At 39.8% G+C, this 576,716-nt stretch overlaps 31 protein-coding genes and 2 long non-coding RNA genes across 58 annotated transcripts in view; 21 read left to right on the plus strand and 12 right to left on the minus strand.

The window, feature by feature from the left end:
• The window catches only part of nipal4 (NIPA like domain containing 4), a 14,349-nt gene extending 3,664 nt beyond the window's left edge, over positions 1-10,685 (plus strand). For both annotated transcript variants that reach the window (XM_086160364.1, XM_086160365.1), the window contains exons 6-10: positions 3,567-3,727; positions 5,658-5,825; positions 5,916-6,007; positions 7,967-8,179; positions 8,998-10,685. In XM_086160364.1, the coding sequence (XP_086016490.1) occupies positions 3,567-3,727; positions 5,658-5,825; positions 5,916-6,007; positions 7,967-8,179; positions 8,998-9,183 (820 nt within the window). In that variant the 3' untranslated portion in view covers positions 9,184-10,685. The remainder of the gene's footprint in view (positions 1-3,566; positions 3,728-5,657; positions 5,826-5,915; positions 6,008-7,966; positions 8,180-8,997) is intronic.
• Positions 10,686-16,133: 5,448 nt separating this feature from the next.
• On the plus strand, positions 16,134-20,712 carry ttc1 (tetratricopeptide repeat domain 1). 3 transcript variants are annotated; one of them, XM_086160559.1, is made up of 8 exons: positions 16,134-16,291; positions 16,889-17,225; positions 17,299-17,359; positions 17,435-17,547; positions 18,748-18,784; positions 18,864-19,012; positions 19,156-19,210; positions 19,916-20,712. In XM_086160559.1, exons 2-8 carry the CDS (start codon positions 16,890-16,892, stop codon positions 20,047-20,049), a joined length of 885 nt encoding a protein of 294 aa, XP_086016685.1. In that variant the 5' UTR covers positions 16,134-16,291; position 16,889; the 3' UTR covers positions 20,050-20,712. The 3 variants fall into 3 exon arrangements, with proteins under 3 accessions (XP_086016685.1, XP_086016686.1, XP_086016684.1); XM_086160560.1 differs by lacking the exon at positions 16,134-16,291 and adding an exon at positions 16,495-16,515; XM_086160558.1 differs by lacking the exon at positions 16,134-16,291 and adding an exon at positions 16,552-16,661.
• On the minus strand, positions 20,131-24,769 carry pfdn1 (prefoldin subunit 1). The gene is made up of 4 exons (XM_086160561.1): positions 24,650-24,769; positions 20,775-20,941; positions 20,535-20,619; positions 20,131-20,277 (listed from the first exon to the last, which is right to left on the minus strand). Exons 1-4 carry the CDS (start codon positions 24,680-24,682, stop codon positions 20,194-20,196), a joined length of 369 nt encoding a protein of 122 aa, XP_086016687.1. The 5' UTR covers positions 24,683-24,769; the 3' UTR covers positions 20,131-20,193.
• An 8,718-nt stretch (positions 24,770-33,487) lies between these two features.
• On the plus strand, positions 33,488-43,520 carry oatx (organic anion transporter X). The gene is made up of 16 exons (XM_086160888.1): positions 33,488-33,805; positions 33,946-34,065; positions 34,658-34,822; positions 35,182-35,255; positions 35,333-35,462; positions 35,559-35,662; positions 35,738-35,892; positions 36,381-36,549; positions 36,635-36,758; positions 36,937-37,052; positions 37,140-37,194; positions 40,750-40,909; positions 40,983-41,091; positions 41,182-41,260; positions 43,073-43,200; positions 43,284-43,520. The coding sequence occupies exons 2-16, from the start codon at positions 34,039-34,041 to the stop codon at positions 43,381-43,383; spliced, it is 1,695 nt and encodes a 564-aa protein (XP_086017014.1). The 5' UTR covers positions 33,488-33,805; positions 33,946-34,038; the 3' UTR covers positions 43,384-43,520.
• A 2,382-nt stretch (positions 43,521-45,902) lies between these two features.
• pwwp2a (PWWP domain containing 2A) lies at positions 45,903-52,998 on the plus strand. Of its 3 annotated transcripts, none has more exons than XM_086160413.1 (3): positions 45,903-46,878; positions 48,756-50,363; positions 52,398-52,998. In XM_086160413.1, the coding sequence occupies exons 1-2, from the start codon at positions 46,052-46,054 to the stop codon at positions 50,359-50,361; spliced, it is 2,433 nt and encodes an 810-aa protein (XP_086016539.1). In that variant the 5' UTR covers positions 45,903-46,051; the 3' UTR covers positions 50,362-50,363; positions 52,398-52,998. The 3 variants fall into 3 exon arrangements, with proteins under 3 accessions (XP_086016539.1, XP_086016540.1, XP_086016538.1); XM_086160414.1 differs by having other exon boundaries at positions 48,756-49,969; XM_086160412.1 differs by lacking the exon at positions 52,398-52,998 and having other exon boundaries at positions 48,756-51,610.
• A 1,451-nt stretch (positions 52,999-54,449) lies between these two features.
• Positions 54,450-62,208, plus strand: slc23a1 (solute carrier family 23 member 1). Its single transcript, XM_086160771.1, has 13 exons — positions 54,450-54,566; positions 54,644-54,801; positions 54,885-54,973; positions 55,049-55,116; positions 55,922-56,103; positions 56,181-56,301; positions 58,557-58,713; positions 58,947-59,094; positions 59,176-59,281; positions 59,425-59,554; positions 60,403-60,546; positions 60,627-60,722; positions 61,513-62,208. The coding sequence occupies exons 1-13, from the start codon at positions 54,450-54,452 to the stop codon at positions 61,734-61,736; spliced, it is 1,740 nt and encodes a 579-aa protein (XP_086016897.1). The 3' UTR covers positions 61,737-62,208.
• Positions 62,209-65,250: 3,042 nt separating this feature from the next.
• On the plus strand, positions 65,251-71,782 carry mat2b (methionine adenosyltransferase 2 non-catalytic beta subunit methionine). Of its 2 annotated transcripts, none has more exons than XM_086160773.1 (7): positions 65,251-65,585; positions 68,755-68,974; positions 69,099-69,213; positions 69,336-69,488; positions 70,593-70,789; positions 71,268-71,381; positions 71,453-71,782. In XM_086160773.1, exons 2-7 carry the CDS (start codon positions 68,789-68,791, stop codon positions 71,627-71,629), a joined length of 942 nt encoding a protein of 313 aa, XP_086016899.1. In that variant the 5' UTR covers positions 65,251-65,585; positions 68,755-68,788; the 3' UTR covers positions 71,630-71,782. The 2 variants fall into 2 exon arrangements, with proteins under 2 accessions (XP_086016899.1, XP_086016898.1); XM_086160772.1 differs by having other exon boundaries at positions 68,780-68,974.
• Positions 71,783-73,555: 1,773 nt separating this feature from the next.
• Positions 73,556-99,281, plus strand: nup98 (nucleoporin 98 and 96 precursor). 3 transcript variants are annotated; one of them, XM_086160930.1, is made up of 36 exons: positions 73,556-73,690; positions 74,567-74,675; positions 75,382-75,477; positions 75,705-75,890; positions 75,985-76,124; positions 76,374-76,481; positions 76,798-76,978; positions 77,150-77,316; positions 79,387-79,524; positions 80,067-80,196; positions 81,603-81,695; positions 82,180-82,317; positions 82,667-82,800; positions 83,148-83,335; positions 84,678-84,794; positions 85,171-85,375; positions 85,983-86,082; positions 86,474-86,587; positions 86,751-86,889; positions 87,876-88,053; positions 88,218-88,349; positions 89,640-89,870; positions 89,968-90,100; positions 90,353-90,600; positions 91,085-91,269; positions 91,836-92,095; positions 92,176-92,448; positions 93,191-93,348; positions 93,841-93,981; positions 94,361-94,497; positions 94,655-94,876; positions 95,758-95,999; positions 96,332-96,486; positions 96,697-96,808; positions 97,438-97,683; positions 97,783-97,916. In XM_086160930.1, the coding sequence occupies exons 2-35, from the start codon at positions 74,597-74,599 to the stop codon at positions 97,635-97,637; spliced, it is 5,460 nt and encodes a 1,819-aa protein (XP_086017056.1). In that variant the 5' UTR covers positions 73,556-73,690; positions 74,567-74,596; the 3' UTR covers positions 97,638-97,683; positions 97,783-97,916. The 3 variants fall into 3 exon arrangements, with proteins under 3 accessions (XP_086017056.1, XP_086017055.1, XP_086017057.1); XM_086160929.1 differs by having other exon boundaries at positions 97,438-99,281; XM_086160931.1 differs by having other exon boundaries at positions 77,153-77,316; positions 97,438-99,281.
• Positions 99,282-102,495: 3,214 nt separating this feature from the next.
• rnasekb (ribonuclease, RNase K b) lies at positions 102,496-107,262 on the minus strand. The gene is made up of 3 exons (XM_086160934.1): positions 107,002-107,262; positions 103,752-103,834; positions 102,496-103,021 (listed from the first exon to the last, which is right to left on the minus strand). Exons 1-3 carry the CDS (start codon positions 107,077-107,079, stop codon positions 102,877-102,879), a joined length of 306 nt encoding a protein of 101 aa, XP_086017060.1. The 5' UTR covers positions 107,080-107,262; the 3' UTR covers positions 102,496-102,876.
• bacc1 (BPTF associated chromatin complex component 1) lies at positions 107,190-116,877 on the plus strand. Of its 2 annotated transcripts, none has more exons than XM_086160933.1 (6): positions 107,190-107,311; positions 108,500-108,594; positions 108,796-108,897; positions 110,705-110,934; positions 113,215-113,316; positions 113,603-116,877. In XM_086160933.1, the coding sequence occupies exons 2-6, from the start codon at positions 108,557-108,559 to the stop codon at positions 113,665-113,667; spliced, it is 537 nt and encodes a 178-aa protein (XP_086017059.1). In that variant the 5' UTR covers positions 107,190-107,311; positions 108,500-108,556; the 3' UTR covers positions 113,668-116,877. The 2 variants fall into 2 exon arrangements, with proteins under 2 accessions (XP_086017059.1, XP_086017058.1); XM_086160932.1 differs by lacking the exon at positions 107,190-107,311 and adding an exon at positions 107,453-107,614.
• Positions 116,878-119,224: 2,347 nt separating this feature from the next.
• Positions 119,225-129,984, minus strand: LOC147226598 (PABIR family member 2). Of its 7 annotated transcripts, XM_086160939.1 has the most exons (11): positions 129,215-129,311; positions 128,392-128,575; positions 128,217-128,301; positions 127,673-127,744; positions 125,196-125,242; positions 125,055-125,112; positions 124,638-124,702; positions 124,506-124,561; positions 124,323-124,413; positions 123,994-124,145; positions 119,225-122,707 (listed from the first exon to the last, which is right to left on the minus strand). In XM_086160939.1, exons 4-11 carry the CDS (start codon positions 127,677-127,679, stop codon positions 122,632-122,634), a joined length of 552 nt encoding a protein of 183 aa, XP_086017065.1. In that variant the 5' UTR covers positions 127,680-127,744; positions 128,217-128,301; positions 128,392-128,575; positions 129,215-129,311; the 3' UTR covers positions 119,225-122,631. The 7 variants fall into 7 exon arrangements, with proteins under 7 accessions (XP_086017065.1, XP_086017064.1, XP_086017067.1 ...); XM_086160938.1 differs by lacking the exon at positions 129,215-129,311 and having other exon boundaries at positions 128,392-129,199; XM_086160941.1 differs by lacking the exons at positions 119,225-122,707; positions 127,673-127,744; positions 129,215-129,311 and having other exon boundaries at positions 122,757-124,244; positions 128,392-128,427; positions 128,518-129,199.
• On the plus strand, positions 129,364-141,581 carry LOC147226599 (schwannomin-interacting protein 1). Its single transcript, XM_086160935.1, has 8 exons — positions 129,364-129,497; positions 131,946-132,203; positions 132,773-132,951; positions 133,218-133,318; positions 134,477-134,558; positions 135,434-135,547; positions 135,908-136,025; positions 138,139-141,581. The coding sequence occupies exons 3-8, from the start codon at positions 132,775-132,777 to the stop codon at positions 138,231-138,233; spliced, it is 687 nt and encodes a 228-aa protein (XP_086017061.1). The 5' UTR covers positions 129,364-129,497; positions 131,946-132,203; positions 132,773-132,774; the 3' UTR covers positions 138,234-141,581.
• A 1,553-nt stretch (positions 141,582-143,134) lies between these two features.
• On the plus strand, positions 143,135-147,299 carry LOC147226600 (P2Y purinoceptor 3-like). Its single transcript, XM_086160395.1, has 4 exons — positions 143,135-143,176; positions 143,960-144,519; positions 146,441-147,046; positions 147,091-147,299. The coding sequence occupies exons 2-4, from the start codon at positions 144,092-144,094 to the stop codon at positions 147,167-147,169; spliced, it is 1,113 nt and encodes a 370-aa protein (XP_086016521.1). The 5' UTR covers positions 143,135-143,176; positions 143,960-144,091; the 3' UTR covers positions 147,170-147,299.
• Positions 147,300-150,657: 3,358 nt separating this feature from the next.
• med31 (mediator complex subunit 31) lies at positions 150,658-155,064 on the minus strand. The gene is made up of 4 exons (XM_086161028.1): positions 154,902-155,064; positions 153,829-153,903; positions 152,181-152,277; positions 150,658-151,196 (listed from the first exon to the last, which is right to left on the minus strand). Exons 1-4 carry the CDS (start codon positions 154,909-154,911, stop codon positions 150,983-150,985), a joined length of 396 nt encoding a protein of 131 aa, XP_086017154.1. The 5' UTR covers positions 154,912-155,064; the 3' UTR covers positions 150,658-150,982.
• A 7,226-nt stretch (positions 155,065-162,290) lies between these two features.
• Positions 162,291-169,263, plus strand: serpinf2a (serpin peptidase inhibitor, clade F (alpha-2 antiplasmin, pigment epithelium derived factor), member 2a). 2 transcript variants are annotated; one of them, XM_086160278.1, is made up of 10 exons: positions 162,291-162,420; positions 164,557-164,604; positions 164,767-164,829; positions 164,919-165,168; positions 165,936-166,079; positions 166,169-166,211; positions 166,571-166,716; positions 166,989-167,131; positions 167,675-167,879; positions 168,744-169,263. In XM_086160278.1, exons 3-10 carry the CDS (start codon positions 164,782-164,784, stop codon positions 169,223-169,225), a joined length of 1,461 nt encoding a protein of 486 aa, XP_086016404.1. In that variant the 5' UTR covers positions 162,291-162,420; positions 164,557-164,604; positions 164,767-164,781; the 3' UTR covers positions 169,226-169,263. The 2 variants fall into 2 exon arrangements, with proteins under 2 accessions (XP_086016404.1, XP_086016405.1); XM_086160279.1 differs by having other exon boundaries at positions 164,922-165,168.
• Positions 169,264-172,449: 3,186 nt separating this feature from the next.
• On the plus strand, positions 172,450-186,002 carry serpinf1 (serpin peptidase inhibitor, clade F (alpha-2 antiplasmin, pigment epithelium derived factor), member 1). Its single transcript, XM_086160885.1, has 8 exons — positions 172,450-172,518; positions 174,802-174,862; positions 177,790-177,985; positions 179,313-179,468; positions 179,546-179,749; positions 181,030-181,169; positions 184,420-184,630; positions 185,415-186,002. The coding sequence occupies exons 2-8, from the start codon at positions 174,803-174,805 to the stop codon at positions 185,663-185,665; spliced, it is 1,218 nt and encodes a 405-aa protein (XP_086017011.1). The 5' UTR covers positions 172,450-172,518; position 174,802; the 3' UTR covers positions 185,666-186,002.
• A 3,176-nt stretch (positions 186,003-189,178) lies between these two features.
• Positions 189,179-203,484, minus strand: slco2b1 (solute carrier organic anion transporter family, member 2B1). 4 transcript variants are annotated; one of them, XM_086160893.1, is made up of 15 exons: positions 203,380-203,484; positions 201,641-201,721; positions 200,910-201,047; positions 200,582-200,744; positions 200,057-200,278; positions 199,505-199,603; positions 198,224-198,354; positions 196,679-196,766; positions 196,304-196,468; positions 196,012-196,201; positions 195,650-195,794; positions 194,893-195,053; positions 193,652-193,716; positions 192,727-192,847; positions 189,179-191,441 (listed from the first exon to the last, which is right to left on the minus strand). In XM_086160893.1, the coding sequence occupies exons 2-15, from the start codon at positions 201,704-201,706 to the stop codon at positions 191,246-191,248; spliced, it is 1,950 nt and encodes a 649-aa protein (XP_086017019.1). In that variant the 5' UTR covers positions 201,707-201,721; positions 203,380-203,484; the 3' UTR covers positions 189,179-191,245. The 4 variants fall into 4 exon arrangements, 3 of the variants coding, with proteins under 3 accessions (XP_086017019.1, XP_086017020.1, XP_086017021.1); XR_015107217.1 differs by having other exon boundaries at positions 191,304-191,441; positions 193,652-193,702; XM_086160894.1 differs by lacking the exon at positions 203,380-203,484 and having other exon boundaries at positions 201,641-203,327.
• A 2,587-nt stretch (positions 203,485-206,071) lies between these two features.
• Positions 206,072-216,525, minus strand: LOC147226605 (neuronal acetylcholine receptor subunit alpha-10-like). Its single transcript, XM_086160945.1, has 6 exons — positions 216,406-216,525; positions 211,866-212,011; positions 210,739-210,893; positions 208,948-209,194; positions 208,593-208,878; positions 206,072-207,301 (listed from the first exon to the last, which is right to left on the minus strand). Exons 1-6 carry the CDS (start codon positions 216,455-216,457, stop codon positions 206,589-206,591), a joined length of 1,599 nt encoding a protein of 532 aa, XP_086017071.1. The 5' UTR covers positions 216,458-216,525; the 3' UTR covers positions 206,072-206,588.
• An 8,762-nt stretch (positions 216,526-225,287) lies between these two features.
• siah2l (seven in absentia homolog 2 (Drosophila)-like) lies at positions 225,288-242,661 on the plus strand. The gene is made up of 3 exons (XM_086160949.1): positions 225,288-225,790; positions 239,797-239,976; positions 240,554-242,661. Exons 1-3 carry the CDS (start codon positions 225,386-225,388, stop codon positions 240,923-240,925), a joined length of 957 nt encoding a protein of 318 aa, XP_086017075.1. The 5' UTR covers positions 225,288-225,385; the 3' UTR covers positions 240,926-242,661.
• A 634-nt stretch (positions 242,662-243,295) lies between these two features.
• rbmx2 (RNA binding motif protein X-linked 2) lies at positions 243,296-251,021 on the minus strand. Its single transcript, XM_086160948.1, has 6 exons — positions 250,885-251,021; positions 248,599-248,714; positions 248,437-248,488; positions 248,229-248,358; positions 246,695-246,878; positions 243,296-246,622 (listed from the first exon to the last, which is right to left on the minus strand). The coding sequence occupies exons 1-6, from the start codon at positions 250,887-250,889 to the stop codon at positions 246,078-246,080; spliced, it is 1,032 nt and encodes a 343-aa protein (XP_086017074.1). The 5' UTR covers positions 250,890-251,021; the 3' UTR covers positions 243,296-246,077.
• A 190-nt stretch (positions 251,022-251,211) lies between these two features.
• Positions 251,212-263,778, plus strand: ap4m1 (adaptor related protein complex 4 subunit mu 1). 2 transcript variants are annotated; one of them, XM_086160946.1, is made up of 16 exons: positions 251,212-251,497; positions 251,907-251,965; positions 252,450-252,535; positions 252,956-253,062; positions 253,698-253,794; positions 254,394-254,504; positions 255,727-255,804; positions 256,898-256,960; positions 257,030-257,096; positions 257,460-257,513; positions 259,067-259,173; positions 259,756-259,847; positions 260,240-260,284; positions 261,015-261,065; positions 262,303-262,420; positions 263,139-263,778. In XM_086160946.1, exons 2-16 carry the CDS (start codon positions 251,908-251,910, stop codon positions 263,328-263,330), a joined length of 1,326 nt encoding a protein of 441 aa, XP_086017072.1. In that variant the 5' UTR covers positions 251,212-251,497; position 251,907; the 3' UTR covers positions 263,331-263,778. The 2 variants fall into 2 exon arrangements, with proteins under 2 accessions (XP_086017072.1, XP_086017073.1); XM_086160947.1 differs by having other exon boundaries at positions 251,214-251,497; positions 251,904-251,965.
• Position 263,779: 1 nt separating this feature from the next.
• LOC147226609 (gap junction beta-4 protein-like) lies at positions 263,780-271,216 on the minus strand. The gene is made up of 4 exons (XM_086160950.1): positions 271,081-271,216; positions 267,603-267,815; positions 265,286-265,587; positions 263,780-265,196 (listed from the first exon to the last, which is right to left on the minus strand). The coding sequence occupies exons 2-4, from the start codon at positions 267,771-267,773 to the stop codon at positions 264,851-264,853; spliced, it is 819 nt and encodes a 272-aa protein (XP_086017076.1). The 5' UTR covers positions 267,774-267,815; positions 271,081-271,216; the 3' UTR covers positions 263,780-264,850.
• Positions 271,217-276,627: 5,411 nt separating this feature from the next.
• Positions 276,628-305,321, plus strand: hlcs (holocarboxylase synthetase (biotin-(proprionyl-CoA-carboxylase (ATP-hydrolysing)) ligase)). Of its 2 annotated transcripts, XM_086160551.1 has the most exons (11): positions 276,628-276,964; positions 279,543-279,683; positions 280,189-280,351; positions 281,361-282,376; positions 283,990-284,169; positions 289,130-289,410; positions 300,247-300,314; positions 301,188-301,348; positions 301,600-301,714; positions 302,946-303,159; positions 304,837-305,321. In XM_086160551.1, the coding sequence occupies exons 1-11, from the start codon at positions 276,692-276,694 to the stop codon at positions 305,006-305,008; spliced, it is 2,784 nt and encodes a 927-aa protein (XP_086016677.1). In that variant the 5' UTR covers positions 276,628-276,691; the 3' UTR covers positions 305,009-305,321. The 2 variants fall into 2 exon arrangements, with proteins under 2 accessions (XP_086016677.1, XP_086016678.1); XM_086160552.1 differs by lacking the exon at positions 279,543-279,683 and having other exon boundaries at positions 276,634-276,964.
• Positions 305,322-307,465: 2,144 nt separating this feature from the next.
• Positions 307,466-321,369, minus strand: sim2 (SIM bHLH transcription factor 2). The gene is made up of 11 exons (XM_086160397.1): positions 321,195-321,369; positions 316,338-316,420; positions 314,797-314,886; positions 314,455-314,563; positions 313,865-313,950; positions 312,543-312,742; positions 312,341-312,447; positions 310,711-310,858; positions 310,470-310,623; positions 309,976-310,285; positions 307,466-308,160 (listed from the first exon to the last, which is right to left on the minus strand). The coding sequence occupies exons 1-11, from the start codon at positions 321,367-321,369 to the stop codon at positions 307,466-307,468; spliced, it is 2,157 nt and encodes a 718-aa protein (XP_086016523.1).
• Positions 321,370-326,031: 4,662 nt separating this feature from the next.
• On the plus strand, positions 326,032-332,259 carry riox2 (ribosomal oxygenase 2). Its single transcript, XM_086160238.1, has 10 exons — positions 326,032-326,172; positions 327,981-328,430; positions 328,685-328,804; positions 329,346-329,474; positions 329,702-329,805; positions 330,378-330,480; positions 330,593-330,758; positions 330,847-330,935; positions 331,013-331,123; positions 332,008-332,259. The coding sequence occupies exons 2-10, from the start codon at positions 327,987-327,989 to the stop codon at positions 332,158-332,160; spliced, it is 1,419 nt and encodes a 472-aa protein (XP_086016364.1). The 5' UTR covers positions 326,032-326,172; positions 327,981-327,986; the 3' UTR covers positions 332,161-332,259.
• Positions 332,260-334,537: 2,278 nt separating this feature from the next.
• Positions 334,538-340,827, plus strand: tiprl (TIP41, TOR signaling pathway regulator-like (S. cerevisiae)). Of its 3 annotated transcripts, none has more exons than XM_086160627.1 (8): positions 334,538-334,635; positions 336,114-336,241; positions 336,556-336,735; positions 337,428-337,527; positions 337,646-337,777; positions 338,214-338,313; positions 339,451-339,509; positions 339,771-340,827. In XM_086160627.1, the coding sequence occupies exons 2-8, from the start codon at positions 336,138-336,140 to the stop codon at positions 339,897-339,899; spliced, it is 804 nt and encodes a 267-aa protein (XP_086016753.1). In that variant the 5' UTR covers positions 334,538-334,635; positions 336,114-336,137; the 3' UTR covers positions 339,900-340,827. The 3 variants fall into 3 exon arrangements, with proteins under 3 accessions (XP_086016753.1, XP_086016755.1, XP_086016754.1); XM_086160629.1 differs by having other exon boundaries at positions 334,593-334,611; XM_086160628.1 differs by lacking the exon at positions 334,538-334,635 and adding an exon at positions 334,765-334,904.
• Positions 340,828-341,359: 532 nt separating this feature from the next.
• Positions 341,360-349,102, plus strand: ska2 (spindle and kinetochore associated complex subunit 2). Its single transcript, XM_086160839.1, has 7 exons — positions 341,360-341,468; positions 343,785-343,877; positions 344,319-344,495; positions 344,683-344,757; positions 345,000-345,042; positions 345,672-345,798; positions 346,402-349,102. Exons 1-7 carry the CDS (start codon positions 341,436-341,438, stop codon positions 346,526-346,528), a joined length of 675 nt encoding a protein of 224 aa, XP_086016965.1. The 5' UTR covers positions 341,360-341,435; the 3' UTR covers positions 346,529-349,102.
• Positions 349,103-365,953: 16,851 nt separating this feature from the next.
• Positions 365,954-412,179, plus strand: amot (angiomotin). 2 transcript variants are annotated; one of them, XM_086160496.1, is made up of 14 exons: positions 365,954-366,304; positions 385,999-386,258; positions 387,882-387,942; positions 391,094-392,132; positions 395,839-396,391; positions 397,934-398,078; positions 399,101-399,193; positions 399,393-399,538; positions 403,128-403,277; positions 403,784-403,980; positions 404,498-404,626; positions 406,022-406,260; positions 406,341-406,595; positions 407,350-412,179. In XM_086160496.1, exons 3-14 carry the CDS (start codon positions 387,882-387,884, stop codon positions 407,499-407,501), a joined length of 3,159 nt encoding a protein of 1,052 aa, XP_086016622.1. In that variant the 5' UTR covers positions 365,954-366,304; positions 385,999-386,258; the 3' UTR covers positions 407,502-412,179. The 2 variants fall into 2 exon arrangements, with proteins under 2 accessions (XP_086016622.1, XP_086016623.1); XM_086160497.1 differs by lacking the exon at positions 387,882-387,942.
• A 2,032-nt stretch (positions 412,180-414,211) lies between these two features.
• Positions 414,212-419,957, minus strand: LOC147226616 (mitochondrial fission factor homolog A-like). 2 transcript variants are annotated; one of them, XM_086160425.1, is made up of 9 exons: positions 419,746-419,957; positions 418,995-419,201; positions 418,071-418,195; positions 417,415-417,509; positions 416,607-416,801; positions 415,670-415,756; positions 415,300-415,369; positions 415,048-415,226; positions 414,212-414,944 (listed from the first exon to the last, which is right to left on the minus strand). In XM_086160425.1, exons 2-8 carry the CDS (start codon positions 419,188-419,190, stop codon positions 415,095-415,097), a joined length of 900 nt encoding a protein of 299 aa, XP_086016551.1. In that variant the 5' UTR covers positions 419,191-419,201; positions 419,746-419,957; the 3' UTR covers positions 414,212-414,944; positions 415,048-415,094. The 2 variants fall into 2 exon arrangements, with proteins under 2 accessions (XP_086016551.1, XP_086016552.1); XM_086160426.1 differs by lacking the exon at positions 416,607-416,801.
• A 6,951-nt stretch (positions 419,958-426,908) lies between these two features.
• On the minus strand, positions 426,909-436,314 carry prrg3 (proline rich and Gla domain 3). Its single transcript, XM_086160610.1, has 4 exons — positions 436,256-436,314; positions 431,982-432,036; positions 429,541-429,701; positions 426,909-427,463 (listed from the first exon to the last, which is right to left on the minus strand). The coding sequence occupies exons 2-4, from the start codon at positions 431,989-431,991 to the stop codon at positions 426,912-426,914; spliced, it is 723 nt and encodes a 240-aa protein (XP_086016736.1). The 5' UTR covers positions 431,992-432,036; positions 436,256-436,314; the 3' UTR covers positions 426,909-426,911.
• Positions 436,315-440,290: 3,976 nt separating this feature from the next.
• On the minus strand, positions 440,291-444,458 carry ripply3 (ripply transcriptional repressor 3). The gene is made up of 4 exons (XM_086160313.1): positions 444,256-444,458; positions 443,431-443,500; positions 441,587-441,660; positions 440,291-441,181 (listed from the first exon to the last, which is right to left on the minus strand). Exons 1-4 carry the CDS (start codon positions 444,351-444,353, stop codon positions 440,983-440,985), a joined length of 441 nt encoding a protein of 146 aa, XP_086016439.1. The 5' UTR covers positions 444,354-444,458; the 3' UTR covers positions 440,291-440,982.
• LOC147226619 (uncharacterized) lies at positions 441,609-447,567 on the plus strand. The gene is made up of 3 exons (XR_015107183.1): positions 441,609-441,683; positions 446,671-446,732; positions 447,444-447,567. It is a non-coding gene; the product is annotated as an uncharacterized LOC147226619 (long non-coding RNA).
• A 60-nt stretch (positions 447,568-447,627) lies between these two features.
• On the plus strand, positions 447,628-449,475 carry LOC147226620 (uncharacterized). Its single transcript, XR_015107220.1, has 3 exons — positions 447,628-447,821; positions 448,389-448,537; positions 449,374-449,475. It is a non-coding gene; the product is annotated as an uncharacterized LOC147226620 (long non-coding RNA).
• The last annotated feature ends 127,241 nt before the right edge of the window (positions 449,476-576,716 follow it).

Here is a 576,716-nt window from a genome sequence, read left to right on the forward strand (position 1 = left end):
CTATTTATTTATTTATTTTTACTGTTTATACAATTTCCTACTATTATTTAATATTATGTTTTACTCGAATCTCTGGCACAACAATTTCCTTCGGGATAAATAAAGTTGTTCTTGTTCTTATTCTTAAAGAGTGATGAAATGAGATGAAGACATTCTGAGTGAGATCGATGGCAGAAGACGGGCGGGTTCGGTATCCAGGATAGCAACACAGAGGGCCAGATGGTGGTAAACGTTGCAAAAAAGATGTAATTCTGCTGTTGTGAAAAGTGCCAGAAGATACAGGGACATCTGGTGGGAGCAAACACGTGGACTAAATCATGTTTTGATTGAATAATCTGATGGAGATCAGTTGCTGTAAATGAAACTGTAGAGAACTAAAGCTGTTTAGCTTTGCAGTGAAGTTACGGGGCAGGGCAGCGGAAGCTCGGCCGGGCGTAGTGGCGCGCATTTGTGAGCAGCAATATAGTTTTTTTTTGTTTAGTAGATGGAGTATTTGCTTTGAGGGTGTTGAGAGGGAAGATCGCGTCGGGTGAATATCAGCTAGAACAGGGGTCGGCAACCTTTAACACCCAAAGAGCCATTTGGACCCGGTTTCGGCGGAAAAGAAAACACTGGGAGCCGCAATTACTTCTTGACGTCTAAAATAAAGGTACCGCGGTATATATTGGTTTTTATTACCTTTACACTTTGTATAAACAACTATAGTGTGTTGCTTATGAAATCCACAGTGCCACAGAGAAAATTTAATTTAATTTATGTATTGAATACATTTTGAATTCTTGAAAAAATAATAACAGGTAGCACATCCTTAAGGGTTGTCAAAGCACCAAGCTGTAGATGAATGGAAAGAAAGTTTTTTTTTTTTTTAATCTTTTTTTAATAAATGTTTAAAAAAAAAAAAAAAAAAAAAGCAACACCCTGAGTTTAATGTCTCTTTCAAATGAATTAAAAAGCTGAACTTAAATTACCATGTAGCAAACAAAAGCAAAAAAAAAAAAAAAAAGCCCTGATATCGCCTTTGGGCTTTCAGAGCATGTAGCGGAGCCTTAACCTTTTGAATTTTGAAAAATAAATTGGGAAATTTTCTCTCTTCTCCCTCTGGATATTTTTCAGCCAAGGCTCTATGTATATTTTAGAAATGTATTTTGACATTTGACTTTATTGTTAGCCAGTTTTCTCCATACTGCTAGGCCACTCTCGTCAGGGGTAAATGCAGATAAATCTGCCCAGGCATCATTAAATGTTCTATTTTCTTCAGATATTATTCTTGTCTTACATTTCTCCATATTTTGCCTACCTGGGGCTGAAAGTCTCGACAAATTGATGCCGTTTCGGCGAGTATACCGGCGTCCGCGTGTGCGACGTTTATTTTGAGCGTCGAGAAATAATAAATATAATTTTATTATAATATTTCAGGATCACAATAATCTTCCAATTAAGAACTAAAATTAAAAAAAGGAACAAATTCAAAACAAATAAAGTATACTTCAATTACATACTATTAAATACAATTAAAATGTTTTAATAATCATATTACATTTAGAACCTATCATCCAATATGCAGCATTAAAAAAAATCATGTGTTACAGTGTAACATATTGTGGTACTCGGAGGGTCGCACAAGGAAAATAGAGGCATCACTTTTTACCACGTTATTACGATCTTTTATGAATGTGCTCCACCACTAAACGACAGAGCGAGCATGCCGAATGTGGCGTACCTGATAGTTCAACCAGGGATTTTTGGTTGGGTAACCTCCTGACCTGTAGGGTGGATCTAACACACCTGCTCACACATTCTGTGTTTTTCTGTACGCTGCCCCCCACTGAAGCTGAAGTCTTAAATATACTGCTCAAAAAAATAAAAGGAACATTTGAACAACACAATGTAACTCCAAGTCAATCACACTTGTGTGAAATCATAGTGTCCACTCAGGAAGCAACACAGATTCATTTTGACTTGTTTTAAGGACATTACATCAAAGTTGGATCAGCCTGGAGTTTGTTTTTACACTTTAATTTTGAGTGTGATTCTTAATCAGACCTCCATGGGTTGATACATTTGATTTCCATTGATCATTTTTGTGTGATTTTGTTGTCAGCACATTCAACTGTGTAAAGAGCAAAGTATTTCATAAGAATATTTCATTCATTTAGATCTAGGATGTGGTTTTTAAGTGTTCCCTTTATTTTTTTGAGCAGTGTACATCCCATTCTGTCGGCGCAAATAATCCTGCAGCGTGCTCGCATGTTCTTTGGTCCATCATTTGATTTGTTTGTTGGTTTGTTTAAGTCTTTGTCTGAAGACGGTGCTAGAAACAAAGAGATCAGTGTTCCCCATGGTTGTGTAGCCTACTGACCATGACTGAGAGACCGCAGAAAGGCTCAGGAAACCTTTCTGGGTATTTTGCAGCTTATTTGGGTCTGACAATGACTTTCCAATATATCACTTTTTGACAATATTCAGATTTTTCTGGGACATTGAATTTTGAATTGTCATTATCTCTAAGCCATAATCATCAATATCTCAAGACATAAAGGCCTGAAATATTTCACTCTGTGTAATAAAGCGATATAATATATGGGTTTCACTTTCTGAATCGAAAGACATGAAATACTGAACTTTTTCCATGATCGCTTTTTTTGAGATTTACCTGTAAGTCCTCTCCCTTCATTTTATGTTTACTGGTACTCTGTGGTCAAAAACTCTTCTAACTGTCACTAATCCCTTAAATAACAATTAGGAGCTTAGCATTTTGCTGTCTTTTGCTGTCACTTTCATCCAGTTCTAGTGATAAACTGATTTTTTTCAAATGTTCCTTAGAAACAACAGACCTACACTCTTCATCATGAAGAGTGATTCTTTAAAAAACTCACTTTCTGAGAAAAGCTCGCTAGCCTTTAGTTATTTAAATGCCAGAAGAAATCTTGCTTCGGTATTTGACTCTTCAGTTGCAGCTTGGTGGGGTTTTTTTGTAATTTTTAAATTTTTTTTTGCTGAATCCGTAAATTAGCTGTCAACCTCTGAGCAGTAGTTGACATTCCTGCATTGACCGCTTGCTAGCATTATAAGCATGCTTTGTGGTAAGGTGATGGCTTATTTTGTATTCTTTTAAAACCACAACAATGTCTTGGCATATCAGACATACAGTCATTGATCTGACATCGGTGAAAACATATTTTGTTGTCATTAATCACTATCTCCCTTCCTTTTCCTTGGTCAGCTCATTTTTGCAGAAGGTCTCATAGGGCAAAGGGATGTAGATTCATATATCACAACCCTGGAAAGCGCAATCTATTGGGGAAATGCATGCATTGTAAGGAAAAGGCAAAATGAGCGAGGTGTAAAAATCGAATTCAATATAATTCAGACAAGTTTGACAGGCTGGATTAAAGTCTAACAAGCGATACATGACCCACGGGCTATAGATCATTTGAAATACTTTCAAGGTTTGGATTTTATCATATGTGTGTGTGTGTGTGACTAACACCACATCAACAAGTCTGATGTCGTACAGTCATATAAGGAAAAAAAATCTTGTTTATCATGATTCTTGTGCGTTTCAGTGCAGTTATGTCCTCCTACCTGCTTGGGGAGCTGCTAAACCCCATACAGAAGATTGGCTGCTTGCTCTGTGTGCTAGGTAGCATCCTGTTGGTCATCCACGCCCCACAGGAACAGGAAGTGACATCACTGCAGGAAATGACTAGCATGCTGCTAGAGCCAGGTGGGTCTTTTGTTTCAAAATTATCAATAACACCGACACATCCAAAGAATTATTGAGGTCACGCTGTAAGATTGAAGACGATATTTGTACATTTTTTGAAGACAACATTTAAACCACAGACCATATATTTTTCTCATGCGAAAAAGTACAAGGCTTTTGGGCTAAAACTCAAAAATGGATTAAAGATAAATTAACATCGTCACCAATTTCTTTTCTTTTGGTTTACTTTTAAGCAACAAAAGAGAGGAACTCTGTGTCAATGTTATTTAAGTTCTTCATACACAAAAACAGAATGCAAAAAATGTTCCCCCAATTTTACATTCTTGATAAATGTATTGAATTATATAAAAAAATCCTTAAAACTTATGTAAAAATCCAAAAACCAAAAAAATACACAATTTGATGTCTGAGATTCCTTGTGAACCACCAAGTTAAATACATATTATATTCCCCTTGCAATTTATTTATGTTTTTCTTTTAATTTTATCTATTTATTTATTTGTGTTTCTTTATTTTCTTTTTCTCCTAGCATTAAACATTTCTCACAAACCTTTAATTCTGTTAACGTGTACAGTAAAGTGATTACATACAGAACGAATGTCTTTATGTCCTTTTCTTCCTCATCCCCGTTTGAGTGATTGACATTGGATTCTACCTTGCCATGTTTGTACATATGTATATCTGTTTATACTATTTATGTTCAATAAAAAAAAAAAGGTAGGCCCCTTTTTTAAAAAATTTATGAATGACATCGAGCCATCTAAAGAATCATTGACGTTCCGCTTAAAGATTGAAGACAATATATGTACATTTTGTGAAGACAATATTGAAACCACAGGCCATATATTTTTCTCCAGCCAAAAAGTGCAGGCTTTTCGGCTAAAACTAAAAAATGGATTAAAGATAAATTTCCATTGTCACCAATTTCTTTCTTAACAGATGATATAACATTTGGTTTACTTTTAAGCAACAAAAGAGAGGAACTCTGTGTCAATGTTATTTAAATTCTTCATACACAAAAACAGAATGCAAAAAAATGTTCCCCCAATTTTATGTTCTTTATAAACAATTTTGAATTATATCTAAAAGAAAATCCTTAAAACTTAAGGAAAAATCCCCAAACGAAAAATATACAGTGTTATGACTGAGATTCCTTTTGAACCACCAAGTTAAATACATATTATATTCCCTTTGCCATTTATTTATTTAATTTATTTGTTTGTATTCATTATTTTTCTTCAAGAATTAATCGTTTCTCACAAAGCTTTAATCCTGCTTAACTCGCACGGTTAGGTGATTGCATACAAAACGAATTTCCTTATGTCTTTATGCTTCCTCATCCCCGTTTGTATCAACTTACATTCGAATTTACTTTGCCATGTTTGTTTGTTCATCTGTTTATACTATTTGTGCTCAATAATAATAAAAAAAAAAAAAACACCACAGCGTTCACAGGTGAAAGTTTAAAACAGATTAAACATTTTTTTAAAAAGATGAGATAAGACGAGAACAACTTTATTTATCCCGAAGGAAATTGTTGTGCCAGAGTTTCAAGTAAAAACATAACAATAATAGATAATAGTAGAAAGGAGGAAGAATAAGAAATACAATGAAATATAAATTGTCTTAACTGTTAACTGTAACTACAAAGATAAAAAAAAAGGTGGGTCTCTTGTTGATCCGGCACAAGGTTTTGGTAAAAGGCAGTTTTCCTTGCCATCTTGCGCCCGCTCACGGGGAAATTAGGAGTTTCTGCAATGCATTTAAGTTGGTCCAGACTTGGTCTACATGTAAACATGAAACAACTGTGCGCTGATTTAGCGATATGAATAAATCTGACATGACCGGACATTTTTCACCAAGTTTTTAAAATGTTGTCTGACAAAGTTACCGAGTGGAGGCCTCTATTTTCCCCTGGTTTGGGTTTCAGGGTTCCTGGTTTTCTCCTCCAGTGTGCTGCTGCTCTGCTTCCTGCTCATCCTCTATTTCTCACCGCGAGTCGGACAGAAAAACATCCTGGTCTACATCGGCATCTGTTCGCTGCTGGGAGCTTTTACCGTAACGTCGGTCAAGGGCCTCGCCATCGTCATTCATCAGGGTCGGGAACATGAGAATTACTTTTAATAAAAGTACTTTGTGAGATAAGGAGCTTGGCGACAGCAGGCTGAACACTAAAATCATGTCTCAGGTTTCTCCACAGTGTTTCACGATGTTTCCGTTCTCACTCATCCTCTGACCTGGATCCTCCTTTTTACTCTCATCATCTCCACGATAACGCAGGTGAGCCGCAATTATATTTATCCAAAAACCATGTTTATGCGCTGCTTCCTGCTGTCGGCGTACTGTATTTCATCCATCGGCCATCAGTGACCGATACAATATGTTAGACCAGAGGCGGGCAAACTTTTTGGCTCAGGGGGCCACATTGACTTTTAAAATTTGACAGACAGGCCGGGTCAACACAAGATACATATAATACAGGATACATATAAAAAACAAGGCATTTGTTAACAGTACACATCATTACACATCAGTACACATTGTCTGACATTTGCTTTTTACATTACATTACGACTTACAAAAAGTGCAATTCAGTGACAGAAGATCCAAAGTACCAGTAGTCGGAAGTGACCACTCTACCAAATAGCCATCTCAGAACCATATACATATGTGGCACCTAGGACTATTTTGATAATTGGATTGGTATTGTCGGATGTGGAGACACCCCCTGACATTTTTGTCTTGTGTGTATATTGTTGTTTTGATTTCAGATGGCACTCACCCACACTATGCTGGAAATGTTTGAATTGATGCTGTTGTAGTTCTTACTTTGACTGGGGGTGGCGGTAGTGTTGTCTGGCTTCCAGCAGTCACTTGCCACTTTGACTAAAACGTATTGACTTGTGTATTCCAGGTGGGTTGAGTGTCCAGGTAGTTGTATATGTAGCATCAGTGTGGGAGTTTATGGGTTTAAGGAGACGTTTTGGGTGTTGGAACCAATTTTGTTTTGTGTTTTACGTTATTAGAGTAATTGCTAACCGGGACTAGCAAAAGCTACCGTTAGCTCTAGTCGACGTTGACTGCTCAAGCCTCGCGCACAACCAGCGGTTGTCGGCGACTGGCTTCCAGCAGTCACTCGCCACTGACTAAAACGTATTGACTTGTGTATTCCAGGAATAAATCACCTGTGACACACTAGTTTCTGCCTCCTGCGTGTAACACATGCATTCATTCATTTCATCGCTTTTTTGTTTGTTTGTTTTTTTCCGTGGGGGTTTGGGGGGCTAAGTGCGATGGGGTAGTGCTTGGTGAAGAGATATGTTTTCAGCTCAAGGCAAAAGATGGGCAGCTACCCCGCTGTTCTGACCTTTTTTGGGAGTTTGTTCCGCCACCAAGGCCGAGAAGAGCCGAGACCGGTTCGATCGGCGGCCGGGGGCTCTGAGTGATGGGGTGGACGGTCGCCCAGAGGTGGCAGATCGGAGGGGACGGGTAGGGACATGTGGCTTGACCATATCCTGGAGATAAGACGGGGCTGTACCATTCACTATCCGGTAGGCGAGCACCAGGGACTTGAACTTGATGCGGGCGGCTACCGGGAGTCAGTGAAGGGACATAAGAAGGGGAGTTATGTGGGAGAATTTGGGACAGTTGAACACCAAGCGAGTTGCCGCTTTCTGAATAAGTTCCAGAGGCCTGATGGTCACCGCTGGGGCACCGGCAAGGAGGGAGTTGCAGTCGTCCAGACGACAGATGACTAGAACCTGAAAATAAAACCAGCTTGGTTTTGAAGGCTCTGGCATTTGCTTGCATTTCATGCACAAACCGTTTTTTTTCCCCTCGTAGCCTTTCGTCCAGCTCCTTCATGTGTCAGTACGTCCTCAGTAAAAGCTGTATCACAGAGCCAATCTGTGTCATTTAGCTCGGGAAAATTTTCAAATAGCTCCAAAAATGAAATAATCTACTATTTGAGCTCCCATATTCATTGATCTGATCATTCAATTATTCATATTAAATATGAAATGTGTACCAATCTTTGGCGGACCCCGGATTAAAAAGACCAACGGGCCGAATGTGGCCCGCGGGCCGTAGTTTGCCCATCCATGTGTTAGAACCGTGACAATAACGGCTCAATAATGGCTGTAGGTCTGATCTGCCGAGTGACTCGGGACAAATATTTACATCAAATTAATAATTTTTATCACGTAACGGGTGTTTATTTGTCCCCCTTCCTCCCTCCAGGTCAACTACCTGAACAAGTCCCTGGACTCATTCAACACGGTGGTCGTCTACCCCATCTACTATGTCCTCTTCACATCCGTGGTTCTCGCCACCTCGGTCATCCTCTTCCAGGAGTGGAGCAGCATCCCATCCGTGAATGTGGTGGCCCTGCTCGGCGCCTTCCTGGTCATCGTGGTGGGCGTGGCCTTGTTGCATTTATTCAAGGAGCTGCAGGTCAGTGGGTCTTCGATTTCCCCCATTTTTTCCCCAATTAACCTGCATACAAACTCCAAACAGAAAAAGAAGCGAACCAGGGTCTTTTGTGCCGTGAGGCTGAAGCGCTAACCACTCTGCCACCATGTCTCCTGTGTCATAAGATCCATAATTATAGCAAAAATCTCCCCCCGGGAATATAGAGAAAGTATTAATGTAGAACAGGGGCCTCAGACTCGTGGCCCTGGGGACAATATTTTGTGGCCCCCTGCCTGAAATCAAATCTTTGTGTTAGTGCAGCCTGGTTTTATACAGTGGGTTTAAAAAAAAAACTGCAAGGAAAAAAATGAAAAAGTAACTTTGCAAATTTTTTTTTGCTTCAAAATTGGAAAACAAAATGTTTTTTTGATGAATAAACGTCCGGTGACATTAAAACGATCTTTGCTTTTTCTATAAATACCACAAAAATGATAGCAGAAATAACAAGCAAAATTAAAAGGATAGTAAAACATTATACCTCCTCTTATACATGCTACCAATCAATTTTCGAATAAATTATTGTGAAAAATTTCCCCACAGTGACAACATTTTCTCTTTTAACGCAACAATATTTTCAGGGTGTAATTTCACCAATTCTTTTTTTAATATGAATTTTTAACATTAATTCATCATGTATTTTTTAGAGGAACAATTCATGACATATAAATGATTTTTATAATTTACCCGTTTACCTCCTTTACACTAAAACAAAGGAAAAATTTGGACTTATTTTTTAGGCCTTATTTGGGCCCCGGACCAAAATGAGTTTGACACCCCTAATCCAGAGCAATTTATTGCAGGTAACAATGGAACAGCTCAGCGATCAGCTGTGTCAACCAACAGAGGAGGCGCCAGCAAATGAGAGGAGAGAGGAAGGAAAACGGACGCAGAGGAAAGAAGACAAACAGGGTCTGATGAACAACATGGTGAGTGAGAATTTCCTTCATGTCAGGGAAGAAGGACCCAGAGTCTTCATCATCAGCTGAGTGGCTGCTGATCCCATCGTCTGGACTTTTCACCTGAACTTGGAAAACGTCAACCGCTTCCCTGATGTGTGTTTTTGCGGAAAAACGTCATCATGAGTGAGTGACATCATCACGACCCCTTTTCATTCATTTCATTTCATTTATTTATTAAAGGCCTACAGCGTTGGTGGAATTTGTTTTCGGTACAGCACATAATGCTCACATCTCTAGTTCCATCATCAACAATACATACAGAGAATCATAATTAGCAGACACGATACATCAAGACATTGATTGATTCAGAGTCCGTATAGCTATTGGGAAAAAGCTGTTTTTTCCTTGGCAAGTTCAGTGACGTCATTAAACCCCTTCTTCTTCTGCGATTTCAATGACATCGCCTGAATCAGCTGTCAGGAAAAAACTCAGCGAGATGGGGAAAAAGAAAAAAAAAAAAATCAGTTTGGGACTGATTTGAAAATACTTGTGATATTTCATCATAATACTGTGTCATTTTAAAGTAAACAGAAATTAATTCTGAAGATACATTTCACGGGTCACCCGTCGGTCGGGTCGGGAACCGATGGCTTGCGAGCAGGTCATTGTAAAGGTGAAGAAATCAATTTTATCAGATAGTTCATCCGTTTCAACCCTTGTCACGGAAAAGATGGCGAAAAGAAAAAAAGACGATGATTACCGTGCATTCCGGGCAGAGGAATTTGCATTTGGATCTGCGGTATGTCTAATAGGCAATGATAAAACTGCATCGATGAAACAGTCCAGATCCATGCAGCACCAGAGGTTGCATTAAAAGTAAGACATATTTAGTTTATTATACGTTAAAAATACCATATGGCTCTCAATGAAATAGAAATATTTGGCTTTAATGGCACTCCCAGTTGAAAAGGTTCCTGACCCCTGACCTAGATGATGAACTAGAACTGTTTTGCATTGGTATTACATTATAAGAAACAACAAAACAAATGAGCAAGATATTAGCAAGTGCCAGAATATCACTTTTTAAGTTTTATGTCGATCGTATTTCATTTCAAATATACTGGTAATTGCAGACCTGAAGCTGTTCGAAAGACTCTTTGAATACCTTGTAGGCTCTTCCATGTCATTTTATTGTCAACTCTGTTTTGCATTTTATTTGCAAGTCCCACAATGAGTTTGGTTATGTAACCTACGGCTGACTGTTTTGATGAAATTGTAATTTATTCTTGGTTTTTATGTTGATATTCATCCATCGTATGACGAAAATTGTTATGAACATTTTAGAAAGACGTTTGTGTAGTTAGTCACTTAGAAATGATATTCAAAATAAAGGGCTCTGAAATGGCTCAAAAATGTCTTCTCACAAATATACTTCCCCTAATATTATCTCATCAAGGGTAGTTTTCTTTATTTAGATTTTTTAGGTGTTTGTTATGGTATATTTTAGGAAATTTCCTCAATATTAATACTATTCACGCATAATATTGACCCTGGTATATTGTTTAACACCCAGCATTAGCCTTCTCATTAGTGAATGTATGTCCTTTTTTTTTTCTATTTAAACTAAAATTTACTGGATTTTTTTTTTTTGGGGCGGGGGGGTTGAAAAAGCTGGAGCTTTTGTGTTCCTGGTTGCAGGGTCAATTGCTTTCACCATTTGCTCTTTCATCGCGATCTTTACGCAGACTTGCATGTTGGATCATCGCGCTGAGTTTGCACGAGGTTGCATCCTTGCATCCTTGCATCCTTTCCTTTCTTGTTGGTGAATGCCGGCTCCTCTTCCCTGCCTCGCCGCCTCAGTTCATCCGCCGTTGCCCCTCCAAGTAAACTTGTTTCTGAACTTACAGGTGCGGAGTCTTGTGTTGGCATGTGGTTCTGACCGCAGAACCGTGACACAATGTCCCACAAGGGAAAGATTAAGCGTTAGAAGTCACCTTTTACATGTTTTTGGAATGTGTGGAACTTTAAAATGAATCCTTGAATCCTAGCGCCCTATGCATGACTCTTCATAGGGCGCTAGGATCAACCGGTCCGTTGTGAACCCCTCCTCTGGTTAAATGTCAGCTGGGATTGGCTGCAACCCCGATGTTTAATATATTTGTTTGTACATTTCTACCAGTGACGTGCAGCCAGCAGAGGCAGGTGAGGCCGGGCCTCACCTTGCATCATGGAAAGAAAAAAAAGTAAAATGAAAAAATAATTTGAATGGTTCTATTTATTCAGTGATTTGTAATATAAAGTTATTTTCAACCTAACGTCACATTTTTTAGTGGTTTTTTTTTTTTCAAAATCGCTGAAAAAATATCACATTTAGCGTTTAAATATGAAGAAGAGCTGTGCGGTGACGCGGCAGCCAGCGCAACCTACTATAGATTGACAAAGGAATTTCCGATAAATTTTATCTTACCATTTTACTTGCCAACATTGTTCATATTTATAATAATGTTTATACTACCTATTTATTGTCAATCCAAATGCGCTGTGCACAGCAAAGTAAGAATTTCATTGTACAGGAAAACATGTTTAAAACATGACAATAAACACTCTGAATCTTGAAGCTGATCCTTGTGGCAATTTCCCAAGCTAAGCTAAGCTAAGCTACTGAAAGAGCTCACAGGCGCTGCTAGTTTTAAACAGTCACAAAAGCCAAACGCCGTGCATCCAGTTTTCTTAAGCAAGCCTACAAAAGGTTCTTAGGAAACAAGAGAAGCCTGCTCGAAGGAACTCCGCAGACAGGAGACGTTGGATGACTCCTGCAAGGATTTCAACAACCCGCCACTGCAGAAGTAGCATCTGATGACAAAAGACGGGGAACCGGCACGCTCACGGAGTTTACGACGAGTCACCCAGTCAGTCAAAAAAGCAGTCCGTGAGTTTAGACTCACCTTGTTGGTGAGTCTGGTAGATCTGGTTCAGAGGCTACCTTGAAGGTACTCTGAAGGCAGCTGGCGTCTTCGAGGATGCTTTACGGGTGAGGCGGGTGGTGTGTGTGTCTTTCAGGGAGGGGAGTGGGACACTGATGATCTTCCCAGATGTGTTCACTTCCAGGGCTTTCCTATTGTGGTCCGTGCAGCTCCTGCCCTACATTTTTATGCAGCTGGTCATCGTGGCTGTTTATTTCCGCACTTGCACTATCCTTCCCCAAAAGGGCACAAAAAAACAGGTACAGACAAAGCATTGAGTAGCATGCCAATAACAACAACCCATGCCACATGTGGAGAAGGACCGGGGCCATCACTGACTACAAAAGCAGTGCCCGGAAGTCCAGCCACGACCCCAACCTGCCGGATTTCTTTAGTCGCTTTGACTCGTCAAGCGGCAGAGAGGCTCCGCATCTCAGCTCGAAGGCCAAGCTGCTCTGAGTGAGTTCTACCCTGAGGAGGATCTGCAGGACCAGACGGGGTGTCAGGCCGGACCCTGAAATCAATCCGTCCCTGCAACTGATAAGTTTAGAGACAGACACAAAGTCAGTTACATCCCATAACTCTACAGAGCTATTTCTCAAATGGGTTCGGTCCCAGAGCTAAAAGGGAAGTCACGGCTGACTTGACTCAGGCCCTCCATGAACAGAGACAACAAGACGGAGTGAGAACCCCATCGAATAACCAACTTGTGCTGCCAGACGACGACTCAAAACATGGTATAGGCAGCGCAACTCACAAGGCAAATAACGCTATACCTTCCCCAGACACCTCGCCACAAGCACCCACCATTATGCAGGAGAAAGAAGAAGAGCTCGAGGAGCCCCTCCCATTCTTTGAGCCCAGGTCAAAAACTCTGTGAGATGCCATCAGTGGAGAAGGTAGGGGGCAGATGTGTGATCAACCGTTCTCTTTTATAGATATGGGATGCAACCTGGATAAAATGCCCACCCCTGTAGAAGAGGGAGGGCCATGGATGTCTACATTTTGCTTGTTAATCTTTGGACAGACACTGGCAAGAGGTGACTGGAAAGCATTAAGCAGACACCAATATGCTGATTGGGAGATTCAACAAATTGAAAATGGTTGCTAAAACTCCAATGCTGGTAGACAGCGCTCCATTTAGCCCCTCATTCACTGCTATAGGGAAATCCATGCGAGCCGCCTAATCCTGCCACCTCAGCAGGCCTCCAGCAAGCTCCAAACATGGCCGCCGCTCCTTCTCAAGGTTGGTTTCCGCTAATGGACCAGGGTGGGTTCAACACCCCTGAACACTGGTATTGACGGGACCGGAGGAATGCAGATCACGTGGGACTGGCAGACCGCTACGTGAGAATGAGGGTAATGCAACATGAACCGCCGTTCTCGGTTGACTCTGAGCCCCGATATTCTACTTTGAATGGTATCGTGCCTTCATCTTGCCTCTCTGACGATACAATCGAACTAATAGGTTTCTCGGGAGCACCAGAATCTCTGCTGTTTACCACACCTTTGAGCACCACTGTAGCAGGACATACATCGGACTATTGCTATTTGGCCTCCTCTCACTGTCCTGTGAATCTGATGGGAAGAGATATTTTGGTGAAAAGTGGTGCCTCCATTCTACGCAGCCCTGATGGACTCATTGTGACTTTTCCTAACGGATGGTCCTTTAATTGCTCCATGAGCTGACTTTGCTCAGGATCGCATATCTTACTGGCTACGGACAATTCTTCTGCTGCACTGGGCTTATGGGGTGACATCCTTTTGGGACTAATGTCACCGGAGTCTCCCCATATCTATCCCTATATCAATCCTGGAAAACATGGATCCACATGCTCCATCCCTACGCTCCTGTGTCTGACCCCTTCCATGCCACACTTCATTATGATTGTAATGACAACAAGGTGTCCAATGAGGCTTTTCAAGCAAGCATTGTTGGTGCTGAGTGGTCTGTTACCTTGCCCTGCTTGCTGATGGGTATGGAGGGGGTGCCGGCGGCAACTCTTACACCGGTGCAAGAGCTATGGTACAAAATGGCTAATGAAGCTGTCCCTGTTTGGATCCAGGTTTATGAGTCTGTGTGCGGTTCCTGTCACCTCTCAGTTCTTGCAGTTCTCCACCAGAGGGCTTCATAGAGCAGCAGTCCTGCAGGAGGGTGGACTTCAGCAGGTGTGCAGTGCAAACCTGCAGATCATCAGACAGACGTTAAGAGGAGCCTTTGCCGGCTCTTCAGCGCCCTTACCTCTGCCAGCTCCCTGGACCTAATCTTGCTCCCTTCCGGCTTCTTGTGATCAACCGCAAACTCTCTGTGAGGATTCGGCTGTCTCTAACCATGACTAAGACTTCCTTACCCTCAGTCACAGCATAATCTGTCCGCTCTCCAACAAAGTCCATGCTCCAACTCTCCTCGAAGCCAGGATCCAGCTGTCTCTTTTCACTCGACCCTCCTCTGAGCTACCTTCACACTGACTCATTCTCCCCGATTCTGTTCATCCCTTCCGGGCGGATCTTCATCATCTCCACATTCCTGAGACTCCCGGGACTCCAGAAACAACCCAAACCCAGCGCAATCATCCATTCATTTATTTGTAAATAAAGTCTCTAACCCTGACTCATAACATGCTGAATAGCCAGCCTACCTGCCTCATTGTGGTCTTGGAGTTCTATGGATCTAGGTTTCTGCACTGCTGCAGCTCTGGGGGCATCTGGGGGCCTGGAACACCCCTATCTTACCGGTGAAAAAACAGAACTCTGCCAAATATTGCATGGCTTCTTGACAAAGCCGAACAGCACCATACACAACATTTTCACATTAAGGAATAATCATGGCCGACAACTTTGGGGAGGGTCAATTGTGGCCCTCAGAACAATATTTTGTGGCCCCATGCCTGAAATCAAATCTTTGTGTTAGTGCGGCCTGGTTTTATACAGTGGGTTTCAAAAAAAAAAGGGGCAAGGAAAAAATGAAAAAGTAACTTTGCAATGTATTTTTTGCTTCAAAATTTGATAACAAAATGATTTTTTTGATGAAAAAACGTCTAGGGACATTGTCAAAACGAGCTTTTCTTTTCTTATCTCTATAAAAACCACAAAAATGATAGGAAAAAAAAACCAATAACAATAACCAGAATAGCCTTGTAAACATTATACCTCCTCTTAAACATGCTACCATTCAATTTTCTAATAAATTCTAGTGGAAAAATTTCCCACAGTGACAAGATTTTTCTCTTTTAACTCGACAATATTTGAGGGTGCAATTTCATCAATTCATTTTTTAATATTCAATTTTAATATTAATTCGTCATGCATTTTTAGAGGAAGAATTCATTACATGTAAGATTTTTATAATTTACCTGTTTACCTCCTTTACAACAAAACAAAGGAAAAATTTGGACTTAGTGTTACTTCTAGGTATTGATTTTACTGGTCCGGCCTCCTTGACATCAAATTAGGCCGTATGTGGCCCCCAGACCAAAATGAGTTTGACATCCCTGCTTTAGAGGAAGTGATACATGCAAATAAAGGGCAGTCTCATGTCCTTGATTGTGGACTATCTCACTGGCAGACTACAGCAATCACGCTTACAACATTATTTATTTAATTATTTCCTTTTAATTTCTTTTTTTGTCTAGCATTATAAATTTCTCACAAACCGTTAACACTCTTAACTTATGATTACATGCAGAACGAATGTCCCTATGTCCTTTGCTTCCTCATCCCTTGTTGTTTCATTGACATTCAGTTCTACCTTGCCATGTGTATTTGTACATTTGTATAATTGTGTGTACTATTTATGTTAAAAAAAAAAAATCTCTGATTGTAGTGAGCAGAAACATCTGCTGTTTAACGTTCCTAGGACAGAGGAACTGGTAGTGAATTTTAGACAGTCCAAGCTATCCCACCACGTAGAAGTGCAACATGTAAATAAATACAAAAGAACTTCCGGTTAATCGACGAAAGGAAGTGACGTACCTTTTCTGACGCTCACTAATGAGCCCAAATAAAATAGTATACTGAGCCATATGTTGGAATTTGGGACTCTTACAGAAAATTACTATTTTTAAATGGGGTTGTTTCTCATAAAAATTCAACAGGAAACATTTGTTTGCACGTTAACTTGGAGTCAGTCTAAAAATACGCACATGCGTCACACTTGAAAAAGAAAAAAAAAAAGACGTCCGAACCGGAAGTTATGTACAAGTGAGCTAAGGCAGGCTAAAAACTGTCAGCAGGTAAACGAGCATTCTACTGTTTTTGACGCGTTGTTCAAATTATCGTTAACATAAACAGTCGAACTTGTAACATCACGCCATTATGGGGCGTAAGGTTGACTGCATTTTTATCTATCCGTCCGTATCTTAATAGCGAAATCTGTGTATATAAACATATATGCACATGCGTTGCTAACTGTTAGCTGCTTTTTGGTTTGATGCTCAAACCTCGGCTAATGTACATAGTAAGTCTCAAGTTGGTCCTTATACTGTCTTTTCAGAACCTCCAATTATAAATGAAAACTGATATCGATTTGACACGCTCATTAGACCGTAATTTCACTCATCGGAGGACATTTTTTCATATTAAATCAAATCGCATCATTAAAAAGTAAGCCATAGCGCTTGACGAATCAGCTCGCACTAATAATAACACTGTTTGATATTGAATACACAAGCTCAATTGGTGTCAAACTGTTCAGTTTCGATTTAAGTTTCTGTATAGAACACCATAATACAATGTCAATGTATCCATTTGAAGCAGTAATACATGATATTCAGTGTGACTGAAAATGGTAACTAATTGTGATGTTGTTTTCTTGTGTTTGTAATCATCAGTATGAGCGCTGGAGAGCATCCGAACAGAGATGAGGACGACGACTTCTTTGAATGCCAGGAGACTCTGGAATGTTTAGACCCAGGGGACAAGGTCCAGGAGACCTTACAGGTTGTGGAAGGGCCAGACCAACTTAAAGATGGGAGACTTCAAACAGAGTCCGATATCGGGCTCCTACCGGAGGAAGCACAAGCCAACACGTTGGAGGGAGATGAGATGTTTGATGACAGGATGCATGACTGTTGTGCCGAAATGCAGAAGGACGCTGAACAGACGGTGGAATTTGATGACGACTATCTGAGGGAAGTGGAGAAAGACCTGACGGACGAGGAGAAGGAGGTAAGTTATTGATCGTAACTGATCACCCAGCCACTTCTTCACCTAGAAGTTTCTTACATTATTCTCCTTTTAGAGTCGACGGCAGCAAAGTTTGGCTCTGAAAGAAGAAGGAAATTGTCATTTTAAAGGTGGAGGTGAGTTTGGGCAAGAGAAAAATCCAGTCATGCCTATGTTTGAATCAGCTTGACCAGCGTATTATGTGTCCTCAGACTGGTCTGAAGCAGAACAAAGCTACACAAAGGCACTGGGTTTGTGTCCAGTGTGTTTCAACAAAGAGAGAGCTGTGATGTTCTCCAACCGAGCTGCTGCCAGACTACACCTGGTAATGTGAACGTTTTAGCCAGAGCTGAAATGACTTCTCGAGTACATCACATTTCCTAAATCTTGAGGCTTTCTTTGTTTTGTTTGTTTAAACTGCCATCTAAATAATTGAGGGAAGTTTTTTGCATTACTGAATTGTTGTAGAATAGAGGGAGATACATAAAGACCAAAAGCAAACAGGCCAGAGTAATGTCAAAACATTTCCAATGTGTTGAGTTCTTGAAAACATTGTTCACTTTCATGATTTTTGAGATGGAATTTATCATTACAATAGCGATCTGAGCCATTTGGGAATGCTTTAGCATAATAAGGACCCATTTGGTAAACAGAGTGAACTAGATGTGACAAACTTAAATTAATGTTACTGATTTACAAAAGTTAATATAATTGCAAATTGAGATTGTCTAATTTTAGCTGTTATCATTACTTTGTAATGTAAATCAATTGGTTTGTAATGTGAGTCACTTGTTGTATTGCTACATTGCGGCCCTGAACCTGAAATGACAAGTTTGCAGATTGCAAATAAAACAGTAACAATTACATGTAATAATATTTAGAATAATTGTCAGATTTCTAATTTAATTGATCAATAGCTGGAAGCCAATTCTTTTCTATGAACTATGTAATCAGTACATATATACATGCCCAGTTGCCATTAGGACAACCTTGTTTATTATACTAATACTAAATTAGTTAAGAATTGGTTTACATCTCTCCTGCTGCTTCCACATCCTCTCCACTTCTGCTCATCTCATCTCTGTGTGAATGGGGCAGGGCAGGGAAGATTGTCAGCCATTGGTGACCAAAAAATTGAAAAAATTTGGGCCTTCGCTGCTTCTCTGCATCAATTATGTCCAGAAATAAATCTTGTCTTGATCAATTATCAATCTTGAGTCTGCAATGTCTGAGACCAGGACAACTCCCAGTCAATATGATTTTTGAGATGAGACCAAGAACCTCCAAAAGTGGTCGTGAGATCAAGACAATTGTCGATTACTACAACACTACATAGTGGTATCACGCTAAAATTTAAATGTAACTCACCGTACCACTACTCACCAAGTAGATTATTATCCACTAACAGGCAGTAGTTACATCCCCAACTGTTGATCAGCAAAATGGTGACCAAAATTTAGGCTTGTGCAAATGGCTATCACTGTTCTAAAAGTGTCTGTCGATTATAGTAGCCTCTCTTTTATAGGACATGAGGGATAAGGCAATCTCAGACTGCTCCAGAGGTGAGTGATGACATCACCCCTGATGACCTTTTTATTTATGGATTGTTTAACTGATTGTGTGATTGCCTGTTCGCTATAGCAATAGAGCTGAATCCAAAATACGTTCGAGCGCTACTGAGAAGGGCAGAGCTATACGAGCAGGTGGACAAGTTAGATGAGGCTCTGGAGGACTACAAGGCAATTTTAGACCAGGACCCAAGCCAGACCAGTGCCCAGCAAGCCTGTATGGTGAGTTCACTGAGAGAAAATAATATGAACCAGTGTAGAACCAAACTTAAGCTTCATCATTGGCTAGAAAGATGCAGAATAGTTTGCAGTATGTATATTCAAACACTGTCTTTGAACTGTGATGTCAATTCCTGGTGTTTCAGAGATTACCTCAGCAGATCCATGAACGAAACCAGAAACTAAAGGAGGAGATGATGGGTATGTATGAATTATCTTATGAGGACATATTTTAATCCCAATTATGTATCCAAATGTGGTGATGTGAACAACACCTCCTTTCCTCTGGCTAGTTAAAGTAACTGGGATGACTATTGTTGTCTTTGGACGGATATTGAGAGTACGAGGCTTGGAGTGCCGACCAACATTCCCCAGTCTGTTAAATTTTAAACCCATTTTATTCCATTTTTCAAATTCCATTTTTTATAGCCATTTTATGTGCTTTGTCTTTGTTTCAGTGTAGTGTTCCTGCAAAAAATATCCTAAATTATGATATTGTTTAGTGGACAATAAACCTTATAATTTACCTTCACTCTAACCTCAGTTCCAACATGCAGGCTTCAAAGTTTACTTGTTTGCAATATACAAGTAAACTTTACTAAATGAGTTTAGACTTGCAATAAAGTTGTAACAGGATGTTTATCATTTTGTCACCAAAGAACTGGATTTAGTACTTGAAAATGTCATTAGTTCAGTGATTTACTAACATCTAAGAACAGCTGGATTCCTGTTATCAGTAGTTTCAATGCGAATGAAAAAAGAATGTATAAGCTGTCAGGGCTCCTGTCTGAAAACTTTGAGCGATGTTGCCAAATTACTGTGGTATTTTCACCAATTTTCCTTCTGCAATTAACATTAACAAATAGGACATTGTGATAACTGTTTCTTACATTTGAACCTTGACAGATAAACTGAAGGACCTGGGCAACATGATCCTGCGACCTTTTGGCCTGTCGACCAACAATTTCCAGGTTAACCAGGATGCTGCCACAGGCTCGTACTCTGTCAACTTTATCCAAAGTCCTGGCAACAATAGATGACATCCCCCATTATAACATCATCACCCCTCCCCCGTATGTTTGGGCAAAATGAAAACTGAGTAAGTGAAGGTCCACATGAAGAACTGACACAAAGAAGTTTAATAGCTTAATGTGAACAACAAAATAAAGAGTAATAACAACAGCTCAGTGGGCTCTCCGTGACAGTAACATCTCTCGGATGTTGTCTTCGGCTTCTTTCACGCTGCGTTCCAAGTACAACTTTTTCTGCTGGAGACAAAAAACACAAGTGGGATTCAATGATAATAACACAACAGTGAGTGATGCCTTTTACTTTTTGTCTCTGAAGTAACTCAACGTCAAGAGCTTCAGTTATTGTTGGAAACTCTTCTCATTGAAATTATGCAACAGCTTTGATTAGACTGCTAGTCAAACCAAATTTGTGTCCTGCGTTTAACTATTCATCCCCATAGGAGAAATTCCTTTGTCATAGCAGCATAACAGTCATAATGTCAAAAATGTTTTACCTCTAACTCTTTGATCTTCTCATCAGCTATTTTTTGCTTGTCCAGCTGCTGATTATTAATGTCCTCCTTCGACTGCAAGATGAACCTGAAAGACAGACTTAGTAATGTTACTTCAACAAAAATGTCCAACATGACATTGCATACAGCATATTCCAATAAAGGATTTAAAGCCAACTGATACAAATCTCTTGAATTATAATACCCACTAACTGCCCACTTTTTGTTGACGTAGAAACTCACATGCGTCCAACACCTTCATATAGCCGTGTGTTGTTAGGGAGGGCTGTAATCTCAGCGTGCGTCAACTTTGCATGTTTCTGGACACGAGTCAGCTGATCGATCTGCAGGTCGGCAAGTTTCACCTTCTGCTGCGTGTCGATCATCCTCACCTGCAGCTCTGAGAAGGCCTGCAGGGACAGTTGCACCCCACTTTCATTAACTTAATAGTTATGAAGACCAGGAGATCCAGTTAATGTTTGGTTCCAAATTCTAGACCACATTGACATCTGTTCTCTTGAAAAACAAAAGCAAACCGATCAAATGGATTTTTTTTTCTTGTTATATTCTTAAGCTTCATGGATTGGATTTGTAGGCCAATGGGGAGAAGTCTATCCCTAATAGGAACCTCAGGATTGCTTTCTGTTGACAATTTAGGACAGTTGGCAACATTAACAAAATGCCTTCAGTAATCACTGGAGTGCATTGCAGCCAAATGGAAAGAATTCAGGATGACGGACAGCCCTGTCAAGCCACCCTGGACATGTGGATTAGCATAGTTGTACATCCATTGTATTCTGCTTATCTAGGGTTGGGTGGCAGTTGCTGCTGCCCCTGCCACTTGCAGAGGCCCAGCCTTCCCTATCCTACTTGGTCCAGCTTGTCCGGGGGAATCTCAACGTATTCCCAGGCAAGCTGAGATACATAGTCCCTCCAGTGTGTCCTGGGTCTTCCTCAGGGCCTCCTTCCGGCTGGATATACCCAGCACCTCACCAGGGAGCGTCTTGGAGGCTTCCTGACCAGAAGCCCGAGCCATCTTGGAGAGTAAAATGTGCTGGTATGGCTTATTAGGCTTTTTAATTCAAGCTGTAGAATTTTTCCAAATTGTGATAGTCAATCTCACTCTTTTTGCCTTGACGTTGCAATGCCCTCATTTTCCCTAAAGATCAAATTGATGGTGCACTCCAGACACATTGAGGACAGCACAGAAGATTCTGGCATTGTTTGGCTCAACTTGCATGTGTGAGCAGATGTTCAGAATCATGAATATCAACAAAGCCCATCACAGATCCAAGTTAACTGAACAACACATAGATCTATCCTGAGAATTGGGACAATAAAACTAACCAAAAAGGGAGACCAACAAGTCTGTTCCAACTGAAAATCAAGCGCAGTTGCTTTACTCGGTTACAAAAAAATGCATTGGAATGAATCATTTGTACAATAATAATGCATTTTTTTTCCGGGTGAGCCTATGGAAGCCAGTAGTTCTTTGGAGAGAGACATTTTCCCATTGTTATATATTATAAACATTGAATTTAATACTATTCAAGCCCTTAATTTTTGCAAGACAAAAGGTGTCAGCTGAGGCGGATGTCTCCTGAGCGCCTCCCTATCGAAATGTTACAGGCATGCCCACCTTGAGGGAGCCCGTGGTGGACTCAAATCACTCTTGAGGAGTTGTTCAGTTGCAAGAAAAAAGTATGCAGAGCCCTGGGGATGACCTGGACTACTATAAAAATTACCAATAGAATGTGTTCTGATCTTCGTTCAAGTCACCACAATGGACACACAAACATATTTTTCATGTTTTTACTGAACACAACATGTGAACAGTGAAAGTGGCGGGTGGGAAAAAAGTATGTGAGACCTTGAATTGAACTGGTTGACCCTCCGCTGGCAGAAATAACCTCGATCAAACTCGATCAAACATTTCCTATTTTACAGATCAAACCTGCAGAATGGTCAAGAAGAATTTTGGACTAATTCCTCTTTACAAAACTATTCCATTTCAGCAATGTTGTTGTGATGTCGCCCCCCCCCCCCCCCCCATACTTCAGTTAGGATAAGGTTTTGAATGTTGTGCTTTTTTTTCTTCCCTCCAGTGTTTTTTTTTTTATCCAAACATGCAGCAATGTTTTTTTGGACAGGAGTGGCGTCCTCCGTGGTGTTATCCCATCGAGAAAAGCAACAATGATAAATTTTCTTCATTTAGAGACAATCTGTCTGATGAACATCAGGGTTTTAGAGATACTTCTCTCACTTTTTCCAGCTTTATGCAACTCAATATTTAAATGCCTTCTGAGAGCTCCTTTGGGCAAGACATGGTTCACACCAGGCATTGCTGAATAGTAAATTCATAACTGCTGTCTGTTTTTTTTTAATAGGGCAGGGCAGCTTTAACCAACATCTCAAATCTCATCTCATTGATTGGACTCCAGGCTGCCTAACGCCTTACTCAGATTAGCTCTTGAAGAAATAATTACCCTGGGTTTCACACACTTTTTCCACCCCTCACTGTGAATGTTTTACAAGGTGCGTTAAAAAAAAAAACATGAGAACACAATTGAGTGGTATTAGTTCAAGCGGAAACAAATCCAGAACACGACCGGAGTTTAACTATTGGGTTGGCAACGTCAGACAAAATGTATTCACTCGGACATTTAAGAGAGTTGCATTTAGAAACATCTTAAAAAGTGCAGTCATGAAGAGACAAGCAAAAAGGTACTAAGTCTGCAAGAAAGCAATTAAAAGCCAACAAGAAATATGTAGGAAAACATGAATGTAGTCATTAAGCTAAAAGGTGCTGTAGCTTTTGAGTGAAAAAGGAGGTGACAGTGAAAAATATCATGGAAAAAAAAAAAAAATCAAAACCAGAAATACTTGCTAGTGTATAGTTTAATCTGGAATCTGATCTGGAAAACAGTTGCGTTTAAAATACATCACATCACTGGTTATATTGTTAACAGCATACAGATCTAGGTAGTGATATTACTGATATCGTGCAGAAATACAAAAAGTTATAATAATATAATATAATATATAATATAATAATATAACATCTATTTATATTGAGGAGCTTTGAAAGTAAAACATTCAAATTAAAAAACTGTTGAGCCATTTGGAAGAAGTGTCACTGATCAGGTAGACTAAAACAGTGCTATTTACATTAGTCTGTCTTAACTATTACAAGCATGGAAATTGTAAATCGGACTACTGCTCATCAACCCTTCCCCATTCATTACTCTTTACTCTGCTGTCTCTCTTATCCTTGTTTGTCCCAGCCCACACACATCCTGCCAATATTTGTTTATTTGTTTTATTCATTGCTATTTATTTTTGTCACTATTTATATTGTTGTTCGGTTCCAGTTGTGTACTTTTCACCCTCACTGGTCATTGATGTTAACCACTGTCATCCCTGATGTTGTTGTCTGCTGTCTATTTGTTCATGTTTTTTTTTTGTCTTGCTATCTTTCTAATTATAGTCATCTTTATTTCCTTTTTTGACAGTATAACTGTTAAGCTGCTTTGTCACAGGAATTTCCCTTATGAGGATAAATGAAGTTTATCTAACTCAAACGTTCATGTGCAGAGGGTCATTTTATTCGGTGCTACTATATTATAACAATATTGTAAACTTAAATGCAAACTAAATTAATATTGAAAAACAGACAACTAAACTAGATTTTTCTAACGAAAAACATCTCAATGAAAAGTGCATAAATGTAACGCCATGCTGATTGACCACATTTAGATCGAACAGAAAAAGCACAGTTGACAGCAATGAAGCAATGCAGTGGACTAACCTCCATCTGAAATGTTGATTCAAATTATAGCAAATCACCTATTTGTTTGTATATTTAACCACGATAGTCAGATATCGATAATTTGATCCGCTCAAGATTTTTCATTTAATCACAACCGGTAAGCATTCTTGGTTTGGAATTAGCTCATCATGCTATAAGCCTAGCCACTCGAGAATCGTAAACGTGACTGTGCAACGTAACAGAAAGACGAAACTCGCGGTAGAAATGTGGAAATATCTGGCAGGCACATGAACCTCATACAGAACACGATGTGGGCTGCTGAATTCGGCTAAAAGGAGAAAAAGTATACCTTTTTCAACTCCAAGTCCACAAGCATCGCCATCTCGTTTGTTGAGTTATCTGAGTGCGCATGCGCAAGATCTTCTTCCGCTTCCGCTTCCGCTTCTTCTACATCTTCTTCCGCTTCTTCTTCTACTCTTCATCTTCTTAATATGCGCGTCCAAACATGTACAAAAATGTACATTTTAACACTTTTTTTTCATGGAACATTCCAGAAGAGCATGCTTTTGGGAGAAATGACAAAAAAAACAACATTTTTCAATTACACTTCTGTCAAAAATCAGAGTTCTCATTTGTCCACAATGACGCTTAAAATTAGTATGCAAAATGGATACAACAAAAATAAAAAAATAGAAAATGCTTTATTATGTGTTCCAAAAAACAACTACACACTTTTTCATTTTTAAGGGTTGTCAAATATCAATCAGAGGCTTGCATCAGGAAGGGCATCAGCCATTGGTACCAATGATCTACAGGGTACCAGTGGAAATTGGGCAACTGTCGGTGGAAGAAGGAAAGGAGGAAGAAGGGTTTGGAAGCAGAGAGAGAAGAGGAAAGGCAAGAGTCTGGGACCGAGAAGAGGGACTTGAATATTGTGACAGTGACAGGAAAAGGTAGAAAGTTGGTTGGCCTGATGCAGAGAAGGGAGTTACCTTTGCCCTCTACTCCAAGGAGAAGTTATCAATGTTCACACTTATAGTAAGGAAAATATATTAAATTGCGAATAAACAGTGTCCACACCTGGAAACATATAGTGAATTCCAGCATCTACTGGAAAGATTGTGTTTTTCATGCGCCTTTTTTTTTTTAATTAAACGCCCGGTTAACCCCCATTCCTCTCCTTTCAAGGGTAAACCTCGACGTCATCTGCAAACATCATGCACTGTGGTCCAGATTCCTGTCTGACACTCATCTGTCAGCCTGTCCATCTCCACTCCAAACAAGAAGCTGATCCCAGATGTAGACCCACCTTCACCTCAAACTTCTGTCACATCTACAGCATATCTCACCAGTGTCTTACAGCTTGCATGCATTCTAACATACTTCCTCATACAGTGCCATAGTGCTTCTCTCAGCAGAGTCATATACTTTACCAGCCACATATATATATAAATAACATTTGATGAGACTAGCTAATGTCCAGTGCTCCTCTCTTGGCTTTGGAGCTCTTCTCTTCAGCTGTCCTCGGAGGACTATTGATTACACTTGGTAACATCTTTCTTCATTTGCCCTTTGACAAACATAAAATTATATGAGTTACAGGAATACATTGGAGAATTGTTGGAAGTTAATGTTACAGGTTGAGAACCCATTTGCAGACAAGACACTGAAAAACAGTAGAAAGAAACGACGCTTCAGAGAACAGAAACAGGAAAAAAAAGACCATTAAAACCCCAAAATGCCATGCTGCCAAATTAGAAGTCAGGCTTGACAAAACTCTATTCACATAATTGCTTGAATGCCCCTCTCCCACAAAAATCATGATAACATACTTGAACATAAATGCTGTGTGCATCACGTTCATGTGCTGTTGTTGACAACAGCAGTAACAGGAATGCAAAACTACTAATGATATGTTTGCATGTTGGTTGTGTTAATTTTAATTGATTTTCATGTTTGCCCACTCCTTTGTAAGATGGACATTAATGATCTAAATAGTTCTTTTTACATCAGTTAAAATTCATCCACTAGCTTTCACCTCAATTGGCTCTGGTAGATATGCATCACTTTTTTTCCCTTATACTGCCACGCAGACAGTCAGGAGGGCTCAACAGCGGCTGTACTTCATGAGGAGGCTGAGGAGGTTTGGCAATGTTGCCTAGGATCCTCAGCAACATCTACAGCTGCATTGTTGAGAGCATCCTGACCAGCTGCATCACTGTGTGGTACGGCAGCACCGCCGCTCTGGACCGCAGACGCCTGCAGCGAGTGGTAAAGGCTGCAGAGAGAATCACCAGAACCCCACTGCCTTCTCTGCAGAACATCTACCACTGCAGAGTTCACAGGAGAGCCGCCTCCATTGCCAAGGATCACGCCCACCCTCAGCACAGAGTGTCCAGACTCCTAAACAGCTGACGCTTCTTCTTTTTTGCACTTTACATGCATCACACCCAGTGTTGTGCTCATTTGCACATGTACTGTTTCATTTGTCTCTCACTTGTAAAGCGTCTTTGAGTATCATGAAAAGCGCTATAGAAAACCTATGTATTATTATTATTATTATTAATAACTGCCCATTCAAACAGCACTCAACCTTGCACCTGCACTTTTTGAGTTCATTCATTCATTCAAACCTTTATTTATACTTGTAAGACCACTGAGGTCTCCCTCATTTTCAGGGTCGACAAGTTTACAAGCAAGCAGAGCACAGCACAACAATATAGTGAGATCAAATTTAAAAAAAAAAAACAGTAGATAAACTAAAAACAGGTGAAAATGAGATTAAATTAAAGACAGTACGGAAGCAGTAGATAAAAACTCGAAACAAGTAAAAAATGAGATCAAATTAAAAAGTACAAGGGGGTGGATAAAACTAAAAACAAGTACAATTGGCAGTACAAATTAAAAAAAAAAAAAGTAGATAAACTAAAAACAAGTGCAAATGTGATTAAATTAAAGACAGTACGGAAGCAGTAGATAAAACTCGAAACAAGTAAAAATGAGATCAGTTTTTACTCAAAAGTACAAGGGCAGTGGATAAAACTAAAAACAAGTGCAACTCTCATTTGAGAGTTGCACACTCAAATGACTTATTGCATTGTTAATATTTATAATAATGCTTACTATAATCATTTCTCATCATATCCAAATGCACTAATGACTACAAAGTAGGAATTTCACTGTACAGGGAAACAAGTTTCTACATTGTACATGTGACAATAAACGCTTTGAACAATCATACTCAGCATTCGCACTCAATATCTACACCTGCTTCAATAAAGTGGTCTCTGATCAGGTGATGTCATGACAGTGCTGATTTGGGGGGGGGGTTAAAGTGCCCGGAGCAGGAAGGGGTCAGAGTTCAGGAGCTGGACTGCTATGAGGACTAAGTTGGTTTTCCTTATCCGTGTCCTTCAGGCTGGAAAGCACAGCCTGCGCCCAGATGGCGGCCGCTCAACCCTGCGATTGATTGGCGACCGGTCCGGGGTGTAACCCCGCCTCTCGCCCCATGACAGCTGGGATAGACTCCTGCATCCCCCGTGTCCTTGAGTGCAGGATAAACAGCAGATGAAGGATGGATGGATGAATACATTCCCTTCATTAGGATTCATGTGTGGACCCTTCTGGAGGTTTGGTATTGGGAGGGTTGAATTGATTGGACCAGTAGAAACCCCTGTGGTTTACTGGGGGCATCTGTGCAGTCAAACATATGGTGGGATAATGTGTTACCAAAATATGATTGGAATTGTTTTATTATGTTATCGTAACCTTATGTGTAAGGTTGTTTGGAAAGTGGTAGAGTGTATTGTATGTATATTTTATGTGCATTAATGTTAGATCTATTGTTGTTATGTTGTGTCTGTCAAACCAGTTCAATGCTGGTTTGACAGATTGGGTGATTCGGGTGATTCGGGTGATTTTCACCCGAATTTAGTGATAGAGAGTAACATATTTTACAGGTGGAATTTACCCAACGTTAGTGTTTGTGTGTTTAAATCAGGCGTTCTTTGCACTTTTCAAGGGAAACAACATTCAGGCCGGCCACATTCTCTTCCCCATTTCATCCACAGCTGTCATTCTGTCACAGGCTTGGTTACTCTGGCATGCTAACAAGTGTAGCTGATGTTAATTTATACCTTCAATCGTTAGCTCCGCAGATTTCTTTTCTCTACTCGAGCTAAGCTTTTCGCTAGCTGGCTACAAGTGAAGTTGTACCCCTTAGAGATAGAGAAAATCAGTAAATCCCTTACTGAGAAGGAAATACTAGAGCTTCTCTACAGGGAAAGCGGTGATGAAGATGATCATAGGAAGCAGAAGGGGTGTTTGACAGTGACAGTGATAAAGACTACATACCAGAACCTACTGATAATGATGAGGATGATGGCATTGAGCCCAGCACTTCAAGTCATAAGAGAACAAAAATACGACGATGTGAATTGTGGTAGTCTTACCACCAGACAAATTGTCACCCCAGGACAAATGACAAATGACATCATGATATTCAAATGACATCATCTATACAAGATGCAGTCTACCTGCATGCTTCTATCTGCGCTCTTATAAGTTACCCTATGTTCCTCCCCCTTCTTGAAAAAAGTAGTCACTACAGCTATTTCCATCCTTTTTATAAAGTCTACCACCATCTGCTCCCCGGTGTTCCTATCCTGGATGCCAAACCAGCCCATCACGTCTTAACCTCTTCGATTTCATGTACCAACATGTCCATTGCAGGATCACTCCTTCACCTCTGGGAATATTCTGCATCACTTCATCAAACTAACACCAGAATTTTTCCCTCTCCTCTCATTCACATCCAGTTAACATTCCTATCAAACTTCTACTTCAAGATAACTCCCACTCCACTTTTTCTTCCTATCAGTACCACGCTAGTACAACTTAAAACCTGCTCCTGAGCTTCTCGCCTTGCCGGCTTTCCACCCGATCTCCTGGACACGCAGTATATCCACCTTCTTTCTCTGCATCGTGTCGACCAACCCTCTCGCTTTTCCTGTCATTGTCCCAGTATCCGAGGCTCCTACTCTCAGTGCAAGACTCTTTCATTTTCTCTTCTCTCTTTGCTTTTGAACAGGCAATCCGCCTCTCCTTCTTTGATCCACTGTGGCCGAATTTCCAAATTCAAGATTAACTGTCATTATGGAAGCGTAATGAAATTTAGTTGCGAGCTCCTGGCTTGGAGTATGTACACAAAAGAGGTATGAGGGGATTAAAAATAAGCACAGTATGTACATAGGAGTGGACAGCGGTATATACAGTAAACCTGGTATGTACGATGTACATATTAAATACAAATAGACGGGGTTGGAGGTCTGAGAGGTTGTCAGCAGGGGGGCTTTGTGTTTGTGTGTGACTGAGCAGGGAGGGGTACATGTCTGAATGCTCTGCCAGCGGATGCTTGCAAGGGGGGAGGGGAGAGATTGCTTTTATGGCTCTAGGGTGGAAGCCGTCTCTCAGACGTGACATGCTGGTTTTGATATTCCTGTAATGCTTTCCTGACGGAGGAGGCACAAACAGACACTTGCATGGGTGGGTGGGATTCATTGCACTGAGTCTGACCTTCCTTTGACCTCCCAGGTGCTATAGATTGAGCCCAGATCTGGAAGGACGCAGCCCACGATGCCTTGAGCTGTGCTCGCCACTCTGGCCAGCTTGCTTCAGCTTCCTGAGGAAGAAGACACGTTGGGTGTACCGTGGATACCCAGAAACCGGAGGCTATCGATCCTCTTGGTTTTGCCAGTGTGCAGGATGAGATTGTGGTTTGAATACCGCTGTGTCAGGTGCTGGCGACTTCTCTGTAGAGGGTCTCACCATGATGGTGTTTGTGGGGTGAATGGCAGAACAGTCATGTGTGAAAGGGGCCAGTGTCCAGGATCAGTGGTGGAAGACGTGGAGTCCCCCATTCTCACCACTGGAGGCCAGTTGCTCCGAGTCTATCCGGCAACGTTGTGATGCAGACAATCCCAAGTTGTGGAGCTTTATGGCCAGCTTGTCCTCCAAGAAAAGCCATGCAATTTGCTGACAGTCATGAAAGCCAAGCTGAAATCCACGAATAACATCCCAGCATATGTGTTAGGGCACAGAAGGCGAGACTCAAATGTGAAGTGCTAGCGAGACGGCATTCTTCGTAGAACGGTTCTTGGGTAGAACGGCAAACTGTAGGATGCCCAGCGTCCTTCGTGTGTTTAAGCAACCGGGCAGTTGTCATCGAGGCAAGTGACGGCTGATATTTTCGGCACGATGATGGAGGATTTGAGGCAGACGTGGCCCATGGACAATTGCAGGGATGGATTGAAAATGTACAGAAAGACTTCTGCTAGTTGGTTAGCACATGATCTCAGGGTCCAACCCGACACCCTGTCTGTTGGTGTTGACCTTTCCCAGGGTTGAACCCACTTGGTACAGCTTCAGGACAAGAGGCTGAAGCTCCACCTCTGGTTGAGGAAGATGTACAGCCTCTCTGGTGCTCGATGTGTCAAAGCACGCAAAGAAGCTGTTCGGCACATCAGGCAGGTCGGGATCATGGCTAATCTGCTGGGTACTGCCCCTGTAGTCACCGATGAGCTTGATGCCTTTCCCCATGTCGCATTGGTTATTGTTGTTGAAGAGCTCCTCAATGCGTTGTTTGTACCTTTTTTCGCCAGCTGTATACCCTTTCTCAGATCTTTCCAGGCCCCGTTACAGGCCAACCAGTCGCCCGCTCTGTGAGCTGCATCCCGGGCTATAAGCAGGGTCCTCAATGTGCTGTCCATCACTGGATTTGATTGGGAAAGATGGTGATTGTCTTCCTGGGTGGGACAGCATCAGTGCAGAAATGAACATAGGACATTACAGGCTACATGTACTTCTCAAGATTAGTGCCCTCTTTGAATATCCTCCAGTCCGTGTTCAAAACAGTCCTGTAGGGCTGAAGAACCCTTCTCAGTTCCTAGTGGATTTGGACCTGCAGATTAGAGGTTTGTAGGCAGGGATCAGCTCCACTTGGACGAGGTCTGACATACTGAGTTGGGGAGCTGCTGCAGTCCTGAATGCACCTGAAGGGTTCCAGTCGACCTGGTCCAATATATGGATTTGTAGAGTTTCGGGAGCACATCCTTTAGTTCCACATGGTTAAAGTCCCAAAGTCCCTGATCAGGCAGTAGAGTCCTAGCGTAGCATTAAGTCACGGTGGTTAATAGACCACTACGGGAATGGCGGAACTGAGTTCTCAAAGCATTTTAACCAGTCTGCATTTCACCCAAAGGTTTTCCAAATCGGGGGAGCAGAATGTTCCTATAAATCTCCTCGCTGTTCACCACGAGTTGTGAATGTACAGTGCCAAACCTCTGCCATTGGTCTTGTCTGAAGCTGCAGTCCTGTCAGCCCAGAACAGAGAGAGCCCTGCTACTTCCACCGTTTGGGGAATTTGTCGTCCAGCCTGGTCTTGGTGAAGATCACGACACAGCTGTCAAACCTACGTGAGACGATCGTCGGTCGAATGTCATCCAGTTTGCTCATAAGCGACCTGGCGTTCGTGAGGAGACCCGGCAGAGCTGATCTGTGTGGCTCAGCATGTAGCTTTGCGTGCAGCCTGCTCCGCTTACCCTGCTTTTGTTTATGATATCTCCCCTGCGGGAGCCTCGGCTGTGTGCTGTAGTTCTGGTGGGATAGAATCCGGTTTTGGCGTTGAATAGAGCCCGGAGTTTTCCTCCGACTGCAGCAGTTCGGAGCAGTTTTTTTCAGAAACCGCAAAAACAAACACGAAAATAAACATAAGAAGCCAAGAGCCGAGACCCGCCGCCTCTGTCTGCGCCGCCATCTCGGAAAAAAACACTGGCTCCCTGTAGGTTATCGACACCGATGGCGGTCATTGTTCTCATTGACCAAACCGGTGTGGAAGTCATAGGTTTGATTCACATCATTGTTTTTTGCCATAAGTTTTACACCAGTCCTGGTACGACCCTCTGCATTTATCCAAGCTTGGGATCAGCTCACAAAGACCCTGGCTTGTGCCCTCCTGAGGCTACGTTAACAATTAAAATAGAATAAGAATGATACTTTTACGTTTGACATTGTTGTCTGATATGAGAATGATTTACAGACTGTCTTTCCTCACCTGATACAAACTTTCTGCAGTATAAAACTTCTCGGGCTTCTGGGCTGAAAAAGCAGGGTAACCTCATCATTCTTGGTTTTTTTCCGAAGGAAAATAGATTAGGAATTATTGAGATGAGTGAGCTGGTTTACTTTGACCTCTATGGTGTCTGCCGGTGAACAAGTAACAGGCAGCGTCTCAATCATTGGTTAAAAAATGTCTGGTGACAATGACCAGGTACCAGAACATTAACTTAAAACAACTTTAACAAGAAAAGTTTTGTTAAATGAAAGTCTTTCCTCTGATACATTTTTACAATGAAAAGTTTCTTTTCTATATAATCAAGAATCAGTATTAACCCTCATATTATGTTAAGGGTTAATTTGACCCATTTCACCCATTGACCCAATGGGTCAAATTGACCCTTAACATAATATGAGGGTTAAGTAACAACATCATGAGTTTGATGTTTGTCGAATCTTGCCGTTGCAACCGGACCTCAATTTTTTTTTCTTTAAATGCTGTTCGCTTATCATCTGAGAGGCTTCTTTAGTTCGAACCAAACACAGGTGTTCTTCAGTTCGAACTGAAGAAGCCTCTCAGATGAGAGGAGAAACGTCCTCAAGAGAAAAGATATCAAGTCTAGTTGCAATTAACCATGACTGGGATGACTGAGAAAGACACATTGAATTGTATTATTCACATTTTCTGTATGACACATGCTGCGCTGTTTGTTGGTTCTAACTCAGTTAGACGAATACCCCAGAGACAGGCACAGCAAGCAGTGAGAACACGCCAACAAACAGCTGGGTCAGCAGACATGGAGGCCTGGAAACATCTAACACAGACTTTTATTGAGAAAGTATTTCAAAGTAAAATAAAAAAAAAAAAACAGAATAACCAAGAGCAAACATTTACCTCATTGTTTTTTGTTTTTTTTTAATTTCTTGCTATTTGCTAGTCCAATTTAATTTGATAGATATTCAGGGTGAGGAAAGAAAGCGTTTCCTTGCACTCGCAAGGAAATGTAAGTAAAAACCATTGTGTTTTAATAGACCCTCGAGAATGTCAAGAAATTCTGTCCGATGAACGTGTTTAATGTGACAGTTAGCTCAGCTATTAACAGGTGAAGAGATAGCGAGAAAGAGAGCGAGAGAAAGAGAAAGAGAGAGAGAGAGAGCGAGAGAGAGAGAGACAAATTTTCTGCTCTGTTGTTCACCGCCGACAAACTGTAAGTAACTAATCCTTTAAGAGCTTTCACCAGATTCAGTTTAGGTGTTTCACAATATTGGGGGAAAACATAAGACAGAGGCCTGGAATTATTAGGATACATTGGTAGAAAATACCTCAGATTGGAAAGAAATTGTAGAAGACTAGTTTGACCTATTACACTTAACGTTTCCTGGGGGATTTGAGGTATGTTGATACTGCTAAAAAATGTATTTTTAGCATGTTTTGTTAGTATTCTATGGATCATTCAGATTAAGGAAAATTTCATCATATGGAAGTACCTTTCTTCTGCTGCTACTTCTTTTTTTTTTCTGCTCCTTTTCAAGTGAAAGAGCGCTGGAACGAAATATGAATGTTGAGTTTTAGAAAATAAACTTTTGAGTCATTAAAACATTAAGGAGAAATAACTGAAGACAGAGATGGGCTTTGGCGACCTGCTGGACCTGGTGAGTAGAAGTAAACTGTTTACCTTACAGTCACTCTAAGAATCTAATAATTGCAAGAGTGATCTGATAATTATATATTTAAGATGATTGCTGCGCTGTTATATGAGAATTATATGATTTGATTGCAATATAAACCAAATGCTGCACATGTTATTCGAAGGTTTTCACTTTTCCAAGTCATGGTTTTTTCATCGGGAAATCTTTTTTTTGTTACAACTTCATTTGTTTTTGAAGACATTTAGTCTCCTATCTGAGAGACCTCTTCAGTTCAAACGTTATGGAGAGAAGAGATTGGGCCGCCATCCATTCGTACTGAAGTTATTTTGTTTTTATCGACGAATTAGACATTAAACTTCACAGTTTTTAGCTGTGGACATCTAGTTTTTGTGGTTGTCGGCACGGCTTAGAACTGAAGAAGCGGGTGGGTTCAAAAATGGAACCACTTGCTACGATAATAAGATGTTTCTATAAAATCACTGTGCTATTTTAATCGAATCCCGCAATGTATGTATTGTCGACGTCCGCTTTACAGGAAGTGATAACAGATAATTATGTGAAATATGTTGTTCTTCTCACTTGTTTCCTTGGCAAGGTGGGTGGGTTTGGCAGGTACCAGTGGATCCATGTGACCTTGATCAGTTTCCCTGGTTTATTTATGGCAAGTCAAAACCTCCTGAACAACTTCATCTCCGCCATCCCCTCCCATCACTGCAGCCTGCCGAAAAATTTCAGTATCCACAATTTTTCGGACAACACGGTAATCATTTACCCCCGAGTTGATGTTATTGGTTGATTTAGTAACACAGGCTGTTTGGTCACTGGATGAACTACATGACACAGCAATCTAATCATAAAACATACTGCAAGGATTTTAATCTTTTTTTTTTTTTGATGACTTTATTAATCCTTGTTGGGAAATTATTCTGTATGTAACCCATCTTTGAACTTTGGGTGTCAAGATAATCGCCCTACCACCCGAGCCATCTATATGCCATGGAATATTATAAGATTACCTTGCAATGTACTCTAAATGCCGTCTGTATTATTTCTGTATGAGGTTACTTGTTGTGCAAGGTCACCAAATAACCGTGTGATGCGTTGTGGATACTGTTCAAGGTAAATGATCAGCGACTGCTCAGAGCGTTCATTCCTCTGGATTCTTCAGGAACAAGACTGGACCGCTGCAGGAGGTACCCATGATCATTTCCCGCGTTCACCTAAGTCTCTTTTTGTCGATGGGTGAATTCTGACACTCGTCCCGTCTCAGGTATGTGACGCCGCAGTTGCACCTGCTAGCCGCCAACAGCTCCTCTAACTTTAGCAATTTGCCAACCGAAGCATGTCTAGACGGATGGACGTTTGACCAAACCGAGTTCTTCTCCACCACCGTTTCCGAGGTAATCTAGAAAAGCCGTCGACGTAAACGCGCGTGTCACTCGCTTTCGTTCATCGCCATCGTTCACTGTCTGTCTTTTACCCCGTCCGTTCATCAGTGGCAGCTGGTTTGTTCGCTGCGCCCCTTAAAACAAATGATTCAGACCATCTATATGGGGGGAGTTTTGGCGGGTGCAATCATCTTCGGTGGTCTGGCTGACAGGTGAGACTCACCTGGTCCAGATAAGTGTGTCAAAGTGTGTGGACAATGTAACCAATGACAACTTGTCTCTATTAGGTTTGGGAGGAGGTCTGTTCTTATTTGGTCATACTTCCTGTTGGCCATCCTGGGCTGTAGCTCTGCCCTCTCCCCTTCTTACACAACCTACTGCATACTCAGGTGTATGAGTGGGATGGCAGTTTCCGGAGTGATCCTGAACGGCGTGTCACTGAGTACTTGTTTAACTGACTCTCTGTTAAATTGTCTGCTTGCATGTACGCCTGCCTGCTAGCCTACCGCTGAATTCTTGAATATCTACCTTTACCTAATAACACCATTGCACCTTAGCTCAAGTACATCCTCCCAACTGTAAATCTGCTCCACTACACTTTTGTGTTTCTACCACAGTTTTCCTGTATTTTTTTGTATTTAAATTTTTCTTATTGCATTTTTGTATTTACGTTTTTCTTTAATGTAACCGGCTGCTGTGACAATTTAATATCCCCCCCCTGGGAATTAATAATCTATCTAGCTATCCAGTTATCTAGCTATTTAGAGCTCCTGCGTCTGACTTATCATTTCAGTGTCAATCTGACTGTTTCTGTCTGACTTCTTCAGCCACTTTTGTCTGACTGCATTTCTGTCTGTTAAATTAATTGTCTGATACAACTATTTCGTACTGTCTTACTATCTGTCCATCTCTCATCTAAATGTCACTCAGAGGTCGAGTGGATCCCAACTAAAGAGAGGACCTTAGTCGGCACCCTCACCTCCTTCTTCTTCACATTTGGACAGATGATCCTGGCGGGGATGTCATATTGGCTAAAAGACTGGAGGAAGCTGCAGGTGGCTGTTTGCGCCCCCCACTTTCTGTTCTTTGCCTACAGCTGGTCAGTGTTTGCTTCCAATATATCGAGAGTAACAAGTCCCTCTACCGTATGTGAGATGGTCTATGTCTGTTTTCTATTTGGTCAGGTGGTACTCTGAGTCAGCACGCTGGTTGGTTCTGAAGCGACGATCCGAAGACGCATTAAAAAGTCTTAACCGGGTTGCACGGATAAATGGGAAACCGGAAGTGATCAACAAGTTAACACTAGAGGTGAACTGTCAGGGATCTGAGGGGCTCTCAGAGGTTCCGGTTTCCCAAAATTGGTACTTTAGGACTCAGGGTACATTGGGGACCCAGTGACCGTTCCGCGACAGATGTTTGAGAATTTTTTGTACATCAAGATCTTTATGTCCAGTACCTGCTTAGCTTCATATCATGTGACCTGCAGGTTCTGCACTCACACATGAACAAAGAGATGGAGTCGTGTCGCTCGACGTTCACGGCTTATGATCTTCTAAGGACGAGAGGCATGAGACGTATCTCTGTTTGTCTCATTGCTGTCTGGTAAGACCGCCTTGCGAAATGTAATCAATGACAGGTCTCCAGAAAAGAGCATCTTTTCTTTTCTCGTTCCTCTGTCTCATTCTGCAGGTTCTCCACCAGCTTCGCTTACTACGGTTTGGCAATGGACCTGCAGAAGTTTGGGGTGAAATATCGTGCTGTATTCAAAGAATCACAGACTTGAGATGCTTTAGAAAAAAAAAGATTTTTCACAATGATGATAACATTTGCTCCTCATAGTGTTAGCTATGTGTTTAATATGTGGCTAATATGTAGCAAGTGACAAACATGTCACATTTAACTCAGATTCTTTGTTATGCGCCCTTCTACTGATTCATTCACTATTCCTCATCTGCACATATTTAAAGCATCTTAGTCCGTCTCCTCTGACCTTTTCCCCAAAACAGACATTAAACTTGACAGTTTCTCCATCCATTCCAAGCTTTCTACACATGTTTCTTCCCCTCTTTTTCCACACTCTCTGTTCCCCTGGATTGTTGACCCTATGTGATTAAAATCCTCTCCTGTCACCTCCCCAGGGCATATCCCCACGTCTTTAGATTTCCCTCCACCGGTTCCAAGCTTTCACAACAGATAACAAACATATCTGCAAACATCATAGTCTATGGTAGTTTGTGTCTAATCTCATCTGTCTGCCTATCAATCATCAGAGTTAACAAGAAGGGTCTCAGAGCTGATCCTTTGCAATCTCGCCTTCAACTTGAACTCCCCTGTCACTCCTATGGCACACCTCAACACTGTACAGCGCTCATACATGTCTTGCACCACTCCAACATATTTCTGTTCTCATACAATACCCAAGTTCTTCTCTCAGCACCATCTCCTATGCTTTTTCTAGTTCTACAAAGGTGCAATGCAGCTTCCTCTGACCTTCTTAGTACTATTTACCAACATTTTCAAAGCAAATACTGCATCCGTAGCAGTCTTTCTGCCGCTGCAGACAAATGCCCCAAGATCCTCACCACTCTAGTTTCCACTACTCTGTACCGTAACTTCACTGGAAAGCTCATCAACTTTATTTCTATGTAGCTGCCACAACGTTGTACATCCCCAGGACACTTCTTCGATCCTCTCACGCTCTAAGGTCTTGTTGAACGGCCCTATCAAGAACTTTGTAGGTGGTTCTCCTTGAATCTTCCACATTTCCACAGGTATATCTTACGGACCAACTGCCTTTTCAGTCCTCTTCAGTGTCCTCCTCACTTCACTGTGTCTACTCTTTGCTGCTCTGTGGTCCAAAATATTAAGTTCTTCCACTCTTCAGTCTCTCTAATGCGCCATATTCACAGTTCTGCAAAGTACTCTTTCCTTCTTCCTATCACACTTCTGGCACTTATCAATACATTTCTCTCTCTGGTCTTAATCACTCGTTTCACCATACGGCACTCATTCATTGAGTCTTGCCTTTCTGCTTCTCTCTGCTTATGAACACGTTTTCCTCCTCTCTTTTGCTGACCCACGGTAGCCTTGCTGATCCAGAATGAGAGTTGTAGATTTGATTTGTTTATTTATTTTGGCATTATTTCTACACTATCTTGTGACCCCTTAGGGCTGCACTACCTTGTACCTCTGCTAGTACAGAACTTTTAAAGTTGCAGTCTACATCTGGACTGTAGCTTACAGTACAGAGCAGTTATGATAGACTTAATTCCTGTCGTCCTGTGCTGACAATGTGAGGTGAGAAGCACTAGATGGGTTGAATTGGAGTGAATATAATGTAATATTTCAAAGGATTCATGGAACCCCCTGAATAGGTGTGTTACTCCAGATTGTAGCACTACAAAGCATTGTGTCGTCCAAAGGGTCAGTGGACTGCGGCACTTCCTATCCTGTATATTTCTTTCAGTACCCTGCCTGTTCCCTGCTGTGCACACTGCGTTTTTCATTCCAAGACTAATGGGTGGTTTGCACACTGGGCAATATTGCAGATTTGGAGGTATTGAAACGGTGCATAGCAAAGACTGCTTTGGCAATTTATTCTATCGTCTCCCAGCTTTTTTGTTAGAATTTCAAGCAAGCGCTCTACATTACTGTATTACTGTTAGCAAATTTTCTTTCTTGTGGCGCTGCACTCTAGCTACCCTCTCCACGTGGATCTAGAACTCCTTGGAGGATGACTGTGGGGGAAAAATACAAAATGATTGGAGGTACTTGAAGGCAACACTATTGGAATTAATTTGGAATTAGTCCAACCAAGTGATGACCATGAAATGGATGCCGTCCAGCACTTGCAGAGGGAGTCTTCATGGGAGCTTGAACATACACTGGAGCATCTGGCAAGGTTGTAGTGCTCTGCCAGCCCCAGCTGGTCAACAAAGAAGGCTTGATTCATCTTCCAGTTCTTGAGGACAGACCAGCTTTAGACATGGAGAAACAGAAATGCATGCAATAAGAGACTGAGATCCCAGGGGTTTATTCTCATAGCAAGGCTCTGTAGTTCCTCCTTACGCTTCAGCTTTTATCTTAGAGGCTTGGAGGAGCATTGTCTACTTGCTAAGTACAGCGTAGCTTTCCGCAGCCGGCTCTATATTGTGTGTGACAACGGTAGTTGTGCTCATACATACCAAACAACATCAGCAAAATTCGACATCTCGATTTAACCCGTCGTGAATGAACCGCGAGCGGCAGGCAGCTGCTTAGCAGCACCAGAGGGGTTGTTAGAGGGTCCACGTCTTCTTCAACAACACTTCGAAGGCTAGGAGGAGATTGGGAATCGAACCAAGAATATTTGGTTCCAACAGGAGCACTCCAACCACCTGCACAATGCCGCCCCGGTAATTAGATATTCAATTCAAGTAGAGTACATTGTCTGCAGTGCCTACTCAGCAGAAGATGTACTCTGGAGGTAATTTGAGGCCCTCAATGTTTGAGATAAAGTTTCGTCTATTAGCATGGAGTATAGCAATTTGGGAGCCACGCCCGAACTGTGTTTCTTCTTTGTTTCCTGGCTGTTGTGGCATGTTTGTCAACCATCTGAAGGTAGCTGTACATTTATTTACAAGGATTTGATATTAAGTTTTTCTTGAGCATCTTCATTGAGGAGATTCTCCAAGGAGACTTTATATCTTACATGGGAATATTTGGAATCATGGGATATTCAAAGCTCTTCTAGTTGACTTATTGCAAGTGTTAGTATGGTTTCATAATATCCAGAATAGCAGCAAGTATGTATATATGTATGTTTCTAGTGGTTTTGTCATTACGTGCTACGCCAATGGATGCACAAAATGATGTCACTGGATGCACAGTACGAGTGAATGGAGATAACTATTACCAATGATGCAGTGTACCCCTTTCTCCTTTTCTGTCCACTACTATTGCCTTCCAAATCAGGCAAGTGGTCTGCTCACACACATTTTCCCAGCGGCGTATGATCTCTGTTGCCTTGATTATAACCAGTATCCTAATTTTCCTGGCATATTCCCTCTTCACGTGAATTCCCATTTCAAACATAAAGTACACATGTCCTTCATTGGGATTCCTGTATCTAACTTTGCCAAGCAGTTACAAATTGAATATATATCCCTAGGGTTAGATTCCCCCCCCCCCCCCCCCCCAAAAAAAAAACAACAACCTGCAAATCTCTCAATATATATTGAGATTAGGCTGCAGGAAATGATGAGGCTCACTTTCAAATGTAATTCCTTTTGGAAAATCTGTGCTCTGATTTTTGATCCAGGTGAGTATTTACCTAATCCAGATCATCTTCGGAGCAGTAGATATCCCTGCCAAATTAATGGCTCTGGGCATGCTTAGCGTCCTGGGGAGAAGGGTGTCTCAAGCAACATGTCTCTTTCTGTCAGCCCTTGTTATCTTCACCAACATCTTCATCCCTAAAGGTAAGACATAGGTTCACACTAAGCAAGACATATTTAAACACATTCTTAAGCCAGTCTCACTTTCACATTTCAGACATGCAGACTACCCGTACCGCGCTAGCATGTCTTGGTAAAGCTTTTACCTCAGCCTCGTTCACCACAGTCTACCTTTATACCGGAGAGCTTTACCCCACAGTTATCAGGTGAGACCTTATAACATCATCAGGTAAATAAATTAATGCATCTCTTTATCTATCTATCTACTGGTTTATAACATTAATCTGTTTTTCCAGGCAAACCGGTATGGGCCTAGTTTCGACAATGGCCAGAATTGGCAGCATGGCTGCACCAGCTGTCCTCATCCTTGATGAGGTGAAACATTAATGCGCATATTAACATATATGGACTTTTACAAAAGGGCGGTACAGTGACGCAGTGGTTAGCGCTCCCACTACGAAGCTCAAACAACCCTGGTCCATTTCTGGGGGGGGGTGTCTTTGTGGAATTTGCACATTTTCCCCATGTCTGCATGGGTTTCCTCTGGTTTCCTTCCACGGTCCAAAACCATGCAGAACGTTAATTGGGGAAAAAAAGAGAAATTGGCCTTGTGTGAATGAGAAGGTGGATGGTTATTTGTCTCCATGTGTGGCAAGTGACCGGAAACTGGTCCTAGGTTTGCTCGGCCTCTCACCCAATGGCAGCTGGAATAGGCACCAGCATCCCCCATGACCCCAAATGTAGGCTAAGCGGTGGATAATCAATGAATGAACTTTGACAAGACACTTTGCAATAGTTTGGCTAGCAGATGCCAGGGGTGTACATGCTCATCACATGTACACCCTTGGCAACTGGATTTTCTTCACTTGAAGACGTTTCAACCCCCTCATCTGACAGGCTTCTCCAGTTCTATTGGCCTGCAGGGAGTTTCTGAACACATATACAACACACTCAGGCACGCTAGCACAAACACACAGGGTTTGAGTAAAATTGGTTTATAGCTTTTCATTTTTTTTTTTCAAAATTTAATTCATTTTCCGCATTTGGGTTGCATGTAAAAATTAACTTAGACTGTGATATATGCCTCTGAAATATTTTCCATTATTATGACTTGCAGATTTCTGGATTAAAAGGGTAAATACCTTAATTAATATACCCATGCTCTTCAAGGCTTGGATTTAAGATAATATTCAATGGGGAAAGACCAGAACATGTTTTCCTCATGTGCTGCTGGTTTCTGGGCTTCGAAGGCAGCAGCTGACCAGATGACAACATGTTTCCAAAAAATATAGAGAAGATGCTGAACACTTATATTATTCTGACCTCCCTTTTAGTCTAAAGGGCATGAAGAGGATTATCAGGCATCAGAATAGGGCAGAATGTATATTGGAAAGATAACTCACAAGTCTCTTAGTGTTTATCCAAGAGTGAATCTGAATAACTGTTACCTTCGATGGTCCTAATGGGTAAAGGAGCTGAATTAATTCCAAAGATCTCAGGATTAAATGGGATTTTTCCATGTGTCTGCTTGGTGCTGCATACATCTGTTAAATGGAGGTCTCCATTATAAACATGTTTCAGAAGCTGCATTACAAATAACTAGTCGATAGCCTTATTATTAGTTTTCTCAGGTCTAGTAACACACTGTAGTTCTGTATCAAGCTCTTGTAAAATATTGTAAGTGTGGTCCGTAGTTAGAATTATTGACCAGACAAACAAAAGAAAATGCACAACCTGCAATTGCATGTTCAATTTTTCTATTAATGGCAAAATAATCTTTGCGAATCTTATATTGCAAGTCAAATTTCAGAATTGGATTGTATTTGTTCTATGATAAACAGCAAAGTGATTTTCAACTCTACACTTAAAAAAATAATTCATTAAAATGTTGTATGTGATCAGTCGGTGGGGCGAGTGAACCTGCAATCCTACGGTTGGCAGCTGGATTCCCAGCCCCTAAAATTTGCATGCCAAAACTTGCAAGACGAGCAACTCAAGTTGCTCGCGATAGCATGGTTAGCACCTTGCATAGCAGCTCTACTGCCATCAGTGTGTGAATGAGCAAAAAATGAGCAAAAAAAAAAGAGATGGTTAAACATAGTACAGTAAATGAGTAGTCACTGATCACATTATGCTCTGCTGAAGATTGTCTTTTGCGCTGAGCTAATAAAATATACTGTGTCCCAGGTTCTCCCTGTTTTGCCTAGCCTGGTATATGGGGGTGCAGCAGTGGTAGCGGGGGCCTTTGCATGCTTCCTGCCAGAGACGCTCAACGTTCCACTCCCAGAAACCATTGACGATGTGGAGGAAAAGTGGTGTGCTTTTTTTGTTCAGTTGCAATAGCGTCACGACTGGCACCGGGATGATGAATTTTACAGGTCTATATCTCTGCCCCCAGGTCCGGGAAAAGCTTCACACCCCAGCAAAAAGAAGGCATGGTTTCAAATGAGAAAGACGTGGCTTTGGAGGAGCTGAAGGAAGAGGAGGGGTTAACCTAAATGCCCTCTAACCGATCAATGAGGCCACATCAACACAGTCCAAATCAATACTTTGATCATTGATTGACGACAAATGATTGAAAAATTTAAAGATCCATAATTAATAAAACAGACTAAAGTAAAAAAAAAGAAAAAAACAGTTTGTCTGGATTCAACTCAGCTGCTGATAGAATCAAGGTAAAGAGACTCCAAACAAGCAGATGGAGATTTCACCTCATTTGGACTCTGATATTTTGAAAATCCAGTGTACAAATTCTATAATAAAATGTCATATGTAATATATATTTCTTTAATCAAAATGGATTATCCATAGGTGATAAAGGAGCCACAAGAGTCTGAATGCAGACCCTTGACCTAGATAAATGCAGGGGGTTGTGTCAGGAAGGAGCGTAAAACCAATAGAGAAAATAATTAAAAAAAAAAAAAATATATATATATATATATATATATGTATGTATATATATATATGATTAACTTATTCATTTGTTTATTTTGTGTAAATATATATATACACACAAATAATTTAAATAGCAATTTCCATCAAAGTTCTGTACAAAAATGAGAGTAGGACACAAGTTAAATCACACACTCATTCATTTATTAATTCTGTAATGAGGGACACAATGGTATATGTTTTCTGACTGTGGGAAGAAATTGAAGTACCTGGAGGAAACCCAGAAAGACAAGCAAACTCCACACGATAAGCCCCACTGTAAGGCTCAAACCAAGGATCTTCTTACTATGAGGTGGAAGGGCTAACCACTGCGCTGACTCAAATATAAACAAAAAACAGAGAAAAAAAACAGAACACAACACCTCAACACCACAACTCAGGACTCATGAGAAGCAGCAAACAAATGAGTCTTCAGTTTCACCGTAAAACAGGGGGCAATTCCGGCCCTTGGAACAGTATTTTTTGGCCCCCTGCCTGAAATTTAAATCTTTGTGTTAGTGCGGCCCTGTTTTATACAGTGTGTTTAAAAAAAAAAAAAAAACAGGCAAAGAAAACAATGAAAAAGTAACATTGCAATGTATTTTTTGCTTCAAAATTTGAAAAGAAAAGGATTTTTTGATGAAAAACATCTAGTGACATTGTTAAAATAAGCTTTTCTTTACTTATTTCTATAAAAACCACAAAAAGGATAACAAAAAAAAGGCAAAATTAAAAAGATTGATTTAATAACCAGAATAGCAACCATTAGCCATGTAAACATTATACCTCCTCTTATACATGCTACCAATCAATTTTCTGATAAGTTATAGTGGCAAATTTTCCAACTGTGACAAGATTTTCTCTTTAGACGCAACAATATTTTTAAGGTGTAATCTCATCAATTCATTTTTTTATATTCATTTTTAATATTTATTTGTCATATATTTTTTCAGAGGAACAATTCATTACAGATAAAGATTTTTATGATTTACCTGTTTACCTCCTTTACACTAAAACAAAGGAAAAATTTAGACGTAGTGTTACTTCTAGGCAATAATTTTACTGGTCTGGCCCCTTGACATCAAATTAGGCTGTATGTGGCCGCTGGAAAAAAAACAGCAAAATTAAAAAGATTGACTAAATAACCAGAATAGCCACCATTAGCCTTGAAAACATTATACCTCCTCTTATACATGCTATCAATCAATTTTCCAACGGTGACTACATTTTCTCTTTTAACGCAACAATATTTTTAGGGTGTAACCTCATCAATAATTTTTTCAGTATTAATTTTTAATGTTAATTTATCATGTTTTTTTTTTTGTTTTTTTTGAGGAACAGTTCATTACATAACCCGGACCAAAATTATTTTGACACCCCTGCCGTAAAGAAATCAATGCTAAATGCCAAGAAGTGAACCTTTCTACAATTATAACGTAAAAAAGACAAGGCCCTCTTGCCAACAGTCTGTCCAGACATTGGGGACACACATAGAAGGCTCAAACCCGGGGAGAGCAATGCATGCATGTTGATATTATTTTGTAGATTATTTTCTGGTCCTAGAAAAAAAAAATACAAATCAACTGATGTTATTTCACGCATCACTTTATTCCCACCTGGTAGTAATCAGAAGAGAAGTCATGTCTCTCTTGAGACATGTTTACAGAATTAAAGAAAAAACAAAACAGGCAGTGTTATAAAATACAACTTTGAAAAAAAAGACAAAAGGCTGAAACATTACATTTTGAACAAAGGAAGTCAAGTTTAACATTTTTATATCCATAGAATAAGGAAAGGAATAAAAATTACCGATATATGTTGTGACACCATCAGTTATTTACCAGTGATTCTTTTGTGTCTGCTCACAATGATAATGATCAAGTAATGTCACCTAATAAGTTGAGAAAATGACAAAATATAGTTCCTTCGTTTTTTTAAAGTGAATAAAAAAAAAATCCAATCAATGACAGACACAGTAAAAAGTCAAAACGGCGACTAATTCATGTAAACGTTTCAAAAGATCTCAGTTATAATGGGATAAAATAAAATAAAATGATAATTGATTCTGACGAGGTGGTGAAAGGAATCCGTTCGGGCAAGACGAGCCAATCAAACGGGAGTATACGGTCAACAGATTGATGGACAGGTTCCGTAGCCACTCACAGCGCGTCTCGGCAGTCGGCTTTAGTGTGAGGGGGTGGGAAAACGTACCGCTCGAAAGCACAGCGGAAGAAAATGGCGGCGGTGGTTGCAGACCCAGGGGGTACGGTTCCGACGACAGCAACCGCGGACGAAGGCGTGGCAGGACCGGGTCCGGGCAACCCGAGGATGCCCGAGGCCTCGCAGGACACCGACGGGTCACTGGAACGGCGCCTCGTTGACGTCGGTGCGGGACATCGGCTGGGTGATGGTGGAGACCGAGAGGAGCTCCGCCATGTCAGGTCGGAGCTTGAGCCCTTAGCAGTCAAAGCCCTTCCCGAGGCGGACGAGCTTGTAACGACCTTCCCGCTGGACCGGATCGGAACGGATCCCTTCTCCCTCGGTGTACCGGGAGACCCGGACGGAATCGGGAACATTTTGGGCCCCGCGACGTGCCGCAGTGTCCTACTGGATCCGCAACTTCCCGCCGTCTTCCTGCACTCCTTCCCTGCCCCCCCGCCCGTCACAGAGGCCGGGCTTTCCCTGGCGGAACCGGCGGAACCGACCACCAATATAACGACCGACCGCGATCGTGGCTACACGGCTCGGTCCGAAACGCAAGACGTCGCCGAGGGCCGTCCGATCGTACCGGGAGATCGACGCCTCGAGGCCGGGTACGGCAACAACTCACCGGGCTCCGAGGACTGCCGGTCGCCGAGTAGACGCCCGGTGACGGAGTCCGGCGCCGGGGAGAACCTCGCCGAACCGGAGCTTCGTCCCGAGGCGAGCGTCTGCATGCAGGATCTGAGCCTCGGTTCCGAAGTCCGCGTCTGCTTGGATCATGTCATCGATGACGCCCTGGTGGTTTCCTTCCGCCTCGGCGAGAAACTCTTCTCAGGTGTGCTCATGGACGTGTCCAAAAGGTAAGAGCACAAATGTCATTTTTGGAGGGTGTTTTCCAAATATAACCTAGCATCCTGCAAGGGTTTGATCGTCACCGATTCACATTAAAATAGGAATCGTGCTCAAGAAGTTGCAGCGATGCATCAAATATCGGTGCTGCTTAATAAGAATAAACCCATTATTAATTGAAATGGGTGTGGAATTATTTCTTGACTCTAGGTTTGTTTTGAAAGCAGTCCATTTTTGACTGATTTTTGCTCAAAGCCAGGTGGAGTTTGTTTACTTTTGATGATTATCATTGGAGGTGAATGGAGGTTTTCTCCGTGTGGAATTTAGAATAGGTGCAAGGAAGGTATTATTGTCCCAGTTTCTGTGAGTAAGAAAAAAGTGAAATAATTAAAGTCCCAAAAGGCATCAATGGTCTTATTCACTGCTCACAGAGCTGTGGCGTAAGGCTAAATTTATTGCACTAGAGACAGACTTTACCTTAATGTCCCTCAGCAATGATAGTCTCTCATAATCAATATATCACAGCTGATAGCTGTTCTTACTTGGTTTATGTACTTTGAAAAACAGGATTTTGTCAAAACCTCCACTTGACACCATAATTATCAATGTTTTTCTATTTGAAATTCCATTTTATCCCATCACTTCTGTCTGCAGGATGAAGTATGTAAACTATCTGATATCCGCCTTCAATTTTTAAATGCCGCTTTATGTTTTGTTTATTTATTTCAGTGACTAACCTTAACCAGAATTTACCGTGGGGAATTTGACCTTTGGTAAAGTACAACCACTGGCTTATTACTAGTATTATATTGATTATTTTTGAAAGGAGATATGTTTTATATGGACAGTTGTTTAAACGCCTTACAGGTTGTTTTTGTTTTTGTTTTTTTTTTTTGCTGCTGCCATTAAGTCTAATTCTAATCATAATGTTGTAGGTGCAAGAACCACAGAGCAAGTACTGACGAAGTACTTGAAGGTTATGGTATTCAATGTCTGCTGCTGTAAGTCCTGTAAGGTCATACGTGATGATTCATTTTTGAAAGGTCACATCAGTTAATGTAATTCGGAGGGGACCGGACTGTGGATTCTATATTGTTTTAAAAAAATCATTACTCATTCTTAAATAATTTTAATAATGAACGTTTTTATACTGATGCATTGTGAATATTATACCCGTTGTATGTATCATTTCTATGATACACTGATAATGTTTTCTTTGTAAATTAATATAATCCTCTGGAAATTGCAGTTGAAAGTATATAGCTTGGACGACTAATTCAATGTACTGTATATAGTATCTCTAAATGCACAGCGCTGTATATTACATCTGTAAATGCATAATTGCACAGTACTCTACAATTTGCTCTCCCTCCCTCAATCTATATTTTTATTCTTAAGGTATCCATATTTGTATTCATATCTCACAATACTGTACACGAGTTCTGTTTGTCCTCCAGTCATGTCAGGTTTATATTAACGTTTATATTATATTCTACACATCTGAGCCATTCCATCTCCCAAAGTTAGACTTAGTGCATGGTAGACTTCGATAATATTGAGTCTATTGTATATTATCGTATATTGTATATTGTTTTGTTTTGTATTTTTTCATACTGACCATATTTCAGAGCTTGAAACCAAATCTGGATACGCTGCAATGACAATTAAAGGTTATTCTATTCTATTCACAGTAGTAGATTGTGAATAAGGAGCAGATACAAAAGGAAATAAATGAAAAAAAAAAAGAAAAAAAAAAAAGGGGTACAGTAGCATTGATTGTAATATAATAATAGTAGGGGAAGGGTATTTATTAAAAATGTAATCCGTTTTATTATTATTATAATTTTTTTTTCCTCAGTCTCTAAGACCCGTATGCCATCTCTTCTAGGTTTGGACCATATGGAATTCCGATAACAGTGTTTTCTCGGCGAGGGCGATCAGTAATTACTCCACAGACAGATCAACAATTAAAGGATGTCCCATCTCCAAAACAGGAAGAGGTCACCATCAGCCCCACCCCGTCACATGTCTTCAGCGCCAAACTGCCACCGCTCTTCCAGGAAGGGGCACCATACCCACCTCCGCTTTTCATCAGAGACACCTACAATCAAGCATTACCTCAGCCGCCACCGCGTAAAATCAAAAGGCCTAAACGACGTTACCGCTCGGAGGAGCCGACCTCCATCATGAACGCCATCAAGCTCCGCCCCCGCCAGGTGCTCTGCGACAAGTGCAAAGGCATGGTGACGACCCGTGGCCACAGGGAGGCGCGGCGGGCCCCGGTGGATCTCAGGGGCGAGGAAGTACCGCGGCAGCAGAGGCCGGCCGACAGACCCGTTTCCTTAGAGCTCAAGCGTCTCCGAAACAATGACAGAAGACGCTGCCTCGCGGATAGAAGAACATCGGGCATACGTGTCACTTCGCCTTCATCCCCGTCATCTAGTTCCCCTCGCCGCATCCTCAGGGGTGTGGCGTCCTCCTCCAAATCCTCGTCAAATCACATGCGACTGAAGCTGAACTCTACGAAGGCTCTGTCCAAAAATTCCGATAGCGTTGCAACATGCCAGGTTCTTCAGAAGTTGGTGAGGACGTCTCAGCCGCCGAATTGCAGATCTTCCGATCAAACCCACAACCAGGACCAGAACTGCGCCAGGATTGTTACTCGCGCGTCGGCACTTCAGAACCAGAAAGTCCACTTTACCCGACGCTTGCAGCACACCTGCCCCGTCCCCACGGGGTCTCAACTTCCGCCCAGAATGCGGCTCAAGCCCCAAAGGTACCGTACAGAAGAAAGTCAAGTGCACAGCTCCTCCTCCAACCCTCCCCTTTCCTCCACCTCACTGCCCCTCTCTCCGTCTACTGCTGTGGATTTGGTGCCCGGTGACCAGGAGGGGGCAGAGCTCGTGGCTGTGGCCCCCCCTCCCTCCTCTGACTCCTTGCAGTCAGACGGTAGCTCCACAGAGACATTTGATCTCCCACCTCCTAGGGACCTGCCCTCCACACCCCCCCTCCCCTCCTCCTCCCCTCTTCCCAAAAGCGACGGCACAGACATGTCCGCCGTCCGCGCCGAGGAGGACAACGGCAGTGACCTAAAGAGGCGCCGTAAGTCGTCGTCCTCCTCAGCGGCGCCCATCTTCTCTAAGTCAGTGTCCAAGTGTCCGCTGCCGGACGGCCGCTCCGTCTGCATCGGCGATATAGTGTGGGCAAAGATCTACGGCTTTCCCTGGTGGCCCGCACGGGTGCTGGGCATCACGGTGGTGCGACACAGCGACACTGGGTTGGCGGTGCAGCAGGAAGCGCGTGTCTCCTGGTTTGGCTCACCGACCACGTCCTTCCTGGCACTGTCACAGCTCTCCCCCTTTCTAGAGAGCTTCCAGTTGCGTTTTGACAGGAAGAGGAAGGGGCCGTACCGCCGCGCCATCGCAGAGGCTGCAAGTGCCGCTAAGCAGCTGACACCCGAAGTGCGGGCACTGCTCACGCAGTTCGAAACATAGTGGTAACTTCCTCCCCCCTATCTGGCCTCCCTCATCTACAGTTTGTCTAGTCCATCGGTCCGAAACGGGCAACAACAGCTTGACGATATCGTGGCTCCTACTCAGGCAGGAGGGCGAAGATTCCTACCTTGTGGGCCGAACGGCACCGAGGGGGAAAAGCAGGCAGGGCTTCTCTCCGTTCCAGCAGGAACCCCTCAGTGACAGATTGTTCTCGTTTCCATTCTTTGAGGTCCAACACGCCTCGACGGAATTGAGTCATAAAACATCAGTCTGTCGGTTCCGGTTGAATATTGCTCTCTGGTGGCATAAAACCCGCCCGTTGACGTATCTCATCCCGTTGTTGTCCTTTTTCGAAGATAATAAACACTGTGGTGTCCAAACTGTGGCTTGTGGTCCCGCGCGGAGCTTGTTTGGTCCGGACCGGAACTTAATCCAAGTCATTTTGAGGCCGCGGACCTGGACTGGAAGACGTCTGATTTGACCCCGAGTAAATGAGAGGTCAAGTCTTGTCCGTCTGATCGGCAAATTCCTTATTAGCTCTCGAGGTTAAGTCCAGGTTCGGTTGTCTGTAGTTTGGAATAGGTCTTTGTAACTGAGAATCCGGTGTCTAGAGGATAGTACCTCCTGTAGCCCTTGAATTCAGATCTCTGTTTTCCGATGTTTCTCCTCAGCTCTGTGTAGTCAAGGATCATCAGACTTTTGTTGTTTGGAGGAGACCTTCTTTTGGCCACGTCGGTCGTCTGGACCAGGTCTCTGCGTTCTGTGTTTGGCCCAGAACGAGATCACCGCGGTCTGGATCAGGTTAAGAATCGGTTTTATTTGTAATACCCAATCGGTCAGCGATCAGACGTACCGATCAGATGGTATTCGAAATGTTTTCTTATCATCTTAACATCCGATGCAGACACTTATTGGTTCGTAACTATTACAGGTGACTTCATTTTGACTGGCATGTACACTGGTGACCTGTCAATCTGCTGCTTTATCCAGACTGTCTGGCCTCGGGATGCTGTGGAAAAGAGTTCTTGTCAAGCGTGGGGGCTGATAATGTTAATGTTGATTTAAGGCATGATAACAATGGTGACCATGGCGATGAACATCTTTTCCCTCTCTGCCGTCAGACTCTTTTCATGTCTGTTTGCAGTTAAGATATTCTGGACAAAATAACAGAAGAACCTGACTGTACATGTGTTATGTTTTGGTTTTTTTTTTCTGATGTTTCAAATCCACAAATAAATTGTCAACCTGCTTTTTGATTGGTTGTTGTCATTTTTCTCTGGTGGTGTTCCCGGAGGACTCCACCTGCAAACAGATGTTTAGGTCTCCAGATGTTTTTAATCCAATATATCAGCAATATTTCAATGTTTGACCTTTTTCGGTCACAGATTTCCAACCGTTCTCAGATGAGAACCGAATATTTTTGTCCCCACAAATATAATGCAAACCTCAAGTTGCTGATTTTTAGATAAAAACATCCCTGATAGACAGAGTGGGAAAACACATCAGGGTACTGGCATAGCATTGGAAAAATCGATCATTACCAGAGTACTTTTTAAAATAGCTAAATGCTTTGAAAATGCTACTAGATGCTGATAAATTATTGGATATGTTCAACATTTAAATGTTATATTCCATAGATTTCTAATATAATTGAAAATTTATCTGACTGTATATTTCCAAGGAACATGATATGAAATGGCAATGTGGCATTTTTGAGTCAAATATTGAGCAGGAACCGATTCTTGTTTAAAATCCAAATATATATCGATTACATGTTGCCAAGATGAATCTGTTCTCAGTTGCGACAAAATGTGAATAACATTTTTTCAGAACAGATGCAAATCGATAAAAAGTTGCCTTTAAGGATTTTACATAACCCGAGGGGTAAAACACATTCAAGCTGACCAGTCAACAGATAATATATGTGAAATACATGACAAATATTTTACAAACTTTTTTTTTTTTTTTTTTTCAACCATGAAAAAATATTCTCTTTTGGATGACATTGTTAGTGACACCTGTCTCTCTCTCCACAGCCCTGCCTCTATGAAGAGTTGCTGATGCTACAACAGGCTGATGGGTTGACGATCTGTGGAATCAATTTAATTATTTAAGTAAAATGTTATGGAGTTTTTTTTTTCTGTAATGGGTTTAATCAGCACTAGTGTTGTAATTTCATGAATACCAACGCGGATTACTCGTATTTAGCGTTCGGCAATAAACTCAATGATCGATCAATCGAGGTCCTCGTCACACGAAACTGTTTTTATGGCTTATTTTCTGTTATTTTGAATCCAGTGGTAGACAGAACCATGATATGTCACAGAAACTGAATTTCATTTTTGAACATACATCTTTAAAAGCTGCTGGTCACAACAGCAGGACCTGATGCCCAATAGTTATTTGAAACAGATTAGGGGCCTAATCAATAATCTATCAGCGTAATTTATGGCCCTGGTTTTTAAACTGTTCCATCAACAAAAAATTAAATTACTGTTAGTTGGAACTTAACCTGATCTGATAATGATGATCATAATAATGACCATGGCAGTGAAAATTATGAGTGTGAAAATTATAAGAAAAAGTTACTTGTATAAAATTCAGATGATTAATAAAGAAATGCATGTTGAAACTTAACATCATTAACTATCTCTGATTTTGTTCCCCATAAGTGTTGCGAGGACATGATGTCACCAGAGGTCATTCAGGGTCATGAGACTCATGAGAAATAGTCGTCACAGGATAATTCTTCATTATCCTGTTTCTTTCAAAGAGGTGATTTGTTCATTTTGAAGCTAAAAAACTGGAACTTCGAAAAAATTATCAGTTTCATCATGCAAGAAAAAAATATTTACGGACATACTATACATGTAGTTTGGGGTGTTTGTTTTGTTTTTGTTTTTTTTAGATGGAGGAATGATATTTTTATATATTGCTCCAGTTAGAGCAGCTTTCTAAAAGAGCTAAACGCTAAGAAACTGCTCTTCATTCCGACCATCTTTTTGGGATCGCAAATCATTAACATGAAAACAATTTTTTATTCCATAAAGAAGGGATTTCAAATTGTGTCAGTAGGAAAACAGCCAAACAATCCTCCTTCTCATAAATCCTGACATTTCACTCATATCCAATATTAGCCATCAAGTGTTAGAGCAGTATCAGCTGACACAGCGACTTAGGGGTTAAAGTCCACATAAAGACACTACCTGCAGTCTCAATCCAGTTTACAAGACACTGGAGAACTGGGAAGAAGAGCAGATGGTAATGTGATACTTTGATTCATTACTATATTGATCAGAATGCGGGGAAAAGTCTTAAGTTCTTCAAGACCCTACTCAGTAACCGATTGAAGCATGAGGTTAATCAGTTCTGAAAATGTGTTCTCTGACCTTGTCCCTGCTTTCTGGTGCTTTTAGATTTTTAACACTGTTTTAGCTAAAAGAAGACAAAATCAGGTCTCAACTCAAAATAACAGCCGGTCCAGATGAGGTTCTAAAAATGAGACGGGGCTTAAGGGGATCTTTGTTTTTACTAACTGAATGGTACATGTCTGAATATCCTGAAATGCACAACTTTTTCTCAAGTTATTGCTTAACGCTAAATCACAGAGACTATCCATATAGGGCTTTTGGGGAGGGCAAAAAAAATACCTGAATCGTGTTACTTGTGAGTCGGACCGCATGGATACTCGTCTCTATTCAGACACAAAATTAAATACATAGACCTTCATTATATTTTTGATAAACAAAACACTTTTTTGGGGAAATTTCCAGTTTAAAAGAAGCAACGGAAAATGGCTGAGAATGAAGATTATTCAATTTATGACTTCAAATATTTGCAGTGTGAAACTCTCTGACCTTTAACCCGAGTAACAGAGCTAAGCTGCCAGATTTCATAATGTTACATGCCTGACCCACTTGCCATCATTTATTGTCTTATGATTTTGACATTTAAGTAGGATACTTTCCTACGATTGTGTCAAAGCCATTAACACCAGGCTTAAAACCAGGATCGCCTTCTCGTTCAATTAGAGTCAAAATAAAATGCCAGACGGATGGAGCCACAAGATAGACAGAGAGAAACAGCCGATGGAAGAAGACAAACAGAATAAACAATCCACTGTAATGCAGCAGGAGGGGTCGGATATGATATATAAGATAGAAGATGTTCCACCGTGGTACCTGTGTATTCTACTGGGACTGCAGGTAAGACTTCGACCAAACTGGGATCACGTTGAGATCATCGGCCGTCGAAGCTTGATGTTGATATTATATCTCTGCAGCACTACCTGACGTGTTTTAGCGGCACGGTGGCCGTTCCCTTCCTACTAGCAGAGGCCATGTGTGTTGGCAAAGACCAGAACACCATCAGTCAGTTGATTGGAACCATTTTTACCACCGTCGGGATCACAACCCTGCTCCAAACCACAGTTGGTGTTCGGTGAGAAAGGAGTTGAGGCCGCAGGGGGAAGATTTATACACGCGACTGTATGTTTACGCTTTATTGTCGTCGCTGTTGTGCAGACTGCCATTGTTCCAGGCCAGTGCATTTGCATTCTTGATTCCTGCACAAGCAATCCTTGGTCTTGATCGATGGGCGTGTCCGAGCGATGGTGAGATGCTTGTCTGTTTCACACCATCTGATTTTCCTCAGACTCCTAAGATCTTGCACGCTATTTGTTTCACAGAGGAGATTTACGGAAATGGGTCCCTCCCAATTGACACATCTCATATCTGGCAACCACGAATCAGAGAAGTAACTTCTTTTATTTACTGCTTCCCCCCACAGCAGAAATCGAATCTAACATCATTAGTATGTCTAACGAAACTGGACTCAAAACTAATTTTATTGTCACATACGGGACTGTCTCAGAAAATTAGAATATTGTGATGAAGTTCTTTATCTTCTGTGATGCAATTAAAAAAACAAACATTACTTTTTCATGATATTCTAATATTTTGAGATAGGATTTTTGAATTTCTTAAGATGTAAGCCATAATCAGCAATATCAAAATAATAAAAGGCTTGCAATATTTCATTTGATTTGTAATGAATCCAGAATGTATGACATTTTTGTTTTTGTAATTGCATTACAGAAGATAAAGAACTTCATCACAATATTATAATTTTCTGAGACAGCCCTGTATATCATAAAAACATATGTCCACGTAGTTCTAGATGTATTCTTTTAAAATTAGAGGTCGGCGAATAGAATCGTAATTGTTTTTAGCTTATGGCTCCTTTGACTTAAATAATCCTGAAAATGGCCTTTTTCATCCTGACAGAACAGAAACACATTGGAAGCGAACTGGTCACTAAAATCATATTTAAATATCTCATGTCATTTCATGTCATGTCATGGGTAATGAAGAAAATATATGTATTTGAAAAAGTGCCTTACCATGTTATCTTTGATAAACAGAACTCTCCTCTGTGAGGAACCCAACAGGAAATTCATTTGACTGCTGTTCTTCAACGCATAAAAGTACATTATTACTCAAATCTATCATGTCGGTGTGTGTGTGTGTGTGTGTGTGTGTGTGTGTGTGTGTGGGATTAGATCCAGGGTGCAATCATCATATCCAGCATTCTGGAGCTTGTGGTTGGATTAATAGGACTGCCTGGAATACTCCTACAGTACATTGGACCCTTGACTGTCACACCAACAGTCACGCTAATTGGATTGTCCGTCTTTAACTTGGCCGGAGAGCGAGCTGGTTCACACTGGGGTCTATCGGCACTGTACGCATGGCAACACAATGTTTAGCATCCGGCTATCTTCCTTTCTGCCGTCTGACTCTCTTTGTTTATCTCTGCAGGTGTATTCTTTTGATCATACTGTTTGCTCAGTACCTGAGGGCGACGTCGATTCCGGTTCCCGTGTATAGCAAGAAGAATGGCCTGATCAGCAGGAGAGTCCAAATCTTCAAGATGTTTCCTGTAACAAAGCACACGCAAACACACGTGCACAAACACACATCCATCCGTGTGGTCCTTCGTGCATTCATTTCAATGTGTACGCATACCAGACGCAGTTTATGTTGACAGACAAAACTACATGACATGTATGGCGTGCACATTGCACAAATGCAAACACACACACACACTCTGCAAACACACACTACAGGAATATCCATCCCCAAACACAACAGACATCTCTCAAAAAGATGCTGTTTGGATACAGAGGTCCACTTGCTTGATAGAAGGATTATCCCTGAATCAGCTCTGAGACTGTGAGAAAAACATATATTTCACAGAGAAAAAACGTTATTTATTCATTTAGCACAGTTCTTCAGTTGAATTGGTTACTTTACTGATTAGGATATTTGATTAATTTGATTGCAAAAAAGGTCGTGTCTAGGTACTAGATAAAGACATTTTCCTGACAAAACTGTTTTTTTGCATAATTTCCATTGTAATTTAGGATGATTGGTATGTGGATACAGAATTATCTTACTTGCTAGCTATGGGAAGTCCTTCCTACTAAAGTGTCACAATTTTTGCTCTAACTAATTCCTCCAATAGGGTATTGTAAAGAGTCTACATAAAATCTACTGACCAAAAACTAATCAATCTGATTTCCTTAGCAGAGTTATAACATAGATTTTACGATATGTCAGTCTACTCTGCAACAAAACCCGTGACCGAAGATTGGCGTAGCCTGTAGGACCCTAGACTGTAAGATATACGGGATGGTCCTTTCCCTAATTGGAAGACATAAAAAAATTCATCAATATTTAAGCACCCCATACATATCTGGGCCTGCACTATACTGACAGTTTTTATTTACAGTACATTACATTTATTCTTTGTCAGACAGGCAACATTTAATGTGTCGTATATCCGTGTTGGTCAATTTGTTACACAGTATATTTAAGCCAAGTGAAACCAGGCTTAAGCGAGGTATTGGGACTACAGTACAAATTTTTAGGTGATTGAGTGGTTAAACTGCATTTTAACCACTTAGGGCAAGATTACTAGATTTTGCACAAAATTAAGCTTTGCGTTAAAATGCCAGTTAGTGACCAGTATGTCCTAAATAATGTTCCTCTATATATGAGAGTCAAATACAGGACTTCACTATGCTTTGTGTTAAGATGCATTACCTTTACCGAAGTATGGTCTGTTTGCTTTCTGACCACATTTTGTTCACCACTCAAATTTATTGCTAAGTTTCATGGTAATAACAGTGATCTTGCAAAATATAAAATTCCATCTCTATTAAGTACTAACTGCAGGACATTGCATATTTATAAATGATGCAGTTTTTAATTGATTAAAATTCAATAATCTAGTTATTGTCATCTGTTTTTTTCGATTATTTTAGAGATAGATTAGGCAGCACGGTAGCGCAGAGGTTAGCGCTTCTGCAAAGGACCCCGATTCAATTCCTTTGTGGAATTTGGAAATTGCACAGTTAAGTAGCAATTTTAATAGCTGACAAATAAAATTGTGCTTAACTTGCATCATATTCAGCGCTGGCCAGAGAAGATTGCAATACCAGGCTTTTAAATTTGTAACGTTCAATCTGTGACCTAAAAGGCAATTATGTTGATAATTGTTCCTCCTATAGGTGAATGTGTCTCTTTTTCTGTATCTGTCCTGAAATTTACTTTTATATAATTTTAATGACTAAGGCTGCAGTACAGAAAGTACTTGAAGTACGGATGGAAGAAAAAGCTAAGTCGTTGAAATTAAAGGAAGGTAGTGCAAACTTTAGCCACATCAAAATCTGATAAAAAAAAACTTCAGATATACCCCAACATGCTGCTAGATTGTTGTTGGTACATGTTTTATCAATATGTTTGGTAGACATTAAATATAGCCTATAATATAACAGCCCAGAAACAGTTGGGTGCCACATCAAAAACAAAATCTCAGTGAGGAACAGGCAACAGCTTTACAAAAATTCCTGTCCTTAGCAGCTATTGACCCTCTGAGTATAAATATTATAAAGTCCAAAATTTACATATTTAACTCAGGAAAAAAAATAGGTCAATTGGATTTGTAACCCCTCTCAGGCTGTGGTTGCTGATTACCACACACACAGACATGTCCAGACAATCACTCTCACACACACACACACACACACACACACACAGACACAGACACACACACACACACACACACACACACACTCACACAAATATTAAAACATAATGTCATGAGGCCCATCCTCTGAACTCTCTGCTTAGATCATCCTGGCTATTATGGTGGTCTGGCTTGTCTGCTATGTCTTCACACTGACTGACCTTCTACCCAGTGATCCTGAGGAATATGGACACAAAGCTCGGACTGACGCCCGCGGTGACATCATGGCAGATGCACCCTGGTTCAGAATGCCCTACCCATGTGAGACATATCACATCATCTGTGACATCTTATCCCACAGACAAACAACATGTAGTGTCATCATGCAAAATCATCCAATCACATGTCTCTGAGGTTTCTCCATCATCCATGTCACGGGACTTGTAAACAGACTTGAAAACACACAATCACATCAATCTAATTAGTGACAACGTTGAGGTCATAAGTGATAATTGAGTGAGGATCGAGTGTATTCTAACGCTATTCTATAACAGGTCAGTGGGGATTACCTGTGGTAACTATTCCTGGGGTACTGGGGATGCTGAGTGCCACACTAGCAGGTATTGTGGAGTCGATTGGGGATTATTATGCATGTGCCCGTTTGTCGGGAGCTGCGCCACCACCGATCCACGCCATCAATAGGTAAGAGGAAACAAGATGTGACAAATGTAAAATGGGACATTTAACTTCACCTGCTGCAGCTGCTGGAAACTTGTTTCTCAGGGGTATTTTCATGGAGGGCCTCAGCTGCATCATTGCTGGACTACTTGGAACTGGGAATGGATCCACATCCTCCAGCCCGAATATTGGCGTTCTTGGCATCACCAAGGTAATCTCAATGTTGTCATTCCACCTCACTCCCTATTAGGGAATATCTGGGCGCTCACAGTGTAGCATGCATATTGAGATGTTGCTGAGGTGTTGAAGTTGGTTTGGCTAAGGCAGTCGGTGTTTTCCCTGCGAACTGTGCAGGTGGGAAGCAGACGGGTGGTCCAGTATGGAGCAGCTATCATGTTCCTGCTGGGATCTATGGGAAAATTCACAGCTCTCTTTGCCTCACTGCCAGACCCAATCCTAGGGGGGATGTTCTGCACGCTATTTGGTAAGCCTGTCATCAGAACAGTACGCTCTATTCTGAAAATTATGTGAAAAACCACAACAGAAAGGTAAAATTGCGAAATCAAATAATAATCAAACAAACAACATTAACAGAAGTAAAAATAAATTGAGCAAAATGCAAAATTTGCAAATCAATTATAAGTTAACCAAAATTTTAATTTGTCAAATAAAGAGCAGTAACCAAGTACAACCAAAAAAATGCATTTTATATTATATTATATTTTATATATATAAATTATATCCAATCATAGCACTATCAAGGGAAAATACATATATGAAGCATTTCAATGTGTAAATAACAACTGTTTTGGGACTCGGAACAAAGTTACAGGACTGACAACCAGCGTAGCAGCTGCAAGGTGTGGGTGCTTGTTTTTCACTCTTTTCGGAAATGAAGAAATCTAACGATAGAGTTTCCGGACATTTTTGATGCCATCAAATAAGTCTTAGGGTACAAAAGATTTCCAACAGATTATGTATTGGGGAGATGTTCCCTACTGACCTTCCATGCGGGTTGGATAAGGGTTTTGTATTGTCCCTGAAATATGACATGACTCATTTGAAAACATGTTGCTTCAATCTCCATGTATTTTAATGGCTATTGCGTCATGGGAGTTTGTCTTATTGCATTTTCACAATTTTAATACGGTAACATTCTTTTGTGTGTGCGGTGAATCATTAAGTTATGTAATTTTGGTGCACTTTTGTGATTTTATATGTATGTTACTACTTTAAAATGAAACATCATGACCAAATCAAAATACAGGCAACTTCAATGCCCCTTGTGATGTCACCAGGTGTGATGCCAATAGGTTTGTCTATGTGTCTCAGGTATGATCACGGCGGTTGGTCTGTCCAACTTGCAGCTGGTTGATATGAACTCGTCCAGAAATCTGTTTGTCCTTGGATTCTCCTTGTTCTTTGGTTTGACACTCCCAACGTACATGGACAAACACCCCCATATTATCCGCACAGGTTCGTGTTTTTGAATTGTCTGCATGTACCTCTGTAGGTGTTTATGTTGTTTTAAAGCTGGGTGTGTTTCTGTGTATCAGGTGTCACCGAAGTGGATCAGATCCTGGTTGTCCTTTTGTCAACAGAGACATTTGTCGGTGGTTTTGTGGCATTTTGCCTCGACAACACCATCCCAGGTGATACATGTAGGCACGAACAAAGATAGCATTTTACATTGTGATTGGGGAAACACTGGGCTTTCGTGGCTGTTTGTTATTAATGTTTATGGTCAGAGAAGCAGATACATGATCATACTCAGAATAGACTTCTCTCCCCTTGAAGGCCCTTTCAACATTACTTATCTTTATAGTCCACCATAGGAGAGGAGAAGAGAGGCAGAATTATCTTGACTGGGTGTGAATAGACCATTTATTGTTATATCATGTTGGCCAACAATTACAATCTTCTTCAGTTTCACCATGTAAATATGCTTCAGCATGACATAACTGCACCATATGACACACAGCATACATTAGAAACAAGGTCATTTCAGTCCTGGCACTGGGTATACATCAAAAACTGCTTTACATGCCCGTCTTCAGTTGCATGGCCTATGTTTACCTCTTAGCTCTGAACAACAATAGTGGATTTAAAACAGCGATGCACTATAGAATCAGTCTGCCTGTCATTCTTGATACATCAGACTACAATTCAAACAACATGACACTACTGATGGTGATGATGCCGATTCACATTTCAAGGTGAACCTGATAAAGAGCAAACAAATAGATCAGGATTTGTTTCAGCAGTCACCATTTTTGGTGACTGGCAGTCTGATAAATAGGACCTCAGAATGGTGAAGTTCAGAACTTAAAGCACCAGCTTCAGTCAGAACAGAATTACGGGACCGTGCCCCGTTTTTGACTTTACCTTTTTCTCATATTTAATGATCTTTAATTCCACCCCTTCGTGTTGTTCGTATCTCAGGCTCCAAGCAGGAACGGGGCCTGTTATCATGGAGTTCTTCATCCTCCGTGTCCTCCCCATCCTATGACTTCCCTCTGGGGATGGATATGGTGCGGCAGACTTGCTGGCTTCAAAAACTTCCCATCAGCCCCACATTCAAGGGCTGGAGTGGGTCAGATGACATTCCAGCTGAGGAAGAGGAGAAGCAAGGGGGCAGTGACACTGATGAGTCCACCAAGGTGTGACTGTGATAAAAATTAATTCTCCGAGCGTATAAATTATCTACACGGTAGCAATGATGCAACTCCATGTACACAGATAGCAATAGAAACTGAATATTCTAAATTATGACACTTCTGTTAGCATAGAGACGGATAGAAGTGGGCATCAAAATTGCTTCAGTTGTGACTGGAATTTTGAGAGAATACATTGGTCAGAACATAGTGAGTAGGATTATATGATCTCTTATCTAGATCTTGATGTATTCCAGAGGCTCGAGTTCCCCCGTCTCTTACCACAGACAAAGAAATGATGATGAAGTTTTAATGAGAGGATAGCATTGTGTTTAAAGTTGGAAGTTTATCTGACTTTCATGGTTCAGTATCCTCTTAATTACAATTTTATTATATTACACTGTAACTACGTTTATTACATTGTGATGCTTTCTAGAGTTTCCAAAAAAAAAATACAGAAAAGGATATATGTCATTATGTTGAATGTAACGAATAATCAATAAAACTTTTGGCTTCCTCAAGTTGTATTTCACTGTATTTGTCACTGATTTAAAAACAAAGTACGACTGGTCTCACCACTATATTGTATAGCTTTCCTTTTATTCTGGCTGATAGTCTTCTATCTCATAGCACCCCTGACACTTTTCTCTTACCTTTCCAACCTGCTTGAACCTGTTTCCTTACCTCTTTTCCACACTCTCCGTTGCTCTGGATTGTTGACCCAAAGTACTTGAAATCCTCTAACTTCTTGATCTCCACTCCCTGTAGCCTCACTGTTCCACCCGGGTTCCTTTCATTCACACACATATACCTGTTCCCTGCTCTCACTACAGATCACAATATCATCTGCAAACATCACTTTTTCAACCCTTCCCTCTCTTTCATTTTCCTCATTCATCTGCTCTTCAAATCAGCACTCTTTCCATCGCTCTTCTAGCATCTGTCAATACATTACCCTCTCTATTCTTAATCACCTGGACCTGTTGTATATCCTCTCCATCTTTATCTCTCTGTTTCGCCAACCTGTATAGATCATGCTCTCCCTCCATACTGTCCAACCAAGCATACAAGTCAACGTACGCCTTGTTTTGCCTTTGCTACCTCTATCTTTACCTAACACTGTATCTCCCTGTACGCCTCTCCTCAGTCCCATCACCACCCCATTTCTTTGCTAACCACTTTCTCTATAAATTCTCCTGCACTTCTCATTCCACCACCAAATTTCCTTATCTACTTTCCTTCCAGACAACACACCAAGTACTCTCGTAAAATAAAGGTCAATAATTAGATAAAAGATAATTCAATAAAACTAGATAAAGATAAGGTGAAGTCACTCCAACATCAATAATGTCAGAGTGACCTTAAACTAAATGTATTATTATTATTATTATTATATTATTATTATTGTTATTGTTATTGTTATTGTTATTTTATTTATTTTTTTTATCCTTCTTCATTCGGTTGGAAAGTTGACATGATACAAGCCAGGCACAACATGCTCAAAACTGCTCGGTATATCCTTTGCTGTTCCTGTTCATCCATACAGCAAAAAGATACAGTTTCTGCCACCAATACCGCTGATATTGTCGTAAGCCCTAAGATTGGGAAAAGACTGAGCTTTGACTGCTCTAGATGACGGTTGCGCGCTGAGACTCCGCCAAGACTACCCTCTGACTCTTGAGATTTACTTACAACTGCCAGTTTTAAGTCTGCAACTGCAAAATCGTAAGTTGTAAGCCTGGCCATGGACTTTGAAAGGATTTCGAAAAGACTCTTGCAAAGCTATCATCTCACACCAGCTCACATCTAAAGACTAGTTTTTTAGAGTTTTAATTCTCAGCATAGTCTGAGACTAAAGACTGTGGGTCTTACATCTAAAGTCACATCTTTTGAAAAGACTTGTGGAAAACTACAACTAGATTCTTTTCCCATCATGCAATGTTTTCCCATCATTCCTGTGTCAGGTTTTCCTGTTGGAAAACTCCTGTTGGAGCTCATCTATTGTTTGTTGATTCAGTCTTTACATGGATGTAATACAGAGACTCAAGATAATATAAAACACATTTGAAATTGTCATCAGAACTTTTGTTTGGAAGAACAATAACTCTCAGCTGTTCTGGGAACACCTTGGGAATCCTCCAGAAGAATTTGACAGAGTGGCTGGGAAGAGGAAAGTCTGAGCCTCTCTGCTTTGGCTGCAGCGCCCAAAACTTGATCCCGGACAAGCTGCAGGTGGATACATGCATAGTAAAGACTAGTAATGCAGCCTAGTTTATTGTAAGCCGAACAACAACAAACTATAGATTCATTATAAGACAGAAATGCTTAAAGGTTACTTTAGGACTGTACTGTTTACGGAAACGCGTAGCAACTCCCCCAATTTCGTATGGGGTGGGGAGGTCAACAACAATGAATCAAGTGATTAGCTTGAACTAGTTATTTAAGTGAGTGAGTATTCAGAGTCCATAAAATGATATTTTACCACCACCAGAAACCAAACACTGTTGCCAGATTGGGCCAGTTTCCACCCAGCTGGGCTTCTTTTGGTGAAGTTGGGCAAGGGGGGTAGCATTGGGAGAAGGGAGATGAAATTTGGCTGCTTTGAATACACATATTTTTATATCCTATTTGACTGACGTGAGTCTCATCCTATGCTGTCAGTGATAAGAGGGCTTGAAATGGCTGGTTCCAATATGACTTAATTTCTTTTGAGGGCCTGTCTCTGAAACTGATGCCATTGTTCCTTATAGTGTCACTGAACCATTATCAGTCACAGAAATGGTTATAAAGCTTGTTGCAAGAAAATCCAAACACAATACAATGATTTGAAAGAGCATGGCGCCATAAGGAAGCAAGTCATGGTGTGTCACCGGTGGGGTCTGATGCAGGTCAAAACATGATAAAGGTAAAACAAAACACCATAAAATAAGAATAAGAATAAGAATAAGAATAAGAATAACTTTATTTATCCAGAAGGAAATTGTTGTGCCAGAGTTGCAAGAAAAACACAACAATAATAAATAATAGTAGACAGAAAAGAATAGTACTAGTAGTAGAATAGTAGTAATAATAGTAGCTCAGTAAATTAGTAAATTAGTAAATTAAGGTTGCAACTACATTCTATGCCTTTTATTGATCCATTTACACAAAATTGGTGTGTAAGCTTCAAGCTCGACAACCTGTCAAAATTAGGAATTTGAATAAAGGGCTAATGTATGAACTTATTAACAAATGAATGCCACCTATGTTTGCACATTCGATCTATTACCATCTGCATTCATTTTCAACATCTTTGAGCATCTATTGAATTCGAATTTATTTATTGCATCATTTCAAGTTCTATTCAGTGTTTAGTTGTGGCATTTTGGATGATACATAATCCCATTGATTATGAATATTCTTGATTGGCGTATTTATAGAGGCTGTTGTTTGGATTTTTGTAGTTGCCTGACTAAACTATTTGGTACTGATGCAGTTAAAAAGCTTCGTGGGCTGTTGACGTATTTCCTGCTACGTATGTTATTGTTTCACCCAGTTTCCGCTCAGGGTTTAGACTTTATCTGTGTTTTATTGACTTTGAGCTGGAAACTGTCGAATTTATCTGAAACTAATTCAGATTCTGCAGCGTCCTTCATCACCGATGTAGTAAAATGATGACGTCATTCACATACATGTTCGATGTTGGCGCGGAAGCGAGCTTCAACTCGACAGATTAAGAGCCAGATTTTAGGGAAGCTACGAACATTTAAAAGAAATAACTAAGTCATAACGGTCTATATTACGAACCCCTACCCTGGAATGAGTCGAACGGGTGAAGAACTGAAGCTGAACTTCAGCCCTGGTTGGGTGCAGCTTGTTAAGGTAAAACATTCACCTGCTAGCAGTTTGTAGTAGCACCTGCTAGCAGTTTACAGGAATGTCTGACGCCTGGACAGAAACATTCGGTTTTCTCGTTAAAATGATGTTCAAAATGCGACTTCTAATGTGATACAAATGGAGATAATAATGCTCTGTGTATCAGTAGTAACACTGCATTGTGACGATGATGCGGCGAGTAGCTCATCAAGCAGTCTCCTTGAGTTAACTTTAGAAATGTATTACGAGTGAGCACCTATCATCGTAAAATCATGGACATTGCTCGTAAAAATAAATTTTAGTCAAATTTGCGTTGTCCATCTCTGTCGTAGTGACAATTTAAGCAGTGCACAAACTTGAAACCCTTCTGGGTAACATCTGACGGCCCCCAGATGACCAAACTAATAATATCACAACAATATCACAACAAATTCACTTTCAACTTGGGTTTTACTTATTGTATTGCCTGTTTATATATTGTATGTTTTTTTTTGCCTATTTGTATATTTTATATATATTTTATTGCCTATTTGTATATTTTATATATATTATCTATTTGTACAGTTTTATATTTGTATTGTCTTCCCAGGACTACAGATGGAAATTAGCTATGAGCTACAATCTGGTACAAACATCTCTGCCTCTGTGCTTAATGTAATTGTACACTGTCCTAATAAACTTTTTAAACTAAACTAAACTAAACTAAACTAAACTGATACGTCTCAACACCATAATGTACCTCATCAAAAATTGACAACAATGGTAACATTTGTCTCTGCTAAAGCACAACTTTAGTTAGGTTCAGTATGTATTGATGTTATTGTTGTAAACTCATATGAAATATTTGTGAAATTTAGTTTAGAAAGTCTAACATGGTACAGTTTTTCCAGCTTAATCCAAAAATGTATGACTTATTATTATTATTGTGGTTATGATTAATGATTTTGTTTATTTTCCTTGTTTTTGTTTATTTTACTTTTTGTTTATTTTTTTCCTCCCCAATTTGATGTTCTTCTCATTTAAATTATTTTGTGGACTAAAGTAATATACTGGTAGATTATTTTCCTGTATATTATTACCCAGTGATGAGAGGTAAATAATCATCTGTCGAAGATGTCTCTTGAGCCATAAATACATAAAAATATCATAATCAACTCATAATAGATAATATACCTTTTACATCGATCTGTTGGCTGATTGATGTTTGCTAAATTTTACATAAATGTCATTGAAACCTGTCTCTTGCAGAGGAAACATGTTACATCTTTATCTTTGGTAGATAGGGTTATCTTCTTTTGATATATGCCCGTAGACTCCTACAATTAAGTGCAAATAAGATAATCTTCAACTAAAAGTTGCCATTAAACAAAGAAGTATAAATCCAACAGAAGAATTAATGTTAGTTTTTAAAGTAGGCATTCTTGTTCTGCCCTTGTGTAACTTAAACAAATACAAGAGAAAATGTTACACACACCCTTCCTTGTAAAGTATGTATTTTTAGGGATAATATAATAATATTACAACCAAGGCAAAAAGCAGTATGCAATTTTGTGCCACTGCCAGCTGAAAAGGGGACAGCTGTGGCTGAGTTGGAAAAACGAGCGGTGTGCATGTGTGTGAATGAGGCGCTTAGAAACCACAAGGTGTGAAAGTCCTGTACAAATTGAAAAAAACGATCATTTCCCCCCAGCATGATCATCATATTGATGACCTTGGGTGTGTGTGTGTGTGTTAGAAGGAGTGTGTGTGCGTGTGAGTGAGTGTGTGTGTGAGAGTATCCGGACATGTCCGTGTGTATTGTAATTAGCAACCACAGCCTGAGAGGGGTTACAAATTCAATTTAACTTTTTTTACTTAGTTAAATATGCAAATTTTGGATTTTATAATATTTCTATCTAGAGAGTCAGTAGCTGCTGAGGACATGAATCTTTGTGAAGCTGTTGGGTGCTCCTCGCTGAGATTTTGTTCCAGACTTGGCAGCTGCTTCTGGGCTGTTATATTATTGGCCATATTTAATGTCTATTAAACATATAACAACAACAATGATGGTAGTAGCATATTGGGGTATATCTGAAGTGCTTTATCAGATTTAGATGTGGCTCAAGCTTGAACTGTCTTCTTTTAATTTCAACTTTAAGCTTAGAGGCCATTTAAGGCTGCTTGCAGGTCTACCATTTTTGTTATTTCCATCAGCACTTCAAGTACTTTTTGTATTGCAGCATTAGTCATTAAAGTTAGGTAAAAGAAAATAGGAAGACAGATAAAAAAAGAGACACATTCACATACAGGAGGAACAATTATCAACATAATTGCCTCTGTGCATGCATGTTTTTAGTTGTGTGTGTGCGTGCGTGCGTGCATGCGTGCGTGCGTGTGTGTGAATGCATGAATGTAATCCATTGTCACAATGAAACCCTAAGGTAGAGGAAATTCCTCTAAAAGTGGAGATCACTTATCATTTTTCCTTGTAAAATTTGTTCTTTAATACACGTTGACTTTTTTTACAACTGTATATTTTTACTTTTCATGTTCTTAATGCTTTTTCATATGTTGCAGAGGTAGTCCTCCAGTTTTCTGTTTAACTTGAGGTTAATTGCAAAAAAAGATTAAATCGCTGTTAATTAACCAGCAGTTTGGCCAAGCTATGGTCAACTAAGCTTCACTGGCCACCAATGTATAAAAAAACAACTGAAGTTAAATATCATTAATTTGAGTCAAAATTTGTTCATTACATACATAAAATTTAATTTTCTCTGTAGCACTTTGCGGATTTCATAAGCAACACACTACACACTTGTTTATACAAAGTGTAAAGTTAATAAAAAGCAACATATACAGTGGTACCTTTATTTTAGACGTCAAAAAATAATTCCAGCTCCCAGTGTTTTCTTTTCCGTGGAATCCAGGTCCAAATTGCTCTTTGGGTGTTCAAGGTTGCCGACACCTGGTCTGTACCCAAGTCTTTTTATAGCTTCAAGATCATTTTGGATAATGTTGATAAAATTTGATTTTTAAATGTCACAATGGTAAGCATTGCACTTTCAGATTTGAAAAATTATGGACATCTCATGGGTGATTGATTTACCAACTCACAATGTTTAAAGTCATTTAACTTTCATTTGTTGTATCTGTATTTTTAATTGACTTGTCATTGAGACTATGTGTGTGAACTCAGTCTCATCTGAGTCTCTGGCTCCCAGGAGGAGCTTATGGTACCAACTGTAAAGGTCCTAGTCACTGGGGCAACTGGTCTCCTTGGTCGAGCTGTCTGCAGAGAGTTTCAAGACCAAGGCTGGTTCGTCATTGGGACTGGATACAGGAGGGCCAGACCCCGCTTTCTTTGCTGTGACCTAACAGATGAAGATGCCATCAAAGCATTGCTGAATGAGCATAAGGTCGGAATTCAGAACAAAATACCAGGACCACATACTGAGTCTAAGCACCATATCAGATCCAGACCTAAACGCAGTGATTTTCTTCAGGTAATGGACTTCTATATCATGTCTAATGTCTTTCCAGCCTGATGTAATAATTCACTGTGCAGCAGAGAGACGTCCTGATGTGGTTGAGAGGCACAGAGAAATTGCTGTCAATCTAAATGTGCATGCTACAAGTACACTTGCAAGGGAGGCAGGTCAGTAACTTTTGAACCACACTGATAACTTAATTGTTCTGTATTCTGTGCCTTTTCTCTTCCTATGACCAGATCACAAATATTTATGACAAGTCTTTGTCTGTCCTCTTTTTGCCTCCCAGCAACATCAGGTGCTTTCTTCTTATACATCAGCACCGACTATGTGTTCGACGGTAGGAATCCTCCATATGGAGAAGACGACAGTCCCAACCCACTGAATCTTTATGGACGCAGCAAACTAGAGGGAGAACGAGAGACACTGAGGCACTGTCCAGGTATTTGTCTGTTTTTCCTCGTCTCTCAGAAAATACTTTTTGGTCTTCTTTTCATTAGGCCTCACCTCTTTTTTCAACCCGCTAAATTTGCCACTGGTGATTACACTGGTGCAGTGTTAAAGCGCTCTTGCTTCCGCAACAAGGTTCTCACTTTAATTCCAGTGAACCACTGAACTCTATTTCTGTGTGACGTCGGCATGTTCTCCCCAAGCCAGCAAGGGATTTCTCTCAACGTCCAAAATAAATGTGAATGTGAATGATCTTTTGTTTTTGCATATGTGACCTTTGTGATCTGCAGTCTTCACGTCTTGGCTACATCCAACTCTCACCTAATAGCAGCTGGAATCCACCTCCAACCTCTGTAACACTGAATGCTGGATACTCGTTATAGATAATGGATAAAGTCCAATATTACAAATAAGAGCACAATTTACAAAACCGATTCAGTAAAATCATGTAAGATTTATAGCTGGCCCTGGCCACAGTACCCATTGAGCCCCCTTTTAGAGACCCAGCATTTGGTCTCTAAACAGTCTGTGGCACAAAATATGGAATCTGACATTTGTGCTGGATAAGTTAGCAGAAGAGTGCGGTTCATAACTTTAACATAACCACTTGAGAGCATCACTGAGTAACCACCATCCCTCCAAATATATTATGTTGAGCTATAATTATGTGCTGTTATGACAACTATGCCATTATGTGCTGTGGTGTTGAATAAATGTGCCTAGATTCTTTCTTTATATAAGGGAAAAAACTGAGTATACCTAACAACTAAACATTAAGTCCAGAATAGCGTCTTGTTAGTCAACTACTGTGTCAAGATAATACACACATAATCATTTTATTCTCTGTTGCGGCCATGTTCATTCCTTGAGCACCCTGAGCAGTCGACACTGTGACAAGATAGTTAAGGTGCCTCATTGTCACTCTTTTGGACTTTCTTTTAGCTTTTCCACATTTAACGATTTAACAGTAAATTTTGCGAGAAAATTAAATACCATTTTAGAAGTTATTGGTCTTAATATTGTGATACCACTAACTAAGAGTGAGCTGAGATATTTTGAGACTCATTTCCAAATCTTTTTTGTAATCTGTGTTAAGGTGCTGTTGTGCTACGCATTCCAATTTTATATGGCGAGGTGGAGTCAGTGATGGAGAGTTCTGTCACATCACTGTGGCTTAAGGTTCAGGAGGGAACAAGAGAGAGATGTGCTTTGGACCACATTCAGCAGAGATTCCCCACTGATGCCCGAGATGTTGCCATTGTCTGCAGGAAGCTGGTGGAGAGAGCACAACAGGTGATCTCTCTGCACAGGAAGATTTGTCTATGGCACTGCATTTACATATTGATGCCCCCAGAGCATCACAGTTTTCATTTCAGTGTGATATGAATAGGTCACGTTCATATAACAGTGTCAGTCATAGCTGGATTAGTGCAACATCCGGGAAGATGGAGTCTCACCTGTTTTTACTGCCATTCCCTTGTTATCAGCATAGCAGCCAGTGAAATTATCTGAATATCAATGTGACATGTATTTTAAATTCAGTTTGACATAAATATATAGCCACTTCCTGTCGTAAAAGTTTTTTGGATGTTTTTTTATACAAAATGAATACCCATACATCTAGAAAACGCTTATTTGAAGAAGTGCAATCTGTACAATCTGTTTGGTATTGCCATCAAGGACAGATAAAACAGAAGTACATAGTAACAGCACATATGAGCGCATATCATCTTTCTTGTCCATGTCTCTCTCTCAATTATCTGTATTGCAGGACCCATCCATCAGAGGAATATTTCACTTTTCGGCCAAAGACCAGATGACTAAATATGAGATGGCCGCAGTGATAGCTACAGCATTCCACCTGCCAAACGACCATCTGATCCCAGTACATAATTACTCAATTATTTGTATGTTTAGATAGATTGTTTACTAATTGTGCGTTTGTCCATCTGGTAGTTGACAGAGCAACCTGGGTCAGCAGGAGCGCTTCGTCCACTCAACAGTCAGCTGAATTGTTCTCGCCTAGAGATGCTGAACCTGGGCCTGGAACCACGTCCTTTCAGCTCCTCCATCAGAGACTGTTTGTGGCCATTCACACCTGACAAACGCTGGAGACAGACCGTTTTCCACTGATGTTGTTAGTATGAAAATATTATAATGGCTTGGATGTTCTGGGAATCAATGTGTCCTCACACTCTCAAATTTTTAAGCAGTGTCCTATAACTTAATCATTGAGCTTTCTGTCCTCAAAATAAAAATGCTTCTTTGTTGTTACTTCATGAATAAGCCCTTTATTTGTTCTGTCTGAAGAATGTGAAGCATGAAGGTTATCAAAATATTTTGAATTACTAGCATTTCAACAGAAATAATAAGTGGTTCACCTATATGTCATTGATTTTGACAAGAAAAATCAATCAATCTCCAAATTGCTTTCATTCCAGACCCAAAGACTCATGAGTTTGAAATAGCTTAACACTAGAACTTTAATCTATTCCCAAAACTGCCGTTTTGTATGTGACATTTGCTTGTACACTCCATGTGCACAATTTTTGAATAGAACAAAAAAAACGAAGCCACTCAGATTCATAACAAATACCCAAACTACCAAAGTAACCTACAAATTGTTCTTCATACATAGTTTCCATTGGAGTAAATACAAATCAGGTTAATTTTGCTAAAGTTTATTTGACCCAATTGTACAGTTTAAGAAATAATATATAATACTACTGTTTCTAGACAGAAACAGTAGACATAGCATCAAAATAATGTAGTAGGATTGTAGGGGTCAAACCGGTGGAGCTTTCTGAGCTATATAAGGCCGGAGACACCAGGAAGGCAGACTATCCTGGCTAATCCCAGCTAACCACTGTGCTCAGAGTACAGGCTGCTGCCATTGTAAAAATTACATAAATATAACTTCAGGAATGTGAAATTTTACTACCCATTACTATTAGTAACTTTTGTGAATGCAAATATTTGGCCAATAATACTATGTATGTACTGCTACTACATTAACCCTACATTAAACCTATATTCATGTAGTGTCTTTAAATGTACTTGTAAGACATTTACTGTATGCATCTCTGACTCTTGTTCAAGGTCAACTTCATTGTGAATACTGCCAAATGATGCACATATGCAGAGGATTGACATTATGTTAATTACTCTGTGGGGTGTAGGGAAGAGCTGAAGGAGTGATGGGGGCAAAGCAGGAAGGAAAGAGGACTGAGAAGGGTGAGGGGCATCACTTGCGGTACAGAGGGCCTTATGGGGGGCGTGGGTGTTTTAGATTACATGGAGGGAATGGGGAGGGGTGCAAACAATCCTCTCAGCGCTGGAGGGTCACAGTACAGGCACCATACCATGCTATGATACGTCTGGTCCGGATGCTCTCAATGTTGCCCATGCAGAAGGTACACCATTGAGTATTTGTTATTCAGTGCCAGCAATCTGGAGGTACTACTCTTGCATTCTTAAATTCACAGTCTGGTTGATTAGGGCTTTGATCGAGGACACTGTTATATTTTTAATAGTTTCCCAAGAAGGATGTACATACATCAGCATGGTCATTTAACCACTCTTTCATACACTGGATGCCACTTTGCATCTATATCCCACTGATATTAATGTGACGAATCTGAGAATCCAGTTGTTTAGCATTATGTTTCTACTCACAATTACGGTAGAAACATAAAAATGTCAAATGAAACTCATTATTGCCTCTTAGGTACTTCTATTGATTTTAATCTCAATAGTAAAACAGGCTTCAGCAATAAAATATTTGTCATTGGCCCTCATAATATTTAGCGAGCATGTGCTTGCTCTTCAATAATTTAGCTGATAACCGAACACGATAATACCGATAACAATAATATGAGCGAGTAAGAAATTTAAAATTGTAGATTTAAATTTCCTGAGCAGGATAATGTCACTTGAACAATACGATGTAGTTAATCTTAAACACTTCGAGCAAAAGAAGAAGAGACGTCTCTCGTCTACGTCGTGACGTAGAAGGTAGAACTGAAAATGCGTAATGACGGGTGTTGTCTGCCTCCGCGACGGTTTTCCCTCGTTGACAAAGCTAAATGGCTGAGCCAATGTTAAACTAAGAATTTTTGTCCTCGCGATTTTAATCTCACTATCCTTGATATTGTAGGCATACGTTTGGAAAACAAGCCGACTGATTGGTTGAAGGTAAACAATTTGACGGCTTTTGGAATGTTGTACATTTGGTTTGCTAACATCATTGGAGCACAGTGGCGTGTTTAGCGGCTAGCTTGCTAATATTAGCATTCAGTATATATACAGGAACATATATAAAGGAAGAATTCATTTTTCGCTCCACAGAGATTCTTCATTTTCCTGCATAGTTAATACCATTATATTAATTGGAAAAAAAGTATACAATGTAGTATGTTCTAGAGTCAAAACCACGTACAACGCAGTATGAAGGCTAACCTGTTGCTAGCACAAGCAGTAGTACAGGCATGTTGTGTGTTTACTTGCACTATAATTGATGTTATCTGACCCCAGTTAGTTGAGTGAATGGTCTGCTTTGCCACTAGTTTTGTAATATGATAATACGTAAGATGAAGAGTTTCGTCGCACTAGTTCTTCGTGAAGCTCGGAGACACATCAACGTCAAATTATAATAGGTGTAACCGGGCCTTGTTATGCTTTCGGAAGATATCCATTGGCAGAGGATGTAGCGCAAAGAAATAATTTATCTGCTTTATGCGATTCTTTCGAAGCTTACGATCATGGTTTAAATACACGAGGATTGAAACATGCCAATAGTCTTATAACGACAATTTATGTGATAGATTTGTAGGTTTTGCTCGTTAATTGGGGTCGAACGGGCGGTGAGATTATTATATTTTTTATGTGGCATTTTGATATAATAACCATATTCTTAAAATGATGTGCTTTTTGACAAAGGGAAATATTATCTAAAAAAGTTGATATTTAGTATGAGATGAAACCTATGGTCTGTCAGTCTGTCTCTAAATTTCATACTTTATTTAAGTATTAGCCATTGTTTTTATGGACTTTCTTTTTTCTTCCATACAGTAAACTCAAGCTTTCCTGTTAGCAGGGAAGATGTTCAACAAATCATTTGGTACTCCATTTGGAGGTGGGACAGGGGCATTTGGCACTTCGTCGACATTTGGACAGCAAAGTAAGTTTTCATTATTCCATATGGCTACCTTAGTATCGGGCTAAATTTATTCATAATTTGTGATCCACGATAGTATCCGTTTTGTGCACACTCCTGTTCATATACACAGTCTAGTGTGAGTACTGAGTATTACAGTATGCTCTGTCTTTTGACTCTGTATTACCACCCAGAAATTGGCCGTAGAGTGCAAGTTGACTCTTTTTGCATAATCTGAAACTAGATCATTTTTAGATGCTAGTAGTCTCATATCATGTCCATAGGTTTACTGAAATTAAGTACATAAAATGTGTTTTACAGGATTCTTTTGCATCACAATGAGACACATTGTGGAGAGATACACATTCAGTTATGATAACATCAGACAATTCATTGTTCACCAACAACAGGGAAATAGCAGATCGCACTTATATGCTTGTATAATCAGATTCATGCCTGATAATTTATAGATGTTATTATTGTGTCTCACTAGACTGTTCTGATTGAAGATAGGTATTTTCAAAGAACTCACAATATAACTTTTTTAATGGAAATTTTCACCTTGCATCTTCCTTAGTCTACTTGGAATATAGTTAGTGACCATTCAATAAATTGTTTTATTTCTTATCCATATGTCAAAGTTTGCAGACAGCCTGTTTCAAAAGTTATTGTCATCATCATCATATGGTATACTTGACTCAAATGTCCTTACATAAACTTTGTTTTGCAGACACTGGTTTTGGGACCACAGGAGGCTTTGGCGCATCTGCCTTTGGGGCAACCAGTAATACTGGAGGGCTTTTTGGCGCCACCCAAACTAAACCGGGTTTGTGTTTTCATGTACTTCTGTGCTGAAGGAACATATTGAAAGTTATCTTTTTAAGGATGTTATTTTGCTTTGTCTTGACACCAAGTTTCAAATTTATATATTGTATCGTCTTGTCCTAGCAAGCAGTTTTTCCTATTTTGTTGCAAAATACTGCCAGAAATGTGCATCAAGTCAAAATAATGAGTCGTTGAAGCTGAAAAACTTTTTTTTCCCCTTCTCTTCAGGTGGTCTGTTTGGGTCTAATGCCTTCAGTCAGCCAGCAACATCTTCCACAAGTACAGGGTTTGGTTTTGGTGCCCCCAGTGGTACTTCGACCAGTCTGTTTGGAAACACTGCAACAGGCACTAGTGGCGGCCTCTTCTCCCAGCCAACCAATGCATTTGGCGGCAACAAACCCACCACTTTTGGAAGTGAGATCTATTTGTACTTTATTTTTAAGAATACAATTCCTTACCTGACCGTTATACTGTTTATTTCATGAAATCTTCTCAATTTGTCATCCAGGCTTTGGGACAAGCACCAGTAGCAGTGGGCTCTTTGGGTCAGCAAACACAACTTCTAACCCATTTGGTGGGACAAACTCATTGTTTGGTGGCTCAGGTTTCTCAGCCACATTACAGCCTGGAACAACTGTGAAATTTAATGTGAGTCATTCAGGTTCAGTTCATGTGGACCTGTCAACAAATAGAAACACATTCATTTCCTTCTTCAAAGAGCAGAATTTGATGCATACCAGTGTTTTCAAGTATGACTACTTTCTCTAAAAAGCACTGTCATATTAGGCATTTAATTAAAGAAGGAAAAATAAATAGGTCCTTCAGAATTGGAGATGATAGGAAACAACATAACAGAACTTGTTTTTACGCACTCTGCCTGGTGTTTTTTAACTTCAGGCCCCGACAGGTAATGACACGATGATGAAAGGTGGCGTGACTACCAGCATCAACACCAAGCACCAGTGCATCACAGCAATGAAAGAGTATGAGAATAAATCGCTGGAGGTGAGTTTGACCCAAACTGTCAGACCTTTTGGAGTTCAGGCAATCATAAATGTATGAACTCTGAAACTCTGAAGTAATAAATGCTTATTTCAGGCAATAGCTAATTATTTCGGTTTTATTTCTTGGTTTTTACTTTTTCTCTCCTTAATGTCAAAAACTAACAGTCAAAAACTTGAAACTAATTTATTCGGCCTGATCTTGCAATCATTTTTTTTTTTTTTTAGTTTTAGTGTGATGCATTTTCGCACACTGCATTATATACACTCGTATTGATTGTTTGTCTTTCTGGTTGGTGTATCGTGTTTTTTAACTGCAGGAATTACGGCTGGAAGACTACCAAGCAGGCAGGAAAGGCCCCAGCACTCATATACCTGCAGTGACTGGCGGTCTGTTTGGTCCAGCAACGGCAACATCCAGTTCCACTACAGGCCTGTTTGGCTCCTCTGCGCTAAATAACAACTTTTCCTTTGGGCAGAACAAGACGACATTTGGAGCAGGTAAGAAAATATGTTAACGGAACTGAGAGCGTTTTGTTTTGAAAATGAGTGGTGTAATTTTTGCAATGTCTTGAATTTCAGGTGTTGATAGTTATAAAGTATTTAATTGAAATCCTCTGATGTGGAACAAAAAAATAATAGTGTTAATATGCTGTGTCTTTTGATATCTAGCAGGTAGCGGCAGCTTCAGTACGACCACGGGAGGGCTGTTTGGCCAGCCGAACCCACCACAAACCAATAGCCTTTTCAAACCCTTTGGCCAAGTGACAACTACTCAGAGCACTGGTTTTTCCTTTGGCAACACCAACACGATGGGTCAGGCCAGTACCAGCAGCATGGTGAGACCCCTCCTTAAAAGTTTGAAATTTAAGTTTTCTCATCTAAAATTATCTCGACATGTACTTGAACTGTATCTGAAAGATTGCATGAAATGTGTTTAATATAACTTCTGTGTTTAAGCAATGAGAAAGTTAGTTCTCAATCTATGAGATCTGTTCCAATCAATATCATAATTATTGGAAAAAAATGTGTTTATTTTGATCAACAATCATTTTCTAATACACAGTTGTGGATTGGCTTTTGAGTGTTTTTTCTCCAACTTTCTTAATGCTGGACATTGCATTACATTACATTACATTACATTACATTTGGCAGATGCTTTTATCCAAAGCGACTTACAATAGAGGACATAAGGACTGCAAATAACACTTGCAAATACTAAACGCACAGGAAATACACAGAACAGTAAGCTTGGGTTAGTGAGTTTTTTTTTTTTTTTTTTGTTTGTTTTTGATAAAGACGTACACAAACGTACACATACACACTGTATAGCCTAACTTGGTGCCTAACCTGATCTGGGGCAGCTCAAGCATCAGCGCAGTATATTTTTAGTATATTGCATATAGTATATTGCAGTATATTGCATATTTTTAGATATAAGTTACTATGGCCATAGAAAGCTATAGAAAGCAGAATAAGGGACAGAGGCATCTGTCTTACACAAAACCCCCAAGTTGCTCCCTATTGCCTGGTTAGTGCCTTGCATGGCAGCTCTGCCACTGTATGTGGGTATGTTGGTATAGATTTGTCTGTGTATGTTTGTGTGAAGCTTTGAAAGGGCTGTATAAGTTGAGACTAATTACGATCATCTGGCTCACAAGATAATTTTACCTGTCTAATATAATTGCCCACCTGTAAATTTCCATACACAACCTACAAATCCCACAAAACACCACAACATCTGCCATGTAGTGAAGAGCTGTGAACTCAGCATCTCCACCCTGTGGCTATAATGACACACTTACAAATGGTCCACAGTGAATATATGAGTCTGTACAGGGATATTAAAGCTTGCTGCCCAAAGAAAGGGATCACATTGAAAATACGCTTTGAAAACACTTTGAGGCAGAGTTTTTTTGTTCATTGATTCTGAAGATGAAACCTTTTGCCTTGTTTGCAATACTCATGTGGTTGTAATTAAAGAATACAATATATGAAGGAACATGAAACGAAACATCAAACTAAGCTGCATCCCTAGAAGGTCCTAGAAGGCTGTAACAAGGAAACTTAGGTTCTCTGTTGTTAATCAGTCACAAAGCAAGTCTTCACTGCTGTGTTTCAAATGTATTTTGCTAGTAAACTGACCTTTGCTGACCTTGAAGTACATATATGCAATTTTGGACTGCTTGGTAATCCATTTGCAGTTAAGGTGGAGAAAGCACCTAGAAACAAAACTGGAGTTGATAGAACTCTAGTGTTACAGAACACGTAAGGCAAAGCATGACTCAATGGCCTTGTGGTCTCACCCAGTGGTCTCACTCTTTTCCACCTCCACTCTTATCCCGAATGATTGGACGGCTCATACCCCAGGACCAAAAATCAATGTACCTATGGCCACAAAAATATGCCGAACATTCTGTTTAGAGAAAGTGGCACATAAGACAAAATGATAATGCCTGTGTTTTTTGTTTTTTTCTGGTATTTAATTATTTTAACCTTTACTTTTATATCGATAGATTGCCAATATTTGGAAGATTTGTAAATATATATCCGCATGATGTGATTTGAAATATGCTCAGTTTGCTTGGAATCACTTTTAATGAAAAGCTTGATGGTTGTTGAGGTTATTGATGAATTATTGTCATAATTTCAAAGTCACATTTTCTGTTTTGAGTCATTAATTTTCTGCTGTCTGTACTCCACATTGATTGAAGAAATCTCAAGCGCACATGCAGATCTCAGTTTGTCACATTAAAATAATAGTAGTCTGAACTTATCTGCATTGAAATTAAGCCCTGGTGCAGTGTTATTGTAGAGAGTCATTTAGTTAACTTTCAAAAACCCTTTAGACAGACGGTTGAAGTTGTTCTGATGTTTTCCCACATACACAATCTCTTCTTTTGTTACAGGGTTTGTTTGGAAACACGGCGGCAACTCAGCCAAGTGCCTTGTTTGGCCCGGCTCAGACAAGTACAGCTTCTGGTTTTGGAACAACCACCGGTATCTTTGGACAACCCAGCACTGGCTTTGGAAATGTTGGGACACAGGTGAGAATGGACAGAGATATGTATTATTTAAGATTAACAGTGAAAATACAATGAATAGGTTACTTGGTAATCAAAGAAATGCTTCACATGTCATGTTAATTCCACTCAGTTTATCTTTGGTGGTGTAGTTGTGGGGGTGGAGAAGTGAATAACGTGGATGGTCTTTAGTAAAACAGATGAAGAATAACACTTTTATTTATTTACTTATTTTTTTGTGAAATTTCACTACTCAGTTGGGAATATGTTTTGGCCAGTTGCAGTGATCTCGAGGAGTGTTTATTCTGCGGCTGTTGTTAAAACCTTTTGGATATTTGAAATTATTTGAGAGATTCCAGTTTTGCTTTTGTGATTGCAAGGGCACGCTAAGCAATACAATCACTCAGTACTGGAGTATGTAGTGATTTGCCATGAATACCTCAGTGAATTTTATATCTTTACTCTTTGGTACACTTTGGTAGCTGGAATTGTTATCAATGGCATCCTATATCAATACCAGGATGTTGAAATGTCAGATTATTTTGTTTCTTTTTGTTCATCTTCAGCCAAGTTTATTTGGTAATAAGACAACTGGGTTTGGCACCACCACCACAAGTGCTCCATCTTTTGGCACTGGCCTCTTTGGCAACAAGCCGGCTCTCTCCCTTGGAACAGCAACCAATCCCTCAACCTTTGGTAAGTTGGCTGAGTAAGTTCGGAGTGCATTAAACACAGAAACAATTTTCTCACATTGGTTTGTGTGATATTTACAACTTTGATGCCATAATCATCAAAGCTGCACAGATGCTGTAGGACACCAGTGTCAAACTCAAGACCTGGGGTCCAAATCCACTAGAGCTTCCACAAAAATACTTCTGTCTCTTTTCATAGTACAACATCATGCTGCTTTACACAGGCACAGTGCACAACATTACCCATATGGTTTCTTGATTTTGTCACTTGCACCAAGATTGCGTCAAGCCTCTTAAGAACAAGTGTCTGTCAGCTATTTCCTAAACCAGTAGTAACTAAATGTATTTGATAGAAGATGAATTATCCTAAGAGTTTTAGGAGGATAAATTACAAAGATGGAAGCCAGTAAATTCAGAGATGGTAAATCAGGCTTGGCCTTACATGAACATAACCCCATTTTTCTATGCTACAAAACAATGACAGTGATCTGGAAATAGAATTAATTTTGACACTAAACAATTGTAGCTAATATAATTTACAAAATAAGAGTATGTCCCCTCTTATTTGAATGAATCAAAGGCTGCAGGGCTTAAAAATTAGTTGCAAAAATACAGCCATTCAAAACCTCCTTGTTGAAACTGCTTCTCTGGATAGAACTAATTGAATGAAACAGTCTTGCTCACAAACCCATGGCCTTCAAAATGGAAAACCAGATTCTATCTGCTGTCACTAACCTTCAAGTACTGCATCAACTTTTGGCATCAATAGCAGTTTTTTCGCCACTGAAGTAACTGCACCACATCACATTCAGATAGATAGAACTTCAAATCAAGAATAGTTGTTGAAAGTTCCATGAAACTGGAGTTGAGGACTTGGAAGTTCTTGTTTCCGTCTCCGTAAATGTTATTCCACCAACTTTACGTTTAAATAGCCACCTGCACAAAGAACTTTTCAGTCATGATTCTTGACATGACCAAATAGATCACACGTTACTAATTCACAGACTCAATGCAGTGTAACTAATCACTGGTATACTAGACCTTAAGCCAGAAATAGATGGTCTGACATAAGGAAAATAGTTATCCTGCCAGAAAAACTATTCCTATAAATTCAAAAAAAATTGTCATATAAAGTTATTTATATATTTTGGGGTAGCATGGCACAGAGGATAGAGCGATTGTCCTTGGAACCGAACATTCCTGGTTTGATTCCTAGCTCCTCCTAGTGTGTGGAAGCGTTGTTGAGAACAGCACTGAACCCCTAACTGCTCCCCTGCCGCTGATAGATTGCAGCCAATTGCTCATGGGTCATCAATGATGGGTTAAATGCAGGAGAAGGAATTTCCTCACGAGGGGTTTATAAAGTATAATTTGAATTTAAAACATTTTGTTTTTTTGTGGTGTTGGTAGGTTTCGGGGCTAACCCTACTGGAGGTAATCTGTTTGGAAACAAGTCTACAACTGGAGGACTAGGGCATGGACTTGGAGCTGGTTTTGGAACAGGTACAAAATGAACCACTGCCTAGGAGGGTATTTACAGAATAACAAGTTATTGCATCAGAATAAATTCAGCATACTAATACAAGTTCTTTAAATCAGAATCAGAATTAGAATACTTTATTGATCCCCGAGGGGGATATTGCTTTTTGGTGAAAGCAAAATGGAGCACTTAATAGAAAAAGCAATATTCAAATGATCTTGGTCATTGCTTTTCCTTTTGAATATGTATTTTATAAATATCAAAAAGAATGATCTTGGTATTTTATACAGTACATGACCGAACTTGACAGATACATTTTGACTAAATTCATTCAAAAACTCCTCTGGCAATAATTTTGTCATTGAGATCTTTGGCAAATGTAAGGAAGAGATAAAATGTCTGATAAGATTGATCCATGTAATAACAGAATTTAGTTCAAGGAACGGGTGGGTGCAATCCAACACTGTCTCCATATGATTCATTAACATGAAGCTGTTTGTTCCGCAGTGGGTACAGGGCAGACTTCCCTGTTTGGGAATAGTCAGAATAAACTTGGCACCACACTGGGAACAATGAGTACATTTGGAGCAACTGGATTCAGTGGTACCAGCGCGCAGGGCTTTGGAGGTCCTCAGCAGCCCATCAGTGAGCTACCGCTTCACCTTACTGTTCAATAAAAGAAGTTCAAGTGCTGGTGCCTTTATCCTGGTTTATGTTTAGTTGTAAAATTTATACATATGTCTCTATTTCTTGACTGTTTGATATAACTTTTTATTTATTATAGTCCAAGCAACCAACAATATCTGTTCCCCTTAATTTTTAGTAAAACTGGGCGGTTCAGCTTCAACTTTCTCTGTGTATTTTAGTATCTTTTCCCAGTAGAGCTCAAATGTTACTATTCCAAATAGATCTTTAAAATTACCCTTGGTCCCACTCAGCTTGCCGAGTCATGCTTGGAGTTCGAAGGTTTGTGATGCATATTTTCCATGTCCAGCACTCACAGATCCCAGTGCCGCGGCAGCACAACAGGCCATGCTTCAGCAGCAGCTCAGTGTTCTTGCTTACTCGCCATATGGAGACTCTCCGCTATTTAGGAACCCACTGTCTGATCCCAAGAAGAAAGAGGAGGTGAGACTGACACGAATTAAAGATGGTCTGAGTTATTTAGTGTGTTTACTCTCCTTCAGTTCACTAGCCCTCTGGGTATGGTTGGCCTTGAATACAAGTTACATGATCCTGCCTTGTGTTTAACATCAGTTAAAAAGATAAATCAAAGCCTAGAAAATACAATTAAAAGATTATGTGATGTGGATCATAAAGATCGAGCAAAAGCAAAGAAAATGCACAGCAATGAAAGGAAATCCAGACATGTTCAATCCTTTTTATTCACAGGCGCTTCTATTATCCTATAGTTTTAGTGTTGTCATTCCCTGGTTTTCTCTTTCAGTCCAGTCACGATCTCTTTGTTCCCTCAGCGTCTAAAGCCAACCAATCCGACAGCCCAGAAGGCTTTTACCACACCCACGCACTACAAGCTGACCCCTCGACCTGCCACCAGGGTTCGTCCCAAAGCACTGACGTCTTCGGGCACCTCCAAGTCGCAGCTTTTTGATGGCCTTGATGATGATGAGCCTTCACTAATCAATGGAGCCTTAATACCAAGGTAAATTGTGTACTAACTATGTTTGAGACTGGAGAATTTTTGTAAACAAAACTGGAATAATGTCTCCTGCATTTTCCATTCATTATGTTTAATCTAGATAGCCTTTTTTGTTTACTGTTTCTCAATCCTCAGGGCTTAAACATTACTGAAAATAATAATCGTGCTTATAATGTTAACAGTGAAACTTGTAGTGAGATTTCTAACAAAATTATTGTAGAGACAGTTTTTAAAATGAGGAAAAAAATTGTAAAGACTAATAAACTTTAGCCCCTCATTTAGAATGAAGATAGATACCTTAACGAAAAAAATGTTCAAAACTTATATCTTGAGGCTTTTTAAAAAGTGAAACAAATGATTAAATCAGCTCATTAGTGTTAGTTTTACCTGATACATCTTCTCTTTTTTGACACTTTGCTGAATTCTGCTTGTCACATGAGCACAGCTTAATCCTATCTCTGTCCCAGCTTTAGCATCTTTGCTACCACTATCAAATAATTGCTTATCAATTATGACATGTGTTCCTCTATACCTCCTGCCTGGAAGCTGCAATTCCAACATCCGTCTACCAATATATTCACTATCCCTCCTCTGTACATGACCCAGCCAACTCAGTCTGGCTTCTCTGACCTTCTCTCCAAAACATCTAACATGTGCTCTGATAGTTTCATTCCTGATCCTATCCATTCTCTTCACTCACAAAGAGAATCTTAGCTTCTTCATCTCTGCAGCCTCCACCTCGGCCCCCACCTCTGCCTCCTGTCTTTTCGTCATTGTTACTGTTATAATGAATGAATGAATGATGGTCTTTATTGTCATTGCACATGTCACAGGTACAAAGCAGCAAAGTTGATTTCAGCTACAAATGTTCTGTCGGGGCAAGAGGGCTCTCCTTTACCCTGTCTTCTTGTTGAAAATTGGGTTTATCATATTGCGAGATCAGTTGATAAATTCAATTTTTGGATTTTGGATCAAATGCATAGAGAGTTCATACAGAGAAAGCACAATACAAAGAGCAGCTAGCAGGGCAGGGAGGGATCGAGAGAAAAAAGTATCTGCCTTTATTGAGAACCAGAGAAGAAGAAATGAGAAATGAATAAAATGGTCTTGAACGGACCCAAGGTCTCATTTTGTAGTCTACATTTGGCAGTCTGTTTCCAGGTTTATATGGGTGTCAACTGTGTATGATTTTTAAAAAAAAAACCAAAACAAAACAAAAAAAAAAGCAAACAAAAAAACCCAATTGATTTCATTTAATCAACATGCTGCACAATATCTATGCGATATTTGTGACTTCCTTTGTGAAGTTTCCTTGCAGCTAAGTGTGTATGTGTTGTATTTACAGGAAGAGCATCAAGAAACTTGTATTAAATAACCTGAACAGTAGTCAATACAACAGTCCAGTCAACAAAGAGACAGATTATTTGGCTTCATCTTCAGATTATCCACAAAATGGTCACAGGTATGTCCTTATGTGCACTCACACGCTCTCACTCTCTCACTGTCTCCCATTTGGGAATTGCAGTTTAAAGTCCAATGGATCAATTTGATGGACCTCTTGAATAAATGAAAAAGCAGAACTTTAATTTTGTTTGATCCCAGTACTGCAAAACAATTAATGTTGAGAGAAACATCCAGTGACATACGGTACTTATCAACATCACAAAGCTCATTGCTCATGTAATTGTTTTAAATCAGTAATTATTTTGTCTTTTAATTTAATGTGGGTCCTGCATTATAGTTCCAGCATTAAATCTGACTTGGCTAAGCTGTCAAAACCCGAGATACAGTGTTGTTCCCTACAGCAGAACTGACAGTTGTCCTTTTCATCTTTCCAGCAGCCATGTGGAAGAGGAGGAGGAGCAGCAGCAGCAGCTAAGTGGGATTCCAGGCCCCAGCAGTAGGGCAGAGGAGGACCTGGAGGTCACACAGTTTTATGTCAACCCCATTGCTAAACCGATCCCACAGGGCAGAGGCCACAACCCTCTGCATGACACCATCAGTGACCTCAACATGCACAAATCTGCTAAGAATAGCTTTGAGGTCAGCATATCCATGATTCATTTATACTGATGTCCAATCAGCATCATATGTATGGTTAACACCACACCTGACATGCAACGTCTCAAAATAAATTTTTTCACTGAGGTACATTTGCATATTGGCAGACCTTTAACTCCGTTCTTTCGCATATCAAATAATCTTCTAAGCATTTTCAAGCTCCAAAACAGAATTAACCTGTGGTCATGGGTCAGCTTTTCATCATTTCACTTCATGTAATGGTTTCAGGTTTGATTGTAGTACCAACACGAATTTAATACAATCACATTCAAGTACTTTAACCAACTTGTATTAAGGTTCTGCAATTTTGGCTTGACTGAGATACAACACTGCAAAAGTGTAATTGTCCGTTGCAACTTCCAAAGTACAATAAAATTCAAACTTTTTTTAACATTGTATTGACAATCTGACACATCTGTAATGTTGTGATTTAAATTAACATACCCAAAATCCAAAAGTGCTTCCTCTTGTTTTTAACACAAGGGTGTCACATTCAGAATAACAAACACTACTGACCATGGAATCAGATGGAATGATTTATGATTCAAGTTATCAAGATGTATTTTCAGTATTCGTTCGATCATTTCAGCTGAGCGAGGATGATGTTGGCGGATCTCTTGGAGAGGAATGTCTGCAGGAGGAACGTGAAGATGAGCTGGCGGAGTCCCAACAGCTGCCTCATCCTGCAGGTAGCATCAGAAATGCAACAATGCACTTGTATAACTGTCTTGATTGCCCTCCTTTCGGTTAGGTCCTATGATTTATTTATTTCTCTTTTTTAATTTCAGGATATGACAAATCTAAATGCCTGGTAGCCCTGTTAAACCCCTTAAGTTGTTCTGTGGTTTCTAGTTCCCAAGATGTTGCCATCTGATCCTTTCTAGTTCTGTAGTTTGTGAAGTGGTTTATCTATTGATCGGTACATCCCCACATAGATTGAGATCTGGGAGTTTTTTTTTCATGATACATTTTAAAAACATGCTGCCAACAGTTATGTCTGATCATAAATGCATTTTCAGAAAATCACATCTTCTTGCCTAAAATGGTTGCAAAGTACATAGATTTATTTCTTATTTTTAGGTATCGTTCTAAAGCGCGTTGGTTATTACACCATCCCTGCCATGGAGGAGTTAGCTGAGATGGTCGACAGCAACGGAGAGTGTGTGGTTGAAAACCTCACCATTGGCCGGAAAGGTAGCTTTCTTGATGTCATCAACCAGTTATGTCAACAGACAACGGCTGACACAAGCTGGCAGAGTGAACCTGCTTTTGTGAAGATTTATCTTATTCCTGTCTCATACAAAGAAGCACTAATTGGAAAGGTGTCAAATTGATCTGTCCTGGTTGACTCTTACAGGCTACGGCTCTATCTTCTTTCCTGGTGAGGTGAATGTGACAGGACTGAACCTGGATGAAATTATCCACTTTAGACGCAAAGAAGTCATTGTTTACCCTGATGACAAAAACAAGCCTGCAGAAGGGGAGGGGCTCAACAGGTGAGTGTCTTATTTGTAACAGGAAAATGGTTTGTGAACATCTTTAGCTAGCATCAACTGAGGTCTCCCACAAATGATTAGGGAAACTTCAGATGGCTGTGAAAATTGAACCCGTCTTCAGTAAAAATGTGAAAATACGGTTTGCTTTTTTGCAGTTATTCTTAGGGCTTTCTAATTTTTCCCACATTGACATTGATCCTGTTGTCGTGTTCGCCTTTTCAGTCAAACATCAGCAGAAAGTTCCCCCACTTATTAAAACTTACTTAAAAACTTGTTAAATAGCATTGAATGCTAGCAAGGTAAAGTAATCCTGCTGGATCCCATTGAAATGACTTTCAATGCAGCAACACAACATGAGGGACAAACTAAATTAAATTGTTTAATAAACTTACAGCCTCGCAAACAAATTTGGATAAAGCTTTCTCCTTTGAGCTGTTGCTCAGAACTATGTGATGCTAATCCAGCAGATAGGTAGCTGTCAGTAAGAATATTGCTAAATACTGAAGAATATGCATCCCAAGAATCCAAAGTCTTACTGTCTCTCTCTGTGCAGTTACCTGACGTCATAATCAACCACATTTCATTTTGTAATTGCAATTGATAACTAAATTTTGAATCAGACGGTTATTGCTATCACAATTCGACTGGTATGCTTTAAGTTGTTCAAAATTGATAACTTTCAAATTTTACGTACCAAGCATCTAACTGCATGTTGTATTCAGAATTGTCCTAGGGCATTGCATTACTATTTCTAGTTCACATTGACTATCAGGATCTTGGGGATACACAGTTATTGATTCCAAATTTCTGGAAAAGAGTTCCCGAAATGATTCCAGAAAAACAAATAATGAATACTCTAATTTTTCATTGCCGTTGGGCTGTACTGTCATAATTCCTTACTGTGTTAAACATCAATTTTCTTTATATGTGCTTGGATTAACTTTGTGAAACTTTGACTAACTGGATCCTCTGGTGTATGGCCCTAGGCGGGCGGAGGTGACTTTGGATGGTGTTTGGCCAAATGACAAGACAAGCTGCACACAGATCCGGAGCCCCGAGCGCCTTTCACTCATGAACTATGAGGGGCGGTTGGAGAAAGCATCTCGCAAACAGGGAGCGCGTTTCCTGGAATACAGACCTGAGACTGGTTCCTGGGTATTCGAGGTCAGTTTCAAGGGACTGAACTTAAACAGATACATAGGTCAATGACTGTCACATTTGTGTGCCACCTCACTGCTGTTTGTATATGCAGTTTTAGATGTGCTGTCAGTCATACTTATTCCTTTCATTCTGCAGTTGCTCTGATGTAACTCCAAGCTCTATTCCAGGTGACCCATTTTTCAAAATATGGCCTACAAGACTCTGATGAAGAGGAAGATGTTCCACCCAAAACTGACCCCAAGAAGCTGAAAACTATTTCAATTCATCCCTCCCAACAGCAGGTGTCGTCACAGACTCAGGTAGAACTGTGTCCAACTATATTTTTTCTGAGTCGCAAGCCAATTGAGTTGATGAAACAATAAATGTGGGGAAAAGATGCGTGATTTATAAATTCTCAATGTGTGTGCGTGCATTCAGCACAATCAGAATGCTAGAAGACAAAAAGCAGTAAGCAAAGTCATGGCAAAAAAAAGGAGAGGAGGTACCTTTCAGCTATGGCGGGATGAGCTTTGTTTTAGAAATTAGTGGCGTCCGCAATGAGCTTTGAGTTAGTTCCTAACTCCAACAGTTCAGTTCTTCCGTGCTGGATTAGTGCGTCCTCAATTGAAATAGAACTGAGAGAAATCAAAAATAAACACAGTAATAAACATCCATAGCTGGGAGCCTTGAGCTGCTGCATGTGTCTGCGCTGCCATCTTGGAAAAAAGGTCGCATCTAATTGTGTTCGGCTCTCTGGATTCCTTATTTTCCAGTTCTGAGTGGGTCCTTCTGTAACCCATCTTCATCTGACCTAAAGGCTGCATCTAGGGCTTTTAGCAGAGGCAGAAATTCTGTCTAGCTACAGTTTCTGGATTGGAGAGATCCTGGTGGTCTGGTGGGTAGTATAGTATCAGTGCAGATTTGCGCAATAATCCATGACAGATGATGTGTTAGCCTCTAGATTGGAGTTCTCTTTAAACACACCCTAGTCAGTGTGCTCAGAGCAGTCTTGTTATGCATGTGTTTCCTCCTTGGTCCATGCCTGCACTGTTCAGGTGCAGATTTTAGGTCTATAAGTTTGGATCAGTTCCAAGGAGATACTGTTAGACATGTCCAGGTATGGGGCTGCTACCACCCTTTGGGTTCCTGGACTGTGACAATGAACCTGATCAAGGATGCTATTGTCTCTTGTTGGGAAGTCTTGAGTTTGTGAAATTTAGAGAGCGCTGCTTTTTTTCTGTGTGATTACAGTCCCCACCCAAAATTACAGCTGTCCGTCTCTTCATTCGCATTAATCTGCCTGCTGTTCAGGCAGTAATTTACACTCCCCTGGAAAAAACAAACAAACAAAAAAAACAAACGATGAAATGAATGTATGTATGTATATGGTTCTGAGATAGATATTTGGTTGAGTGGTCACTTCTGACTTCCAACTACTGGTACTTCGCATCTTCGGTGACTGAATTGCACTTCTTGCAAATCGCTTTGGATAAAAGCGTCTGCCAAATGACAGTAATGTAATATAACGTAACTTATCAAACATTCTTTTGATTAAGAATCATAAAAATCTGTTAGTTTGTTAGATCTCATTTTGTCTTTGCTGTCCTCAGTTGACAGTTGTTGATCCAGGCAGTGTGGTCGAGCTGGACAGTGACATGGCTGACATAACACAGACCTACCCAACTGAGGGTACACTAGGAGAACAAGAAAGTATGAGCCTCCCTGGCGAGATGGACACAGTGCCATTCAAAGCAGGAGCGCTAAAGTCTGCAGAGAATGAAAGCATACCTATGTCCAGCCATCTTATGTCCTCCCTAGGGATCAGCCCACATGCTCTCCAGGTAGATCCTCTTCCCCACCCACACAGACAGTTATGGTTAATTGAAGCACTGTATAAAAATTTACCTCGAAACTTTGTTTGCATTTTGGTGACTGCAGATCATGAAGGCATCTCTGTTTGCTGAAGATGAAGAGGAGAGTGACTTGTTCAATGATCATGTATCACTAAAAATCTCTCGAGATGTCTCCTCCTCTCGGCTCGTCCTTCCAGGAGCTCAAGGCAGGCCTACCGGTAGAAAACTCAGTACCATTTACCCTTTTACTTTTCAAGAGATTTTTTTTAGATAGTTTGTGGTATCAAAAGTAATCATTTTTGGGTCACAACAGGCTGACTCATCAACTTTTTCATTGTTTTTGTGACTGGGTTAAAAATTTTGCTGTAATTAGCATCAATTATTGTTGAACTTTGCAGATTTAGACCAAATCGTTGCCTTTGGATATATATTCTGTATTTTTACAACTTTGTATATGTATGTTTCTCTAGTTGGTGGTGTCCTTAAGGCTCGTTTTGCCTCCGGTCTCCTCATTCAGCCTACCGACCCACACTATCCTCCTGTGTCCCGAGTAGCTCTTGAGGCGATAGAATCCCCTCAGCCATTGCCCTGGGTGGGGCCTGGTCCTCCACACTCTGGTCTGCTGCCACCCAGATCACCAAAGACCCTGGTCAGAACTGTGGGGACCCCACGGCTCAGGGGCCCTGTACCTATAAGCGAATCAATCACTCACGGGAAGGTAAGCAATTTTAAAACCTGCTGACTAAAACAGTCACAGTCATTCTGGAAAAAGGACCCAATTTGTTTGAGTTGAAGCTTATTTGTTCTTAAAGAATCATAAAATTCACTTTATATGTTTACTTTTTAAATGCACTTTTTAGATTTATTGTATCGAAGTGATCAAATTTTTCTTTTTCTGCCACTTGGCTCAAAGATTGCATTGGGAATACTTGCTGTGTTGTTGGGAGTTCATTAATTTGACTTAAGTACAGAATTAGGTTAGTTCTAATTCTAGTTACAAATTATAATTATTCACTTTTTCTAACCTTATTTATATCTGAAAAGTATTTAATAGGCAATCTGAAGAAAACCACCGCGTTGTAAATTTCTGCAAAGAAATATTGCGAGACCTGTTGAAAAATCCTATACTGTTTATTTTGATGACCTTTAAGAAAAAAATCCAAGTCAACGTCTAATGACAATCACTGGTGTTGTTTTTGCAGGGAGGATTACTGATGGATGCGGGGCTGTTTGCAGGCCGTTCTTTTCGGGTAGGCTGGGGTCCAGGTTGGACTCTCGTGCACTCTGGCCAGTGTCTGAGTTCGCCACAGGCCAAGCAGCTAAATCCTCAAGATCTGACTTCCAAGACAGACTTTATTTTCTTGCCAAAACCTGCTCAAAACAACACGTAAGTTATGCTGATTAATTAATATGACAAATATCATGTGTTTACACTTTCACAGTTATTTACTTTTGTGCCGCATAGAGCTACATAGACAGAAATGAAGACAAATAAATGTATTGATTCCTTTGGCTATGTGTCACAATAGCATGTGACACGCATTGCCCTGTACGACTACTGTTGTGTACATTTTTTTTATAAAATGAAAATGTTTTTGTATCATGTAATGTGATGTATAAAGGATGGTAAGCAAATTTTAATGACACAGAGAACCAAGGAACCCTTGGTTTGTTTTATACAACATTTATGTTTTTTCAGACCAAATCCAAAGAAACTTTCTGCAAATCAGATTTTTGTGGTCACACCTTCAATTTAATTGGCTGACTGAATGAATAATTATATTAAGCCACATGTCTGTCTCTTAGAAAAGGGAGGGAGAGAAACTCGGTGCCCCTTAGATACCTGTATTCTTTCTTAAAGGAATTTTGAACGTGGCTAAATGAATGAAACTGTTAGATAAATCCTAATTAAGGGTTTTTGAAGCCCTGTTTCTAAACATATTTTCCTTGCAGGTTGACAGAAAGTCCTTTCAAGGTTGTGATGGAACAGCTTGTAGGACTTGAGCCTCCACAGGGAAGGACCGGTGAGGAGGAGGAAGACGACAGCCAATTGATTATGCACTATCCCCTACAAATATGTCTGAAACATAGCATCGTCAGCACCACGGATGCCTCTGATTGCCCTCTTGTACGGCCAAAATCAGGTGTTTCAGGATTGCATGAATATGCAGATTGGATCTTGGATTTGAGCAATGAACAGGGGGACACACACTGTAAGTGAGAGATTCTTGTGATGGCATTGGGAGACTTTTTAGAGATATCTGATGAGAATGAATGGTCTCTTCCTTTCCAGCACATCTGGGTTACTGGGCTGAGGCCTGGACACTCTGTAAGGCCCTCTGGGGCAGACTGAGCCCCCTCGATCATGAACCAGATGATGTTTCCTGTGAATATGTGCAACAGCTTGAGAGGCGAAGGACTCTCTCAGCCTGGCTGTCACGCTGCACAACCAATAAGGTGGAGAAGGAGGTGGCACTAGCAGGGAAGGACCATCACATGGAGGCCATCTTCAGCTACCTGACAGGGAACCGCATTAGTGAAGCCTGTTATCTTGCACAGAAGGAAGGTAAGTGAACATGTAAACACTGCAGACTGAATGGTTAAGGGGAGACACAGCCTATACTGAGGAAAGGAAAGCCTTCGAAAATTGTGTTTGAGTTCATGGATTGCATTAATCCTTTTGTGCTCTACAGCATAGCAACATGATATTGCGAAGCTTTAGTTAAATGTTCAAGAGAAAGCATACAGTAGTCATGAGAATTTTTTTCTGTTTGGTGTGTGGATTTTTATTTAAATTTTTTTTTTTTTTTAATTTTGCACTTTGCTATATACGGTTAACGTTACAGAGAATTTAAATTCAGTTGTTGGACGTGTGTGTGTCTGATGACTTCATCAAATGACCTATCAACTCAATTATGACTTTATTGACGGATAAGTCAATCCGAACAAATCAGATGTCAGTAATGCCTTACTTCTCACCAGTTAAATAATGTCTTATGCTTTACCATCACCATTTTGTTTGATTTCAACTTAGCGAAATTGCTCCTTCTTACTACAGATAGAAATTTCTTCCTGTTGAAATTGATTTCAACCATTGCATTTCCATTTCAATAGATAACAGCTTTGATATTTAATCTTTTAACCACCAAAACTTGAAGCCTTTGTTAGTTGAATTTAGTTGTAGGTTGATGAATTTCCACAACATTTTATACAGGATAAAAGCATTTTTTTTCCCCCTCAGGGCTGAAGGGAAGCTGAAATATGTATCACTGTCATTAATGGTACTAATTTGCATGTTCTGGTGCCAGGAGACCACCGCCTCTCCCTGCTGCTGTCTCAGACCATGGGCTCTCAGTACTGCCGTGACATGCTGGCCCTTCAGCTCGCAGACTGGAACCACATGCAGACCGACAGCTACCTGACTGAAGAACGGCTCCGCATCTTCTCACTGCTCGCTGGGAAACCGGTACAGTCTGTTTTGCTTATCCCTGCTTGATTCACATGAATAGGAGAATCAACTGACTTAAAAGGTTTTGAATGAAGAGAATCAGTACCCCCTCCTTGAGCTGCCACCTTATTGTGGGGGATGGGTTTGCGCGTCCCAGTGATCCTAAGAGCTATGTTGTCGTGGGCTTTAGGCCCCTGGAAGGGTCCCCCAAGGCAAATCGGTCCCAGGTGAGGGCCCAGGCAAAGCGTAGCTCAGACGACCACTCATGATGAATATCCAAAAATTTCCAATGCCCAGTGGCTGGGGAGAGGGAAGTCGAGGCCTCTCTGCTCCGGCTGCTGCCCCCGCGACCTGATTTCGCACAAGCGGAGAAAGATGGATGCTGAATTTCTTCAGCTGAATTAGACTATTATTCCATAAATCCATATAAATTGTGTGTTTGATAATGGGATTTTTTGTCCGCTATTTCCTCTGAGCCTGTCAATTCATGTGTTCTGTGTATATCAACAGGTATGGCAGACATCGGACTTTGTGGTCAATGTATGTTCCGAGTTGGACTGGAGGCGTTGCCTGGCAGTCCACCTCTGGTTCATGCTGCCACCCACTGCGTCAGTGGCTGATGCTCTTTCTAAATACGAAGCTGCCTTTCAGGTGAGCATTTAAACTTAAAAATGTGGCAAATAATCAATGATGTGCACTCAGTTGGAAATTTGAGGTAATTTCCTTATTATTTGTAATATTTTATTGCTTCCCATATTATTGCAAATTTTATGTTAATAATAATTTACCGGTTGTCATTAATTAGATGGTAATTTAATCATTTTTGAAACTGTTCTGTAAATGTCACTACTTTCATGTAATTTGTTGCCTGTATAAAAGTAGTTTCTCTTTTTCTAAGTTTTCTTGTTAACGTTCCTAAATTTTTTTTAGGTTACTTTTTCCTTCTACTCAGTTTTATTTCTGGGAGCCTCCTAAGCTCAGGATTTATACCAAAACGCCATTTAATGACATGCTGTTTTTTGCTCCTAAGGGCTCATGTGATGGCGGTAAATACGCCTGTGCCCCTCTGCCTCCGTACCTCGAGGAAGAGCAACTAGATATGGAGGAGGAGCCGAAGCAGCCGCTTTATGACCTCTGCTTCCACCTGCTCAAACTTTATAGCGACAGGTAATCAAAAATAAACACGTGCCACTCGTGGTTATTTGATTGTTTCATTTGCTTTCACGTCATCCAGCTTCTTCTACACTACATTGCGTTGAAATTATGATTGGTGATCAAATTAAGTTTGAAATTTCCCCAAAAAAAACATGTTTCTGTCTTATAGACGATACAGCCTGCAGCAGTTGCTGAACCCCCTTACGGTCACATGGGAACGCCTGGATTACAGTCTGAGCTGGCACATATGGGGCGCCCTGCAGTCACTGCATTACAACCACCTGAGCATGTCACAGCAGGGACTACTCCACACCAGCTATGCTGCACAGCTAGAAAGTGCTGGTCACTGGCACATGGCCATCTTCATCCTGTTGCACATCACTGACCACACGTGAGTTCTTATTGCGTTAAATCATAGCCACTAAACACAACAGTGCACTCTGTTGCGTCATATTTAAAAAAAAGAAAAAAACAACAAAAAAATAGGTATTGATGAATTTGCTTGGACAATGTCAGTGAGATGGAAACCTGTTTTGTTTGCTCTCTTAATGTTTATTCACCAAAGTGAAACATACATTCCTCAATTATGTCTGAGAATGCTACTCTGTGTAAAGTTTTCGAATTGATAACATGGTTATGTTAGCTTTACTGCAACATCCAGTAACAATAATTTTGTATTCCGTTTATCTTTTCATTTTTAGTACAATCATTGCCTCAAATGTTGTTTTTTTTTACTCTCATAAACTTTTCTAATCAGATTTTAACGCTGCAGATGATGTTCCACATACAAAGTAATATTTTATGTCCAGGTCACTTCAGTGTGACATCTTAAAATTAAGAACTTCTTTTGACCAATGCTTTTTTTCTTTGCCCTCTCACCTTTTATTTAATTAATCTTCACTGCCTCCTATGCACTAGGACTTTGGATAAAAATCTAGGGAAGCCGTGAAAAGACACATTTGGTGCATTCTAAACTGTAAAAATGTTTAAAATTGAGATTTGGTGGCCAAAATGAAAGTTCAGACAATATAAAACAGACCGAATCAGCTCAAGATATCTGTCATAATTTCTATGGCAAGATGTAGCCATGTAATCAAAACAATTCAGATCACACTTCAGGCAAATCTTTCATTTCTGTGCTGCACGGCTAATAAGATTCCTTATTCATTGCTTGTCTTGCACATGATCATCAGATGTTGTACATTTTTACATTTCACCTGAGTTTTAGATGGGTAGTGCTCTCACTGATCGTGGTCTTCTGTGTTTCTCCAGTCAGCGCGAACGAGCTGTGAGGGAAATGCTGACCCTCCACTGCCCCCTGCAGGAGACAGAGGAGTCGGTCCAGAGGGAGCGCTTCTTGACCGAGCAGCTGCTCATCCCAGAGCAGTGGATCCACGAGGCCAAGGCAACTCGAGCCCGCCATGACGGCAACAGGCATCAGGAGGCACTGCACTTGTTCCAGGCCAGTCACTGGAACCAGTGTCATTGTTTGCTAATGCAACATCTGGCCTCAGGTACAGCATAGTTTTACTCTGTATCATAAAACTCCCAGCAATAGGTAAAATTAATTTACGAATTGACAATTTTGATTACGCGTCTTCAATGTTTATCCACCTGTGAGTTTCTTTGTTTAGTTTAGGTTTATTGTGTACATTGATGCTGATTCATTTCGGTGATTTTTCCGTCCATGGATCATAGCATTATCAAACTGATGAAAGATCACAATAATTAATGCCATTTAATCATAATTACTCAGAACATGTGATACAAACTGAAGCCCAGACTTTGAAACTTTTTTTTTTTTTTTTTTTTTGGACTAAATTTTCAATCACTTTGTGTCCTGTAGATTGCATCATTAACGACAACCACGACTACCTGTTAGAGTTCCTGGAAGGGCTCGCAGTCCCTGAACACAGCGCTCTCATCCAGGAGTGGGATAATGCAGGAAGGGTTTACCTAGACTACATCAGGGTAACCAAGATCCTACAGAATATACAGTTGGTGAGATATTTTATGCATCTGAAATAAATCCGTAATCTTCTCATTACAGGTTATTATTTTATCAAATGTTATTCTGCCAAGATGGTAAATTGTTTTGAAAGTGCTTTTTTTTTTAATTAAGATTTCAGTTTGCACCTCAAAAGGCAGTCCTGAATTCCATGACTTACGACTGTATTTCCATGCAACTTTTTTTTGGTGTTCCACCTTTAGATGGAGAATGCTGGTTATGAGCTTGAGAGTCTGTATACTGATGTGACGTCCTTGTGCAGCAGAATCGAGCTTCTGCACTGCAGAACCACTAGAGATCGTCTAGCCCAATCTGGTAAGAATTGGAAAACACTTTACCACCATTAAGAGCTTTTTATGTTTCATTTGTCAATGTGGTCATGCCAGGGCTTTTCATTGTAATGACCTAAGCAATAATTCAATTTGATGAGAATTAATTTCCATTGAAGGAGGCATTCCAGAACTTGGAAGGTGATATAAAATTTGTTCATTCAGTCATTCATTCATTATCTATTCTGCCTATCTTGCACTCAGGATCGCAGGTGATATAATACCTACATTTTAGAATATATTTTGAAAATTAAACATATTTATTTCTCAAATATTAATGCACATTAAGAAATAAAATGTTTAGTTTATTCTCTCACATTTAGACCTTAGAGTGGGCCATGAAAGATCAGTGGTACTTAGTAGTAGTTGACAATGGCCTCTTTTTGTAGCCCTCAAATACAGAGCTTGGTGGCTACTTCCCCTTTTTTCATTCAGTTTTTGGGTTTGGCACTTTTTGATGTGGTCCATGAAGTCACCAAACTATTCAGTGTGTAACAGTAGTCACTTATGTTACAAAAACCCATTCATCATGATTTAACATGATCATTTGTTTCTTGAAAAAGTGACTGATGCAGCGGCATGATTTTCTAAACATAATCCTCACTATACCTGCAGAAATGGCGAAGCGCATAGCAAACATCCTGCGGGTGGTGCTGAGCCTTAAGCATAGTGATGGCACGTCTAACTCCCTCAACATCCCACTCATCCACTTGGCACCCCACATTACCCGCTTGCCGATGCCAGAAGACTACACGTTGGAGGAGCTGCGTAGCCTCACGCAGTCATACCTACGGCAACTCATTGTCACCCAGTGAGAGCACACAACAGCTTCTAAAACATCACGAATTATTTCAAAAAAAGGTGAAATGGCAAAAAACTTTGTGACTGTAGCGGATTTCCGTCACTTTTATTATCATACTGAACTTCTGTCTCTCTTTGCCTCCCTGTAAACACCAATAGATGACATGAAGTGCTGACAAATACCAGACCCATCATAAGCCAGCCACTGTAAACAATCGAACACCCTGCTGCTCCGTCAGAGACAGCTGCAATTTCTTTTAACTTATGCCCAAGAGAAACGGACAATTTACTTTAGTGTTTATAACAAGCCAGACTAGTCTTTTAAATGTTACATTTATGCAAATCAATTTTGTGTTTCAGGGGCAAACGTGAATTGAGCACAATTAAACAAGTCATTGCAGATATGAATACAGACAGTCTGGTAGATTAGAAATTTTTCAAGGAATACGTATTTTAAAAACAACTAGCAGTGACAAAAATGAGAGAAAAAAAATGACAGTATCAGTATGATTTATATTTTTTGCTTTGAAGAATAGGCTCTGGAAACACTCCTTAAACTCTTTACGGACATTTTTTTTCAACTTACTTAACCATACCCCAACCTTCTATTTTGTAGGTTGAAATGCATATTGTAAAATGTTTGGAAGCCCTAAAATGTCAATCATTTACACATTTTACATGCAAGTCCATTTGTTTTTAAAGATACTTATAAAATAATTTTGCAGTAACAGGAATACTTTTTATGATGATGGTGGTGTTCATTGCAAGAGATGATTTTTTTTTCCTCCCGGAAACATCATAGATTAAAAAATAATTGCAGGAAACATCTGAGGAGAATATTGATTGCTGCATCACAAAGTTGGTCAACAAACAGATTTATGCAGGTAATGTACTCAGATCAAATATACATTAAATCTTCAAACTGCTCTCATCACCTACTAATTTGGAGATAGGGATGAAACTAACTTGTTAAAAAAAGAAAAACGTATATAAAATGTATAAATGTATGACTACTCAGGGCTATTTGTAGATGCCTAATGGTCTATTTTTGTATATTTCATGGAAGTCCCGAGTTTTCTTGGTGTGTGTGTGTATGTGAGCACGTGTGCGCGTGTGTGTGTGTGTGTGTGTGTGTGATCAGATTGTCCTAACGAAAAGAACTTCCATTCTAAATAGGCATTACATGTAATTATATGAATATTGTATATTTTTGGTAAAATCAAACAGGAAATGTAGAGGGTATTTTTTATCCTCCATCCTAAATAAGTTGAATTCCAAGTGTGTTAGAATGGATCTCATAAACCCTTGATGGGCCTTTTTTTTTTTTTTTTTTTGAAATCAAGAACCAAAAGCTTGCAAGGTTTCTGTTTATGTCATTTTTTTTCCTTCCCCAGACATTGCATAATTTCAAGTTTCTTCCACTGATTCTGCTCGATTGCTGCCTACTTGATAATGCTTTCTGTGCTGCAAAGATGTTTGTTGATATGCGTGCGTGCATTTGTGGGTGTGGTGCATAGGATACGTTTCCTTCTCCATGATTAAACCTGATACTGTTAAATATTGAATTAATTAGTTGTCACCAGAACAATGGGTTTGCCTGTTCAAGTACTTCTTTTTGTGAATTAAATATTTTTTATTAAAGCATGATTGATGAAAAATATGAGCAACATAAACTTATTCATCTCGCACAATACAGGGATTTGGGGAATTTGTTTGCTACCTTTTCACATCATCAGAGTAATTCCTTGACATTCAAGAAATGTAGGGATTTGGATTACTATGAGGATATGTAAGTAGATGCTTAATAAATATAAAATACAGTTGACCTCTTTTTTGGTTCACATTACTCTTCTGTGTGTGGCTATTTGTTATGCATAGAAATGTGATGGATGACACCAACATGCAGAACCACTGCATTTTCACATGCCAATGAACAGAACTTATTAATTGTTCATTAAAAACCTACATAGCCGAAAGCATGATTTGTGAAGATGGAGGGAGCTGGTCTGGGAGTGTCTGTCGTAAAAGAGATATATCAGAATGAGGTGCCATGTAGGCTGAATAGTTAATTCCACTGAGAAACACATGAAAAACAAAATGTAAAATCATTATTGTAAAATCATACTGGAAAAGGATGGAGAAAGGAAATACTAGATGAGAGAAGAATAAATCTACAACAAATTGATAAGTACTGAATATACAGACTAATGCAAAGTAAAACAAGGTAATGATAAACAATGGGATCAGGACAGTGATTTATTCTAAAGAGGACCAGCCTGTGACAGGATGGATTTCCTTAATCTGACTTCAGGATGGTCAGGATTTTCCACGATGGATGAGTTTGTTCAGTGTCGTCTCCGCCACTGTTTCAAAGGTCTCCAGCTAGACAGTTTACAGAGCCTACCTTCTTAATAATCCTATTAAGTCCGGCTGTTACTGGGTCTGATGCCACTGCCCCAACAAATAGCAGCATAGAATATGACGCTGACAACCACAGACTGGTAGAACATCAACAATTTGGTACACAGCTTCAGTGCGGGTACTTGTAATTGTTCATCACCCCCCATCCCAAATTCCACAGGTGCTAGGAAGGCATCCTGTATATATTAGTATATATTATATATTGTATATATTAGTATACAAGCACAGCTCACTGTTTGCAGTGAACGGAGAGGCTCTTAAACATGCAGTATAGTGACAATAAAGGGCGTTCTAGTCTATTCTACTTTGACGATGGTGCTACAGAATGTGAAATGCTGCTCTCTAGTGTTTCCCTGTGTGTTAAGTTTCAAGTTCTGAATACACACAGAAAACCTAAACATCTCCCAAGCATCTAGCCCTGCGACCTTTGAACCTGGTCTCTTGTACACACAGTATATCCACCTCCCTCCTCTGCATCGTGTCAACCAACTCATGCCTTCCTGTCATCGTTCCAAATTTAAAAGTCCGCACTCTCCTGCTTTCCTTTTCTCTCTGCTTACCTACATGCCTTCCTTCTATGTTCTAAGCACAGATGGTGATTGTTGTTAACTTGGGTGTCAACCAATCCAGTATGAAAATCATACATTTGATTTGCATATTAGTTTGTCAGTGGTTTTATGTTGGATGCCCTTCCTGACACAACCTTCTGTATTTACCTGGGTGTTTACAAGAAAATGCTTATGCCCCCTTGAGGATCGCAGTAGAATATTGACCCAGATCTGAAAAATCCCAATATATTAAAATCTTACTTGCACTAGTCCTGCATTTCTTGCTTGTACAATATTTCATTTAATATAAATATAATCTTTTGTTTAATCACGTACAGAGGAGGGCTAGTGAATATATTGGTAGGGTTAAAGGTTCAAACTGCCAGGCAGGAGGCCTGGAAAGCGAGGATTGAAGGATGTAGTGAAAGAGGACAATGTTAGTCAGTGAGAGAAGAGGAAAAGGAGAATAGGATTATAAGGAAGAAGTTTATTTCCTGTGGCGACCCTGAAGGGGATCAGCCAGAAGAAAAGTACCAAATGTGTCCTTGGTTCTTTTTACAGAGTACCCAGACTTTTATCAGCCCTGTTTTATAATGACATGTATATGTATTTTTGTGTGTCTGTGTGTAAAAGGTCTGACTTAGAACCTACCTTCTTTGGCTCAATGGAAATAAATGTAAATCATGGCCAAAGCTGTTGTTTCATAAAACCCCTCGATGAGCCATTGAGTTAACCTTCCCACTTACCCTCACACTTTCATGCACTACATGAATGTTATATTCATCCACAGGTTGTCACAGTTGTGTCTTCACGTGGCTCGATTCACAGAGGTTTCATGTATACGGTTTTGATATTTTCAATTAGCTAATGTAAAGATGAATTGCATCACCTACAGTAGCTAATATATAGCTTTTCAGACGAATGTTTATAATTTTAGCAGATACAACTAACCTTTTAGCTTAAGTTTTATAAATGTTTGATGAAGTGATATTTACTAATGTTGTCCAGTTTATCCTCAAAATAAAAAATCTGGTGATCATTTAGCTGAACACACTTCCTTGTCATGGAAAGGTGATGGAATGAAACTAATATGATGCTACCCAATGTTGTTTGTTTATAGAAAAAGCATTCTTTGCACAATAAATATTGCACCAGAAATAACCACTAAAGCATGTGTATTCGCATGCCAAAAAACAGTATTTTATACTGTATAAAGGTAAATTAAAATCGTCATATTCAAGTTACTAGAGACAATGAGTGACAACAATTACCGGTAGAACTTATTTTTTACAGTCAACTACATTTAGGAAAATGCATAGGATAAATGACATGAATTAATTGATTAGAAGACCTAAATACTTTAGCAGATCAATCTTTGTCAGAATTAAGAATTTCTGGATTGTTGTAACATGACCACATCATTTTAGGGGAATGTCACATGAACACAGATCACTTTTCTCAATAGCTGTACTAACAACAAAAAGCAGATTTTTCCATCAATGTTTCCTGTCAGTGGCTTTGGATTAGTTTCTTCTCTCCGTATTAAAGACCGGAGCCTCTGACAGCGAATAGACGGAAAAGTGCGAATATCTTTGCTGACTTCCTCATTTCAAACTGAAGGAACTCTTCTATCTAATTTAATAACAAGGCAAAAATTGTTGCCTTATTTTTCCCCACCTTATTCTGATTAAAATTGCCCTTTGAGATAAGTATATAATTAATGTTACAATGAGAAAAAGACCATCTTGTGCATTTTACTACTGTAAAAAAATGTTCACTGTGGCCATATTGGAGGAAATACTGCCTTTCCATCAATCATCAAGTATAACACCGATTTTGTTTGTGTGATTAAATGAATTATGTCAGTGTCTCAGGAAACTAACAAACAAAAAGACATGCATTATTTCTGGTGAAACCATTTTATTTTATTTAGAGGTAATCATATAAATAAGGGGAGCAAACACATTGACATGTCACAGGAAGTCAGGACATAAACCAAACAGGTCACCCATTCAATATAAGCCCAATTGTATAACATTTCATTATTTCAGGAAATATGTCACATTTCAAACAACAACAACACACACTTGAGAGATTTTCAGTTTTGAAATAAATAATATTGTTAAGATGCCCAACCTCATTTTCCTTCTTCTAGCTTTAGCTTAACAAATTCAAGTGCAACCCTCCAACGGTCACTCTTTGACAGCTGATTGGTAATTTATGAGGGAATCTGCTTTATCTTCATGTCCGGACGGGTCAGAGGTCAGGCAAGTGCTGTGGATAATTATGTGACCATGTACTCCTGGCGTTTGTTAAGCCTGACCTGGCAGAGTGAGATGGCGCCCACTGCCACGTAGATGGCAGCTGCAATAAAGCAGTTGATGCTGACCTGGTTGTACAAATTGTAGATATTCTGAGGGGGAGTTTTGCTGCAAGAGAGACAGACGAGCACGTAAGCACAATTATGATCGAAAGACGCTGTATTACTGTAGAGGATAGAGAATGACCGCACTCCACGGGGATCTCAACATATTAAATCATTTACATCTTCAGCAATTTTGTGTCTTCATTTTTTAAAATGATTTTTCCAATTCTCCACATGATTAGTATTTAACTTGAAAATTTGAGGGTTTATTGAAAGTGATGGAAAATAAGAAAGAGTACGTCAATAAATACATGTACATAATAGATGCTGATAATCTTTAGTTATTTAATACTCTGTAAGAAATGAGTTAATTACTTTTTTTCTGATAAAAGTTCTGAGTTCAAAGTATATGTGTAATATATATACATATATTTCTCAAACTAGTATTTTTAATGCAGTGTTCAGATGCTTTTTACTTTCAAATATTTAGATTAATATAGCAATACCATTCTAGTGGAGGAAGTAATATATGTATATATATTTCTCAAACTGTGTATTTTTAATGCAGTGTTCAGATGCTTTTTACTTTGAAATATTTAGATTGATATATCAATACCATCCTAGTGGAGGAAGTAAGACCAAAATAACCCTGTAGTACCAAGCTGTTGCAATAGTTTGGTGTTTTATTAAAAACAAACTGATTAGAGAGATATATATATTTTCTAATTTCTTTTTTCATAGGACAGTGACAGATAAGTGTTGGCTGGCAAAAGGCTATTAACTGTGTGACTCACTCATTACGAATGTCCTCCTCGGTAAATGGCACGTCCTCAATCAGCACAGCCGATTTGGCGCTGAAGAAGATTCCCAGCATTGCCTGCAACAAGGAAATCCCCTTCAGTATCCACAAATTTGACATTGGTGGGTGACAGATTGGTGTAAGATTTGGTGTAAGATAAGATAAAATAAGCGATTCCTTTTTGTCCAGTAGTAGGAAAGGTTCAGCTAATATTCTAAAATCAAGTGCATATTATAGGACAACAGTAAACATAAGACAGGAAAAAAGGGAAAAAAACTGTATTATCAAGGACAGCGACCTCGGACAATTGTGAGCGGCCTTCTGTCTCGACCAATCGGGGTGAAAAAGAGACAAACAGAAAGAGAGGGGAGGGGAGATAAATAAGAAGGAAGAGTGTGATCAAGACAGGCGCATATGAGGCCTTCTGGAACGACACTAGCAGCACTCTGTCTGAAAGTCGCTTTTTTTCAGAAAAAAAAAAAAGTCACTGAAGTCGCGAAATCTAAAGACAAAGTCAAGCTGAGACAGGAATGCACAGCAGGAATGCTCTGAGAGGACATGCAAATTTGATCAGCGGTCAATGTCCCGTCAGGCTCTGCACCAGCTAGAAGCAGAGAAGTAGCACATTGTAATGTTGCCCATTGAAGACAGCGTGACAAAAGACATGCGAGCACATAACGTTTTTATCCATTTGTCCATTTGACAGCAAAGTGAGGAGAAATAATGTGCCAGTTCAGCTTGAGCTTTTCCAGGATATTTTACTATTTTCCCCCAGCTTTAACTGTTTTTCATGACCGGAAAAATTGGTAAATCATTTTCTACATACCCAGGCATGGGAACCCTGTAAGAGCTAGATAGTTAAAGAGATAGATAGTTTCGCTAGATGATTAACAGAGAGATAGAAATGTAGATAGATGGATAGAATGTAAAAAAACAAAACAAAAAAAAAAACCCACAGGATTGAATTAACTGGTTGTCATAAGAGAACTAGAAAAGAAAAACATGTAATGCAACATGGCTGCTCTTCTTCCTTCAGCTTCTCCCCAATGTTGCAGGTCTGTTTCCATCTTCCCCTATCCTCTGCATCTTCCTCTACCTGCAGGTCCTCCTTTACCACATCCACAAATCTCCTCTTCTCCTATTCCCATTGCCAGGCAGCTATATCTCTGACATGCTTTTACCAACATACTCTTTCTCTCTCCTCTAGGCACTCCATGGTGAACCGTGGTCTAGGATTTGGAGGTGCTGATCCTCATCCCGGCCACTTCACATTCGGCTACGAATGGTGATTTGGAGATCACGGTCCGATGAAGCTAACAGAACCACATCAGCTGCAAAAAAGCGAAATTGAATACCCTCGACACCCTGGCTGCGCAAAGAAGGGTTGTCTATAAAAGTTATGGACAGAGTCGATGACAAAGGGCAGCCCTGGCGGACTCCAACTCTCGCTGGAAACGAATCTGACTTCAAAATGGCAATGCGGATCATCCAACGACCAGACTTTTGTATTCCAGGGTTTGGCACCCCAGTCTTCTGGAGTGCCCTTACAGGATTCTCCTCGGCACATGGCCTTCTCCAAGTCTACAAAACACATGTAGACTGGTTGGGCAAACTCCAATGTGCCCTCAAGGACCCTGTTGAAGGTATAGAGCGGGGCAACTGTTTCACGACCAGGACGAAAACCGCACTGCTCCTCCTGCGTCCGGGTTGTTCAACGACCTGGTGGACCGTCCTCTCCAGCACCCCCCGAATAGACTTTTTCAGGGAGACTGGAGAGTGTGACCCCCCTGTAGTTGGAGCATACCTTCCAATCCCCCTTTTTAAAGAGGGGGATCACCACCCCTAAGGACACCCTTACAACATCCAAAACCTTAAGATAGTCAGGATGGATTTTATCCATCCCGGCCCCTTGCCACTGAGGAGTTTGCCCCCAAAATAGGAGAGTCCTCTCTTAAGTCCCCCGATTCTGCTTCCTCATTGGAAGGCATGTCGTTGGGATTGAGGGGACTTTAGAAGTCTCCTTCCATTGACACAAAAAGCCACCATAACCTAGAACAGCTAAAAACCTAGCAGTTACATTCAGAAACTCCCCATTTGTCATTAAAACAGAAGAGGCTTCTCGGATGAGAGGTGAAGAAATTCACGTCCAGTTGCCAAGACAAAAAGTGCAAATAATTCATAATATTTTAATATTCTTATTTAAGAATGACACGCTCAGATGTAATTTCTTCCCCATTTATACAAGGTTGTAATGACTAGTAATCAATATAGGTTTAATTTAATTGTTCTTAATTACCATTAAAGGAGAGGTGAAATTGATGGTACTTTGAACAACTATCATTTTATCATAAAAGATTAGACCTGTTCGAGATAAAACCATTATTTTCTCCCGCACCGAACAAATTTAAAATGCCTTCGTTTTGACTTTAAAAAAGTTTTATGTATAGTATGACACATCAGGGTGAGGAAGGATTAATGTGACACATCCAAGACATTTGTATGAATTGTAAGGTTTATCTTTCAACACAAATGGGTACATTTTTATCCATCTATCCATCCATCCATACCTCCCTCTTCTGCATCTTCTATCCTGCATTCGGGGTCATTTTTTTCCCCCAATTAATCTGATGCATGTTTTTGGGTACATTTTTATTTACATTTAAATTGAGAAGCATGATTGGGCTTCGAAACATTGTATTACAAAGGTTAACATGACATTTATGAACGGGATTTTGACTTTGATTCGTGGTATAAATGTATGAAATAAATATTTTTGTGGATCGTCACATGATACAGTTAACAGTCAACGGTAGTGAAAAATCTCGAAATATGAGGCATTTTTATTGGATTTTTTAAGTTTTCATCGATAATCTTAACACACAATGACCTTAAATGACTGATCATTTTTAATCGATGGGCCAATTCATTTGCGCCGAAAATCAATCAGGACCCGAATTATCTTCATTAACACCACAAACATATAATTAACACAAGATTGGGATGAATTTAACTGTATTTTATTTTAACAGGGAAAAGTTATTACCCTAACAATTGAAACGTTTATCCAAAAGGGAGTTGCGGTCGTGGACATTATAATGAATGAGTATTTGAGCGATCGCGTTTATAGGTTTCCGTTTATTGGCTTTTTTTTAAATTAACCACATAAACGTATAGCTTGGATCACAAAATATCCACCAATTACTTAAATAACGATAATTTTGAAAGGCCTGCACGTCGGATCTTACCAGCATGATGACTCCCCAGATACTGAGCACTATCCCGCAAGCAGCCATCTTCGGCCCGCAGAAGAGTAGCGACGGCATCCCTGTCTCGGATGTACAGATCGATCAGATCCAGCTATTATTTCCGATGACTTAAATGTACAAACTGTGCATAGAATAGCAAAAACGAGGCGACAATGTCAGCTGATCTATCGTCGTGTTTGTTTGTTTTTTCCCCACTTAGCAGAATTCGGTTCCAAGCGTCGCCCTCAATGAGGAAACCAATGAAAATAATCCAATATGTCCCGCCTTGTTTCTGAAACTAGCAAATAAGGTACCGAATCCAATCTCGCGGGATATTCCGTTTACACTGTCTGTCTTTGTTGTAAATAAGTCATAAAAACTTCCCCTTAATTTATTGTCCTCTGTGGTGTAGTCGAACGTATTTCTTCTTACAAATGTGTTTTTTCTCTTTTGGCGTATTCGTATTCTTTATAGACGCTCGCTAACGATATTGACTAAGCTAACGTAACAGAAGCTAACTTTAGCTAGTAGCTGTCCGATATTTTGAGTTAAAAATACTCAAACCTTTGTTGCCTTTTTTTTTGTAACCGATATGACTTCTGCGTCTGCTAAAGTAAGTTTTTGAATTTTTGTTTGTAAGTTTTTGAACTGAGAGTAGACACCTGTTTTCTGTAGTCACCTATTTTCTAAGATGAATACTGTGGACGAAACTATATTTCGATCTTTCTCCAAAAACTCTTAGATATAAACTGGGCAATAATTTTGTGCCAATAACTTATTCCTTAATCGAGTAATGTCTAGAACTTGAGAATCGTTATATAGTTAATGCACACATTTTTGTTATTGCAGTACTCAATAACAAACACATCAGACCATAGGTGCAGGAGAAACGGTAGATCATGGATGGATTGAGAATTACATCAAATTAATTAATCAGATTGTTATGTTTTACTCAGTCACATTTGTTGTCGGCATACATTAACCACACAAAGAATATGAGCTGGCCACAAAGTAGTGTGAAATGTGTTGAGTTCACCTCTTTTCAAATACTGGAAATATTCATAAACGTGTGGTTTCTGATAGTAAATTGCGAAATCTACTTTGAAATTCACACATTGTCCTACATAATGCGTACCTACGTTAATGTAAATACATAAGATACCATAGAGCTATAAAGTATGCTGTGTATATGCACAAGATAAGAATTCAGTAATGTGTAAAGTGTAATGTTTACTCAGGGTATGTCTTTAAAATGAAATTCTATGCTACTTTTATGCAGTAAGATATTTTTAAAAACTTTGCAAGTATTTGAATAGATATATGTGGGCCTAAGTCAGATTCAAAAACTGCTGCAGAATGAATGATGGTTTCACACTTTTATCTGAGATCATTTTTGTGTTTCAAGACAAATGGATGTATAGATCTATGTACTGCATTCATTTATTTAGTATTTAGTATTTAAGCTACATCAAATGCCAATTATATTTCCGTCAAATAGGTCGGAGAGATATTTGCTGCAGCTGGCGCTGCCTTTACTAAGCTGGGAGAACTGACCATGCAGTTGCACCCAGTGTCCGACTCGAGCCCTGCAGGGTGAGACACACACACACACACACACACACACACACACACACACACACACACACACATACACACAAACAAACAAACACACGTGTTTACATGCACCAGGCAGTGCCCCTGGAGTTGGAGTGTGAAAAGTGTTGACAAACATTCAGGCAGCTGCATCATTTCATTATAGTCAAATACTGACAGACTTGTCCGTCTTGTCCACAGAGCCAAATGGACAGAAACGGAGATTGAGATGCTACGATTGGCAGTGCGGCGATTTGGTGACGACCTCAACAACATCAGTACTGTGATCAAAGATCGCACTGTGTAAGTACAACTGCTAATTTCATACCATGATACTGTTGGTAACTCTGTACCAATGCTGCTTTCGTAGACATGAAAGTTAGTGAAAAGTAAATTCAGTGTCATGAAGAAATGGATTTAATCTAAGACATAATTTTAACATCAGAAGAATGATGATTAAACCTTAGAAAGAAGTAAATTTTAATATCAAAAATACATTCCTTATCATCAAAATGTTGTCAGTTCATCGTCAGAAATTTGTTGATTTAACAACAGAACTATGTAATAATATTCCATTTTAGAGTGGAATGAAACCAGGTTGATGCGAACTGCTGGAATTTCGGAACAACTGATCACATTTTTGACCTAAATATTATCAGTTAATAATATTACAGTTTTTGTATTGGTTTACGCATTAATATCCTATGTGTGCAGCTGACTTCAATATATCACTTAACAAGCCAACTAAATATGTTAGATAGTCAAATGGTCTATAGCTCTTGCTATAGTGAAAATGTTATAATTGCCATGATTGTAACACATTGTAGAAGACTGCCTCCAAATCCTCTGCCAACATAAAGGCTGCTGTCTAGGGTTAGTTCATGAGAAGAGGGGAGTGACAGGATTTATGTAGATGGAAATAAACCAAATGGGTATTAGAAAGTGTCACTCTTTTATCTATCAGTCATGGAAAGATGCAAGTGTGTGGTAACATGTTGAAAATCAGCATCATACTCGAAGAAGGAGAGTAGGAAGGCATGTTTGTAAGCAGAGAGACAAAAGGAGAGGCAAGAGGCTTGGACTGAGAATATGGACTGTGAATATTGGGATGATGATGGGAAAAGCTAGAGAGTTGCTTGACATGATGCAGAGAAAGAGGAAAGATACACTGAGTGTCTAGAAGACCAGGTGGAAAGGTAGCAAGGTGAAGGACGAGATTGTTAGGAATGTCACAGAGGTAAAAAGTGTCAGATTGAGTCTGAAGCAAGAAATTGAAGCTGTGATGCTTGGTGCTGTCAGTGGTTATACCCCACAGGTTGGATGTGAGTTAGAAAAGAAGGAGAAATTTTGGAGTGAGTTAGACTAAGTGATGCAGAATATCCCCAGAGGTGAGAGAGTGGTGATTGTTGCAGACTTCAATTAACAAATTTAGCCAGACAGCACAGGATGGTGGTGTGTAGGGGGACCGGTGGCAAGGAAGATGAAGAGGACAAATGCAGAGCAGAGATCATAGTGGTGCAAGCTGATAAAGGAGGATTCCCTACTGCAAATGTGATCAGGGAGAGAGTTAGGAGAGCATTTGGGGTGTCACTTGGAAGGAAAGTGCATAAGGGGACTTGGTGATGGAATGAGTCAGTGCAGGAGTATACAGGGAAAAAGAAGTGGAATACTGAGTGGACAGAAGACAATATACAACAGTACAGGGAGATGCTGCGCAAAGTGAAGATAGATGGGGCAAAGGCCCCCAAAAAGGGTATATTATGACTTGTATGCTAGGTTGGAGGGAGTATAACAGAGTTATACATGCTGGGGAAAAAGAGAGATGGGAAGGACGTGCTGCAAGTTCGGGTAATTAAAGATTGAGAGGGAAATAAATGGACAGCTGCCAGATGTTTGATGGGAAGCTGGAAAGAGTACTTTGAAGAGCTGATGAATGAGGAAAATGAAGAGAAAACTAAAAGTAGAAGAGTTAACCATTGTGGACCGCAAACTAGCAGACAAGTAAAGGTGAAGTGAGAAGGGTACTGAAGAGTGGGAAGGCAGATGGTCCTGATGATACCTGTGGAGGTGTGGAAGTGTGCCATGTTAACAGAGCCGTCTTCTTCTACAGCGCTCAGATAAAGAGCACCGTCAAAAGGAAGTTGTACGAGGACAGCAGAGTACCGATTTCCTCTGAATCCCCAAAGAAGACCATCAAGACAAGTGCTGTTGCTTTGGTGCCTGCACCAGCTTCTGCTGCTCTCCCAATGGTATCTGTGCCAACCTCGCAGGTCGCAGTGGCAACGGGGATGCAGAACAGCTCCTCTCTCACCCCTCCCATTAAAAAGCAGAAGACAGCAGGTGAGACACAACCAAAAGTATTTCAGGTTTTCAGAAATTTCAGATCGAAAGGTCCACTTGTTTTTCCTCTTTGAAATAAAAGCAATTTTACAGATCATCGCTGATATAGCACTTTATAGCCTTGACTTTGACACTTTATATTTTTATTTGTATTTCTTATGCTCTTATGCTTCTACTATTATCTATTATTGTTATGTTTTACTTGAAACTATCACACAACAATTTCCTTTGGGATAAATAAAGTTGTTCTTATTCTTATTCTTATTCTGATAAGTTTGAAAAATAAATACTCCTAAGTATATCCAATATACTGTATAAAATTCATGATGCCCATACAAAGTATTCACCCCTTTTGAATATCCCTTTTGTTGCTTTTTGAAATGAAATCATGGTCAATATGATTAGTTTTTTTGTCGGGGGGAGTTGACAAGAAACTTCCTTCCTGTTAAAGTGAAAACAGATTTTCACACGCTATTGTCCATCTATCTATCCATCCGGCTATCTTCTTCCACTTAAATGGGGATGGGTTGGAAGGGCAGCAGCTGAAGCAGGGAGGCCCAGACTTCCCTCTCCCCGGCAAAATGGACTGCCGGTCCACAAAACGGTTGTAAAAGGACCGAACAGCCCGTATCACAGTATCATCTGGTATCCCATAACTCCAGAACAATCCCCCAGAGCTTTTTCTCACTCTACAAAACACATGTAGAGCAAACTCCAATGCACCCTACAGGACCCTGCTGATGGTTTAGACGCAGTCAGCTGTTCCGCAACCAGGACGAAAAGTATACTGCTCCTACTAAAGCTGAGGTTCAACTGTCTGATGGACTCTCTTCTCCAGGACATCCAAATAGACCTTTCCAGGGAGCTGATAAATGTGTTCCCCTGTAGTTGGGACACATCCTCCGATCCCCCTTGGCATAAAGTGTTTTGCTTAAATATTCATATGATGCTGTAGTGTTACAATTAATGAAACGAAGATCATCTGAGTGCAGAGGATATGCGTCAGGTGATTGTAGTCACAAAAACACCTGTGCTTTGGAGTTCAGATCTCTGGTTCATCAGTATTCCTGCTACAATTGCAACATGAAGACAAAGGAACACTCAAAACTTCTCAGAAAACATAATTGAAAATTTAAGACAGGAAATCACTACAAGATTTCCAACTAACTTTCGTGGAATTCAACTAAATCAGTTAAATTGAAAAAAGAGTATGGCGCATGATATATTTTCAAGCAAAACCACAGCACCAAGCAAACCGCGAAAGCTACACAGAAATGTTTTAAAGACAAGGTGAATGTTTTGGTGTAGCCAAGTCAAAGCCCAGATCCAATCGTGAATTCGTGGTTGAACTTAAGAGAGCTGTTCATACCTGATTCCCCAAGAAACCAGGCAATGCTTGAGTTGTAATGCAAGGAAGGACAGTGAAAAATTGAATTGTCTAGATGTGCCAGTCTGATAGAGCCTGAATCACTACTGTTATTGCAGTTGAGGGTGTGTCTACTAGATTCTTACCTGAAAGAGAAGAATACTTATGCAGTTGATTACTCTACCTTGTGTAATTTTAATTGACATTGTTTGGAAAAAAAATCTCTATTTCATATTCGTTCAATATGCTATTCCTACCTGACACTTTGTTCTTTGTAACATACTTATGCCGCTGTGAAAAGGACTGTTACCAATAAAAAAAATGCTCGACAGGTATTAGCAATAATAATAAAGAAACTTGCCTCATTAAAAGTTTTTTTTTTTGCTCTGATCCAACAACCTGAATTTATATTGATTGTGATTTCTTTTCTAAAAGCAAAGGGTTGAGGGGTTGGGTGAATACTTTTTATAAGCATTGTGTGTGTACATTTTTGGCTAAAATATTCAGACATCCTGCGGACGTGTTTCTTCCTTTCTGTAACTGCTTGCACATTTTCTTGTTGATTTTCTGGTCCCCAAATGTAGATTTTTCGAGATTACTATCTGGGGATTTTTTATTTTTTACCCATTTTTAGGCAAATCTTTTCTAATGGATAGTTTTTTAAATGTATGTTACATTATTGGCCAGCTTTTTGAAAACCAGTGATTCAAAATAATTACTTGAAACCAATGTGTGTCTTTTTTTCTTTTCCCCCTAGCCACTGAGCAAAATTTTCTGCATCAAGTTCTCCAAAGATGGCTTTCTTTCACTAGAATAAGTCTCCTCTTTCCCTGCTGCTGAAATGTTTTGATTTCGTGAACAGGAAGTGAATCTGTATCTCCTCCAACCCTCACATTTCCCTTTCCTGCCTGCAGATGTGACGCTCAGTGCTTTGAATGACTCCGATGTAAACAGCGACCTGGTGGACATCGAAGTGCTCGGTGACAGTTCCAACAAGAAGCTAAACTTTGACCAAGGTGAATTCCTCTTTTTTGTTATGATACAAGGACGAAGCATTTTATCTATAATGGCTGTTACTGAAAACTAGAACCTTGGGGCTTGCAATTCAATTTTTTTTAGATAAAACTGCAAAAACCTACATTGCATTCTTTTGTTTTGGGGACCACCATATATTTTTTAATATTGATATGTTTTCCATGCTTAAAGGTTAGGGTTTAGCTGGAAATAAAAGTTAAAAATGTCGTTTTTGTGTTCTTTTCTTTCAGTGATGATGCCAAAATAATTTATTTATTGTTTCCTCAGAGAGCCTTAACTTGGACTCCAGCCTCATTATGAATTCCAGTGATCTTCCTCTTCTCTCCCGCTGACCCAGAGACCAGCCATACAAGCATGTGTTTTCTTAGACTTTATTTTTCATTTTTATTAGGGAGGTATTCAATGTTTGACAATAAGAGAAAAATCCAGATCGCTAACAATAAATATATGTAGAAATACTGACATAACTTAGACATTCATGCCAGCAAGATAAAAATAAAACACAGAAAATATAAATAGTTGAGTTTCTTTTCCATATTGCACTTCGTTTTATTTTACTTGGAACAATCTTTAAACAAAAAAAAAGAAAATGAACAGAATATGTTACGTATAGGAATGTGTCCAGTAAATCTGCAATGGCCCAATATTGTTGACAGATTAACATAATCAGAAATCTGGTCTGCCGGGGCTGAAAAACCTGATGTATTTTGTCCACTGCTTAAATGTATCAGACTATTTTCACAGAAAATTATTTTCTCTCCATTGTGTAAATTTCACGCAGAATTTCAGTGTCTTAGTTTGTAACCAATTTGTGGTCAGTGCTTTTCTTGCCCCAGCAAGCAATGCTCTCATTAAGTATTTATAGATTAAATATTTAATGACGAAATTCCCTCTATTGATCTGAGATCATAGTTTTCCACTGTAAGATACATTTTCTCCTTCATCCGCAGCTTCCACCATTCCCCCATTCCTTTCCATTTACTCCCAACATATTGGATTTTTAAGTTCAGGGAGCTCTGAAAACTTTTACATAATCCTGATATTATTCCACTTCTACCCCTAGACTTACAAAAAAAGATATGTCATTGTCTACTTTTTCTTTTCCTTCATTCATACTGTAATTTCCATTATCCAATGCATTACTTGTCGTCTAAGACGACTTGGTTCTTCAGTCCATGATCTTTTAAATGTATTTTTCTTTGAGTAACAGTATATTGTTAGCCTTATCCATGTTCTATATTTAATATCTTTCCTGTTTGGGATGAAATACACATAGTATCACACTAGTGTAGTATTTTATGAGCTCCCAAAGTTTTACAATTTCCTGAGAAAGATCAACCCTTTGGTAATTTATTGAAGTGTTGTCAGAGCTCAAGGCGTATTTTGTCAAGTGATGGTTTTGTGAGTTGAAATTGAAAGTGGGTAAAAAGTTGTTTTTTTTCTTACTTACACCCTGTTAACTTATACCCTGATAAGCGACCAAATTTCTGCTTCGATTCCATAAATATTGGTAGAGACACTGAAGTTTTGGTCAAAAATATTAACACGTCACCTGCAAATGGATATTTTAGGATTCGATCCTGGTATATTTATGCTTTGATCTCTTTCTTTTGGCTGATCTACTGACTGAGGGGAAATAAAGAGGGCAAAGAGAGGTGGACAACAGGGGAAAGCCTGCATATATGAGGCTTTTAATGCTAATGACTTTGAGATCACCATTAATCTTCATCTTTGCTGTTGGATTTGAATATATTGCTTGTAAGGCTTTAAGGGTTTAATGGAAACCAAATTTGTCTAAAACCTTACACCGGAATATCCATCTGACTCAGCTTGTGTCTCATTTTCATGTATATGCCATCTTATGTGGAACTTCCAACTTGAACCATTGTGTTAGTGTGATGGATAAATCCTATCTGGTCCGAGTGAATGGCTAATAATAACATAAATATTTTATAATCCACAAATACTGATACGGGATGACTGTTCACAATTCTTTGACTGGTTTACATTATCAGGGTTTTCTCATCTACATTTCTTGGGTGGTGCAGATGGACAAATAATTTTCCCCTTAAATCTTATTTATATGCATCACACACCATGGGAGGAGATAATTCTCAATTATTATTATTCTTTTTGAGGTAAGTTTCTATCTCCTGCGTTTTTTTTTTTTTTTTCCACTAACGGATTAATTTCAATTTTCCCTGGCAAATCATCAGAAACACTTCTTATTCCCATATCACTATTGAATTCTGGTCTGGACCCTCTCAATATATGTCAAAACAATTTTCAAGTAAATGGATTATTGTGCTGAGAGAAAGGTGAGGTCAATGGCCAGCTGGGATGAGATCTTTCAGAACATCTGATATATGTACGTATTTAATTTTGGTTTGAGAAGACACTGCCAGTCTCTATTCCATGTCCCGGCTGAATAAGCAGAATAAATACGTGTCTTAATCCTCCCCTTCTCAGTTTTACATGTTCTATGTCTGTCAGGTGCGCTTTTTTGCAGACAAACCACTGATGCTCGTTTCCTTAGTTTTGATAGTGTTTTACTTATTTTATTTATTTCAACCTGGTTTAAGACAAACCAGTTTTAAATAGTAATGTGCTTGTTTTGGTATTTATTGTGTCCTTCAGTTGGAGTTTGCACGAGGAAATTCTCACAGATTAAATCACAAATATTTATTTCCCCCATTTAAGGATTTAATGGTCTTGAAAGTTTTAGTGAAACTGAGAGGTGAACACCTATTCTAGTTTCATAGATAAGGTGAATTATAACAGAACTGTGTTTCTAAAAGTCTGGCCATTTGAAAAAAAAATTTTTTTGGTTCTCATATTTTGGAAGAAGTTGGGAACAAAGCAAAAAAAAATGCATAAAACACTGAGGCAATATCACCAGCATAGCAACTAATTTCATCTCCTGCGGTTTCTTGATTTTACATTAGATTGGAATCTCTGAGGATCAATTAATTCTCTGTCAAGACATTTTCTAATCATTTAAAGTTTTAAAAAAACTGGGCAAACTTCAAATTTGAGGCCTCTGCCCAGAATGCTATTTTTTTATTTTACCTGTTAACCATACCACCACTTGATCACTGATTGTGCCTTCAAATCCCTTTGGAGCATTTATGCACTAATGTGCATACATATTTCCAGAATTACTTTTACTTTTCCACTCTGTAGTAAAGACAAACCACGTGAAGGAGACATCAACCTAAAGATTAGCTCATAGCTGAGTTGATCTGCCCAAGAAAGAAACTGATTTTTTTTTTTAGACACTTCTAATACCTGGGAATAATTTGAAATGTCAAAAATCTAATGTTATTTTTGGCTTTCTTATTGTTGCTTTTCCTTGTTCCCCATTGTATTTAACCGTAGTTTGGTTTCGGACATGCAGCAAAAAGTAATAATTGCTAACAATTGTCTCATGTATAGTATGTATAGTTGCACCAAATATACATTACTGAATAGTAAAAACTGTTCGTTGGGTTTAAGTGCTATCAAAATGAATTTATCTTTCACATGTAATAAAAACTGACAATTTGGTTTTGATTTTTTTTTTTGTTACGGGCACTGATTTATAAACCTAAAAATTCTAATTTAATATATTTTCGGGGTTATTTCCCATATGACGTGCAAAACATCAGTATCATGCTCCTGAATTTAGACCTCAAGAGTTAGGCGGGATCACTTAATAAGTTCGCATTTAAAGACATCAAAAGGGCCTCTTCATGTGGCCAAATTCTATGGTTGCAATTTCGCGTCAGATCAAAATGCTGACGGATTTTCAGAGTAACAAGATTTTATGGGATTTTTTGAATGGGGAAATTCGAATTGAAATAGTCAAGAAAACCACACTGAAAAAAATACCTTATCAATTCTGGTTCGAAGAATCATCACAAAAAAGAAAAGAGTGATGGAAAATTTCATTCAACAGTTAAGTCAGTTATCATTTTCCAGAAGATAAATGTTACCAGATAGTGAACTTGAATATACTTTTATTATCAATTGCATAAAAATACATGTATTTGTGTTACATCAATAATTTGTGCAAAAGACAAATAATTAACCATTGACAGTTTCAATTTCTTATATGATGTGCTCCTAGTTCCCTTTATTGGCTCCAGTCACATTGTCCAGCAATCTTTTAACTGTTACTCTGCTAAGTCCTTATTTATTAGATCACTTTTGACCAGACAAAGATGCCTCAGCAACGTAAGAGCTTCAGTTTCAATTCACAGATTTGGAAAATGTCTGACAGTAAGTGCTTCACGTTTCTTTGAGACAGTCTGAAAGAAAACAATTTTAGAACACATTCATTTGAAACCATGAGATTTCGAATATAGCAAATTTTCAACTTTCCATGATCCTTAAGCCGTCATATCACATTCATGAAAAAGACCTTTATTATATTTAAAGGCATCATTGAAAAATAGGAAGTACATTCAAATAATCTTGCACACTGCTGAAAGACTGGACAAAGCAAAATGAACTGAAAGATACAGGGAGGGTCAGTCTTTTGCTGAATGATGCATTGATATTCAAAATTGCTTCAATACTGACTTTTTACTGGTCTCACTGATGACAAACTAACTATACAATCTTTGGATTGATTGATCAATGGTTTTTGGTAAGAAAATGGCTCAATTACAGAGATTCAACAACCCTATTTGAACCAGTCAAGTTGGCTGTGGAATAGTGTGCCAACAAAGTCCTACAATATCTGATAGTCGAGTGTGATGGGAGACATTTCCTTTATTTTTTTGTGTTTGATACATTATCATGTTAAAATTGCATTGCGATGACTTTCAAAAAAATGAAAATGAGACATCCTCTAATAAGGAGAAACAGAGGAACTGGATGAAGCTGGTTAAAAACAACAACAATGGATACGGACAACGAAACCTAAGGTTTTTACCTATATGCTGTTTAAAAACATCTCATATTTTCTTATGCAAAATCAAAGAAGTAAATAAATGAATGAGGGAAATTTTACATTGATATACCTACAATCCACAAAGTTTTGCTCAGTGATGGAAGCAGTCTTCTGTGGTTGGTCATCGGTAAGAAGGATTAGTAAGAAGTGTCTTCAAGGCTGATTTTCAAGAAAAAAAATCGGTGCGGAATGTGAGCTGAGAAATTAATATTGTAATTCCCATGCTTTTAATGATATTTTAAACTTTTTTTCTGCATCTGGAATTTCTTTTGGTAAATTTAAACAGTTACATGTTTATGTAAAACTCCAGCAAAATCTATTGATGTGGTTCTTTTGTTTTGGTTTAATACAAATTATCTCTAGTTATTGCTGTAAGCCCTTTAGATGTAAGGAAAGCTGAAGCTCAAGCTTACATTTATCATTCTATCATTACTACCCTTAGGAAGACTTCAAACAAAAGGACTTCCAATGATTTGCGCCTGAGACACTTCTGAATTTCCAGCAAGCTGATGGGACACCAAACATTAAAAATTGACAGGATATCAGTAATGAGAATTAAGAAAAAAAAAACTTTGAATACTGTTTGCTTAAACATGCAATGGCTCAGAGAAAACACTTCTGGCTTTCAAGCATCTGTAGATCCGTATTCATGAATTCTCCCACTTACAAAAAGAGGCCGTGGGAGTGCTAAGAAATGTAATAACACACATTTTATTGTTTTAAAGTTGGGTTACACCTCTTGAACACCTAAATGAATTTGTGGATGAGTTGTTTTGACTCAGTATTCCTTTTCTACCCTTTATTTTTTTCCCCCTCGGCTATTATTGGCTAGGAGTCAGGTGAGGGGATTAATGTCCCACTTCACCATCAACTGTGGATAAAACATAACAAAGTTAAATTCATACTAAAAGAAATTCACAATTGTTGACACTAAAATGCCCTTACATTCTAGATTGGAGGGGCTGAAAAGATTACAAAAAATAGAACAGTTGTTGCTGTTATAGAGCTGACTTATCGCCAATGCATTCGTCAGAACAATACCATTGATAGTTTAATTGGCCGGCAATAAAAATATAAAAGTCCACTAGTGAGCATTTGCTTCTACCGATAGCAGGGCTAACTATGGCATGTAATGGATTAGTAAAAGTACACAGCTGTGTAAGACCTGGACGCTGATCTGCAGCCGACTCTTGAAACCCTGAACAAAATATTGACTGGTGACCCTCCAAACAGATGCCTTCATGAAATCTGTGCACTGGAATTTGATCGCTAGTAGGATTTCAATCAGACAAACTAGGGTAATACATCATATAAATATATGATCTTATGATTAATGGGATGAAAAATGCCACAAACATCATATTGAACCTCAAAGGGACTCAAATGTGTGTGATAGGAATCGATCAAATCTACAACTTTTCAATGTGCCAAGAAAACATAAAATTTTTCTCAAGTATAGGTAAAATCCTGGAAATAAAAGTCAGCGATTGGAATCAGAGCACTTTGTGTTACCGGTGTTGATGGGAGCTGTGCTAACAGGTGCATCTGCCTTTGGTAGGGTCTCTGAACCACCACATCGTCACCCTCTTAAAATAATCAAAAAAGTGGTTTTTTTCACAAAAATGTTTTTTTTTGCCTAAATCATCCCCTCATGATGCTGACCAACTCTGGCAAAATTGCCTACATCCTCAGTTTAACAGATGCCATTCTACCCCTTTAGTAGAAATTGCCTATGTCAAGAGTGTGTCAATAAGTACAGTTTTTTGTGTTTCCTGAAAAATGTGAAAAAATGACTTAGGCGATTATCTTAAGAGGGTGACGAAATATTAAAGGGGTGTTGCATTTTGTCATTAGTGACATCTTCATACCCATAGATGTCACTGTTGTATTGCTAATGTTAGTTTAGACACTACAATGAGGGGTCAGACTAATGCTTACAAATGTTAAACTTAATGTTGCTACTGTGAAGTGAATATACGACTGCTGTTCACTAAGTTTGTTAACATAACTCACAATGCTTTGTTATTTGTGAGGAAGGAGATCTTTGAGAATAGTTTAAATGTAAACAGTCTTTTACAGGATCCAACTTTCTTATGAGTCATAGGATGGGCAGTATAAATACAAGTATAAATTAACAACCCCATTCAACCTAGTTTCCGCAAAACAGCTCTCTATTAACATAATAAGACATTGCAACTCAGACCGGTCCCCAACCCCAGCAGTTATATTTGGAAATGTCCAACGGACCATTTGAATTGAAAAGGCCTCGTGGACGAGAGGTGAAACGTCTTCAAAGGGGAACAAATTCGAGTCCAGATGCCACGAAAAGATTTCAACAAGAATTAACCATGAAGTGGATGATTCAGACCCTCCATAGACACAGTACAAATGGATGGAACATGAAATGGGAAAACCATAAGTCTTGTCGGAGAGTTCAATGCCCTTATGGTCAACAATGAGGAAATTTAGGCGGATGTTTTTGTATGAGCGTCTGTGTGTGTGAGGACGTCTGTGTAAAGCAACACCGTGTTCAGGCATACGGTTGTTCTTAAGTGGACATGGTAATAAAACACCTCAATGATTTAGTTTGTAATCATGTCATTCGACGTACAGCGGGGAGAACAAATATTTGATCCACTGCTGATTTTTCAACCACTTGCAAAGCATGTAGAGGTCTGTCATTTTTATCATTTATCAAAAACCCCAAAATCATATTGTGTGACTTTTTGAATCATTATTTTGCTTTTTATTACACGACTTGAGTATTTGATTGCCTACCAACCAGTAAGAATGCCGTCTCTCACAGACCTATTTGTATTACCTGTATTAACTGAACCAGTTTGAACTCCTTACTTAATTGCCAGTAAAGGTTTCTGTACCAATATTAATTTCTGTTTTTCTGATGTATCAAATACTTATGTCATGCAATAAAATGCAAGTGAATGAGCGTACTTAAAAATCATACAATGTGACTTTCTGGATTTTTGTTTTATATTCCATCACTCACAGCTGAAGAGTAACTATGATATAAATGACAGACCTCTACATGCTTTGTAAGTGGGAAAAGAAAAATCAGCAATGTAGCAAATACTTGTTCTTCCCAGTGTATGTCTTAGGCAAAGACAGAAGCAAGGCAGAGCTGTGCAGCAACCAAGACAGCAAGTGTGTGTTGGAGGAAGGGGCAGTGTGTTTACGTACATGGGGATCAAACTGCTCTGTCTCCCAAAGTAGCTCACACTTGATTACTAGAAAAAAAGACTGTCAAACCCTTGATCCGGAAGGAACAATGAAGATTCAATCCAGACCATGGAATGGGAGACTAGTACTTCTCTCTTACTAGGACCTGGAGAAGGCATATTCTTCTGGGCATGTGTGTGCGTGTGTGGTGTTGGGGGTGGGTGGTAGGAGTTTCTGTCCTGCACTGACTATTCATGTTACGCACAGTGAAAGAAAAAAAATGTTAATTTTTTGGTTGCAACAGATACAATTACTATTTAAACAAATGTGTTTTGTTTTGCTATTGATAAGATATAGTGGTTAATCGCAGCCTGCTTAAATTAAAAAAATGCAGTTCCTCCTAAAAAAAAAACTTCATTTAAACTCATTCGATTAAAATAACTCACCTCCTGAAATAATTAAAAGAAAAAAAAAAACAACTATAAAAATATATTAAAATTGATTTTGAAAACAACACTATTATTGACAACAAATGCCCTCATAATTTCATCTGCCATTACATTGAAAAAAAAAAGGGAGAAGATTCTGACGTTACTCCTTTTTAATTATACAATTTTTTTAGAATTGTGTGTCAATGACAAAGGGATATGCTTGATGTTGCCTTGACCTTACGAACCCTTCCCAGGAATTTCAGCAAAGGAATAACATCACCGATTTGACCTTTCAAAAATAGCATTAATCATATCAAATAATTCATTGCTAGTGCTATAAATGTAAATATATATCCATATAAAATGTTTGTATGTGATAAGTTTCTTCCCATTACTGTACAAAAATAAGAAACGAACAAGAGTATCTGGATTTGATATGTCTTGTATTATGTTGCTGAGATAATTTTTTTCCGCTGAGTATCTGATTTGCTTCCAGAAGAACACACCTTAACATGACCCCTGTGGCTTCTTGATATTTCTTAAACAAACGGCCACATCTGAACAATGTGAATTTGTTTCTTACGATGGTTATTATTATCACTATCATTAATATCTTCATCATCGCATAAACTTCAAATATGTGCAACAGAACATCATGTAACTCACAGTCCAAACGGTGAAAAGTCAATTAAATAGACTGCTTTTTTTAGTTTAATATTCATGTTAATGACAAAACATCCATAATGTTTCAATTAAAATTTGGCAAATGAAAATACTGAGCCGTGGCCAGCCTGAAGACTTACCTCCTCAATAGCAGAAGGGGTTTTGCTATGAGTGTAAAAGTGAGAGAAGAAAGAAAAATGAAGACACAAAGAGGTGATGATCAGTTCTTTAAGTATATCGAGAGATAGTAGTCTGGGACATCTTAAAAACAAATATAAAAGATGTGTTTGAATTGTGAAGCAGAAGTATGTATGGTTTCTTTACTGTAGAAAAGACAAAAGAAAACAAACTATATTAATAAATGCAACTTAAATGGGAAAGAATGCTGTCATTTCCTACACACTCAATGGGTACAATTGAATGCTGTAGCCTGAAAAAGATGGAGCAGGTATTAGATGGTCCAACTGTCAATAGTCACCGAGAGCTAAACTACAAATAAACCCAATCTGTGACAAAGAAAACCGATTAGTCACAACAGTCACTATGGAACCAAGTGTCATCGTCCAGGTACACGGCCGGCCACCACAAACGAACGGAAGGAGTTTGCGAAAAATACTCGGGGTGAATTAGTTTTCATTTTATTGCTGCGATGACAGATTCCTGGTGGAATCAGCCCAGTTGGATCCAGCTTTCCGACCAAAGGCCCCTTTCCCAACCATCACTTATCTCCTTTGATTCTCCAGACTCATCGGCTGTAACCTCATGACATTTTCTACTCTCTGTTCCCCCCACAAAAAAAGAGTGTTTTTTTTTCTCAGATCCCTCATAAGTCACTGTAAATTACTTACACTACCAGGCAAGTCAGATTTTCAAAGGCATTGTATGGAGTTGCAACAGTGCAGCAGACAACGTTAAGACAACAACTAAAATTAGTTAGCGTAGCAAGTCCCTTACAAAGGACTAATGTGGGACCAGGACTTATGAGGAAAGCTGGGGAGAAATATCTACTTTCTCAAATAAATGAATTATTCAGCCCTTCATTCTGTGACTTTTGCATCTTAATCAATATGGAACTTTAGTTTATTTGGGTTTATATAAGCGTCAGATGCACAGAGTTTGATTGTTAATGGATTGTGGAAATGTCTGTTCTGAATACACTTTCCAAATAGGGTCATTTAGAACTTGATTTTCTTGTGGTATGAAGCAAATGTTTTGGAAGTGTGGAGTGTTTAATTCAGGTTCAGCTAATTATGACTGGAACATTGAAACTTTTTACAACTCAATGGCATCTCTAGCTCTTATTACAATGTATGGTGGAGCACTGGTACTGATGACTACGCTTTGACCTTTGACATTCGGGAGAACATAAATGGAACACACGCGGTCCCTGTCGTCAGGAGTGAAAATATCCGGGCATACAAAGCGAAAACTGTCCTGCGCAATTTACTCACAGAGGAATCCAAGACACTAGGATGGGGATTGAGACTATGGTCTGATGTGGTTGTGGGGACTGGATTGCTGCTACTCCTGAGAGCCGCTGGCCAACACAGTGACAGTCTAGACTCTTGGAATGGGGGTTTAGTGTCCAGGGTGCTGATGGGAGCTGAAGGGGGTGAAGGTAGGGAGAGGCGAAAGAGACAACGGACTGGACTGAGGACTGGTGCCTTCAGCAATGGGGGAGTCAGCAGTCTCCTGAGAGACACTGAGAGGAGAGGGGAGTAGATTTTATCACCTCTAGTCACCTAGTGATTATAATTGTTTTGTGTAAACTGATCCTCACCTGACTGTGTAGCTGCTGCTGTTGCAGTGTATGGAGTCTGCTACACCGGTAACAAAAAGCTTCTTGGGTGGACTGTCTGATTCCACCCCCCCTGAAAGTAGACATGGGGGGATCCCAAAATCAAAAAGTACTACAAATATTATCATCACAACTCTTGATTGCTTAATTTTTGTATTTTATTACCTTTCCTCTTGAGGGGTGTTAATGCAGGCCGACTCACAGTGGCACTGATTGCTGGTCTGGTGGAAAAAGGAGACATGAAGTTTCCACAAAACACACCAGCAGAACGTAATGATCGAGGGTCTCCCTTTTTACCTGAACCTCCTGGATGGACTTGGGGAGGAGTTTGGTGTGATGCCACTTTCCTGCGATTGAAACCACTGAAAAAAAAGAAAAAACGAAGGACTTTTGGACTTGAAATCTTAGCTTAAGTGAGATTTATAGTTGATCTGCTTTCCACGCGTCTTTTGTGAATTCAACCTAACGAGACTGATCATTCAGTCTGTCTGATTTGGAATTTGATATGATTATCTGGTGTAATCCATATGACTTTCTAAAATTCAAAGCATCGAGGACAATCAGTGTCAAAATTCTTAGAACATGGAGTCTTTTTTCAACATTACTTTTACGAAACAGGAACCGGGATTTCTTGAATACATGATTGCAATCAGACTTAGCCTGCCAGTAATTAAAGTTGAGAGATACAATCAAAGTAATATAAAATTTGCTCACCAAAGCTGTTTGGTTGTACCACTGGCTGACTGGAGGAACAGTGATCAGATTGGAAGCACTGGGAGGGTAGAGAGGTTCATTTAATTAGGATAAATCTTGCGATGATGTGAATGTTGATTATATGTGTTCAGGGTGTCTTACCTGAGTCTCTGCAGATTGCCTCTGAGTGTTGACTCCATTACGTCTTCCTGTAGTAAATACATTTTTCAACTCGACTTGAAGTGCAAATTATCAACAGGCAAGGGGTTTATTTTCTACAAATTACAATACCATATGGTTCAGTAGAAGCTGAATAAGACATTTAAATAACTAAACGAATCACCAAATTACAACTTTCCTAAGAATGAATTTTCATCCAATATATAATCACACAAGTAGGATATATTCACAAATTGAATAAAACTACTTCCCATGTGCTCAGCACTCATAAGGTGGCCGAGGGGGTCGGATGCAGTGTGAGCTGCGTAATGGCCAAAGGCAGGACTGCAGTACCTGCCTCGGAGGGACGTGGAACGTCACCTCTGGCTAGAAAGGAGTCTAGGTGGGCGTGCTCTGGTTAGATGTAGTAAAGGCTTGCCTTAATGCACAGCCTTAGAACCGGTCTCCTTGAGTGGGGGTGGACTCTCTTCCATTTTGGAGGTGCCCCCCAGAGAGAGGCGGCAAGCAAGAGTGGGCCCACTGGCTTTGTGGGGTTAAGGCCCAAAGCATGTGAACTACAGAAGCCTATTTTTACCCTTGGGTGGGGGTAGTGGTTTGTTTGTATCTTTGTACCCAACAGCAGCTCAGAGTATCCAATATCTCTGGAGTCCATTGAAGGGGTACCAGAGAGTGCTCCTGTCAAAGACTACCCTGTTCTGCTGGGGGACTCCAATGGTCTCATGGTCAATAATGCCCAATTAAGGGCTGGAAGGATGTGAGCAGAAGGGAACCCCTGATCTGATCCCAAGAGGTGTTTTGTTTTTGGAATTCCGTGCTTGCGGTGGATTGTCCATGATGAACACCATATTTAGATAAGGGTATCCATATGCGTACTTGGCACCTAGACACCCAAAGCCGCAGTTCTGGTGATCGACATTGCGGTTTTGCCATCAGACTTGGGGCTGCATGCCTTGGGCACTTGGGTGAAGACAAAAGGAAGAGCTGTCAAGTGATCAGAACCTGGTGGTGTGCTGGCTCTGACCAACATCTGTTGGTCTGCTGGGAATATTGAGCGAAGTCCCCTCTCTGACGAAGGAGCATCAACTCCTACCTCTGGCATAACTTTCACCACATCTCAGGGATGTGGGGGACATCGAGTCCAATTGGGACATGTCTTGTGCCTACATTGTCAAGTTGGCTGACCAGATGTGTGGCCATAACGTGGTAGGGGCCTGTCATGATGGTAACTCCTGAACCCTTTGGTAGATACCGGCAGCGAGTTGAAGGATAGAATAGAATGTGCCTGTAATTGCCACTCAGTGGGGAGATTTCAATTTCTAATTTTAAGAAAGAATCCTATATAACAACGAATAACAGAGAAGATACTGGGGACTTGGGGTTTGGCTCTACTATCTCTGGGGCTGAGGAGTCTCGGAGGTGGTCTAAAAGCTTCTCAGAGGCAGGGCGCAGGGGTCGATGAGAGCCATCCAGAGTTCCTCAAGGCTCTGGATGTTGTGGGACTCCTTTGGTTGACAAGCCCCTGCAGCACTGAACTGTGTTGAAACACAAATTGTGTTGAGAGTTCCTCTGGATTGGCAGAGCAGGAACTAGCACTTCCAATTAAAAAATCATGGTTGTCCACCAGCAAAGTGTGGAATGCTCTCCCTGGGTAAGGGATGAGATCCTGCCCCCAAAAAGAGGAGTTCAAGTATCTCAAGGTCTTGTTCACAAGTGAGTGAAGAACGAAGCAGGAGATTGGCAAACGGATCAGGCTGTCGTGGTGAAGACGCTGAGGCAAAAAGCGAAACTCTTGATTTACCTGTTGTTCTTCGATCCTACCCTCACCTATGGTCGCAAGCCGTGAGTAGTGACCAAAAGTACAGGATCAGCTACAAGTGTCTGCAATAAATTTCCCCCGGCACACTGCCCCTGTGACCCGACCCCGGATAAGCAGCAGAAAATGGATGGTTGGAATTTCAACTAACAGACTCAATTTTTAATCATGCTATTTAAAACAAAAGTTTAAATGTTCTAATTCCTAAATCCCGTTTCAGCATTTGACTCCATTGCTACAGAACATTATAACCTTTCCCTTTCCCTCAGATCTGTCTGCACTTAGGGAGAGAGAGGATGGGTGGACAAGCTGACAGAAGCAAAAGGGAAAGGGAAAACAAAAGCTATGAAACTGACATGCTGCATATTTGGTTGACGACCTTAATATAGTTGATGAATAATATATTTTGCTGTGATGAATAATATATTTTGCAACTAGGGTTAGACAGGTAAACATCATAAAACAGAAAGCAAAGAGGCTGTAAACCCAAGGGGAAATCTTAGAAAAATAAAACGGCTAAAATTACATGATTTTTCACACCCATATAAAACTATGTTCAACTTTCTTTTTATCTGATGCACTTAACTAACCAAGTATGGACTTAAAACTCTGAAAACAAAAATAAATGAAAGAGAGGGGTTCTTACTAGTCATTCAGAGAAAAAATCTTATAATGAAGCCATGCAGAATCCAAAATAGGGCTGAACAGTGGCTGAATGCTAAAAAAAAAACAGGAAGTGAGGGAAAATGTTTTACTATACAAGCTTCACTTGTGGGACCTTGATGATATATTTATTCTAAAGAAATCTCTTACATTTACCACAAAATGACAATGTCATTGTCCAAAACAAAACAAAAAAGCAAAAAACAAAAACAAAACTATTATATCTTGAGAATGTCTGACTTTTTCTCAAATACTATGACTATATTGCTGAAATGTTAGATGGTCTCGCTCTAAATTTTCTGACTAAATTATCTAAGCAAAGCAATATGTATTTAACGGCAAGGTAGAAATATAAAGTAATTCTTTTAATTTCACCGAGAAATATCTAGCTCTACAGTTGTTGGCTCTTTCATCATCTTTTGTTACCGGCAGGTTTATCGGTGTTTGTTGGGAAAAAAAAAATGAAACTGAACTGGACAGAAAATTTGCAAAAAAATGCTACAATGGAATAACAGACATGCACTGACCTGAGAGGGACAACTGGGGTTTATAGACACGCTGCTGCGTCTATGCCGGGCTGAAACTGCTGGACTAAGGACTGCCATACCATCACTGAGAGAGACACATTTATACAATCAGTAAAACTGTATAACTGACACTAAACAGGAGGAGGACTCTTAACAAATAAATTAGGTTGCGTACCAGGCTCAGTCCAAAGATCAGCGGTCAAGTGTTTGACATTAAGAGAAAACAAACAACCGAATAAACACACAAACAAATAAATAAATGACATATTGTGACTTTTTGTGTAAGAAGTAGTATAATTACTTGGCTTTTTAAAGATGCAGTGGATTGTCATTGTAGTCATTTATTCATTGAGACAAACCTGAAAACATTATTGTATTCTGTGATTGCACTATTTGGTCTCCTTCTCCTTACGGCTTTTCCCTTCAGAGGTCACCACAGCGAATCCACCTTCTCCATCTAACTCTTTTCTCTGTATCCTCCTCTCTCAGACCAACGACCTTCATATCTTCTCTCACTGCTTCCATAAATCTTCTCTTTGGTCTTCCTCTTGACCTCCTGCCCGGCAGCTCCAATTCCAGCATCCGTCTACCAATATATTCACTGTCCCATCTCAGTCTGGCTTCTCTAACTTTCTCTCAAAAACATCTAACGTGTGATTGCACTGTTTGGTCTTTCTTGTTATATGCATTGAGGTGTTGGTGGTGGGGTCTTTCAGAATCACCATACATGTTCTTTTTTTGAGTATCAAATGTCAGCCCAATTTAGCAGTTACTCCTAGACATTATCACACATTTACCCTTTCCCTACACTTTAGCATTTTTTTTTGGGGCTGTTTCCTTCAGGGATCGCCTCTGCAAATCATCTACCTCCATCTTACCCACACCTATCTGCATCCTCTTCTCTTACACCGACTAACTTCATGTCCTCTTTCACTAAATCTATGACTGAGATTTACTAAATAAAAGTTGATGTTAGCACTGTGTGTGACACAACTGACCTGACAGTCGTGATCATGGGGGCGCTGTTTGACCTACGTAATGCCCCGCCAGATGCGCCTGCGCACTGGTCCACTTCCATCCGTTCCATTTCGAGGTCCGCGGGCCCGGCGGAGGCGGCGTAACTGCCGGTCTCCGATGTTTGCTTGACGGCGTTGGACTCAACTCGAGGCCGGTCGAAGCCTGACCCGCAGGCCTCACTTACAGAAAACCCCAAGCCGCCCAGCCAGCGGGCTTAAAACGGAGTGTAACTTCTTTCTACCGCATTTCCACCGAGAAAGGAAAGTACGTGTTTGAATTTAAGAGTCGTGTCTCACCGAAAACCCACCCGCGGCTACTGCTGCTAGTGCTGCTGCCCGAATTCAACAAATGGAGATGACTCCAATAAAAAAAATAATAAAAAAAAAAACAAAAAACGCAAAAACGATAAAATTACTCCCACTGGACGTATAGTTTATACTCAACTGATAATCCTGCCACGGAGGGTAAACTTTTATTTCGAGCCCGTACTGTTGACGTCACTTTTAGGGTAGCTATTGGGCTAACTTGGTACACAGTAAAAAATGGAGAAAAAGGCTCACGTTAGAGATAGAAAACCGCGACGCAACAGCCCGTAGCAGTGGAGGCTAAACTGCTTCTCCCGTCGTCGACAAAAATCGGACAAACAGCTCCTTCAAGTTCCGAACACAGGCCCCGCAACAGTTAAGAACTGGTGGAAATTAAGTTTGAAAGATTTTTTACAAAATAGTCTTTCACCAAATAGAGGTAGACCACCAATTGGGAAAACAGCGCTGTAGTCTGGCCGCACGGAGAACTCCATCCAAGCTGCAGCTTCAGGAAGAAAGTCGAATTAATAACGCCTATGCATAATTATTATTGTTTATTGATTTTTAGTTTTAATCCCATTTGAAATTTCAGTTAGACATTTTTCAGTCTTTATTCATTTTATTATAAGTGGCAATAGAAACATTTTCGGTTACCGTGTGACATCTTAAAATGAATATTTACAAGCCAAACTGTTTGAAAATTGTTGATATTGGAAGGAGTCATGAAAGACAGATTCTGATGGTGAATATTCGGCCGTCTTATTATTGTAATATTAATGAAAACAATATTAACTAATGGTGATATTGTTGCAAGTGATAGCCAGATCAAATTCCAGTCTAATGTTTAATGGTTTAAAATTGAACTTAAGAGGTTTTCCAGTTCATGAAGACCCTTCCGTTTTTTTTTCTTGCTGAAATAATAACCTTCAGAAAAATGTATGTCACTTTGGACTGAACTATCAAATGACTCGTAAGGAATTTAATTGAATAAAATAACAAAATACAGTCACAACAACTGCAGTTAACATGAAGCCAGGAAAGGGAGTGACTATCCTTAGAGATTCTTATAATGAATACAAAACAAGAATATCATAAACTATGGAGTGGCACATCAGTAGAGCTCTAAAAGGGAACAGACACCCTCTTTTTGTTGTTAAAGATAACAAATGGAGATGTCCCAAGATGCACTTCTCTTCTTCCTCTCTTTCTTCCTGTCCTGTCTGCACTTTTGACCCTTCACCAATTCATGATAGTAACTTCAGGTCGTCTTCATTTTGTATGAGCTTGGAGCTGTCAAAGATTCCTGCAGCTTTTCCTTGCCACCTTCGCCAGGCACATGATATTGAGGAAAGTTGGGTTTTTGTAAATCATTTTAAAGAGTTTGCTTCAGGTTGCTCTACGTATAAAGTGTCATCAGACAACTTTGTTGAGATTTGGCACTATATAAATAAACTTTTGACTTGACTTAATGGATTTAATTGGAAGCTGCAGTTTCTTTGGTGTTACAATAAATTGTTTTCGGTTGGTCGAAACTCCATCTGCTGGAGTCATCAGCAGAGAAAAGTGTTTCAAGGGGATTCTGAAAGGCCAGTATTTAACCCGTTCACTGCCCCCAGACTCAGTAATTGAATCATAGACACCATCTTTTTCAACAACACACCTACGTTATGAGATGGCACTTTAAAAAGCAAGTTAAATTCATTTGGGTTTGAAATACATTTTTAAAGCTGTGTTTAAAAGTGTGTTACAATGATTTAAACACAAGAACTATGACACACCTTGTGACCTGGCCGCTACAAAAACACATTATTAGTATCATACCATCATTTTGAGTATAATCGATCATTTAAAAAATACAAGATATCTTCCTTGATCTTTATTGACTAATTCAACCAAAAAATAAATGTATTAAATATGTGGTTGGCGCTCTGGCTTCACAACAAGAAGGACCTTGGTTTGATTCACACAGGGGAACCTCTCTGTGTGGAATTTGTGACTTTCCATGCATTTAATCATTAATATAATGAAATTGCTGTCACAAAAAGAATAAAATCTAACATTTCAGTTTGCAGCTGTTTTCTCAGTCATTTTCAAATTTTGTAATATTTTCATGCTGTTGTTTGTGTGTGTTTTGGAGGTGGGGGTTATTTATTTATATATATTTTTCATAAATATTGTATATTATCACAAATATTTCTACCATTTCTTCATTCATGTGTTTTCATATAAGATTCCGAGCAATGTCCCGTTAATTTAAAGGAAGTCTTAAAGATTATTTTACACGAGTTTCCCGTTGTAGCTGAACAAGAGAGAGGATGACGTATCTAAAACGTGCTTCTGCACAAAGTCGTACACCTATTTATAACTCCATGGCGGGGTCCCTCTTTCTCGGTTGTCTCCACACCAGAGGCCAGAGAGAACAGCGGAAGAGGGCGGAGGAAGAGGGACGGTCCTGCCTTCCATTACTCGGGGTCTCACTAAAACATCTAGGCCACTTCAACAGATGAATTCATTAAAAGGTGCGAACACAAGAGGAGTCGCTTTGCGGAGCCGTGGACAAAACGGACGCTGACATGTTAAAGGGATCCGGATCCGCATGGACGTTACTGGTTACCGGATAAAAGGCTCCGAAAGTCCCCGCAGCTGCTAAACAACTGCAGACTAAGTATGCAAACTGCTGTGTGGATTACTTAACTCTTCACACCGGCTAGACGTTCAAGGCATATTGAGATTTAGCAGTTTGATGCACTCTAATAAACTCCCAAGTTGATATTTTATGCCTAGAAAGGTACAATATATTCAAACATTTTCTGTGTACTAGTTGATACTCAAAATCGTGCTTTAAAAAAACAATTACAGTCGCCATTCTGAAATGAAATGAAATGACATATATGAAGAGTTACTTTATATGTATGGATAAATACATGTATGTATCTGTAAACATATCGCCAAGATATTGACTTGATAAAATATTTATGTAGCCTGTGAAGTATATGCTGTTCCTTTTTTAAACAAGATATCCCAGAAATTGTCCTCAAAATGTTATTTTTCGCTTGAAATAGTAAGCCCTTTCAACTAAAAGTTTCACAACTTCTTTTTGAAATGACTACAGGCTCAATTCAATTAATGACTTACTTCAATTACTCCTCAGTTATTTTTTTTTCTAACTTCCACATAATTCTCCACCAAATGTCAGAAAGGCACAATATCAGTTTTGTGTTGTAACCGCTCCAGAGATGGAGGGGGAGAAAGAGAGGTCAGAGGAGAAAGTAGAAGAAGAGGAGCTTCCTCATCACACGACAGCAGCTTCCTTCGTGGATCATCAGGACCTTCCCGTTATGCACTGGGAGGACCTGAGCCAGTGGATCATTGAGCTGGAGAAACAGGAGCAGGAGAGGAGGGAGAGGTCAAAGGTCAACTCATCTCTTTTCTTTTTAAAGTCAGATTAACCTTTTTGCAAGTTATTCAGTTAAAAAACGCAGGAAAAACTGAAATCACGCCGCAAAGAAATTTACAAAAATTGACACGGAAATCAGTGGTATATGTCAAAGAAAAATACAGTTTCTAATGACTATTCTTGTACATTTTAAGACTTTATTCCTCATGCTGTTGTCACATGTAAAGTCGTTTGCTTCCAGTTTTGTTTTGAGTTAGCGTTCATATCAACCTGTTCCTGCAGAGCGGGCGAGAGATCAAGCTGGAAGAAAGTCAAGGAGACGAGTGGCGAGCTCTACGGGAAGATAGCTTCTGGAATTGTCGCGTTGCTGTCATCACATCACGGTGATAGCTGATTTTCTGGGACCCAACTGTCTTTCTGATGATGTCGAAAAAATCTCTCGATTTAAAAAAATTAAAAAAAAAAAAGTACAACCAATAAATGACTCCAGTGAGTCTTGGCTCAACAAATGAGATGTTTTGATGTTGAGTACCTAAACACAAAAATATGTACAGCCATAAGATTGTTTGCTTGTCCAATTGCAGAGAACCTTCAGACACCATGTATTTATATTTTGTATGAGTCAACTTCATTTTCATAACATTTATTGCAACTGAATCCATGTCAGTCCTAAGCTTGAAGGGGCATCTTCCAGACACAGCTCCCAACGACTCGTGAACAAACGCGTGCTTGTCTGAGACTTTCAAAATGTACATTGGTAGGCAATGTAGCCATCGTTGTCATAGCTGGTTACATATACTGTATCCGCCCCACAATTGTTTCCTGTACAATAAGAGCACATATTTATGGGTTTCTAAAAGCCTGCAGTCATTCTGATCTTATTTTCTCCTTTCGGCTTTTCCCATCAGGGGTCGCCACAGCGAATTAACCTCCCCCATCTAACCCAATTCGCCGTATCCTCTTCTCTCACACCAACTAACATTATGTTCTCTTTCACGAAATCCATAAATCTTGTCTTTGGTCCTCCTCTAGACGTGCGGCCTGGCATCTCCAATCCCACCATCCCTCCTCTGTGTAATCTAACCCGCTGCCTCTCCTAGTCACTCCGCACCTCCACAAGTTTATCATCAGGAACTGAACTGCCTTTCCACTCGTCATCCTCTTCAGTGTCCTCCTCACTTACTAATCTCTGCTATTCACTGCAATCATTCTGGTGCACATTATTTTGGTTCATCTTTTACCCCCACAGCTCTTCAATATCTAAGATTCTACCAAACATTGTTGTGGCTAAAGTTTGCGAGACCTACAGCCATGCAGAGTAAAGGGTCAAGTATCGAAAGAAATACTCAACAATAGCAGAAAACTGGATGTTGAGTGGAGACTTTAGAAAGTGTAGAGAGGCATCATGCTTCTGGCTCTTGCCCAATATCAGCCGGGTGTAGCTATAGACTCACCATGTCCCTGTGTACGGCTATTGGTAGAAAATAATTTAATCATCAATATGTTCATTGAGGTATTTGTGTTTATAATTGTGTACACAGATTAACCAACCACAGAAACCTACAGCTGTGTTACATCAACGACAGTGACAGCGAAGATGAGGAGCAAGTCACCAAGAAAAAGGTCATGAAACCTTTGTTTGAATTAAATCCAGTTAAACAGAAGCAAAAAGTCATGAATTTGACCATATTTTCAATGTTGAGGTTGTGCAACGCTGAAATATTTGAATTGGCGCTCAAATATTTAAGGACTTACATCCATCACCATTTACTTGTTTTAATTAGTGTTCATTTTATCTTCTGTAATGCAATTACAATAACAAAAATGTCATTCATTCTGGATTCATTACGAATAAACTGAAATATTGGAAGCCTTTTTTTTTATTTTAATATTGCTGATTATGGCTTACATCCTAAGAAAACTCAAAAATCCTCTCTCGAAATATTAGAATATCATGAAAAAGTATTTTTTGTTTTTTTAACTGCATTACAGAAGATACAAAATCTTATCACAATATTCTAATTTTCTGAGACAGTCCTGTAAATGCTCTACCCATTTTTTCTTCATGTTCACTGGTTTCCTCTCACAGCCCAAAAATGTCCAATATATTAATCAAACTCTAAATAGTCCAGGAATGGGAATGGTTGTATATTTCTGCGTGTCGCCCTGTTATTGAATGGCAGCCCGTCCAGTTTGTACCCTGTCTCTTGTCCGAGAGGCAAGCTACATTGCTGGGATTGGCTCCAATCACTTTGCCGCTTGGACAAATTAGTGCCATTTTTTTTCTTTTATTGTTTTATCATTTTTTGTGATACGGTATTTTCCTACTAACCCTTTTTTTTTTTCATTTCATCAATTGTGAAATTATTTTTGCTGATTATGTTAATACATCCTGAGCGCAAAGTTGGACACATCATGCAGCTTGATTTGAAAGGTCATATTATAAATAAGCAATCATTGAGTCCGTTGCTGATTGATCTCACATTTACTCCCTTTAGGTTTCTGTGGGAAAAAGCCCAAAAGCTTGTCATACCAGTGGGCTAAAACAGGAAGTAACCATAGCTCTGAGATCTCTAAGAGATGAGCTGTTGGCTCAACAGAAGGAGAAGGAGGTGAGGTGAAGGAAGCAAAACACTCATCGGTTACTCTCAAACAGTTCCTGTTATACATTTAATTGATAGTCTGATGTCTGAATTACCCCTAATTACCCTCAATTATTTCAATATTTCTTTATATGAATTTAAAACCAGATCAATGATGCTGTATCGGAATTTATTTTATGTAAATTATCATGAATCCAATTGAATGCTGGCCAAGAGACAAAGAGTCATGTAAATACCTACATTGAGCTTCATAAAGAAGATGGGAGCAAAAAAAAATGTATCGGTTCATCACTTTTTTCTAAGTATATCAAAGTATGTTGTGTTTGAGCGTGTTAGTTTGTCTCTGTGCTTGCATCTTTGTTTATGTAGCAACATCTGGCAAACAGCAGCAGTGCCAAGCGGAAACATCTGGAGCGTTGGGAGCTGTTAGAAAGGACAGTGAAGCAACTCACATGCCTGAAAGCATCACTTCAGCAGGAAATCCACGGTACCAAACAACATTATCATGACTGAAGAATAGTGGCAACATGATGATCCAAAATGGATTGTGTTTTCTTTTTTTGGCTATTTACTGCCTCTTCTCCATCATTATGGCTGGACCTACTCTGAGATTTTCTCAGATATTTTTCTTGATCGAGGGAGATTAAATCACCATCATAAAAAAAAAACCTAACCATTACATCAGAAGATAAAACCCTCTGAGGACATATTCACATTTGAACATCTCACCCCTAACTTACTTTTTGGTCGGCTTGTTCAAATTTAGATCTAGCGTGTCTAGTTGATTTGGTTCCAGTTAATTTTACAAGGGCAGTAAAGCATTCATAACATACCAGTATCCAGTCGTCATTCTCTTAATCTTGGCAAGATATCAGTGCATCAATTTTTTCAGTGCAATTTTGTTTTCACACATGTGCAAGCACTAGTTTGGACAAGTACATTGTGTCCTCTTTTCTGTCCAAAAACAAGTAAATAGATAAATAACTAAAAAAAACTCATTAAATTGAAACAAGAACTGACTCCACAAGTAGCATCTGAGATTTTTATTTGCTTGTAAAAGGAAAATAAATTGAAACAGTGAGTTCTATTTTTTAAATTTTCTTGGAGCAAGATTGTGTTGACTTGAAATTTAGTTATTTATTTTACTGACCTATTTGTAATGGATATTAAGATCAATAAGATTTTTTGGACTCTAAATTAAAATGCTAAAAATATATAGTGGAGAACTTTGTTTTTGCAGGGAACTCGTCATTTTTGTGTAGTTCAGCTACATTGATCATTAGTGTGTGCTAATTTTTCATGAAGAATAGTTAATTAAGAAATGATCCCCTCACACTAATGAAGGTACAAGAGTTTGGCCCCCAAAACCCTAGCAAATGTATTTCAAATGCCACAAAAACTTGTTGTCAAATTATTAATTTCCTATAATTACAGGTCAGATGATTTATGAATATATGTAAATACCTCTCAGTTCAGGGTCAAGTTTGAAGGTCTGAGAAAAACAAAGTTAAGACACCTAATTGCTAATTTTGTATAGAATGTCTTCAGCTTCAACCTTGTACCAGGACTCAAATCTCAAGTCGACTGGTTGAAAAATAGCTTTATCCAAGAAGGTAATGTCAAACAGTAGTCCCTGCATCATTTTTATATCATTTTTGGGAAAGTTAACAGCATGTTGAATTTCATAGCTACCCAAAGTTGTCAAATGATGTCAAAAGAATAGAGTGCCTGTACATTCTTAATAGTTTAAACTAGATTATGCCATAGCCGTCTACCATGAACCTGCGATATTTTCTTCAGAAGCCTAATGCTTTTAGCGGTAGACTTCCTCATTTGCATTACCACCTAAAAATAAGGCACAAAAGAAATGTCTTCCCTCTTGTACTTACATGATTTTCAAACAGATTTTAATGCCAAATGCGTTGGTCTTTTCACATTTTTGAGACAAGCTGAATAAAACTTGTTTGCGCTCGTGTAAACAGGGCAACCTTGCAGGTGGATCCAGACCTTATTGAACAATTTGTCTTTTCATGCTTGTGGTTTTAGCATGATTCAACCAGCAGCCGGGACTGATTTTGTTGACGCCTATACTCAATGTTCTGTATGCCCTTTTCCTTGCAAGTGACTGAACAACTCATCTTTTTCACATAATATAGACAAACACTATACACCGTAACAAACTTAAGACTTCAGACTACAGCAAGGACAATATTGGATGATATTCGAACCAGAAGATGACCTGATGGGTGGCATGGTGGCAAAACGGCTTCTGATTCCATCTCATGAGAATAAGGTCGACGGTTCTCTTCCAACAGGGGGCCTTTTGGTGTGGAGTTTGCATGTTTAAGACTGTTTGCTTGGGTTTCCTCTTGGTTTTCCATCCCAAAACACGCAGTAGGGTTCATTGGAGACTTTAAATTGTCCGGAAGTTTGAATGAGAGCGTCAACGGCTGTTAAAATGAATCTGAAATCTCCCTGCATACTAACTCACGGATGTATTTGGGACTTAAATCATGGCAAATTAAAACCATTGATGTGAAAAAGGTACTTAAAAGTGATTGTGCCAGTGACTGTATTACCCTTTTGAATTCTTCCTGCAGCTCTGAGTTCAGACTTGGTGGCTCTCCTGCTTGTACGAGATCAGCTGAGGACAAAGCAGGACGCCATGCTGCTGGATGTCCAGGACCTCACCTAACACAGTGCTACACAATTAATATGGGATCGTCCATGTTAACTAAGTAGAACCATAAAGGTTCACTGACTTCAAGGACTTTTGCCCCTATCTGTGACTGCGTCAGTGTAAGTCTACGTCACAACTAGTGTTATTTCATCAAATCCTTTTTCAGTACAGTCCAGTTTTGAAAGAAGATTTGTACATCATCCAACATTTAAAAACTGCTTTAAATTGCATTCATAATGCACCGTTTAACAGTGAAGAGCTCTAAAAAGGACTTGATATTGTTTTGCTAAATCCATATGTATACATGCAAGAAGGCGCGGCGGTGCAGTGCTTAGCGTTTTCGCCTCGCTGTAAAAAAAATGTCTGTTTGGAGTTTGCACCTCGACTTCATTCCTACAAGGGGGTTTCCTTCTAAAAGTCAAAGTTTTGGCGTAGTTTAATTGAAGATTAAATTATCCCCTTGTGTATTAGAAAGTGAATTGTTGTGTATCTTAATATTGGGGCCTGTGATTGACTCGTGATCAGTCCAGAGTGTACCCTGCCTTTTGCCAAATGACAGCTGGGATAGGTTTCCAGATCCCCTGCGGTATAGAGTGAATGTATACACCTGCAAATTATTCTAAATTATCCTACTTAAATTCGTATTGCTTTTCAACTTTTGCTTGTTGTGGTAATGTGGAAAGAACTAACACAACTGATTTTAATGGAGATATTGTATTTTAATAGAGTTGTTACTCTTAAAGACTGGTTGAAGCTTCTTCAAACAATATTTATATCTTCAGAATATTCACTGTTAGCACCTGTACTCCTTTTGCTCACTACTTTCCAAATTTATCAAAGGAGGGATTTTGTAGGCATGAGAATGTTCTCTACATTTACAAAAGAACAAAAGATATTTTGCTTTACATCTGTTTGTATTCCTCTTGATTCTGAAAATGTCAGGTGCAGTTTACTCACATTAAGTTTATGTGAGTTATCCACTTCAGGTATCATGCAGCAAAAATTTGGTTTAGTAATATCACATAAGTTTTTTAATATAATCACCAGTAAAAAAAAATAAATATTGGCAGACATTTGAAAAGTGTGCTAAATTATATGAAAACTGTTGTTGATATACAGTATCAGTTGAATGTTATATTTATGTAACACAATGTATTTTAAAGGGAAAATGTTTCTTGTCTAATTTGTTAGCAATTATTAAGTCCCATGGAAATGTTGTTTTTAAGTTGTAAATGTAGAATCGAGCTTGAAAGAAAGATATAAATGGTTGATTCTTGTCGAAATCTTCTTGTCGTGGCAACCGGACTTCAATTTCTTCACTTTGAGATGTTTCACCTCCACGACAAGAAGATTTGGACAAGAATTCTCCATGACCTGGATGACTGAGAACCTCCACAGATATAAATGGTTGTATTTCAAGGTCTTTTTTTTTTTTTTGCATCATTGAAGTAAGCAAAGCAGTTTTTCATTTTATTGTTTTTGTAGCATTTCAATATGTCATTTCAAATGTAAAGTATTAAATAATTTGTAAAGTTTTACATTCTTAAATATATTTTCATATGAAGAGCTGAACAATGAGTCTTTTGGTTGAAATGGTTTTCTCAATAACAAGAAGCAATGTAGTATATAAAAAAAAAAAAGGAAAATGAATATGAATAAAACATAGACCAATGCAAAAAAGCAAAGTGGTTTTTAGGAAAAATAAAATCTAGCATTTCCTTTGAATGTTTGAAAAATGGTCTATATGTATACACAATATTAGCAATACATGCGAATATACTGTGATTGTTCTGGAAGCAGGTTAATTAGTGGTTTAGTTTTGTGCGTAGCTGATGGACATTTGGAGGCATATATTAGCGAACATGCTATCAATATAACTGTATTTGACTTTAGATTGATTATTTGTTAAAACTCATTATGGAAAAAGGAAGAATGTCAACAGAACAATGTCAGATAATATACTAGATTATCTGACTTATGTAGGACCAGTTTGAGTGGACAGGACTTTTATAAAATAAACTTTTGACAATATTTTCACTAGATTCGGTAAACACAGGACAAGATGTTATCCTTAGTACCAGCGCATACAAGAGACACTAACATTAAGAAACCTGAAGTTGGGAGGGCATCTTGAGTAGTGTACCCAAATTTCCTCGGGTGTTTCGGCCTTAACTCTACACACCGACACCTAAGTCGCCCAACTGCAGGCAATCAGTCCCAAAATTGGGTCCCATGCCCATTTTGTCAGGGGAGTTGTCTTGTAAAAAGTGGCACCCTTTCTCCTGGACTATGCAAGGCAGGGTTGTCATCTTCCCCGAGTCGAGGAATGTTGAGTCCATACCCATGGGCCCTTCACTTTGGGGCCCAGCAAGGATCTTTTCTCCTCAACCAGAGCCACTTGCTTCCGCTTTCTGCTGTCTCTGCCGTTCTTTGATGGCTGTGCACTGCTTTTGCCCCCTGACTCCAACATCTCTCAGCAGTCTAGTGGTAGAAGTTGGACTTCAAGTTGGACTTCAGTGTCCCAGCCATGGGGTTCTGCTTCGGTGGCCGGCTCAGAATATCAGAGCTGTTTTCTGTCACAAGCCTCCTCCAATGAATCCTCCTGGGGTTCTGTAAGCTCGATTATATATGCTTTCTGCAGAGAAGGGGTCAAGAGCATCAGGCCAGGTCTCTTGGTTATAATGGCAATTTCGGGAGGAAACACCAGTCGGTGGCCCATGTCTGCCTTCATTTTACAACCACAGCCTGGCCCAACTGGCCCTGTTTGGTTGGATTAGAGTCCCTTGCAGTCACCTTGGTTCCTTCACATATGAAGGCTGTCCATATCGCTTCAGATGTAGCTGGTGGAAGAATAGATAGATAGACAGATGTTGATGGTGGATCGCTTCTCTTCCTGGCCGTCAGGACCTTGAGGACTTGGTTGTGACACCAAGTGTAGTATCCTTGGGTAAGGCTGTTTTGTACAATGTGAGAACGTGTGAGGGAGGCCAGTGTTGGGACAAAGGGACAGTAGTATCAATTCTGATGAGACATTTTCAGGTGCTTATTCATTTTTTTGAACAGGGGTTTTCAAATACTCAACTTTTGCCTTGTGATTTTCAACTTGAAATATTTTGCCTGAATATTAAAACACTGAAAAAAGACACAATTTTTGTTTAAACCAGAAGCCATTTAGTGTTTATTGAAATAAATTCTGCATTATTGCCTTTTGTGTGTACTTTTTAAATCGTGTTTTATAAAGCAAGTGATACATTTGTATAGCAGAAGTGAATACTTGTATTTGGAAGTAAGAAATTTACATGCGCAACTTTTCTTAACACATTAAATTTTGCTTCACATTAAACGCAAATTGTCGTCAAAACATATGAAGACGGATGTTGCATGCTTTTATGAATTCTTGTTTGACGCTTTGCTTAAAAACTTACATCTCAAGATTGTTGCTTGTATTTAGAGTACCTTTGTAAGTGTAGTTGAAGAACAGCTGAAGGTGTATTACACACTATTATTTTCAATAAATGTCTAGATCAGGGGTCTCAGACTCTGGGGCTCGGAACAATATTTTGTGGCCCCCTGCCTGAAATTGAATCTTAAAAAAAAATGGCAAGGAAAAAATGAAAAAGTAACTTTGCAATGTATTTTTTGCATAAAAATTTGAAAACAAAATGATTTTTAGACGAAAAAAACATGTAATGACATTGTTAAAACGATCTTTCTTTTCTTATTTCTATAAAAAACACAAAAACAATAGCAAAATTAAAAAACGGGCAAAATGAAAAAGATTGATTTAATAAACAGAATAGCCACCACTAGCCTTGTAAACATTATACCTCCTCTTATACATGCTAACGATCAATTTTCTGATAAATTCGAGTGGCAAATTTTCCCACAGTGACAAGATTTTCCCTTTTAACTCAGCAATATTTTTAGGGTGTTATTTCATCAACTCTTTTTTAATATTCATTTTTAATATTAATTCGTCATGTATTTTTCAGAGGAACAGTTCATTACATGTAATGATTTTCATTATTTACCTGATTACTCTATAACACTAAAACAAAGGAAAAATTTTGGACTTAGTGTTACTTTGAGGTAATAAATTTACTGGTTTGGCCCCCTTGACATCAAATCAGGCCGTATGTGGCCCCTGGACCAAAATGAGTTTGACATACCGGGCCTAGATGGTAGTTAGGTCAATCAACATCAATAATAACATGCCAAAATTCACAAAAAAACAGTGTTTCCACATAAACTTCTTGGTTCAAATAAGCATTGGGGCATAAATGTCAGCCTTGTAGACACTCTTATTTTGTATTGAGAAGAATTCATTATCTTTTGAATTGAATAATGAACAAATACATTAGTAGTTAACAAAATGGAAAAAAGTACTACATTGATAAATAACTGTTCAAATGCTGATCTATCTATCTATCTATCTATCTATCTATCTATCTATCTATCTATCTATCTATCTATCTATCTATCTATCTATCTATCTATCTATCTATCTATCTATCTATCTATCTGTCTATCTATGATTTCATTCAATCAGATTTTAGAATCAGAATACAGAATACAGTAAAACTAATTTCATCACTACATACTGTTAAATTAATGTGAAATTGTTGATCTAACAACATATGCACTAATGTGAACGATTTGCAAGATACAAACATGAACATGTAATTTTTGAGGACAGTTAAGACCCCCCAAAAAACGACATCAAGAGGCCTGAGCAAAACAAAAAATTAAAAAATAAATAGCTTGTGCCACCTCCTCCTCTGTCAGCCCTATATTGAGTTTCATTCCAGCAGTTCTGATTGAATGACTACTAATCAATTATTTACAGGGAACCTGAAGGTCAGGTGAGAAGATCCAAGAGATTCTTCTGCCCGAAAACAGACGACTCTGAGCCGCAAGGAAACAGACGACAGGAAACCAGAAGAGGAACCATGATCAAGGTACATTCATTTAAATTCACACCCATTTCTTTAGTGTTTGTACATACACGCATGCAAACGCAAATGCATGCAAGAATGCACACGCACACACACACACAAAGGGCATATATTAAATCTAAGACTGTCCAGATGAAATGACCAAGACAAAACGGAGATAACATATTCATTTACTGCCACTCATTTAGACATAGCCGTAGTTTTTTAGATATCTGAGTTGGGCCAGGACACAAGAAACATTTAACTATAACAATTTAAATCAACGATGTAACTTGCTTTTGGTATATATGATATTTTCCAGTTAATGACATTGCATCAATATTATATTTTATAGGATAAACTTTCTAAAATGTGTTCAAACTCAGATAATATAGGCAACCTGTGTGGAATATTTTCTATTTATTTCAAATATGACATGCAAGTTGCTGTAGTAGAACCTGAAATGAAATTGGGTATATTTATTGTAACCTGAGAGGATTTTTTTTCCGGAGACTTTTGACAAAACGTCTGAAAAACACAGAAAACAATTATCAGAAACCATTTCCTTCTTGTTAATAATGTATTCTTGGTAATGATCAGTGCCTTATTTGGCTGTGAATGGTCTTCAACTATGATGTTGTGACAAAGTTGTTCCATAACATGGGCTGGAATCTAAACTCTGACCCAAACACTGTTACATTTAACCTCTCCCAAGTGACGCTACATGTACGGTAAGAGGACACCGGAAGATTTTGTTAATGATTGAGTGACTAAGTAATGATGTTTTGTGTGCCCTCTTTTTCCCAGAGCCTCCAGGGAATGTGGGATAATCAAGGAACGAGCAGAACTTCAGTGGACCGAGCGGAAACAAGAAGGAGCGAGGATGTCGGGAAGATAAACAAATCCGGCGCTGTCTGATATAAATTCCACACGCATATTATGGGATTAAGCCGTGCCTTAATCAATCCGGACGTCAGTTTGGCGGCCACGCCGGAGAGCACCTACACCAACGCCTCTTCTTGTAGCGTCGATGAATCCTACAAATATGTCTTCCTGCCCGTCTGTTACTCGCTGACCTTTGTTTTCAGCCTCATCCTCAACTCTGTCGTGCTGCTCCGCTCGTGTCGCTTCCACAATGGCTGCTGTGGCGGCAACGGTGCACGACAGTGGAACACTTCGTTAATCTACATGGTGAACCTGGCCACCACTGACCTAATGTACGGCCTGTCCCTGCCATTCCTGGTCACGAGCTATGTGCTAAGGGACCGCTGGCTGTTTGGGGACTTCATGTGCCGTCTGGTTCGCTTCCTCTTCTACTTCAACCTCTACTGCTCCATCTTCTTTCTCACCTGCATCTCCGTGCACAGGTACAGGAAGAGGGCAGCACCAAGCAAATTCTTGCTTTGACTGTTTATAGCAGGGGTGGGCAAACTACAGCCCGCGGGCCACATTCGGCTCGTTGGTCTTTTTTAATCCGGCCCACCAAAGATCGGGACAGAATTCATACTTGATGTCAATGATTGAATGATGGGATCAGTGAATATGGGAGCTCAAACAGGAGATTATTTCATTTTTGGAGCTATCTGAGAATTTTCCTGAGTTGAATGATACAGATTGGCTTTGTGATTTAGCCTTTACTGTGACTCACATGAATGAGCTGCATGTGAAGCTACAAGGGAAAAAACGGTTTGTGCATCAAATGCAAGCAAACGTCAGAACCTTCAAAACCAAGCTGGTTTTATTTTCAAAGCAAATGTCAGACAAGTCTGGTGTGTACTGATAAAAAAAAGGCGTTTTTTTTTTTTTTTTTTTTTCATATGTACCATATCTTTTGCTGACCTAGCCCGTCTGTCAAATTATAAAAGGCAATGCAGTCCCTGAGCCAAAAAGTTTGCCCACCCCTGGTTTAAAGTGATCCTTCATTGTTTCTTATCCTGCTTCAGTCAGTTTGTTACCCAATTCTCAACAACAGATCAGATTTGTGTGATCTATCCTATCCAAACAACAACTTTGACAATTAAACCAATTATTCTAAATGTATTCATTTATGCCGAAACTTGCTATAAAGATGATTATAATCAACTTTGATTTAATGTTAAGAATTCTGTGTTTTGAGCGAAAACTTAAATTATACATTAAGAAGCTCAGTTTACCTTTAGAGCAGGTATGTCAAACTCATTTTGGTAAAGGAGGTAAACAGGTAAATTATGAAAATCTTTACATGTAATGAACTGTTCCTCTAAAAAATACATGACGAATTAATATTAAAAATGAATATTAAAAAAGAATTGATGAAATTACACCCTAAAAATATTGTTGAGTTAAAAGAGAAAATCTTGTCACTGTGGGAAAATTTGCCACTCGAATTTATTAGAAAATTGATCGTTAGCATGTATAAGAGGAGGTATAATGTTTACAAGGCGAGTGGTGGCTATTCTGTTTATCAAATCAACCTTTTTAATTTTGCTATTGTTTTTTTATTTTGCTATTGTTTTTGTGTTTTTTATAGAAATAAGAAAAGAAAGATTGTTTTAACAATGTCACTAGATGTTTTTTCATCAAAAAATCATTTTATTATGTCTTAGTGCTACCCTTCAGTCTGATGCATTTACTGATGCAATGTATACATCTGCATCTTTAATTTGGGCTTGTCCTGTTTTGATTCAGGGACTAACTTGTTAAGACTATTGCATTCTCTAGTGGTTCACTGTTTTTCAATTTTGTAAAGAGTAAAACGTTCAAAGCACTCCAGCAGATGATAGTATCTCACTGTGTCATTGTTTGCTAACTGCTAAAATACCCATTTTGTCAATTATCAGATTCATTTTCAACTTGTTTTGTTTATTACCAAAAAGAAAACGGAGCCTTTTCAGCATTTAACTTGTTACTTTTACAATATTATTTTGTTTCTTCCTTTCATAAAATTAAACCAATCGTCATTCAAACAGTGAATCCCCTGTCAAAATGTGTTGCCTCGAAAAAATTACAGATGAATAAGGTGTAGGGTTCCATACTTATGAAGCATCAAATAAGTTTGCTTCACAGCAAGTCTAAATTTATATTTCGTCCATTTAATCGGTTCATGGTGGATGGGTCGCTGGGAATTGAGACAAGCTCACCCTTTCATGTTTATTTCCTCACATTTTTCCTTGTTTATCCTCAATACAAGTGTCGATTGCTGCGAATATAATCAATTTCAGAAAATTCAGGAAAAGCTCAGTAAGTGACACGCGAATACGCCGAAGTCTTGAAGTTACACGGTGATATAATGATGGTTTCTGTCAGCAGGTACCTGGGGATCTGCCACCCGATGAGGACCATCACCTTTCAGAGCAAGCGGGTCGTGAAGGGCATCTGCACGTCAGTGTGGATAGTGGTCTTCCTCCTCACTTGTCCCATCTTCAAATTTGCACAGACCGGCTACGTCCTGCGAAGAGACGGCATGCTTCTCAGACCGACGGGGGTTAGAGACAACGGGAACAGGACTAGACCACAGGTGGAGGAAGAAGAAGGATACATGAACTGCTGGGACGATGCAATCGATAAGGAATTCGCCGACTACGTCCCCTATGGGATGATACTCCACTTGCTGGGCTTCTTTGTGCCATTCGTCATCATCGCCTGGTGTTATACTCAGGTTGTCAGGAGAATTTTTCAAACTCTACGATCGCCTCCTTGTTCTGTAGAGGGTTGTGAAGACGGTGTCGGTGTAGAAGGGATTTCAGTTGGAAGTAGACAGCCGGACAGAACCTCTGTTTCTATCTCTGGCTCCCAGTACTCACACTATATCCAACAAAGGAGAAAATCCATCAAAACTATTGTAACGATCACACTTTTATTTGCTCTCTGCTTCTTGCCCTTCCACGTAACGCGGACGTTGTTCCTGCTCCTGCGGCGAGGGAAGCTCGGCGGTTGCAATGCCGTCAAGGCTGTTTCCATATGCTACAAGGTGACCCGCCCTCTCGCCTCCTGCAACGCCTGGCTCAACGCCTTGCTTTACTTCCTGACGGGGGATAAAAGCGCACCTTGCCGTTGGCAGGTAAAGCCCAACGTCCGTAGAGCCCGATGGAACGGTTCCCTCTGGTGGCCGCTGAGGATTCTCAAGAAGGATGCTGCGGGAGAGGACGACCAAGAGGCAGGAGAAAAAGTTGATACACGTCTGCAGTTAGAAAATGACTCCAAATCTTCCCGGGTCATCTTCTAAAAAGAGGCGTTTGCTTTTGTAATGAGATGCACTTGGAAAGATCAAGGTTAAATGTTGCGTCAATGTTTCCATTTGAAAAAAAAAAAATTTAAACTTAATATTCTAATTACAGAATAAGGTATTGTCATTGGAAATCAAGCGTGACCATGAAAATCTGATGTCTATTTCTTAGACGTTTTACATAATTATTATTACAGGGTCCATTGTGTTAGTTGGAAGGGAGCTGCTCCGTTAGTTGAAATGTTAATTTATCCACCAAATACTAAAGAAGACGCGCTTTTAATTTTCACCGCTGTATAAAAACCCTAATTAAAAAAACAATTTTGAGACTATGTGAACTGGACAGAGATGAATGCAGCTTTGACAGCGGTACGAACACTGCATCCGTCTGTTTTGGTGAAAGATAGCGCTAACTAGAACGTCATGATCAACAGTTTAATCCCCTAATTGACCTGCGGTGACAAATAAAGTTTTTCTGATTCTGATTTTAACTTGGTAATTGAAGCTCTTAATTTACCAGAACATTTACATTTCATCCCTCACCTACAGTCACAAATTTTGCATTGTGAAGTTCGAGATTCAAGTCTCTGAAATAAATAAGCCTCAGAGATTGTTGTCACGCTGAAAGGTTTCAGCGGTGTAAAATATCAGAATCACAGACTGTTTATAAAACTATTTTGTCCATGATCACTTATTAAATGATTCCAAATGGTGCGTTCACTTCCTTTCATAGCCTTTTCCCTCGCTGGGCTGCTTCCAAACATGTGTTTTCATATTAAACCACATAAACAATAACATTTCAGCCATTATTTGTTGCCAGGCAGGCCCAAAATCAAAGAAATCTGCCTGGAGGCCTGCAGAATCAGATTCACAGGCGCTCTACCAAAAACTAAGTGTTGATGAAACTGTTGCTTCAACCAATCAGATTTTGAGTTGCGACACCATGGCCTTCTAGAAGGCTACGATAATGTCAGCGTGTCACACGCCCTTTGATTGGATCGTCAGAGAGTGTGCTAGCCAGAGCTAGCAGGCTGCATCAGTAGCGAGCAGCAAGAACACAAATGTAATTGTGGTGATATAATAGCTAATTGGTCAACCCATGATAGCTGGGGGAAGAGAAGAAATTGACGGGGTCACAGATTTATTGCCAAAGTCATTTTCAAGACGGACTTTTCAAGAAAAACTGGACATCATTAATAAAGGTCGGGCAATTCTGAAGTTAGCAGGACCTGAAATAGCAAGGAAAAGGATTTGTGCGTCATGTTCAGTCCACCAACTTTGAGCGGTACCCCAGGCTCACAGGCGCTGAGGAACACTGTAAATTGTATTGCTGGGAGGGCTTATTTGCCACCGATTGAAAAGGTGTTTGGAGTCACACTGGGTTTGTAAATTTGACCTGCCTTGTCAAGGCAGCAATGAGACACATTTCTGCTTTTTATCGCCAGTTATTAATGATAGGATTGATAAAAAGGGACCCACTGAAGGCCTTGGTGTGAAATGCACGGCCCATCACTGGCGATCCAGCCTCAGATTAGTAATGTGATAATGAATGAATGAATTATTTAACCATTATTTTTTGTCAAAGCAGGACCCCGATGAAAATAGGACTACTAAAATGTAGTAATGTAGTAATTACATATAGATGGCACGCTATGCTGCCCAGAGAATAGTGATAAACTAGATTCTTCATTTTTTTCTCTCCAGCCCAATTTTGTTTTCTCTTGCTCTTGTATTGTAAAAAAAAAAAAAAAAAGATAAAGTTATGTCTGCATGGATGTGCTCAACAATGATGATTTGGCGGTTAACAAACTTTAACTTTATTTTCACAATTAAACAACGGCTTCACTTATCTACCGTCACAAAAAAAACACAGAACTATATTTACCAAGACTCTGCTATGGTTAGTTTCCATTAGGTCCTTAAAACTGCAAAACTGGTTAAACCTACTATCAATTATAATAAAAGAAAATCATGACAAACAAAAAATTAGAGTGACAAAAAATTTGGGTCCAGTTTCCGTTTGATTTTTCTCAAATAATTGGAAGTTAATTTGCGTCTTTTCTTCTTGACACGTTTCTTGCGATCCCGTTGACTATTTGTAACTAAACATTTGATGGTTCTGTGATCACGCCCCAATATCTTAGACATTTCAAGAGTGCTGCATCCCTCTGAAAGACTTTGAGATCAATCTCATTTGGCCTATTTTTTCCTCAAGAGAAGAATCTGGCTGATAATTATGCCTCACCTCTTCTTAGGCCTCACCCTCCCTCCAAATGCAAATAAACATTACCTGATATGCATTAAATGCAAATAAGCGTTCAAGTTTATACAGCTTGGAAATGGAAATGATGGATAAAACGGTCAAAATAATCACTTGCCTCATAATTGTGCACACAGTAATTCCTGATAAATTTCCTGATAAACCTGTCATGAATTGTGTAATTGAACAGCTTAAAACTTGTCCTGTTTTACATTTATGAAGTCAGAATTGTTATTTTGATTATAGAATATCAATGCATTAGTGGAAACTGCTTATTTTTCACAGATGTACTTGACATGTCAAAACTAAAATGACTTCTATTTAGTGCAAACTATGGGTAAGATGAAGGCCTTTCAAGGACAAACACACTGTTGCCATTATACAACTAAAATAAAAAGGTTCTTATCCAATTTTGTCAAAACCCACCATGTCTGGATCAAATTTTTGTGTATTTCCAGTCATTCTGAGCGAGTTAACACTGGAGCACTACTGTAAATCAAGACCAGACTTCAGCCCACTTGGGGGAAAAAAAAAGGGCCAATTTAATATGAATCTTTAATAACATAAACCCTTAATCATCACACTGTATCAAAACTCAAATGTTGAAAATTTCATACAACTAAATCATATTTAAACTTTGGCAAACAAAAGAATTGCCATTGGCATTTAGTAAACGATTCAATTATGAAATTGAAAGTGGAAAGATAGATCCTGCATTTTACAAAATTGTCCAATTTCTTCATAACTTATCACATATTCTTACTTTGTTTGAAAAATCTTTTAATTCTATTGTATTCCCATTTAATTTCTCAAACTGACTACAATAAGGTCAGCTAATAGGAAAATGGGCCATTCCCTTTACTACTCACACAAATGACTTGGCTTATATGAACACCAAAAACCACAACATTGAATGTGAAGCTCAAGCAAATATCACAAGTGATATAATGTCACAGGAAATAAAATGGGTGCTGTATACTTTATATTTTAAAGGTTTAATCAAAAAAGTAGGAAAAGAGAAAGAAAAATACAGCTCTGAAATAGCTTGAATTAAAAGGTTTTAATGTTTCTGTTGATATTTACAATGTTTTCTCTTCAGATGGTTCACGAAGTCACATTATTGTGTTGTTTCGACTGACTATTGCGGATTAAATTGTTTTGTCTATAATAATAGTTCAATGTTTCTATCAGAGGAAGCACTGATGTGTCATCAATTCATAGCTGTGTTGTAGAAAATGCAGGGGAAGGGGGAAAGGTGTTCTAGTCCCTCGTGAGTTCGGCAAAATGATCCGAGAGAGAAGCAAACCTTTAGATTTTCTTTCAACAAGATTGTATCGTCAGTGTCTGTCTCCCGACATGGACGTCATTATTTGGTGGTTGTATTCCCGTGGGGGGGTGGCAGTTGATGTGGCTGCTGTTGCTCGGCCAGCGCCTGCTGTAGCCGAGTGCGCTTTCTGGAATAATGCTGCCAGTGAAGTAGCTGCTGCTCATCGATGAATTTGGCACACTGAGCGTTGACTAGCTCCTTGCGGAAGTGTTCATACTGCAGTAGCTCCAGCATGTGAAGACAGTGAGGATACCTAGGGGGAGGGATTAGAAGTACACGTGATTTTATAATTATTATCAATAGAGGGAAAACTAAAATCATCACCATTATATTAAAAATGAAACATAGGCGCCATGATCAAACTAATTCTGCAAAAGTTGCCTGTTGTATGTGGCTGGTTGAACCTTGAAACAGTCTTGTGTTACATTCCTACCAAACAACAGCAAACTATATAGCTAAATGTAGTCTTAACAGCAAGGGGCAATGGGAAATGTCAAAATTCTTAGAAACGATAATTATAAGATGTCTGTGAAGAAAAAAAATGATTAAAAATAGAGTAGAATAGGACAAATAAGAATACATAATACAATGTTATACAGGACACTGCATTATATTAAACATTGTTAACAATTGTCGCGTGCAGTTTTAACCATAGCAGGGATTAATGAACTGCTGTTGCTATTAGTTACAGTAGTTACAGTTAACAGTGAAGACAATTCATATTTCATTGTATTTCTTATTCCTCCTCCTTTCTACTATTATTACTGTTATGTTTTTACTTGAAACTCTGGCACAACAATTTCCTTCGGGATAAATAAAGTTGTTCTCATCTCATCTCATCTCATTAAATTTGTAGGGATTATCTTTTTAGAATTGATTAGCTGATAGTGAATAGTGGAGAAACTATCGCCATATGGACACCAACCAAAAATACCTTTCCCCCATGCATAATTGTGTAAAATTATCAGATGCTAACGTCTAAAATACAAGCATGGTGATATGTGTATTCCTTTCTGAAGCCCATTTTTGCCATTGCTATCCCAATTTTTCAATGTTTAAAGTGCCCATATTCAGACAACTACATTGTAGTGACTTTGACAGGTTACTTGAGACACCGTGTCTCGCTGTGTAATATAAAGACTCAAAACATCCCACACTAAAGGTAAATAAGACAATGCCCATATTAAACCTATGAAAATACTAAAAGGGTGATGGCGATTTTAACAAGAGTTCTTACTTGAGGAACTTTGCATACTCGTGCTCCTTCCAGTAAAGTAGGTACTTGAGGTAGTTGATGAAGGGTCTCTCCCTAAGAAATCCACGTTGAGCCAAAACTTCGAAACACAAATAGACACTGTTGGTTTTAATATCATGTTTGAGCTAAGTCATTGTTACAAATTCATCCATTTGCAGCCATCGTCTCCTCTCAATAACGCTGAGGACACACTACACAACTTTAGTAGCTGTAACAATTATGAAAGACTTGGGAGTACACAACCAACGGTTGAACAAATGTATGTAAACATTTATTGTTTTCCAGAAAGGCACACGTAATCAAAAATTAACCCTTTCAGGGATCTTGACAGGAAAAAAAAAAAAATCTGAAAATTAATAATAACATTATTAATGAAATAAATAACACTATTTATGACTAAAAATATAACCAAAAACTCTTTTCAAGTTTTTACACAAATAAAAAGACCAAGGAATAATTGTCTTGTAGACACAACTGTTTGCAGTTCTCACATATCAAATCCACTGTGAAAACCAGAAAGCAAGCAGGCTATGAAACCCAACTGATACCAACACCTACCAAATAAAATACACCTACCAGGTTAAAAACCCTGCATTCCGAATCTATTTTTTAGAGGGAGGGGTTTCAGATGAGGCACAGACTGCAGAAGGGCGGAATAGAACGTTACGTTCTATGCATGTACAAGTCACGATTACGTAGCCAGAATTTAAAAAAAAAAATCATAATGCATCTCTGGTGTTGTTCAGGGGCCGGGTGAAATGTGGCGGCGGGTCGTAGTTTGGGGACCACTGGTTTAGAGGGTAAAGAAATATGATGGCAAACGGCTCATCTGATATTTATGCAGGTATCTGCACTTACTTCCATTGGTGTAGTCCAGGTTTGCTTAGTTGGCCCTTTCTCTTCTTAGTTGCTTGCTATTGTTGATTTGATATTTTTGCTACCGCGGTTGATTTCATTCCTTGATGCTATTTACTGTTTCTCACCAACTCCTTTTGATTGCAGTTTGCTGTTAGCAACCTGTGTGTGCAGTTAGGTCAGTAATCAGCCCGTGCTACCCGATTGTGTCAAGAATTGGCTCAAGAATGAGACATATTTGATTGACAGCATCGGAGGTCCAACCTTTCAGTCCCCTCAACTTGCAAAACCAAACGTCCCTAACTACAACTTTCTGGTAGTGACGCAGCTCAACATTTAATTGTGGGTAAGACTGGTCAAATAGTCTTGCAGGGTGCCCTAAGCTTTACAGTTAAAACAAGCAAACCCCTTTTTACTTTTTATTGTATTGGTGCTGCAAATTAAAAGAATGTAATAGATAAAAGCCTCTTAAGAATGAGACAACCCAGCACTAAATCTCACTTTAATCAAAGGACTTATAACCAAAAAACAGAACTGACACGTGTACAAACCATTAAAATCTTAATAGCTACTTAACCCTTACATATAATCTTCTTGCATATTAGGAAAAAAACATGTGGACACACGATGCTGTCTAAGAGTGTTGACAACCAGAGTGCAGGATATGAATGTCAGCAGATATTCATGGAAAATGATTATGTTATGAAACATATTTGAAGGAGTGATGCTGGTGAATTTAGATTTTCAATTACATGAAAAAAGTCATTTAACTTACAGTTTAGGTAATTGGGGTTTGCCAAGCACTGGACGAACTCTAGCTCTGACTGGAATCGATTCCTGGCTTGTTCATCTGCACAGACACACATGAAGTTAAAGAACATTCAATAACAGCATTGGCAAACATTTATAATTCTTAGAGCCAATCAACAATTCTCTCAGCATTTTTTTAATTTAGCATGATTAACATTTGGGGTTAGAACAAAATCACATTTCATACAGACTCACTCTGATGCTGCTATAAATCATTTAATAGTTGCTATTTTCCAAAATAGTTTTACAGGGACACAACACAGATAAATAATCAGATTTCAACTATAACTTACCTTTACTATCATTCCTTATCATCTCAAATTTGACAGTTATATTGTGGCTGAGAACCTTATTGTAACTGCTGGTATCATAGTAGAATAAGCTAAAATTTTCTGAATTTTGTAAGGTTAGTTGCTTAGTTAGTATTCCACATGGAAATATAAATAACGAAAGGAACTGGACCAAAAATGCATCTTTGACACTAAAGACCAAGTGTGCAATTTCAGGGGAACCCATAACTGTCATAAACACTATTTGGCTCCTAATTTAAAAAAGCAGATAAAAAAAAATCCCCCAAGGGGCTGTGCACTATCTGGCACCAATAGATCATTAAATCATCGGTTAACCTTGTGAGTGTTTTTGACAGAAAAAGAGAATCCACACATGTGCAGGGGGAGTATGCAACTACCTAAATTGTACCCTTGGTTGTACTTAAATAAAGTTGAAACACATAGTTTTCAAACCCGACACTTCTTTAGCAATCATATGTTACAGGAGTCTCACATGGCATAAAAATAACTCAAAATTGGTGCAATAAATCCACAAGAAACGGCTTTCAGAGGAAGTATTTCAAGTCTTTAGCAACAACAAGTTACATCCATGAAAACAATCAGGTGCTAGAAGTTATTTATTCTTGTAAAATAAATGCTCAATCCGAGTAATCATAACCTATTATTATTAAAACTAGACCGTGTCAGGAAAATGTGGCCCAAGTTTAGCAGAATTAAGAATCAAAAGCGTAGTAAAATAGCTACATACCTGTTTCCATGATGACTACAGTGCACCACAAAGTCACACACAGTCGATATTTAGAAGGATAAATATTTACTGCAAAGATCACATTAAATGACGGACAAACGTATTAGCTGTTAGACAACAACAACAAGCGCCAGACGAGCCACTGTTTCCGGACACTGTTTTAGGCTGCTTTACGACAGTTTACGACAGTTTTTGGCTGTTTACGACAGTTTATCAAGGTTTACGGCTGTTTACGGCTGTTTACGACATACGTCACTCAAAATCCGACCACCAGACGCAACGTCAAACAAAATGGATTCCAGCGGCTTAAAGTGATAAACGACGCATAGTTGAAATATATATTTTAGTCCACCTTAAACCCCATCAGTCAAAAGAGACGCACTTCAAAATTAGGAATATCATCTACCCATCTAAGGAATTGTTGAGGTTTCGCTGTAATATTGAAGATAATGTTCGTACATTTTGTGAAGACAGTTTTGAAACCACAGCCATATATTTTTCTCATGCAAAAAAGAATGCATATATTTTTTAAATTGATGAAGAAAAATTTCTAACATCACCAATGTTTCTCTCAAGAGATAATATCACATTTTGTTTAGTTTTTATCTTATCATTTATTATTGATTTTGTCTTTTCTACCTGAGGCTATCAGACTTTTTAATTCCTCTTCCTTCAGCCGCAGGGAATCTCAAAATCTTCGTACTTAAGACCTTAAAACACTTTATAGCCTTGACTTTGGCACTTTATAGTTTTATTTGTATTTCTCACCCCCCCCCCCTTTTTTTTTTTCTACAGTTTATATAATTTCCTACTATTATTTATTGTTGTTATGTTTTACTTGAAACTTTGGCACAACAATTTTCTTTGGGATAAATAAAGTTATTCTTATTCTTATTTTATTGTTATTATTATTATATTATTATTATTATGGTTATTATTGTCATACGGAAACAAAAGAGATTAACTCTGGGTCAATGTTATTTTAAGTTTGGGCAAGTTCTTCATACACAAAAACAATGCAAAAATATTCCCCCCAATTTTCTTTAAAAACGGTAGGAGCACACAGGTAGACTACATCTTGTATAGACGAGGTTATCTAAAAGAGATCAGTGACTGCAAAGTAGTGGTAGGTGAGTGTAACCAGACAGCTAAGGATGGTGGTTTGTAGGATGACTGGTGACAAGGAAGATAAAGTGGACAAAGGCAGAGCAGAGGATGAAGTGGTTGAAGGTAAAAAAGGGAGGAGGGTTGTATGGAATCTCCATGGGCCGTGATTTTTGCAGATGACATTGTGATCTATAGTGAGAGCAAGGAACAGGTTGCGGAAAATCGAGAGAGGTGGTGGTATGATCTGGAAAGGAAAGGAGAGGAATGAAAGTTAGTCGCAGCAAGACAGAATATAGTTGAGAGGAATGAGAGGAACCCAGGTGGAACAGTGAGGCGTGGAGATAAGGAAGTTGGAGGATTTGAAGTACTTAGGGTTGACAGTCCAGAGCGGCGGATTGTGCGGAAAAGAGGTGAAGAAACGAGTTCAAGCAGGTTGGAATGGGTGGAGAAAAGTTTCAGGAGTACTGTGAGATAGAAGACTATCAGCCAGAATGAAAGGAAAGGTGGACAAGACAGTGGTGAGACCAGAGATGCTGTATGGACTAGAAACTGTTACAATGACGAAAAGACAGGAGGCAGAGCTGGAGGTCGCAGAGATGAAGATGTTGAGGTTCTCTTTGGGAGTGACCAGGACGGATAGAGTCAGGAATGAGTCTATCAGAGGAACAGCACATGTTAGATGTTTTGGAGAAAAGTTTGAGAAGCCAGACTGAGATGGTTGGGTCATGTACAGAGGAGGGATAGTGAATATATCGGTAGACGGATGCTGGAATTGGAGCTGCAAGGCAGGAGGTCTAGAAGAAGACCAAAGAGAAGATTTATGGACGTAGTGAAAAGGGATATGAAGGTAGTTGGTGTGAGAAAGGAGGATACAGAGAATAGAGTTGGATAGAAAAGGTGGCTCGGTGGTCAGAAGGACCCTGGTTTGGTTCCGACGGGGAAACTTTCTGTGTGGAGTTTGTATGTTCCTCCTCCCGCAGTCCAAAAAACATGCAGCTGTTTAATTGGAAAATAAGGAAAATTGTCCAGATGTGGCAATGAGAAACTGAATGGTTCTCTGTCTATTTCTGTGGCCCTGCGATTGAAGGTGCATCCCTCCTCTCTTGATAGCAGCTTGGATAGGCTAAGGTAGGATAAGTGGTGAACGATGGATGGAGGTAAAAGTCTTGGTCCAAGACTTCACTTAATTTTGCTATTAGATGTAAGTATTTTGGTTCATCTGACAGCCTGAATTTGATCAAAAATTCCCCAAAGTTTCATAAAATTTCCCCTGCCAATAAGTGCCTATGAGCCAAGAGAACAGGTCCACAAGTAATCAAAGTTGGATAAGTAATGTTTCTCTTATCAGGTTCTTAAGCTTCTCGGACTGTATTTTTATGCATGAAGGGAGAGACAGATAAGAGGCAAACATGTCTGATATTGGGACATTCACACCAATTGGAGGAATATAGTGAATAATCAAGCAGTGCTCGGCTAATGAGAAAGATAATAGAGATGGACAGAGAGTTGGACTCGTCAGGTTTGTTGGAGCACTGACGTATAGTCTCATGTGGGATCTTTGCAGCCCAGCAGTTTGTACACCTTATGTAGAATCATGGTGACCCCCAAAAAAGTGAAAATTGTGCATTTGACACCAGACAGTGCAAGCTAAATGAGTCAGTCGTGGATTAGCAGAACTTTATGGACTGACACAGAATCACAACTTTGATGAACATTACTGCAAATGCCTGGAAATACGATAGTATGAGTTAACGTTTTTATTAATTGTTGTAGCCAAGGAGACTGAAAAAAAAAAAGAAGATCTACACTGCCAAGTGGTTTAAGGCAATTGGATGCCCACACGAGTGCTCTGCATTCTGCAAAGCAACAAATGAGTGTTTCTGATGCAGGAGAAGCAACCGTACTGTGCTAAACTTCAAGTTCAAATGCGAAAAATGTCATGGTTGCAATAAAATCCGACACGTCATCAAAGCATGCCAAAATAGAAGGGAGCAGCATAAGGGAAGTAAAATACTTTTTACTTGGGTAGGAAATGTCTCACAATGTGTAAGTATTACAAGATGCCATCCATGCATCTTCTGCTGCTAATCCATAACCAAGTATCAGGGGCAGCAACGTAAACAAAGAGATATCCCTCTCCTCGGCCTCTTCATCCATCTGAGAGACGTAGTCCCTGCAGCATGTCTGAGGGTCGGAAAATAGATCGGCCTGTAAATCGAGAGCGTCGTCTTTTGTTTCCACTCCTTCTTTACCCAGACAGACCGTTGCATAGTCTGCATTTCTGCCATCAGTTGAGAACAAGACCCGGATAAATTGCTCCATTTGGGGTAGTCTCTCATCCCTGATCAAGAGAGAAAACAGATCTACTTTCCCCACCTTCACTTGCTGTGACAGATAGAACGAGGTCAACGTTGTTCACGAGCGAAAGAAACGGACAGAGAGACGGATCCTTTATCAGAACCTCTAGTTTCCATGTATCATTTACCATTTAAGATCCAACACAAAGCTTTAAAACAGACAAAGGAAGATATACTTTCTTCCCTCAGCCGCAGGGAATCTTCAATCTTTGTAGTTACTGCTGACGGTTAGGACAATTCATATTTCATTGTATTTCTTGTTCTTCCTCCTTTCTACTGTTATCTGCTGCTGTTGTGTTTTTTGCTTGAAACTCTGGCACAACAATTTCCTTCGGGGTTAATAAAGTTGTTCTCATCTCATCTCATCTCTCATACTAGAAAAGACAAAGAAGACGATACGGCCCAGCATGACAGCAGCAGTGACGATGAAGAGGATTGGTATTATTATTTACCAATACAGCCTCCACCACCAATTTAGCCTAAGGCAGAGGAAACTGCTGACTTAACTGAAAGTGAGGATGTGAATGAAGCAGTGAACTCTGACCTCCTGGCAGGTCGAGGAGGGAGAGGCAAGCCACCATTCACACATACATTTCTTGCACTACACACACTTGTCAGTTACCATTATGCTACCAAAAATAACTTGAATGTAGGTTGTGCACAGAGGTTATATTAGAATAATTAACAGATGCTGATCTCTTGGTCAACAGATGTTGAATAACTTTATGAAAGCTACGGAGAAATCTTACTTTGCTCTTGGTGCGACATGTTGTTAGACATTTGTTTTGAAGGGCCAAGAGAAGCCGGCATGGGCGGACAAGTTGACTGAACTGACCCCAGACTTCCCCCAGAAGCAGATGACGCCACCGAGGAGGTGGTTTTTACTGGACCCACGTAGGAGATTTTGCTGGATCCCCCTCACAACCTTGTCCCCCGCATCCCATACCCAAGTTGGTGCACAACCCCCTGCCAATGGGGTGGACAGACTGGCAGCTGTAAGGGAGGTATGGGAGTGCAACCGCAAAAACCTACAACCTAGGGAGTAGGAAGAGCTGTGGCAGTTGCTACTGGAATTGGAGGACATTTTTGAAATGTCCTCCAAAAATTGTCCAAAAGAAAGTGTCCAAAGTAAAAAAGTGGGTCTGACACACCTGATGCAAAATGACATTGAAATGGGTGATGTCCAGCCGCAGGGTCAACCGCGTCTTATCTTATCTTATCTTATCTTATCTTATCTTATCTTAATCCTGGGAGAGTGGCAGGGATATCTCCTTGTCACTCCAGCTGAAGGGCGTTACCCCCTGCATCCGTTGTTGGGGTTAGTTGTTCAAAGCCAAATACTTTTCTCCCCCTCCTCTGCCAGATCTTTAACCACTAAATATATGTATTATTTGTAAATATATATACTTATACAGTATATACACACTGCAACCCAGTGTATATGCTTAATTTGAAATGTTATTTCGACTTGTTTTATGCACTCTCTCTGGAACGAAACTCTGCTGAAAAGACGAATAAAAGGGGATGTCTACAAACTTAAAGTGAGTTTCTCAATTTCTAAAAGTGTTAAATATTGATATCAATGTTTTTGACAGGTCCACATCACATAAAATGTGTTACCTTCTTATCTGCTGGATTAAATGAGACCTCTAGTGTGGTAGCTTTTTAAACAGGCAGCTCTATTACTTCTGTTCTCTGGTCAGTTTTCCTATTACCAATATTTTTCCTTAGATAGTAACATTTATCATGGCTATGGGACGAAGTGAGGCACATCCAGCCAATTTCACAAGCTGAGGCAAGCTGGGGTGGATCTCTGCCTCACATCCTTGAATGTGGACCATCTAACAACCGATCTCAGGATGTGAGGACACAGGATTCTACATCAGATATGATTGTCTGCAGTACAGCGGACATTTCTGGCATTTCCAGCAGTTCTTCCTCTTCTCACCTCCAGAAATTTTTTGATTTCTCTGCAATCAGGAACTCTGCAACCTGACACCCGTGAGCATCCAAGGTATGGCCATTGAGATGTTGATGCATTACAAATACTTATCTTATCTTATCTTATCTTATCTTATCTTATCTTATCTTATCTTATCTTATCTTATCTTATCTTAAATTGAAGACACATCAAAGAAGTCGGGTTGTAAAAATCCAACCTCACCTCATTGCATTTTTATTATCTTAAACCCAAAGGAAATTATTTTGCCCCTTGTTCCAGAATGTATTTGTCATGTTAAGAATAAGAATAAGAATAAGAATAAGAATAAGAATAAGAATAAGAATAAGAATAAGAATAAGAATAAGAATAAGAATAAGAATAAGAATAAGAATAAGAAAAAAACAAGAATAAGAATAAGAATAAGAATAAGAATGAGATGAGATGAGATGAGAGATGAGAACAACTTTATTTATCCCGAAGGAAATTGTTGTGCCAGAGTTTCAAGTAAAAAACATAACAGTAATAGATTATGGTATAAAGAATAAGAATAAGAATAAGAATAAGAATAGGAAAAAAACAAGAATAAGAATAAGAATAATAATAAGAATAAGAATAAGATGAGATGAGATGAGAGATGAGAACAACTTTATTTATCCCGAAGGAAATTGTTGTGCCAGAGTTTCAAGTAAAAAACATAACAGTAATAGATTATGGTATAAAGAATAAGAATAAGAATAAGAATAAGAATAAGAATAAGAATAAGAATAAGAATAAGAATAAGAATAAGAATAAGAATAAAAATAAGAATAAGAAAACATACTGTACCTGCAGTTACCTGCAGTAGACATGTCTAAGGGAATTTCCCATGTTACGATATAATCTGTTTATTATGTGTTTATCTTGTGTTTCAAACCAAAAGTTACAAACCTATCTTCTCACCTTCTTGTTCTTCTAAACAAGTTTACCACACCATCAATAAATTCATTCTTGAAAATTCAGCAAATAACTGCTTAGTACAAGGGGATTTTGGCAACTCTTCAGTGGTAAAATCAGTGTCCAAGTTAACTGAGGTGCAGGAACAAGCCTGTTTTGTGGGAAGGCGTATTGTGGGGGCGTTGAGCTGGAACCTGGCGTCCAGGACAAAACAAATACACGCCCTCTCTCTAAGTCAAATGTATGTGCAAAACCTTATATATAAAGGCTTATATTATGTATATATGTATACACATACATATGTATTATTTGTAGATAAATATATACACAGACACATATTTTCCATTCATATGTATCATTTGGCACTCAAGTCTAATTAAGTTTAGTGTCATTATTATTTACTTTTTCTATCTTTCTGTGCACTTTTTAGACCCTGTCTTTTTAAAGAGCACTTTATAAATCCTGCACTGATTGCGCATCTGCCCATTGAAAATTTATAATAAATTTTTATTTATTAGGAACCTCCGTATTTTTCATTCAGCCAACAGGGTGAGATCTAGAAAGGCCGCAGCCTCGGGTAGAAACAAAAAATGCACTTTAAAATATAAAATTGTGATTTTGTGGGTCAAATTTTTAAAAGGAATTCTTTTTCAAACAAAAAAAAAAAGAAATAAATGTGCCACTCATGTTTAATTTACTTATTTGGATAGTATGAGGTCACAGTATTTAATATATTTGAGGCTGCCTTTATGTGTCTTGGTTATTCCTCACCTGTCTTTTGTATAACTTAATGATGAGAGTCCTCGCATTCTGGGGCTGCTCTCTTTCTGTTATAGCCATTTTTACAAGAATGTAAATTTTGAAGTGCTCTGCCAGCTCCCCTTCAACATACTTTATATAACAGGTTTCAATAGGTCACTTTAAGAATGCTAAGAAACCGAATATGATCAGTACTTCTTTTGTGAGGCTTATTTTTAGATGGCTTACTCCCTGTTGGTGAGTGTAACACGTGTCTTAGTTTAGTCAGAGCCAACATCAGTACTGTTGATTATTAACCATCACCAGTCAGTTGTCGATTCCTGGCACCACTCAGTCCGATCCAAGAGCGCTGACTACATCTGTCTTTATCTCATCTGGTATCCCTTTTGTTCATCGTATTGTTCGCGCATCAACCGGCCAGGTGAGTTCGGACAATCTTCGACTTAATCACCTCATCCCGGTGAAAAGGGATGTGCCGCTGATCGGTTGTTTCTTCGCTGAAAACATCTGTACAGATGTAAAGGGTTTGAATTACGGTCGGATCAAAGATGAAGTGGGTTTAAGAAAAGTGAAGTCAAGCCTCACCTCCTACAGGGGTGTAAGATTCCTGCACGTGTTTCATTGTGTTGTGCATCCGTAGAGAAGCTCAGCATGAAAACAGGTTCTAAATCGGTAACCTTTAGTCCAGTGGTAAACATTGCAGCCATATCTGAAACCTCAAGTGACTTTAAACCCCCTGCACAACCGCTTTTACCCACCGCAGTCATTAATATCTTACAACTAGATCTAAAAGTGCAAGTGGAAACAAGTGGAAAAATTGGTAGCCACCTGATGGCTTGAGAAAAATAAATGAATATACGCGTAAAATACGCCTTAATTCCTCTTCCTTCAGCCGCAGGGAATCTTCAAATCTTTGTACTTAAGACCTTAAAACACTTTATAGCCGTGACTTTGACACTTTACAGTTTTATTTGTATTTCTTATTCTCCCTCCTTTTTTTTTACTGTTTATAAAATTTCCTACTACTATTTATTATTGTTATGTTTTACTTGAAACTCTGCCACAATAATTTCCTTCAGGATAAATAAAGTTGTTCTTATGCTTATTCTTATTCTTAAATAATTAGATGGATAGAAAAATAAAAGAAGATAATGTTAAATTGTTCTATTTTTTCAAAAATATTAGTTGTATGACCGCTCTAAAGTCCGACCCCCAAACCCTGACTTTTCGAAGGAAAGCAAAGACATTTCAACCATTATTGAAAAAATATTTCTGGCATCCTCATTATTTACTTAGCCTAATCAGCAACTTACACCATATTTTCTTAGAAGACAAAATATTCAACTTTGTTCAGATGGTTCAGCACGGGAATAATTGTTAAACACATTCTGAACCTGTGTGTTGATTATATACAGTTTGTTCAATCTGGGCACTTTATTTAACTCCTCCATTGGTATATCTAATTATCTCTTTACTGCTTATGCTCTTCTTGAACGCAGCTAAATTTGACGTACCTCAAAGATCGTAATGCCCATTTCAGACAACTATAACGCCACGGATTAATTACTGGAATTACAGCAATCCCGCTGGGGTAAATGGCTTGTTAGTAGCTTTTCTGTTTAAAATCAAATGAACCAACAGATACCTGTTTGCTGGAAAGGACACCGGTAGATCTCTCCTCAGGGTTAATGGGCAGCGCAATTGCTGAACTTCTTCGGGATCCATTCCAGGACACCTTGCATGTGATATGGACAGAAAAAAATCTTATTTCTTTTTGGCTACTCCCCCATCTAACGCTATTCTCTGTAACCTTTTCTTTCACACCTACTAAGTTCATGTTCTCTTTCGCTACATCTATATATATTCTCTTTGGTCCTCCTCTCGGCCTCCTGACTGGCAGTTTCAACCCCATGGACAGTAAACAATGAAAAAAAAAAAAAAGTCATCTTGTCAGTTGCTATTTCACTGAAAAACATCACAATTCCACGATCAAATCAAGTAATGTAGATCCAGATGATTGAAAAATCACATATTCTCTGGGGCCATCCCTCTTTCAGTGATAACGGACTCAACTAGTTTTACTTTTCGCTTTTGATAGCATAACAGTCCAAACCTTTGAAAATTGAAAACAGGCTGCATTGAGATCAAGATATGTCTATCTTTTTTTTTTTTTTACCTTTCTTTAAATATCATAAACAGCATATGAATAATGTGATGTTAATAGGACGTTGATGAATAAGACACTGAACAGAAAAAATTTGCATTATCTCCAAACTGGCAGCGTTGAAAATTGCAAGAGGTCTTGTATTTCGGTCTGAATCTTTGAGACACAGACACACGTTGTCAAATAGTGGATTCTGGTTGAATTTGTGTCATCGCTGTTATTTGTAAAAGCTTATCATTACCTCATAAAAGTTCAGGAAAATCACAGTTCAAGATGAGAGACAAGTGATGAATGTCTCTTACTTTAATTTTTTTTTCAATTGTTTGAAAAAGCACCAGTAACACTGAAAGGAATAATTCACATTTTTTTTCTTTTACTTTCAATTCATTCTAGAGTCCTCCATTTTGAGTTGAAGGGGCTCCTCAGAGGCAGTAAACAGAGGTATTCGATGAATGTGTGTGTGCAATAGCCGTTTTAAGCCGTTTGAATGTATTTCATCAAAATGTACATTTAAAAAAAAAATCGAATCGGTCTTCTGTTTTAATTTGCTGCATTACACCAAATATTTCCAACGCTCATGGTGTATGTCTCTGTGTCTTTCAGGCTGCGTATTTGGAAATGAAGTTGCGTTTTTTGTTGATTTGTCTGTGCCACCTGGGATGGACTGTAAGAAGACCGTAATTGTAGAAGATTGTGCTTTAAGCGATTAATTTGTCTTCCCAATGTGATCTTGAGTGAATACTGACTGTCCCCAGGAGGAGCCCAGTCTGACCCCAGAAGCTCATGATGCTTCTGTACCTGTAGATAAAGAGATGGAGCTGGAGGAGAACTTTCACAACTGTGCCAGAGGCCAGCTGTTCAACTATGAAGAACAGCGGGCAATGGGGATTGCCATTGAAAAATTGGGGTTACACCTATTACAAAACCTTCCAGTCGGTCAGCACCAGCCAAACATTGTCTTTTCGCCTCTCAGCCTGGCCTTTGCACTCGCTCAGCTCACCCTCGGTCAGTTGGAGCATCACATCTAATGCGTAACAAAGATTCATTCATTCACCCACACACTCACAAGCTATTACATCATACGCTAATCCATATCGTTGTCAAATCCTGTTGTGACAGCTGGACGCAGTTCGTGTCTCCATAGTTACTAAGTTAGTATCTAAAAAATTAAGTCCAGATGAAACTAAAAGATTTGACTCGGATGAGACACGATGCTAATCATACAACGCTTCGATTAAATCCAGGTATAGATGTCGTTGCCTCCAATGACATTAGAGAAAAGGAAAAGAAAAAAAAAACAACTTTTAAATAATTGTGAAATGTTCACCACTTTGCCAATTGCGTGTCAAACAAGTGAGTATCTGGAGCAAGGGAAAATACATTTAATATGATTTTGTATGACTATAAAAGTGAAGGTAACACTGGCGCTGGTGATCTTAGACCCTACCTCTTATGTGTTCAATATGTTACATTGCCTTTCTTGGTAAAACCAAATTTGTTTAATCATTAAGTGCAATAAATGGGCAACTTTCTTCAACAATTTACTAAATGGAGATATTTTTGTAACCCTAGTGAGCAGCTGTTGGGTTTAGACAGCAATGTTATTTTGCTCATGGGATTAAATCTCTGATAACAACCTTGATTTACTTGAGCCTTGATGTTTCTGCAAGAGAGGTTAGATTAAAATAGAAGTTTGTTTTTTCTTATTAAATCTGTTCATATTGTGCCATCAGTTGCTCCTGTGCCATGTTAAACCGTGATTTATCGCCCAGGTTCACGCAATGAGACAGAAAAACTGCTGCTGAAGAGCCTCCATGCTAACAAGCTGCCATGTTATCAGCACATGCTGGGGGGATTTATTTCTAATTTGAAAAACATGTCACTGGAGGTGGCAACACGCATGTACCTAAAGCCAGGTAAGTGCTGACATTTTTATAATCGGAGCATTTTAATAAAAGACATATTTCATTATCCACATTTTTTTTCTCTCCATCTTTACTTTCAGGCTTTGAGGTAAAGTTTTCTTATGTTAAGGACTCCCTTGCCAGGTACACACCATATACATTTGACCTGTTAGGCCCACAAAAGCAATCTGTTCTTTGGTACTGGTACCATTGGCACAAAATTAAAAAAAAAATGTTATAAGATAAGCAAAGGCAGCTCATCAAACGGGGTTTGGAAGAGGTTTGCATGATGAGAAACTACAGCAGTCACTCCCCTGAAATAGGTGTGGTTGAAAAATGGGGATGTTGTAATTAGAAATACAGCTAATTTGTACCATTTTTACTACTCCGTAATTTAATGAAGTTGGAATCGCAATGAGACCTTTGACTTTTTAAACTAGACCATTTCTCTTATTTTGTATTATGGATGTTGTGAAATGTAAAATATGTATTTTCTTCTCAAGGTACCAATCACATCCCATCCCAATGCCTTCAGTGGAGGAGGTCAACCACTGGGTGAATAATGCCACAAATGGTCACATACCAAACTTACTGGAAAGTATTTCACATGATGTGGTGCTTATGCTCATCAATGCCATTTATTTCAAAGGTAAACAATTTTAAAACGACCAGAATGATGTCTTACACTTTAAGTATTGACAGAGATAAAGCAAATAAATTCAAATTCTGATGATTTGACTGATATTTTTATATCAGTAGAGCATCTGACAATATTTCATTATTCTGTAACCCAGTCTGAAGACAAACCCACGCATACATTAAAAGCCACTTAATCAAAAAAAAAAAAAAAAAAAAAAAAAAATCAGATTTATTCTTGAGGCTGTTTAAAAAATAGTGACTTACCGTTGGCATGTGTGTTAGGTGAGTGGCAGAAAAGATTTGACCCACAAGTGACATCGAAGGAAATGTTTTACCTGGACAACAAGAACTCATTGTCCGTGGACATGATGAAATCTGCCCAGTACCCACTCCGTTTACTGGACGACGCATATCTGGAGGCCCAGGTAACATCTATGGCTCTATTTATGATGGCACTGAAAGTACAGAACATAGAGTATTTTAATTACCTTTCACTTTTAATTTGCTTCCCTTCTTGTTCTTATGTAATACAAAAAAAGACCATGTGCAGACGTAACATAAAAAGGCAGAAACAAGGTTTTGCACAAAGCCAACTGAACAGAGCTGCAGTATTTTTTGTCGAAAAATAAAACACACTATGGCTGTTCTAACAAAGAATTAGATGAACAATAATCTGAGGTGCTACACAAAAAAAGGGAATTTACACAGCTCAGATTGGAATCTCGGAAAATTAAGGACTGGCAGTGTGAATGAGCATGGATGGAGCAGGGAATTAAAAAGGTGTCATAGATTCAAACGTCAAAGTCAAAAAAATAACAAAAAAAAAACAAAACAAAAACAAATCAGCAACAGTCAACAAGTGGAAAAATGAGAGTCCACAACAATATTATCTCAAAAGGCCATGGAGCAACCAAAGTTCAGCATTGTAGCAATTCAACAGAAATGTTAATTTCTGTCTCGTCTTCCAGGTTGCCAGTTTTCCCTTCAATGGAAACACCAGCTTCTTAATTGTCATGCCCTTGCAAGGCAAAGGAAATGTTTCTTCGGTGCTTCCGAAACTGAATATCTCCGATTTGTACAAGCGTCTACCTCGTGAGAAAACAATGCAAGTTCACTTGCCCAAGTTGAAGCTTCAATACCGTCAAGATCTCAAGGAAGCCCTCACCAGCATGGGTAAGAAAATGGGGGAAAAAATCAGGAAAAAGGATCATTTAGGGCAACAACCTACAGGACTGTCTCAGAAAATTAGAATACTGTGATAAAGTTCTTTATCTTTTGTAATGCAATTAAATTTTTTTTTCAAATTTTCATGATATTTTAATATTTTGAGACAGGATTTTTAAGTTTTCTCAAGATGTAAGCCATAATCAGCAATATTAAAATAATAAAAGGTTTGCAATATTTCAGTTGATTTGTAATGAATCCGGAATGTATGACATTTTTGTTTTTGTAATTGCATTACAGAAGATAAAGAGCTTTGTCACAATATTCTAATTTTCTGAGACAGTCCTGTATTAAAAGGTTCCTTACACTGACACACACTGTAAATCAGAAACAGTGGTCATGTATACTTACAGGCTCCAATATATATTTGTGGTTCAGACTAATCATTAAAAAAACAGGGGAAATAGTTTATTTTCAAGATTTTAGAGGATTTTGTAGAAAATAAAAAAAGTTTTTGTTATTCTGAAGAGCTAATCAGTGTCTGTACTGACTGACACCATCAGGTAAAAATGTATCATGCAACTTCTCAAAAATATACTGAAAATTCATTTCACAGGAAATGACAAACCAAAGTTAGGAGTCGCCGATCCAACTTATGGGCGCAAAATGTTCTCCTACATTTCTACCCCTTAGTATCCATAAAGGCTCCTCTTTTTGTCCGATTTCTCAGTATTGATTAAGAGCGAAACACTCCCAACATGAACCACCTTTGGGCCGTACAAATGCAATTAGGCGGCAAATTCAGCTTCTTGAAAAGTCGATTTCAAATCCGTGCAAATCGGGATTTCATCCGTCTTCTTTTTCCTCCATTAGGCCTCGGCACATTATTTCTTGCTCCTGACCTTTCTGGAATTTCTGACCATCCGCTGAGGGTGACAGACATCCACCACGCAAGCACCATTGAACTGAACGAGGATGGCGTGGAAGCGTCGGCCACGACTGCCGTCACTGCCATGCGCTCTGTCTCCCTCTTTGCTGTCAATTCTCCCTTCCTCTTTGCACTTGTTGATGATGTCTCTTTAACCCCAATCTTCATGGGCATTGTCACAAATCCCGGCCACAACAACAGCCCCATGTTTAATGACGATCCCAACCGCAATGTTACCATGAGCGACCAACCTAGAATGGAGAGTGTGGAAAAAATAGACTGGGAACGCAGGTCGTACAGCGAGACAATGTCGGAAGGGGGCATCAACACACTGTCCTGCATCTCCCCACCTGGTCACAAAGAGCAACTGCAACAAGGAAACGGACTGGAGACCAACCATACGATTCTCAACAAGCCTGGTGTTTGATATTAGACTCATTAAAAGGACAGTTTGACCAAATGACAGATGCGCTTTTTACATTTTGTACATGAAAATATCAAAATCAGTCTCATTTCTGTATAGTTGATATGGGAATACCTCACATAGGGGTGCACGTTTCAGTCTATGAGCAGGTAGTTAAAAAAGGGGCTTCGATTTAATTGCAAGGAAACTAAAATCTAGTTGAACACAAAAGAATTCCGTCTGTTCATCTTTTGTTGTAAACATCAACTAAAAAGAGCTTAATCAACCTATAAAATGCATCTTCAAGTACCCTGGTATTTGCAAGACAAATAATGAACTGATCTGGTCCCCTTCCCGTTATTCTAGATTTGAGTAGGTAGTGAAAAACAGTGTCAAAAATACAAGTTATGTTTTTAATGATGAACCAGAGATGGAACTCAAGCAAGCATGCGGTCGCAGTATTTGTGACGGTGAAGCCGCGATGCAAAATGCAACTGATTTGAAGATCAGCATGTTCTTCTAGTGGGTGGCGCAGCGCTGCAGCGGTTAGCGTTTGTGCCTCAAAGCACAAAAATCCTTGTTTCAATTCAAGCAGGTTGGCTTTTTTTGTGAGGAATTAGCATTCTTGCGTCTGTGTGGGTTTCTTCCGGCATTTCCTTCCGTAATCCAAAAACATGCATTAGGTCATGTTGAAATTCTAAATTGGCGTGTGAATGAGAGAGTGACTGGTTGTCCGATCCGGGATGTACCCAACCTCTCGCCCAGTGGATAAGATGCTACCCAGTCGTAACCCAGAGTGCAGTAGTGATATTCCTGGTTCCCAGGTTACTCCCCAGTCAAACTGGGGTGCAAAATATGCTGGAACAAGTCTGGCATCCATAGAAGATATTTTAATATAAGACTACAGTAAACAAATCACAATATTAAAAAAAATTAAGGACATGAGAGTGAGGAGTTCTGCTCACTACATACGTTTTTTTTTTAATTTTTTTTTACAAATTTGTATTGAACAAAAATAGTATAAACAGATAATATATATGTACAAACAAACATGGCAAAGCAGAATTGAACGTCAATGATACAAACGGGCATGAGGAAACACAAGGACATTCTTTTTGTATGCTATCAATCAACTGTAAGAGTAAACAGGATTAAAAGTTTGTGAGGAATGTTTAATTCTAGAAAAAAATAAAAATAAATAAAATGAAATAGATAATAAATAAAATAAAATAGAATAAAATAAAAACAATAAAGAAAGAAAGAAAGAAAGAAAGAAAGAAAGAAAGAAAGAAAGAAAGAAAGAAAGAAAGAAAGAAAGATGCTTACTACATACTTACCACAACTTGCTGTGTATCCCATTGATATTGACCTTTGGCCCCTCTGCAGGTTTTCTGACTTTTATAAGTTGCTTCTTTTAAGAGAAGAGAAAGAGACATGTCACATTGGGTTATACATGCAGCAAAACAACAGAGAAATGCATCCAGTGCAGCTAACCCACCACGGATGAACCATGAGCAGAAAAGCAGCTACCGAGCAGCACCAGGGGAGCAGTTCGGAGTTCAGTGACGGGCCAGGAGGAGTGCAGGACTCCAACCAGGAATGTTCGAGCCTAAGGACAACTTCTCTGACCCCCTGAGCCACGCAGCTCCTTCTGAGGCAGGCGCAGCTTGAAAAGTACTCCATATAACTTTGATTTTGCAATGATCCGATTGCATAAAATTGATCAAAAGATCCCCCCAAAAACAGCAACTACAACAAAACAAAAAAGTAAACCATTGTAATCATACAACTTTGTAAAAAAGATTGTGGGAAATGCAATTTGTCATGTGAGTAGGCAAGAAAGTAGGTCAGTAAAACAGTGTAACATGACAATAATTGAAAGTACATTCTTAGGGCAAAATGTGCAGCACTGAAATATTACCGTATATCAAGAATTGAATTTGAAAAAAAAGCATCAATTTTTAAAAGCATTTAAAAGTTCTAGAGTCATTCATGCCAGTCAAGGTATCAGATGACCAAAAGATTTTCATATGTTTTGAGGCCCTTAGAGGAATGTCAGGAATTTGAGATATTTCTAGAGGTTTGTCCAACAACCGCGGACTTTCTCTTGTATTTTCTCACCTTATCCATGAATTTTCAGCAACGATGGAAAGGTGATTTATGTTGTTAGAAATTGCTCCAGCGGGCGAGGCCATTTTTTTTCCTCCATTTTTCATTCTCCATATTGTCAGTGTGGGCGGCACGGCGGCGCAGTTGTTGCTTGTCTCTAGATTTGATCGACTGGCGACTGGACCAGGCTGGACCATTGAGAGCTGGAATTGGTTCCAGCACCAAGACAAGTGCAGTAACAAGCGGTATTAATAATGAATGGATTAATTAATATCGTCAGTGAATAGATGAAGGTAATTCATTGCAAGAATTCATGTTTTTGAAAAAGAACATTTTTTACCCGGGTGCAAAAAAATATCTCAACAAACAGTCTTCTATGGAATTAAAATCGGAATAATGATATCACTACTGCAAGTACAACTGATAATAGTAATAATAATAAAATATATGTATATATATATAAATATAAAATATATATAAAACAATATATAATATATATAATGATAATAATAGGTTTTATAATTATGATTATTACCATTATGATTACACATTATTGCATATAATATAATGTATAATAATAATATATAACATATAAGATAATATATAAAATTCAATAATAACAATAACAGTAACGATTATTTTTCATTTATTTTGATTATTAGTATTACTTATAATAATGTATTATCATGTATAACATAACCTATCATTTAATAATAATAATATAATAACATAATAATGATAACAATGATTATTATTATTGATATATTATATATATTATATAATGATGATGATATTGATGATAAATGGTTGTTATTATTATTTGTATTGTTATCATTTTATCAATATTCGGTCAAAAAAAAGACTTTTTCTGCACAACTTTTCTCCACTTGGAGGATTTGTATTTCATTGGATCAACTTTGTTCTATATTGTAAGACAACAAGTGCAGCTCTTCCTGAGGGGAAAATAGTTTAAATAAATTTTCTAACGGTCTTTACTTCCAGCAACTTGCAAAATATCCCTCGTTTTCCCTCGGATCAGATTCTTCTATCAAATTTGGATTCGTTGAACGTCTCCAGCTTTTTTCCCCTCTGCGCGTCCCCGACGTTTCGTGGCAGAAACCGTGCACGAGCAAAGATGCGCGTCCCCATCGCTTCAACTGTGCACACACGGTTTCGTGAGACGTGGAGCGTCCTGGAGCAGCGGAGAGGTCAGTTCTCTTTTTGTCTTTTGTTTAGACTCTTTTTTTTTTGTTTTTTTTTTGGCATTGCCATGTCATTTTTGCACACCGTTTTCAAGTTTAGGCTGCAAGATTAACGACGTTTTAAAACATTTTAAATCATTATCAGATTTCCATTGGGTTTGCAAGGTATTCTCAGCGTTTTGGGGCTGTTGCATGCAAATGTATTCGGTTCATTTTAACTTGACTTTAATAACTATATCATAATTATTTGCAAAGTCTTGTTTGGAGCACACCACACTTATATCAATGTATAGCTTTTTTATTTGCACGCTTTCAAATATAGGCTACGATAAAATAAACGTGTAATTCCTTGGAGCATCATTTTTTAAATAGTTTATTTATACTCACTGCTACTTTATGAGAAGTTAGTTTTAAATGCATACTGATGAATCCTGCAGGTTTGTCAAAAATGTATTTTACTATGCTTATCACATGAATTACATAGTGTATTTTGAAGAATGACTAGTTTTCATTGCTTTCTTAAGTATTGCGATCAAATTGTGATTTACAAACCAAATACATTGAGCCTTTCAGAGAAAAAAATACAGGGATACTTCCTTTTATTTCGCAGTTCCCAAGAAACTAAAAGCACAACTGACTAGATTTAAAAGGTTCAGACAAAATCAAACATTCAAGAATTTCCAAATAGGTCAGAGAACAAAATAATCCAAGAACAATTTATAAGAAAAACCTTGTGAGTGGGAAAACAGATTGTTTCTTGACATGTTTCCACTCTGTTCATTTTCCAATTCATACATCTTTTGTGCCAAGAAGCAGCAGATATTTTTCCACTCGACATTTTACATATGCATTTAATTTTAGAGGCAAAAACCTCTGTTTCAAATTAAACCCATTTTATCCAGTAGATATTCTCTTGTTTTGAAATGTCTGAAGATTTCACAGCCACCTATTTCCCTTCATTAAATATACTTGCCCGGAAAGGAATAATTAAGGCAACAACAATGAAAAGATTGATTCTCCTTTTTTTTCTTGTTTCCTTTTTTTTTTTTTTTTTTTTTTTTTTTGGCAATTAAAGAAACAGCCCTGCAGCTCATTGATGTCAGGCATTGGTCAGTAAATTCAGCCAATGAAAAAATCCTTCCATAAGACGTGTTTCTGCAGGAAACTCATTCTCTGCCACATTATCTTCTAATCTACAAGAAGCCTCGATAGGAAGAGAGGAGTTTGGTTGTTTTTTCCCTCCTAATATACAACACATGTCACAATTGATGTTGCTTATTTGATAATTGGAATTACTATTATTTTTCAGGATAAAAATGTCTTTTTCATCCAGTCATTAATTAGAAAGAAAGGAGTAAGCACTCCCACAGGAAGGAACATAGTCATCAGTTTTCTTGCAGCTTACCTATTCTTGTTAAAATAATCTTGAGAAAACATTGACACATTTGTAAGAGTTTGGAGACGTGCTGTCGCTTTTGTTTGGTGGAACTGTGTTTGTAGGTCCGGATGTGTCTTACTGAGCCTCTTTCGTCCTTATAGCTCACTTTGAATGGAGAAAATATGATTCAGTGTAAAACCAGTGTTTTAATCTTTCTTCCTCTCTTCATTTATTTTTCAATTTCATTTTTTTTTTACATTAGACCTTGTGGAATAAGTTGATATGATTTTGAAATGATGCCCTGAAACTGTAATAACCACAAATAACGCCTCCAGGAGGTCTTTCCTACCTGAGGCTGTCAGACTTTTTAATTCCTCTCCCTTCAGCCGCATGGAATCTCAAAATCTTAAGCCTTAAAAAAAAAAAAAAAAATCTCACCCGCTTACTGTAAAGTGTAATAATTTATCTGTATATATATTCATAACTGTGCAATATTTAATTTCATAACAGCTGCATGTGCAATATTTTTTTCATTTTCATACTCTTGTGTACTCCTTATCTTTCACTTGGTACTAAAGACCTTAATACACTTTATAGCCTTCACTTGTTACTTATGACACTCTATAGTTTATTTGTATTTCTTATCCTCCCCCCCTTTTTTTTTTTTTACTGTATATACAATTTTCTACTATTATTTATTTTTGTTATGTTTTTCTTGTAACTCTGGCACAACAATTCCCTTTGGGATAAATAAAGTTGTTATTCTTAGTTCTTATTCTTAGTCTTACAAATGAAATGTGAATCTTGTGTTGGATAAATGGAATAATTATTTATTCTATTAGACCAAAGTGGACCTTTTGGTGCAGCAATCCATCCCCTCATGATTGTGACTTCTGTGTTTCTGTTTACAGGATGAGGCAAACAATTTGTCTGCTTGTGTTTGGTGTTGTCCTGAACTTTTGTCAGGCTCAGGTAACATTAAAACCTATTTCAATACAACCACATGCTTTTACAGAAAAAAAGCACTTCATATTTCACGCTCAACATCTACAGAGGGCAGGATCGGATGCTTTCGGTAGTCATCGTTATTGCAGAAAACCATTGAAAACCAAACTATTTAGTTAATAGTCAAGCTTGCAGTTAGTAAAGTCTTGAGGACCGAAAGAATGACATCATCGCAGCACAAAAGGGATTTTATCGGTAAGCATCATATCCTGCTTTGAGTTTTTATTGTCCATAAAAATCCTGAAACGATCCATCCCAAAATGATATCCAATCTTAAGCGTATAGGTTATCTGTCTTCACGCTCTAAATAATAAATAAAAAATAAATGGAATGACCTCCCAAAGGTATGTTATCATAAATATGGTCTTAACTAATATTTACATGTCATCACTTCACTTATTAGCGTAGATCGCCCAAGTTAGTCGCCCAAGCAAGCTGTTTTATTTCATACAATTTAACTCTCCAAATACCAAATTGAAATCACATGGAGGATTTCGTCACGACCTCCTATGGATGACAGGGATAACAATTGTCCAGTTTAAACCACTGGATCTAAGTAGCGACATACAGCAAATAAACAAACCCACAATGGTTGTCATTTGGCCAAAACAAAATATTAATTGTTACGCAAGTCCTTTAATATTAATAATAATAATAATAATAATAACAATAATAATAATAATTATAATAATAACAATAATGATAATAACAATAATAATGATTATAACAATAACAATAATAATAATAATAATAAATACGATTCCCTGTATATGTTCAGCTAAAATTAGAGACTGTTATAAAATGCAAAAAAAAGCTTGTACCAACATAGAGCAAATAAAAAAAAACCACAATGGTTGTAATTTGGCCAAAAGAAAATATTCATTGTTACGCAATTCCTTAATAATAATAATAATGATAATAATAACAATGATAACAATAATAATAATAATAATAATAATAATAATAATGAATACGATTCCCTGTATATGTTCAGCTAAAATTGGAGACTGTTATAAAATGCAAAAAAAAAAAGCTTGTACCAACATAGAGCAAATAAAGAAACCCACAATGGTTGTAATTTGGCCAAAAGAAAATATTAATTGTTACGCAAGTCCTTTAATACTTCTACTACTACTACTACTACTACTACTTATACTAATAACAATAATAAATACGATTCCTGTTTATATTCTGCTAAAATTGAAGACAGTTGTAAAATGAAAAAAAAAAAAAAACCTTGTACCAACATAGAGCAAATAAACAAACCCACAATTGTTGTCATTTAGCCAAAAAGAAAATATTCATTGTTATGCAAGTCCTTTAATACTACCACTACTAATGATAATAATAATAAATACGATTCCCTGTATATGTTCAGGTAAAATTGGAGACAGGCAGCTGGTTAGGATCCCCCTTTAAGGTTCGATTGTCAGTTTGTAACACTGGTACAGCTAAAGCTCTTTGTCACAAAGAGGTTTGCATAAACACATTTATGCCAACTTTATCTCTGGCATAACCTTCAAAAATAAGGCAGCGTTGCTTCCGAGGTTGGTGATCGGTGTAAAGATTTGCGTTCGTCTATGCAGCTACAGTGCAGTTTGCACGCTTTGCTCATGACTTCGACATAATGTTAGCGCCCTGGAAGGCTGTTGAGACAAGATTGATTGGAATATCGCATTGCATGATTTGACTCGTGTAAAAGACTGAGCAGAATCTAAATGGATGTGAACCCTAATGATTTTGGAGGTTGTCCTCCCTCAAAGATATGACATTGAACAATTTCTACAATTGCTTTAAAAGTGGCAACACCAGGGGGCTTAATTTAAGTTTAAAAATAATTAAAAAGTCATCGTGGCACAATAGGGGACTTTTAACAGGACATTTCTTTCTAAACATCTGGTTGGGAAGAGCTTGTTAGTCTTATAAAATACTTACTTTTACTAACCCAAATTGTAGTTTTGTAAAAATGCTGTCTGGTAATTTTTTTTTTAAATGCATCTCAGCAGTCATCTCAATCTCAACCAGACAATTCTCCTGGCTTCCGTTTGAATTGTAATTTGTTTATTTAATCAGACTTAGTAGGCTTTAATTCTGTGCAGGAAATTAAAATCAAAATAGGTGGCGATGTGTATTTGTTAACCTATCAGAAGTGAAAAAAATAATTTTGAGTTTTAGCTGGTATTGATGTATAAATGGCAACTAGAACAGGAAATCTTCATCGGGATCGGAGCTGGACGTATGTGAACTCCTGACCCGTTGCATTATTGAAGCTCTCTACTATTATGACTTACTCACTCTATATCTAAGTGTTTTTTAAATCAACTACGGTTTAATCAACTTGGTGCTCAACAAGTAAATTAGGAACGTTAAAGAGAAGTAGGGAGCAGAGATGAGCTAATATTACATGTCATACGTCCTTAAATTCGCTATCAATAGCTTTATATAGCTTTAGTTCCTTAGAGACTGTTTTTGAATGTCGGTAAAATGCAAATATCTGAGGGGACTGAAAGTTGAACGGGCGTCTCCACTGTGGAAATCTGCCGTTGGTCTTCAAAACTATCTCACAAAGTTTGATTTTCTTAAAATTCTATGTTACTAATGCAAGATCTTGCAAAGTCGTTCTTGGGAAGGGCTCAATAAATTGTGAGTTACCAGTTTTCATTGTTAATAAACCCCTAAAGTTTGGAGGAAAACTGAGCCGAGGCTCATTTTGTCAGATTTACGTTTACAGTATACTTGGTTTTGAAGCTGTCTTTTTTTTTTTTTTGACCAGTTTTGGAATTTGAAAGCTCTGGCAGCTGTTTTTGTGCCATCATTGGTTCAAAAGTCATCTGGGACAGGTATAAAGATACCGAGCGAATATATTTTAACATCTCTTCACCTACTTTATCCAGTCGGACACGGGAGGCGAGGATTTGGCGGCAGAGGAGGAACATGTGGAGCTCTTTACCACGCCCGCCACCAAGATGGGCGCTGCCACATCAGACTTCGGCTACAACCTTTATCGCGCTCTTGCCAACCGCGAGGCTTCGACCAACATCTTCCTGGCTCCCATTAGTGTGTCAGCAGCGCTGACTCAGCTTTCCATGGGTAAAGACTTTGACGCAACTGCAAAACTAAACTTTACTGGAGTTTTGGTATCCATGATGTGTTTGCGTTTGGCTGGTTTTACAATTCCTTTAAGTGGAAGTGAATATCAGCGTCATCTATTTCTCAAATTCAAAGGGAATTTTTTTTTTCAAGTTGTTTTGTTTAAATTGTATTTGTCCTTTCAACATCTCTGGACAAGATGGTATATTTTAAAGTTATAGCAACATAAAGGTTAAATAGCCTTGTTGACTTGTTGAAATGTTTTTCTGACATGATTGAATCATACCAAAAAATAAACAGAAAATCAGCTTACGCTGGTTCATCAGCCCATCAGACTTTTACAGCCCGAGGGCCACGATTTGCTTTTTTTATCCGCCCCCCAAAAAATTTTCTTTGTATATTTTAACAAGTATTTTCAATCCATATTGAATTTGAAAACTCCTTATTTCTTCCCTTTGTTTGATTTCTTATGGATGATTACATTCAAAATAATGTCAGTACATTAATATGATCATTAATGACTTTAAAGTTGAAATAAAATGCCAAAAAATTCAAATATTTACATCACAATGCATTACAGTCATTCAGCGCTTATCCTAAGCGACTCACAAAAATTGCAATTCAATAACCGAAGATCCAAAGTACCAGAAGTCGCTATTCAGAACTCACCACTCTACCAAATAGCCATCTCAAAACCATATACATACATACATTCATTTCTTCGTTTTTATTTATTTTTTTGTTGGGGGGGGCAATGTGCGATTAGTGGGGTAGTGCTTATTAAATTGTCAATTTAAATTGCAATTTTCATTTTGTTCAATTTACATGATACCTAGTTTGCTCGCGCATAAAAATTAAATATGAAATGTGGCCCACCAGCCGAAATAATTGCCCACTCCTGGTATAGACTAGCCCAGATCAGGGCAGTTTAAGGCCCGCAGGCAACCATCCGGCCTGTTTTGCTTTTTTTATCCGGCCCGTCAAAAAATTTTATTTGAATATTTTACAAAGTATTTTCAATCGATATTGAATTTAGAAACTCCTTAATTTTTTTTCCTTTCGTTTAAGTTTGTATATGGATGATTACAGACATGATTTTAAAGTTGGAATAAAATGCCAAAAAAATTAAAATATTTAAATTGCTATTTTCATTTTATTCAATTCACACGATACCTAGTTGTCCTGTGCAGAAAAATTAAATAAGAAATGCGGGCCGCCAGCCAAAATAATTGCCCACCCGTGGACGGGTCCAATTCGGTCCGTCTGCAAATGCAGGTAAATATGATCTTTTTGAAGATGTGCCATCTAACACAAGCTGAAACCGCAGGAGGGTCTGAACGTGCTGAGAGGCAACTGTTCAGGGCCCTGAGGTACCACACCCTGCAGGACCCTCAGCTCCACAACACCCTGAAAGAGCTACTGGCCTCAATCGGGACACCTGGGAAAGGCCTGACCACGGCTGCGCGCCTCTACCTGGCCAGACGTAAGATAACGTTAGGAATTTGGACATCGACGCTCAACGTTTTGGCCGCCACTAACCATAAAATCTGCCGTGTTCAGGACTGCGTCTGAAGCCGGAGTTTCTTCAGCTTGTGGAGCAACAGTACGGCATCCGGCCCAAAGCTATGATGGGAGGAGGCAGAGACATGAAAGATATCAACCAGTGGGTGTCTCAACAGACGGGTGGGAAGGTGCAGCGCTTTCTGACTAAACCTCTCCAACAAAACAACGGCGTAAACCTAGTTAGCGCTGCTTACTTTAAAGGTATGTCATATTTCAGTAATCTACTACTGTATCAGACTGCTGCCACCTGCTTTTGGACTGATGGACTTGATTTACATTCGAGAATCCAAATGAGGAGCCACCTTTCAAACGTTGATTTTTAATGTGTGACTTCATTTTCAAAATAATATTCTGTGACAAGTTCAAAAATTTCATGTTCAAGGTGTAGGGGTGGTTGTATTTCTGTGTGGAGTTTGTGTGGGTTTATTCCCACAGTCCAGAAACATGCAGGAGGTAAAATTAGAAAATTGCTCAGATTTGTAAATGTTTGTCTGCCTCTTATCAAGTTGCAAAAACGGTGAACCCGCCGTGACAAGATAGGCTCCATGATCCCTGCAGCTCTAGTTGCAGGAAAAAAAAGCAGTAGATGGATGGATGTTGAAAGTATATTCATGTAAAAATTTCTATTTAGCCGAGTCTCGTGCAAGATAAAAATATTTCTGAAACTACATTTGGTGAATTATCAAAAAACATTCTGATTCTCTGACCAGCATCATGGATTCACATTACAACCTTTCTTCAAACACTACAGGACTGTCTCAGAAAACTAGAATATTGTGATAAAATAAAGTTCTATATCTTCTCTAATTCAATTACAAAAACTAAAATGTCATACATTCTGGATTCATTACAAATCAACTGAAATATTGCAAGCCTTTTATTATTTTAATATTGCTGATTATGGCTTACATATTAAGAAAACTCAAAAATCCTATCTCAAAATATTAGAATGTCATGAAAAAGTAATTTTTGTTTTTTTTAAAAATTGCTGATAAAATTGCAATAGATTGCAATAGAAAAATTGACATAGATCAATGAGTAAATTGAATTAATAAACTTTATTGATTCCCAAAGGGGAAATTCTTTTATCACAGCAGCATAACAGTTAGAGTATCAATAAATATCAATATAGATAGAAATAGAAAGACATTTTAAAGACAATTGGGAAAAGACAGAAAAAGACAAAGCCCCCAGATTGAAATAGGAATAATATATCTTTATCTGATACATCTTCTTGCTTTTTTGGTTCGATTTCTTTCCCCTTTTGTCCAAGTAGCTTTTGTTTTTAAGCTTTTTATGTCACATCTTACTGTTAGCCATTCAACTTTGTATATTCAAATGCTTAGTATTTTGTTCATTTTAACATTTCAGTTAATCAGCAGATCACAGAATTAAAAACAGCAAACTATTCAACAGATGAAAACAAACCAAAATGATTTTTTCATACTTTTTTTTTTTTACCATTTGATGTTTGTCAATAGGAAAGTGGATGACCCAGTTCAGTCAGAGTGGAACACTTGGCAATTTCCAGGTTGATGGCGCGGCTCCTGTTCGGGTTCCCATGATGCAACAGGATAATTACCCTGTAAAGATGGGCGTGGACTCAGATCTGAGCTGCACGGCAAGTACTTTTTAAATTTTTTGTTCAAGTTTGCAGAAAGGAGCATGGGGAAAAAAAGGTTTAAAACTTTAACGTATAACATATGCAAATATTTCTGCTCGTAGTAGAAGTAGTGCAGTAGTCGTTAAACATCGAGCAGACATTTTTCTAATGACAATGAGTTTTTTTATCTAATAAAGTTGGCAAATGCCTTTAAATTGTCCCAGGGGTGCAAATAAAGTGTTTCTTCATGTGAAATCAGGAAATCTTGGTCACAATTAGCAAGGAGGCTCCTGTTTTGTAGGTTTTTATGTTGTCAGTGTTTTTCAGCTCATATATTAAATGTTAAGGCACATTTTTGCCTTCATATTTTTTTATATATTAAATGTATATAAAAATATATAAAATATTTATATATATATATATATATATACATTTATTTATTTTTTATTTTTAAATATTAAGCCTCAGACACAATTTTTTTTTCCCCCAAATCTTCAGACCTTCACTCAAAACCAAGTTTAGTTATTGTTGTTATTTACAGTGTTGCCCAACAAGCAATTGTTTTAATATCATTTCATATGTATTTATTCACACAAAAACATTCAGCTCAAAAAAAAAAAAAATGTTATACCGTAGCTAATTTTTGTCCGTGGCCCCATGAAACAAAACGGAAAGCAATAAAAAGAACAATGCAAGAGGACAAAATATATCAACTTCATCCATATAATGACTTAAGCACACACAGATATCAATAGTGCAGATCAATACAATACCCACATCCAAACAAGTCATTACATTCTTCCATATATCAATATAATTATCATAAAGAACCACCAACAAATCCTCCATATACTAACCATTAGTATGCATCTACAGTAGTTACTGATAAAAACACTTATTAGTGCTTACATTCATAGTAACCAGGTTTTAGGGTGCAAGTTCCCAGTGGGCTTTGAGTTCTGTGGGCAGTGAATTCCACTTCTTTATGGCTTTGGATGGGAATTCCATTTGTACAAATGTTTTAGGTCAGTGGTCCCCGAAATATGGCCCAGGGGCCAGATACGGCCCGCCTCCACATTTTGCCCGCGGGCCCCTAACAATACCAAAGATGCATTTCAATTTTATAATCATAATGCAAATAATAATACAAATATAATCATAATGAAATCTACTGGAATAAAACCCGTTCTACAACCATATTGGTTGTGAAATGTCTTGTGTTGGTATCAGTTGGGTTTCCTCGGCGCCTTGCTTTCTGGATTTCACAGTGAATTTGATATGAGAGAGCTGCAAACAGTTATTTCTACAAGAAAGTTAATGTTCCTTTGTCTTTTTTTTCTGTGAACAACTTCAAAAGGGTTATTTGGTTATTATTTATTTCATGAATGGTGTTATTTATTTCATTAATAATGTTATTATTCATTTTCTCATTTATTTTTTTTCTTGTCAAGATCCCAGAAAGGGTTAATTTTTGGTCATGTGTGGCTTTCTGGAAATCAATAAATGTTTACGTTTAGACACCTCTGCGATCGTCACACTTTTTGTTACAAACTGGCCCGGCTCTCAGAGAAGGGAGAAGTTATTTGGCCCTTGCAGGAAAAAGTTTGGGGACCCCCTGCTTTAGGTCTTGGGATGCTGCAATGCACTGCGCTGACCTCTTGTGGTGATTCTTTTTACACTGATTGTTATTTCAGATGTCTGCTTAACAGTTTATGGGGTCGAGGGATGAGATTATTAACAAATTTTGAATACAAGAGTTTTTATTTTTATTATATTAGTTACATCTAGACCGCTAGTATGCAATTTACCCTTGTATCGGATTTTTGACTTTCCCTTCATGTAAGTTTGTCTGTTTTTCCATAGTATTTTAACATTTCCCTTTGCATCTTTAATCATGCCATTAAAAACACTTGCTTTTGGTTTTCAAAGTTACGATACTTTTTAAGATGCAACGGTCATTATTCAGGTCAGAATTGTAACATTTTTAATAGCACAGTCTCTTTTTCTTCAGTTGTGTTAATGCCTCATTGAAGATTCACTTTTAAAGTATGTTTTTCCAATCAACTTATAGTATTTTAGTCGGGGAAAACACCTGGTTGACGGTAAAACATCCGTTTAATAACCAATAGCTGTTGTTGGCCACAGCCACGCCACACAAGCCTGCAATACAACTAACTGTTCCTGCTCAATTCCAGGTAAAAAAAACAAAAACAAAACAGAATTCCTTGGACCTCAAACCACACACACAAAACATTCATGACTCACTACAGGATATTTTCTCATTATTTGTTTTATCTGTCATGAATACACCATCAGTCACCTCTTCACAGCTGGCACCCGGGATGTTATTGTCCCATTTATCTGTTTCATGCCATTTTCCGAAGGCCACAGAGTGTAAATGAATTATAATTCCGGACGGCATGGTGACACTGATTCAATCCCGACAGGGCGCCTGTCAATGTGGAGTTTGCGATTGGCGTCAATGGATATATTTTTCTGTATGTTGTCCTGGGATTTGCTTGTGAGCGGTCCGAGGTGTAACCAGTCCCCATTTGATCAGGTCTCTTAAGCGATGATATAATATGTCCTTAGCAGCGGTTGCTCTATGAAGTGCAATCACAAAGAAGTGCATGTTTGAGGACAATGTAATTTTCACATCAACACACTCAGAATTCCTTTATACAGGATTCTCTCAGAAAATTAGAATAGTGTGATAAAGTTCTTTATCTTCTGTAATGCAATTAAAAAAACAAATATGTCATACATTCTGGATTCATTACAAATCAACTGAAACATTGCAAGCCTTTTATTATTTTAATATTGCTGATTATGGCTTACATCTTAAGAAAACTCAAAAATCCTATCTCAAAATATTATAATATCATGAAAAAGTAATTTTTGTTTTTTTAATTGCATTACAGAAGATAAAGAACACAACATCGCAATATTCTAATTTTCCTGAGACAGTCCTGTAAAGGTCAATTCGCTTGCAGAAATCTCCAGTTCGACAAATACCATATGTTATATCCAAGTACATTAATCACACTTTGGGGCCTCGTGGGTTTCAGAGAGTCAGAAGTTGTCGAGATCGACGTTAAGAAGTCATTTTTGAAGTTGATAATACTCCTTGGATTCAGACGACCGACAAAAATGAGCTTTGGCTTTTGCGTTCCATAATACCATTGCAGATGATGGCACTCAACTGTACCGTCCGTTCAAATCCGAAAAAAAATTCTGAGACTGGCAGACGTTTTTTTTCCTCTTTCAGATCGTTCAGATTCAGATGCAAGATGACACCAGCATGTTTATCTTCCTGCCCAGCGATGTGACCTCCAACTTGACATCGGTGGAGGAGAGTCTGACTGCGGAGTTTGTTCAGGATCTCTCCATGACGCTCCTCCCTGCTCAAGTCTCGCTCACGTTGCCTGTCTTGAAATTCAGCTATGGTACAGACCTGCTGCCGACGCTGGGTGACCTCGGTGAGTTATAACTGTAGGAACCTCTTAAGGAACCGTATATTGCTGATATGGAACTAAACAAAGCTCCAATAGCCTCTTTGGCTAATTCTGGCTTTTTTTACTCATGTTTAATTCGTGTGTTTTATGAAATTGCATCGTCCCCTTTTTGAAATAAACTAATTTAATCCAATATAACCCTAAACAATCACATGGATGTGTTGCACTTTACAGTAATGATTTTCCTTAATTTCATTGTATTGCGTTATGCAATGACTATAAACATTTTCTATTTTTATTGCAGTTGCCTGCACAGCAGATGTAAAGAAGAAAAAAAAAAATCAATTTATCTTATACTTTAAATTTCAATGTGCCTGAGTGTCACGGTGCTCTTAAAAAGTCATTATACCCCATGCATGCAAAGATATTTGTTACAAGTGAATGTAAATAGAAAAATATGACAAAATAGTTGCCTCACAATTGTTTTAAAAAACACACACACGTCAATAAAAGAAATACAGAAGAAGATGGAATCCTTGATGTTGGATGTTTTGAATTGGACAAAAAAAAAAAAAAAAACTCATTTTCAAAAGAAAAAAAAAAAAAAAAAAAATCAGTGTGTAACATCCCTTATTGATCACAAAATGAGAATGGTATTCTTGGTCCTGTGACAGTCAGCCTCACAAAAATAATCCAATTCAAGTTTGCTGAGTTGTTGCATAGAATGCTTTAATATTGTTCCTCCTCTTTTCTTATCCCCCTCTTCTTTTCATTTTGTTTTTCTTCTTGATCCTCCATCTTTTTGCAGGCCTCTCTGATTGGCTGGCAGACACAGAGCTGCAGAAAATCTCCCTTCAGTCCATCATCCTCAGCAGCCTCAATCATAAGGCCATCATGGAAATTTCACCCGAGGGGAACCAGAATCCCGGAGCGACCGCTACACCCAGTCACCTGTCCTATCGGGTCGACAGGCCCTTCCTGTACCTGATTCGGGATGAAACATCGGGGGCGTTACTCTTCATTGGCAGGGTGGTGAACCCCAAGGACCTGAAAATATAACGTACACTTTCTTTATGACGAGCTTTGACCCCAATGCTAACCTTTCCTACCGATGAAACTCAACCCACAAAGCCTCAACTCACAAAATTAACTTCTAAAACTGTCTTCCCTTCATATTTTTTTAAAACCTGAGGTCCTCACAAAGGTATTTTCGGGGGAGGAAAACACACTCCTGGGAGAGGATTAGATTTCTGGTGCCAAAGGATATGCAATTTTATTTTACATGTTATCTTTACTTTTCATGTGTGTGATAATGTTACTCTAACTTTGCTCAGAGCTTGACCAAGACATCAAATATTGCCATTTGTTTAATGGGAAATAAACATGATGATGAAAACTACTGTATGCATCTAACCTCTGTATAACCTTTTTTTTTCTGGCAGGATAGATCCCACAACTAGACAGGATATGGCCACAATCTCTAGAGCAGTGTTTCTCAAATAATACGCCACAGGTCATTAATGTGCCGTGAGAAAAATGCTCACTTTTTACACGATTGGTCCAAAAATGATTCAACACCATCAATGTGTCTTTGCACGTCTATCTACGTGGGCAGCATGCAGTGACATGCAGGAGAATTAAATGCTCTTCCACTAGATGACAACAGGTAGTGAATCAACCTGTGTTTCTACCTGCTATTTCAGCTCTGCTCCCTCTCTCCAAAACACACCTATGTGAGCTGCGATTTTCAAGCATGACTGTAATAAAGACCAAAAAAAAAAAAAAAAAGACTCAGAACAGTTGGAGATCTTTGTGTGTCTCCTTAGTTCCTGCAAGAATATCAGCTTTGAAGTTTCACACTTCAAGCTGACATCTAAATCAGGCTCTCTGGTGAAGAATTGAGGAAAAGGTAAACGTACATAAACCCCCTGGATCCCAACAAAGATAGGTGGGCTGTATTCTGTCTTATATTATTTTTTTTGTTAATAAAAAAAAAATCTATCATGCTCATGATGCTGCAATCAAGCAATTAATTTCGATTATCAATAAAACTTTGGGGCTAAAATGACGCCCACCGTGTCCACTGATTGAATTTGAAGATGTCTGGCATTCGTGGGTTAACGGAGACAAACATGACAGAAAATTTCCCAAAGAAACGCACTAATGGGTTAATCAAGAAAAATTTGAGTGAAGTTTTCCCGTTGAGCCTGATCACTCCTCCAAATGTGGGTCAAAGGGATCACATTTTCATTTGCCAACATTCCATAAAACCTTCTCTGTGGAAGAACATTGCAGCTAAAATGACGCCCACCGTGTCCACTGATGGAATTTGAAGATGTCTGGCATTCGTGGGTTAACGGAGACAAATGTGACAGAAATTTTCCCAAATAAGAAACGCACTTATAGGTTAATGAGAGAAATTTTGAGTGATGTTTTCCCAATGGGCCTGATCACTCCTCCAAATGTAGGTCAAAAGGATCATATTTCCATTTGCCAACATTCCATAAAACCTTCTCTGTGGAAGAACAATGCAGCATTGAATAATTTTCTAATTTCCATGCAATGATGTCTAAACATTGTGCATACGATATATATATATACACACACTGCTCAAAAAAAATAAAGGGAACACTTAAAAAACACATCCCAGATCTAAATGAATGAAATATTCTTATGAAATACTTTGCTCTTTACACAGTTGAATGTGCTGACAACAAAATCACACAAAAATGATCAATGGAAATCAATTGTATCAACCCATGGAGGTCTGGATTAGGAATCACACTCAAAATTAAAGTGTAAAAACAAACTCCAGGCTGATCCAACTTTGATGTAATGTCCTTAAAACAAGTCAAAATGAATCTGTGTTGCTTCCTGAGTGGACACTTTGATTTCACAGAAGTGTGATTGACTTGGAGTTACATTGTGTTGTTCAAGTGTTCCCTTTATTTTTTTGAGCAGTATATATATATATGTGTGTATAAGATAAAGAAGTTGATAACATTCACATAAAGACACGGATTAACAAAGAGCGGGGAAAAAATAATTAGAGGTCAGATTGAGATATGGTACTTTGTTCGAATAGTTTCCAGTCCTCGGTTTCTTGGGAGCTCAGTTTTGCTGGTGAGGTTACAGGAAGGTTCTGTGGAATGAAATCGGTCATGTCCAGGAAATGTCATAAAAGAGGCGTGTCTGGATTTGAGCATTTCCAACGGTCGTTATTTCTCACAGATGTAATTCCTGAGGCTTGGAAAGCAGCCCGGTTCAAGAAGGACAAAAAAAAAAAAATTAACCAGGAGGATGTCGAAATGAGTCCCTTGAATATTTCAGAAATACTACCATGAATGATGTGTTTCTCTCCTTTTCAAAGAATAAAAAAGGCATTCTTTTTACATGTTTGTATGTTCACCACCTAGTTGCTGTGCGGTATTACAATATTTTGACTTTGCAAGACCATGAAGAATGTACAAAGGGTAACCAAATATGGCATATAACATAACAATATAACATAACGGAGTAAGTTTTCAAGTAATGCAGCTTCCAGGGGGAACAAACCAGCGTCTTTTTCAGCCGCCCCAAAGCCTGGATGAATGCAGAGGGTTGATCCAGGAAGAATATCTAAAATTTGTGCCAAAACCGAATATGCAAATCGAACGTACGACTTTCCCACTGGCTCAGTATGCCAACTGGTGCCAATAACCCACGGCAGATGCGCGCATTTTACGGCCCGCGGCCCAACCAAACTGTTTTCTTTGAATATTTGTATTATAAGAATTTATATAAATCGGTAAATATAACTTTTATCGGCAATTCATCCCAAAACAGCAGCCCCTCTCACTTCCCTGTTGCGCAACAAGCCCGAGCGCCTCTTATGGAATCCAGTCTCCACACACACACACACATTTCTCCAGCTGAAGACCGACTGCACCAGCAGTCCACCGCTCTGCCTGAGCAGAACCTGATCTCCCCTTCACAGCAGAAGTGGATGCCTGAACCTTTGAGGTGGAAGCCATCCTAAGCCTACCACAGAGTAAACAATCCTGTCTCCATCCCTGCACCTCCTTCTCCAAGAAAATGCATTTACGACATCAGGAATAAAGAGCTCTTGGCCATCAAACTAGCGCTGGATGAGTGGTATCACTTACCAGAGAGCAAAATTCCAAGTAGGTTGTGTCTGGAGGGTGCAGGGGTACTGTCAGCATTCCATGAAATCCCTTTCCAGCAACTCCACGAAATCCACTGCAATCATCAATTCGATCCATTTCCCCCGTCTACTAATTGCTCCAATGATTCTCCCCACCTGAAAGGCATTCCCAAGCTGAACTGAATTTTAATCAGTGGTCTAACTATTTAAGTTGGATTGTGTTTTCTCATTTTTTTTTTTTTTTTTTTTTTTGTTTGGTCTGGTCCAACTTGTGGCTAGAGGCTATGCCTGTGAAAGAGTTAGTTTGTTTGCCATTGAAGTCCCATGAGTTTTTGTGGATTGTTTATGCTTTTCTGCTGTGACTTCCCGGCCTCCTTCTCCTGCTGGCCATGCAACATTGATGTGAAATAATTTTTGACAACATTGTCTTAGACTCTGACTTAATGCCATTTATTTCTCCACAGGTACAAGGAAGTTACAGTATATGTTGTATCATTCATGAATAATAACTGAATGAAATGTCAGCCTTGTCCTTCTGAGGAAAAAGCTTTTCTTTTATTAGATGTAAAGAATGAACACAGACCAGCTAATATTTGGTGTTACAAATGTTTAACTGTCAAGAAAGAAAATTAATGAAAAAGCAACTTGTCTGTCAGTCATTTCTTTCCCTCTTATTGTTAAAACGTATGTATAAAAAGCCTGGTTCACTTGAGCCAGACAATGACTATAGTTCTTTCAGGTAACCTGTTTCTTTCAAGGGTGAAATTGTGTTTTATATTTTTGTTTGCAATAGGTCTAAAACATACATTTTTCCAAGGGTCGGGTATCCTTGACCGACATTACACACAGGATGCTGTGAAAATATACAGCTTTCAAAATAACAGCAGTCTGTTTGAAAAAGTGAGTAAAGCTCAAAACCCTTATAATGATCGTTATTTCCATCCACTGGAAACACTGCACCTTATAGTCTGAATAAAAATGTGAAGAAAAGTTTATCGATTGTTTGTTATACTTGAGAATGAATATCGAAGTTCAATTAGTGATGTACATTCTGTGAAAATCAGGTGTCTGTCAATCAGGTGGCCTTTTTTATAAAGCCAGCAACAAAAAAAGTATTTCTGAAAACCTGAGAAAAACAGATTGTTTCTGACAGTGTTTACAAGAACAGTGTACTTTGACTAAAAAGTTGATTGGAGAGGGGGAATTTGGAAAGAAGTGCAGAAAATGATGGGCTGGTCAAATAAAATTCTCCCCAATGCTTTTGAATGCCATCCATTCAGGATACAATGTGCCAAACAAAGAACATATCAACTGCCCTGAAGAGAAATGGGGAAAAAAAATTGTGGACTGAGAGGTAAAATTGTTCTTTTCTAGGTTCAAGGACTGAAAACGGTTTGTCAGAAAACCCCCAGATAGAAAGATGCAAGCTTCATAATATGGGGGCGTTCCCTTACTTTGCCCGGCCTATTTGTTGCAAGGGATCATGGATTGCATATATCGGAATACTAAAGGCGGTCATGTTGGGTGTTTCAACAAGACAACTAACCCAAATACACTCGTCAGTGAGAAGCATCTTGGTTCAGGACCAACAAAATTAAAGTTATGGACCTTAAACCCATTGAAAATTTGTGGGATGATAAGTTTCTGAAGCAAAAACAACAAACAGAGGAATTGTGGAATGTTGTCAAATCATCCTGGGCTGGAACACCTGTTATCAGGTAGCTAAAAATTGGTTGGTGCCGTGCAACACAGGTGTAAAACAGTTCTTAGAAAAAGTGGGCTTTAAAAATAACATTAATGATTTGCAGGAATGCTACATCCTGGAAAAAAAGGACAGAGAGAAGCGAACCGGATGTCAGCTGAAAAAACGCTTTGACTCCATCACTTCATACAACACAAGAAAGTAGCCTTATGTGCCCAAAATATGACTTTTACAAACCATGATAATATGTATTTTAAACAATATAGAATTTGGTTTGACAGATGAACAGCAATATCTGCAAATCACCCTAAGATTTCCAGTGTTTTGACCTCCTTATTGAATTAGGTCTGAATAACCTCCATAATCTGCATGTTTTACTGTAAATTGTGAACATTTTCAGGGAACTACATTCTGACATTCGTAAGGCATGAAAATATGATGATCTGCAATTCTTACTTAATCTTATCCAAAATGTATTTAATCTTGATCGTGTTGAAATAAGTTTGTAAACTGTTTATTCTTAAACATGTTTGTTGCTTAATCCATGGGAAATTGGAACAGCCCATTAAGGATGTCTGTTGATAGTGCATATTATCGAAATGTAAACGTATAATTCGGTGAAAGATGCTACTGTTAAATGCATGCATGGAATTTGGAGGAGGTCAAACTGTTTCCATCGAGCAGCTGAAAGGCTAATTACATCTGACAAACCCTATCAACAAATTCACAGCTTCCACTCTCAAACCACAACTGAGAAAACTGTCCATGCCAAGCTTCTTGTGTATTTCCATCTTCACGTCTTGATTCCCTTCGTCTCTTGGTCTTCAGGTGAAGCATCCCTCTGTTCTCTCTGTTCATCAACCAGCTCATAACTGTTATTCTTCCTATCTTCTTGATTCTGATGACCTGCCCTCCTGTGCAGGACCACCACCGTCAGCACAAAGCAGAGCAGTGCACCGCACACAAACACCACCTGCAGACCCAAGAACCTGCAAAAAAAATAAATAAATAAATAAACAGGGAACATCAAAATACACCTCTCAAGATATTGTAGGTTCATATCAAATGAAAAAAAAAAAAAAAAAAAACAAAACAGAAAATTAATTGTAATATTATTAATGAAATAAATAACACTATGAAAAAAACAAACACACAAATGACCCTTTTCAAGTTTTTCACAAATATTCTCCCCCGTCGTAGTCCCTTTGAGACTTTGGAGGGCTGCCAGATGTTTGCACATTTCAAAGTTTGCGCTAATTCCACAAATTAAAAATTAGCAGCTGCGTTGCACATCCGCGCTGTCATCCGGTGCTAATGAAAAAAAGGAAAATGCTTTCGTTTTCTGCTGCAGCTTTGCTTATACATTACCCCCATTTCTACTACGCGTCTTGCTTGGAGTACAAATGTACCCTTCTGAGCTAACGGTCCACTTTTTAACTTCGAGAGTTTGTCTGCTCACATTTGGTCTTGCAAGCTATCATACTTGTCTTCGTGACGGGATTCATAGTGTCTGCGCAGATTGTATTCTTTGAATACAGTCACCGTCTCTTGACGGATGAGACAAACAGCCTTTTCTTGGAATTGAACAAAAAATAATAATTTGTCCACTGCAGGTTAAATACCCTGCATTATAATTCATCTCTGGTATTGTTCAGGGGCCGGGCAAAATGTGGAGGCGGGCCGTATCCGGCCCCCGGGCCGTAGTTTGGGGACCGCTGCATTAAGTTTTAAACATTTATAAAAGAGGGCAATTTAAAGCATGATATAACAAAACTGCATAACAAATTCCATTCTTTTATTTCTATCTAATTATGAATGCAAGAAAATCACAAGTGTCTAAAAAATATCTATTTGTATTTCAATTTAGGGTGTTGTTTTTGAGGGGGGGGGGCATAGGTGGTGTTGGTAATTTAGTCATTTAAGTTTCTGAATTTGCAAACCACTTTTTTTCTCAACAACTGAAAAAAATGTTTGAAAAGTAAAAATACTTCTATTTCAGTTTCTTTTCAAAAAAAGTTATGCTCCCTTTTAAATATGTTACAAGATGAGGTTTCAACAAACTTTATTATATTTCAATTGAATACATATTTCAATAAACTGATTTCAACTATGTTTACTCATCTCCCAAATACATTTAAATTGTGTTGCTGAGAACACGAGCAGCATGTATAACAGGATTGTCCAAAATGAATTAGGCAAAAACAGTGTTAAAAGGTCACAGTTATAAAGTTTTCATCCCATAACAGGGGAATGTGAGGGAAGTGTGTGACTTGCCTCTGTCTGAAGCGGTCAAGATCGTAATAATTACATGACGTCTTCTTGCCACACTTGTGGCCCCACAAAATGCAGGTTGAATCAATGACACTGCCGTACAACACGGGCCCGGGCATGAACGCTGCAAAGAAACACACAGTGCAGATATATTTGTTTTGTTTATATTTGTATCATTTTGTATGTGAGTGACACCACTTTCTGATGTTTTTTTTTTCCTTAATTACTGCACCAGTTATCTTGTTTAACTGACGAATGAACTTTATTGGTTTGCTAGTTTTACAACCTACCTTTATTTTCGCATGATTTTCATATTATCTTGCTATTATTCTAGATACTTGATAACAGATTACTATTTGTTTTGCTTATGTAAAGCAAAGAGTGTATATCCATCCTTATTAAGCTGATTTTCTCGATGCAAATGCAAATGTTTTATTATCACTCAAAATGAATGCATTTGATTAATGCCTTAGTGTCACATTATAGTTTGTACAAAGACTGAAATGTAAAATACTATAATCATGTTTTTTCCACCATTTATTACTTTGAAAATGTAATGAAGCTAGTTGGTTCAAGTTGGTTGCACTACAGTAAATCCATTTGAAAGCATAAACTTTGTTTTTCATTGACTTTATCAGGCAGCCCCTAAGTTTCCTTGATATTTTGTTAACTTACTTTTTTTTCATCTTCAGTATTTTACACCCTATATATGTTTAAAAATGTAGCCCTGTTTCTCTTCTTCTATAATTGTTTTCATGTGGGAGTATAACTTTATTCAAGCATCAGTCTCAGCAGATTCACCTGAAAGTGAATCCTTGTCCTCATTGAATCACAAAATTTAAAAAGAGTTTATTAATTGCATGAAGGATTAAATATAAATTGCAAAATCGAATGTTAAGAGGAATAACGATGCGGTGTGACAACTCACCTAGGACTCTGAACAGCATGTACTGAAGTCCCACTGCAAAAGACTTGTCCTCTGCAGGCACAGACCTGCAGGTTAACACTAATGTTTGTATCTATACAGCACATTGGCACTGAAAAGCAGGAGAGAGCATAAGAAGCCACAAAACTCGTTTCAAGCTATATTTTTATCAGCAAATGAGACTCTCACTTTCAAGCCGATGCCAAACTGTCTGAGCTTTTCAAAATGAAATTTTAAGCCACTAGCTAGGGATAACAAGCATCAGAATTTTCAGAAAAATGTAAATAACTCTGAATTAAATGTCACAAAACATAAAGTAAACTCACTCGAACAGATTATGTTAGGTTAACATTATGCTTCTATACAATTTTGAGATACAAAAATGTATTTAACACTAATGTGATCATCTATATGTAGTTCACTATTGTAAAATATATTACAGTTAGTGGAGGTTCAATATTTATTACACACTCACGTGATACACTTACACATTATAATGGAGCAGTAGTAACCTCTACTATTAATAGTAAAACATAGGACAAATGTACATTAAAATCTAATTTTAAATGAAATTATTATTGTCATTGCTGTAGCTGAAATTTACAGTTTTATTTCTACTTTTTTCTCCATTGGTCTCTGAATATCAATATGGTTGGCATGGTTGACTATTTAAAATAGAAATTAAAACATTCCATGACAAAAGTGTAACTCCTGAGATATACAGGACTGTCTCAGAAAATTAGAATATTGTGATAAAGTTCTTTATCTTCTGTAATGCAATTACAAAAACAAAAATGTCATACATTCTGGATTCATTACAAATCAACTGAAATATTGCAAGCCTTTATTATTTTAATATTGCTGATTATGGCTTACATCTTAAGAAAACTCAAAAATCCTATCTCAAAATATTAGAATATCATGAAAAAGTAATTTTTGTTTTTTAATTGCATTACAGAAGATAAAAAACACAACATCAAAATATTCTAATTGTCTGAGTCCTGTATGTAAAAAAATTGAAATCTTAAGTAGAATTTGGCGGGCGGGAAAACTTTGGCCAGCTTTGTTTATTAGCAAAGACTTCTATAGTCTCTGTATTCATTCAAAATAGAAATATACTGACAGATAAAAAAATAATGCAATCTTTTGTCTGTTATTTATTTTTTCCTTCAAATCAAATCAAATAAGAAGCAGATAATGGTAGTGCTAATATTTACTATGTGTGTGTGTGTGTGTGTCCATACCTGAGAATCATGATATAAGACGGAGTCTGGGAAAGGGAAGCGATGAAGCTTGTTATGCCCAACAGAGCCACAAAGGGTAGAAGTTTGTGTGAACATCCGCTGCCGCACGTTCCAGGAGAAGCCGAGCTCAAACCGCTGACACAGTGACACATGGTGAAGTTCTGCAGAAAAAAAAAAAGTATTAAAGTTGGGGGGACTTCAGTGAAGGAATGCATGCAAAATATGTTTCTATACTGAACAAGAGCCAGAAGTGGACTATCTAGAATTGATTCAGTCTAGTCTGCTTAGGAAACAGACAAATGGTAAAGACCTGAGAGAACATTTGAAATGTTTAACTGAATCCAGAGGTCTCAACTGTAACTGTAAATAAAAATGTAACTGATCTGTAAACTAGGTTGTGGGTGGATTATCATTTGGCTTGTAAGATCCCCTTAATGACATTTCATGTGATTTGAATAAAATGGAGATAATATTTCTTTTGAATAATTTGGCTGGTTATGACTATACCAACATCTTTTGTTGTCATGTGGAAAAAAAGGCAGTTTTCTGTTAATAATGCGATGATTTCCATTCTGGAGGAATAAATTGCTCCCTTAGCTGATTAAATAACTTCCCCGGTAGCAGCACAGCTATGGATGGTATTTCTTTTAACAATAGACTCAGTAGTTTTGATATCATTTACATGAATTGCTCTTTTCGTCGAAACGTTTGATAACAAGTGGGGAAATTTCACATAATACAATTGAGTTTTCCTTACAATGAATTTGTTGCGGCCATCGGTTTCTGCTGCAGAACAACCAGCGTGACAGGGAGACCTGAACTCTATTCCATCAGAACCACAGACTGGATCGAATGCTTCCAGAGAACATCCACAATCAGCGCTGCATGATGAGACGCTGGCGCTGACAACACAAACAAATGTTACTTTTTATTTGACAGTAGACAATATTCGGCATATAGAAGATGATTTTGATCGATGCAATCAAGTCAAGCAGCAGAATTTATCCCATAAAAGAGTAAATAAATCTGCATTCAAAAAATTAGGAATAATAGCACCCCCATCCAGGTGTTAAATCTAGTCATTTCTCTTGCAACTTATGAAACCAGTGGCGTTGGTACCTTGTACCAAAGATGCCAGCAACCTGCTGGGTTGGGCAGCCGATGAACAGCAGCGGCACAGAAGAGAACATGCAGAGCAGTATGGCAGTGGTACACAACTTGCTGGCACCATCAACAGAAAGATTCAACTTCCGCATGATTAGTCCACCTAGGACAGTGCCAAGTACTGCTAGAGGGATGCAAACACCTCCTTGTAAAAAGAAAAAAAAAAAAAAAAATGGAAAGAAAAGCATTTCCGGTCAGAATTGACCTCCTGGAATGATCTCGCATTCCACTTTTTTTCCATGCTCACCGATCATCATGATGGAGAATGCAACAGTCTGGTTGAACTGCCTCTCGATGAACTTAGACATGAAAGTTGCAAGACCCGCCAGAAGAGCTGCAAGGTTGACTTGTGCCAGAACCACTAACAGATACACGGGGCTTTGCAGATTCCGCAGAGCGACGGATGGAAATCCTGCAGGACGGCAAACATGGTGCTTTCTTTTTGTTAATCGGACAGTCACATGAAATGTAACTTCATTGAGCATATGGATGCATTATTCGACAAATCACAGAATGGTCAAAGTAAAAAACGCTTTAGACTCTGTGGTTTGGCACCATTGCACCATTCGATATTGACCCAGACGACACTTTAAACGGGAAACAGACAAGGAAAGAAACAGACCTTTAAGGAACTGAAGCAGGCTGAGTTTGCAGACTGAGCTGGTCTGCTGCTGACACTTTGGTTTTAGATCCACATCATCAGTTCCATCCTGCAAGGAAGACAAACAAAATAAATAACCATTAGCCCCATTTATTTGACTTCAAATTCAGTTATAGCCACATACATCTTGACTGTATTTTTTCTGGTTTTAGCTATTTCTTTAGTAAATTATGACTGGATCTGTTTATCTGTTGCCAAATCTTGGTTGCAGCACACTGACAAGACCAGACTAGCTAAAAAATCCTTCAAACACGCTCAGTCAAATTTTCACCACAGGGTTGAACTTTGGTATTCTCTCAGACAGCATTTCACAAAGTACATTTAATGATAGGTGATCAGGAGTTATCTTTATCCAATGCCTGACTCTTTTATATAAAGAAAAAAACGACTCATTTTGATATGCAAAAATATATGTGACAGTGAGGAGCATCCAAATGACTGGACAACTGCAGCTAATGCAATTAGAGAAACAGGTAAGAATGTACTTGGAGTGCCATAGAAAAAGCTGTTTCTCTGTCATTTTGTTTTATATTGCAAGCAGGGAACGGATGGAGGAATATCTCGAGACGTGGAAATATGTCAGGGAAAGAAGAGGAATCAAGGTCAGCCATAGCGAGAGAGAATATAAGTGTGCAAATGAGGGACAGAGGTAGAACAATGAGGCAACAGGGAGTAGGGATAAAGATGGAGGAGGACTTTAAATAGAGTCCAGGGCAACAAATGATGTGGAAAAGAATCGCAAAAAACCCAGGTTGGAATGGGAAGAGAAAAGTGTCGAGGTGATGTGCAATAAAAAGAATGAAAGTAAAAAGTGTGCACAATGGTGATGAGACCAGTGATGATGTGCGGTTTGGAGACCGAGACACTGAAAAACAAAAACAAACCAAAAAAAAAAACAGGAAGCAGAACTGCAGATAGATGAAAATGTTGAGGTTATTTTTCGGGGTGAATGTTAGGATGAATATGATCAGGAATGAGTCCATTTGGACAAAACGTGTTAAATGTTTTGGAAAAAAAAAGTCACAGTTGTGGTTTCTTGATGACATTTATGATGCCATAACAGACGCAAACATTAAGTCCCTTCATGGACCGGGAGAAAAAAGTCGATGCAGTATTCACACAAATGTTGTCATGACAACATATCTTAAAACATACTGTTTAAAAAAATCAATGCTTTTGTTGTTGCGAAGTCTTTCCTTCTCAGTTTGTTCAAATGTTTTACTAGTTAAATAAACAAACTCTTAGCAAATTCACATCATAATTGTCAAATCAATAGAGCTATTAACAAACAAGGAATAAAATGTTTTTTTTTTCCTTTGATTTGATTTCTTTTGTATTTTTAGTATTTTAAATAGTGATTGCAGAATTAACAGTCATGTGTAAATGTTGTAAATCTTCGAACAATAAGTCTTCAAGATGAACAATGATTCTAATTTTAAGTCAGCAATAATTCTAAAAAGGTTTTAAATTATCAGAAGAGATGAATATTCAGAGCTCATTTCTCACCTCCATAGGCATGTGCCTGGGGAAAAAGAAGTATGGCAATGCAGTGAGAAAGAGGAGGCAAAACCCCACGAGGAAGCCGAGCCACCAGGCTCCCACCCATCGCAGGTCCTGATGGTCCAGCCGGATTTGGTCTGGAGACACAGTTTCAAAAAAATACACTGTATTACAGTACAGCTTTTAGTGTTGTAGATTAGGGGTGAGCAATTATTTTGACCGGCGGGCCACATTCTTATTTAGTTTTCATGCACGGGCCAACTAGGTATCATGTAAATTGAACAAAATTAAAATTTAAAAATAAAATATTGGGGGGTATTTAATTTCAACTTTATCATCATTCGTGGTCATATAATTGTAGCGACATAATTTGTTTGTAATCCTCCATACAAAATTAAAGAACAGGAAAAGATAAGGAGTTTTTAAATTCAATATTGATTGAAAATACTTATTAAAATATTCAAAGAAAATATTTCGGCTGTGGCTGTAAAATACCCAGGTCTGTTGTAGATGGTTTTAGGTATAAACTAATGTAATGAGATCTGTTTTGTCTACAATTTTTTTATCACTAGTATGTGGTTGTTCTTCTCCCACATGTACTCCCCCATGACTATACTATTATAGCAAATGATTTAATGAATATATAATTACATTCGTTACATCAAAGTGAGATGAAAACTAAAAAAAGGAGAGACAGATGATCATATTTAAAGATAAAGACAAAATAATAAAAAAAATTGATCTGCCTCAAAATAATTATAAATCAGTAGCACATTAAATTTTTAAAAATCAGCAAGAGAGAAAAAAATCTTCCTGTTCCTGTTGCAAAATTGCAGTGATATACATATATATATATATATATATATATATATATATATATATATATATATATATATATAAATATACAGGACTGTCTCAGAAAATTAGAATATTGTGATAAAGTTCTTTATCTTCTGTAATGCAATTACAAAAACAAAAATGTCATACATTCTGGACTCATTACAACTCAACTGAAATATTGCAAGCCTTTTATTATTTTAATATTGCTGATTATGGCTTACATCATAAGAAAACTCAAAAATCCTATCTCAAAATATTAGAATATCATGAAAAAGTATTTTTTGTTTTTTTAATTGCATTACAGAAGATAAAGAGCTTTATCACAATATTCTAATTTTCTGATACAGTCCTATATGTATATATATATCTGAGGAAATGTTTTTTTTGACTTTATTTAAGAGAACAAAAACACCAATTAACAGTCATCAATCCAGCGTGTCTCCTTACCTTTTGATAATTTGTCAAAGTCAACGTAAAAACGCAGCATGAAAGAACCGGTCACAAAGCCAAAAGCTGGACCAATGGAGGTCACTGCCAACAGGATGCCTGGTAAGACACAAGAGGTTATTTTCAGATTTAGAATCACCATAAAGTCTTACTATTATTTTCAAACAACACTGCATGTTTTTTTTTTCAAGTGTGCAATACAATCACATTTTTGAATCTGGAGTTGATCTGCTTGTTGCATGTCTACATATTTTCAAAAGTTTTAATTCTAAAAGCCGTCAAACCTGCTTCCAGAGAAACAGAAAAAGGGATTTAATCATTTGAAGGCAAGGAAATATATTAGTTATAATGCTCCAAAAAGGTAATAAATAGAGTTGATCGAAACAAATGATAAGCAAATTTACAAGACGATGGAAACAGTAAAAATGTTACATTATTTTATTTATTTTTTATTTTTTTTGATCTGCAAAAATGTATTTTTCACCTGCCTCCGATACAAACTGCCAGATACTCTAAGGCACACAAGATCCATAAAAAGGACAAAGATCATACCAATGTACAAGGGTTGGTTCTTCTTGCTGCTGTAATCATCAATGTAGGAAATGCCAAAGGGTTGAACTGGGACACATCCAATCCCCAGCAGTAGCTGGGCCATCAGCAGCAGAGGGTAGATCTCCTGTTGAGAAGATCCCGCCTGTTCGTTGCAGCTTTGATCGGACAACGGCGAGGTGAGGTTCTCTGACCGACAGAGTCCAGAGATGTTTTCGCTTCTGGCTGTCAGGTAACATCAATCAGAAAGTCAAAGTCGCAATTTGTGTTCGGGTCAAAAGACGAAATATTCATGCCCCCATTAGCATAATAACCCCGCCTTACGGCTAGTTTCTGCAGTTAACAAGCCATCGTAATATAGACCCGTCCAAAAAACTCGCCAGTTATAGTCATTAGGAATGAAGAGCATTAGGGGTGAAATATCCTCAAGTGAAGAAATACAAGTCCAGTTGCCAAGACAAGAAAATTACGACTTGATCCTCATACTCTAAGACTGAAACAATGAAACAAGAAATGTGTTGTTCTTACAGTCAATGGAATTTGTGTATTTATATGGTTCACTCAGGAAGTGCGGCACCGCCATCAGCAGGGAGGCTAAACTCGCCAGCAGAGCTCCTCCACCAATAAACATCGGCCTGTGGACTCGACTCCCGAAGAAGCTCACAAACACGATGATGACAGTGTTTCCCACCTGAGAGACCAAGTAAAGAAAATGGGAAAAGTGCACTTGTGATAACACTGATATAAAAAAACGGAAATTTAGATTTCCTGTAAAATCAGTAACCTGCTGATACTGTCATGATATTCGATTTTGATATTAGATGGAAAGAAGTGTGTCAGTTTTTTTAGCTTTAACCTCATTGAAGGATGCCAGAAGGCCAGACTTTTGGCTGGAGAGGCCGTATCGTCTTTCGATGGTGGAAATGGAGCTCTTCATGTATCCTGACACCAAAAGCTGCGCCAGTTGCAGCAAACTTTGACAAAGCACAAAGAACTACAAAGTGGAGAAAGTTTTGAAACAAAACACACACATTACTTTTTTTAGTGGATTTAGTTTGGATTTGAGGACGCATAAATAATAGAGCAAGAACAAGAACAAGAACAACTTTATTTATCCCGAAGGAAATTGTTGTGGCAGAGTTACAAGAAAAATATAACAATAATAAATAATGGTAGAAAATTGTATAAACAGTAAAAAAAAAAAGGAGAAAAAGGGAGAATAAGAAATACAAATAAACTATAAAGTGTTTTAGGTAACAAGTGAAAGATAAGGAGTGCACAAGAGTATGAAAAAATATAGTACATGTAGCTGTTGTGAAATATTGCACAGTTAAACAGGGTAAACTGTGAACAACAAAAGATTGGTTAAAAAAAAAATAAAAGAGTAAAGTAGAAACTTTTCAAGTATTATCCTTTCAATTAAGTTTAATAAAATGACTCACACTTTAAATTTTTTCCCCTCTCAGTAGTGACTTGGCTCTTCAGAAAGTCAAAAAGCACCCAAGTTATTGAGCATATTTTAACTTTAGCTTTTGAGATTGAAAAGTCCAATGAAAATAAATTCATCTTCTAAATCAAAGATCTAACCTTTATGCTACTGAAGGGGTTCCAGTGCCTCAGGGGGGTCTGCGACCGGACCAGGTCAGAGGTCATGATGATGTCTTCGGCCTCATTTCAAATACAATGCATGCGGGAGAAGAACAACCACAAGTTAATCAAAAGATTCTCATGTCTGTCAAACTGTACACTAGAATTATTTCCATTTATTTATTACCTTTCATCATTAAATCTTAATTGCAGATGACCGTATTTCTACATGCAGGTTTCTAAAACACAATGTTTATTTCACGTATTCATGTCAAATCATTCAGCCGTGCTCTGCAAGGTGCATGAACGATGTTTCAACATGTAGAAACTTGATGACCGCGTCACACACACCATGCAGAACGTCACTGCAGCACTGAGACGCTCCTTCAGCAACTGACTGAAGTGTCTTATAGCTGCTGTTTGGCTTTTTTAACACCGATCTCTGCCCTTAAATAGACTTTTTCATTCATTCTTTCATTTACCCATGCATCCGTTCCCCCAGATACCCATAGGTGTTGTTGCTGTAAGCATTGTTGTATGCGGCTAGTTTTCGCTTCTTCTCATGTTTATATTCTTTATTTTTATTTCTTGTTTATTTTTCTTTTTTTTTTACATTTTTCTGATAATTATATATCTTAGTGATTGCACTTTATTTACTACTGATATGTGTAAATTAAAATTCGCCATACTTGGAATGATAAGCAATAATATATTTTAATATATTCTATTCTTTCAAAAGAAAAACGCCCTTTGCTTCTACATTATGTAGGTGCAAAAATAAGAGAATTGTTCCTCATCCCCTTTGTTCTTATTCCAATTGTTCTAATTTTTCAAACTTTCACAACATACTTACTTTTCTCTGTCAATCTTATATTGCCCATAATTTAAGGATTTTCTGGGTTTATCATCTATGATTTACATTGCATTTTTTTATTATATTGAATTTATTTACCCACTTTTCCCTCCATGTTTCACTTTGAGTTACCATCTATAGAGCCGTGCTTTTGATTTGAACTTGGATTTTAGTTCTGTCTTTAGCCAGTTTTAGCTTTTTCTGCTTTATCATGTAGGTCTCTGCATTTTCTAGATTTTTTTAGCTTGTTTGTTTGTTTGTTTTTTGTTTACAGTGGCCTTAGCCCCTTCCTGTGTGATGCTGATAGTTAATTTTAGTGTTCCTTGCGTTCTTTTTACATAACATATAAGGTGTTCTTTCTTTTGTAAGGATGTACTGTCATTATAGAATGCACCAGTCCCCTGTAGATTTTGTCAGGCAAAGAATTTAAAAAAAAAAAAGTTTGAATGGATCAGACCATGTGAAATATTTGTTCTGTCAAAAACTTGCACTTTGTCATTTTTAACTAAAACCATTGCATCCCAAACTGCATGTAAGAGCATACATGTGCGTTTGTCAATTTCTGTGGCCAGCAGATGGCACCATGAGTAAAAGTAAAAGTTTACTCTGACAAAATTAAACTAATGCCTGTATTTTACGTTTTTATGTCACCTAACGTTTTGTTAAGCAGAATCACTGCAGCAACATGTCTAAATGTTGTCTGGTAGATAGTGAGTGACAATGACAAAGCTTATGACAGACGAGGAGACCATGAAAAAGGAAATAACATCTCAGAGGAGGTCAGTTGCTCTTTGCTTTACATTTTTATGAAAAGGAAAAATAACCCTCAAGAAACAGTTCAGCCATTTAAGATACAAGACACAAACAAAAAGAAGTTTGGACTCACAGTGAAGCTGAAGAACAGCGGCCTGATACGCTTTATCTGTTTGAATAAGAAAAAAAAATCCCTGCAGTTAAGACAGGTCAGAAGTTCTCAGAGTAAGCGCTGAAGTTCCAAACCCAAGATAGAGGAGGAGTTACTGCATGGCTGGAATTTCAACTCCGGTGCTTGGAAAGAAGGAAGTTAAAGGGCAATCATATCACTTTGGCAAAAACAAAGAGAACAACGAACGTGCGTATGCCCAAAAATAAGAAGAAAATCTAAATTTTTCACCTCTCTAATGCTCAGCAGTTGCTGTCTAGCTGCAGAGCATAAGATGATCCATATATAATGGCAAAACAAATTTAACAGGGAATTCTGTTTTTTTTTTTTTGTGTTGTTGTTGTGTAGGAAAATACACATATTCTGTGGAAAAAATGAAGCCAGGTACAAAATTTCTCACCAGGACAATTACGGCTAATGTGATCAGGGAGACGAGTAAAGTAGGAGAGTACTTGATGTGTTGTCTTGAAGGAATGTAGATAAGGAGATTTGGTGGAAGAATGAGGAAGTACAGGAGTATTTCTGGAGAAAGAGGTTGGCAAAGAACATATGGGACACTGAGGGGAGATGCAGTGCAGGGAAAATGGAGGGGTAACAAAGGCCAAACAAAGGGTATATGATGACTTGTATGCTCAGTAGGACAGTAAGGAGGGCGGGAATGATCTAGAGAGATAGTGACGGAAAGGACATGCAGCAGGTTCAGGCAATTAGGGATGGAGAGGAAAATGCATTTAAAGATGGCGAACAAGTGATGAGAGGACGCAAAGAGTACTTTGAAGAGGAAAATGAAAGGGAGACAAGGGTGGAGGAGGTGACTTGTGGGCCATGATGTAGCAGAGATCAGCAAAAGTGAAGTGAGGAAGGAAGGTAGCGGATAAAGAATGGAAAGGGGTTTAGTCCTGTTCATATACCTGTAGAGGTATGGAAATTTCCAGGAGAGGTGGCAGTGGAGTGCCTGGTTAGATTATTCAACAGGATCTTAGAGAGAGAGGCGATGTATGAGGAATGGAGAAGAAGTGTGATGGTGCCCATTTTTAAGACCAAAAGAGATATGCAGAATTGCAGAGCAGGAATCAGCTGGAGGATAATTTCGAGAGGTGGAAGTTTGCCCTTGAAAGGAGAGGAATGAAAGGCAGCCGAGACAGAATACATGTCTGTGAAAGAGAGGGACGCAAGAGGAAGGTCCAGGCTGCAGGGTGTGGAGATAAAGAAAGTGGAGGATTTTAAGTACTTAGTGTTAACTGTCCAGAGGAGACCTGGGCATTTTACGGCCACATCCGGCAGGTTTTGCTTTTTTTATGCGGCTGACCATACAATTTTCTTTGAATATTAAAAGAAGTATTTTCAATCAAAATTGAATTTAGAAACTCCTTTATTTTATCTTATTTTATTTGATTTTATTTTATTCTGTTTTATTTTTCAGTTAACGGTTCTGTAAGTCAAAAAAAAGTTTATAGTTTAAATAAGGATTTCATTTTTTTTTTTTTCAGGCAAAATTATAAATCTTTTCTGTTAAAAAACAATCTTAATAAAGTTATTCGTTGTGGCAACTTGAACTATATTACTTTTTTTCCTTTCTTTAATGCTAATAAGGATACCATTTTCTGCAGAGGTGTACATATAAAAATTTTATAGACAAATAAAGTGAATGTTTTCATGACAGAAAATAATTTAGAAGCACTGCTATACAATAAATCACTATCATCAGTTTCTTCACTTTTTCACATTTCCACTTTGCTCATTTTGAATTCCTATGTATTGAGTGACTTTTTCATATATAGGTTATACTTTATACATTTATGATTTTAGGAGTAAGTTAATCCTTAGTGTTGAGACTCAGCTTTTATTGAAAAAAGGATCAGTATAAAATTTCCAACAGCCTGAATACAATGTTCATTTACAAACCATTTTTTCTTGATGCAGACTTTTTAATTAATGAAATATGAATGACATTTTGAGGATATGATTTATTACAAAATAGTTCATGGTACATAACCCTAAATACAAGCCTCAGAGGAGGAAATACAGAGGTTTCACATGCTAATAAATACCACTGTCAAACTGTTTAGCTTTAGTATAAATATCAACAAATTATTTAATATCATTTTAAATGGCAGATCTTTTTCACTAAGAAATCTTTAATTGTTTAATAACCTGCAGTATGATAAACACAATGCAGGATACACACAAAACTTGCAAATACTATTTGAATAGTAAAGACAGAAATTGTGACATAATGTGACATAACGTAAGACTATATAACAACACATACACAGCACACAGGATTTCATGTGTGATGAGTTGAGTATTTCTGATTCTAATTCTGAAAAAATTACATGACACATCCCTTTCTTTTTCATTTGAAATTTTATTTAAATGACATACAATGATTAAATCTGCAAATCCTTTTTCTTTTTAAGTCATTATTTCTTTACACTTATGTGACATGAAGAAACATTCCACAATGTTTTTTCTCAAAGAAATCAGACACTGTAAAACCGCATGCAAGTATATATTGTGAAAAATTGAGAACGGGCATTTAGTTTCTCATCAGCATCGTTCATCATGTCGATCATGTCACAATGATTCATGCAAAAAAAATAATCAGTATGTTCACTCAACTGTCTTCATGCACATGTATGCATGTGATGAGTAGATTCATCTGAAGTTAAATGGCTGTATGTTAAAATTAGCAAGACATTATCAAAGAGTAAATTTAATATTAAAAGCAAATATCTTTTTTTTTTTTTTTTTTTTGAAGATATCCCCAAACAAAGAGCATTGGGGCTATGTTAGATTTCTTATGATAAAATGTTTGCTAATGACTATGCAACACCTGGTTTGCATGTTTCACAAACTTTTAATTAAAAGTGAAATTTAATTTCTTTCTATTTTAGAGAAGACACAAAATATAAATCTGTAGCAAGGACTCAGAGCTTTTCGATTTAAATGTTCTGTATCCTACCAGACCTTTTCCAATAGAATTTAGAAAGGCGTTGTTCAAAAGTCGTATATTAAGGTGAGCAATAAATTAAGCTTAGTTAGTAGGCTGTAAACAAATAGGACTGAGAAAATGTGCACGTTTGAAACCAAATAGGGGTCATTTCATTAAAATGCACACAATTTGAGTTTGATGGAACACAATTATTTACAAGCATTATGATTTTATAAAATCAGATCGCTTTCCCTAGGATAAGAATGCTCATGAAGAAGACCATAATGAAAAATAGCCACATAAAGAAACGATCCATGACCTTGGCGACCTTCCTCCATTCGCCGATGCGCAGCTGTGTCGATTTTTGGTCCTGGTATGAGCTCACAATATATTCAATGTTTCTTTGAAGTCCTTGGTGTTGGCAAACACACTGGCATCTCACTAAGATTTCCTTTTCCCTTTCTTCACCTCTGACGCCTTTTTTTTCGTCCATGTACTCTCTGACCCTTCTCTGTGAATGCTCCCCGAGCGCGTCTTCTCCCCCAGCCGTCGGCTCCTCCTCTTTCTGGTCAATAGTCACAAAAAGATCATCTTTCCGATCAGCGCGATGGATTAAATTCTTCCCCAACTTCCCAGACTCTTCCTCTTCCGTTTGTCTCCCCCACACCTGCCAGTTCACTTCCCACTTTTGTCCTCTTGCATCGCTACCGTTACCCGACGGAGCTCCCGTCTCATCCTGTGACATGGGTTGTTTTCGGGGGGATGATCTGCTAAAGCATTCGTCACCCACTTCGTTGACAAAAAAGATGCGGGCCAGATGGTTCAGAATGAAACGCTGCACCCAGTCTGGGACCGGCCGTGCTTCTGGCCCACAGTGGTGTATATTCATGATGAAGATGGTAAGCGCTGTTGATGCGGTGACCATCGTCATAGTGGCAATGTAGTATTTTCCTATTTGGAAAGGAAGGGGAAAGATCTTTAAAATGAAATCACACAATACCAGAAGCTACAGAGGTTCTCAAAAAGGAGCAAATATGGACAGAAGTGTATTAAAATGATGATAAAAACAAAGCATTTGCAGAATTTCCGTCTATTTTTATCAGCCTATGTGATAAAAACTGTCCTGTAAAAGGGAAGAGAAAGAATAAATCATGGAAAGCCAAGGGTAAAAGCCTAGCCTATCTATGGTACTCCAGAATTGATATAAAATGAAAAACTTCACAAAAATGGATTACCACTACAAAGAATTAAAACAGCACAAAAATAGTATGCAGGGTATTTGGTTTTTTTTTTATTAAATTTTTATTATTTATCTTATAATTATATTTAATTTCATTTTTTTAAATTTAATTTGAATACTTATTTAATACTAGTACTAAATCAAAAACAAAAAAAACAAAAATCAAAGTATTCTATTAGAAATAATCAAACTATAATTCCCAAAACAAGAGGCTGTAAATGCATTCAAATATTTTGTGAATGTTGCTTATAATTTAGCCAAAGAAATGGTGAACCTGAATTAAAAAAATCATATGGATGAAAGCGTTATTACAACCAACCACCATTCATTCTTTATTAAGAAAATAGCAGAGAAAGAACAAATTGATGTCGAAAATAATTTTAAGAATAAAACATATTGTAGCAAGTCACAAATGTCGGGGTTTATGTCGATGCTTGTTTTCGGTGTGATTTTGGGGTTGCAGGGAATTTTGTGGGTGTGGTTTGGGGTGCAAGAATTTCTGTTGTTTGTTTACCTGGAATTGGGCGGGAACAGTTATATATATATTCATATATATAAATATATACAAATATATGAATAAATATATATGAATATTGATATGACATTAGCGTATCATATTATAGCTATACTTCGGAACCATATCGGCAACCGGTCACTCCAAAATGTCACATTTCCCAACCAAGAGAAATAGCAAAAGTCCTTCTAACATTCAGGAATGGAAACAAACACCATTTTTTGGACTACAGAGTCGATTTCTCTGCTTCCACAGTTCTCAAGAAATTTTAGAAAATCTTCCAGCTGAAATTCTGATCACTTACTTCCACCGACATAGACCTTTTTCAGACAGAGCAATCGCAAGTCCGGAGTAAAGACACCTCTTTCAGTGCGTTTAAGTGAAGCTTTTTGACCTATTTGTCCTATTACATCTCTTTGCTTTGTCTTTGAAATCGCATCACTAAACACCTACTGGACTTGATAATTTGACGACGAAATAATTCTCACCTATCAGTGGAACGCTCTCAGAGGGGGGCATACTCTCTGCCACCAGCAGCTGAAACACAGTTAGGGCTAAGAGCACCGTGACTCCCAAAGAAACCTTTTCCCCGGAGTCGGCCGGCAGGTAAAAGCCCAGGGGAGCCAAGAAAGAGATCATCATGCAGGGGATGAGCAAGTTGAAGATGTAGAAGGACGCGCGTCTCTTGAGGTGCAGGGTGAAGGTGATGTCTGGGTACGGATCTGAGCAGCATCCGTACAAAATGACGTTCTTCTTGGCCGGCATGCCCAGAACCTAGATTGAAGAAGGCAAGTTGAAAAGCTCAAACTCATTCTGGTTAAAATCAATAAGGCAGTCACTCACTTCCCACTCCACGTTCGGGACGAAGTCGGCTAAGTCGGCGCTGTCCAGAGCGTTGAACAGATCCATCTGGTTGCCATTGTGAGTCCACGAGCCAAAGGTGAGATGGCACTGCTGCATGTCGAAAGGGAAGAAGGCCACATCCACGGAACAGGAACTCTTTGTGATGGCCGGTTGGTCCCACATGACCTGGCCGTCGTTTCGGATAACAACATTGGTTTCCATGGAGCTGGAGAACTCATCGTCTGCACTGTGGAAGATACAGGAGACGCAGGAAGGAATAGTCTACTTCTTACAGTCTGCAAATCAGGAAAAAAAAAAACTGGTGTTACAAAAGCCACACAGATAGGCATAACCATTTTTTGTCACAAATTGGGATTGTTATTGGATGTCAGCCCCCTTGACATCAAATTAGGCTGTGTGTGGCCCCGGACAAAAATTAGTTTGACACCCCTGATCTAGAGAGATGGAGGCATGTCCTGGAAATTACATAAGTCAGCTGCAACAAGACAGAATATATTGTATGTTTATTTTGTGAATGAGAGGGACCCAAGTGGAATACTTAGATTGAATGGGGTAGAGATGGACAAGAAGGGCAATTTTAATTACCTCGAGTCAACAGTGCAGGGTAACAAAAAGTTTGGAAAAGAGTTGAAGATATGCACGCAGGCATGTTGGAACAGGTATCAGGAATGAGTATCAACCAGAATGCAAGGTCTAGCGCACAAGATAATTCTGTTGAGTGACAGTTTCACTGTAGAAAAAACAGGAGGCAGAGCTAAAGGATCGCAAGGATGAGAATGTTGGGGTTCTCTTTGGTAGTGACGAGGATGGTAAGGAGCAGGAATGGCCCCCTTGCAGATGCTCCACATTTGAGATGTTTTGGAGATAAAGTCAAAGAGGCCAGACTGAGATAGTTTGGGCATGTTCATAGGAGGGAGAAGGAATATCTCAGTATATCTCAGTTGGAACTGCCAGGTAGGAGGCCTAGAATGAAAGAGGACATGAAGGCTGTTGCAAAAATGCAGAGAATAGGGATAGATGGGGGTAGATGGCCATGATCAACAGGGTGCACACAGGGTGCAGTCAGGGGAGGCAGGAGAGGCTGTGCCTCACTTGCCAATCTTGGACCGGAAAAAAAATGGAAATAAAAAACAATGAAAAGGTTCTATTTATTAGTGATTTCCATTAAAAAGGTATTTTATATTTAACTTCACCAGTTTTAGATTTTTTGTTCAAAATGGCTGGATTTTCACATTTACTATTCGAATACTGAGAACAGACGTGCGGTGAGGCCGCCGACTGTTGAGCCTCAATGTAGATTGTGCAATGACGGCTGATTGCTGACATGCTCTGCGCTAAGATCATTTTGCTGTCTCTATTGAAAGGTTTAAACACTTTATGAACTACATTTTCAATGCATAGTGTTTTTTTTGTGTGTGTTACATACAACTGTATGTGTGTTACTGGTTTCTTCTGCTGAGCGATCATATAAGGTCTGCAAAGAGCTACTAGGTGAGGCACACCTTTTCTCTTGCCTCACGGTAGCCATGAACCTCACTGCACGTCACTGGTGCACACAAACCTCTGACATGGCAGGATTAGACATCCATGGTATTTACTATTCCAGTTATGTCAACAAGATCAGAAAGACAAATACTGGTTGGGTGTGACAACTTGAGGAGGGCTGATTAAAAATTATGCAGAATATACCAAAATGTCACATCGTTGTCGTCTGTAGGACTTTGGGGGGGAAATGCTAGCTCTGCAATATTCTTGTTCGATTACTGTTACCTGTTATACAGCACAATGTCTGGCCTCCACACGTTGCTGCTTGGGATCCGGATGGTGTCCAAGCCATCATAGTCCTCCGTCTTCCAGGTGAGGTAGGCGTCCATCCACACCTGGCGGACCCACAGGTAAGTCGTAAGAATCTGGTTCCGCTCATCCTGGTAGAAAAACACAAGTCAGAATTAAGTTGTGCAATAGGCATGAATTGAGAAATCATGATGATAACATTATTCCAACTATCTATATTAAAATATAGATAATATTAATAATATAATAAAATTAATAATAATAATAAAAAAATATTAGAATATTAAAAGCTTAGATTACAATCTTTTTTTTTTTAGATTGAATACAATTATTGTTGGAGAAAGCATACTACTTTTTTATTTGTGATCATTACAATAACAATAAAGAATGGCAAAATGATATACAGGACCGTCTCAGAAAATTAGAATATAGTGATAAAGTTCTCTTTCTTCTGTAATGCAATTACAAAAACAAAAATTTCATACATTCTGGATTCATTACAAATCAACTGAAATATCGCAAGCCTTTTATTACTTTAATATTGCTGATTATGGCTTACATCTTAAGAAAACTCAAAAATCCTATCTCAAAATATTAGAATATCATGAATGATTTGATTTGAAGGAAAAAAATAAATAACAGACGAAAGATTGGATTTTATTTTATCTGTCAGTATATTTCTATTTTGAATGAATACAAAGACAATAGAAACTTGTCTTTGCTAATAAACAACACTGGCCAAAGTTTTCCCACCTGCTAAATTCTATTTAAAATTTAAATGTTTTATATACAGAACTGTCTCAGAAAATTAGAATATTTTGATAAAGTTCTTTATCTTCTGTAATGCAATTAAAAAACAAAAAATACTTTTTCATGATATTCTAATATTTTGAGATAGGATTTTTGAGTTTTCTTACGATGTAAGCCATAATCAGCAATATTAAGATAATAAAAGGCTTGCAATATTTCAGTTGATTTGTAATGAATCCAGAACTTTATCACAATATTACTAATTTCTGAGACAGTCCTGTAAATCTTGTGAAGATCTGTTAATCTTTAAATAGTTAAACCAAACACACAACGAAGACCAAGTGTATAGTTACCATATCAATGATCTGTGAAAGCGTGATCTGCAGGGTGACATTGATGATGTGGTCCGTATCCTCCACTGGCCGCAAAGCATTTGTATAGTTGGAGAACAAGTCGTTCAGCAGCTTTTGTGCATAACGACCTTGAGCTGCAAGGCAGGCTATTTAGAAAAGGGAGAAAGGACACAACAGCTCATCATTTGTTTCTCAAGTGTAGAACTGCCTTTCTCTACTTGGAGTCTAAATCAGGCAAGACAGTTCTCAACTTTTGACTTCACATCTGGTGACGGCCAAGTGAGTTTGGTAGAACATGACGAACACGAGATAGTATTTCCAACTGACTTGTAAGGAAACAAGGATGCCGTTGAGAACGCAGGTCGACCTCTTCTACTTTTTAAGGACTCATTTCCGGTATCTTTGGGCGTACTGAACTTTATTCATCTTTTAACCTTATTGCTCACATTTTTTTCTAGAACTTTTAATAAACACCTGGGGAGAGTAACACTAGAATTCGACAGACATTAGGGGCATAACATCAAGTTGAGGTCTTTAAGGTGCCAGCTTGATAGTGAGGAGGTGCACTGGATGGACCATTAGGTATTTGAAAATGGGGTTCAGAACAGACCTAAAAAAACTTCACTTTAATTTACCTTAGAAGAAAAAGAAAGACCTATATTGTCACGATCAGTTTCCAAAATGTGACCACTGCAAGGCAGCTACTGAGCGGCACCAGGAAGCAAAGGCTCAGTGTCTTTCTCAACAACGCTTTGACAGGCTAGGAGGAGCAGGGAAACTAAACCAGGAATGTTCGGGCCAAAGGACGACCACTCTAACCCCCCGAGCCATGCCGCCGTACCTTAGAAAAATGTGAATTCAGGACAAAAAAATAAACTGGGGTAACGCTTTGAGAGATGCTGCCACAGAAATATCCACTCTGAACGGTGTGCAGCAGTGCCCCGATGGAGTCTGTGTGGACTTTTGGCCGATGGAAAAATCCAAAAATGGCATAAAACGTTTGATAATAGATATTATTGTCTACAATTGTGTGTTCTGAAGACAAAACAGTTGCATAGCGGCTGAGATGGTGTGAACGTACTTCTGCGAATTCGGTTTCAGTGCAAATTGCATGCAGATGAAGTGTCCAGTTTTGAAAATGCTCTTGTGAAGAGCATCCACGAGACCTATATAGCCCCCATTAGTCCAAGTATCATTCATATATTATGTAATTATATTATATAATCCAACAGTTCAGTGTTTTGTTAGCACGGAATGCCATTTGATTTTCATTTTTACCATCACTCGCAATAAACAAGTCTTAATTTGTCCTACAACACCCTTTAATATGTGAAATAATGAACTAAAATAATCTATCCACTTAAAAATGTACAGTATCTATGAACATTTAGAGTTCATTTATTGGCACCAATTTGATTCGCGTACATTCTCGAGGAGCACCATGATTTCTCATGTTTTGTGTTGGATTTTAATAGTGCACTGTCTATTTTTTTCAAAAATGTGAATTTATTTCTAAATTATTTGTTTACTCACAATTGCCCCCAGGGAACAACTTACATTTGTTGAATTTGAATTGGAATTACTGGCAGTGACTTACAAGGTTGGACCAGCAGTATCATAGGTATCTGTATATGCACCTGGACATGAATGGCCTTAATATTTTAAGTTCGGTTAATTGACGCTGGATTATTTTAATAAAATGTTATGTACAGTAAAAAGTAGAAAAAATTATATAAATTGTTTTTTTGGGTTTTTTTTGCAGATACATATATGTGTATAAATGAAAAAGTCATGATCAAAAGGACAATATGAGGAACATGGAGCTGGAACCAGGGGTTTGCTTCTAATTCTGGGTTTGCTTAAAAACTAAATATAAAGAACAAATATTTAAGTAAGCGATGGTAAATTAAGACAGCATTCGCTGTTTTATTTTGCTTTTATCATTTTATAGGATGAGGTCTATCTGTGCTTCAGAAAGAAGTTTAACATCTTGTTTTGCTCATAAAAGGAACTGTACAGCCTTTGAACTCAAGAAATATGATGCAGAGTCACTGATCACAACTTCTTAAGCAATGTTTTTAATCATTAATACCACTTACAAAGTGTTGTGCTATTTTTTTTTTTTTTTTTTTGCTGCTGGTTCACAGGTCATTTCTTTCACTTCTTTGCCAAGCTCTTATCATTTCAATGATGAGATGAGATGTATTTTAATGATCCCATGATTGGGAAATTGTTTCAATATTTGGTACCTGCAAAATTTCAAGTAATTTCTTGTACATTTTTTTACAATTCATTTTGATTTGTTGGACTTCCCCCAAACACACACACACACACACACACACACACACACACACACACACACACACACACAGGAACAACATACAATAACAGTATCCTGCTTATCAGGGTCACAGCTGGACTGGATCCAACGGGGAAGAACAAATCTCAGGTGACACCCTAGATCGGTCACAATTGATCACGATGCCACTGTAGCAACATAAAGCCTTTAACTCTCGCATACACAACTACAGACCGCTGAGAAACATAAATTAACCTACTGCATTTTTTTTTTTTTGTTCTGTGGGGGGATGCCACTAGAGAGCACAGAAATAAAACTGAAGCATTCACAGAGGGGAACATGCAATCAGCCTCTGGAAACATTTGCTGTGAGGCGATTCTGCTAACCATTGCACTACCTGCCAAGCTTATGGGACAACACAAAATATAAAGTTAAATAGTGCGCAGTTTAGTTTTGTTTGGAATATAATATGTGAATAATATTCTTCATTCTATTCTTCTTTATTTTGGAAGAATGTTGAGATGTATAAGACATCTAGGTCAGGTATATAGAAGCTTCTACTTCATACCCACATTGATAAAAAAAAAAAACAGCAGCTAAATTCTTGCATTGAATGAAAATAGCTTGATTATAACACTGCAGCTGCAAGGAGAAAAAGGAGAAACAGAAAAGCTTAGGGTATGGTCATGGGTGCTGCTGAATCCTGATGATTCCTCCGCCTCCCCGATCCAAGGGAAAAAAAATGTTGGCAGGCTATTGTTGTTATCAGCAAAATTTGCTCACTGAGTTTTCTCAGCACTTTCATGAATGTCCACACTTTTTTCTTTTTTCATTTAGTTCAGGCATCCGGGTAGAATATTTGTTGAAAAGCACCCTGATCCTGCACTTTTCAACCACATCTTTGAAATTATTATATTGTAGGTCTTCAACACTTTTTTCCATGATATTTTTATTTGACCTTAACTCTGATTGTTTTTAATAAAAGCATAAATTATGGTTGTTCTACATCTCTCCCCTCCATCTGTTTTAACTTGCCTTCCTGCTGCTTATCACGGCGGAACAGGATGAATCTTGGGGGCCGTAATGAAAACATGGCAATAAAGAAAGGAAGCCTTTAGACAGGGATTTAAGACTCGAAGGAAGAAGAGATGAGATCTTGCATAGGAGTATCAGCTCGAGAGGCATCAATCATCCATGAACCTTGGTAGAACTGAAGAAGCTTCTTGAGATGAGAGGTGAAATGGTTTCAAGAAACGGAAAAATCCAATTGGCATGATAAGATCAGACTACGGTGCACTTTTATAGAACATTCTTCCAGCAATGGACGGATCAAGAATGTGTCCTTCTGCACGAAACCGAACAGAGAACATCCATCAGACTATGTTGAGTACTTAATATAGATTTATCTCGTGGAAACTATAAAGATCTCACCAGAATTGTAAGAGGCACTGATTTTGATGCATTGTAGGAGTTTTTATTGTTAAATGTTTGTTTTTTTTTTAAATGTGTTATTTAAGTGTTCAAAAAGTTCTAATTTTTTGCCAATAAAAGCAGCACTGGCAATTTGATTTAGCCCTCCTTTTTTATATTGAATAACAAACTGAACATTTTGACACCCATATATCGTTTGCTGGAAATTTTTACACAAATAAATGAATTAACAAATGAGTAAATATTGGAGGAAAATATCTTGTTTTCTGGGAATATCTTTTTATCTGGTCTAACTGAATTTCACTTCATATTATTATTATTTATCCAGCTTGGATCAAACCATAAACATATAAATATGCAGCAATTCTGATGCACACCAATTTTTTTCTGATTATTATCAGCTAACATTATCGACAGTAATGGAGAAAGAGAGTGCCATCCAGAGCTTCCAAAATATGAAAAGCTAAAAACATCAAATGGGCACTAAATGCTGCTTAAAATCTTAAAAATTAGGAAAAATTATCTCTGTAGTAAGAACATTTTCAAAACATTTTTGTTGAAGAAGATCCATTGTCTTATTTGGAATTGGATTAAATCAGAGGACCAAATTATAATCCTTAAAAAGGAAAAAAAAAGATAATATTATTTTGCTGGCAGAAGAGAGGTGAGTCCGAGCTTCAGTTCCTTTTTTTTTACTTATTCTTCTGTAAAAATGTCTAACAATATATTATTTCCCAAATCTCAACTGTAAAAACTCGTATTACAGACACTTCATGATGATCATATTTCTATTTGAAAAGTTTTATTTACCTGGTAGGAAGAAGAGAAGTGACATCATTGATCCCTTGCAACGGAGCTTCATCCTGCTTTTGATATGGTTATAAAAACCTATGAATAATCGGACAATTCCAGCAGAGGCGACAAAGTAGAGACTGACCAGCCAGCTGAGACGGTGAGACAGTACGACTAAGGGAGGATGCTGCTGCGGTTGTTCATGTACGGGAGGTACTTGGTGCCAAACATGCTGCACTTGGCACCAGTTAAAATATGAACTTGAACAGGAGACCAATACATTTAGTCAGCTATAAAATAGACCTCTCTACATCATAATAATTGATTTTTTTGCAAAGGATACATGACAAATGTAGAACTCCTCCGTTGTCATTTTTTCCACCGTAAACTGAATGGATTTGAGTTCCTGTTGGAAAAAATAATACAATTTATAATGATAATTATGATTTAATTCCATTTTATTGCATTTTTACATATCCAACAATGCCAAATTATGAATCATATTCTTAAATAAAAAAATTCTAGCAATTTGTCATTGTTTTTGGCCCCAAACGGATGATGAGGATTTGTTGATTAGCAGTAGCAACTTCCATAAACTTCATGCAAAAATGTTTTATAATATTCTTTTTTTTTTTTTATGATTGGTCATAATTTCCCATTTGTTTTTTTTCTTGTTGCAGATTTTCAAAAAAATGTGTCACTTGAAGTCTTTTTTTCATCTTTGTCCTCCCAGGGATTTATCCTAGATAAAAGATCACTATTAAAATGATACACAAAATTGAACTGAAACAAATTTAAATCTGTTTTGGCTAATTTGGCTAATGGTTCTCTAGCAAATATCAAAAAATGGTTGTATAAATTGCTGGTCAGTAATTATGGATCCCTACGATAACCTGTCTTACTTTCTTTGAAACACAACCAAAAAGCCCTTTTTTTTTTTGTTTAAGATACTAGTAACAACATAAGTAAAAGGTTTAAAGAACAGCTCTCTTTCATTGAATTACATATATATATTTAGGATCAAGAATTAATAACTAGATCTTGGTTTCAATTTCATAACAAAAGCATTTAGTGAAATGACCAGCCCATCATCATGCTGACATTACTTGGCAAATTCATTCATTCATTCATTCTCAATAGCTTAACCATTCACTCTCTCATTCACACAACTGGGCAATTTTTTAATCTTTCAAATAAGACATCTTCGTGGACTGCACAAGGAGACGGGAAAACCTGGGGAAAACCTTTTCAGACACAGGTGGAACATGCAAATTTCACACCCTGTGGGAATCGAACAGGGGTCCTTTGTGCTGAGGAAGTGGTAACCAACGCGCCATGTAGCAAAGACAGAAGCTCGGTCCTGGATGCTTGTATTTATTTGCCGAACCATCCATCGAAGTAGCCAGCCTTCGAGGAACTGTAAGGTTGTGTCCTAATTTGAGTCCATCCTGGTACTGTATCTCCATAAAGGCCTGCCTGATCTGAATCAAGTGATATCTTTGACAGGGAGTCCTGTGCAACGCCATGGATTAGCAAACACTATCTTCAGGTAAACGGTTCCGTATAGGCTGTTTTTCATTAGCGTACGTGGTAAAAGAATACCAAAGACTAGAGATCAACGATCCCGTTTGTCGAGTTGTTAAGTCATTGGTGTCAAACTCCGGCACGTGGGCCGAATTTGGCCCGCACTGTAATTATATTGGCCCGCAAAGCCATACCAAATGACTATTAGAGCTGGCCGCTATTTCTACAAATCACAGAATTTTCTGCTGATATTTTGCCATGAAAATCACAACAGGACCCATAAACGCCCTCTCCTCTGTTGACAGTAGTCATAGCAACCTTATGCTAATACTGGCACCCTGCTACTTAGGCAGAAAACAGGATTTTGTATCTGTGCAATATTAAGTTATATATTGTATAGTTTTAAGCTATGCTTGTTCAATATTTAGTTTTTGAGCAAAACTTGTTTGGGTCCATATGAAAAGATTCATTATTATATCTGGAGGAAGATTTTTTTTCAATAAATATCAATGTTGGTCCGCGATTTTGTCCCAGTTTTGAATTTTGCCCACTGTGTATTTGAGTTTGACACCCCTGTGTTAAGTGATCACTGTTTTGTGTTGATGGATCAGGTTGTCTTTATTTACACGGCAACCCAGAAGCATTCTGCATTCTGGGGATGTTCAGAGCCTCCATGATAGAGGCAGATTCCTCAAGCTATGATTTGGAGTTAATCGGACGGTTGTTGCTGCTGCAACCTGAGAACAGGCTCAAGCAAAAGACAGGGTTTTCAGGCATGGTTGGCTCAAGTGTCTTCAAAACCTACTGAAAAGTAACAGAGGGCTAAAAGAGCTGCAGCCCGAGTTGTTAGGGAAGCAAAAAACTATGGTATGGGAGGAATTTGAAGAAGCCAAAGAGATTAACATGACAGAATTACGGCCAGAAAATTCAAGAGATGGCAGCAGGGCTTGACCCAGGCCTCAATAAGATAATGGATTTATTGACCCCCAACACTTTGGGCAATTCTTGCTTTAACTATAATGGCATCCACAAAGGAGGCAGAGCTTGAAGACTCCGGTGACCTTCCGTCTGTTTCTCTATTGGAGATTACAAAGATAGTCGAAAAGCTCTTCAGTCACTGGCCAGTAGAGCTGGATGACATTTATCCAGAGATGCTAAAGACGCAGAACATTGTGGAATTGTGTTGATTAAGAATAAGAATAAAAACAGCTTTATTTATCCCGAAGGAAATTGTTGTGGCAGAGTTTCAAGTAAAACATAACAATAATAAATAATAGTAGGAAATTGTATAAACAGTATAAAAAAAGGGGGGAGAGTAAGAAATACAAATAAAACTATAAAGTGTCTAAGTAACAAGTCAAGGCTATAAAGTGTCTTAAGGTCTTAAGGTCTTAAGTACTTATAAAGGTCTTAAGTACATAGATTTTGAGATTCCCTGCATGTCTCTTCACTCTAGCATGCCAACGAAATGGTAAATTTAGTTGGTGGCAATTCATAAGTTAGCATTGTAATATTCCGTAGGAATATATTGTTGCCTTAATGTTGATGTCATAATGTTGATGCCTTAATGTTGATCCTTTAATGTTGAGCCTTTAATGTTGACGATACGTATACTATATAAGCGGTATCCTCCAACCGATATTTGGGCTTCTACTTCTTCTTCTTCTTCTCACTCTGGAATATGATCTGCCATTAAAGCATGCACCCGTTCAAACGTCCCACTGATCGTTCTTGTACACACGGTACATTTCTCAAACCGAGAAACATTACATGGTGTCAGAGTAAAAGGGAAACTCAAGACGAAATGGACATGTCTGGATTGCCTTCGCCCCGCATGGACTGGGATGCTACGAACCTCCCCGAGGCATGGCGTAAGTTCAAGCTCCACGTCGAAATGATGTTGTCTGGACCGCTAAAGATAAAAGGGGAAGACGAAAAGTGCAGCTATCTACTTCTTTGGGTCGGAGAACAAGGCAGAGATATCTACAACACATGGACACTAACGGATGGTGAACGTAAGACACTACACACCTACTACGACCGTTTTGAAGAATACGTTATGCCAAAGACGAACATTATCTTTGCACGCTACAAATTCAACGAAAGAATTCAGGGACAGAGCGAACCGTTTGAACAGTTTGTTACGCACCTTAAACTGCTAGCGCAAGATTGTAATTTTGCCAACCGCGATGAAGCGATGAGAGATCGTGTTGTTTTCGGCATTCACTCGCCCAGAGTAAGAGAAAAACTACTCAGTGTCGGATCTGATTTGACATTAGACAAAGCAATAGACATAGCGCGTTCTCACGAACTAGTGCAGAGCCAACTGAAGACGTTTGCAGGCGGAAACAGCGAGCAAGCCGTGCATACAGTCAACCGGCAACCGCAAAAAGCAGCGCCATGGAAACAGCGCACCTCACGACGTCAAGGCGGCGCAGTTAGCTACAAGTCGGACGGAGATAAAAAGTTCCACAACTCATGTGGATACTGCGGCAATCAAGCACACTCAGCACGAGATGTATGTCCAGCAAAAGGCAAACAATGCAAGTTGTGCAGCAAATGGAACCATTTTGCAAAAGTGTGTCGTTCAAAGCAGATAAAGGCAGTGCACACAGTAGATGGAACACAGCCAGACAAAAGCTCAGAAGATGAGGACTTGTTCATTGATGCGGTGACACAAAAAGATGACATCAAACAAGTCTTTGCAGACATCCTTGTTGGTCCAAACAATAGCAATAGATGGACTCTAAAGAAACCGTTCCCACTGGTGACCACTTTGAAGTTCAGCATGTACCTGAAGGGACTGACTGTAACTCGAAGTCACCACCAACTACTAGCTACCATACTCGGTCTGGCCATGAGGTCAAACCTAGAGTCATTTTAGATCTCTAGCCTTTGTCTATGTTTACCCTACATTTTCAGTCTATTTGGATAATTGTTTAATGTTGCATACAGGCCACTTTTACTATACTCTATTTTGTTCCGCCGTAAGCTTTACCACAGAGACTTAGTGCTTCCTTTAAAAGAAGGGGGATGTAATATTCCGTAGGAATATGTTGTTACCTTGATGTTGATGTCATAATGTTGATGCCTTAATTTTGATCCTTTAATGTTGAGCCTTTAATGTTGACGATACGTATACTATATAAGCGGTATCCTCCAACCGATATTTGGGCTTCTTCTTCTTCTTCTTATTCTTCTCACTCTGGAATATGATCTGCCATTAAAGCATACACCCGTTCTAACGTCCCACTGATCGTTCTTGTACACACGGTACATTTCTCAAACCGAGAAACATTACAAGCATAAAATAAACAAACAAAACCAACCTGAAATAATTATAACTTTACGAAAATCTGTTAAAAAAAAGGAAGAAAGGCAGAAAAACATATATGTAAAAATTGGGAGGGAAATCACAGAAATTTGGTCTATATCATTATCGATCTTTTATGTGGAAAATTCAGATAAGCGAGATGAGTTCACAGATTGCAGATGCTTGTGAAAAACATCTCAACTGAGGTATTAAAATTACAGAGAAATTGCACTTTCTATATTTTTGTGGGAGGCAAACTCAGGAGTGACACTAAGTCAATTAACATTTTAACAACCGTAGTTCCAGCACTTAGAAGTGCCCAGGTTGACACTTTGCTTCCATAAAAGGGGTTCAACTGCTTTAGGACAAAGTCCATCAATAACCACATGGGGGATAAAAGAAATCCGAAAAAAGCCACTCCCGTTTCCAGCCAAGAGTAGAGCATGATTTCCATCTGAAATATGTTCTCTAAATGGCAGACCGTTCCTGTTGGAATGATGACATCATGATGTCCAAATAAGTCCTCCTCAAGGTCTCCTCTCTCTACATTAGAGACTGAGATGAAAAAATGAATCATAAATTTTAGACCTTAGAGTGATGTGAGGTGATTAACAGATTAACATGAAATAAATTGGTTTACATACACAGAGGGATAGAGCCAGTGTGAAAACCCGCTTTTACCGTCTCATTAATAGACATTCATTTTCTTCTCTGACCTGCTTAGTTTAGATTAGCTCTTCATGTCACATATTTGATGTGATAGGAGGAGATTGAAGAGATTAAAAAGTGAAAGAAAGTCAAAAAGTCATTCTGTGAAAAGTGGATTCGGACACAGGATGTAAAAAGGCTTTCTTTGTTTTCAACAGTAGTGCTTGTTTTTTGTTTCAGAGCACAGATCTTTCAGTCATCAGTCAATCATTTTTAATAATTTATTGGCGATGGCCTGCTGTGTAATGTGTGTGTGGTTTAATCTTGAATTTAAATTTCAGTTTATCTATATTCATATGGTTTGATTGGAAACATTGACAATCTGATCTGACAGCCCAAAGGCCTGCCTGTGTCAAATACAGTTTTTCTCTCCAGCGAACAAAGACTGTGCCAAAGAAACAGCGTTGGTCTCTACTTCGTCAATGGGAATCATGCACAGGATTCCTGTTTATCCTACATATATCTTATTCATGCAAATGGAGTAATTTATACTGTATAGATATCAGTTTCTCCCTGAGCCTGTCCCAAGCCCAGATAGATGAAGAGGGTTGTGTCAGGAAAGGCATCCGGCGTAAAACTTTTGTCAAAACCAAACACGCGAATCAAACTTAATAATCTCATTACGGATCGGTCGAGGCCGGGGTTAACGACAGTCATTGGTACCGATATCCTCCAGAATATCAGATGCTTCCTGTGCATCGTGTATTTGCAAGTGTATTTGCAGTCCCTATGTCCTCTATTGTAAGTCGCTTTGGATAAAAGCGTCTGCCAAATGCAATGTAATGTAATGTAATGTAACATCAGTGGAAATTGGGCTGCTGTGGGTCGATGACGGAGAGGAGGAAGGCGTGTTCGGAAGCAGAGAGAGAAGAGGAAAGCCAAGAGTCTGGGACTGAGAGGAGGGACTTTGAATATCGTGGCGATATTCAGGAAAAGGTAGAGAGTTGGTCGACATGATGCAGAGAAGGAAATTACATTACATTACATTACATTACTTACAGCCATTTGGCAGACGCTTTTATCGAAAGCAACTTACAAAAAGTGCAATTCAGTCACCGAAGATCCAAAGTACCAGTAGTCGGAAGTCAGAAGTGACCACTCTACCAAATAGCCATCTCAGAACCAAATACATACATACATTAATTTCATCGTTTTTTTTGTTTTTTTTTTTCTGGGGGGGGTTTGGGACTAAGTGCGATTAGTGGGGTATTGCTTGGTGAAGAGGTATGTTTCAGCTCACGGCGAAAGATGGACAGCGTCCCCGCTGTTCTGACCTTTTTTGGGAGTGCGTTCCACCACTGAGGAACCAGGACCGAGAAGAGCTGAGACCGGTTCGATCGGCAGCCGGGGGCTCTGAGTGATGGGGTGGACGGTCGCCGAGAGGTGGCAGATTGGAGGGGACGGGTAGGGACATGTGGCTCGACCATATCCTGGCGATAAGTGGATATACTGTGGGTCCAGGAGACCAGGTGGAAAGGTAGTAAGGCTAGAAGCTTAGGAGCAGGCTTTAAGTTGTACTATCATGGTACTGACAGAAAGAGAAATGGAGTAGGAGTTACCTTGGGGGAGAAGTTTGTTAGGAACGTTCTGGAGGTGAAAAGAATATCATATAGACTTATGAGTCTGAAACTGGAAATTGAAGGTGTGATGCTCAATGTTGTTAGTGGCTATGCCCCGCAGGTGGGATGTGAGTTTGAGGAGAAGGAGAAGGAAAATGAGTGAGATGAAGAGATGCAGAACATCCCCAGAGATGAGAGAGTGGTTGCAGATTGGTGCAGGCTTCCATGGGCATGTTGTTGGTGTGAAGAGGTGATGGGCAGATTTGGTGTAAAGTACTACTGCAAAGTAGTTGTAGGTGAGAGTTTAGCTAGACAGCATAGGATGGTGGTTTGCAGGATGACTCTGGTGACAAGGAAGATCAAGAGGTGATGGACAGGCTGACGGATGAGGTTAGACAGGAATCTCCATAGACCATGATGGTTGCAGATGACATTGTGATCTGTAGTGGGAGCAGAGAACGAGATGAGGAAAATCTGGAGAGGTGGAGGTATGCTCTGAAAAGGCGAGGAATGAAGGTTAGTCGCAGCAAGTCAGAGTGTGTGAATGAGAGGAACCAAGGTGGAGCGGTGAGGGAGGGAGGGAGTAGAAATCAAGAAGATGGAGGAGTTCAAGCAGATTGAAATGGGCAGAGAAAAGTGTCAGGGGTACGATGCAATAGAAGACTATCAGCCAGAATGAAAGGAAAGGTAGACAAGACAGTGGTGAGACCAGCGATGCTGTACGGACTAAAAAAAGTAACAATGAGGAAAAGACAGGAAGCAGAGCTGGAGGGTGCGGAGATGCAGATGTTTAGGTTCTGTATGGGAGTGACAAGGATGGATAGGATCAGGAATGAGTCCATCAGAGGAACAGCACATATTAGATGTTTTGGAGAGGTCAGAGAAAGCAGACTGAGATGTCATGTACAGAGGAGGGATAGTGAATTTATCTCTCCCTGTCTGTGTGAGTTTTCTCCAGTTTCCTCCCACAGCCCAAAAACATGCAACAGGTTAATTGGGAAAAAATATGGGAAAATTGTCCCGAATAGGTGATTGAGTGAAGGTTTTTTTGTATATGCGGCCCTGCGATTTACTTGCGACCAGTCCAAGATGCAGGATAAGCGGCGGATGGATGGATGGATGGATGGATGGATGGATGGATGGATGGATGGATGGATGGATGGATGGATGGATGGATGGATGGATGGATGGATGGATGGATGGATGGATGGATGGATGGATGGATGGATGGATGGATGGATGGATGGATGGATGGATGGATGGATGGATGGATGGATGGATGGATGGATGGATGGATGGATGGATGGATGGATGGATGGATTTCTCTTCTGTAGGATGTTTCACCTCTTATCTGCAAGGCTTCTTTAGCTCTGATGAAGGTTGAAGCGTCTTCCACAATACTACTACAAAGAGTTAATTCTAATTACTTTATTCATCATGTGAAATACTTTTAAGGCAATACCTGAAACTGTTATTTGTTGTTTGATTTTTATATATTTTTTACATTAAAGAAAAAAAAGCCAATTTTCACAAAAGAATACAATTGAATCAGAAAAGGAAAATTAATTTAACAATTACTTGCAAAAATTGCGTAAAAATACTTTTTTAAATAATTTTAATCATCATTATTATGATGATTATTAGTAGTAGCAGCAATTATGGGTATGAAAGCGTCACTTTTCCCTCGCGGTGTTGAACCATCAGCTCAAGTTGTGATTCGCTTAGCGAGCTGTCAATCTTTTTACAAGTAGCCAATGAGAGGCAGCGCAGGGCGATACAAACCGGCAGCCGCCATGTTATGTCTCCGGGGTACCGGAGGGACGTCCGGTAGTAAACAGCCGATGACGTTAACTCCCGCTAGGTAGTCACCGGAAAAGAGTCGCAGTTGGAAGCCATGAGCCGTCCGTCCTCAGCCGGTGCCGGAGGAGGAGGACTTGGGGCCGGGAAAACGGGCGGGGGAAAGCATGGAGGCTCGGGTGGAGCCACAGCTGCGGTATCCGCTGGCGCTAGCGATGTGGGCTCCGTGGCCGGGTCGGGGTCCGCCGCCGCTCCCTCCGCGGTGTCGCTACCCTCGGCCGGCCTGCTGGGGCAATCGGCGGAGCTAACGGGGCTGTTCGAATGCCCGGTATGCTTCGACTACGTACTGCCGCCTATACTGCAATGCCAGGCGGGTCACCTGGTGTGCAACCAGTGCCGTCAGAAACTGAGCTGCTGCCCGACGTGTCGTGGTCCTCTCACCCCGAGCATCCGGAACCTGGCCATGGAGAAGGTGGCTTCAACACTTCCCTTCCCCTGCAAGGTAACACGCCCAGCGGGGCGAGAGCTGCCCGCTCAGTAAAAACACAACAGCTTGCTAACTTTGACGTCACAAACTGGAGGTCATTGTACTTGACGTTATACGCCTCCGAACAAACCACAAGCGTGTTACTATTATATCACATTAAGAAGAAAAGAAAGCTTTTCTGTGGGTAGTATGTTGAGGATAAACATCACTTGAGATCTCAAAAAAAAAATCTGTTGTTTTTGATTTATTTAGGGAACGGAATATAGGTTCTGGGAGAACCAATCTCATCAAAAAGTCATATATACTTTTCCTATAACAGCCATGTGGAAATTGTACTTTTTTTCTTGAGATCACAAAAAAAAATCTGTTGTTTTTGATTTATTTAGGGAACGGAATAAAGGTTCTGGGAGAACCAGTCTCATCAAATAGTCATTTATATTTTTCCTATAACAGCCATGTGTAAACTGTACCTTTGTTTTCCAGATCATAATATTATTTCCCCATAACTATCGCCTTTGCTATCTGGGTTTCCCTCTTTTTTGAGTGTTCAACAGCAATGGGTTGTTGTATCTTGTCTTGTGGTGGTGCTATGAAAAGTCTTTGACACTTAACAAACTTTAAATACAGGGCATGTGTTCTTCTGATTTAAAAAAAAAAGGATGCCAAAGGTAAAGAAAACATGCAGCATAAATTGAGGGTCAGATGCATTTGATAATCAGTTAAATCTGCTGCATTTCTGACATCTGTTTTATTTTGTTTTATTTGGCTCTTCCTCATGAAAAAAAAGGAAAAAGTCAAAGTGGAAACCATGAACAGCTCTTATTTTTGTGTTGTTGTCTTTTTTTCTAATTCTGCTCCGAGCATCACTACTGTTTGCTATGTAGTTCTTTGAATGTCACACACTTAAACTGTGTTTTACCCTTTTTTATTCCAACAAAGTATTCCTTTAAAAATGATTCCTGTCCTGTACAGTTTTGGCAAACTATTTGCATGCTCAGCAGGTTTCGTGTTTGTTTTATTTCCATGTTCATTGAACCAGAGAGCGATCACCTGTGACACAAACCTGTATTTAACATGTCATAAGGTATAGTGCTTGCTCTGATATTTGATATGTTCATATTTTGTTATCAGGACAACAGCTCTCGACAAACTTACAAGTCCAATACAAGTACCCTCGGACATTTCCACTGATGTCCTACTGTCACTATTTAGTTTCAACAGACTTACCAGTTACACCTCGAAACTTATAGAAGATATTGACTGTTTGTCAGCCATGACTATGCAGATTTAAGCTGCCAACGTTTGCCCTCCTCCGTCCTAAAGCATCCACTCAGGCATTTACCTCAGGAAGAAGGCCATGGTGCAATATTTCGTCTCTTATTTACGCTAAATTAATCTTCTCTGTTCAAATAGTCACTGCAAATATTACTGTCTACATGAAGCAGCATCCAGGATGAATAGGGATTCATCTTTTTTCACCTTATTCACAGTGACACAGGCCCTGTTCCGTCTTTTGTGAGAAGGGTGTAAACATGTTCTTTCTGTAAGTTGGTCAGACAGTTTTTTCACATATTTTTCCAATCTTATTTTAATTTTATGCTTTTACAGTGAACATGAAGCAGATTAAATCCAAAGAAAGTGGATTCAGTAAGGTGGTGCTGTTCATATGAAAAACCTCAAATTTCTCAGCCACTTAGATCGGAAGCACTCGATAAGGTACACAATGATTGGTGGTATTTATTTTATTGCAGGTTGCCCAAATTGTCTTTGTAATTTGGTGAAAAAGCAATGATTAAAATTCAATCAAAGGTGCAACCCTTGCTGGCGGTGGAATTTCCATTCTGCTGTGTTGAGAGTTTGTATTTAGATCAAATACTTGTATCTGACAAAGAGAAGATTGTTTAGGAATTGTAGCTAAAAAGCAATGAAAGCCTCTGAATTTATAGAAAGAAGGGCTAGAGGAGAATTTTTTTGGTGTATTAGATGGTTGGAAGGTGTGCCTTAGAGTTAGAGTTTTTATAATGTGCAACAAGCTTGGTTACTGTTTAGGGTATTTGTCTTTTTGTTCTTGCACCATAACTTACTACCTCAGTTTAACTTCAATACTATATATAAGCCAGCCTGAAAGGCAAGTGGAGTATTTGCATTATTGTATATATATTTATATTATTATTAATATTATTCCATATCACTATTATTATTGACATTTGTATCTACTGTTTTGCTAGCTTGTTGACTTGTACAGGTTCCTCTGCCTGGTGGTTGAGGCCTCAAATTTTCAGGTTGGATCAAGTCTTTGTGTTCCAGATACAAATGTTAGCGTTAGATTTTTTATTTGCAGACTAAACACAAAATAATATACTGCAGATATTGTTGTGATGTTGAGAGATGAAAGACAGCTTTCAGCCCCATCAAACACTCGATCTTTCAGTTATTGCTCTGCAGATGTTGTTGGTAAAGTTACCTCAGTCATTAGTTATATCATGAAAATACACAATACCGCGATAGTAATATTCAAATGAGCAGATGTTTGTAGCGCAGAGCCCAAAGAAACAAATATGTTTACACTTCAAGTTGACATTTAACATTTTCTGTTGTATCCTATCTTGTTTCGGCTTCTCCCTAGTTGAGGGTCGCTACAATGAATCATTTCTGCATCTTTTCTCGTCTCACCCACTAACTGCATGCACTCCTCCATCACATCCACAAATCTCTTCTTCGGTCTTTTCCTCTCCCTCCTGCCTCGCAGCTTCGCCTCCTGTATCTTTCTACCCATGTGCTCATTCTCTCCTTTTCACATGTCTACACCATCTCAGTCTGGCTCTCGGATTTCTCTTTCTATTGTATCCTTTCATCCGGAAGAATTTATTACTTTTTCTCAAAGACACAAGTCTCATTTCAGAGAAATGCTATGCACCACACTAGATGTTTTGGGAGGAAAAGAAAACTCAAAACTGTCATTTAAAGGGATTACTTATTTGCCTTACCAAAGTGTAGTAAACAAAGTAAAGAATAGGAAACTATCAGTATGTCCACAGTCTGGACGTCAGGCGTCAGATATTTAGGGTCATTTTGTTGTCGATATTTGTGGTATTGCAGACCTTGCTGTTGCAAAGATACAATAGAAATAAAGCCAATCACCCATGCATATGTACACACACACACACACACACACACACACACACACACAATCTTACTGTCTATGGCGGACCACATTCCAACTGTGTGTGATGGGGAATATTATTTAGCTTAGATTCTTCTTTTTTTAGTTGTGCACATATAATGAAATTTTGTTTGATAGCAGTCTTTTTCGCTGCAACGTCAGTATGTTTATAGAATGCAAAGTCTAAGTTGTATAAAATAATGTACCATCATTTCCAGACTATAAGTCGCCACTTTTTCACATGATTTGAATGATGCGGCTAATTTATGCATTTTTTTTTGGGCAAATGAGCTTCATGCTGCCAAAACATTTAGCCTCGTCACAGCGGACCAATGAAATAACCGGGAAATTTTGAAGTTGTTCAATTCCGACACTGCAGATGACAACTTCAGCAATCAGCTGGAGTAGGACAAAGGGGGGATAGAAAATGGACAGACATTTCCTTTATTTTACATTATTAATCTTTTTCATCAGCCATGTGTTACAGGCACTGTTTGGAAAAATAGCTTTTCCAGTACGTATTTGTGGACCAGTATGTATTTAACTAAAGGTTAAAAAAGGATATTTCTGTGTAAATATCTCATGTTACAACATGGGCATCTGCGGCTTATAGAAAAGTGCCACCTATATATGTACACATGTATTTGTGCGGCTTATATTCAGGTGTGCTCAATAGTTCGGAAAATACGGTATAAATATTGCATTAAATAGCAGCCGATGAAAAAGGCAGAATATTCCTGAATCCGCTGTGTCTGTGTCACCAGAATAACTAGTTAAGATTCTGGTCAAAATCTTCTTGTCTTGGTAATTAGACTTGAAGTTCTTCACTGAAGAAGCAAACTGAAGAAGCCTCTTGGATGAGGGGTGAAACGTCTTCAAGTGAAGAAAGTCAGTTGAAGTCCAGTTGCCACGACAAGAAGATTTCGATGAGAAGTCACCATGATCTGGATGACTGAGAACCCCCACAGACAATTAGCTAAGGTGTTATGCAGTGATATAGTCATGTATTCACTTAGAAAATTATTGTAAAATAATTTATCCTTTTGAGCATTTACATCTTGGCCTTTTTGAAATAATTTACATCTGGATTTTAGTTTGCTGTTTTGTGCATTTTCATTTTATTAATTCAATTATTTTCGGAAAATAAGGTTTTTATTTATTTATTTATTATTTCATATAATTTATTGGTTTTATTTTTTAATGAATTTCAAAACACAAGTTACTGCTAATTCCAACATATTGTTCTGCTTAACATTAGGTAATTCATTGAATAATTAAAATGACTTTTTGATCAGTTCTTGGTGAAATTTTGGCAGGTGTTTCAAATTATGTAAAATTCAACAAAGTGGGGGAGAAAATGTGTTTTCATGCTGAAATTGTAGCTAGACCTCTCTGTTTTTTTTACTTAATTAGTGTTGTCATTTTGAATTTGTGTTTTGCCTTTTTTCATTTTAACAATGCTCTGCAGTTTTTCTGTTCAGTAGCACATTGTGTGTTGATAAGAGGATGCACCTGTTTCTTTCATTCTTGTTTTTTGTTAGAATTTCATGTTAAAATTCCGACAAAGAAAGGCATATTGTATTCTGTTATATTTATAACTGACACTTATCTATCCGTTTGAGTGCCTGAGTGACAAATTGATGCAAGTGATAATTCTTGTGCAGATTACGTGCCAGCTGAACAATTTGCAGAGAGCAATGACATTGTTTTCTCTAACAAGAGCTTCTGTCAGGGGCCATTGACTCTTGTGCCTTGCACAAGGTAGAGAAGAAAGTCCAATCATTTGTTTTTTGTCATTTGGCAACAACTTTATATTCTGGGTAATCTTTTGACTAAATAGCGGTTTTAGCATTCTCTAGAACAGAGGTCATCAACCTTAAATAGTCAAAAAGCCGTTTTCCCACAGAAAAGAAAATACTGTGAGCCACAAAACCCTTTTGATGTCTAAAATAAAGATAACACGCCCTTTTACATGTTACATATTACATGTTTATTTACATGGTCACATGTTTTTTTTTTTGTTTTTTTTTTTTCTCCTGAACCACAGAAATCACATTTTATTTTTATGTTACACGATTGCCAAAGTCTAACCAAAATGAAATACATTTAAATTAGCCACTCCTGAATTGAAGAATTGTATAGACTATTCCCTTCATCATCCTACAGTGGGGAAATTTCAATTAATACACAGCAGAAAGTTGATGATGCAGTAGAGGTAGTTAATATGGACAAGCAGTAACATATAAACTCCAGAAGAAATCTAAAAAATAAAAATAAAACCAAAAGAAGAAATAAGAATATATACATATAAAAATATGTGAACACTATAAACATAACAACTTGCAGCGTACAATGATGCCTCCAGCAGCAGCAACACCTATGTATGTATGGGTGAGTGAATGAATGAATGGATCAGTGAATGAAAGAGTGAATGAAAAGAAGTTTATTGAGAGCAGAGATGGAACAGCAGCTGGACGGAGGGACCTTCACACACTTAGGGTGAAGGAGTCTGTCGCTTAAAGAACTGCTCAGTGTTGCGAGAATGTTCTGCATGGGACGGGAGATGTGGCCCATCGGGGCCAAAAGCTTTGCCACCATTCTCCTCTCTCCCACCACATGCACTGAATCCACGGGACTCCCGGGACTCTTCGGCAGTTTGTCTAGTCTCTTCCTGTCGTGCTGCTGAGAGGCTGCTCCTCCAGCAGACTACTCCAGAAAAATGGCTGATGTTACCGCAGTGTTGAAGAAGGCTCTCAGGAGAGCCCCCTGCACCCTAAAGCAGTGGCTCCCAACCTTTTTATCACTGCAGACCGGTCAAGGCTTGACAATTTTACCGCAGACCGGGGGGGGGGTGCACGTAGACCGGTACCGGTCCGCGACCTGAGGGTTGGGGACCACTGCCCGAAAGGACCTGAGTTGCCTCAACAAGGACGGTCTACTCTGACCTTTCCTGTTGAGAACATCAGTATTGTGTAATCAGTCAAGTTTACTGTTCAGGTAAACACCAAGGTACTTATAGGAGACCATTCTCTCAATGTCCATCCCCTGGATGTTCACTGGTGTTGGGATGTGTCTGTTCCTGCAGAAACCCACCACCAGCTTCTTGATTTTCCCTGTGTTTTAACAGGAGGCAGTTCCACAGGCACCAGTCCACAAAGTCCTGTATCAGCTCCCTGTATTCTCTGTCGTCATCATCATCATTCTTGATGAGTCTGACAATGTCATAGTCATCAAAGAACTTCATGGTGCATGAAGTTTGCATTGTCCAGGGTGAACAGGAAGGGGCCAAAACCGTTCCCTGAGGGGCCCAGAGCACCATGTTTGAGACACAGTTCGATGGACTTTTGGTGATATAGTCCAAGATCCACTTTGTGAGCTGATTTTCTGCACCCATGAGCCTCAGCTTGTCGCTCAGTAGCAAAGGGTGGATGGTGTTGAAGGCACTGGAGAAATCAAAGAATGTGATCCTCACAGTGCTTCCAGGGTCCTGCGGGTGAGAAACAGCTCAGTGTTGGAGGTGCCATGCTGGTAGGCAGACCGTATTGGGTCCATTGATGGTCTTACCAGGGAGTGTAGAAGGCCCAGTACCTGCCGCATCAAGGTCTTGAGGTGTGAAGTCCCTTTGTCTCTGCAATTTTGGCACCTGCACCACACAAGATGTTATCCTCAGTTGTGGAACTGTCTCCAGCTTCAGGCTCAGGTTGAAGACATGCTCCAGAATCCCACAGGGCTCGTCTGCACAGGATGATCTTTTTGAGCTCTTAGCTCACCTGGCCAGTAGCGAAGGATACTCTGTCACGGTGATAAGTTGCTTGGGGGTGAGAAAGCAGATGGAGATGGAATTGAGGAGCGGTCAAAGGTGTGGATTTGGATTGTGCAGCAGTTAAAAATGCTCATTAAATGCTCGTTAAAAATGCACTTAAATGCTCATTATTTATTTTGTCAAAGCCATGGTGAGATGGACGAATCTATTCTCACAGATTTTATGAAAACACCTTTGTCTTTGCTTTGATTGGAACTAACATTGCATATTCTTTATGGGTGGGTTTGTATATGCCTTCTGATGGCAGCAAATGATGGATCATTGTGGAGTTAGAAAGGCTGAAATATTGTTAACACTGCTTATTTTTTATTCTTATTTTTCCATTTATGATAGTTTTTCTTGCACTATCAACTTTCTGCTGTGGGTGGTTGAAATTTCCCCACTGTGGGACGATGAAAGGAATATTCTTACTTTCTATTCTACTTATTTTTAACAGCATCTTGGGCCACGAAAACTCAGAAATTCAGCATACAGGGGGTGCAGAATTAGTCTAGAATGAATCAATAAATATTATTTCTAATGTGCCTTTTTACAATGTTACTAAATGTTCCCTAAAAGATAGCTGTACTTTGCTAGACTGAGCGCACATGTGTTTGTCAGCAACCAAATGAGATGTTTATTTTTTTGGGGGGGATCCCACTGCTGAATCCCACTGCTGAATCCTTTATATTATTTCTCTTGGATCAGTCATAGGATATGTCAAATAGGCTAAGCACTATTTACAACATCAGAGGGAGTATTTTTGCTTGGGAGTGTGTGTGCTTCTGTCCGTGAGAGAATGGAGCTTAATTTGATTATCTTCATTATCCCACACGTACATATGTTCATTCATCCATCCATCTGGAGCCTATCCCAGCTGTCATCAGGCGAGAGGTGGGGTTCACCCTGGACCGGTCGCCAGTCAATCACAGGGCCACATATACAAACAACCATTCGCTCAGTCACTCATTCAGGGTGATTTTCCCAATTTTTTCCAATTAACCTGCTGCATGTTTTTGGGAAGAAACCAGAGAACCTGGAAAAAAGGTCCCCTTGTCCCCTTTTGCTGTGAGGCTGAAGCGCTAACCACTGCACCACTGTGCTGCCCCAAAATTAAATCATCTTCGCTATAAAATTGATAATCATTCAACCTTTACTCTTCTTAAAAATACATTTAAGAGATATATAACTAAAAAAAGTCACCTCTAGTGGTTTTTATTTGTCTTTTACCTCTGAAAACAGCTTTGTTTCTCTTTCATGACATTTCTCTTTCTATATAGTTTTGAGCTCTTTTCAATGTGATTCTTAAAATCTCAAAAAGCTGTCCCATCTGTGTGGATGGAAAGAAAGTAGGGATGAATTACATCAAGATATGTCCAACTGTAATTATTTTGAGAGAAAGCTGTCCATTTGATTCAATTTAAAGAAGTGAACAATAACTTTTTTTATCCAAAACAGTAGCTTACAATTTTTGTTGAAATTGTTGGTTGGAGAATTGGTTTGACTACACTGTCACCTCTAAGATTGTTCGGGTTCAAGAACAAGATGTAAAACCGCTTCCTATTAGCTTTTTTAGGGTGGAAGGTTTGGCATTTGGAAAGTATTCCAACTGCCTTCAGTTTTTCCACCATTTGATATAATTCTGCTATTTTCTAAATTTTCAGACCTTGTGGACGTTCTCAGTCATCCAGGTCAGTCATCATGGTTAATTCCTGTCAATTTATTTTTCGTAGCAATTTGTCTAGATACTTTTCCCTGGAGGATGTTCCACCTCCCACCTGAGAAGCTTCTTCAGTTCTAATGGATTGTGGGGAATTTTTAAATAGATGATGGATCCTTTTCAATCTGAAGCTGCAGATTTGTGGGAGAGGGCAGCACATCAGACATGGCTCGGATGATGAAACTTAGTAGTTTGTTTCCATGCTCCAGAGTTCACTCCATGGGGGTTTCCTCTTTTCAACACCCTCCCACTTCATCCAGTTTGGCCTTCGCTATGGCCCTGGAAGTTTTGGCTGCTTCCGTCTGTCTACACTCCTGTCAGCACCACCGTGGTTTGACATTTGGTTGTAGATGCCTGTTGCCAGAGCAGTGTTACCATTCCAAGGCCAAAGCCTCCTCTGTCTTGTTGGACATGGCCTACTCTGTCCCACTGGAGGAGTGCAGATACACTACAAAATCACTACAGGATCCCTACAGTCCATATATTCCTGATAGCATTATATATTTAACAAGATCTATGCCTTGCCATAGTGCCATCTCTGAGCTCTTCTGGCAGTTCCCTCAACCTCATGGCTCTCAGTTGCTCTGACATACACTGTGAGCTCTAGAGACAGATGTGTGCATCTTGTCCAATCAATTCTATTAAACACATTTAGACTCCAATGAAGGAGTAAATTTATGTCATGCTTAAAAGAGGTGGGAAGAACCAGAGATAAACACCTATGTGTCACAGCATGCAGTCTGAATGCTTACAGTCAAGCCGAAATTAAGGGGTATGAATAATTTCGCACTTGACTCTCTGAATGGTTGTTTGTCTTTGGTTCTGTGACTGACTGGCGATCATCCCAGGGTGAGCGCCGCCTCTCACCCGATGACAGCTGGGATGGGATAGGCTTCTGAGTGCAGGACAAGCTGTTTAGATAATGAGTTGAAGAAAACAAACATCTCAAAATTCAGCTTTTTCCAGTCTTCTTGGTGGCTTTTCTGTTGTGCCGTGGATTGTGTTTCATCACCAATGTCTAACCACATGTTTAGGGGTCTGTATGTAGGGAGTTTTCCTATCTGGTTGATTTTGTTTGCTCACTAGTTCTACTTGTTTCTTCTAATATTTTTTCTTCTTCTTTCATCATCACAAAACTTGGCAAAATAAATAAAAGAAAAATGGACAAGCATGTCGGGAAATGAAATTTTACATTTGCTCAAAATCTACGCCGAAAATGGTTGTTAATAACGGTCAGGAATAAATATTTCATCAAACAAGATATAATATTACTTATAATTATTGAAGTTGTCCATTTAAAGCGTTAACAAGCATTTAAATACAAATTACTTGACTACTGTCGTTCTCTGAAGCCGTCAAGGGCTCCTGGCAGTCAAATGTTAGACCCGACCATCTCTGAAATATTACCCCCTAAACTGAAAACATTCCAGAACTATTGACTGCCCTTAAGGCTTAAAAGCTGGAAATAAAAGCTGCTGCCGGTTTAGCCTCAAACTCTGGGTAGCAACAGCAGGGGTTCTAGTTCAGGGCCATCCAACATGTCAGCCATATCAATCTGCAAGGATCCAGTCGGGTTTGAGATGAAAATTAAGCTATAAAATCCAGACAGATTCATGACAAAGAATATTGACACATGCCAATTAATTTGAGCAAATATCTTTCCATGTTATTCTGTAGTTAATGATAGTACAGTCCTTGCAGCATTTGTACAGGGACTGGATGGCTCAGAAATGTAATCCAAATGAGGGTGAATTGCTGGCTCAGCAATAGGCTACTTTTCAATACTCTGGCAAAAGCCTTCCTGGAGGGCTAAGCAGTGTGGTCCCCCTCGCTTGGAACATAACCTCTGCCGGTCAAGATAACCCTATGTCTATGTCTATGACAAGACAATGTCTTGTATCTTTAGCCTCTCTGGTCAAATACAATCCACAGTTGGTGCCTAGCTGCTGACGACCCCCTTTAGTACTTCAGTGACAGGAACCAGCAGTATGAGTGATGGCTTGCCAGAGGTTCCCAGTTTTGTCTCCATTGAGCTGTAGTAAGGAGTTCCTCAAAGTGCGCTTTCTGCTGCCTGACTATTTCCTGTAGCCCTACTTCTACCTCCTGAATCTTATGACAGTTTGCCAGGAACTGCTCATGGGCACCTGAAAGTCTTGGTCTCTCCTAACTCTAACCATGTGTCTGTATTTGCTTCTATAACCACAAAAGCTTCAACCATTCTATCCATCTGTTACTCGTTAGTAGTCTCGGCAGACAAATCGTGTACGGAACACCCCCTTCCCCACTGGTGTGTACAAGCGTGTCTTTTGTTGCATCACAACAAGCTGTTTTGAGCTTGTTTTGAGTGTCTTCTTGAGACAGACCCAAGCCTGTATAAATGCAGGGGTTGCCTGAGGAAGGGCATCCAGTGTAAAACTTGTCAGAACTAACTACAGTACACAAGCCAAAAAGAATGAGACGTTCATACCGGCCGAGGCCAAGGTTAACGACAGCCATTGGTGTCTATAACCTAAAAGTGGGCGGTGAAAATTGGGCTACTGTGGGTCAAAGAAGGAGAGGAGGAGATATATTCATAAGCACAGAAAATAAGAGGAAAGGCAAGAGTTAGAAATTCAGGGTAGGGACCTGAAGTATTGGGGCAATGACAGGAAACGCTAGAGAATTGTTTGACATGATGCAGAGAAGGAAGGTAGATGTACTGTGTGTTCAGGAGACCAGATGGCAATGTAGCAAAGCTAAAAGCTTTGTAACAGTTTTTGAAGTTGCACTATCATGGTATTGGCAGGAAAAGAAATGGATTAGGATAGGATTGAATAATACTTTATTGATCTCCATTGTGGAAATTTGGGTGTCACAGAATAGGTAGTATGTTGATGGAGGGAGTTTGTTGGGAATGCCCTGGAGGTGAAAAGAGTGTCTGACAGAGTGACGGCCTGAAGGTAGAAATTGAGGGAGGTGTGATGCTCAATGTTGTTCGTGGCTATGCCCTACAGGTGGGATGTTTGTTAAAAGACAAGGAAAAGTTCTCGAGTGTATCAGATGAAGTGATGCAGAATATATCCAAAGGGAGGAAGTGGTAATTGGTGCAGACTTCAATGGACATTTTGGTTCCAGCAATGAAGGGGATGCAGGAGTAATGGGCAGGTGTGTTATCCAGAATTGGAACACAGAGGGATAAATTATGGTAGACTTTGCAAAAAGGATGAAAATGACTGGAGTAAACACTTCCTTTCAGAAGAAGCAGGGATATAGGGATACTCATAGGAGCGGAAGGAGAGCACACAGGTAGACTACATCTGGTATAGATGATGTAATCTGAAAGAGATCAGTGACTGTAAAGTAGTGGTAGGTGAAAGTGTAGCCAGACCGGTGCAGGACATGTGTGCGAGCCATGAGACAGTGGTGAGGGGTGCTGTAGGTGTGACAGAGGAGTTCAAGATAGAGGTGGGAATACATCAGGAATCAACTCTGAGACCCTTCTTTTTTGCAGAAAGGTTGACAGATAAGGCCAGGCAGGAATCTCCATGATGTTTGCATATGGCATTGCGATCTGTAGTTAGAGCCGGGAGACGGTTGAAGACAGTCTGGAGAGGTGGCGGTATGCCCTAGAAAAGACATGAAGAAAAGTTCCAAGTGGAACTGTGAGGCTACAGAGAGTGGAGATAAGGAAGGTGGAGGATTTTAAGTACCTAGCGTCAACAGTCCAGGGCTATGTTGAAAAGAGGTGAAGAAACTTGTTCAAGACGGTTTGAATGGGTGGAGAAAAGTGTCAGGGGTAATGTTTGATAAAAACGTATCAGCTAGACTGAAAGGAAAGGTGTACAAGACAGTGGCAAGACCAGCGATGCTGTATGGTTTAGAGACCGTGACATTGATGAAAAGACACAAAGCAGACCTGGAGGTAGCAGAGATGAAGATGTGTAGGTTCCCTTTGGGAGTGACAAGGATGGCTAGGATCAGGAATTAGTCCATCAGACGGACAGCGCATGGTTGATGTTTTGGAGGCAAGGTCAGAGAGGCCAGACTGAGGTGCGTTTGACTTGTACAGAGGAGAGATAGTGACTATATAGGTAAAAGGATGCTGGAACTGCCAGGCAGGAGGCTGAGAGGAAGACCAAAAAGAAGATTCATGGATGTTGTGACTGAGAACATCAAGTTAGTTGGTCTAATAAAGGAGCATACAGAGACTTGGGTTAGATTTTTATTCGTTGTGGTGAGCACTAAAAGGAGCAGCCTGAAGAAAAAGAATAATGTAATTAATAAGAGTCTTTGTAGTTAATCAATCGCGTTTCAATATTTTGTCACCAAGAAAGACAGTTACGGTTGTCTGATTTAATTAATCTGTATATATATCAACTTCAAAATTTTGTTCATCTTCTCATCAGTCCATGACAAAAACCAATAGTAGAGTTTGGTTGTCTTCGACCCTGATTTATCCGACCCTGATTTGGACATTTAGTTTCTGAATACGAGATGGGAATGTTTATTTGCAGCACTGCTTGCTTGTATCACCAACACTATTATCTTCTGCAGACAAGTTAACAATACCCACACGCATGCTCGCAACATATTTAGCATTAGTGTTAATGAAGGGTGGATGTGCTCTTCTGATATATAAACACCCTCCTGCAGACTGTGCAAAGAACTGCATTTTTGTTTATTCATCCATCAGGAAGATTCTTATATTTAAATCTACCGCCATCCAGCGTAGTCTTATCTGCCCGTCCATCATGCTATTATACTGTGTGACATTAAAATCTGTACATCTGGAACTTGTGCACAGACAAACATTCTGAGGCTCAAGTTAAAGTGCGATTAAAATGTGTTAATTTCCTTAAAGTGTTACTTTTTCTGGAGTTAAGTAATGCATTAAAGTTACAGCTCTAGTACATTTTAGTTTGAGCTGAAAATTACTTAGATGTTTTAGTTCAGTGTTGTACATATAACCAACAAAATATAAGGTTAAAATTTCCTATGTGAACATTAACTGATGGACTTTTTGAATGAATGTGTTGGATATTACTTTGAGTTAAAGTTTACAGTATAAATTTTGGCTGTTTTCAGGATCCAAATCAAGTGGTGGGATTTGATGTTACCTTTTCAGTGTGTCATGTTTGAATAAATTTGTTTCTGAGGTCAGACAGAAACTTTGTTTCCTTCAGTACTGACATGTTCATGACATTGGTTTTTTTTTATCTTTAAAGAGGCTTCATATTCAAGACTGCATTGTCTACTGTGCGACAGGTACTTCACACTGTATCGAGGGTTTAATGTCCCTGCCCATGTCATCTCACAGTATGGATTGTATTAACGTCCCTTACCTGTCATTCTTGCAGTACTCATCGGCCGGCTGCCTTCTGTCTCTCCACCATAGTGAGAAGCCCGACCACGAGGAAGTGTGTGAGTTTAGGCCATATACCTGCCCATGTCCTGGCGCCACCTGCAAGTGGCATGGCTCACTGGACTCTGTCATGCCTCACCTGATGCATGCACACAAGTCCATTACCACATTGCAGGTCAGAACCACAACTGTATGTGATAGGAATAAAACCCCTGGTAGGATCAAAACAAAACCTGGACTCCAATCATCACCGGGTTGCAGGAATTTACTGAAACTCTAATTCAAAGATTAGGCACTTGACCCGCACCTGAACTCCGTTTCAGACACTTGAGGTTTTTAATTTGGGTACAAATTTAAAGGCTGGAGACTTAAGTTTTCTTAAGGGGACAGTTGAAATGGGCTGGAGTTCAAAAACTGAAGGCTCTGGCTCATGTTCAAAGACTTGTTCTTTAAATTAAAATTTTAGGTATACTTTATTTCCATTCCTAGATTTAGCATTGCTTATCCTGCACTCAGTGTCGAGGTGGGTTGAGCGCAAATCCTAGCTGTCGCTGACCAAGAGACATGGTACACTCTGCTGGTCACCAGCTGATCACAGGGCCACATGTAGAAATACAGCCACGAATTCCGTAAAAATAAAAAGAAATTGAGACTTGGACTCTAGTTCAAAGACTTATTACAACAGTGAGTGGTTAAGACAATGGAGGTGTTTGGAAGGAGACTGATGTCCTAATGTCTTTTCCTCTCTATAGGGAGAAGACATTGTCTTCCTTGCGACAGACATCAACCTGCCTGGTGCTGTTGACTGGGTGATGATGCAGTCGTGCTTCAGCCACCACTTCATGTTGGTCTTGGAGAAGCAAGAGAAGTACGAGGGCCACCAGCAGTTCTTCGCAGTTGTGCTCCTCATCGGCACCAGGAAACAGGCGGAGAACTTTGCTTACCGCCTAGAGCTCAACGGCAACCGCCGCCGCCTCACCTGGGAGGCTACGCCGCGCTCCATCCATGATGGAGTGGCGGCCGCCATCATGAACAGTGACTGCCTGGTGTTTGACACTTCCATCGCCCACCTCTTTGCTGACAATGGCAACCTGGGGATCAACGTCACCATCTCGATGTGCTGAGGGAATGGCATATCGGACGGACATTGTGGTGATGGGAAAGAAGTTAAAGAGCAACGAAGGCTCTTAATTTTTGCAGTTGCTGATGTTCCGAAGCTGTGTGTGAGAGAGCAGCACGACATTCGAAGCAGCATTACATATCACGTCAACCGCCGGGACCGTTCCCCGTGGTACTAGCAGACCATTGCTGCCCTTTAAGAGGTCTGATACTGCATGAATAATGGGATTAGTCTCCTGTGTGTTTGCTGTAGAAGACAGCCGAAGAGAAAACCTGCCCTAAATTTTCAGTCACCTGGATGGTGTGTGCTCGTGGGTTTCCAAGAGAAGGAGGTAGACTCTCAAGGACCTTGATCAACACGTCACCACACGATCCTGATGTCCTTTGACATTCAAGCGTCTTTTTGTTCGCCCGCCATCAAGTCCATGATACCCTGACTGGTTTCGTTCAGTCTCCCAAGCACTCGTAGGTGGTCCCTTCACTTTTTTTCGGGAGCCTCTTCTTTCTGTAGTCCACTTGGTGTTTAAATATGTAATGCCTCGGGTTTTGTTTCTTTTTTTTTTTTCTTCACAAACTCTGCCTCAGGATCCTCATTTGTAGACATCTCATCTATTCTTCAGAGCTCACTGGGACTTTGCTTTATTTGTACTTACTTAGGACACCACACCATGAAGAAACAAGTCCCCTTATTGACCGAGTATAATGTTATCGATCAAGAAGAAAATGGCAGCTGAATGAGTAAGTGCTTTCCTGTATGTTCTCACAGGGACTGGTAATAATGTCACAATGATGGGAAGCTACTTGTTATCTGGAGACCTGAAGTCTGTCGACATTGTACTGCATGGCAGCTGATGGCAGGACATCTTTCCTAGTTAACGCATCTAAATAAACCAAAAAGTTGAGCTTGTAGCTGAGTCAAATGAATGTTCTAATGATACCAGCATTATAAATGTTAGATACATCTAAATGTGGCATCATTATCAGCATGTACAGAAGTCCATGCGCAGAATATGTATTAATTACCTTTCAGAGTACAAGTCTCTGACATCCCAGTTAATTTTTTCAGCTCCGATTTATCAGTTCTTCAAAAATGGTAGCCTTCACAGGAAGTTTTGCCACATTCCTGGACAAAGCTGTAAATACTTGTGAGTATATAGGATAGATTCAGTATTGGCCCATCCAGGAAGAGAAAATGCCTTGTTAAATTTATAATTACTTTACTACATTCTTTAAACATTGCTTTATATCGGTTTATAATAAAAATTATTTACCTAGGATAAAATTAACGCGATTGTGCAACTCAGATTATACATAATGTGCCATTAAACTGGGCTCAGGGTAGTTGGCTCAAATTGTTGATGTTCATTTTGGGTTTTTTTTGTCTTTTTTAAACCATAGAAAAAAGGATCCCAACTCAAGGGCAGTTAAGTACAGAGAATAACATTGGCTGATTGAGATCAGCAGCAATACAAAGTTTTACAAAACCTTATACCAGTCTAGTTATGCTTATGCAACTTGCTGCTCCCTGTGGTAATGTACTGTTAAGATGCACTACCTCTTATGCCACATTTTCCTATGCCATATGGACACAATCTAAATCTCTTACAAAAGAATAACAAATGTCTGTTTGTCAGACTCCATCGCCAGGTACAAGATATAATTTGGGACAATTCATATCATCTTTGGAAATTGTAAAACGGTTCAAGAAATAATCTGTACAATAAAACAACCTCCCAAGGGACAGAAATGTGTTCTTTTGGTTTTTGCTAAGAAAAATATATATTCTTTTTTTTTTAACTATTTGAATATCGCTTTTTTTGTTGGTCACTTTCCATTTGTCAAGCTGAAACTTTTTTACTGGTTTTAGTCTTGCATGCAGATACTTCACTATCTGTGTATGTAGTCACCTCCCATCACTTACATTACACTGGACCTATAGTGTTTTGCATGTTCCTTCTGTAGAACTCAAAAACTTGCCATCATGACCAGAAAGTGGGAACAAGCATTTTTACAACTATAACTTAACAAATAGTGGTTTGTTACTGAAGGCCTCTCTGGTTTAAATAACAAAACAAACACATATGGCACATTGAAAGGTTGGTTTAAATCCCTGTATCAACTCAAGAATCTTATTTAGGTGTGACAGCTCTTGTTGGACATCAGTGGTACACCTCAGTAGCATCTAGTTCGATACTAGAGTCTATTTAATTCTCAGTCTTTTGCAATGTTAAGGAATAATTCAGTGATCCTTCCTCCTGCCTTCTTTAGCCACTAGCGCCTTACTTTTTCTATCTACTTATTTCGGATATTTCTGATGACCTTTGGTGTTGCTGTTTTTAGGTTTTGCACTAAGACCTGTCCAGGGAAACTTTTTTTTTTTCTTCTTTTTCCACAAATCTGTTACAGAGTAATGTTTTTTAATACTGCTTGATGCCAGTGATTTATTAGCTAATATAACTGGTATGATGAGGCAATGTGGGTAGAGGTAGAAATAAAGCATTGTTAAAGCAATTAAAGACAATGTAGGACAGTACGTCTGACCACTGACACATCTGCTCCCTGACCTCCAACCTCTCAAACATAAGAGGTGTTTCCTCCCAATTGTTGAACAAGAAAGGCTCAAAACATGAAAAGCAAAGCTCAACGTACTTGTTGGAAAGCAGTATTATCTTATTTGACCAACTATACTAGGGCTACAATGGATCAATGGAGGAATGTTTAACAGAATAAATAGCAGTACAGTCATTTGGCTAATGTGATTAGTCATTTTTATATATTCTGGCATCACAAGCAAAGGTTAGCAAAGCTAAAAAAAAACCAAAAACATCCATTTGGTCATTCGCTTAGATTTCAACCCTAACAATAACTTTATCAGATATTACTGTTACAATTGTGAACAAGTTGAAAAATAGCATTTGCAATGAAAAATAATAAAACTGATGATAAATCTTTGTGATTAAATGTAAATCTCGAAATCTTGATAATTAATAATGACAGTTACGTTCATTGTTTGTCAGATTGAGGATTTTTGTTGCAACATTGACTTTGAAATAGAGAATTATTGTTACATGTGGGATGAATGAATGGTGGAAATTCATGAAAATATAGTTTAAAAACGGGCCTGGTTCGATATGGTAAATAAAATTGTAAAGGTTCTGTCTATAATAAAATGTTGAGTAATGCGCTGTTGAATGAAATGCACTTGTATTTTGATGCCTTAATAATTGGCATGCCCTATTGTTAGCCTATCAGACAAGTACAACTTTAACTTTCCAAAGTAAATGCGCTTAAGCTGAGTTGTTTCTCGGGTAGAGAAAACTAGGACTAACAAGAGTAAATTTATACTGAGCTGAGTTACTGGAGAAATAAATGTTAAAACGGACGAGGATGCAGTTGTCTTTAATATGTCACTGTAGAGGTTCAGATATTTCAGCTTAAACTTAAATTTTGTCAAGATGTCCAATGTTAACTAGCAAGCAAACTAAAATGCAAAACTAAAAATGTTTTTTCTATTCTGTAATGCAAACACATCTTCACAACCATCAAAAACAGACATGGGTTGATTTCAGAAGTCAAATTAGCATTAAGTTAATATCCTCTAACAGCTTTAGCACTGCTATATAGCATTTGCTAGAGTTTGAAGTGCTTTTCCTGTTCCCCTTGATGTTTATTTATCTTAATAGGAAGCCATGGATGTTTTACTCAATAATTGCAAACTGTTGTAATTAGACATTACAACTGAGTTTCATTCATTCATGTAAATATAAGTTAAAACTGCCAAGAAATCTTGACTGTTCTCCTTCAACAGATTTTTTTTATTATTTCTTTTTAGAAATTAATTCCAGTTATATTGACGTTTGCTTGTATCTAAAACCATTTGCGACAAGCTTTGCTCATTCACACTATCGATAGAAATGAAACCAAAGGAAAGACTGCTTTTTTTTGTATCTTCATACTCACTGAAATTCTGCAGGTGAGACATACTCGATACTTACAATGTTGTAAGTTAAATATATATTTGCTAAGTCAAAAGACTGCTGCTTGTTTGTACAATTCTTATTTTCCAAAGTTTCCAACAAACACATCTCCGTTTAGATAGAAGTCCCTGACTGTTTTTTTTCCATCAAATACAGAAAAAAATGAATTGTCACAATTTCATTTGTAGAATGGTGATTTATGTGTTTCCATAATTCTGTCATTTGCTTTATTTGATTAAAGTCACACAATGACGTTGAATTTACTCCTTTGCTGATATATATTGAAATGTATTCATTATTATCCATTTTGAAGAGGGTGTTGTCATATCCGCGTTCTCCGCTGGCGCAGTCACAGTGATGTATAGTTTGGGGGATAAAATTGTGAAAATGTATACAACACATCTAGTAAGGTGTATAGACGCAAGTGGCCAGTAATTCTCTGAAAAGGGTAGAGCCCAAAGCGTTGTGTACAGACAGCATCTGTTGCAAGATGGCGATACCTTCACGACAAACGTGCACGTCCAGACAAAGAATGGTAACCATGGTGGGAAAAAAATTAGTCGCAGCACTGTGAGGACTTTCCTTTAGTTTTGCACCTGTGCTTCTCGCGGAGACAACATACTCAGTCTTCACAGCACAGAACGCTGAATGAAAATATTTTCTGCAACTTTTGCAGTAAGCTTTTCACAGGCAGTCTGGTGGTGGTAAATGTTTACTCTCCTAAAAACTGTAATAAAACCAACTGTTCATGATGCCAACATCTTTGGAAAAAAAAAAACTTGACAACTTTGGAATTTTACAAGATCCTAATCTTTAAACCGAAAAAAGTCTCCAGATTCAAATAAATGACTGCTGGGAAGACTTAGCACAAAAACACTGAACTTATTTTTTTCTTGCTCAGTGCATTCACATATAATACCAATGTAAAGACAGTAAAATTTCTCTCTCTTACTAGGTAAAACATTTTCTGTATTTTGTACATTATTACCCAGCAAAGATGATATGGAGACTGCGGTATCGGACCTCTTATCAGAAAAAAAAAAATTAAAAGCCATACTGTAAAATGACTACACAAAGCAGACATTGCTTTGTAGAAATTAATGTTGTTTCCAGTTCCAGATTCATTTATATAGATTTAATCCCAATCTTCCTTCTGTCCAGATCACATCTATTGTCCATCTCATCTTCTGTCATCACCTCTGTCCCTCTCACGTCTTCTGTTTTCGTCTCTGTCCCTCTCACGTCTTTTTTCATCTCTGTCCCTCTCGCTTCTTCTGTCTTCATTTCTGTCCCATTCATGTCTTCTGCTGTCATCTCTGTCCCTCTCCCGTCTTCTGTCGTCATTTCTGTCCCTATCGTGTCTTCTGTCGTCGTCTCGCTCCCTCTCCCCTCTTCTGTCATGATCTCTCTCCCTCTCTTGTCTGATGCTCTCGTCTCTGTCCGTTTCTCGCCTGCTGTTATCTCTCTCCACCTCTTGCCGCCTGTCACTGTCTTGCTCTCCCCTCTGCAGTCTTTTGTTCTCCCTGTCTTTCTGACTGTTCTGTTTTCCTTCTGGTGGTGAGCTTTTGTTGTACTTGTCGTACGCGGCATCACTCTTCTCTTCTTTGCATTTGACAGTGACTTGCAGCGGAGATGATGAAGAGGAGTAAGTCGCCTGATTGCCCCGCTCCTTTTCCTTCTCAGCCTTTTTCTTCTCCTTCTTTTTCTTCTTCTTCTCTTTCTTGTCTAAGGCAGAGGAATTGTGAAACACAGATAAAGAGATGAACTACAAGAAGAACCAACAGGAAGGGATCTCACCTTTTTTGTGTTTTTTCAAGGGGACTATGTACAGGTCATCATCTTCAGAGGAGGGCGTATTCTCGGGGACTTTGGGAAAGCAGCCCTCATTTCTCACACGTTTGGTCAATTCATCAGTATCCTCTGCATCTTTGGGAGGACGGTAGTCTTTCACGTGGTCAACACGGATCGTCCGACCTTTGATCTGATGGACAAACATTAGAAATACCAGTATTTGATATTTTCTTGTAATTTCTTGTCTTCGGTGAAAATGTGTAATTATGTCTGAAAAGCAATTATAAATTGTTAAGGGCCTGTAATTTAATGAAAAAAAAAACCCAAATGAAAATTAAAAAAGTTAAAAGATTAACAGAAATTAGGAATTTTTTTAATGAAAATTAACTGCCAATTAGTAGCGCTACAACAAAATATGTTTTAAAACTATTTAGACGATGTTTCTTCTGTTTTCACAAGAAGCACATATCAGTAAATATAATTTTTGAAAACTAAACTTTATTGGGACTCATTTATTTGGACCAAATCATAAGAACACTATCATTTCAGAGGTTAAAAAAAATTGTGCGCCGAAATGATTCTGTATCATACGTTATGATGCACTACATTTTGCTGCACTGTTCTTCTTTGGTCTAGATCTGCTCCATTTGCTTTCTGGCCTAAAACGAACCACACGAGTTTGACTGGAAATAAACTGACACCTCTCTTTTCAAGCAGACCAGTTTGTTTTTTTGATCCTCACCAGAGTTTGTTTGAGCATTAACACCAGCTCAACCACACTGGGCAACTTTAGAAAGGGTATGTTTCAAGCTGATCGAACAGCAGTCGTCTCAATGTGTCCTTAGTGGACACTTTATTAACGTGGTCCCCAACCCCCCGGTCCGTGGATCAATTGGCTGCCCAAGAAATAATCAATTATTTCAGTTGGGTTTATTGTCTGAGTCTGAACAATCTTTATTTTGAAAAATCGTGTATTTTGAAAAATGACCGGAATATCTCGGTTACATCTCAGTCAGTTGAGCGCCAAAAATGTAACCCCAAAGCTAGGAAAATGAGTGAAAAACAGACGTCAGACGAAAAGTTTCTTTTTGACAGGGAAAAGGTTTAGTGAAGAGACAGAAGAAGAGCCTACAACTTCCGCTCTGCATAATATGCAGCAATGAGGCAATGAAACCTTCATTATACTCATGTCATGTCATGGCGGAATATTACGAGGAAGCTGCTAATAAAGTTGCATACGAGTACACGGCGGATTCACATTTATTATACTAGTTGCAATATGAACAATGTCTGAGTGTGCCCACCCCCTGGTCCGCAGCAAAATTGTCAAGTGCTGACCGATCCGCAAAAAAAAAAAAAAAAGGTTGGGGACCACTTCTGTATTAAGTTGGCTTCAATAACATGATTTCTTAAGACTCTCACCTGTTTCACACATTTAAACATGAGTGAACGTCATGAATGAGTGTCCAGTAAATGTGTATGGGGTATTTCACTGTTCCCTGAACCCTTTAAGTGTCCCTGTGTCAGCAAAATACACAACCTTAATGCCATTGAAGTTGTCAACAGCCAGAACAGTACTTCGTTGGTCTTCGTAGCAGATGAAGCAGAAACCTTTGGACTTGCCCGTTTTCTTGTCACGCACCAGGTTGATGTTGATGATTTCTCCATACCTGGTCAGAAAGGTCACTGAGGTCACCACAAATAAAGTTCTGAAGTGATGGAGCAGTGAAGAGAAATTGAATACTTACTGAGAAAAGACGCATATCATGTCACCTTCAGTCATCTCATATGGAAATCCTCCTTCAGCAACCACAAAGCAGAACAGTTTTACACTTTCAGATCTTGTCCTTCAATTTGTTTTTATATACTTCTATAATAAATTAAGTTTGGTTTGAAAACCAAGATCTTACCCACAAAGACCCAGGCACTATCTTGGTATTCCGTGTGCCAAGACACAGACTCCTTCACGCCAAGGTCGGCCTCACGCTTGTTCAGCTCATTAATCAGCTTCACCTTTGTCAAGGGACTAGGAAAGGAAAACCATCAAGTGTTTCAAAATTGAATAATCTCAAACCACAATAAAACCCCACTGTTAAAATAGTATTTATATGCAGCTTTCTATTTTCCTCCATCTAGGGACATCCTCTGCACCTCTTCTCTCATACCAACTAATATCCTCTTTCACTCCATCCATTTCCTATTTGTTTTTTCCTACCATACATTCACCATCCCTCTTCTGCACAGATCAGAACCATCTCAGTCCGGCCTGTCTGATTTAGTCTTCAAAACCCCTAACGTGGACTGTCCCTCTGATGCACTCATTCCTAACTCTTTCCAACCATGACACTCCAAAAGAGAGCTTTGAATTTTTATCTTTGCTTCTTCTATCTCTGCCTCTGACTATTTCCTTTGTGCCACTGTCTCGAAAATATACTACCTCACTTTCTTACCACCGCCTTATACACCCTTACTTTCATTTTTGCTGATGCTCTTTAATCATACATTAAACCTCCCTGCATCAGGTTTTTCACTTTTTTCCCCAAACAGTCCATTGCTGAATCTAAGTACTTAGAATAAGCCACCTTCTTCATCTCTACTCCCTGTAATCTCACCGTGCAGCTTGGGTCCCTTTCATCCACACACATGTATTCTGTCTTTCTGAAACTAACGTTCATACTTTCCTTTTCATGGCATGCCTGCACCCCTCAAGATTTTCCTCCACCTGCTCTCCCTGGAGAACAAATGTGATCTGCAAACGGCTTAGACCATGGAGATTCTTATCCAACCTCAAACGTCAGTCTATCCATCACCATAGCCAACCAGAATGGGCTACAATACAGTACTGGCTGAACTGAAATTTAGTCAAGAAGAGAAGCACGATCTAAGTGAGACTTGGAAACTTTAAGGTGTGCGGGACACATCCGGTCCATTTTGCTTTTTATCCGGCCCGCCAAACTATTTTCTTTAAATATTTTGATAAGTATTTTCAATCAAGATTGAATTTAAGAAGCCTTATTTTTTCATTTTGTTTATTTTTTTATGGATGATTACATACAAAATAATGTTGGTATATTTATATGATCACTAATGATTTTAAAGTTGAAATAAAACGCCCAAAAATTTAAATATTTAAATTGCAATTTTCATTTTGTTCAATTTACATGATACCTAGTTGGCCCGCGCATGAAAACAAAATAAGAAATGTGGCCTACCAGCCCAAATAGTTCCCCACCCCTGATACAAGTAGTAGAATTAACAAACCATCACTGACCCAACCTATCTGTAGGAAAGGAATTATTGAACTAAATTAATTTGTAGTTGAATGCATTAAAATCGGTTTATATTGACATACAGTATACATATATGCACACACACATGTATACACTTTCACCAAAGACATTTGGGTATCAAGCCAAGTTAGCTTGCAGACTTGTAGAGTATCATGGCCAGGTGAACAGATGAAGACTATTCAAAAAGCTCTCCTTCATTCATACGAAAGCAGAGGGCAACAAATTGCAACTGAAATAGCATCTGCCCGATGACATATTTGGGATGATGATAATGGGGGGGGGGACACAGGAAAAAGAGCGTTATTTGTAGAGAAACAATGCAGGAAAATGTCTGAGGCTGTAAGTTTCTCTGATGTGCAATTTGCAGTTTTCTGTGAGCTTTGGTGTCCTGTCTCAACATAGCAAGACAATGAGTGTATGAAAAAATAAGGTCATGTTTAAGGCATTTAGCAACTACCTTCGAAGTAAGATTTTTGACTAAATGTTTTAATTATCTATTTTATTCTTTATTTTATTTATTTTTAACAAAATGTTAGAGAAAGGCGTCTTAGCATCTGACGTCGACCCAAACTGGTATCAGGGTTTATAATGAACACGACCCCTTCAAACAACGTAAACAGTCAGCTTCGAGTCCATCATGATACAAATAGCTGGATATTTACATCGTAAAGTTAAGCTCCCTACAAGCAAAGAATACGGATTTAATAAGTAATGTCTTATTTATCTCCACGTATTCGTTGTATAAGCTCAGGTTTAAACTGGGTTCGCTTGTGTGAGGATGTTATGCTACCTAAGCTAGCAGGTTAACCAGCGCCGGGAACCGATGTCCTGATAAAACCGTCAGGAACTTTACACCATCTATAAATATATTAGTTGTTTGTAAATGGAAATATTGTCTTGACTTACTTCATGATGAACGTTTTTAGCCAAAGTGAAGGAAGTGCTTTTCAAACGAATCCGTTCCGTTTACAGTTCCGTGTGTACTCCTCCTGCTGGCTGGATGTCTTAGCTGCTCGTCATTTTTCTAAAATGATCGCTTAAGGAATGCTGTTACAAAATGTATACGCCATGGAATATTAACATTTTATGCTATTTCTATTTACTGGTTGATACTAAGTGATATTAACGTAATATATGACCAAACCACTATGATAAACAAAGAATCTTCCTCTACGGAAGGTGGCGCTGCTGATTTCTAGCTCCAAGTATTGGCTTTCCGTATAGTAAACCACTGTCATGGTGTTCATTTCGTTAGAAACATTCAACTAATCCATGTAATTTGAATTGAAATTAAATGTTTAATCTATATAATTATGCTCGTATAGATGAGTAAATCTTGCTTTATTCGTGTTGAGTATTACGCGTTTACATGTATTAAGCTAGCTAATTATGTCCGTCAGCCCTGTGAGCCAGGCTAGAGTAGCTTTGGAAAAATATAAACATAAAGTTGCTTTCCTTTCCTCCAACGGTTTTATTTCTCCGAACAAATAGGTTAAAGAGGTTGGCTTCCAAGCATCAGGTAAGTAGTGATTGAGGGTCCAGAGTGGTCTTGCAAACTGCTTATGTTATCATGTCTGCCTAAAACTACTAATAGTTTACTTCCATAAAGTGCACCCATTTCTTAGCTATGGTATATAACAGATGTAGACTTAACTGGAGTGTCAAGTTACATTTTATTTATATCACACAAAATTATTGTCTTAATTCACATGGATAGTGTACCTTGAAAGTTTATATTGCCATGTGAGATTAAGCTATTTTGCAATTTAACTTGGTCAGAAAACACAGGTTCTTTTTATAAATTTGTCATTCCCATGCAAAATTTGTTTGAAAGTTGCTTCGTTAATCACAATAGAAGACATTGTATTGTTTTCCAGCAAACTGTCTTAGATACTTGACAGAATATGAACACAGGTTTGTCTCAGCAGGATGATCTCGCAGCTTTTTGTCCTGTCCTCCAAGGGCGACCACCTCATCTACAAAGACTGTATCCTCACTCTAAATCACATTTCACTGTAAGATTGTGTGTGTGTGTGTGTGTGTGTGTGTGTGTGTGTGTGTGTGTGTGTGTGTGTGTGTGTGCGTGCGTGTGTGTGTGTGTGTTTCTCCCTTGTATGGTCCAGGTGATATTTTGGAAATGTCTTAATGACTTTAGGATATTAGGGTATTGGCCTTTATTTTCCCATGTGCTTGAAAGCATTCAGCAATAATTAATAATTGCAGTATTTTATTTTTACAGTTTTAACCCCCCCCCCCCCGAATTTGAATACCAAGCTCTATACCAGAGAGTAATCAATGTTTAGATGTTTATAGAAAATGTGATATAATTATTAGTTATACAATATTGAATATATATTACTACATTTGCTATCCCTGATTTCTTCACTTTTTTTAGTAATTAAATAGCTTACGTATCTTTATGCTTACAAAGCAGCATCAGATTCATATCAACTCTTTAACCCAATTTCAAGTCCGAGGTGAAGCTGGAAGCGAAGCTGTTGATATTTTCTACAAAAAAGTCACAGTCCCCTCTGGAGACCAGCCTCCGGTTGTAGTGGTAACTTGTCTCAATTGATTTTTACAGATATTATTCCTGAAGACACCTTCAAACCTAAAGTAATCATGTTCTTTCCATTTGAATTTATTTAACATTTAACAAAGCAGTCATATGCATGAATCTTATTTTTGATCATGATCTAAAAAGTAAGCAAACCCATCATATTTTCAGCATTTTTTTTTTTTTTTTTTTTTTTATGAATATGAGATGAGACGAGATGTTCTTTATTTATTTCAATATTGGGAAATTATTTAAAGGGGTTATTGACCGGGAACCGATAAGGAAAAAAACACTCAAAAGAAGACACAACCTAGTATAGCTGCTGCTGCAGGTGGCCTCCTCTCATGACGCCAAGTTGCAAAGATAGTATATAATAGATCATGTAATCAAACACTTAATCTTCTCCTTTTTTCCCCACAGAGTCATAAGCACCTTCACTTTGTTCACGTTCGTCAAGGAGGTCTCTACTGGGTTGCTACCACTACAGATGACTCCTCCCCCTTTGCCATCATTGAGTTTCTAAACAGGTAAAGTTTTCCATGGTGAAAACAGGCTTTCTCAGAGGGGACTGGCTCATCAAATGGCTGGGCCAATGAGACTTTTTAGTTTTTGTGAGGTCAGTTCAAAACATGTCACTGATCCGGGCTTTCAATAGTTACTGAGGTCAAATCATGGCAAAGAAATGTAATGAGCATAAAGTTTCTGTTAAAGTAGCAGGTTTATTTTAAAACGGGGAAGAAATATTTCAATACTTGAATTTAATTCCAGCAGGAATGCTGGAGCCTACACAAGCTGGCACTAGGCGAGAGGCAGGTTACACCTTAGACTGCTCCCTGGTCGATTGAAGGACCACATATATAGACAAACAACCATTTGTTCTCTCATTCACACATCTAGGCTGTATTCCAATTTTTCCAATTAACCTTCTGTGAGAGGAACATATACACACATACACATACACATACACATGCAGGAGGTCCTTCAATTATGTCAGAGTTAAGTCCTATAGCATGACATAATGTGATTTTCCCCCAAGTCGGAACTCACATGCTATATTTTATGAACAGTCTGAATTATACTTGGGAGTCATAAGGAATGGGAAAATTCCATGAAAAACTCCCTGAAATGATGTATTTCATGAACAAATGACTGTGTTCTGCAGGTTAACGGCCCTGGTCAAGGACTACTGCGGCAGCCTGTCGGAGAAGTCAGTACAGATTAATTTTGCCCTCATATATGAGCTGCTAGATGAAGTTGTGGTAAGTCCTTCTGAACACAGTTGGTGGTTATTACAAAAAAAGTCTTAGTTGATAGATTGATTAACAGTTGATTGACTAATATGAAACACTGTGTCCAGTATCCTCTTCAACCAACCATGTCAAATCAGATTTAACTTGGAGAATTATTTATAGCTCACCCAAAATAAATATAATTATGTGTAAATTTAAAAAAGAAAATAGTTGAATGTATTTTTAAAGTTGAACAGAAAGTGAATAGGAAATTTCCTTACAAATGGGATAAAAATGTTGTTGATTCAATGTTTCCCTTGTCTGAAGAACCCTAAAATATTTACTTTTAATATTTTTGCTGGAACTATGACTTCGCGAAAAGTATGAAGAAAGTTATAAAGAAAAGAGAGAAATAAACTGTGAAATAGACTGTAAACTGTAGAAGAAGGAATGAATGAGAACTTGTTTATATCTTTGTTATTTCTTTGTTTAAATATATTGAGTGAATTGAAGTGAGACTGAAGTGCAACAAATACTCATTCATCATTTATTGTTTCAAGTTTGGTGATGATTGCCAAATGTCATTTTCCTTGTTTTTATGGAAGCGTAACAGTTTCTCTTTCTGCCAGGACTACGGTTACATCCAGTCCACTTCGTCAGATATCCTGAAGAACTTCATCCAGACTGAAGCAGTCTCCTCCAGACCCTTCAGCCTGTTTGACCTCAGCAATGTGGGCTTTGTACGTGAGCAGTCAGAGAAGAGGTCTTATTTCTTCCACATGTTTACAACAGCGACATGGTGGCCAAGTGGCTAGTGTTTCAGCCTTGCAGGACCCTGGTTCGATTCCCACAAGGAGCATTTTATGTTCTCCCTGTGTCTGCATGGGTGTCCTCCGGGTTTTCCAGTCTCAAAACATGCAGGAGGTTAATTTGAATGAATTGGAAAAATTGTCCGGATGTGTGAATGAGAGTTAATGGTTCTCTGTCTCAAAATGTGGCCCTGCTATCGACTGGCGACCTGTCCAGAGTGAACCCTGACTCTCAGCCAATGACAGCTAGGATACGCTCAATCATCCCTGCAACCCCAAGTGCAAGGAAAAGGAGTAGATGACGGATGTTTAGAAAATTGCTTTATAGTCCTTGTGGTCATTTCTCACAAAATTGTAGGGCATCTTTGTCTCTTTTATAGTTTATTATTGGCTACTTTTCCATAGATTTTTGAGGTAACATTGATATAAGATTTTTATTATCTATTTGCTGACTATCAGTTATGCATTTCTTATTAACTCATGACCTATTTTAAAACATTGGGGTGCGGAAAAAAACGTATCAGGCTGAGTAAAATACATCAAAAATGCCGATTGCCTGAGGGAAGAGGTCAAGGCTTTGTTGTACCACAAAATTGGAAGGAGTAACGAATAATGAAATACAGTAAGATCATTTGTTAGACTCTTAATCCACAATTCATTATTTTGTAATGTATTATTATTGTCTAGTATTTGGACTGCAACACCTCTGACGTTGATGGATTGTGTACAGAATTGGGTAAAACCTCTTAACAGATAACAATAGTTAACACTTTTCTCAAAGACAGAATAAAAGGTCAAAGTCCCTACATCACATCTACATTCCTAGATTTAACATCCATCTTGACTGTGCAGAATAAATTGAGAACAGAACAAAAAATGTTCTGAGCCTATTTACTGGCAGCAAGTTATATGTGACCTTTGTATAAGATAGGTGTGTTTAATTGTGTTTAGATCATTTATTATGATTAGTTAGACATAATTTTCAGCAAATGTCCTTATAATTATTTGTTTTTAGTCAATCTGTTGACTTTTCCCATATATTCTTGCCATCAACTGGTCTGAAGAACTACTTTGCATCCATTCAGACAAACACACTGTGACCTCCAGAGATATTCTGAGAGCTTCGGCTAACCTGATGTTTGTGTTTTTACAGTTTGGAGCTGAGACACAGCAAAGTAAAGTTGCTCCAAGCTCTGCAGCCAATAGACCTATCCAGTCCAGCCGAGAGCAGGTACTCAGCCAACTGCATGAACTACACATTGAAAGCTCCTCACATAGAATATCTTAGCTTCTGACTGAAGGACTTTCTAGATCTAAGGGGATTTTTAAGAACATATGTTGACATCATGATGTGCAATCTTATCTTTTACAAACACTCAGACAAAGAAGACATTCAGAGGGTTACGAGGAGGCTCTGTCATTAAACATCATGTCATAAAAGACTATTTTTCCAGAGTAGAGTGAGGCAAACACATATTAACAAAAAGGCTGATTGCATCAGACCTTCTGGGCTTATCATTAAATATATAAAAAAAACAATTATTACTAAAGTTTCCTTGTCAATGTGGTTAATTCCAATGAAAAAAAAATGAACAAAAGAGAAAAAGTAATAAAGTCAACCGATATGTGTAAAGAGTACCCATCTAAAACATAAAACAACACTGCAACCAGACGATAAGAAAAAAAAAAATAGCAGTTACTGTTAAGAGGACTCACTTATTCATGATCTTTACCTGGACAGACGTGCACACAGTATTCAAACAGTCCTTTCAGCAAAATCACAGTGAGAGATCTGGTCAAGTTGCTCCACCTACACTTTCAATATGTCAAAGATGGATAGAATGTAAATCAAAAATTGAGCAGAATGTCAGATTTCCCCATAAAGACTAAACTTCTTTGAACATTTATGAAATATACATCCATACCACCTAAACATATTGCACAAAGCAAAAGGCATAGCTATCAGATATCTAAAACCAGACCCCCCTACATAAAATATATGGATCTAAAAAGTATGGGACATATACCAGATGGAGCAAATTACATATTCATTAAGACTACAGAAGCCTACTTTTATTAAACAATGGGTATCTTTCAGTCCAGACATGGACTAGCTCTGGACATTAGCTCCATATCCTTTCAGATTACCTATGTGGAGTGAATTTATAATTTTTTTGGCCCCCGCCCCTTTTTTTTCTCCCCCCGATATTTTTGTTAGTATTTCCCAGTTATTTATCCATTGTCATGTCATCTCATTATATGCAGTACATGCACCTGTCATATTGACATACAGAAAAGCAAATACAATTTTTTTTGTTTTCCAGGGAGGCAGGAGTGAGGTATTTGTAGACGTGGTTGAGAGCATGTCTGTGGTCATTAGCTCCAAGGTGAGTAACAACAGCAGTATCAGATAGAAATCTTGAATCGGCTTGTTGACGCTCCGCTGTTTGCTGCAGGGAGTTGTCATGAAGGCTGATGTTGAGGGTGAAATCAGGGTGAAGTGCTACATGCCAATCTGTTCAGGTGCGTTTAACAACAACAACAATCCCCTCATGCTGTCTGCATATGATACAAAACAGCAATGAAAACGATTTCCTAATTTGACTAAGATGTTTCTTTTTGAAATTCAGAATTTTGAATGCTCTTTCCATGACATTTAAAACACCAGCATGGACATGCATACTTTAATTGACTTAGTAATTCATTCTCTGACTCTAGTATTTGAATCCTCCATTTTCACCCTAATGTCATTTGGGAATGTCAGTCATTGGTCACTTACTGTGTGTTATTCTGAGTTTTTCATTTTATTTGCAGTCTCTTTGATTCCGTTCATCCTCTGCAGTTAAGAAATGCTAGAAATTCTGATAAAATGCCATCTGCCAACAGAGATACGCATTGGACTGAATGAGGAATTTAGCATTGGCAAGTCACAGCTCCGAGGTGAGTTAATTAAATGTATAGATTAGATTGTCGATATATGAACAGACAGAAATCCCAACCAATCTATCATATATAATTAACAGATTATTTTATGAGTAATGTCATAATAATCTCTGTAAATCACCTTCAGCAACTGTGTCATATTATGAGCCAAGAGATTGAGCCTCTTACTTGCCACATTTGGCCATACCAATAATTCCATTGTGGCCTTTTCATGAGGTCAGTAAGAGCATGAATGAAAAAATATTTACTCCGTTCATGTTATACAAGTGTATTGGTTTTCTGTTATTGTTGGTTCAGCCCACTTAATCTGTTCAGATTTCTCATATGGCCCCTCGTAAAAATTAATTGCCCAACCCTGGTTTAAAGACGGGGCAGCTGGGATAACTCCAGCATCTCCCTGAGCAACCCTGAGTGCAGGATAAGCGCCAGAAGATGGATGGATGGTTTACAGAGAACTGTGCAAATAGATCTGCATAGTCAGAATCAGCAACTCAAATCCAAACTATCCAGATGGTCAGATAAGCATCTGGATAGAGGTGTTATTGACATACATACAAAGTGATCCCATCATGAATAGACAGTGATTATTTAAAATGTGTTTCCACATTACTTTTTAGAGGTGATTGGATCTCATTTACTGATGTTGCATGTAACTAAATATCTATAATAGTTAAGTTATCCTTTATTAATCCCTGTAGGCACATTCGTTCTCTGTAATCATGGATGAACCATGAGCGCCGTCCACCAGCGGCAGGGGAGCAGTTAGGGGTTCAGTGTCTTGCTCAACAACACTTCGACACACAAGGAGACGGGAATGTTCGGTTACAAAGATGATTGCTCTTACGCCCTGCGCCACCATGCCCTAAAAACAAAGAAATCTGAGAAACTTAAATCTTCTGGACAAGGAAGACATACTACACACAAACAGGGACTTGAACCCTGGATCCTCAGATAAAAAGTCTGATGCTCTACCGATTGAACTATCCAGGCCCTTACATGGCCTCCAGTTGCATGTTTTTGTTAGCTGATGGCTCAACAATATATGATTACATTAAAAGTAGTTCTCTTAAACATGGTAGAACAAGTAATTCAGTGAAAGATATCTAAAAAGAACCTTAATCAAAAAATGAGTTAAAATGTGATATATTGGGTCTGCTGGAAGAATACAGAGCTGCAGTTGAGCCAAAACATTTTTGTCTTGTTAGCTTTATGATAAATTGATAGTCTTCATTCCCTACAACATAAAATTTCCTGCAGTTGCTTTTGGCAGAAGCAAATCAGTAAAAAAAAATGCATTCTTCATGTTCTGTATGATTTTATTAACTCTGTCTAGCTCTGTTTTTGTTTATTTTTCTCTGAAATAGTATTTTGTTTTATATATAAAATTCCTATTACAAGTGTTGTTTTTCATAGAACATGAAGTCTCAAATGTTGCTCTGGAATCTATTTCTATGTATATATAATGCATCCTGTCTTGTAACTACCATCTCGAGTTTTCCACCAAAGTGAATTTGCCCCATTAAATGAATATTTGTATTTTTCATGCGCAGGCTATGGAGCTGCTGTACGGGTTGATGAGTGCAGCTTTCATCAGGCTGTCAAACTGGACGAGTTTGACAGTCACCGCATCCTTCGCCTGTGTCCAAGCCAAGGAGAGGTGCTGAAAGCCCAGCTATTTGTCCTTCGGGTGTTGTTTGTTACATTCTGCCTTTTTTCTATCTCCATTAATTATTGCTCTAACATTTATCTTTGTTTTGTCCAGAATCAGTCTGGTCTCAATACAGAACCATTAAGCATAAAATTAAAGAAATTCAAGTAGATTTTTTTGCCCTGTGTTTCTCTCAAGAACCTTAACTCCTTCTAGTGTTCCATATCAAACATAATGACCTTTTAAGAAATGACTAGCAGAGTCGAAACTGGAGTGTTTTTATTAGTATTTTTTTTTTTGTATTGGATAAGTTTAGCTCCTACTTTCGAACTGTTGTCCGAGAGCAAGCTGTTGCAAAAGTTTATATAAACTGAAATGATTCTCCTGCCAGTGTTTGAGAGGCTTTGAAAAGCAGTTTATGAATAGACTGTGAGGGAGCTTGATTCAATAAGAACATATTTTAGACCAGGTGTGGTTGATATCTGTATTTCATTAAAAGTTACATTTTTGGTCAATCCTCAATTTTGTGTTTTATTCCTCTCCCCCTTTCATTGCTTTCATCATCTCTTCTCATTTTTGTTTCGCTCGTAGCAAGCAGTGATGCAGTACCGGCTGTCCGATGGCCTGCCTTCCGCCCCTCCTTTCCGTCTCTTCCCCACCATCGAGAGAGACAACCTAGGGAGGTAGATTGTTTTTCAGCAACCACAGACAACAAAATTTTTCATGCCAGTAGAAAACAGTGAACAACACAAAAGGACAAGGACAGGGTTGTTTAGTGAGAAGTTTGAAATGACATAATTTTACAAAATTGGAATCTTGCAAGCCATTGTCCGTTAAGCAACATTCAAAAAGAGAGTTCACCACACCTGTTGCAATCTTTATTTATTTGCACATTCTTTTTAACTGTTACTCTTTGAGTTATTTGTCATAGTTATTAGCTTACCAGTTGCGAGGTGTCATGTGACCTCATTCCACTAAATTGTAAAACAATATTGAATAGAATATTTGAGGGATCATAAATAGAGCCTTGATATTAAATCGTCAAGTTTTCTCACGAATTATGTTCTCCTTGCAGGCTTCTGATATACCTGAAGCTCCGCTGTGACCTGCCACCAATAAAGTCAGGTTTCATTCGCTGATAACCCTTTTTTTCCCAGCAAAGTAATTTGATCGGTTTCATATTTCTGTAAAAATGTCATAAGTAAATACTTGGCAATAAATCTCTGAAACACCAATATATAACCACAATAGTTGTTTGTAATGTAGGCAAAACTTTGCTTGAAATCTGCTAATAAGTAATGAAAAAATCCACAAGAATTCTAAATCCCCAAGAAACATACTAAAAGTATGTAACGTATTTCCTGAAAATGAGGCAATTGAGGAAAATTTGTATTTTTTCTCCAAAGGATCTTAGTTTTAAGAACAAAGCATTTAAAAGAAACATTGTAAAACTCCCTAAATGCAAGACTATAGTAAAGGGCAGATCATTAATTCCAAGTCAGACCTCTTTAGTAAAAAATGTCTATATATGGTTGATTATACAGAAAGCTTATTATTCGGTTCCAAACAAAATATAAGAGGGAATAAATTAAAGAGCAAAGTCATAGACTTCTGTTTGGGGTGTTTTGGAATTGCTAGGGCACTAACCTGTCCAAGTCCTCTATAAATCTTTTGTTGTCCTTTTGCATTTTTACTTTAAAAGGGGACTACATATTGGAAAAAAGTAATGGTTATCCAAACAATTAATAACTGTATCCCAGCACATTTCTGATGCAGCATTGATAACATTTAGGATTGGTGGATGAGCACGTATTTGGCTGCTAACAATAATTTTTTTTTTTTTTTTCTAGCACTGCTATTAACCTCTCTGCCACCATCCCAGTCCCGAAATCCTCTGTAAGGTGAGACACTCCCATCCGATTTAAAACAGCTCATCTTTGCTTTAGAAATAAGCCTGCATCTGACTTTTCACATGTTTTGCTTTTATTTGAATGTTATGTCTTCACCTTCTGATTCTGGCTTTTTCTGACTTTCTTCTGATATTCAGCCCCTTGTGTCATGCCGACTTTCTTATTCATTTTTTCCCACTTTGTCACTGATTGCTTAATCGATAAGGTTAATCAATTAGGTTAAATTTTTATCAATTCAATTTTTTGCACACACACACACACACACACACACACACACACACACACACACATAAAATTGAGCGTACACACACATTTACAGCATATATGTGTGTGTGTGTGTGTGTGTGTGTGTGTGTGTGTGTGTGTGTGTGTGTGTGTGTGTGTGTATGTGTGTGTGTGTGTGTGTGTGTGCACGCTCGATTTTACGTTGAAAAATAATAGCTTAATCTCTAGACCTGTTCTTGGATTCTCAAACTTCATCTGTGTCATAAAAGAATCTGATTATCCAGTACAAGATGTACCGATACTCACATTTATAGAACAAAATGTTAGCGCAATGTCTACGAAAGAAATCGCTTCAAAGTAGAAAATGGAAAGACATTTTCTGACATACTTGTATCAAAGTAGAAAGCATCAGTATGAACTAGATTTTTTTTTTTTTCCGGATTTGTCCTTTAAATGATGGAAAACTCAGAGATGTATGGTCTGGCCACTGTGACATAGAAATTACGTTTAAGATGACGTAAATAAGGGGAAATGTGAATTTGCCTGTCTTCATCTCACTTTTTGTCTATAAAAGCTAATGCAATACAACCTCCTTGCAGCAAAAATAATGGTTGCATAGGTAATGTCAGTTGTGATGAACTGATGAAGGTGATGTTGAAAAATAGAACTGATAGTAAACTAGGATGTACTGTACCTCAAAACAAATATTTTGATTACCGGTACATTTTTATCTTGAAAACGGTGTTTCGAGATTTCAAATTTTCCATGACAAGTTTTCTAAAATGATGGAGATTGTGATATTTAATTCTTGTATTGATTAAAGGAAAAATAAGATCAGTTGAAGGCCTACAGCAGGTATTTACATCCAGGAAAATGTTCTCCTTATGCAGCTCATCCCTCAAGTAGACAACCTGGGATACCACTGTCAATCCCCTCCTTGCAAAGATTCCACCAGTGTTAAAGTAAAATTGTCAATTGACCTAAATGTTTTTTGTGGCTTCAGCTTATCACAAGAGCTCAGCAGCCCCGACCAGACTGCCGAGCTGAAGACACAAAGCAGAGCTGTGGTCTGGCAGATTCCCCGCTTTACTGGAGGAACCCAGCTATCTGCCCTTTTCAAGGTAATGCACAGTGAGCAGCAATACAAAACAACAAAAAAATCTAGCAATTAGACCTTTAAAACTTGATGCCATTTCACTTTTAAGTGAACAAAGGACAGTTTTTCACATCAGTGGTTCCCTTACGCTGCGTCACAGAGCATCTCAGATCTAAATCATGATGACAAATGCCAATCAAAAATTGCTGATGGAAACTGAGAATACATTTACACTGACTTTTTCGAAGCAAATTCCATCCAACTATCAAGCCAAACTCAATCTAAGCAAATGAAGTCAAATTTTATGTATACAGTCCATAATCAAAAATTGGTGTTTAGACCCAACCTCAGTGAAGAAAAACGGCTACAAACTATTTAAACTTCTTCAGTATAAGGCCCCCTTGTATTTGCTATCAATCCAAGGTCCCCTTGTACTCATAGCAGCAAAATCCCAATTTTATACAATGCCTAGTGGAAAAAATGTGATATCAGTGTCACAAAATGTCTTCTCTGCTCTGCAAACACAGCCTGTTGGAATATGAACATTAAGGATCCTGTGAACCTATATTTTTTTTGAAAACTCTTGATGAAAAGGTATCAGATGATTTTTTTAACAACGAACGAATAAATATAATAACATTTTATACAATTTTAAAAGAATCTAACCATCCAAGCTGTTAAACAGTTAGATCTCTGAAAGTTCACTGAATATTTCACATCGAGAAATATTGTGGTTGTTTCAGCTCGAGGTTCCCGGCCTCAGTTCCACCTCAATGCTGGAGGTGGGCCCCATCAGTCTGAGCTTTGAGGTGCCCAAGTTAACAGCAACTGGGCTGCAGATTCGCTTCCTGCGCTTATCCCCGATCCAGCCCAGTCAATTGCAACGTTGGGTACGTTACATCACCTACACGGACTCTTACACCTTCCGGCTCTGATGGCGCTCGTGAAACAGGCATAGATCTCAGAATCCGTTTATCCTAAATATGTCATCCTGGTGTGGCAGGAGTCTGCTCATGTAAAGTTTTTTTTGTTTATTTCTGATTTTGAAGTTTGCATTTATATTTAATGTTCAGTGTAAATTTTAATTTTGAGTGATATTCATTTGTGATATCGCTTAGATGATTACATTTGCATTTTCCTCCAAATCATTTTAAGATCACAAATACAAAAGTAAACTAACAACTGCCTATGTTTTATTTTCTTGTGTCATTTTATGTTTGTGACCAAATGCAAACCATATCTTTTCCTCTTGTTCAAGTGTCCATGTGTGAGTGTGTATGTATGTATGTATGTGTGTGTGTGTGTGAGTGTGAGTGTGAGTTATGGTTGTCAGATGCAAAGCAAAATCATGATATATTAGAAAATTAAAGACATGAGAACTACGTCCTGTTCAAAAAACAGCTTTTAAATATTTCGGTACAGATTGTCTGCCCATTCACATCCGAAATATCAGCAGGGGCTAAAAAGACAATAATATCATAACCATCACGATGAAGACTGGCACGAGTGGTACAATCTCTGTTCAGGCATGTCAACTGGAAGTGATGTGCGGAAAAGAGAATCATTCCTATTTTCCAACTTCAGTTCCTGAAGAACCAATGTGGATCCCATCCTGGCCATGGAACAGTATACCAACATGATGGGTTTCACATGTGGGTTCTGTGATGCAGAATAATAGCTTCCAGAATGGTAAGCGCGTGTGCGTAAGGGATTCAAGTGCGGTCGGGCATTCAAATACCCCACATTTAGTTTTACAGATCATCCAGTGGCATTTATGTCTGCACACTCTACACCACAAGTGTAATTAAGGCCCAATTGCCTTTGACCCAGCTATTCCACACTTGAATGTATATATATATACACACATATATACTCATATTCCACACTGGAATATATAAATATTTATATAATATATATCTATATATGTGTGTGTGTGTATACATTCATGTATATTGTGGAAAGCCAAGGGATTGCATCAGGCAAATAAAGGAATCATTAGATAAGTTGAAGGATTGTGCTCTTCTAGTCACACATTGGCTGGAAAAACCACACAGCTAACAGGAAAACATCAGGTGATAATTCACACCCCAATCACTTTTCCATGGTGCCTCCTCAGTCTGTCCTCCCCGTTGGGCAAAAGTACATCACAGGTTAGTGCATCACCTGTGCACTTGTACAAGACACACACTTGGGCCCAAGACACACACCGAGGCCCAACCCCCACAGGACGAGTGGCATAGATAATAAACGAATGAATGGTTAATCCATGTCCTGGAAATATATTAGTGCTGTATAAAATCCATCTCTTGGGCCAAATGGTCCAATGTTAGAAATATTAGTTCCCATGAGCTGATCCTTCTGAGAGAGCTCTCACAAGAGCTCTTACCGCAGTGGTCAGCTGCTCTGACCAGTTATGTCCATTGGCTGCCTCCAATTCTCCACTCATTTCAGCGTCCTACAGTGTTGTCGTAGTGTGTGAATAAGATTTCCCCTTCTCCCTCTTGCTCAAACTCAGCTGGCTATCCGCCAGCGTCGGATCGGTCTTCCTGTACGTGGATCTCGGCGGGGCGATATTGGTGAGCTCGTGCTGTTCGGCAAAGAGAAGCCTCTGGTTCTCGTTACGAAACCTCACTATTTTGCTGATGCGTTTGCCAACGAGGTAGATCATCTCACAGATACACATGAAGATACAGAGCGCGCTCGACACCACCATGAACAACATGAAGATCTTTTTTTCCGTCGGGCGGCTGATGAAGCAATCGACCGTGTTGGGGCACGGGTCCAGGGAACACTTTGTGACTCTGCAAGAAAAGACCCAATTCTATCAATTTTAAACTTTGGAAAACTTTCTACTTTGATGCTAGAGACATTTGAAATAAAACAGCCTTACTTTTGCAGGTCATATCCATCGTAGATCCGGTACAGGATGTAGAGAAAGGCTATGTCGAATCCAGCTTTGAACACCAAGCTGAGTAGGTAAGTCCACCACAAGCCACCCCTTTTCTTGCCAGGGTTGGCGTAGAGGTGAGAGCCTTTGTGCTCCTTCTCGTACTTCAAGTCCTTCCCCTCCCGATATTTCACGTGGGCCATCACCATCAGAGACGGGCAGGTGACAAAGATGAGCTGCAGCGCCCACAAGCGGATGTGGGAGATTGGGAAAATGTGATCGTAGCAGATGTTGGTACATCCAGGCTGAAGGTAAAGGGAAACAGAAGTGGGTAAATAGAAAAAGTTAAAAATAATGGGTGACATGAGACATTAAAAAGAAAGATGACACTGAATACAGGCTGTGACATCGGGTGGCCGGAACTTAATAGTATGAGATGATTAATGTTATTGTCATCTTTGGGTAAAACACCAAGGGCAGGCGATGCGGTTTCAAGTCAAACAGTATAATTAGTTGTCAAACCAATAGTTATTAAAACAAATGTGTCTGCAGGCGAGTGTAACTTCTTTTCGACTTTAAATTAGCATTAAGTCAAATGCATGTTTTATGAAAGCAAACCAGTTTGCTCAGTAAACACAGTGAAAAGAATAAATATGTGATCCTGCAGCCTTGTAGACAAAATCACAATAAAACAATAAGTGGCAAAACAGAAATAAGGCCTTCTGTGCAGAAAAAAACACTGACAATAATTACAGAGTTAAAGTGTGACATGGGATGAGATGCTGCTGAGAAGGGAAGGACGGCCATAACAACAGCCCTGTCCAATGTTATGGTCTCTGCCTCTAATAAAGCGATGGTTACCAAAAAGTTAAATTTAACCCCTATATGATTACTTTTCCTTTTCGGCTTCTCCCTTCAGAGGTCGCTACAGCAAACCATCCTCCTCCATCTAACCCATTTCACTACATCCAAAAATCTTCTCTTTGCTTTTCCTCTAGACTGCCAGCTTTGGAGTTCTAACCTCAGCATCCCTCTACCAATACATTCATTGTCCCTCCTCTGACCAGGAACGAACCATCACAGTCTAGCCTCTCTGACCTTCCCTCTATAACATAACATGTGCGTTCCCTCTGACAGACTCATTCCTGATCTTATCTATCATTGTCACTCCCAAAGACAACCTCAACATCTGCATCTCTACTAGATCACAATGACATCTGCAAACATCATGGGCCATTCCTGTCTAACTTCATCTGTAAGTCTAACCATTACCACGGCAAACTGGAAAGGGCTCAGAGCTGACCCCTTATAAAGTCTCTCCACCATCTTGAACTTCTCTGTCACACCTACAGCACACCTAATCATTTTCTCACATTTTGCATACATGTCCTGCGCCGGTCAAACATGCTTCCCAAGGTTAACCCAATCAGATTACGAGGGGAGGAAAAATATGGGCATTATTTTCAACATGTTAAGGCAGCATGTCCAAAGTCCAGGCCAAATACGGACAATGTTAAAATTTACAACGGCCCGCAGCCTCTGTCATAAAATCAATAATATGCAGCCGCCAGCACTGTTGACCACAGGATAAAACCGTGTACAAAAAGCGATTTTAAATTTCACCAGAAGATGGCAGTAGACCTGTGGCCACGCTCTCGCCATGGAAATGTTGACCCTTGTCACAAGGGTCAAGTTCCCATTTCAAAAATGGCAATCGTTACAAAAAAGGCCATCAGGACAAGTGGAAACTTGAGTATTTTAACAAAATTCGAAACAACTGTATTTGCCAAATATGCCAAGGGACTTGTTGTTTTCAAAGAATTCAAGATCAAGTGGCACGACCGGACGAAACACGCAAACTACATCAATCTATCGGGGAACGAACATGGTGAAAAATTGGAGCAGCTGGAAGATGTTTTAACAACACAGTAGCGCTTTTATATAAGACCATGAATCAAATGCCAAAAACGCAAGCTACGAGGTAACCCTGAAAAAAGGAAAAGTTAGCTAATGTTTCCCTGGGTCATAACACTGATACAGAGAATCTAAGGTGTGTCATCTGACATTATGAGACTTTCAGAGGCAAAAGCAACAGTCTGACTTTTTTTTCATTATCCTGCGATGAAAGCACGGACGCCTTGAAGAATGTCAGGCCGAATGGTGGGCCCTCACACATTTTCACCTCAACAAATATGGCCCTCTTTGCAAAACATTTGGACACCCCTGTGTTAAGGATAGGCTGTGTGTATGTGGCGCCGTTAACCAAACCAATTTGTTCAGCAAGAACTTAATAGTGCGAGCGTGCGTTTCTATATCTTACCTGCCTGGTGTTACAAACAAAGTCCCTGCTCTCATCACCCCAAACTCTTTGCGCCGCCACGACAAACACCAGCACACGTAACACAAACACCATGGACAGCCAAATCCTCCCAAAGGCAGTGGAGTATTTGTTTACTCCACTCAACAGATTCTCCAGTCCCGACCAGTTCATCACTGCAGCTGCCCTTGCAACAGGGCGAGAGATGAGTGCAGCCTGAGGGAGAGAGAGAAAAATGGAAAGATTAGGAAGGGATTGACTAAGCGCCCAAATTGTGCGAGTTTATCAAGACAGCATGAACTTTTTAATGAAACAAAACTGTTTATTTACACTTGCCCTATCATGCTGCATTCCATTAAAAAAAAATATGTCACTCAGAGATACTCGGTCTCGCCCTGAATTAGTGACTGAGCCTAAAGTTCTGCTCACGACCTTGTCTCTGAATCCAACCTACAGCAAAAGGTCATTTTATCCTGCACTTACTAGATAGTTCATTATGTGTTAATTACAGGGGAACCATTTTTTGGTGGGTTCTTTCTCAAAGTTAATGTTGTTCCATCATCTGAGCCACAAATCTCGCCTCAAGTAACCTGGAGGTCAAACCTTCCAGATTTTTTTCCTGTCCAGTATATATTTGGAAGACTTAATAGGGAATTGGTTTTCTTTGAGTTTTCTCTCAAAGAAAACCAATGAGAAATGAGAGAAATGACAGTAAATCCCTCATTCTACACTTGAAGAACACCTCAAACACCACTTTATCATATTATGTTTACTTGAAAGGCTTTTACCAACTCCTTGACATTTAATGGATGGAGTTGACAGATCCATGTGACTATATACAGTTAATCTAAAAGTAAATTGTAAATGAATGAATCATTAAAACGATCATTTGTCCTGCAAAATAAAGAGGATATTGACTCCTTAATATGAATGTTTTTGGAAATATATAATGATAGTATTTGCTGCATTTTTGTGACTGCTGGTCACTTGCTCACGTTTGGGTATTTTCTTCAATTCTACCCATTACAATCAAATGTATTCGCTCAAGAAGAGGAATAAATGTAAGGAATGGCCCAAGCTGAGCAATAAACACCGATAATCACCTTCTCAAGCAAACAAAATGGCATTTAAATTATATGTATAATTCGAAAGTCAAATTTTTGATGGGTAGATAAGTTGTGATTGTATGGTGTGTGATAATGACATCACATTTAGGTTATTTGTGTGCACATAGAGAAACGACCAAAATGATAGCGGTATGTTTTCTAGTTCTGCAAGGCTGGGCTTTAAAAAAAGCAGTGGGTGTAAAGAACAACTTAAAAAATGATAACACTGACCAGAATAATGCACACTATAACTAACTTCCTGATCAGTGCCTGCTTGTGGTACTAATCTACGGCATCAGAGCAAAGCATCTGCGCTGTTGCTTCCAAACAGTTTTAGTTGCCATCACAGTGGCTTGATTCGTCATTGCGTGCTCATTCCTGCACCGGCCCATAACACGAAACCCTTCCAGTGGCAACCTCAGCTGGACGTGCACGGACCTGCGTGGATTTGCATGACGGCTTTTTCTCCGACTCTCCCTTTAGATGAAGTAAAACATAGGAAAGATGGTTTCATCTGTCCTGCTTTTTACGATCACAAATTGGATTTATCATCGACTGACTTTGTCAAATGGCTGCAGTTTCATACATCCGTACGAAGTTTCCTATTCTCCTATGTTGTATTTTTCGTGTATAGCCACGCTTGATGTTTGTGTACATGAGAAAAATATGTATTTCCATTAAGCATAGTGTCATGATATCGTTATACTTGGACTTCGCATCTCATCAGCCAGAATTCTTTGTTAATGATACTGAGTCACCAAAAGTGATCAGTTAAAACACACTAGCCGTATATCGGGCTGTCAGAAATATGAACATTTAAAACAAAAAAAGGGTTAATTTAAGTTGTGTAAACACGCAAATTATCTGTCTTGTGTTGACAAAATAAGTTGAAACAGCATTCCTACAAAGTACAGCGGGCACAGATTGTGTCTCATCTGTACTTGCTCCATATTGTTGATGATATCGCAGTGCTACAAACACTTACAAATACACTTGGGTATTTTTTTGTTCCAGTTGTGAAAAAACAATTTTTTGGAAAAAAAATTATACTATACACTTGATTTGTTTCACCTTGATTATTGGTTGGTTTTAAGTAAAACAATGGAGGTTGAGTTTCATTGTCATACGGTACAATATAAAGGTCAGACTGTCTGATGTTAAATCACCTTTGGTTAAATTCGATGTTTACCTTATGCTAAGCCGGCCCCCCGGCGGTCTTTATTAACCAAACATACTTCAGTTGTAACCATTTTCCTGTTTACGCCGTGGCCATGACGCTCAGGAGAGAAAAAAGGCCTTGACGTTTCCTGGATACCTGCATAAGTGTTTGCTCAACACATACAGTGCGTCCATATGGACGAGTTTTCTAGACCACATAGCAGGGCTGCAGCTGTTATGAAACAATATGAAGTATATGCAAAAAATGTTAAACATGGGATTTTAGACCCTTTTTTTTTTTTTTTTTTTTTTTGCTTTTTTATAGGGTTTCTGAAGAGCATAAAGTTAAAGAAAGAGAGAAACTGAAATGTATTTGTGTTTCGAACAAGAAAGGAAAGGGCTTCCACATGGGATTAGTTGCACATCCCTTTGGCCTGCATGGTTTCTGGACCAGCTGATAAATCATTGTTTGGAAAAGCATTAAATATTTAGATTACAGAAAACAGGAATTGCAAAACATTGCGTACTTGTAAATCTGTATTTCTTCATCAGTGTCTTATGTCGGTTATCTGAAAAATAGCCATTTAGCCTCTGGTAAAGCTTATTTGGACATTGTTTCTACATCACATTTTTATTTCTGAGGGATAAAATAGATGTGTAATCAAAAGAAAAGCATTGGATTGTGGGAAAAGAAAACAGAAACAGACAGGATTTAAATCCGGTGGTATGTGTTGCATAGTAACAGCAGCCGCTATGGAAAAAGTAGCATTTAGTCACGAAATTCTGCGGTTGCAATTTTGCATTTCTGTCTAAAAGCACTTTCCATCAGTGACAGTAAGATTAAACTAAGCCTGTTAACGCTGATGATATTTGGCTGGACCACAGGTTTCTCTCACGGTGTAAAATGTTCACCCATCCTCATATTTTAGGAAAAGCAAACTTGGCTTTTCACTCTGTTGGCCAACATTTCCCTTTGTCTTATTAATTTCAGTAAGTTCAAGGAAAAATACTGTAACGCTTCCTTTTTTGGATGTTCTTAGTCATCCAGGACACGGTGAATTCTTTTTGACATCTTCACTTCATGAACTGAAGAAGTGAAGAAATTCAAGTCCAGTTGCCATAACAAGTAGATTTCAACAAGAATATAACACGGCTATTCACCCTTGTTGCCGGCAGATGACGTAAAACTGATAAAAATAAAAGTGTGAAAACCTCACCTGGCGCTGAGGACGAGCTCACACACCGACACCTAGTTTGGACACACGGCCAACTTCAAATATCTAAGATCCAAGGGAAACAGTTTTGCTCCTTCTCTGCTTGCATTATTTTTCTCTACTCTCTCGCCCTTTTTTCAGAAATCTTGCCAAACCAGATTCAGCAGCTGCTACGTCATGGCACACATTCACACACACATGCACACGTCCGGTCTTGTCAGTATCTGAGCGACGTGGAGCCTCACCTCCCTTTGAACAGTGTAATATAACACTTTTTTAGCATGAAATGAGCAGACAAAAACCGTCATCAAATTAGAATATGTTATTGTTAAGTCTTCTCTGAGCGGTCAGTGTGTGTGGGTGTCTATAACCAGGAGCCACACCCTCCACATTTTATACAGATGTTGTAATAAGGACTTGCAGGAAAGTATCTCCACAATCCATTCAAAGTCTATGGAAATGGGACGCTAACACCGTTCAAAAGATATATCGAATAGTTTTATGTAAATGAAAAAAACGTGACCAAATGTACTGAATGAAAACAGGAGGGGAAAAAAAAAGGATACTAATTGACTGCAGTCGGGCTGTGTGATCAATCCTTTATGTGTATGTGTGGGGAAAAATGTGTTTTTTTCTTTTTCTGAAGGTTAGTGCTCGGAGGTAGAGATAAACACAATATTACGACACAAATTCTGGGGAAAAAAAAGAAATGGTTTAAGAATGAAGAAAAAAACAGCAGAATTCAATCATTTGATAGCTTAGAACAGTGTATATATATATATATAATGCTTTGCTTTATCCAATTTATTGTTTTTTTGTGTGTGTGTGTGTGTGTGTGTTTTTCGTCTTCTATTAATATATGCTTATCCCAGATTAGTAGTCTCTCCTTGCAGTGTGTAAATGAGGGAGTGAATGGTTGCAAATCCTTTACCCTTCACCCCATTGTGCAGATAAGATAAGATAAGATAAGATAAGATAAGATAAGATAAGATAAGATAAGATAAGATAAGATAAGATAAGATAAGATTAGAAAACTTTATTGATCCCCATAGGGGAAACTCTTTTTTCACAACAGTATAACAGTTATTATGCCAAAAAAAGGAAAATAAATATGAATATACATATAAATAGAAAGGCAGAAGACAGAGGATAGCGAGACATCCACGAATAAATAGACATCAGCCGTCTACGACAACAACAACAACAACAACAACATCATGGATAACAATGGGCAACAATAAGGAACAGTGTGGGTGAAAAATACACAACCAGAACTAAATGACAATATGAATAGAATATAAATGATAAAACGTTTGCAACAACAGGATTTGGGTAATTGAGTGAGAAGAAAATGCGCTTCCAGGTCGGTCAACTTGCACACGGCAGTGCTTTGTTTGCATTCAGAACATCTGCCAATCCTTTTTGGCGGGGATTTGCCAGGTTAGACATGGAATTTAAAACATTTTTTTTTTCCAAATTATTACACAAGTATGTCCTTTTGAAAATGTCCTGACCTTTTTTGAATAACACAGTTGATTCACCGAGAGCAAGGGTCGGCAATCCACGGCGCCTTGATCACTCTGATGCCCCTCCCTGTGGCTTTTGAAAACAATTGATGAGTTTTTAATTAAAATGTATTTTAATTTAGTTTGTTTGTTTTTCAATTTCATTGTAAATTTAAAGATTATGGCAATCTTGTAACTTTTTTTTTTTTTTTCATAAATACAAGAAGGACTCAAATAGACATTGGCAAGTCTATTGAAAATATTTTTTGCATGCAGAAATGTAATTTCATTTTCTCTGCAGTTGTTGATTTAAAAAAATGCAACACATATTTTGTTTATACATAGCATAAAGGTGAAATTACGTTATATGCCGTGTTAATTCATTCTAAATTCCAAAGGGGTTGCGTACCGTTGGAGTCTGGTGTCCTTCTCCCAATAGTCCTGCGCATTCTCTTATGAGGAATGAATGGAAACGGCATGATCAGTTACACTTTGTTGTTTATTCCTTGCCAAGCATCACACAAAACGTAAAAAAAAAAAAAAAAAAATTTTTATTAAATGAACTTAAATTACCTTAAACTAAATTAACTTAAATTAAATTAAATTAAATTAAAAAATGAAAATAAAAAACATAGGGAGAGAGTTATAGAAAGTTATAGAGAGTGACAGAAACAGCCTGGAGGGTAGAAATCGAAGATAACAATAAGTACAAACTTGATGTAAGACACCGCTTCACTCCCATCCTTCTGGTCTACGGAGGCCTGTGGACTCCCGATTTCCAAACAACCGAAGAAAGTGTTTCCGCACCGTTTTGTTTATGTGCTTTCAACACCATTTGAACTTTAGTGATAATCTTATTTTTAAGATAAAGCTGTACACAAACACGCCTGTCTGCTGTCAAGGGAACTTGGTGAGGCTCCCATGGAGGAATACCGGCTGTGCTCTGCCTGGATTTGGTCACTCAGCAGGACGCCATTATCCTTAGCATTGAGCCTCTCGTCATTTTACGTTCTCTTCATTTGACGTTGTCTTCTGAAGAAACAAGGCAGACGCTTCTCTTCAAATTCTCTCCTCTGTTTCAGCAGAAACCCTCTTTTTCAGTTACTTTTTGTTTGTTCCAATTTGAGTCAGAGGTGTGAGAGAAGTGTCAGTTTATTCAACAATAGCATGTCATTGACTTGTCATGTTAGTCATTGGTGTGTGTGTTTGTGTGTGTAGTGTGTTTACCTTTGGTTAACATTGCAATATGAAAAGTGGAATATGTGATCGAAGTTCACTTTTTAAAATGTATTTGTACTTTTTTTTTTCTGCAACGTTATTGAAATAAAACACCATTCTGGTCGTAAAATGGTTTCTGACATCAGCACTCGCAAATTATGTCAAAGTGTAGATAGACTCAATCATTGGGACACTGTTTGATTTTTTTTTTTGTATTTAATTGATATTTTGTTGCCCCAGACAAATAACCAACAAATGATTAAAGAACTAAGCTCCAATCCACACAAACGATAGATACTATTTTTAATTTCTTGCCATAAATTCTGTTGGTGCACTGGTGTTTTTGTAGTTTTGCAGTTCTGAAAGCCGCTTTTTAAAAAAAATGTATTATTATTACTATGATACTCTATGTGTTTCCGTGGAGGAACCAAATTCATGAACAACACCAATGAGTATGTTCTATGCTACAACTCTTTCTATGATTATATCATGTATTTAATGATACATTAGGACAAAACATTGATCAGCATCAGTATCTGGTGGTCTCTGTACCACTTTCCTCAAAAAGTCCTCCCCATTGACATATATGCCATGTAGTCTTTTTTTGCATTTGTGTTTTCATATTTATGAAAGATTGTTTTCAGGCGAGGCTTCTTCTAGAATTGAATTCCAAAGTTCAATAATCATCAGAGGAAAAGAGAGAATTTGATATCACATGGAATGAGACAAAGTTTGCGTTCACATACAATGCTTCTGATTTATTGATACCCTTAAAAAATAATCAGACTCAGAATTAAGAAGGCTGCATGGTACCAAACATCTGAAGATTCAACATAAAATATAGAAATTAACTATACAACTGTATGATAAGCTGGCCACCTGTACATGTATACAGATGGCTGCACGTCTGTAAATATCAGCACAGCTAAACAATGAGCAAATAGAAGATCAGATATTAGCAATGTGCTGCAAATCAATAAATAGCATGTTAAAGGGGATCTGTGTGCTTGTTAATCTCTGTATTGTAAGCTGTTTGTGTTAGATTGATAAGTAGATGGATCAATCATATCTGTCTAAACATTAACAACAACAAAAATATTATGCATTGACTGAGAAGAAAATGTGCTTGCTGGACTTTTGACTTGTATATTCCATTGCACTTTGCATAATAATAATAATAATAATAATAATAAATTTTATTTCAGGTTCCTTACTCGACACTTGAGGACTCCATACAGACATATATGCAAAATACAGATATCAAAGAAACAAAATAGATAAAAAGAAATAAATAAAAGTCACAGGGCAGTTGGCCTCAGATGGAATAGGCTGCTTTAAGCAGATGTGCTTTCAGTTGTGATTTGAGGTGGGGGAATGAATCGATGTGTATAATTACTCTTAAACAAAAGACAACGTTAAATTCTGTGTTTCAGTCTCATAGACTGATAAGAATTCCACTTGTAAGAACTTCCAACAGCCTAAAAGCTCCTCGTAGATCAGTCCCAAAGCCAAGACCAGGCCTTCGAGCGGCTCCCCTCAGGACGCTGACTCCACGGCCCCGCCTGCAAAACCCAGAGGAGAGGGGCAACCTTTGTCCCCAGAGCCATCCAACTCCTTGATTCCCATAATTCCCAGAATTCTACACAAATGATGATGATGATGACCGTTGGGAGCTTCTCTGCTTCTATGAAGGAACTCCATGGTTGAATGACTGTACAATGTTGTGTTCGATGTGTGACACTAACCTGCACCAAAACGGGGTAGTGCAGGCTAACGGTAAGCACTGAGAGAGACACCCCCTGGGTTTCCACTCTTCATTGTTTATTGAATTAAAACCATCTTCTAAGGAGCAATTTTTCCTTGACTCCAATTGTTCCTTGCCACATTTATGTTTATTACAAAAATGCAAAGCGCAGCTTACCTTGAAATCTCTTACCAATCGCACAGTTTGCACAATTTCTGTACAGTAATTAAATATACTTTATTTTGATGTTCATAATTTGATGCAAAACCATCACCTGTAGAGGGCAGTATCAAGCCACACAGTCCGGTAGTTTACTGGAATTCATCAGTAGAAGAAGAATGGCGGAAGGGCAATGTTTGCTGCATGCCGCCATTCATAGGACGGAAGTTCATAATATATACAAATATACATCATATTAATTCTTGTTTGTTTTTCTTATTACTTTGTAGTTTTCTGCTGTGGGGGTTTCACTGATTTGTATGCTTGAAACACCATAAATATTTGTGAGCTGAAAAAAAAATTAATAGGACGTAAGTCTATTCGTTTTTTTTTTAAGTTTTAATTTTTTAGTTTTATCGAACATATACAGTATAAACAGACAAAATATATAAACAAACATGGCTAAATAAATTCGAATGTCAATGATATTAACCTGCATGAGGAAACATAAGGTCATTCATTTTGTATGCAATCAATTAACTGTAGGAGTAAACAAGATTACAGGCCTGTGAGAAATGTTTAATTTTAGAAATAAGAGGGGGAAATAATTAATAAACAAGAATGATAAACTAAATAATAATCATAATAATGAATAAAAAATGAAGAATAAAAAAATAAAAAGGAGAATAAAATATGTATTTAACTCAGTGGATCTAAAGGGATATTAGTCATAAAACTATATAATTTTTGGTTTGGGGGATTTTTCCATAAGTTTCAAAGATTTTTTTTATATCATTCAAAATCGTCTATAACGAATGTAAAATCGGGGGAACATTTTTGCATTCAGTTTTTTTTTTTTTTTTTTTTTTTTTTTTTTTTTGTATGCCGGAAGTCCATTCGCTGCCGTGACACCAAAACACGGAAGTGGCGAGTTTGACGTGGACTAAATGCAGAGCGAGGATGGCGCGGCGGCAGTCGGCAGGCTAGGATGTTCATAACTGTGTGTTACGTCTATCTTTGGGTCCGTTTCCATAAGTGCTACTCGGCGCTGATCCGCAACCGACTGTCCGGGGCGAACGGCAGCAGCCTCAGCTTCCGTATCCGCTCCGGCTCGGCCTCAGCACCGGCACCGCCGACCGGACGCTACGAAGCCGCCCGGCGGCAGCAACAGCGACCCGGGCCGCCCGAACCGGATCCGGAGGAGGACAACAACCTTTTCCTCCAGCTGGGGGACAAATCCGTTTGTGTCACCGAGCTCCAGGTGAGCAGGCAAGCTTGCCCTTAAACGACATATACAATATATTTTAGATGTAACTTATGTTCAATGTTCAATATTCCTGCATTCTGCGTGGACTGACAACCGGTTAGCTTAACTTTGTTGATCCCAAGTGTCACAGTAACATTACAGGGTAGGAAAGTCTGCATATTGTCATCGTAGAAAGAATCTGCAAATACAGGATTTCGATCATTATTGATTCTAATAGAGCACTAATAATAGAATTCTTAAAGAATAGAAATAAGCGAAGACTGTGTGCCATAGAATAAAATATAAAAGAAATGCTTTGCGCAGGGAATATTTATAGAAATGACAGGGGTACATCAGGAGAGGTGGGTAGTAAAAATGAAATAAGTGAGGTGTCCTGGGGAGTATGTGTGAATATATAAATATTATATAATTGCATGCATTTTAAACATTTCTTAAACTATATTTATAAAATTATAAATATTGCATGACAGTGGTGAGCAGATATGGAGGTGGTGGGGTTGTGCATTCAAAGATATGTTTGTTTACTTGTTCTTTTGATGCACAGCTCGAGGCTAGAAACTTAAGAAATAAATGACTAAATAAAATAAAAAAATCAGTATGATGATGTTAGACTTCGATCGGCAGCTGTTTTCTGTCAGTGTTTGCATTGAAGCGGGCCAGTTTGGGTGCAGATACTGTATATCTCACAAAGAGAAAGGCAGGGTCTGTTTGTATCTACTCACCCCATGGAGGCGAAAGTGGAAAGCGACCTAAATGTGATTTCACGCATAAAAAAAAAGTTTCCAAAAGAAAAGTTAAGGCGATCCGTTAAGATGCAAACAACCTCAGTGGCCTCATTACATGATCTGTAAATTAACAAAAGTAGGACACAGCAATAGTTTCCAAAAGTGAATTTTCATTATTGCGATTAAATATGAACCAAATGGTGACACCCCCACCCCCCCAAAAAAAAAAAAAAATCCCAACAAACTCTCAGTACTTTTAAACCTTGAAAATCTAGAATCAACAATTCGCACATCAACTCAGTAACTCATTTAAAGTCACTGGCTTGGGGAATTTTATAAACTAGACAAAATTAGATCAAATCAGAATCAACTTTATTGTCATTACACATTTGCGGGTGGTGACGAAATGCTGTTTAGCTTTTAACCAAAAGTGCATAAAAAGCAGCAATCACAGATATAATCATTAAATTAACAGTATGTTCACGGTACATGGTGTCAGTAATTTACAAGTGATTTACAGATTGGTTCCTAAGAACATATTCAGATGGTTATGTGCCTTACATGATGTAGACTATAGGCAGGAGCTATGGACATAATTTACAGATGATGAGTTATGCTCTACAAAAAACAGTTTCAGTGTACATTAAATAATGATGGAGACAGGACAATATAGTAGTGCATTTTTTATTTTTCTAAACACAGAAAATTCCATCAGTAATGTAACAATAGCATCTGTGCTTAGCAAAAGATTTTTTTTAATAGCTGAGTTCCTTCTGTCTGGAAGGCATAGTTTATTGAAATCAATTCCCAGTAATTCCATGCTGCTTTCACAGTCCATCTCTATATTTAAGATATTTTTTTTTTCTTTTTCTTATTCTTCTTATTTATGCAGAGTGTGGAAAAGAGGTAAAGACATGTAGGAATGGGTGGAGAAAGGTGTCAGGGGTATTATGTGAGAGAAGACTATCAGCCGGAATGAAAGGAAAGGTGTACAAGACAGTGGTGAGACCAGCAATGTTGAATGGCCTAGAAACAGTGACAGTGATTTTAAAAAAATTAAAAAAAGGAGCCAGAGCTGGAAGTCGCAAAGATGAAGGTGCTAAGGTTTTCTTTGGGAGGGACCAGGATGGATAGGATCAGGAATTAGTTCATCAGAGGAACAGCACATGTTAAATGTTTGTGGAGAGAGGGTCAGAGAAGCCAGACTGAGATGGCTGGGTCATGTACAGAGGAGGGATAGAGAATATATCGGTAGACGGATGCTGGAATTGGAGCTGACAGGTAGGAGGTCTAGAGGAAGACCAAAGAGAAGATTTATGGACGTAGTGAGAGAAGATATGAAGTTAGTTGGTGTGAGAGAGGAGGATACAGAGAAAAGGGTTATATGGAGAAGGTGGATTCGCTGTGGCGACTCCTGAAGGGAAAAACCAAAAGAATAAGGATAAGATACCTATTTATTTATGCACTATTTAATGTCTATATCACCTGTATTTTTGTATAGAATAACTTAACATAGTTACATTTCTACTTGTAGATGATGTCCATATTATGTCCAGATGGAACTACATTTAATGCACATATCCATCTGTATTATATGTTCATACTACCTAATCTGTACAGCCCTTGTAAATTATTGACATAATATACTATGTACATACTGATAATTTATTCATCAGTTTGCTGCTTTTTGGCATTTAGAAGCTAAATTGCATTTGCACATGCGTCATGACAATAAAGTTGAGTGTAACCTAATGGCCTTTGTATCCATCTGTGCATTACTTATGACTAACTTCCCTGTCATGTCTATGTGTCACTATTTACTTATTTTCTGTCTGTGCTGTCTCAAGGTTTGCGATGACCTCGGCAAATGGACCGTGTTGGCGGAGTCCTCGGTCATTAGTTGCCCACGGGTAGCGAACATTTCATTCATCATAGAAGCCGCCGAACACACGTTCGACGACCACGCATCTCACACGGCGAACAAGAAAGTAGGCACAATGTGTTATCACAAATATACTCTCGCAATAGCTGAGATTGGATTTAATGTATTTGACTTGGGGGGGAAAAAAGCCGTTCGTCTCCTTTTGTCTACAGCGAACTAATCAGCTTATATATATTTCCACCGTTTTCTCTAATTTATATTTAATACTCTCGTAATCGTTGCAATTTCCCGTCTAAAACAGCAGCAACATGAAATCAGGTCATTGCCGTGCACTGACTCATTCTTGCAAGGTCGCCCCAATTGCGCAGAAGCATTCTAATGCACCAAGTTGCAGAAGCGTAATAACTGCGGTCACATCGGCAACGTGGGCAAACACCCAGGAAAGGGCAGATTATGTAGAGCGAATGTATCCTCATTATATTACTAACCCCCCAAAAAACGCCATATTTTTACATCCTTTTTTTTTTTTTTTAATTTCTTTGATTGCGATATACATTTTGATTGTCAAATTCATGATTTTTTTTTTTTTTTTTTTTTTTTTTTTTTAACAGGTGTTGAAATGGTCTGACTACTGTTGTCCTCTGGCCTGCAGTCCCGGCCGTCCATTCAGGGCACTGGCTCAGGCCACCATTGAGAATTTCAGTCGGCTCGGGGTGGCTTTTATAGAGGATCGCCTCCGACTGGACACAGGACTGGCGCCATCAAAAATAATCCGTAAGTGTCCCTCAGTTGCATTTTGCGTCGCCCAACCTGTCCCTGCCACAAAAAAAAAACACTCATTGAGCATGGGTTGGAAGCCCCAAGTTACTTTTCAACATGAAGAAGTGCGTATGAATATAGTCACATGAATATGATCATGTTTTTCGATACCGCTAATGCTACCCGTACATCCAAATACTTTGAAAAGATTTGGAAGAGACTCATGGAAAACTATCTGCTTTAAGAGTTTTAACCCTGAGACTGAGATTTTGCAAAGCCAATGAATCTTACAGTGTCACTATTCACAAGACTATAACGTGATTCTGTCTGCAATTTTTTACGCCCCATGCAATGTTTCAGCGGGTATTTGCAAAGCCGTTGCTATTTCAGTCCATTGCTTTTCCTTCTCCACTTGGTTGTGAGAGTCAACATCGTGCAAGACGAGCTATTCTGCCCACAGCCCCAACATCCTCTCCTCTGTCTGGGGGGTCCAAACTGATCGGGACATCCTTCGCCGTTCCCGTTCATCCATACCGCTAATAAATACCGTCTCGGCCGCCAATATCGCTCTGCCGATTGTCTACCTGATTGATTGTGTCGTGCCACCGTAGAGACTGACAGATTTGCAATAATATTCAACACGATTTATATTGTCAATTTATAAGCCCAAGACTGGGAAAAGACTGATCTAAGATTAGCATTTTACACTTAATGTCCAAGATGATGGGAGCGCGCTGTGACTCCAGTAAAACTCCAAAGACTTCCTTCTGACGTTCAGTTTTTAGTTTGTGACTGTGAAAATCATTAGACACAAGTACAGCATTGGTCTGAAATGCTTCATCTCATATGTCATCCCGACAAGCGATGCCCTTAGGGAAGGTCTTTCGGGCTTCGTTTGAATCCTGGTACAAAACCGTTGTAAAAGTCTGGGTTGGATGAACCTACGGTTGCACACCGTTCTTTAATTGCTTTCGATAGAGGAAAATAATGAATCGTCACTTTTCCAATGTACTTGTATTTACAGCCGTTCTCCTAAAAGACTCCACTCTGGACAGACTGTTGAAGAAGCAGCACTCGCACAGCCCCATGACAGTAACGTCATCGCCCTGCAGCGCCCCAGCCGAGAAAGGTCAACATTTGGCGAACCATCAGCAGACGCCATCCCGTCTAACCAGCCTTCTCCTCACGCCCAAGGCAAGGAGGCGGTTAGAGGAGCGACGAGGGTCCGAGCCGACCCGCAACGCCTCAGATTTAGTTCCCGTTTGTGACTCAGAGGACCGTTCTTTGGGGAATAACCACCACATGGAGGGCCACGGACACCACCTTCACCTGTCCAGCTGCAACGAGTGTTTGGAGCTAGAAAACAGCACCATTCTGTCAGTAAAATTCGCCTCGGCGGAGAATATCCCAGACCTTCCTGATGATAACTCCGCGCAGCCGGATAGCGGCGATGAGATTATGGACGAGCCGGACAAGGCGGCCGAAGAGTCCTCCGGCCGAGAGGCGGGAATCGTTCACTGCAACAAACTGCCAAATGTTCTGGTCTACACCAGCGGTTGCCAGGAGCGCTTCGAGACGGTTCGGCGAGCTCTGACCGACTGCCTAAACATGGAGAACTACACGGTTTATCCCCTCCTGCCGCAGCAGGCGCTGAGCGACCCCTGGCTGGACACCACCAGGCTCCTGGTGCTGGCGGAGGAGGAGCCGCTGACGCCCCAGCTGCAGACGCGCTTTCTGAACTATCTGGGTCAGGGCGGGAGGGTCCTGGGCCTCGCCTCCTCCCTCTGCCCCGCCGGCCTCTCTCTGGAGGTCAAGGAGGACCTCTGCGGGCAGGTGCGCAGGTTGAGTTTCACCCGGGAGGACAGCACGGAGCTGGAGCTGAGCGCGCTGGCGAGCGGCAAGGTCTTCCTTAGAGACGTTCAGGGCGGGGGAGAGGTGGAGCTGTGGGGCGAACTGAAAGGGGAGGCCCCACACCCGAGGGAGATGGTTATTGTGAGGGTCACCCATGGAGAGGATGGAGGGGAAGCGGTCATCTGTCAGGTAAAGATAGGACGTTACTTCAACTGTTAATGGTCATCAATGTTTTTTCTTTTAGAACTGGACGGAGGAGTCCATTTTTGTGTACAGCAGTCCATCGCTATGTCGCGGTTCACTTTTTGCTGTCTCACTAGAATTGTGAGGAAAATCCGTATATAAAATTGTCTCGTGGATTGAAAATCCAGGTTTTTTTTAAATCTGGATTTTTAATCTGCATTTATTTTGCAGTTTCATTAAAAATCCAGTCTTTTAAATCACAGGTTTTTAAATCGTGGATTAATAATCCCAATTTTTAATGAAACTGCGGAAAAAAATAATAATTGATTTTCAATCCGCGGATTGAAAATCCAAATGTTTAATGAAACTGCGAAAAAAACCAATTGATTTTTAATCCACTGATTGAAATCTGGATTTTCAATCCACAGATTAAAAATCCAAATTATTAATGAAACTGCGAAAAATATGTGGATTAAATATCCAGATTTTTAAATTGCAGATTAAAAAAATTTTTTTTTTTCTTTTTTTTATGAAACCGAGGGAAAATCAGGATTTTCTCTTCAAATGCTATGCCATACAATTTTTAATTGTATTGAATAGTAGATTAAAAATCTAGATTTTTTTCCGCAGATGCATAAAAGGTGTAATCGAAATGATCTGATTGTCAGCACGAAGAAGGAGAAAAGGAATCAATTTTTTTCTGGGTTTTTACTTTTTGATCAAGGGGCATGCTTTTGCAAGGTAATTTTATAAAAAAATCAAGAATTCAAAATTCATGAGTGTGTCTAATATTCTGATTCATAGCTAAGATACATCCTTTATTTTAAACTGATGTGTTAAGTAATTTAAGAGTACTTCTCAGATTAAGCATTAGATCACGACATGTGTTTGACATGTCATTGAATGTCCTCCTTTGTGGCCCACATTTTATATTTTTATTATTACCAGTCAGTTAAACAGCAGCTCAATTTCAGAATTTTTTGCCACAATGGATATGTGCAATTTTGCCTTATTGTGTTTTGCTTTTCTCAGTATAGACAATCGGTCCATGACCGGAATCATCTGGGATTTCAGCGCCATAAGTTACAACAACAAAGACTTCGAAACCCCTCTCCCTGTAGTACTCCACAATGAAATTTGACCGTTGTTTTGCAAATTAAATACAAAGTAATTGTCCATATTCAGAAATTCTGCAGACTTGTGTTTTAGTTTAATCAGATTTTTTGGGATATTTTCTAATGCAATTATTAAAAAGTCTTTCTGATTCCATTTAATGTAAAAATATCAGTGTTTTTTTTTTTGTTTGTTTGTTTTATTTATTTATTTATTTATTTATTTATGTATTTATTTAGATCCTCACATTTGGATGATTTTTTTTTTCTTCTCTCCACGTCACTGACATTCATGCCTGACTTAATTTCTACTATAGATGAATTAGACAGAACATTTTTGCAGTGACACTTGCATTCGGTAGAAAAAGTGTCAAAAAATGAACATGACTTCATATCAGGAAATTGGGAATAAATAAACGCTGCTCTTTAAATGTCCACACTTTTAAACACGGGACAGGCGGGGAGCGAGTCTTTCAGTTTTTTCTCCCATGCATCCCATGTCCGCAGGTCCACCTGGAAATCGCTCCCGACGACCCGAGCTTGACAAAAGAGGGTTTCGACAAGCTGAAGATGAGCAACAGCCTGCGATGCGAAATCCTGACAGAGATCCTTACCTCCCTGGGCCTGAGCTGCCAACCCAGTCAGGCTCCAGCGCCGAGCCCCATCCACCTGCTGGCCACCTCCCAGGTACTGTATTTTCCGCACTATAAGGCGCGTTGGATTATAAGGCGCACCTTCAATGAATGGCCTGTTTTAAAACTGTTTTCATATATAGGGCGCACCGCATTATAAGGTGTATAAAATGGAAACTACTGCAGTGGCTTGGGTTGCATTATGCATCCACTCGATGAAGCTGCGCTAAAGGGAATGTCAACAAAACACTCAGATAAGTCAGTCAGTCAGACAGACTTCATTAATTTATTTATATTATTCTCTTGAGGTTAATTTTTCGTCTTTTTATTGAAATTGAGAGGTATACTAATAACAATAAAAAGGCCCAGAGAACCACAACATAAATATTAAACCCAACATTTTCATGGATAAGGAAGCCCAATAAGGTAACCAAGAGATGAGAGAAGAAATTGGAATTTAAGGTTTTATTTTTTAGTGTATTTTAAAGCTGATTTAAGACACGGGTCGAAACCAACCCGTTAACACTGGGGATGGTAGCAGAAAACTAACAGGGGAGGAAGGTTAATAGAATACAAACCAGTGTTCCGACAACTACTTTCACTCCTAAATCAAGTTAGTGCATTCACAATAAGGCCGCCTTTGTTGAAAACAATGTATTTCCAACTCCATTTGTCAAAGTCCAAAGCTTTTCATAAAACGAAAGGACCAAGAAGGACCGTCTCTAAATTCACTGATGTTCATGTCGCTAGCTAGCGCTGTTTCCTTCATTGGAATTGTGACTGTAGAGACGCTTCTACTTGCCGCTCTGTTCGAGTTTGTCCTCCCAACTTTGGTCGTCTCGCTTTGTTTCCTCGGAAACTTTGTTTAGTCGTCTTTACTTGGCGCAGGTCACCTTGTTGTTTCTTCCACTTTCGTACAATTGATTCATTGATGCTGAATTCTCTTGCTGCTGCTCTATTTCCGTGTTCTACTGCGTGATCGATCGCCTTGAGTTTGAACTCTTGTCGAAAGCATGTCTCTTGAAAGGTGCCATTCTGAGGTCTTTATACACACACAAGTGGCGTGCGACTGGAATTCCCCTTTACCGTTTTTACCGCTGCTACTTCGGCGACGCCCCCCGACCACGGTAGCCAGAATTAACCAATATTGATCCATATATAAGGGCCATCTGATTATAAGACGCACTGTTGGTTTTTGAGAACATTAAGGCCTTTTCTAGGTTGGAAAATAAGGTACTTATTTATTTTTGGTTTCTGCAATTTGCTGAGTACATTGCAGTTGGGTTTGTGATCACGGTTTCCGACTTTGCGTAGAAAAAGGCACAAAGCCGATGTGGCAGGAAACCTTCTCGTCGCACCTTCGTCTGAGTCGGTGATTAGAAACTGCGGTTTCAGAGACAAAGTTCATTAACTACCGCCATGAATCAGCCATTTATCAAAGATGACATTTTGGAAACAACTACATATTACAAAACAGGTTAGAAAACAATTCATGTCAAAATTCATATATCTTTATCGACAAACATAGTCGTATTCTCCATATCCTGATGTATCATAATAAAACCTTGGTATCGTTGGTACAATGATGTCTCTGTCTCTAGTTAATTGGAGCATTGAGAGACCAAAATAACACCATGTAATCAAGCATCCAAATCATTCACATTTTCTTATTAAAGGCTTATTATGCAAAGGTTTCTTATCGCTCTTCATATTTAGCGAAATGTCCCAGAAACTGAGTGCAGTCAACAAAAGTGCAGATGCAAAAAGACCAAAAATGGAATAACAGAAAGTGGACAGTGCAGTAGAGGTAGTTAATAATCTGTTATCACTAAGATATACAAATATCAGGGAAAAAATGAATACAATTTAGCAACCTATAAAAATAAAGGTAAAATAACAATAATTAAAGAATACAAACAATGTTTAATAAGTATAAATATGTGCAAATTTGGCAAGTAATGCAATGGAAATAGCAGCAATACCTATTAATGAATGAATGAATGAATAGGTGAAAAAAGTCTTAAGACAGAAGAACTGGGTGTTAAACAGCTGAACAGCAGCAGGAATATTCCAGAGGATGTCAGAGCAGAAGCAAGGCGGCTGAGAAAGATTTTCCAACAAATTTTATTCAAGGATTACATTTTAAATTATTTTCTTTTAAGCCCAAGAGGATGATAGTGCCTTGTTTATTGATGCGTGTTCTCAAAAAGCAGCGCTAGATGGAGCCAGAGCATCATGTTGCTGAGGAGCAACCGAGTTAAAAAACATGTTTTTGGGCAATTATTCAAATACTTTATCTAAGTTAAGATTCTTTTGAATGGTGTGAAAACCTTTTTTGTTTCAGGGAAAAACTCAGAAAAACACTAAACAATAATATTATTGAAAATGTGTCCCTTAGAACAGCTGTCCTTCACTGACCTCATTTGTTTTGCTGTTCGTGTCTTGAAGTGTCACCCCTTTCAGATGACATGGCAACACTTTCAATGTTAAAATGTCCTTCCAACAAAAACCCTATCTAAAAACACAACAGCCTATCTAGTTTTCAAGAATAGTTTAAAACATTTTTTTTGCAACAATCTACTGCCAGGGTTGCCCTTCTTCAGCAGTGCATTAGCATGTAAACATTCACAATATACATACATTAGAAAGGATTTCACCAATAAATGTAATTATTGATTGCATTTTCAGCATAACACAATCCTTTTTAACGCCAAACTCAATGAAAAGGCCAGTTTAGGTATATCACCTCTGACAGCTGAAAAAAATAGTATCATATTAGATTTGTACATGTGTGCCTTAATGAAGTCAGTGTTTATTTATTGAAGTGTTACACTTTTGTATATTTGTACAGCGCTGACTTCTGCCCCTGCCACTTTGTCCCGACAAACGGCGCACTGATGTAAATTTGAGGCTACAGAATGGTTTCCAGATTGCAGTAACCGTGGAGAAAGAGCCCTCACTCTTAACAGGACAGACCCTCTCTGCTCTTGGGTACTTTGCAAGGTGAACTTCCTGCTAGGGTTGTTGTCTCCTAGTTGCTTTCCTAGTTTAAGGTGAATTAAAATGAATGTTTGAGAAAGTTCTGACATTCAGTGAGACACAAATGCTTTCAAGTACATGCATTAAACATTCAGCACGCTAAATAAAATATTAATCCCAAAAAATCCACTAACTCAGATTATTTTTTGGTGCCACGAAATGTCTATTTTTATTTATTTATTTATTTTGCTTATAAATTTTGCCTCATGTAACTATAACGTAAGTAAATACATACAAAATAACATTACATCTCAAACATAGAGCTTGTGCAGCCAACCAGTCCGGACAGTTAACCTGATTAATCCAAAACGGACGAAGTAATTGAATAACAGCAAAATTACTTTGCAGTTTCGTCGCATTTTAAATCAAGAAGTTCGATAGTTTCTTCTCCACCAGAGAGCGCTAAGAAGTGGAGGGGATTGCTCCTTTGGTCCTATTCAGCTTTGTACGTGCACATTGAATTTTTGAAGTCTCTGGCTGCACTGTTTTTAATTCAGGAGAGGCAAATAATTTATAATTTAACTAAACTAAATTATTATTATTGTTATTATTATTGTTGTTATTGTTATTATTATTGTTATTGTTATTGTTATTGTTGCATCCATTATTCTTTAGTTCTGGAATTAAAATGCTGATTTAAATCTAAATATTGCATATCATTTCCAGTGCTAATTTATTTTGAATTTGAAAAAAAAAACAATTTGATGAATTATCCAATATTAATGGGTCATTGGTCACCACCACTTCACAATATTTTATAAAAAAAATTATTTATTTGTTAAAATAAAGAAAATTAAACTTTTATCTGACTTGTCTGTCAAAATGTTGCCCAAAATATTTTTACATTTTTGTACTTGCTATAAATTCGAAAAGGCCGTCTGCTGCTGGTATTAACTGGTATTTATCTTCCCGCCGGCGTGTCTTCGTTGCCCAAAACATGTTGAAACCCTTCATTTTGAGGTTTGAACTGCAACAGCTCTCGTGTTGTTGTAAAAGTTCCAGCAGCAGAGTGGAAGCAGAGCATCACACACACACACACACACACACACAAGATTACAATCCCATATATGCAGAGTATTGCCCTGTCACTTGTTCATTTCTTTTTTTTTTCCTTTTCCTTTTTTTAGCCATCAACAAAGTGTTAGAAATTCTTTCAAGAAAGGATTATTAAATTGTATTATTGCTGCCGCTGAAGGGTTCCTGTAGTCACTCTGGTAGCAGGATTCTCCAGCTGATGAAAACCATCTGGGCCTCGCACTAATATTCAGCGCTGTGGGGATCCGTGCGGCTGTCTGTCATTACTGCTCAGGAGGTGTTCCCGTTCTTGCCAATATGCTTAAAATCGCCATTTCTCCCTCCTCCTCCCCCACCCGTCTGCTGATTTAGCCGGCCACCGAGTAGAATAAATAGAATAAAAGCGAGGAATTCAGGGTTTTCGCCAGGATTTTTTTTTTTTCCCAGCCTTCGCAGGGATTGGCGGGACGCTCGCCCGGGGGGGGGGTCATCACGGGTCGACTCTCCTCAACGGTCGTGTTTGCGGCGCTGCTCGTCCCTCTGTCCGTCAGCAGCTCGACGCTGTCTGGGCAAATTTCATGAGACTTTCAGAAAGTGATACACAGCTTGTAAAAGATACGTAAGATGTCAAAGCAGATCTCGACACAGCTGTTTTAACATTATAAGATGCAACATTGAACATCTTTGAAATCTGCAATCTCCTCAGTAAATCGCTGAGTAGCCACTCGAAGTTTTGTCAATATTATTAAGTTTTTTCGAAAGACTTAATGAAAAACTTGGCTGAATTCAGCTCATCTATAATATTCTTCTCAGTTGGTTGTTGCTGTGCTCTGAAATTGAACGTTTTAATAGTTTTACACTTTTGAAGTGGGCAATTCAGTGCAATTTGAATTATTTAGATCACGAGTTATATTCAAATTTCCCAGACTTGATGGTCTTCCTCTGCTCTGTCTCCCACGCAGGACGTCAAAGAGACAGTTCTGAAATTGCTGCAGACACGCGCCAATCAAAACGGCCTCATCGCGTTTCCCAAAGTCTCCTTCAGGCTGGCGTCCTGTTCTGAGCACCAGAACGGCCCCGTTCTCGCCGACGGCCCTGTAGGCCTTGTGACCGACTCCCCAGAGTCACAGACTTGGCAGCACTTCAGTTTGGAGACGTACAAAAAAAACCTGAAGACCAAACTACTCGGGCGCACCGTGCTCTACGCTGAGGTTGTCTCATCGACCATGGATGTGCTTGACGGGTGAGATGTTTTTTATCCTGAAATTCTTTGCTAATGAAACTTTAACCTTGCGGAGTAAAACATTTTTAATGACACAAAGGCTTCATGTGGGTGGGAAATATTAGCTTGTTAGGAAAACATGTTGGATTTTTTTTTCCTCTTGCAATTGTCATTCTGTTATCTATTGCTAAGGTAGAACATAATATGAGCCAAATATAGTAAAGTGAGATTTGAGCGGGTCACACTATTATAGTCTGGATGATCTGCCTGGATTGATGGGCATTTGAAAAAGGGACAGATTTGTATCTGTCCTCCAATTCTTACCTTTACATATCTGGTAAGGAGCAGTTTTATTTTTCTTTGTCATTAAGAAAAACACTTTTGTGTAAAACGGTTGTCCACAGCAGGTGTTTTATTACCTGTTCAGCACCACGGACAGCGCCGCCGCACGGCACCAGTGCCGGAGCAGAGGCCAGATCGGCCAAAAAAAAAAAACTTGAATTACCCGCTCTTGTCCGGCAGGATGGTTAAACAAGGCATATTTTGCTTGATAAGACAAACATTTCAACAAGAAAACTTTCGTATTAAACAACGCCATATCGATGAGGTAGAAAAGAAATAGACATGGGCATTTGATGCTAGTGTTAGCATCACTTTCTGTGAAGATTGTTTGATAGTGCAAACCATAAATGGCAACTTAGATGAAGAAAAATAGACAAATCAGATCTTTCTCTTTTTTCGGAGTGAGAATTCAGAGGAATCGCTGCAAATCACTCTCGGAAATCACTGCTTTCCATGTACATTTTCCCATTCTGACTAAGAACTCCTTCCGTCACTTCTGCCGCACTCTTAACAGAGACAGTCGGGCAAGAAAATGTCCCATACATCCAATATTGAATGTTAAAGTAAATTCAGCTGCAGTTTTGTGTAGGCATGTACATGATATGAGAAGAAACCAGTTAATATCGATTGAATGGCGCACGCTCACAAGACCGCCATGTCTTGGCCGTCCTGGTCACCCTCTCGTCGAAAATAGGCCAAAATGTCCTTTTTAGTTAAATGTAAGAATTCCACGGCTCATATGAATGTCAAACCACGAGGATGTTGATCTAGAACAGACTTCTCCCCTCACGGGCCACAATGGTTTCTAAAATTGGTCTGAGGTGCCGGGCCAGGAACAGATGGATGGCGCGTTTATATGAACTAATACCATAATTAATAATTATTATAATTAATTACATGGATTGAAAAGAAGTAAATGCAAAAGCCATTGCATAAAAGGATTTGGCCTTTTAGCAAATTATGAATATGCAAGACTCATTGTACAAGTTTTTTACCAAATGTATTGGTTTAATAACATGTTAGAGAAACTCATGTTCATTTTCAGCGGGAGCAGTGTTGTTGTTTTCCCTTTTTTTTTTTTTTTTCGATTTTCAGGATCGATCCAAATTTGTTGGTGTTCGTGACGCCGAACATCTGCTCGCATATTTAGGTTGAGCCAAACAACATGAGCATCTTTTGCACAACAAAGTGCTTTACGATAGATAACGTTCACCCATTTTCACACACACACACACACACACACACATTGGTGTGGGTTACGTCAGATTTTCCATAATTGTTAAAATATATCATTTCATACAATAAGGTCAAGTCTTTTTTTTTTCCAAAATATAAAATGAATGCAGTTACTAATTACAATATAATGGTATCCATTAAAAGAGAGTAATCCTTTAGTTTGACACTGAGAAAATTATAGCTATTTTAGGCAAAATAAGGAGTTAATGTTGATTATTTTAATATTCTTTTGTTTTCTTCTAAATTTGGTTACGCTCCAGGCTTTAAAGAGCAACAAAAGGACGGATGAATATATGAGAAATTATAGTCCCTTGACCACGAAGCATGCTAACTATGCTTGTGCGCGGTCAATACAAGGACGGACGGCCGCGGCTCAGAGGTTGACAGCTAAATTAACAGACAAACCACAATTCAAGAGTCGAGTAGCGATGTCTAGGGCGGAATACGGACCAATTGCATCACCCCGACGCCACCTCAACATAGAAAGAGTCCAAAAACTTCTGTGAGGCTCTGACAGTTCGTAATGAAATCTTCGAACGATTTTTCTGCTGCGTGGAGTGTTGCAATCGGTCCGTATCCCACCCCTTACATCAGTACTTGATTCTTAAATTGCAGTTTGTCTGTGGGGAAAAAAAAAATTGCCAGGTCTGTTAATGTAGCTATCAACCTCCGAGTCGCGGCCGCCCATTCTTGCATTGACAGCTCACAAGCATGGTCCGCATGTTTTGTGGCAGAGTAATGGTAATTTAGATTGGTAATTGACATAAATTGGGTTTAATTACAATTTAATTCCAGGTTTGGCACCCAAATGGCTGTATCTGGACCGCGGGCCGTAGTTTGCCCACGCCTTATCTAAAAAGATCATCTACAGTCAATGGCACAGAAAAACAAGGTTCAAAAGACAATAAAAGAATATAAATATGATCAACATTTGCCCATTATTTTGCTTAAAATAACTATAATTTTCTCAATATCAAACTAAGGGGTTACTCTCTTTATATTGATACAATCATGTTGTAATTAGGAAATCCATTCATTTTGTATTGGGGGGGGCTTGACTATATTGGATGAAATGTAATATTTTAACTATCAAGAAAACTCTGACATAACCCATTCAGTGTATGTGTGTGTTTGTTTGTGTGAACAGGTGAATATTGTCTCTTATAAAGCACTTTGTAACCCCTTTATAAGTTGATATCATTCAACATTTCCCATCTTAATAGGACACAATGTACACAGAACTATGCAGACACAAGTTTTATCGTATCCAGTAATGTGAAACAATAAGATGTAATTAATTTTTTTTTTCCTTAAGAATGTGTGTGGTAAAAAAAGACCTTTACTTCCAGTGCAGTGTTAATTAATTTATAATTGCATCAAACTGCTGCAGAACGCATACTTTCCTGGTTAAACTGTACTTCCCCCACTCCTCGGCTGTCTGGCTGCAGGTCGCTGCTGCACGCAGGTAAAGAAAAGTGCGGGACAAAAACCCATTTACAGACGTGACAGATCACAGATGTGTCCAGTTTCTGGTCAATAGTGGATTTTTAAAGAGTAAAAAAAGAAAATGCCACAATGGAAATATACTTTGGTGATGGTTCAAGTATAGCATAGCTTGTATTTTTTGCAGTTAGAGGTTGCTCAAAGTGTAAAGATGGCATTCTATCAAACTTATAATAAGTCCCTATTAATCCTAGTTCGGTTCTTCTCAGCCACATGTCAGTTGATCTAGCCCGAAAGTAGAAGTGATTTTTCAAAACGCACACGGCTAATTACATGGGTTAAACTGCAGATTTCGCATCGGCTTACTTAGCGGAATCAACAAGCGAAGAATTCCTCCAAAGTTAGCTGTGTTTGCCGCTTCCAAGGGATTCAAAAAACGACTAACGGATCAAACATGTGAATGAGTCCAGCAAGAAGAGAGAAGAGATTCAGAGTCGGCTTTGGCAGATCTCCTCATGTTCGGAAGCAAGTTATCACTTGAGTCAGTCTAATAACCAACAAAAGTCACGGATCACATTGCAAAACCGGTTTTACAGGCTAAAATATGCTTGTGATGCCCAGAATTCGGTGGTGGTTCGGTGATCAGGACTCCTTCCTCAAGTTTCCGGGTGGCCAGTCCAGGGTGTGCCCCACTTCTCGCCCCATGTCACCTGGGATTGTCTTCTTGTTAGATAAGTGGCGTAGACAACGAATAAGTGACACGGACATGATATGTGGGGGTGGGTGGATCACTTATTGGATCCATGTTTGCATTAAAAATTGAATGTAATACAAAAATCAAAAATCCTTTTTTTTTTTTTTTTTTTTTTAATTCAAATGTGTTTCTGTTGTTCATATCCAACAAAAAAAGGACAAAAAAAATTTAATCCGAATTTTTCATGAAAAATAATTCTCGATTAAAAAAAAAAAGAAAAGAAAAGAAAAAACATGCATCAACCTTTGTAGCACAATTAATCAAGGGTGCCCCAGAGGGACATCTGGAAACTCAAATATTAGCAATAAAATCAAACTAAAGCAACAGGTTCGGGGTTACGTGGCCGGCTCATTCACCCTGCTTTGGTTTTTGTACAACTTTAATGACAACATTGTCTGTTCCAATCAGCTCAGAGCCGCTCCACGATCCATTTTTCAAACTTTATGACAGTTTTAATTGCTCCCACCTGCGGCCTCATCGGCCCGCTCAATGGCCACTTTTTCTCACGTGTGGACGCAGACAAAGGAGTCTATTAGGCGCAGCTTGCCTTTGCCACAGTGAGGTCACCCAGGCATTAAATTAGTTCCAGCCCATCTGCACACCCACCCTGCAGCACATGTGCCAGGTCCTCGTTCGCACGTATCAACGCTGTGTCGTTGGTTTTTTTTTTTTTTTCGTTATCACCTGTGTTGGGTTAGCTATCGCGCAAAGGTTAAAAAAAAAAATTGAAAAATGGTTTGTAGCAAAAGCGTTTATTTATTCATCAAATTTTGTCAAACTGATTCTGTTCATAACTTTAATAGAAAGAATTTATAGCAGCAGTTGAGGGAGGTCCTCAGAATTTCATCTGTGCTTCTTCGCGGATGAAGTGGTTCTGTTGGTTCGGTTCGCAGCCGAATGTGAAGAGGCTAGAAACTGCACCTCCAAATCCAAGAAAATGTTTCTCAACCAGAGACAGGTGAGGCACCCGCTCCGGTTTTGGGGAGGAGGACTTGCTCCAATTGGAGAAGTTCAGGTATCTCAGGGTCACGAGCGAAGAAAGGATGGAACAGGAGATCGACAGGCGGATCGGTGCGGCTTCGGCAGTGATGCAGCCTCTGTGCGATTCTGTCATGGTGAAGAAGGAGCCGAGCCGAAACGGCGAAGCGCCCAATTTACCGGTCGCCCTATGTTCCTCCCCTCGCCTATGGTCACAAGGCTTGGGCTGTGACCAAAAGAACAAGGTTGCGGATCTAAGCAACTGGAAATGAGCTTTCTACCCCCAATGGTGTCCGGCGTCTCACCTAGAAACAGGCTGAGGAGTTCGGCCATCCAGGTGGGACTCAGAGTAGTCACTGCTCATCCACGTGGAGAGGAGTCAGATGGCTCGGGCATCTGGTTAGGATGCTTCCCGGACGCCTTTCGTGGGAGTTGTTCTGGGCATGTCTAACCAAGAGGAGGTCCCAGGGAGGATCCAGGACACGCTGGAGGGACTTTGTCTCTCGGCTGGCCTTGGAATCCTTCGGGATCCCCCGGAAGGGCTAGACGGAGTGGCCGGGGAGAGGGTGGTCTCGGCCTTTCTGGTTTGGTTTCCCCGGCGACCCGGAGCAGTGGACATTAGATAGATGAGTGGAAAAAATGTTTGTCATCTTCTGATTTTGGTTGAGGTTTTCTTGCAACCTCACAAGTCTTTCAGTGAGACATATGAATGTTGCTGTAGAGTACCATACAATTTTTTTTCATGTAGTCCCATAGTTCCTTTTCCGCCACAGTATTCCATGTAGCTGTGAATGTGCACGAGCCAGTTGTCCGTACTTGAAGCTTGGGTTCGAGAAAACTCATCAAAATATGATCGAAGTGAGGTCTTTGGACTCGTAGTCGACGCCGTTACCAAAAATTCTGGACCAGCCGCTCAGAAGTCAAAGGAATTCGGCCAGGATGTAATTGGACATTTGATGGACAGGTGGCTCCGATCGCTCGGTGAGACAAAGGTACAGGAGTCGAATCCAAGTTTTTAATCTGCGTTTGGTCGCGGTTCACTCGAACCGTCAATTTTTGAGACTCAAAAAAAAGGGTCCGTACTAATGAAAAAAGTCATCAGTGGAATGAAAAAACAAACTATGCCCATCAGAGTGATAGTTCAAATTTGAGGAAACAGAAGATCACACAAGATAGCAAAAGTGGATAATTGGAAAATTATCATCTTGGCAAGAAACAGCGACGCATAATATTTGGCCAAGTCCAGATTCATCTGGAAGAGGAATAAGGTGGGTCATTGTCCAAGTTTCCCCCTGAAGACACGTCTTCATGAACATGAACAGAGCAGCAAAACACAAACCGCTGGTAGCACTGGAGGACAGGAAGTCCAGACTCCACTTTGACAGACGACATCCAAAAAAAAAAAAAAGAAAAAAACGCTCTGGTTGAGGGTTGACGTTTTCAGGACAGAAGAAACCAAGTTTTTTCGACGGGATCATCTAAAAAGAACAGAGAATGAAAAGGAAGATCGCAAACATGTCCGCGCTTTGAACGGGTGTTCAGTCATGTTGTGTCTAGACTCAGAAGCAACAGGATGATGTTTCTGAGGTGTTTTAGGTCCAAATTCGAACGTATAAATTACTTGCAAATTTCTCAAGTTTAAGAAATAAAATACTTATGGCACATTTCCATTGCTAAAAACAAATCTGAAGCCGGTTCGACCGCAAACAATCAGCAACTGTAGGCGGCCTCACTAAAACCCTGGGAAAGTATCTCATTGGAGCAGGTTTTGGATTTTCCTTCAAACTATTAAATTCATTATTTATCTTTATTCCGCTCATTTTTTTTTATGAGAACATGAGAATAGAATTGGCTGTAACTCAGAGATTATATTAGAAGTATGTTTCTTAAATGTTAAAGTTGACACTTATTTATCTCTATTCCACTTTTATGAGCCTGAAAACGAGGGTCAGATTATAGAACGGGCTGTAAATCGAATCAAAGTATATTTCTTAAATGTTAAAGTTAACAGTTATCGCCAAGGGATCGTTTCATTTCGAAGTCGACGTTGTGGAGGCGAAAAATGGTGTTAAAGTCCACATGGGCCGGGCTGAAGGTCGGATTATGTCGGATTAATACGTGGCTCCCAAATTCAACGTTGCAGCAAAACAAATAAATCAAAATGCGACATCAACAGTTCCGATAAAAGCATCCGAAGCCTCCTACATTTTATCGCTGCGACCCTCCGACAAGCTCTGTGACACCGGTAGCGAGGAAACGTTTATTTGTGAAGAGCTTAGAATGAGAGAGCGTTGTTTTGTTTTTGTTTTTCTAAAAAGACTCGGCCCTGCAGTCAGTCAGGAGGGCATAATGATTCTTTTCCGGCTCTGCTGAATTCGATGCCGAAAGCAACACACTTCCTACTTGTTGACTTTTATTTTTTCTTCTCGGCTCTCTACTTTTGCTCTCGCTAACCCCTCCCCCTTTTTTTTCCCATCAAAAAAAAAAAAACATATGTAAATGAATACGAGCAATGGATGTGAATGTAATTCAAATATTATATTCCCCCTCCTCTACTCAAGCTCATACAAATTCTTTTTTCCGTGCCGTCTGCACATATGGAAAAGATTTTTGGGATTTGCACTGTTGTTTTTCTTAAACATTCTCACTTACGTTCATTATTCCAAAATTGCCACTTCTGACTCTCGCTATATATATTTTCCCTTTGCAATGTTAAGTTTGTATTTCAAACTGAATATTGTGCAGTCACGACGATATTAAAAGTTAAATATTTGAATGCAGGGATCTCGATGCGAAAAGTTCTTGACAAGGGACTTCTAACTTGAAGTTATTGGGCCAAATTCTGTGCAATCACTGCTTGTTTGGACAAGCAATCCAATATCCTCTCTGACACTATATAGAATTAGAGTTCTGTTTCCTGTGAAAAATACCAACCGCAGGAGGTGGGGGGGGGGTCGGTGAGGGAGGGTTCTGGAGAGAAAATGAATTCCTCATAATTGTGGCAACAGGTTCCACCATAAAAATCAAATCGGGCCAATTGACCTCGCATGTTCACCTGCAATTATAAATGATTGTGAGCAGATGCCTAAACATCCTCATGTCTTATCCCGCGAAACATGTGGCGTCGTGTCGGGCCAGAATGTTTTATGTCCAGTGGAAGGTATGCTGTTCTCTGTAGATACAGGTCACTGCAGAACGGGGTAGCGCGAGGTCCAAAAGGTTGCACTTTTTTTCTTTTTTTTTTTTTTTTTTTTGCTGAGATTGCAGCCACCTGTCAAAAAGAAAGTTTTAATCATTTTAGTTCAATAGGCAAAAATACCAAAGTATCCCACCGTTCCTGAACTCAATTTTTCATTCCAAATCCTTCACAATAACCGAACACTCGGATGTTTCATTGTCTTTAAAAAGCTACAGAAATAGCTTTCCCGCTTGTGTAATCTCTGTTTGATTCAAATCAACACATTTGGTTGCGTATTGAAAATAAGAAACTCTAAATCGGTACAGCCGAAAGACCCCTTGTCCAGAGCCTCTGCATCTGCAGGCCCCACAAGCCTGAAAAAAGCCATTTGTCTTGGTAAGAGAATTTGTTTGCAAATGTTGAGAAATCTGTAGATTAAAAAAAAAAAAAAAAAAAAGGGATTTGGGCAGAAACACAAGCAAGGTCAGAAATAACACAAAATCTCTGACTGATTCTTATAACCATGTTGAAATACATCTGACAAGTATAAAGTTACAATATATATGTCCGTACATCTGTTTGTTCCATAACAATAACACCAATACCGATTGTTTGTGTTTTTTCTTTACTTGAAATCGTATTGTTTGAAAGGAATATTTGCTGAAAATACAAAAGACGCGTCCCTCCCCGAACATCTCGGATCAGTTTTGTTTGTTCGTACACATGCAAACCTTTGGTAAATGGACTGCTTTGTTAGAAAGTTAAACTAAATCCTTCCCGAACCTCTGCTGGAGGAGGAATCCCCATGAAAGACGAGCAGTCAGCAAAACAAGGTCATCTATGGGTGCCTCAGCTGTCCCTCCGGTAATGGAGCAGCCCTCTCTAATAAGGCACATCCAATGGTGCTATTTAGGAAAAAAAAAATCATTTTTTTCCCTTAGTCAACAGGATTAGCTCAATTAATCACATTTCCAGATTAGTTTTTTTCCCCCCTCCTTTATCGATCATCTCTTTCGTGCCGCCAAATGATCAATGCAAACGTGCTTATGCATGGGGGGAAATCCTGTTTCAAAAATGAGCATTGACGGCGGAAATAATCTTCTAATCTCGGGATATTTTAATCCGGAAAGTGAAAGTGCTCCACGTTTGGGGGGGGGGTTGATGGCTTCGAGAAAAATAATCACTTAAAAAGACCCTGCGTTTAACAAGTAACATTTCACGAGTCTTGCAACGTCTTTTTCAGAATAAAAAGCGTTGCATTTTTCGGTAAATTCTGTTGGGTTTTTTTTCTGAACATGGCCAGTTGGTGACTTTTTTTTTTTATTTAGAAATGTCAGATACGTGCAACGGTTGGGTTTGGGACGCAGCGTCGATGTAATTCTCCAAGCAGACACGCTCGCCGAACCTCAGCCATCGCTGTCGCTGAAAGAGACTCAGCTGGTTGCTGCTTATCCTCCTGACCCCGGGTTTTGTCTGCAACTCTGACCCCGTCGGACTTATCTGCACCCCGAAACAAACAAAAAAAAAAAAAAACTCCCGAGCAGGGATTTAGAGGCGCCTGATTTTTTTCCACACTGACATTCTTTAACCTCCATGTTGAAAGATCCTACTTTATCTCCTCTCTATGTTCTCTCACATGATATTTATTCATATTTTTAGTCTTTTTTTTTTTTTTTTTTACATTTCTCTGTGTGATCCCACACATTTAGCCCCTGGTGAGTTCTGCAAATCAAGGGTCGCAAAGTATTATATGGGAAAAGTACAGAAAGTTCAATTTTAGAGAATTAGTCATACTTCCGTACAAAATGTTAACTCCAATTAATTAAAAAAGAGCGTCGGCGGGAGAAATAAAGTCGCTTTGTTTTCTCTCTTTTTTTTGTTTCCTGCCATGCAGTCTGATTATTTATCCACTATTATTTGTCAGTCATTTTACCTCCTTTTTTTCAGAATATCGACGTGTTACACGACATTGTTCTGTGACAGATTTTGAAACAGGCATGTCAAATGGGCTTTATTTTGGTTTCGTGAAATCCACGGTCAGTTAATATTTGATTTCCTTTGACGCTATTTACGTATCGCCGCGTATCTGCGGCGCCGCACCACCTCCCTCGGCAGCCACCCATCGAGTGTGTGTGTTGGCCGGGGTTTTTTCTGACCGAGGCTCCTTCCAGCATTTAATCATGACTTGGCAGTGATGGACATTCACAACTGGATATTAATCAACGCCAAAACGCAAACTTTTAAGAAGCGTCTGTCCTGTAAGAATTCGGAAAAAAAACAGACGCTGAAGGGCAGCGGTCATATTTGATAAATAATTAAGGGAAAATGTTTTTTTCCAATTATATGACTATTTAACAATACTGCGCAGATGCTGTTAGACGCAAAATAAGCTAAAACTATCTGATTTCCAAACTTTTTTGAAGAAGTGCTTTATATATCAAGGCTTGTTTTTGCAGAATTAGTATTACCGTCCTTTTTTCAGGGGAGTAATCGCAGCCTTCACCAAGCTCATTGGCCAAAAATGTATTTAGTGTCAGGAACAAAAAACGTGAAAGTAAAGAAGTAGTCTTACTTTACATGAATACCAAAAGCGCTCCAGTGTGGTTAAACAGTTAAATAAAGAAATCAAAAAATATCATGTGACCTTGATCTCACAGTTAAAATGATATTTGTGCAAACACAGAGTGCGATATCGTGGAAACACGCACGTCATGTTAAGAGAAGTGAACATAAGGGCCAATGTTCCAACTTTGGATGAATGTCAATTTTTTTGAATATAGACTGAGCAAACTATTGTTTGCTCTGAAATCTCCAAATGCCGGCATGCCCCGCAACATTACTCCCAATGCTCAAAGGAGGATAAAAAACTAAATCTAAAATGGGTTTATTAACAAACCACTTGTTCTTCTTTCTTGCCTCCCCTCAGCCTCAATTTGCACTTACCAAAGGACGTGGGCTTAATAGCAATAGCTTCTCAACAAAGCAAGGGCAAAGGTCAGTGTTCCTTCTCACTTCCAGCCGCAGTCAGTGCTGCTCATGGTTTACACTCAGGGCCATTTCCTGCAGGAAAATGCATGAAAATAAATGTTTTCTTAGATTCTGTCGAGTCAGGGGAGTGGCATTTTTCCTGCCCCCCTCCCATAACTGAACATATTTATGATTTATTTTTTTAATTCTATGAAAAATAATAGTAATTGGACTTACTTGAACTCAGTGTTGCCATGTTGATTCCATTTTTTTTTAAATGCACAACAGATTGAAATGTCATCCCTGCAATGATGAAATAGTGACATTTTGTTATGAGCAAGAGTAAAATAACAAACTGAAACAGTGCAAGAACTCCTACAGAAACATGCATTGTCTAAGAATTTGCCAAAAGTTGAAAAAGAAATTAAATGTGAAGGTGTGTGTGTGTGTGTGTGTGTGTGTGTGTGTGTGTGTGTGTGTGTGTGTGTGTGTGTGTGTGTGTGTGTATGACTGTGTATGTGTGTATATATATATGTATGTATATATATGTGTGTGTTTATGTGTATATCTGTATGTATGTATATATATATGTATGTATGTATATATATGTGTGTGTGTGTGTGTGTATGTATGTACGTATGTATATACATATATTTGTGTATACTTATGTATGTACATATATTTGTATGTATCTATGTATACATATGTGTATATATATATGTATATGAATTGTATATTTACATACAAACGTATATTTTACATACATTACACATATTATTATTATCATTATTATTATTATTTTGTTGACAATCTCATGAGTCTTGCCCAGTTAAGTAGTTTGAATTTCTGTTGTTCATAACAGCGCATCAGCCTCAGGTGTCCCTGTGCTTGGTTCTGCAGGGCGGGGCAGGAACACCTGGCTCAGCCCTCTGGGCTGCGCCATGTTCACCCTCAGTGTCCAGGTGGAGCTGAGCTCCAAGCTGGGACAGAGGATTCCCTTCTTGCAGCACCTGGCTGCTCTGTCCGTCATCGAGGCTGTGCGCACACTTCCTGGATACCAGGTATCACCCCGGGGTTTTATTTACTCCCCCATTTAGTGCTTCGTAAACAGGAGATGCTACAGACGTTTAATGCTTTTCACCATAAATGCGAAACACAAAATCAGTCATAGATTTTTTTTTTGTGAATGAATCAGACTGTCAATTCTCAGATCCTGCTGATTATTTTCCTTGCCTTCTCTGTGTTATATGCAATACATGTTTTATTAAACCATATCATTTTCTGTTCATTTCAAAATACCCATCCTCCTCAGGACATAGACCTGAGGGTGAAGTGGCCCAACGACATTTACTACAGTAACCTGATGAAGCTCGGCGGGGTCCTGGTGACTTCCACTGTGATGGGTTCGATCTTTCACCTGCTTATAGGTGAGACCTTATGTCACCCACGCCATCTCACATCATCTAACTTAGCTTAAACCAGTTTCGATGTTGCTTCCCTCGCCTTTATGTTGTGGGTGTTTCCGCCGATTTACATTATTGATGTATTTCACTGCGGCCGTCAAATCATTTTTGATTTATTTTTGTTGTTATTCTTAGAATCCGCGACCTGCTCGCCCAACTCACCTGCACCTGTGTTTTTACTGTCATTATACTTTGATCAAAATGAAATTTCACTTGACACAGTTTTTTTTTTTTTTTTTTTTTTGCTATTGTTAGACGTTCTTTTAAAGTGAAATGAAACAATCAAAATTCCTAGTATAGTAGTCCCTCATTTATTGCAGAGGCTACATTCCAGAACAAAAGTCCACAAAGTAGCAACCATATTCTTATTTTATTGTTTACATATATATTGAAGCTTTATGACCTGTCACACGCTCTTATTCGACATTCTCATACTCTTAGAAACACCCCCTATACGCTATAGAGAATGATGCTCCCATTGCTGAGCCAATCAGGGCCCAGGATTCAGAGTACCATCGTCACCATGGTCACCATCCTAGAAAATGCTTATTTTGCCATGATAATTATAATAAATATTATACTTCATATCCGTGGTATTATCTGTGATATAAAATTGTATCGCAATTTCTGAATTTTTAATGTGTAGCAGATTAAAAACCCAGATTTTTAATCAGATAAACATTATGCCACAGGGATTTTGCAGTTTTGTGTTGCAGATTTGCAATACAGTGGGACTACAATGTGATTTTTTTTTTTTTTTTTTTTTGAGGGCAGTTCAGTCCCCGGCTCCTCCCATCTTCTTCCTGTGCAGAGCTCTGAACCCCCCCTCCCCCAAATTCTCCCGATGGTCAGATTTGTCCGCTGCATGGCAAATTACCCTTTATTCAACCATTTTACGGGGAGTGTTTAGATTGGTTGCTCATGAGCTTGTGAAGCTTTCAATATGAGGACCGTTGTGTTTAACCCTGAAACTGTTGAAGTGGTGATGACATGTCGATGGGCAACAGAGATCCCCGTTAATCCCATGAGTGCCCGGGGTTCTTAAGCTACTCATGCTCACTTCCTGCAATCATCGCCGTTTTCCGCCAACATGCACTTAAAGAGACCAAACAGCCGCACGACTCACATGCGGCGATGTGGCTGTTTTGCCCGTAGATCGCTTTGAATAGCACCATCCTGCTCTCTTGTCCGGCAGGTTGCGGCGTCAACATCGCCAACAGCAATCCGACGGTGTGCGTCAACGACCTGATCCGGCAGCACAACAGACTTCACGGCTGTGACCTGCAGCCGCTAAGCTCCGCACAGCTCATCGCTCGGACCGTCAACTGCCTGGAGGCGCTCATCGCCACCTTCCAGCAAGGGGGCCCCAAAGCTGTCCTGCCGACATACTATGACAGATGGGTTCACGGGTAAGCGCTGCAGGCCTTTTCACCTGGCTTCTTCTTCTTCTCCCTGATTCGGGGTCGCCACAGCAGAAGAAGAAGAAGACTTGCTCTACAACACGTTGACACACTAGGAGGAACCAGGTACCAAACCAGGAATGTTTGGTCCCAAGCACGATTGCTCTATCTCTTGTGCAACGCCGCCCCCAATGATGGTCCACCTACGCTAAAAATACTGAATATGTATTTATTCATATATGTACTGAGTCCACTTAACATAATATATGTTTTGGAACCTTGCATAATGGCATGAATCCTTCTTGAATGCTACAAAACAAGTACATTTTCGGCAGTATCTCACTCTGATGACTTGCACTTCATGGAGGCAGCCAGAGTGGTGTTGTATTAAACATCATTAAATACATTTTGCAAAAATGATGGCCTTAAATAGCATTAAAAAGCATTGAATTCAGTCTCAAGGGGAGTTAAACATTTAAAGACGTTTGATGGGAAAACACGCTGGTATTCCCAATTTATTTTGATCAGGCCATGTAAGCATCGATTCATTTTGACCGTAATTTTGTGATAATCGTGATAATCATAATAATGACAAGCATTGCTGTTTACGGCGGGTGTTGTGATGGTGCACAAAGTTACAACACCAGAATTGGAGCAATTATTATTATTATTAGTGTTATTAGTGCATATTTAAGTTCAATCCATGTAATTCTTTAGTATCATTGTCACTCAGAAAGTCATATGTATGAATCTGCTGTTCCAGATAAATGATTGACATTATTATAAATCAACATAGCTGCAGTTGGAGATGGCCATTAAATCTGTTTTAAGTTGCATTAAAAAGTGAATTAAAAAGCATTAAATCAGATCAGCTGATTCAGCTAATCCTGTGAAATCAGCCCCCGACAAAATGAATTACTGTCCGTGCAGCTGTGACTTTAGTTCCTTCATTAGTTATCCTTCTAAACTCGCTTTTCGGAGGGGAACTGTCGCGTCGTAGCTTTAACGAACAGTCCGAAAACGCCGCTCCGCATTTCCCTTCTCCGGAAGAACAACGGTACATGATCAGTTCAAAAAAACGAGATCTCAGACCAGATCTGCCCCGAATTTCAGTCAACTGGCAAGTGCGGGTGGATGACAGACTTTGATTGGCAGGCGATCGACTAACAATCGACCGACGATCGCGATCGACATATTGGGCACCCCTGGTTTATTTACCCCAACATACATCAGCTGGAACCGGATTGGTCGGTGCTATCCGGACAATAAACGGACTACGGAGACTGTCAGCTTTGCGCTTCGACTGTATTTGTTCTCGTATCGTCGCGCATTTAAAATAATCGCCTAAGTCACAAAAAAAAAAAAACACAAAAGAAACGAGCTATATGATGAATAAGGGGATTATTTGGGCCACTAAAAAGGCACTTTTACTTTTTTAGCAGTTATTTTAAGTAGCGATGTGCAGAATTGGATAAAGATAATGTACAAAAAGGTTTTCCAACACATAGATTCTTCGCTTTCTACTCTGAATCCCATCGGCTCACATCTGTTTGCACCCAACTGACCTTTTATTCTCTCTAAGAAGTTGTTGAGGCTTTAGATGTAACCTTGCTGATTTTTTTTCATCCAACTTTCCCCGAAATCTGGCACGCCTACTGAAAGAGTGTCTCTCTGCTCTGTCGTCAGCGGCACTCGCGTTCACCTCTGGAGCGAAGACGGGCCCGAGGCCGAGGTCGTGGGTCTGGACGACAACGGTTTCCTTCACGTGCGCACTAAAGAGCAGGGCATGGTGTCGCTGGAGCCCGACGGGAACTCCTTCGACATGCTGAAGAACCTGGTGGTCATGAAGAAACATTAGGACCGCATTCAATTTAACTTGCAATTATCTCTTTTAATTCATGGGGTTAATAGTTGAAAGGTTCAACGGGTCAAAAAAATAATTTTATTTGAATTTAAGAATTTATCATTTAATATGCAGTTAATGGATTATCAAATTTATTCATGCTCTATTATTGTTTTTCTTTTTTTTCTTTTTTTTTTTTTTTCTTTAGGAATCTAGCTTTAACATCAGTTATCGATTATGACCTGCTGGTTTTGGACCACAAATTAAAAATCATTGTGTTTAATTTGCACTTGTTTCTGGGAACAATAAACGTCCTTTTCCCCGATCTGAAGGTTGTTTTCTACTCGATTTTATTCCCGCGTTAAAGTATTGACGGTGCCGTGGAAGCTTTAGGAAGTTATCTTTTAATTTCTTCCAACACATGACCGTTCGAATTGAGCAACAATGCAGTTCTTTCATAACTTTCTAGCAAATGTTGAAGAAATGGGTCATAGAATTTATGTTGCACAAACAGGATTCAACCTTTTATTAAACATCAATAATTATTTGGATTATTCATTTAAATATTGGTGCATTTTTCAGCTGACTCCATGTCTTTTTTGTTTTGTTTTTTGTTAAATGGAAATTTGAGCCCATTTTACATTTTACATTTTGATTCCAAGTTCAAGTTTTAAAGGACAATTAAAGTCAAAAAGGCATATTTTACTTTACATTTATCTATTATATCAAATTATGCATTGAAAGGTATCAAAGCACCTAATGAGGATTTTTAATGTAAATGCAAATATGACATACATCCCATTCGTTTATTTGATCATAAATCAAGGTTGTAGGGGTTTTTTTTTTACACAAATGGAAAATCAAGTTTTTGCATCAAGATTTCATGTGTTTTTTTTGTTGACTCTCATAGTGCGAGCGCTCAACACCACAACTGGAGCCCTGTCGAGACCCGGCCCCTAAGGATTTGTTAATTTTATACATTTTATGCCCTTTTTTTTTTTTTAAAAAAAACAATGCCAACTACTGCTCCAAAAATGCCAATTATTCATCTGTTCTGCTTCCAGGTAAGACGTTTTAATTTACATTATCAGTGTAATTGTAATTTGCCATCAGGCTTATTCACCTGTACCGCCAAACCTCCTGAGAATTCACAACGGTTGAGATCACATGGATGCGGTTTTTGACCAAATATACCAAAAGTTGCTTTAGTTTATGAATATATTTCATTTTCACTGTACCACGTTCGTTGTCCCTCGTTTGTTTTAAATCATATGAAATGTAAAAACAATTGTCTTAAGCTAAAGTTAAGGGCGGTTGTCGTCATACTGTATTTTAAGATTAACTGGAGTGAACAAAAAGGTAAGTCAGCCTCTAAAACAGTTGTAGCGGGCGTTAGCTTGTGTCCTTAATGAATTGGTAAAATACAATACAATCTTGTGCTTTATTCTATAATATTTAGCATTAGCTGCTAATGACTGGACCAATACCTGCTCCATGTTCCAGGTCAAACGTGGGCAACAGCAATAATATTCAACAATTTTGTCTAAGATTGATAACGGTCGAAGTGTCGATGGCAATGAAAGCAGGATGTTCCAGACGGCTTTACTTCGTCCGAGGCGTTCAGCATTTGGCATTAGGAACCTGACAAGTCTGTATCAAAGAAGTGGTGAAATGCCACCGTATCCCCTTTTTATTGCCTAAATAAGGAATCAAATACAATAGATCTTAACGACGGTCGACCGGGAGGTTTGCCTTTGGCTCACCGAACCACAAGCAGCTGACAAAACACAAGCAAACATTTTGAGATTGAAAGTCCGTCTAAAGAACAGTTTTACTGATTTATGTGGAGTGGAGAATACTAAAGTTGTCCTTGGACATGGGCTTAGCGTGTAATTTTAATATGTTTTCCCCCGAGAAAGAAACAAACAAATAAAACTGATTGGTGGCTGGAGACATTATCTATCCATGCCCTTCATTTATTTATTAACCCTCGCCCGCTGCCACCACCTGTTTCTCTCAGCTGTGTTAGCATTAGCAATAAAATGATTTCCCCTTTCGGTTACCTGAGGGACAGGACAGTGTATTTCCTTTTTTTCTATAAAGTTCCATTTTTCATTGAGCAAAAAGAAAAAAAAAAAAAAAATCACAAGCTTTACCCTGATGTGACACTGCACCTACATGTAAGCTATGTTTATAATCTATTTATACATACAGATAGCTACGAGAAGCTAATGCTTGGGATTTGTAGTCCAAAATGGGGACATCATTGGAAAGTCTTTGCCACAGATTTTTGAAAGTTAAACAAAAAAAGAAGGCTGCATCGTCTCATTCTGCTTCCTCCAGGGCAGATCCAGCTTGATTTTGTCTCATAATGACAAGGAGAAAACTGGCATTTGTTTGAAAAACTAGTATAAGTTAAACCCGGAGTGCAAAACACTTTTGAAAGGGAATACCGATGACGAGTTCCCGAGGTCACCTCTCGTTCGCGATAATGACAGATGTACCGATGTAGTGAGGGATCTCCCTGTGGCTCCTGCGGGGCGAGCCGGAGTCTGGGCCGTCGCCGTTGCAGCTGTAAGCGGCCGCCTCTTTAGCGTGGCAGCCGTAGCCGTCTCTCACATGGGCGAGCGAGGCGAACGGCGGCGGCTTGCCCAGCACTTGACGGAAGTTAAAAGACACGTACGGCGCCTTGTTCGGAAGCCCCACCTCCACCCCCATGCCTATCCACATTTTCCTGTCCCTCTCGGCGGTCCTGGGCTCCGGCTCGGCGGCGGCGTGCAGCAGGTCGGCCTCAGGGTGTCCTCCAGCCGGGTGGCCGTAAGGGGATTCCATCATGTAGAGCATCCTCCTCTGCTCCAACACCATCTGCACGGGAAGAGGCTGGCCAACCGACCGGGACTGTTCGTCTTTACCCGCCGCCGCCGGGCCGCCGAGCAGAGGGCCGGCCCGGGCCCGATCATCCCGAGGCCCCTCGTCACCCTTCGCATCGTGTTGGCCGTCCTGATTTGTAGATTTGCTCTCTTTGGGGAGAAGGCGACACGGGTGCGGGTAGTCCTCGGACTCCTTGCGGTCCGCCGCGTACCGCTCGTAAGGCTCTTCCTTCAGCCTGCTGGAGGAGTTCTGGTAGATCCTTTCGGGATGGTGGTGGTCGGCTGCCAGCGCGTGACCTGCAGAACACCGAGGTCACAATCTCAAGTTGATATGTTGACCCACGTCTTCTGAAGTTTAAATGGGGATTGAACATACTTCTGATGTACACTTTCAAAAAGGCAAATATTTAAATTCTGTGCATTCTGTCCAGCAAACAATGAATCAAAGGCATATGATCATCATAGATTTTATGTGACTTTATGATTTATATATTATTTATAGGTATAAATTCTATCCCGATTTTCCACAAACAAGGAATCAGACATAAGATCATATATTTTTTTCACGCATATTATCTATAGATATGAGGTCTTTGTAGATTTTCCGCAAACAATGACTAAGACATGTAAATTCATCTTTTTTTTCTTGCATATTGTTCATAGATATAGAGTCTTTGTTGATGTCCTGCAAACAACGAACATTTAGGTTCATTATAGATTAGCTTTATATTTTTTTTAATAAAAATAGATTCTGTAAGATTTATATATATATACATATATGTATATGTATATATATATATATATATGAAGAAAATATGTAAATTTCATTCAAAAGCAAATTTAACACAAATCCTATGTAGATTTAATGTAAAGATTTAAATTCTTAGATTTTCAAATATAATAATTTAAGATAGAAATTCTACAATTCTACACGTTATGTACACGTTATGTACTTCAAGTGTGTATATGTATATATATATATATATATATATATATACACCCACACACTTGATACACCCATTGGGTTCCAGGGTTTCACACATTGACAATTCAACCAGCAACAAAACCACACATACAAACAATCGCATTACACGTTGAATCATTACTCCTAATCCGTGGGATTTTTTTTTCATCCAATGTAGATTTTTATTTGATTTCTGGCCGTTACCTAGCGACCTCCCCCCATCTGTATGTCACCCCCACCCTCACATACCCCCCCACCCCCCTTTCGGGAACCATCGCCCCAGAGCCCCAAGGTACTATTCCATCTGTTTGTGTTTAAGGAGCAAAAGGGCACATGTTTCTGGTGTGTTTTTAAGTTCTCGGCGGGGAGCGAGGTTCTCTTTCACAGCCTCTCCATGTGCAGACCGGTGGGATAATTTGAGGGGTTCCCCCCTGACGTAAGGCAGGTTGGCGGAGACCTAGACTCGGTTTAGACCGAACATAAAGATCCGAGCTGTACACCGAGTTTTGCGTATCGATCAGCGAGACGCTCAATGAAAACAATACAATCCTTCCCCCTTCTGCAGGGGAGAAGATAACTTTGTTATCCACTCAAAAGCTTTACTTTCTCACTCTTTTGCAACGGCGTCTTCGCTTCAGAAAGTACAAGGGAAACAGCAATAGAAAAAGGTGATTCCCTTTGAGGTCAGGGGTGATTAAGGCTGAGAGTGCTTGCAACTAATGCGCAAGTCAGTCGTCGTTTCGCAGGATTTTTTTGTTTGAGGAAAAAAAAAAAAACTGTTTCCCAACTTGTGTGGAAGACGTGGTCGTTTTTGGTTTTGCTTCCCTTTAGTCGGCCCGCTCGTGTTGTTCTTGGTTTCGTCTCTGTGAGGAGAATCCACTGCTGCGTGTAATCCGTGTTGGATTCCCGTCTTTCATTTGCAAATCGACTCTCATACAATGTATGATTGTATGGATAATTCAAATTGGCTAAAATGATTTTCCTTAAACCAATCATCTTACATGCTCTTATATTTTGCTTTGTTTTTTCAGGTAAATTAGTTTTGTAGTGCAATGAGCCTTTCTAAAAATTTCTGCATATCTGATGCAGAGTAATTTAATATTTTGTTTACCGTGCCATTTCATTATTTTGACTTGATTAGAGAATACCTGTGTATTTGTTGGATGCTAGGGAAGTGTCCGGGCTCATGTGGCTGCTGATGTCCCACCCGATTGGCCCTCTGCCGTGCAGAGAGCCAATGATGTGCTGAGCCAGCTGAGAGGAGGGAACGGAGCTGCTCAGCCGGCCGGGAGAATCCTCCTGCCAGTGGTTGAAGGGGTAGCGGAGAGTCAGATTGTACGTCGAGCGGCAGGAATCCTGGCTCGCTTCGGGGCTTGAGCTGCACCTCTGTTCCCTGCAGGAGGTCAGGGGGTACGTGGATCTGTCCTTCCACAGCCCCCTCTGTTGGGAGCAGTTGGGCTGCACTCCATAAAAAAACAGAAAGAGTTCAAAATCACACTTCTGCACGATTTTACAAAACAAACCAGTTGTTAGTGTAGCTGAGTTGTCTTTCAGTTCCTTGTCTGCATTGTTGAGAAACTCTTTGTTGGGATACATCACATTGTTAAATTGTCAAAACCTGAAACGTCATAGCAGGTCTTACTTGAGGATAAGGAACTGCTGGAGGTTTGGTCTTCAGCTTCACCGCTTTGGTCCTAAACTGCCTACGGTGGTCCTGAGAGGAAGTAAAACCGATTCCAGGCTTGACGGCTCGACGCTGGTCTTCGGACAATTGCAAGTCCTTGCCCTCAACGTTGCTGTGCGAGAGCAGAAACACACATGGTATGTCCACGAATTGGAGGCTCCACGTGGAAAATTGTAGGGAAAAAAGGGCAGCGGCTCACGTGAGAACATGGTTTACGCTGACGATACAGTGAGGTCTGGAGGAGCGACTGTTGTGGACGATGGTGGCGTAACTCTGCACCCACACCCAGCCGCCATGTTTGGATAACATACGGTAGTACTTAGTGGTGACCTGACCCTTCACCAGTACTGCAAGGAACACAAAGATCAGGAGCGAAAGATAATAACGTCACACTTTAGTTCCCCACACATACGCGTTTGCGTCGGCGGTCTGATACAGCATACAACCTTTCTATAAACAAAAAAGGTCCATACTGGGCTGTTTTGCTACAGAATCTCAGAGAGCAGACAGATGTGATGTTGTGGGGACACAACCTTTCAAAAGGTATCTATATCGACCAACTCGCTGGGTTTGGACCTTCCACCATGTCATTTTTGGCACTGGTGGTTGAAATCCAGCAGCCAGTGAAGTCAGGGAACTGTCATGGGTTTTCTCTTGACTGAACTTGTCGCATCAGATGGTGTTAAAACTGACACAGTGGTTAGTGGTTGTAGACCTCACATGGATGACTTGAAGATACAGATCCTCTCACATGAATCCCAATAACAATGGAATGATGCGCCTCCAGGGACCTTCCCAGACATACTGTGGTACCACAATGCATTCCTCATGTAGTCAGGGAGAAAGAACCCCCGAAGGCCCCGGTCTGCCGGTGTCTTAATGTGGTCTTTATATTCAACGGTGGACTCTGTCAAACTAAAAAAAGCTGTGACCCTGACAATCACAGTCCATCGGGAGCTCCTGACCATGTTGAGATAGGATCATGGCTCTTACTGGAGGAATTACCCTTTTTTTTCGGTCTTGCAGCATGTTGTGAACTGCACTGGGGCGACCTCATTTGCTTAATGCCCAGATGGGGAGGTATGATTTCGACCTGAAGTAAATGAGTCTGAAAAATATACCTAATGTAAATATACCTAATGACACAAGAACCTCTGCAGGTCTGTCAGGGCCATCGAAAACCATTTGGCATGCCGGGCTCTTTGCTTTTTCTGAGTTCTGCTGGAGTTTTACATCCAAATAAACTAGGACTCTTCCCTTCGGATAATAGACATGCAGACAACCAGAGAAATGTTTTATTGATTAACATGTGAATCCACCCTTTGGAACAGCAAAAACCCAAGATGAGTTGTTTGACCAATCCTGGTACCAAACCTCAATTATCCTTTCTGCAAAGTTGGAGCGATTTATAAACACATTAGCGTTTACGGTGTGTAAGAGGGTACACATGATTTTTACAATTTACTGAGAGGTTAGGGTTACTCGTGGCCACGATAATAAACGAAATAATCCGTGGTTGTAGCCAAATGCAAAAAGTAATCGCCATCTGCTTGATGACTTCTGTCAATTGGGGGAACATCTCCTGTTCCAATGATTCGGTTGAAGTTGTTGTGAAAATCTGGAAGGTTTACAAAGACAAGTAAACCGCTCCGACATGCAGAATTTCTGTGCACGTCTATTGCAGCCCCTGAAGATCACATTTCACTAATGTGCTACTGTGAGAAGCTTAACTAACGATTGTTATAAACACATCAAGGAAGAGCGAACATTAGAAACAATGAATAGACCATTTCCTCCAATGACTTGTATGCTTCATGCCAAAGACTCACGTAGGTGGTGAGCGTAGCGTAGATGCAGCACGTCACAGGCGTGGACGTGGTGGTAGAGAGTTTTCTCTATCAGGTCCTGCGGCTCATAGCCGACCAGTTCCGCCACCCTGGCTCCAGCGGGAGGGGGAAGAGCAGACGCAACAGTGAGGGGTGGATTTGGACATTTCTGAGCCAAGGCGCTGCGGTCAAATGCCTCCCTTACCTCGAGTCCAGGAAGATGAGTTTGAAATCCAGGCTGGCACGGAACATGAACATATTGCTGTGAAGTTTGACCTCTGTGATGCCGCTGGGGGGCAGGGAGTGTCCCACGGCCACCAGGCCCACAGTCTGATAGCAGGACTCATACAGGGGAATGTCCATGATGTACTGACGCACCTTCAAATAGCCACTGCAGTGGATGACCTGGAAAGGGGCGGCGTGGCACACAGGGTTAGAGCCATCGTTGGAATTGAACATTCCCGGTTCTATTCCGGGCTCCTCTCAGTGTGACGAAGTGTTGTTGAGCAAAACGCTGAACCCCTAACTGCTCCCATGGCGCCACTAGATGGCTGCTGACTACTCATGGTTCATCCATGATGGGTGAAATGCAGAAGTGAATTTCCCGCAAGGGATTCACAAAATTATAATGAAATATAAATAAAAATTAAAAAAATATAAAAAAAGATTAAAGAAAAAAGATACCTCCACATACTTCTATCTGATGGGCCAATATCTACCTGTCAACACAATCTCCACTAACTAACAGAGGATGGTAGTTTTTTCAAATCAGCTCCCCAATTTGTCCCAAAAAAAGGACATTATATTCTCTTAGATACATAATTTACACGTTTAAACTAAAACAGACTTTGTTTAGACGGTAGTCTCACTTGTTATTTTGTCAATAAGTGTTACCCCAACCCTTATTTGTGACACATAAATTGTACTGTAAAGTAACGTTTACCCAACTGCTAATACAGTTGGGTAAAAGTTACTTTACAGCACTTTATAGTTATACATTAAATAGCTTTGTAATTGCACAACCAGAGGCCGGAAAACTACCAAAAATATCAAAATTTCTATCTTCACCTGGCTGTTATCATCAATGCTAGGTCCACAGAGATAAGTCAGTGGTTGTGATTTCAGGATCATGTGAACACAAAATTAAGAAAACACAAATTCCCTACCTTTCCTGTGAGAGAATTGTGGAAATTCATTCATTATCTATACGACTGATGCCGAAGTCATGGGAGTGGAGCGTAACTCAGCTACCATCAGGCGAGAGACGGGACCTCCACGTCAACATATAACCATTCACTCACTCATTCATACATCTGGGCAACTTTGGTGCTCCATGCACGTTTTGGGGCTTTATGAGCAAACAGGACACGTGAAATCCACGTAGAAAGGCCCCAAAACTTGTCAGTTCAAAAGTATGAGCACATTGAATCACTCGCAAGAGACACAAAGATGCACTAAGTGAATCTACATTTTAAATATGGTGGTTGGGGAAAGGCAGAATGCAAGTAGGCCCTGAGCGACCCTCACCTTGTACCCTCCACATGTGAGGCCTGCGTTGCGTTTGGCAAGGACGCACTTCATCCTCAGGAAGAAGGAGCGCTCTATTTCATACTCTGTCAAACAAGCGCAGAATAAAGCAGCGTGAACCAGACAAATTACTCAATAATCCCCTCCAACACAATAATTTCAGTATATAAAGACAAAACTGACGCTAAAATTCTGCCAAGTAGTAAGAAAACGGGAGTGGTATATTTAATCTGCACTTGACATATAAATACCTTTTCCTTCCCAGAAGCACCAGGAAATCTTTAAGACAAGCAAAACATACTTTAGAGGCCCTTTTTTGGGATAAAAAAAAAAGTTGCCCACACATGCTGTCTCAAGAAAAATGGAACAAAAACACTGAAAATTACTTAAAGTGTGTGATCTCTTTCTTGGATACTGTTAAAAAAAAAAAAAAAAAAAATCTGTGAGACGTGCAAATAATTGCCCAAATACTAGCCGCGCTCACATCAGCGGAAATAAAATATAGTGGAGTTTCTATAAAATCTTTCACCGCAAGATGGATTTTGCTGGATGTGTCCATTGATAGGTAATACAATCCTTACAAGAGTTACCTGGGGAGAAGTGATGGTGGGGCGGCTGGTGGAGGCCCAGCACTGACGTCATCTCATCGTGGTCCGACGGGTGGATGTACTCGAATATACTGTTCCCAGTCAGCTCCACCTGTGGCACAGACACTTTTCGGCATTTGTCCGAGGAAGGGACGAGGGGATCGGGAGCGACCAATCGAAATGGGATGGCAAAATGGGAATTTTCGCAATATTGAAGGAGCACGTTTTCGCCAGTTCGGAAAATACCCGATGGATTAAACGTCGGACCTTGAGGTCTCCTATGAGGTTTTCTTTCGCGAAGGTTAAAACTCCAGAGGTCCCTCATCAGTAGCAGGGCGGTCTTACCTGAGAAAGTCCCAGATGTACGGAGGCAGTTTCGGAGATGTACATGATTTTGCCGTCGGAGGCGACGACGAAAACGAAACCGTCAAGAGTCTGAGGAAACAGAAACATCGACGCCCTCAAGATAAATGAGGATTTTCAACAAGTCAGTATGGTTTTCTCAGAACCACTTTCATTTTACCGTTCACTCCTGCCTACGTTCAGTTACTTCTAGTCACAGCTGCTGCCTTCCTGGCCTTGTTTCTCCCCCCCAGGTTGGGGAGGTCGGTTACACCTGTTTCCCAACCCTGGCGTCTCTGTCCAGGTGTACTCAAGCTTCCTGCTTCCCATTTTCCCAAAACAAGGTCAGCCCGTCCCTTGAGTTTGCCTCCTGACTCCCCATACAGGAAAGCGTTGTCTGTTTTCGTCCCTTCCATGAAACCGCCTACTCTTTGGATTCCTGTTGCCGCTGTCCTTCCAGTTCCTGACGCTCATCCCATCTCGGCAGAAGGTAAATCTTCTGACCGGAAGGATGGACTCCTGCATGGACACTGTTGCCCTCTGCCGGGCGTTGGCTTTTCAGGAGCCTCTGGTTGAGATGACACGTATGTTTCCAAGGCCAGGTTGTCTCCGGAGTCTGCGGAGTCTCTTCACCCTTGTTTGGGAGTTACATCCTTGATTGGAAGGCGAACTAGAAACTGCTCCCGCACCCCTTTCTGCACCTTCGTCTGCTTTCCGAGAGCCCTCCAACTGTAGTCCAAAGAGACATACTGGGGATTTGGAATGAGCGGGCGCTTCTTAATGCAACATTGCCTGGTGCTTGATCAAAAGCCTGCAACTTTCCCCTCAGGTAAGACAAGGAGTTCCTTTGCTATGTGGGCTACTTTGTTTGAAAGAAGGCAGCAGCAAGACTAGCTTCCCACCTTCTGTCACTGCTTGTGCCAAAGAATCCTTGTACTTGAGTCCAGATGGGGTGAGCTTGCCCTTCAGGAGGTTCTTGTTCAGGGTTTGAATGAGGAACTGGGTGGAAGGAAGTCCACAACATAGCTCGGGGAGTCAGGAACAGGTCCAGCATCAAAGGTGTAGCCTAGGTTGTCAGGGAAGGGATGGATGGAGGTGTAAAGGGTATGTCCTGACCCCCATCTGGCGCTGAACGCCGGCAAGCAGGGGGTTTGAGTCCTGCAGGATGGGAAACAGGCGAGCGGCAGCACACCTGCGTAACCCATCCACACCCGGGGGGGGGGGGGGGGGGGGGGGGTGACCGTAGAAACCATGCCAGGAACACAGCTGACCTTTGACATCCCATATTTTATCGGGACATGAAATTAACTTTCAAGTAATTAGAGGTATTTGAGCATAACCATCAAACAGTGCTGCTTTTCTGCCTCTTGTACAAATAAGCATGAATGAAAGCAGCAAAGTAAATGTTAAAGTACATGTAAAAGCTTTACGTCGGCAGAAAAATATTATTTTTTCTAAATGCACAGATAGAAATGATTCATTTATTCAACAGGAAAGTTTACCAATTCAGAAAATTCAATTTATCCTGTATTCAGTGTACTGACTTGTAGGAGGTGGGAGCCCAGTTCCCTGATCACACTGTCCAGAGGGCTGAACCTGGCAGCCTGACCCCATCCATCGCCCAGACCTGCAGAGACACACACACACACACACACACACACACACACACACACACACATTCATAGGATTGGCTGCAATATTTAGTCCAAAACCGGTTCACGTGACGTACATCTGCAAAACTTCACGCCGTACGACTCCTCTGTAGCCGCTTTATGTACTAATAGCCGTTCCTTTGGTTGCAGATACAGGAGGGGTTCAAGAGGCCGTTTCCAGAATCAGGTTTCCAATGTTTATTATTTTTATTATGATTCTCATATTTACATATGCCGGTTGCTAAGACGGAGGCGATGGGAGATCTGATCTGCAGAGTGAGCAGTTTTAGCAGCCCATAAAGATCGTACACCCTCCCGTCCCAGGCGACATAAATTGGCTGAATGACCGACCGTGTCTGGATGCCTAATAGAATTTTCAATGCCGGCTACGCCGCTGCTAATTCTCATAGCGGTTCCTTTCAAATGAATGCAAATCTTTCAATTTTTTTTTTTGGAGTATTAGATTTGTTAAAGTTTTTTCGAAATGCATGAAAAAGGACGGTTTGACCTTCGAATATACAATCTGATCAAATACCTTGTTTGATCAAACGCATGGCATTAGAAACATTTTCTTCTTAGACAAAGACAAAGGCACAGAACGATACAAAAGATACAAAAAAAGGATACAAAATATGCAAAAAAGTAAGAAAAAAAAAGGCCTGAAAGAGGCAGATGCATCAAAACGACAGGCTAAGCTAACAAGATCGTTGCTCAAGGTCAAGGCCCATCCAAACACCCAGTCTGCAAAGAAGCTGCAGAAGTCATGGTTAAATTTAAAGAGTGTTTTCTTGACTTTTAACACTGACTGAAGTTAAATATAGCACAGGAGAGCAATATCATGCTAGGTGATGAGGGAGAGGGGCTGGTGGAGGAGGAGACCACCTCCAGAATTCCAGCAAGCACCCACTATTTAGTTGGTACTTTATTTAAATGGTGGCGATTTTTTTAAGTCAATTTGCTTTTAGTGTGTGTTTGTGTGTGAGAGTGTGTGTGTGTGTGTGTGTGTGTGTGTGTGTGTGTGTGTGTGTGTGTGTGTGTGTGCTAAATTTGGAGGCGGGAGGTGTAATCACCTGCAGGTGGAAATTGACTGACGGTCAAATGTTTTTAGCAAATAGCTTCTGCTCCAGCTTTTTGAAAACCCTAACTATCATATAATATATGTATCATATATGTTTTGAATATATATTGCATTTTTCTACATATTTCATATCATGTATGTGCAGTCATCTGTATCTCAATGCTAAGTTTAGGGATTTTTACCAATTGGCTTAATATTTCCTAACAACAGGGTGTTTAAGTTGGGTTTTTTCAGAGGGAGGGTTGTTTTTTCAATTTTTATTTTTAAAAATATTGAAGCAACATGCAGGGCCTCCTGATTAATTTTATACCAGTCAGCTTGTCTGGACTGTGCACAATAATATAAAATAAAATAATAAATTATAGTAATTAAATTAGATTAAATTAAATTTCTGCTCCCTTGCCTGCAGGATTTGAAATGATAAATAATGTCAAAAGAATCCAAGTAGTCCTTTATCAATCAGTATTTCTACTGGTCCGTTTCTCTGCAAAAAAAAAAAAAAAAGCGAAATAAATAAATAAAATAAAATAAAATAAAATAAAATAAAATAAAATAAAATAAAATAAAATAAAATAAAAAATGAAGGACAAACACCTGCAAATACTGCGCTGACTAACGACATCATAAATGTGTAATAACTCATTCCTTACACATAACTGATTCATTTAATTCACAGTACGGCACAGGCTCTTGTGGTTCTGTCCTGTCCACAGCCGAGTGGGGTCGAGGGAGGGAGGGTGGGTGGGAGTGGATGGGGGTTGGGAGGTCGGACAGGTGTTTTTCATCACCCGTTTCAACGTGCGGTATGGTGGCACGGTCGCAGCGTGCAGGGTGGTCAGCGGCCACTTAAAATTCACTGCTAATCAAACTCGCTGGCCCGACAGCTGATTACCCTCAGCTGGACAAAGACGGGGAAGGAGGAGGAGGAGATGCAGATATTTCTGCATCCGTGCCCTGGTGCTGTACAGCAGAGGCCTCAGATCGAGTCATAAAATATTGCACAGGCACCTGAAAAATTAAATAAAGACTTAATGCTTCCAGTCGCTGAGATTTACTTGCACCAAAGATAAAATCAAATCCTCAGTGATAACATTGTTATAAAATAGGAAATGTCATTTTAGGCCGCGTGTTATTCCTGTCCGTCAAATGTCCTGCAGAGTGAATCCGAGTGGATTTGTTTTGCATGTTTGGACGCAGCGGGAGAGGAGACGCCACAGATTCAACCAATTTATAAATATTCAAGCATTTTTGAATATGTCGGTGTTTTTTACCCCAACTGGGTAAAAGTACTCTGACATGACCCCCCCCCCCCCCCCCCCCCCCCACACACACACACACACACACACACACACACACACCTCCCAGGCTTGCCGGAGTACTCGCACAGTCCTCGGCCTGACTGACATGTTGTTTTTACTTTAAGTGTGATACATGATTTCCTGCCGTGATTATTTTCACAGCTTGTTTGAGGCCGGCGGGTCGGCCCGGGGACCAGAGCCCGAAAAAAGCCCACGCAGACCAGGTATCAGGTGCCAAATAAACCGTTATTATTCTGCAAAGAAAAAAAAAAAACTCGGGATCACAATCAATTGTGTCGCCGGTTTAGCTCAGCAAAAACTGTGAAATCAAAATAGGCCGGGATGAAGATGGCTGATAATAATGATAGTAATGGTGCTAGAAACACATGTTGGAAACACAATTGTAAGCCTCTTTTAGAAAAAAAGGGCTTTTTTTTGTATTTGAATTTAAGAAAAAAGTCCAGAATTAACACAGCCAACAATAATTGTAATAGATAGTTAATAAATATATTTAGAGGCCTTTTCAGCAAAAATTGCTCCTTTTGTGTGCAAATTAAAATAAAAGAAGTCGGCCAATACGGCCAATAATAATTGTAATAGATATTTAATGACACATTTATAAGCCTTTTCAGAAAAAAAGTGCTTTTTTGCATGGATTCAAGAAAAAAAAATCCAGAATGAAGGTAGCTAACAATCATGGTAATAGATAGTTTGTAACACATATATAGGCGTTTTCGGGGGGGGGGAGTGATTATTTTTGTGTTTGAATTCAAGAAAAATAGTCCAGAATTAATACATCCAAGGGTAAAGGTAATAGATGGTTAATTACACATGTATACGCCTTTACGTGGGAAAAAAGTGTGTGTTTTTTTTAATCAAAAAATTATAAGTCCAAACTGAGGACGACTGATAATAATCATAATACATGGTTTATAACACATTTCTAAGCCTTTTCAGCGGACAAAAAAAGGGGGCGCTTTTTTGCATGTGAATTAAAATTAAAAGTCCAGAAGACGGCTAATAATAACGATAATAGATAATGAACTCTTGTTCGGGGAAAAAAAAAAAATCTCTTTTTTTTTTTCCTGACTGATGGGTGGCCCCAGCCATCGAAGGTCAAGCGTTACTTTTGACTTTATGAGCGATGACAGAGAGGAAAAGCTGTGTTTGTCTGCCCTCTCACCCCAACACCGACTCAGCTGGAGGTTCCCCAGTGAGGGCAGTCCCGCGCTGATGAATTCTAAAACTGGTCCGAATAGACGTTTGACTTCACACTGTCCATTAGGGCCCAATTACACGAGGACATTAGCGAGACGAGGTTAACGACGAGGTATTAACATTTTGAACCGGCAGCATCAAATCCTGTTTAATACTATTATCTGTTTATTACAGCGTCATTACACCCCAGAGCTCATGAAATTAATGAAATTATTAGATAAATCATTGGTGTGATTTCAGCAAAATTACAGTATGATACCTCTCGTTAAACTCAGTGGGAAAAGCCCAAGTTTGCTGGGAATGAGGAAAATGTAAATTTTTCTTGATACAAATATATACATATATGTGTGTGTGTGTGTGTGTGTGAAGAAAGGATGGACATTTAAGGTTCATTTCATTTAAATGAAAATTAAACATAAATCCTATGTATATTTTCAGATGAGATTGTATCCATTTAATTTAAAGATGTAAATTCTACATAGGTTGCAATTCATATTCATTTACACTTTATATTGAACTCTCTCCATTCCTTGTAAAGGAAGAATCTAAATGAATAGCATAAATATAAATATTTTTTTTGAATAATGTATATGGTGATGGACTTAATATTGCATTTTTTTAACTCAAGTAAAATCTTCCTTTAAATTTTGTTCGATTTACAGCAATTTTGAACAATCTAATTGGTATATTTTTACAGGATTTTTTTTTAACATGATTGTTTTTAAAGCAGTAATAACAGATGCATCGGTTAAGGGTTAGTTCAGCGCCGTCGGCGAAAATATATATTGGGTGAAACTATATCTGATGTTTTTAGAGTTTTTTTACGACAAATTATGCCATTAAAAAAATAGTAAAAATGATTACATTAAATCTGCGAATTCATCCTTACCCGCGGTCACTAATGGAAATGCGGAACGACCGTTAAACGTCGTATTTCTCCATTTATCTATTAATTCTAATTCATTTTCTTCGTTTTCTTCTTCCTGCTTTTGCGAAACTTTTCAAACCCCAATCGTTTCCCCGCCTTTGTGTAATAGATGTATTTCCTGTGTAATTACACAGTAATAAATCAGGTGGATGGAAAAGCTGCAGAATTCGAAAGGAAATAGTCGAGACGGGTGGGTCGGGTCCCCCGTGGGGAGCCCACGATCCTACCGTCCGGGAAGACGGCCCTCATCTTCAGGTAGCTGCTGGTGAGGCGGATGATGGAGGCCTTGTCAAGCTGGGAGGTGATGGCGGCGGGCAGCGGCAGCAGCTTGGCCAGCTCGTAAAACTCCCCGTTTTCCTTCTCCCGACGTGTTTTCGCCGCGTTTTTGGATTTCTCCTTCATGGCGCCTTGCGTGGGGAGCCCCGGAGGAGAGGGGAGGGGGGGGCGTCACGGGGCCTTCATGTCACGGGAGGTCGGAGGATCTCACGGGTGATTGGGATCATCCTCGACACGGAGATCCCGCAGAGTGCGTCCTTGCGTGCGGGTTCCCCAACCCCGCGACTCCTGCGGGAGGAGCCGCGTCCACGGGGCCCCACGGGGCCCGGGACGCAGGGTGGCGTGGAGGTGGAGGTGGAGGACCGACCTGCGTGGACGTCCGGAGGAGTGAGGCTTCGGCTGTGGACTGAAGAGCACTGCGGAGGGAGTCTTCCCACTCCCACCTCCGCGGGCGTGCATGTGTCCGTGCGCATATGTGTGTGTGTGTGTGTGTGTGTGTGTGTGTAAAACATGAACCCCCTCAGCTGATGCTCCCCCCTTCCCCTCCTCACTCTTCTATACGCCTATTCATCGTTAATTAACCCGTAATTACAAGGTAATAACCAACTTTTTGGGGATTTAAAATTTTATAATTTATATTATATATACAATGACAAATGCCATCCATCTATCCGTTCATCTATCTACCTATTGGAGGAGCGTTCAGACAAATCCAAATGTTTATAAACATCTGTATTTTTTTTTCAAAAGACATTAAATTAACGACTTGTTTGTTAAATTATGACGGAAAAAAAATCCTAGGTTAATCTAATTAATTTTTTATGATCAACTTGAAGTCTGATTCATTGTGATTCGGGGACACCGATGTTACATTTCTGAAGCAGTTGCTATGTTTATAGCGATAATTGTGTTATTACACAGTATTACACAGTATTGTGTTATTACACAGTATTACACAGTAATAACACAATCATTGCTTCATCTGGTTTGTAACACCTTAGTACTCACATGTAACTACGAGGGAACGAGGTTTATATAACGACTTTCAAATTGGATGATAAACTGATGTGAACGTATTAATTTCCATTTATCACTTAATTTACATTTTAATGTATTTATCTATTATATACATATTATTAATTTTATCACTGACTGTCCTGTTGTGACGGGACGATACGACGTCTTGCGTCTCCATGGAGACAGTGGCTGCAGCGGACGGAAAATGTGAAATCGCACACACACAAACACACACACACACACAAACACACACAAACACACACACACACACACACACACACACACACACACACACACACACGCGACAACTGCGGGGTGATCGCGATTTAAATCAGAAGCAAACACACACATTTATGGAAACGAGAAGAAACGTAAACATTTGAAAAAAAAACAGGTTGAAAATATTGATTTCGATTTAAATTGTAATCGAATCAAAACGTTTTTAAGAGATACAGTTTGAAAGGGGGTTGGAAAAAATATTCAAAATATGATAATTCAAATATAAAGGCCTATATGTTTATTTTTCAATTACACTTAAGTTGCGTTTTCAAGTTTCCTGATTTAAAACTTTAAATCTTTAAAGAGACTCCTATGTAAGATCGAATAAAAAAGAAAAAAGATGAACAAGCAAAAAAAAACAACAAATGTAAAGCATTATTACTGTGTTTTGCGCCCTTTTCGATCCTCCGCATCGAGTCCGCATAACAGCGGCCGAGACACAAAGACAGACCATAATACTCGGTTTCTCCGTCGTTGTCAATCTGCTGAGGAAGACGAAGAAGAAGAAAAAGAAAAAGCAACCTCCTCATTTGTAACTAGAAAGATTTAAATCCTGCAGCTTTAACATTGAAAATGATTTTCATATAATATAAAATAACATGTCTTTCACATTATGATGAGAATATTTTTTTATTGAGTTAATAACAATGTAACAACAAATAATAACTAATTCACCATCCATTGTCATTTCAACCTCACCTTTGTAGATGATGTGGTGACTTAGAGGGGTTTTTATTTTAATTAAAAATATTTTCTTATTTTCACATGAAGCCACATATTGTCTAAGTGAAGCATTCAAATTGTTTATATGCACAGCCAGCGGACACGGATATTTCATAAAAATATAAAACATAAAACTACCCAACGGCACAAGAAAGAACGGTGAGTGAAAGATGTGGTGGAAATATAAACTGCAATTTAACACATGCTGAATTGAAAGGTCAACGGTCAAGTAGAAGCATTACATAAATGTCCCGAGATTTAAAAAAAAATAAAAAATCCCTTGCTCTCCAGATGTTGTGTTTATTACAGGCTGATAACATGCAAGTTAATGTATTCCAATAATGAGGCGTTATAACATAGTTATCTGCAAAGAATTTTTAAAATACAACTCTTTTTTTTTTTTTTTTTGCCTGTTTCATCGTCAAAATGCCACACGCATCACTGCACCTTCACCCCATAAAAACTCTGCTATCCCCACCTCCCCTCTTCGATGGGCGTTTAAAGAACACATCACAGTTTGTGCGACGGCTGTTGGTCTTCGGTTCGAACACATGAAGTGCAGGAAAAATACTCCCGGCTCTCCTGAAGGCAGCTTTTCATAAGAGTGTAATCAGTCCATTTATTTGCGTTGGCCGTAATAGACCGGCTATCACTTTCTGCACAGCTGTCAGCGTTGATGGATTAGTATTGCTCTGGCTGGAGAAGAAGAAGAAAAAAAAAAAGGGAAAAAAAAATGACCACTGAGCTCACTGTGGAGCTTTTGAATATTCGCTCGGGAGTTAAAGATGGGCGTCTGATTTTTTTTTTTTTTTTTTTTTAGGATTTAGGGAAACCCTTGTTTGTATCATTGTGCATTGGAATACTTGAGGCTTCAAATTAGCTAAATATTAATTCCCTTAAATGCCTTTGTGGACTCAATACCTCAGTGTGGTGCAGAATTAAACCCCCACTGAACGTCATGTTATCTTCGGTTTTTTTTTGTCTTGATTATATTATTCCGCACCGATCCTTAATAATGACTTCTTCTCCATCACCTTGAGGGGCTTCACACGCCTTTGAAATAAATAATTTTTCTCCATTCCCCATTGAAACATATGGCCATTAATACAGAGCATATATTATTATTATTACTTTTATTTTACCAAATTAGATCCAGGTTTGTCATCATCGCTTGTGTACAGGTACAAGGCAATGAAATGCGGCCAAAAAAGGGACAGGTGCCGATTTCTAAATAAATTACCAGTATGTACATGGTATATTACGTCAATAATTTACAAGTTATTAGCAGATTGGGTGCCATGAACATAATATATAAATGATATGTTCATTAAAAGTCGACTGTAGGCAGGAATTATGGACATAATATAAATGTGGGAATGTACAAAGGATAAGTTATGCTGTATAAAATTCTATTTGAAATGGACATTTAATACTACATAAATAAATATGGATAATAGTTGCCAGGGTTACTAAAGTAGTGTAGTATTGTGTGCAGTAGTTTAGTGGTTGTGGAGTATTTAATCAGAATTATTATTATATATAAATATTTATAGATATATTGTATTGAGACATAAAGAAGTTTTTCCACTCATCATCCACAATCCTACCCCTAACCATTAACTTCATGAGGGGTTTTATTAAATTTAAATGTTTTATAAACTTAAATAGATGAGTCAGGCTAACAAGTTCCGCTGCTACTTTGAGGTATTTGCCCTTCGCCAGACCAACCGGGAACTCCAGAGAGCCGCGCACGTGTCAGTCATCACTTAGATGTAATGACAGCACTCCATCACCCGAACACCCGAAAGAAACGCACGCTCACCCCCCTCCTCTTCTTCAACCCTCCCCATCCAGAGGTGTCCCTCACACCAGCGCTCCACCCATCTAAATACTCTTTTTTGTGGCTTCCCAAACAGGCCGGCCCTGCCTGGGAAAGGCTGAGAGATGCCGCCACAGATGCCGTCTTTCAATGAATGAATGCATGGACGGTAATAGTAATCCATTCAGACACGCTTTCATGCACCAGAGAAAGGTACCAACCCACTAACATGTCTGCACATGATCGCAAAGGCATCCATAACAACTGGATGTCTTTGCTCAAGGGCGGATGGCACGGCCTCTCATCCATTGAACATCAAAAGGACCTTATTTTGCAAAGCTGAAGACGTCCTATTAAGTCGGGGGTCTTAGTCGAGTCGGAACAATATTTTGTGGGCCCCGGCCTGAAATCAAATCAAATCAAATACAGCAAAATGGATGGAGAACTGAGAAGACAGAACTGAGGCACAGTGTTGTTGAAATTGCAATTACTTTTCATTATGAATCTCAGGTTATTCATCATGTAGTTTTTTAATGGAACAGTTCATTACATATAAAGATTTTTATAATTACCTGGTCTCCTTTACACTGAAACAAAGAAAGAATTTGGACTTAGTATAACTTCTAGGTAATTACGCTATGATTTTACTGGTCTGGCCCCTTTGACATCAAATTAGGCCAGTTGTGGCCCCCAGATACCCCTGTATTAAGGGATATCTATCTATCTATCTATCTATCTATCTATCTATCTATCTATCTATCTATCTATCTATCTATCTATCTATCTATCTATCTATCTATAGATAGCTATCTAGCAAGCTATCTGGCTAGCGCTGAGTGTAATGACCACATGGTGGCAGTAATGATCTCTGCGCATGCGCGCCGCACGATGGAAAAATAGCGTAGAAGAAGAAAAGTCACATGGGGCGTGTTGGACCAATCAGATGCTCCGACAGCAGCCCATGCAGTCAGTCGGTCAGGTCCTCTCTGCCGGCGCCGCGCTAGTAATGTAGCACTTTAGAAGTTCAAAATAAAACTAAACAGTGGCAGCGGAGAAGAAAAACAGAAGTGTCGTGAGAAGCTGTCGACGAAGTGAGTGACTTTAATGAGTATTCAAGAAAACGCAGAATTATTGTCGAATATACACGGCGATTCAGCACATGTGGGTAAAAGTACCACTGGAGAGCTGCCTAGCATGCTGGCTCTGAAATTATTGATGACTTCAGAAATTTCAGTGATACAGAAGTTAAATTCATCAAAGAAATTACAATACTGGACGCCTGGCTGGAGGGCTGTGCAATACTGCATTTTTGTTATCGATCAGTTTACAGAAATGTAAATATAAATCACTACCTCATCCACTTACATGTCATGCCCACATGTTGTCTTTTTTATCCTGTCTCATCAGCCCACTCGCATCCTGTCTATTTTTGTTTATTTATTTTAATCTTTTCATTGCTATTGTCACTCTATTTGTGTTGTCGTTTAGTTTTGGTTGTGAATTTTTACCCTTACTGACTTTGTTTTGTTTCCCCCCCATTCTGTTCTCCATTCTTGTCCTTGTTGTTCTCTCTGCCGTCTATTTATTTGTGGATGTCTTTGCTATTTTCCAATTGTCTTCTTATGGTCTCTCTATTAACATTTATATTCACATTTTTTGACACTCTAACCGTTATGCTAATGTGACAAAATCATTTCACCTATGGGGATCAATAAAGTTTATTTTATCTTTAATACAGGACCAGTTTTGCCGCTACAGATATGGACTTCCTAATTAGCAAAGCAGTTTGTTAAGCAGTTATCTATGTAAGGGAGAGCAAAGCATCACAATTTATGAGGCGAATGCATCAAAAATATGCCAAATTTAACATTTGCATTTTCACGATCACTGAATGATGATGTGGTTTTCCAGGAATTGCTCGATCATAATATTCATCACTGAATACGGTTCGATTTTAGGGAAATAATTTTGTCAATGGATTGTTTTGCAAACATGAAATCTGCAGAGAATGATTTTAATTAAATGTTACTTTTTCTGTTAAATTTTGCACAGTTTTTGTTCATAAACAAGTATCTACATAATCTATAAATATAACAATATTAACAATACGACAACTTCACAAAACTTCCCTTTCATTACACACAATTGTTTGGGAAAAAATAAAGTCAATAGTGAAAATGAAAAAAAAAGTGCAACTAACTAATCAAAAAGAACTATTAGAACTTATCACAACCTTTTTGCCTCCAAAACCTTCCTGTGTCTAAGGCATTATCTCTTGAGATCCCCTTTGGGGTCGCGTCCCAATGTTAAAGACTACAGGTTTAATGATTTTTGTTTGGAAACAATCACATGTTTACATGTTTCCCTTTTATTGCACTAATCCTCTAACTTACAAACTGACCTGCCTTAGAGAAAATGCAGAGATACAGGGCCCGTATGCGTGCGTGTGCTGGTAGGCGGGTCGCCTCTTTGACGAAAGAGCAGCACATACAGGAGTAAAACTGTAGAAAACCAGTCTGATAGCAAAGGTTATGACCACCTATGACCTTCAAGTATTGAGAATACGGTATAAAAAAATAAGAGACTAAAATTTAAAAGGTTCATGATGTTTCTTGATGATTGGCTGTGAAGTTACAAAATAACAGACAAGATTCAACCATAAAAGATGAGTAGGTTGAAAAAAACCTTTTAACATTTCGCATTAATTCTGAATGATGAAATCAAAATATTGATCTTAATTCCAAAATTGTTTGATTAGTTACTTCCTTTTTTTATTTTCTACATTCCTTTTTTTTCCCTCCTTGGTATATATTTTAGAAATACATCCGTCCACAGGCCATATTATGTTTTCAACCAGCTTGATATGACAATATTATTATTTTTCTTTAAATTCCCACAGCTTAAAATGCCAAAGAAAAGCAAAACAACCAATGGGAAGAGGCAGTGCGACGGCGGCGACGAGGAGCAGCTTCCTCAGAAACAAAGCAGGGTCGAGGACAGCGATGCTCCTCCCGCCCTGCGCTTTGACAGCCCTGCCGGCTTGTTTGAGAGTCTCATCCGTCCCATTGGTGCGGAAGAGTTTTTCCGGGACTATTGGGAGAAGAAACCCCTCCATCTGCAGAGGTCGGACCCACGTACAGCCTCCTACTACCAGTCCCTATTCCGGCTGTCTGATTTGGAGGCCCTGTGCGCCCGAGGCCTGCAGTACTGCAGGGACATCAACGTGGTTCGCTGCATCAATGGCAAGAAGAAAGTTCTGAATAAGGACGGGCGAGTGAAGCACAGTGTACTGGTGAAGAACTTCCAGAATAAGGCCACTTTCCAGTTCCACCAGCCACAACGGTTCAAGGTGAATGGTTTGATTGTGGCACCTTTGGACTAAATACATAATAATTTGTCGTCCAGTTATGATTATGAAATGCAGTTTTCTTTCTTTTCTTTGTGACTGAGAAAACCTTAACCTCCTGCTGTGATTCATTGGTTGACGATTCCACTCGTGTTTTTTTCCACATCGTTCCTTTCTCAGTTTTGTTTAGGGTCAGATCAGCTCATGGACCGATCCCCAGAATGAGCTCTCATCAGGTGTTTTTTTTTTTTTGACAGGATGAGTTATGGAAGATCCAGGAGAAGCTGGAGTCCTTCTTCGGAGGTTTGGTGGGTTCCAACGTCTACATCACACCGCAGGACTCCCAAGGCCTTCCGCCCCACTACGATGACGTTGAGGTACGGCGACATCTCGTTCTCGTCGTTATCCGACAAACTATCGATGGCGCTCTTGATTTCGAATGCCATACACTTGTAGAATTTCCTCCTAGTTGTTTTTCAGCACAGGTAACATCAGCTCCCAGTGCGTCTCCTGCAACATTTTCTTTCTGATCTCGGGAGTTTCCCCCGTGGAAAACCGTGTGAATGATTTCTTCTATTCGTGTGCCAGATAGCATCTCGGGCCTGAATGGTCGCTGGCAATCCGTAGCTGCAGTTTCACGAAGTCAGCAACAACAACGATTGCAGCTTTCAAGACACGGCAGGAAACAGACCCGCGGCAGCCCCGTAGGCTGGATGCATTTACTTTCTCTGTCACAGAATCACCCGTTTTGGATTCGTGTCAAGAGAAAAAAAATGTAATAAATGGCTGCTTGGTCGATTTTAGCTTTTTGTCTACATTTCGTAACAAAGAACTCAACATGACATGAAAGAGGCCTGCCTGTGGGTCTATAAACAACAGCAGAGGACTGAAAAACCCCTGTCCTTGCTTTTGCCCTAGGTATTTATTCTGCAGCTGGAGGGACAGAAACAGTGGCGTCTCTACAGTCCGATCGTTCCACTGGCATCAGAGTACAGCCTGGTGTCGGAGGAGAAGATCGGCAGCCCGACACACGACATCGTGCTAAAGGTGACCTTGTAACGCTGTTGACGAATTTGTCTCGTATTTCTAAAAAATTCAATGCTCAGATTATATTGTCTTGCATCACATACTTCTTACAAATATCCATTTCAATTGAAACACAGACTTCAGCGCTAATTTAAACTGCAATTTTGAATGATTTAAAATCATTTTATTCATTTCTTTTTTAAGAGTTGACATTTAATCTTTACAAGTGGGGCCTCTTAACTCCACAGGAGGGGGATCTTCTCTACTTCCCAAGAGGAACCATTCATCAAGCCTACACCCCGGTAGGAGTGGACCATTCCACCCATCTCACTCTCAGTACCTACCAGAAAATGTAAGTCGGTCCTCGTCATTGATTCTGTTAATTTCATTGCAATATAATACACCAGTAATTATACAGCAAGCTGCTAAGCATTAGTTACATCATTGTCATTACAGGGGGTCTAACATGCAGGTCATCAAAAAGCTTGTAAAACCCAAAACTCACTATATTAAATGTCTTTAAAAGTCATTGAAAAACTCTTAGTATGAACACCTACTCTTATAGTCATTATGAGATGGCATTACAAAAAGGGTGTTTTAGCGCGCTCTGCTGGACAATCCATGTAAACCCACCCCTCTCCTTATAATAATAATAATTATAATTAAAATAGTAATGCATTTTATTTGAAGGCCACCAATGACCTATGTTTTATTGTCTTTTGCAAAATAAAAGTTGCATGATTATATCGGACAGATTTGTAATTAGTGTTCTCAATTTTTCAATCTTATTAGATAAAATGAGTATGCAGCGGCAGGAGTTCGACTTCATTGTATATTGTTACTATAAAAGTGGACTGAACCCTAATTCCTCACCTATCTGCTAGAGAAATACTTCTCTGACGATCTGAACACCACTCACCGCAGGTCTTGGGGTGACATGCTGCTAGACGTGTTTCCCAGCCTGCTTTTTGACAGCAGCGGGAACGATGTCGGCCTGAGAGAGGGGATGCACAGAGGACTCCTCCTGGTAAACCCGTCTGGAGTACTTTGACAAAAAAAAAAAATAAAATAAAATCAATCTCAAATGCTTAACTTTTAACATTCTGCAAAGCATTTACGCACTCGTTGTGTGTGTTTAGGGTAGCGGCGCTGACCCGGACACCAACAGGCGGCTGGCGACTTGTCTCAGATCTCTGGCGGACAGCGTCGATGCGGGGATTCACCAAGTCCGATCCACTCATTTGAAGCGAGACTTCATCACGAACAGGCTGCCGCCGTACGTCCAGGAGGAGCTGCTTGCGCCATGTGAGCAGGAATCGTTGCTGTTTTAGTCTAAATGAGCTCAAGTTTAACGAGGGCCGATGTGCACGTGACTCCCATATTTGTCCCGCAGCTGGTAGGATCCCTGCGTCGGAGGATACGGTGTGTTTGCGATTTAAAGACCACATGATAGTAACTGTGGAGACGAGCCAAGAGAGAACAGTGAGTCCCCTTCAGGCCGGCGTTCGCAGAGTATAAATAAAAAGACTCGAGTTTAGCAAGTGTGCATGTGTTTTCAGGATGAGGCCACGGAACTGGTGGTTTTTGTCTTGCATTCGTTGAAGAACCAGAGGGAGGACCACATGATGGGTGAGATCGGGGAAGATGAGGAGGAGCCCGAGATTTCCAGGGTAAGCCTGTTGTCGCTTAGGTGATGATGGATGGATGTAGGTATTACAACTGTATCGTAACAGAGGAAAAAAACATCCAACATAAAATGCAGTGTATTATCAAATAATTTTTCTAGTTGAGACAAAGTAACAAAAAGGAGACGGCGAATCAAGCTGAAATTGCATCTGTTTTTGTGTGAATAAAAAATATCATCTGTATCATGACGATTTATATTTTTCATACATTCATTGCAGTCATTTTGTGCAAGATTAATTAAAAATACTGCTATATCTACATGTTTCCCTGCTCTATTTTAATGTAGTTGTGATTAGCATTCTATATAGTAATTATTTTTGGTCTTTTTCTTTTTTCTTTTTGAAAAATAGAATCCCCAAATGTATACATGAATGAATTGGGGTTGAGCAAAGTCATTTATTTACTGCAAAATGTTTCTTAATTCCATATGATCAGGCTGCTGCTGTGAAAATAGTGGCCTTTCTTTTTTAGCCCGGCAACCAGATGAATCCTATCAGCCTATTCAAGCGACTTGCAAATCCTCATCACCTCGTTCATTCTGATCTACAACAGTTTTATTAACACATCTTGGCTGCTGCAGCAAAGTGGAATTGTTTTGATTTCACTGTCAGGTCAACATTCAAGAGTTCAGGAAAAATATAGTCCCGACAATTTATATCTGCTCCATCTGATTATTAAAGTAGAGTTCAAGTTTACAAATGCACTGCAGGGTATTTTTAGGCACGTTCAACCTGAAAAAAGTGGTTTCTTTGCTCTGATCATTTTGCCTGCAGTTGCCATGCGTAATGCAGAAATGCTAAGACGCCACAGTTGATGTATGTTTGCAGTGGTCAAAGATGCAAACCTTGTGCTCTTCATGTCTCTGCAGGGTTTACAGTTTCCCCTGTCCCATTTGCAAGCCCTGCAGCAGCTCCAGCAGGCAGACCAGCTGGTCGTATCCCAGCTCCAGTTGCCCACGCAGGAGGCCAAACTCAGTCTCGTCCTGGCCCTCTGGAGTGAGAGCCTATTGCATGTGGTTTAACAAGACACCGCACAAGTAATCCATCCACCTGTGTAGGTTATTCTTTACGTGTACCTGTTGTATGACAAATCAAACACGAAAATAAATCACTTTAATCCCGACCTTTGCTGCAATATTCGATAATGCTGTGGTCTTTTTGAATTCAATCTGGATGTAATGGTTATAATTATAGCCTCACAAGAAATGTGTTTGAACAATCTTTTGTGATTCATGATGAGCGTTTCTCCTCTTCAGGTGGACACATTCAGCAGACTAGTGTCATACAGTCTGAACAGGGGTGGCAATTGAAAATAATATATTCCACAAAATGTCTTTATTTAAATTACTGACAATCATCTGTCTTTTCTCATTAATTGAAGAAGTGTTTTTGATACTTTCCTAATAATGTGAGTACTCACTATTTTTATAATACAAATTTTAAGTCAGTTGCCTGCTTTTTTATTGGTATTTTTGCTGAATTTTCATAGGAATAATAGCAGTGCATTCATGGAAACACTTAAACCATCTTTTTGGAGTCAGTTAAATGTATCAAGGAAAAAATTAAGCAACATGCCACAGTATCTTTACCAGCTATTCATATCAGGCATCAGGTTGGAGGGACTGACACAGTATTTTCACAAAATTATTAAGTCTGATTTCAAGGCTTCAGGGTTACACAACTTATAAGTGTTGAAACGTGAATCATACATGTTAGCCCACCTTTCAAAATGTGATTTCAAAAAATGAGAAAACTCATTTTTCTCTACAGTGATCAGTTAAACAATTGAAACAGATAAAATAAAAGCATTGCTTACAGGGTTGTGGCTGATTGCTTTTGCAGAAATATGTCAAGTAAAACTAAAAAAAAAAAGAAAAAGAAATAAAAACTATGCCATTAAATTGCTATAGGACAAGCAAAAAGGCCGATTTCGTCAAGGGACATTAATTCTGAAACTTTCTCTTGTCCAGTCACACCTTTTTGTCACATATGAATGGTGCAGAAGGTAGTTTTATATAATAAATGGAAAAGATTCTGAAATCCGCCATACTCAAAACCCACGTTGAATTCCAAAGTATCCCTAAAAATACGAACATAAAAACCCATGAAGCAACATATTGTCACCTTCCTAAAATAATTTCTTCTGGCAATTTTGCTTAAATCAACTCCATATTCAATATATGGCTCAGTTTTGTGTTTTCTGAAAAACTTGAGAAATTGACTAATGTGATGATTTAGAAGAGAATATGAGAATAATTAACCTTTATTTTTAAGATGGTAACAATCCATCCGTCATCTATTGCTTTTCCTGCACTTTCGGAAGGGTCGCAGGGATGCTGAAGCCTATCCTAGGTGCCATAGGGCGAGCGGCGGGGTTCAGCCTTGACTGGTCGCCGATCGATTGCAGGGCCACATGCAGGGGGCAGGCATACAACCATTCACGCTCTCATTCACACACCTGGGCAGTTTTTCCCAATAACCTGCTGTATGATTTTGGACTGTGGGAGGAAACCCACCCAGACAAGGGGAGAGCATTCAAACTCCACACAGAAAGGTCAACTTGTCGGAATTGCAGTGCCTACCATCATTATTATTGTCATTTTAATTATTATTATTACTAATTGAAGGGGTCCTAGAGACACTATATTTTCCTTTTTTAGTTTTACGTTTCTAACGAAATACCATATATTTGACTACCTTTTTTTTAAAATACTTTTTTTTAATCTTTATTGAACTTGGAAAGTATAAACAAACAAACATGGCTAAATTCAATTGTGCATCAATGACATTTAACAGGCATAAGAAAAATGAAGACACGTATTTTGTATACAATCAATTAACTGTTAGAGTAAACAAGCTTAAAAGCCTGTGGGAAATGTATAATTTGAGAGAAAAAAAAGGTGGCAAGGGGAATACAATATGTATTTAGTTTAATGGATCCAAGGGAATATCATTCATAAAACGGAATATCTTTTGCTTTTTGTATTTTTCCATAAGTTTTAAAGATTTTTTATGTAGTGCTAAATCGTTTTTAAATAGAGTAAAATTGGGGGCACATTTTTGCACAGAGTTCATCCCTTTCGTTTCCTAAAAGAAAACCAAACGTTAGATCGTCTTTTGAGAAAGAAACTGGTGATGATGGAAAGTGTCTGTAATCCATTTTTGAGTTTTAGCCCAAAACCTTTGTAGTTTTTCGCATGAGAAAAAAATATATGGTCAGAGGTTTCAATATTGTCTTCATAAGTGCCTATATTCCAAATACTGTTTTCATTTAAGTCATCGACATGACGTCATACCGGAAGCGGCTCCCGAGCGGAAGATGCCGCTGGCTGACCGGAAACAGAAACACGAAGAAAAAGCGGAACCACTCTGCGAATGTCGCGGCTCTGCGCTTCCATACCTGTGCCCGGACCGTTTTACCTGGTGCACCGAATCATCTCGTATGAAGATAACAGTTGGGAATCGACACAGAGGTAAATGGATGGATTTGACTGCGTGTAAGTTGTACGGGATTCCACCGAGCAGTTCTCCGCACTCGTGTCTTTTCTCGGCAGACTGTATTGTTTAACGTTAAGGAACGTAAGTTGCGAAGTGGAAGAAAATCCGACGCGGGCTTTCGGCTGCTCGTGATGATGGACAGAAGTGACAAAAATTGTAAAAAAGAGAAGAAGAAGAAAAGCAAAGGGCAGCTGTCGACGTTTTGCTTTTCCAGAATTCACCGAGGAAAAAAAGCAATATACAATACACCTGCTAAGCTAGCGTTCAGGTACAGCAGCGCGGTGTGGATGGAGATTTGGGTCACCGTCGACCGATTTGGCTCCAGTCTTATTTTTCTAAGGTTTGACTGGAAAATGTCAATATGAAAAAATCTAATCGTAAAAATCACGCTACGCCTTGACAGTTTATACTCAAATGACTTCCGGACCATTAAGCTGTATCGCAAAAAGTGCTCGGTAAATGCTTCCGAAATCGAAATGTGGAATCGATACCATTTTTACATTTTTAATTATGGAACAAAAAATACCATTTGTATGTAAATCATTCCACTAATAATATTAGTCGATTTCTATAGAAAATGGTGGCGTCTTTTGATAAGTTCTTTTCATACAAAAGATGCAGAAACCCTTCCCGGATCTGCCCCTGTCCGTAATATCCTCGGTTTATTCACTCACTCTTCCATCAAAGATCATTAAAACCCTCCCAATCGTTCTGTTTGGGTTTTGCTTTCTTACAGACAGTATTAAGCTTCTTCAAAAAAAAAAAAACAAAAAAAAAACAACCTCAGTTTACAATATGTTACTTAGTCATGGGGATTTCTATAAAGTCAATCTGCGATTAAAAGTTCCTATAATCTAATGACCTACAACAAAAGGTCAGTTATGAGATTGTTTATAAAAGGTGTTGACTTCTGTCGAGGAAGATAAAGGCTCAGCAGTAGTGATCAATATTAAACATTTATTTTTAAACGCATTTGCCTTTTTCCACACTCAATTCTGAGACTGAAGTCTGTTCTGTATTTAGGGGCCAATGTGCATGTTTTTTTTCAACAAAAAAAAAAAAATCAAATGTGCCTAGAACTCTGACCTTAAACCCATCCACACATTGTAGGATGAGCTAGAAGGCCAATTGTGAGCCAGGCCTACTTCTGTGGATTTCCCTTTTGCTTTTGGGTAGTGGTTGAATGGCAGAAAACAAACAGGTTCAAAATATGCCATGAAGCCCGATATATGAAGAGAGAATCTTTCCACATACAATTGGCTATGTGGTGAATGTGCATTGATTATAAAGCCAGAGCTGAGATGTTGGTCTGCTAAAAGATAGTCATATATTACCATAACACATTTACAGACCAAGTGATATTTAAGTTTAGCTTCACTAAGTGAGCTGCCCACTGGAATCGCAGTATCTTAGCTTTTGACCTCCATATCTGTCATCATCATCTGTTTGAATTAAAATATGATGGTCTCATTCGCAGCTGACACTGGCCTCTCTTGCTGCAATGATGTCGCTTGGTTTCAAGAGTAGTAAGCAGGACTTCACTTTTGGGCCCTGGAAAGTGACTGCTGCCAAAAACCACATCATGAAGTCCAAAGACATCGAACGGTGAGACGTTCCCCTGCTAAAGAAGCAGCTTTTTATCTGTTCTCCGTCTTTTACCTTTACACTGAGCTAGGTTGTGTTTGTGTTGTGTTTTCCAACTGCTGTTTACGAGAGCCACAAACAGTTGTATTACTGTGCAGTCGTAATTGTCCAGACGTTTATATGTGTTCAGCTCTATTCATGTGATGTATGAATAAGGATTCAGGGAATTTTGGAAAACAGGCTTTGGCAATTTGGAATTTATATTGAGAAGGTTGGTTTACGGGTTTGATTGTTTCATTAACAGTTGTCATCCCTTTGACTGCTTGCTGTCACAGGTTAGCAGAGGAGATGAACATGCCTTCACTACCCGAGATGCTGTTTGGGGACAACATCCTGCGGATCCAACATGCAGATGGCTACGGAATTGAATTTAACGCTATTGATGCCCTGAAGAGAGTTAACAACATGGAGGATGCTGTCAAGGTGGCCTGTGCTCAGGAATGGCAGGAGAGTAGGTGAGATGACCTTCACAGTGAATTTACTCAGAACTGGGTTGGCTTAAGTAATTTTTTTTATCATATCATTGTAGAGTACATGTAGGTTCTTGGTATTGTATTTGGATAATCCATAGTCTGCCTAAAATCATTATTTGCGGAACTTAAAGGACTGTAATGACTCAGGTATGAAATTTCCTCTGGAGACTGCCCAGAGCAATTCTCCATATAAAAGTTTTATTACTCAATTTCTGCTGGTTTCATCTCCCTATCACCTAGTGTCTTTGAGCAATAAATTGATTTGCCAGTCCAAGAAAAGTTCAAACATGGACAACTACACTTCATCTTACAATTTTTATGACATTACAACCAGAAGTTTCTCTTATTGACAAAACTCAGCTATTCAAAATCTCAGAGGTCTTAACCACAGCTACCAATGCCACGAGGAACTGAACTCGTTCCTCCACATCCTCGAGCCTAGAAGGGATCGATACAGTTGTGTAGAAATGAGAAAAGCACATACGTTACACTGGGGAGTCCTTTGGATTGTAAACACAATCAAGGGACACAAGAAATCAGTAAAAACAGCACTCCGATTCTAACGTCAACAGATTGTCTGGCCAGTAAGCTCCATTTGGGTGCACCTCAGGGCAACAGAGCTCTCATATAGACGGGGACGCTGAAAAACTGAATATATGCTGTCCTGCTTCCAGAGCGGATTCTGAACACTCCAAGGAGGTGGTGAGACCGTATGACTGGACATATACCACAGACTACAGAGGCACTCTGATAGGAGAAAATTTGCAGATGAAGGTGGGTTTTTGTTATGAGTGAAACCCATTATGACCACCAGTTTCATTAATGTTGCACCAGCTCATAACAGAAGTTCTTTTACTAATCTAATGTGATTACTAATGGTATTTATCCGAAGGTGAAAATGACAGAGGAACGAATTGACATGGAGAAATTGAAAGCCCGGGAACAGATCATGTTCTTTGACGAGGTGCTGCTTTTCGAGGACGAGCTGCATGACCACGGAGTCTCAACGATCAGTGTCAAAATTGTGAGTTTGCCTTCAACAGAATGGATCCTAAGCCGAACCAGGACTTGGTAGAACTTAAAAGCAAAGAGATTTCTATTGAAAACATCAAACATAGTCAATCAAAGCTTGAACAACAGGGTGCTGGCAAATCCGTCAAGTTCTTGAATTCTCTCATGAATATTAAACTTTCAGTCATTTAATTATCTCTCTTTTATCTCTGGTTTATCTTTTTCTGTCTATAAAACAATAAAAAGGCAGAGGAAGCTATAAACAACTGGCCATGTTAGCCAAGTGCCTGCTCGTGATTCTAACAGCAAATACTGAGGGGGGGCGAAAGGGTTGGTTTGAGGACCTACTACATTTTTCTCCAGTTGCTTTGTGGCCAAAGTCTAAGCGGTTTTGAAGGAGGGTTGCTTTTGAAAAAACATTCTTAACTTGTGCGTTTGTATCAATGCAGAGGGTGATGCCCACCAGCTTCTTCTTGTTGATGCGTTTCTTCCTACGAGTGGACGGAGTGCTGATCAGAATAAATGATACACGGCTGCATCACGAGGCAAGTTTTATCCTGTGTGACCAACGTATACTGAAATGAAGGGTCTTTTACAGCAACTCACAATTGTTTTTATTACTCTGAACTATCAGTGGTGGTAGTATTATCATCAAGTTCACCTAACAATTTACTGCCCCCGGCCACACACGCACCCAAAAAATATGTATATATTCAACAGAACTTAAACTGAACACTCAGACTTATGGGTTAAATCCACCTATAGTCTATGATGTTTTTTTAAAAACATAACAAATCAAGTGCGGAACGATATTTTGCAAAGTAAATCACATATTGTTTGATGGGTGTATGTTTTGGTTTACTATGGTAATACACTGGCAGATCCCAGAAACAAAACTGGTGACATGAATTACTTCAAACGTAGTGAGAGTATCGCTATTCAGAAAGTACAATAGGAAATGGTAGATCCTTCATTTGTGAGCATTTGTTTTTTTAATGATGCGAGTGTTGTGTTTTAGTATGTACCGGTAGGAAAAGCACTTCTGTCATTGCAAGAATTTGAATAATTTGGAAATGCAGCGATCGATAGCTTATGCCAAATTGTTAGGGCTTGTTAAATCTATGAAGATATATACATGTAAAAATGTTTCTGTTCACAAGATTGTAAGATTGATTGTAATTTAGGACCTCAGATGGTCACTTGGTCTCAGTCATGCCTGGCTCATCCATGTTTCTATCTGTTATTTTACAAGTGGTGAAAATCCTGTATTTGCGTTGGCTCGTCTCTCAGTCTTGAACAAGAGAAAGTTGATTTTATTTTAACTATAATCCAATATGTCTGTGACAGGAAGCAAAACTATCCAGTTATTCCTCTCTCTAGTTAACCACTGATTTGTTGAATCAACCTATCAAGCCAATCAATAAACTCATATGGTTGCCAAAGGAAGTTGGCCACAGGAAACAAGAAGAATAGGCATCTTCCTTAAAGTATATTGAAGTGATTGGATTCAGAGAAATTCTTTTTGATGTGCAGGGTGGACTTTGCAAAGCAAACATATCCAACTTTAAAACTGGGTTTTGGCTGATGAAGTGAAATTTTTATTCAATTTAAATGGAGCATAGACAAATTTGTGAATGGTAAAGACATTTATTGGTAATAAGCGGTGTAACTTGTGTTTCCAGGCAGGAAAGCAGTACATGCTGAGAGAGTTCAGCACGAGGGAAAGCAGCATAGCAGAACTTAAGGTGAGAAGTTACTCATGTAAAAATGAAAAAGAACACAGAGATGCAATAATTGGAAACATTCTTACTCATCATATAAATGTGACATTTAATTCAATCCAAGTTGTTGGACATATTCATTGATAACATTTTTGGCATTTCAAACAAAAATGACTGAATCAAAAAAAGATCTCCTCTGAACATCCCCTCACACATGCATATTACAAAGACAATGCACCGTATATATTGATGTATATCTAATGAAAAATTCTGTTTGTCCCACAGAGTGTTCCGCCTGGACTTTACACTGATCCTAATGAGATTGCACACCATTTAACCTTGAAGCTGACAGAGTGTGAAAAACTGGAGCTTCCTCAGGAGCAACATCAGACTGTTAATGAAGTCCTTCAGTGATGATACAGGCCCTGTTGGTGTTGCATGATGAACAAAAAGTCCTACACTATGTCCTTAATCTAATATAACAACCATTGATATCCCCTTCAAATATTGGGAATATTTTTTTACCACTGATGGTGTTTTTTTTTAACATTCAATTCTGACCTTGTACAGTTTCAGTAGCTTTCAAATGTGCTATCATTGACACTGTAACCCCAGTTAAACACAACTCTAGCTTTGTTCATATTTGAATTGATCTTGCTTTATGATATTTTGAATGACATTTTCTGTGGAGGTGATCGACCTTTTGACAAAGGTAGCTTTTTTGCTTGTAATATTAGTACATTGTTGTACAACGACATAAAGTGATGGTGTATTTACTGAAAATGATCCACCATTTATCCAACATGATTACTGTATTCACAGCAGTTACTTGTGTTAATGAATGGAAAAGTTGTCCATTTAAAAGTAAAATACCTCCAAAATCTTCATGAAAAGGCTACTGTATGAACAAACTGATTACTTAAGAACAACGAGGATCATTATTTTATCACTAGATATCGACTCAAGTATCAATATAGTACATCGTGCCCCTTTGTTCATCCACATACATACTTTTGAGGGTAAATTAGCTGAACTGCTCAATCAGATGTCTCAGATATTTTATACTTGGCCAGAGTTAGCATGTACCTATTAGCCAGTGCTCTGAGATTGTGTACATTTTTCTTAATTGTCCATAAACCTGTCACTTATTGGAGTGAAATTGTGGCATTTTGAAATCTCTACACGCCTGTCTGAATCTTTAATATTTATTTTGCGACTGTAGTCACCAGGGAGAAGACCAGACCAAGATCTGGACTGTAAATGTGAATGGCCATTACATTTTAAAATGAGTAATTTTAAACAATCCTCCCCTTTTGAATTTGTCAGGGGGCTCTGGCGACACCTGCCGGTTACCTGGTGGCATCACAACCGCGTCGCTAATGACATCGTTCATTTATCTACCTGAATTAATAACCTGTGTAAGGTGCTATATTTTCTTAGCTTGCATAACATGAAATGATGGTCAAATTTTAAACCATTGCTCACGCATGAAAATACATTTCAAGGAATTTAAATATAAGTCAATGCAATGTAGCTTACTTGATTATTTGGATCCTGGGTAACCACATCCGAGGGTTTGGTTTGGGTGGAATGGCGCAGGTTAAAGCACCGGAACAGATAACATTTTACTTAAAATGTCTTTGGACTGTCTTTTGTATTTAGACTTTAAAGACTGGTCCCTGTAGACTCACAGTATGGGAAAAGCTGATTTAAAAAGTTTTGAGTGTCACATTATTTAAAAAGTGAAAAAACCTCCGTTTAATATGAGTTTAATTGCCATTCCCTTGTAGTCGAAGGCTAAACCGGATGTTAGCGAAATAAGTATCTTATTCGCTTTTTCTATTGGTCCCCACTACGCGGAATTCTCGTACCCGGATGTACACCGATTTGCCTTCTTTTCCTGACAGTTGGCCAATCACAGAGCGCGCATGAGCCTGAAAACTATTCAACATGGAGACAACAGTTGACAAGCTTGAGGCGATGGTAAGCATAGTGGCGATTATTTTCCGCTTCATATTTGTTTTTCCGTCGGCTTGTGCTTTTGGGGAACCCGAGGTGACCGTTTAAAGCGTCGGTTTTAGATGTGGTTTCGAAAAAACGGACGTAACCGCCACAGCGAGCGCAGCCATGTTCATGTTTTTTTTTTCATTCGGAAAAGGGAACTCTTGATCGCCTGGGCAGGTTGACCACGTATGAAACCCAGTTTACGATAAAAAAAACGTCTCTCTCAAAACCGTACAATAGAAATGTTCGCATATTAAAAAAACATCTTAGTTGTTGTTGTTTTTTTGTTTTTTTTAACATATGTCAAATATTCGTTGTTTGAACGTAAAGTCATAATTACAAGCCAACAGTAAGTCAACTCTGTTAACCAGTTCAGCGGCGGTGAGGAGATTTCCCCACTAATCTGCCGCTTCTTTCCACGGTTGGTTTAATTCAGCCTAAAACATTTTAGTAGTTTTTTTTTTCATAATGATCAATCGTAATATTTACAGTTGCACAACTCCTTTAATTGTTGGGATCAAATACATGTCAGTGGGTTTCCATCTGGGTCTATGGTCCCCTTGTGGATCCTTTTGGTACTGCAGGTCGTCCTGCTCATTGTGTGCAGATCAGATTCAGCTGAGGTTGAATGAATCTTGAGGAGAAATGTAATAAAAGGTGAAAGGTGTGTGTTTCTTGGGATCTGTGGCACTGTCTGGAAACACAAAACTGTTCTCAAATCTCTGCATCCTGTCTACATGATTCTCTGTGACCCTGTCAGAGACAAAGAGCAATGATAAACAGGTAATGGATATTAATCACCGCAAGTAAAGAAAACATTGGCGACGTTTGAAGATACTGCTGTTGGCAGATGCTCTGACTTCATTGCACTACTGTTTCAGACAGCTAGCAGTGCAATAGTATTGTCAAAGCATCTGAAAACTGCAGTAAGCAGCTGATCAAGGTAGACCAAGGATATGCGCTGAGAAACATACAGAGGTGTGAACCTGTCACAAATACAACGATAACTACATTGTCCTGCCCAGCTGCTCTGAATAAAGTCATCCTAATTTACATGCACATAACTTGTACCCATATTTTGATTTTATCTAAGATAGTTACTGGAAAAAAGAATAAAATAGTATTGTTTCAATTAACGGTTTCATCCAACTGCAAGGCATTTACTGTAATAATGTATTAGTATTAGTGATTTCTCTGCACACACTACAAACACACCAAAAGTTATACAGAATGTCAGTAATATTTTTTTCAAACTGATTTCATTGGTGGACCACTCTTATGTGAATGCGGCTGCATCGGAGCTACTTTCAAAATACTTTGTAAAAGATATCACTGTTTCTCAGAAAAAAAAAAGCTCTGTTATGTAAAAGCTATTTGATTTCAACTCTACACAAAACAGTAAGTCATCATTAAATCGTGAAACACACATGGCCTAGGCATTTAAATATGGTAAGAAAATGTCAACAAAATGACAAAATGATTTTACTGGCCCAATGGATTTGCACTGCCTGAATAAATCGACGGAAACCCTGACATGTGGCAGTGCCTTTTTGACCATGGGACAAGCACTGCGACTGGTGATCTTGTGACTTTTTTTGCTGTCTTTCAAATCCACCTACCGTCTGTAATGCCCAATACAGAAAAGAGCTGTATCAGAAAGCTGGGAATTAGTGCGTATCCTTTAATTTTTATATGTTCAAAAAAATTCTGGATCATTTTTAGATGAATGGCGGCAATGCAGGGTGTTGTACATAAGTTTTTTTTTGTTTTTTTTCAAAGGAGTTATTGCATTTTGGAGAAAGGGGTTGTTTTACTTTTGATCCTTGGCCAGAAATTCTGATAAAAGATGAAGAGACTGTCAGTAATTATGGTAGCTAATATTTCAACTGAATATTTCCGCCTCCTTCACTATGTATCCTGCTCACGGGGTCATGGGGGATTGTTACTGGTGGGGGCAAAATCCTATTAAATAATTCAGATCATAATGAATAAAGTAATGGTGAATGCTTTGCTGATTCGATTGGCCATTTTGTAGAGGCTGAATTACCATTATACTCTTGAGCTTTTCCAGAGGTCGGGTGTTACTATCTTCGGTCAATGCATTGAGCTTAAAATTTGAACTATGTGGATTGAATGAAACAAGAATGAAAAGGTGTTTTGAATGTTACAGGGGGCAAAAACATACATCGTCTGCGGTATGAAATTAAATGTCCATATTCAAGTGGAAGATTTTGGTTGATCAGCCGAAGTTTTACTTTTGTAATATTCAAGCTTTAAAGCAGAGCATCTTTGCAGTTCCAGAAGTCGGAGGCTGACCTGGACTACATCGAGAAGCGCCTGAGGCTGGACTTCATCAATAACATTAAGGAGAATGGAGGGTCAACAGAGGTAACTAGGGATTTTTTTCATAAATGCCATCCATACGTGTGTGTATATATAAAGTCAGGGTCACTGTGATTGGATTTCAAGTTGGGGCAACACAATAAACCTTATATTGCCCATTTTCCTGTGTAAATGCAAAAGTACAAATGTACTAGAAGAGAACAGGCCAAAGTGAGCGGACTGCTCTATTATGGTATGTAAATCAACCTATGTAATTAATCTTGTCACATGTGTGAATTTGTTTCTGAAAATTATTGGGAATGTGCCCGATTATCATTTTTACTGGTTCATGCAATATTTTCCAAAAACAACTGTCTGCAAATTCCAAAGCTATATAAAGCAGTAAGTTGCCAGTTATCACAATAATTTCATGTATGAAATGTTTCCAGGAGTTACCAGTGTTGGATGCCTCAATGTAAAATGTAGTGATTGACAATGTCACCGCAGGAAAACCCAGCGTCGTTACTGGAAAACCTGTCTGCGATCAAGGCCAAGCACGCTTCGTTGTGTGAACAAGTAAAGGAGATCACAGCTGCACAGAAAGAGTCCATGGACTCCATTAGAAACCATCTCGGCAGCGTCATGGGGCTGGTCCAACATCTCCAGCAGACCACCGGTGCGGAGGTACCTGCTCACACTGACCTGCCCGTTACAAATGTGTCTGTAATAACTAACATGGAAACACAAAAATGGTCCTAAAAAAAAAAAAACGCCTCTTAATTTTGATTCCACCAATTGTTCTCTGACCACTAATTTTTATACCAAAATTGGTAGTAGCTATAAAGCCAGTGTGTTGTCTTCGGCGTTGCAGGTGAGGCCACTGACCGAGTCGGAGCAGGAGTCAGCAGAGATCCTGGGTCAGGCTGTCACGGAGATGCCATCGAAGGTAAAATCCAAGCAGGTCAGAAACACTTGGGCGGTTTCTCTACGAGGCTTGAAGTTCACTATTTGCAGGAATATTCATGAAGCATTGTTGGGCCGCTTACTCACACAATGGCATTTGCAATCCCTAAGTCTTTTTGCAGCAATTGCAATTTATTTCCAGCCAACAGTTATATCCTTGCTCTCCTTATAACCATCTTTTCATATTCTGCTCGTTGACGTAACTCAAGTGGTGTTTTCTTCCAGGTGCATTCAAGTGTGGAAACCTCCAGTGACCAGCAGCCGCAAAGTGAGTCCGCTCCCCTCGTCCCGATCTATCAGCAGGTCTGTTCCCCACCACAAATTACTGTGGAGAAAATTCTAGCACAGACATTTTAAGTTTCCCCACAGAAATAATAAAACTGAATCACTCTTTCTTGTTCAACCCGGACAAGGAGTAGCGCAAAAGTTGGGACCGAACCTACGGACCGTGCAGGATATTAAATCAAATTTCCTTTACCGGAAACCCCGTGGAGCTGCCAATCAGTTAATGCTGACTTAAGACCACGTGAATCATTATGTCCAAAAATCATGTCAGGAGACAAGAAGCCCCTTGTGGGTTTGTGATCCATCTGACTTAACTGCTTTGTGGGGAATTATGGTGGTTGTTTATAAAATTTCCAATTCCCCCTTATCAAATCAGATTTTTACCTGTTAACTTTTATTAATTACTTCCCAACCTCCCTGGTTTGAAACAAACTTGCAACTCAACTTGATGCCCACAGCCTTCTGGGAAAGAGCGGAAAAGAAAATGGACTGCGCCTGTGTGTATGTGTCCATGTAATCCGTATGAGTGGAACATTCGGTGCACTCTTGCATTCGGAGATCTTCCATCAATTTGCCCGAGCTGAGACTTAAGAATTCCATCTCCACGCACAGGCCCCGAGTTGGAGGAGCTGAGTGAGGCCACATTGGAAGCGGTTCCTCCCAGCGTTCGCTCCAGTGTCAAACTGGCCGAGCTGAACTTGTTCTACCGGCAGCTGCAGCAGCATTTCAACTCCAGCAGGTTAGAAAGCGGTAGTTACTTGCGTATGTGTGTGTGCTCTCAAAATCTGTTGCGTGGACCTGATTCTCTTCTCTGAAAGTAAAATGTCCTAATAATTCCTGAAAGGATTGCGGTATAATGGAATCATTTTTGGTGTATGACTGTCAATTAAGGATAATTTGTCTTATGGAATATTTCACATGACAGTATGATTAAATACACAAGTTCCTTCTGGAAAAACTGAGAGTTGGTTGGAATCTAGTCCTTCGGAAACATGTGGTTTTTGCCGTTACAGCACACAAGTAAATACCAGTTTCCTTTTCGTCTGTAGAAACATATATTAATATATCTAAGTCTTACAAGTGAAACATGTGCAGAGCAAATCTTTTGAATTTCCTCCCATCTCCTCCTTTCAGACCTATGTAACTCAGCAAAAAAAATCATAAGTAAGAAATTATTACTCATTCAGTAAGAAAATAAAAAGATCAACATATTTATATATAGGTGTAAGTGTTAGAATCATTTCTGGGATTTACTTTTCAAAGAGAAGTATAGAGAAAAGACTGACTGAGAAAAGGTGTGTGTAACTTTCTCTTGCTGTCCTTTCTCTTCCCGTCTTTCCAGCGAATCCCTCAGTGTACAGAAAATGAAGCAGCTGAAGATGAAGACAAGCGACACCAAACTCAAGGTCCTCAAGTACCTGTCTTTAATTGAGGTGGACAGCAAAGGCCATGTTAGCCTTGTGATGTGATTTGGATTCACAAGTCGCAACTCGACTACCGTCTCCCACTTTGTATTACAGAAAGCCAAGCGTCAGCATAGAGCGAACGCATCCCAAGATCCACACGCAGTCCTATTCTCAATACTGGAACTGTTTTCTTTCAGAGTGAACGTTTGAATTGACACAGAACACGTGCCAGAATTCGAGACGAAAAAACGGAAGAGCTCATTTGTTTTTTCTTCCGTCATCCCAGTTAGCTCGACTTTACCGGGGGGTGGGGACTTCACTGCCGTGCAATTCTTTCAAAGGAAGGCAATAGACACGAGTATTCACTTGGCATGACAACGAAATGAAATTTCCAGAGGCTGGGTCAGGGTCGTATGCTGTGATGAATTCATGAAGCAGGTCATGTATCGTCCCTTTCCTTTGTTTACGGCCAGCAGAGAGGGGGTATGAGGATGACTGACCAATGTTTGTGTAAATGTCACAGAATGAGGCAAAGCAGGCCAATTTGGGGCAAATGGAGTAGAGTTTGACCAAGGATCTGTAAAAAAAATAAGCTTTGAATTGTTTTTTTAACATTTGCCTTTAAAAGTATGGTTGATGCAAGTAGAACAGAAGAAGAATATTTTTGCTAATTTGGAGGAAATGGATTTATCTGGGAAGGTTTTGGTTCGGATTCCTGTAGAAGTAGTTGTCGATCTAAATGTATTAGTCAGATGGAGGAAGGGAGTGTTTTAGAATCACTCAGTTGTTTATATTCTGCACTTGCTAATGTTGAATAATATTAAGTAAATGTTTAAACTGTTAAGACTTTATTCATAGTCATTTTGAACGTCACACACACACGTAACTTCCCAGCTGCAGCAACTCTTGAGTTTGTTTTGGAATTCTCAACCTTGCTGTCACTGGGAAGTGTTCATTCACATCACATCTTCCAGCAGTTGTTTTAGTGAAATCTAAAGTTGTTGACAAACGTTTTTTTTTTGTTTTTTTTTTTTAATCTGGTGACGGCACAGAACAACATTCTTAGGAACGCAGTACCTCAAAACATACAACAAAAAAAGTAACATGTTTTCGAGTGGTTTGTAGTCTTGTCCTTTTCCCACTCCGCCTGCATAGAAAGAGATAGTGAAAGATTTTTATTGAGCTTCATGTTTCGACATACACAAAAATCGGATTGAGCAGTACAGTACCCTAAACAGCTTTCTGTTTTTACAAAGATATGACTATATTTTTACAAATATACTACTGAAACAATCATGTATGACTATTAAAACTGTTGCTTTTTGAAGTCCATTGGAAGTTTACTGACATTGGTAGTAGGTTCTACTGAACAATTTGTCCATAGTTCCACTCCTGTATTATACTCTCAAAATCTCTCAAGTATGCATTGGGTCCACTGGCTAAATGGTGACCATGATTACATTGTCAATGACACGACATAGCGATAGCACAGAGTCAAAAGTACTGTTGTTAATTCTGGCGTGCAAAATTTGGATGCAATTAATTGTGGGACAGTTTAGTATGTTTAGTAGCAGGAACATGTCACACTGTCGTTTTAGTAGTAGAACGCAGTCACTGAAAATATGATGCTTGGAAAAGTAAAAGAGAGTTAAGGAACTTCACCAGGAGAGGGTTTTCAGGTGTTGGCCCAGTCACTGTGGCATCCTGCTGCATCAGCAATCCGCCTCACGAAAACCTGATACCTGAGCAGGCAAAGTGTGAATACAGTAATTTTCTTTTTCTCAAGGATAGACTTGTTTCAAAAGCTAAACAGCGCAAAGGCAATTAAATACTTTGAAACAAGATCGTAGCAGTACCAGTGAATACATCATTCGACACTTGCTATTCTGCTCTTCCAACAGATAAAGAGGAAAATCAGTCAAGTCTGACCAAGCAACTTGAACAGACCCATGTTTTTTTTGAATAGATGTAACTTGACAACATTTACAAACAGAAATGAGTGTATTTCCAAGAACCGTCATGGCAAAGTCAGTCAGTAAACAAGGGCTGCTCAATCTGCGTGCGAGATGAACTCGTGTTGAGCGGATGAGATGCTGACAGGATCTATGTATGTTTGTTTTTGTGTATTTATTGAACGGCCTTTCACTGGACTGAATCAGTCTATCTGGAATTAATTCACACCATTCTGGCAACGGACGCAGAGTATTCTCTCAGACTATGGCACTGAATTGGTAACACAGACTTCAACCCTAGAATCTTCACTTAGCTATTTGAAGAAGTGGGGAACAGAATGTAAAAGCATAAATTAAACCAGCAAGTGTGTTTTACTTGTAACAAACACAAGGCTGACTAATTTAATCAGTGACTGCATCATGCTTAAATGTCCCTATAAATGCATAAACAAGGAAATAGCTAGAAAATGAATTGCAGCCCACAGGAAAAAACAAATCCAGAAAGACAAACACTGAGCCCGGATTTGTAGTCTATCCTGTTCTTACTTTTTTCTTCTTTTTCTCTTGCGAAAGCCTTTTGCTTTGAACACTCAGAAGGCAAACTCCACTGCCTTTTCGTTTTGATTTATGATCTGTTTTGTAATGCTGGAGTCAGAGTTACCCAATAAAACATACTTCTTTTTTATTCCTTTTTTTCTGTGCCTCTTTCCATCTCCATTTCCACACCCATCACTACCTTGTCTAATAACCACCCACCGGGGATGTTGGTCTTTCATGGCTTAAGATGAAAGTGGATATTGTATAAATGCCATAAATATTATGTGGACTGTGATGGAGGGAATGAGGATCATGTTTATATAGAAATCTATTAAACATAAAAAGAGCTGCACAATTTTGCCATTGTGTAAACTCATAACTGGAGTTCTGTTCTTCCAACCCCAGGTTTTTGGACAGGGAGAGTTTATTATATTATTGATCTTTAATTCTGTACAATATAACGAAGCATCATAAATTGAAAGGAGTTGAGGGACTTGGGAAATGTGAACATTTTCTCAGTGACACTTTGGCGAATTTGGCACTCACTCTTTAATGGCCCCTTGACTTGGTCCTGGATTCTCAGTAAGACTGTCGACCACAAAGGCCTGTGACATGTCATCTATGGTTGAGTGGGCTCTGAAAGATAAGTAATTACGAGCGGAATACCTAAGATAACAAGACATGGGGGAAGCGTGAAGAAGTAAGTCTTAAAAATCTGGAAATAAAGCTTAAAATGAAACTTGAATTGGGTATGAAAAGCACCTGTTTTGTAGAGAGCTACAATAATATTACAGCTGTGTATCTTGTCACACACCTGGTAGTGTCACCAACCCCGGCATTTATCAGTTGTCGCTCTGAAGAAACCCTGAGGTCCACCGTCTGTGGATGTGCAACCACTGCATCTGCACCAAGTTTTAAACTTTTAAAAATAACAGTTTTGAAAATAACAAACCAAAACACTCATCCTCAAAATGATTATGATGAGGGAAGTGGAATGACGTTTCAAAAATTTTTTTTAAAAGTTTTGTATTATTTATTCTCAGAGGAACAGGACCACACAAATGCTCAGAAAATATCCTCCCCTTCACTCATTCTGAGGGGTAGTATCTATTGAGTTCACATTTTTTAATTTATAAAAGTGACTGGCTGTGTTGGACCAACCCAAATATTGGTTACATGGTGATGGAAATTCATTTTCCAAATGCTGAATCAATAAAAGGATTATCTAAAATGAATGAACTGGTTTTTAATTATGGCTAATGTCAATTAAAAAACTTAATGAAGACCAAATATGATACTATAGAACTTATAATTAACTTTCATGTGTGTGGCTGAGAAACATGACTGTATGGAACTTATTTTCTGTGTCTTCGCCATTTTCTCACCTTTCCGTGGCTCCTCTTCCTCACAGCTCTCTCCAATTTGTTTATGTCCTTCATGCTGGGCTTCTCCGTTTTCTTCGCTCTCACTGCACTCCTCTATCCTCAGTAATCCTTGCTCAATTTCCTCAAGGCCATGGTCTGCCATGCCTCCCTCCTTGTCCTTTATATACCTGCTTTGCCTTTGACAAGTACCACCCGCCCCCTCGTGTTTATCCTCGCTCTGGTGCCGATCATACCCTCCTTCCTCCTCCAGTTTCGCTTCGTTCTCCCCGTTTGTAATATTGCAGCCTCCGTCTGCTCTTGGGTCGGTAGACTCAGCATCAACCCAGCTGGCAGTTACAAAGCTCTGAGAAATGCTGGCGGAGTCCAAGTTTAAAGGTGATACTTGAAAAAAATGTCCTTTGTTATGTTCCTGTACCAACATAAAACACAAGTGAAAATGATTGAATTTATCATACAGTAACTAGAAGAGAATCTGAGGCATGTGTATGACACTGCATTGCTATCAGTGACTTTGTTGACACAATGCGGTTGCAGCTCGATCCCAGGCTCTGCTAAATACTCAAATTTTCATTTAGAGGTAATTAAATGAAATTGTGTCAGCAACAACAAACAAACAAACAATAAATAAATAAATAAATAAATAAAATGAAACAATGACATCAGATAAAAGGAAGCCAGTGAGACCTCATTAGGCAAAAAAAGGTAGTTTAGTTGTATGCGAGAAAAATAATTCAATAATGAGAGTAGGTGCACCAGGATGGATAAGTACACTACGGTACAAGAAAATACGAAAAGAAAAGTACAGTATATGTACTGAAAAATAAAAACATCCGAGAACTGCCTTGCTGCGGACATTTCTTCTCTTAATGCATCTATCATTTGCTACTCCTGTGTTTTTTGCATGAAACTTTTTTTTTTCCTGAATCCCCCCATTAATGCATCTGCATTACTGGAAAGTAGCCAACATCTCATTCTGAGCTCCTGTTCCCCACAGATTATGTTTTCTGCCACACAGATGTGTATTTGTAAGGTTTTTAGGTGCACATCGGAACATAATAAAATGGGGTAATACTTGATTAGCACGTTCATCCAACCGGTTCCCAACCTCTGTTGAGCTTGCGCTCTGTGAGGCTGCGCTCTGCTGAGGGTTGTATCTGGCAACGGACTCAGAGACTTTGGCCTTCATAAAACCTTGCCCTGCACATCGACACAGGCCTGTAAAACAAAGCAAGAGTGAAGGAATTTAGGGTAGTATTTTTATTTGTAATGAGCAATTAGAGTAGGTATTTCGATATATCTAAACCCAGCTGTGGTATGAAAAAAAGTGAACATTTTAATGTGTATTAACATTTTTGGAGAATATAAATAGACTGCATGGATGAAGAACAATACTCTACTGAAAATAAAGTTTAAAAAATATCTAAGGATTATTTACCATTAGCATCCAGTTTGGTTAGATTGCATTTTTGAAAGGGCTGTTGGGATACTTCACTTGAAAATGAACCTGTCGGTGTCACAACTATTGTGGCGGATCCAAAGGGGTATGGGTATATACAGTATTTATTGTCCTGGATGTAGGCAAGTTTATTGTCTACTGTATGCTCCTTCGAGAATATCAGTAGTCAGCTGTTAAATACCAGCCCATACAATTTCTCAAAAAAGCCCGTTTCCAGTGTGTGACAACTTACCTGGGTCACGTGGAGTACTGTTACAGGGTGGTGCCTGTCTTTTAATAGAGATATTGTCACACTTTTGTTGGAACTGTGCGGGAGAGAATGAGATGCTGGACAGGTCCGGCAGCAAAGCCATTTCTGATTCATTCCTGTGCGTGCAAAATTCCACAGTGAAACCATTGCTCTTTGCTTAACATTAACAAATTATTCTTGAAAAGTATATTTCTAATAAATCATGGCCACTTATTTTAATTGAAGAAAAAGATATGATTGACGTTTTACTGCCTCTATTTGTTGAGGTCAGAAGTTAGCATCAGGTCGGGAGCCAAGTTTGGATTAACAGAAATTAAATGTATGTGTCTATAATCCATTTCAAGGTAAGCTATTGAGATTACTTCAGACGGTAAGCGGGAATGTATAAATTGCTTTCAGAGATGATAGCAGCAGTCTTAGTCCAAACTTAGTATTTAGTCCAAAACCTGCCCAAGTCAGAGAAACCAGTAATTGCATCCTTACAACTGAGTAATGGCTGTACTATGCTGCCATGCACTAGTTGTTGTGTTTGTTTGTTTATTTTTTACTGTTCAAATGCCACAAATCAGATATAAAGAAAAGACCAACAATAAATACAAAGAAATCTGAACACCATGGAAGGAGCAAAAAGCAGTAATAAGTTAAGGAAATGAAACCGCAGAAAACAAATATCCATAATGCTATTGCCATTCTGTAGGAACCCAGATGCAATTATGATAATGGGAGGCGTAAACTACTATTGCCCTCCTTAGCTGCATAAGGGAGGTATTGTCCTCAAAGAGCCCTTACATAAGGGTGTTGGCTATGGGTGTCAGCACTCCACTGACATCCAAACTAGTGGCTTTTACCCCACAGTTGTAAGGCAAGCTTTCATAATCTGGAAGAGAACAACAAAAAGTGAACAGACCTTAGTTTAATATTTATACCAGTATTCGTAAAACTGGAAATATCAATATCGTACTGGTGGTGTGAGTGTCTTGAGTTGGACTCTCACTAGTTCCTCTCTTGGCTTCATCCTCTGTCACAGCTGTACTTTCTCCTGCACTTGATGTCTGAGGGAGACATAATTGACCAGTTAGACGTGTAGGGTTTGACAAGGATGGGCAGCTGGTGTCATAGCTTGTCATGTTCACATAAGACTGGGTTCCATATTTTAAATTCTCTAACATTCCATAGTTTAGACCCGTTGGTATTAATGTGCTTCCCTTCTGAATTATTACCTGCTCCACCTCTCATTGTCTGAGCCCAATTATGCCAACCTGTCTTTAGTGTATGCCCTCGTGTCTGCCACAATCTTCGTTTTTCTTGTCTTCAGTACAGGCATATTCCCTCGTGTAACTTTTCCTGCACTGGTTAATTTTTTTTGCTGTTTTGAGTCTATATCCCTCTGTCTTCAATACCTTTACCTTGTAACCGTTTACCTGTGCACTGACCATTCATGGAGTTAGTCGTAATTGTTAGAATCAATTCTTACACAAGGGTGCTTCGGTTAACTGATGTAAAACCAAGACACAGTTCCCAAAGGAACTCGTATTTTGGCTGCAACTGACCAGCAAAGCAGTATTTTTTTAGTCTATCCAGTCTAACATTAATCAACAAAAATAAATACACATATGTTTTTTATCACCTTGCACTTGACATATTGTCAGAACACAAACTTGAAACAATCAAACATTTTATGGGCAAAAATGCAATACCAAAACCACCAAGAGAAGGCACTGGTTTAACTTGTAAATTAATTATACAACTGCTGTTGTTTTAGACTTACAAGGTAGCCTTGGTATACCACTGACCTCATTTTGTTGCAACACTTCTAATGTGTTTGCCATCTGAAGATTTTCACAGGGTAGTTCTTTTACTGCTTAAGTGCTTATCTTTGGGTATATTCTTGGCTCCTTATCAATGTTTCCATGGTCTGCTCTTGAAACAACTGTACAGCCTTTGATGGAAACTGATGATGAAGGCAATTTAAAATAGTAACCATCTTTTTCTAAGGCCTCTTTCTATCCCAGATACACAGGGCTAGATTATCGAGTCGTAAGTAAACATGATCACTTCAGCAAAGGCCAACTCAGAAGACTTTTTAATACTTTTCTGTTTCTGGAAAATTATAAGGCTTGTTGTCTAAACCAATCCAGCTCTAACTTACCACCGGCTGCTCCACGGGCAGGATGTTGAAAAAGCCATTCTCTAGGGCTGATCTATAGAGACTATGCTCCTCTGTACTTTGGTCATCCTTTGAAATGAAGCAATCTGACGAATATGTAGGCAACCGGCTCCGCTCATCCTGCTGCACGTCCTTTGGACAGTGACTGAGCCATGCAGCTATCTCTCCTTGGTTCTGGAGCACTGGATACCTACGCAGAAGCTGGGCCTGCAGTTTCTTTGACCAACCATATCCCCTGCCCCGTAAAAGACTATAGTGTTTTGCTGGGGGTCCTACAGCTTCAGTAACTCCAGGAAGGTTTTTGGGCTTCATGAGAAGAGAATTGATACCGGGAGAGGCATCTCTAAACTCAACTGGTTGAAGCCGTTGCTCAGACAGTAGGTGTTTTTCTATTATGTCCAGGCTTCCCTTGGTCTGCTGCAGCAGCTCCTGGGACACTTTCAGATTCACTTTGATAGAATTGATCTGCAAATCTGTTACATTAAGCTCTTCAAACAACTCACTATCTATGGCTGCTTCTGACTCTATGTCCAGTTCCTCCTCACCACCAACTGAGTCTGTCTCTTCAAACCTATTCATACGTGGCTGTTGACACATAAATTGATTTTTTTCCCTCTTTGGCTCTCTCTTTGATCCTCTGTTCAGCTGCCAGCGGACGCTTCGTTCCATGACTGTTTCTACTTCTTGAGATGATGTAGCAGGGTTGTTTATGACCGGCGTGAAAAACTCTATGGAGAAATAAAGGAAAAAGAGGATTTCTAAAAGTGGAGAAAAGTTATGTGGAAAAACATCTGAGTGGTGAAAAAACTGGCCTTGAGCAGTTGGAGCAAACACATGTTTAAGGTGATGTATGTACTTCTATATCAATAATTCTGTAAACAGGTGGTATTCATCCTAAATCTGAACCTAAAGTGCATTGTACCACTGGATGAAGATCCACTCCCAGTGGCATGCTGTGCTCTGGTCCTTCTCACAGAACCCAGGTCTAACCCTGAACAGGCAGACGTCCTCTCACTCAGCTGACGCTCCAAGGAGAAGCTCTGTAGCTCATACAAGCAAAGAATATTTATTCTCAGGCGCAGGAAAGTGTAGCTCCGGCATAAGATGTCATTATGTTCAAAACCCTGTTGCTGACATCTAATCCTTCAACAAATTTTATTTATGACATTGAATATATGTACAATGTATGAGAAGTCAAATGTTTTAAGGAGACAGTTAAATAACAAATGGTGTACTAGTATTATAGGAGTAGTATCACCTTAGTTCATGACTAAGTGTCCTTTCTTTCTTGACATTAAAAAGACATCACAAGAAGTTATAGTTTTGTCTCAAAAAAGGAGATAATGTTGACTGTAAATTGTTTTTTACAAACACAATGACTGCAGAGATGCTAGGAACGAGGCACACCTTGATGTCCTGTTGCAGTGTGTGCCACAGACTCTGCAGGCAGCATGAGCGGTCCTGTGGGTGCAGCTGCAGGCCACTCAAGACCATGTCATGGTACGGCTGTGGAATGCTGTCGTCCACTTCCAGGGTAATGTTCGCATCTATACACTGTTTGATCCAGACCAGGTCCACATTGCCCCATGGTTCTGTCACTGATAAAACAGTATCAAACTTTGGTCCCTGACAATATACCACTGAAACACAATGTCACTACTTGTTTTTTAACTTCCTCCAGTAACAAGAACATTTCAAATCACATCTAAATCAATAGTGGACTAAATTGCTTTCAGACACTTTTGATAAAACTGAGAGGTTTGCATTATTTAAGTAGTCTGTATCTAAGAAAAATAAAATCATGTAGACCAGATACATTTTACAAATAGGGAGAATGACTGGACTATATAAGCTGCACCTGTAAAGAGCTCCTGGATCAGTACACACAGGCTGTAGATATCCGCCTCCACTGTACAGGATTGTTTTTTAATGACCTCTGGAGCTGCCCACCTGTAAAGGCTGGATGGCAAAGGTATGTGCATGGAGGATTTCCCCTGTGCACCTTCACTGCTAGGCAGAAACACACCAAACAACAACAATAAGTAATGAAAGAGCAAGGGCCATTTTTGATGAATACGCTTGCTATGTAATGAGATAACTGAGAGTTTGGGAAGTCCCCTAAAATATGATATATACGGACAGATTTTGTTTCATTTACATATTCCATGTTGTTTCGGTTGATTTAGATATAACAGAATGCAATAGATATTTATTATCTCGCAAGGAGGAACTTCGTCTTAGACTCATCAGTTGTAAAAGACCAAGAAAACAGCAGAAGTTACACTAAAAGCAAGAGTCAGAAGGTACTTTAAAAGATACACCAGACAACACCAGAATGTGTTCACTATTGCATTGTTGTTATATATTGATTGGCTAAGTCTTTGGTGTTGATTGAAAAAATAAATATTGGTGAAAATGGTTCACGAAGAAAATTCAGACAGACAAATCCTATTTTAAATGGTTTAAAAATCGTCACTATGGGTAACTGGTAAAGTATTTTTGTCATTAGGAATTCTTTTAATTGCTTGGAACATTGCCAGAAATCACTGTTATGACACGCAAACTTGGTGAATTGCCTTAACACTGTAGTCACACTTTATACATATTTGTACTGCCATTTACAATGGTTATGTTTTACAGTTATCATTCTAAATAACTCCAAAATCAAAGTTGTTTATTAATACAGTCAAGACCTAAGAAGTTCCATACAACTTGATTGGGGAATTTAAGGATGTTAACACATGTAAGTTAGGCTACTAGAAACAATCTTATTTGGATATTTGAACCACATAAACCACAACTGACCTTTTCACCATAAAGCCAAGGTCTGTTAGTTTGGCTACGGTGAGCATTGTGAGGATCACACTGTGGGAGGATAGGGCCCTCAACACAAGACCTCTTCTATGGAGGTAATGCAGGCCTTCGCAAACCTGCAACACTACTGAAAGCAGCCATCTGTCTTGCTGCTCGGGCTTCTCTGTGTGCTGCAAGGAAAAGCAGGAATCATGCGAGCAAGAAACAACAGTGTCAACTGTGGTTGTGAAAATATCGTAATTCTTGTTTTAAATAAGATCATGAAGGAAAACTTATCATTAACTTTGATGAGTTCAAATCATATTAAATATTTTAGTTTGATTTATTGCAGTCAGAAAAAACACCTGTGGGAGTTTTCAATCATTGACTTGGTTTGGACATGCCAACCTGGAGAGGCTGAAAAGGCTTTGGAGTGAAGGTCTTTTCATTAATCTATGACGAACTGTCAAACACACTTCACTCAAACTCTGCAGGTCGGCTGTTCAGATATAAGAGTACCCGTGATGCCTACGACATGACCCAGTCCAAGCATATTGAAACCATCATACTTTTGTGAGTTTGCTGTCTTGCTGCCAATTGTTTATAATAAATACCATACCATACATGAACGTGAACTGTGAAAAAGTGGTTGCACGATGTGAGACACATTTTCTTGCCACAACATCACATTGCACCTTTGGACTTGTGTTTTCAAACCTACAACGGCCTCTGCTTCCACAGTCGTACGGAACATATTACAGAGATAGCAATCCATCATCTAAGAAAGTAGATCCTAGTGCACACCAGTCTTGTGCACCCATACATCATATGGGGGTGCTCCCAAAAGGACTACAAATTGTGTCATTATTACCTTTTCGTGAAGTACGTTGTTCAAAGTTCCAACACCAACTGGCTCAAACACCAGGCTAGTCCTCTGAAGATCATCAGACAGACTCACTGCCATAAGCTGCAGTAGTTGAGGGTGGAACAGCTGACTGAACAAATATGCAACAAAAGCTTTATGAGCTGCCGCAATAAGCATCAAGCTGTGACATTGAGCTCTGCTTGAAAAGCAGCTGTTAGATGTTTGTTTTTTTATGATCGCTTATCAGAAGGAATTACTATTCAACTCATGGCCAATATGTAGTTGATCCCTACATGAAGCACAGTAATCACAACTTGCTTTCTGACAAAGTCATTATAAAAAAATCTGTTGTGTGAGGTAGGTACCAGGAAATTAATGACATTGCTCTTGGACAGTGCAGAACCCTGGGATCGGTTCATTGTATACGCATGTACTTGTGTTGTGCATTTTGGACAGTTCTCCCTCACCTGCAGTATGCTTGTTCTTCGAGTAGCAGGTCCAAATAATTATTCTGACCAGTCCTCATTTTTTTTACTGTCACTCTAGATCCCCTCCAATTGCACCTGAAATTCAATAGCACACGCTTGAATCAGTTAAAGTATTTCAGGCTTAAATAAAATGTCATACTTATTCATTTTATAAAATTCCAATATTTTGTCATTTCCTTTATAGCAGTCATTTCCTTTATTACATAGATAAAAATCTGGAAACAATGATTGAAAGAGATACAAATGGAAACCTGCAATGACGAGATGATGTGAAAATAAATCCCAGATGTTCCTGTTATGTAGTAGACGAGATTGACCAGTGGACAAATATATTCTGATTAAGCAGATGGTACTTTAATCTGTAAAATGTATTTTTGACCTAAGTTTGTGTCTCAGGCATTTTCAGTGTTGGTTCTTTCTCACACAATCTTAACATGCTGATGGTGAAGGCAATTATCCAAGATACCAATGAGATCAAGGGAAAGTATGGGTTTGATACATTGCTCAAAGGACTTTCTATAATTTCAATCTTGCAATATAATTTTCAAAAATTTTATTGGTAAAGGATCTATTGTGGCATAGCTCCTGGAAAAACAAACTGGGCGCTGTGCTTTTAAAAAGCCTTCAGAGCTATAACAAAGTAACCTGTTCTTTACTCAGTCTACAGCTTGTGTTTCTTGCTATTTTTGTGTATTCTTAATATGGCAAGTAACACCAGACCACAACACTGTTTATTAGATTTACACAAATTATTAGATAAACAGCAATAATCTTTCTGTCTGCCCAGTGTCCAGCTTGGGTTTTGTCTTGGCCACATGTTTAGTCTTGACATCTTGTTTTGTCCATTCCTGGTTTACCAGAATGTTTTTATGATTCCCTTTGATAACTGTTGTGCTTCTGGGCTACAATTAATGTGAACTATAGTAGTCTTTTTCTGCATTACCAGAAAAAAATCATGCATGAGTTATTTGAGTTTTGCTGGCCAAAACAGGCGTCGAGTTAAATCTGTGTGGATCAGCAAAATCTAACATTTTCAGTGTATTGATTGATCTGAAAAATTCCCTCCTTGTTCTTCTCTATTATTTCCATTCCCACAAAATGAAAATATTTCCACTTTACATGAATATAACATAATAAGTAATATTCAATCGTAAGTATTCACTGCAATTGCAAATTATCAAAAGTACCATAGTATGGTTGTGATAAAATTCATATTATTTGACAGTGATTCTTACATGAACATGGAGGTCAAAACACCAGAGGTGAAGGGGGACAAGAAACAATCAGCCTGGGTCAACTCATACTCCTTGATCAGTGGAATGGATGCCGGTATAGCCAAAACCTGACAAGGCTTGACAACACAAACCTGGTAAAAACATGCCAAACCAACAAATTCTGAATGATCAGATTACTAATAAAGATAAATACTGGTGCACAATCAAGTTGCAACTGAGGTACACTGAAATCACATCACTGTCACTACATTCAGAGAGAAACCTGGATTGTCTGTGTACACAATATCAAATATTGTGAATACAAATGTTACCTGAACAGCACAAAAGAAACACTTAATTCCAGCCAGGTCCAACATTTGCAATCATCAATGCAGTAAAATGCAGCAGCTGCTGCAATGGTGAAAATAGAAAAAATTGCCTATATACTAACATATATACTATATACGTATATACTATATACTAACGTCTCCCGATTTATCTTTTTATATCTGATGGAGTCAGCCTGGCCAGGTGACTGACATTTTTACTGCTTTGCTTTTGTTTTATCTTTTATTTTTTCCATTAACAATTTCTCACTAAAAGCAAATCTAGCTTAAACAGTATACAAGTCTCCTGCCACCTCTTTGCCACGGTTGAATGATCCGGACAGATCCCACAGGAAATTGGTCTCTGAGAAAAGTGTTTTTTTGGTCTAACACCACAGAAAATAAGAACCATACAATACTATATGTAATTTTTGCAGGATTTGAGCAATAAAGGCTTCACTTATAAACATAAATTGTGACTTCTTTACAAAGCCTTAGTAGACACAATATGCTCAAATATACAAAATTTGCATTGTTTAAATAGCTACCTTTCCAAAACCGAAACACTTGATCGATGTACAAGAAGACCTGTTGTTTGTCCTCTCATTACCAGTTCCTCTAAATAGGAGTGAAAGCACACAGAGCATATCAGTTACATACACTCACTCTCCCTCTGATATTCAATGTAGAAGAAAGAAAGGCTTACCAAGCTTTGATTTCAAAATTGACAAAAGAACTAGCCATACAAACATGAAAAATTATGTAATGAAATAAAATGAAATTGCTCACAATTGAGAAAAACCTGGAATCTACTGTTCAAATAGTCAACTACAGTAACTCCATTGTAGTAGGAAATTGGTAATATGTTGAGATTACCCAATTTCTGTGGTGATATTTTTTCCTTGTTTTTTCTTGATGTACTATATATACTTGTACATACAGTATCTGACAACAATAAGACCTGAAGCACAAAGCAATCTTGTTCATATATAAAATTCATAATGTACTTTTTCTTTCATACCGCAATTTCAAGAGGTGTAACAAGCTGGGGGTGACGATAGGGCAGGGGATACAGGAGAGCTTCTTCATGGCTAGACTCTGTCGCATGGAATATGAGCAGCAGTCCAGGAAGTCTTGCATCTAAATGACAACAACACAGCAAGATAATGGTTCGACAGAACAATACTTTAATGGCATATACTGCAACAAATTTATTAACTTTATTTAAATGAGTATTTTGACCAGGAAATTAAATTCATTTACCCAACTCTGTGCTAAATGAGGGCTAAATACAGGTGTATTTTCAAAAATACTTAAGTATTAAGGATATATGCTACTTTCATAAGATATTTAAAATATTCTACTGAAGCTTACTCTGACCGCGTCCTCCTGCTTTGCGTCACTTAGCCAGTCAAACGGTGTTCTGCTTTTTAAATCATGGAGCCTTAAATCCCCTCCAGCATCCAACAAGCATCTCAGGACTGAGAGGTTACACGAGAAAACACCTGCATGGACCGGAGTGCTCCAATCTTCACAGCGACTAGAATAAATGCGACATCAAGTAAATTGATCTATGGTGTGATATCAGTCACATTTTCATCATTATTATTAAATCATTGTAAGTTACCTTATGAAATGTAGTCCTATTTCAACATCAGTTTTGTGTCAAATATGCTATAAAATGTGGGTAATGATATTGATTTAAGTGCTGAGACTTACTGGTTAGGCTCAGCTCCATAGAACAGGAGCAGCTCTGTTACCTTCAATTGACCTAGCAGAGCAGCACAGAATAGTGGTGTCTGTCCCAGGTGATTTAAACAGTCTACATCAACACCTGAAAAACACAAAACCACCATTTGTATGATGCATATCAAAGCATCATATAGTGCAACTAAGATTTACTCTAGAAATTTCAGCATAACTGACTTACAAACCTTTCTTTAGGAGCTTCTCCAGCTTTGTGAGATTTCTCTCCAAAGTATGTTTGTGCACCTCAGCGTGTACACCTACAGTGGTAACAACACCCAAAGGTACAGGACAGGGAAATGGCCACCCAGACATCTTGGATGATTATCTGAAGCCGAGCTGTCAACAAAGGTCGATATCAGGGCCTTGGCACTGTCATGATAAGACTCAAGATGAGTTCACAGTATGTGAGAAAATCTAGTAAACATAATATCCCATACGGAAGGTCTCTGAAAGTTGTCACACATCCAGGATTTGGTAAATTGTTGCAAAATCGTATTGTGACTCCAGTCTTCATTGAAGAAGCCTCTATGATGAGATTTGAGGCATCTTCAAGGAGTGAAAAACTTGCCACAATAAGATGTGACAACCAATACCCCATATAGTATGTACCTAATCACTTCTGTTTGATTTTTCTTTCACCAAAAGGAGACGCATACTATTTCATCTAGTTTAACGCCTCCTTATTTACAAGTGATTGAAAAGTTTTATTCATATTCATCATAATTCAACTTTTACCTTTAGATTGCAACGGCATCTGATTCCTTTAATTCATTCATATGATTTATATCTTTACAAATGAAAATAAGGATTATCTTTATATGTGAAAAGTTAGCTGCATATTGTCATATATCCAAGTTCAAAAAAATGCTTAAGTTTAATTATTGACAGTAGAATAACAATTGCCATTATTACTATTGCTATTCTAGGGCTGTAAATGGATAATTGTTTAATCTGTTTAAACAACTGGGTAAAACTTCAATTATTAAGACTTTCACAGCCAGTAATTTGTTACCCTATGCTAAAATGCCAAGATGCTAAGATTCCCGGGCTAACGTTAGCCCCTAAACAATACTTGCAAATAATGGTTTCCTAGATTTAATTTTAAACGTGATACTCCGTCTAATTGGCTACCGGAGATTAATCACGTAATAATGTTCAATTTAACTAAACAATTTACCTTTTCACATGTATCTCGTGAAAATGAAATGTATAGCCTGAAAGCTAACGCAGCGAGTAAGCGGCAAAGTAGCTAACCTGGGCCTGTGCTAGAGACTTATCAAAGCTTAAGATTTTCTTACGTTTCTTTTTCAATAGGTTCAATTTAAAAAAAAAAAAGGCTGCCGGAAACACAAAAAAACACACAAAAAAACAAATGCGAACTGTGTGTCATGGGTGATACAATTATAACGGGTATACAGTATCTCTGGACTTACCAACTACCAGTTTTGACAGTCCTCTGCACTGGCGGTTGCCGCCATACAGGACCCTTTGAGAGGCGCCGTTATATCCTAGCTTATGCAAAACCACTATTTTTTATTTCCATTCCAGCGTTTTTATTATCTCTTTATCTAAAATAAGTTTCAACTCAAAGTCAATGGCGAGTGTTAACTAATGTCTGAAACAATAGTTGGAATGACTTCATAATAACATTGTACATGGTTGATAAAAACTAAGATAATTGAAAAAAAAGTTTGTATATCACTATTGACTAAAGGGTATGAAAGACCTCAATGCAATATTTTACGATTTAGATTTGTTAAATAAAAATTGTGACAATGATATTGTGGCAGAAATACTTCTCTATTTTTACCAAGTACCGATTAATTGAAGGAGTGATTGGTGAACAGATGACTTGTGTTTAAATGTTTGCGAAACATATCTGAATATGACGAACAAAGTATATTCTCTTATGAGAAATAAAAGAAAATTAGATCAACCCTTTTTTTTTACTTTGGAGACTGAAAAGAAAAGAAGAGGAAACTTATAGTGAGAGTCATGATGTCCAGTCCACCGAAACAAAAAAGAGGAAATGATGTGTGCATGTATGGTGACAATATTTGGGTTTGTACCACTTTTATATAAGGAATGTAATTTCTGTGTTTGTTTATGTTGTCGGTTTCAAGCAGAATCTCAGACAGACATTCAGACATGTGTTTCCATGCTCGGGAATTGGGTCAGGGACATTGACTAAATGACTGATTCAAATTTCTTTCCCTGCAATACTAATAGTCTCACATTAAAATTGTAATCATAACCACAACTATAAATGTGTTTCGATGAACACACTTTCAATGTGTATTTTGTCAGTCTCAGCACTATTTTTAATGCACTGCTCGGTCGCTCTTGGCCAATGAACAGAGCTACAATGTCTGGCAATTGTCTATCTACTAAATGGATATCAATGAAATACATATGTGTGTTGTAGTATCACCAGAAGACAAATGGTGATGATGTTTAAAGTTGTTAATGGAATTGTCATTTATTACCATATCCACTAGTTTCCAGGGATTGGATTGATAAGGTGTAGCTGCATCACTAATGACAAGTTGGAGATCATTGTATCTGGTCTTTAAGCTGAAGTACCACCCCTCACCCCCCAATGCTGTTTTTCATGTTTCAATTTTATCTATGTATTTATTTCTGTAAATGTGGATTTGACATAAAGCACTCATACAAACTGATATAATGTTTCACTCTTATTTTATTCAGTATTTTATTTAAATGTTTGTATATGTATATGTATATGTATATGTATGCTGTTTTTTTTATGTGTGTGTCTGTGTGTTTGTGTGCGTGTGTGTGTGTATGTGTCTATCTGTCTCACTTAGTGGTGTTACAACTGTCACTGTCACTAAGTAAGAGTGCAGTAATGTTTACTTTACACTTATAATGCTTATGCCATCACGTAGGACTGGTTTTCATCTAATTTGAAATTAGATTATTTTAAGTTTCATACCAAAGTCACTGATCGCTAATATACGGTTACGTCTTGCAGCTTATTTTGTAAATGCGTGTTTCAACTTTGTCAAGAAATGTGCTATAGTAGTAAGGATATGTTTTTACACAAAAGGTATTGATTTGTGCAAAAATGATCAGGAGTGTGACCCTTAACTTGGATTTTGTAATCCTGACCCCTTACTTTTGGACATCTTGATAGTGAATCTCTTCTAAACAATTAGCTGTTGTCTGCATCCGATGTCAACGTGTAACCAAGCAGCCACTTATAAATTTAACACAAAGGTCAAAGATTCCTCAAATCTATAATTTTCCTCCCCCAGTCATTCATTGTCATCTCCCTTTATTAATCATAATTATCCCTTTTTTCTTTAAATATTTGATAAAAGACTTACAGTGAAGCAGTCTGACTCATAAAATGTGTTTTTTAATTAGCTTGAAGCTGCCAGGGGTTTCCAGCTGGGGTGGATAGGTTGCCTGTTTATCTATTTATTTATTATTGACTTATGTATGTATGTGTTTGTGTATGCATGTATGTTTGTATGTATCTGTCTATCTTAATCTATGTGGTAAAGATTTAAGTTTCAAGATTCAGGGAATTAATTGTTTTATGTACAGTCTGGAAATACATTTCCCTGTACAATGACATTTTCATTTTGCTGTCCACAGTGAACCCTGATAAGTAGCAAAAAACAAAACAAAAAACAAGAAGCATATTGTTGCAGTGAGATACATTTATGTATTCATATATGTGTGTATACATGCATGAATGTTTGTATGTATGTACAAGACTGTCTCAGAAAATTAGAATATTGTGATAAAGTTAACAATAAAATAATGAAAACAAAAGTACTTTTTCATGATATTCTAATATTTTGAGATAGGATTTTTGAGTTTTCTTAAGATGTAAGCCATAATCAGGAATATTAAAATGATAAAAGGCTTGCAATATTTCAGTTGATTTGTAATGAATCCAGAATGTATGACATTTTTGTTTTTGTAATTACATTACAGAAGATAAAGAACTTGATCACAATATTCTAATTTTCTGATGTAAGCAAGCATGTATGTATGTCTTCATGTATGCATTTATGTTTGTGTGTATGTAAGCGAGCAGGCATGCATGGACATATGTATGTATTTATCTATTTACTTATTACACTAATTCAGGGGAAAAAAACAGGGAAGACAAAAGGCGAGGAGGGATATCCTCGTGTGTGCATGTGTGTGTGTGTGTATGTGTGTATGTGTGTGTGTGTGTGTGTGCGTGTGTGTGTGTGTGTGTGTGTGTGTGTATGTGCGTGCGTGTGTGTGCGTGTGTGTGCGTGTGCATGTGTGCGTGTGTGTTTGGGGGCGTTGGGCTGGACTTTTTCGGCATTCCTCTCATACTGCAGACCAGGCCGGGGGAAACTTCCTGCCACTTCCTCTGCGCCGCTTCCTTTTCTTTTTTTTTCTCTCTCTCGCTCTCCTACGGCCAAACATGAAACTAGCGGGGATTGACGAAGACTTCTCAGCCCAGGACGAACTCGTTTTTCTGGCGAACGGAGTAAAATCCACGACTGCGGCACAAGCGAGCGGTGGCAGCGAATTTTATTTGCGCGGTGGAGAGTTTGTTCCCTCGGAGGAGCAGCCCGGCTCCCACCGGAGAGGAAAATAACCCCGAGTCACGTTTCACCGCGGGACCGGAGGAAGGAACCGAGAGGTAAAACTCAAACCCTTCACCTCACCGGTTCTCCTCATCCTCGGGAAGACCTCTCGAGACCAGACTTTAATGAGATGATAACTTATAGCGGACTCTCAATGTGCTCCTACATGAATGTTATTCATTTTTTTCCTCTTCATTTTTTTAATCCCTGAATGCGAGCAGAACAAAAAGCTATAAATAGCTAATCAAATCATTTTCCCGGCCGACTAGGATTAGCTAGCTAGGACTGGATTTAACGCGGTAAAAACTGGTTTTAACCATCATTTGGCGGGTGCATCTGCGTTTTTACTAGTGCTTCTGTTTAATTGTGTGTGAGTGAGTGTGTGTGTGTGTGTGTGTGTGTGTGTGTGTGTGTGTGTGTGTTTTCACAATGTCACAAACTTTGTCATCTAGTCCTCTCCCCGTTGTTGCTAGGTTACACAGAGCACCCTCACGTGCCACACATTGCAATCAGCTTGAAATGAGATTTCCTGCCATAACCCAGTTTGAGAGACCCATCCAGTTTAGTGTATCGGTGACCTTTGACCCACCCTAAAACCCCATCACTGCTTTGCACACCCACAACGCTCAAATATGTTTTGATATTTTTTGTCACCCTAACAAGAGACATTCAGTTTCCATCTGACGAAGTGTCCTTGGGCAAGACACTGAATCCAGGGTTGCTCATGATGGCCTGGTTAGCAACTTGCATGGTCTATGTGTGACTGGGTCAGTGCTATTGAGTGTAAAACACTTTGAAACTTCAAAGTGCAAAAGCAGTCTATAAGTTCAGACCCGTTGTTTGCTCCATTTATCTACGAAAATTGTAATTCAGCTGGTTTCCTCTTAATCCTCACAAATATTCCAATGTGCAGTATTTGATCTGGTTGCCGAGGGCAGGATCAGTGACACGAAGTGATGCCGATCAGTGTGCAAGCCGTGGATATACCGTATTATAGAGAATGGTCTACAAGTCTGCAAGAAACAAACATCACATTTAACTGATCAGTTCCACCTTGCTGTGACTTCAGACTTGAGGGCCTTCTCGGGAATTTCATCCGCTGCTGATTTCCTCAGTGTCTTTCATCTGTTATTGAAGTTGTTGTTGGCAACTCTCTCTATCCATTTCCTTTGCGGCTTGCTGCTTCATCGTTGACTGAAGGAAATGTTCATTGTTACAGGTTTGGACAGACATGATTTAAATATCAGGTCTATTTTGGATTTAGAAAAAGATATTTTCATATAGGTACTTTATGTGAAAAAAACAACCCACGATACAAGGGATCTGCTATTCATAAAATCATAATTTTAAAAAGGATATCGCGAGAGCCTTGATTCTCCAATCAAAATAGGTGTGGTCAAGTGTCTTAGATTTATATATTCCTGGAACTGAACAACTGCTCAGATCCAATACCCTCAGAAAGTAGTGTCTTATCTGATGAAATTTAACTCCAACTAAAGAAATCACCCTTTTCAGCTGTTCAAAGTTCAGATTAGGGTTAAAGGACTGGTTCATATAATATTTCCTTATGCTACCAGTCAAAAATTACCGCCTTAGTGGGCCATTCCGTCAATACTTGTGTACATCGGAAAAAAAGAGCTGCATGTGTATGCTGTATCACGCTGCTGACTCAGAAGTATTCATGGAAGCGTATAGTAGCTATTTCTATGGTGTGTTCATTTCTTACTCACCAAAATTGTTGCGATATTGACGCGAGAATACTGTTCTGTAAAAGTTGACAGTCCTAGAATCTGAACTTGAATTGCTCACCTTGAGACAAATGCAGAGTTTGACTTGTTTGAACAACATGTCGTTAGTTCAAGTAATTGTGAAAAATGAGAGTGTAGGAAAAAAAGAAACCGAGACCTCTGTCACAGTAGCATCCATTCAGGGAGCTAAAAATCCAGCAGATTTATTCCTTTGCTAACAATAAAGGTGAATGTGAGGTAATGCTGTCTTCAAATAAGGAGGGCGCAGGTGAGCGTGTTTAAAAACAGGAACTGAGTTTTCATGTAAATACTCTTAAGTTTGCTTTTTGGCAACTGGTTATGTTATTTTGGCCATGACTGGAACTGTTTGAACCCTCTGTCAGTATAATGGTTTCCTTGCCAGACTAATTTACAAACACATCTTGCATGGTGCGTGACATCATTCGCACCGCGACACAGGCAGTGTCCCGGCAGCCGCACACGCAGCATGACTTCAGCATTGAAAATTTTAACCATCAGTGAACCGCGACAATTTTCATTCACTTGCCATCGCCCTACCAAAGCTCGCGAGAAGGCAGGGCATCAGCACCTTCTTTATTTGTAGTATGAAAGCTGATGTTTTGTTTATTTTAACATATTTTTGTAAATCACAATGGCCCCTACCCCCACCCCCCAAATATGTCCTCCTCCTTTCTTTTGGGAAAGTCCGGCATGCAAGATGAAATGGGATATACTAGCAATCATGCTGGGCCGCATTTCATTTTATTTAAATTACAGTCTCTGTCTAGTAACCCAGAGCGGTTTCTTTCGACATTAGGGTTAATGAGATTTGGAGAATCTCATTTCCTCTTTATTAAAGATTAGTTACAAATATTATGGTTTATGCTTTCAACGAGACTTTCTTAAAAAACAATGTAATTCCGAATTGGCCTAGAAAATTGCAGATGTATTTGTTGTTGCAAAGTTACTTTCCTTCATGTAGGACATTTTCTTCCTTGTGCTTGAAACATTGCTTATTTATACAAGCTTACTACTAGTGTAAATCTTCTCATCATAGTATTACGTGTTATTTTATTCATTCAGAGATTAGGAATGGAGCTGTTGAACGGTTTATGATCAGAGACAGAGATTCAATCATTTGAAACAATCCTCAGACAAAAGAAGTGATCTGAGGATTAGGGATCTCAAAGTTGACCGTTAAAACTGATCCAAATCCAGGCAGTTTTCTGAATCTCTTACTTCATGAATAGAATTGCTTATTTTTGGTAAGCTGCATCCTTTTGCTGCTTTATTGCAGAAAAATTCACCAGTATATTTTCTTATGTGACTTTGTGCCCCCCTACAGTAGCCAGTTGAGTTCTTACAATTGGACAAGCTTGCAGGGCTACAAAAGACTTACCATCAATGTCTTTTCCTTCTGTGAGATTGCAGCAGCCCCTTAAGAGTCTCCCATTTCCATGTAGGAAATATTTGAGTGTGAATGAAAACCCCCTACAGATGAGAGACAGAGAGGCCCACTGGGTTTGACTTAGAGCCTAGAAATTCCTCTCCCCGCTCTGTCATATAAACACTCCTCGGTCTACTTTTACCACTTTCTTCCAGCTTCAGCGTGTTCCCCCCGACCCCCCCTTCTATCCCTTGCCCCTTCCTCTCTCCATTCCTTTGTTAACCGCTGTTATCATATCTCCCAATTTTTCTTTATTGACGTTTCAGAGTCCGAACTTGTTTGTTTGATGCTGAGTCGACAAAACCCAATATTTGGGAGGGGACTCTGAAACTTACTGACGGTGAATAGATAAATGTTTACATGTCACTGTATCTGTGTATATATCTATAGTGTGCACACCTATATTCCTGCTGTATGTACAGTAATTTCCTGTCTTCTAAGACGGAATGTAGGAATTTTATTCAAATTTGTTTCTTTCAATGGATTACTCAGGTGCTCAGGGCGGTTGTCATGGAACCGAAAAGTCCTGGTTCGATTCCTGAGTGCCTCCTAGCTTGCAAAAGTGTGACTGAGCAAGACACTGAACCCCTATCTGCTCCCTGGGTGCTGCTCAAGTGTCTGTCCACCGCTCCATGACTCATAAATGATCGGTTGAATGCAGAGAACAATTTCCTGCAGAGGATTGATAAGAGAATCCACAAAAAGATCACATGATCTTTAAGTCTTAAGGCTTTAAAATGTTCTAATAAAATACTATTTATTAGTCCTGAGTAACATTGTCGCTGAAACTACTGAAAGAAAATGTCTTGCTAAATTATGAAACTTTTCAGAACAGCATTAGCAGTCTTGTGTCCCAGACATTAATTAAAGCGGAGGAAGAAACATGAAAAATGAAATTAAAGCCCAGATGATGCAAAACAGCCCCCAGAGGGAAATTGATCGCAAGCTGACCAGTATATTGAATTTTGTTAATAACATGTATTATTACATTATATTGCATTAAGGGGAGATGTATCGCATAAATTGGCCTTTTGAAGATTAGGTTGTGTTTTACCAATGTAATGAAAGCATTGTCTGGTGTACCTGCACTGCTGAGATTGGTGCTTCAGTGGGGTTTGGGCTCTTGTCCCTGAAACAGAGTGATCTAATGACAGGTAGACAGCCCAACTACATGCATAAATGCATTTTCAGCACTTTTGATTCATATTGGAACATGGAACAACATGGAACTCAGCCAGTACTTTCTAGCCTGCTTTGAGAAGGCACCACAAAAAAAAACAACAACAAAAAAGCGCATATGTGGTAATGCGTCCAGCTGTTTTACCAAGGTAAAGCAATTTGCAATCAGATGTGTGGGGAAAAAATCTCTGCTTGTGAAACAGTTGTAATTCGCTGTGGGAGACATTATTATTCAAAGTGACCATTCACAAAATGAATGACGTCTATGAGATGATAAGAATTGTTTTAGAAAATGAAATATTCCTTAAATGTAGGTGATGACAAACAGAAGAAAAGCGTGTTGATCATTCTAGTTTTTCTTTGAACACAATGAATGGAAAGTAGACATACTTATAATGCAGACGTTTGCATGGTGACGTTTATTACTCAGTGTAATTAAGTAATGTCTTAAATATGCAGAAGTAAGTGTGTGTCAGTCTCTTCAAGGTCATTGCGATATTCTTTTTGTATTGAACTTGGTCATCTCACACAAAAATCACATGCTCCCAATTGTTTAAAAGCTTTTGTTGTTGGCGGAATGCGATTGAAGGCCAGTTTTAGGATTAGTCAAGGGGGCTTATCGTGTAAAGAATGGCTGCCTTAATAAATCAAACTCCGAGCACATGTACATTGCTGCTGCAATTTCGATGCATAAATAAATGAAGCATACTTTTAACTGTGCCAAGAACATTTAGTTCTGAGCTTTTAATGATTTTGTGCACTAACATAATCTTCAAGCACACTTTAGAAGTAATAGAGTGGAGATAATGACATGGCCTGTGCGCGTAGAGGAGCACACAAGTTTGACGCTCAAAGTTTGGGAGACACATTTTGCCAAGATTGCCAACAGAGCTCACGTGTATATAGAACAACCCAGTAGTTAAAAATTCAGAAACCCTGAATTTTGCTGTTAAAGGTGATTGGGGTTTACATCAACATATGAGTTAAAAAAAAAAAAAAGTAAACGTAACCAAATGGTATCCAGAAAACAAAAAAAACAACCAAAAAACATCCGCTTTCCTGCTTTAAAAGTTGCCCCCCTTCTCTTGCTCTCAAAGGCTTTTCTTTCTCTCCTTCCTCTCCTCAACCATTTTATGTACTCTGGCTTTTTCCCCACTAACCTCTCACATGTTCTAATAGAACATGATCTCTTTCTACAATGGCTCTTCACAGCAGAGGCAAACCACAGTGAGGTGGGAGGGTGGATAGAGGGAAGTGAATAAGAAGAGGGTGAGCCAAACTGTAATAAAATGGAGGGAAAAGTGAGAGAGATAGATGACGTGGAGTCTGATGAAAAAAATGTGTCAAAACAGCAATTTTCTACAGGATCTCAGGAATGAGCGAATACATTTAGCATTGGGTTGGCTTGCATATTTTGCATCCATACTCAAAACCTATATGGAATAAGCAAAACTATTGTTAACATAATGATTATTTTGAACTAATCATCACCCACCACTCCAATGCTGAGTGGTAGAATATTTTCTAAACCTATTGTATGGATACTAACACCTAGCCACGGGTACTGCAGTTTTCCCATAAACATTCAAGTGAAAACATGTTCATTACCTCTTGTTTTTTCCAAACTAACAAACTGTCTTTAAGTATGATGTTTCAACTGCCAGGATGAGTTGCTATTGTAACTTGTGTAGCTACAATCATAGGCTTGTGCTTGTTGATCTGATACCATCACCAACCATCCACAGAGATGGTTGCCACTGAGAGAACCGGTGTGGACTCATCTGGGCTCAACCAGAGCGCAACATGGAAGAAGAGCCACTTTCCCAAATCTCAAGCAGATACAAAAACAAATATGGTTTAAATATTAGGTGCGGATTTTGTTTTAACACAACTCAAAATAGCAACATATGGTTGGCTAGGCTGCAATGTGGACCGACGCCAATGTAATAAACAAAGTGAATGTAGCCGTGTAAGAACTGATTTGAATAAAACAAAGAAAACAAACAAAAATCACTTATCTCCTTGATTATTATAAACATGAGCAGAATTGAAGCCGGCTCTGGCTCCAGGACCAGCAGCATTTTTCTGTCCACAGATCTCATTACTGAGCAAAGGAAGAATAGTGCCAAATATTTTCAGTGATTCAGTTATGGTCTATAAAATAAATCTTTTGTGGTCGCCATTTTTTTCACTCTTTTTTCTTTTTTTTCTATTGAGCATGTAAATAATAGTACAGATTGTAAGCTTCCAGATTAAGAAAATTATAATTTGTTGTAATTCTTCATTTCCTTGTTATATACCCTTCAAAGTGATATCAATCTGTCCTGTGTCCAATTTTACAGGGTGTACGTCCAACTGGCTGAATATTAATGGATTGTAAGGGTTTTAAAATTATTGCAAATTGATTAGTGTATTTGCAAAGGTTCTACTTTTTATTCATAGCAGTACAGTAAAGTTTTAGTTCCCTGATTTTAATTTGTTGCAGTCAATATGTGTATCCATCAAACCATATTTGGGACAGGCCACTTTATTCTTTGGCTTGGTCAGCAAAAATGGGACACCCGTAAGCCGTTCCTCTTAAATATATGAATATTATTTGTGTGAAAGTACAGCAGAAAAAAAGCATACATAATTGTTTCTTTCTTTGGCTATCTATTCCTTGTTAGTTGTAGCAGTTAGTCACTATTAAACAGTCACTATTCAAATATTTTACAACTACTATATATATATATATATATGTATTTGTGTGTGTGTGTGTGTGTGTGTGTGTGTGTGTGTGTGTGTGTGTGTGTGTGTTTATCTTAATGTAGAGAGAATATAGAAATACATACTTTTGAAAGGTTTCCATTGGTTTTATTACAGGTTGATACATTTTTTTAGAGCAAGCTGAAAACTGAAAACAGAGCATAGAGACTAGTAGTTGTTGGTTTTTGTTGTTGTTGTTATTATTCTTAACCTCTTATTAATAGAATGGAATTTACCATAGTATGAATAGTTTATATTGCACTGCATTGTGGTGCAGTGCAATATAAACTGTTCATACTGGACACACCTTTTCTGTTCTTCTCTTCTCTCAGGGGTAATTGAGCAATTTTGTAATAGCGGACCCACTCAATTTGTTGTTGCTTCTCCTGTCATTGATAAATTCGTTATGTTGAAAGGTTTTACTGTAACCCCTGCATATAAGTCAAATACCCCTTTGCCCCTTGAATCACTGATAACTAACTTTTAGACTGTGCTCCACAGTTACCCTATCTTTACTGATTGCTTTTCCATTTAACTAATGTATTTCTATTTTGCATTCTTATACACTATTCATACTCTGTGCATTTTTTCTGTTCTGCTCATCTCTCAGCCACACCCCTACAAGTTCAGTTTGGATGCTTTTGCATGTGAAAAGCACTGTCACTCTTAATTTTTCACATTTTTTCATTGTCCATCCTTCCATCTTTTTCCATCCTCTTTGCATTCCTGGTGTATATCAGCAGTGTAAACAGACAGTGAAGGGTTGCTGGGAGACATGGAGTGGAGGACAAATGTTTAGAGAACTTGGCTTGACCTCGGGGTTCTGCACAAATTTAGAAAAATGCTGTCTGCAGGCATGATCTAAGACATAACACCATAAGGAAAAGGATAGAAAAAGAAAATATGTTTTGTGAAATAGGAAGACTTGAGACATTTTTTGACACTCAATATTCATGTTGGTATAGCAACATTTTTACCCAGAGATACAAGGATTCCCCAACTCTTATTCATTTGTTTAAGTAATAAACTAAACTAACTAATGAATATTTAAACAGGAAATTAAAGAAATAAAAAGATGAGCACCAATTTTATTTACCGCATTACCTTGAGTGCAGGATAAGTGGCCTACAGCTGTGTTAAAATTAATTGCAGTGTTTTTTAAAACGTGAGTAAAGCTCAATTTCCTTACATTTCTTATTTCCATTCATCGGGAACACTGCACATTATATTTTACATCAAAACATGAAGAAAAAAGTATTAACATTTTAATTACTTTTCAGAAAATTAAGGGAACAATGTTTGTGGGCTGTACAAAAAAATAGCAGTGTCTGCATTTTTCATTACAAACTAAAACATTTACTCAATAAACTGAAAAAAACATTAAGATTTAGCATCCCTGTGAATCACTAAACTAATATTTAGTTGTATAACTGCTGTTTTTGCGAACTGCTTCACATCTGAGCTGCATGGAGTCGACCAACTTCTGGCACATGTAAACAGGTATTCCAGCCCAGGATGATTTGACAACCTTCCACGATTCCTCTGCACTTCTTGGTCTTGCCTCAGAAACAGCATTTTTGATGTCACCCAGCAAGTTTTCTATTGGATTAAGGTCCGGGGATCGGGCTGGCCACTCCATAACCTTAATTTTGTTGGTGTGGAACCAAGATGCTGTTCGCTTACTGGTGTGTTTGGGGTCGTCGTCTTGTTCAATCATCCATTTCAAGGGCATTTCTTCAGTATAAGGCAGCATGACCTCTTCAAGTATTTTTATATAAGCAAATTGATCCATGATCCCTGGTATGTGATAAATAGGTCCGACACCATATAAAGACAAGCAGCCCTCAAATCATTATGCTTACACTACCATGCTTCGTTTTCAGAGTGTACAGTGGCTTGAATTCAGTGTTTGGGGGTCGTCTAACAAACTGTCTGCGGCTCTCTGAAGCAAAAAGAACAATCTTACTTTGATCAGTCCATAAAATGTTGCTCCTTTTCAATTTATATGTTCTTTGGGAAATTGTATCCTCTTCGGTACGTCTTTTTTAACACTGGGACTCTGCGGGGGCTTCTTGACTATAGATTAGCCTCCCACAAGCGACTTGTAATTGTCCCAGTACTCACAGGTAGCTTCAGACCGTCTCTTTTCTCCCTGGAGCTGATCTGAGTCTTTACCATTCTGGCTATTGTTCAATCCATAAATGGTAGTCTTCTGTTTTCTTCCACGTCTCTCTGGTTTGGCTTTCCATTTTAATGCATTGGAGATAATTTTAGATGAGCAGCCTATTATTTTCTGCACTTCCCTATATGTTTTCCCCCTCCAATCAACGATGTCTGGAACGACCCATCTTTCACAGGTTTTCAGAGAGAATTGCACGTACACAACATGTGCTGGCTTCATCCTTGAATATGGACCAACTGAATGACACCTGTTTCTTCACATAATGAATGACCTCACTGATTGAAATCCACACTGCTATTATTTTGAACACGCCCCTTTCACTTAATTATTCCATTACACAGACTGAGGAGCATTTATATCATGAGTGATGGGTCTGTTGGTTTCTCTGACTCTACTACACCTACTGGTAAATTGTTTGCCATTTAATAATATGATTTATACCAAAAACAGTGATTGATAAGGTTTAGAAGAAGAATACCCTTATTGTCACATTCAGTTATTCATGGAGGACAACATCAGCGAAATTTAAACATGGCATTTAACCCATCATGGATGCACCATGAGCAGAAGGCAGCAAGAGAGCAGTGCGGAGTTCAGTGTCTTGCTGAACAACACTTTGACTGGCTAGGACAGGGGTCGGCAACCCGCGGCTTCGGAGCCGCATGCGGCTCTTTCATCCTTACACTGCGGCTCCGAGGGGCTTAGGAAAATAAATTATAAATAATTAACTGATGTTTATTTTATTTTTTGTAGTTCCTTTTTATAATTTTAGTTCTAAGTTAGTTCTAACTTGAAATATTAAAATAAAATTATATTTATAATTTTTCGCCGCTCAAAATAAATGTCACACTCGCGGAAGCCGGTATACCCGCCAGCCAGTATAGTCACGATTTGCAGATGCTGTGTGCAGAAGTTCAGGAGCAGAAGTCCCATTAACTAGGTAAAATAAATATTTATGAAGATATTTTCCTACTATTAATTTTTTATTGTTCACTGACAATTTCCCAATTTATTTTTTAAAATTCAGGTCAAGGCGTACGCTACACGTTCTGAAAGCCCAAAGCTCAAATGTTCAAAATGTGTTCATTCCATAAATAAAATTTAATTTTCTCTGTAGCACTTTATGGATTTCATTAGCAACTCACTACACTCTTGTTTATACAAAGTGTAAAGGTAATAAAAAGCAATATATACAGTGGTACCTTTACTTTAGACATCAAAAATTATTTGCGGCTCCCAGTGTTCTCTTTTCCATGGAAACCGGGTCCAAATGCCTCTAAGGGTGTTAAAGGTTGCCGACCCCTGAGCTAGGAGGAGGGTGAGAACCGAACCAGGAATGTTTGTCAAAGACGACTGACCTAACCCCCTGAGCCACGCTGCCCCATTGTATTATGTCATACACTATCAAAATTGTTAAAGCACATTATATTTATACTAAATTATTGATAATGCTAAAAGTATCAGGGCAGCTGTGGTTCGGGTTGTAGTGTGGGAGTCCAGCTAATCAAAGGGTTGACATGGAGGTTTGATTCCTCCTCCTGCCTGCATGTCAAAGTGTCACTGGGCAACACACTGAACCGCAAGGTGTTCCCGCCGGCCTGGTTTGCACCTTGCATGGCAGCTCTGCCACTACCAGCTTGTGTGTGTGTGCGTGTGTGTGTGGGCGTGGGTGTGTGTGTGTGTGAATATAATCAAGTTTAATGGGCTTTTAAAAAGCAAGGTGTGAAAGTGCTATATAAATTGAGCCATTTACCATTGTAGTACCAGCAAAGCCTTACATTAAGATAATTGCATAGTTGCATTTTAAGAGTGTTTTTTTTTCAAACAGCTGTATGCGTGTGAGAGTGTGAATATGTGCGTGTGTGTGTTTGAAATTGTTTATCATTTTTCAGAAACATGGCAAAATGACAACATTGGGTAATGGTTAAGAAAATGTCAGACGTTATTATGGAAGTTACTTGAAAATGACTTGGGAACTGCCAAAAAATAGGAAACGAGGAATATTTACTTAAAAATGACAAGAGAACTGTATTTCAAATTCCTCAACATGCACCAATATTTTCAAATATTTTCATGTTTGATGAAATCTCAAGTGTCGGCAACTGAAGCACTAGGGGGCTAGATTTGTGAGGAGGTCATCTAGTGTTAGTGCACTAAGTTGGCCCCTCTTAAGGCCTTGCTGCTATATGTGTTTGGGTGTGTGTGTGAAAATGGTGAACAAGATGTAAAAGTCCTTTGAATGGTCCGTACAACTGGAAAGAAATTTATCATACTCAGCCATCATGCACAGTGGCCTCGGATGCAAATGCAAAGTTCAAATGTTCATGTTTGTGCAGATTGACACCTCCAATTAATCTGACAATGTAATCATGAACATTTTTTCTTGCCATCTTGTTTTCTGCAGATAACTAGGACAAACTCCTTCCGCTGGACTATTTAATATTTTTCCCTCATAGTTTTGCTACAGTATACTGTAGTTATCAGATTTGCCATCATATTAAATTCATAATTTTTGACTTGGGTTAACTCCATGTTAAACCTCTCCTTTTAAACCAATGTTTTCATGTCATGTCTGAGTCAGCTGTCTGTGCCTTGGTGAGGATTTGGTGTCTCAAGCACGTGTCTAGACACTACTGTTGACTCAACGGGAGAAGTTTGGTCTCTCCATCGCTCCTGTGTAGCCCGCTCATATTGTTGGTACCAGAAAACTATAAGGAGAATTCCTGCGTCATGAAGTCATCCTTGGCGAAGAGACGGATTGTGCACATTGTATGCATGAAAGGGTGCTTAAACACGATGGGTAAACATTTGAATAGAGCTGGACAGCGGCCTCACTCTTTTTAACAGCTCTGGTTCTGAAATTTCCCATGGTTTGTCACTTATTCCTTTACAATTTCAGATTATTCTTGCATGTAAAAATATTTGGAATAACAAATAAAAGAAAAATGACCAATAGAACCGCACGTGGATATTTATTTTAAGAATAGAGGAAGTACCCGTCCCATAAATCCCTTCCAGTATTGACTTGGCAACCATAGTGTGAGTCATCAAATGCCACCAGGTTACAAGCTGGGACTTTTCATCTGGGTCTTGATTTTCTTTTTTGCATGTAATTGTGTTTTTTTTCCTCCTTCTTTTAGTTGAATAAAATCATCATTATAAAAGTGCATACAATGTCATGATCTCAAGAGGTCAAGTTGATTACAGATTACCACCCTCTCCTTATCAGAGAATCGGTCATTGAGTGGGACAAATAATGTAAACAATCTTTGTCAGTCTTACTTCGGATTTTTCTCACAAAAAGAACTGTTGGCATACACCAGTAACTACTGACTTCAGAAAGTAAAATGACAACCACAGAAAAATTGTTAGCCCGCAACTTAATTTTTCAGACATTTTTCCTTCCAGGTTATAATGTGATTTAATTGCAGTAAATCATGCTGAAGTTACATCATGCTTTTTCAGTTTTTTTTCACAAGATCTCACATAAACAGTGAGTAGCTCAGATCAGATCGTTGGCATTATGTGTGACTCGATGAATGTTTCTCATCTGAGGTAAAAAAAAAAAAAAAAAAGGCGGAATTGTTTTGAAATATTACAGGACTGTAAATAGTCTTTGTTGCTTCAAACAAAGAGAACTTAAATATAAAGGAAAATATTGTTCTCCTGTGTGGCCCATTCACATTCAAATTACAGATGTTGACAGTCATCCTGTCGCCAACATCCCGTTCAGTCAGTCTCCAGTGTTCATCTGGGTGACGGTTGGCAAAGTAAATGCTAGTAAAGCAGTTACAAAGGTATGAGGGAGTGGCCCACTACTGAAAAATTGCCAGATCCACCTGTCTGGGGCTCCAAGCTCAACCTGTTGAAGTAAGGGAATACTGTAGGAGGAGCAGAATTAGAAGTGGGAAGAGCAGTGTGTCAGGTCTTACTGCAAAAAAGCAAGTACTTCTCAGTCAAAAAAGAACTCGTGAAATAAAAGCAAGAAACCAAAAATCTTCTCCTAGTTTTTTACTCTTGAGAAGTTAATTTTCTGGGATTTTCAACCGTAGCTTCAAAGGTAGGACACTCTTTGAAACTTGCAAAACTGTTTAAAGTCCCCTTTGATTTTTGTTAAATGGGATTGTGGTTCTGAGTTGAAAGTGGTGTTAATAGAGAGAGAACATAGAACATAAAAGCACCACTTACTTCCAGCCAGACAACGCCGTTATATAAAACCCCATTTAGTCTGTTTCTTCTGTAGTTAGAATGTTTTGGTTATTCTTGGTAATATTTTTGCAGATTAGTTGATTATAATGGATCAATTTAATTTTTTTCAGTCCTAGTTAATCATTCCCAGTAAGGATTCATGTATTAGTTTTCAAAACAGAAGCTTGCCAGTGGCCAAATGATCAAAGACTGATGAATGCGGCATATTTTCCGAGCCAATAGAAAGCAATAGAAATGTACTTAACTCATCGTGTAACATTTTGAATGGATTGTTTTTTGGCAGCTTAAGGCTTTGTAGTGATTACATTTTACTGTAGCTTTTTTCTTCTTGAGTAAAGAATTAACATACCTGTATAGTTTGTTAGCTGGCTCAGTTGGCCACAGGGTCTCCAAAACAGAGCAAGTGATATCATGAATTTGGCCTACATGATTTTGTTGAGCGGCATGGTGGTGGCGTAAGAGAGTCCCTGGTTCGATTCCTACTGGGGGCCTTTCTGTGTGGAATTTTCATGTTCTCCCCATGACTGTGTGACTTTCCTATGGGTTCTCAGGTTTCCTTTCCAAAGTCCAAAAACATTGAGTAGGTTCACTGAAGACTCTAGATTCATCTAACTTGTGAATGAGGGAGTGAATGGTGACATGTCTATATGTAGCCCTGTGATCAACTGGTGACCAGTTTAGTGTCTTGGCCAATAACAGGGTGGATAGGCCCTAGTCTCCCACAATCCTGATTTTAGGGTAAGCAGTATAGTGAATGAATAAATTACACTAATATTCATGACTTCTCCACTGCTGATATAGCTGGTTGTAGTTTTTAAAGCTGCAATTTTCATCCTCTCAAATGACACTGTGCTGTAAAGACGGTTTTGGTCATTTTGTAGATCTCATGTCATCTCATCATACAGATGCAGTATTTGCTTTTAGAATGCTGATTGAGAAGTACAGGGAAGGTCAAAGGGAGTTGCATTGTGCCTTTGTAGACCTAGAAAAAGCATATGACAGGGTGTCAAGAGAGGAATTATGGTACTGTATGAGGAAGTCTGGAGTGGCACAGAAATGTGTTTGACTGGTGCAGGACATGTATGCCAGCTGTGGCAATGGTGAGGTGTGCTGTGTATGTAACAGAGGTTCAAAGCGGAGGTGTGGCTACATCATGTGTCAGCTCTTCTTGTTTGCAGTGGTGATGGACCGGCTGATAGCTGAGGTTAGGCAAGAATCTCCATGGGCCATGATGTTTGCAGATGACATTGTGGTCTATAGTGAGAGCAAGGAGCAGGTGGAGGAAAATCAAGAGAGGTGGAGGTATGACCTTGAAGGAGATAAATGAAGGTTAGCTGCAGCAAGACAGGATATGTGTTTGTGAATGAGAGGGAGTCAAGGGGAACAGTGAGGCTACAGAGGGTGGAGCTAAAAAAGGTGGAGGATTTTAAGTACTTTGGGTCAACAGTCCAGAGCAATGGCAAGTGTGGAAAAGAGGTAAAGAAAAACATTCGGGCAGGTTGGATGGGTGGAGAAATGTGTCAGGGGAAATGCATGATAAAAGAGTATCAGCCAAATATGAAAGGAAAAGTGTACAAGACAGTGGAAAGACCAGCGATGCTGTATGGTTTAGAAACAGTGGCACTAAGGAAAAGACAGGAAGCAGAGATGTATATGTTGAGGTTCTCTTTGGGAGTGACAAGGATAGATAAGGTCTGGAATGAGACTATCAGAGGGCCAACACATGTCATATAGGGGCGGCGTGGCGCAGGAGGTAGAGCAATCGTCTTTGGAACCAAACATTCCTGGTTCCATTCACGGCTCCTCCTAGTGTGTCAGTGTTGAGCAAGACACTCAACCCCTAACTGCACCCCTAATGCTGGTGGAAGGCAGACTACTGCTCATGGCTCTTCCATGATGGTTTCATTGCAGCAAACGAATTTCCCCACAAGGGATTAATAAAGGATAAATTATCATTATTATATGTTTTGGAGATAAGGTCAGAGAGGCCAGACTGAGATGGTTGAGTCACGTACAGAGGAGGGATAATGAATGTATTGGTAGAAGGATGCCAAGGTTGGAGCTGTCAGGCAGGAGTCTTAGAGGAAGACCAAAGAGAAGATTTATGGATGTACTGAAAGAGGACATGAAGTTAGTTGGTGTGGGAGAAGAGGATACGGCGAATAGGGTTATATGGAGGAGGTTGATTCGATGTGGTGTCCTCTGAAGGGAGTAGCCGAAAAGAAAAGAAGACCATAACATCTCATTGTGTCATTGTAGGCTTCAAAAACCAGTTTATGAGATCACGGCTGACTGCTTTCAGTGAGTCTTCGGCCAATCTGATTTTAGCTTTAAAGAAATTAAAACATCACGACTCTCTACCACTAAGCTACTTTGAACTGTTCTGTGACATTAGGTCATTGAAGGACTCGAGGGACCTTAGTCATCCTTGAATGTTGGTTTGGTAAATTATTGTTTTGTAAGCTAAACCAGATGTCTGCATTCTGTCTGGCAGCCCAACAGAACCAATGTTCCGAGTAATAGAGGAAGGTAATCAGGTTTGTCCATATGTGGTTAGCATGGTAATACCTCTTGTTATGAAGCAGAATAGACAAAATTCAAGACAAAATTCTAAGAGCAATGTTATGAGTCTCATTTTGACCAAAGACGTTCTACTGTGTTTGACTAATGTTACAAATATGTAAATGGTGCATTAGTCAGTGCTGCTATCTTTCTTCCTAGCTGACAGCTGAGATACATTACTTAAAATTAATATATTAACTTTGAAGGCAAAAATTATTTTCAGATATGCAGATTCAGTGACACAGAAATGGTGCCTGAATGTTTACTGTTATAAACTGTTTACTGTTTTAATGTGACACCCACTGGCAAACATTCTTTGTAATTTGAAAGAAATAGAAATAGAATAGAAATAGAAATAGACATTGGCTGATGCCACAAAAGACCGACTTAACAAATAAGTGTAATGTTGTATTTCTAACTCTTACTACATTAGACAGGTTTTTCACACAGTAACAAACTTTGCTATAACATATGCCTTTTTCAGAAAATGTTGCACATCTTAATTAAAAAAAAAACAAAAAACAACAAAAAAAAAAAAAGGATTTTAAATGTATAATTCTTAATGTGACAAACTGAATTATGCTCATGTTTCTGATTACCTCTAATTTATAGTTATTTGTATGTGGTGGGGGAATCAAGTAATTTGACTCAAAGTGTGTTGTAATTTCTTTTTCCTTGAGGTGACTGATGCAATGTGAATGTGAGATAAAGGACTGGAAATGATCATCCAATTGTTGTAGAATAATTGCGTCAACTAGACGTCAACTTACGTCAAAAGTGAAACAAATCCTGTTGGATAAAGTCCAAAGTTTTCTGTTGTTGTAAACTGTTGTTTTTAGTCTTTGTTTTCCAGGGTTCGCCACTGCGCATCACCCTCCTAAACTATTGTTTATGTAGAGTTGGGACATTATTACTTTTTATTATTAGTTTATATTTTTTTAACGACCCCGTGCAATTTGTTAACATTTTTAAACATGTTTCTTGACACACCCACCTTGTGGTAAAATTTTAAGCACATTAATTTGTCAATAAAAACAAATTAAGAGACCATTTTGGGCACAATATCTGACAAGTTGAATTAAATTGAAATACAGTTTTGCTGAGCTTGTAAGACAACACCCAAAGTCTATTCAGTGACGATATTACCTTATACTTTATTGTTGTAGAAACAGAATGGACCAAGATCAAATGCCTCAATTTTTTCCTCAAAACATAGATCCCAACGCCTCCTTGTACCTTTGTTTCCCAAGACCTAACTTTAATATCTTTCTAATGTTCATCAAGCAAGACTGACAGCACCAGGTCCACATCGTACAGAGGAGACTATTAAATGTTTAGACTTATTGTACCGTGTAATTTCTGTCAAACATAAATGTGAAAGGTACTGGTCAGAATGTAGCACTCAATTTTGAATACAAAGAAGTTATAGGTGAAAAACACACAATTAAGTCAACTATTAGTATCTGTCTTTATGCAGTTCTTTGTTGGAATACTGATGCTGCTACTACTCGTACTACTAATAGTGCATTAGCCTTGTGATTCACAAATGACATGTTGAGTCAAGAATTGAATCTGAAATGGTGCAATATCAGCACAACAATTTTAACATAAATCATGACACCGCTCTTCCCTCCATACTTGAGAAGCACTGCTCCACTGTTATCCTGCACTGTCAACGAGCTGACGAGAATTATATTTGCTTTACGATGTAATATTATATTATCCACAGCTTGAGATGAAACTTATAATAAAAATAAAAATCACTTGGTTTGATTTTTTTTTTGGGGGGGGGGGAGAGGATTTTTTTTAATTCACATAAAAGGGCCTGTGTATTGTGTGTTATAAGATGCATTCCCCCGAGGGAAACCACAGACAGAAATCTGCTCGGAGGTACTCAGCAGTGGCTCTTTGCTTTGCCCTCATCCGTGACGGCAAAGTATAATTCTGGATTTAGACAGAAAAGTAGGTTTGTTATCCACATGAGAATGTGAAGAGTCTGGCCGCTGGGTAAATTGTTTGAAGGGGAGTGGGGACATAAGGGCTGAAATACATCTGGAAGTGACTATTTCTCTTGGTTATTCATACAGGCTCTTTCCTGTCAGGATGTTTACACCCACTGTGCTCCGTATGCTCGTTGTGTGCATGTTTGAATTAATTTAAACTCTTTGAGCTTTTGTGTCACAAAGGCTCCACTGATGCATTTGAATTAATGTCACCACATATTTTGAGCAAAGTTGTATTTAAAATTTAATGTTCAGCAAAACGGCTGTGTTCTCTTTAAAATGTTTCTTCCTTGAAATACCACAAGAAATTCCACCTGTTTACCAATCAGCCCAGCTGATAAAAGCAATACAAATGCTTCCTTTCTACCATTTATCTCTCTCTGTGTATCATCGCAACCGAAGACCAATCACTGGTGTGTTATTGTACACAGTCACACTGTAAATAGAGTTCACTGTTATTGATGGTTTCCTGTTTCATTTCATCTGACAGAAACATCCTCTTGGGTCAAACAGTGAGCTGATTTTTTTTTTCTTTCTTCTGTTGCCCATAGTGATTATGATAAATTCCATAAAAATAATAGGATAAAATATCGTATGTGTGAAACTCAGCGGGACAGGGACATGAACTTCTTAGGCATACTTATGATTTTGACTGCTGTCTATATTCTCTAAGTCGTATCTAATTAAAATATAATTAATAACCAGAGGGCAGTAGTTCAAAACTTTAAAACCTACACATTATGCATATGCACATATGTATTTAGTCATTGAAGCATGCTGAAGAGATTTGATAGGCCAAAACGCTTGAGTTCTCATGTGAGTTTGACCAGTCGTGCTACACAAACATTGAAAAAATACAAAAATATCCAGAAACGCAAACAATAACAAGGGATAACCAAACAGCACCCATGCAGTGAGCAGCGGTACTTATTCTTATGTTGGTATGAGTTTAGTATTATGACCTTAGTATTACGGGCATCCCTGCCCGTCACTCAGCAGTTTCTATTTTTAAAAGAAACAAACATTTTCTGACATCTGTTTTGTGTTTGGGGCTTTAGCGGGTGTGTTTCATTAAACTATTCTTCAATTTGCTCGCAGCCCAACTGACAAAGTAAAAACGGAAAAGATTTAGTGGTTTGCCTCTATTTTAAGCAAAGGGTATGCAGTTTGTTTAGTCATCCCAGAAGAAATAAGTATGGCAAGTTGTTAAATCTTCAAATTAATTTTGGTTTTCCTGCCCCCCTCACAATGATGTCTGAAATTACTTTGTTAATGAAAGTTTAGGATATCATAAATATTTGAAGTTGGAATTGTACAGTGTTAAGGCTTTGTAGCACTTTTTTTCAGCCCAAGCAGGTTATTCAAACTAGATTTCATAAGTTGACATGCACTAGAACTATGGATCGACAGCAGCTTTTTTCCTTATCACACCTTCAAAAAGGTGTTATTTAAATTCAATATAATCACAGTTCCTTTTTAAAAAAAATCAGTGTTTATCAAAACAACCACATTCCTCAGTTGTTACTGTAACAAGGCTTGTATTTGACCTTGTGATGGAGGATCTTTATCTGCATCACTTGTAAAATTTGAGTGCACATGTAAAGCAAGGGTTTTCATTTCTTATTTTTCTTTTCTATGTCGCAGTAACAATTCATCTCAATTCTATCTCCCGCAGAGATTTTGGATCTTTCTGGGAACGCTAAGTGGCACCAGTGAATTATTGGATACCTCGCAGACCTGCTGAGACTACGGAGGCGCCAGAACCAGCAGTTGAGCCACTCCACATCTACTCACAATAACATTGTCAACCGCATCTTCCTCCTCATCCTCAGCCAAATAGAGCCTTGCTTCCTGGTCGGCCTGCTGTAGCATTACAACATGAGCAGCTGTTGTCACTGACGCCCCCAGCAGAGCACAGTGGGAGCAGCTACACAAGTAGGTATGAAGGGTAGAAGATTTGTGAAAAGTAAGTGGGTTATGTGAAATGGAATATGTATGCTGGCAGGAAAGAAACTGGGCTGTCAGTGGACCGGAGAGAAGAAGGTCAGGTCTCTGTAAATGAGTCAACGAACCAAAAAACAACAAACACTGCAACGAATTTTAGCAGTGCACACAGATGACTATGTGAAAGCGTACAGTTAAAATATTCATCAAAACGACACCAGAAAAAGACAAACGCTCTTCGTACAGTTAGTGTTTTCATCTGTTGTGCTTGGAAAAATACTTTTGTTACTTTTCTAAGAAAAAAGGATGAAGGGAAGTTCTCTTCCCATGTGCCTTTTCTGTCTCTCTTTCTGTCTCGACAGGCCGTCGTCCACAGTCACAGGTAAGCAGTGAGACCCAGCTGTCAGTGGACACCTGCTCTGCACCGTGGAATAGCTTCGTGTTTATGAACTCTGTTGTAGAGAATAAGATTGTGATTTTTCTGTCACTCTTGCATTATTAAACCACATACCGTCCATCAATGTTGATTCAGGATGTACATTTTTATGATCCGACCAGATCATTTAAATCTAATTACTCATTTTTGTCAATTAAGGATTGAGACTACTCCTGCTGTTTTGGGTTATTTACTCATCAAAGCATGCAGAGGACTCGTGCAATGATAAAAGACGCATGTATGTACGTGGCCAATAGGATAGGCCTAACATCTATGAACGTAATGAAACAGTCCCATTTTGTGCTTTTGAGTTAAGAGAAGTGAGACTTTCACACTATTTGACCTAATTCCAAGCATGGAGTTAACACCGTGGCAAGTCGAAGCTAAATGACACGCGCGCAGATTAATGAGCACCGTGTTCTTCCTTCGTTTGAAAAATCTTACTGGCCATAGCAGCAAATGTTAACTTGTAAGCTTTTTGCTATACTGGCAAGGATAGCACAGAGTACCAGTGCAATATGCTTATGATAAGTCAACAGCGTTGGTAGTTCCATTTATTTTGAGTTCTATGTAAAGTGAAAACAAATGCAAAATGATTCCAGAAGGCAGTAATGTTGTAGGTTGCCAGTTGCTGCCGTTGTCAAACAGGCTCACCATAACACTCAATGCTGTGCCTTTGGAAACAACAGCAGTATACGATATTCAGACTGTAGACAAAAGGTTGTTCACTTTAAGAAGCTCATGTGTACGAGCTGATGGGCACATCCCACTGGCCAGTTCAGTACATGCGTCTTTCTCAAGGAGAAAATGCTTGTTCAAAATAGGACTCAGGATGTACTTACAATATGGACGTTCTGTCTGCCTTTGACTCTGCTGCATTTCAACTGTCGTGTCCTAATCAATGAATGTAGACATTGTAATTTGGGAACATTTGTTTAAAGAAGAAGTTTGTGCTGCATTGCCATGCAATTTTCCATTGGTGTTGTCACAGAATCAATAGTAGACATTCTCAAACCTTCATAATCAAAGATGACCTCTAATACTGTTTGTCAGACCAAATGCTGAGTGGACTGTCCGTTGGAAGAATTGTATTCATTTAAGATAATTTTCTTACCATTTTCTGACCTGCTAAAGCTAACACTTGTGACTTTTTTTCTATATGATTTATTTACTTACAGATGTTTCGGAAAAAAGCATCGTCTTCCTTGAGAACAAGAAGAATAACAGAAAGCGCTAGATGTAATCCTTTCTTTCTCTGTTGTGTAGAATTGAAGTGTAAAATTTTGAACCTGTTAACATCCAGCAATGTCAAAAGAAACCATAGACATTTTTTCGAGCCCTGCATTGCCCTGCAAAACGAAAATGGTAAAACACAACCCAGGTGTTTCAAGAATCAGTAAAATAACTCTTAAACAACCCAACTTTCCGGGTGCTACAATTCAACATTGTTGGATGTTTGAAAAAAAAACACATTTCTTCTGCTTTTAATTCTGTATGAATGCCTTCAATGAAGTTTGGGATCAGCTGAGAATATTCATATCACTGGGTCTTGGGTCCTTGTAAAAAATAATGGTACAGTCCTTTTATGTATCAAAGCCATGGGGTTGCAGTCTTGCAACATTTGCTTGTTTTTCCAGTAAAATACTATTTTTGCTTGCTTTTTGGAAGGGGTAAAATGGAGACCCTGTGATCCTTGGTTTTTCTCAATGCTTTGATTCTGGGGTTCAAAAGCACCTTGTCAAGTTAACTTTAGCTCTGACCGAAGACAGTGCTTGTTACATCATGCATCCAAGTTGAACATCGAATGCCATCCCACTGTCCAGTTTTTCATAATTATGTTTTACATTTAACATAGTGGCAATGGTAGATTTAACCCCTCATTCTATTTCTTGGGTGGTGTTTTGCTCCTGTAGGCAAATTATTACAGCAGCAAATATGTTTAAAGATGTCCTCTTGGGCTTTGAAACATCATTTCATAAGTAAAGTAAATACTAGAAAATAGCAGATTTATTCAGAATGTAGATTACCCTTAATTGGAAGCTTACCACATGAATTTTCCACCAATGCTCTGAATAGCTGGCTAAGAGCCTTTCCCTAAACTCAAACCAGTCCGTTGCATCGCAGCAGCCAAAGAACCAGGTCTCAGCCAGGAAAAGTGGTTGAGGATTAATGCTAGCACTTTGCTAGTCAAGAACCAAGAGCAGAATTCACCAGGGGTGATAGGTGTGACAAACAAAATAGGTTAAGCTGTTTTCTTCTTCTTTCATTGTCTAAACCAAGACCTGATTTTGTCTGTAATGTGTAAAGCCTATTCCTCTTCTCAAAATCAACGTTTAGCATGAATCAGGGTTTTGCTATGCGGGTTCTGGCTCAAATTTTTTTTTTTTTTTTTTTTTTTTGTTTGCTTTTAATTTTTGTTAGTGTTTCCTCCACACTATTCCCATTATGCATCGATGTGTAGAGGGCAGCCATGACGCAATGTTAATCTTAAAGGTGGACTCAGTCTTGCTGGAGAGCAATTGTTGATATATAAGCTCAACCACACCGCAAATACACCTCTCCTACAAATGCTTCCTCAAAATCTTGGCTTCCCAAATGTAACGAAACGCATCGCCTTGGTAATGACAATAACAACTGGGCTTTTCATTGCTTGCAGCTTTAGCACTTTGAATTACTTAAACTCCATTATCGATGATGCACAGAGGCTAAAAGACCAGGAAACTTAGTATAATGGCATATAATCTTCGCCATTGAGAAAAGCATTTTGTTTTGGATCGTCTATGTGCACATCCATCCCGTTGTCATAGCTGTGGTCGCTCAGTATTGCTAGAAGATGGCGTATCTTGAAGTTTTTTACAAAGATGCACTTGGGCACAAGAAAGAAGTGATTAATTTAAGGTAGCCAGAGGTCACTGTGACTGAACAAGACCTGCTTTTGGCCTCAGTAATGTGATGTCTAAGGAACCTCTCAAGGATACTCCTGCAAAGTTGGCTCAAGTATCTGCTGACTTACTGTTTAACTGATTAGAGTTTTGATGTTTCAAATTAGAAAGGTCCTGCTGGCTTTCCAAGATATGACTTGTCATAAATTTTGAATGTAAATGCTGGGTATGACAAAGGTTTACCTAAATTTCCTCAATAATACCTTCAGGAAATGGCATGCTGAATTCTGCCTTTGAAATTTTAAAAAAGAAAAAAAAGGGTAATTTTGAACGAAATCGTAATTCATTATCAAACAAGGGGTGTATTATTTGAGACACGGTTTTGAATAATATGGGGCTTGTCAGTTAACTTTACAGTTGAATCATGAGTGAGTTCTTTCGTTTCTTCGTCAAAATCGAAAGCAGCTGCTTGTGAATTGTAATTTTTGTGCTTACTTTGGATCATCAATCTGCTTAGGAAGATTTTCCATTTGTAAGAAGTGGCCTCTGTGGTATTTTTTTTTTTATTCATATGTGGCCTTTAGCTTTACTCATTGTCCATTTTCTTCCCCTTCCCCATCTCGCCATCCTAGCTTAATAATGAGGGCGGCGTGGTGTAGGAGGTCGAGCAATCGTCTTTGGAACCGAACGATCCTGGTTCGATTATTGGCTCCTCCTGGTGTGTCGAAGTGTTGTTGAGCAAGACACTGAACCCCTAACTGCTTCTCTGGCACTGGTGAATGGCATGCTAACTGCTCATGATTCATCCGTGATGGGTTAAATGCAGAGAACGGATTTCCCCACGGGGATTAATGAAGGATAAATTAATTAATCCATGCTGACTGTAAGAGGCTAGGCTTTAACTTGTCCAGATATTTTCACTGTGAAATCAACAAAAGAGAAATCCTCTCAGGCAACAATAAGCCACTGCGAGTGCCTTCCCATTTCTTTGACCTGATATAAAGTAGGAGAAAGAAACCATTTGCTAGTCAAGTTAAAAAAAACTTAACTTACACAGTTAACACATTTAATATCTATGAACAAAAGCAAAGAGACAAATGTTTTCTTGAAGAATTTGAATGATTAGAGACTGAGAAGCAAATGAAGAAAGGCCTCAAAATATGTTGTGAAAATCGATTTTGTTTAACTACGCATTTTTTTTTCTGGTAGGTCAGCAAGCCTTTTGTTCATGTCGTTACCTTGACAGTGCTGGTCAATCCATTTTTGTTTGGGCGAAGCTTTTGAAGAAGGAGCAGTTGCAATAGTGTTCCTCACAGTGCTGACTCCACCTATAATAATCTCTGTTTTCACTTTTCTTCTATTTTCTTTTTCTCTGTTCTTGTTCTCGTAATTTTACCTAACATTTTTTGGATAGGCTGTGAAAAGTAAACAATTCAATTCTCAACCATTTGACATAGCTTTCTTCTCCTCTGTTTCTCTTTTTACTTTATTATATTTGCTACTCTCAGGGAGCATAGTACGTGGGCGGAGCTTATCCTTCCATGAAGTGCGAAGTCAGCGTGAGACCGAGATGAGGGCCGCAGCCGAGGAGTCGTCTAATAGCAACAACAGTGTAGGAGGTGGTGGCAACACTGTCTTGCAGCGCCTCCTGCAGGAACAGATCAACCGGAATTACGTGTTGCAACAGCAACAACAGCAACAACAACAACAACAACAACAACAACAACAACCGGGAGGAGGAGGTGGAGGAGTAGGAGGGGGATACTCTGGTCAGGGGCAGGGAGGACCTAGCGATGAGCACTCCATGACCCCTCACATTGCCCGACAGGAGCCCCAGGGACAGGAGCTGCAGACGGACAACGGCCTGGAAAAGCTGGGCTCTGCCAGAGTTGGAGGAGGAGGTGGCAGCAGTGGAGGAGGAGGTGGAGGATTAGGTACTTTAGGAGGGAGCAGTGGAGGTGGTGGCAGCAGCCAGGGTCAGTGCCCGAACCCAGAGGACCTTCCTACGTATGAGGAGGCCAAAGTACAGTCGCAGTATTTCCGTGGCCATGGTCCACCTCCTCAGCCTCAGCAACAGAACAGTCAGCCCCAGCAGCCTCCTCTTCCCGCCTCGGTAGGTGCGGCGTTCTATGTCACCGGGATGACCAATGCTAAGGTGCGCACTGAGGGCCGTCCCACAGTGCAGCGCGTTAGTGGCACAGGAAAGGTACATCAGGATGACGGCCTGAAAGATCTGAAGCAAGGTCATGTTCGATCACTAAGTGAAAGACTCATGCAGCTCTCCCTGGCCACGAGCGGTGTCAAGGCACACGCTCCTATCACCAGCGCTCCACTTTCCCCCCAGCTACCTCCTCCGGGGCCTCCAGGTGACTACTATAAGCCACAGCATCGTGGTCCTCCACCAGACTACCCCTTTAAAGGCATGGGTTCTCCCAGCAAGCAGCAGGAGCCAGGAGGTCCATATTACCAGGAGCAGAGAGGGAGGGAACACTCAAGGGAGGTCCCTCATGTCCGATACCAGCCTCCACCAGAGTATGGCTCCTTCAGGTACAGAGCATACAAACACATTGACTCTCAAACACATATTGATTTTCATATTGATTGACCAGTGTGCGAGATTTAGTGATATTTTGTCTTAAAGTCGCAGATTGCACACACCATCTCTTGGGAGGTCTGAACTGTTCACGGGGATCTGTCATGAACGATCTTAAATCTGTCAAAATTTGCTTGCCAAAACTTACATCACAACCATTCGTTCGTAGTTAGAAAACTTTATTCATCTCAGCGGAGCAATTACTTTGGTAGCCTATGTTTACCCAAAGCAAAGGTATGAAATAATTGTAATGAAGAAAAAACTCAGGGGTCCTCGGAAATCTGGATCCATCTGGTATCTGTATTGTGTCAACGTGTTAACAAATCTTTGGATATGAAGTACGGAGGCATACGCAGAGGCGAGGTTGCAACAAGGTTCCTTGCCACAACTGCGGGACCATAAGCTTGTCAGTTTTATGTCCCGGCGGCCTCTGAAGGCCGTATTGGATATTGACCTCATTGAGCATTACATCTTCCTGAAGTCCCTTGGCTGACACTGATTTCATGTGTGGTTCAGTGGTCCATAAATATTTTAGATAAAAACAAGAGATACTAGATGACAAGCTAGGTTGAGGTATAATTATCGTTAAATTCTGGACTATAAGTCGCGACTTTTTTCTACATGCTTTGAACACTGGCTTAAACAATGATTTATGGATTTTTTGGGGCTATGGAGCTTCATGCTGCCAAACATTCAGCCTCTTAACATTGGACCAATAAAATTACCGTGAAATTCTGAGTCCGTTCAAATCCGACACTGAAGAAGACTACTTTAATGGTTTTAGTGCGCAGGAAGAAGACGAAGATAGTGATCAGCTAGCTGTTGTGGCCTATATTCAGGTGCGCTCAATACTCTAGAAATTATGGTACTAGAAGTTGGGTATGGCTTCAATTTCAACACTCCTAAAAAATGAAGGCTAAAAAGTTACCTTGAAGATCTGTTTCTAGTGGATTGTCTTTGACAAACATACAAGAATGGGTTAACTTTTTTTTTGCCTTGTTAAGAACAAGCTTTAACATTGCTCAGGATGGCCTCCTGTAGCTCACAAGTGAGCCATCCTGGGTTTCACTGACGTTGAATGCATAAGTGTGGTGGAGTGTGTTTCTGCCTGACTAAACAATTAGACTGTATTATCAATACATGACGGCTTGCATTTTTAAGACATTTTTGAAGAAAACATTGATATGCTAAGGTACGTGGAGCCCTTTCTCTTTTCTCCAAATCATTTACATTTCAATTTGTCTGCGGTGGCGTCTCATCTCATCCAGTGTCTTACACAACAGGTGGACAAAATACACACAACTGATCCCAGAGGAATGAACTACGTGCAGACATGTTTAAACTTGACAAATTTGTATGGAATAAAGTATCCAGGCTGTTGTGCAGTCCCTCCGTCAAAAGCCAGTGTAAAATAGATTCACGCAACTCCCTATGTTGGATGACATGAAAGAATAGTTTATAAAAGCCTGTAGAAAAGCCCAAACCTTTTTTTTTTTAAATTTTCTGCCTATTAAAATCTGACATTCTAAGCATGTGAACAACAGCCTTGATAGTACCTGTTACCCCTGTTTTCGAGCAAATAGTCTTTTTTTTAAATTATTATTTCATTCACTGCTGCCTCATAAATTTAAAAAAAGTCATGGCTGAATCAATTGAAAACGGGGGTTTCAACCCGTCTTTATGTTTCTTGGTGGAAACAATTCATTCATAATTGCTTTGAGGATTTAAAAAAAAAAATCCATCAATGATTCTAACCACCTGTTTTTTGGGAATCAAAGAAAATAAATATATTATGGATTTCTCTGCTGAATCGACGCTCACTAATGCTTTTATTGTTTAAGATGGTTGAAAGTTGAAAAGAAAAGCATTGCTCCCTTCCCTATGCACACAGAATCACAAACAAATCCTCATTCTCACAGCTCTTACAGAGACCAGTGCTGAAGTACCCTTGAAAAAAAGGATGTTGAGCCCTTAAATTGCTAATGATTCTGGGCAAACATTAAATGAACGTGTCTGTGACTGTGTTAGTAAATCACATTGCTGAAGCAGTTCTTTGAGTGTTTGGTTGACAATGACGGTGCTATATAAATGCAGTCTATTTACACGCCAAAACACACTCAAGCCGGTGTGAAGTCCCATTATTCTCAGAGAACGTAATCATGGCTTCAGGGGTTGTCTTCACCCTGGCAATATTCAAGAATCTTCTCATGATCGTCCGATCTTAAAAACTTTGAGTGACTCAATTGTTGAAGTGGTGAGGAAAGATCCTGTTGGGCCTGTTTCACACGCATTATTCTTGGTTTAGAGTCAATTCAACCGTGACGTCCAAAGCATTTTAAGCATCAGCACAGGACAAGTCAGGACATGATCTCCTCAGCTTTGATGATGGTGCTTTGACGCTGCTTGAAGAGCAGGTGGTTTCCACCTTACCGCAAACAAAGTAGGGTAAGAGAGCAAAGAAAACAGCAGGTGAACAAGACTTCACCAGATATTTGTTGTTTTTCAGTAAAATGGAGGATTTATTACCCTAATTTGAAAGTAAAATCTTACTCCAGGAATTTTTGAGTCTGATAACTTTTTTTCTATTGTCAGAAAGGACAATAGAATAAGAACAACTTTATTTATCCCGAAGGAAATTGTTGTGCCAGAGTTTCAAGTAAAACAAAACAATAATAGATAATAGTAGGAAAGAGGGAGAATAAGAAATACAAATAAAATATAAAGTGTCAAAGTTAAGGCAATTAAATGTTTTAAGGTCTTAAAAAGTACAAAGATTTGAATATTCCCTTCGGCTGAAGGAATAGGACAATTGGATTAAAAAAATAGGGTCCTTTGAGCTGCGCCAAAAATAATTGCACTTAGCCCCCAACCCCCCTTCCAAAAAAAAAAAGATGAAATTAATGTATGTATGTATATGGTTCTGAGATGACTATTTGGTCGAGTGGTCACTTCTGACTTCCGACTACTGGTACTTCAGATCTTCGGTGACTGAATTTCACTTCTTTTAAGTGGATAAAAGCGTCTGCCAAATGACTGTAATGTAATGTAAAAGTAAACCTAATCAGTTCTTTCTGAAATAGAAACTTTGCCCTGGCCACAAAAGTTTTTCACTCTGCTTAAGAAATCTAGGAGTGTTTCCTCTTTGCTGGTAACTTATTTGCTTAATCCTGCTCATGGACAGACAAACTGAACCTTAGGAATCACTGCTTAGTGCAACACTATTCCATAGCTCACAGGCGTTACATGGTAGCATGCCCTCAGCATGTGTGTGGTCATGAATGTTCACAAAATAATCATATTCTCCTTGAAGAAGTTCTCTCATGAATCTAATAAGAATGCGGATCATCGCTGTGCGGATTGATAGATTTAATCACTTTTCCTACTTCTGACAGATCAATGGCTTCCAATGCACCAATAATGCATTTTCATTCTTCTTCCAAAGACAACCCTCCCCCCATGTGATTAGATCATTGAATATGAGCAATTATACATTTAACATTTCAGAGAAAAAGCAACAACTTTCCCAGTAGAAAACAACCAAAAGTAGTTTGAATACTCCTCAGCATATTGTCTTATCCCTAAATAAAAGTGGAGTTCTGTGAGTGTCAGTCAGACTGATATTCAGCTAACAGGCTAACCCCGTTCTTTATGTCTCTATAGGTCCAGTAAGGAAGGCTCGGTCCATTCCCAGAGGCCCCTCCACCAGCACAGTCCTACGTCTTCCGTCACCTCCGTCGGTTCTTTATCCCGCGCCCAGTCGTCCACCCTGAGCAGTATCCTCAGTGCTTCTCATTCCTCCCATCCCTCGTATCCTCACCAGCACCCTCATAGTCTGGGAGAGCCTTATCCCACCATGGGGCACCGCAGTTCGGGGTCCCATCAGCCTGTGGAGCAATTCACACCAGGAGCCATGCATCCAATGCAACAGAAATGTCACGGGTACCCTCCGGACCCCTACAGCTCCACCCCTAGAATGCACCATCAGCAGCAACAGCACCATCAGTATCACCAACAAGGACCTCCCCCGCCTCAGCCTCAGCCTCCTGTTCAGGCTGGACATTTCCCACATCCACTTTCTTATTCCCAACTTCAGGGCGAGCCATTTGCAATGATGGCCCGAGCCCAACAGATGGTGGACGTGCTGACCGAAGAGAACAGAATGCTGAGGCAGGAAATGGAGGCCTGCCGGGAGAAAGTTACCAAGTTGCACAAGGTAACATGTTCTGCCAAAGAACTTAGTGATACCATTTAAATATCTGACTCTTGTTACAAGACTTATGTCTTTTTAAATTAGCATCTTGGCCTTGGGTTTGGGATATAGAAAATCTGGTTGTGTCTTTGAGTTCTAATCACCCTCTTTATCGTTTTAAAGAAAGACTTACTGATTTCATGTGAAATATTTATTTCAAGTCAATTTCGCACACCAATTCTGCAAACACTGACCCCGCCATTATCATGCTTTTGTTTATTTCCACAGCACCAAACAAGCCCCGATATTATATAAGAAACAAGTTGTTTTCCCACTTTTGCTCATGTAGTTTTTATTGAGACAATGACATGTACGAACATAATTTTTCTGTCTATAAAAGCTGCATGAATCACTACCAATAGCCACATATTGATCCCGAGGGGTGGGAAAAAAAATTGGAATGCATCATGCTTTTCTTGTAGAAAATGCATTGTACTTTTCTTCTGCTAGCCAGCCCACTCGCAAGGAATTTAGTAGATGTAAAGAATTTATATATGCCGTTTATGCTCAAGAAGGCACAGCAAAGAGTGTCTCTGTCAAGACCAACAGACAGCTCAAACTTTTGTTGTTAAAAATTCAGACCAGTATCTGTCTTTTCATTCTTTTTGTTTCAAATGTTATTAAAGTATATGTTAGGCCTGTGTGCGAGATGGCTGAAAACTTTTTACAGAGGAAAGAAATTGGGGTAATTTAGAATCATTGCCATCAAATAGCCACCAAACATATAGGCAGGCACACACACACACACACACACACACACAACCGCCAAACCGCATTTCCACAAGTTAAGATTTAAATGTGAACACACTGAACGTTGTTTAAAAAAACTGTTCAGCTCTTTACTCAAGGACATTGATCCAAATTTCCGTTAGTGACTGATACACACTGCCAGCACAGTGTTGGTTTAGATTACATGTTTTGGCTAAAAAAAAAAAAAAAAAAATAGCTACAGCAGAAATCTCATGATTATGCTACATGGGGTTCAGCGGAAAGTTATTTAAAAGGTTTCGACATTGACTTCTAATGCGAATGATCTGTGCACTAGATTTATGATATGAAAGCTCTAATAATTCAGTACTGCTTCAGTCGTGGAGCATCACATGACTGGCTGTCATTCGGTATGCCTTTTATGCGCATGGTTGCCAGATACTTTGCAGAACAGTTTTAAAGGCAATTGTTTGAGTAATTAAAAATAAGATTTAAAAAAAAAAACAAAAACAAAGGTGATGATACCTTTCTGTGCTTTTTTTTCCCCCCTCCTCTGTTTCAATTATATTAAGTGATGCGTCATGGTTTGAATTGAGAAATACCTCATATGTATTGTTAAGAGGCCTGTGCAGTCAAAGCCAGGGGTGTCTGCAAACAATATCTGCACGGCTCTGTGCGACACCAGGACATATAAATTATTTCAAACAAGCATGAATATCAGTTTATGGCTGTACAAATAATTGTGCAAGATTTCATTTCATAGAAGTTTTATCTTTCGATCATTTTGTCCGCTGGCAGCTTGAAACGGAGATCCAGCTGGTGTCGGAGGCTTACGAAAACCTGGCCAAGTCTTCGACCAAGAGGGAGGCCCTGGAAAAAACCATGAGGAACAAGCTAGAGCTGGAGGTGCGCCGGCTGCACGACTTCAACAGGGACCTCCGAGGTATGAGATGTATAATGCGCAATAATGAAATAAATCCGTTTGTGCTTCATAAATGCAGTCAGCAGCTGAGCTGAGGAGCGTCATAGAGGCCAGGCACTTTTCTGATGTATGCGAATTTCTGCAAAATCCCAAAAATGTATGCGCCGAAAATACTTTGAGATGAACTTGTGGCTTCTATTCTTCCATTAGTGGGGTCCCTAATTAGACGAGGGGAGAGTTTTAATCTCATCCAGGTTCTGGGACTTAGAACTAAGTGGACTGATGTCAGCTCTTGTAATGAGTGTCAGAGCAGCACACGTTTTGGCCACAGAGTTGGAAAAATAGGTCAGTCGGTTTATATTTTTATGTGAAGTGCGTGCTGCCATTTCACTCACCAATCTGACATGTTTATAAAATTCAAATCTGCTTTCAATTAAAACGGAGGAAATTATTGTAGTTTATTGGCTTTTAAGTTTTCAGAGTTTCCAGCTCGTGGTTGCTTAGTGACATTATCCCCAATCGATGTGAAATTACACAAATGTTTGTCCAGCAACTGAAGACGCTATCCCAAACAAAAGCCCTTGATTTGGCTTGATTTGCCAGTGACTCACTTCATTCTGGAGGTGCAAAGTTGCATCAGCTTTGCAAATCCTCAGGTCATTGTCAGGGCTTTTCTTACAATTCAGTGTATGCATTTATTAAGATTATCATTAAATAATAACATTATTAGTGCAATGAATCTTTCAGGCACTTTAAATACGTGAAATACATGGGTAAGAATTCTTTAAACAAAAAATAACCTTACGCCAAGTGAAAATAGGGAGTCGTGTAAAGCACATGCACAAGCACATGGAAAGACACTATTTTAGTAATTTGGGTGTTTACTTTTTGTATTTTTCGCTGTATTTTCTTATCTCACGGTCAGATCCTCATTTAATCTGTTTTCAGAACTGAAGAGAAACTCCATTGTTGCCCTTCATATCTTCTAATCTTGATAAAATTAAACAATTTCTTTTCTCATGCTGCGTGTTCTTGATTTAAAGAGCGCATGGAGACGGCCAACAAGCAGCTTGCAGCTAAAGAGTGTGATGGCTCCGAGGACAACCGCAAGACCATCTCCCAGCTGCTTACGCAGAGTGAGACACACACATATGCGCATGCACAATTAACTTTAGATAGTCACAAATTCTTATCAGCATTTTTGAACTCTTTTTTTTTTTCTCTCTCTCTCTCTCTCTGACATCACATCAATTACCAAAATGACCAGTCTGCGGGTAGCGTCATACTTTCCCCCCAAAATCAGAATTCATGAGCCCGTGTTCCTTATTTATCCAGACAAAGAAACACTGCGTGAGAAGGAGAAGCTGGAGATGGAGCTGAACGCACTGCGCTCCACCACCGAAGACCAGCGGAGACACATCGAGATCAGAGACCAGGCACTCAACAACGCCCAGGCCAAAGTGGTGAAGCTGGAAGAGGAGGTAAGGTTTCCGGCTTAACGCTTGTCGCTATGAAGATGGAGGTTAAAGTGTTGTTCAGTCAAGTTAAATGTAGCTGTTCTGCAGAGGGTAAAGTAAGTCCTCAAAAATACCTTGTGATCTAAAAGTGCTTTGTTACTTGTGAACCCCCAACCAATTTGGCCATTGACCCACTTGGACCATTAAACAACAGAAGGGGTGAACTTTCACTTGTATGTGCTGCTGCAGATCCCGTTCGCTAGCTGACCGCAGGGATACAGCTCCACTCTCCCATATCTGTGTGTAAATCTTAGCGAGACCTTTCCATCGTACCCTTAATGGAATAAGCCCATGGATGGAGCCATGGTGATTCTTCATTAATCCCATCTTTTTATGCGGCTCTGCTATACTGAGCTCCCCTCTTCCCCCCCATGCCCAACTTTCTCTGTCAGTCTTCTTATAGTGCATCAGCATCTGTTTGATATAAGTGTGTATTGGTATCGGGCCACACGCCCACAGATTTTTTAACTGTTCAGCTGTAACTAAAAGTTTTTATTGGAATAGCTGCAAATTTTATTGGAAAATTTATTGGAATAGATGCAAAGATAACTCATTTAAAATATACTTATATATATGTGTGTGTGTATGTATATATATATATATATATATATATATATATATATAAAATATACATGCACATATATATAAAATATACTTCATATATATATATGTGTGTGTGTGTATATACATATATATATGTGTGTGTGTACACACACACCCACACAAACACACAGACATGTGTATATATATACATATATATATATATATATGTACATAAAAACATGCATTAAGTAAAACAAACCTTTTGCACTACATTGTAGGCAGAAGAAAACACAGATTAGTCTGTTTACTGGCACAAGGTTCAACTCATTTGTTTCCCAGTTTCAGATTATTCAGAACTGAGTCACATAATCAAGATCTGTTTTCGAACATGTGATGAAAAAGTAAAAAAATCAGGTCACTTTATTGTTTGTTTTTGTCTCCTGGTTACTGATGTTTCGCTTTAGTGGAAAATCTCCCAGTCCTGCTGTGTTCAGTGTTCTAGCGCGGTGTCGGCCTGCCATCTGGCACTGGTATCTCCTCACAGATCTGCTGATCTGTCTGTTTGACTTGGATGCAGCGTCATGGCCCCTGGCGGCTGCGCAGGGAATAGAAGCGAGTGAAACTCAACATTCAGTGTTTTCTCTTAACACTTTGAGATTTTCAATTTGGATCCCGTGTTCTCCCGTTTCTTTTGCTGCCAGTATTTTTCATGACATTACCCAGATCTTGGAGATTTATATTGCAGTTCTCGATTCTAGTCAAAACACTTTTCTAACGCGCGGCAACTTTTCCCCCAGACGTATTCATACAGTGAGATTAAGATGTTCAGTACATGTAAGAGAAGTCCTTCACATAGTCCCTGCTGGAGCTGGAGGCGGAACCAGTAAGCTGGCTTCTAGTCCATACCTCACAATCGCGCTGCCTTTCAATAGACTCTGATGAAATCAGATATCCGTTGGAATTATTTGTCCAGTTTTCTCTTTTTGAATTTTTCCTACGCAGTTGTATTTGGTTTCCAGTAGGTTTATATTTTTTTTGCTGATGCCAATATGTCAAGTGTCTTGCTTGAAGTCCAGAGTAAAATTTAAAGCTTTTTTAGGAATTGAATAAATAAAAATGAAAACATACTTAAGATGTTAACACCCCGTTTAATGCTGCTGTTTTCCATTAAAAGAGACATTGATGTTTAATATCAAGAAATAGAATTTCACAGTGTTTTTTTTTTTTTGATCATCCGCACGGATCGTATTTGCTTTGATTTCAGTTGGATCGACGCATACATTTCCGTTTCGTAAAAACGCTGTTCAGACCAACATTAGCAGTGAATAAAAAGGCTCTCTTTGCGTTGATTTCAATGGCTCGGCCGGCACCGCAGTCATTGCAGAGCGTCGTTCTAAAAACATCCCAGGCTAAACCGGCAAACAAAGATGAACGTTGTTCTATCTCTGCCGTAACATGATGCACCGAGCGCTGGACGGTCACTTGCAGGAATGCGCACTTTAACAATTGCTACCTTCTGTCTTTCCCTTTCCTCCTTGATCTTGAGATTTACCTATGTCCATCTGAAATAATTCCTCTTTCTTTCTGTTCCTTCCTCTTCCACACCCCTTTTCTGTGCCTAGGTTTCTTTTTCTGCGCCTCTAACTGTATCCTGCATTCTACTATCAGTTCATCTCCTCTCTTCTCATTCCATCCGTCTCTTCCCCGGCCACTCTGTCCTCACCACTGCTTCCAGCATGCCTCCATTTTGGATCTTCCAGCCAAACTGTCGCTGCCCGGCTGCTGGCGGTGGGCTCTCAGCTGCTTTGGTATGGATCCAGGAGCTGTGTGGGTAACAGAGGTCCAGAACAGGACAGGAAGCAGGTCGGGGCCAGGCCAGAGCCAGCTTCTGGAACACACAACGCCTTCTTGTTGTCAGAACAAAAGAGCTGCGAGGTTCTCTGTTTCTCCGTTCTCTTCTCTGCAAAAATGAAAGAGCGCTCAGATTCTTGGCCCTCTGCCTGCCTTCTCTTAGTTCCTCTCTGCTCTGTTTTCCTCTCTTCCTTTTTCTCCACTGTTTTTTTTTTTTTCCTTTTCTTAAGCTTGCAAAGAGTCACTGATCTAAATCAGTCTCTTTAGCAGGAGTAAAGCCTGGAATTCAAAGAGACTGGAGAGAGTCAAGGGACACAAAGCCTGGATTATTTGCTGTGAGCCTATAGAGTTTCTTTTACAATCTGTTCATTACAGAACACAGCTGCATTTGTTCAGACAGTCAGCAGCGTCAGTATACTGTTGCTGGTTCAAAATAAATAAATAAATAAATAAAATCAAGGTCATCAAGGCTTAAAGTCAGGTAACCACAAGAGGCTGTGGGTCACTTTATCAACACAGGATTTCTTGCAATATTTAATTGATTGTTTCAAAATGTACATTCAAGACAGATGAATGATTCTTTTGAGTATACAAGCATGTTTTGCATATATGTATGATTAAACAAAATAAATGTCCCCATCATGTTAAACGTCAAGCCCATTTGTTACAGTCAGCAGCAGCAACATGAAGATACATGAAATTTAGCGCATTCAGCTTCACGCTTTATAACAAGCCGGATGCACGACCAGATTTGATCAAAATGGAATAGTCATCAGGCATTTTCTCTTTGACCTATACTGCTACTTGAATTGTGCGATCCCTGCACTGACTCGAGCGTGGAAGTCCAGACCCGGCATTCAAAAGAAGTGTTATTCATCCGTAGGGTTCCCATCTGTGGCTGAATGCATCTGGTTTAGTGTCCAACGTCAGACCGGGTGTGCTGACTTTATATTTCACTGTGTCGCTCCTAGTCTAAAGAGCTCACTACTGGCTACAGCACCTTCCTCCTTCCTGTCTTCAGATCAGCTAACGTCAAAGCGAAAATGGCAGTTAATCCACTAATTGAGCTGACATATAACCAGCAATACAGTTGATAACTATACACTGTCCTCTAACTTGACAAAAACGTTTGTGTTTGTGTTTGTGCACGCGTGTGCAGCTCAAGAAGAAGCAGGTTTACGTGGAGAAGGTGGAGCGAATGCAGCAGGCGCTAGCTCAGCTTCAGGCGGCGTGTGAGAAGAGAGAACAGCTGGAGCATCGACTGCGTACCAGACTGGAGAGAGAGTTGGAGTCCCTCCGAATGCAGCAGGTAACAGACCGGATTTATTCAGCGGGAATTTGGACGAAATAAATCATGGCCACTAAAATGCAACTATAGCCGTCATGCCATCATTTTTTTTTTCCACACTCGAGAGTAGAATATTAACAGAGAGATCTTCTCAGATTAAAAAAACAAAAGCAAATCTCACCTCAATACAATGAACCTTGAAAAAAGTAAATAAATAAAAGGGAAAATGTATGTCTGTCAAGGTATGTTTAGAGCTTTTGAGCAAAGAGCACAGTGCTAAGATGCTACAAAATATTAGCAGGTATGCTTGACCTCTGTTGTTTCTCCTACGTGTAAACTGTCTTCAGCTTTAAATTTAATCTTTGTATTAATCACATTAATTCAACCCCATGGTTTATTAATAGTCTGTAGTCTTATACCAGAATTCGACACGGCAATCCATCGCTGCTGAAATGTTTATACCCAGGCTAATGATTCAAAAGTAATGATTTTAATTAAAAAGATCATCCGTCCTCTGTCACTTCCAGCGTCAAGGAGGTGCTCAAAACAACGGTGCGGCACCATCCGAGTACAACGCCACGGCGCTGATGGAGCACCTGAGGGAGAAGGAGGAGCGTATCCTGGCCCTGGAGGCTGATATGACCAAGTGGGAGCAGAAGTATTTGGAGGAGAGCGTGATGAGGCAGTTCGCCCTCGACGCTGCCGCTTCTGTTGCCACCCAGAGGTAGAAGGACTGAAGGGTTGTATTTGTCCTTATTTGTTATTATCCTTTCATTTGTAAAGGAAGAGAGACTGTAATTGACTCCCTTATTCTGTTTCTGAAGATTGATTAGTTACATTCAAAACAAGAAATACATATCCAGTTTTGGGGACACAAGTTTTCATCACACCCGTCAAATTCAAATTTTTCGATTATATTAATGAAATTTGAATACTTAATCAGTAAAATAACATTGTATGAGACAATAAACAAAAAAACAAGCGAAGATAGGTCATTTCATACCATCAGCTTGTGTTAAAAGGATGTGCGCTGTTTTTTGACATAGTGCTTGGTGTTGGTTTCCCTCTGCATTCAGCTCTAACGCAAATGTATAAATAGGCAAGTTAATAAATAAAATTCGATGGTAGATTGAGGACAGCATTTTTGACTACACCAAGAGCATTTGCCGGAATGTTGGGCTTATTTGAGTTCCCGCTGGGTTTCGTCGCGGTCTGACGGAGGTCTTCGCCTGTTTTTGCAGAGATACTTCAGTGGCGGTGATAAGCCACTCCCCCAGCAGCAGCTACGACACGTCGGTCGAAGCTCGGATCCAGAAGGAAGAAGAGGAGATTCTCATGGCCAATCGGCGCTGCCTCGACATGGAAAGCAGGCAAAGTATCTTCCTCATATGTGCTGTATTTAGCCCGTCGTATAAAATGCTGTTAGTCGCGTGTCGAGCTGTTGGTGAATCCTTGTGATCCGCATGTATCTGAACCTTTTTTATAAGTAGTCTTCAAAAGGACTCGCTTGAAAAATAACACTTAAACTAAAAGAGGGAATATAGTCATTGTTCTAGTTGTGGAGCGTGTACTTTCTTTCAGACAAGAGCTGTTGAAGATTATGAGACACATTCTAGCATCTGATCTATTTGATTCTTTATTAACTGTTACCCATATTTCAGCACATTTAGTGATTTATTTCTTACATTTTTTTATTCCATTATTATTTTTTAGTTTTTTACCAGAATGAACAAATGTTGTTTTGCACCATAATCCTTCTAAAGGTTCTCTTTCTTTAACATTAAAGAATATCTAGTGTGATTTTGCAACTCTGGTTAAAGTTTATTTTATCAGTTTCACCCACCACATAATTACATAGCATTAACTATCAAGTATTATTTTATCTACTTCGAAGACAGTGAACCGTGACCACAAACAGCCCAGAGAGTCAGCCATTAAAACAAAGCGAAAGTGATGAAAGTATTTTTTTGTCTCATTTCACAGACTCTGTAGCTTATCAGAAAGCACACAAAACTTATCAGGAAGCACGAGTCCAGTGAGGTAACCTCAGACAGATGTGCTGCAGGAGGAGCTGAGAGCATAAACGACATAATGGCCTGACTATTAAATCAACTGAGTCTACTTTTGACGTTCAAATGAAGGCTTTCATATCGGCTCACGTGGCCGAGCACGTATGTCCGTCCAGCTTATCCGCCCAGGGTCCATTTCAGGCTCATGCTGATCTTTCATATCTTCCTACGATCTGAAAATCTCTCACTCATGCAAGAGAGTCACATGACCGCCTCGCCGTTTTAGGATTCTCCAGATGTGACTGACCTCGGATCAGAAATGAAAGACAAACATGCGGCAGCTAATCAGGCCTGAACTTCATTTACAGAAGGAGCATGTTGATTTTTTTTTTTTTTTTTTTTCGACAGAGAACTTTATTCAAATCGAAACCACGGTGGAACTATTTTAGCACCTCTTTGATGTGTGTCTTTTTTTTAATTAAATCAAAACACAGTTGGAATCAGCAGTCGTGCACGCGCATGTCCTGCATGCTGCCATATTATTTTCTCAGCTGTCATGAAGCCAGACGTCTTGGTGATTTGTCACCGGCTTCTTTTCTGCTTTACCAGACGAGGATGTCGGATATCGATTTTTTTTTTTTTTTTTTCCTTACTCGCGTTAGTCGAAAGTAAACCTAAACAATCTTGTCCATGGTTTTTCTGAACGCCGCATCCATGTGTCAGGCTAACCTTGGCTTGATTCACCTTTTCCTGCAGGATAAAGAACCTCCACGCCCAGATCATTGAAAAGGACGCAATGATCAAGGTGCTCCACCAGCGTTCCAGGAAGGAACCCCTCAAGTCAGACGCGCCGCCCACAATGAGGCCCTCCAAGTCTCTGATGTCCATCTCCAACACTGGCTCGAGTGGTTCGGGGCTGCTCTCTCACAGCCTGGGGCTAAGCAGCTCCCCCATCACAGAAGAACGCAAGGACACCAGCTGGAAGGGCAGCCTGGGTGAGAACCCGCCGATCTTTTAGCCTTCAGCAGAAAGGTGGCCGACCTCTGCTAAAGCCGCGGCCTTCTCCTTCCCGCAGGTGTCCTGCTGGGTCCGGAGTTTCGCACCGACTCTCTCAGAACGGAGTCCATCTCCTCCTCGCCGTCCCCGGTGTTGCCCTCCACGCCGATGACGGCGGGCCACTCGAAGACGGGCAGCAGGGACAGCTGCACGCAGACGGACAAGGGCCAGAGCCAGGACACCAGCAAGCCCAGCACGCCGGCCCTGCAGAGCATGACCCTGCCCGCCCGCCTGTCCAGCCCGAGTCCCGTCTACATTCCCGACCGCATAGCAGGTGAACCACCAGCCGGATAACACGCTCACATGTTCGGCGGCCCCCCTTTTATCGTGGGTTTATGGTCCAGAACCAGCCGGGATAAACATAAATCTGCGAAGTAGCGCAGTACAGACCCTCTCCACATTCATATAAACACTTCCTACACTTCCTTTAACATAGCGAGACTTTGCTCTTTTTCTATGATGGTGAGCGTCTTCCTGTGTCGCTTCGCTTCAGTGCCAGAAGCCTGTTTGGCCATCAGAGATGGGGTTGAAATAAATTCTAAACTTTCATGGATCATTCACACAAACACAACACTGTGGAGTAACACTACCAGCTCCGATGCCACGGCGATGTGAAACGGACAAGGCGAGAGACGAACGGTCGCTAATCCGATCCGAGCCCAGGATACAGAACACCATGCTGTGGTTGGTCGTCGCCCGAGAAAATGTTTGTTTTACCATGAAAATAATTGGAGGGATAAATATCTAAAAATTCATTTATACCGCAAAAGTCCACGGTAAAGCGAAAAACCTGCGATATAAAATAGATAAAAAGTTAAAAATCCGCAATCCACTGAGAACCCGAAAGGTGAATGAAGGGACAACAATTCAATCTGACGTTTTTCTACACCGACACAGTCCATGGAGCAAAAATATGTTTTTAGGCTCCACGCATGTTGTGATATTTTCCAACTCACCCACAGAACCCCGGTCGGTATTTGAGGAATGATATTTTCTTAAGGCTGTGTGTTCTTTGCGTCCTCCTGCAGACGTTCCGGTGTTTCTCAGCAGCACGCTCGAGCGGAGGGTCCCCTTACAGTCCCATTCCCAGCAGCAGGCTCCTCAGCCGCCGCCGCCGCCACCGCCGGCCCAGCCCGCCCAGCAGGACATGGACAACGACATGGTGGAGATCCTCATCTGAGCCTTCTCAACTTCACCATTCCAACGAGTGAATGGAACCGACGCTAAAACCCAGACGATGCTGCAGATTTGTAGGACGACTGACAGCCCGATATGTGTTTACATTAATCCCAACGCTTCCGCCACAACTGGTGTTTTTCACACATTTGGGTCTTTCTGCCCTCAAATCCACGTTTATCTCAGCTTTTCTAGTTCTCCTTTTTTTTTTGTGCGAGTTGATAGAAAGCGGAGCTGCGTCCGTCGACAGCATTTTCATCTTTGACACTGTGAATGCAGCCGGTGCCGGTTTCCCCCGAACAAGCGCCGCCACGTCGTGTCGGTGTCTCGGATGTGCGGCGTGAACAGAAAAGTCTGGCGTCCCGAGTGAAAATGAAACTTCACCGCTCTATTATCACCTTCTGATTTAAAAGGAGATATTTTTTCACGCGAACGTCCTTCAAAAAATATTTCTAATTTGACCGACTTTTACCGAGAGCAGGTCGTACGCGCATAGAGGTCGTGAAAGATCATTTCAAGAAAACCCTGAGAGGTTTGGGGTGAATCGTAAAATGTAGATCCATCACAGACAATCACACGTTTTGTTTGTTTTGCTTTTACTATTTAAAATCTAAACGTGAAGGAGTTCTCTTTTTGTGACTTTCTCCCCGGCGACAAAGGGTCCCCGTCTTATGCCCGGCACGAAGCGCAGTTTCCCCGCGAGCACAATCGCCATTTTCTCACATGGTTTTAAAAGGTATTTCCTGCGATTTGTCTGGTTTTCTGAGGCCCAAAGTGAGCAGCGTGTGAACTTTTGTCGTCGTGCGCCTCATACCGGCCTCTACTCAAGTTCCGTCCACCCAGTATTTATACGAAACCTCTTAATTTAAAAGAAAAAACAAAAAAAAACTATTCCACTCTACCTACTTTAATGTAAATATTTTTCATCAAATACATTTAGCAGGATACTGCTTCTCAGTATTGGTAAATCAGAAACTCACAAATGTCAAGCTCTATAAACCGGTCTTTCAGACCGTCAAACGTGGCGTGCAGAAAATGGAAAATCCTGAAAGCAGCTCAGAGTGTGATAATTTGGGGGATTATCTTGTTTAAAGAATTCGACCTTTAGCTTGATTCTCCAAGACAGAGGTTCACTCTTAAGAGAATCTGAAACGATTCTTAGAATTCAGTCCGAAACTCATCGTGATTTGTTTGCGACTTCTATCCGATGGACGGGACTCTCCCCGAGGTGCGCCGAAGCCATAGCTCGGGGGTCTTTGAGGCCATCTGCACCGTACATTGTCTAAACGGGGCCCGCTGGCTTTTGTCCAAAAGCACTTCTTTTGTATATTCGTGTGTCCGGAGCAAAAAAAAAAAAAAATACACGACACAGCTACTTCCTTTATCCTGCAGTCTGAGCATTTTGCGCGCTGTTGAAAACACTAGCAAAGTCCGCCAGCGCAGAGTTTGCCCATTTTTTTCTTTGCCCTTGCGAACGCGCCCCCAACAAGCATTGATGCAAGTAATGAGGAAAAAAACAAAACAAAACAAAACAAAAAAAAATCCTTGTTGCCGGAAAACCAGCCCTATGTCGCTGGTAGCAGGTCAGCTCAGTCGGACCAAAATGTAACAGCTACCTTTTTTGTTGCATTTATTGCACTAGTTATTGTTCTTTTTTTTTTTTTAAGAGTGTTTATTTTTGTGCTTTATTACTTCCAACACATCTTACGTTAGGTTATGGTATTTATGTTTGACATGTTTTTAACCATATTTAGAAACGGCACTGGGTTAACCTAAAGTGATCCTAACTACAAGTCATTGTTAACCATGTAAATAAGGTTTCTCCGTGCTGCAGCGGCCTGTGGAAGGATCTGGAAGCTGAGCCAGTCAGCTCCGAGCCACTAAATTAGCCTTTTTTTTTTTTTTTTTTTTTTTTTTTAAATAGAGGATTTGTGTTTAGCTCGTTTTTAACCAGCATTTCAGTTATCGGAGGCACTTCCCGTCTGTGACCCCACTGGTTGAGGTCAGAGCTCTCGGGGTTTGAATGTTGGGAGACGGAGGAGGCGGCTGTTCTTGTCCCGTGACCAAATAATGACGGGGTTGGGGTCTTAATCCAGCCAACGGGTGTTTCTCCAAGAGCCCGTTGTGATCCGAGACGGGAAATCGATGAACTGATGCCCCCCCCCCCCTCCCCCCCCCCTCCCCCCGCTCCTGAAATGGACAAGTTGGGGTTCTTATTCCCAATCCAGGTTCAACTGGATGTTTGTTTTTCCTGTCCTTTTTGGGCGTCACGGTCACAATTTCCCCGTTTGGGCTGGAAGCACGAAACTAGTAGAATCTCCTCCCTTCTAGTCTGACGCAGATCCATGTCGTGTGATGTGCATTAGAAACGTGGGAAGATGAAATCGTTGACAGTGCTGTATGCAAACAGAAGACGTGATCCGAACCGAGTCCGCTTCGAGTTTTTCCCGTTTTGACACGATTGTAGATTCTTGCCGATGACGGTGAGCCCCTTTCGTGCCACCGCGGAGGTCGTCTCTCGAGTTTCTTATCTTTTCGTCTTACCAAAGGAAACGGAATTCAAGACCAACCCCAACGCCACGTCTCAAGACATTTAGTGTCGAAATCCTGAGCGATAACGTTCCCATGGGAAGCTCTTCGTACCGGTCGATCCCCATTTCAGTCTTGAATTTTCTTTATGCCACGCCTTTTTCCGAGTCACATATTTGAACTATAAAAGGTTTGGTCATTTCAACTTTGTGTGGCCGAGTGTCACCTTTCCATCCAGGTTGATGCGGCGGGGTCTGACGCATTCACTGACAAACCAAAAAAAAAAAAAAAAAAAAAATGTAGGACCAAAGATGCTCACTGCATTGTACTGATTTCTTCTAAGGCCCACTTTTAAAAGAATTTGTGCCGTGCGACTTAAAAAGTAAAAACAAAAATAATTGATGCTGCAAACATTATCAAACATTCCCAGTCTCTGTCATTGTACACATGTTTATGCAAATATGCTGTGACTTTTTTTTCTTTTTAAAGGACCTGTGCCAAACAAAGATGTCCTCTTACATCCGTAGAGAATCCATATTTCTTAAAACTGAGGTGACCCACGCCTGTGAACCGTTTCTGGGCCGAACACGAAGTGACTTTTTCCGCACTTGTGTCGCTCACTTAAGTTAACCCACAAAGAGTGCAAGGATTTATGTCTGTTAGACTCCCTGAAAAGGCTTCTTTCCTTCGCTTGTACTTGTCATAACAGATATGTTGGAAAACCAAAGGCTTTTTTCGGGATCCTACGTCTGGAAGACAGCAGTTTTCTACTTTCACTCCTTTGTCGCCGCAGCATTTCCATTGGCCGGTGTGAATTTTACATTCATTATGTGACTACGATGCACAGAAATTCCAATTTCACTTTATTAGGAACTAGGAAATGCTAACTTCTTTAGCGTGTGCTATAATAGCACAAGGCCAGGGCCCCTGTTCCTTTGCGTGCCTTCTTGCGATGGGCCCTCGAGTCACGTGCCATAACTCCAGACTCAATGATTGTAGGTGCATTTTATTTAAAACAAAAATTCCAACAAATTTGTGTCGTGACACAAGCTGGTGCCGGTACCGGCTTGTCCAGGTGCTTATAGATCGCGTTCACCCATTCCCACCGTCATCCACGCATCTGGGCGAGTGTAAGAAAATATCATTGTGCGCCGGTTGGCTGAGCTGCCGTCAGTTAGACAATGGATCCGAAGGGAACTTCAGGTGGAATTATTCCGATTTTCCGAAGGTACAAAGCAACCCTGTGTTATCAGTAGCTATGTTTTCTAACATATCTTTTCATTTTCTGCCTTCGATTAAAAAAAAAAATCATCCGTAGAACATTTGCACATTACACAGGGTTGATGCTTGTAAACGGCCCACCTGAGAGCTTTCCTCAGGATTCTGCCTCCAGCTTTGACCAAAGCATTTACAGTGTGCAGCCCATCACACACACACACACACACACACACACACACGCTAAAGGAAGCGTTCACTACAAATCCAGACATAATCGGCGTCTAACCTGAGTGCCCAACTTATGAAGCCATTTGCTTTGAATCTATGCAGTTGTTACGACTAACGTGTCACAACATGGCCGTGTTGTCAGGTGACCGGGAGAAGTCTTGTGACATCATCGGGTAACTCGTTTTATAAAAATGTTCTTACACGGCATGCACCGTTAGGCTATCGTTCTTTGCACTTGTACCTTGATTTCATTTACAGTGAGTTTTCCCAAACACGTCTGGCGCAGAGAAGCCCACAACATTCACCGCTCTGAAAACGTCCGTATTAAAATGTTAATTGCTGTTTGAGTTGGTCGAGTCTGTTCATAAACTACATGCTGCTTAATTATGTCATTGCTGTACAATCACAGTTCACTTTTTTTTTGATTAATCACTTTTTTTTTTTTACAACATTCATCTCATCATTTCTTGTATTATTGTATGACGTCATTTGGTTTCTTTCTGTATAATTTTTTTTTTCTGATAAATTCCCAAATAACCAGTCTCCAAATGTTTGCTTAATGAATGAGTTAATATGAATATATCAATCTTTTGTAGAATAAATGAATGCTGAGACATTAAGGTTGTTTCCGGTGGTACATGAACCCACCTCCGACTGTGCACATAAGCTGCCGGTTCACCTCAATGTCCTCAGCAAGAAAATAAAAACACCGAATTCTGTTTCCTCTAAGTTCATTTAACTCCCGGGACAAGAATCATGGAGTCCGGGCGGCTTTCTTCATTTATATATCTATTTCATTCCCGTTACAAACAAAAATTAAGACAAATATATGTTAATATATGTCCCAAGGACCGCCATGTTATTACTTGAACTATAATTAAAATAAAGAAAAATCTTTTTTTGTTAAAAATGATAACAGAAATTACAGTTAATATTAAAATAGTAAACATATTCAATTATTTAAATATGTTAATTACAAATAAATACATCATGAGAAAAGCCTACGTTATAATTAAGTATAACATACAGTGGTATGAAAAAGTTTGGGCACCCCTGATCATTTTCAAGATTTTCCTTTTTAAGTCTTTGGTTGTTCATCTCGGCAATTTCAGTTTAATATATCATAAAGCAGACAAACATAGTGATATTTGAGAAGTTAAATGAAATTTATAGGATTTACAGAAAGTGAGCAATAATTATTTAAACAAAAGTAGGCAGGTGCATAAATATGGGCATCCTTGTATTTTTATTGATTTGAATACCTTTAGCACTAATTATTGGAACACAAAATTTGTTTGGTAAGCTCATTGACCCTTGACTTACATACACAAGTGAAGCCAATCATGAGAAAGGGTATTTCATGTGGCCAGTTGCAAGTTGCTCTCGTCTTTGCATCTTCTCTGAAGAGTGGCATCATGGGCGCCTCAAAACAACTGTCAAATGAACTTTGAAAACAAAGTTTGTTCAACATTATGGTTTAGGGGAAGGATACAGAAAGCTAGCTCAGAGATTTCAGCTGTCAGTTTCCACTGTGAGAAACATAGTGAGGAAATGGAAGACCACAGGCACAGTTCTAGTTAAGGCCCGGAGTGGCAGGCCAAGAAAAATCTCAGATAAGCAGAGGCGAAGGATGGTGAGAACAGTCAAACTCAACCCACAGACCAGCTCCAAAGACCTACAACATGATCTTGCTGCAGATGGTGTCACTGTGCATCAACAATTTGCTTAATGCAACTATTCAACTATTCAGAGCACTTTGCACAAGGACATGCTGTATGGGAGAGTAATGCGGCAGAAGCCTTTTCTGCGCACACCCCACAAACAGAGTTGTTTGAGGTATGCTAAAGCAAATTTGGACAAGCCAGCTTCATTTTGGAATAAGGTGCTGTGGACCGATGAAACTAAAATTGAGTTATTTGGACATAACAAGGGACGGTATGCATGGCGGAAGAAGAACACAGCATTCCAAGAAAAACACTTGCTACCCACAGTTAAATTTGGTGGTGGTTCCATCATGGTGCCGGGCTGTGTGGCCAGTGCAGGGACTGGCAACCTTGTTAAAGTTGAAGGTCGCATGGATTCCAGTCAGTATCAGCGGATACTTACGAACAATGTTCAAGAATCAGTGACAAAGTTGAAGTTGCGCCGGGGCTGGATACTTCAACAAGACAATGACCCTAAACACTGCTCAAATTCTACTAAGGCATCCATGCAGAGGAACAAGTACAACGTTCTGGAATGGCCATCTCAGTCCCCAGACCTGAATATTATTGAAAATCTGTGGTGTGATTTAAAGCGGGCTGTCCATGGTCGGAAACCATCAAACCTGACTGAACTGGAGATGTTTTGTAAAGAAGAATGGTCAAGAATACCTTCAACCAGTATCCAGACCCTCATTGGAAGCTATAGGAAGCGTTTAGAGGCTGTTATTTTTGCAAAAGGAGGATCTACTAAATATTGATGTAATTTCTCTGTTGGGGTGCCCAAATTTATGCACCTGCCTACTTTTGTTTAAATAATTATTGCTCACTTTCTGTAAATCCTATAAACTTCATTTCACTTCTCAAATATCACTATGTTTGTCTGCTACATGATATATTAAACTGAAATTGCTGAGATGAACAACCAATGACTTCAAAAGGAACATCTTGAAAATGATCAGGGGTGCCCAAACTTTTTCATACCACTGTACATAAGATACTGCCATGATTCTCACACACAAACACACAAGACGCAGAATTTAAAAATAAAACTATTTTATTAAATATTCATCTGATCGTAAACACACTTATTTTACAAATAAAAACAGTCGCAGTCAAACATTCTCACAATTCTGAAGGTCCGGATGATCACTGCTTCTTCTGAAGCAAAAAATGTCACTGCAGACAATAAATACCCAGACTTTCAAATTCGCCATATCACTTAAACTCTTCAGTAACAGCACTGACCTGATAAAACTCTTACTTCTCTTGATCCAACACTATTTCACAGCAAAAATGTATAAACAGACTCTTCAGATCGTGTCCTTCCAGTGAATCCGGAACACATAAAATTCATACGTCATTCATTCACGTTTCACAAAGTGAAAGTGTCATTGGCTCCCAAAGTTTATTGTAAATAACTCACTGGCTTCACATTAATGCTGGTAAATGTTATGAAAAATGTGTCATGTCTAAATATATTCTATTAAAAACCCGGCACATCAAACCCCCTGATAGTAAACGTATTTGCTCCATCCATTAAAAAAAAAAAAAAGTTTGCCAGAGGTCAAAAACAATGATGGTTCCAACTCTATCTGCTGTTAGCAGCCCTTCGGTCACCATGGCAGAAATCCAAATGACAACTCACATTAGTTTTTTTTTCCCCAAAACTCAGTGCCCATCCGGCAGCAGGGTGGCACCTGATGAGAATGTAGCGTCTGCTGATCTTCATATGTTGGCATCAGTCTTTCTCCAAAATGGTTCCCGACCAGCTGAGGAGGAAAACACACAAATTCGACATGAAGTGATTAAAACGTTAAAGCTGACATTTCCTTCACTGATGGATGAAGGAATATAACAAAAGCTGGTCCTTACAAGGTTCTCAGTTTGGAGATACGGCGGCGAGGGGGCGGGAGAGGGGGTTATCTGCGGATCCACAGCCACACGTTGAGCAGGCAAGCTGAGAACAGCAGTGAGAACAGGACGACCTCTGTGTTCCTGCGTTCCACGTTGCTCCTCTCGAGCGCCGCCAGCCGGCGACTCATCTTCAGCACCTGCGGATCCGAAAGAACAGGTGGGAAGGAGGAAAGAGGGAAAACGGCGAGCGGCTCCGTTCCCCGTACTTACCTGCCTCCTCAGGACGATGAACTCGACGCCGGCCCCGCCCTCGTCCTCCGTGACCCAGTTGTCCACGGTCCTGAGCACAAGTGCATAAAACAGAGTGCAATCTGACTGATTTGACACTTCGTCGCAGGAGAATGTGATCTCAAATCCTCAAACGCGCCAGTGACTTTCTATTTTTCAAAAACTACCTTCTCACAATTAACTAGTTTAGTTTTGCCGCCATTTCATTTTCAAACCATCCGACCCGGATGACCTCCAGATGTGGTCAGGCAGAGCACGTAGGAGCTCAAATCAAATGTGGCCACGGCTGCACACAAGGAGACGAATGTTGAACTGAAAAACGACAGACGGGAACTTTGTACATTCAAATCACCTTTTCTTGCCACTGAGCTCTCCATCTGCGGAGGCAGAGACCTCGGCCACGACACTCGCTGCGGGATCCTCCGTTGGGCTGTTATGTCTTTGCCCCAATAAGACAAGAGAAAAACTATGGTCTGTTTTTCGTGGGCCTTGGATGACTAAGCGGTGCGAATGCAAAGCCAGCGGACGGCGACGTTAAGAGGACGTTCTGAGCGCATAAAAGACACACATGCATGCGTGACGGGGATGTTAGTCAAAAGCATGTGTGCTTCATAAAAGCAGATTTTCAAAGTATTTTTTTTTAAATAGGATGAACCCCTATTGTCTATTTTCTTCCAGACAAATGTTTGCACCGACAAACACATGTAATAACTGTCAGAAATTATTTGCAATATGAATTGCAAAACACAGCATTCGGTTCCTTTTCAGAATGAAATCTGTCAAAAAAATCTACAATAAAAGATTACATGTATGAACATCCTGCAACCCTGAGTGCAGAATAAATATATAGATGAATGAATGTATGCATGCATGTATGAACACACAGCTCAATAATACTGTACAACTTTGATCCTGGGAACAAAAGGTTGAACAGTCTGAGTTAAAGAGACGCACTAACAGCCACAGAGCACAGAGGCTCCAATGGGAACACCTGCATATTTTAGCCTTAGAAGTGAAATGGAAATTATTTTAGGTCATGGAAATGACATTTAGCAAATTTCCAAAGAATATTCATTAACTGAATGTCTGAGGTTTCAGGGTAAATGTGTTCTTATGTTCATTTGAATGGAACAAACAGTGATGTGCACAGGATACTAAATCATTGGCTCTCTCTCTGCTGAACTGCAGATGCTTGAAGTAATACCACACCAAAAAAAAAAGGGGTGTTCATTTCCCACCACTCATGTCACTCCAACACATTTAGCCACTGCTGAAGCAGAGAACCAGACCTGTATTTATGCACTGTCTGCAGGAGGCGCTGCGAGGCCTGCAGGCCCAGCTGACAGGCCGCCTGCAGCAGGGACTGAGAGGACAGGACGCTCAGGGGTGGGGGAGGGAGGGGCTGGGCCTGCTGCCTGCCGGGCTGAGCAGAAAGAGACGAAGTGGGGCGCTGGTGGACGGGCCGGCCTGTACTTTGACTACAGCTGAGGAGGAACAGCAAATGCAGGTCAGATGCACGGTGGTGGATTGGGTCCGGGAGAGAAACAAGAAAATAATTGTCAAGGAGTGGGGAAGGGGGTAATGGGGATTCAAGAGGGGGAAAGGAGGGGGGTCAGAAACAGAAAAGAAAAGTAAAAGGTTGATGAAAACAACAGAAAGAGAAAATCTGGAAGGACAGATACTACAACAAAGGGGGCAGAGCATTGGGTCTTGGAGCAGGACAGGTGTTCCCATTTTAGAAAATGTCCAAAAGCAGAGAAGAAACCTAAACCGTTGAACATCTAACGTACATCTCCACTGCTGGAATCACACTGTCTACCAGATTCTGAGACTTGGCCAGTTTACAGTCTGACAAAACAGAAACCCACCGACGCAAAGAAAAGCGTAACGGACATATGACGATGAACTGGGTCTTAACTGGTCTTTGGATTTCAGGGTATTGGTATATTAAAGTTCCAGGGATATATTTGGCAACCAGGGAAAACAATGTTTGTTTTGGATGCATGAAGGGGATTACAGGATTTTTTCCTGTATAGTTTAAGTGCAAACGTGTCATCGAGTACAAATATCCACTGACGATATTAAAATACGACTTACGAGGTAGAGGGGTTTCTGTGCAATACCAGCTGGGTCGGGGTGCCAGGAGGTGTTCTTCCAAAGCTCTGGTCACTGTAAGATCTCCGTATAGGACTCTGCCATGGAGGAAAAAACTCATCAGACAGAGAAATGTCTTGACAGGTTTGAAAAATCATTCTGCATTGAGCCTCACTGATGTTCTTTTTTGCCAGACTTCTTTTTTGTAGCCTTGTAAGATGCATTTATGGCCATATGATTCAAGTACCTGCAAAATGGGTGACTATTTTCTTAGGAGTGCGCATGTGCGCGCACGCGCGCGCGCACACACACACACACACACAAAAATTGATTTTCCATGAAAGGAAAGGTGTACAAGACAGTGGTGAGAATATATTGGTAGACGGATGCTGGTCTCGAGGTCTCGAAGACCAAAGAGAAGATTTATGGACGTCGTGAGAGGACATGAAGGTAGTTGGTGTGAGAGAGGAGGATACAAAGAATAGGGTTAGATGGAGAAAGTTGAGACGACCCCTGAAGGGAAAACCCGAAAGAAGAAGAAGATATGAATTAATTTTCCTAATTCTAATCCAGAGCCTTGAGATTTCTATTGTGGTCAGATGAGCTGAAATCATGACGTGATTAACACCGGAATAATTATGTAACTGAATTACAAGTACCTGAAGCCCGTCTCTGTAGAAAACCTCTCCAGACGGACCCTCCCAGCAGGGTTCCAGTCTTAGGGCGCTGCCAATTATCGGTTTGGACGGTGTAAAGAGAGGTCTGGGACTCATATCAGGTGCTTCTATGAAGACACACAGAAAACAAATTCAAATCAGAACACTGCACATTACTACATACAACAATACACATTATATGCTGTAATCTGCATGGACCAGAGGCATTACAGTAAATCTGGCCAAGCAATGGAACTCTTATAAGATCTAATATTTCATTTGGTGCCAAACCACAAACATACCACATATAACTATGATACAATCTAGTATTTCAGGGTCCATATCAAGTTAAATAATCAATCACATTATTTGCATCTAACTGCATGAAGTTTTCCAAATGTCTTTCTTAGTCAAATGCCATGTTATAGGTCAGACTATTTTTCCTTTCCTTTCCCAAGCTTTGCGATAAAAGCTACAGACTATCATTATAGGCTTATACAAGATAGGGAAATAGCTATTCTGTATCTAAACTGTAGGGATTTCTTTCCAAACAGCTTTTTCCGGCTTGCTTGGAATTTGTATTTCAGGCCACTCAATAAAACTAAACAGCTTCAAATGAACATGTGATTAGAGTGTTTCTATTTCCAGAAAAAGGAATTTGTCCTCTTGGTCTTATCACATTCCTCAAGTCATGAACTCTGACTGCTGGGGAAAATACAGGAGTGTGACACTGTTACTGGCTGCACCATTCATCATCACCAAAATCATGTCTTAGAACAATTTGTGTTATAAAATATTCCTGCAACCCTCTCTCTTTGTATTGGATGTAGTCCAATGAGTTTCACACTGAACTGGAAGGGTACAAACAAGAAAGCTGACGCTCTTCATCTATTCTTCGGACTTTTCCAAGTGAGGTGTAGGATCTACCTGTGTATGTCAACCTGTCAGGAACCTGCATAGTGTAGGCAGGGGGGGCCTCCTCCCCTTCCTCCAGCCTCCACTGCTGTCCCGGCCCCACACTCAGTCGCTCAGGGACGCGCATGTTTATGTTGATGGCCTCCATGTACGCAGGATCCTGACCTCTACCTTTGGAAATCTCTCTTGAGTACACAGTGGATGCCATCTTGAATGAACCTGTACACAAGAAAATATATCCATTTATTGCATGCTTTGGAGTCTTAACGTTATTGATGGCTGGATGAAACTAGTCTGCAAGTACATTCTCTTATACAAGGTTTCAAAACTTGGCACTAGAAATAATGTTTGGCACAACAAATAATCTCTTAAGGATAAAGAACACCCTGCTTGCGTCAACTCAAGCAAGACACCATGCGTCCTCCTGGTGTTTATCAAGCTAACGCATTATACTCAACTGCGTACAAACAACCACAGACAATAACACCTAGCGTTAGTCAAATTTCACATATATTTTCAAGGTTTGTGAAACCAAATATTTATGAATAATAAGAAGGGATGGAACTATCACAAATATCTAAACGTGACAGACATGATAAAGTGTAAAAAAACACAATATAAGCTAACATGTATGCTAGCAACAGGTTGCTAAGCAGAGGTCAAAGTTTTCCTCTCGCGATATGATAAACAAACAGCTGAAGTGAAGTATAAAATACGGGAAAACAAAGTTAAAACAAAAGGTAGCTGACAGGAGATTACCAACCTTAGTTAAAGAATTTAAATTATGACTGTTCACTTTGGTGTCTGCTCCTACTTCTCCTCCTCCTCCTCCTCCTACTTCTTCTTCTCCGTCGTCTGCGGCCTCTCATCATGGAATGGTTTATTACCGCCATCTTGTGGTCCGGAGTGTATCTCGCATCGATCATGCTACATTCAGAAATGATAACAATGGCGCTCATGTATGCCAAAAAATGATATTAGTCTTGATAAATTAAGATAAAACGTACATTATATGATAATACATAATAATGAGAGTGATGATGAAGATAATAAAAGTAAAAATACTCACAATAATAATCATTTTGACACTAATTATCATCATTATTGTTATTCTTAGAATAATAATAGAAAATGACAAAAATAGCATCAACAATCAACAATAATGATAACAATTATTATTGTTATTATTGTTATAATAATAATATATAATAGATGTTATTTAATTATTATATTTTCTATTTATATTTCATTATATAATAAAAAATGATAACGATAATAATAATAATAATAATAATGATTATTATTATTATCGTTATTATTTTTGTATAATCAATGATAATGATGATGATGATAATAATAATAATAATGATCATTATTATTATTACTATTGTTGTTTTAATTACTATATAATGTATGACTTGAAGAATAAGAAGAAGAAGAAGAAGAAGAAGAAGAAGAAGAAGAAGAAGAAGAAGAAGAAGAAGAAAGTCATACACAATTAAATAAATATAAATCAGTCATTTATTCATTTATTCTCTATCCTGCCTATCATGTGGTCAGGAATGTGGTGGGGTTAGTGCTTTCCAATCAACCTACTGCATAATGCACAAAATACTAAAAATCTCAGTGCTTCATAATGAATTACAAGTGTTATCGTAACCATAAAACGTTGCAATGATGACAAGAGGAAATTCAAAAGGTCTTAAACCCAAGAGGATTTAAAATACAGAATCTTCACACTTGTTGTTGTAAGCATTAAAGAGACACAGCTGAGAAAACACTTGTTAAACCTTCTGAAGATGACTCACAGTGTTAATCTCCAGAGGTTAAAAGCAGTGTCAAGTTCTCTGAAGTACATCTCTGAATGTGTCTGCAGAACGCTTTGTTTGTGCTCTTTAAGCCAAGTCTTTGTTATTTTATCCTCTTTTAAAAATGACAGTTGAAGAAACTCAAAGTATATCAAATCTCTGTCCTTTTCCTGTAGAGTGAAAATAGTCGACTGAAGTCTGTTCAATAATCCCCTTGAGTAGACTTAGTATGAAAAACTATGAATCCCAAGGATAAAACTTGAATAAAGAAAAAATACGAAATGGCTTCCAGTGGTTTACTTAACTGCAATAACAAGAATAAATGTTGTGACGGGATGGAAGCGACTTTCATGACACTTATATTTACATATGCACATCGCCATAGTGAACAGGGATCAGATAACCTTGCACAAATGCACGGGGACATTTTTATTATTTCAGGCAAAGGGCTGATCGCTTTGGATTTTTAGAATTAAGAAAATTACTCTGACGGCGTTGATTTATAGAAATGGCCACAAATGTATTCAAAAATATGACTGTTCTTATAGTAGGGTGGGCCTTTTTACATTAGATTGTATGAAATAAGAGACACAGATATCAACATTATCTGAATTCAGGGTAGTTATTAGTCTTACCAGTGACAATGTAATTAAAGCAAAGCAAATATAATTATAGATATCTTGAACAAGAGGCCTCCTGTTCAACAGTAACCCCGCAAAGATTGTGAACAGCGTTTGCGGAAGTGACAGCAGGAATAATTTGTATACGATAAAAATAAAAGGGAAATAATGACTGACATTATTCACATTAAGTGCATTCTATAAAAACGACTGTTGATCGTCTGCAGACACACTGGAAATAAATATGTGAATTTTACTTAATAGCATCAAGCCCATAACAGTAATACAGATGTTAAATGTGTGTGTCTGTACTCGTCTTATGTTTCAAAAAAGCACTTTGTTGTCTGACTCAACTTTTATTTCAATTGAAATACTTCATGCAAATTTAATGTTGTATGTTTAATTAGATGTTTTGGCTGGACAGTCTAATGCTGCATGTCACTAAACATAATTGTGTAAAAATCTACCTTGTCCAGCTGCCTCCACGAGACAGACAAAAAATTGAAAACTTCATGGATACAATTTTTAGAGGAAAGTTAAGAATTCATTCATGTATCCTGAAAAAGTCTGGGAATCTTAGTCCCTAAAGACAAAACAGGCCCAACCGGATAGGACACAAGGAAACAAGGCTGTGATACAACAATAGAAAATCATGTGGTGCAAATTTGGATCGTGACTTAACTTACCGGATAAAAAAAAAAAGAAGCTGATTTAGTATCTCTTTCGTATCTCATATACTTTTACATTTTCAGAATGAAATGGAGTCTTACCGAATGGACAAAATTCATCTTCGACGTGCCCTCGGAGCTGCAAGAACACACTCTCAGGTTCTTTTCTTCTTCCTTTGCCGAGTGAAGCTCATTGTTTCATCTCTTAGGTCTGTTTGAGTAATAAATGATTGATATTTAGAGCGCTTTGAGTCGTTCAAGCAAGTAGCACACTTCATACTTTTGATTAAAATGAATGTTAAACTACTATTAGCATTGCAATATTGTTGGGTTTCAGTCCCCTTAATTTCATGTCCCTAAGCAGCCCCTGTCTTATAAGACTACTGACTTTAAAACTATCAAAACTTTGACCTTGGCTCTTCTGGTGCATTTTTTCTTTTATAAAATTTACTTTATTTTAACGTATGTATTTTTTTTCTTTTTTTTTAGAGTTGAGTTCTACTACCACTTGCCAGTAGCTTCAGCATTACTGGCAACAAGTTGAAATGAAACTTCAGTGTCTTATTAGAACTTGAAATCAAACTTAAATGTACCACACAATAAGGAGGCTGTATATATAACATATTTTTTTCAGTTGAAAATAAAAGGCCATGGAGATAACCCAAGAAAAGAAGGATGTGTCTGTTTTTTTTTTATTTTTTTGAATGGAAAATAACGATCAGTGAATTTTTGTGAAATAATTAGGTCATTTAATGATTTTTTTTTTTCAAACAGAGATTTTTTCTTTTTTTCTTTTTGGAATGTGGTGAAACAAAGCCCGTATTCTGAGCCATAGGAAAAGGCAGTGAATAAATTAGAAATCAGTACAATAGAATACAAATATAAGCCACTGGTGGAAAGCTGTTAAGTGCACCGGATCAGATGTGGTGAAGTAAAAAACTCTCAGATGTAAACACCACTCTGTAATAAAAGCAACACTTGGAGACACTCATCATCACTGAAACAAAGTGGAAATGTGGGGAAATCTCCCGACAGGATGGGACCATGGCAGTGTTGCCGGGGACGACGTAGTGCACTCATCTTGCTGTTCTGTCACATACATCCATTATACATCAATAAATACCAATATAATAACTGCAAAAGCAGAGCGTTTTTACATGTTATGTAAAAATACAGCTGAATCGCACAGCTTTGCGTGTTTTAAATGAATGAAACCTCTCATTGTGGCAAAACAGGCTCTGCAAACAATTACGTTTTGGACTGTACTTTCCTGCCTTTTCCTCTTTGAAATCGAGGTAAATTGTGATCCGCCACGACGGACAACGATGATGCTTAAAAGCCACAATGTGAAGTTTGAAGAAGGTGGTGGGATTAGACACTTGGCACAAGAAAAAAAAAAAAACAGTGAATTTTTTTTTTTTTGAACAAATAATGTAAAAATGTGCAGTGAAAATGATAAACATACACAATTTCCAAATAGTCAAAACAGCTATGATACAATATGCGACCGCTGATTAACTTGGGCCATGTATTCACATGATATTACATTTAAATGGGAACATATTTCTTTCCATGTTGTCCAATGTCAAAAAAAAAAATCAACCACTTTTGAACTGCGGATATTTGTTTTCGCCGCTTCTCTTGCGAGGCTTTGACTTTGGCGAGAAGTAACCATTAACAAAAAACAGTCCTCTAACTGACTTTTCTTTTCTAAAAAGTTACACACCAATAAATAAATAAAACACACCGTGCGTGTGTTGAATTGCAACAGCAGCAAAAAAAAAAAAGAAAAAAAAAAAGACACCAATCTCGGAGATACTTTCACTGACTTTCGAGGCGTGCTGATGTTGCAGCTACATGAACTACATGTACGTCAAATAGAGGAGATCCTCCTATGATCCGTGTTAGAAGCTAAGGATTTGCAGGAAATATTATTTGATAATTGCAAAAAAATGACCGTTCGACATCTCTGTTGTCTTTTTCGTCCTGTTGGTCTCAGCCCACTCGCTTCCTTCCAGCCTATTTTTGTTTATTCATTTTATTCTCATCATTGTCATTGTCTCTCTGTTTATGTTGTATCTATTGTGGATTTCTTTTGTGTTTTCTGTTTTGTCTAGTTGCTGATTTGAATTGTACTCTCTGACAACCGACACTGCCTTAAAACCCAAAAGAGATACAGGTTTTTCTCCTTGGAGTACAAACATGTATTGGCCTTCCCATCTTTACTGAAACAGCCTTCAATCTGCATCAACTTTTCTCTTCCTGGACATTTAGGGATCATTTTTATTTTTCAGTTCTATTCGTTGAAAATGGCAATGTATTGGATACACTGAAATCTAATGGTGGTATCCCGTCGCTTAACGTGATCGGCATGAATCGTGGGAAATGTAGTTTATGGTCAATGCACACAATTGACTTATTTATTTTAACACCTTTTAACATGTTCACAGTTTATCTTATTTCATCTTATCTCATCTTAATGCAGTCATGTCTCGGGACCCTGAACACCAGGGCCAAAGGTGCCAAAAGTCAAAAAAATGTTGACGATCTCGACATCTTTGTGCCCTAATATCTAAAATACACAAAGTGGCCTGTAGCATATATATGGGACTGTGGCAGCAGATGCAGCTGTTGGAGCCAATCTGTTTTTGGATCTATGGAAAAAATAGAGACGCTTTGGGCAAAGCACAGTTTTTGACAGGAAGGATGCGTCATGAGAGTGTGAGTGAGAAATTCAACCTCTGCATTGCACACATGATAGATCTCCTAAAAGGTAAAACTCAAGCTCGGCGGGAATCAGGGTCCTCGCGTTTTAAATGTCAATTTCTCGTGCAATTGAAAACAATACAAAACATAAATTTGGATACAGGCACACACATGTAACTCCCGCTGTCAAAGTGTGTCTTCAATTTTTTGATCGTGGATCATCACTTCATTCATCTTTGGATTTTAAACATTTCCTCCACTTCACACAAGTTGCACTCATCCCATTATCTTTGCGAAAAGAGAAGATTTGGAAGATTTAGAATTCAAGGTTGTGACAAAATAGGAATGATTGTTGTTATTCCCCTCGATTTCTGCACCGCTAAACGTCGTGATGACGACAAGGCGCTATCTGCTGGCTATCAAACATTTGCTGGAAATATTTTTTGGGTGACGAAGGAGAAATTGTAATCCGGGTGTTGAAAAAGGGTACTAATTCTCCGATGGGCTTATTTTACAATCCGAGTGGGGGAGAACGATGTATTTACAAATGCATTTCACCGACACTCCTCCATTCATTTCTAGTGATTGACGACCTATAGAAATATTTAAATGTAAGTTAAAGTCAAAGAGTGAGATAAAAAAAAAAAAAACTAGTCAGAAAAGAAGCAACTCCCTGGATAGAACATATCGCCACAGAGCTCCGGCTATAGATCGCGGCAAGAAAAAAAAAGCTCGAAGAGAAGATGTCAATTTGGTTGACAGGTGTTGGGAATGGTTGTCGTGGTGATGAAGGACAGATGGGTTAAGACAGTGTTCAGCTGGAAACACGGAAACCTGCCTGTTTGGCACAGCACAAGAACACGGCGATCTTGTTAAAAATAAATCTATACACCTATGTACCTGAAGGACAAAAACGTGGCGAGGAACTTTTCCCCGCGTTGTTTTGTTTTTTTCTCCCCGTCGCTGTCGTCATCGTAAGGCCACAGGAACTACTTTCCTTTTTTTTTTTTCTCCCCAAAGGCAATGAGGCTGTCCCACCTGAGGCCTACGATTCAGCCTGCAGACCGTCCGTAAGCGTGTTTGAAGGGAGATAACGTTTTCTGATTTTCGGCATGAAATGTCCGTGGATTGAGGAAGTCGTTGAGGGAAATTCGCGCTCCCTTGCTTTTCTGCCATTTTGACTATTCGCCTTTTCGAAACGTCGTGTTCACTGGTGAGAGTGATCGTGCATGCAGGTTCTTTCTCGACGCGGAAAACGCGCTACCGCTACGGGTATACTTGTGAATTTTTGACAAACGTCGACACCCTGAGGGCGCGGCACGTCGCCGCTCGCATCTTAAATCCAGGTGACGATTCCGATCGTGGCTTTCCCATTTAAAAATTAAGCTGAGCCAATGCGAAAAGTTTTTTTTTTTCCCCGTGTTAAATTCAATAAAAGTACTTTTTATGCTCAACTACATGGAAAAACAGACTTGTACAGGAGGTGCTGCTAAATCCGAGAGAACTAAAAACAAAAAACTTTGGTTCTGAGTCCCAATTCGTCAACTATTAAACAAGTATTTACACTTTTAAAGACCAGAAAAAATCCACACCACTGTAGTTACAGTATAAGCACCACATTCAGAGAGCAGTACACTGATAGATAGGAGGTGATGAAGCACAAACGTGTCGGCAAGACTGTCACAGTTACTGTTCATCCCATTAGCGACGCGGAGCTATGTCCCACCACGCCGTCCTTGCCGGCCTCTTAATCTTTGCCGCCGGGGCCGGATATCGACGGGGCAACCTTGACCGCCGACTCTTCGCCGCTCGCCTCGAAGCAAAACCGCGTTCCTTCAGCCGGGGTGTCGCATTCACAGTTCGCGGAACGCGACGTGACCAAAAGCACGACGTCGTCCGACGAGGGGGCGGGGGGGGGTTCAGGTGGACCTGGATCCCGGCGTTTCGACTCACAGGGGGTGTGACCGGCGTGATGCTGCGCCCATTAGTGAAACAAAAGTTATACGGTGCGGAAAAAAAAATCACAAAGTAGATTCAACCAATCAGCAACCAGCTCGCCGAGCGAGTCAGATACAAATCTCGACCTCCTTCAGGCGGTGACGGGGGTTATTTTTCTTTGCTTCCTTTTCATTTCTCTTTTATGATCTCCTCATATTTGGGTGGCGGGTCACTATACGAGGACGCCAGAGTCTCGTCTCCGCTGCTCTCCAGGTGTCCCGTCACTTCCTCGTACGACGGCGGCGGGGTGGCGCCGGAAAGCCGCGACGCCACCGACAAGGAGGAGTCCTGAACGTAGAGGGCCCGAGTGTTCTGATGCTGGAGGCCGTTGGAGTCAGACTGGAAAACGCCGCCCCTCTCCGCGACACTCACCGTCACCGTGGGCCTGGAACTGGCCTCCTGGTGCGAGCCGTCGCCGTGCGCAGCCGTTTCCCGATGGACCAGGATGCGCGGCAGGCTGCGGGTGCTGCGGTTGTTGGCCAGGTAGCGGTTCTGCGTGTAGGCCGGTCTCCGACGCGTCGCCTTCTGAAGCTGACACCTCCAGAGGAGGAAGAGACCGATGATGATGAGCAGGGCGACCCCCAGAAGCGGAACCACCATGTAGACGGTGTCGGCGCGCTCGGAACGACCCCCGTTGTTGCTGCTCACAGTGTAGACGCTACGCGTTTTCCAGTATTCCATCTGGAAGGGAAGCACGATACAAGTTTGAATAGCGAATTTCATACAAAAAAAAAATGTAAATACAGGGGCATTTTATCAAACAATGACAACTGTTCGGTCAGAAAGGATATTTTCAAGTCTGGTTCACACGGGGCGAGCTGTCGATCTGCAGATAGGGTGAGTCGTCCAACAAAGTCGGGTTTCTTTCCTTTTTTTTAGCCCTTCATTCATGCAATCATCACAGCTAAGTAAGACTGAAATGATAACGATAATTCTTAAAACTTACCGAATAACCTCATTCCAATTATATTTTCACCGACATCCTGTTCACATCCTGTTCACTTTCTTCTTTAACATATTTGATTTTTTTTTTTTTTGATTTTTTTTCTATTCTAGTGTATATATGGTATAGTTTCTTTTCATGCAGTATCCATGCATGCTGCGGTGACACTTTAATTTCCCTGTTGTAGAGAAATTAATTAATGTGTTAAAAAATTAATTAATTAATCAATTAAAGTCTATTTTAGCTTATTTTATTGTATTAACCATTATTCGTGGCAGCCACAGGGGTTCTAATAATTTTTCGACTCAATCGTACCGAAAAGGCGGAGGCTTCTTTATATTGGGCCGATGATATTCTTCGGATCTTAAGTAATCCTTGCGTGGCAACTGCCGAATTCTCCTCCATTATTGATTCATTCTCGGTCTGCATTATTAATCAAGCCGAGACGAGAGGCAACACCTCTTTCTTCGACATGTGGCCCCCGGCCATTAAGGGAAATATTTAGGAAATGGAAACAAAAATGTAAACCGACCTTCAAGCAAGTGATGTAACCGACCCGGTGGAATCCAAACTATTCCTATCTTTATTAGAAGTGAGCTTTCCACCATTAGAATTGTGTAATGTGGTTACAGCTAGATATGTGTCTGTGTGGGCGGGTTAAAAAACAAGCTATAATTTGTGCCAAATTTATGTGGCCGAGGAAAACGAAGGCCTGAAATAGATCGCTATCATCATGCGTTTCCACTTTCCCATTAAAAAAAAAAAAAAAAAAAACCTCGGTGGATCTGTGTCCTCGCTCAGGAATGACCCTAGGAATGTTACTCAACACAGTTTTGTTTGGATCGGACGCAGCATTCCGACCATTGTGTAAATAATTTGAACACCCCGAATTCTACATGTGTTCCACCAACTGTGGTTGTATCGCATGATTACACGGTTTGAGAGAAAAGCTATTTTTTTGGATTGGATTAGTAATACCTAGATGATATTGTCTAAACAGCGGCATGAAAGTCCATTGCCCTCTGGCAAAGAGAAGCACAATCTTATTAATCAGTGTAAACCGCTTAATGGCAGCCGACTGAAACATGGCAACAGCGACACCTGGTGGACATCTGGGGAAAAACTGCTGCTCTACCAATAATATTAATCAGAATTATTGATAATGGTAGATCTCCTGATTCAGCTCAATATATACTCCGGGTTTTTTAATGAGGCACGATTATCGTGCGTTAATAAAAGAGGTTATGTTTACGGTAAGACCAAATGTAGAAATATGACGGCAGATGGTGTTTGAGGATGACGATCGGATTTGCTACAAATCGATCGGGTTACATGAAGACTAATGGGGGAAAGAAGGTAAAAAGCGCTTTTCACAATGGAAATGTCTAAATTGGTAGATTCAGAGTAAACAACTGCATCACTTTTTTTTCCATTCTTGGACACACAAACACAATCCAGCGGTTTGCACATCCAAAACGCTTTCATTATGATGGGTCTCCTTATCAAATATAATGGTTTCCATTGCAAAACAACAATCACCCTCTCAATTGCAGAACGTGAAAACGAATACGCACCACATATTTGCTGTTGTTTATCTCATCTATCTAGAATAAATCTATATTTAATCTCTGTTTATGTTTCAGGCAGAATATTAGATAGTTCCTTTTCTTCAGACAGATTGACTGCAGGCCCTCAGGTTCTCAGTGACTTCTGAACCTGATTTTAAAAACCAGCCTCGGCTTCGGTCAGCGATAATACATCAGCAACGGTAGCCGACGGAGCGACGCGATTTTGATGTCTTAATGTCACGCTCACCGTTTTCTCTTTGTTTTCGAATACTTCATTTGCCTCCTCGAAGCTGCAGCTCTCTTCGCCGCACTCTCTTTCGATGTTTCCTTGCCTCAACTCCTCCAGGAAGCCGTTGGCCCGGGGAAAACGCTTCAGGATCGAGTGAGCATCCTTAACGTCCAGGAACGCTGCAGAACAGAGAGAGAATTCAAAGGTCCACGCGGGAGGAACGCATTCAAGCACAAATTTACGTCATCACGGGCATTTGTTGAATATTATAAAGGAGGTCCCTCTCTGTCACAGGGATCCAGGTGGACTCAACCAAATATCAAATATATGGAATTAACACAAACAGAAAGAGGAAATACCTCGATCTCCAGAAGTGATGAACAGTCTGCTCACTTGCAAAGGTATGCTATTCTACACTTCTAACAATGCTAAATGATAAAAATCTGCTGTTTATTAGCAAATAAACATATTAATTATTATGATTTATAATGTCCCAAAGTGCCTTGTTAAAGGGCTATTTGATTTTTTTAAGATTTTTTTTAAAGTGGTTACAAAGCGGTCTCCAGGGAAAACCACTTTATGAACCACATTAACTGAAAAACATCAAACAGGAGAAATGAACAACACATAGAGTGTCTTGGCATACAGTTTGGCGTGCAGTTCGACCGTGCCCTCTAGACGCAGCCTTCCGGCCACCGCAGGTTAAGTCAGATCATCCCGGATAATTCCCCCTGATCCACGGCTCCAACATCGCTCTGGATTCGACTCATTTGAGGGTCCGTGACGCCGTACCTCTGCCCAACCTGGGACCTAAAACCCTTAGAAATTCTCCTTATAGGAAGTCTGCCAGGAATCTCCTATACCGTCCCCCTCCCATTGACGGTTGCTGTTGTTTCATCAGGGACGGATCCATAACAAACCCCAGGACTGAAGCCGAGCTACTTATAGACGCGTGTTGAGTGCAGGCCAGACGAACCCATTGCTTCGACAATCTTAAACTCACTTTGTAATTTTTTTTTTTGCGCCACCTTCAACCAAATCTCAAGTATCGGTGCATTCTCGTCCTTCTTTCCGATGTTGCAGTCGTGAAGTTTTGATGAAAGAAAAATAGCAGATGAGGTGAGACAGGATTTAAACCTCCGGAATTCCAGTTAAATGGCGTGGACGGAGAAGCGAGAATCCCTGTGGTTTCCTGGTGTGAATCACTTTCCTTTTTTTTTGCCTTGGAAAACCCGCGGTTGCTTTTGCACGCTGCTAAATGATGACGTCAAACAGGAGACTTGCAATCGCATACAGGCTCGGTGTGCGGGAACTAATAAAACGTCCGGGCCTTATTTCACGCAGACAAGACAGTTCTAATTGTACGTCAGACCTTGCGTAAAAAATAAGTTGCGGTGATTCTTTGAGCAATTTTCTGCAACAGATGAGCTCTTTCAGCAAACAGAAAGGTACTAGATTTTAGGGATTTCTGAATGAGATATACAGCAGATATTCCATAAAAGCATTTATCAATAGACTCATCAATTCGCACCCTACAAATGCCGAGTTGCACCTTCATAATTTCCAGTCGCAGACTTTAAACTGATAGTCGTAAAGAATCGTAAGGAAACCTTAAGAGTCGTAGTGGAGTCTCAGTGGCGTTGCAGCACGCTCCCGTCTTTTCTGTCGTAAAGTGTGAGCTGGTTGTCGTAAGTCTTAGTGCAGTCATAGCTAAGTGTTTTCCAAGTGTTAGACCGTACGACGATATCAAACATGTTTGATATCATCACAATACTTGCGATTCCATAATTCCGACAAAACTGGAAACAGGAAACCTGGTAGACAAACAATCGGCAGAGCAGTGTTGGCAGGTGAGACGGTATTTGACTGAGTGGAGAAGAAAAAGCAACAACAATAATAATAATAATAATGATAAAAATAAGTTTTATTTCAGGCACTTCATTGTCGTTGGAGTTACTTCATTTTGTTTTTATCTAACTAATATATATAAAGGGATATATAAATATATATATATATGAGGGATATAATGTATAAAGTTTGTCTAATTCTGAGTATTAGACTGAAACAGCAGAGGCTCTGCAAATATCCAGTTAAAATACTGGTGGCAAAAAATTGCTGAAAGAATCTAGTTGAGTTGATAGTTTTACTCAAGTCTTTACAAAATCTTTAGGCTTAAGTCTTAAGGTGCAAGACCAGCAGAATTTAAAAATAGTTGATCTACGATAAGAATGACGATCGCAAGTATTCGAAGTACTTACTGTTGTTATGATGAACAATAACAACTTCAATAAATGAAGAAACTGAAAGGGAATAAACCAAACCTTGTTGTCTGTTTGTGTTTGAGGAGAGGTTAAACCATTTTTTTGGTAAACATTTTGTGACCAGCCAATGTGTGTGTGCGTGTGTGTGTGTGTGTGTGTGTGTGCGTGTGTGTGTGTGTTTGGGCAATTTGCACTCACCTGCGGCCATGTTCCTGCTTCACTACTGACATACACACACGGACGAACTGCAGACCTGCGAAGAAACCACAGGCCGACGTGAGACGTCAACAGGACGGCTTTGCGGTGGTTACTTTTCTGGAATCATCCAACCCCGATTAAAACAACTGGAAAGCACGATTTACGTTTATCAATGGGGTCGATCGAGAACCCCTGAGCTTTAGTCCATGCGAGGCGTGATCTTCTCGGGAGGGTTTCGTTTATGAAAAAAACAGGAAATTAAAGAACCAAAAGAATGCAAAAAAATATTGATTCATATGTCCTGAAAATATCCTGGTTTCTTCATCTTTCTGAATTAAAAAAAAAAAAATGCAAGAATTACCCAAGATGATTTACTGGAACGCAAGATGCATGAGTGACGTCAGAATAAAACACTTTCCTTAAGTTTTTTTTACACTTGAAGGAAATCCAAGGACTCCTCAGACGGACACGTGAATGATATGAGTCCCGAAGGCTGCCGCGATCTATCTGGCCTGTTGACTCAAAAACTCGTCTCTCAAGTACGCAAAGAACCTCGAGCTGCAGTCATCAAGTCAATCTACCTACGTACAGTGTGCCGGCATGTTATGACTTATTCTCTTGCTCATCTTCATGTGCACTTATTCACTGAATTTGGCCAGCCAAGCAGAGTGGTTTCTCTCACCAAAGGTTTCCCTGGACGATTCAGTGCACTGACAGCAGTCAAATAGTGCCAACACACCACACACACACACACACACACACACACACACACACACACACACACACACACACACACACACACACACACACACACACACCAAAAGACTGGATCCACGGCAACAATAGCAATTACTGGCAGCCAGCGATTCCAACAACGCAACGCATTGTTAGAAGTATGAAAACCATTAAAAACAAAAGCATTCCAGTGCACCTGGATGGTAAGCAGGAAAGCTCCAAGCCTGACAGTCCTGTCAACTCAACACCCAAATATGGTTGGAGTAAAAGGATAAGTCAGCAGGGAGGCAGTGTTTCTGCAAAAGCTCATGAAAAAAGTCACTTTAAATGCGTTTTCCTTCATTGCGTGATTCAATTTTTTTTCCTACTCTTCACGTCGGGTTACATTAAGTGCTATGTAAATAAAATCCAACCCAGTGCAAAATAAAAGAGTGACCTTAAAACGTAGGCGTTAAAAAATATAGAAAAGCATGCTTGTTAGTTCACGACAAGCGTTAATTTGCTAAAATAATAAGGACATTTGAGATGGATTAGTAAGAGGAGGTTGAAGATGAAGCTGAGGGAAGTTAAGGTTATATTTAAGGTAACTCTGATTGAAGGAAAAGCAACCTTTTTCCAATGTTTAGAAATTTGCACACAAGGTCTTATGCATTTATGCAATGAACAATCCGACTGAGAGAGTCTTTAGCACAACGGGAAATATGATCAAAGACCGTTACTGTTACTTATCGAGTCAATTTTTATAAGTATGCAGTACAGTTGAGCTTAACCGGTGTTTTGAGTAACGTGCACACACCATTCATTATTACTTGGAGATGCACGGCCATCCCGCAGTGGACGGGGGTCAGTTTAATCTCAGGAGCTCCAGTTCATCTCTATCTCTCTTTATTTTTATGTAGCTTTTGGTGGATTGTTGACGGTTCCACGTGCAGTGCTCTATTATTGGATAATAGCCTTTGGGGAGGGGAAAATGTGGGCATGTCTTGGTTTGAGTTTAGCCAAGGGCGTATGAAAAAAAAAAAAAAAAAATCAAATTGCACTCATTTTCCGAGATACTGCGAGATGCGTTTCTTTTATTGTGCAAAAAAATGCAGAAACGTATTATTATTATTATTGCTACTATGATCATGGCCAACAGAGCAGGCTGATTTTTAAACTGTCCAGACATATTGATCAGCAGATAGAACACAATTGGTCAGCCAGTGTGATATTTTCTAACCAGTTCTGCTCTGTAAGTCATCAAACCGTGGCTCGTATTGTGCATAAAATTAGGATTAAATCACTGTTTATTATTGGAATAAAAACCAGCAGCAGATGGTTAAATCGTATTGTGACAGAGGAAGCCTGTGGAATCTATTTTTTGAACCGGCCCGTGTGATTTCCTCTCGCCGCAAAGTAGCTTTGAGGTGCGTTCGCGTCGAAGAACGACTCCTTCTGTTGTTCTGAGGCTGAGGGGAACAAGCGGCTGCTACACAACCTCTGGGACTCCCCTCATTTCTGCAGTCGCCATAAACTCATCATTTGCTTGAATAAGATGGGCTCTATTTGAGTGAGATAATGTAGAGGGCTTTGCGGTTTACTTTAGTTAAATATCAGGCCTTGCTATGCTCAGAATATCGCTTTTAATTAATTCTTAAAAAAACGGTTACTCACAAAACCACTCTAGCATTCCTTTTGAGGACAACTGGCATTTTATTTAAACATATTTTTAAAAAATGTATATATTCTTTGTGGATGGAACATGGATGAAGTTCTTTTTGTTAATACTGGGCTTATCATATCAAATGGGATGGGCGGCGCCGGCCAGTGTGTCCTTGCAGTGAGCTGCACGACAAAGTCTCTGTTTCTTTCATGACGATAACTGATTAATATGATACTCCATGGCCTAATAGCTAAAGAGGGACCAATAGTTATATTCATACTGCTGAGATATTTCAAAAAAATAAAATAAATAAAATACTTTCCATTTCTTCTGTGCCAGAGTATTCATCTGGTCCTCACTAATACCTGGAAATAAAATATTGATTGGCTGAATTGTGACTGAAGCCTCACATAAAAGCGGTTCTTTCTCATAAATCTTGTCTATTGACCGGCAGAAAATGTTCTCATAAAGTGCAAACTTGCAGCTTGTTTAAGGGGAACTTGCTGACTGTGGTGGCCGGTACCGCGGATGTATTGTGTAATTTTTGTTTTGTAACACTTAATGTATAATAATATATAAAAAGAGGATATGAAACAGCTGACTGCAATGATAATCAAACAACATAGTCTTTCATCTGTTTGAGGAGAAAGCTACAACCCATATCTCCGAATGTATTTACCTTTTAAAAAATAGGAAATCTGCCAATTTCATAAGCACATAAAAAAGCCAGAAGCCTTTTCCCTTAAATGATACTGTCTGTCACATGTGCCATTTTGCTTCGTGTTTATTGACTCTGTCTCTTCTTTCAGGTCAATATACGATCCTCCCCCCTCAACGGACACAGCAGCAACATGGCTGGAAAAGGCCGATATTAGAAAAGAATTTTAAGATTCTTTGTATTTGTAACAAATTAGCTAAAAATCTGAAGAAAAAAAATGCAAGTACTTTGTTAGAGTCACACAAATGCATACCTGTAGCACTAATATTATGATATTATATTCTAAAAATAGAGGGGGTGGGATGAAGGCACGCACGCACGCTTGCCCTATCTGTGTGTGTGTGTGTGTGTGTGTGTGAATGAATTGCTTTGAGTGGCTGCTCTGCAGGAAAAGCCCCACGTAGAAAAAAAATACCCCCCTTTTAATATTTATTGGCTGCGATGCCTTGAATGCCACGTTTTATTTTGCATTTTTTATTCCTCGTATCTGAGTCTTATAGCTGGTAATCTGCTCTTAAAGCTGATCTCAAGGCATCATCTGGCTTTCAAATACGTGACGCTGCTCTATAAACTATGACAGGGAGTGTTTTTTACATGCAGGCGGACTCCATTTAGCCCCAATATGGACTACTATAAATAAAGATGGGAGAGGGGAGGAGAGAGATGGGGCGGGGGTTTCCATGGCAACAGAGACAGAAATATGAGAGGCTGTGAATCCGGACCAAGTTGAATAATTAGGATATGGTGCGATAACAGCAGAGGAAAATTCGGGATATTAAAAAACCTGTTTAATCCGTCTGAGGCTCACGCACGTACGCAGATACGGATCACGCACGCGTGCGCTCGCCAATTAAAAAAAAAAGCCAGATATTCATCAAGTAGCCGGGTACAACTACAAACCAAAATACACATTAAAACTCGAAGATAATTTAAAAAAAAAAGAAGGTACGATTCCCAAATCAGGAAGAAGGTCCTTCCATGTATATCAGTGTATGAAAAATTCATTATAAAGAGACTTCAAGACATTTTCTTTTTTGTCCAACGACATGGCGATCTCGACCAAACATGTCCCAAATATGACGACAAATTCAGATTCCGGGATATTGCCGCTATTACACCTCCTCTACCTCAGTTCCCCTCCAACTTGTCCCAGGCCGGAGCACATCAAATCTCCCTTACCTTCTTTCCGCTTTCCAGCCGCCCGTCTCCTCCATCTGCGACTCCTGAGAGAGAACTCTCACATGAGTCAACAGCGGTCGTGATTGACGTGTCAGCCGACCAATGGGAAGAGAGGAGTCCCTCCGACTGGCTAATCAGATTGTGGATACGCTGGATTTACGCAAGGAAGAGGGAGTGGAGCTGGCAGGAAGAGACAGAAAAGACGGCGGACTCGGTGATTTGGGGGCCGTCTGGCGTCCGCGGGGGGTGGGGGCTTTTTCGCGGCGGCGACGGTGGAGCCGAAGCGTCCCGGATTCTCCGCTCATGACCGTGGCTGTTTCGTGAGGAGTGTTTTCATCACGGGGGCCAGGCAGAAGTTTCGGTCTAAGCCACACCTAACGCGGATGGACTACATTTCCCAGAATCCTCAGCGCGGTGAGGTGCTCGCGCTCCCCCCTTGCCCAGGAGGTTCCTCTCTTTCACACCCACTCCTTGGAAGTACAGAGGCCTCACACTTTCACCCTAAATTCATATTATCTCTTATTTCCACAACATTGACACAACTATCTCAGCTAAAAAGAATTAAGTGAATTTTTTATGCCGTTTTGTTAAATTAACAAGATCTGCATGCATGTTTAAATAAAAAGAGCTGATACGATGGAAAAGAAGAAAATCGTGGAAGGAACCTGGAGGAAACCCATGCAGTTACGTTTAGGTTGTGCAAACTCCACACAGAAAGGCCCTCTGTTGGAACTGATCCGTGGACCTTCCTCTGTCACCGTGTCAGCCTAGAAAAGAAGAGAAAAGCTGTGTTTTCATTGTAAAGTACAATACAGTTAAGGTTAAGGTGCATCCCCAGTCTGGGATGGTCTTATGCATGCACTTACACACGCACGCACGCACGCACGCACGCACGCACGCACACACAAACACAAACACACACACACAGTATGTTGATATTTTTCATGAACCATTTTCCAGTATTTTGAGCTGATCACAACCTTAATTGAGTGGGAAACATTTTTGTATTAATTACAAAGTTAGATTTGAGTAACATTGTCTCTTTAATACATCACTACCATTGTGAAAGTTCTATTTTCATAACTGAAATGGTTTTTTTTTTCGGAAAATTTGAATAGAGTGAACTAAATGATCAGAAGTGGTACAGTGGTATGCTAAAAATGTATTACTTATCTGTGCTCTAGTTGAAATCATGACAAGCCTTTTTCTGTGGTAATTCAATGATGGGTTTGATCCCTTGTGTCCCTGGATAAAAAGCTAATGCACAATTTGTTAAGTTCAAGTCTGTAACACCCGTCACTATTTTTAGATGATTAGCCTCCACTCTTGGCTGGAAGGAAAACTCCACTTCTGCTTACTGTGATGCTCATTATATCTCATTATATCATATTTGTTCCTGATTGCAAGGGGACAATGATGGGCTTTATTTTGTCAGGTTTCAGACTGGAAGTCTCAAAGTCTGGGACACTGGATGATTGCATAATGAAATTGCAATTAAATTAATGTTTGCATCATCAGAATAGGAATAATGACTGAAAATGCACTATTTGAGTACTTATTTTAAAAAATCCTATCATGGCAACTGTGGACCTGATAACAGGCTTCCTTTTGAATGAAATGTGAAATGTCTCCAGCAAATTAAGCAAGTCCCATTGCCAAAATAAGATTTATCAACAAGTACCATGACCTAAATGACTGAGAATCTTCAAAAACCCCATCTGAGTGGAAACTGGTAAGTGGTTTCTGAAATAGGGAGACACAGATGGAGGATTATGACCAGATTGCAGGGAAAAAACAAAATAATACCCCAAAATAAGCAAGAAATGACTTCATAATCAAGAAAATGACAAAATGTTCACAAGAAAATGACAAAATGTCCACAAGAACATTCCTAAAATTCTGTTAGAAGTTCAAAGATATGGCTAGAAAAATATACATTCATTTTGTAATGGATTATGTTGACTGCAACATACCTCTTGTTTGTCCCAGGCACTTTTTAAGGGGGGTGTTTAAGAACAAAATATTTACACAACTGCAGTATTTAATTGTTGTGACGGAATAAAATCACGCATTGCATTTATATTACATCAGACTTTCATTCTGGACAACTGGCTCCAGAACTATAGCTCAAAGAATATCAGCACTCAGTCGCAAAGCTCTCACAATGGTGAGCTGACAACAGCCTCCGACCGAAAACATGGACAAAACAAAAGAGCGGGCCATTCACACATCAGCAACATCCCTCACGGGAGGCAAAGTCACCTCCATCCATCGACGGCCAGTTTGAGAGGTCAGCAGTTTTTAGTGCCGTGAACTCACAATAAATTAAGCTTTGATGAATAACATCAAGACCATTCTTAGCTGATCGCTGCAACGGCATGCAAATTGCAAAACCCTATGTCGACCTTTGTAGCTGTTCTGGAAGAATTTTTTCCACCATAATTAGAAGGTTCAAAATGTTTAACCTATGAGATTTTTCAAATATTTCTGAATAGAATAGACTTTTCTGTAAAATCATAGAGGAAATGTTGGATAGTAAAATAGCAGTCTTATAAGGTTGAATAATTTGGAGGATACATTAAAAATATACTTACAAACAATTACAATGTTATCATTTTTGATAATGCTCATATTAAAAACCATTGTATTTCATTTTGGTCCCATGTATAAAGACAGCAACTATTGGTTATGCAGTATATGATACCAGTAATTGTTTTCCAATGCCATTTTCTTTTGTCTCTTTTTTTTCCCCTTTGTCATTCAATCGATTTGGTGGCTACTGCTAATGTCTTAATATTATTCAATGTTAATGCATGCTTAAAATGTTATTAAATGAGCTCATGCATTGCTGCTCTGGCTATAGCCAATATGGGATTGTTATTGTGTGTGTGAGAGAGAGAGAGTAGGGGGTTGAGGTCTGGGAGGTGTGAGCAAATGGGGAAACTGCCATAAAAGCAATAGGGCAGAATGATTACTAATATAATGGTGCATGATTTTATGCTTCAACAGCAGACCGACCTGAAACTATTGTTAATGGGTTTCGAATTGATATTTTTGCCGTCTGTTGGTCAGAAAATGTTTTCAGTCTCATAAATCAATGTTGTTGCTAATAATTGACATGTCCCAGACAATGATAATAACAGGAAGTCAATTCATGCGGTTCCACATTGTAAACAGCTATGTCCTATAAAGCAGTGCCCTTTGTTTATCCACCAAAGCATGAGCTGTGGGGAAATTTCCCAAAATAAGAGCAAAGTGCACACCCTTGCCAGAATATATGCTGTAAATGACTTGCCTTTGAGACAGTGGAAAGACCAAATGGTGCCAGTTATGCGCAAGAGATTTTACGTGCAGAATCACTTACATGAAACGGGAATGTTTTCGCTCCATTCCGAAGAATATCATCTGATCTCAACTGATTTTATCTGTTTAAAAATAATCATATTAAAGAGTCAGGAGAAAAACAAACAAAAAAATGCATGTGGCAGTTTAAAGTTTGCTGTGAAAACAAACAAAAAAATGCATCTGGCGGTTTAAAGTTTGCCGTAAAATGCCCCAGTTACAATTCCGACCGTGACATAACCACACCCTGATCTGGATAAGGGTTGCAGTTCAAATGGTAATCCGTAGAACAGCTGGGTCATCTAGTGATCTTTGATCCTCCCTCACACACAAAATCCCATTCTTTTATGAAAGTTGTTCTTCTTTGTCTACAAGACCAAATACCACATTTGGTTAATGGCGATCCTTCCCCCATAATTATTATTCCTAATACCTTATCCCTTGTTTTCTTGTTCTCCATGCTTGCTTGATAATCTCCCTCTCTTGAGAAAGGAGGAGCAGAGATTGATTCTCTAATCACAAGATGCGTCAAAAAGGCTGCACAGATAGATGGACTGAAAAAAAATCTTTCCTTGAGAAAAGGCAAAGATAATGGAAACAAATGAAGCATTTCAACCAAACATGCCATGATCATGTCTGATCAATGTACCAAAAAAGAAAAAATTAAATAAAATTGGATAAGGATAATCATTCTTCATTACCAGAATAGGGTCTTTTAGTTTATTTTCTGGTTTGGACAGTGTTTTGACAGTACACAATGAGAATCAAACATTAATGTATAAAAATATATCAACATAAATATATTCTATGTACAAAGTATACTTTAAGTTAGAAATGTGGGTCACATTTTATATACATGGATCAGATTCTGAGATTGAATGTAAACATAAATATCCCAATATGGGAGAATATGAGGCTATGATCTGACCACAAAAAAAAACAAACCAAAAAAATCTGAAACTTAAAAAAAAAGGAAAAAAAAGAATACTGGAATACATTGTGCTTTGTGTGCTGGATGCATTATTAAGAACAAAAAATGATCTTTTAACTACATTGACATTTCATCAGAACCATGTGATCTGATTTGTAACCCCTTTAAAACTCAGAGGCAGAGTTATTTAAATTCTATGTAATTCTAATGCGAGAGACTAACATTTGCATCTGTTGGAGATTCTGAAAGTTGACTCGTCTCAACTCGTTTGTCACGTAATCTTGCTAATTTGAAACGAATCTCGTGCACACTTTAGAATAGTTCAAAACAAACAAATTGTATTCCACAGAGACTGTGTGAGACAGTTCTAGTGGCCGAAAAAACAAACAAAAAAAAAAACAAAAACAAGACATGAGTCTCTCTTTCAGGAGCTGCTAGACAGGTTCTGGATCATTCAGTTGTTGGAGGCACAAAATGAATCCTGTTTGAGGCAATCATCGAAATCACCACCTTCCTCCCAGTCTTCCTCATCCTCATCTTCACTGTCTGATTCCTCATAAAAGCTGATGGTCGCTTGGATGGGGAAGTTCCTTAGTAAGGCCTCTCCATCACTGTACAAATAGTCAAATGACTTGGATTTGGGCCAGAATAGCCTGTCGTATAGAAAAAGAAGAAGCTTTTGTAAACAATTCATCGGTACACACACACACACACACACACACACACACACACACACACACACACACACACACACACACACACACACACACACACACACACACACACACACACACACACACACACACACACACACACACACACACACACACACACACACACACACACACACACACACACACACACACACACACACACACACACACACACACACACACACACACGGTAAACAGGAAGTATGGCGCTAAATACCTCAAACTAAAAAAGGGTAAACACCACCCTCAAGCATGTTGCACATTTAATAATTGATTTCTTTGCAAGAGAATGATTTGTCTGGATGCATACGTCAGAATAAAAATATCAAAAGCGCAAATACTGACTTGACTGGGTGCTGAAAAGCCTGCGGTTTCCCATCTGATGAGAAGCAGCCTGGTACTGTGGGTCGGGAGTAAGGCTGGGGGAGACAAAAGAGACTGGGTAAGTTTTCTTTTTTTTTCCCAGGCATAAACATCAATACTAACTGAATAAGTCGGTCAACGAATGAAAAAAAGTCTTATGCCTTAAAGACAGATCCATTTATTTTGCACATCAAAAGAATTCTAAAGTGACTTTGGTATTTCTGCAATAGAGGCTGAAACTGTCTGGCCAAGGATGCTTGTCTGATATTACATCAAAACATGCTATTATACTGAACCCTCCCCATGAAAAAAAACAGTGCCGCCTTTTGTCTGAAACTAGAAGCTGTGTCTTTTCCAGATATTTTTATACATGTTCAGATATAGTGTGTATAATTTGAAAAGCAGTTTGTTGAGTCAAACACTGGGTTCTTAAAAAGACAAGAATCTCTGTTCTATCAACCTAAACTTAATTATGTAATAAGATAAGCTTGTTTAAAACCATTAATTTTAAAAGTATACTTTTTGCATGGGCAGTTTATTTTACTTCTAAGCAAAACGCACTTTAAGAGATTTTGCTATGCCGTAATGAAATGTTTTAATTAGAGATTAGTGAAATATGCTGCAGATCCGGCGGCAGGGAGGACACACAGGAGTGTCGGCAAGCAGTTTCACACGACATGTGAACATTGCTTTGTTTAAGCACCTCAACCCCCCCCCCTTTTTTTTTTTTTAAAAAAAAAAGGACCAGTAAAAGTCTCCTATGGCCAGTCAAGCGTTCACACTTCACAGGCTGAGGCAGCGGCAGGCTGGCGAGCGGCTCAGCATGTGAGGGGAGCGGCTCTGTAACGAGGTGTGCCCTCTTCAGAGGGACTGTGGGAATTTCCCCTTGGCTCCGCTCTTCCCAGAGGTGTTCATTTTGGCATCTTTTCCCTGACAGCGCAGCTTTACGGAGTGGTGTTGGGCCTTTCTCCCAAATGAATGCATGACCATATGAAGTCAGAAGCACATATGAAGTGTTTTTGCAAATGATATTCAATTGGATCTGATGTGCTTCTCTCAGGATGTAGATTATTCATGAGCTACGGAAGCATAGAATTGGGGCCACTGTCAATTTTTTTTTGTGAAGTCTCACCATCAAACTCAACCACGGGACTTTTCTAAATTGACATGTTTGTTGGAAGCTTCTTTAAAAAAGAAAAAATGTTTTTGAAAGTAATGTTCAAAGAAATTGAATTAAACAAAAAAAAATAATTAGAAGGGGGAGTTTCTTATTTAATGTAACCACAAATCAAGCTCTTCTCAAAAAAAGTCCTTTGGAAAGCTCATAAAAGTTGCTGGCACAAAAATATCTTAAACTAATTATACTGGTACTGCCTTACCGTGTGTATTTCTTCTAAAAAAAAAAAAAAAAAAATTCCAGCTACTGGATGTGATCAGCCCTTGCTCCAGTTAGCCTGTCATCTTACACATCATGACTTGTTTCCGAATTAGATTTGAGGTGATTATACGGGAATCATAGACGCCAACAGAAACATCCTTTATGTCACTGCATGTGTTGGAGGTGTGCAGTCGAAGGAGGAGGGAGCGGCGATGGTGCTGACAGGCTGGTGTGAAAGGGGGTAAAACTATTTGACACTATCACCTTCCTCACTCCCTGCGGTTAGTGATGGGTTCCATATGACTGACTGGGATGGCAGAGGGGTTTTCCTAAACTGCTTTAACCTGATATGCATCACAAGACATTTTGTCTCTCAAAATAGCTCATTTACTTGGAGGTCCATTTAACAAAGCGGTGATGTGAGATGAATAGCGGTGTTGTGACTTACGCTGGACAACTTGCTCCGTGGGCACTGTCCTCTACTGGTGGACAACCACGGTCTCCACAGAGAGTTATGGCTGCAAGGAGGGGGAAAACACACAGGACCACTGGTTAGAAAAGGACTGTACATGGCTGACTGAAATAAAACCCCAAATCTGAAAATGAACAGATCCTTGAATAGAAAAAAAAAAGCTGAGTATACTTTCCTCAGTATTGATGTATCTGACTAAGACAAATCCATGTAGAAGATCTGTCTGGATTTTATAAATCGTTTTCCCCGATTTTAAAATTCCAATAGCTAAATAGTACATAATGATTATAGGTCCATTTTTGAAAATGTAAATATCAATATTTGAGCTCGAGAACAGTGCATTATTAACCTTGACAAGAAAATTTGGACTTGAATAAACGATTTGTTTGGAAATAGTTAAAAGAATGATGGATGCTGAGGTCTATTTTAAAGCATATAACAATAGATTTTCCTACTTTTTAGAAAAATTATACCAAACCAGCCCACCCTATAAACAACCCATTAAGAAGCGTTGAATTAAGAGCGGCCAACAACTGTCGCATAAGCTGTCGCTTAGCAACCGCTAGAACTCCGGTTAAAGAGGCTCGTCGGAAGCCGACCGCGGCAACTTGAAAATTGTGTTATTATTTTAGGGAGAAATTCCGGGAGCGACGACGATTAAAAGCTGAATTATCGCACCCGGTTGTTTCTTTTTTTCGAGAAGGAGCTCCAGCGGGAAACACGCCGGTGTGACCCGCAAGCGTATCACGGCAAACGGAGCGACGGTTCGGCCGCGAATGTTAGCTTAAAGCCGGCACCTACCTGCCGGTCGAGCCCGGACTGCTACGCTCAGTCAGCGGACGCGGCCACGGTGCCACGCCGAACGTCGGCTGGCTGAGAACCACGCATGAGGAAGTCATTCCTCCTTCTTATTTTTCCTCTCCGGGGGAAAATCCTCAACGAAACACGGAGGTAAGCTGGACCGAACGGAATGGAGAAGAGGATGCGACGGTTCCAATGGCTGTGAAGCAGCTGGTAGCGGCAGGGGTTAATAAAGCCCCCGCGCAGAGGGGGCGGGCTTTGTTCCAGCTGCTAGCCGGGAGGGGAGGGGGGTGGGAGGGGTCAGCGCACCGGGAGACACTCGCTGGCAGTCCCGGAGAGTCTCTGGGAACCTAAGGTCTCCTGTTTTTTTTTTTTTTAATTTTGTAGTAATTCAGATTAGAAAAAAATATAGAGTTTATAACTTCATCGGATATTTTGTGTGTCGGAGAGTAAAACAAAACAAAACAAAGATAGACAGATGGAGGAATCGATTGATGGACGGATAGATAGACATACTCAGAAAAATAGATAGATAGATAGATAGATAGATAGATAGATAGATAGGTGGGTGGGTAGATAGGTAGGTAGGTAGGTAGGTAGATAGATAGATAGATAGATAGACGGATGGACGGATGGATGGATGGAGGCTAACAATCTCAGAGGGAAATTAATTTGTCCTCTCAGCCAAATACAAGTATGCAGTATGAGGGTAGAGATAACATTACCTAAAATAAACAAAATAGTGTCATTAGAACTACATATCCATCTATCTACCTATCTATATATCTATTCACATATATAAGTGCGCGCGCACACACACACACACACACATACACACACACACATATATACACACAAGTCTATACAGAAAATGAGAGGTAAATGTACTTACAGAAACTTAAACCGTAATGGGATATATCTGAGACAGAAACATAGATAATCTATGGGCTGAAAATAGATATAAGTTACTTAGAATATACTGACAAATTAGGAGATCAAACATAACACTGCACCAACTGTTTATATACACACCCAATCACGGTTGAAATTTGTTATATTTATATTTGAGTTGTTATGAAGGTAAATGCTGCGGTTACATCCTTTAGGTTGATGGACAACATGAGGAAGGGTGCTGTGTTTGCCAGCAGTGTCAATCTAACATTGTAAGTGCTCTATTTGGCAGTTTAAGAAAAGGTTTTCACTATTTTCATTTGTCAGCCCCTCCAGCTGAAGTGCTCCAAGCCAAGGACTCCTGGTTGAAGAGAAGTTGTCTGACAGAGACCCCTCTAATAGAATTATAGGAGTTGAAACTACATATTAGGTTATCCTTTGCTAACATCACATATTTGGCGCATTGAACTTTATCTATGTGGCTGGCTTGAATGTTTTTCTTGTCTTTTTTTAATGTCTGTAGATTTACAGATAAAATCAATCAACCAATCAATCATGATTTTATATCAACACACACACATTTCTAAGTGCCTCCCTCCCTTGGGGCGTACGAGCCTTCTCCTCCCAATCTAATTTTCCCCTCATTCATTACCCGGGGTGTCGCTCCCCGCCGTTCCCGCACGCAGATGGTGCGTAACTTAACTCCTGCGTGTTTTCACAGTCAACCCGGCGGTTCAACATTTCTCACCGCCCCGCAGCGCCCGCTTGTTTGTGCAGGACACGGCGCTTTCACGCCGGCTGTCCGTCAACGGGCCGAGGGATGGCCGAGCGTTTCAGCCAAATCGTCAATCGCTACAATCTTCGTTTCCACGTTAACTTGCGTGACTTCAATCCGCGCCCACGACGTGCATGAGTCCTCTGCTGATATGTGTCGTGCAGAACGCCAGAGCGAGCGAGAGAGTTAGAGAGAGAAAGAGAGAGAGAGAGAGCTCTCCTCGGCGTGTGCAGTCCATTACCGCAGGTGTGAGAATCCTCACCGGCCGCCTGCTCTAATGGCTCCTAATGTCCCCTAATAGACCCTTCATTTGGGATAGACAAAGGCCCCCCGAAGGCCAGCGGGGGCCCCGGGACGCCCTGCTGGGAGCCAAAGTGGGGCAAACTGTCGCAAAAGGCACAAATGGGCCCCGGTAGCGAGCCAAATAGTCTGGTATCAGTGCACAAATACAGGCGGTTGTCTGCCCACTGTGCACACACACAGGGGCCGGTTGAAGAGTGGTCTCCTCACTGATGTGACCGTGAATAACATTTTTTTCAATTGCATGAAAAGAATGTTGTTGTTAAAAATAAAAATTTAAAATTTAAAATTTTAAAATGGCTATTAAAACACACATTACTATACTGAAAACAACCCTGGACTAGAACTAAAGAAAACGCTTTTTAATTTTCCTTTTAGTGACACTATAAAATGATTCATGCCAGTAATCTACTCCGGTGTGCTTGTTTTCTTCTTCTTTTTTGCTAAAGGCGAGTGATATAGACTGACATCCTCCGATACAGCTGGATTCAGTGCAGTGGACCTCCAGATGGTGAGTTTTAATCATCCATTTCTTTGTGAAGGCCTTTTATACTCTAAGCTATTCAAAGCAAAAAATGTGTCAAAACTACACAACAAATGCATTAATTCTCTGACACAAGTGATTTATTTCACATGTGTAAGTGAAGATGTTTCATGATGCCGCATCCACCTTGTACCCACGTCAGCTTAATATTGGATCTGGGACAGAATATTTTGCGACGTCACAAATCCCGCTTGCAGGCTCACCTCCCAGAATCCAGTTTTTGCTGTGGTCTCAGAGAAAATGTACTCTTTGATCCACGATGATACGGATAAGCTTGAAAGATTCAACCGGAGTACTGAGAGGAAATCCATGTTTAAACTGGATGGGAGTGTTTACCGTGACGTGAGTCTGGGACGAAAACGAAACCTTTTTTTCCAAAAGAAACACCGTATACTGTTCTGTCTTAATTTAGAGAAGGAACCTCAATGTCTCAACAGTTGAAGATGCATGAAATGTGACATGATAGTGTACTATATTTACATTTGTCAAACAAAGCAGCTTTATTTTATTGGAATCACTTACCGGGACTAAAATGAGATGAATCGGGATGATTGTTTTTGTTCTGTCGCGGACAATTTCAGTGAGACCTTTACAGGGCTGGCATTCCCCTTTCTGAGATCTGCCGATTACAGTCACTGTGCAAACACACATATTTGGCCCTTTCCTCTGTGTTCCCAGACCCTGTCCCATCTGTCATGTCGGAGGTCATGACCACTCTACGACACCAGACGCAGCTCTTTGGACAAAAGTTTGTCCACTCGTACAAATGCTCCTCTCTCCACAGCAGAGCCCTGGAAAAACAAAGAATGGCACACTTGTTTACTAGTGTCTGTGTGTGTGTGTGTAACCCCGCTGTTTTCACATTTGCTGACAGTACAGGCGGGCCTCCTCCCCTCTGCTTTTCCCCAAAGCCAGGAATGCTGTTAATCGGTGACCAACTGGTCTAATCTTGTGTACATATTTTCCTTTAAGACGAGCCAGTATGAGCCTCTATCTTAGTTAATCCCCTCTGCAAAATGAAAAGAAAACAACGGCAACAATTAGAACATTAAGCTTGTAAGTCTGCCGACTAATCTTTCATAATACTGTCATCAATAACGGCATTACAGGCATAAATAGAGTTATTTTTAAATGGGAAATGTTTAGTGAATCTTTGAGAAATGTACCCTACAATGATGTATTGTATGTCAGTGTTGTTGTTTTGTCTAACATTTTTGCTCTATGAGGGTCTTAATGTAAACTACAATCTGACATAAATCAAATCTTTAATTCCTACGTTTGCTGATTTTACTTTCCCCTTTAAAATGTATTTACTTGCATGTATACTTATGTTATTATGGGAAGAAATATAGAATTATTTTATTTTCTGACAAAAACTAAATCGAAGAAATGCAGACATATGAACGTGTCGAGTTCCATTTATCCCCACCAAAATATTTACTCAAGCACAAAAAAATTTACTCTTTGACATACTACACAGATGACTTTCGTTTAATTCGCGGATGTCATGACCCTGTTAATATTTCAGAATCAATGGGTGGACTTACATCACCCTATGATACTAATGAACGATTTGGGATGAATTAAAATGATTGCCCTTGTATAATTTCACTCGTCTTTCAGAGTTGATTTTCGTATTGAATATCGACTCCACTCCTACCACGCAGCAGGGAGGTCCTCGGTTCAATTCCGACAGGAGTCCATTCTGTGAGGAGTTTTGTTCTGACTCCTGCAGGATGCAGGAGGTTCACCGGAGACCCTAATTTGTTCAGGTAAGTAAATGAGAGAGTGAATCTATATGTGGCCCTGTGATCGACCCTCTACCGGTCCAGGGTGAACCCTCCCTTTCGCTCAATGACAGCCGGGACAAACTCCATCACCCCCGCAACCCTCAGTGCAGGATAAGCAGTAGATAATGAATGGATGGATGGATGGGTAGCAGGATTAGTTTCTCATAGGAGTCCAATGGTTTAGGAAGACTATAAGAATACCTTTCATCCCAGGGTAATTTGGTGCCTTCAGGATTTTTTGGAAGCGCTCCGTATGGAACACTATTTGCAGTGTAGCAACTCTGAAGGATATTGTTGGCTTCTGGAAGCATCCTGGTGAAAGCCATTGATTCTGTGGTACATTTGGCATTTAGTGTCCGTGAGTCGTTGCAGCCATATAAACTTTGGTCCTGGTTTTTGCTTCCATACCTCCACAGCTCCAATTTCAGTGAATGAGTAGTTGAAATCTTGAACATGGATAATACTAAAGGCGTCAAAAGAGACTACAGGACTAACAGATGTGCTGTTCATGTATTTGTTTTTCAGTAAATTTCAAAACTGACTGCTTCAGCATGCTTGTTCTACTCAAGCTAGGAGATCTTGTGCATCAATGAAAACTTCTGGGAGAGCAATATTGTCTGCAAAGTCAAAGTCAGAAAGGACCCCAACTGGATGGTGTGCTTAGTACCATGAGATTTGAGCATTAGACAATATGAATCAGAGGTAGTGATTTGAAGAGCGTTGTCAAGACAGATAAAAAAAGAGTCAAGAAGCAAGAGGATCTCCTTGGAGCATGCCAATGCCAATGTCAAATGCAGATTGATTTGTCTCTTTTTTAGGTGTAGGAGCCGCTGCAGACGTGACCCCATACATTAATTTGACTACAGCGATGTCATAAGGTGGAACCCAACAGGCTTCAAGAATTTTGAACATTTTCATGCTACCAGTGGAGTTCAAGGCTTGCCAAAAGTCAATGAAGGTTGACAACGGCTTCCTTTTTATAGTTCTTTGGCTCTTTGACGATTAGGTGGATTAGATTTAAAGGCAGCGACTGTAGATCTTTGAAGCTACTTACATGATTGAGATTCCTCTGTATCTTCAAGGCTTCCATTGAGCTCCTTTTTCAGGAATGGGCAAGACAGCTGTCCTCTAAATAGGTTGCATGACAGAACTTCAGCAGATTTTCTTAAATTTTGTGAAGCTTCCAAAACTCAGGTGGTAGGTGAACTTTGTCCAACTGTTTTTCCAGTTTCATTAACCAGCTTCACCAGTATGCTTTTGAAAAGCAGACTGGGATCACACACTAGGTATTCATATCCATAACTTCTACCTCAACCAAGAGAGTTATCATTCTTATTTCCATTTCATAAAATATCCTTTTACAATATATCCTACAAGGGCGTTTGTATGTAATCATGCAAACAAATGGAATAGTAACAATATGTTTGGCTTTGTTTACCACCGTATACAAAGGTACTTTTATAGTATATATATATATTTGTAGTTTGATTATCCATGCAAATTGGTGTGCAGTTTGTTTGTCAGGATTGGTTGTCACTCTGTCCCAAATCCCAGTGTGTGTTGTGTATACAGCGTGAAGCTGAAGCTGTGATCGCAGAGTGTGACTCACGGCACCTCAACACATAAGGACAAAGGTGTGACTCCTGTTGGGGTTACTGAACACTGTGCCTCTCAGTGCTAAAACTAAACAACCAACCAGTAGTTCACTAAACTACGGCAGGGAGAAATTAATTGATCAATCATAGTTTTCTTCTCTAGATATTATGTTTCATTTTCATTCATCCGTGGTTGCCAAAATTACTGCCCAGCCCAGCTGCTCCCAACCCCTTCGCAAAGTCTGGAAGAGGTGAGCTGATTTACACCTATGTTGTGATAAGATACAGTGCATGACTGAATTACTTATCACAGGGGTCATTTTTTTCATTGTTTTATTAAATTACCACCACGGAACACCGGTGTTTTTATTCACACTAATTTTTAAAGTATGAATTTCAGTAGAATTTTTTTTTTTAGGTTGATATTCCCGTGGTTACAGTGTTCATGGTTTTCTCCAAAGGGTATGAACTCGCAGTGAACCTTTGCCGAACTCACCGATTTGATCAACACCAGCGTGCTCCTCGCACCTCCGTCCTCATCTGGGGAGGCGTCTCTTGTCGCACCTCCTCGGTAAGCTCACCGGTCCGGCACTACTTCGCGTTTTTTTCTCAGCACCTTGTTGGAACTGAAATGAAACACACCTGGGTTCCTTGACACACATAATAACACAATCACTGTAAGACAAATAAAAACATAATACCTATTCATGTTTTTATGCAATATTCATTTAATTTGTGCACGCACAACATATTTACCAAAACAACATCTTAAAACTTCACATGCTAATCCAATGATGTTATTGGAAAACAGGATTTCGTCTGAGCCCACATCCCCCAATGCTGCCCTGTGCCCATTAACCAATCTGGCCTAGCTCTTTTTTTAATCATTTTTTTTCTAGTTAACTAAAAAGCCATCCAAAAAATACCAGTCTTTTTCTCTCTTAGTTGGAGCAGCATTCATCGAAACATGTAAACACAATTCTTTCAAGAATTTGACATTTCATGTACAAATTATGGATTAAAAAAATCTAATTCGCAATATAACGTACAAAGAGAAACCAGTCTTATCCTCTTGTCCTTTTTATTGCAAAGACAAAGTGTAGGGTTTCTGTTTTCCAGTACGGGTAAACCCACTAGGCGGATGACTGTGTTCCCACTGTCAGTCTGAGTTAGCTTTTCTATTTTGTTTTTTTTTTCCTTGAAGTGTCACGCACAACTTCACAAATGCACCCAGAGACAAACGTCCAACAAAAGAGTGCTGGAATCCTGGAGAAGGCGGCGTCGAGGCCAGCGATGGGGTGAAGACCAGCGGGAGTTTACGACTTGAACTCTGGTCCCTCTTTGCTTGAACCAAGGTGCTTGAATCAGGCCGGGAGACACACATAAGAATAAGATCCATAATTTTTAAGTGTTAACAATATAACATCATTTATCAATATGACTCCAAGGCGATGATGTAGCTGTATTACCGTGCCTCGGGGGAGTATGAAGACATCCACTAGCTTGCTCTCAAAAGGACACCTCTACAGATTTTAGGCCCGCTGAAGATATCGCATTTAGCCAAGTGAACACGAGCAACAGTAACCCTGGCCAGCTGCTGTAACCAGCACTCCATAATCTAATCAATCCATTATAAGCTTTAAATGACTTAACCTGTGTAGGGTTGCATCTCCCTTAATCCAATACATACTGTGTGAAATTAATGACTGCGAGCTGTGAAAATAGGTTAGTGTACAGTGTGCAGTATTATTCTGCAGACAGTAGAACTCACTATTTAATGCAAGACTGATGGCATCTATTATGATAGTTCAATGAGCTTAAAGACTTTTAGTCTTCATGTAATATTAAAGATTACAGATTTAATCGTGTGGGTTTTCTTTTTATAGATTAAGAGGAAGGCATAAAGAAAGAACCATCTGGATGTGATGCGCCTTTTCTGTATCCGAGAAGGAGGGCAGAAACGGCAGCCCACAGCACGGCATGCACGTGTGTGCAGCAGCTCATCTTAATTTGGATCACATCAAGTTAAGGAAAACTGTAACAGAATCTGATCTATTTTGTGGACATGCTTGTCCCCTTTTCTAAAGCAACAAAAGAGTCCCGGGCTGTAGATGTGTTTCATCTTTTATAATAAGCACCTGGTTGAAACATTCAGTTTTGACCGTGGCCTAAATGAAACAGTACAACATTTAGAGTTAAGCGGCTTGTTGGGTTCAAAACGCCTGCCACCAGCATTGCAGAAAAAGAAGTCTGCAGATTTATCATAGATTGAAGGAACCCTATTGGAAGAAGCGTCTTGAACAGTTGGAAAGGCAACATTCTCTTTTCAGTGCTGTCATTGCTCATCAGTTAGGTGGCAATGTTTGAAATTATGCAGAATGCACAATGTTTAATCAACCTGCTCTGTAACCAATGGTTGCGCAATCATCCCCCGGCTAAAGATTTTGAACCGACTGGAGTCCACTGAAGGCACAATCCACACGGGTCCAAGCATGAGATGACTGATAAATGTAGATTGTCTGTGGAGGTTCATCCAGGTCACGGTGAATACTTCACTTCTGAACTGAAGAAGCCTCTCGGATGAGGGGCGAAAGGGGTGAAGAAATTCTCGTCCAGTTGCCACGACAAGAAGATTTCGACAAGAATAATTGTAGATTATGTGCTCTACAACAAGGGCTGTGCGGCTCATCTCCCACAAAACAATAAAACAGGGATCCAAAATGTAGTGAGCCCAGTCTGTGTCGATCAGGGAGGATGTCAAGGCTTCTGGATTTAAAGGCTCAGGGAAACAACAACAGCTCAGTCAAGATGTCTGTGGAGGTTCTCAGTCATCCAGGTCATGCTGAAGTCTTGTCGAAATCTTCTCGTCTTGGCAACTGGACTGGAATTGCTTCACTTGAACTAAAGAAGCCTCTCGGATGAGGGGTGAAACCTCTTCAAGTGAAGAAATTCAAGTCCAGGTGCCAAGACAAGAAGATTTCGACAAGAACTCAGTCAATACATTTCCACCGCTGACACCGACAACAATGCTGAGCTTCAAACGGCCAAAAAGACAACACAAACTGATGGCCCGTGTAGTTGGATGACGACAATCTGGAATTGGTTGGATAACTTTTTGGCGCCTTCAACAGGAGCTCAACATCAACGATTGAACTCACCCAAAAGGCCGGATGACGCCTCGTACTGGGGAGACATTTACACTGCAGCAGTCGGGAGCGGCCAGATAAGAAACCTCTGCGACGAGATATCTGTAAGAAAACCATTGACGAGTGTTACGATTACATTCTGGCCATTAATTCAAGACAGCGCTTTTACAGATAGGATAAGCATTCACATAAAAGCTAGTTTTATACGCTGATGAAAACTGTGCAATAAGAGTTTAAATCCCATCTGTGTCTGCAAAAACAAGTGCGGTGGAAGAAAGCTAATCATTGTGAATGGTAATAAATGTCTGTAGTTGTCAAAGAAGTTAAAGCATTAGTGCATGTTACTCAGTCATTAAAATCATCAAATACAGTATGTTAACAACAGAGAAATAACAACTTCAATGTAAGAGAGTTTCACTTTTATGGGTAAAAAGAAAAAAAAGTACTTTTATTCAATTTGTTGAACAGGAGAAACCAGTCACAGTGGTGAACAGATGATCTCCCACAGGGCAAGCAATCTAAGAACAAAGTGTGTGTTTTCATTTCCAAAGGGCGCGAAATGTCCTTCATCATACAAAGATGTTCAGCGGTGAAAGGCTGGGCGATGCACAATGATTTTTTGAAAAAAATCTCATTGTATCACTGACAGTACTGACAAGTTACTATTTACAGTATCCAATTGAATTTTCTTACCCATTGCTCCAAAAGGGGCTGAGACAGAGTGGCACTCCAGGCGGAGAACTAGTATATGATTTGAAAAACAATTATTGCAAATCATTGCTACATAATTGCTCGGCGACAGAGACACTGTATCGCATTTTGTTTATTTTTCTGTTCGTAAATGTCACATTTGCAGTCTGTTATTATGCACACTATATCCAATATCATTAGCCTTTCGCGTTCTGTAAATGTCACTCACGTCTGATGATGTCACGTATTTATAGCTGGGGTAGAAATATCAATGTTACACAAGTACTTCCAATCGAAAAAGGAGTTTTAGAAATTATAATTACCATTGATGTGTCTAATCTTGGCAATTAATCTGAAGAAAAACGCTAATTTTTTTTCAAAAGCACGCTTTTCTCCCTCAGACTTCATCGGCTGCATGGGCAGTCCCGAGTGTCTGGAGAAATCACTGAGAACACGGGGGGAAGGAGGGGAGGAGACAGCCACACTGACATATTCCCTTTCCGACGTGATTTGCAAGTCAAAGGTAGGCCAAAGGTCAAGCTCAATGACGGGAATAGAGGGAAGCAGCCCAGAACAACAGACGACCGCACGGAGTCGAGACTGAGACGTGAACGCTGTCAACCCCTGCGAGGTTGTTTGAATTGTATCTCCAGCACATCCGAGGGTTTAATATATTGGTTTAATTTCTCTGCTGAGCATCAAGTCAGCGGTGTCATTTTTTCTTAGCCTCGGTATTGTTTCAAAATTTGAACCTATAGTTATAAATGTTTATACCCCCTCAGTAGCCAATGTCACCGAGGAAGACCCATCGGCCCACTCACACCCTGCAGATAGAATCCCACTGTCTGCAGAGTGAGTGGTGATTATTAGATTTCTCTGACATTACCTGCGGGGAGCACTAGGGGACAGAGATGTACCATGATAAATCTAAAAAAAAAATATTGCTGGAACAAGATCATTATTGCCATTCAGCGGAGAAAGAAGAAAGAAAGGGATCTGGAGCACGTCAACTAAATTAAGATGTGCCAAACAATACGTAAAACATCACAGGTTGACCTCCTTTCCCCAAGACCCACAAATTTGTCAGTCTTTTTGGTCTCAATACGGCACAGAGATTTTCATTTAATTAGTTTATGTATTTAAATTGGATTCAGAAGAAAATGTTGACAATTAGGCAAGTAGGTTCATCCAATCCCTGTTGAGGAATGACACGTCATAGTGTAATTAATAACTCCTAGCAGTGGCTGAGAGTTCCCCTTAATGATTTCTTATTATCTAAATCATGCGACGTTGGTTCCTTGTGGTAGCAAGGTCATCTTTTCATATAATCTGGAATCATCTCGCAGAAGGTGATTCATTTTGCCAGCCCATTTTTTAAATAGTCATTATAAGTGAGATATGAGATAATAATTTCTTCTTTATTTCAGTCCATTAAAAGATGAGACACTGCCAAAGGTGACACGCTGTCTCCTCACCTCGGCATTAATCACCAAAACATGGACTGGATTGTCTTGCACCTTCATCACTGAGCTTAGTTTGAATGAAACGGTGGTGGATGCAGGCTAAAGAGCTTTGCACGTTCAGTGAGTAAATGCTAGAACATGCTTCTCCAAGTCCTTCACAATCCACTTTACAAAGACGCATGCATGCACGTGTGTGCGCGGACACACACTCACACAGACAGACAGATGATATATACATACATACATACAACACACACTATACGCATTCATACATACATATGCACTCACAAACACACACTCAGATACATATACACATGCACACACACACACACACACATACATACATACGTACATACATACATACATGCACAGGCAAGAGCGATAGACACATACAACACACACATATACATGCATACACACACACAAATACAACACACTGTATGTATTCATACATGTGCACACACAAACACTCATATACATACACACACATATGTATGTACGCACACACATGCACAGGTAGAGAGATTGATAGAAACATACACCATACAATCATGTATATGCACACACACACAGACACACACACACACACACACAGACACACTTAGACAGACAGATGCATACATAGATATACATACTTACAACACACACTATATGCATTCATACTTACATACATACAAACACACACACACGTACATACTGTACATACACATACACAGATAGATAAATAGATACATACGACACACGCTCATATACATGTATGCATACACGTACACAAATGCACAATCATGGACATACAACACACTATATACACATACATGCACACATGTATATAAACACACACACAGTATTACACACAATCAGACAGATACATATATACAACACACACTCATATACATACATATGACATTCACTGACAAAACACACACACACACACGCACACACACACACACACACACACACACACACACACACACACACACACACACACACACACACGTATACATATCCACACTGGTATTGAAGGCATTAGCAGGAGAAATAAAGAGTTCTCACTAGAAGACTCAGCTACAGTAAAATCTGACTGTGGGAAATATGAGCTTCCCCAGGTCAGTGCACCTATATGTAACTTTCCGAGTGTATTTTTATTTCATTCTTCGTGGTCATCGGGTGTGCAATTCAAATCAATAAGAGGAGTATCTGCTTATTTGCCGCACATGTTGAATGTCTTTTTGTCTTGTTGGTACCCAATAAGACCACGAGGTGTCGCCCTCATTACACGAATCTTTGATGCCACTGCACCTCCGCGCAGTTTGACTGGTGCGCTCTAATCGGATTTGTTTTTAACCGTAGAACAAGTTGACTACCTTCTTTTATATGATTTTCATTGTTTTGCTTTTTTTTTTACTCCTATTTTGCTTTTTTTTTATTATCACTGCCACATAAAATGGGATTCTCAGATTGCAAACTCAGAAGATGTGTGTGTGTGTGTGTGTGTGTGTGTCTGTGTGTGTGACGGAGTGTGCTTCCCACACGAGACTTGAACCCAAGTGCTTCCTATTACCATATCACAAGATCACAAAAACATTGCGCTGGAGATTTTTTTTTTTTTTAATCCAGATGACTTTTTTCAAGTTTTCATTTTCATAAAGAAAAAAAGAAACAAATAATTCATTACATTTAATAAAGAATTCAAACAAACAAAAAAAAAGATGAATCATGAATAATGAAATATAGAACTTATGCAATTCATTCCCCCACTTCCATAATCAAAACGAGTACCAATTTTCACGGGAGTTTGCAAAACCGTTGCAGGCGATGAATGAACGTGTCCATTGAGGGAAGAAAAAAAAGATACTTTGTGATTGTACTTCAGTGTGATTGTATTTCCATATGATTTTTTTTTTCTGCAATAGGAAGACTGGGTCAGATGATGACATTCCTTTAGATTATTTTCTTTTAAAGAGTCCCTTATTAAACCAACAACAAATGATCAGCGGTTAGAGTTGCTATCCGCGACTTAAATGTTTATTGGTTGTGTTCTACGGCTCCCAAGAAATGTCCTCCAGGCAGCGATCCTCTCCTAATGAGCAGGAGAGCACCTGGCACTCTCCGCTGTGCTCATGTGAAAAGCGTGTGAAGGGGAGAAAAATGAAAACCCTTCAAAGCGCTTTGAGGAGAGAGAAACGCCATTATAACACAAAGAATGTTAAGCGGCATTTAATTTTTCTGTATGGCATAAAAAGGTCTCCAGCCACGGCGCTCAGTTGGAACTCGAAAGCTTCATTGCACGCCGGGTAGTTCTACGCTCCATGGTTTTTATAAAAACACAAAATGCAGTTGGTGGAAAAAGTTGGTCCAATCAGAACAAACTTTTAAATAATAACATTTTCATTGCCAATGCTGCTATAACTGAGCAGCACTTAGCCTTGAAAAATGTTGTACTGTTTTATTATAGCATAAAATCAACTGACAGCACATTTAATTTCAGGACTAACTATGCAATCTGGCAGTGTCGGAGCGCCGCTATTAGTCTGTCTGTTTGTTTGCAATTCTGTTACAGTTCGGTCTGTTGTTCAAAGTGCTCTCGGTTTCTTCCGTACAACTACATAATCAGAGTGTTTGAGTTTGATATTGGAGCCATAATGTGCAACACCTGCAGCACCAGTGGCTGAATAGTTTTCTGTCCGGGGTTTAACAAGCCGCCTACTCAGTCTAAACACACGGCCCTGTTTCGGATTCAAAATGCATCCTGCCAAATCGCGAATGCAGGATGGAGCGCCGACGGTACACAACGGTCTGCGATATTTCCCTGGCTCGTATTTTCCCAAAAAATCTGTGAAATACTCGACGAAGATGCGTCGGAGACGTTCGCCTCCCCCCTCCCCAGCGCCGCGTGAGTTCTGATCACTCATTAAAGGGAAGTCTGTGCGCCGCATTATTCAACGGATCATCAGAGTCCTAACGGTAAACCAACCGTCATCTGACAAGAAAGCCTAAATCTTTCTTGTAGATCTTACTTTTATGCCACCATTAGGTCCACCTGGGCGAATTTTCTCAAGGAAAACAGGGCACATTTACTTTGCATCTCGGGCCTCTGGGTGTCTCTCTGCTTGAAAACACATGAACTTGTTGTCAGGTCTGTGTTACGCATCCCGTTGCCGTGCCTTTGGGAACTCCTGTCTATGAACGTTAACAGATGATTCTTTTAACTTCCCCTTCATCTCGATGGTGTTGAACACGTGCGATGCTTGAGGGGCCCTGTGTGCCTTGTAGCCACACGGGTATTAAACCAAACACAAACAACATTCAGCCAATTACAGTGGATGGCTATTGTACAAATCCATGGTAGTGGATTATGATGGGTTTTGCAGCCATCCCGGCTAACCCTAGTGGGGGCTCAGTCGCATGAAAGCAGGAAGTGGTGGTGGAGAGCCAGGCTATAATATAATATAATATAATGTAATATAATATAAAATTTATGATATAGCCATGGTTCTTCTTATGTAATAAGGGTGTAGTACAGTGTAGGACACCTTAACACGACTCTTATCATTTGGGTGACAATTGAGCTGATGCATTCTCATGTTAAACTGTGTTTTTAAAAAGTAAAAGTATATATCACCATCAAAACACCATGTAAGATTGAATCCCAGACATACAGGATAGACGCTGTCAATGCTAAGTTGATGATAACATTTTATATTTTTTAAACAAAGCATAGCGACTGGCTCCTTTTGGAAATAAAGAGCGATTCAATCATCCCTGATCAATAACTCATAAGTGCAATGTAGTCAGAAGATATGATATGCCTGTTTCAAAATATTGAAAACCGAATGTGATTTTCTTTAAAATAATAAGGTTGTAAAAAAAAAACAAGTTATGTTATGATGAAATCTGCAAGCTGGAATAGAGATGTGCACTTACTGCATGAAGGACTGACCAAGTGGCAGGTGGGTAATTCACCAAAACACATCAAATACAGTAAATGGAAGCTCACTCATTTAGTGTCCCAATGGGACCGTGCCAAAGTGCCCCTAATCAAGATACAGAGCCTCGAATTGCTTTTGAGGGTTCACCTTTGTAAGCGAATGCATATGACAGAGTTAGACATTTGCAAATAATGTTGAAAAGGAGAAGCTGATATTGTTTTTTTTTGGGGGGGGGGGGGGGGTGAATCTGCAGGAATTCATCAGTAGTCTAAATAACATTTAAAATGACCTTTACTCACAGGATACGCGAGCCAATCGCAGGGCCACATATACTGACAGACAACCATTCACTCAATCATTTGGGTCAGTTTCCCCAAATTGTTTCCAGTTAACCTACTGCATGTTCTCTCAAACTCCACACAGGAAGGTCCCATTGACGCAGGGTTCAGCCTGTTCGAGTCGATCACGAGCCCCACATTTAGAGACAAACAGCCGTTCACTCATTCACACACCAAATCGACACATTCAACCATTCAGTCTGACATTGACACGTCATATAAAGACATGCAACCCTTGACCCTCCCATTCACATGTCATGAAGAAACATACAATTTCACAATTTAGGGTTTCCAGTCAACCTCCTGCATGTTTTTGGACTGTGGAAGGAAAACCGGAGAACGCGGAGGAAACATACCTAGATTTTAGATACCTAGATAATTCGAGCCGTGCTCTGTAGACTCACTCACTCCCTCTCTCTCTCTCTCTCTCTCTCTCTCTCTCTCTCTCTCTCTCTCACACACACACACACACACACGCACTCTGTCTCTCTCAAACACACTGTCTCTCTCTCTCTCTCTCTCTATCGACCTGCACTACATACATTTTAAACAATCAAGGTGCAATATTTCACTATAATAGGTGCAATAATAATATAAACTACATCCTTGCTTCCCATGTAGATTTAGTACTAACAGGGCTAACTTTAGCCTTTACAAAATTGTCGCCCTTACTTATTTGCATGTTTCTATGGTTTGAACCAGACCTGGGTACAAATTTCATACCACTCACTGTAAGGTGTGCTGGTATGACAATAAAAAATCCTTAAATTTTTGAATCCTTGAATATGTGGGAGAACCTAGACACTTATTGGCATTGAACCAGGGCCCTTCTTGAGTTAACTGCCTTAACAACATCTCATAAAAGCTAAAATAAAAATAAGGATGAAAACAAGGTCATAAACATTGTGTTCCTTGCAGGTGAAAATCAAACGGCGGGAGCAAAATGTGCATTTTTCCTTTGAGCCAGTGACACGACAGCAAGTATCCAAGCTCGAATGGAGTCTCCACCACCGGTTGCGGTCTTCACGCACTCCCTACGGCTGAAAAAAAAAAACACTGAACGCATTAATATGAATGAGATTAGACCAGTTGGGAGAGAAGTGCCCGTTCTCCAGAGCCGAACTTCAAATCTATAGTGCTGTTCCACTCCCTCACACATTTGCCTCTCAGCTTAACACTTTTCCGCCATCCTCTATTTTCCCTTCCTTTGGCTGTCTTCTCCCCTCATTCGCTCCCCTCCCAGATGAACAGTCCCCGCGGTGCCCCAATCAGCTAAACGAGAGTATATCACAGTTAACAGCTCTCTCAGAGGCATCCCTGGCTCTTCGCCACAAGGGACGAATTACAGGTACTCCAGTCTAATTGGCAGTAATTGGATTCTTGGGAGGAAAAGCCTCTTCTACGCGATGCTCACTCATTTCATTACAGCCACGGATCTCTCTGGCTGTCGACATTTGTGGAAACAACAGTGCGTTTTTTTTTTTTTTTTTTTTTTTTATTAAACTTTTTTTTTTCCCAACCCGAGTGGCTGAAATATCGTGGTGCTTAAATATCCTGCATTTCTGAACAGCTCCTGGAAGACGTTGTCCCAAGTGACGGATGAAATCGGGGCAAAATTGTCCTCCTGGATGCAGTTTTACTCGAGAGTACTTATTGATTGTACTGACCGGAATATATTGAAATAAATAATGGGTTTTAATGTGTTTTTGTTAAAATGTCGCTCTGTGTGATGGATCCGCCGTACTGGGGCTGAGCCTGGTTACACCTGAAACACAGGCCGTATTGGACCGTCATTAATACAATTGCTCTTTTGCTTGCAGAAGCTGGGAGGGCTCGGGAGGGACGATGGATCGTAAAAATTATTAAAAGATCCCCGGCACCGTCTCTTCTTTTTTCCGGGCGGCTGTGCCGTTGAGCAAAATACTGAAAAGTGCAATGAGTTATAGTCCATTTTACCCCGGCTTTAGCTTATTCAAGAGCATTAACGCTCACTTCTCTGTAATTTAGTAAGCAACACCAAGACCAGGGCGGACTTGATTACGTAAGAACGAGGACTGATTCACGATACAGGCCCGAACAAATGAGGGGCTTAAGGAATATAATTCAAAATATAAGTAATTCCTTTAATAGCCAGGGAGGGAGTAACGTTAATAAGGGCATATGGGACAATATGTTCCAACAAAATTAAATTGGGCTGAAAGCGCCTGGGCTGACAATAACTATAATAACAAATTCGTGGGTGACGTCTTTTTTTTCAGCTTTTAATGAAAATAGCTGGAGTGAGGATATTTCATCCGTTATCTCGAGAACGACAACATCTCGATCTCGGAATCCTTTGAACATGGCGGCCGGAATAATTGCATCAGGTAATTTGTTAACAAAACGTCAATAAGTTCAAGTTGCAGAGACAGCTCATTAGGTAGCATTATCGGCTATGTGGCTTTGCTTTGGCAAATTCTTCCTCGACAATCACACCGGGAACGGATTAATAAACCTCAGTTTACTGTTTGACTGGTATTCGTTATCGCCTTTGGCATCTTCATTTCTTTTTGTAAAATCAGTAACAGGAACAATGGCATCTATCTCTACTTGATTTCTTATACTGATTATCAGTCATAGGAACCCCTCATTCATTCATTCATTCATTCATTCATTCATTCATTCACCCATCACTCAAAATGATATGTGATAAATATGATTTTGATTGGAAACCTCTGTCTTATAGAAATTGAACTCCATCACCAGTAGGAATAAAACTTACAATAACATTCATTCATCCATTCATACATTTTCTATTCTGCTCATCCTGCCCTTAGTGTGGGGATGGGCAAGTAAGTAATCGATTCATTGATTCATTCAAAATCACATCACTCAAAACAATGTGTGAACAATATGACTTTGACTCCATTATGAGTGGGAAAAGCAATAATATTCATTCATTCATTCATTCTACATTCAAAATCATATAGTTCAAATGGATGTGTGATGAGCATTATTTTGTTAGGAAACCGCTGTTTGATACAAAATGAACTCGATCACAAGCAAGAATAACAATAACATTCATACATTCATTCATTATCTGTACCATCTTATCCTGCATTCATAAATCATATACATACATACAGCCATTATCCCTTTCATTCACACGTCTCCTACAGACATGCAGCCATGCACACTGTCATTCACCGATGGGCTACTAAAGGTCTGAATGCAGTGTATTCAATGTAACGTACAGTAGCTTCAAACAGTAGGGGTCCTCCCCACCTGCAGAAAACATGAACTTACATAAAATGCAATCTAACAAACTAGCAGCTTCTATTTGAGTTGTTATTTTATAACTCCATGGCCGGTTCAGCCTCTCCGTTTCTTCAAAGTGAGTCCAGCCTCCAGCATCCACCCTTGGAGCCCTGCACTGATCTTTAGCTGAAACCACAGGAAATAGGGTCGCCCTCCGGGATGATTATCTTATTTCACACCCTCACTAACGGTTAAACTTCGGCAAACCATTAGCTGTGGAATCATCGGCGTCGCATTTTGAGCAGCAGATCACGTAAACACTCATAAACCTACAGGGAAAACACTTCATTTAAAAAAAAAAGGATGCACTACTACTTCTGTCGGTGCTGCCTGTATGATAAACAGGATGCTGATGGATACGTTATTAAAAGTCTGCTGTCTTCGCGATGATATCCTTCCGTGTTAGGAGACGGGCTACTTTGAATAAGAAAAGGGACGACGCGGGGAAATTTTCTGAACAGCATTCTTTGGATGTCACTCGTCGCTCCATTTCTTTTGTTGCACTTTGAAGCCTGGAGAAATGGGGGGATCAACAGCCCACACGGCGGAATGCAACTCGAATTTCCTCCGACAACTTATATATCACTTGGCGCAGTCTTGCAACCCACATCCTTTAGAGGGAAATTTGCGTAGGAGGCATTGTGCGTGGGTTTGTGTGTTGAAGATGGACGGGGGCGCTGACACTTTGCTGACATTTGCATGACCTTGAGGTGATATTTTGCGATTAAAATTCCAAAATTGTCACTCAGTCGAGTAAACATACAACAGGTAGATCATCTGGATGACTATAGCAGGGCCTTTTTTTATGACGTAGGTGCGTTGGTTGAACTCATCAACCACCAGTGACGTGCGGTGAGGTTCATTGCTGGTGAGGCGCTGACGTTTACTGTAGCTTGCTATCGCAAATTATATTATTCCGTAGCCGAGTAGTGAGAAGGATCGCTGGGATCACCAGTGCCCCCTACCATGAGGCACCATTACTGCGTGCCTCACTTAGTGTCTCTTCGTAGCCGTTTTATGATCGCTCAGCACAAGAAACACATTACAGTTGTTGACGAAAAACATTATACACATCAGCTAAACTATGGAAATTTAGTTCATATATTAAAAGTGTTTGAAAATTTTAATCGTGACATACACAGAGACAGCTATACGGTCTCATTGCATAGCATGCCAGCACGATTAGCATAATCATTGTGCATCTCTTCTTGGTATTTGAATGGTAAATGTGATTTTTTTTTCAAGCAATTTTGAAAAAAAATAAAAAATAAAAAAATGGTGCAGTTAAGTGGAAAATAACTTTATAGTACAAATCACTGAATAACCATTCAATTTATTTTTTCATTTAAAATTTTTTTCTTTCCATGATGACAGGTGAGGCGCGGCCTCCCCTGCCTCTACTGACTGCACATCACTGTCAACCACCGTCACTAGCTTGCCACAAAATGGACCGAAGGAGAGTGTCGAGGACGGTCTTGAGGCGAGATAGTAGTGGTGACCCCTGGGAACCGCAGTGGGGCCTCCTCTCATCCAAGACTAGGGTTCAGCTCTCCTAGCCGGTGGTGGATGAAATGGAGACTGGAACTGTGCCTGCTTTTCTGCCTGTATTGGCTGTAGCAGTGGTACCCAACCTCCAGTCCACGGACGGATGCTGGTCCGCAGATCATGTGATACCGTTGCGCAAAGAGAATAAAATATTGCAAATATTGTAATTGCCTAATATAAATTAAAATCTTTGTATTCAGATGAAATACTGTGAACTAAAATGTTTTTATTATTTGAACCCCCGCGCCTCTAACCTGTCCATAGAAACATTTTCATGCATAAAATTATTCCCTGGTACAAAAAAGGTTGGGGACCACTGGATGAAAGTGAGTGAACAATCCAGGTATGGAGAAGTCCAGAGCTGCCCATAAATAAAAGGTGTCTCAGATAAAGAGGGAATGTGGAACAGTAAAAAAGTGGAAAAGCGCAGGAAATTTCAGAAAATAGAATTGTAACAGAAAATTATCTAATAAAGAAGTCCCTGCTATTCCGGCAAGCTAACGGAGTTAGCTGACGGCAGGATTCTTCACACAGCAAAACAGTGAAGGGAGGAAATAAAAACACTTCAACCCAAGTCAGATGGTTACTATTCTTGCGGCATGCGGCACACGAACACTGTGGCGACTTCTCTCTCCATGTTGTCCTTGCCGTCTTCCACTTTTTCACAGTGGTGGTGTTTCTGAGTGTGGCGCTTGCGGCGCGCATTGCAGACCCCTACCATGATCCCTTTCTGCCTGTAAGAATGCAAATATAAAAGTTTTCCCCCTTGAAGCAGGGTAGTTCCTGGAACCAAAATTCGAGCAAGATAGTTCTTCAGACTGGCTCGCTCCTTGGAGAACTTTGTATTCTGATAACATGCAACTCATCTTCTCTCAGCTGCTTGTCTGTATGTACCGTATAAAAACCGACACGCCCAGCGCACTTGCTTCGCACGTCTAATTATTAGAAGCTCAGAAAAAAACGCAGCGCTCTCTCTCCCCCCAAAGCTGAGGTGGTTGACGCTCGATGTGTGCCGAGTGTTCCTCCTCATTGCACTCACCAGGGCTATCGCCGAGCACAGAGGGCGGGAAGAGGTCCTCTAGAAACTATATCAAGTGGGTCCCTGAGGGGCTGTAGCCTTCTGAGGCATGAACAAAGACTAGGTGTGCAGAAGCCTTCGCAGAAACCGGACGCCGAGCAGAGCGTTGAGGTAATGAGATGATTTAACTCTCTAGCCAAGGACAAACAGGCTGGACAAAGAACCTCCCTAAAGAGTAGATAGTTTTTTCCACTCCTGCGTGCAAGATGATAGAACTTTCATCTTTCTGACTTCTGAGGATCATTAACATCAATATCCAAACTTGAATTACAAGTGGGAAAACAAATTAGGACAAATATCTCATTACTCGCGCACAACTCTGCCACATCTTATTAGTCCACTTATTTCCCCTCTAATGTGAGCCGTTTCATCAAGCTCTGTTTTGGTCTAGTTTTTCAGGTCGGTACATTTGTAATTGGCATCACCTCAACAGTTCATTAACACGCCAGCCGCTCGTGTGTGTGTGGTCTATCTTAAAAAAAAAAAAAAAAACGGCGCCAAGTCCTCGGCTGTAGCCTTTATTGAGGCCACTCGTGTCTCAGATGCATCCGATGCAAATTTCCCATCGCCGTTGAATCCTTAAACAGGTTTTGTGGCTCGCGAAGGGGAAATTGCAGTCTGGATTTCGTATTATTGCGCCATTCTGGCGATCACTGGCTCGCATTGGGGCAAACTAGACCTTGCTGCGGAGCCACTCAAGTATTGAGAAAGTGATGGAGAGCGGCGATAGAGTCTCTGTTTCACAGCCCGCTGAGGATAGATAAAGTTGTTCTGAATACAAAGCTCCAATCAGCACAGAAGCCCCCCAACCTCCATCCCCAAAGAAATACCATCCATCCATCCTTTCATTGTCCGCCACTTATCCTGCACTCAGGGTTGCGGGGGATGCTGGAGCCTATCCCAGCTGTCATCTGGCTAGAGGTGGCGTTGCCAGCCAATTGCAGAGCCACACGGACAGACAGCCATTCTCTCACTCACTCATTCGGGGTAATTTCCCAATTTTTTTCTAATTAACCTGCTGCATGTTTCTGGACTGTGGGAGGAAACTGGAAACCCACACAGGGGGAGAACATGCAAACTCCGCCAAGAGAGGTCCCCTCGTCGGACCAAAGAAGTTATGTTTGGATAAATTAAATCTCGACTGAAGGTCAAGAGTTGGTCAGAATTTGGAGGTCCAGCGAGAGAAAATGACGTTGAGCGATCGTAATAGTATCGTAATACTGAGCTTCACTTGGCATAAACTCACATGGCATAAAGACATATACAACCATTCATCCCATTCATTTGTAATATGGAGACATACAAGTCAAACTCAAAGTTAAAATCAGCTTTTTCGTCAACTGCTCCACACACACTCGGCATACAGAAGAATCGAGAAGACGTTTCCCACTTTCTCACGGTGACATGAGATTAACAGAATAATAAGAGAGTGCACAGTAACAGTAAAGTGCACCATAAACAAACAAGCTATAGATTATAAAGTGCAGACAGATGCAATCTACCTGGAAGGTGAAGGGATGATAGTGATTTAACGCCATTAAAAGCTGAAATGTATACAGTAAATATGTTTAATTTGAATTTGAATCTTGAGAGTAGCAGCTTTCAATACAGCGTAATCCAAAAAACAGTCATTAAGTAATACCATACAATAAGTTGGGACTTTGGTGCGCTCAGTAGTCAACTGCAGTGATCATATCTTTGCGAGCGATCCTCTTCGAGGATGCTGGACATAAAAACAAAGAACAGGAACAGACTTTGTTGCAAAATGACATGAGAGTGGCACTTGCCAAGATGAAGCTGTGCATTTCTGAACTGGTCTCTCAAAGGCAACAGTAGAAGTCACACTGATTTGCACTAAGTATTCATTATTATGTTTTGTTTTTGTGTGAAATCATATTTTGTTGGTTTTGTCCTTTGAAAAAACAGTAATATTGGTGCACGGTTCATTTTGTGCACCAGTAAAACATATACCTATGTCTTGAATGTGAAATAAAATCACCTTTTATTTTTCCAATAAAGAAGGGTTTGGAGAATGCACATTGAAACTGGTGGGGTCAGTACCTCCAACAAGGTTAAGAACCACTGATTTAAAGGCATAAAAAAAGCGTGAAAAAATAAAACTATTCGCTCTCATTCGCATGTCATATAGACATAAAAATACTCACTCATTCATAAGTCAGATAGTCAGATACAAGAATTCACGCTCTCATACTCTTGTCATATGGAGATATACAACCATTGACTCATTCACACGGCAAATGCAAAACAACCTGTCACTCTTTCATTGACACGCCATTCATTCCCTCATTCACATTTATGTAAATAACCATTCAGTCATCGGCATATAGAGACATGTGAAAAAAATCATATTTTATTATTCCAATAAAGAAGGGTTTGGTGAATGAAATAAGTGGGGTTCAGTACTTCCAACAAGGTTAAGAACCACTCATTTAAAGGCATAAAAAAGCATAAAGAAATAAAACATTCACCTTCTCATTCACATATCTGGGCAATTTAGGGGCTCCTATAACCCCCCGCATGTTTCTGGACTGAAACCCACGCAGACACGGGGAGAACATGCAAACTCCACACGGCAAGATCCCCCTGTTGGGATCGAACCCGGGACCCTCTTGCTGCGATGCAAAAGCGCTTAATGTGCCGACAAACTTTAACTTGTTCCAATTCCCCGTCAAATAGGTGAACCCTGTGTCTGAGGTGAACCCGCTGCTGTTATTTCTTATAGGGTTCATTTCATCCCCTTATAATCAACATCCTAAATAAATAATATCCGGCGGAATTAACCCATCGAAGCTGCTTATCTCGCTCGCCTTGGAATGCGGTGGGTTAAATGAAATAAGCCCTTTTTGAAGTGAGCTGACTCTGCATTCGCTGGGAGGAATTAATGACACGCAGCTCAATAACCGGAGTTCCAGCTGTAATTTCTGTTTGCAGCGGTCTTTAATAGTAATTCACCTCGAGACTCATTTCAAACGACAGTGAATAAAACTGGCCAAACATTTCTAGCTCTCTCAATGTTTTGGCTTTGTTTTGCTAACTTTAAGAACGCTCTGCTGCATAACCGGTTGCGGTTGCATATTTATAATCAACAAACAGCTGGAACAGGACCATCTTTTACCGACGTGAGGCCGGTAGCGAGAGAAACGACTTCTCGTGCTTACGCTTCATTTTTTTTGAAACATCAACACTCTGCAAAATATTTGTGTCATCAATAGTGGAGTCACAAAATTCCATGCAGATTAAGCTGCAGATCCCTCACAGCTGAAGCAGGACACACAGAGGGAAAGCTGCACAGCATAAATCTGACTATTTGTTAGAAGCGATGCTTTAAATCAGGGGTGCTCAATACATCGATCGCGATCTAACAGTCCATCGCAAAGGTAACATTAAAAAAAGGATGACATAAAAAAAATAGACGTCAGCCTATCATTCATCCCGTCACTTGATTGATATACAGGACAGCTGGTCAGATGACATCTGATTTCTTTTTTTGACATTGAGTTCACTGCACGTGCACAAACAACAGCACGAAGTGCAGCAAAACTAACAAGCTAGTCAGCAAGTTACCTCCAATTTTTAGCCCTCGGTATTTTCTCTTAAACTTAAGAAAGGGTATAAAATGAGTCAGGGAGCTGGACTAAGTAAGAAGACGAAAACTTATCACTTTCATACTTTTTTCAGACTTTTTTTTCACAATAACGTTCTCGAAGTGTGTTCGCCTCATATGCCGGTCCAACATCGCAATACCAAATAAGGGTAAGGTGGAGCGGCATTTTCGGACCGCTCGTGGAAAATACGAAACGGACATCTCGTCGAAAAGCGAGCTGAGAAAGAGAAAGGTGAAGGAACTAAAATCCCAGTTGCCCGGACAGCAGTCACTTTTGACACAACATACTTCAAAAGCGAAAGCCGTGACCGAAGCATCGTTCCGGATGAGTCACGTCATCGTTTATAAGGCTGGCTGGAAGCATCTACTGTCTGGACGATGATTTAATTTAGTGCAAGTCATCAGATTAAATTTGGATAATGACAAAAAATTTACATTCCGTCTTTTCTGCACTATAAGGCGCATCGGATTATAAGGCGCACCTTCAATGAATGGCTTGTTTTAAAACTGTTTTCATATATAAGGTGCATTGCATTGGACGGCGCATATAATAGAAGCTACAGTAGTGGCTGGGTTTGCGTTCTGCATCCACTAGATGAAGCTGCGCTAAAGGGAATGTCAACAAAACTGTCAGATAAGTCAGTCTGTCAAACTTTACTAGTAGAATACAAACCAACGTTCTGACAACTCTGTTCACTCCCTAAACAAGTTAGTACATTCACAATAAGGTACCGTACGTACCGGTAGCTCTTACCGGTATTTGCACCGCCTTCGTTGAAAACAATGTATTTCCAGCTCCATTTGTCAAAGTTCGTAGCTTTTCATAAAACGAAAGGACAAAGGACGGCCTCTAAATTCATTGATGTTCATGTCGCTAGCTTGCGCTGTTGCCTTCATTGGAATAGTGACTGTACAGACGCTTCTACTTGCCGCTTTCTGTTCAACAACTCACTGTTCGAGTTTGTCCTCCAACTGTGGCCGTCTTGCTTTGTTTCCTCGGAAACACTATTTAGTCTTCTTTACTTGACGCAGGTCATCTTGTTGCTTCTTCCACTTCCGTACCATTGATTCATTAATGTTGAATTCTCTCGCTGCTGTTCTATTCCTGTGTTCTACTGCATGACTGATCGCCTTGAGCTTGAACTCTGCGTCGAAAGGTGCCATTTTGAGGTCCTTATACACCTTATACAATTATGGGAGCCATAATTAACCAATATTGATCCATATATAAGGCGCATCGGATTATAAGGCGCACTGTTGGTTTTTGAGAAAATTAAAGGCTTTTAGGTGTGCCTTACAGTGCGGAAAATACGGTAATTATTTTGTGTTGTGGAATATTGGCTCATGCGGTTATGCAAGGTACATCAACATACATTGTACAAATAAAGAATCTTTTGCATTTCTCTTGTGGATAGATGATTTTGACTTGGTCATTTTATAAGAAGCTTGCATGCAGAAAAAATGCGAGCACCACTGCTCTAAACATACAGTTTTGGAAACATCGGAATTAATGTTTTCATCATAGTTCAGAGAGTTATGACATGAGAATGAGAGGGTGAATAGTTGCACGTCTTTATATGTGGTCTTGTGAATAAGATATTTCTTTTAAAGTCAGCGAATCGTATCCAAATATAGATTGACCTATTGTGGCATCTACCATGTTGATGTGTAACCAAACAACATTCAAACCAAACATCGTCTTTTATGAACCACCTGATTGGAGCAAAAGAACAGAGCGCCCCAAATAAAGTTCAACAATTCATTCTTGAATCCAGGTTACTCGAAAGGCGAGTGAAGTAATAAAATAAATGCACTGCGCCGTGCAAATAGAACACTAATTATTGACTGAACAATAAATAAACAAGCTATAAACAAATGTAATTAAAACCCATAAAATACATCTCACTCTCAGTCTGTCTGTCCAGCCTCATAAGCGATGGTATAAACCAGCTGCCTGTTTGAATAGAAATAATAAACAAACCACTAAGACACGGGGCTTAAACAATATAAATGTTAAAATGAAGTGAAATATTATTTATTGTCACATATTTGGTGACACAATTGAGATTTCCTGTTTTTTATTGATGGGATCTTAATCAGCAGCTCTGGAACTTTCATTGATATGATAAATAGATGAACTTGTTTTTTAATATATAATACACACACACATATATATTTATATATATATATATTTAAAAAAAAATATATATTGATATGTGTATGTAAAATAACAAAATAAGATAAAATAATAATTTAAAAAATTATATATATATATGTTTGTTTGTTTTTTTATATTTTATATTTCATTTATTCGCTCTCCTGTGTATGTTTTCTTTGTGGCATCTGGCTTTTTATTTGTTCATGTTAAACAATCATGTCCCCGTCCTGAGTGGTAAATATATAAATTGATGATTCTATTCAGTTACAAACTCACACACAAATAAACTGGTAAATATTCAATAAATAATAAAACAAAACAGGGTGATAATATGTTAAAGGGTCACAGACGTTTAAAAAACTTTGTTACCAAACAAGATAACTGTTCCAAGACCTTGGGATGTTGTGTGAATGTTAGCAGACAACATATTTATTTAGTTTTGCAATGCAACTCTGAACTGTGTAAATCTTACAAATGTGCCAGTATTGAGGTCACTGATGCTTGTTTTACTGACATTTAGCATCAGTGCCCAGACTGAACTTCAATTAATCGGGTATCAATTGAAAACGTATTCTGGGAAATAAATCATTTTCCCTTTAAGGGTCTGTTATTCGGAAACATCCTCGGTGATTATGATGACAATGTAGAGTCTGTAAAAGCTCCAGTCGTCAGACAGAAATCAGTCCTAAACATGTAATTTCCATCCATTAAGTCTTCTGAAGTACAATCAAAAACAGTTTGATACAAGTCATGCCTTGTGCAAAATAACAAAATGTAATTCACAGGCAGCAAAACAAAATGTGAATATCCGCAAACCCCTCATTGCTAGATATGGCAGAGGTTAAAATAACTTTCCATTGATTTGTTTATTATCTATATCAGTGTTTCCCAACCTTTTTTGAGCCACGGCACATATTTTACATTAGAAAAATCACATGGCACACCACCAAATAAATATGTCAAAAACGTTTTTTAACGAGTTAGAATGAAACCATGGTCTCAATTTACTTAGTGTGAAATCTAATATATCTAATATCTGTAAATTCGTCAAGTTGCAATGCAAATTTCCCACTGATGTGCAACTTTTCCAGAACACTTTTTTGCAATGTCCGAAGACATGTCATCAATATGTATGAAAATGGTATTATTTGAGAGAACTCGGGCTATTTCTTTATCAATGCCAGAGCCGAGCATTTCATCTACAATGATTTTACCGGCAGGTAGTATTAATGTTTTGCTACGGTGTGTGGCTGTTTGGATTTAGAGATAAGTTCAGCAACTTTGTAGCAAGCTTTCACTGCTTTCTCACTCGTCTTGGTAGTTTTCTACAATGCTGCCTGTTTATTTACGCAGATACAAGTACTTTTTATTTTAAAAACGTATCACGCAAAAACATCACTAATTACTCTGATACACAGATGCACAGATTAATTCACTACCAGTTGCCATCGAATGGGCACGCTGCCCACATAGACATAGGAAGACACATTATTTGCGTTGGATAAATAATTTTCGGACCAATCAGGTGAAAGTGGGCATTTTTCCACGGCACACTTGATGATCTCTCACGGCACTAATGTGCCGCGGAACAGTGGTTGGGAAACACTGATCTATATCACATATCCTGCAATATGGAGGGGGGGTCTGACGCAAATCCCAGCTGTCATTGGGCGAGAGGCAGGGTTCAACCCGAACCGGTTGCCAGTTGATCACGTGGCCACGAATAGGAACATATGACCATTCACTCTGTTGTTCACGCGTCTGTGCAATTTAGGGTTTCCAATAATCCTCCTGTTTTGTTTTTTGGACGTTGGCAGAAAACCGGAGGGAACCAACAACCGATGCATGATGGCATGCAAACAGCTCACCATCTTGCTGCGTTGGCAACCCCGAAAAAACTTTTTTTTTCCATTTAAGTCTTAATCAGTTGTACTATTCAAAAATTGAAAAATAAAATAAAAACAAACGAGAGAGTTCATGTTAAAGCAGAACCCCGGGCAATATCTGGCCCCTTTGGGCATCCCTGCCTGGCCCATGTGAGGGTCAATCAGAACATGAACGAAAAAAAAATTATTCTGTTTAATGTTGTACAAGTGTGTTGCTTTAATTTAGAAAACAATGTTTTTTTTTATGTTAGCGCACATGCATGTACATCTATGCGTGACCTGAGACCATCGATGCTAGCCTGTTAACTCCTCGAAATGTCGGCTCACGCCAAAAAAAAAAGGTTGGTGGCGAACGCCATGTCTTCAACAAGACATGGACCGCGAAATATTTATTTCCAGAAACCAAAGGTAAAACGGTGTATAAGAATTACAATTTGAATCGTCACTGTGTCACCAAACATGAGACGGATTACAAAGACTTGACTGATGAAGGCTGTCAAATATTTAGCTAAATCGCAAAACCAACAAGGGAATTTTTATAAAGCTTTGCACACCAAAAAAATGCAACTTTCAAGGCAACTTACGCCAAGCCAACAAGGGAATTTTTATAAAGCTTTGCACACCAAAAAATGCAACTTTCAAGGCAACTTACGCCATATCGCACAAAATTGCCAGAAAAAGATAATAGTTTTCGAATGGATAGTTTACCGAGGCGTGTTTGTTGAACTCTGCAGTAGTAATATGCTAACACTAATAAAAAGCACTTTTTGCTTTTTGCATAAAGTTGATCAATTTCATATTGTTAGCATGCTGCTAAACACTTTTTTAAGTGTTTGTGAAGGTCAACACATTAGACCCTCTGAGAATACAAATGTAATGATTGATTTTGTTTATATTGTTTATTATTTCATTATTCTTATAACCAGTAGCAGCTAATCAGGATATGTAATTTACTGTCTTTTACATTTGGGCATGATTAATATTGAGGAGAAATAAGTTCAAGTTATTCTTATGGCCTCTTGGAAAAATGAATTGCCCCTCCCTGTGTTGAAGAAGATTGATTCTGATTGGTTAATTTTGGTCAGTATTTTATTCACTGCTTGATGTCCATTTCAACTGCATTTTTGAATAGCACAACATATCATCTGTGCATTTCTACCTGTAAATAATGTCCATATTTCATGTGTACGGTCTACATTTAATGCCATATCCATTTATATCCCTTTTTAATAGCACTCAATTTGTAAATCACGTAAAAGTGATTGATATAGTATACCATGCACATACTGTAATTTATTTATCTGCACCTGCTATTTCAACTTCTGGTTTGATGCTAAACTGCATTGCGTTGCCCTGTACCTGTGTAATGGTATTAAAGTTTAATCTAATCTAATCTAAATATGTGGCATGTAGAACCTCCTCGGTGTGACTTAAAACCTCGCTGAGGGCTAATTTGGTTTGAAAGAAATATACAACGTTTATAGAGTTCACGAAAAGCACATTTGTTTTGCTAATTATTATCCATATATTTTCATGTGAAATATTTACATCAGGGTGAGAAAACAGCTGAAATAAATACTGAATTATTATTATTTATTTTATTTAGTTATACTTTATCAATCCCTCATGAGGAAATTAGTTCTCTGCCATTAACCCATCATGGATGAATCATGAGATTGCTGTCCATCAGCAGATAGCGCTTCACCGTATTGCTCGACAACACTTCGACACACTAGGAGGGAAGAATCGAACCGCAAATTTTCAGTTACGAAGATGATCGCTCGACCTCCTGCGCCCCTAAGGATGGTTCCCATACCGCAAATCGAGCCCGGGCCGCCTGGGTGAAAAACAGGAATCCAAAATGAATCAGCCTTTATGAGTTTCACATTTCTTCTCCTTCTGATTGGTCAGTTCCTGCACAGGGTCAGTAACAAGGAAGTGAGGATGTTACACTATTAAAATTCAAACAGGAAACCTTTTTCCACATTCATGCAAAAGAGAATCTCACTAAAGAGTTCGTTGCAAGGCTGCAAATAAGGATGAGTGTCGTTACTTGTGCGACACGATCCATTTGGTAACGACCTCTGGACAGATTCAAGTTTGCAGCTGCTTTAGAGGGTTTAACCAAAGCCTGTTAGTGTTGACAAACAGATGCAGCAAAAACACCTTTTAAAATGCTTCGTCACTGACAGATTGCTAGACGAAAACAGAGGCAGCGCCAGCCGTCTTCTCGTCGTCCTGACGGGTTTCTGATTGTATCTGCATTGCAACAGAGTAATTTAATATGTAAATGATTAAATGAGATGCAAAACAGAAACATCTAATTATCTTTTTCGGTATAATGTGATGCAGATCCCTTTTTTCCGTCTTCCAGGGCGGCGGCAATATGCTGCCTTATGTTTTTCCATCTGCAAATTATTTGTGAAATCTGATTTGGAAGTTATTTTTCCATGGTGAAAGTTTCCCTCTTTCCTGTCGAGATAATCTCTCGGGTTCAGTATTTCGACATCCCTTTTGACACGAGGGGGTTGACATATACGTTTGGGAGTATGCGTTTGGCAGCTTCATTGAAAAAATAAATAAAACTCTAGGCACGCAAATCCCGGCAGACACTTACAAATGAATGCAATCACATAGGTGTGTTTGCAAATGTGCTGGGCGAGTCTTTGCAGTTAGGAGACGCATTTACAGTTTGTGCGGGGGGATACGTATATAAACGATGGAAAACAGAGAGCACGGATCTAAAAGTGTGCAACCGGACCACGGGCCCTGTTAAACTGCCGCATTATCCGACGTCTCATCTCAGTATAGGTCTGAACGCTCGCAAGATTTGGAGTCCCGCGATCACTTTTACATGGCGCCACAATCTTACGTGTGAATGCAAATGCATCCGCTGCCATGTAGAAAGACTCCTTATCCCATGCTTACCTTTGCCAGAGACAGAATATGTGTACATACTGTATATCTGACAGCTACATATAATTACACAGACCGAAAAAAAAAGGCCTATTGAGATAAAGCCGGTGTTGCAAACAGCAAACAATAGACGCCGTCTGTGTCATTTCTGCTGCCGGGGGGGAAAGGCTGGCTGTATCTCGCCAGGCGGGCGTCTCTTTTAAACAAAATTAAAATTGACAACAAGCGCCACTCTCTGTCGTTAAAAGGAAATCTTAACTGGAGCGGCACTTCGCTCCGTTTCTCTCTTGGCGATCGTAGATCACTGGATAAAACAAAACGGGAGAGTATTTGGTTTGTGCAAATGAAAAAGTCTTGAGGAAAACGAAGAAAAAGGCTTGTTGACGCACTTCACATTATAGAAGATAAAATAATATATAAATGTAATATGTAAATATGAATAAATATATGAAATAAAAATGTATTGTTGGTGTTATGCAAGCCGACGCAGCTAAATAGGAGGGTCAAAAGCAGCGGCGCGGGGTAGAGGCAGATTGAAAGAATATAGGTTTTAATTTGCATTCGGAGTCGGCGATTGAGATCCAATCGCGCACGGAGGCACATTTAAATGCCAAATGTAAATGCGCGCGCTTAAAGCTGTCGGATCATTGGACATAGATCTTAATGCGGGATCTGCAGGGGCAGCGGAATTTCAAACAAACCTCCCCGAGGTGAAACCGGTGTGATAAACACAATAACACTGTTCGCATTCCGATGGTTAATTTTTAATGCCTATGTAGGCACACATTACTGTCTGGATAATGCCCCCTTTTATTATTCAGACACTAATGGCGGGAAAAACACCTTGCTGTCGACTTAACGTCTGGCTGTTGCCGGTCAGCTGCCCCGCAACAAACGTTGGGAAGCAGAATCACGGGCCAGCTCGGCGATTTGGCGTTCGCGGTACATTTGTTGGATTTCTATAGGCTGTAACACGTTGTCACCTTCTATGAAGTCACAAATGTTAATGATAAAGAAAATGAAATTATAATTGCACTCTTGATTTCCTCAGTCACGCCTTCGTTCTTTAACATTTTTTATCCATACCACTTATCCTGTTCCTGCAAGGCTGCAATTGTTCACCCTCTCATTCACACGTCATATAGAGCAGGGGACGGCAATTATTTTGGCTGGCGGGCCTCATTTCTTATTTAATTTTTATGTGCGGGCCAACGAGGTATCATGTAAATTGAACAAAATGAAAATTGCGATTTAATTATTTTTTGGCGTTTTATTTCAACTTTAATTTAATCATTAATGACCATATAAATGTAGCGGCATTATTTTGCATGTAATCATCCATACAAAATTAAACAAAAGGAAAAAAATAAGGAGTTTCTAAATTCAACATTGATTGAAAATACTTGTTAAAATATTGAAAGCAAATAGTTTGGCGGGCCGGTTTAAATAATCGGGTCGGATATAGAGAAATAAAAGCATTCACACTGTCATTCACATCACATAGAGACGTCTGATTTACTCTCTTATTTGCAAATCATATCGAGACTTAAAAACAGTCACCCACTCATTCCCACATCATATAGAGACATCTGATTCACTCACTTATTCGCACATCATATGGACAAATAAAAACATTCACACTTTCCCTATACATTAATAGGAGCATACAACCATTCACCCTCTCATTCATATGTCATTTAGAGAACTGCAACCATTCACTGCCAAAAAATGCTTATTTTTTTCGACTGTGTGAGGACTTAGAAAAGTCCAGCTTGTTCAACTCCTAAAATTAAACCAACGCTTGTCCTAAGTTTAACAACATGCAGTCTGCGTTCCTGCTCTGTATGTGTGTGTGTGTGTGTGTGTGTGTGTTTGCTTTCTGAATAAAATCCATGACCTGGAGTTGAAGGATTGATAAAAATCCGAGCTATCAGATTCTGCTCAGCGCGCGACGTGCCGGCTTGCAACAATATTTCTATTGTGGCCCGCTCAAGGAGATCATTTGCGGGCATTCCAGTGTGCATTTCCTGTTTCCACATGTGCATATAAAAAAAAAAAAAGGATATATTTGTAAGGGATAAATATGATTGGTTTGGAGAAAAACTCTGTACCCAGGCAACGCGGGAAGCCTGTAATGCCATGTGATCGCACCAGACAGCTGTTCGTTAAAGTGGAGAAACTGCTTCGATGCCTGACGGCCCTCGAACTCATGTTCACACCTCCGCACTCCCAGAGAACACCAAAAAGCTGGAGTTAAAAAAGCCAACCACACACATTTGGATGTTTATCATCAACACAGGAAACCAGTATGGCCATTAAAAAAATATATATGTCCGTCTAGGCTGATAAACGACATGGAAACATCCAATAATGATGCATAAGCGAAAGTCGTGCCTTCCAACGCAAGCACCAACCGATATAATTAATCCGGTCATGCCTATGGAAGAGTGTGAGGGGGGCGCAGGGGAGGCAGATGGTGTATAGTGGGAGGTTTGATGGAACACGGCAGACGTAACTCAGTCCAGCGAGCACAAATGTGACTCACTTCGTTGTGGCGATTTTTTTTTTTGCTGGGCGTTGCTTAAAAACCGACCGCTGATGAAAAGCAGCGCCATCCGATGGCAATATTATAGCCAACCCTCCATTGCATTTTAGCGACTTCGGGATCCGCGACGGCCTTGGGTGCTGGTTAGCTTCGACTCTGAAGCGGTCTGTTCCATCCAAGCTAACGCTATCGGAGGACTGTGAGGAACCCGAACGTTATCTCTCAGGTCTAACTACATTGTAAAGAAATATGAATCACCTCAAGCTTCGACAAGGTTTGCTCACATTTGAATATCTGTGACCGCCCGAGTCATATAATCTGAAAACGTTTGGATTGAAAAGTCTCCGAAACACGTATGTGCTAAGACCAGTGTATCTGCGTGGGTCCCCTGTCACATTAGACGGCTACAAACGACTGATTCATACCGTTTTCACGATCCGCCACGTCTTGTGACTATATATAGAAATAAAGCTCTCTTATGTCATCATGGGAATTGCTGGCTAATGACCGTTTGGGCTCTTTGCGCTGGTTAGCGCTTCAACCTCACCACGAAAAAACCTTTTTGTGTGGACTCTCCGTGTTGTCCCCGTATCTACGTGGCTTCTCAGTTTCCTCCAGTAGTCCAACTCATTGGAGACCTCAAATTTTTTTTTTTCTTTTTTACTGTTTATATAATTTCCAACTATTATTTATTATTGTTATGTGTTACTTGAAACTCTGGCACAACAATTTCCTTTGGGATAAATAAAGTTGTTCTTATTCTTATATGACTTGGGAATGAATGAGTGAATGGTTGTTTGTAGTTACATGACCTATGAATGAGAGGCTAAATAGCTGCATGTCTCTGTATGTGGCCCTGTGATTGGCCGCTGTTGAACCTTATGAATCCACTTCCTGTTTTTCTTAATAATGGCAACAGCGGCTACTGTTGGTTTGTGATTGCCTTCACATTGTTGTTCATGTTTTGCCTTTTCAACGACTAAAAGCCCCACTCTGACATCTCTGACTTAATCAGGCCTTCATTTAAGGGCAAATTGTAAATCGCAGCCCCGCGCGGACATTCCCTGCTGCATTTGAGCCCTTACGATCATCCCTTTTTTTCCCCCCATAAGTAGACCTTAAGCTTCAAATTGGATAAATAAACACAAGCATTTAACACCGCTGTTGGAAATTAGCCCGCCCCCAGCCGCACTCCAAGAGCCGAGTGTATCAACACTTCGAGATGCATTCAGACACCTTGTCTTTGTGTATTTTCCACACACTTTAATGACACCCTCACCTTCTCCCGCGATCAGGACGAACTCCAGCTGTATGTCAGCTCGCTGCTTTGCAGACTTGCCGGAAAACAAGTTATCAAGTCTGATGAATCCAAGTTTCACAAAAAAAAAAAAAAAACCTCAGTGAACTTTCTCGGCTTCATTATCGAGCAAGGGCGGATAAAGGCAGACCTGGTAAAAAAAAAAAAAGGTCTGGAGGTCCAACCGTACGAGCTGCGAGCGGCTCCAGCGTTTTCTCTAGTTCGCTAATTCCGACAGGCGGTCTATTTGAGGTTGCAGTTCGGTAACGGCCACCCTTGCGTAGCTTACCTTCGCTACCACTTATTTCTCCTGTTTCCCCCCGAGGCGGTGTTTTTCCGGGCTCGAGCAGCTTCCCACCGTTGTGTTACACAATGCCGGCCCTTCCCCCGCGGTTCAAGGAGGGATAATGATTCGGACACCGGAGCGGGTGATGTCCTCTCGGAGCGTTTCCCCCCGAGGGACTCGGGGCGAGTACCTTTTTCCGGGTGAATTGAAAATCTGATGGAGGGAGTCGGCGTTGGGGTCGCCCCAGGGGGAAACAGAAATTGGACGGAGGACTTTCTGAAATACCTGCGCCACCTTTGTCACCGGCGTATCTCCATTAGAAGGTAAAACCATCATTTTTACAATTGTTAACCATTCCTCTGTTCCTTCCCCAAAACCACCACACCGCCATTCCATATACACACTCACACACTATATTTTTTTATTAACAAGACAACCAGGCTTATTATTATGAATGAAATCTGTGATAAGGGTGCGGCGTGTTTCCATCAACAAGTAAAATTAAACTTCTTCCCTATCAGTCATCTCTCCCAGCAGCATCCTGCTCTGTGCATGCATTAAGGCGGTGAGGTGTCCCCCCGTCCACGCAAACCGGAGGTACTTTCTCTCTCTCATTCGCCGATAAACCCTCTGCAGCTCATGGATGAATAAAAAATTCACTGAAAACACAACGGCTGAAATGCGATTTTGCAATGGTCAGCAAAGAGTTTCCAAAGACAGCAAATCAATATCCTCCACTCCAGAGCTCCTCCGCAGGAGGTTACTGACGCCATCCTTGCCATGGCGGTGCGATAATGGTGATAAATTGCAATAGATGATGAAGAGTTTTATTTTTTTTTTTTGGTACTATCATCTATTTTTGAAATTTTTGTGCCTGTTTTTTTTTTATGCAGACCTCTAGCCGGGAGTTCTTACAAATTTTATGTTTGCATGATGACAGCTTTGGGTACCAAAGCGTATTTTTTCATGGGATCGCCACCATGTACTTTTTTTTTTTTTTTTTTTTTTTTGTGAACCGTTAAACTGTCAGAAAGAAGCAAAGCAACAAACATAAAAAAAAAAAAAAAATCCATCTCTCATTTCGCAAGTCCACATTTTGTACATGATCAAATACCCCGAATGTGTTTCGACTAGGAGCGCCGCGCAACGGTATCTTCGCAGGATTGGAGGTTTAGAAAGAAGGAAAAAAAATCAAGTAAAGCCCATCGATAGCCCATCTTGATCGCACCTGATGGAAGAACCGCTCGCTTATAACACAGCAACGGCGGCACTGATACTCACAAAGGCAGAGTTTACAGTGGGTGCTCATTTCCAACCTAGGAGAGACAACAAATATAGTATTTTGGGTTGAAATCCACGGCATAACAAACCTGTTCTCACCCAGACGATGTTCATCTCACTGACTCTGACAGTACACTCAAATCTCATTCCCCTGCTCCGCTGTTCTCCTGCGAGACTTTTGCATTACATGTCTGTGCAGTCTCTATTGTCCAAACGGTAAGTCCTGATCTCGATATCCTCGTTTTTGCACAGGTCGGTGTTTGATCGGGTCAGCGACGAAGACTTCCGTTTCCGTCGGCGGCAGGCTCGGGATGGGATAATCAGTGTCCGACGGCGTCGCAGATGGAATCATTGTTAAAAAATTTCTGTTCTTGCTTTTTCTTTTTGATGCCCTCTCCCCACATGGCATGGACACGCTGTCTGAATTGAGACAGCTATGCTGACGACACACAGCTGATCCTGTCCTCCCCTCTGTCAGACACACAGGTGGAAATCCGAATCACAGCTTGCCTGTCTGACATCTCAGATTGGATGGCAACTAACCACCTGAAGCTCAACCTGGACAAGACTGAGCTGCTCTTCCTCCCGGGGAAAGGTTGTCCGCACAGAGACCTGGCCATCACCATCGACAACACTGTGGTAAAGGCAACCACCACTGCGAGAAACCTGGGTGTGTTCCTTGACAACCGACTGTCGTTCTCAGCGAACGTCGCAGCAGTCGCACGTTATTGCAGATTCCTCTTCACACCATCAGGAAGATTTGCAGATTCCTCACGGAGGATACGACTCAGATACTCATCCAGGCTCTAGTCATCTCTCGTCTGGACTACTGCAACTCCCTCCTTGCCGGTGCCCCAGCGGTGACCATCAGGCCTCTGGAGCTTATTCAGAAAGCGGCAGCCCGCCTGGTGTTCAACCGTCCCAAATTCTCCCTCAACTCCCCTTCTTATGTCCCTTCACTGGCTCCCGGTAGCCGCCCGCATCAAGTTCAAGAGCCTGGTGCTCGCCTGGTGGTCAAGCCACATGTCCCTTCCCGTCCCCTCCGATCTGCCGCCTCTGGGCGACCGTCCGCCCCATCGCTCAGAGCCCCCGTCTGCCTTTTCGAACCGGCCTCGGCTCTTCTCGGTCTCGGCTCCTCAGTGGTGGAACGAACTCCCGGTAAAGGTCAGAACAGCGGGGTCGCTGCCCATCTTCCGCCGTCAGCTGAAAACGTACCTCTTCACCAAGCACTACCCCACTAATTGCATTTAGTGTAAGTATTTATATGGTTTTGAGATGGGCATGTGAACAAACACAACCAGCTTTGAGACGGTTTCTCTGATCTGATACCCATTGTTTGCTCATTCATTTGTCCATTTGTCTGATTACATCAATTATACTTTATATTAGGTGGAAACGGTTGTTTTTCAAAATAAGATCTGGAAAGTCCAATGAAAAACCTATAATTTGTACCAAGAAAGATTTTCTTTGCGGACCGGTGACCAAATGATCATCGGTCTGGAATGTTGTGTGTCTATGTGATGTGAATGAGAGGGTGAATTTTTGTCCAAATCCTCACGTCGTGGCGAATGGACTTGAGTTTCTTCACTTGAAGACGTTTCGCTCCTCATCCAAGAGGCTTCCTCAGTTCCAATGACCTACAGGGACTTTGCGAATATAACTGCCAGGTTTTTGGGTGAGTCTCGGTTACGGCGACTTGTTATGTAAATGGAGGAGTTGATCGGCAGAAACAAGGTCGAAGGGGGTTGTTATACTGACGTGGTGTCGTTCATTGGCGGCAAAGGAGCAACTTTTGGGGATTACCTGGATTGGAATGCCAGACAAAGGAGTGAAACCTCCTGGATCCCGTGGAGGCTCAAAGATGCCATCTTTGTCAAAACGGAAAAAAACATCTCTGAACAGAGGAAGGGGCTTCAGACACAACCATTCATAAACATAACACTTCACTAGGATCAATACCAAGATGGATTTTCCCACACGGATTCATCTGCACCCAAACAACTGGTAAAGATCCACGACCAGAACCGATAACTTCCACATGAGCCTCCCTTCCATCATTACCTGGACGACTGGGAACCTCCACAGACGAGAGGGTGAATGTTAAATGTCTGTATGTAACATCAACGTAAAAGTCAGCTTAATTGTGGACAAACAGTCCAGTGCATTATATTAATAATGTAATAATAATGATCAAGTGCAAATTAGCAGGGGTTAGCGCTTCGGCCTCACAGCACGATGGACCCTGGTTCAATTCCGACCTTTTTGTGTGGAGTTTGCACGTTCTCCCACCCGTCTGCGCGGGTTTCCTCCGATTTTCTCCCACGGTCCAAAAACATCAGTTTAATTGGAAGAAAATTGGGGAAAAATTGCCCAAATTGAAGGAGTGAGCGAATGTTTGTTGGTCTCTATACGTGGCCCTGCGATTGACTGGCGAGCAGTCAAAGGTGCACCCCGCCTCTTGCCCGATGGCAGCTGGGATAGGCTCCAGCATCCCAGAAAACATTAAACTACGAGGTATAAAATGCACGCAGATACATGCTGATATTCGACAGCACGAAAAAGAAGCAGCAGAGGGTTTTTAGTGTGTCCGCTTTAGTGCAAAGGGCTGTAAGTAGTACCATAACATTGTATGGTGCAATAGCAGGAGGATGGTTTTCTCAAAGTAGCAGTACTGTAAAAAGAGAAAAAAAACGTCAATGTTTTGAATATATTATCAGAGTCCGGTAAAGAGTGGTTGAGAGTTTGGCATCCAGGGAGAGAAGGGAGAGGGGAGAAGAATGAAGGGAGAGAGAGTTCAGCATCTTGGGTGGAATTCAGGGATTGGGATAGTGGGAAGAGAGTTTAGCATCCTGACAGCCTGTGTTTACGATGGGCATGAATGAGAGGGTGAACGGTAAACGTCTCTATATGACGTTGTGACGGGACGGCGAGCGGACACCGCCAGGCGATGGTGGATCGGGCCAAAAATGCAGAGGCAGGGGAGAGATTCCTGTAAAATGTTTTAATAACTGAAAAGCCAGGTCAAATTGTCATCATATCCCGAAAACAAAACGGGCTATGTCTCCAATATAAACAGTGAACGACGATGCAGCGATTATAAACGCACCAAACAAAATCAAATACCAGATTCAAAAATAACTCGCTCAGTCTCTAATGGAAGCAGAGAACAAATTGATGTATCATGCAAAATGAGAATCTCCCTCTGACATGGGACTGGACCAGGTGTGGGCAAACTACGGCCCGCGGGCCGCATCCTGCACGTTGGTCTTTTTAATCTGGCCCACCAAAGATTGGCACAGGGTTCATACATGAATGATTGGATCAATGAATGTTGGAGCTCAAATTATTGTTGGATTATTTTATTTTTGGAGCTACTTGAGAATTTTCCTGAGCTGATTGACACAGATTGGCTTTGTGATTTAGCCTTACTTTGGACATACCGACACATGAATGAGCTGGACGTGAGGCTTCAAGGGAAAAAATGTTTTTTGCATGCAAGCAAACGTCAGTTAATGTTCAGGCAAATGTCAGACGAGTATGATATGTACTGTTAACAAATACATTTATTTTTTTTTTAAAATGTATCGTATCTTGTGCTGACCCGGCCCGTCTGTCAAATTTTAAAAGTCAATGCGGCCCCTGAGCCAAAATGTTTGCCATCCCCTGGACTAGACTGTCATACATATGGGAGGTGACCGGCACCATTATCACATGAAAGGGGGAACCCATAATCAATAAAGCACAAACAACGGCATAACAGCCAGTGGTACTTCAACAGGACATTTCATAATGTTTAAAATCGCAGATTGACCAAGGATATTAAGATGTAAGTCAATACAATCGTGCATTCAGAGCCGCCTCGATCAGGGCCGTCTCAGTCAAGTTAGAACGTACCATTTGTGACGGGAACCTAATAAATGTTCCCTTTTTTTCCCAACAGCACTCTTTTGCCATCAGAGGGACACCACCACGACAGGCTGCGTTGCTCTCATTAGGTACGCAAGGTTGCGATTAGTTAAAACACAAAAAAGAAGCAAAGCATTTTCACATTGTCTGTCCAGTGCGCTTATTTCAGTTCCTTGTCCATAGCGGTTGCAAGTAACAAGCGGCTACAAGACAACCGCTCTGTTGTCTTGTAGGGGAAACCGACTGTCCGTGTTGGTGTGCGTGCACGTGTAAGCAGGTAACCGTACACGTGAGCGTGCTCGAAGAAGGGCGGACTTGCAAATGGGCTGACGTGAATGACAGGGTGAACGGTTGTACGTCTATATTCTGCGTGAGTTAGAATTTGAATGGTCATACGTCCGTGCGTGATGTTAGAACAAACATAACTGTGTGCCGGACAGAGTGTGTGTGGATCCACAGAATATAGTCTGTGTGTGTGTGTGTGAGCCCTTGGGAAGTGTTGTGTGTCAAATTGTTGAGAATTCAGAGATGTGCAAACAGTGTTTTTGTTTTTTTTTTTGTCTTAAGATAACACTGTGCAGCCTCAGTTATCTAAATCAACTCGCAATCCACTCAGCAGGGTAATTCACACACACACACACACACACACACACACACACACACACGGATAGAGACACTGCCCTCTTCTTAGATCGCCGAGGGAAGCTGCTGCTCCACGCACACTCACATTCCTTATAAGTTGCTCAATTTTTTTAATCCTTTCTCCTTTAGCCCTTTCCGTTTATATGCAGGCTGCCGAATACGATACTGCTAAATTGTTGGCCATTTCTGAACAATCCTGCCAAAAAAAAAAAAAAAAAAAGAAAAAAATCTCTGGATTTATCAGTTTCATTTTTTTTAAGATAATTCAGGACAAACCAAGATTTTTTTTTTTTTTAATTATAGATGACAATAATAATCTCCATGTGACTCTGTAAGGAGTCACATCCGCTTCCTTTACAAGCTTATACTGATGTGAAATAACTGGCGCAAAGACAAGTATTTTATTGAACGTGGACCATTGGACTATCACACCTCCAGTGAAAGTATGTTCATTTTTTCCCTTTATGGCTACTTTAATGGCCGCTACATACGTGATATATGCTGTGCGCGGCCATCTGGTGCTGAGCCGTGTGAAGATACAATCATGCTTGGGCTGTGGCCTGTATTACTTCACGGGCGTCTTGCCAGCGACTCCATTCGGTAGCGGCGTGAGAGTACGAAGCCAACAGCCTGGCTCATTGTTCCAGATGCCAAAACTTATTACGGGAGGTGCGGATTGGGACGCCTGACATTTTTCGCCGCTGAGATCGATCGCAGAGTCGCTTAAAATACCGACGGGACGCTAACCTCGCCGCAAAACGCAGTCCCCTCTTGATTTCAAGCACTGGAATTACATGTCTGGATATGATCCAGATCCACGTTATGACTTTCAAATATTCTTGCAGCGTATTGCCTCGAAAAGTATCTTTTTCTTTGTCCTTTTTTTCTTTTTGAACCGGCAGAGTAAATTATATTAACTGAAATGCACTGCCGAATGAAAGAAAATAAGACGCATTGAGGTTTCATCCAAACTAAACGCCCTATCCTCCCTCGTACTGATAATATTGTAATATTTCGTGTCTGCATTTGTTGTCGTCCTGAGCCGCGGCGAACAAGGATCCATCTGGTCTGCTCCAGAGAGAAAGTCAAACTCATTTTCAACATTTTCGTTTGCAAAAAAAATAATAAAACGAATCCTCCCTCTGATGACGTCAGGCGACACTAGATGGCACTCATGTGCTGGAATTGCTGCCGAGGCTGATTGAGACGGATTAATTGGTATTTTTAACAGGGCTGCAATCACCATAACGCGCAGGCAGTCAGTGTGCACTAACAGGGAAACATTATTATAAACTATAGAGCTCTAAAACACTTGTGCGCTCCTTTTCTTGCACTTCTTTGTGTTCCACGACTTACGCGAACACTCCGGCGTATTCCGGGACTCAGTCATTTTAATTTGACACTTGCTACACGGGGCCTCGAGGTTGCACAAAGCTGCGCGTTATTCTTAGTGATACGTTTAAAATGCGCACCCTTGTCCTCCGTGCGGGGATTAATGACGCGTTTCGTTTCACGTTCCTGTGCCTGGGAGGTATGAAAATAAGAAACCCCAAAAGCCACACGCTTTCACGCCATTTATCTGAGATGTCTAATTTCCTGAGTGATTGCGTTCATTCTGCGTTTCAGCCTCTGTCTAAATTGTTTGCAGGTGCATCCATTTCTCTGAGTGATTGGGATTCCGAGTTGGCCCCTGGCATTCGGAGATAACAATATTTTTCAAACCCAGGTGGTGAATACGTACATCAAGAGAGCCGCCACCTCATTTGCCTTTCAAGCCTCCTTCATGCAACATGTAAAACCAAACAAAATTATCCAAGAAGGACGCGGTGAATACCGAACAGGCAAACCGGCAAACATACCATTACGGTTTTGAGAAAGTGCGCGCGTAAAGAAAGCCTTGAGTGAAAGACCCACCTTTTGGATTTTCCCCCGAACAAAGAGCAATTAAGCCTCCACTCAGACGGCCCGAGGAACATCGATCGGGACGGAATCAAAGGAAATCCTCTCAGGCTCTTTCTGTATCTGCTACAAACACATGCATGATTCAGCATGTGTACAGCGGGTTCCCCTGTGAAGTCCCATGCTTGGTATGCAATAACGTTTTGGCAGCCAGGTGGATTTGGAGTCGGAACGACGGATATGAATAATACGGGGGGGGGGGGCCAAGATATCGTATATGAAAAAAAAGAAAAAGTGCATTCATTACCATAGGTTTTAATTGATACGGTGAGGACTTTGGCGTTTTTTTTTTTTTTTTTTTCACACCAGCTCATCTCATTACGCTTTAACAGTATCAACGTCCCTCGCAAGAGCGGGGGATATTTCCGATGACGTTGTCATTATATAATTACAAGCCGTGTTATTCAGGAAAGGACAGGAAGCGGAGTAGGAGGCGGCGGAGATGAAGATGTTGCGGTTCTGGAGGAACGAGTCCAATCGGAGGAACGGCGTATTTGAGATATTTTTTGAGATAAATACAGACTGAGGGGGTGTGGACGTGCACGGAGGAGGGATGGTAAAGATCCGTGTAGACGGATGCTGAGGCTGGAAATGCCGGGCAGGTGGTCTGGAGGAAGAACAGAAAGGAGATTTATGGATTGAGTAAAAGAGAACCTGAAGTAAGTTGGCCTGAGAAGAAGAGGATGAGGAGGACAAGGTCAGATGGAGGAAGATGATTTACTTTGGTGACCCCTAAAGAGAACAGCACGAAGGAAAAGGAAAGAAAAAGTCAATTTATAATTACTGTACAATAATTTTTTTTTTTTTAGAAACAACTATTGTAAGTTATGTCCATTGGATGCTGATTTTAACAATGGATTTTGGCGAAAAAAATCTGTAAAGTAGATTTTGGTAAAAAAACAAACAAAGAAGTCAACACCTGTTTCCTCTTTCAGGTGTCTTTTTTTTCAGTTCTTCTTCTAAGATCTTTAAAAATAAATAAATAAAAAAAAATAAAAAAAAATAAATCCCCCAAATCAACACGGGATTACAGAACATTCACCAGAATTTACAAGTCTAACTAAGTGTTGGACAGGTGGCGGTCCTTCCAACATTACAACTGAGTAGCAAAGGCAAGTTGTATTGAATGAAAGAAGGTGGCCAATCGGATGACCATCAAAAAGAAAAATATTCACTTCTTTTCTGACATAATACTCTAAATGTCAGAGTCACACCACCAGTTTCATCTCCTCAGAAGTTGGCAGGGTGTTTAAGATGAACTGCGGAAAAACAAAATGCATGTCCACCTTTCCGGTCTCTGCGACAAACAAGCAATTAGCGTCATTTAGTCAATGAGAAACAAGACAAAACACAATAACTTCTTGAAGAAAAACAACAAAAACAAATCAGATTGGGAATTATGCTCATTAGAAGAGCGTCTTCCTAAAGACGGACTGCTTTGCGAGTGTTTGATGTACCCACCTGTATGCCCAAAACCTCGTCTCAGACCTTGTCGGCACACAATGAAAAATAAATAAACGCGGCATTGAAAAAATCCTCGGGTGGAACAAAGATTCAAATTATCATCTCGGGGTGCGGCCTTGAGCGGAGCGGGATCTTGTTCTATTAATGTCGGGCATCAATTAATCCATGTTACGTTGATGCATAGATGGCAATTATGAAAAAAAAAAAAAAAAAACAGATAACATTGATGAATGCTGACTTATGCTTGGACCTGATCCAGAAATCAATATTTTTTAGCACCGGCTACGGAAAGGTATCTGTGCCAAAGTCATTCTGATTCGCTGAAAGTCTCGTCCTGCCTCGTGTTTTAAAGTAACGGACCTCACTGGTCCATTATGTATGAAAGATCTTTATTACAGCGCCATGGACTCACTTAATACATGTCCTGATATAAAATAGTCATTTATGAATCACCTTGCTCAGTAAGACACGGGTCCTTTGAGTCCATAACGCTTTTTGCTTTTTTTTTCCCCTCTCTCATTAAATGCTTGAACTTAGATGTGTTCCTCATAGTAATGATATAATCCTATCCTTCGATATTATCTCAGCATACATTCTTGCCGGATTTGAAAACAGATGCAGTTCCTGGACATTTACATTTCTGACTGGAAGCATCATTAAATACACAAATTAGTTACGGTAATCAATCTCAAGCTCCTATGGGTCCTCGTGTTGTCCCTATTGTGTTGGGGTTAATCCTATTGTGTGTACACTGGTGTGAAAAATTTCCTTTTACCAAACACGGACCCAACGTCGGCGCTCAGATGGAGAAGAAAAGGCGCTGGAGCTGCGTTTTCCTCTTGGAAAAAAAACAAAAAAAAAACCCCAAAACAATCCTTTCTTCAGGCTCCACACTGGTGGAGCAGCTGCTGATGTAGTCATTTCCCACCGTGACACCGGGTCAACAGCAGCCAAAAACGCCATCAAACCTCAGGCAAACCTAATGAGACCGTGCATGCACCAGAAAGGGGCTGGCGTGGGATTTCCTGCAGCTCACTTTTTGAGTCAGGGATTTAAATTTATTTATTTTTTTTTTCGAAAAAGGGGTGTTTTTAATGGACGAAAGTGTTAGGCTATAAAGCGGCAACAATCCCATGCACTCTAAGACGGAGGCTGAAGGAGACTGGGAGTGCAAAGAGATCACTTCTAGTCAGTGTCAGCACCGGGAGAAACACCGTTTTTAGTCGGAGAATCTTGTGGGAAATTTGGGTTACAGGCTCAAATGCTGGACCACCCACAGCAAGGAGGAGGAGGTTCAGCAGTACAATAAGTCAACAGGACTGATGCGGCACCAGTGGCTGGAGGGCATCTCTTCCCGGGCCCGGCGCTGTCAAGACCGCGAGTGGGCGGGTTTTTTCCCGAGACGCGAGCCTGCTCTACCTTTAAAATTCTTTCGTGGTTTAGCACATATGAGCTGCAGTGGTCTGGAGGACAGGCCCAAACGACCCGGTGAAAGACGTCCGAGCTGTCCGTTCAGTGCTGTCTGATCTGCGGGGGAAGTTGAGACACACGGAGCCGGATACTACGCTGAATTATCACCTGCCGTTCCGTTATCTGAAACATTAGCGCAGAGGAGACGAAAAGGAGCGAGGGGGAAAGTGGAGTGCAAAATTTCCGTCGTGCAAAGTCGGAGAAAGATCGGCGTGGTCGGGATCACAGTCGGACAAGAGACATCGGACTTTTTTTCTTCGATATCTTTACTTGTTTACTATTTGGATGCGAACAAGTCAGCCTGCACAAAAGGACGAGTCCAGCCGTGGCGGCTCTTTATCATCTCCGCAGGAGGTACAACTCTTATTCACCTGTGACAACATTTACAGTGCCTTCTCCTCTCCGGCTGTAGCTTCTGGTCATTATTGCTTGACAGTACAAGATCGCCCAACAGATTTCCCCATCGTCCCTTCACTCCCTGCAATCTCATTAGTCGCCAGTTGTTCCAGTCCCAGTATTTGTTGTTTTCTGACGGCGAGCTTGTGCTCACAAAGAAATATTGGATGAAGGCGCGAAGTTGTAGACAAACACTCAAAACCACCTCACTGCGAAGGTTAAGTTAGACTCTCAAAACATCTTAAAGGTTCCTTTTTGATTGAGCAAGATCACCTTATCCCCGAACCAATCGTAGAGTTTCTGTTCATTTCAAATCGGCCTAGAAAGTGCCTCCCCGAGTTGCTCTGAAAGTCGTTGAATGTGCCCACTTGAAGCCATCTGGTATCACTGTCTCCTCTGTGCTGCTCTACATCTCTTGAGAACAACGGTAAAAAAAGCAGCAAGGTTTGTCGGAGCTCAAAGTCATGAAAAGATGCTTTTCAGCATTTATTTATTCAGTCACAATTCAAACAATGTTACCTGCAGCTTTTATATTGGCGAGAGTCAGCTCCAGAACATGGTTTTTAGCAACGGCGGGCCCTGCATTTCACACCCAGGCCTTCAGTGGTGCTACGTTTATCAATCCACCACTCAATAAGTGCTATAAAACCCATCTTATTATGCAGTTAGCGGACTGAAAGCGACAGACAAATCCTTTTCCTCACTGCAAGAGGCCAGCTAGCTTCGGCATTGCTCGACCTTTCTTAGCCGTGTCCAGCTTTTCTTGAAACATCCATCTTGAAAATGGTCTTGAAAATAAATCTGGAACCACATCCATTTCTTCTCCTCCTTCAGCCTCCTTTGTCATGAGTTGACAAATTAGCTGTTATATCAACACTCACTACAGATGCTGCCCTACATCTGGCTAGTATGCTCTCCGATTATTCAACCAAATGGCTTGTGACACGTTGACATTACCGCAGCCTTCTGGAAGGCTATAGTGTCGCAACTCAAAATCTGATTGGTTGAAGCAACAGTTTTTATGACCCTTATTTTTTGCAAGAGCGCCTGGGAATCTGATTTTTTGACTTTGAACCTGCCTGGCAACAAATAGTGGCTGAAATATGATTGGTTAAATGCTTTAGTATAAAAATACATGTCTGGAAGCAGCACAGCCAAGGAAAAAGCTATGAAAGGAAGCGGACAGACCATTTGGAATTATTTAATAAGTATTCATGGACAAAATAATATTGAAATCAGTCAGTTGTTCAGATATTTTTTAGGTCAGCAGAGAAGGCCTTGCAGGCCCTGCCGGCCCACCACTGGTTTTTAGTAGAGGCCCAACAAGAGAGGCTCGTCGTTGGAGCGGTCGTCCCTCCAATCGGAAGGCTGGCAATTGGAACCCTAGCTATCTTTAGTACACCGAAGAACTGTCGGGCAAGACGCTGAGTCTCTCCCGGTGGCCCGGTAAGTGCATTGCATGGCAGTACTGCCGCGAGTGTGAGCGCCGATTTATGCAAACTGGTGCAAAGCGCTTTCAAACGTACCACAATAGACAGACACCTATTCCTAAGTACCTAAACCTAAGTATTCTTCTTTAGTTATTCTTGTGGCAACTCAAGTTGATTTTCTTACCTTCAAGATGTTTCACCTCCCATGCTTCTTCAGTACTTCAGAACTGAAAACGTGAAACGTCCTCAAGGGAAGAAATTCAAGCCCAGTTGCCACGAGAAGAAGATTTTGACAGGAATGGACCGTGACCTGGATGACAGAGAACCTCCACAGTCGTATTAAGGTATCCAGGGGGATGTGGCGATCTCTGTGCATGTTGTCAGTGTCCAAAGGCATGAGGATTCCTCGATTTTGTGCAGATGAGCATGATTGCATCAAGATGTTCGTGGATTCCAGGGTTTCCAACTCAAAAACTTCATCCCAAATGCAACCCTAACCCTACTCAGACGCTTTACGATTGTACTATTAATATTCTCTAACATTATTAATGTCTGTCACTTTAAAATGGACCCGGAGTTCCTCTGCTGCCTCTCACACCCCAAAAAGTGTGTACAGTATAATCAATTTGTCAAATTTGGTGAAAAATAAAATCACTTACCCACTTGAATTCATGCTCTTGGAATTGCTGCTGCTGACACACACTCTCACGCTTGTTCGCATTCACAAAACATACAGATTTAACTTAACAAGGCATGTAATCCAATTTTATACGACTTCGTTGTCTTTAATTTAATTGAATCTAATTTTAGTTTGGCTTTAGTAATTTATTTATCTATTTCTTTATTTATTCAAGCTTATCCCCTCTTTATTTATGCTCCTCTCCCCCCCTCCTCAAATCCCCTGAACTTCTGAGAAAGGTAATGAAAGAACCTCCCAGCCTGGGAGGAATCTGCTCTCTCTGCATACCAAACCTGTTTTGCAAATTTGCATGTGGAAAAAGTCGACCCAATTGGACTTTAAATCTTGTTAAACCGACCAACTCCCTGGGAAGAAAAAAAAAAAAAAAAAGAAATTTAAATGTCCAAGCCATCGTTGACTGAGCCCTCTAGATTTCCATTGTTGTAAATAATATGATGTTCAGGTAAACAAATGGAGAATCTCAAATATTGGATTTGTCTGTGGTTTGAACTCAGGACATCAAACTATGGATAAAATTAACAATGCTACTGGTGAAAGCTTTTTCATCATCTCCCGCTGCTGCCGTTGGCGGATACAAGAGTCCAATATCTTCTCTCCTACCGAAATCCTTGCCTTTATTTTGCTATACTGATATTACTAGAGACAAAACCCGAAACAGTAACTTACTCCTGGAACAACCTGCCAGTTTAGATGAAGGTAGTGCAACAGGTAGATATTTCCAGTCCAATATTTAGTCTTGTTGGAAACAAAATAATATCCTATCAGGCTGAGCAGAGGCCCAAAGCTCTGTGATTTCATTAACAGTCTGAAGCGGCGTGCACATTAAACCACAGCCAATGGGAGTCTGTGTCAGATATGCCAAAAGTCTACATCTGCCAAGACTTCCTGCGGGAATTCCTTTTCAAAATTACTCTAGGTCTCCCACACACACACACACACACACAGCTCTTCCGTCATTCTCCAACCTCTTCCACTTGACTTAGTATTATTATTATTTTTGTAAATAAGGAAGTAATTAAATCAAGGTAAGAAGAGACCGTCTCGGGTTTCGGAGATGCGATCGGATCGTTTGTTTATTGTAACAAACTCCCCTCGGCGACGTGTCCCTCTGCTGTCAAACCACTGTAGGATTTAGGCAACAATTGTTGGGAGGAATAGTAAATAGTGAAATTTGGCACGTGGAGCTTACCGCAAACCTGGAAGCACAAAAGCCACATAAAAGCAATAACCATTAATTAGTACAATTCATCAAGTTAATTGGCTGTGTTTAAATAATTGGATGGAAATAAAACAGAGCGTTAACAGCAGATCATTAGTTGGCTTAATTTGCCCACGCACTTGGAGAGAAAGAAGCTATGCAACCCTTCATTAAACACACATCAACATTTAATGATGCCCCTGTATGCACACTAAGAGATTTTTCCACACTGGTTGAAATAAATAATTTCACGATAAGATGATGTAGAACGAGGCCGATGAATTAAAGGATCGGAGAAGGAGACGTACACGACCTCCGGTGATTCGAGCGGTTGGATGTCTTTACTGGCCGGGACACCGAGGAGCAAAGGTCAGCTGCTCTCCAGGCTCGAGTTTGTGGAAAGGCACTTTTTACATCTTTCCTTTGGTTTTCCTGCGTGCGCTTCCACCCCTCTAACAAATAGCCTCACTGAAATATTAAATATTCTTAAATGGATATTAGAGTAAATTACATTTTGGTTTATTTGGTTTCTCTTTATGTGCTTTGCCGATGCAAATAAATCCTAAGCCGGATGAAGTGAATGGACTATTCACCATCACGAAGGGTGTTGCAGCAATCTTAACTCGTGATTAAATATCTGTTAGGAATTAAAACTTTAGCCTGAAAACATCCGAAGCCCAACTCCATCATTATTACTGTTCAGAGTCGATAATAATCGAACCAAACTTTGCCGCAGGTTAATTAAACCCCCCTCAGATCCTGTCAAAGACAAGCCTCCAGTCCTTGTTTGAATATTCAGAATAACTCAGAACACAATCCCGCACATTTTAATCGAAAACTTTATTGACAAACATTATTAATAAATTGGCGCAGCAGTGCCTGGCAAGGTATTAACACCAAATCAAGGTTAGCTCGCTTTGACCACAGGTTACTCATCAGACCACAAAGCTAACGCTAACAATCGTGGCTAATTGCAGATCGCTTGCGATGTTACCTCCTCAACTTGCATTATAACCAAACGTCAAAGTTAGCGAACTGGAAAATCTGGAGAAACTTGTCTCGCTCAAGGACGTTTCTGCACGCCGGCATCAGGAGCTGGGAATCGAACCGCCAACCCTCCGAACGGACGGACGCCCGTCTACATACTGAGCTCAAGTATGCTAAACTGTGCTAAGCATTGCTAATGCTAGAAACCTGTTGCTGCGTGTTGAATTCAAGGACTTTCATCCATTTTTTGGATTTCAGTGGTGATATATATTGTGCGGTTTGTTTTTTTGAATATTACAGAGCGAGTTTACCGGAAGAGACGGGGCCGCGATTTCACCAGCATGCGAGGATTTTGGCCGGTCGGCCGTATCTTTTCACAACCGCCGAAATTTATCACCCCCCCCACCCGTACAAATGTTCTGCCCTGATAAGAACCGACAAAATCAATATTTATGAACTTCCGGGCGTTTGTTTCTTTTGTTTTTTTTTTTCCCCAGACAAAAGAAATTGCGATCCGTCCTGAAGCCGCTGTTAAAATTCCAAATTCGCGTGAGAAAAACCAAAAACATTACATTCCGATCGGCCTCTGTCGTAAACCTCCGGGACAAAAAAAAAAACATCGGCGTGACATTTTTAATTTTTGTCGATTCCGCCCGTAACTGTCCTCTCTGTCCATTACTGTTAAATTCGTCATTCTCCGCGACCCTTGCACCCACCACCACTGGCTACATCCTTGTCCATCTGTCTACTCTTTGAATGTGTAGCAGGGCCTCACACTGTTCCATCGCACTCCATTTTTCTCCATCTCCCTTCCTTGCAGAGGCCCCTCCGGCCACGCTGGCAGTCACCTCTTTCCCCCTCCTCTCTGCTTCCTCTCAGCTTCCCTCCACTCTCATTAGAAAGTGTCCTCCAGATATTGTATTCACATCTCTCCCCGCTCTCCTCCTCCTCCTCCTCCTCAGCCTAAAGCCCGCGGTTGCAGAAAATATCTGCCTCGGCGCCCGGCTGGGGGAACGGATGTAAATGCGCGGACTGAAGCTTTCGGTCGGGAGAGTGATGCCACCCGGAGTGGAGACTTCTATTTAAAGATACGAAGATGGCCGATTTTGATTTACAACCGCTGGAAATATTGAAAATATCGGAATCATCAAATTTTAATGCGTCATAGAAACACTTGACATTATGCATCTGTAAGGGTTTCTACGTCAAAAGTTTCAACAGGGGACAAAAACCACAGCAGTCAAAGAAGGAGTGATTAAAATGAAGTCCGTGGCCCTTTTGTAGTGCGGCAATTCTCTATTAAATGATAAATGGTTGTCAAATAATAGCATTGAAAAAATCTTTTTTGGGGGAGAATTTAACTGTAACTTCTGTCAGTTTTGACAGTGATCATAGTTTGACTGAATTATTTGAACAATATGCATTCACTCTCCATTCCAAGCGCAGAGAGAGTGTAACAAGTGTGGACGTAGCTAATTTATCTTTTTGATTGCTTGCCTGGTGTAAAATACTATGATTATTATATTCATCCATCCATCCATCCATCCATCCATCTATTCATTCATTCATTCATTCATTCATTCATATGTTGTGTATCTCTTACTCTGTCCTAACCTATACCAGCTGTCATTGGGTATTATCATTATTATTATTTTTAATTATTATTAGTGCTATCATATTATTATTATTTTTATCATATTATTATTATTACTATTGTTTATTATTATTTTTACTATTATTATTATTATTATTGTTGTTGTTTATTATTATCAATAATCATTTTTCATTATTATTTTTATTATGCTGCTCCCATTTTAATGATGGAAATTATGTTTACTACTAATTTATTATTTTTCTTGTGATTATGATGCTTATTGTTATAGCAGCAATATGAAACTGCAAAATGGAAATAGAAAAAGCATCAAAAAATTCTTAAAATACACGTAACTTACAAAATATGCCCTGCATCCAGTCTTATATTTATCATATTTCTCTGATATTTCTCTCATGGATGCAGTTTATTATTAACTCTTTTCCTGACAACTGTTTTCAAAACTTCTGCGCTTCTTCCCTGATCCTCAGGGCACAGAACCGGTGAGCACAATAAAGACAGAATAAAGAAGGACAGGCCGACACGATGCGCGCCGCAACCTCCACCGCCGCTGCATCCCGGCCTGTGTGTTCTAAATGACATCAAATATTTAGTCACCCTCAAGTCAAAGTATGTTTTTTCACGGTTTCATCATCGCTTCACACTGAGCTCCGCTGTTTTCATATCCATTGATTTTACACCGTTTCCTATTTCGCTGATCCTGCACGGGGTCACCGAGAGCTCGACATCGCACGAAAGGCCGTTTTCGCTCAGGACAGATCGATCACGAGGCGGAATCTGAAGACTGGCGAGGAAAAAAAAAAAGAGAGAAAACCCACGCGGGCTCGGGAGACCACGCAAACACCACAAAGACCTCCCCGGCAAGACGTGTAACATCATAATTGTATACTTTTTGTGCAACTTATGAAATATTTGGATACAAAGGTCATTTATAATAGGGTGGAAGTAGAATTTCTGGGACTATTATATCGTTTTTTTTCCATTTGACACCCAATATACAGCATGTATCTGCATAGACTCTTCTATATACATATATGGACGATTCTTTAATTAAACCACTTGCAGATTTAATTAAAATTGCACAGGCCCTTTCATGGTCCTGAAATTAAATACAATTAGCGAATTCATTAATTTTTTTTTTCCTGTATAGAATCCATCTAAATGTGGAAAGGGTTTTTTTTTTTTTTTTTTTACTGCAGCTCCAGTTCTCCGGATTGAGCGCACGCAGGATACAGCGGTTTGAGTTACAGACTTTTGTCATGCACATCCATATTTAGGTGATTTCATCTGACTGCTTCCTCTAGAATATTACCGCGAGTGCGATTAGACGCCTGAACTTGATGCACACTCTGTGCGTGAGGTAAAAGTCAGCGGGGAATAGATACCGCTGAAATGACCTGCGGGGTTGTAAACAACTGCGTGTGAAGCACTTGAGCCTGCATGTATTAATGGGGCCTCGGAGCTGCATATATTTAGCCGGGTATTATTTTTGATGTGTAACCGGGGTTTAGGCTGTTAACGCCGGTTAGCTTTCCGCCGCATCGCAGCCGGATTCACGACCGTCCGGGTAGGAGATGGCTCGGAGCTGACAGCGCCGATGGAGAAGTCTCACAAAGGAAAGAGTTTGAATATGAGAACGTCCGAGTTCTTTTTTCAATATACGGCTGCGCAGCTACTTTTTAAATTCAATTATAATTCTTCTCTGCAGGAATCTCAAAGAAAAGTGACATTTAAGGGTAATTTTTTTTCAATTCTGATCCAAGATTATTTTACAATAGATGCGATTGAATGACAAAAAATGTAATAAAATGTGGGGAAACTCCGGATCTCACATTCATGCAGAATTATCATTATTATTATTAATATTAATAATTATATTATTATTATCATTATTATTATTATGCTCCCATTTTAATGATAGAAATTATGTTTACTAATAATTTATTATTTTTCTTGTGATTCTGATGCCTATTGTTTTAACAGCAATATGAAACTGCAAAATGAAAATAGAAAAAGCATCAAAAAATTCTTAAAATACACGTTACTTACAAAATATGCTCTGTGTCCAGTCTTATATTTATCATATTTCTTGAATACGAGAACGTCCGAGTTCTTTTTTCAATGGCTGCAGAGCTACTTTTTAAATTCAATTATGATTCTGCTCTGCAGTAATCTCAAAGAAAAGTGACATTTAAGGGTGATTTTTTTTCCATTCTGATCTACGATCATTTTACAATAGATGCGATTGAATGACAAAAAAAAAATGTAATAAAATGTGGGGAAACTCCGGATCTCACAGTCATGGCTGCAGAGCTGCCATTCAAAAGCGCCGACCAATAACGGGGATTGAAACGCCAACCTTTTTCTCGTGTCTGAGCAAACACAGAAATCACATCCACAAAGGTTATATGGTTTAGTAAAAGAATCAAATTAATTACAAAGTAATATCCATTAGAAGTGGTTTAGTCCACTTACAATAAAAAAGACAGAGATCATATCCAGGACTTGTGTAGTTTGTTAACATCATTGGAAGTATGACTATTTATTTTAACTATGGCTTAACATGAACTGATCCAACTATTAACTCTTTTGAAAACGCACTAAGCATTTTTTCTTCCAAAGCCGTGACTCGTGTCACTGATTTTAGTTTGCATGTCAGTGAGTGAAGCTCCTGTGAAAAGAAAGTCCTGCTCCTTTAACTCTTTTTCTATAAAATATATAATTACACAATTTTTATGAGCATTTCTACTACTCATAAACAAGTAACTATTAAATGATCAATGGACATAAATGAAAATTCTTTATAAATGACACCAGATAAGCACAAATATGATTTTTCTCGTCTGTCCTTCTCACATCTCCAACGGCTGTACGCTTCGTCCAGGCTGACGGCCCCGTCCTCTTTTTTTTTTTGACTTTATGTGCATTAGCCGGTCCAAATGTGCCACTACAAGACGATTTCTTTAAGCTGTTTTGACACGATTCATGAAACTAAAGCCTCTTTCACGCTCTGCACTGGATGCTTAAAATGTTGCACAAATATCCGCAATTTGTGAGATCTTTAGCGCCCTCCCTTTCTGTTTGGAGTTTGCACATCCTCCCCATGTCGGCGTGGGTTTCCTTTCCGTTCTCTGGTTGTCTTAGACCAACGGTCGGGAATGTTTGGCTCGCGAGCCACATACGGCTCTTCCGGTGACGGTTTACGGCTCCCAGACAATTTTGAGTTAAAAAGAAAAAATCAGTTCGTAACTGATTTTAAAATACTTGTGATATTTCTTCATAATACGGTGTCATTTTAAAGTAAACAGAAATTAGTTTGGGAAAAGATGGCGAAAAGAAAAAAAGATGATGATTACCGTGCATTTCCGGGCTGCGCGGTCAGAGGAATTTACATTTAGATCTGCGGCATGACTAATAGGCAATGATAAAATTGCATTGATGAAATGGTCAAATATAAAGCGGCACTTCGAACAAATCCATGCAGCACCAGAGGTTGCGTTAAAAGCAAGACATATTTAATTTATTACATGTTAAAAATGCTATATGGCTCTCAGTGAAATATATTTAGAAATATTTGGCAGCGACACTGACATTTATACATATAACTAGTCTTGATCATCATTTGGAAAATGAGTTTACTTTACAAAAACGAGTGCTTTTAGATCAATGATGTCTTGATATATTTACCATAAATTCCAGCCTCTACTTTTTTACACGCTTTGAGAATTGCGGCTAATTTATGGATTTTTATAGGGTAATTCCGGTAGCGAACAAAGGAAACTGTTTCGGCAAACCCACTCGCATTTACGATAGTTCTTCAGAACAGCCGTTTCGCGCTTTTTGCACACACCTCCGTCATAAAAAAGACGCGTAGAAATGCGTTTTATGCAGCTTTCGAGTTGAAAGCGATCACTCTGGCTGTTGAACAATGGAATAGAGCTGCTGCACGCAAGTTCAGCATCTGTTCTGAAAAAAATATTTGCGTTATGTACCAGCAGTTGTAGATCAAGGGTGGGCAATTATTTTAGCTGCCGAGTCCCATTTCTTATTTAATTTTTATGCACGGGCCAACTAGGTATCATGTAAACTGAACAAAATGAAAATTGCAATCTAAATATTTAAATTTTTGGCAATTTATTTCAGCTTTAGAATCATGAATGGTCATATAAATGTACTGGCATTATTTTGTTTCAAATCAACCATACAAAATTAAACAAAAGGAAAAGATAGGGAGTTTCTAAATTCAATATTGATTGATCATTAAAAGAAACAAGTTTGGTGGACCGCATAAAAAAGCAAATCGGTCCAGATGAGGCCCGCGGGTTGAAAAAAGCTAAGGTTTGTTGTAGATATTGCCGTCATTTATGTAAATAAAAGTTTTTGCAAAAATCTTTCCTGTAACATCTTGCTGCATTAATATCTCATCTTTCAACTGGGACACCTGCGGCTTATAGACAAGTGCGACTTATTTATGCACAATTTCTTTTGCGGCCTATATATAGGTGTGCTCTATAATTTGGAATTGATGGTAATATGCTTTAGTAATTTAATTTTTTGGTTTTGCACAAGCAAATATATGAAATATAATGACTTTATTCACCAAACTAAACAGACCATGAGGAGCAACTGGGGGTTGAGTGTATCGCCCAAGGGCGCTTCAGCATGCAGACAGAAAGACCAGCTACAACCGCTGATTTCAAAGTGAACGATGTTTTTCTTTATTTTGAATATATTTTGTTTGCATTGAATTCTTGAATGACGGGGTTGTTGTTTTTGCAGAATATAAACAGTGTAAAAAGCAAAAAATACAGTTTGGGTTGGGATCATGGCAAAAGTTCTGTTCTGGGCTCCAGTGAAGCAATGAAATGGTAACTATCAGAAATACATACAAGCCAGAAATAAGGACGTGATATTAATAAAATCCCAAAAGTGAAATCAAAGCTAGAATAAAAAGGAAAAACCCCAGTAGGTCTTACAGAAGCGTTTGCTCTCCTTCTCCAGCGCTGAAAGCAGACTCAAAAGTTAAACCAGGTGGTGTCTGTGACATTCTTACTAACTCTGAATTTATCCAAAGAAAAGTGAGCTCAGCTTTAAAACTAGGCTGTTTCTCATCCTGCAACCTGCACTTCAAACCGTCTCAGTCACTTGTTCTCAGCTGAGTCATTCCTGGCTTCATACGAAATTCTTTTTTATTTCAAGCGACGTTCGAATAATTTGATTTTGACATCATTTTGAGCTTCAGTTGGCTTGTTTTCCAGACAAAAGTGCTCCTCGCATACTTTACGTGCTTTACTTTGCCTCATTACTCGCTTTATTTCGCCGACGGAGTCGACCGAGTCAAATAAAATCACATATTTCCCAGAATATTTTTCGGAATTATAGTTGCCGTCTGCAGATCTCGTTCCCACTCGGTTCCTGGTGAAAACATATCCATCCAAATGAATATGAGAGGTAAAAGGACATGCATTTCCCTGGTCCCCGTTACGATTCATGACCTCCAGCCAAAAGTTTTTTTTGCATAATGATGATTAAAGTCTCAGTTACAAATCGATAAGAATGATTTGCATTTCGGTTCGGGTTCGAATTCTCATGCCATTTTCGCAAATGGGAACCTTGCGGTGATGATTCACTTGAACAACAATCTGTCACTGTCGCCCAGCATTAGTTTTGATTGGAGTCGGTTGAAAGCCCATTTAATTTCATACAGAGGGTTTTGAACAGTCGCTTATATTTGAAGGAAGACAATGTGTGGTGTGAACATTGAAATTGAAAGTGTTTTTGTGAAGAGTAAACATCGACAAAAAAACAAAAGCAGGACAACCTCCTCTTGGGAAACCAGCACTGGATGAAACTATGAAACCTATAAAACTATCAAAATATGAAAGTGACCGACTTGTTCGTCCTGTGAATGCAGCATACAAATTATATACATATGTGTGTGTGTATATATATGTACCAATTGAGCATCTCTCTTAATCCCACAGGAGCTGCAAATAGATTTGCAATAATATATAAAACTGTGATGACAAGTGCTGGATTTCCATAACAACCTATGAAGACAGGGACATTGAGGAAATCCAAGAGAGAGACTTGCGTTATATTTTGAAACCGAGGGCCAACATCCCCATGTGTTTTTGAATATTTACCAGGGCAAAAATAAATGCCTGAGGTCAGAACCCGTGCCTGCGGTAAGGTCTGAGACACAGCAGAGGTCTGAGATTAAAAGAAAATACCACAAAAAAAAAAAAAAAAAAAAAAGGCAGTAGGGATTGGCAACCATACCTAGGTATTGTTGAATGAAAGAATGATTGACTGATCGTGGAAAGCAGGGGTGTCGAACTCATTCTCACCGAGGGCCACATCAGCATAATGGTTGCCCTCAAAGGGCCAAATGTAATGGTAACAGTATAAATGTAAATAACCTCATGTAATGTATAACATACCGTTTTTTTCTCCTTGAAGCACAAACGTGTATTCGCCTTCCCATCTTTCTTGAAACAGCCTTCCATCTGAATCAACTTCTCTTTTCCTGGAAATTTTAGGTATCATTTGTATTTCTCACTTCCACTTGTTGAAATGCGCAATGATGTGGATACACTGCGATCTAATGGCAGCATGCTGTCACCTCGCGGGTGACATGATCGGCGTGAATTGGGGGAAAAGTAGCGTGTGGTCAATGCAAGCGTTTGACTTATTTAATAATTTTAGGACAATCACAACTTCACTCCCTATAAAAGCTTCCATCTTACAAAATTGTCACTTCAAAACGAGCACCGTACAATTCATGTCAAGGTCAGTCATCGTAATACTTAAAACAACAGTCATCATTAACAGTAACAGTCAGTATTTGAATCAAAACGAAAAATCCAACAGTCATTATGCGTCACGTATTTGCTCTCGCATAAGCAAAGCGCTTAAGTATACGCTAAATTTCTATATGGTATTCAGGGGAGTGACGGATGTAAAGCATCTCGGGGTCTTGTCCACGAGTGAGGGGTGGATGGAGCGGGAGATCAACAGGCGGATCAGCACCGGTCTGTCCTGGTGAAGAGGGAGCTGAGCCAGAAGGCGACGCTCACAATTTACCGGTCGATCATCGTTCCCACGCTCACCTATGGTCCCCAGCTGTGGGAAGCGACCAAAAGAACGAGATCCCGGATACAAGCGGCCGAAACGAGTTTCCTCCGCATGGTGGCCGGACTTTCCCTCACAGATAGGGCGACAAGTTCGGCCATCCGGTAGGAGCTCGGAGTAGAGCTGCTGCTCCTCCTCTTAGAGAGGAGCCAGATGAGGTGGCTCGGGCATCTGGTCAGGACGCCTCCTGGGGAGGTGGTCCAGGCATGTCCGTCCGGGAGGAGACCACAGGGAAGACCCAGGACACGTTGGAGAAACTAAATCTCTAGGTGGGTCTAGGAACGCCTCGGGGCACCCCAGAGGAGCTGGACCACGAGGCAAGGGAGAGGGAGGTCCGGGCCTCACTGCTCCGGCTGCTGCCCCCGTGAAGCCGAGGATGGAAGATGGATGGATGGATGGATGGATATACACTGCTCAAAAAAATAAAGGGAACACTTAAAAAACACATCCTAGATCTAAATGAATGAAATATTCCTATGAAATACTTTGCTCTTTACACAGTTGAATGTGCTGACAACAAAATCACACAAAAATGATCAATGGAAATCAATTGTATCAACCCATGGAGGTCTGGATTAGGAATCACACTCAAAATTAAAGTGTAAAAACAAACTCCAGGCTGATCCAACTTTGATGTAATGTCCTTAAAACAAGTCAAAATGAATCTGTGTTGCTTCCTGAGTGGACACTATGATTTCACAGAAATGTGATTGACTTGGAGTTACATTGTGTTGTTCAAGTGTTCCCTTTATTTTTTGAGCAGTATATATAACTATATGTCATTGTGATTGCTAGAATAATGTCCCTTATCTTATGTCCCTATCAATTCTGCGATTGGCTGTGGCTCCGTTTGTAGAGCAGGTATCCCACCAATGGGAAGGTTGGCGGTTTGATCACCTGCCTGTGCATGAATGGGTGAATGCAATCTTGTTCCGAGCACTCTGAAACCCCCGGGTGATGAAAGCGCTCCGTAAGTGGAGACCATTTACCATTTACTTTAATTATTGGAATTAATTATTTTTCTATATAAATTAAAAAAATGTCACTCCGCTGCTTCTCCGTGTCCTCCGGTGTCACATGTACACACCACACCTGCAAACACTGACTGCAGGCAGGTTGAAAAATCAAATTAACACCCATATTTATTATATAAATGGTACGAATGGAAAATTTTTTAATTACATTTTCGCTAAACAAACACCGACACGGCACGTGGGGATTAACCGAACGGATCGGGTCCACGGCGAAATCAATTGATCCGATTATGAAATATGATGAGGAAAGATATGACCTGGCGGTTCCTGTTATGCGTGAGATCCATATTGAGAGATTTGTGATAGGGCTTGTAAATTGTTTATGGTTTGAGAATTAGGTCTCTTAAATACATCAAGGGCTGACATAAGTCCACGAGATGAAATGCTTTTTTAAATTAGAGCCCATACACAGACATGAAGCCATGCCCTCTAGGCCAGTAGTTTTATATCTAAGAAACAGCGTTCTGAAATTCTGACGCAAGAACATCAAACACGACCTCACTCCAGGTCGGAGGCCCCCGTGAACGAAGGCGGCGTTTGTTTTTATTTGTAAGGTACATCTTGACATTTTGTCTCGGTCCCACCGGGCGCGGGGTAATTATGTCTTATGACCCAGTTCTGGCCAGTCAGTCAGCGAGAGGCGATCGACTGCCGTGGTAAAGTTTCTGAAAGGCTGCGTACGAGGATAAGGAAATGAGGAAGGAGAGGAATGGAGAGATGAGATTGCAGAAGAAAAGGAAGAAAGAGGAATATCGGGAGGAACAAAGATGGAGCTTTTCTATTTGGGCTCTATTCTCCCCTCTCATCTTTCAGGGCGCTGGGCTAATTCCTTCACTAAGCTGCACCTACCCTGAGGAGCAACTGAAGCATTCAATATGCACTCAATCCATTAGGAACTGAACTGCCTGCATTAGCGCCACACCAGAGAGGAGATTCAATTTCCATGGAGCTGAGGAGGGAAACGCCGAAGACTCGCAGTGAATACAATAACAAATGCCCTGAAATTAATAATTAAAGACAGACAGAGGCTGGAGGACTGCAGAAAAGTCCCCACAATGAATAAAAACTTCTCTGCCTCGGATAGAAAATCACAGCTTTGATGCTTCCTGGTCTTCGTTGCCGCCAGTTAAAGTGTTCTCGTGTTCCGCAGCCTCGGCCTAATGTGTAAACGTTATTTGCGGAAACGTGTCCGCTTGGGTGTGTGTTACCTTTATAGAAACCGTGGTGTTTTAAACGCTCTGTAACCTGATTTTTGAGGAAATATTAATTACAATCAATGCCTTTTTTTCTCCCCCTCCATTTTACAATCAATAATTTCTTCCATCGTTCATTCAGCACACACTGGGGTGTTTTTCTTTTTTCTTTTTTTTTCTTTATCTTCCCGTGCAAACCAAGAGATTTGAACCTTCCCAAATTCGGATAATACATTTTCTTCATATTGCAGAGCCTCAAAAATAATCATGAATACGAACCACTGAGAAAAACCACCTGCCGATATTATTATTGGTTTTAAAACATGATTTCAAAATAGAAAAAAAAAACATCATCAACCTCTCTAAATAATCGCCTGAGTCAATTTATCAAGTTTTTCAGAAAACACAAAATAATTGAGCCAGATGTTGAATAAAGAATTGATTTAGGTAAACAAAATTTTTTGTCAAAAAATGACTGGCAATTATTTTGAGAAGGTGACAGTGTGCAAGCAAATTTTTTTTGACCGCTTTGTCACATTTATAATGGCTTTTCAATCAACATTTTGTGTAAATGTGTACGTCTGCGCCTTGAATAAAATGCATTACCGAAATTTCCGGACGATAAACCGTGACTTCCTTCGCGTAAACAACGATGCGGCTAGTGTATGAAATTTTTTTGTGAGGGAAGGCTAATGAGCTTCACGCCGCTAAAACATTTATCCTTGTTACAGCGGACCGATGAAATGACCGCGAAATTCTGAGTCCATTCAACTCCGACACCGAAGAAGACGACTTTGACGGTTTTAGTGCGCAGGAGGAAGCCCAAGATTGCGATCGGCTAGCCGATGCGGCTTATATTCAGGTGCGCCCAATAGTCTGGAAATTACGGTATTATTATTATTCAGATGCTATTGGACTCCACTATAGGATGCATTCAGACCAACCATAACATGCTCATCCCGTCACGAGCTACAACCCCATCGTCGCTTGATCACATGACCTCATAGACATCAGAAACACGATCACATTCGCGCTTGCAGACAGTCTGAATGAACCTACTGCACGAGTTCGGGTCGTGAGAGGAAATCAGAAAACCTGGAGGGAGTCTTTGCGGGCAAACATACCGACGCCACACAGAAAGCCCTTGAACCCCGTACCCTCTTGCTGCGAGGCGAGACAGATAACGACTACCCCATTGCGTTCCCCTCGCCACCCCCCAAAAGAAAAAGGGATTTATAGAATAGAAATCACCCAAGATGTGAAAAATACATGAAGGAATGTGGAGGAAAAAGGATGGAGCATACATTTTCATGTGTTTCATTTTCGTTGACGGCACACTTGTGCCAACATGCGGCTGATCAATGCACGTCAACCATTAGAGAATGTGCCGCTTTTCTACAAAAGCCAAATGCATCGTGAAGCAAAATACAATTTTTTTGCGCGCTCTCCAAAGCCCACAGAACTGTCGTCTGGGGAGTTTTGCACCACATGATCTTGTCTTCTCTGGCCGTGACACTTCTACAAGTTTGATGACATGAAAACTACAACAGTGAAAATGCCATCGATGCCAGGAAACATTAAGTGATGATAGAAGAAAACAGTTCAAAATTCATTCATTCGTTCATTGTCTATACTTGTCGTACTTTCCGGATTATAAGCCGCTACTTTTTTCACGCGATCTGAACACCGTGGCTTAAACAATGATGCGGCCGATTTATGGATTTTTTTTGGTGCTAATGAGCTTCGTGCCGCCGAAGCATTTAGCCTCGTCACATCGGACCGATGAAATTACCGTAAAATTCTGAGGCTGTTCTATTCCAACATCGACTTCAATGGTTTTAATGCGCAGGTACAGGAAGTTAGCGATCAGCTAACAGCTGTTTCGGTGGAACATCTCTCTGGGTAAATGTTACAACATCGACACCTGCGGCTTATAGACAATTGTGGCCTTTCAGTGTACACATGAATTCATTTTGTTAATTTTAGCCGAAGCGGCTTATACTCAGGTGCGCCTAATAATCTGCAAACTCAGGAGCAGGGGGAAGCCCAACCCACATCATATCGAGACAAAAAAACATTCATCCTCTCATTCACATGTCATATAGAGACATAGAACCGTTCATTTATTGTGTAAGGACATACAACCATACATTCTTTTATTCACATCACATTGAAACGAACAACATTCGTCCTCCCATTCACGTGTCGTATAGAGACAAACAACCATTCCCCCTCTTATTCACACATTATATAAGGATATACAACCATTTATCCTCTCATTCACATCATTTCGAGCCATACAACATTCACCCTCTCATTCAAATGTCATATAGACACACAACCATTCATTCTCCCTTTCACATGTCTGGACAATTAAAGGTCTTTATAAATTTACTGGTTCCAATAAACTGGTTCTCATACACTTATTATATAAGGACATACAACCATTTATACTCTCATTCACATCATATAAAGACAAACAACATTCATCCTTTCATTCATGTTATATAGAGACATAGAACCATTCACATATTATTTAAGGACATAAAACCATACATTCATTCATTCACATCGTATTGAAACGAACAACATTCAGCATCTCATCAACACATATTATATAAGGATAACAGCCATTCATCCTCTCAATCGCATATAGACACATACAACATTCACCCTCTCATTCATATGTCTAAACAATAATGGTTTTCCAATAAACCTATTGGGAGGGTTTTGGACGGAATGAGGAAACTTGGAGAAACCGGAGGAAACCCAGAGACGGAGAGATCATGGAGACTTCCCACGGAGAGGCCAAGGTTGGAATTGAACCAGGAACCTTCTTTCTGCAGTGGACTTGCTGACCACTGCAGCCCCCACAAATCAAAACAATTATAATATTATTAAAGCTATTATTACCTGAAGATGTACCAATCCCTCTGTCCTAGCCTTGATTTTTACAAACAGACGGTAATGACGTCATGAAGCTTCCTCCGGCAGGGTGCTGCCGTCCACAGGCCACGGATTTACTTGGTCTTTTTCACAGGAATATATATATTTTTTTTTTCAGCTGCCTTTTCACTTCATGGCTCCAGACTCTCTGCACTGCTGCTGGTAATAATTGTATTGACCACTTTGATTCATATTGGGAGCGAGGACATTTACTTAAATGGGATGGCATTCATCTCTCAAGACATGAGGTGAAGCAATTTGTGTCAGAAGCGAGGGAAGCGTTCCCTAATTTATCTGACTGACATATTTCTCCGCAGACAGACCCTCTGTTATTGGTGTGTTGATCAATAACCTATCTAGACGGCAAAGACCTAAGTTTGAATTTAATATGGGAATAGAAATCTCTCAATTGTCAGGAGCAACCTCATTCTTGTTAGCTTTGTACCTTCAAGGCAAATCTATGTTTTCTATACCGGCTATCAAAACTCTTGTGAAAATTCATCTTCTAGTGGTTTTGATGGTTTCGCAAATCTCGGTGACTCAAAGACCGCCGACCAGGAGTGGCGGACATTTAACAAGAAAGATCACGGTTCTCTTTAATTTTCTCAAATGTAAACTGAATTTTAATGATTTAATCCCACAATTAAGAGGATTTGATTCGGGAGGCATGATTCTCTCAAATTCACTCCCAATAATTGTTTTGATGTGATGGCTTATGTTCGTGCACTTATTTTAATTTTAAAATTGCTCATTCAATTTCACCCTTGAACTAAAAAAAGCATTTATAAATATTTTCATCTTCTTTTCCCGCTCCTTTTGGCTGCTCCCTCTAGGGGTCACCATGGCAACTCCACTGCCTCCATCTAACCCTTTAACAAACATTAATTTTATGAAACAGGATTACTATCGATTCATCACGTTTCACACAGGATCCGGGTTTAGATCTTCAAAATTAACGTTAAAAAAACATGAAAAAAGTGGTATTTTCTCAGATAAGGACTTCCTCAATTCTTCTTGCGTGTATTGATCTAAATAAAGCGATTGACGATTAGTCTTTGATGGTGATAACCTGAACTGAACTTGCTTTCCGATCAGCACCTGCTCGGGGTTGGAGAAGAAACAAGCGTCTATTCTTGATTTTTAAAGCAATCCTGTAAAATGCACTTTTCAAACGGGGCGAATTGCATAATGACACCCCGGTTTGACTCTTCCGCTCCCAAAGGAAATGTTTCGGCGTAATAACACGATGCTCTTCGGGACTGTTTTCGATGCCGTCTGTTTTCGTCTGCCGTTTTTTTTTTTTTTTTTTTTTTTTTTTTGGGAAATTGTTTTCACTCGATACTTTTGTGTTTTTCCCCGTTTTTTAAAATATTTTCAGTGCGATCAAACAGACGGTGACCTCAAAAGTATAAGAGCGATGAATAATGTGACTTAAGTCAGATTAAAAAATGAATAAAGAAAGAAAGAAAGAAAGAAAAGATGCCGGTAGAATCATTTCTCGGAAATTAATTTCACATCTTCGGTTTCAGCCTCCGCAGCGATTGCATAGACGTCTCCCGGATCTCCTGTCAGCTAAACTTTACATTATGATAGTGGATATTGTGAATGAATCTTTTATGATCAGTCACTCTTACGACTTTTTTAACAACAGGGACAGATAAACTTTCTCTAAAGCAGCAATACCTTGACCCGGGGACCCTTGATAATTACAGACGCCGACATTTGTGGCTTCTTTAAGAGTGAAAAAGCGTTGCGTCTAGACTAACTCCCAACCGGCTTTATGAAAAACACTCCGCGCAACGTCTCAATCAACTTTCAGGAGATGTAATTCCACCGAAACCGCCGTTAAAATGTGCCGAATGACACTTGACACATGTCAATTTTGATGTCAGTGAAGCTATCGATCAGGGCGTATTGTTGTAGTCATGCTGTAGCTTTACTTTTGAGTAGGTGGGCTGATGGAGTTCACTCTGGGGAAGCGAGGTTTTAATTGATTCGCTTCTTTGAAAACACTAGCGGAGGGGCTCGCCATTGACTTGGGCCGTACATGACACATGGGAGAGACGCTAAAGAGAAGTTTGAGGACTGAGGAAATGAAAAACCCTTCAGTGCACATCTTGACACTACTGCAAAACACACCTTTGAACAATAAATAAATAAAACCCAACTGAAGGTAGAAACACATGGTTGCTGGCTTTCTCCTGTGAAGCAGAGATAAAACAGATCTTTTCTGTCCTTGCCTGATGCTAAAATCCTTATTCATGCCTTTGTGTCATTTCTTTTTTTTTCGCTTTTTTCCCCCTTAGCTTTTCTCCCACAGGCCCTCATGCTCAAGATTTCAGAACGTTGGGATCTTTGGATTTCCAGTGTTTTCTCTTGTTCTCCCTTCTGCCAGAATAACACCTACTGAAAATTGGACTCTGGCAGTATTCAGTCTGTTTACCTTCCAAATCTCATTTATCGCAGCAATCTTTCAATCAGCCATTGACCTTGGATTATTAAATACTGCATCCCTGAGAAAAATGTTGTCTTTTTTTTTTTTTTGTCTGGCTGGCCTGACGCACAATATTTTTGACACTCGCAATATTACAGTCCGTATCTAGATGTACAGTAAATGTTCAAACTGACTGATGCATGTCCAGTTTTTTTTCTTGGTCGTCCTTGTTTTTTTTCTGTTTCTGTTTTCTTCTTCAGTGCGTTCTCATTGGTCATAGGAAGGCATATACAGACCTACAACCGTTCACTATTTCGTGGGCAATCTAAAGTATCCAATGAATCTCCTCCATGTTTTCGGAATGTGGGAGGAAACCGGAGAACCCGGAAGTCCCGCTGTCGGAATTGAACCAGAGACTTTCTGCCCACTGTGACGCCCTGGAACGATTTCGTATTGTGTAATTTTTATTTTTTTCATGGATGCACTCTTTAGAAATGAAAAGTGTGATTTTCCTGGGAACCCCCTTGTCTTGAGGTTCAGGCTGAAGTTTATTCTATTTTGTTCCCTCATTCAGAGATTTAATTATAATTCCCACGGGGATCTTGGGTTTAAAAGTGGAGGGGCGGGTTTTGTCCCCCACATTTCAAATGCTGCCTCACCTTTGACCGACTTGTGTACCGGTCCAAATTTTTATTTCTGCGTCATCCAATTCTAATTTGACCTTAGAGACCATCTGCCATGGACGCAACTGGATGAAATCATGGCCAAAACATTCATTACATCACCAATTTAGAAAGATTTGTGTTTTCAAAAGAAGCAAGACTTCCTGTTTCTCTTTCGTCTCTAGACCGCTCATGCACTCGCGCCGGTAACCCGTCAATCACAAAGAGAGATGATAAGATGTAGTTCCCTTTTTGACATTTTTTGAGCCGTGGCGCATCTTTTACGTTAGAAAAATCACATGGCACGCCACCAAATAAATATGACAACAACTGCGATCTCAATTTACTTACTCAGTGTGAAATCTGGCCTTGTTTGGTTGAACACGAAGCTTATATTCTTGCAGGAAGTGAGAAGAGAAACATACGACGATCTCCTTCTACCGCGGAGTCTGCTCGGTTGGTTGTCCAGCAAAAATAAATCCAAATGCAATATAACATTGATTGGATTGTCTTGAGCTCTTTTTTACTTTCTTCTCAGTCGGAATGTTCTTCACGACCAGAGGATCCTGATTGGGTACTTTTTTTCTTTTAAAATACTTATCCATCACGTGTCACCGCTGCTGTCTCACTCGAAGCATTGCTAATTATTCTGCTGTTTGAGCGGCAGCAGGTGGATACACAGGTTCATTCACTACCTTTTGCCATCTAGTGGAAGAGCATTTAATTCTTCTGCCTTTCACTGCATGCTGCACACATAGATAGACGTACAAAGACACATTATTTGCACTGAATTAATCATTTTTGGACCAATTGGGTGAAAGTTTGCCATTTTTCCAAGGCACACCTTTTGATTTCTCACGGCAAACTAATATACCGCGGCACAGAGGTTGGGAAAGACTCCTCTAGATTATCAATTCATTGTGTGACAACAACAAACAAAAACAACTTGGTAAATTGTGAAGGACACTTTTTACTTCTGTGCCGCAATGTTTGTCGCAACCGTGAAAGCAAAACACAAAAAGGCCTCTAGAGATACCAGTCTATTGTCCCAGAAGTGATGAGCGCCATATATCACGTCAACTATCACTTTCTAGATTCTTCCTTATTCCTTCCTTTCTGAATAGTTTCTACCTGCAGAGCCCAACTGTAATTGACTGTGTTGAAACTAATATTGATCACAAAAAAAGACTACAATTGGATCATCTTCCCTTGTCATCTTAAATAGCACCACTCCTCCGCAGACTCCGATTAAAAGGGACTTGTATGCCATTGTTGGACCGCAGATTTCGAGGAATCATCTCCAAACCATTTTACTTTCTTAATAGAAAACAGTTTCCGGCGTGGTTGGATCGTGACGTTGCAAGTTTGCAAGAGTTACATTAATAGTTGCATTATTATTATTTCACAATTACATGATGAATTCTGTCCCTGAATATTATGGCTTATAATAGCCGACTAACAACTGCACAACAGCAGGAGGCGTCCGCTTACCTGGACAAATCCAGAGGGAGGAGGCGGCTTTTGTGCCAACCTCATAATGTTTCCTCAAGGCAAAATTTTAGATTATGGAGACCTTTTGTATAAAAATGCTTCAGCTCAGTGTCTGAGTAAGGTTGTATCATGCAGCTTTGAGGTTTGTTACGAACTCTAGGTCCTTAAACAATAGCTGTGAACTGTATTCTCGCGTGGGATAGTCTTCTTTGTCCACCAGGAGATTTATTCACAGGTGCTCTTTCATTTATAGGGCTGTGCTGGGACTGTTGCCCTCTTAAATTTGTAATTTCATTATACACAGAAGTGTTGATTCTTATGGTTTATGTTCTAATGATCAGCTATTTCTTTCTGTTCAAGTTGTCCGCAAGAAACTGGAAAAAAAGGTTTTTGTCTATTCTGCCGCCTCTACATGTTGCAAAAGGACTGGAAACTCACGGCAATTGTTTCATTGAACGGCTTCAAGACCAGATTGAGAGCATTTGAGACGACTTCACTGATTCTTAACTGTTTTATATGATTTGTATGCAATTTTAATTTAATTTTAAATGTAACTGTATTCTTTTGCAGCCTCCTGGCCAGGATTCCCTTGAAAAAGGTTTTTAAGGTTAAATGAAGGTTTAAAAAAAACAACACAATTATATCAGTTTCAACTGTACTGGTGGATAAATGAATTTTAAAAAGTTTTTGAATAGTGCCACTATTGGGCATCACGAGGGAGAACGACCTTGTGGGCTTCTTCCTGGATCTTTTTCCTCCCACAGTCAAAAAACATGCAACAGAATAAATGGTCTTTGAATGGCAACTGGTCCTGGCTGAACCCCACCTTTCGGTCAACGACAGCCGTTATAGACTCCAGACCCTGGAGGCTAAGCGATATTGATAATGAATAATGATTTATCTCTACCCTTATGTGAGGAGCTGTGAAGGCTGGTTGGAAAAATAAATTGGTGATCTGGACTTTTGTTGTGGAACAGGAGAGGGGTGGGGGTCTCTATCGCGTATGAAGCAATTTTGATGACACCAGGTGGAGTCCAGGTGCGCATGTGTGATGTATTTGGAATTTAGCTTTGACATTTAGGACAGGTGATTAGAATCACTGCAGTGTAGCCCATCTGTTGTGATGCTGAAGTTCAGTTTGTTTCACTGTTGCTTATGTATTACAAATCAATTCCTGTGTCAGACATAATGGATGGATATATGTGTCCACATAGATAGCGACAGCCTCAATATTATGGATCACACTGCTGCAGACCCCGTGCATCCAGGTCATCTATATTCATATGATTATGGCTTTGACAGGTTTCCTTTTTTATGAAAGGCCAAGAATATTTTGCTGCGGAAACGAAAAAAAAAAAAAAAAAAAGAGAAAAAAACAAATGTTTTTCATAGAGCTTACCATGTAAAAACTAAACCCTGGGTTGTTTTGGTGAGAGTCCATCATGTGGGACTTTGCTGATATTTACATGAGAAAGAAAGCATTCGAGTGCCTTTTTTTGGCTTTTCGAGAAATGGAGCTTCTTTTATGGCTGAAATCATGCCAGTCCCATGTCACGTCAGTCTGTGAGAAACCCTCTTAAGCAAAGACGACTATTCAACCACCTCCGGGAAAACAAATGTGGATGACGGCAATGACGATGACAAAAAAAAAAAAAAAAACATGGAAAAGAGCAAAAACACAGGAAAAAACACTGGAGCTACAAAAAAAGCCGTAAAAGCAGAAGAAAACACAATCCATCCTGATACAAAGGCGACGGCCCGGCTGATCTCTGAGTTTATCGGCAAAATTTCTCTTGAGAAACAGGAGTGACAATACTTGACATACACACACACACACACAGACACACACACACACAATGCAAAAGACATTTCGACACATAACAGAGATAATCCCTTCACGTAAAGTATAAGAGGGAAGTAAGCACCTGGTTGGATACACAAGAAAAAGATTAGTGGCTTGAGAAGCTATTCAGACAATTAAATCTAACAAAAGAATTAAAGAGCTCAAGAGGGAAGAACTCCAGCCCACACCATTACTGTATTAACCCTACAGCAAACGTTCTGGATGCATTCATTCATCCATCCTCTATTCAGACTTGTTTCTTCTTATCATAATACTCAAACCACACATGGTAGGACGATAATGCCTTGAATTGTCAGATTTGTGGGGTTTGGATTGACAAGGATTGTTTGGCAAAGCTGATTCTGTCTTTATGACGCCTCGCGTTTCCCCGGCGGAATGAGAATCAAGCAAGAAGGAAGAAAAAAGTAAATTCTTGTCCGACGAAACACAAGCCTGGCCGAGAGGCGGCGAGGCTCAGGTTGTAGAAGGGCAGAGAGATAGTTGCAGGGCGGTCGGTTTGATCCTCTCCATCCTCAGTCAAGAGGTTCATTGACGGGATACTGAAGTTGTACCGTAATTTCCGGACTATTGAGGCTAAAAATAAAGAAAGAAATATATGTGTGCATACATAGGCTGCGGGTGTCCATGTTATTTTTACTTTTAATTAGTTACATACCTGTAACATCTACAAATACGAACTGAAAAAGCTTATTTTCTGAACACGGTTGATGAAAGAGTCCATCCATCGGTATATTTTCAATGCCCGATTTGTCAGACTCAAGCCGATCTCTATCTTCGTTTTCCTCCTGCGCGCTAAAACCATGAGAGTGGTCCTCTATAGTCTTGGCCTCAAAATTTCAAGGTAATTTCATTGGTCCAATGTTAGGAGGCTAAATGTTTTGGTGGCATGAAGCTCTTTAGCCCCCCCCCCAAAAAAAAATCCATAAATCAGCCACATCAGTGTTTAAGCTACAGTGTTCAAAGCGTGTGAAGAAGGTAGCAGCTGAAAGTCCAGAAATCACCTTAATTGGTTCTAATGTACGCCTATGCATCGACACATTGGTAACCTGCATACCTTGCCCTGCAAGTGGTACGCATTGTTGTAAAAAGGCTTTTGAAATATCTATAGACTAGAAACCGGTCTAAGTAAATAAAGTCCGAAATCATTAGTTACTGTCTCATCTCATTAAAACCAACTGCTTTGTTTGCGACTCATCTTACAATCACCCAATGTAGTACCCCTTTGGTATGATTTGCATATAAGTATATAAGTACACAATGAAAAGGAGGCGAGTGGCGGCAGATGGTGACTCCTGATAAACCAGGGAAAACTGGCAAGAAGTCAATCGCAGGCAATGCTAACATGGCAAATGAGCTAATGCACCTAGGCTAATGTGTTAATAAAAATCTAACTTGGCTGCAAGGTGGCTCAGTGGTTCGCCAGGTTTCTTGTTCGAGTCCAATGGGGGGGGGGGGGGGGGGGGGGGGCAGCGGTCTTCCTGTGACTGCATAGTTTTCGTGCGGTTTCTCCGGCTTCCTCCTGCAGCCCAAAAACATACTGCAGGTTCATAGGAGACTAAATTGCTGCGGCGTGTCCATGACAGAATGGATGGTCGTATGACCCTATAGGACGTTTGAATGGTTGTACGTCTCCACAGGACTGTCTCAGAAAATTTGAATATTGTAATAAAGTTCTTTATCTTCTGTGATTCAATTAAAAAAACAAAAATTACTTTTTCATGAAATTCTAATATTTTGAGATAGGATTTCTGAGTTTTCTTAAGATGTAAACCATAATCAGCAATATCAAAATAATAAAAGGCTTGCCAATATTTCAGTTGATTTGTAATTAGTCCAGAATGTATGACATTTTTGTTTTTGTAATTGCACTACAGAAGATAAAGAACTTTATCACAATATTCCAATTTTCTGAGACAGTCCTGTATATTATGTCGTAGTACAAATAATTTTTGAAGACGAAAAACTGTTCCCATATACTATTACTGTACCATACCTTTTTTTTGTGTCAAATTTATACTTTTCTTCAAAATGAAATGTTTTCTTTAATTTTTCATTTTTTCAGATAAAGAACCAGTGGATCAAGTGGAAGAAAATGATTTGTTTTCCAGGATTCTAACGCTGTACCACCAACACAGCAACGGAAGGACTTGCTCTCAGTGTCTGCCATTGACCTGAGAGGCTTTATATCGGACTTAATTTACGCCTGCTGGGCCAAATGCAGACATCAAACTGTGCTTCATCCATTGCTATCAGATAGCGAGTGCTGGGACAAAGGGGAGCTGGTTGATGCGACCAGAGGCATCTCGGTGCAGAGGTCTCATGAGACAAGCGAAGAGATAAACATAGAAGTGCAATTGAAAAGAAAAGGGATAATAATTTCCCGCAGACAGCGGTAACGGCATTATGCTCTTATAACCCGGTCTGGACTCGGCACCGCCGCTGCTTCGAGGGGGAAGTGATGTCATCACACACCTCCAAACCGGTCTCAGGGCAGCCAATGAAGTGATTTGCCGATAGATTTGAACGTTTTGGTGAAAACCCGGACCCAAACGGCCGGAAATGTAGAACCCCGCAAATATCAGTGTGTGTTCTCTTATCCGGTGTTGATTTATTCATATCTTTGGCACAAGGCCTCGGGCGTGGAGAGAAAAAAAAGAAAGGAGGTCACAAACAATCAGCCTCGCAATTCTTATCCCTCTTAAACCCCCCCAAGAAATCTGGGGTTGACTGAAGCAAGCGAGGCCGAGCACGTTGTCTCTGTTTTGTACATTCAAGAAAAGCCATTGATGCTGCTTATTAAAAACGCACAACTTACTGTTTGTACGAAATAAAATTATTTCTAATTGTGGGTGGCACAGTGGTTAGCGCTCCCACCTCACAGCAAGTAAGTGTTTTGATTCCGACAACCATCCGTGTTGTTCCTAAAACATTACGAACTTGGTTTCCTACGAGTTCTCAGGTTTCCATCCACAGTCATTGGAGGCTCATTGGGGACCCAGACAAGCGAATGGTTGTATGTCTCTTCATCGTCACCCTCTTAAAATAACAGTCTGAGTCATTTCTTCATTTATTTTTGCTAAATCAACCCAGTTTTTTGTGTTTTCTGAAAAACTTGAAAAATGACTGTATTATTTATTTTAAGAGGGCGATGATATGAGGCCTTGAGATCGACCGACGACCAGTCCAGGTTGAACCCCGCTTCTCGCCCAATCACAGCTGGTTTTGGGATAGTGCAGGATAATGAATGAATAAATGAATGAAATCTAACTATAAAACATTGGATCAAAATTAATACATGGGTGCAAATACATTTTGTGACAATATGTTGATCTTTGGTCAGCAGAGGTGCTGAACTGCTTCTCGCACCTTTGGAATCCAAGGTGGTGTTTCTGAATACTATTGTAGAATATCCCTTAAGCAACCTGAAAGTATTGCGCAGAGTACTTGCAAGTGGTTTCAAGTGCTTATCCAAAGTACATCATTCCATCATAAATACTTGACACAAGCGACCTGTGCATGTTTATCTCGTTATCTCGTTTCGTCCATGAAGCGATGTTTCGGTGCACCAGACGACGGCATCGGAAGAGTCATTCCAAACCGGTCGGAGACAGAGGACTGCCGTTCACGCCGTCACTTAATTAAGTTTGGTGAAAAAGTGTTGCAAAGTGTGCAAGTTACATTTAGCAACACATTCTCGGAATTAAGTGTAAAGAGATAAAGCTAAGCGATAGAGCACAAAATGAAAACCTCGTCCGCCAGCATCTTCATCCGATCTTCAAGGTAAATGCACTTATTTAGATTTTGTTCTTTATAGTCTCGATTACTATTCTTTATACAGCATTACTATTCAGCAAATTGAGAAACGAGTTCGGTCACGGAACGAGTTTAACTCGTAAGCCAAGGTCACACAGGTTTACATTCACCATTCAAGTGAGGTTTGGCAAGAATAGATCCTCGATGGTGGAAGTGGCTTAAAGATGAATTGCCTTGCTTCTTTTGCCCCGAAGAGAGGGATGATTTCAACACAGTCAAAAAAACAACAAAACAACAAAAATCCCATCCTTACAAACCTGCATACATTATGGCACATGTGTCAAACTCAAGGCCCGCGGGCCAAATGTGGCCCGCTGCATCATTTTATGTGGCCTGCGAGAACGTCTTGAAAGGTTTGATTGGCTGCAAATAAAGTCAAACGTATGCATTGAACATAAACTACCTTCCCAAAATTCATGTTATCCGCCAAGTGACGGCATCCCGCCATTAGATCGCAGTCTATCCACATCAATGACATTTTCAGAAATAGAAATGGTCCCTAAATGTCCAGGAAGAGAAAGGTGGAAGGCCAATACATGGTTGTGCTTCAAGGAGAAAAAGTGGTTTGTCTTTTGTGTTTGTCTTTTCTTTTATGAGGCAACGTCGGCTGTCAAAGAGTCCAATCTACATCCAAACACGGAGCTAAGTAGTTAGCCTTCCAGAAAAACAACAAACTGTCCAAGAATTAAAAGCCAAACTACGACGGCAGCAGAGTGTTTTCACCAAACTCGCAAAGCTAGCTTTGGAACAAAGCAACTAGTAAACATCATTGTTTTCACGTCGATGCAAATGCATATGTACCATTTGGGATGTGAATGAGTCATAACTTCACATGAAGGAGAAGGTTACATTTATTTTATGTTCCATGTATTTCCATTTCTACTGTTGAGATCAACCATGATGCTGATGTGGTCCTCGCAGAAAAATTAGTTTGACACCCCTGCATTACGCATTATTGCCAAAATTTCCAGATTATAAGCCGCTACTTTTTTCACAAACTGCGGTTTAAACAATGATACTGATAATTTGTTTTTTGGGTGCAGCCAAAACATTTAGCCTCGTCACATCGGACCAATGAAATTACCGTGACGTTCTGAGGCCGTTCAATCCCGACACCGAAAAAGACGACTTTAATTGTTTAAGCACGCAGAAGGAAGACGAATGTAGTGATCATCTAGAGTGGGACAAAGCGTGGATAGAAAATGGATGGACTTTTGCTTGTGTTATTTATTATTAATCTTTTTCATCAGCCGTGTTACAGGCGCTGCTCAAAAAAAAATGTTCGTATTTGTGGATTTAATTAAAAGTTAAAATTGTTTCTCTGTAACATCTTTCTGTTTAAATATACACCTGCGGCTTATAGACATATATATTTTTATATTTTCTATTTTTTTGCCGGTGCAGCTCATATTCAGGTGCGCTCAATAGTCTGGAAATTACAGTACTTAAAGAATTTTCAGTAACCATATCAAGTCCATTGTATTTTCAGTTACTAGCCATAAACGGCGTGCTAAGCAGAAAATGTACAGGGGGAAATAACAGAAGCCGTTCACTGCAGTTTCCTACCTGCGACTGAGAATTATATAGAAAACGAACAGGTTTCAATATATCAAACCATATTCAATGCAGCTCCGGCGTCGGGGTAATAATTATTTTACAAGAAATCCAGTGATGGATTCTACATATTTGAAATGAGGCTCTTGAGTTCTTCAGTTACAAAATGTCTCATTAATCATATGCAGAGCAGGTTGGGCCCTATTGTACATCTTATATTGGCTTTCTTTTCCAGAACAATATTATTACGTTCCATTTAGGGAGATATCTGGAGGAGCATATTGCAAAAGAGAGAGCACACACACACACACACACACACACACACACACACACTCACACACACACAAATGCAAAGTACTTCCCCGACAAAATACGCCATGTTGTTGAATCTGTAAACTTTCTTAATATATACCGGTTTATTTCACAAAACCTTGTATCTGCCGATTCTTTAGGTGAGAGTTATTGGAGAAGAGAGGTATGTTTTTGTGCTCCTGTTTTTTCTTTTTCTAACTTTGAATGCAATCATTAATTTTCAAACGCCAGCTGTCATTTACCCATATTCAAATTTTGATGTCACTACCTTGGTGCGATTGGCGCAATTAAATATTTCACACTCTTTGATGGCAGATACAGGGGGATATGCAAAATAGATCAATGATAAACGGTAAACTGTGATGCATCGAAATGCGACGTAACTTGCAGGATAACTTGCTGTGTTTGCAGGAAGACCACAGGTTTCTCTTTTAAATAAAGATAATGGCTCTTAGTCTGAATATAAGGGGATTTTGCTGAGTTGACTGTCACTGCTAAACAGCGACGCCAGCATGCGGCAAACCCTGCACCTTTGAGCGTCCATGTAAAAAAAACAACATATGGCAATGTAACGTCAATGGCCGCACAATTACTATGAATTTTTGAAAATGATAATCTGAGAAATATAAAATGCCGATGTTATTGGGCCACAAACAAGAGATTATACGCTCATAGGTTACAATTGGCTCCCTTATGTGCAATGAAAACCATTCGATTTGATTTGACGAGGACTTTAGATGTACTCTGTCTTACATTTTTAACTCCGACTGTCCTTTCGCATTGCTACACATTATTGACTCAAGCGGCAGGTTTGTAATGAAAGCTAAGCGTGTTCAAGAAGTCACTCAGTCAGGATTGCGCATGGGCCTCCCGATACCGCAGACCGCTTTTTTATACCGGTAATGCAGACAGGTATCGGCGATTGCCAACGTAAATAGCAGCACCAAGAAAGGGGCATTAGCAGATAAATCCCGGCGATGCACATTCAATTGCTTTCCTCTGTCAGCCTGTCACCCGCTTTCCTCCTGCACCCTCTCCCCAGTCTTTACCCGCGACCGCCGGAGGCTGAGGCGTTTTCAAATCTGCGCTTCCACCGCAGATTGCATGTCAAATAGGAGGGAAGGGAAATAGAGACACCGGGGGTGACAAACAGGATTACATGCTGTTTGCACCTGGCTGCTCCCATTAGAGGCATGAAGACTGGGGAGGATCACATCCACGATGCCTCTTCAGCTCTCTCCAGGTGGCAGGAAGCGCAGCCTTGTCTTGTACCTCTCAGGGAGGCATTTCAAATCCTGTTTCATATATCCCCAAATATAATTAGAAATATGGCTTTTGCCTCATTTTTTTTCTTCTACAAGGCAGAAAAATAAGAACAGAAGATTTAGTTGTTTCAGATCATTAAAGCTGTTGTAATACCGGTAAGACACTTCACGGAAAAAAAAACAATGCGAAGGATTTTCCCCATATTTCATTTTGTATCCAATTTTGTGTTTACTGGTCAGCAGTTGTGTCCTTTTGGACCTGCTGATGTTTTTGTTGAGTGATTCCTGAACTATAGGCCGTTCTTTTAAAGGGACTTTTTTATTTTCTTCGCTTATGTGAGTGTAATTTTAATGCAATCAGCCTTTTGCTGATTTGAATATTCATTTGAGGAAAAAAATTATTTGCTATTCGTTCAACCGTTCACCCTGTCAGTAACACATTTGCGGTCTGCAAATGTGCACGATTTTGGACTCTAGCTGGAAACCAGAGAGTCCGGAGGCTCAATAGGGATTGAACCAGGGACCTTCTTCCTGTGAGTTGGTCGATTACATCTAAATACACTGTGGAAAAAGGAAAAGGCGGTGTAAATGCCCACATATAATTGCAAAATTAAGGTGGGCGGCAATGTTCCCTCTAAGTTGCGAAACTGCGCGCCGCTCACACTCTCTCAGCGCACAAGAAAACCTGTGAGCGCACTGCAAATGAATTAGATATATAACATTTTTTCCTGTTATCATTTTGCTGTGTAACTAACAATCATACAATACGATGCAATTCCGAGCCAATCACAGCATTGACAGCACAGTACTTGTGCACATGGTGGGGTTAAGTGACGCTAATGCTAACATGCTAAACCCTTATCGTGGCGAAAGGAGCGGATGGTCAATGTGATACGTCCACTCACCGAACCAAAGTAAAAAAGAAATGCATTTCTGTTAAGTTGGAATTGCTGTCGGAGTATGTGCAGCGAAGCTTAAGTAGTAAGCGAGTTTTCTGATGGAAAAATATGGATATAATTTATTCACTGGCAACCAATCCTGGGTGTAACCCGCCTCTCACCCACTGACAGCTGATAGGCTCCAACATCCCCCCGACGACCCCGAGTGCAGGATAAGCGGCAGATGACGGATGGATGGATTGATTATTTCTCAGCCTGCATCTGTTGAAATTATGAACTTGGTTTTATTAGAAAATCCTAAAGAAATCGTAAGACATTTGTTTCCGAACCAAAATCCTTCCCAGTGCACGCGAGCATTCCCGGCTTTCCACAACACTTGGCGCGTCATTACTTTTCAAACCCGATCGGCCGCGTGGTTGGGAGGATGCCGGTTGTAAAATGCCGAACCGTGTCCTCCAAGTGTATGCCTGGGTCACATGAAAAGTTCCCGAGGTGCACGGGAACACGCCTGACCTGCCAAGGGTCGTTAAAAGTAATGTGTTATTTATACACGTTCCACAGGCTCCGTTTGACTGCACCGCGATGAGTGTCGCGTTAGCAATGTCACCGCCGATCCAGCGCCGCAATTAAGCGTTACGGACGACGGCGCCCGGGAGAAGCAGCCTCCGGCCCGATCGCGCCATCTCTACATCTGCAGCCGGTGCTACCGGTATATTGACAGACACGCCAGGTCTTCATGTGTTGTGATTAATTAACAACTTCAACCCGCAGAACATCTAATTTTACAGAATAATTACCATCAATTTTTAATGTCAGAAAGACAGACGGCGAGCTGTTTTCCCCCCGAATTGCCTCCACCTGAACGGCCTCTGCACCTTCTATTTAATCTTCCATACTTGCTCGCAGCCACCTGTATGCAGAACGTACTTTTCCATCTGCTCCAAATAATTTGAGCGGTACAAATTGTCAAGATATGATAATGCGGGATGGATCTGCCGGTGTCTCGGCAACTAGCGGCAGACCTTTACAGGATAGCGAGACTTGAAAACATCTTAAGATACCGGCGTGTTTCCGTGAAGGTATTTTATGCACTTTTTAATGGAAACCTGCAAAAAATATGCTTTCCACTGACTAGACTTGATGGAAAACATTTTTTACTCTCGCTTTGGGTGATTTCTGGAGACGTTGAAAAAGAGGCGCGCAATAAATAGATGCAAAAACACCCTCGCCAAACAAATTTCGCGTCAGACAATGTTCAGCTCACCTGACTAATCAGCTGTTTCCGCTGTCGGCATTTCTCAAACACAAATACATTTCCAATTACCTCCCTGCCTCACCAGTGAAAGAAAATAAGAAATATCAACAGCTCTTGTGTCGGGATAAAAAAGGGGAACGTCGACACTGACCGCAGAAACGAGACACTTGCAGAAGGGAGCCGAAGACCCCGGGCTCAAGCGACTGAAAGCAAATCGGACCGTCCAAACCAGGGGTCTTAGACTCGCGGCCCGCGGGCCAATTGCGTCCCTCGGAATAATATTTTGTGGCCCCCCTGCCTGAAATCAAATCTTTGTGTTAGTGCGGCCTGCGCGTTTTTTTCTCACATGCATCTAGGGGTTTTATACAGTGGGTTTAAAAAAAAAACATGCAAGGAAAAAATGAAAAAGTAACTTTGCAATGTATTTTTTGCTCCAAAATTTGAAAAGAAAAGTATTTTTTGATGAAAAATCATCTAGTGACATCATTAAAATTATGTTTTCTTTTCTTTTTTCTATAAAACCACAAAAACAATAGCAAAAAAAAAAAAATGGGTAAAATTAAAAATATTGATTTGATAACCAGAATCGCCTGGTTATTAAAAACATGATTCCTCCTCTTACACATGCTTCCAATCAATTTTCTGATAAATTCTAGTGGCAAATTTCCCCCAAGAGACAAGATTTTCTCTCTCAACTCAACAATATTTTTAGGGTGGAATTTCATCAATTCTGTTTTAATATTCATTTTTAATATTAATCCGTCATGTATTTTTTAGAGGAACAGTTCATTACATATAAAATTTTTTTATAATTTACCTGTTTGGCTCCTTTACACTGAAACAAAGGAAAAATTTGGACTTGGTGTTACTTCTAGGTAATGATTTTACTGGTCCGGCCCCCTTGACATCAAATTAGGTCGTATGTGGCCCCCGGACCAAAATGAGTAATGCAATTCAAATAACAAAGATTACTTTTTCATGATATACTAATATTTTGAGATAGGATTTTTGAGTTTTCTTAAGATGTAAGCCATAATCACCAATATCAAAATAATAAAAAGCTTGCAATATATCAGTTTATTTGTAATGAATCCAGAATGTATGACATTTTTATTCTTGTAATTGCTTTACGGAAGATATAGAACTTTATCACAATATTCTAATTTTCTAAGACAGTCCTGTATATGACACATGAATGAAAGGGTGAATGGTTGTTTGTCTACATAGTGTGTGAATAAGAGGGTGAAAAGTTGTTTGTCTCTTTATGAGGCCATGACAGCCTGTGAATCTGGGTGAGATAATGAATGAATGAATGAAAAATAGTATTTGCTTTTTTTTTATGAATGATGTTTAGTGTAGAATGGAGGTGGGCAAGCTTTTTGGCCCACGGGCCGCATTGACTTTCACAGATGGGCCGGGTCATCACAAGATACGTTAAATTAAAAAAAAAAAAAAAAAAAAAAAACAAACCACATTTGTTAATGTTACATATCAAACTCGTCTGACATTTGCTTCGAAAATAAAACCAGCTTGGTTTTGAAGACGTTTTTTCATGCACAAACCTCTTTTTCCCTTGTAGCTTCACGTGCCGCTCATTCATGTGTGTCAGTATGTCCACAGAAAAGGCTAAATCACAAACCCAATCTGTCCAAAAAATTCCAAAGTGTTCTCAAGTCGCTCCAAAAATGAAATAATCTCCTGTTTGAGGGCCCACATTCATCGATCCAATCATTCAATCATTCACATCGAGTATGAATTCTGTACCGATCTTTGGCGGACCGGATTAAAAAGACCAACGGGCCGGATGTGGCCCGCGGGCCGTAGTTTGCCCACCTCTGGTCTAGAATAATGTTTGCAATAACTGAATCAAGGTGTGATGCATTCTGCAATGAGCATAGTATTTAATTTGATTATTGTTTTTAACAATTCAACAATATTTGAAACATTTTGCTTAATATTTTTTACCTCTGTGCAGCAAAAGCCGGCTGTTGTGCATTAAGCCCCGAGGCGGATGCACACAGCTACCTGCCGTCATTCATCAAAGAGGCACGTTTCTCACTGCGCCCGCCCGTCATTTGGAGACGCAAATCACCAGAATGGCACTTCGATTATGTAATTTTTCCAACTCGAGTATTCCGGCTATTTAATTTTAGATTAAATCTTAATTCCACATCAAGTTTTTTTTTTTTTTTTTCAATTTCCTCCAGTTATGCAAATTTAGAGATGTATTGTGAAATGCGGCAGCGAGGCGCATTAGGTCCATTGAGTGGTATTTTAAAATCACAAAATGTGGCCTTTATTTCCTCGATAAAGCAACAGGTAGAACATTGTACAACATCCTGTCTGCAGAAATGAACATTCCATTTCTTTTAGTTTCCCCACGGCAATTGAAATGGTTTGCGTCATACTGGAGGTTTGTTTTGTTATATCCGTGCCCTGTTTGTGGTGTTTATGTTAGTACTGTTCGAACAATTTGGCCACTGCTACATTCTCAATAATGCAGTACACCGACTTGGGCTTCATGCCTCGGTTTTCTTCCATGAAAGAAAATACCCGAGACGCTGTGAGGAAAATAAAGCGGCGGCCACGAAGACGAAGAAAAGGGTTTATTGCGAAATGTTGCCGGACTGGCACAGCCTGGGTCAAAGGATGTGATTAACTCATTTAGTGAGCTCAAAGCGAGTCTATACTCTTGCATTAGCCTCTAACCTCTTGATATTTGGATCCGCTGTCACGCGGTGGGGGAAAAAAAAACAACCCCGCAGACCCTGAGCCACTTTTTTTAAAAGTCTATTGTAAGTATTTTGCGGTAAATCACTTTTTGACATTGTTTGCTTCCTCGGTGAAGTGCTCTCCTCCCAGGTCATCGAACAGTAAATCTTTGGCATGGCCTTCTGAATTTGACGCCGACGGAACAGAGACACCGGCCTCCCTCTGACAAAGCTGACATTTATTCATTCCAATAAAGCCGTTCACATCAATTCAAAAGCAGCGGAAAATCAGTTGTGGTTGACGTGTGAATGCTATATCCCATTTTCTATTTCCAAAAATGATTCATCACTCTAACACTCTCTTTGTTGTGAATAAACCTGGCCGACAGGTACATATGAATTGTTCTCCATTCATTTTCAATACTCCATATCTTGGAGTCAAGGGAAATGTGGGCGGAGCCTATCGTTTGGCGAGAGGCGGGGCTCACCCTGGACCGCTCACCGGTTGATCACGGGCCCACGTCTGGAAAATTGCATGTAGAATCGTACAACCCCCGAGGGACGCAGACACAGGGAAAACATGCAAGTTCTACCGCCAGGAATCCAATCAGGAACCTTCTTGACGCGTAGAATTAGATTAGAAGCTCTAAACATATTTCCATATTTTCTTTAAAATACAGAGCACACAAAAATAAAGGTAATGTCGTTATTACGCTCTGTTGGGTGAAACAGAATAAAGTGTTATTCACATGTGCTTGAGTTGACATTAACAAAGAAACATGTGACGTCACCATCACCTCTGGTTGCTAAGACGCAACTCCTGCATGTAATATGCACAATGAGATACCGCAGGTCCTTCCTGCCAGCTGCTGTTCGGCTATTTAACACCAAGCAATAGACTTCTAATTCATTAATTCATTCATTCATTCATTAACTCACGCTTGGACACCAGGTGTTACTACTGCGTTGCTTCAACTACAAGTATTGCTGTTGTTCACTGCTAGCTGCAACTTTTGCACATGTTTATACTGTTTATATATTGTCATATTGTTTAGGTGCATCTTATAAAAACAAGCCCTACCTGTTTATATATATTGTTAACACTGTTTATTGTTTATTCTTGTTTTTTTGGAACGTTGATAACTTTTCTTGGACTGTTCACTTCCTGCTGTGAGTGGTTGAAATTTCCCCACTGTGAGACGATTGAAGGAATATTCTATATTATTCTAAACTGCCTCCTATGACAAACAGCTGGATGCACATCCTAAATGTACCTTTTTGATACAGAACTTCTCTGCCTCAACAGTACTTTCATCATCATTTACTTTGCTGAGTATGCTGAGCGTGTCCAATGGGCGGAGAGGGTACGATTCGGTTTTGAGCGCGTGTTTTGGACAGTTTCAACGAGCCGATCGTCAGCTGACGGAGCAGAGTTTAATCTGGCCTTGACTGACCTCGATCCAACAAATGCGCCTCTCGATTTTTCGGCGGTTCGCACGGGTGGAGTATTAGATCCTCCAACTGAAGAAAAAAAATTATCCAAGTAAACAAAGAATGTGCTGCTAAAAAAAAAAAAAGACTCCGTTGATAGGTTAAGTGTTTCTGGGTTGGGAGCGAGACGGTCCTATTTCCTGGAGTTGTGAACGTTTGTATCATGTCGGGTTGAGTCTTTAAATTCAGAGCCGCTCAAATGAAAACAAACCAAGATGGCAAATCACTCATGGGTCGGATTGAACGTCATTCATTATCTTCACCGCTTAGCCAGCTGTTGGGGTCATGGGGTTTCTGGAGTCTATCCCAGCTATCATCGGGCAGAGGTCGCCTCCCTCTCAGACCCACATGTACAGACATACAACAGAACCACGGCTTAAGAATTTAATTTGTTCTTTGACTCCTTTCGCGATCCAAAATGTTTGCTGACTGAATCCATTTTTCCCATTAAAATGAATGTAAATCCAACCGATCCGTTCTCCAGCCGCCAAAAGACACTAGTTTTTTGAAGCTTTGTTATTGGTTGATTTGGGGCAAAAATACAGCAAAGGAAATAAAGATAACCCTTAATCGTTACTGTTTCTTTCTCTTCTTGTCTGTTCTTCTGTATGTGCTTCATTTTTTTGCTCTCTCCTTGAGCAAGAAAACCATCCAGAGAAATTTGTCTTGTTCTTTGTTGGAGAATTTTCCAGAAAAGGGACATTATATTGTCATTTTGAATGGTTGACTTAGCCCTGTCATAGTGCTTGGTGTAACACAGGATTCTGCAAGCCTCCGCTCTTTGATCCCTGTAGCTTTTGAAAATAATCGAGTATTTAATTAAAATGTATTTTATTTTAGCTCATTCTTTTTTAACGTCTAATAAAAAGCGTGGAAATATTTTCATAAATACAAGGACTCAAATAGACATTGAGTATTTTTCTTCAAAGAAACCTTCAACCAAACGCCTTTTTTTTTTCAGCGTTCAAAATGTTTTGTTGCATGCAGAAATGTTATTTCGTTTTCTCTGGAATTGTCATTGCAACACATTTTGTTTATACATTCAAAGCGTCACATGCACAGTGTAGAAATGTGTTCCCCTGTACAATGAAATTCCTACTTTGCTGTTCGCAGCGCGTACATAACTCAGATGCAATGTTAGTTTATTTTAAATTTAAAAAGGGTTGTGTGTCTCCTTGACCCTTTTGTACTGTGGGGAAATGGGTCCTAATGGCTCTTGAGTGGTAAAAATTACCGACCCCTGATATAAACACCACTCTCACATTAAGCTATAATTTCCTTCTTCAGATCAACTGCTCTTCTTATATTTCTCTGAACACCGGCACTTATGTTATGTTTTTGGGATCCATAATGAGGGCCAACTACCTGGTAAACGCCAGAAAATGTTGTAACATTAGAACACGAGAATGAAAAATGCAGTGGTGGGCTGTTAGGGCCTGCAAGGCCTTCTCTGCTGGCCTAAAAAATATCTGAACAAAAGACTGATTTTAATTATATTTTTTCCGTGAATGCTTATCAAATAATTCCGAATGGTCTGTCTGCCCCCTTTCACAGCTTCTTCCTTGGCTGTGCTGCTTCCAGACATGTGTTTTCATACTAAAGCATTTAACCAATCACATTTCAGCCATTATTTGTTGCCAGGCAGGGTCACAGTCAAAGAATCAGATTCACAGGCGCCCTCACAAAAAATAAGGGTCAATGAAACTGTTGCTTCAATCAATCAGATTTTGAGTTGCGACACCAAGGCGTTCAAGAAGGCTGCGGTAACGTCAACGTGTCACACACCCTTTGATTAGATAGTCAGAGAGCACACTAGCCAGAGCTAGCGGGCCGCATCTGTAGCGAGTGTTGACATAATAGCTAATTTGTCAATCCATGACGGCTGAAGAATGAGAAGAAATGGATTTGGTTCCAGATTTATTGTCAAGACCATTTTCAAGCTGGACCTTCCAAGAAAAGCTGGACATGGCTAAGAAAGGTCGGGCAATGCCGAAGCTAGCTGGCCTGTTGCAGCGAGGAAAGGATTTGCCTGTCATTTTCAGTCTACTAACTGCATAGTAAGATGAGTTTTATAGCAGTTATTGAGGGGTGAATTGATAAACGTCGCACTACTGAAGGCCTAGGTGTGAAATGCACGGCCCGGTACTGGAAAAACTAAAAAAAAATATAAAATGAAGTACCATAGACCACTGCTGTGACGCTATGATGCTACAATGTGGACAGCCAGCGAATTTGTTTGTGGGTTCCCGCACCGAGGCTTGTTCTCGCAGGTCGATTTGGAATTTGAGCGAAAACTGTGTTCGTAGGCTGATTTGTTGGGGATTCGGGGAGTTTTTAAGCTGCAATTCGACCAAACAACCATTCACTCTTTCTGTCACACGTCTTCAGCGAGGAGGGATGCAGCCACCGAACCCAAAAGAAACCGATGTAGGAGGAACATAAGAGAACATCGGAATCGAACCGCGGACCTTTTCGCTGTGAGGCTGAAGCGCTAACCACTGCGGCATCAACATCACGCAAGTAAAATCCTTGCACATTCTTTAAGTGTATGATGCAAGTTGACCGACAAAACACGCATCCGACAGCAATTAAACATTCATTATGTTTTACTTGTCCAGCCATTCCTGTTATAGGCAGCTACGCCGAAAGAGCCAAATATATATCTTTTCCGTATAATTCTGAAAAGCAATCTTTAAACTGCAGCTTGCGACATTTGAGTTTTTAATATAATTCCTGTCACCTCCGATGTCAGCGCCATCAGAAGTTCATCACCGCTGCAACTGTTCTCAACGTGTGACTCGTTTGCCACAAACGGTATACCGGCTCTGTTAAAGAATTAAACACGCCCTTTCAAGTCCACGAAAACATCAGGAAGCAAGTGCTTTGTATTCACAACTCTTCCAGTGCTTAATAATTTCTTTCATCGCAGGGGGCTTCCTGTTGACTTCTGAGTGAGTTGAATGGGCCAAATGCAAACATAGCCTCCGCCGGCGTCTTTTATCTTTGTAGAGCTCTTGAAAACTGTGATCAATGTATTATAGAAGACTAGATAACTGTGATCAATCTGTCATAAAGACAGTTTAAGACCTACTTCACCAACAAGTACAGGAGGAAAAAAAAACAAAAGGCATGCATACATACATAACTAATATAGTGACTGCTTTTCCATGTTGAGAGAGGAATTTGTGCAGAGCGGCAGGGTGTATACAGATAATTACTACAAGGCATAATAACCCAAAACCGAAATTGAAAAAATAATTAAAATCCATATTCATTAGTTTAAAGGGAGTCACACTGGTTTGCTCTCCCGCAGAATCAGCAGCATCAAACAGAAACAGGAATTACCAACATGGCACTTTTCAAATTGTAATCTGCCCAGAAATGGGGAGGGAGGGATTTCAATCACTCGGGGTGATATGAATGGTGAGTGTGAAATAAAAGGCACGGAAATATTCTAGTGTAAACGCAGAATGAAACTTAATTGTCCATGACGGGAAGCACATACTGCACCACTCAACAACAGGACGTAGCTGAGCTTAACAGTGGCGCCCATTCAGATAACGCCACTTTGGGGAGAAGAAGAGGGATAAGTACCTCAAGGTTCCTGCTGAAAAGGTGTCATCACAATCGCACAGAGAAACAGACAACAGAGGTAAATGATGATCATTTCCCATCACGTTTCCCTTCTTCGATGCATCACGGTCATTGTCTGCGGAGGCTCCCAGTCGTCCGGGTCATGGTGAATTCTTGTCGGAATCTTCTTGGCATGGCGACCGGACTTGAATTTCTTCACTTGAAGATGTTTCCAGTGGCCCGTGGGGAGTTCCTCGCAGATTCCTCAGGGAGGATACAGCGCAGATACTCATCCAGGCTCTAGTCATCTCTCGTCTGGAGTACTGCAACTCCCTCCTTGCAGTGACCATCAGGCCTTTGGAGCTTATTCAGAATGGAACAACTGGCCACATTTGGCCCGCGGGCCGGACTTTGGACGTGCCTGCTGTTGGATCGCCTGGACCGCGGCTCATGTGGAAGTTACCAGTGGCTGGTTCTGGTGGTGGATCTTTTTGGTTGTTTTTTGGGTGCAGATGTGCCTGCTCCACATATGCGAATCCGTCTCGGTATTGATCCCAGTACGGCGTTGTATGTTTATGAAAGGTTGTGTCTAAGGCCCCTTCCTCTGTTCATAGACGTTAATTCTGTTTTGTCAAAGATGGCTTCTTTGACTTCTCTCCTGAACCATCTGTCTTCCCCGGCCAGAATATGGACATTGCTGTTTTCAGAGGAATTTGCCCTTGTCTGTCAGGTGTAGGTGGACCGTGGAGTCCAGCCCTGAAGTGGTAAATTGCACCCATCGTCAGGAGCACTTCGCTTGCACTCAGGCTTGCAACGGGGCCGGAGCAGATCCCGGCTGATTTTTCCGAGCGGGAGTCGGGATACGACCTGGACCGGCCACCAGTCGCTCACGGGACCAGACACTTACAGTCACCAATTCATTCACACGTCTTTCGAATCCTCAATCGCCCAATTCCTGGTAAAAGGTGAAGTGGAACTAGAACCCTTCACCCCGTGAGGCGGCGTCCAACAAATTTTCTCTGCGTGCTTGTAGTGCCTCTAAAATGTAAGCTCCTGATTTTGGGTCACCATGTAGACCACGTAGCATAGATATTATTGCAATTGCGTGTTTGAAAATCATGGTTTGTCAAGCAACGATGCTTAGCTCAACATTCCTCTGTATTAGTCATACAGAGGAATTGAGAAGACATTTCTTACTTTCCCATGGTGACATGAAATTAACAAAATAATAATAGAGTGCTGATTGGACTTATTGTCCTATTATCGTACTGTCCTGCGATAGGATTGTAATCCCCAAGAGGTGCGAGTGTCACCGTAGAATCCGTTCACGAACCGGATGCAACGCAAACATGCACCGAAAGTCTGTACCTGCACTCGGAGATGAAGATAGTGGAAATTGATGCCGACGGGAGAGAACCGGAGTGCAAATCCGAAGATAAAACCCTGTATCACAATTACGTTACGGCAATTAGTGTGTCGCGCTGTCGAGGTGGGGATCCCAACTCCCTCGTTACATGCTGATTTCTATCAATACACGAGATAGGGAGTCAGAATCCGCGATTTCCTTGACACTGTGTATTAATTGGTATCGTGTTAAACCTCAGTCAGCCTCGTCTGACTGCGCCGATGTGATGATAAAGGCTTTTATAAGGCCGTGCACACACAAGACTTTGAGCCACACTAAGGCGAGGATTTTTTCCAGTAAAGGCGGGAACAATAGGTTTACAGTTATTTCATGTGAAGGCATACATGTCGTTTCTTGTTCGAACAGTCTTGCGAGGTGCCGCCTGTCGTGAGGGGAGGTAAGGGGCTCAGATAAAATTTCTTGATTTTGCAAATCCTGCAGTCTGATTCAACATTGCTTTCATTGTTATTCTTTTTTTTTTTTTTCTTCTTCCCAAAATGCACCTAGTCTCTGTAACTACCTGGTTCATGAAAAGGAGAGTGAATCTGGGGCAGGCACTGAAATTAAGATAAAAAGAACAAGTCTTACCCAGTCGGTTCTCCACCTTCTCCTTGTCTCAGCCTGATCCTCATTTAAGGTCTTGATATGCTCTTTTTTTTCTTTCTCCTCTCACTACACTGAGCTTTGCCAGAAATAATAAGCTCTTGAGAGAAAACTGTAAAATCCAATACAAAGCATGATTGGCTAATAACTAGGATATTACTAGAACCGCTGGACGGAATGAAATGGCTTGAACAGATTTAATCTTGTGTTTTTTTTTATTACTCCCTGAGCAAGGGGGCAAAATACATGACCGTATATCAGGATAACCTTAGAAGTAATTTGACATGCATGGTCACATGTGCAATATTAACCCGCTTCTTTTAGTGGAGGGCAGTGATTGATGGGGTTTGCTTAAAAAGCGGAACAACCCAGCAATAGCAACGAGTTGACGCAAAGGAATTGTGAATTTCTTTTAATGAGTTACATAATAGCGTCAGAGGAGGCCCTTTTTTCATTGGTTGCAATGACTTACGAAAAGCACGGCTAGCCCGCAATATTCTCCTTGGTTAACCGGCCAATGATTAATTCCTGGCCGATGCGCTTAATCAAACTGCTCAGAGACATTCAGACTCTTGAGTTTGGTTGGATGTTGGTTTGTCATGAACGCTTTTTTTGCGCTGAAATTGATGTCAAAATCATGTCTGCATTATCAGTCATGTGTAAAACCATTGAATGACATGCTGAGATTTGCACATCTGTGTTTCTACCAGTGAGTTGAATGTATGAAGACATTAATATATTAATTTCTAAATTACTTTTTGGTGGCATGAAATCCAGACCATTCACCTGTTCTCGCCACTCGATAGGACTTTAAAAACATTTAATTTTGTTTCAGGTTCAAAGGTGGCTGCATCCCTCCTCGTAGTCCATTGTTTTTTTTTTTTTTTTGTAGATTGATGCTTTGGGAAGAATGAATTTTAAACATTTGGAACCGCGACCTTTACTTCACACGCTTTGAGTGCAGCGGTTTGCCTTCACCTTGTAGCCAATCATTGTGCAATTATCAGAAATTTGGCCGAACCTTATATTTGCTTATCTGCCAAAAAGCTTTTATGAAATGAAATGTGAAATTACTGCCAGCAGGCAATATGGTGGGCGAAGTTGTTAGCGCCTCACAGCCGGAAGATGCCTGGTTCGATTCTAACAGGGAGCCTTTCTGTGCGGAGTCTGCATGTTCTCCAGGTTTCTGCAAAGGATCCATCAGAGATACTGAATTGCCCAGATGTTTGAAAGAGAGGGTGAATGGCTGTATGTCTCCTCATGTGGTAATTTTACTTGAAACTCTGGCACAACAATTTCCTTCGGGATAAATAAAGTTGTTCTTATTTTTATTCTTATTCTTAATGAATGAATGAAAGATGAATGACAAGCAACCGAGGCAACTCATTGTGTTGTGAATGCATAGATATGTAAATATACATAACATACATGAATACACTCATAATTGTTCACAACACCTGGAAATCTTTGAATACCTTTGGAGATTTTAAAACATATTTCCATATATTTTAGAAATTAAGTTCTCACAGATTCTGAAAACAACACAAGCATATCTGTTTTATATGCATTGACAGGAATTGAGATACAATCACACAGCTACCAACATTTATTTAAGGATTCGCTTTTTTTTTTTTTTTTTTTGACGATAATAGCCCCATAGACAAAATCATAGTAGAAACAATCCGAAAGCTGCCAAGACCGTTGGTTGAGACCAAAGGTCCAATATCTGATGTGCTCAAATCAAACTTGACTTCGGCGTTGTTCATTTGCGTTACCAACGCTTCTCCTTTTTTTTTGGACTTGTTTGAACTTTGGAGCCAATTACTGGAATCTGAGACAGAAATTAGTCAACCATTGAATAAAGGAGGAAGAAAAACAACAGGAAAAGGAGTCAAAATGTGAACATTATGAAAAGAGGAGAACAAGCGTTTCATTGTAATTTGGTCCAATGAGAAAATCAAAAGTTACAGTTGAGAAAAAAACAGCAGAAGCCAGAAACCTCTAACCTCAAGTACTGCGGATGGATCTGGCAGCGCAAGAAGTAAACTATATTAAAAATAATTGTATAGCTCCAGCAAAAAACCTGTTCATTATGATCTTCATTCTCAAAAAAAAAAAAAAAAACGCCCCATATTAATTCATTCGTTATCTTGATCACTTGTCCTACAGTCAAGGTCCCAAGGTCCCCTCAAGACAATTTAAAGATTTGGACAGTGGGAGGAAAACTCAAGAAGGCCCGGGGAGACCACGCAAAGTCGGAATCGAAGCGGGGGGCTTCTTGTTGTGAGGCAGAAGCGTTGACCGCTTCACCATCATTTGCAAACATACTTTTCGCAAATGACTGAATTTGTACATGTGGAGGCAGCGCAGAGCTACACTGCGGTATTGCTCAAAGGAGGTATGTTGAAATGCCAAGGCAGTACTTTATTTTCTTTGTATTCAGTTTTTGCCGATACGAAGGAGGAGGGAACAGCTTTTCAGAAAAATGACACTGAAAACCCGACGGGATGGAAAAAGGGAGGATCGGCGACATACCGATTACACTTCTCAACATTCTCCAGTAAACAGGAAACAACGACGGAACTGTAAAACGTGTTCAACCGACACAGCTCGGTATAAAAGCCGTATGAAACTGTAAATTAAAAAGAGTGGAAAATCCTGTCTCGTATTTCAAAAAAAAAAAGCAATTCTATCCTTGGCAAATCAAGTCTGTGTGTCGATCTCTCAACGTCACTTTTACTGCACAAGCGAGGCATATAAAATTAAATGAAATCCTGCGAGGACCTCACACGCTTTGGACTGAATTCACACGCTTTTGCGCCGTCAGCTCATTGGCTGTCGCTCGAGCTGCAGAAGCAAATTAACAGGTGAAGGTTTTAAAAGTTGGGGAGGAGGCGGGAACTATGTCATCCCCGTTACCATTAAATCGCGCGATTACAATGAAATCTAATTGATATCTATCTTTGCCGCAAATCGGGCAATATCAATATTTTGACATGCTCTATCGGCAGCTTGATGGATGTTTCTTTCTCCTGCTATTAAGTCCTTCAACGCAAATATGAAGTCGAGAATATGCGTTCAGTCCAAAAAAGGCCGGTCTTTGTTTCTCGTTATTTGCAATAGAAGACGCTCATTATCTGTGAAGCTTTGAATGGGTGACGGAGAGTTCAAGTTCAAGTGACAGGCATGCTCCGAGGTTAAGTTTTAATCCCAACTTCATTATCTCGAATTATGTCAGAGGTGAAAAAAAAAGCAATGACTTGAAATAATTTGTTTTAGGTCGTCAACGTCACGTCAACTCAGAACGTCAGAGACGCCGGCAAATAACGTTCTGACAGGCGGTTAACGCACGGCAGCCAGAGATGTAGCTTCTTATTCATGGAAAACTCAGTCAAATTGACAAAATGTGATGCAACTTCAATGCGGACATCAGAAAAAAATACAGATATCGCATGATGCCTTTTAAAAAACATAAACCCGGTGGTATCGCTGCTGTAAAGTATTGGCATTATGTGGCTTTGTGCATTTGGGGACCACTTGGAGAATTAATCTTGGAGATTGAGTTGCAACATAAAATCCCCGAGGCGTCTCTCTGCGCAGAAACAGTGGTCTGTCGGAAGCAAAGTGACAGGACCGATGCAACTGTTACACTGTCCGTGTACCGTAATGCAATGTTGATGCGTTACTCATGCAGGATGTATGGACCCGATGCCGGGAACCCAGACACAACTTGGTATGTACACAACTGGTTTATATTCATTCAGTATCTATACTGCTCATCCAGTGGAGCCGGAAACTTCCAGCGGACATTGGGCAACAAGCAGGGCTCAGGCTGGATTCTGTCGATGCTCGATCACAAGGGAACAGAGAGACGTACAACCATTCACCCAGTCATTCACACGTCATATAGATGTTCAACTATTTTGTGCCATAAAGAGACAAACAATTCACCCTCTCGCTCATAGTCATAGAGAAAGTCTATAGATTCGCTATAGATCCGTCTCTAAATTCATCCTCACATTGACACATCATACACATATATACAGCCATTCAACCCCTAATTCATGTCATATAAAGAAATACAACCATTCACCCTGTCATTCACATCATACAGACACACAACCCTGCACTCTTTCATTCATGTGCCATATAGAGACGCAACCATACACCCGCCCATTTACATTTCATATAAAGAAAACAATTCACATTTTCATTCACACGGTCCTTTTGTGACACAAAATCATTCACCCTCTCATTCATGTCATAGAGACATACATTACATTACATTACTGTCATTTGGCAGACGGTTTTAACCAAAGCGACTTACAAGAAGTGCAATTCAGTCATCGAAGATCCGAAGTACCAGTAGTCAGAAGTTAGAAGTGACCACTCTACCAAATAGCCATCTCAGAAGCATATACATACATACACTCATTTAATTTTTTTGGGGGGGGCATACAACCGTTCACAGCGTCACTCACTCTCTCATTCACATCATACAGACATACAACCGTTTACAGATCCATATAGAGACAAACAATTCACCCTCTCATTCACACATCACATAGACATACAACTGTTCATGTGTCATATAGACATACAACCATTCACACATCATATAGACGTAACTATTCACTCCCTCAATCACGTCATACACACATACAACCATTCACACATCACATAGAGACAAACAATTCACCCTCTCATTCACATGTCAAATAGATATACAACAATTCACCCTCTCATTCAAACATAATATAGAGATACAGCCATTCACCCTCTCATTCATGTCATATAGACATACAACCCTTCACTCTTTCATTTATATGTCATTTTAAGACATAGAACCATTCACCCTAATATTTGCATGTGTGGAGACTTTTAAGTCTCCTATGAACCTCCTGCATGTTTTAGGACTGTGGGAGGAACTGGGGAAACCACACTTAGACATCAGGGGTGGGAGGGTGGACATGGACACCCCATACACAAGAGCCAGGATGCACCTAGGTATGTTCCTGCTGCAAAGAGCGCTGCTCAGAAGCTTTATTTACCTAGTTTTTGTAACAAAGTTTGCATTTGGAATTTAATAAGTCAAGTGATCCCAGGAAAGCGTGGGTGGACCGGTGCCTCGCGGGCTCATTACTGTCGACACCATATGACATTAGACGTGATGGTTATTATTATTATTATTGTTATTATGCCTGCCGTGCCAACTTTAAATGGAGATGGCATGTCGGTGGAAGGCGACAGGGTGATGGATGGATACATTAGCGATGTGTCATGTTAAATTCTTTGGTTGAAAATATTAGATTTCACACAATGTGTCAAAACTCAAAAGGTTTGGATCCTCAGGTGTCTGATGGCGAAGATCCGCTGTTGGGATGCCGTGTCACGCCGTTATTCTGTTAAGAGATAATTTTGTAGGAAGTCGATGTAAATCAAATTGAAATACATCAGAGCCCCGACATAACACAAGTTCTTTGGAAAGCCAGCTCGCTTTTTTTCCGTATACGGAATTTCTGCGCTTGTCAAAATACTGTCACACACGATATGATCCGGTGGAAATACAAGTCAATCAGCCTCTGTTTGAAGATGATGATACACACAGATCAACACCTCTTCATCCACCTCTCATCCTGCTTCACCCACACGCTTTTTGTTAACCGAGCATGTCCTTATTATGTCAGTTTCAATTAGCAAAACGCCTTGCTCTAAAATAAATTCCGATGATGGGTGTCTTTAAGGTCTTGGTGCCTTCATATGGTCCCCGATGGTGATGCAAAATGGATTCTCTCATTCCAGGTCGGCATTCAGACGGAAGCAAAAGTGCGGTTTGATATGACATCGCCGTTTTTTTTTTTTTTTTTTGCTTGTTTTTTGCACTCATCACATTGCAAAGCGAACAGAGACGTAAAAATAGTACTGCGACTCCCATCTGGCGCATTGGTCGCTTTTCATTTCATATTTTAATGTGAAGAAAAAGTTACTCATAAGTAGCAATTTCCCCTTCTAAAAAAAAAAGCGTCAACAAATAGCAACATCAATCTGTTCAGAAGTGTTCTTTGCAATGGCGCCATTCTCAGGGGACAATGCAAATGCTCCGATGCGGGGAAGTACAATCAATTTGAGAATCAATGCCTCCTAAGTAGATCGCAGTGAAATGCTCAGCACAGCGCGGTGCTTAAATATAACCATGCGTGTTGGGCGTTATGCTAATTCAACACTTCTTTCAATTTCTTTTTACTCAGCATCCACCGCGGTGATCGATACCCTGCATAATTACTGCGCCTTTCCAGAGAATATTAACAACGTTTTATCACCATCATAACCATCATTTTTGATCATCCATAATCACCTCTGTCTTCACGGAGCAAAAAAAAAAAAAAATCTAGTTCAGAGAGAATGAAATGAAAAATATGTTGAATATTCCAGTGGCGGGACGTGCATTTCACACCTAGGCCTTCAGCGGGGCTCCTTTTCCTCACTGTAACAGGCCCGCTAGCTTCAGAATTGCCAGACCTTTCTTAATGATGTCCAGCTGTTCTTGAAAAGTCTGCCTTGAAAATGGGTTTGTCAATAAATATGCAACCACATCAATTTCTTCTCTTCCTTCAGCCATCATGGGTTGACAAATTAGCGATTATATCAACACTACACTATATTTGTGTTTGTGCAGCTTGCTACAGATGCAGCCTGCTAGCTCTAGCTAGTGCACTCTTTCACGATCCAATCAAAAGGTGTGTGACACACTGACGTTACCCTTCTCTTCTAGAAGCCCTCAGTGTTGCAACTCAACATCTGATTGGTTGAGGTGACACTTTCATCAACACCTATTTTTTGCTAAAGTGCCTATGATTATACCCTGTCTGGCAACAAATAATGGCAGAAATGTGACTCGTTAAATCTTTTAATATGAACATACATGTCTGGAAGCAGCACAGCCAGGTGAAAAGCTATGACAGGAAGCCGGCAGATGACGTATTAATGGACAACATATGTGATTAAACTCAATCTGTGATTGACATCATTTTTAGGCCAGCACAGAAGGCCTTGGAGGCCCTGATGGCTCTCCACTGGAATATCCCCACTCGGGGTGCCTTATGTGCTTGCTAGCACATAGATAGGAACTCTAACCTAAGCTTAAATGCTACAAATCATGTTGATGTGGATGTAAACAAAGCCTGTTTAAACGGAAAAATAAAGTAAAATAAACTAGGTGCAGATTTAATGACTGAAAGGTCAAGCACGTGTTTGACGGAATACACTTCTATTACTATTGCTTTGCATGTACTTTAGGGCACATTACTTGTACACATTTTTGAGATTTTAACAACAATTATTCTTATTTTTCTCCTTTTGTTTGCTGTTAGTTGCATTAGTTTGACTTTGAAGATAATCTTCATCGATAATGTGAGCGATGTTACTATTCTGTTTTCCAAATTTGCCCCCGATGCTATCTTAATGATGTGGTCTTATCTTGTAGCTTGTGGTCTACATGGAAATTTTAAACTCGATATGATTCGGCAAATGCCCACAGTTTGCAAACAAAACCAACAAACAAAACAAACCAACAAAAAAGACATTTTTCTTTGTCCTGTTGTGTTCTGTTGCAGTTTCAGTGTCTTTACAACAAAGTGAGATTGAATGTTTGTCTCGGTGAGGTCAAAGCATCAAAACATTTCCAAAAGAAAGTCTTTTCTCTTGCTTTCTGGTACTTGAGGAAATGCACACTTTTAGTCGCAAGAGGTCAACCTTTCATTCATTCATTCATTCATTCATTCTCTAATCTGGTTATCTGTCAATCAGGATTGGAAGGGGGTGTGGAACCTATCTCAGCTGTTATTGGGTGAGAGGCGGGGTTTCAACCTGAATGAAATTAATGCTAAAAATATTATTATTTATTATTTTTTGATTGAGTGATTGATTAATTCATCAGCTGTCACTGGGCAAGAGATAGGCTTTGCCCTGAAATTTAAAACAAAACAAAAAAAAACAAACAAGTATTGTTATGATTCGTTTTTCATTAATTAATTAATTAATTAATTAATTAATTCATTCATTCATTCATTCATTATCTGCAACTTATCCTGCGGACAGGGTTGTGCGGATACTGGAACTTATCCTAGCTGTTATTAGACGAGTGGCGGGGTTTACCCTGAATGAAATTTATTATAAGAATAAAAAGTATTGTTATTTTTTTCATTGATTGATTGATCCATCCATTCATTATCTACTGATTGATTGATTAATTCATCCATTCATTAGCTACACTGCTTATCCTGCACTCAGGCATGGAATAGAGGGTGAAGCCAGCTGTCATCGGGTTTGCCTTGAATGAAATTTATAATAAAACCAAAAAATTCAAAAAATTCAGTCCGACCCTGACTTTGGGAGGAAATTGGAGAACCCGGAGGAAACCTGTGCAGACAAGTATTAATAATAATAATAATAATAACGAAGTATTACCATGTGATCGAGAGGGGACTGTCCCACTCCACCCTGTGACCAATGTCCGCTGAGCTTGTCTCCATCCTCCCTGCGACCCTTTGTGCAGGACTAGACTTGACTGATAAATAACTTCTCGTATTTTAGTCCTTGAAAATAGAGCACCAAAACCAGGTGTTTTCACTGAAAGAGATAAATGCTGGATTACAATTTCACTATGCCTGCCACCCCAGCGCACAGCCAATCATTACCTCTAGTTGCCGTAGGATTTCTCGACTCCTCGACGACGAAGCAATCACGACAATAGCAGAAACTCATAAAACTTGAAAAAAAACTAAAAAAAAAAACGTCCCTCATTCATAATTCAAACCGATCAAAACCGCTTAATCAAAGGCATAAATTCAATCAACATCATACCCGGATGTTTATAATAATACATTATTCATTATTATAACCACTGTGAGGGGAAACCGCCTTCGACTGAGTAAACTGGCCTTTTCTCATTTCCACATTAAAACCACTTGGCTTTGGGGAATCATTTATTGGATTTTGCTCTGCTCACCTAAAGCCAGGGTTATAACTACTAGACAAAGCTCGCGCTGTTTCACGCCAAAGCAGGGAAGCCGGGCGAGGAAACTGGCTCACCCGTTAACTGCTTGTGTTTGAAAGGAGGTGTCCGCAGCCGTGCGCGGAAATGTAAAATGAGTCAACCTGCACGCACGCAATGCATATCTCGACTTTTATGCGCTGCATGCAGATCCAGATATGTGATCATTTTAAACCATTGACGAACCAAAACCAACGTATTAGTGAATGTAAAATAACATAAGACTAATTTAAGAATAAATCAGATAATCTGACAATAATGAACGGAAGGAAGAACCCCTAAACAATAATTAATTTCATGATGATAATGCTGTTATAATATAGATGTATAATAAAATAATCATCAACATGAGGTTAATGGCTGGTGAGGCACGCCTACCATGAGGCAAGAGAACTTTGTGCCTCACTCAGTGGCTCTTTGTAGCCGTTTTATGATCACTTGGCACAAGTAACACATGCAGTTAACAAAAAAACAATGTACATTGGAAATGTAGCTCATATAGCAAAAGTGTTTCAACAGCTATACGGTCTTAGCGCAGAGCATGCCAGCAGTCAGCTATTATTGTGCAATCTACATTGAGGCTCAACAGTCCACACCCTCACCGCACATCTCTTTGTATTTGAACAGTAAATGTGAAAATCCAGCGATTTTGAATAAAAAAAGTCTAAATCCAAAAACGGTGAAGTTCAACAAAAAATACCTTTAAGTGCATATCACTGATAAACCTAACCATTTAATTCTTTTTTCCATTTTACATATTTTTCTTTCCAAGATCGGCAAGTGAGGCACTGGCTCTCCTGCCTCCCTGACTGCACGTTGCCGATAATAATGATATAAAACACACAAGAAGGCTCGATGGCTGGAACACAATGAGGCGGTTAAAGGAAATTGACTGATTGAATGATGGTGCTAAGTTACATTATGGCAGGGAAAGACACTAAACACGATGGAAGTAAGTCAACTATGGCTAACAAGAAGCTGACCAGAACCCTGTATGATCCCCGAACACATAAGAAATGTATAAAACACACGGGACTGTGTTTGTTGGCGCCTTTGTGTGAGAAAGAAAAGAAAGAAGCAACACTTGACAAAGGGAGGCAAGAAAGGACTGGACTGGAGGGTGAAAAAACAAGCAGAAAGAAGACAAAAAAGGTCAGTCGCAGAAACCAAATTCAAATGTGCCAAAGTCATTGGCCCAAGTGTCAGTAACAGGATATATCCGGGAAGTAAAACCACCAGGCAGATCGGTAACGTCCTCACTGAAAGTCAATTCAGGACGGGATTCTTTTAGAACATCTCCTTCTCAGCCCTGTTTAAAGATACTATCCTCTTGACACCCTGGAAACCATCTTAAAACTCAAATAAACATGTGCAGTATCTTAGCGGATGAATATTACTAGGATTAGAAAACTCCCCCCTCACAAAGAGCGAGACAGAATAGTCCAGATAAGCAGATTGAAGCCATCTGGTTTTACACATCAGAAAACATTTGGGAGGAAATCACAGAATTGCTACCCGTCTTCATCAGCCGTCACATTTTATTATCTCTTCTTCGTGCATATTATATTAAAATAGGGAGTTAAGCAAAATCGGGGGTTAGCTCCAAAAAGCCCCGAACATTGATCAGAGGCGAAAAATCCAGCAGCCAGACACGACCCCAATACAGGGGGGACAATTCATTTTGGCGTACGTCTCCACCTTCTCAAATATTTATTTAATAGCGGCCATCGATCTTTACCCAACCTTGAGCACAATTCTTCCCATATGTTTTCACTTTTTAAAAAAAATCTCATCTCTCCATATTCCCATACGCCCCCTTTTACTCACTTTCTACCTTTCCTTGTGGCACCCACCCCATATTGCTTAAAGGTTAAATTCCAATCACATAATTACAACAGAATGGTGTTTATTCTATCCCGAGGATACGGGGATTGTCCGCCGTGACTCCTGGGCTTGTTCATCTAACTTTGTCAGGCAACCTATGGCAACTGAATATGAAAAAAAAACAACATAATATGAATTTTTTTTTTTTTTATCTGGTGTCTCCCCCCCCCCGGGGGATTCCCTGCTCTCTCTGCGGTGCCGTTGCCATCTTGGACAGTGAATTTAACAGCGACTTCATATCTTTGCCCTCGTGAAGAATGCTGTGAATGCTCAGATATTGGAAGGGAAAATTATTATTTATTGCATTCTTTCATTATCTGCCACCGCTTACCCAGCGGTCACCGGGTGGGAGGCCTGCTTCGCCCCGGACCGGATTGCCGGTTGAGACACGAAACATTTCGCGCATCACACCGAAACATTTGAACTTTCACTCTGCCGATCACAATAAGGGTCCCTTTCTGCATGATTTTGGCCTGTAGGAGGAAACCAGATGTATGAATTTTAAAATCGCCGCATGCAAAATAAGTGTGTTTGTTTTGCTGGGATTTGCCTTTTTTTTTTTTCATTTATCAATTAACCCAATAATCAATAATTTTAAGATGGAAAAAAAAGTTAATTAATGGCAGTCCCCTGCTTCCTGCTCCCTTCTGCGCGCCACGCACTGGCAGCCCGGCCCGTGCAGAGCCCAGACTCTCAATTATCCGACAGATTATTAGCACTAATTATCTGAGGATATCAGAGTCAGAATTCATGACTGAAGGGTGTGTTGTGTTAATGTAGCATTCTGTAATTGAAATCAGTGAAAGGGCCATTATCACAATTAAGCGCCTTTTATGCCATTATGAGAATCACTCAGCCGTTGTGACAATATTGCATTTAATACATAAAAAAAAAAAAATTGAAATCCAGGATTAGAAAGACAACAGTTCACTGATAAACATAATGTTTCCATTATTTTTCATGTGTGTGATTTTAGCATGTCCAATACACACTTCGACTGACTTTCCCAAGTGATTAAATGAACACAATCAGTTGCATATTAAAGTGTTTTTCTGCACAGGTTATTTGTGTTAAATTACTCCGGGTTTGTCATCATGTCATGGCCCCACTTACAAACCAAAAAAAGGTACTGTAGGGAGAACAAATATTTGATACACTCATGATTTTTCAGCTTTTCCCACTAGCAAAGCATGTAGAGGTCTGTCAGAATTTTCTGCGCTGCTAATCCTGTATGTTGTGTCATAGGGGAGCTGATCCCAGCTGCTATTGGGCGAAAGAAAGGGTCCGACCTGCATCGGTCACCAGTCAATCACACACGCAATGACATATACCTGTCATTGTCATTCTACAGACATTTAAAGTCCTAAATCAAGGCACTGTCGTCAGATTGTTCGGGGGAAATTGGAGAGCAAAAGCCCGCGGTGACACCGTGAAACCATGAAAACATCTATGAGTGGCTCCCGGTCAGGATCAACATGCAACATGGCGCCCGTTGGAAACATCAGCATCGCCATTTATCCATTTATTTTTTTGCACCGAGGCAAAACAAAACCCTAATTGGTGCGTCAAACAAATATTATGGAAAACTAAATGCATTGCAACAGCTCAAATCCAATGAGTTGCAAATAAACTTAAATAAACTGTAGACGAGGGAACCGTATAACTTTTTGATCCACTTTATAAGCAATATTCAACGCAAATGTGTTATCACTGCTTTCAGTATGTCAATGGCAGGGGATCGAGTTATTTACTGTTGCACCTGAAAACAGTTGGAAATTGCCCATTGGCCATTTATTTTATATTGCATGTGAGGTGAAATGGAAATGTTCGGCATTTTATTTTCAAAACTAGAACGTCTCAAAGAGTCTTTACTGAATTTCACACACATTCTTTTACCAGGAGTTCAAAAGACAAGTCTCACGGATGATGTGTCCAAGATTTTGCATCACAAGATTTATCTGATAACAATATATATATATATAAATAAAAAAAGAATTAGCAGTTCTGAATGATTATTTTTTTATTCACACATCTATTCATTTGTGTATTCATTTATTTGTTTTCCGCAGGTCCAGTCAATGAATCAGTAATGAATAATTTAAATGTACTAATTACTGTCCTAGCAGGATCCGCTCTCTAATTTAACCAAAACAGTATATACATCTCAGTTTATCTGAATTTTGCTTAGAATTTATTCTAATAACTTAAAATGCACCCCGGGATTTGCGATCCGTTGACAGGCTAATGAATATCATCCTAATAACCGCGCAGGTATTAACAATGTATTTTTGCTAGGTTTGCTCGGCAAGCCTCCGAAACACCCTCAGGGCCTGAGCGATTATTGTTTTTACATCACGTTTCGACATTGGTATCTTCATTATCAAATAAACACGTTCAAAAAGTAATTGAGAATATCTGACCGCCATTCATGCAACACCACCTGCTATTGACGCAAACTGTTTCCTGTTTGCAGCCGCTGATTTTGTGCTGCTCAGCAATTTGTCGTTGGGTTTGCGTACGTGTTGTCGGTTTATCTGAAGCTCACACTCGTGTTTCTGCTTTGATATTTTAACACGAGATGACTTCCGTCTTTGCTTCTGTCGTCGCCCTCGGACACACCGGCAGAGAAAGTTGGGGCTGAACGGCGACCCACCGAGATCTTATGCAAGGATAAGATTAGAAAGAAGTCCGATGTCACCAACCTGCATGAGAGCAGAGCTAATCCAATCCGAGTCCCATCGGGAGCCGACGGGCCAAGGATCAAGGAATCAGGCCCGCATTTGCACAAAACCGCTGTTTGAAATACGACGACGGGGGACGTGTGGGGGGTGTTGGACGGGTCAGGAAATATTTGGAAATTGTGTTACACGTCCTCGACAAATCCAAGTTCCCTCCGGTTCCGGCTCTGTGCAAGTGCACTTTACCTCGGTGTGCACTCTTCCACTTTACACTTTGACTCTGGATGGAGGAACGGAAATATTGCGAGAACACCCGTCCGATAAAAACTCAAATTTACAGAATGTTCAAATTCGAAAAGACCGTCTTGTCAGTTTGTCTTAAAGGGCTTGCTTTGTTTGCCTTCTGTTTTGAGTCCTCGATTCGCGAAGCCATATAAGAAAATTACTAAGGAGTGAATCTCTCGCGACTTCATGAATCCCATTACACATTTTTTCCCCTGTATGCGCCCGGCAGCGGCGGTGGCGGATTTGATTTTGATTTGATATACTTTATTGCTCCCATGAAGCAAACGTGTCCTTGGCTCAGTCCAGCATTTCCCAATAAAACCAGATGTGAACAACGCAGCAATAAAACTCATGTGAAAGACAACAACATATTAAAAACCCGCACACCGTTGTGATTTGTTATTGGCAACAGATTACAAAATTTTGCATGGCCCTGGGAGGGAGGGGTGCAGTGAGAGGGCTCTTACTTATCTCCTTATAGAAAATAATACTACATTTATTCGCATCCAAATAGAACCTTGATTAGTTTAATTTGACGGATTCATCGAGTGGATCCTTCAAGGTCCGATTAATTCCATAATGCATTTTGAAACTGACCGGCCTGGCTTGCGAGCCAAGCTAGGATGACACGATATTTGCAACGTCATTTGAAATAAAACGGTTGGCTACGAATCAGGCGAAACAACATATCTTATTAAATTCCAATTACGTGCTCGGCTCATACAAATACAGAATATTTCAACCTTGGCTATGAGTTCTTTTATTCATTTTTGGCCTTTGAAGAAAGGTTCAGCTCGGCTGCGTGTCAGCGAGAAGCCGCAGATGAAACACAATGAGTTCACTGCTCCTTATTCCTTTATACTCACCCAGCAGTGGTCGATAACGCTCATAATGTTTCGGAATGAAGGATTGAAATGCTGCGTTTTCTAAACATCTACTATACTGTCTCCAAAGAATTGGGTTTGTTTCTTTTTCTTAGACCCAAGGCTAATTGATGGCAAACTTTGGACTCCCCACAGTTCTGCCAGCTACCCATTAGACTCTAATAAACCTCCAATTGAAAGTAAAATGACAACAAAAAAAAATAGGCTACATGTTCTAATGGGAGTTGGCATTGAAAGGCTCCATTCTACAATCCAACCTGGCTTATACAAATCACAAAAATATTTTGATACTTCATTTTCATGAAATAAACACTTGCACAACAACGGCACGAACTGGAGCAACATAGGGTTCAGTGTGTTCCCTGTGGACACTTCAACTTGCTTGCTAGTGGTTGTCCGTCGGTTGTTGACGATGACATCCACAATCCTCTTACTCTTGTTCAGTCCTGGGTCGGTGTACTTGGAGATGACTGCGTTGGCCAAATACTGACGCGCATCTTTGGTCACATACAGGGCAGGGTATGCTGCAGGGGCTGCTCGCTCCTGTCTAGCGTGCCTTGTACACTGCTTCAGGTCTCTGGTGCCGGTATGTTGCGGTTGAAACAAGGTGATTCTTTGGTGGCAGGTAGCTCTCCAGGTTAAGCGGCCACTTGTGAGAAGCTCCAGCTGATCGGGTGTAAGGTTTGCCTTGATCTAATCGTTGTACTTCTTCTTTTGTCCGTCAACGGATCTTCTGCCATGTGCAAGCTCCCCATGGAGCATAGGTGTCAAACTCTGGCCCGCGGGCCAAATTTGGCCCACACTGTAATTATATTTGGCCCGCAAAGCCATACCAAATGACTATTAGTTGGTATAGTTTTAGTGCATGTACCGCTAATTCCACAAATCCCAGAATTTTCTGCTGGTGTTTTGGCACGAAAATCCCAACAGGACCCATAAAAGCCCACTCCTGTGTTGACAGTTGTCATAGCGACCTTATGCTAATACTGGCACCCTGCTACTTAGGCAGAAAACAAGATTTTGCATGTGTGCAATATTAAGGTATATATTGTATAGTATTAAGCTATGCTTGTTCCATATTTTATTTTTAAGTAAAACTTGTTTGGGTTCAATGTTATATCTGGAGGAAGATTTTTTTTCAATGTTGGCCCGCAACTTTGTCGCAGTTTTGAATTTTGGCCCACCATGTATTTGAGTTTGACACCTCTGCCATGGAGGATGCATCTGGGGAGTCTCTTAGGGGACATGTGGATGACAGTTGGTGAGAGATGACCATTGCTTCTATGTCGGTGGTGTTGGTTCTCTGAGTATGAGTATGCTTTGCAGGAAGTGGACGAGGAAGGCTTCAAGTCTCGTGATTTGATGATGGTCGGGGGTCCAGGTCTCGGGATTGATAGCGTGGCGGCCGAGTCCACTTTGATCTTGGTCGAAATTGACAGGTCTCGGTTCTTGAAGACGCTTTAGTCCAGTCTGCCTACGCTTGGTGAATGGAGTCTTATTCTGTTCTGAACTTCTAGCTCAAGGCTGCAATCCGAGGAAAGAATGCTGCCAAGGTGCTTTTCAAAACAAACATACTTTATCGCTGTGCGTTATCGCCACTTCGACACGCAGACAAGGGGACAAAAGGAGGAATCAAACCGCCAACCATTTAAATAAGGAGCGTCAGGCCAGGAACTGAGTGGCTCTTTCATGAGCTGAACTGATGATGATATCATCCCTCCTTTTTCATAAACTCCATTCTCTTTGTCCAGGGGTTCTACCAGATACTGGACATGAACCGATATCAGAAATGTTATAATATTGCATTCCTCCTGTCTCTTTCAAATCTGGTTTTCAAACAGCAGACAGAAGAATTGACTATTTATTTCATGGTTCCATGGTAACAAAGTCAAAGTCAGCTTAACTGTCAATATCTCCGCATGCACTGGACATACTGGACATACAATCCCAATAATAGTAATAAAGTGCAAATTAGCTGTAAAGTTCACTATCACATTGGACCGTAAACATTAAACTGAGGTATGAAGAATAACTTGCACACAGATACAGACCAATATTCGACGGCATGAGAGAGTAGCAGCAGAGGGTTTTTTGGGTACAGTTTAGTACAAAAGTTCATAGGTAGTACCATAATGGTATAGGGTGCATTAGCGGCATGATGGTTTTCTCAGCGCTAAGTAGCAGCAGTGCAAAAAATAAGTAATGTTTCGATATTTTCTCAGAGTCCATTAGAAAGTGGGGGAGAGAACGGCGTTCAAAATTTCAGTGACTCCAACTGGATATTTTAGTATGTGTCCTCAGCTTTCAGTGGTCAAATATTAAACTCATGCAGCACCTATAGATTTCATATTTTCTCTCTGATTTTGCAGGCAAACTCCGCACATCAATCTGTCAACATGAGGAGCTTTATATACCAAGGAATGACAAGATGAGACTGGATGGGAATCTTCCAACACAATTTTATTCAATATTGGGCGGATATATGGAAATCCGCAAAGCTGTAAATAAAATTTTTGAGTGCAGGAAAGGATGTTGTTTTACAAATTAATTATACATGCACTAATGAGTTCCAGTCGGACTGTCTAACGTTAGTGTACATTCCTTATCTCTGTGTTTACTTATTTATTTTTGTTCATTTTTAACATAGAACATAAATCTTTGATTAAAAAAAATAAAATAAAAAAAAAAAGTGGTGGGAGGCAAAAAGCATTGCTCTCCAAGTCATTTGTATTTTTAAATAGGCCTGTCTTCTCCAGATCAATATGGCACTTTTATATGTTCATGGTTTTCCTTACAGAGCATAGCTGTCTAAGATCTTCTTGAAGTTGGGACATCTGTCCCGCTGGCTGATTTAACAAGGAAATAAACACGGGGAAATCATATTCCTGCCAAGGCAATGAGTCAGTTTAAAGGATTGTGTTACAAGTGAAACCGAACTTACAAGGGGGTTATAAATGGCCAAGAGTTTTGTAAAGAAAAATGCTGAACGCTGAAATGCTGTTTAAAGTTGTTTTTTTTTTTCTTTCTGTTCCGGGGAATGATTGGCACAAACAGAAGCCACAATCCTTCAATAGCAAAATTCATGGGTATGGCCCTCTGAGATGGATAAAAAGAAGCGTAATTACAGCGAAAAGACTTTGAATACCGGCAACAAGAGGTGCAGAATAAACTACGTGGGCGAGCTGGACAGTGAAATGTCCTCCAGTTGGTCCTGGAGGGATGTGGAGATTGGAGAAGGGAAATTGGGGACAGCAAATGACGCGTCAGAGCATCAACCAAGGGTTCTGGCCTATTTAAAGCTCGCTGCTGTTTTTCCCACTCTTTTTGACAAAGGCACGTTGGCTGAGAATCGGGCATGACCGGAGGAGGCCCACGCTTCAGACGCATCACAACATTCATACCCAGCAGTAGGTTTTCTTCGGTTTTCGTGTCACTTCTTCGGGAATGAATCTTTTCCCTTTTACTTTTTTGACGTTTTGAGTCTCTTGTTTCCCATTCAAATAATGAAATGCCACATAAGAAGTTGTTTTCTAAAAAATCTCTGCGTTCTTTCAAAAAACAAGCAGAGCGTGTGGTTTTGCATTACCTTGCATACCTCTGCTGAGCAGGAACCTTGAGTTAAAAAAAAAAAAGCTGAATGAACACGGAGTACATAAACAGGGAATTGTTCTCTACCTTTTCTTGTTTTACATGCAGTTTAACACAATGATACATACATATATATATATATATATATATATATATCAAGGCTTGAAAAAGACTTGCTCTCCTCTCATATTGCAACCATCCTCTTGGCCAAAAGGAGTTTTCCCCCTTGCCAAAGCACGTGTCCGTGCCCATACTGTATGCGGTGGCTCACTTGATGGACAGCTGCCGAAGTCATGAATGGCCGGTAGGGAACAGATTTTCGCTGATTTCTCTCCAGCTCTCTCATTCATAACCCCAGAACCTAAACTCAAACAGCAGTAACACTGACAGCCGGCCTTAATGATGTAAAATTGTAACGTGTAACGCATTTGCGGATACCTTGTTGAAAATGTTACTATTCTCAAAAAAATCGGCCAAGTACGTCGGGCGAGTGACAGCTGCTGAATGCAGAGCTCTGCTTTTGAAGCGGTGGAATCACAATTTTCCTTCTGTTTCAGGCTGGTTGGATTTTATCCTGATTTGTGCAACCAAATCATGGCAACTGTCCTGCCTTGAGCAGGTTGCATAAAAGGGGACTAATGTGAGTTTGGGGCTAATGGGGGAGGGGGGGGAGGCGGGACGGGGGTGGGGTGGGGGGGTGGTTGCACCAGGAATAGAGAGGATCATTTATCAATGATCTGAAACAACGGCTGTTGGCATGCATGGCTGGAGCAGAGGCATTCATCTCCCCCGGCTGACATACAATAAACCCCCCTCGGTGCCCTGGAGAATACAACTATTGCCTCACCACTGTGACAGAAGCCCAAATCACAACACAGCTCCAACTCCCTCGGAGTCTAATTAAACCGAGCTATTAGAAAACTAGAGAGTAGCAAAGAGATCTTCAACTGAAAAGAAAGAACATCCTAAATGTTTTTCTTTTAGATATTTAGTCGATACGGGGGGTCGCAGCGAATTCGCACCCTCGTGTCTGTCAGCTGTTTAAGTAGACTGTCATTGGTCCCCTTTTTCGTATTCAAAAATTCCATCATAAAATCAATAATGCAAATAATTGTACAACTTCTTAATCAATGGACAAGGTATGTCTTTCGGAATCCTTAACAACATCAGGTTGTGGGTCTGCGGAGGCTCTCAGTCATCCAGGTGATGGTAAATTCTTGTCAAAATCTTCTCGTCGTGGCAACCGGACCCGAAGTTCCAATGGCCAGAGGTCAAGAAGTCGCTCGGACGAGGGGTGAAACATCTCCGAGTGAAGAAATTCAAGTCCGGTTGCCACGACAAGAAGACTTCGACGAGATTTCATCATGACTCGGATGCCTGAGAACCTCCACAGACATGTTCACTTCGACACGTTTCCCCCCTTTATCAGAGAGGCTTCCCCAGCTCCAACGGCCCGTGGGGAGTTTCCGATTCAGATCGTAATCTCGCTAAATCCCCAAAAGTTGTGCCTTCGTTCCCATCTAACGACACCCTCATTAACAAAACAACTCCCGTCGACCCAGCTCCTGCTGATCAACGCTACCATTTGCCTAACAAGCCATCGTAACCTTGAACCGCCCCCGGTTTTAGGGGTTATAGTGGGAAACTCCCCACAGGGCCATTGGAGATGGAGATGGGGATGCCTCTCGGATGAGGGGTGAAACGTCTTCAAATGAAGAAGAAAAATCGAGTCCAATTGCCACGACAAGAAGATTTTGACAAGAACGTCAGGTTGCCTACGCACAGACTTATTTTTAGCCTTATAAAGTGGGGAGGGGCAGAAGATGTGTGTCATTCCATCACATGCCTTTCATACAACAAACCTGTTCCGTTCATGTAGCCGTGCCAAGATCTACGCTGTCACAATTCCCAGTGTCATAAACCCCTAACCATGCCCAGATGATCCACCGTCTCTGGAGACATTAGAGAATCGAGGGCTCCGCCAGCATCATTGGAAATAATTAATTAGACATAATTATCATGCAGATAGCTGCTGCGATACTCAGGGGGGGAACCGAGAGGATGGCGAGCGTTGGCGCCGTAATCCAGGCACAGAGGGCTGCACCTGAAAGTGTCCGTGGAGTCTTTCACTACGGATGAACGTGCCGAGTCCCTGGCTGCGCTCAGGTCAATAATGTTTGTTGCCATCCTCCGTGGGTGAATCATTCTGATCTCTTCTGACAAGTCACATTCCGCTGGGGATACAAAGACGGGAGGTCCGTGAAAAAGCAAGGCACGGTTGCAAGAGCGGGATATAAAGGTTGACTACAGAAGGTGGGAAGGACATGAAACAAATCAAGAAAGAAACACATGAAACTGGCGTTCGACTTGCCCTTAACGGAAAATACTTTCCCACGGCGCCATGACAGGAGTATCTCCATAGAAACGGATACCGTTGATAAAATACCCCCGGTTTTAAAAACCCAATATTTCACACGGTAAAGGAAGATAAAATCGCATCTCTGTCGTATGATCACACGGCTTGTAGGATATTAAACTTTTGACACTAATCGTGTTTTGATTTACAAAACGAGGAGCCGACTCTGACTCTACGCGACTTGGATTCAAACATCAGCCACGATAAGATAAAACCGGAATCACCTGCCAAGGCTGATCCAGAAACCTCCGGGGCTTCCGGCTCCACCCGGACAAGGCGATGGCGACGAACCAACCGGACATTGAGGCGGTGGACAAGAAGCAGAGGAGCGCAATACCGGGAGCAGCTCGAACCCCAGCTTGAAGGAGCGCAATGGACCGAAGAGGAGCCGTTTTAAAACGTGTATCAGTTTTTTACAGTAGAAAGTCTACACCGACGCTCTTTTTGGCTCAGACGATACGAAAGCCGGTATCGAGAACGGTACTTTACACGGAGTCTGACTGCCATCGGTGCCAGTGAGAAAAATCTCAGCATATATTGGCCTTGTACATGAAGTGATGTTGGTTCAGTTCCACCCTGTTTGGCTGTCCAAATCTCAAAAGGCAATGAAAGGACAGATTCGTTCTTATATCTAACTCTTTAATGCTACAGATGGACGCACTGCTGAAGCATGAAGATGGTCCTTGTTGCTTGAAATAGGATTAACATGTCTGACTGCAGTGGCATTCATCTTTGAGCATCGAGTGAAAAAAGGCGTATAGTGGTTGTTAGAGGGATGTTCGAGGGACTAGTGCAAAGCTTCTGTCGTAGCTGGTAAAGTGACATGGTTTAGCTGTTATTGAAAGAACCTGAATGTTGTTAGCTAAATCCACGTCAACGTCGCATCTAAAAAGCATGTCGCGTGTAGCTTATTTATTTGCAAAGAGGATACGCTCCCTCTTGACTAACCAATTGCCATCCCTTACAGGCGGCTACTCGGAGTCGCACACAGCGAATGTCAGAGTGACTCTGAATGATGCAGTTGCCGTTCTACCTACATTGTTTAATTAGCAAATGTGCTCCCATCTGTTTGTGCATGGCAAAGTGTGTCTGCTGAAAGAGCTTGTTTTTGCTGCTGACAGGCTAAGAATTTTATTATTGGTGTCTGACGGCGTCACGGAATGAATTATTACGGAGCTCGACATTTTTTTGTTCCAGCTTTGATTCTTGAGCCATTTGTCCTCGAGGCGTAAGGCGTATCAGCATACCGGATCAATGCGGCTGCCACAAAGCCACTAACAAATAACTACAAATGCCTCCAAATTTCAAAAGAAACTTTCTCTGCAAACCCTCACGCACGCATATGCTGTTGTTGCGGGGCATTTACTCGTGTTACTGACGTTTCCTGTCAATGGGGTCATTTCGACAAATGAACTCACACAGCGGCTAAATGAACAAATATAAGAGAATTCCCTCGACAACAAGTATCTTTGTGAGTTACCCCGACTGCCAGAGAGTATTACACAGAGATTGTCAACCGTCTACTATCATGTTTACGGACAACTATAAGCCTACTGACACTCTAAAATAGAAGATCGCAGCGTAAATGTTTCACTGTGCAAGATTAGTACAAAATGTTTTTTCAAAATGTGTTTTCAATTGCACACGCTTTTGCAGATATCCATGTATACCTGATACTCCCGGAGTTCTGCACAATTGCCGTGATCATGATCTCCTCGTTTTGCATATGTAACTTCTTCTGGTTTTCTTTTTGTTGTTTTATTGTTTAGCGTATCGTCCATTTTCTTCATATTTATGTTTCAATGCACTTGCAAAGTACTAAGACAAAAATGAAAAAAAAAACATTGGGGTTTAGAACTAAAATATGGAGTGATAAAGTTGAGTCTGCAGTGGGAATTGGAAAAAAAAAAAAAGGAAATATTTTTGACACGTGTGGTTAAACAGGGTGGCAGGGCGGCGCGGCGGTTAGCCTGGTTTGATTCCTTTTCTGTGTGCACGTTCTCCCCCGTGTCTGCGTGGTTTCCTCCGATTTCCTCCCACAGTCCAAAAACATGCTGCAGGTTAATCGGAATAAATCGTGAAAATTGCCCCGAATGAGCGAGTAAATGAGTGTTTGTCTGTATATGCGGCCCTGCGATTGACTGGCGACCGGTCCAGGGTGAACCCTGCCTCTTGCCCAATGACAGCTGGGATGGCTCCAGCATCCCCTGAGTGCGGGATAAACAACAAACGATGAATAGATGTGGTAAACGAGCGGTCTTCTAAATGGAAAACCGATATTTCCCGGAGTTTTCCGACGCATCATTTAAACAGCAATGGAGAGGTCATCCAATTTGGTGTATGTAGGGCCCAAAACACGTAAATAATCATAATGAATATGCGCGATATTTGTAACTTTAAGCTGACGTTGTGCTGAGATTTTGCATCGTTTACCCATTTGAGTGAATAAGATCAGCTCCTTCATTTAAATCCCGGGCCTTCATTTTGCACGTTCCCCACGTTCGGCTGGAGCCCATCCTTACATCTCACTCCGTAACTTTCTCGCAAACTTGATTTTGATGCCGAAGCGCCATCTATTCCTCTCCTCACCTGCTTCAAAGTGTTTAGAAGTCTATTGTCCCGAAGTGTATTGACATCCAATGTTCTGATAATGAAAAATATAAGTGTATTTCAGGCATTAAGTTAATTAGTGGCTGATGATTTCCCCCAGGAAAGCAAGTAGAGCCCCAACCGCACTGTATTAACATTGTGTCATTACAAGCGCAGAGATGCTAATTAAAGGCAGACTATCTGGAGTAAAGCAGAACATGTTCCCCCTCCAGTTGCCAACCGTCCTCAAAAGAAAAACGAGTGATTATTCAACACATGGAGGCCACCGAAATGAGCAAGATTAATGTGTAAGTAACAGCCACATCATCCTAGCGAGATGTTTCTTCTTTTCCGATCAGACAATGTTGGATGGATGGGAAAAAAAACTCGCAATGAGACTGTTTACATGACTAATGATTTTTGTTTTCCACCCAGCGTTGGAGCGGCAACGGTAATTTGGTGTAATTTCGCAAACGTATAATCGTAACACATCGTAAAATCGTGTTTTTTTCCGTTGGGAGCTTTGGACGAGAGCCCGCGAGCTCACAGCCGGCGTAACAACGCCGGTCCCGCTGTCGCTCTCCTGTTAAGTTGCTACCTGGTGCTCGAGATCACTGGCGGTGTCGCCGCTCACGCGGCCGAGCTGAGCCTTTTCAGAAATCGGCCCGACTTAGGCGATGCATCCCGGTGCGCGGGCGCTTCTGATGCCGCCGGCTTGCTCGCGGGTGCATTACTGCCGGACAGCGGCCGTCACTCGATATGAACAATGATCTTTTAATCCATAGACGAGATAATCTTACAAGTGCCCGGCCGTCGTTTCTGCAAAGACAGGGATTAAAGTGAATCGCTGCCTTTTTTCAGCTGCGAGGTTCACTTACTTCCATGCCTTTACTTTTGGTCAGAATCTTCGGCGGCGACCGACATCCTGGGCCGCGCGGTACCGAAACGAGTTTCCTCGGCCGCCAGGTTCGGACACGCGGAGGGATCTCCGAGCGGCGCCGCCGCTCCGGAGTCAACCGAGGTGGTTTGGGGAGACTCATTTGGATGCCTCCTGGGTACCGCCCGTCGGAGCTGTTCCAGCCACATCCAGCTGGAACGAAGCCATTTAGATGACCCCTAACTTGCTGGAAGCATTATAAATCTCATACGGCCCGCGAAATGCCTCGCCGGGCCCCTCGCCGGGCCCCAGTACCTGGTTCACCCCACTCTGTCTGCTCCCACCGAGATCCGCCCCTTCATAAGTGGCACAAATTAAACGGCTCGATTGACGGCGGGTGTATTTAGTACGTCCGGAAATATATATCAGCGCAAATTTCCCCTCGTCCATCTCTCTGTTGTTCGAGTCACTCACTTAATTAGCCTGGGACTAAAGGTGTGGAGATGCTCATAATTGGCCTCCAGACATGCATGAGGTGTGCGCTGGATCTACTCCGCTAGATCGTTGTTATGAAATATAGATGTGAAGGTGAGGTTTTGAACTCATTAGGTTTACAATGTTTTGTTAGTCCTGGAACTCGGTCTGGAGACGGGGCATGTTGTGATAAATTACCCATCTGCTCCCGGGAATGTGCGGCATAATCAATGGAGATAATGGCTACAGTCGATTCATAACGCATACATGTATGTGCATTCCTGCAGCACTCGGATTACCCACCTCTCGCATAGATCAGCACGCACATACACACACGCGCGTGCAACACGCTGATGTGTAGAGGTAGGGCATGAAGTCAAAAACACACACTCGCGCACAACCGAATTCACACACAAATAGCACGCAGGAGCACGCGCACGCACACACACACACACACACACACACGTTCGTGCTCTCTCCCAAAGCTTGGCTTGACTTCTGTAATGAGGCAGGGAGCTGACTTCACTGACTGCCCCAACCATGCCCCAGTCTGTCCACTAATGAGGTCCTAACATAACATTTCCCTTCTATGTCTGGCATTAAGGAGGCCGTGATGAAGTGCAAGATGAAGCTCCAGTTTCCAGTGATCCCAAACCTCCCTCTAATATTTTTGTCCTTTTAATTGCTTGTTTGCTCCCCTGCTCTCAGATTTTACACAATTTCTATGATGCAGTTATTATGAGCGCGTTCATCCCGGAGAGGGATCCTGAACTTTACTAACACCGCGGCGCCGGACGAGATTCTTCAGTGTCACATTTTTTTTTTTTTTAAGTCCAAAGGGAAAACTGCTATTTTATGTTTTCACTGTTCTATATCTCTATTTTCTTGCCAACCAGTTGTGGCTGCCCGAGAAGCGGTGAGCGATGACTGCACACAGCACATTGCGAGCATTAATCACATGGAGAGATAGGGGCAGTCAGGGAGGAGGCAAACATTTGCTCGGCATTTCTCACACACGGTTCACTTTCCCGACGACACAACATTATTCTTCCGCCGGTGTTGCAGGACAGTAGTTTTCCCTGTGATAAGTCTCAGCTCAAAAAGTTTTAGCCGGCGACGCAACATCGGACCGTGTCGGGGATGAAACACAAATAGCAAGTACTCTCTGTCACACAGTTGAATCATTTTGCACAATCTTTTTTTTTTTTTTTTTTTTTCCAAGTGATGTTACATGTATTGTTGAGAGATTTATATTCAAATGACATATTTTACTGGTATTCACATCTTCAAAGGGATATTATTTGCATTGGTAATTTTGTTTTTGTGGGATTTTGGAAAATGTCACACAAAGATCTGACTCTTAGCCATTTTAACATTTAGTACCGTAGTTTCTGGACTAATAAGCGCACCTGAATATAAGCCGTATTGGCTAAAAATAAAATATATTTGTACATATAAAGGCCGCACTTGTCTCTAAGCTGCAGATGTTTACATTGTATCATCTGATATTTCCATGAAAATATTTTTTTTACATTTAATTAAATACATACTGGAAATATTCTTTTTTACAAACAGTGCCTGTAACCTGGCTGATGAAAAAGATCAATAATAAATAACACAAGAAAAAACTGATCTATATTTTCGTCTTCCTCTCGTGCGAAAAACCTTTTGAGTCGTCGTCTTGGTTTCGAAATTGAACGGCCTCAGAATTTCACGCTAATTTCGTTGGCCCGATGTGATGAAGCTAAAAGTTTAGGCGGCATGAAGCTCGATAGCCCGGAAAAAAATCCATAAATTAGCCGCATTGTTGTTTAAGCCGCAGTCAACAAAGCGTGTGAAAAAAGTAGCAGCTTAAATGATAATAATGTGTGACTTTTTGAATGGTGTATTTTTTTTATTTTTTATGATTTCTTGCAGCGTCATCACTACATATAATCACATGATGGTTTCATTTGTCTTGCTATTATGCGTGCGATGAAAGAACATGAGCGGGCTATTGTTCTCTAACAAATCCATCCTCAAATATCTTAAAAATCTAGTCAGCTCCGAAACCTTGATGTAACACAATTGCGACTTTCCTTTGTGTCTTTGTTATAACTGGCTTATTTAACACTTTATCTGATGAAGATGTCGACTCTGTGGTTGAGGTCTGCTCGGAACCACATTTAGGAATTTTTTTCTTTTTTCCTCGGATCGTGGTGTGTTCTCGAATTTTTTCAAATGCCGCGTCTCGCCCCCCACAAAAAGAAATAAATGCCATTTTTTTCCATAGTCAGATAAAAGCAAGAGAAAACAAAGTAAAATATCATCGGCAGTGCAAGGCTCAGAAAACTTAAAGGACACATTTGAAACAAAACATTTTTGATATTAAAGATTGACTTTTATGATTAACGCTGAGCTTACGCCTCATCGTTTTCACAGTCGGAAGGAAATCTTGAGTCTCCCTGTCATCTGTCATTATATTCACTTGAATATCAAACCTGTTTGACACGATCGCAAGTTTTTCAGTTTTTACTGGACCAACAACCGATTGATGAGCTCTAACAAAACTGGAAACAGGAAACCTAGTAGACAAACAATCGGCAGAGCGGTGTTGGTACTAGAAACGGTATTTGTCGGCGGTATGGATGAACGGGAACGGCGAAGGACTTCCTGATCAGTTTAGACCGTCCAGAAAGAGGAGCGGATGGTGGTTTGACTTGAGCCCTTCATGTCAACTCTGCGATGTATCACGACCGAGCCGGAGAAGAAAAAAAGGCAATGGACTGCAAACACCCGGTGAAAACTTGCATGGTGTAAAAAGATGCTGGAAGAATCTTTTCTGTAGACGTAAGATCCGCAGTCTTTGTAAAATCTAGTCTCGGCTGAGACCTAAACCTCTAAAAACTAGTGTTTAGATGAGAGCTGGTGTGGGTTTTAGATGTACAGGTGGCTTAAGGGGCATCAGGGCGGTGCAGTGGTCAGCGCTCCTGCCTCTTTCTCCCAGGGAAAGGTTGTCCGCACAGAGACCTGGCCATCACCATCGACAACACTGTGGTAAGGCCAACCACAACTGCCAGAAACCTGGGTGCGTTCCTGCATTTTTCTCCTCTACAACATTAGGATGATCCGCGGATTCTTCACTGAGGATACAGCGCAGATACTCATCCAGGCTCATCTCTCGTCTGGACTACTGCAACTCCCTCCTTGCTGATGCACCCGCGGTGACCATCAGGCCTCTGGAGTTTATTCAGAAAGCGGCAGCCCGCCTGGTGTTCAACCGTCCCAAATTCTCCCTCACAACTCCCCTTCTTATGTCCTCTCACTGGCTTCCGGAAGCCGCCCGCATCAAGTTCAAGTCCCTGCTGCTCGCCTACCGGGCAGTGAATGGGACGGCCCCGTCTTGTCTCCAGGATATGGTCAAGCCCTACCCTTCCCCTCTGATATTCCACCTCTGGGCGACCGTCCACCCATCACTCCGAACCCCCGGCTGCCGATCGAACCGACCTCGGCTCTCCTTGGTCTTGGCTCCTCAGTGGAAGAACGAACTCTTGAAAAGGGTCATAACAGTCAGGTCGCTGCCCATCTTTCGCCGTAAGCCGAAAACATACCTCTTCACTAACCACTACCCTACTAATCGCAGTTGGCCCCTAACCCCCCCACACCCAAAAAAAAAAAAAGAAAAAGAAAAGAGTGTATGTATGTCCAGGACCGTCTCAGAAAATTAGAATATTGTGATAAAGTTCTTTATCTTCTGTAATGCAATTGAAAAAGCAAAAATTACTTTTTCACAATATTCTCATATTTTGAGATGGGATTTTTGAGTTTTCTTATGATGTAAGCCATAATCAGCAACATTAAAATACTAAAAGGATTGCAATATTTCAGTTGATTTGTAATGAATCCAGAATGAATGACATTTTTGTTTTTGTAATTGCATTACAGAAGATAAAGAACTTGATCACAATATTCTAATTTTCTGAGACAGTCCTGTATATGGTTCTGAGATGGCATTTTGGTTGAGTGGTCACTTCTGACTTCAACTACTGGTACTTCGGATCTTCGGAGACTGAATTGCACTTCTTGTAAGTCGCGTCAGTTGAAAGCGTCTGCAAAATGTAATGTAATGTAATGTAATGTAATGTAATGCCTCGCAGCAAGGAGGTTCCTGGTTTGACTCAGACGGGATGCCATTCTTTGCATGTTTGGAGTTTGCAAGTGTGTTGTTTGCATGTTCTCCTCGGGGGGTTTGTGGGTTTCCTCTGGGTTCTCCGGTTTCCTCCCACAGTCAAAAAAAACACGCAGGGAGGTCAGTGGCGACTCTGAATTGCCCAGATATGAGCCAAATGTGAAGGTAAATGCTTGGATGTCTCGATATAACGTGCAAATGTGTGGCTCTACTGCCCACCGGTCCGGGGTGAAACACGCTTTTTCACTCGGATTGAATGAATGAATGAATGCTCTTTCACAACCTTGGACTCCATATTATTTGATATCTTTTTCGGTCTAGTTTTTGGGGATCTAATTTGAATGATTTTCTTCCACATCTACCATGCCATTGTCTTTTATTGCTATTTTTATTCATTTATTATGATCATTAGTATTATTTTTTTTGCAGCATCACGTACTGCTTTCCCAAACATAGCCTTGTTCTTCACGTCACTAGACAGGTTTCTATTTTCAAATGCCGTTTGGCAGCAATCATGTGTAGTTACTGAAACTGAACACATTTATCGGCTTGATTTAGAAACTGAAGCAAAAATGACTTTTTCCGCACAAGGCCTGGTGTGATTGGGTCCTTTTTATTCCCCCTCAGTAAAAAGTAGAGCATTTCGCATTTGATAACTGTGATTGTCTAATATTAGATTTAGATGACGGCTGAAACCATTTAAATGTGACAAATAAACACAAAAAAGGAAAATGTGTCAGGATTTGGAGGAAACTATCAAGGCACTGTAGCTATTGAACTCATCACCATCAGGAATACAAAAAGGAGAATTCATTCATCTATTCATTCATTCACTGATGTTAATCAAACCTCAATTATTTCGCTTCCTATATTTTCCCTTTTCCTTAAAGACTTTGTTAATTTTCCTCTTCCAGTAGGAAAAAAAAAAGGCTCAATTTTTTTTTTTTCTGCTGGCTCATTTGTGAAATTATTATTCAAATGCCATTTTATGTAATCAACTCAACTATTTTGATCCTGCACAATATCAAAAGAAAAAAAAAATAGAGATATATAGATAGGGGGGTCAAGAGTGTTTTTTTTTTTTTTTTGAGACCCTCGGGGTACATTTTCATTATGTTAGTATGTCAAATGTTATTTGTGATAAAGCAATGAATCGTATCATTTCACTTGTCTCTAAATTGCTGCCTGGAGTCCGAGACACAAAACACTCCGCCGGTCTTAGCAGCCTTGAAGGTTTTTTGATCGTCGGGTCTCTTTGTCTTCATAACAAAGGATCAGCACGGGAGATTGCTCCAAATCCCCTCACAATGTTTGTCACAGAGTTAAGGGACAGGGGCCAGGGGAAGGCTAGGAAACTTCAGATGAACTCCGGTCTCCCGGCTCAACCTCAAAGACCAAGAGATTGCACGGCCAAGCTTGACTTTTCAGGTTTTTCTCCGGGCTTTTAAAAAGCAGCCCTCTATCACATGTAATCTTAATTGCTTCCTTCCACCAATGGAATTCCCCGGATCTGTCCTGCAAAACCAAAGTAGCTCCAGCTCATTAGCAATAAATGTCCTGCAATGCTCTGATAACATTAATTGAAAGGCAATCACCGTATATAATATGAAGCAAACCCTCCCCCCCCTTTCCTCCTGGAGGTGCCTGCACCAGTGCGGCTGTGCTTTGTAAAGTCAAACCCCAACATGTTAGTGTTCAACGGCTCTGAGGACGTTGGCCTTTTTCAGAAAGACAAAAAAAAAAAAAAAGAGACGTTATTACACAGCTTCTAAAATTAGATCTGCCGGGTCCCAAAAAAAAAAACAAAAAAAAAAAACAATTATGTGTACAGCGAAACTGAAAATTAAAACGAGAAAATCTATGTCGAGAGGTCGGTTGAGATGGCGGATGGGAGAGCGTTAGCTGATATGGCAATCCATCAGCCACGTGATCCAGATTGTTGTGGTTTTAAAATGAAATATTAATGAAGGTGGAATCCAATAGTCTTACGAGCCGGCGATACGGCCTCAGGACGCTCGACGGTTTCGGGGTCGAGCCCTCTGCACATCATAATTTGTATTTGCATTACAACCGATTTGCATTGCATGATTAGCGTCCATTCAAAGAGGCCTGTTGCGAATGCTCAAACGGCAATTTGGAAATTTGGAAAAAGCCCTGACGCCGTCCGTATCGACATTCCAGTCTCCGAAAGATTGCGAGACTGAGCGCTGAGCTCTGACTCCTGCAGAAGTACGGAATAATCACAATCACGCATCTGTAATTATTATGTAGTTTGTGTCACTGGACTATTCTGCTTCCATTCCTGCCCGAGTGTACAAAAAGACAGGTAGCTTGTCGCGTCATCCACTCAAGCAAGACCGATACAAGGTAGGTTTTATGATAACATCTCTTTTAATGAATCGATGACATCATCATTTGGAAATTGTGAGCATGATATTCAGATACTGTATTTTAAAGTTAGCTAGGTGATATAATCGGGGACAAAAAAGGGTGAAGCACTCAAAGAAACCGACAAACAGTTTTTTATCGACTGGGACAAAGCTGCATGCACTGATAAATAATATTATATCCTATGTTATGTTCTGACAAAACAATTCTTACAAATTTTAGATATTGATCTCCTTCTTTTCCTTTCGGCTTTTCCCTTCAGGGGTCACCACAGGGAAGCAACCTTCTCCATCTAACATTCTCACACCAACTACCTTCATATCCTCTCTCACTAAGTCCATAAATCTTCTTTGGTCTTTCTCTGGACCCCCAATTCCAGCATCCGTCCACCAATACATTCAGTATCTTTCCTCTGTAAATGACCCAACCATCTAAGTCTGGCTTCTCTGATCTTCTCTCCAAAACTTCAAACATGTGCTGTTCCTCTGATAGACTCGTTCCTGACTCTATCCATCCTGGTCACTCCCAAAGAGAACCTCAACATCTTCATCCCTGCGACCTCTAGCTCTGCTTCCTGTCTTTTCGTCAGTGTCGCTGTTTCTAGTCCATACAGCATCGTTGGTCTCACCACTGTCTTGTACACCTTTCCTTTCCTTCTGGCTGATAGTCTTCTATCTCTTCGTACCCCTGACACTCTTCTCCAACCACTCCAACCTGCTTGAACCCGTCTCTTCATCTCTTTTCCACAATCTCCGTAGCTCTAGACTGTCAACCGCAAATACCTGAAATCCTCCGATTTCTTGATCTCCACTCCCTGTAGCCTCGTTGTTCCACCCGAGTTCCTCTCATTCACAAATATATACTCACCCTGTCTTGCTGCGACTAAGGTTCATTCCTCTCCTTTCCAGAGCATACCTCCACCTCTTTAGATGTTCCTCTACCTGTTCTCTGCTGTCACTACAGACCACATTGTCATCTGCAAACATCATGGTCCATGGAGATTCCTGTCTAACCTCATCTGTCAGCCTGTCCATCACCACTGCAAACAAGAAGGGGCTCAGAGCCGATCCCACCTCCACCTTGAACTTCTCTGATACCCCTACAGCACACTGCACTGTCTCACAGCTAGCATACATGTCCTGCACCAGTCTAACATACTTCTCTGCCACTCCAGATGGACAAGGGTAAGTCAACTATCTGTCCATGCCCGAGTAACAAAGATGACAGCCTCATCTGTCAGCCTGTCCATCACTACCGCGAACAAGAAGGAGCTCAGAGCTGATCCCTGATAGAGCCCCATCTACACCTTGAACCTGATAATGATTGATAAAAAGACAATAACTTGTAATAGGAATAAGGAATAGCAGAAAAAAAATAGAAGAATTCTTTCCAAGAGGAAGCTCAAGAAGAGCAGGGATGAATCCGTGAGAGATACGTTTGATTTTGTCCATGGAGGCTAAGAGGAAGCGTTCTCCTTTTCCCACCTTTCTCCCTCGTTTTATGTAGTCTCATAGAGCCTGGCATGAAGTGTGTTGCATAATTGCATACTAAGTCCCTATTACACCGAGAGCAACTTGAGCTGTCTAAAGTCAGTCTTGTATTTACCCCCCAAAAATCCCTCGAGCCCCTTTGCCCTCCAGGTAGTCTGGAGTAAAAGGCTTCCTGAACAACCGTTTCGTTCTCCTGCCTGAAATAAGAACGTGGCCTAAATCATGCAGAAGTCCCAGCGATGCTTAGCTGATTCCTTAAAAAGAAAAAAAAAAAAATCAGAATTTAAATAATTTCAGGCCCCGTGCAAGTACTGCCCGGACCTCTAACCTTTCCCGTATATAACTTCGAAAGACCCAGACAGTACAACAGCCTACTTTAATACTCGAATGGAACATTTGCAAAGCTCCCCTCATTATCCAACTTCCTTTTTTTAAAAATTGATTTTACTTACTCTTTTAATGCCAGGCTGATACGCACGCTTGAGTGTGGGGGAATCGATCGAGGGATCCGTTCACTCGATCAAACGGTCCGACTCAGACAATCCTAAGAGGGGTATGGTTGATAATTGCGTGTCACGCGAGGTTGTGTTGAACAGAGGAGCTCCTCGGGGGGGACGGCTTTATCACCGATGGTTTTCTCTGTCTGCACAAATGACTCAAAAATCGATCATGTTTATTTAAATTCATCAACGTATCACTGATGATATTGCTCTAGTGGCCTTATTGCAAAGTGGTGATAATAACAAAGGGATGCTGGGAACTCACTACAAGGGTTTTAAGCCAATAAGGATTAAATCAGGCTGAGATGTTGATGATTTTTAATATAATTTTAAGCACTCTGCCAGCATTTTTACCTTGAAGGAAAATACTGACCCAATTTTTAAGAAAAGCTCACAGCACCTATCTTTTTTACACACGCTGAGCTATTTTGGAGTGAGCCGAGACTACTTGTATATAACCTGGACATTAAGGGGAAGAACAAGCAGTAAACCGGAATAAATATAATCGCCAGGACACAAGAAAAAAACGGAACAAATACGTAATATATGAGAGGAAATTTTTTGGCTTGTTTTTTTTGCATAATTCTGCATATTCTGTAAGGTGCATATTTTGCACCTAGCGGTTTAAAAGCGTTTTGCACACAAGATAACGCTCACAAACCTGCACCGATGCCATGCAAGGCGCTAACCAGACCGGGGAATCGAACCGCCAACCTCCACGATTGGAGGGACGCTTCCTCCGCTATCTGTGCCGAAGCAGACGGGCACCTAAAATATCTATTCCAAAGAAATGATACAAAGCATACCAGTATTTTTTCCTGTTTATTTGCCATCGTGAAGAGCAAAGTCATCCTGCAGAAAGGCGATCAGTAACCTAGATTTATCAATTTGGTTTTAACAGTGGTGGGCATCAGGGCCTGCAAGGCCTTCTCTGCTGGCCTAAAAAATATCTGAAGGCCAGACTGATTTTAATTATATTTTGTCTGAGAATACTTATCAAATAATTCCGAACTGTCTGTCCCCTTCCTTTCATAGCTTCTTCCTTGGCTGTGCTGCCTCCAGACATGTATTTTCATACTAAAGCATTTAACCAATAACAGTTCAGCCATTATTTGTTGCCAGGCTGGGTCAAAGTCAAAGAATCAGATTCATAGGCGCTCTCGCAAAAAATAAGCGTCAATAAAACTGTTGCTTCAACCAATCAGATTTTGAGTTGCCACACCTAGGCCCTCTAGAGGGCTGCGGTAACGTCAACGTGTCACAAACCCTTTGATTAGTCAGAGAGCATACTAGCCAGAGCTAGCAGGCAGCATCTGTAGCGAGCGTTGATATAACTGTTAATTTGTCAACCCATGACGGCTGAAGGAAGAGAAGAAATGGATTTGGCTACAGATTTATTGTCAAGACCATTTTCAAGATGGACGTTTCAAGAAAAGCTGTACACGGCTTAGAAAGGTTGGGCAATGCTGAAGCTAGCTGGCCTGTTGCAGCAAGGAAAAGGATTTGTTTGTCACTTTCAGTCCACTAACTCCATAACAAGATGGGTTTTACAGCAGTTATTGAGGGGTGGATTGATAGACGTAGCACTACTGAAGGCCTAGGTGTGAAATGCACGGCCCACCACTGGGTTTTAACGTGCAAAACACTATTAAACACGTCTTGGTTTTCCAATAACTCCCCCACTGTGTTTACGTAAGCAGTAGAATATGAGAAAACGTGACGGTACTGTTCATAAAGGTGTGCTAGCGATAAGAAAAAAAAAAAAAAACCAGATGAATTTATTAACTTTTCTGAAAAAAAAAAAAAAAAAGAACATAAGATCCTTTGCGTTTGGAACTGTGAAACCCGGATCATATTACAGATGCACTAAATGGCTTTGACGCCAACTACGTTATGTAATTTGGAGATATCTGATTTAGGGGAAGAGTTACGTTATTGCCGTCTGTCTGCGCAGCATCGCTCTGTGACTCTGGAGACCAACACCCATAAAGATGCAGCAGCAGGGAACGTTACAATCAAGTGCCTGTTATTCACGATGAATGCCAAAACAATGGAATCAAACGCTTTTTTTCTTTTTTTTGGGGGTTTCATTTTAAGCCGATTTAAGCAAAATATTAATCATGGGATCTATGAAATGCACTGGGTGCAGTTTAAACGCTCATCAAAACGATCTCCCAGACAATTGTGTTTCAACACATATATTCTATTTTATATACCATATAGAATCTAGTCTATGTCCAAGGTGTCTCTTTTCAAAGATTTTTTTTTTCAGATTAAATGATCTTTCAACATTCACAGATGATTTGATTTTATTAATTTCTAAAAACGTACCAAATGAATGTTCATAGGGGCCTGTTTTTTTTTTCCCAAGCTATATTCATCTTTTTCATTACAAGCTCTTAAAGACCCCTTTCATTAAAATCCTTTCAGAGCGTAGAGGGAAGCCAGAGAATCCTATACATTTGCTGCTGGCACCTGCACGCAGTTCATAAACTGATGCGACTTCATTTAGCTCCTCTCGGCGCGCATTCGGAGGCCTTTAACAAAGTTCATTAATTGGCGCAAGCCGCTTTGTAACAAATCCCGGATGTAAAACGGCGGGGAAGAAAGAGTTAACGGCAGCCAGCGATCACCATAATGACAACTTGAAATCCATTCACGATGAAATATGGCAAGTTCATGGCGGTGATTCATGTTTCGGGATATTTCAGTGGCACCTTTTCCATAGGCGAGCTGACAGCCCTTAACAAGGACATGTGGTGAAAGCAGGATGGAGAAGCATCAGCGGGCGGACGGCTGTCAGCCTCCCTTTCCCGGCCCCCTTTGTTTCATAAATATATCACCGGGCGTCCACATCTGCGGCAAGAAAATTCCCGTTAAGCCTTCTATGTGTTAGAGCGTTGTTTTTCAAGATTCCCTTCTGTTTTTGCACCATTGTACACCTGCTCTGCAGTATGGCAGGGGCTCTGTGGACCAAACAAATGTCAGCCGTCTTTCTTGTCTTTTAATATCTGGCGCTGGCTGCCCCGAGACGAGGAATCAAATGAGCAGAACACAAGTAAAATCAAAAGCGCTGCCGCTCCGACTGAACAGTGGACCCGTCCTGCGCCTCCATCTGATGTGTTCTGCTGAGCAGGACGGTTTGAGCGGAAAAACAACGATAAAAAAAAAGCAAAACAAAACACCAGTCAAACTTATAACTGCAAAGAATGCATGGCTGAAAAGATCAAATTCAGTGATGGCTCACATGGCTTTAAATTGAAATGCCACTCAGCGGCGTTTTAGCAAAAGTCCGAAAAGCCTTGGATTCCACTTCTATCTGAGACGTGGAAACTCAAGTCCACGCCGGCGTGTAAATGTCCTCATTTTTGTCTCCCGAGATTGTCCACTTACAGGTTTCCGTTGGCGTCTAAATGAGAAAGCGCGTTGCTTGATGAGCCCGTGTGTGAGGTTGTCATGGCGATTTCTGCTTGATGTCACCGAATCAAACAAAAGTACGTCATTGCTGCAAACAAACTCCTGCAACATTTACTTATCTAGTCACGCGGCAGAGATTAGGTTTGCCGACTGTAACATTAAATTGATTAATGAATCATTCACGTGCATTTCTGGTGCCGGTATAAAAGTCAAATATAAATAAAATAAATGAATAAACAAATACATGGACAAGTGAGAGAATAAATGAATGAATAAGAAATAAATACGCAAGTAAATAAATAAATCGATAAATAAACAAGCGCGGGTTGATTAAAAAATAAATGAATACATACATACATGCATTCACACACCCGTATTGTACATACATAATCTTAGTTGGATCATTGACAAGGAGTTTGATGTTGAGATATGGGAAAATGCTTTTTTATTGTCATTTAAATCCAAGGTGTTTTGTTGAAAATTCCATTTTAAGACAGTCCAGCCGGAGACGTCTCCACCCCCTGCCTACATGCGGTCACTCTTTTTCCCTGTCTTTTTTCCAAACACACCGTTCTCTCTCCCTACAACCATGGGTTTCTCTTCCCCCTCCGCCTCCTCCAAACCCAGGTTGTAATAACTTCAGACCAGTGAGTTGGAAACGTGGACTTGGCATGGATTTTACAACCCCTTTCTCCCATTCTCCCGTTACTTCCATTTGCTCTCATCACCAGCTTTGGTTTCACGACCCCCAACCCCAACCGCCCACCCGCCTATTGCACAATTCATCAACCTGACAAAACAACAACAATTAAGAATAACTGAGGAGGAGGCCTTTGCCTGACGGACCACAAACAAATCTGTCTTTCCGTTCCCAGTCTCACACGCTCAAGAATTTCCACCGTACGGTGTATGATCGGCTATTATAACAGGTTTATTAAACCAACAGTGAAAAATGAATAATGAATGAAGAGCTGTGTTGAACTCACAGTTCCAGTTCACGCACTCCACTTTGAACTTGCTATGAACGAGTTGATATATCGCGGGATTTTTTTTTTTATATTATACTTTATGAAAAAAAACAAAAACTTACTTAAACACGGTGTTTAACTTCAACTTAAACCAAATATTGAGCCCCTCCCAAGCAGTTTATGGTGAGGGAGCGCATACAAGCCGTAAATGCGTAAAAACGTGGCGCAAAAGTGTAAAAACAAAAAAACGAACCGGGACTCCGGCAATTCTGAACCAGTTCACGATTAAAGCGACGCTAAATGGGAGCGAATCAGCAAATCGAAAAGCATACAAGTGTTTTTACTCTCAGGCTAACGACGCTGCGGTGAATTAGACAGCGGCGCTTTGGCGAGACTCGTTCTGCGACGGAGTGATAATCCATTAGGGCGCATCGTTCTCCGGAGCCCCGAGGGCTGCTTTTGAAGCGGCCGGCGAGTGTGTTTTCGGCTCTTCTGAGTATTCCGGGGGCCTTCGGCTGAACGCCGGCTGTGTTAACGGCCGGTCCTTCATTCTGTTATCAACTTGCATTTTCAACGTAATGATGTGTCAGTCCCACTGTGATCGGATCATCTCCCAACTGCCTTATACTATATTTCCTGACTGTTTGAGGGTTTTGACGCCGACTGCATTTATAACCCTCATCTCAACAGCGCCATACGGGTGATCTTGTGCCCAAAACACTCAAGTATAAGGACTGATATACTGGAAAAATGATGGGAAATAATGGAAAACTTTTTGAATATGAAAACACTTTCCATTTTAAAATAAATCAATCCAATGTGTTAAGTTCTTTGCCCCAGATGATGCAAAATAACGTACGCTTTGAGAAAATCTTCTTCATCGCACATTAAATGTAACAGTTTGCTTCTGGGACTCACGTGCAACATAAGGCGCCGCACCAAACAGGTAGCGGGGGTGACAAAACTTTGCAGTTCTGCGTTTGGGGGCATTGAGTGGGCTTCTACCAGGGTTCTGGCAGTAGGAGAGCACTACTAGGGGGAATATTGGGTGCTAGTATCCCGAAACCCAAATGGGGTTCGGGTCCGGGAGGCCATGCGAGGAAGCTTGGACAATCAAAACAAATCTCCAAGAGGGGTCTCCATGGAGAGCGATGCTGCCCGTTCAGGACCAGGAGGCCAGACAGAACGGCGTTGGCTTCCCAAAGTGGATGAGGGAGGCCTTGGCAGAGCCCGGAGGCCAAAACAACAGCAATTGAGACTCGAAACGAAGGGAAGCCAGACGGGAGGCGCTGGCATACTCGTGTAGAGGCGACCCGGCGACCAGTGGACCAGCTATCGCTTTTTAGTCCTCGCTGTTTGCCGGTAATAGGCGGCAGCTGCAAGCAGAACCACAAGCTGAAGGTCAGGCGACAACCGCTCCTGTGACACAGATATGTTTTTATTCATCTCAGTTTTGAAAATGATTCTCATTAACTATCATCAAAAAAAAAAAAAAAAAAAAAAAAATCATTGAAAAGCGTACTTGCAGAGCTATTCCCTGACCTGAGTAGGTGAAAGAACTAATCTAAATGCACAAAAAGCTGAGGAAAAGATGAGATATGATGAGTTATGAAGAAAGGCAGGAACGACCAGTCACCTCCGCTTGTTGGTTGTACCTGATTAGCACATCATGTACATACATGGGGTGAGGATGGTACCATTTTCTCCTGAAAGAAAGCGCACGTCACGGAAAAAAGTTAAAGCGCTAACAACGGCCTCTGCAGCAGTTGGACCTTCCAAAAATGTCACTTTTCTCATTGAACGCCCCTCCGTCCGATGGACGCCTCCCTCCGAACGCCACTGGGTCACAACGCTAGCATTGTGTTTACCCAGCTGCCGGGTAAACTCGTATTCGATCATTTTTTGTCGGCATTTCACGTTCTTTCTCAACGTATGTTTGATTTGCAGACATCAGTCAAGGATGGCGCATTTGCTCAATCGCTACTCGGCGCCACCTTTCATTGTCAACGTGCATTGAAGAGCACAGTTAAAGTATTTATCCTGGCTATGAGACAACCTAATTTTTCAAAGGACACATTTAAAGGAAGAGAAAATTTCATATTCAGGCCAGTACAGTACTCACCAAAGAAAAAAGGATATGAGAGAGGACGTTGAGGTACTCAGACATTTTGAAGTGCTGATATAAAGTTCCCATGACAACAGAAGAATTCCCTTCTCGGTGGTAAATCTGAACCAAACAAAAGTGTGTCTGAGACTGGAACCGCGAAGCACAATAGACCGCTGACCGGCTTCGTCTGACAAAACACACATCATAAAGGTGAGGGGAAAACAGTCCGGGGTGGATTCGGCGCGGAGCCGCAATTGCGCGACGGTGGCGGAGAACAGAGCGGAGGATCGTGCACATTTGGAATCGTGCACCCTCTCGATGACAAGTATGAAATTCAATTAAATCTATATGCAGTAACTAATCCATGAAGAAGTGGGGAAAGAATAAGCCTGTTCCATGCTAACGGCTTAAACTGGAGCTTCACTAATGCAAGTGGGGAAGGCTCCAAAATGAGTTGGCACAACAGATTGGTGTTGGTTCTCCCGCTCCTGGGAGACAATAACTATGTAAATATTATTAAAGTTTGGATATGAGACTTTGGATAGAAACACGAATTATATTAAAAAAAATTGAAAAACTAATCCAACATGGAGATATGTCATACTTACATATTCGGTATTTTCATTTTTTTAATGATTTCCCAAAACAGCTTGTTCACTAGGGATTTATTTTGCACGGTGCTACGACAGCAAGGCGGTTAAAAAAAATGGGTAAAACAGATCATTTGACTGATCCGGGTCAATCGGTTAGTTTTTATTCAGGTTTGCAAAATGAAAATCAAGAAAATAAAAAGGGATATTGTTCTCAAATTGCAGGCACTGAACAAAACTCCATTTGCTCAGTTTTTGTCTGGAAAAACTCGCATTTAGGAATGGAAACAGAAAAAAAAAGTGAAATACAGTAAATATTCATGGGTTTTAATATCCGGTGGGTGTTGACAGAGCACTTCCTTTAGTTTGGCATTGGCAATGATCCTTTATTTGGACGAACCCTTGCGGGGAAATCAGTGAAGACCTGTATTCTGGTGGTTTGAGTCACAACCACCGGGGCAGTCACGGTCAATTCTGATGGAAGCAGCGGGTGATCTAATGCGTTACGGTCTGATGTTTTATTGACCTCCAGCCCGGTGCATTATGTAGCGTTTTGCTGAAATCCCAGATTCTCCGAGAAAGACAATCTCCATCAGTCTGGCTCTCAGACTGCGGCACTTTTTCGGATGGAGCTGCTCTTTTTTTTTTTTTTTTTTTCCTCTCTCGCTTTTGTGCAGAGGTGACTGACAGAAGTACCATGTTTAAGCTGCGATTGGGATTTTTTTTTTTTTTTTTCCCGTGGAAAACAATGGCTCGGGTCGTGACAGGCTGTAATTAATGCAAACAAACAGGTAACCTTCCAGCTTTTGGAACAGATTCACAGAAGGCAGAACGACCTTGTTTTCCAAAAATGATCAAACTGTTATTTCTACATTCAAAAAGACAAAACTAGGATTTGCAACAGAGATGGCAGTCTGTGGAGGATACAAAAGACAGGTATTAGGATCATTTGTAAATACAAAAGCTGAACATAAAAGGGACCTTCTACAAACACCCACATTCCTATCCATAAAGCCCCTCGGGATGCTTTTGTATGCATCTGTTTTGCTGAGATAAAGACCAGCTCACCGTGTCCCAGAAGCACCAAAGTTGGCTTGTTATAATCTGGCAAGCCACGAGCACAGCAGCAGGAAAGGGAGAGAGAGAGAGAGAGAGGGGAAAAAAAAAAAAAAAAAAAAAAAAAAGGCGGAGGTGGCGGGGGTTCGCTGCCAAAGTTTCTGCTGCACTGTCTGGGTTGTTCAATCATATTTCAATACCCTAATTACACCATCTGGGTTTTGGGGGCATTTTCTACTTTGGCAGGCTGTAATGTCTGTTATTTATTGGCT

The sequence above is a fragment of the Fistularia commersonii genome, chromosome 15 (genome assembly GCF_037954325.1).
Source record: "Fistularia commersonii isolate RoL2024-O1a breed Wild chromosome 15, RoL_Fcom_v1.0, whole genome shotgun sequence".
Lineage (NCBI taxonomy): Eukaryota > Metazoa > Chordata > Actinopteri > Syngnathiformes > Fistulariidae > Fistularia > Fistularia commersonii.

Coding starts and splice junctions, on each gene's coding strand:
- ap4m1 (XM_086160946.1), top strand. CDS start 251,908: ATGATCTCGCAGCTTTTTGTCCTGTCCTCCAAGGGCGACCACCTCATC. Junction 251,966..252,449: donor CCACCTCATCTACAAAGACT/GTATCCTCACTC, acceptor CCCAATTTCAAG/TCCGAGGTGAAGCTGGAAGC. Junction 252,536..252,955: donor ACCAGCCTCCGGTTGTAGTG/GTAACTTGTCTC, acceptor TTTTCCCCACAG/AGTCATAAGCACCTTCACTT.
- LOC147226598 (XM_086160937.1), bottom strand. CDS start 129,303: ATGGAACGGATGGAAGTGGACCAGTGCGCAGGCGCATCTGGCGGGGCA. Junction 125,243..128,216: donor ACCCCAGTTGTCCCTCTCAG/GTCAGTGCATGT, acceptor TATTTACTACAG/GAAGACGTAATGGAGTCAAC. Junction 125,113..125,195: donor GGCAATCTGCAGAGACTCAG/GTAAGACACCCT, acceptor CTACCCTCCCAG/TGCTTCCAATCTGATCACTG.
- sim2 (XM_086160397.1), bottom strand. CDS start 321,369: ATGAAGGAGAAATCCAAAAACGCGGCGAAAACACGTCGGGAGAAGGAA. Junction 316,421..321,194: donor GAGGGCCGTCTTCCCGGACG/GTAGGATCGTGG, acceptor GTGTCTCTGCAG/GTCTGGGCGATGGATGGGGT. Junction 312,448..312,542: donor CTCATCTTCCTGGACTCGAG/GTAAGGGAGGCA, acceptor CGCTGGAGCCAG/GGTGGCGGAACTGGTCGGCT.
- LOC147226609 (XM_086160950.1), bottom strand. CDS start 267,773: ATGAACTGGTCGGGACTGGAGAATCTGTTGAGTGGAGTAAACAAATAC. Junction 265,588..267,602: donor TTGTTTGTAACACCAGGCAG/GTAAGATATAGA, acceptor CTTTACCTTCAG/CCTGGATGTACCAACATCTG. Junction 265,197..265,285: donor GATGGATATGACCTGCAAAA/GTAAGGCTGTTT, acceptor CTTTTCTTGCAG/AGTCACAAAGTGTTCCCTGG.
- ripply3 (XM_086160313.1), bottom strand. CDS start 444,353: ATGACTTCCTCATGCGTGGTTCTCAGCCAGCCGACGTTCGGCGTGGCA. Junction 443,501..444,255: donor AGTCCGGGCTCGACCGGCAG/GTAGGTGCCGGC, acceptor CCCTCCTTGCAG/CCATAACTCTCTGTGGAGAC. Junction 441,661..443,430: donor CACGGAGCAAGTTGTCCAGC/GTAAGTCACAAC, acceptor TGTCTCCCCCAG/CCTTACTCCCGACCCACAGT.
- serpinf2a (XM_086160278.1), top strand. CDS start 164,782: ATGAAGTTGCGTTTTTTGTTGATTTGTCTGTGCCACCTGGGATGGACT. Junction 166,080..166,168: donor ACGCATGTACCTAAAGCCAG/GTAAGTGCTGAC, acceptor CTTTACTTTCAG/GCTTTGAGGTAAAGTTTTCT. Junction 166,212..166,570: donor GTTAAGGACTCCCTTGCCAG/GTACACACCATA, acceptor TTTCTTCTCAAG/GTACCAATCACATCCCATCC.
- LOC147226616 (XM_086160425.1), bottom strand. CDS start 419,190: ATGGCATCCACTGTGTACTCAAGAGAGATTTCCAAAGGTAGAGGTCAG. Junction 415,757..416,606: donor CAGACAGTGCATAAATACAG/GTCTGGTTCTCT, acceptor ATTGGGGCAAAG/ACATAACAGCCCAACGGAGG. Junction 415,227..415,299: donor TCATCGTCCTGAGGAGGCAG/GTAAGTACGGGG, acceptor TCGGATCCGCAG/GTGCTGAAGATGAGTCGCCG.
- slc23a1 (XM_086160771.1), top strand. CDS start 54,450: ATGGAAGAAGACAAACAGAATAAACAATCCACTGTAATGCAGCAGGAG. Junction 54,567..54,643: donor GTATTCTACTGGGACTGCAG/GTAAGACTTCGA, acceptor ATATCTCTGCAG/CACTACCTGACGTGTTTTAG. Junction 60,723..61,512: donor CCTCGACAACACCATCCCAG/GTGATACATGTA, acceptor TTCGTATCTCAG/GCTCCAAGCAGGAACGGGGC.
- slco2b1 (XM_086160893.1), bottom strand. CDS start 201,706: ATGACCTCTGACCTGGTCCGGTCGCAGACCCCCCTGAGGCACTGGAAC. Junction 195,054..195,649: donor ATGGCCGCAACAAATTCATT/GTAAGGAAAACT, acceptor TTTTTTCTGCAG/AACTTCACCATGTGTCACTG. Junction 193,717..194,892: donor TCTTATATCATGATTCTCAG/GTATGGACACAC, acceptor GTTAACCTGCAG/GTCTGTGCCTGCAGAGGACA.
- ttc1 (XM_086160558.1), top strand. CDS start 16,567: ATGAAAACTGATATCGATTTGACACGCTCATTAGACCGTAATTTCACT. Junction 18,785..18,863: donor AATCTCAGACTGCTCCAGAG/GTGAGTGATGAC, acceptor TGTTCGCTATAG/CAATAGAGCTGAATCCAAAA. Junction 19,211..19,915: donor ACTAAAGGAGGAGATGATGG/GTATGTATGAAT, acceptor GAACCTTGACAG/ATAAACTGAAGGACCTGGGC.
- oatx (XM_086160888.1), top strand. CDS start 34,039: ATGGGCTTTGGCGACCTGCTGGACCTG. Junction 35,893..36,380: donor CCTGAACGGCGTGTCACTGA/GTACTTGTTTAA, acceptor AATGTCACTCAG/AGGTCGAGTGGATCCCAACT. Junction 43,201..43,283: donor GACGATGTGGAGGAAAAGTG/GTGTGCTTTTTT, acceptor CTCTGCCCCCAG/GTCCGGGAAAAGCTTCACAC.
- nup98 (XM_086160929.1), top strand. CDS start 74,597: ATGTTCAACAAATCATTTGGTACTCCATTTGGAGGTGGGACAGGGGCA. Junction 75,478..75,704: donor CGCCACCCAAACTAAACCGG/GTTTGTGTTTTC, acceptor CCTTCTCTTCAG/GTGGTCTGTTTGGGTCTAAT. Junction 92,096..92,175: donor TGAACAGGGGGACACACACT/GTAAGTGAGAGA, acceptor CTTCCTTTCCAG/CACATCTGGGTTACTGGGCT.
- pfdn1 (XM_086160561.1), bottom strand. CDS start 24,682: ATGGCGATGCTTGTGGACTTGGAGTTGAAAAAG. Junction 20,620..20,774: donor TATGAAGGTGTTGGACGCAT/GTGAGTTTCTAC, acceptor TCTGTCTTTCAG/GTTCATCTTGCAGTCGAAGG. Junction 20,278..20,534: donor AGAAGATCAAAGAGTTAGAG/GTAAAACATTTT, acceptor TTTTGTCTCCAG/CAGAAAAAGTTGTACTTGGA.
- LOC147226600 (XM_086160395.1), top strand. CDS start 144,092: ATGGGATTAAGCCGTGCCTTAATCAATCCGGACGTCAGTTTGGCGGCC. Junction 144,520..146,440: donor ACCTGCATCTCCGTGCACAG/GTACAGGAAGAG, acceptor TTCTGTCAGCAG/GTACCTGGGGATCTGCCACC. Junction 147,047..147,090: donor ACGTTGTTCCTGCTCCTGCG/GCGAGGGAAGCT, acceptor AGGCTGTTTCCA/TATGCTACAAGGTGACCCGC.
- ska2 (XM_086160839.1), top strand. CDS start 341,436: ATGGAGACAACAGTTGACAAGCTTGAGGCGATG. Junction 341,469..343,784: donor TTGACAAGCTTGAGGCGATG/GTAAGCATAGTG, acceptor GCATCTTTGCAG/TTCCAGAAGTCGGAGGCTGA. Junction 343,878..344,318: donor AGAATGGAGGGTCAACAGAG/GTAACTAGGGAT, acceptor ATGTCACCGCAG/GAAAACCCAGCGTCGTTACT.
- tiprl (XM_086160627.1), top strand. CDS start 336,138: ATGATGTCGCTTGGTTTCAAGAGTAGTAAGCAGGACTTCACTTTTGGG. Junction 336,242..336,555: donor AAGTCCAAAGACATCGAACG/GTGAGACGTTCC, acceptor TTGCTGTCACAG/GTTAGCAGAGGAGATGAACA. Junction 336,736..337,427: donor CAGGAATGGCAGGAGAGTAG/GTGAGATGACCT, acceptor TCCTGCTTCCAG/AGCGGATTCTGAACACTCCA.
- mat2b (XM_086160772.1), top strand. CDS start 65,523: ATGAGTCGAACGGGTGAAGAACTGAAGCTGAACTTCAGCCCTGGTTGG. Junction 69,214..69,335: donor TACACTTGCAAGGGAGGCAG/GTCAGTAACTTT, acceptor TTTGCCTCCCAG/CAACATCAGGTGCTTTCTTC. Junction 70,790..71,267: donor TGGTGGAGAGAGCACAACAG/GTGATCTCTCTG, acceptor TCTGTATTGCAG/GACCCATCCATCAGAGGAAT.
- LOC147226605 (XM_086160945.1), bottom strand. CDS start 216,457: ATGAAGCTCCGTTGCAAGGGATCAATGATGTCACTTCTCTTCTTCCTA. Junction 210,894..211,865: donor TTTCACAGATCATTGATATG/GTAACTATACAC, acceptor TTTTTCTACCAG/GATGAGCGGAACCAGATTCT. Junction 208,879..208,947: donor TCCCGAACGTGGAGTGGGAA/GTGAGTGACTGC, acceptor TCTTCAATCTAG/GTTCTGGGCATGCCGGCCAA.
- bacc1 (XM_086160932.1), top strand. CDS start 107,594: ATGACTTCTGCGTCTGCTAAA. Junction 107,615..108,499: donor TGACTTCTGCGTCTGCTAAA/GTAAGTTTTTGA, acceptor TCCGTCAAATAG/GTCGGAGAGATATTTGCTGC. Junction 108,898..110,704: donor GTGATCAAAGATCGCACTGT/GTAAGTACAACT, acceptor CTTCTTCTACAG/CGCTCAGATAAAGAGCACCG.
- med31 (XM_086161028.1), bottom strand. Junction 152,278..153,828: donor AAACCCCAATTACCTAAACT/GTAAGTTAAATG, acceptor TGTGTTTCGAAG/TTTTGGCTCAACGTGGATTT. Junction 151,197..152,180: donor GAGTATGCAAAGTTCCTCAA/GTAAGAACTCTT, acceptor CCCTCCCCCTAG/GTATCCTCACTGTCTTCACA.
- prrg3 (XM_086160610.1), bottom strand. Junction 427,464..429,540: donor TCGAAAACAAAGAGAAAACG/GTGAGCGTGACA, acceptor CTTCCCTTCCAG/ATGGAATACTGGAAAACGCG.
- hlcs (XM_086160551.1), top strand. CDS start 276,692: ATGTTCATAACTGTGTGTTACGTCTATCTTTGGGTCCGTTTCCATAAG. Junction 284,170..289,129: donor ACCTGCTGGCCACCTCCCAG/GTACTGTATTTT, acceptor TCTCCCACGCAG/GACGTCAAAGAGACAGTTCT. Junction 301,715..302,945: donor GATCTTTCACCTGCTTATAG/GTGAGACCTTAT, acceptor CTTGTCCGGCAG/GTTGCGGCGTCAACATCGCC.
- serpinf1 (XM_086160885.1), top strand. CDS start 174,803: ATGAGGCAAACAATTTGTCTGCTTGTGTTTGGTGTTGTCCTGAACTTT. Junction 179,469..179,545: donor GCGCCTCTACCTGGCCAGAC/GTAAGATAACGT, acceptor TGCCGTGTTCAG/GACTGCGTCTGAAGCCGGAG. Junction 181,170..184,419: donor ACTCAGATCTGAGCTGCACG/GCAAGTACTTTT, acceptor TTCCTCTTTCAG/ATCGTTCAGATTCAGATGCA.
- LOC147226599 (XM_086160935.1), top strand. CDS start 132,775: ATGGAGGGGGAGAAAGAGAGGTCAGAGGAGAAAGTAGAAGAAGAGGAG. Junction 132,952..133,217: donor AGAGGAGGGAGAGGTCAAAG/GTCAACTCATCT, acceptor CTGTTCCTGCAG/AGCGGGCGAGAGATCAAGCT. Junction 136,026..138,138: donor ACTTCAGCAGGAAATCCACG/GTACCAAACAAC, acceptor TTCTTCCTGCAG/CTCTGAGTTCAGACTTGGTG.
- pwwp2a (XM_086160413.1), top strand. CDS start 46,052: ATGGCGGCGGTGGTTGCAGACCCAGGGGGTACGGTTCCGACGACAGCA. Junction 46,879..48,755: donor CTCATGGACGTGTCCAAAAG/GTAAGAGCACAA, acceptor CATCTCTTCTAG/GTTTGGACCATATGGAATTC.
- rnasekb (XM_086160934.1), bottom strand. CDS start 107,079: ATGCCGTCGCTACTCTTCTGCGGGCCGAAGATGGCTGCTTGCGGGATA. Junction 103,835..107,001: donor TCTGGGGAGTCATCATGCTG/GTAAGATCCGAC, acceptor TCCTTGTTGCAG/GCAATGCTGGGAATCTTCTT. Junction 103,022..103,751: donor GAGGAGGACATTCGTAATGA/GTGAGTCACACA, acceptor TCTCTCTTGCAG/CAAAACTCCCCCTCAGAATA.
- amot (XM_086160496.1), top strand. CDS start 387,882: ATGTTTCGGAAAAAAGCATCGTCTTCCTTGAGAACAAGAAGAATAACA. Junction 387,943..391,093: donor AATAACAGAAAGCGCTAGAT/GTAATCCTTTCT, acceptor TGCTACTCTCAG/GGAGCATAGTACGTGGGCGG. Junction 396,392..397,933: donor AAGTTACCAAGTTGCACAAG/GTAACATGTTCT, acceptor GTCCGCTGGCAG/CTTGAAACGGAGATCCAGCT.
- riox2 (XM_086160238.1), top strand. CDS start 327,987: ATGCCAAAGAAAAGCAAAACAACCAATGGGAAGAGGCAGTGCGACGGC. Junction 328,431..328,684: donor ACCAGCCACAACGGTTCAAG/GTGAATGGTTTG, acceptor TTTTTTTGACAG/GATGAGTTATGGAAGATCCA. Junction 328,805..329,345: donor CCCACTACGATGACGTTGAG/GTACGGCGACAT, acceptor CTTTTGCCCTAG/GTATTTATTCTGCAGCTGGA.
- rbmx2 (XM_086160948.1), bottom strand. Junction 246,879..248,228: donor ACAACTTCAATGGCATTAAG/GTTGTGTATTTT, acceptor TTTGTCCATCAG/ATCAAAGGTCGGACGATCCG. Junction 246,623..246,694: donor CTTGAAAAAACACAAAAAAG/GTGAGATCCCTT, acceptor CCTCTGCCTTAG/ACAAGAAAGAGAAGAAGAAG.
- siah2l (XM_086160949.1), top strand. CDS start 225,386: ATGAGCCGTCCGTCCTCAGCCGGTGCCGGAGGAGGAGGACTTGGGGCC. Junction 225,791..239,796: donor CACTTCCCTTCCCCTGCAAG/GTAACACGCCCA, acceptor TCATTCTTGCAG/TACTCATCGGCCGGCTGCCT. Junction 239,977..240,553: donor AGTCCATTACCACATTGCAG/GTCAGAACCACA, acceptor TCCTCTCTATAG/GGAGAAGACATTGTCTTCCT.